The 479,115-nt window shown below is 42.5% G+C and overlaps 4 protein-coding genes and 1 pseudogene across 13 annotated transcripts; all 5 read left to right on the top strand.

The window, feature by feature from the left end:
* Positions 1 to 1,036: 1,036 nt before the first annotated feature.
* ALDH18A1 (aldehyde dehydrogenase 18 family member A1) lies at positions 1,037 to 41,916 on the top strand. Of its 3 annotated transcripts, none has more exons than XM_058543606.1 (18): positions 1,037 to 1,165; positions 4,020 to 4,135; positions 10,575 to 10,789; positions 15,080 to 15,229; positions 15,331 to 15,435; positions 18,664 to 18,822; positions 19,250 to 19,340; positions 22,933 to 23,057; positions 24,650 to 24,794; positions 25,472 to 25,545; positions 26,709 to 26,802; positions 29,309 to 29,529; positions 31,786 to 31,923; positions 34,612 to 34,807; positions 34,904 to 35,025; positions 37,044 to 37,230; positions 38,231 to 38,326; positions 40,868 to 41,916. In XM_058543606.1, exons 2-18 carry the CDS (start codon positions 4,048 to 4,050, stop codon positions 41,047 to 41,049), a joined length of 2,388 nt encoding a protein of 795 aa, XP_058399589.1. In that variant the 5' UTR covers positions 1,037 to 1,165; positions 4,020 to 4,047; the 3' UTR covers positions 41,050 to 41,916. The 3 variants fall into 3 exon arrangements, with proteins under 3 accessions (XP_058399589.1, XP_058399590.1, XP_058399588.1); XM_058543607.1 differs by having other exon boundaries at positions 1,039 to 1,156; positions 18,664 to 18,816; XM_058543605.1 differs by having other exon boundaries at positions 1,039 to 1,156.
* A 32,414-nt stretch (positions 41,917 to 74,330) lies between these two features.
* Positions 74,331 to 293,296, top strand: SORBS1 (sorbin and SH3 domain containing 1). Of its 8 annotated transcripts, XM_058543602.1 has the most exons (29): positions 74,331 to 74,393; positions 133,571 to 133,659; positions 179,740 to 179,794; positions 182,852 to 182,920; positions 188,062 to 188,190; positions 197,591 to 197,703; positions 207,750 to 207,894; positions 211,700 to 211,729; positions 217,375 to 217,547; positions 219,357 to 219,420; positions 231,619 to 231,666; positions 231,791 to 231,920; positions 233,921 to 234,035; positions 239,518 to 239,601; positions 243,591 to 243,656; positions 244,206 to 244,307; positions 248,523 to 248,572; positions 253,711 to 253,883; positions 254,368 to 255,843; positions 256,499 to 256,584; positions 260,032 to 260,199; positions 264,312 to 264,358; positions 267,871 to 267,985; positions 268,133 to 268,258; positions 269,814 to 270,008; positions 271,353 to 272,126; positions 283,883 to 284,073; positions 287,038 to 287,150; positions 289,653 to 293,296. In XM_058543602.1, the coding sequence occupies exons 3-29, from the start codon at positions 179,785 to 179,787 to the stop codon at positions 289,718 to 289,720; spliced, it is 4,860 nt and encodes a 1,619-aa protein (XP_058399585.1). In that variant the 5' UTR covers positions 74,331 to 74,393; positions 133,571 to 133,659; positions 179,740 to 179,784; the 3' UTR covers positions 289,721 to 293,296. The 8 variants fall into 8 exon arrangements, with proteins under 8 accessions (XP_058399585.1, XP_058399578.1, XP_058399581.1 ...); XM_058543595.1 differs by lacking the exons at positions 239,518 to 239,601; positions 243,591 to 243,656; positions 244,206 to 244,307; positions 254,368 to 255,843; positions 271,353 to 272,126 and adding exons at positions 203,728 to 204,090; positions 283,240 to 283,299 and having other exon boundaries at positions 284,015 to 284,073; XM_058543598.1 differs by lacking the exons at positions 239,518 to 239,601; positions 243,591 to 243,656; positions 244,206 to 244,307; positions 254,368 to 255,843; positions 271,353 to 272,126 and adding an exon at positions 203,728 to 204,090 and having other exon boundaries at positions 284,015 to 284,073.
* Positions 293,297 to 309,593: 16,297 nt separating this feature from the next.
* On the top strand, positions 309,594 to 353,231 carry PDLIM1 (PDZ and LIM domain 1). Its single transcript, XM_058543603.1, has 7 exons — positions 309,594 to 309,778; positions 325,623 to 325,774; positions 327,387 to 327,471; positions 331,522 to 331,721; positions 345,190 to 345,341; positions 352,113 to 352,230; positions 352,691 to 353,231. The coding sequence occupies exons 1-7, from the start codon at positions 309,683 to 309,685 to the stop codon at positions 352,875 to 352,877; spliced, it is 990 nt and encodes a 329-aa protein (XP_058399586.1). The 5' UTR covers positions 309,594 to 309,682; the 3' UTR covers positions 352,878 to 353,231.
* An 81,884-nt stretch (positions 353,232 to 435,115) lies between these two features.
* On the top strand, positions 435,116 to 477,766 carry LOC131407285 (cytochrome P450 2C9-like; annotated as a pseudogene).
* LOC131407286 (serine/arginine-rich splicing factor 1-like) lies at positions 443,125 to 444,086 on the top strand. Its single transcript, XM_058543593.1, has one exon. It carries the CDS (start codon positions 443,140 to 443,142, stop codon positions 443,884 to 443,886), a length of 747 nt encoding a protein of 248 aa, XP_058399576.1. The 5' UTR covers positions 443,125 to 443,139; the 3' UTR covers positions 443,887 to 444,086.
* Positions 477,767 to 479,115: the final 1,349 nt, after the last annotated feature.

Here is a 479,115-nt window from a genome sequence, read left to right as displayed (position 1 = left end):
CCCTCTTCTAGGAGAAACTGCTTGTCCTTCAAAGCACAATTCCAATGTCTACTCTCTTTTTAAAGACTTGGCTGAATCCACGGGCACCCCCTCCTCTACCATTCCTCACATTGTGTTGTAATCATTTGCTCACATATGTGTGTCTCCCATAAGGCTGTGAACTCATCTAGGGAGAGGACAATGTCTTCCTCCACACCTTGGGAATGCCTGGCACATAAAGTAGCAAATCTTTAATGAATGAGGAAATGAATAAATAGGCTCAGCAACGTTGTCAGGGACAACCACAGAAGGAGCAAGACTGCCTTCCTGACACTGACCTCCACTCAAGTGCTGCGAGTCGTCCCCGCTCCCGCCCATGTGCCCAGCACTACGTTTGTGCCTATGCAAGAACGTGCCCTTTGAGGAAAACATAGCAAGTAGGAAAGAGGGAGAGAGTCTGAGCCATAATTTTAAGAGTGGATCTGCATTCACCTTTGGAATGGTGCCAATTGTCAGGGATTAAATACAACTATTTTTAATGCAATATTCTCACCAGTGCCCTTGCTGAATAAGAGCTGGGCTGGGACCCTTGGGGAAACCTCCAGACGACTAGGGGCAAATCATTTTATCACAGTGCCCAAAATTTCCCATTTAAACAGCTGAAGTTTGCAGGGAGTGAGGGCTCTGTAAATATGCGTGAACTGATCCAATCTATTTCCGAGGTGTGCCTGGGATATCCTGATCGACACCTTATGGGATCTACCAGCAGATGAGGGATCCAGGTATCTTTACTGCTTCTGGAAGACCCGATGGGGCGGCTCTTGGACACTCTCTTTGGCCCCTGTCCTCTCCTGGGACCTGGACGTTCACCCTCAGAGATCAAGCCCCACCTCCGCCGTCTGCCCCGGCCTCGGCGGGCGCGGCCCGCCACGTGGAGCGCCGACGGGATTCTGAGACGGCGCCTACGCCGTTGCCGCGGCGCAGCTGCTGGCCGGCCCCTCGCCCCACGTCAACAGCGGAGGCCCGGCGGCCTGGGTTTACTCCGGCGCCGCTGACGTAACGTCTTCTTGCGCGACGTGGACGGAAGAAAAAGGAGAGTAAGCCGGCACCAGAATCAGTCCGGCGTGGAGTGTGCGCACGGTGGCTTGGCCGAGCGGTGGCGGCGCCGGTGCTGGCGGTGAGGCGGGTACGCGGCGAGCGGCGGGGATGGCGGGGATGGCGGCAGGCATGGCGAGGCGCTGGTGCCTCTGCAGGGGCTGGTACGGCGCCCGGCCGAGGCGAGGGGAGGTGTGCGCGCCAGGCCGCGGGAGACCGAGGGAGCTGCGGGCATGCACCCGAGCAGGAGCCGGGGGCCCAGGGCCCGGCCCGCGAGTGAGTGTGGGCGTGCGCCGAGGGATGGCTGCAGGCTAGGCCGCCCAGGGCGCGCTGCAAGGCCCCGGCGCGGTCCCATAGGCCACGGCGCGGAGACGCCAGGGTCTGCGGGGGCTTCGGGCACCCGAACTCTCTGGCTGCCTTGGGTACACCCAAATGGAGGAACTGGTCCAGGTGGAGGCTTGAAGTTTCGGCGGACCCCTTCTCGGTCCGGGAGTCCGGAACCAGCTTCCAGTGCACCTGCATCGGTGGTAGTGTGTTACCCTGGTTTGTAACTGTCCACACGCCGACTCTCAGGGACCTGTGTGTGTAGTCACCCGCGGCCCGCCTGGACGTTCGTGATCCTGTCCTCAAAACCAGGCCCCCCGCAGCCTGGGAGTTCGCTCACGTTGCAGTATGGCATACGGTCTGTGAATTCTAGTTCTGTGGCGCATCAGGGCGCACTAAGATCCGCCCCCCCCCCCCTTATCCCCTGCTCTCTGAGGCGGTGAGATTTATCACTGGGTCTTTGTTTTTAAGTGGTGAGCCATATACCGAGTCCGTGTTTCCGGGGAGGGTTGTTGGGACTAAAGTTCAGTTCTCTGTCCAAATCAGTAAGATAAGGACTTACTGTTTGAACTTATAAAGAGGTACTTGAGAAACGTCCTGAGTCAAAACATGGAAACTTTTTTCAATTGATGACATTGAGTCTAGACAGACATTCGGACACACAGACCTTTAGCTCCCTGGAATCAGCTGTCTGCTCTTTTGAGGGCATAATAAGCTCTGGCAGGATGAACCATCCATTGCAGTGAGGGAGGAGTCAGTCAAGGAAGGCGGTGTGGTACAGGGGAGAGGCCAGGAGGCTTGGTTTCTAGGTCAGTCTTCAACCTAATAATAACTTAGTGACCTTAAACATTCAGAGCTTTCAGTTACTCATAGATAAGAGAGGGGTAAAAAGTCAATAAGTATAATTTGTGATTATATCCATCAGAGAATATTTATTGAATTCTGTGTGCCTGTGACAGCTCCTGAAGGAAATAAAGAAACGGTGGCAAGACATCATTAGTGCCTAAAAGACAGAAGGAGGAAAACTGACATTTATTGAGCATCTGTTGTACCCAGGCATTCCATGCATCGTCTTATTTAATTCTCACAGTAATCCCATGAGGTCCTTACTGTCATTGTCCCTGCTTTACAAATGAGGAAACTGAGGCTTAGAAAGATTAAGTAACCTTCCAAAAGGCAAAGAGCTAGCAAGCGCAGAGCTCAAACCCAGATCTGCCCAAGCAAAATCCATGTTCCAATTTACCATGCTGTCAGTGGGAAGTTTATAATCCAGTTGGGAAAAGCATCAGTAACACAGCCAGTTAAAAGCTAACCTGTAGGATTATATACAACTTTGAATGCTAGAGTTGCTGAGGAAGGTCGTGAAAGAGATGGAACTAGAATTTTACTGTCACTATGTGATTATTTTACCCTTTTGGCTCTTCTCTGGGTATTTGGAGAATTCACATGTAAATAACTGTTTAGCAACAATTAGCAAAGGAATTTATGTAAGCAGTGCACATAGACTGTGGAACGTAGACCATATATCATGCTTCAGTTTTATGCAAATAGTTTTCTCTTGTGATCTTCCAGACTGTCAGAAACACTGAAGTCAACAAAGACAGCACTTAACACTTTCTATTGCCTATTAGATGCCATATATTTTACAACAGATGTGTCCTGCCAATCTCTTCTCTTCCCTTTCTGTGCCTTTTGCAGTATAAATTGAAGAGCAATACACGCCACTCCTTGTTGTTCTTTACTGTGGGGCTAAATGCTAGTCTTTTGAGGCACATTTAAAAGAGTTGGAAAAATCCACCAATCCATAGAGCAAAAGTTAAAAGGAAGCCTGCAAGCAAACAAGGGGCAGTATTTTTCTTATCTTGTGAAAACAGCAGTGTCCCCGTAGCATAACAGGTGCAATAATGAGTGGCTTATTCTCTGTGTATGTATGGGAAGGAGCCCCCTACATTTTTGTAAAATAAACTATTCTGTGTTTAAAGCCTCAAGTTTGACCTAGGGTGGGAAGATGCCCACAACCACCATGTTCTCATGCATTGTTTCATTGATGTGCCCACGGTCATTTAAAATGCCCGCCATTTGCAGGCATTGTACTGCCCCCCAGGGATGCAAGAGTGTGCTTCAGATTCCTGTGGATGGCAAGAAGAAAGACATGGCAGCAGCCTCTTGCCTTTCCTCCCTCTTCTTGTGTCAGCAAGGCTCAAGCTGACATTTCAAATATGTGGTTTTCAGAGTTCTGTTGGGAGGTGATGGCAGGAAGGTGGAAGTGGCTGCTTGTTGGATGTTGGAGCTGGTTTTGATCCGTTGGCGACTCCGTAATGGTATAGGAATTGTGAAGATTTAGTATCAATACGTAAACATTATACCTTAAAGATTTTTTTGTCACTGAAAATATTCATAATCCTTAATTGCCATTTGCTTACGTAAAAAGTAAGATGATCCTTGGAAAGGAAAGGTAGAGTTGGAGCCTGAGAAGGAGCCATTTGTTTTTCTCTCTTTTCTTTAGACAGAGGAGTTTGAAGCAGGCGGGTCAAGTTTTTACACTTGAGTGTGGGGAAGTGGAGGAAAATAAAATAGTCTAGTATTTTTCATTATTCATTTTTTAAAAACGCATTCTGCAGGTACTTTGATCCGTGGCCACGTCGCAGCATGTTGAGTCAAGTCTACCGCTCTGGGGTCCAGCCCTTCGGCCGGCGTCTCCTGCCCTGGGTCCAATCTCCAGGTCTCTCCAGATCTCGTATGTATCATAGGAAACTTCTAAGTATGTGGGAAGTTTGGTAGAAGTATGTTTCAAACAGTTTTAAAGGAGAGAAAAATGTATTTTGGCAGAATTGGACAAAGACAGTAAGCAAGGAAGCAGCCAACTGGTGAAATGTTCTAAGTGTTTGTATTTATCAATAAAGTGAAACTCGTGGGGTGATAGATAGGTTTGTGGCATAGATTGTGGTGGTGGTTTTGCGGGTGCATGCTTATCTCCAAACTCGTCAAATTGTATATGTTAATTTTGTACAGTTTTTGTATGTCAAATAACTAAATAACTCAAAATTAAAAAAAATTTTTAAAGTGTTACCTATATTCATTCCCCCCAAATTTTTTACAGGCTATTTTTGTTCATTACTTTTTTTGTAATTAAGTTTTTGGTTTTGAGATAATTATAGATTCACTTGCAGTTGTTAAGAACTAATACTGAAGGATCCCTTCTACCCTTTACCCAATTCTTCCAGTATCTCAGCCAGGATATTGACATTGATAGAGTCAAGATAAGAACATTTCCCTCACTGCGGGATCCTTCAAGTTGCTCTTTTCTAGCTGTCCCCCTCCCCCCATCCCTAACTCCTGGCAACCTCTAATCTGCTCTCCACTTTTATAATTTTATCATTTCAAAATGTTATATAAATGAAATCATACAGTATGTGACCTTTGGGGATGGCTTTTTTTGCTCAGCAGAATTCTCTGGAGATTCATCCAAGTCGTTGTGTGTATCAGTTGGTTCCTTTTTATTACTGAACAGTATTTAATGGTATGGGTGCACCATAGTTAGTGTCACCATTTGCCCATTGAAGGGTGTCTGGTTGTTTCTGTTTTTTGACAGTTGTGAATAGGGTGCTGTGAACATTCGTGCACAGCATTTGTGTGAACATAGTTTTCATTTGTCTGAGATAAATGCCCGAGAGTTCAGTTGCTGGGTCGTATGGTAGTTAGTTTTATAAGAAACTGCTGAACTGTTTTTGCAGAGTGGCTGTAGCATTTTACATTCACACCAGCGATGTATGAATGATCCACTTTCTTGTCTTGCTCACCGGCGTTTGATGTTGTCACTCTTTGGTTTTGTCCATTCTGATAGGTGTATAATGATAATCATTGTGGTTTTAACTTGCTTTTCCCTAATGGCTAATAATGTTGAACATCTTTTCATATGCTTATTTTCCATCTGTATATCCTCTTCGTGAAATGTCATTTGCTCATTTTTAGTTGAGTTGTTTTTTTACTGTTGAATTTTGAGTGTTCTTTATCTCTTCTAGATACTAGTCCTTGGTCAGATATGTGGTGTGAAAGTATTTTCTCCCAGTTTGTAGCTTGTCATTTCATGCTCTTAACAGGGTCTTTTACAGAGGAAAGTTTTTTTTATTTTGATGAGGTCCAATTTATCAATTTTTCCTTTTATGGATTGTACTTTTGGGGTCAAATCTAAGAACTCTTTGTATAGCCCTAGATCCTGAAGATTTTCTGCTATGTTTTTCTCTAAAAGTTTTATAGTTTTACATGTAAGTCCATGATCCATTTTGAGTTAATTTTTGTGTAAGGTGTGATGGTTAGGTCAAGGTTCGTTTTTTTTGCCTATGAATGTCTTGTTGGTCCAGCACCATTTGTTGAAAGGCTGTTTATGATATTTTGAGTTGGCTATCTCCTTGATAACACCTAAATTTTATCAACAGTCTGATCTCCAAACCTTACTGCAAGAAGACTTGCTTATCAACTAATCAAGCTGGTCATCCTCTGGAAAATCCTCTGTTTCCCATTCCTATAAAGAAGAGTATAACAGTTAAAACAGTTCAGGGTCTGGAACTAGGCTCCCTGGCTTTGAAAACTAGCTCTCCTGCTTACTTAGTAAGTAACTTAGTGACAGTAGCTATGGATTTAGGTCACAATTCCATGGGTTGGCATTTTGGAGCAGGCTCAGCTGTACAGTGGTTCTGTGTCTGAGTCAGCTCTCACATTGACTCAGGGCTGATTGTTGAGAGCCGGGGGACCTCTGCTGGGGTGATAGGTAATCTCTGTTCCGCATGGTCTCTCATCCTCCAGAATGCTGTCCTTGGCTTCTTCACATGGTGTTTGCAGGGTTCCCAAGAATAGCAAGCATGGAAGCTGCAAGGCCCCTTGAGGCCCAAGCTCAGAATTTATGCAGTGTTACTTCTGCTACCTTATATTGGTCAAAGCAAGTCGTAGGGCCAGCCCGGATTGAAGGAGTGGGAAAATAGACTCCACCTGTTGATGGGAGACGCTTCAAGTATTGTGGCCATTTTTGCAATCTGATAATGTTGGTAAGTTACTTAACTTCTCTGGGCCTCAATTCCCTTATTTATAAAATGAGGCTAATAATAGTAATAACTAACTCAAAATAATACCTAACTCATGAGGCTTGACTCATGAGAATTCAGTAAGATGACGATGATGATGGTGGTAGCCATAGCTAACACTTTTTTATAATACGAGCTCATGTTTATTGAGTGTTTACTTTGTGCCCATCCCTGTTCGTGCATTAACTCCTTTGGTCCCCCACAACAACCTTATGAGGTCAGTAAGGTGACAGCAAGTACGCAGAGGGATTGAGCTTCCCACCCAGGCCATCTGGCTCCTTTTGTGTAGCCCCCACCTCTGTAGAAGGTGTGTGAATAGTTAACACATCTCCTGGTGTATAGTGAGTATTCCCTTCAATATTCTTGTTGTTGATATTATTATTTTTTACGTTCAATAGCCTCATTGACAAAAGGAGGCACTTTCTGTTCTTGTCCCTAGATTTTTCTCTTTTTGTATCCAGATTTTTCTGGAGTCTGGGGCCCTGTGTTCACTGACCATGATAAGCAGAAGAGCAGAAAAGAAATAAAAAGGCAAAGTGAGAAAGCATATAGGTAGAAGCACGGAGGGAAGTGGAAGGCCAGGAAGGGAGATACAAGTCATATCAGGGCCCTTCTTGTTCAGGCCTGGAACACAGCCTCATTGATTGCTGAGCACAAGGACTCTGATGCTGAAAAGATAAAGGGCTTCTCCCTTGGAGTGTGATCCATGGCACTTTTGAGGACTGTGGACAACCCTCCCCCCAACCCCAACACATGTGCACACACATACACCTCGGTATTCCCTTATGCTTACCAGGAGGAGGTAGCTTTTCCTTGGGACTTAGAGCCTAAAGGTTCCTTAGAAGATGGGAAGAGATTACCCATCCAGAAGCCTTAGATTTTTCCTAGCTAATCAAGGCCTTCTCACTTCTTAATATGGATGCTAAAAAGTATAACACACTGCAGAACACAAAAAATGTCCACAGGAAAGGTAAGGTCAATCTGGGAGGGTGAAAGCATTGTTGAAGAAGAAACTCGAAAACCCCTGGATCCCACTGAGCTCTCTTTGTGCTAGAACCCACTGGGCATGACTGGATTTTTACCTGCTTGAAACCTTGTTCGTAGTTATTACCTCCTCTTGAACCTTGTCAGCCCTGATCTGCTGTGACCCAGTTGCCTACAGCCACAAATGACCTTTGACTACCTGGCACCAAGCCGTGCCACCCTCCTCTGCTGATACAGACTGTCGATCAGGAGTCTTGTTCATGCTCACCTGGCCTGCTGGAATCTGATTGGTTTCTGCCATTTGATCACCTGGACTGACGTACTTGCCACTACCTGTGTCCATAAAGTGCCCTCTTACTCTGCCCCACCCATGCTCAGCACCCTTCCAGGACAGGACAAGCCCTACAGTGGACAGGAGAGATAACTGGCCAACAGACTCAGTCCAAAGGTATAAGTGAAACTTGGATATAGCTCCGAGCTCTGCACACAGCCACGGGTGATCCAAGGTCCAAACCTTGGAGGAGTAAGTCTCTCCCTCCACCACCCCTCTCTCTATCAGGTCAGTGAGGCCAGAACTATTATGTAGATAACTTTTAAGCTTAGACTTAGGTTTATATGTTGCTTAGGATAATATCCCTGAAGACTGAGCCAGGTACCTATATTGATGAAATGAAGAAAGGGAGCTTTCTATGAAACTTAGCCCCAACAACAAACCAGTCCTTTAGTCCCTGGGACTCCTCTTGCAGGAAGAGACAATCCACCTGTGGGTCTAGCAAAGGTGGCAAGCCCCAGTTCTATCCCAGATGATGGACTTAGCATCTTTCTGCCAGGAACTAGACTGTAAGCCTACTGTAAAAATAAAAGACCATATCATCTTTCTTGTATCTCCACAACCTGAAACATAGTCACTTAAAAAATGGTTATTTAGAAGAGGAAAGAAAGAACTCTTTAATACTTCATTAAAAATGTTCTTTCTAAGATTTGTGTGTGAAGAAGGCAGAGAAGGAGGAGAACACACAGTGATCTTCCGGTGCATGAGAATAAGATTCTGCCTGCTTTACCCACAATTGTCACAATGTAGAGAAAAAGGATAGAAGCAAGATTATTGTTAGAAAAGGAGTCAATGGGTCAATGGTCAGGAGACAGAGGCAGTGGGTCTAGAGAAGCTCTGAGAAATCTGTCTATAAACATAAAGGGAGGTGATAATGGTTGATTCAAGTAGAGGAAGCTACTCTGTAACAGTACAGTTATAGAAGAATGGTCCAAAAGGTGGCTTGGAATGATTACTTTAGTAATTCATTGCAATATTTATTATTTGCCTGTAATGATACATAAAGAACTCGTGAAGGGGAAAGTGCCTAAAGTTTAGTCCTGCTGAGAACCTGTGTTACCCATCTTGCCTTGCTTCTTGTGATCAGAGAATCCCACCAAGCGAAGGTCCGTTTGCTGTGAGTGGGACCACCATGAACAGCTGACGTCCACAGTCAGCCTCTCCTCTCCTGTCCAGGCCTCGCCTGCCCCCCTGCCCATGCAGTTCTCCTTCTGTATCAGTTACAGTTAGGTCAGGTGTGTGTAACAGAAAACCCAACATAGTAATGGCTCAAACAGGATAGAAATCTATTTCTCTCTCTTCTGAGAGAAGCCTGGTGTCCTAAAAGAAGAGAGGCAGTCCAGGGCTTCCCGGGCAGCCCGGTGAAACCATCAGGCTTCCATGCCACTGCTTTCTTGTTGCTTCACAGTTCTTAATGTGCTTTCTTGTCGTCTAAAATGGATGTTTGAGCTCCAGGTTCCAAGCAACAGGATGGATGAAGGGAGGAAGGAAGCGCTTTTCTTTTTAAGGAAATTCCTAGAAGTCCCACATAACATTTTCACATGTATCTCATTAACCAGAATTTAGTCACATGGCCGTGTCTAGCTGAGCAAGAAAGGCTGGGAAATGTAGTCTTTTGACTAGTGGCGGTTTGCTCAGCTAAAACTGGGTGGTCTGTTAATCTGTGAGAGAGAGGGCGAATGGGTAATTGGTAAGCAGCCAGCAGGAAGAGTTGGACCCATGAGAAGTGGTGAAGGGGTTCAGTGCGTGCCATTCAGCTCTTACTGCTTTACTTTTGGCTTTGTGCAGATGTATTTTCAGCTTTTTAATCAATTTTTTTTTTTGCGTCCTTAGAAATCTTGCACAGCATTGCAAGAAAAAAGAGTCAGGAAAGGATTGCTTAGGGGCAGATGTCCAAAGGGAGAGAAGGAAAAAGTCTGACTCCAACGTTACTTTTCTTCAGAAAGCTATCTGGTTTCTTTTATCTTTGTTATAGGCATCTGGATTCATGCTGCCATGTTAGAGAAAATTTGTGGGTGGATTAGTTATGATTTTTTATTACTCATACTGATTACTTTGCTTTTTATTGTCTTTGCTAATCAGACTCACTCTGTTTTTATAGTGATTTGGTTTCTTTAAAAACCACACATTTTTCTGATTATGAAAGCAATGTGTTTTTACTGCATAATTTGGAAAACATACACAAGAATAAAGAAGAAAATTAAAATCACTCATAATCCCATCGAGAGATAAAATATTAATATTTTGATTTATTTTCTTCATCTTTTTCTATGCATTTAGACATGTATATGAAACTAACATATGAGCATTTTCCTCTGTTATTAAAAATTCTAAAAATGTTAATTAATTCTTCTGCCGGTTTTTGGACATTATAAATAACACTGATGAACAGCCTTCTGATAAATCTCTTTGTCTCCATCTCTGATTAGTTCCTTAGAATAAATTTCTGAACATGGAATTGCTGGATCAGAAGATGTAAACATTTTTAAGGCCTTTGATATATTTTGCCAGCATGTCTTCAGGAAACATTGTTTCATTTAAACTCTTCACCAGCAGTGTTTGAGTGTACCTGTGGCCTGTTATTGGGTGTAAACTCCACACAATACCAGAAGAAGAACATGCTAGACATGGCTTTTGATGTACTGGTTTTACTCAGTTAAGAATGATAAAGCTATTTTTTGGTGGCTAAACTGGTTAATATTGTGCATGCACTTTCTTTTATTGAGACGTCAATTGTGTATTTCTTTTTTTTCCTTGCATTTGACTTTATCTGGGGGCTACAGATCGTGTGCAGACTTCAGCCACCAGACATGTTCGTTCTTGGAGCAACATCCCCTTTATCACTGTCCCCCTCAGTCGTACACACGGCAAGTCTTTTGCCCACCGCAGTGAGCTGAAGCATGCTAAGAGGATCGTGGTGAAACTGGGAAGTGCCGTGGTGACCCGAGGGGATGAATGTGGCCTGGCCCTGGGGCGCCTGGCATCTATTGTCGAACAGGTAATTGCCAAGATGTGGAAAATTCTGCTGAACTAAAATAAAATAGGGTTTTTAAGCTGTCAGTTCAGATTTATCAGCTTGTAAAAATAATCTTGATTTGAGTGTGATAGATTTAACCCAATTGGAAAATTCCCTTTTTCAATGTAGGTGCCAATGGGAGACAGCATCCCATGGCAAGCAAACGGGATGTCAAGGAGTTGATTTCATGCAGTTCATCCCTCAGGCTTAGTATAGGTCAGTGATTCTTAATCCTGACTGCACATTAGCATCATCTGAGGGGCCTAGAGATGCTTGAGCTTCACACTCAACCATTTAATAAGTATCTCTGGGATGAGGTTCAAGCATTTGTGTTTTGTTTTGTTTTTTTTGTGAGGAAGATCGGCCCTGAGCTAACATCTGCCAATCCTCCTCCTCTTTTTTTGCTGAGGAAGACTGGCCCTGGGCTAACATCCATGCCCATTTTCCTCCACTTTATATGGGACGCCGCCACAGCATGGCTTGACAAGTGGTGTGTTGGTGTGCGCCCGGGATCCGAACCGGCGAACCCTGGGCCGCCGCAGCGGAGTGCACGCACTCAACTGCTTGCGCCACCGGGCCGGCCCCGCATCTGTGTTTTTAAAGTTCCCAGGTGACTAATATATAGTCAGGGTTGATTACCCAAATGGATGTGTGTAAATATTGAGCTGGTTTTTTTTTGTTTTGTTTTGCTGGGCTTTCTCTTTTTTAATTAGCCCCAATAACCTTGAAATAAATATGAGCTATCGTTGCAAAGATTTCCCAAGTTCAGATATTTCGAAGGACTTACCAGACTTCACAGAGAATACTCATGTAAGGCTTTCATTTAAAGGCAAAGGAAACGAGGCAGCAAGAGAGAGAGAGTAAGCAAGCATTGGGGGTCTAAGAGACATCCTATTCACAAGCCCCCAAGGGGCTTTATTCACACAGGGACCACACTCTGTCTCCAGATTGAATCATGAAGAGATCAGTGCGGTGAATCTTGGTTTTGGAAAGGCTCAAAGCAGAAGTTTCCAGAGGGGATTTTATGCCCCACTGGCCATGCAGTCAAGCCAGGCTGACCGCAAACTATCAGTAAAGAAACTGACCTTGGGGGTCGACACAGGAGTTTTGGACTTTAAACGTCACATCACAAATCCCACTACATTTATCTGTGCCAAGAGCAGGGATGAGCAAACTTTTTCTGTAAAAGGCCAGATAGTAAATACTTTAGGCTTTCTAGGCTATGTGGTGTCTGTCTCAACTGCTCGGCTCTGCCATTGTAGCACAAAAGCAACCATAGGCGATACTAAACGAATTAGCTTGGCTGTCTTCCAGTAAAACTTTATTTACAAACAAGTGCGGGCCAGATTTGACCTGCAGGCCGTATTTTGCCAACCTCTGACCAAGAGTCAAAAACCAGACATCCAAGGCATCCTGGAGATAAAGCCAGAGCTTTTCCATTCTAGCTGTATCTCAGCTGTATCCTCCACAACCTTATTTTCAGTTTTTAAAAAGCAACTTTACTGAGGAGTTGGTATTAGGAAACTGCTAACCTGAAACTTAATGGGATTTTCTTTTTATATTTTCTGTACTAAGCAATTATTATCAGATCTGCCTCCCAAATTGAGTCCATCAGATCAACTCAGTTTAAAAAATATTTATCAAAGGACTACATTCTGAGGGGCTTAACAGACCTCTGGCTGTTGTCTCTGCCCTTGGGGAGCCAGAACTGGGACTCCCAGAACCATTAGCTGATTGTTCAAAGCAGTAAATAGCCAAATCAGTAGGTCCAAATGACAGTGCCTGATTTGGTTTGGCATCCACAGGACTTGAAAGTCCTGAGATGGGGTCCAGAGATGGGAAAGTCAGATGAGAGTGTGGTTATTCTTGGGGCTTCCTAGGAGAGCTGGGACTCGGCCTTCATGACTGGTAGGATTTGTACCAACAGTGGGGAAATGTTCTACGCTGCTAAATGCACAGCGTGAATGGTGCGCCTGGAGTTGTGCAACCTAGGAGTTCTAGGGAACGGAAGGTACTATGAGTGGATTCCAGATGGAGGACAAAAACAGGAATGAGTTTGGCATGCTGGTGGGCCAGGAAGGAGGTGAGCTTGAAAGAAGTGGTGGCGGTCTCCTCAGGGAGAATGGGAGATAAAGTGCATTATTCCATTAGGCAGGGCTTTGAAGCCAGATAGAGGAATTGGGGTTCAATCTCGAAGGAAGATTGAAGATTTTGAGTAGAGGAGAAACTTGATGAAAACAGTGGGGAGAACCAGGTAATGGTTTGCTTAGTTCACCAGCTTCCCTTTTAGGGACACCTATGGACCTCATGGAAAGGCTTTCTAGATCAGGGCAGTACTAACATGTAGAGTCAGCTCTCTTGTCCAAGTCATCTGCTCATGTTAGATGGACTCAAGAGCCAGTTTAAAGTGGCTTCTACTGGCCAAAGATGGGAAGATCTGAACATCAATAAAGATAATTACTGCAATGAATTTAAACACATGAAATATGTTTAAATCCGTGAATTCAGAATGATATTTTGAAAAACCTCATTGGGGGGCCGTCCCCGTGGCTTAGCGGTTAAGCACACGCGCTCGGCTGCTGGCGGCCCGGGTTCGGATCCCGGGTGCACACCGACGCATTGCTTCTCGGGCCGTGCTGAGGCCGTGTCCCACATACAGCAACTAGAAGGCTGTGCAACTATGACATACAACTATCTACTGGGGCTTTGGGGGAAAAAAATAAATAAATAAAAATTAAAAAAAAAAAAGAAAAACTTCATTGGTCATCTTTGGAGGATACTAGAGAACCTACTCGTTATTTTGAAAACTGGTAGATAAAGGGAAAGAGACACACATCTGTCCTGCCTTTCACCTAACCGCTCTGCCACCGGGCCGCCCTATCCTGCCTTTCATATACGAACTATATCTCAAGGTAACCCAATAGTTAATGAAGGAAAGTTTCCCTTTATGGAAGTATTCCAGCGTGTAAATGAAGAAGGAATGAATGAATTAGAATATCAGCATTTTGCCCCTAATGAATCAATGGATCTTGGTAGTGGTCATCAACAACTGCTAACATCACAGAAAGAAAGACAGCCAGGCATTGTGTATCCTCTCGATGGACACCACGACCTATAAAGAATTCTTGACAATAAAATCAAGCCTCCATACCTAACAGCAGTTTACAGGAAATATAGAGTACAGCATTAAACTATGCCACAAGGACACAAGCAGGAAAATCGAGCCTGGGAAACCCCAAAGGACAAACAACCCAGTTTCTTTAACAAAAAATTGCAAGGGGAAAAAAAACTGATAGAGGTGGAACCTGTGGATTAAAAGAGAATTAAGAGACATTTCAATTAATTGCAATGTATGAGGTTAATTTGCACCTCAATTTGAGCAAGCTAAAAAAATTGGGGAAACATGGACACTAGGTATTTGATATTAAGGAATTATTGAAATGTTTCAGATGATAATGGTTTTGTGCATTTTTCTATATATATTCCCTATCTTTTAGCAATTACTGCTGAAATATATACAGATGAAATAATATGTCTGGAGCCTGGGGCTATTGGAGAAATATTGGAGAGTGAGAAATTGGCCATGAGAAATAGTTTTAGAAGCTGGGTGATGAGCATATGAGGATTTATAATATGATTCCTATCACTTTGATTAAGTATGATATTTTCTATGATAAAAAGTTATTTTTTTAAATCATGGTTTATCGCAGCTATTTGTCAGTTCCTGAGCTAGGTTGTAGGGTTCAAGCATCAGGAGAAATGGATAGGTTAGGAATATTGGCTCTATTTGCATCTTGAATCTTCAGGGTCTTTCCCTGGTCTAGCCAAAGGCAACCCATAGGGATCAGACATGCCCCCAAAACAGCCTCATCTCCTCAGATCATGTCTTGGAATTTGAGATGCCTGTGCTAAGTTTACGTTGCAATTCCTAGCTCCAGAGTTCTTTTCTGGGCTTTATTTCCTGAAACAACTAGGCCTTCTGCATAATAGGCTCCTCCAGATACCTTCAAGTGCCAAACCTGGCTATACACCAGAATCCCCTTATTAAAAACTTCTGATTTCTGTCTGCTAGCTATTTATCAGATTTGAGGAAGCATGTAGGAATCTGTATTTTTACCAAACCACCTCGGTGATTCTTCCAGAGCCAGCCCAGTGCTGGTCTTAAACGAGCATTTGGGATTCACTGATTAGCCCACTGTACCTGAGTCTCTTGTGACAAGAAGAAAGAGATATTACAGTGACCTGTGGTACCTTTTCCTTCCTCGATGTCAGGTGTCAGTGCTGCAGAATCAAGGCCGAGAGATGATGCTGGTGACCAGTGGAGCCGTAGCCTTTGGGAAGCAGCGCTTGCGCCATGAGATCCTTCTGTCTCAGAGCGTGCGGCAGGCCCTGCACTCAGGGCAGAACCAGCTGAAAGAGATGGTGAGTGCTGCTGCCCCCCCACCCCCCACCCCCCAGTAATAGGGGTTCTCAGGTCGCTTTCCCTCACTCGCAACCACACCTTGTCTGTTGGTGTGTTACAGGCAATACCTGTCTTAGAAGCCCGAGCCTGCGCAGCTGCCGGACAGAGTGGGCTGATGGCCTTGTATGAAGCCATGTTTACCCAGTATAGCATCTGTGCTGCCCAGGTGAGAGGCTGACCTTTGCAAGGGTGTGTGGGACCCATGAGGGTAATTCCCATGGAGCAAGGGGGTTATGAGCAGGGCTCTGGAGCCAGACTGCCAGGATACAGTCTCATCTTCACCACTTACTAGTTGAGAGGTCTGCAGAAAGTCTCGAAGTCTAACCTTTTTGTGCCTCAGTCTCTTCATCTGAAAAATGAGGATAATATCAGTGCCTACTTGAGAGGGTGTTTGAAATGGTTCCCTAAGAAAATATATGAAGAGCGTTCAGTATATTGTGTGGTACACAGTACAGTCTCAATGATTAGCTCTTGTTATATACTGATAACTCTTAGGACTTCTGCAAGTGCTAATACTTCTCCTGAAAATAGAAAGGTTAGATCCGTCTTTCATTGGCTTCTTTGACTTGAGGTGGCTTGCTTCTCTTTGCACCTGGTTGCCTTATATAATAGATGTCTGTTAAGCATTGAAGGGAAAGAAGAATGCTGGTGGTTGGTTGGTTTTTCGTTCATTCAGCAAATATTTATTGAGCACCTGTGGTGTACCAAGGGGTCTGTCAGGCATTGGGGATACTGTGGTGAACAAATCAGCCATGATCCCAGTCCTCATGGAACTTATAAATCTTGAGTAGTTACCCCTGAATGTTCTAGAACCTTCTTTCTACATTATTTCTTTTTTACTTGAATTTTCAGAATTTTTTTCAGTTGTATTTAAAAAATTTTTTTTTCCCCCCCAAATCCCCAGTAGATAGTTGTATGTCACAGCTGCACATCCTTCTAGTTGCTGTATGTGGGACGCGGCCTCAGCCTGGCCGGAGAAGCAGTGTGTCGGCGCGCACCCGGGATCCGAACCCGGGCTGCCAGCAGCGGAGTGTGCGCACTTAACTGCTAAGCCACGGGGCCGGCCCTCAGTTGTATTTTTAATCAGCTATACAGCTACACACAAAATAGAAATCTAAATATCACAAAACAACCGAACAGTTACTTCACAAAACAACTGGAAAAAATCTAACTCCTCAAGTTATTATTTTCACACTCCTTTGCTGCCTCTGATCTATTTACACAGATGTTATTTTACACAGGTGATGTTGTATATACATTCTTTCAGGTTTTACCCTTTCATTTCCTATTGCTTTTTCTATTTCTCCGTTTTCGCAGTTGTTATTCACCATGATATTCTGGTATTGTACCCGAGTATCCTTTAGTAAGTGAACTGAAACCGAAAGGCATGGACTTGTCCACGCTGTTGCCCTTGGCTTGGGACCCCCTCCCTGTAATCTTAGATTTTTTTCTGTTAGCATAAATATAGAAATCTCAATTTCTGTCACCGTTTATTATCAGCTCTCTTCTCCACAATCCAATGACAAGTTTAATCTCTAATTTTTTAAAAGATCCTGGAGCCAGGTGTGAAAACTTAAGTACAGAAACTATGTTTTTATTTTGTTTTTTTCCCAGGTAGGATGCTTTTTGAGGTTTTTTCGTAGGTTGATTGGTTGATTTTAATGAAAGGAGCATTAAAGGTCACTGCACTTCAGCCACTGGTTTCACTAATACTGATGTGAAAGAGCTCTGTCCCCTCTAGTTTCCAATAAACATCCTTCCATGGGCCCCTTTTCTCCCATACCTTTGCCTTCTCCAGTGATCTTGTCTACAAGAAATTTTTGCCCTTTGCACCTTATCCTGTGGTTCCTTGTTTTCTTTAGTAATCCTGTTTGGAAGACCATTATCAGAGGCTTTTGGAAATCTCCAGTAACTTACGTGTCGGGTTAAAGATTTCAACAAGTAGAGCAGCTTGTTTTTTCTTCACAGAAATGAAACTGGTTTGCATCTTAACAGATCGCCCTTCTCCAAGCACACTTTTCTGTCTTAGGGCTCTTGTCTCCTTGCTCTTGTTTGTTAAATGGTTTGAGCAACAGGTATTTTCCCTGGACCTTTATACCTCCTGCTTTCCTCTCCTACACACACATGTTTACTTTTATTGTTTGACCTTTCACCTCCGGGACTAGAATCTGTATGTTCATCTTCGGCCCAGTCCTGTTTTCTATAGGACTAAACTTTTTGAAAAGGAGTTCGTGATCTCCCCTTACAAAAGTGCGGCCCATTTCATCTTCCCCAAACCACCAACATTTTTATTCTCCATCCCAACAGCTAGTACAGGCATTTCAGAGGTGCTCGATAAGTTTTTTATCAAATGAATGAGTGAATTATTTATCTTAGTTTTGTAGGTAGACCATCTTGTCTTCATCACCCACATTTTATATATCCTTAAGGCTGCTGCTGTCTTCTTGGTTACCATAGCCAGACTCTGGTTCAGGACTTAACCATTCTCGCTTAGACTGTTTTGGTACCTTCCCTCTTGACCGTCTGCCTCCAACCTTCCCTGCTTCAGCCTGCCCTCTGTCGCAAGAACCCTCTGCTTAAACATCAAAGGTGTTTCATTGAAACGTTTATTCATGATCTTTAGGGTTTGTTACTATTTCGTTTCTTGCTATCATCCCCATTTACCTTCTCTCCTGCTAAAGGTTGCCTGATACTCTGATTCAAGCAAGGACACAGCGCTGTTTACCAGTCCCATACCCAGCTCTCCAATTTACCTTTGAGCAGCTTGCACTCATTCCCTCCCCTAAACTTATGTTATCTCCAGCCTTTCTTTCAGTTTGTGACTAAAGACTCACCTCCATAAACCTCTCAGACTAATCCCACATGCTCACAGTCTGTGTTGACTCCTGTGGTGGTCGGCTGCAGAGCAAGAACAGTGACAGCACAGCCCTGTTCCATTTTGTCTCGTACACTTTTCCAAGAAGGGTAAAGCATTCCTTCACTTGCTCACCAGATGTTTCAGTGCCTACTCTGGCCAGATACTGAATCAGATGCTGGGATGCAAAGATATTTTAGAAATTAATGGCAGTCATACTTCCCCAATATCCCTCTAAAGTAGATACATTAATTTTCTTAATTTTGTAAACGTGTGAGATTTGGTAGCTTTCTGAGGAGTAAAATACTTTTGCAAGTAGTCTTGAGCATCCTTAAATAAATCTTCCAAGTGATTCTAACTTTTTTACCATCTCTAAAAGAATTGGGTGAGCATCCAAAGATGTGTGTTCCATTCCAATCTGTATGGGATCTCAGAAGCCTAAAGTTTAACTCCTCTACTGTTAGCATCTTTTGTATGCTGTTCCTGAGAAGTTCATCATTTTCCTCCCTCCTGTGTTTGTGGTCTATTTAATCCTTTTAGATTTTGGTGACCAATTTGGATTTCCATGATGAGCAGAAGCGCCGGAACCTCAATGGGACACTCCATGAGCTCCTCCGAATGAACATCGTCCCCATTATCAACACAAATGATGCTGTTGTCCCCCCAGCTGAGCCCAATAGTGATCTCCAGGGGGTAAATGTGGGTAAAGTATTCCTAAGGGTTGAGCATGCTGGAGACACTAATGCTACGCTATGCTGCATGTACTAACACTGGAAGTTGGTCATAAACAAGGTGGAGAAATTGGGGGAGAAGCTGGCATCGTGGAGCAGCGGCTGTATAAGCTCTTCTGAAGTCAGGGGGTTTCATTCAACAGGGTGAGGTGCTATAGTGATTTAAGACAGTGCTGTGAGCATGGCTTGTGTATGTCAGTGGATGGAAGGGTGCATGTTTGGAAAGGGGGTTGCCGGTGGGCATGGTGTTTTGCAGACAGAAGGGGCCTGCAAGAGCTGTCATCCACATACGCAGGGTCGTTAATTTTGCCTGCCAGAGCCTAGCTGAGTGCTTCTGGGAACTTCTTGTTGAACTGCATAGCCTACTCACATAGAACTTTTTACCTGCATTCCAGGTTATTAGTGTTAAAGATAATGATAGCCTGGCTGCCCGTCTGGCCGTGGAAATGAAAACTGACCTCTTGATCGTTCTTTCAGATGTAGAAGGTACAAAGTAATGCCTTTCCCTTTCAGCCAGCCTTTGTCTTAACTACCATGTGTGAGCATGAGTTCCCCTCTTCGTTTGAGTCCTTCTGATCTTTTTTCACTATGGACCATTATTTTCCAAGCCATTTGGTCTGACACAGGGTTTTTATGACAAAAGCAAGTAGGCAAGTCTGGGAGATAGGGTTTGAATGCTGAAATGTCGTCATTTCCAGGTGCTTTAGTTTTGTTTCTTATAACAGCTTTATGGAGATATAATTCACATACCATACAATTCACCTATATAAGTTTAAAATTCAATGATTTTTTATATATTCATACAGTTGTTCAACCCGCACCACAATTTTAGAACATTTTTATCATCCCAGCAAGAAACCGCATACCCATTAGCAGTCACTCCTTACTTCCCCCCCAGACTTTCCATCCCTGGGCCTCCTCTAATCCGCTTTCTGTCTCTGTTGATTTGCCTGTTCTGGACATTTTATATAAATAGAATCATACGATATGTGATCCTTTGTGACTGGCTTCTCTTACTTAGCATAATGTCTTCGGGGTTCATTGATGTTATAGTATGTATCAGTACTTCCTTTCTTTTTATTGACAAATAATTTTCCACTGTATAGATACACCACATTTTATTTACCTGTTTGTCAGTTGATAGACATTTGAGCTATTATGACTAATGCTGCTATGAACATTGGTGTACAAGTTTTTGTGTGAGCATGTGTTTTATTTTATCTAGGAGTAGAAATGCTGGATCACATGGTAACTCTCTATATGTTTAGCCTTTTGAAGAAGTGCCAGAAATGAAATGGTGCCAAGCAGCTGCACCATTTTACATTCCCACCAGCGGTGTTTGAGGGTTCTAGTTTCTCCACAGCCTCACCAACACTTACCTCTTGTTAACTGCCTTTTTTTTTGGTAAGGAAAATTGGCCCTGGGCTAACATCCATTACCAATCTTCTTCTTTTTTTTTTTTTTTTTGCTTGAGGAAGAGTGGTTCTGAGCTAATACCTGTGCCAGTCTTCCTCTATTTTGTATGTGGGTCACTGCCACAGCATGGCTTGATGAGTGGTGTAGGTCTGAGCCCGGGATCTGAACCCGTGAACTGGGCCACCAAGACAGAGTGCGCCAGACTTAACCACTATGCCACCAGGCTGGCCCCTGTAGTCTGCCTTTTTGATTATAGCCGTCCTAGTGGTTGTGAAGTGATAGCTCATTGTGGTTTTGATCACTTTCAGTTTTTAATGTAAATCATGAGAGAGATTATTTTAAATTGGAGCCACTGCAGAAAATCCAGACTGTATGGCCACCATGTTCTTATGTGTTACTTATATGTTTCTCCCTGCTTTCCCCTTCCTTGTGGAGGGGCCCCTCTTGGCCCCAGTTTGGCTCTCCATTCACTCTTCTCACTTTCCTTGAGCTGTTCCCGTTTTACATTTGACCCGTAAGGAATATGGTAGCTGTGTCTTAAATAGGCTAAACCTACAGGATCCCAAAGTCCCCCATTGCATTCCCAGGAGGTCAGAAAAACCTATTTAGTTCCCAGCCCACATCCAAGGCAGGTTAACATGGCAGGACTTGTTCTCCAGTTTACGCTTTCGCGGTATAAAGTAAGGGCAGGGGACTGTCTGGTGCAGGCGGGGGCAGATGCGGATGAATTGATCTGTCTGCTGTCCATGTGGAATGTCAGAGATGTCATTCTCACATGTCAGTGTCTTTACCTGTAAGACATTGTACCTGTGTTGATACAATGTTTATTCACCGTAAATTTGAAATCTCAGAACAGGAACAGCTTAGTTGGGGTAAGAGTGAGCCACCCTGGAGAAGAAGGCATTTCGGTTAATCAACAGATTTTTCTTAAGTTTCTAATATGTGCAGATACTGTGCTAGGTGCTTTATAAGTGTCAATTTATTCAATCCTTGTAGCAACCCTGGAAAGTAGGTATGTTAGCCCAATTATTCAGATGAAGAAATTAAAAATTTGCATCAGTTGAATGGTATATCCAAAGTTACACAGCTAGTACTTGGAAGAGGTTGTTTTCAGACCTAAATCTGTTTAATTTACAAATCTACACTCTTCCGTCTTTCCTATAATGCCTGGCAAGGTGTAAAGGGTATGAGTTTGAGAGATCAATATATAAAACCTAATTTGAGCTAGATTCTAGTAAACAGTTTTAATGCAGCCTCAAACACGAAAATCGGTTATTGACAGACTTGTGCTCTTAACTCTGATTAGTTGTCCACTGAATGTTGATTTTTGGAACAATATCAGAATTTTAAATATGCTCTTGGCGGAGTCAAGAGGCTGCTATAAGGGAAAAAGAGGAGTAGGCAGAATATCAGAATGCTAGGAATCCCTCAACGTCTCTGGAGAAAGTTTAGCTTAGGGTTTTCCAAACTTGCCCATAGTATTTATCGTATGAAACCAAGACAGCCTTAAAATCCAAGCCTGTGATCTCATAGCGCAGTGCCTTCTGAGAAGAACCCAACGTTAACTCCTGGGAGCTGGGGAGTACTGGCTTGAGGCAGACAGATGTTGTGAGAGGTTATTTTTCTCTCCCTACAATTGCTGCTTGTGGTTTGTTCTACACTGGACATGGATTTCTTCACTCCTGATTCCCTTACTCTCCTGGAGAGGGTGTGGATAGCAGGGTTGTGTTAAAGACTTCGAAAAATGGAACAGAGAGGTGTATTTTAGCACAAGAAAAGCAGCAACTTAAAACCTTAAAACATCACTTAAACTTAACACATCACTGCCCAAATGTCCTTCAGCCAGTCCCCGACCAGGGGCAGTTCTTCCTTGTCTGTGTCCCTCTAAGGCATTGACATGGCTTCATTTTCTCAGGCCCCTCTTTTCCTCTTCTAGGGTTCCAGCTCACTCTTTTTCAAAGTGAAATTGTGAAGATTTTTAATCTTGGATTGTATACATATAACATTTCATGTAATTCTCATTTTATGTCAGTCTACCCAGTTATAAAAGGGACATAGACTTTGTGGTGATAAATCTAGACTGAATGCCAAGAGTCATGCGCTATTCTGCTGACCCAGCCTAACCTTCACAACAGCTTACCCATAATAACATGGAGGGTATAATTAGTGACTGTTTCAAAGGGTACTGTGAGAGTTAATGTGAACCTGTTTCTCATTTCATCCCACTTGGAAATAGTCACATTAAACAGTATTCGGCTGCCGTGCTATTTCTGTAACAGTCACTCGTCTTTTTCAGTTACATCCTTAAGGTTCAGCATCATAAATTGCGATAGCAGAGGTGAGGACAGCTTCCCAGGAGACTATGGGCAGGGCTGATAAATTTTTGTACTAAGGATATGGCCATGCTCTGATGCTGGCCAACATTCATTTCTTAAGCCTTTTAAAGTTATAAAGGTATATAAGATGAGTCCTCCTGGAACTGTTTCTCAGTGTGAGTAGACTCCACATATCCCTTGTGCTCTTTCCCAGTGAGAGTTGGTGGAACAGCAGAATTCCTCTGGATAAGTCAAGTACAGAATAGTTGGCAGGTGCCTGGGGAGGTCTGTCTTCGGGACATTCCCTTCCATTAAAGCAGTATTACCAACTCTTGCCTACTTTTTAGGCCTGTTTGACAGCCCCCCAGGCTCAGATGATGCAAAGCTCATTGATATATTTTATCCTGGAGATCAGCAGTCTGTCACATTCGGAACCAAGTCGAGAGTAGGAATGGGTGGCATGGAAGCCAAGGTAAGAATCTGGTGCCTTTACCTCCTGTAACAATTATAAAACCAAAACAATATTTTATCCTTTTTACTTTTGTAACTGGGGGCTAATTGTTTGGAAACTAGGCACATACATACTTAAATATGCACATATCTAAATATAGGCATACCTCATTTTATTGCACTTTGCAGATATTGCATTTTTTTTTTTTTTTTTTTTTGTGAGGAGATCAGCCCTGAGCTAACATCCGCCAATCCTCCTCTTTTTTTGCTGAGGAAGACGGCCCTGAGCTAACATCGGTGCCTATCTTCCTCCACTTTATATGGGACGCCGCCACAGCATGGCTTACCAAGCAGTACTTCGGTGCGCGCCCGGGATCCGAACCAGCGAACCCCGGGCCGCCTCAGCGGAGCGCGCGCACTTAACCGCTTGCGCCACCGGGCCGGCCCCCAGATATTGCATTTTTTATAAGATGCTCCACCAGCAAAAAGATTGTGACTCACTGAAGGCTCAGAGGATGATTAGCATTTTTTAGCAATAAAGTATTTTTTTTTTTTTTTTTTTTTTTGTGAGGAGATCAGCCCTGAGCTAACATCCGCCAATCCTCCTCTTTTTTTTTTTTTGCTGAGGAAGACGGCCCTGGGCTAACATCTGTGCCCATCTTCCTCCACTTTATATGGGACGCCACCACAGCATGGCTTACCAAGCAGTGCGCCGGTGCGCGCCCGGGATCCGAACCAGCGAACCCCGGGCCGCCGCAGCGGAGCGCGCGCACTTAACCGCTTGCGCCACCGGGCCGGCCCCAGCAATAAAGTATTTTTTAATTAAGGGTATGTACATTTTTTAGACATAATTCTATTGCACACTTAATAGACTATGTAACTTTTATATGTACTGGGAAACAAAAAATTCCTGTGACTCGCTTGCAATATTCACTTGATTGTGGTGGTCTGAAACCAAACCTGCAATATCTGCAAGGTATGCCTGTACAGGTTTAATGCATGTTGTGCACTTATATTTAGTGATGTCTGTGTGTGAATTCGTTTTATTAATATTGTAAAAGAGTGTGTTCATATTGTAAACTCCTCAAGGGCAGGGTCTATTATTTTTCATAATTCATAAATCCTCGATTGTTATCGGCTCAAACATTTCTTGATGAAATCTTTCAAAAATTCTTCTCTCCCATTAATTGTTCTAAGAAGTTATACCCTTAAGGTACAGCATCATACATAGCAATAAGCAGAGATGGTGACAGCATTTACAAAAACTAAAAGTACTCAGGATCAGACTCTGATCAAACACCAGGCTGGACACTAAGTTGAGGCACAATAAGTCAAATGTAGAAGTTATGAGTCCCAGTGCTAGAGTCTTGACAGAACATGCTGAGCACAAAGGGCAGATGGTTCATCTTGAGGCAACAACACATGCCAGGGTTGGGCTGGGAAGAGTGCATGGACTGAGCATGTTTTCAGAGTTCTGAGCTGTTCAGAGCATTCCTGCATATACTTAAATTGCTCAGTATCACGTTATTTTATACCTTTTGCAAGTTTAAAGTGTGAGTGACTAGAATCTGCAAAGGTCTGAATCTCATCTTTGGATCTAACCTCTCCCGTTAGGTGAAAGCAGCCCTCTGGGCTTTGCAAGGTGGCACTTCTGTGGTTATTGCCAACGGAACCCACCCAAAGGTATCTGGGCACGTCATCACAGACATCGTGGAGGGAAAGAAAGTTGGCACCTTCTTTTCCGAAGTAAAGCCTGCAGGTAAGTGATAGAGTCCCGTGGTCTGTGGATGATAGCTAGTGCCACCATGGCCTAGATGGAACTGAAGACTGAGTTCTCACTCTGGGAATAGAGATCACAAAATTGATGTGCTCACACTATGAATTATGGTATTATTTTGAACACTGTTTGCAAAATTGGATTTTGCTTTGCTTTTGTAAAATTTATCTAATCTGCCTAACTAGGCCTTCTATTCTCTCTAAAATCACTAAGTTAAAGAATGTAAGCATCCATTTTCTCAAGAAACATTTACTAGGCCCATGCTGGATGCTGGGTACTAACAAATGCTAGAGGTGCAAAGATGCATAAGATACGGTACATACTCTCAAGTGTTCACAAAGATTGAATTGCCTTATCATCTACATTCAGAATTGCAAATGCATTAGAAAATAGAAGCCAAAGTGGAATTGAAAAGAACTCTAGAAGACATAAATTATATTGTCTACCCCAGAAATACAGACAGGTGTCTTGTGTTTATGCCTGAGTTAATCTGGCATATTGTTTCGCCATTGTCTTGGTCAGAGTGATCTCTGTATGAGAAGCGGGCGCACCAAGACACTGAGCATTCGTTCTGTGTGTGCGGTGAGCCTGAGCGCGTGCTGGGATAGTGAGAGGGAACTAAGCTGACCGTGGTCGGATGTTTGCAAATGTCCTTGCAGGCCCTACGGTTGAGCAGCAGGGGGAAATGGCTCGATCAGGAGGAAGGATGTTGGCCACCTTGGAACCTGAGCAGGTAATAACCTAGCTGACAGTTTGGTTAGTTTTCAGAGTGAGTCATGCTGTGAGGTTTAGTGTACAGTTAAGCCTGCTGTCTCCCTCTTTATTCTTCGTGTCCCGCAGAGTTATCTGAGTTACAAGTCTGATTCAGGTTTGCTCTGCCTTTTTTCTTTGTCTAAATTCTATTTTCCCTTTTGTCTCTCGTACGCTGAGGCCTAAGATAGTTTTTCATTACTATGATGTTTTGTTCAAAAATATGAAAATGATGAGACCAAGGAGGCTCCCTCATCCTGCCACATACTGGGCATGGGAATTTAGGAAAATTGCTTATCTCTGCCCATCTGAAGCACCTAATTTACCTATACAATGGAAGCTCAAGAGCTTACTCCATAGTCCTAGCCCTGCCCTGTCCGTAATGAGTCAGCCAGTTGAAGTAGCAGACACGATGAGTCTGGAAATGCAAGGAGGTCAGGTGGAAGCTGGGGGCCAGCTTCCCAAGGGTTGTGTTGTTAGGGATGTATTTGAGAGTGATGAACATAGGTTTCTTCTGGGAAGTACTTTGGCCTGAGAAAGGAGAAGAGAATTTAAAATAATTACAAGTAGAGAAGGGAAAGCAAAGGAGAGACATTAGCTTGTCTCTTAGACTACTTCCTTTTACTCTTTCAGTAATCACCACACTGATTTGCCCCATTTCCTCATCTAGGTGGGTAAGGATTGGGGTCTCCTCAAGCATCCAGGACTGGATTTTTTCCCTTTGACTGAATTTGTTAAATAAATAATTGTTAAAAAAGAAAAACTAGATGCAAAAACTTACCTGGGAAATAAACTATATGGCTAGTGATATTAAATATGTGGAGATAGGTGTATCATGCCGATTCAAAGTGCTGGTCCTTGTCTCATGCCCTCTCCCCCACCACTGAGCCATGGTTTGCTAATCATCATAATCAGGCGTGGTAGAAGAGGAAGAAAAGTAAGAAGAAGTAGAGGGAGATTAGTAGTGAGAGAGGAAGGAAAAATGAGGGACCCGTGGTGGGAAATGAATGATATGACGTAAGGAGACTTCAGTCAGTGGTGCCTTGGATTTAGGAGCAAGGCCTGGCACAGTCAGAAGAGTAAGTTTAAAAGTGTGTGCGTTCTTCTTGGATTAATGTTTGTTTAATGTTGTACCTTTCTTCCTAGAGAGCAGAAATTATCTATCATCTGGCTGGTCTGTTGACAGACCAGCGTGATGAGATCCTGTTAGCCAACAAAAAAGACTTGGAGGAGGCAGAAGGTAACGACCAGGCGATTTGGCCAGTGTTATGGAGGGTTGTGCTTTGATTTTTGTCCTTTGTTTTACTAATAATTATATCATAGTCTGCCTAAAGACGAGATTGATAGAGAACAAAATTGTATATTATACATCATTTTTATTGAGGGTAGGTTGCTAGTATTCAGTGGGCTTTTCCAAACTATACATACTATCTCCACCCCCTTTCCCAGGTCATCTAGTACAGCCCTCCAAAGGGGCTTTTTTCTGTTCCCCACAGGTCATGAGCCATTACTACTATGGCAGTTTAGGGACAAAAAGAAAAAGATTGAGGACCCTACCATTTTAGACATTCCGCTAATAGCAGCTAACATTTATTGAGGCCTTTTTGTGTTGCCAGGCATTATGCTAAGGGCCTTACAGACAGGATCTCATTTTACCCTTACAATATAGTGCCTTTGAGGTAGCTACTATTTATTATCCCTATTTTACAGAGGAGGAAACTGAAGCACAGAGAAGTTGTTACGTGCCTAAAACCATATGGCCAGTGACAGATTTGGGATTCAAACCCATATGGACTGTGCATATGAAATAGTTGTAGAAACAGTTTGTGCAGCCTGTGATGAAAGAGAGCTTATCTCGTAATTAATCAGTGTGTAGTCTGCCAAGAATTAGCGACAGGTGCCATCCAGAAATGCCCTTGAGGTGCTAGTGGTAGAGTGAGTGACATGGCTGAACTCACATTGCAGATAACTAAGTATGTAGAGAGTCAGGTAGGCCCTAAATCTTTCTCTCCCTTTTCCTAATTCTCTGTCTTTTCCACTCTAAAAAATGGGGGTTGATTTTATGGGGTTTTGAATTTCCTTTTCTCTTGAATAAATGTGCCTTAAATTAAACATCCAAATTAGTGGTGTTCCCTTCAAAGAAACTTTGCTAGGCTCATCAACATTACTTTCATTCCTTAAAAGGTTTTTGAGTCATTGCTTTGGAACTTCCTTTAGAGTTTACATCTGGTCTTTTGAATTTTTGCAGTATTAGAAAGTCATAAAATAGATTTTCAGAAATGGAAGAAATCTTTGGTGATATCTTTTCCAGTTCTTTAATTTAAAGTAAAAGAATTAAGACCCACAGAGCTTAAAGCTATTGTTCAAGGTAACACAGCTAGTTGTTGGCAGAATTCTGACTTCCGATTCCAATTCTCTCTCTGGAAATTCACAAGGACACACAATGGCTTAAGAACAAAGTCCTGGATATACGTGAGCATGGTAATCCTCTTTGACTTGGTAAGCCCCTTTCAGGAAATTTATCTTAAGAAAATATTTCAAGAAGAGAAAACAGCTCTGTATGTAAAGATTCTTAGAGCAGGATTATTTATCACACTGAAAACTGGAAACAGCCTGAGTGTCTAATAGCATAGGTGTGGTTAAGTACATTAAGCTGTATCAATTCAATGGAATATTTAGTAGTAAATAAAATAATTTTTGCAATATAGAAAATGTACATGCATTGTAAGGTGAAAAACTAGAATGTAACATTTAACTTGCACTTATAAGTAAACCTTCATTTTTAACACATGAAGAAAATTAATTGATATAATTGGTTGGTTGAATGATGAGTTAATCTTTTTCTTAATATAAGGTTGATTCCTTCCCTCCAAAGTAGAAATGTTTTTATTATTTTATCTTGGTGCTTGTGACTATTTAAAAAAAGAGAAAATTTTCATTTTCATCATCTCATCTCAACGTTAACCATAGTAATGATTTGTGCTTCCAAATGGTTTTCCTGAGTGTATATACTGTATATATATATATGGATATGTGTGTGTGTAGAGAGAATCACACCATGCATACTATCATATTTAAATTTAAAGAAAATTCTGTATATGAACTTACCATAACTCTATTTGTTTTTATTTCAAAAGAAAACATCTTTATTGCTTCTGAATACAAAAATAATTCACTTGTTATAAAAAATTAAAATAATGGAGAAAGATAGAGATCATCACTGTTCTTGATGCCTTCCAGACATCTCCCTGTGTACATGTATATATGCAATATTTGATAAATAGGAGCGTATCCTAAATGCTGTCTTGTAGTTTGCCTGTTTCACAAACTATGTCCTGTGCAGCTTTCCATATCAACACATATAGATATATTATTTATGTAGATAATATAATTGTATATTTTATTACAACTGCATTGTAGCCCATTATCTGAATTTTTAGGTAGAATCTAGTTTCTCACTGTTATAAAAATGCTGTGACAAATATCCTCATTACATGCAAGTTTGCTCAAGCAAATGACAAATTTCTGGAACTGGACTTGCTGGCACAAAGGATGTTGGTGTGCACATCTTTACATGATGATGTATACTACCAAACAGCTCCCCTAGAAAAGCTGTATAAATGGCATGTCCTTGTCGTCCCGAGACCCCGTAAGCTCCATTCCTAACACGGTGCCGCATATTCAGTAAAACAGCGATAGCCTGCCCAGGTCTACTGCTTTATCATGCGTTCTTCACACCCCATCAGGGAGACTTGCAGCTCCTCTGCTGAAACGTTTGAGCCTCTCCACGTCTAAGCTGAACAGCCTGGCCATCGGTCTGCGGCAGATCGCAGCCTCCTCACAGGACAGCGTGGGGCGTGTTTTGCGCCGGACCCGAGTTGCCAAAAACTTGGAACTAGAACAAGTGACTGTCCCAATTGGAGTTTTACTGGTCATCTTTGAATCTCGCCCTGACTGTCTACCCCAGGTATGTGACTGATGCCTGCTGTTGGAGTAGGGGATTGGAGGAAGAGTATATTTTCAGGACTTCAAATAAATCTCTCAAAGATGTTTTTATTTTTTTCTTCTTTTGATGAGAAAGTCTTATTTTTCTTTTTCCCTCAAAGATAATTTTTGAGACTTGATTCTGAGGCTGTCTTTAAGGTAATTTATTTTATTGATTCTTCCTATAATTCTTTTTTTTTTATAATTTTATTTATTTTTCCCCCAAAGCCCCAGTAGATAGTTGTATGTCATAGCTGCACTTCCTTCTAGTTGCTGTATGTGGGACACGGCCTCAGCATGGCTGGAGAAGCCGTGCGTTGGTGCGCTCCCAGGATCCGAACCCAGGCCGCCAACAGCAGAGCGCGCGCACTTAACCGCTAAGCCACGGGTCCGGCCCTCTTCCTATAATTCTAAAGTAGATATTCGTATGTCCATTTTACAGTTGAAGAAACTGAAGCTTATAGAAGTTCATATTCCTGTCACACTTGTAAGGGTAGAGCTGGGCCTTGAGCCCAGATGAATCTCCTGTACCGTGACGCATGAGCACATTTCCATATGTCTTAGCTCACGGGGACACCTTGTTCCCTGACCACAGAGTCCCTGCTAGCCTACTCCTGGGTCATTCATCTAATAGATGGTTTTGCCTATGTGAAAAAGACCCCTTTATTGTCAGTGTCACAGATGGCCTCCTGTAGGTACATCTCTTAGGAGAAAGAACTTTCCGGAGTTAATGGAAACTAGAATGCGACCCTCTTTAAGGAATTTAACATATCACTGCTGATGTTGAGAACCCTGTGTTAAAGGTCTCACCAAGTAGCCAGGCCCTGATACACAAGGTGGTGTTAGAGGGTGGCCTCACTTGTTGCCATAAACACTCTCCCAGAAGTCTGGGAGCATTTCCACACTGGACTGCCCAGTAGGATAATATCAGCTCTTTCTGTGCAGTAGCCCCAAAGTCTCAAAGAGAAATTCTATTTAAAGGCAAAAAACAAACAAAAAGCCAGCACCTCTTTACTACAGGGCATAGGGGAGCCTGGAAGCCTGGAATGCTTCATGGAGGGTACTCCCTGGCTGACCTAAAACCAGCTTGTTCACCAAGGGACTCCTGTACCATCAGAGTCTGTCCTCATCCCTGGCTCGTGCTGGCACACTGCCCCCTTCTGGCCGCATACCTGTTTGCAGAAATGCCCTGGAGAAAACTGCAGAACTCTGATCTGCTAGTAGAAATGGTTCCGTGAAGTTTCTGTGCTACCTGTCATTCATACTAGCTGATACTTCACAAGGAGAGAGGTTTCCTCTGTAGCCAACTACAGTTAAGATTCCTCACCTGGGATCCTAACCTGAATGGCGTCACAGAATCCAGGAATCCTAAAAGTTGTATGCAGAGTTCTGTATTTTTGTGCATTGATCTGGAAAACGTTTGCATAACTTAAGAACCACTAATCTGGAGATTAACGTGTTCGGGCAAGGTTTTTTAGTAAAGTGTCTTTCACTGTGTTATAAAAATGGGAGGATTTTCATTCATGCCGGGAGCATTCAGAAAGTTAAGCTTCAGGCCTTGGATGATCAGGTCAGTATCATTAGCTCTTTGCTCTAAGAGGGTAACTAACCCTCCTCCTGGGTGGCCTACTTTTTCTTCCCCAAACAGTCTTATGCTCCTTTCCCAGCAGTCTCTGCCACAGCTGTCCAGGGGCTGGCAGGAGCTCTAGTCTTCTCCAGGTTCTCAGCACCAGGCATTTAGAGCTCTCGGAACAGCTGCACAGCCAGAGTAGGATGTGACCAGAGATGCCACCCAGCCTCAGCCTGAGTCAGTGGAGCAAGCGCTTGAATCAGGAGGCAGCTGAGCACCCTGTCCTCCACCATGGCCAGAGTGGGGAGGGGGCTGTGTGACGCGGGCCACTTAACTCAGGTTATTTTGCTACTGGTGCTAAGGAAACCGCATAGTTTAGTTCCTAAGATACGAGTGGTTTGGCTCTGGAGTCAAGGCTCCCAGTCCTGCCACTTATAAGCTCTGTGATCATGGGAAGTCACCAACTTCTCTGGGCTTCAATGTCCTTATCTGTAAAGTGGTGGATACAATAGTACTTAATTCCCTGGAACATTGTGAAGACTCAACAGATTAGGCATTGTAAAGTGATGAACACAGTGCTTGGCACAGAGAAAGTGCTCAGTGAGTGCCGGCTTACTGTTACCATTACTGCTTTCCCCTTTGGTCACTGCTTTCCTCTTTGATTGGCAGGTGGCAGCCTTGGCTATTGCAAGTGGTAATGGCTTGTTACTCAAAGGAGGGAAGGAGGCCGCACACAGCAACCGGATTCTCCACCTCCTAACCCAGGAGGCCCTCTCTATTCATGGAGTGAAGGAAGCTGTACAACTGGTAGGTACTTGGGAATGATCCCAAGTCAGGCCCAGAGGGGCCGGGTCAGGTCTTTGGGTGTTTGAAACAAAGCTTAGGCCACATAAGGCGAGCCACTTTTAGGGGCAGGCTTGATTGGAGCGGTGACAGGTCCTGTGTGCCTCCTTACATTGGACAGTGCCAGGGCTTCCTTGGCCCAGATAAGTTTTCAGTGGCTCAGGAAGGCCACTGTCATTCAGCTGTGTCCTGGCACTATTGATTTACAAGAATGCCTGTTAGCCTTTCCTTCCTTGGGTCACAGGGCAGCAGGAATATCAGACCGAGAGTATGGGGCCTGGTTCTGCTCACTGACAGAGTGATTTAGGGCAAGTCAGATGAGATAAATTTTATGAATGTTTGTCATAAACCATCATGCAGCATATAAGTATGAGGTCATGCCATTATCACTATTAGTATTATGGTCATTATTTTAACCATTGTCGCACTATCCTCAACTATCAATGGAGTTTTTGAGCTAGACAGCAATAGCTATAATTTGTTGAGCACCTACTATGGGCAAGGCAGTTTTCATCCATTATCTCTTTTTAAGCTTCACAACAAGCCTTTGAAGAAAATACTATTAATTATTAGCCCTATTTTGTGGATCGAAAAAAACAGGCTCAGAGGTAAAGTAACTCATTTAAAATCACAGTCTGGTAGAGTTTGGATTTGGACCCAGGTTTACTCCAGGTGCTTCTCTTTCCCATTGAGGCCCACTCACTCCAACACTGTAGGATTTTGTTGGCTGCTGGGATAGTGTCTACAAACCTGCTGCATTACTTGCTCACTGACGAGAATTGGGTTTTTTCTTATGGCAACACAGTGGGTGGAAAGAGTAGATTTTAAGGATTCAAATTCCAGCTTTACCACATCCTAGCTTAGCAGGGTTTCCTCCCACCCCTTCTTCCTATTGATGTTTAACATACATACAGTAAAATATACAAATCTTGTGTGAACAACTCTATCACTTTGTCCATATATATACACACATATATAACCACTAGCCGCATCAAGATACAGAACGTTTCCAACACCCCCGCAGGCTCCCTTTGCCCATCCCAATCAACATGCCCCACCCTACCACCAGGTAACCATTTGTTTTACTTCTTTCACGTTCAGTTTCTTTGGCTTATTCTTGAACTTCATATAAATGGAGTTACACTCAATACACTCTGATGTTGTATTTCTTTTGTTCATCGTATGTCCGTGACATTCATCCACATCGTTGCATCCAGCAGGGGTTTTCTCTTTTTTATCACCGTGTAGTGTTCCATTTACATGCATATAATACAGTTTATCCTTTCTTCTACTGATGAACATTGGGGTTTTTTCCAGTTTTTGGCTATGCAGAATAAAGTTGCTATGAACATTCTTGAACATGTATGTTTGTATTTCTGTTGTAAGTAACTTGACCATATGGGGGAAATTAAAAATAAAGAGGAGGAAAAAAATGCCCATAATCTCAGTCCTAACACAAGCACTTTAGTCAGTCCACCCAGCATCCCCGGGGTAGAGCTTGTCAGTGGAAGTCATGGAGAGCCGTGACTCCCTAGCAGGATGCATGCACATCACTAAGGCTGTGATTAGAGAACCACCAGAGCAGCCACTGAGATGCTTCCTCAGAGCCTGGCATAGTCTGTACCTCCTCTAACTTCCATAGATAGCACTTTGTGCCTCTTCTGGCATTTTTAAAAATTATCTGCCCTGTGTTATGGCTAGTTGTGTCCCAATCCTGTCTTCCCTACTAGATTCTGAGCTCTTTGAGGCCAGGGCCTGTGTCCCGCCTGTTTTGTCATGCAGAGCACAGCAGTTACTGTGTAGTGTTTGATAAGCATTTATGGGATGACTTTTCGATTCCCAAGATCAGGAACTTAATCTCGTCTTTGGAATAAGTTTTCACAGTGTCTGATTTAGTTCTCAGGAGGTACAGACATTTTTCTCTAAAAAGGATGCTGCTTCCTCTATATTTTGCATGGTCAGATGTCAGCATCTTGGTCCGGAACCTCAGTTCACTGGAATGTTGTGGGGATCTTTGGAAGAATTCCTGTGGAGTATATTCAGTTCCTGAGAAAAACAGTGCTCCCTGATAATTGAGCATGCTGCTCTGAGACTAGGGAGGCCGTGCTGCTTAGTCACAAAGGAGATAACTCTCTTCAGGGCATGGAGACAGGACTCCGTTCCCTTTTGTTTCTGAAAGCCAGTGGAGGCTTTTCCTCCTCTGAGGATTTGTGTCATTTGTTAGTGCACTCACTCACTCGTTCATTCATTCGACACATATTCATTCAGTGTCTGCTCCATGCCAGGCATTACACTGGGCTCGGGGGATACAAAAGGAAATTGAACCTGGTTTTTCCTCCTGAGATTCTTACAGTCCTTTAAGGATGCATTTTGGACCTAGAAGCTGGGACAATAGAAATTGGGTCTGTGTGTATCATCTCGGTGTTTTTGCGTTTAGAGACGTACGTGATCAGTGTTTGGTGTTTTTTTTTTTGACAAATAATGTTAGTTCCTTAGATAATTTGAAAATGTGTCCTCTACTTTCATCATTTAGAGTGGTATAATTTTGTCATGACCTAATCTTCCCCAGGTTTCATATTAAAAGAAGTCAGACCCCCCCCCCCCCACAAAGAAAAGATGTCATCTTTATCTTTTTATTCTCTACCTCTTGAGGTGAATACCAGGGAAGAAGTGGAAGATCTTTGCCGCCTAGACAAAATGATAGATCTAATCATTCCACGTGGCTCTTCCCAGCTGGTCAGAGACATCCAAAAAGCTGCTAAGGGGATTCCAGTGATGGGGCACAGTGAAGGGATCTGCCACATGTATGTGGATTCAGAGGCCAGTGTGGATAAAGTCACTAGACTAGGTGAGTTGGATGGGATCCCATTTTACACGGGCAAAATATTTGTTATGTTCTCTGTGGCTCTGGATCATTAGAAACAATTGTTTGTCCTTCTTTCAGTCAGAGATTCTAAATGCGAATATCCAGCTGCCTGTAATGCTTTAGAGACTCTGTTAATCCATCGAGATCTGCTGAGAACACCATTATTTGACCAGATCATTGATATGCTGAGAGTGGAACAGGTAAGACATAGCCACAGGACTCGTACATCACTTACTTTCTTCCATCTTGAGATTTAGAAGCCTGTGGGATTAGACCAGGAACAGCTGCCACACCATTTAAGGCAATTTAAGAAGCAATATTTTGGCGCATCTACTATGTACAAAGTTCTCTGCTAAGTACACAGAGATGAGTAAGACATGCCCTTGCCTTCTGACAGTCTAGTAGATGGAAGAAACCTGTACACAAATGGCATCATTGCAAAGTGGAATGTGTTAAGTGCTAAGAGGGTTCAAAGATAAGACAGATCACGTGGCAGCCCACTGCATGGACTATTTATGGCAACCTTTTATTCAGGCAGCATAGTTTAAAGTTTATGTTTCTGAACACACATTCCTGTTTGGATTTGATTTGAAAAGATTGTACAGAAATGTTTTCAAACCAAAAATTGATATGCATCCACTCCTCCACAAGTGTCTTAAGTTACCAGTATTAATGTACTTAATACAATGATATTCAGGAGTCAACAATTTTTATAATGTCCTCTCTGGACTATTTTCTTACCATGTCATTAAGCTGATAAACAACCAAAGCCAGTAGGTTTCAAAGACAAATGTATGCTCCATCCTAAATGTCTAATTGCAAGAAAATAGGTGCTCTCCAGGTAAAAATAGACAATCTTAAATTGTCTATCAGGATGCTTTAAGTTCTGATATCTGATGTCATGGCACCGTTTCAGAATTATGTAAACTAGCCCAGCGGTAGAGAAAGTGACTGCTGGCCTTGGTTCCTTTGACCCTGAGCATGTGTCTCTTCCCTTCCATCCTTTTGCTGGACAGGAAGGCTCCAGTCAGCTTATAAATGTGGCGTGGTCCCAGTGAGAACCTGGAAGGATTGTTTTGAAAATGAAAATGCACCCCACAAGTTAAAAGGGAGTTAGAGCACGTGATCACTCATGTTTGGGGCCCTACTTCACGTTAGTGGCCTGTTTTATTGGGCACCTGTGTATGCCAAGCACCACACCGGGCTGGACTGGACAGCAGGAAAGCTGTCCTTCAGTCAGGAATAAAACCCCAGTCATCCTCAGGATTGCTTTGAAATTCCTCAAGTCAAAGTGAGCCAATATGTACTTCATGCAGCACCTTTGCGTTATTGCAGGAGGTAAACTAGCAGGGTGACTTGAACAGAGCTGGGGCCTGAGGAACATGGTTGGACTGAGGCCTGGAAGAAGTGGGGTCCCAGGTAGGAAACCATGCAGGGCTCAGGCGCAGTGAGGGCAGGACAAACACTGCTCGTTGTAACTTGAGCCAAGGCAAGAGCTTGGTCCCAAAGAATCAAGGCATGAACTCTGCCCTGGGGAGGTCTCAGAGAACAAGGCCTAAGTGGGATCAGGCTTGTGACTGGAGCCCTTAGTCACCAGCTTTGGGATCCTTAAATTCCTCCAACCAGGAGCAGGATTAGCCCCAGAGTCTGGAGCTAAGCCGGACATAGACAGAGGGCCAGACTGACCAAGTTGGAAATCTGACAACCACGGTTTGAGGTGGTTACTAACCAAGCACTGTTTTCCTCTAAAGCACAGCTAAGACTTCTCCAGGGCGAAGGGAGTAGAAGTGTATATGTGGCATCTCCCTCTTTCCATGTGAGTCCAATACTTAGGTCCCAAATATGCAGAGAATGAGATTTTTGTAGTCAGGTATTCAGTTAACTAAAATGCCAGCAGTCAAGGGCTTATGTCGATAGCCCATTAAATGCCTTGCACTTTCTTAACGTTCGAAGGCTTCCTGCTTAAATCCCTGCTCCAATTTATTGATGGTCCTGGCTGGCAAGTGGCCAGTCAGCCTTTTCAAAAGCAGAGTATCCTGGAGGGCGGGAAGCTGCCTCTAAAGGGAAGGCAGGGACTAATTGAGTTGTCCAGGCCACAGGAGCCACAGGCTCATCATCTTCAGGCTCATCTTGCTGTGTGATCCTAGAGGAAGGCAAGTGTGAGCTTGCTTGTTTCTGTTGTGTTTATGTTGTTGCCCCTGGACTGCCTCTGTTCCAGGTGAAAATTCACGCAGGCCCCAAGTTCGCCTCCTATCTGACTTTCAGCCCCTCCGAAGTGAAGTCCCTCCGAACTGAGTATGGGGACCTGGAATTGTGCATTGAAGTGGTAGACAGCGTCCAGGAGGCCATCGACCACATCCACAAGTACGGCAGCTCCCACACGGATGTCATTGTCACAGAGAATGGTCAGTGTCCAGATGCTTCCAGCACATGGTGTCTACTTTTTTGTTTTGATCTCCAAGGTGGTCCTGTTCCTCTGAGCCCCTCTTGGCCTGCAGGAAAACATGAACCAAACAGACTAATGAAAATGCCTGGTCTTGGTTGCATTTGATGGTTTGCTTTCACGTCTCTTCCTTCATTATATTGTCACAGTGGCCCTGTGGGAAGAGGCAGGGAGGATGATTAGCTCCACATAAAGATGACTCACTGTGTCAGAGGTGTTACCATTTAATCCATAAAATAATCTTTTCAGTTGTTGGAATAAACCTATTTTACAGCTGAGGAAACTAAGGCCCAGAACCACCTGTTAAGGGCAGAACCAACTCTCCACAGTCATTCATTCACTCCACAGATACGTATTGAGAGAGATGCCTCGGTGTGAGGCACTGAAGGCCTAATGGAGAAGGAAGCCAGTGTGGCCCCCTCAAGGAATTTACAGTTAGTTTATTGGAGAATCAGAACACCACCAATAATAATAGCTAACATTTACTGAGTACTTACCATGTGGTAGGCTCTGGGGTGAGTGCTCTATGGATGTCAGTTCATTTTATCTTCTCCCCAACCCTGTGAGCTGGGTAATATTGTCGGTCCCCATTTTACTCAGGCACAGAGAGGTCACCCATCTAGTGGGTGAGGAGCTGGAGTTCAGACTGAGGCATTCTGGCTCCAGAACCTATAAATAGATAGTGTAGACAGGCCATTGCAGCACTGAGGGTATGTCTGCAGTGGGAGCTCCGGATTCCAACCCGGTCTTTCCCAGGCAACTACTCTTCCCACAACAGTGACTGAAGAAGCGGGTTCGCCTTCTTCCTCTTCAGATTTGTCACAGATCTGCATGTTTGCTATGTGGGGAAGCTCCTTGGGGGCCTGGGCCCAGCCCCAGTCAGCCACCAGTGAGTGGCTGGAAGCAGGGGTGTTCTACGTGGGTCATCCTGACTCGATTTCTTCTCTTACTTTATGCTGCAGAGAAGACAGCCGAGTTCTTCCTTCAGCACGTGGATAGTGCCTGTGTGTTCTGGAACGCCAGCACTCGCTTCTCTGATGGCTACCGCTTTGGACTGGGTGAGAAAGACTGGTCAGGGGAAAAAGGGGTCAGGGGAAAAAGGAGTCTCTTGTAAATCACTGTGTGGTCCAAGAAGTGTGGTGAGGGTGGAGGAGATGCCTCTCCTCACTCCATGCTTGATCAAGATCATAGAGAGAGAGTTATGGGAGGGTGGTTTATGAGAGAGAACAGTAATAGCTGCCCTGAGTTGGGGGAAGTCCTGTACTCTAGGCATTTCACGTGTTAAGAAGGGAGGTACTGGTATTCCTTATTCACAGATGGGGAAACTGAGATGCAAAGAAGTGAAGTAACTTGCCCAAAGTCACACAGCTGGCATTCAGACCCAAACTTGTGCAAGTCCAAAGCTGGGGTAGCTCCCACCACGGTATGGGCAGACCACAGCATGTCTTCATGCACAGGCTGTGACAGGTGTACATGTCAGAGTCCCTCAAGAGCACCGCCATAGCAGACTCATTTCTTCAGAGAGATACAGCCAGGTTGCCTCAGAGCTAGGAATCCCCCATGAGAACAAAAGAAGGTCTTAGTACCTCTGCTGGGCTTAAGTATCAGCATCAGAAATGAACAGGTAAGCCCAGAGGTGCAGGGTTTACTTTTAAAGCAGACTGAAATGAAAAGCTTCAGAAACACACCCTTCTCTCCTCTCTGAGGGGTTTCTCAGACAGTCTCTGGTTTTCCAGGGTACCATTATACAAAGCCCCAATAAGGCATTTATGACATATCTGAGAATTATTTCAACCACTTAAAACATTTTAATCCCTCTGAACTTTTGACTAGATGATCTGCCTGGAGAAATAGTTCTCACTGAATTGTTAAAGGTTATTAAAGGGAATTTTACCCAGTTATTCTTAGTCATTAGACTCTTTATTCTTATTCCCCTGTTCCTGTTATGTTGGATTTTGACTTAATTATCACATTGCACAGATCTTTGTATTCCACGTTCTTGAGGAAGAAATAGAGCATACTTTTAAGGGCTGAGGTGCCCAGCTTTCAAGTGAAAGTCCAAGATGAGGAAGAGCAGAAGACCCTCCACTATCTTTCCATCACCAGCTCAGAGCAAAAGCACGAGGTCTAGCTGAGTTAAATTCCTGGGGAAGGCGTTGATAACAGTGACAGATAATGTACATTGAGCATTTGCTGCATCCCCAGCACTGTGCTGAGTGCATCACAGTCATTATCTCACTGAGTGCTACCAAATGGATTCTGTTATTTTCCTCATTTCCAGATGAAAAAACTGAAGCATGAGAGGTAGTTAGATAATGCGCCCAGAGTCCTATTGTCTCTTCACTGCTGAACCAGGATTTGACCTGGTGGTCTCCCTCCCCGTGCCAACACTACCCCAGGCACATCCCTGCTCAGGCCTTTGCCCTCGCTCTCCTCTCTGCCTGCAGCACCTCTCCCCCTGGCCAGCTCCTTCTCATTGTTCAGGTTGTAGTGGAAAGGCACCTCCTTGGGAGGCTCTTCCTGACCACTCTATCCAGTGTGTACCCACCCGACCCACGCAGTCTGTCACAGCTCCCTCTGCTGCACTTAGTCACCATGTGAAGTTATGTGCTGAACTCTTCAGCTGCCTTGCCCACATGAATATAAGCCCAGCAAAAACAGGACCTTGTATCAGTTATTCACCCTTTATCCCCAGGGCCCAGCACTGTGCCTGTACATAGTACGTGCTCAATGAAGTTGTGATGCACCAGGGCGCCCTGCCTCCCCTGTGTGCAGTGCAGAACACCGGGCCAGACCCAGGAAAACCCCTGATGTCCCAGAGAACATGTTCCCTAAGCCTGGAGCAAGAGGGAAGGGGAATGAACAGTGCCCCTTCATGTATTGAGCAACTGTCTAATTAGTGCCTGTATGCTAGATTCTGGGGGATACTAAGAACCTGTCCCTTACTTTCTAGGATTTAAAGAATATTTGGGGAGATGAGACCTCTATGCTAATCATTGTTGTATACCTCAAAAAATGCCCAATGTTGAATTATGGTACACAATCCAGATACTAAACACATATCAGGGAACACTTCTAGTATTATCAGAATGCATTGAGGATGAAATACAAAAGCGAGGCCCACACATTGTGTTTCATTAGAAGAAGGGGGCTCTTGGGGCTGGCCCCATAGCCAAGTGGTTAAGTTCTGCGTGCCCCCCTTTGGTGGCCCAGGTTCACGGATTCAGATCCCAGGCGTGGACCTACACCACTCGTCACCCATGCTGTGGTGGCAACCCACATACAAAGTGGAGGAAGACTGCTGTGGATGTTGGCTCAGGGCTAATTTGACTCAAGAAAAAAGAAGAGGAAGATTGGCAACAGCTATTAGCCCAGGGTGACTCTTCCTCACAAAAAAAAAAAAGAAGAAGGGAGCTCTCCAAGATGTATAGCGACCAGAGAACAGAGACAGTGGAACTCAGGCTGGCTTGGGGAGGAGGGATCAGGAGTGGGCAGGGAGAGAGGGTGCCAAGTGAGGAGAAGGAAGAGACGTGGGTCTGGTGGGTGGACAGGAAGCAGAGGCTGGGGAAAGCCACATCCTCATCTGTGCTTTTTCGCAGGAGCTGAAGTGGGCATCAGTACATCTCGAATCCACGCCCGGGGACCAGTAGGACTTGAGGGACTCCTTACTACTAAGTGGCTGCTGCGAGGGCAGGACCACGTGGTCTCAGATTTCTCAGAGCATGGAAGTTTAAAATATCTTCACGAGAACCTCCCTGTTCCTCAGAGAAATACCAACTGAAAGCATTCAAAGAAGAGCCGGAATGTTCCGAGAGGTCTTCACAGTTAAACATGTCTTAAGAATCTCAGAGGAGGAGCCAGGTCTTGTCTCCCGCTTGCTGGAAGGGTCTGCCTGTTGGAAAGTGCACCTAGAGGCTTCTGGGCTCAGTTTGGTAACATCAGTCTTGGCTAATGTGCGTATTCCAGCTCACTCTTCTCTCTCTTTTTTTTTTTAAGTTAAAAAATAATTGCTATGGATAGAGACTTTGCTTAATTGCTCCAGATTTGGACTTGCTTCACCCAGTCCAATTCCTTTCAATGATAGAAACAGAAAGGTCCAGTTTCCCCACATAAAAGGCAATGGAAAAATCGTGTTTGCTTTTTACCTTTTATTGCCTCAATGAGGTCAAGTCTCCCTTGGCATTTGGTTGGTACTAGAACCAGTCATACCTAATGTGTCTTTCCACTTTTCATTTCTTTCACTCATAGTCATCCTTCAAAAGGAACAATGTAGGATTTTAGAAGAGGGACAGCTCTTCTTTTTAGCATTTTCATCAGAAACAATCACAAAAATGAGCTGAATCATTTTCACTGGGCAGATTGACCTTTTGTATTTATTTGTGAAGTAGATGTAAATAAGCATTCCAGATGCAGCCTCTCCGGATGCAGGAGAGTCGGCGTTACCCATGCTGCAGCAGTTGGAACCTGGAGCTGCAGGTAGGAGGTGTGAGTTTCAGGACGACGTATCTGCTGCAGCCATTATGCTTGAAATTTTTATATAAATTATTTTGTTATCCTATCTTTTCCCTCCAAAACGAAAATTAGAGGATTATTTTAATACTTTGGATTCTTCCCCCCTTTTTGAGAAATAAAGTTCTTATGAAAAGCCTGTGTGCGTGAGTCAAGTTTTCTCCCTCGTTTGTTGTTACCCTCTCCCTTTTCCCTCCCCTGTGGCCCTCACACCCCGCTGTTACATGTTGTCTCTTCTCTGGAAGTTGTTTGGGAGACACCCAGGCCATCTGCCTCAAGCAGTGTCAGTGGAAGCAGCACAGGCAGATCCCCAGGGATGGACTCACACTGGGAGAGAGGAGAGGAAAACAGGGGATTAAGCCCCAGGGTATTAAGGACCGAAAGCATGGTGATGGTCTGAAGTTGGGGTGTGTATGACAAAGGCACGCTGCCTTTCTGCCAGGTCCACACCGCGTCCGCTCGGAGGGCCGTAGCCCCAGCTGATATTCTTAGTTCACTTTGGAAGATCCTCCCTGCTGGTCCCATTGCCTCAAAATCGCCTGTTTCACTGACAGCCCTAAACCACGCCCTCCCTCCGTCCGTCCAGCTCCTGTTCTTGGGGTCCCTGGTGCCCGACAGTCTGCAGCTGAAAGATTTCTTGTCTCATGGGGCCCTCCCAAAGAAATAAGCCCTCGCTTACGTGCTGCTGCTTATCTTCTGAGGATGGTTTATGAGCACAAGAGTTGTGTCGTGTGGAACATGTTCCCAGGCTGGCTCCAAACTCCACCTCTCATCCAGACCCTTACATGGTCTGGCCGGTTACCCTCCTGCCTGCCCCCTAAATGGGGGATTCTGGCAGAGCTTGCCTGAAAAGGCAATAAACCAAGTCCTGCCTGAAACTGTACGGCAAATACCACGATCAGCTCCCAACCAGACAACAGATGCCCCCGGAGTCTAAAATAGAAAGCGATCTAAGAAGCCTCCCTTGGGGAAGACTCCACTGAGGAGGCAGGCCTGGCTCTGGGCCTTGAGAAAGACGAGTGGTAGGAGTAGGGAGCAGGCAGAGCATTCAGGCAGGCGACTGGCGTGAGCAAAAGTCCAGAGCGGGGTGAAACCTCAAGTTGGGGAGCAGTGACTACGCCAGTTTGGGGCAGGAGTTCATGTGGGTAAACAGAAGGTAATACATCCCCGACAGCCAATGTTGGTATAATCTCGGTGGAGCTACCCTTCTTAGGGCGTGGGATAGGGGTGGGGTTTGCTCCAGAATACACAGATAAAGCGCAGTATTCCAACCAGGCCGTTTCCCCTCTGCAGCAACCTCAGCCTTAGTCCATTTCTACAGAGACCACGGGCCGTCAGCGTTCTCCCTTTTCCACCCAGAGTGAAGCAAGTCCCCAAAAGAGAGCCAGGAGGCAGCCATAGCTGCACAAGAACCTCCCACCCAGGCAGGCTTCCAGTACTTCTTGGCTTGTCCTAGCTATGGGAAGGGGGCTTTTTCTTCTGAAATGCCTCCTGTGGTCCAGCCCTGCTACTTCCTTTTCCTGGCCACCAACTCCTGACAAGACAGGCTGCTGAACCAACCAATTCGGAAGCTCCCTCCACTCACCAAGGGGAGAAAAGCTCCCCTGGGATATGTGAAATAATGTATGTTCTTAGTCATCAAGCCACGGTTACTTGGGTTTAGGTTTTCTGTTACTTATAGCCAAAAGTATCTCAACAATACAGTATATACATACATGATGGGGGCATTTACAAAATTAATCATGTAGAAAGAAAGGTGGGCGAAAGAAAGGTGGGCAGCCAAGGACTAGATTATAACAGGTGTTATTTGCTTGCTCTATATCCCTTATCTTGTGAAACCATCTCTCCCCCATTTTGCACTAATCCTGCTGGGCTCTGTGATTCAGGGGAGGAATGCTCATCTCCCCGTACCTCACTATTTTTAGTGGTAGTCACGTGACTTGGGCCAGACAAGTTGGTGTCCTCTGTTCCCCTGCTTACAGTGTTTGCTTCAGGGCTGGGCATATGACTTAAGCTTGGCCAAACAGCAGGCTGGTAGAACTGAATTTTTACTACAGTTATTAGGAAAAACAAACTCGTCTTCTGAGGTTTTAAACTCCCAAGTATCAAGGAGGTCTAAAGCTAATAGTATTTATCCTTCCTGCCACGTAGAGAGACCTGTGTAAAGTATCCAACACAGAGGAAAGGGAGCCAGAGGATATATAGAGACTTTGTCCACCTGGTTCCATCCACGCCTGAGATCTGCCACTGGACTCAATTCAATAATTTCCCCTTTTTTGCTTAAGCTGGTTTGAGTTGGGTTTCTATCCCTTTCATCTTAGAAGACTCTGGATGATGTACCTGGGTTCAAATCTCTGCAACTTTTTAAACGAGTGACTTTGGGCAAGTTACTTAAGTTCTGTGAGCCTCAGTTTCCTGTTGGGAATATTGACATCTCCTACGTCATAGGTGGTAATGTAAATACTCAGCACGACACAGGCATCTAGCAAGTACTCCATAAGCAGGAGATGGTCACTTGCTGTGGTTTTTCAGGTGCCCAGCTGTGCACTTAGCTTTGCACTCCACAAGAAACTAGAAGTTTCTTCTGTTACTCTTGAGCCAGTATTCAGGAGCCAGCTTTTCCCACTCCAGCTTCATCCGGTTAGTGGAAGCCCAGCCTTGCCCTCCACGTGAGCGGGGAGGAACAGAGCACTGGAGTCTGATCAAACATTTAAGCACCTGGAGTGTGTGGGCAGCTGCTACTGAGAAGAGCATGAGCAGGAGAGACCCTATTTTGGGTCTGGGGAAGAGAAGGTGAACCCAGGTGAATGTCATCTTCTGCCTGAAAGAAGAGAAGTGATCCTGTTTTGGCTGAGGGGAGTAGGCCTGCTGTATGCAGGGGGTGGGAGCAAAGCAAGAGACATTGGGTTTCTAGATACTCGCTTGTGAGCAATGCAGTACAGTATAAAATACATGCAGTGTGTGTGCTCTTCTAAATTAGACATTCATTTTTAATCTCCAAACAAACACAAAGATTTTGCATATTTAGATGAATCCTCTAGAAATCTTGCCTGGCTAAGGCTTTAAATCTGCTAATCAAGTGTCTCTTTTGATTTAAGGGCAGGTGGTGTTGATGTGATTTCTACTCGCATCTGTCACTCAAATGTACATGGAACAAAATATTTCTGGGTAGTATTTTGTGCCCTGTATGCATAGTGTCCACGAGGCAGCAACTGTGGGAATGTTTTCAGGTTCAAGTAACAGAAACTCCAGCTCAAACTAGTTTTAACAAAAATAAAGGGTATTTATTTGCTTACGTAACTGAGGCAGTCCAGAGGTGTAGTTCAGGCGTGATTTGATCATGGCTCTGGCTCTTTTTCTCCGTAGATCTCTGTAAATCAATGGTTTTCAAACTTTAAGATCTCAGAATCACCTGCAGGGTTATTAAAACAGATTGGTAATTCAGTAGATCTGGGATGGGGCTGAGAAGTTGCATTTCCAACAAGTTTCCAGCTGCTGTGGCTGCTGCCGCCGCCGCCACCAATCCAGTAACCACACTTTGAGAACCACAGCTCTAGATATCTGCCAGCAGCCATCTGCCCACATTGTGGGTTGGGTGATAAGGTGGGATCAAAAAATTGTGTTTCCTCCCACCACCATCAAACAAAAGTCCTAAGCTCCACTCTTATTAAATTGGCTGAATCAATCACTGTAGTAAATGTAGAAGTTGAGTTGCATGTCACAGGAAATCCAAACACCTAGAGCTGGAACATGATGGGAGTTCATTTTTGTCTCACGTAAAAAGAGGTCTGGAGGTAGGCATCCCAGGGCTGGGGTGATGGCTGCGTGATGTCATCAGGCCCTTGGGCTCCTTTTGGTTTCTGCTCTTCCCTCCTAGGGTGAGGCCCTCATCCAGGTGCTAGTGGTATTCCAACCATCAGGACTGCATTCCAGATGGTAGGAAGGAGGAAGAACCATGGGCAAAAGAGTACATGCCAGCTGCCCCTTCTAAGTGACCTTCCAGGAAGGCCCATCCAGGAAGGCGTGGCCAAAACTGGCTTGTACCCAGCCCACCCCCCAAGAGATCTGGGAAGTGTAGCTTTTTTATCTGGGCACATTGCAGCTCCAAGAAGTAGGAGTCTATTGGTAAGGGAGAAGGGACATTGGGTAGGGGAAGAAAATTCTAATCAATTCATGGAGCTGAGAGTGGGACCATTCACCTAAACAAAGTGGCTGTTAAGGAGGAACTATTTCTTGTGGCCACATGGACAACTCTAGCTGCAAGGGAGGCTGGGAAATACAGCTTTATAGCTGGGCACGTTCCTGCCAAACAAAAAGAATCCTCTTCATAAGGAAGAAAAGAGGACAGATATTGGGTAAGTTGCTAGCACTGTTTGCTACAATTACCCTAAGGCCTCTCTAAAGAGTGGATTTTCTTAGAAGGCTCCTTTGTTCCCTTGAGCTGATTGATAGGTTTCGCAATTCAGGTTTTGTGGTAGGATGGGGGAAGACTGAATTGCTCTGTAAGAGATGCAGAAAAGGTGAAATTCCTGTGCAGTTCTGGAGAGGAGGGAGTGAGTTTAGACTTGCCCTAGGCAGAGGTTACAGACGGAGGATCAGCAGGCAATTAGGCTGGAGAAAGCTAGACCACCAAAGTGTAAGAAAAGCCATTTGTTTGTAAACTGACCACTCAATGGAGGTAATTCTCTTGGAGGTTCTTGCATTTTAGAGAAATGCAACAGTAACAGGAGTCCTGTTATTCCAAAGAATTAGCCAGAGTGACATGGTGGAAAGAGCATGGATTTGGGAGTCATATTGACCTGCTTTGCCATCTATAAACTGTGTGAACTTAGCAGAGTTACTTTTGCTGAAATGAGCTTCAATTTAACACCTACCTATCAGGAGAGACTCAGGTAATGGATTGGACACGCAGCCCATGGAAGCAGCTCCATCAGTGTCAGCCACAATTAGCAGTAGGGACCCACCTGGTGTATCTGTTTTTGTATTCCCCACTTGCCCAGTAGGAGCAATGCATACAGGTGCTCACTGACCACTGAAATGGACTACTTGGGCAGAGTTATGGGGGTGGAGGGGGGCCCTTTCTGAGATCCATAGGCGATTGGGGACACTGGTGTGAGGGTGGCAGCCTAAAATGATCATATGTCTTTGCTCACCCCAACCCATTTCTTAACAACTGAGGTGTGTCTTCCTTCTCACCTAGTCATGATCATGCCCTTGGAGTCTGTGGGAGTGGAAGGTGGGTTACATGTTACCATGTCTTTTCTGCTAGTGCTTCTGGCCAAGTCGATGAATAACTTTATAACCGCTCTTACTGGCAGAACTGCCCCATTTAGTGAGAATGAGACTTAAAACTTCATTCAGTATTCCATAAGCACCTACTATGTGCCAGGTGCTGGGAGTAAGAGACATGCCCCCAACCCCACCCTCACCAATGGTTCAAAGCTTAACCTGTCTGAGAATTGCTGCTGTTCTTCTCCTTAACTCCCAGTCTCTACCCCTATTCCCACTCCATTCCTGGGAGAAACCCTTTGGCCAATAGGAAGCCACCAAACTAGACAGATCTGCTCCCGGCTGGAAGGGAGGAGGGTTCACTAGCACCTCAGAAGAAAAGCACCTTGCTCTTTATTCCACCTGGCCCCAAGATTCCTCTAACACTAGAGGGCAGTCTGGCCCCACAGACCTAAGGAAATCTGCCCTCCTTCAAGTCCCAGCGAACTACACCACACTGCCATCCTCAGACTGCTCACCTCCAGAAAGCTGTTTACGTAAGACCACAGGATAAGAGGCAGAACAGTGTTGGGACCTTGATTCCACCACCAACTAGCTGTTTGACCTGGGGAAAGTGTCTTAACTTCTCTGAACTTTAATAATACTTACCCACAAATGGGTTTTGCGAGATTATATGTAAAGCACTCAGTACAATATCCAGCATATGGTAAACCTTCAATAACTGTTAGCTGTTATTTATTTTGTTCTAAGAAATAGCTTTCTCTTGGTTCTGGATATTGCTCTGTTATTTAGAGGCCACACATCTCTTCCAAGGAAATGAGGTGGGGACACTCTTAGGAGATATCTACTATGTATCAGGCACTATAGTGCAAGCCTTGCATATGATGCTACCACAATGGGAGTAAGGGAATTGTTATCCTTATTTCACAGGTACAGAAACTGAGGATCAGAGAGGTTGAGTAAATTGCCCAAGGTCACCACAGGAAGTGGTAGAACCTGGATTAGAACCCAGACAGCTGGGCTTCAAATCTCCTAACTACCACAGTGGGCTGTGGCAGTAGTATTTTTGCAGAAGCTTCTGGTACCTTAGCCCAAGGCAAATTGTAAGGCTGAAGAAGAAGGTTGCCATAGCTACCAACTGGACCCCTTTTCAAGTAATCAGATCCTCAGTCTGCTCCAGTTTTGCAAGAGGAGATGCTTGTCTGGAAACTCTTCTCAACACCTGCCCCTGGAGGGAGCCGACTGCACCTGAATTATTTACAGGGTCTCTGGACACTTGATATAATGAGCAGGTGTGGATGCTTCTCTGACTTTCCTGACATGCCTCTACTTACCCTCTCCCCTCCACCTAGTTGCCTATGAGGAAACGGGAGGCATTGGCCTTCTCCACATTGTGTGTGTGTTTACCTCCTCCTTCATTCTCCATCCCAAAAATTATTTGTAAGAAGTGGACCATTTTCCTGGTAAATTTCAAAATCATGTTGATTTGAGTTGAAATTGATGGTATAAACAGGATTCCAATCGGTAAATGGATAAATTGTCTTTTTCTATCGATACACTTCCTTTCTCTCTACCCTAAGCTTATACAAGTCAAATCTAAAGACTGAGCTTGTATAAATGAAAAAAAAAAAAACAGGTAACAAAAATATTCATACTATAGATTTCAACTATGTAAAAGGGGGAAAGAAACTATGCTTAGAAAAAAGACTGGAAGGAAATATGAATATAAAGGTGGCTCTTGGCGTATAGTTTTTAGGCCATAATAGCATATGGAATAGCATAATAGCAGTTCTTGGTAAGCTCACCAATTGAGGTCATGAGTATTCTAGGATCTGCTCCCCACTCACACACCCTCACCTCAGTGCTCACATACAGCCTTGCCTTGACCATCCGTCCATTGCTCCCTTTCCCTCACTTCCTATTCATGAGCCAGTAGCATGGGATCACTGTGCAGCCTGAAATTGTCCTGGTGGGGAAGAACTGCTTCCCGGTCTGTTCCTGATCCTCTCTATCTAGTCTGTGACTCTGTACTGTTATCAGCATCCTTCACAGTACCCTGATTAGATTTTAATGTGAAATCAAACTGAATCCATTGAATCCTAATTAATTATATTTTAATCATGTATCTCTTTACAGTGAACTATTTGAAAACAGTTAGCTATTAAGAGTCTTGTTTTTAAAGAATATTTATTGACATGGGGGAGAGGCTCACCACAAAATGTTGAATAGAAAAAACTAGGCTATAAAACAGTGTAATTAATATTTCCCAATTATATTACATATATTTCATTAGAAAAAAGACTGGAAGAAAATGTCTCAAAACATTATGAGTGATTCTTACTGAGCAGTGAAACTACTAGTGAGTTTTGTCATCGTACTTTTCTAACTTTTCCAGTTTCTATTTTACTGCTTGAATTATTTTTAGAATATTTTTCTTGTTTTCATAGCTACTAATACTTACTCCTATGGGACATTATTGGTACGATGGTGAAAATGACATTTGTGATAATAATCTTTTAAATCTAAGGAAGGGCTTATTTTTCCATCCCATCCCCCTTTGCAGCCTGTATTTTGCAGACAAGAAATCAAGGCTCAGAGGATAAGCCCAGACTGGAACCCGAGCCTCTGTCCTATAGGGATTGTGGCCTCAGGGGGAGACTGGACTGGTTAGTTCCAGGGCACCTCCAGCCTGTGGTTCTCGGTCTGTCTGTTGCTGTGCTGGTTTCACCCCTGAGCTCCCAAAATGAGAACTTCATAAAGCCATGAAGTGTTTCTGCTCCGGGTACTTCACTGAACTCAAGTCTTCCTTCTCTAACTCACAAATAAGACTACATCTCTGACTCTGTTTCCAGATTCTGTTTCAATGCAGACAATTAGATGGTAAATAATTTAGGAGAACGGAAACTGGCAAAGTGGTGTGTGATGTCCAAATAGCTATCTTGTTTACCCTTGGTGTAAACTTCAGGCTCATCTGCAAGCCGGGAGTCCCAGGAGAAGGTAAAGTGTGCAAACACAGGAATCTCTCTTTTTCCATTCCCCACCATCTTTGAATACTGTTGAGGGTGAGAACATAGTTTCCCAGTTTAAATTAAAACAGCATGGTTTTGGCAGACATATTCAGATGACTTCTTAGGCAAGTCTGATGTTCCTCCCACGGTGGATTGGGTGTCCAGAATCCAGAAGCATCTGCCTCTCCTTGGGGTGAAGATTCATGATCCAAGGCTGAGGTCTCAGCAATATCACCATCCATCCTCCCTCTCCTCCGCTGTGCAACGAGGTAGATACCTTTCACCAGGCTCTTCTAAACCTGCCCATCATTTAAAAAGCAGTCTTAGTTAAGACTCTTTGAGTTACAGGTAACATAAACCACCTCCACCTTGCTTAAGAAGAAAAGGATAATGTGTTATATCTACACAGGCTGTCTCATAAAGCCCAAGGGCAAAAAAAGTAATAAAGCTGGCCCAGCCTCTCAAGAAACTGGAACTAGCTCAGGCAAAAAAGACAAATTTGTGGCTCAGGTAAGCAACCCATAGCAAGCATGAGTGACAGGAATCAGGGCCTCCAACGTCCCCTGGACACTCCTATGCCTCTTCTTTCTGCGTGAGGGCTTCATTTCCTCCTACTCAAGACTGGCTTCTTCCATGAGTGTGGAATGTAGCCAGTGGAAGCTTCCAGACTTATTCTCACAGCTTTGTCCCACCTCCCACTCACTGCAAAAATAAAAAAGCTCTTGGCTCCCAATTCCAGTGCAGGACTCTGGTTGATCTACTTGAGCTGCCTGTCCTCACTGAGGTGGGAATGTAGAGGAGAGGCCATGGCAGGTTCTGGGTTGATTCAGCCATATATACCTGCATGGCTGACCATGGTTAAATCTTTTTGTGTGTGTGTGTGAGGAAGATCAGCCCTGAGCTAACATCCGTGCTAATCCTCCTCTTTTTGCTGAGGTAGACCGGCCCTGAGCTAACATCTATTGCCAATCCTCCTCCTTTTTTTTTTTTTTTTTTTTTTGTGAGGAGATCAGCCCTGAGCTAACATCCGCCAATCCTCCTCTTTTTTTTTTTTGCTGAGGAAGACGGCCCTGGGCTAACATCGGTGCCCATCTTCCTCCACTTTATATGGGACGCCGCCACAGCATGGTTTACCAAGCAGTGCGTCGGTGCGCGCCCGGGATCCGAACCAGCGAACCCCGGGGCCGCCGCAGTGGAGCGCGCGCACTTAACCGCTTGTGCCACCGGGCCGGCCCCCCTCCTCCTTTTTTTTTTTTCCCCAAAGCCCCAGTAGATAGTTGTATGTCATAGTTGCACATCCTGCTAGTTGCTGTATGTGGGACACAGCCTCAGCATGGCTGGAGAAGCGGTGCGTCATTGCGCGCCCGGGATCCAAAAGCGGGCCGCCAGTAGCAGAGCGCGCGCACTTAACCGCTAAGCCACAGGGCCGGCCCCCATGGTTAAATCTTGAAACAATTTCACAGGACTTCGTCTTTTGGATAAGATGTAGCATGTAGCAACAATCCAATGTTCCTGCTGAAAGAACTAGAAGAAACTGGGTAAGTCACAAAAATCATATTTTTAAAGATATTGGAGAGTTGTAACAGTAACAAGGACTGATGAACTAAAATTCTGGAGAGGAAAGAGACTTTTCTAAATGAGCTGATAATCTCTGACCATTTTCTTCCCTAGGGTATTTGCCAAATCTGGGCACAGGCCAAGGATAGAGCTTGGCTCGGGCATAAGATCTTTACTGGGACAAAGAGAAACTGGTCGAGCTTTTGATGATCAGTGTGATCTGGCATAACATTGGAATCTAGAGGAGCTCTAAGCACATGGCTAGTTTTCCCCATGGGACATTTGCTGAATCCTGGGATGGAGCAGGAAAGGCTGGGCTATAAGTGTCTAACAGCAGAAGGAAATTTTCCACAGCCTCGCAGTAGGTCGGAAACAAAGTCTTCCTAGAGGGAGGAGGGCTGCATCAAACATAAAATGGGTGTCCCCCTCAAGACATTTGCTAAATTTTGAAACTGATCTCCTAAGAACAGAACTGAATCTTCCACAGGCTTTCAGGGTTGAGAAGACAGAGACCTGCCAGGCTGCCAATCAAAAGCTTGAGTGGGCTCCCTCTAAGGAACAAGATGACCCAGAGTTGGACTGGGACTAACTAAAACTGCAATCCAGCCCCAACGCAGCTGAGCACCTGACCAAATTGAGATGATCAGTCCCTTACCCCATCTGCTAACAGAAGAAAAAGAGAATCATCACTGGAGGAAAATAACATCATCTACAACCTCTGTGGTTCTTTTATAAAATTATGAGACATGCAAAGAGCAGGGAAATATGACCAATAAGTAAGAGAAAAAGCAGACAATGAAAGCAGACCCACAAATGATTCTGATATTTGAGTTAGAAGACAAGGACTTTATAATAAGTACAGTCACGCACCACATAATGACATTTTGGTCAACGATGAACTGCATAAGATTATGCGACGGTCTCATAAGATTAGTACCATGTAGCATAGGTGTGCAGTAGGCTATATCATCTAAGTTTGTGTAAGTACACTCTATGGTGTTAGCACAATGATGAAATTGCCTAACAATGCATTTCTCAGAACATATCCCTGTTGCTAAGTGATGCATGACTATATTATAAACATGTTAAAGAAAACAGAGGAAAAGAACCCAATATATGTATATAAAGAATTTCAACAGAGAATTAGGATCTATAAAAAAGAATCATGTAGACATTCTAGAACTAATAAATGCAATATCTGAAATTAAGAACTCATTAAATGAAGTATTTCCATACCAGTTGGTAAATACCTACTGGCCCAACCCTCCTGAGTTTCCTATCCTCCACCTCTATGGCCATCTGGCCCTCCCTGGGACACCCTGGACTTCCCCATGATCCAACAACTCCAAACAGTTAACTGCTGACCCAGCCAGGGGCCTCAGGATTCTGCTTTACCACTACTGCAAGTGTTCCTTCTGATTGGTGGATGTCTGTGCTTTACCATTTGCCAAATCTTTTGATGTCACCCTTTGGCACTGTCATTGAAAATCCCCACCAGAACCAAATGATTCAAGTTTGGGAGAAAGAATTCCCCAAAGGGGGCAATACCAGAATAAGAAGAAAAATGGAAGGATGTGGAGAGGAAGATTTGTTCACTTATGATACTCAGAAAGCCAGAAATCTGGGACTAAAGCCTGCTGTTTGCTGAGTTTCCGCTGTTCTAAGTTTTTCTCTCCACTGTGACCAAGGAGAATTGAACAAGCCATGAGAGAAGAGATTGAATGAGGTATTGGACTAACTAGATAAGTTTGCTATGTTGCTTGGTCTCTTGAATCTGATTGACTGGTAGCTCCTACACAAGTTCTTCTCATGGAACACCCAGGATAGCCTCAGTGACTTGAGTTCCTCAAAGGCAAAAGAATCTAATGAGGACTAACTGCCCCCCAGAGTACAGGTTAAAAGAGCAGGTTTTACAAACAGACAATTCTGGGTTCAGACCCCCCTTCTGCCATCAACTGGTTGTTTGACCTTGGACGAGTCACTTTACCTCTCCAATGTATCTCACAAGGTTTGTAGCAGACATTGTTGGTTAACTACCTAACAGTTTCCTTCCTTCTTTGCTGGAAAAGGCCTCATTTTTTTTTCAGAGTGTTTCACCTTTTCCCTTCTCAACTCAGGGGTGAATCACGCTTGGGCTAGGCCAAACACAGTAATTTTACTCCCTGGTCAATGGTTGGATTAGGCATGTGTATATGACCCAGTTCCGGCCACTGAGGTGAGAGGGGTGATCAACTGGAGGGTTCTTGGGAAGCTTTTCTTGTACTTAAAAAAGAGATACAAGGAAGAGAACATTCCTCTGCTAAACATTGTCATGTTCAATGTGATGCCTGGAAATTCAGCAGCTATTTTGCAGTCATGAGGGGTGCTAGCCTGGAGACCCAAGCCAACTGAGCAAAAAGATGGAAAGAATCTGAGTTCTCAATGACATCATCAAGCCTCTAATTTAACCAACCTTGAAGCTGCCCTTACTAGGGACTTCTTGTTACATATAAAATAACTCATTTCCTTATGTTTAAGTTATTTTGAATTTGGGATTTCTCTTATGTAGAATCAAAAGCCTTCTAACCAACCCAGGATTGTTTTTGAGGATGAGAGTCAATAAAATAATTTATGGAAAGCACTTAACACAGTTCCTGGTACATAAAGTGCTAAAAAAAAAAAAAAAGATAAGTATTACTATTATTATCATCATTATTTTTTTTCATTATTATTATTTTTATTTTACCTTATTGCTTCAGCTCTGGTTATAGGCAGAGGATAATAAGTCTGAGATTTAAAGATGTGATGATAGAGATGAGGGTGTTAGAGGGAAAGGGATGAATCCAGGTGCTTTGGATCCTCATCCAGAGCTCCTTCTAACAATGTTTTTAATTAAGGGCTTTTTGTTTGTCTGTGTGTATACATGCAGCCAATAGAAACTGACTTAGGGTAGCTCAAACTAATAAACCACAAAATAATGTTTTTGGAGGCTACAGAATGTGTAGCCTAATTGAAGGAAGAGATTAACAAAGAGGATTTAGGCAAGGAAGGAATTAGGACAGCTCCAGACACCTCAGCAGCCAGCATCCATGGACTTCATGCCATTCATGTGACTGTTTCAGAAATGCTCGGCCTCTCCTCTCTCTGTTTGGAGTTCTCAGATGAGACAGTTTGGGTGAGGTGTCTGCACCATGATTAATCAGCTATTGCCAAGGGTCAGGGTCATAAAGATGTGGCAATTAAGGAGGGTCACCCTAGGTTATCAGGACCCTTCTGAGAGAAGGGAGAACCATGGTGAGCCCAAAATGTCTCATGCTCTTTCAGAACTGCAGGTTTCCATCAACTTGAAAGGAAAAGCAGCAGCTCCAAGCCAAATTCTAAGCATGCTCAGAATTCAATAATGCCAAAGAGAGTCTGTTTTCCATGATGACTGGGAAAGGAAGAGGAAAAACTGGGGCAAGGGAGTAGACTGGACTATGAAGTCTAGATCTCCCTACTTAGGGCATCCAAACACTGAGTTGGAATGTCCGAGCCCAAAGGACCAATGCTGCCCTGACCTTTGCAAAAGTGCCAGTACTGCCTCATATGTCTAAATGTTTAAAGCTATAAATCAAGCCCTGCCCACCTCTATCCCGTGCTCCCAACCAAGCCTTTCTTTCCCCTCATAGCCCACTTCTTTGAGACTTGGAAACTAAAGGAACCAGGTTCTCCCTGGGTGGTTCCTGCCATCTGGACACCTGAGTCGTAGGCACCATAGACGTGCTGGGGCAGGGCAGGGCAGAAGCTGGCCCTAGGCCCAGGACTCTCGGGTGGTGGCTGGATGCACCCAATCCCAGGATAGGGACTGACCCAGTCAAGCTCCCCTAGAGTTAGGGCGGGCAGATCACCCTCCCTCACTCCTTACTTTTCCAATTCAAGACTTCCAGGCACTTCTTGATGCCTCCCAAAACTTCACAACCCAAGAGGAGGAGCAGGGAGTGGGACAAGGGGCAGGAAGGTAGTTATGGAGGAATCAGTTCTGTCTAGGAACAATTTGGGTTGATTTGAGGGGCCAAATTTAAACTGAAGCAGGCACTCTTTCCCTGATCTCCCAGGGCAGAAGCTGTGATTTTGTCTTCCATTCCCCTCTCCTCCTACTCACTGGCAGCCTCAGACCTCATCCTCTGGCCTGATGGGACCAGTTGGGCCCACACACATCCCCTCCCTCCTTGACTCAATCAGTCATGTTCCTTTCAGAAAACTTGCCTGTGAGACCTGAAAAGAAGAAAAAACACTCTGTGTCTCAGTGTATATGATATGTGAGGCCAAGGGATGGGCCCTCCTTTCCCTGGTCTGAGGCCAGTTCTAAGAAGGACCTTAGAGATTATCTCAGAACCTGAGTCCACAGAAAGTAAGAACCTATCAAACACCACTGGAGATGGTCCAAAAGGACTCAGGAGCAGACTAGAGGCTCCCACAATCCCACTGGCCAATAATGGGATAATAAATAAAGTCTATAACTTCATTGAACTCAAACTCCTTAAATATATTTAACCCATGAGTTCATAATAGTGCTTTTTAAAAAAACCTCTCATTTGTCATCTTTTGAAGGATGCTAGGGAACCAGCCTACCATTTTGAAACTAGTAAATAAAGGGAAAGAAACAGCATTTATTCTGTATTCCTTTTCCAACTGTGTGTCAGGATAACAAAATAGTTGATTAGGGGAAGGTTTTCTTTATAGAAATATGCCAGATATAAATATAAAGTTTTTCTTTATAGAAATAAGTGAAGAAGAAATGAAGTTAGCACATCAACATTTTGCAACTCGATGAAATAATGGATCTAAGCAATGATCATAAATGGCTGCTAATGTCAAAGAAAGAAAGATAACAGGGCATTATATGCCTCCTGATGGAAATACAAAAAGCTACTATGAAGCGAAAAAATAGAACCTGAACCTGATCAAATCTTTTGTTCTAGCTACCAGTTAGTAGGAAATACAAGGTACACATTAAATGATACTGTGGAGAGGCAACCAGCAATATCCAGACTGTAGGAAACTCTAGAACAAGAGGCCTGGTTCCTTCAACAAGTAAGTCACAAAGAATGTGTGCAGGGGGGTGGGGGGGTGACTCTAGACTAAACAAAGGTTAATATACATATCACCCAGTTGCATTCTTTAGATCTCAAATTAAATAAACTTTAAAAAAACATTTTTAGGACACAATGAGGGAAATTTGAACACTGAATTGACATTAGATGATATTTAAAGAAGTATTGTTCATTTTCTAGGTGTAATGATATTGTATTTACAAAATACTTATCGTTCAGAGTGACATATTGAAATATTTATGGCTGAAATTATATGACGTCTGGGACTTGCTTAAAAATAATCTGTCGGTGTTAGCTCAGGGCAAATCTTCCTCACCAAAAAATAAATAATAAAATAAAATAAAATAATCTATGGGGAGGTTTAGAAGTCAGTTGGACAGGAGCATAGAAAAGCTAAATTAGCCACAAGGGATGATTTCTGGAGCTGGGTGATGGGTACACGGGAGTTTATTGTACATTCTCTTTGCATTTGTGTATGTTTGAAAATTTTTATTTATTTATTTTTTTCCCCCAAAGCCCCAGTAGATAGTTGTATGTCATAGCTGCATATCCTTCCAGTTGCCGTATGTGGGACGCGGCCTCAGCATGGCCGGAGAAGCAGTGTGTCCGTGCGTGCCCGGATCCGAACCCAGGCCGCCAGCAGCAGAGCGCGCGCACTTAACCGCTAAGCCACAGGCCGGCCCATGTGTATGTTTGAAACTTAATGAGCACTTAAGGAAGTGCCGCCCTAGGTGCTAAGGTCTCTAAGATGAAGCAGGCACCCTCCCTCCTTTAGAGTGTCTTACAGCCTGATTCCCAAATCGTACCACCAAGAACCTTTTTATTATTCTTTTTTCTAGCGAGCTCCGTGTTTGAATGATTGTGATCACTACATAAATGCATTTATTATGTCATAATTTAAAAGTGCTATATCTTTGGAGTGGTTTGAAATGTCCAAATATTGCTTTTTTTGTGGAACCTTAAAGAAAGTCTTGGCTGGGAACCCCCAAATGGTCCACTTTTTAACTTTACGGAGGTGGAAACTGAGGTAGACAAGGAGACTGCCAAGGTCACCCACTGGCAGAGGTAGGACTGGAGCCTGGTTCTCTTAAGTGAAGTCCACTGCTTTTTCCAGTGCACCACTGTCAGCTGAGCATAGAAGGTGTTTGTGGAGTGTGTAGATGATCTAGTTTACTGTACTAGAAACAGGCACTATATTAGCCTGTCACCTTCTCTTTTTAAGGCTGAGCTATGCCAGTTCCTTAAACTTTTCTTCATAGATTTTATTTACTTGCCACCTTCTGAGACTATTCCAAAACTGTCTGACACATTACCGGTTTGTTTACATTTTCCCTGGATGACAGGATGCTTAGCACTTATTTTTCTCATCCTTCTTCAGTTAAGAGTGGAAATAAGTAAAGAAGTGAAGCATAGTCAACTCTTGATTATCTCAGGGCAGGTTGGGCAATTTTCCATCAATCACGGTAAAACAAAACAAAAAAACCCAAAGCCACCATAAGATAAGGGTAGAACAGCAATGAGTAGATGCCACACTGGGTAATTTTGATGTCAGAATGTCCCTTCCTTTCACTAATCCCACAGCATGTGCAGGTTGGTCTACTGAGAAATGTCTATGTGTGAGTGTTTAGTACTTTATTTTGGATGCTTGTCAAAAACACTTTTAGAGAAATTTTCCAGTGTTAAAGCACACTTCAGCCATATTTCAACTGCAATCTCTTCTCCATCAAAAAAGATTTTCCTGTTAAAATGGCAGAACTATGTCTCCTCCCAAGCCTTCTGTCTAGCTGACATGGTAGAGCGAGTAACCAACCTTGGTCGCCAATGCTCTCACATGCAAGATTGAAATCTTTAAAAGCCCTTTTGGATGGTACTGTGGTCAACTCTCATCTCTGCTGGGAATTATTTGGTTTCCTTCCTGAATTTCCATCAGGGAGAAAAAGAGACTTGATCTGCCCACAGCAAGAACAAGAAGTGGCTTTCATAGCAGCTGATTGGAATGGAAAACCGGGATCAGATCCACCTCCAAAAAGCTTTCACATGAAAAGAGATGAAGTTTCAGTTATCTGCTCCAATTCAAGAAGCTCCAAAAGCTTCTTAAAAATCCAGAATTTCTTATATAAATTAATAAAAGAAGAAACAAGAACTATAACTAGAGCCAAGTTCTGTCATTGCTACCCTCAAGGGTCCAGTAGAGTCTTTGAATCACAATATCACAGTTAGTTTAAGAGCAGAGTATGGAGAGTAACTATCAGTACCATGACTGTCCCTCAGGACAGGATACTCCATCACCCCCTAGCCTGCCCGCTTGGCCTCAATTCTTTCTTCTGATATTCCCAGGATACCTCCCAAGCCAACCTACTTATCACTCTGCATCCTGATTTTCAGTGCTCCACTTCCAACCTAGAAACTCAAGCCTAATAACCACAGCTACATATTATATAAGCTTAGCAAACTAGACAAAGGAGAGAGCTTCCTCTACATTGGATAAAGGTTATTTATTTATTTATACAAAATCTAGAAAAAAATCATAATTAATGGCTAAGTATTAGAGGCATTTCCGTTAGAGTCAGGAGCAAGATAGACAACTATCGCTGTAGTGTACTAATACAATGGGCAAGAAAAGGAACAAGATGCATATTACGTAGGTGAGAGGGAAAGAGAACTTCCTGTTTCTCCTCTGTCCTCTCTGCTATTGGATCCCCTTCCAACCTTGATTTTTACCACTCAGTCTGTGTCAAGGAGCAGACGGAAAATGGGCTGTGGTTTATGGTGCCTGTGTGGTGAGAGAACTAGCATCTACCAATTTTACTGTTACCAGGTTGACCATTTCCTCTTGGCTCTCTGGACCCAAGGTAGGCAGAATAGAAAACAAAAAATTTAAAAAAAAAGAACTTTACTGGTTAGAGTTTCCATGATATAAAGAAATACGGGGGGAAAAATCCCAAAAAGCAAGAAAGAATTAAGTGAGCAAGAAGGACAAGTAAAAGAGAAAGGGCGAATGGATATGTGGTAGATGCATGGATGAGTAGCAAGGAAAAGGAGATGTAGATTCCTGAGGTGGAGAGTGAGGATGAGAAAATAGGAAGAAATAATAGCCAGGAAAACATCTGGACACAGGACCTAGAAGCCTTATCATGACTGAAGGAACATGGAGGTGTCTGAGGTGGAGCTGGATTAGCAGGAGGCTTTGACTAAGAAAAAGTAGCTTGCAGGGCACAGAGAGCTTTTAGGTTAGCAGTCAAGTCTGGGGAAGCTTCAAGTCCTTAAGGATGTTCCAGGCTCTGCTAAGTGGTTTACACCCATTGTCTCATCTAATGTAACCCTTACATCGACTCTGTTATATAGGCGCTCTGATTTTTTCCTCTTGTACAGATAAAGAAACTGGAATTTAGAGAAATTAAGTATTTTTCCCAAGATCAGTCATTTAACAATAAGTGGGGCTGGAATTCAAACCTGGGTCTGCTGACTCGGCACCCCTGGCTGGGTAATCTTCAGCTAATTCTTATCTAGCTTGACTCAGTTTACCTTCCAAGATTGGGAGTATTCAGGGTGATATGGGAGGGATTGCTGTGCATTATGTGGGTAGGTAAAAAGAATTTTATCAGAATACTGAAATTATGGATGCCGGTGGCTCTAAAATCCATGTCAAATGAGCCGCCTTTGGAAGAGCTGGGGTTGATTAATCTGGAGGAGAGAAAGGTGGGACATTGGATATTTGAGGGGCTGACATGGGAGAGGCAATCATCTTTTAAGTTATTCTAGAGAGGAGACCAGTGGGTGGGACAGGGAAGCTGATTACAGTTCAGTCTTGGTCAGACTTTCAGTTAAGGCTTTCTGAAAGTGAGTGAGTTGCTTTACGCTGTAGAAGCTCCCCATTACTGAAGGCGTCCAAACCAAGGTTCCATCGTTCACTTATGCATTCATACAAATTTTTATGGAGAACCCACAATGTGCCATCTCTATTCTAGGGGCTGGGGTACAAAAGGCAACAAGACAAATGTGCTCACTACTCTCCTGGAGATTTCACTTTAGTGGGGAAAACAGATCATAAACAAATATAGAGACAATTATACAAACTACTTATAAATCATGATGTGTGTTATGAAGGAAATGAACAAGGACCTAAGATCAGAAATAAAGGAGGGAACTGGAGTGGACCCTGTTGGTGGTCCACCAAGGATCCCTGTTGTGGTTTCTGTGTGTCAGGCCCCCAGCTTCTGTGCTATACGGACGGGCTCCTGCAACTTTGTTCCAAGGATAGCCCTTGGAGCTGGAGCTCTTTGCCCGCATGCACAGAGAGATCCTCCTAACCCTCCCTAGCCCAGGGCTCAGCTAGTAGAGCAGGAGTACGAAAGCCCAGCCCTTCGCCTCTAGGAGGAACAAAATCTGGATGCAATCCAGGCTTCCAGGCTTCTTCCTTGCTTGGTGTCTTCCGATTCTCTGTGCACCTTCCACCACTCCCTTACCAGTTTCTCCTGAGGCACTTTTTAAATAAAACACTTGCTCATGAATCCTTGTCTCAGGGTCTGCTTCTGAAGACCTCAACCTAAGATAGGGAGCGAGTCATGATCTGATTTACATTTTTAAAAGGTACTCTGGTTCCCCTGGGAGAATAGACTGTAGGATTGGAAGAGTGGAATTAAGGAGACCAGTGAGGGGCTAGCAGTCCACTTGAGGGAGGAAGGAAGCTTGCTCTTGGAGGGTGGCAATAGCAGGAAGAAAAGAGATTTAAGATCTGTTTTGAAGACGGAATCAACAAAGTTTGCTTCGAAATGACTGAAGGAAAGGGAGGAATCCAGATTATCTCCTAGATTAGATGAGCACATGTAGGGATAATATGGATAGAAATCCCCCATTGGGTAGGAAGTAGAACTAGATGACTTCAAAGCCTATGAATCCTTTTGAAAATCCATCTGCAATGGCTGGATTTAGCAACCAAACAAAAGATAGGAGCTAGAGATGGCTACGCATGAGAATAAGGAAACATAAAAACAAGGAAATGTACCTAGACTGGCAGGTAGCTTGCAAAAAATTATTAAAGTAGCCCAAATTCCTTTTGAGTTACCTAATAGGGTGTTTCCATTCTCTGCTCCTATAGTTCCCTACCCACTTGAACCCAGGCCATACCTGGCGTTGTGAAATGTACTGGGACCTACTCTAGGAGGTAAGTGTTTGTGAGAATTATGCTGACCTTCTTGGCTCGGCTATCCCATGCTCTTGCTGACTGATCACCTTGCTTTTTTAAAGAACAGATGCTAAACTGGTGTTGTTATGGCTAACATTTACTGTGCACCTACTAAGTGCCAGGCACTTTGCTTATCACTTTGCATATAAAATGTCATTTAACCTTCACAACGACTCTTTGAAGCGGTGTTCTTGTATCCCCTTTTGAGACTGAAGCCATCACGGCTTGCCACTTGCCCAAAGTCAAATAGTCTGAGAGTGGCTGAGTTGAGATTGAACCAGAAGTCCCATACCAGACCCCAAGTTCTCAACTAGTATGATTAAACTGACTGAAAAAAAGGAAAATATTCTCAGGGGATCCTGAGCACTTCTTTCATCTGCACAGAACTCTAGTCACTCATGGCTGTTGAGCCCAGGGCAGCAGGGCAGGTTCTAATCATCCCACCCACCAGAGCCTCTCAGCATACATGCCCACAGCCTTCTGTTCCCACCCAATCCCAGCGCCCCGGTTCTTCATGGCACCCATCTAGTTCTGCTCTACAAAACAGGGCTCCATGATCTCTCTCTTGGGTTTTTTGGGTTCTTGAAATTGTAGGATTATGAATAAAATTTTCCACGTTTTTTAAAGCTTGTACAATAAATAAGCATTGATTTTATAATTTTTTAAAAAGTAAGACTAAAGCATGTAGTACTACTGAAACAGGAGTTTCAGCTGTGTACCCCATGAAATTATTACCTCCCTCTGGGCTTCTGTTGGTCAAGCCCCTCAAGAAGCTGTAAACAGCCCTGCCCTGTTTCACCCAGGCATCTCACAGGGGCAGCACCTGGCCCTGCAGCTCCTTGTCCTAATAGCCATATCTTCCTGGTCTCTGCAGCACATTTGGTTGGTTTTTGATGTCTGATACCCGCAACGCAATTACGGGATTGGCTATAATTATGCCTTCAGTGATATTATAGGATTGGATAAAAATATACTCGCTACAAGTGAAGAGGGTTTATTTCTGTTCACAGTTTACCATCTGGCTGTAGTACACCCTTTCCTAGCTAAGAAGGGGAAGAGCGCTATTCAAGCCAGAGGTGAAACAGGAGTCAGATTGGAGGCTTTAAGTAATCAACTTCTGAAAAAGCATATCAATGTGTGTGATGGACCATAGTGTCCAGAATCACAGGAAAGAGGCAGCAGGTTTGTATCAGGTCTGTATTGCTCTTTCCCTGCTCTGAGCTTGGAATGAAGTTCAGTCAGGCTGGCTCAGACCTTCCTAAGTCACAGTACTCCTGTGGATTTGAAGCCCTTCTCCTCACAGAGGTAGCCATGTCTCTACCTTCTGCTTTGACTTCCCTCTCCAGCTCAAGTCCTACATTTCTACTCACCTGCTGGATAGTTCCATCTTCCTGTCTGACTGTATCACACAACTAAATTCAGAATTATTTCTTAGATGCCCAAACTAAGTCTTTCTCTTTATTTCTCTTAAAGGCAACATCATGATCCTAGTCACCTAGGGGGTCATCTTTGGTGACGTTCTGCTTAGGACCTTGTATCTAGCAGAAGGCAAGTCTTGCCACATCTTCCTTCATAAGTTTGGTGCCCAGATCTAGCATACTTCCTGGCTCTCAATGATTAATAAATATTTATTGAATGAGTAGATGAATGAAACATCTCTTCTTTTCCCTTCCCCATGGTCACCTGCCTAGTTTCAGCCCTTATTGCCTCACACCTGGACTATTGCAGCAAGCTCTCAACTGGTTATTCTGCCTCTGGCCTTTCTCAGCTCTCATTCGTCCTGCTGTTGTCACCAGACAGGTTGTCCTTACTGTCACCTCCATCACATCCCTCCCCTGTTAAAAAACTTTTGATGAATCCTCGCTGGCTACCAGATAAAATTCAAAATCATGAGCTTATCTTTCAAGGCCACTGCACTCTAGCTTCAGTTAACATCTCTAGCTTCATGCCTATAACTATTTACATTCCTAAACTCTCTGTTTTCTTCTCATACATCTTGTACTTGACCATTTCCCTGACTCTACACAGGCCATTTCCCTAGGCTGGACTGATGTTCCCATGTCTATCTGTTCTCCAGAGGAGGTAATATCTGAGCTATGACTAGAAGCATGATTAGGAAGAAGTAGAACCATCATTCATTTATTTAACAAATCCTGAATTTCCACTCTGCCATGCACAAACTGATCCAGTCCTTGCTCTTGAAGAGAGACTCAACTAATTCAGATTATCCATAGGTTCTCCAGGACCCTGAAACAGCCTCACCCTGAGCTTCCTTGGTCAGACTGGCAGTACGTCTTAGCCTGTGCCCTTGGTTCTCTGGCCATCCTTCACTTGCTAACTCCACAGGGGAAATTAGGCTATTGTTCATCCTTAATAGTTACCTTGCAGCTAGCTGACTGGCCAGGCCTATTGGACTCAGCTCCTATAGGATCCCGTATCTGGGATCAGACTTAATGTCACTTAGTCCCTTCCCCACTTCCCTGAGTCAAGCCTCCCAAGTGGGCTTCCAGACAGGGCATCCTGGAGGCCTGATCCTCCCAGGCAACGCCATAACACTTTTCCACAGCCTATTTAGAATAAGCAACTCCAACATATTTCAATTTTTTAGAAGTAGGTTATAGAACAGCTTGTATTACATGGTCTTGTTTTTTAAAATAATTCTGCATGGAGAGAAATTTGGCAAGATAGAAATAAAATTTAATAGAAATGATTTAAATTTTTTCTTTCTGCTTATCAATACTTGCTAAATTTTTGCAATGATCATATCTTACTAGGAGAATATTTAAGGGAAAATAAACTTAGTGGTACAAAAAAATGATACGATATTAAAAACATCACTCCATATTTTGTGTTTTATAAATGTGAATTAATAACAATACTTTTGTGATTTGCTCTCTTGGAAAGTTCATAGTGATGTTCCTTACTAATTACACTACCTGTTACAGACAATGGTTTAGAAACATACAGGTTAGTGTTTGTTTACAAAACTGAAAGTCTTCACTTCTCACACATGTTGGCTGCCCAGGCTTCTCTGTCGCAGCCACCAAATCTTGGCATTTACCAACCCCTGGGCACATGAAACCCTGGGTGAGAGAGTTCCCCTGGCCTGGCCTACAGAAGCTTAGACAAGAATTGCCACAGAAGCATCAAAACAATAGAATGTGATGTCGTGGGCATCCCGGGGGAAATAACGCTAGACTGAAACGCGTTTTTGCATCATTGATTTTCCCTTTTGATTGAGCCCTGTTTATCTCATTTGGCAGATCAGCCTCAAAGTGCATGAACTATTTGTGCCTCATTAGTTTCCAATAGATTGATTTTGCTAGGATTGCGAATTGGCCGTCTTGAATTGCAGCCTGCAGAAGCCGGCTCTGGCTCAGCCTCAGGGTCACAGGCATATGGAACAAGAGCAGTCACTGCAGGCAGCGCCACCAGAAAGAGACTGGAGAGCTGTTCTAAGGCCACAAAGACATCAGTGCCTTAAATCTTTTCTGCAAGCCGGCAGGATAAAATATGGACCTATAAGAAAGCAAACAAGGGTCATCTCTGCTCTCTTTTCTTTCTCTCTCATGTATTCTCCTTGGCGTCTCCCTCCGCTTTTCCCCAAATCCCCTCTCTCTCTGTCACCTTAGCCCCGTTTTCAAAAGTAAGAAAAATAAAGGCAATATTTTAAAAAGAAAAACATACAAAAAAAAATTTAAAGACTAGTTTATAAAACAGGGAATACTGAACTACTTACAATATAATGAAAAAGCAGAAAATAAAACTGACCATACAGTGACATTGCTTTATAAAAAGTATACATAGAAAAAAAAGATTAAAAGGAAAAAAAGCAAGCCAAATGGGGATAGTGGTAGTTTTGGGCAGTGAGGATATGGATAATTTCATTTTTTTTCCTTTAAACTTTTCTGTAGTTTCAAAATTGTCTAAAATGATTAGCAATATACTTATCCTCAGAAAATGTTTATAAAAATACATAAAGTAATAATACATACATAAATTAATAAAGTGGCCCATGCTTTTCATTCAGCAAGGTGTACGGACCTCTGCCAGTTAAAATAACAGAAACCTAACTCAAGATAGGCTGGCAGTTCCTCAAAGTTAAACATAGAGTTACCATATGACCCAGCAATTCCACTACTAGGATATACCCAAGAGAACTGAAAACATACATCCACACAAAAACTTGTACATGAATATCCATAATAACCAAAAAGTGGAAATAACCCAAATATCTATCAACTGATGAAGAGAGAAACAAATTTCTGTCATAAGTACAGTGGAATGTTATTCAGTCATAAAAAGGAACAAAGTACTGATACATGCTACAGCAAGGATGAACCTTAAAACCTTATGTGAAGTGGAAGAAGCCAGACACAAAAGGCCAGATATTATACGATTCCATTTATATGAGATGTCTAGAACAGACAAATCTATAGAAACAGAAAGTGATTGCCAGGAACTTGGGGGAGAAGGGAAATGGAGGGTGACTGCTGATAGGTATAGGGTTTCTTTTTGCAGTGATGAAAATGTTCTGGAATTAGATTGTGGTGGTAGTTGTACAACCTTATGAATACACTAAAAACCACTGGATTGTACACTTTAAAAGGATAAATGTTCTGGTATGTAAATTATATCTCAATTTTAAAAAAGTGTCTATCACACTGTCTTGTAATTGCCTATGTATTTGTCGATTTCTCCCACTAGATTGGGAGCTTCTTGAGGATAAGGTCCTGTCTCGTTCTCTGATTCTCTAACACTGATTACAGGACCTGGAACAGAGTAGGCACATGATGTTGGTTAATTGAATGATTTGAGAGTTCTCTTTCCACAATCCCAGGACTACCTGGCTGGCTCTGCTTCCCACCCTCAATGAACCATCTGGGTGTTAGACGCCCCAGTCCAGGTATAGTATACTCTGGAACCAAAGAATGGAACTGACTACAGTTTGAATACCAACTGGTGGAATCACATTGTTTAACCTCACTGAGCCTTGTCCAGGGGTCGCAATGAATTGAACAAAGGAGCTGCCACTGACCCTTCAGGGGTCCTTACTTTCCTCTTGTTGGAGGGTTCACCATGAATAACCCTCCTTCCTTGGAGGTGGCAGCCTGGGCTGCAACAGATTCTGGGAACCTGGTTCTAGCATATTTTCTGGTTCTGCTCTACTTCTAACCAGGATAAAATAAAGAAGTCTTTGGTTCTTTTGGCCTAAGGGAGGTAATACGTATTTCTATCCACTTCTCCCTTGTACAAAGTTCAGCTGCTCTCAATCCCTTGGCTGAAAGACATGATTCTTTTAGATTATCTCCTTCATACAGACAGAGCCAGATAAACAGGTGGGCCATGCAAGCACTGCTTAGATTGCCAATTTGAAGAGGGCTCCAAAGATCCCTGGAAATAAGTGACTTTCCGAGATCTCCTCTCATGGAGAGCTGTGTATGCCTGGATGAATCACTTGGTTCAGCCAGTTGGGGAAGCAGGCAGCAAGATCCCTGAGGCGCATGGCACAGTGACTAGAGATGATCACTAAACTGCCATTCATGGAAGTGGGTCAAGGTAACGAAGGTTTAGAAGACAGGGCAAGCAAGTTTGGAGACAGGACAGACTTGTTGAGGTAATGGAGAAGGGGCTGATACCTGATAGGTACCTGCCATCTTCGCTTCTGCCCTTCCCCCGCACAGCCCTGGGCATCTCCTCTTGACAAACGTGACAAAGTGTTATTAACCTTCCGAGGGCACCCACGTGACTCAATTTGGCCTTGTGTAATGAGTTCCCTCAGTGAATTTTTCCAGTCACCTCTGACAAGCTTCCAACAGCTTCCAGAATGTCAGTTATTCCCTTAACATCATTGTTGTTGATTTTTTAACCTTGTTAAGGTTACATTAGTTTAGTGAGGCTAGTGGCCCTGTTTCTGAAGTTGCTGTATTTTTTTCCTCAGGCCATTTAATGATCTCTCTTCCTCCTTCTTGCTGTCTGTCAATTTCTCTAGCTCTTCCCTGCTTCCCTGTGCCACCTCTTTTTCCTCCTTTCTCCCTCCTTATTCCTCCTTCCAGGCTTCCTTCCTCCTTTTATCTTTCCAGCCTCAATCAGAATGCCTCGCTCAGAATTGTCAGCTGTATCCACCAACCCTGAAAATGGTTTTCCCAAGTAAACACTTCATTAACTAAATTACCTCAGAGTAAGTCTTTTCAAGTAAACTCAGCAAATTCTAATCAATGAATTCCCTGCTCAGTCAGAAAAAACAGATCTTCCAGCAGCTGCCCTCAGACGGCACCCCTCCTCTTGTCCTCCTCTCAAACCCCTGACCTAGGGCAGGCACTTCCATTGATAGAGTGGAAGTGGATAGAAGTTTGTTCTGTACTTCTGATTTTTCTCAAAGGTCTAGCCTGGTCAACATTTTAAATATCTTATTTTGACTATCTAATAGCATAAAACAATCTGAAAGTCATACCTTACACACTTGGTCAAATACAATACAATTATATAGAACTGGGATTCTATTAAGTACACGTTTTTATCCAAGCACAACACAAGACAAGTTAGAGCAAGTGTTTTTAGATTGATAAACAGAGGTCCAGTGACTAGACCCTTGGGGTGACTGATTCACGCTCATCTCGGCCCTGCTTCCCAAGCGCAGTGTTCCCTACAGCTCCTCTCATTTCTGCCTGGCCCCATAAACTTCTCCTGACCAACCTCCACCCATCTCCCCAAAATTCCCTAAAGCAGCATCTGCCAGCACTGACCTCCAAAGAATGTGGAATTCTTGGATCTGGCTTTCCACGATCTTCAAATCGGTTTTGTGCCCTCAGGCACAAGAGTGTAGATTCACTTTTTCTCAGTAACCAATCAGCAAGAAACAAGAGAATCAGTTCTTCAAGGAAGTTTGGCTCTTTCCACTACTTGCTTCATTTTCTTTAAGATGCTACAAAAGTAATTAGGTACAAATGATCACCAGCGTTTTAGTGACATAACAGCTAAACTCTTTGATTCATAATTTCTTTGTCTCATTTGATTTTCTTCTTCTGTCTTGGTGTTCTCCAGCTGATGTGTCTAAAAATGACTATGGTCACTCTTTTGGGTAACTGGGGAAACAAGTTACCAAAACTAATGCATTTTTTTTGGAGGGGGGTTATTATTTATTATTTTAATTGAATTTGTAAATAAGTATTTAAATTGTTTTCTCAGCTTTAGTTTCTAATGCAATAAATATTAATAGACACGATGCACAGAAACATGAACTCTTTGGGTTCCTTGAGAGTTTTTTTTTTTTTTTGATGTTTTAATAGTTTATAACATTGTGAAATACTTGGTTGTACATTTTTATTTGTCTATCACCAGATATATGTCTCCCTTCACCCCTTGTGCCCACCCCCTATCCCCATTGCCCCTGGTAACCACAGTACAGTTTTCTGTGTCCATGTGTTGGTTTATATTCTGCATATCAGTGAGGTCATATGGTGTTTGTCTTTCTCTTTCTGGCTTATTTTGCTTAACATAATACCCTCCAGGCCCATCCATGTTGTTGCAAATGGGACGATTTTCTCTTTTTTTATGGCTGAGTAGTATTCCATTGTATATATATATACACCACATCTTCTTAATCCAATCAGCAGTCGAGGGACACTTGGGTTGCTTCCACTTCTTGGCTATAGTGAATAATGCTGCAATGAACATGGGCGTGCATAAGCCTCTTTGGATTGTTGATTTCAGGTTTGTTGGATAGATTCCTAGTAGTGGGATAGCTGGATCATAGGGTATTTCTATTTTTAATTTTTTGAGGAATCTCCATACCATTTTCTGTAAAGGCTGTACCAGTTTGCATTCCCACCAGCTGTGTATGAGGGTTCCTGTGTCTCCACATCAGCTCCAACATTTGTTGTTTTTTGTCTTGGTGATTATAGCCATTCTAACGGACGTGAGGTGATATCTTAGTGTTGTTTTGATTTTACATTTCCCTGATGATTAGTGATGTTGAACATCTTTTCATGTGGCTATTGGCCATCTGTATACCTTCTTTGGAGAAGCGTCTGTTCATTTCCTCTGCCCATTTTTTGACCGGGTTGTTTGTTTTTTTGTTGTTCAGTTGTGTGAGTTCTTTATATGTTATGGAGATTAACCACTTGTTAGATTTATGTTTTGCAAATATTTTCTCCAAGCTGGTGGGTTGGCTGTTCATTTTGATTCTGGTTTCATTTGCCTTGTAGAAGCTCTTTAATCTGATAAGTCCCACTTGCTTATTTTTTCTTTAGTTTCCCTAGTCTGGGTAGGCATGGCATCCGAAAAGATTCCTTTATGACCAACGTCAGATAGTGTGTTGCTTATATTTTCTTCTATGAGTTTTATAGTCTCAGGTCTCACCTTCAGGTCTTTGATCCATTTTGAGTTAATTTTTGTGAATAGCGATAGCAGATGGTCCACTTTCATTCTTTCGCATGTGGCTGTCCAGTTTTCCCAACACCATTTATTGAAGAGACTTTCCTTTCTCCATTGCATGTTCTTAGCTCCGTTGTCAAAAATTAGCTGTCCGTATATATGTGGTTTTATTTCTGGGCTTTCAATTCTGTTCCATTGATCTGTGTGTCTCAAAACTAATGCATTTTAAGAAAGCATCTTTCACAACTTGGCCTCTTAGTAATATTAATAATAATATCCACTTATTGAGTGCTTATGTGTCAGGCAGTGTGTCAGCACTTTACATGTGTGCTCTCATCTACAGCCCACAAGTAAACCTTAGGAAGGTTGTGTTTTCCTCATGTTACAGATGAGGGACCCAAGAGCATGCACGAGAGTTCCATATTAGGCGTTGGAGCCACGATTCTGCCCACAGGCTTAACCACTATGCTTGCCGCCACCTCTAGATCGTCTTGTTCTTTCCCTCTTTCTCAGTCTGTGTGACCCTGAAGATGGAGGAAAGGCTGACAACTCTGGGCTGTCCTCTGCAAAATCCTGCTGCTTCTTCTCCTAATTCCTCATACTTATGTCCTGCTTAGGGGATGCTTCCTACAGCATGTTTATGATCCCGGTTTATGTGCTCGACCTTCCCGCCTGATATTTTTATTTCTCTCCAACAGCGGAAGCACTGTTAGGAATAATCTTATGCACATGAAAAAAAAACTGAGAAGTTACTAATAAGATTAAATTAAACTTAAGCACATTTTTAACAGTGTGTAAAGCACAGGGAGGGCTAAGCACTGTTGGAGATGAGCAGACACAAGCCAGGACCTCATGGAATTTACAATCTGGTAGAGAGAGAGGATGAGGAATAAGACTACACACATATATGCATGAGTTCATGCCAAATATGGTAAATTCCATGAGAAAAGAATAAATGAAGTGCTGTAGGGCTGGAAAGCAGGAGTACTTACACTTCCCTGGGGAACCAGGAATAAGACTGTATGATATAAGAGGATGGTTGGGATGGTTTACTCCAGGCTCTGTCACTGATACACTGATAAGAACTTGGTGTTTCTCTTCCCCAGGGCAGGCCACATCATTTACAGGGCCCAGTACAAAATGAAAATATGGGGCTTCTTGTTAAATAGTGAAGAATTTCAAGATGGCAAGAACAGAGCAATCAACCAAGCATGGGACCCTCCTTAGCACCGGTTGCATGCCCGTGGAGCTGGCCTTCCCTGGGTCTCTGTTTCCTGTTACCTTTGGGAGGGAGGGAGCCAGGTCTCACCAGCACCCAGCACAGGGCCTGCTACTCAGGTGAATCAGTGAATGACTGGAGACAAGAATGAATTGACAAGATTACACCTAATGATTTCTTGGGTTGCTTTCAGTGTTAAAATGTTATTAGACCATGATTCTGAACACTTCTTGGAGGAGACTTTTGAGATGAATCTTGAAGGATAGTAGGATTTTTATTTCTCTCTCTTTTCCCCTCTCCCCTCCCCTCCTGTCCTTCCAGTATTTTTCCATTTATCTCGTATACCCTAACGATACACAGACTGAAACCAGCAGAGGAGTTAAACATTTGAGGGATGACTCGAAGATTTAGGCCTCACTTAAGATTCCTAGAGGCAGTTTCCCCCTTACAGGGACGGCCTTGCCTACAGATCACATCTCCATGGGTAGAGTCTGGTTTTTCATCTTAAAATTATTATTTTTTATTTTCATGGAACAATCTGATAGATGTTTATGAAAAAAAATCAGAAAAATATCAATGAGCAAAAAATAATTATTCATAATCCCATAAGAAATAGTTCTAATGGGATTGTAGTATAAAACTGGTTTTCAACCTACTTTACCATTCAATAATATATTATGAGCATCTTTATGTGTTAATAAGTGTCACTGTACTTTTTCATTTTTAATGATCGTATGGTATTCTGTCATATGGTTGTCCTGTAATTTTCTTATCCAATCCACTCAAATGGACATTTGAATTGTTCTGAATATTTTTTTTTTGCTATTCTAAATGGTGTTGCCCTGAATTTGCCAGGTGGGCAACTTAGTTTCTTTGTCTATTATTTTCCTCCTCCAGATAACCTCAAGATAACAATAGTACTTCCTCCTGGGGGTGTTGTGTGGTGCCAGTCAGTTAATGCATGTACAGCTCTTAGCACAAATACAGAATAGTGCACAGCTGACTAGACATGCTTGATAAAAGCCATTTTATTTCTTTATAGGGCCATAAGGAACCATCTTGCCTAGATCGTGGATTAGGTTAATAGTAGAGCCTGGGAAGCCTGATTCCTAGTCCAGTGTTCTTTGCAAAACAGCAGGATAAAGTGCAAGCTGGGGGAGGCATGGGCTGGGGGCTCCCTAGATTGAGTAGTTTTCTAGTGGTGTCTTGTTGCTCAGTTGTAGAGTAAGCTCCCAGGCGGCTAGGAGTCTTCTATTTTTTTTTTCTTTCCACAGCAGAGGACAGCAGGTGCACAGCAAAGACTTGTCACCGTTCCCTGACATCTAAGAACCTGAGCAGATGTGTTCCCCATCAGCCTGTGCAGTCATCACCGCCTGTCTTTACCTCGCTGCACACAGCCTGTTAACCAGGAACGTGCTCTGGCTGAAGATTCTTGTCAAGGGCAGCTGACAAAAATCAGTTGTGTTCAGTCCAGAGGATGACTGCCCTACCTTCAGGTGTCCCAGGGATGTGGGAAGCTAGGTGTGGAGGGAGCAAGTTCTAGGCCGGCTACTTGCTGGCCCTGTGACCTTGGGCAAGCGGTTTCCCCTGTCTGATTCCTTTTCTGTAACACTCAGGGGAACTGGAGGAGGTCGGGATGGTACAGCACAGTGGTTAGCTCTGATCCCAATCTAACAATCAAAGCACTCTTCTCTCCACTTGCACATTACCCTGTTTTGTTTTATTCACTCTACTTTTCACATTGCAGACAATCTTGTTTATTTATTCACGTTTGTTTGTCTACCTCACTAAAATGGAAGCTTCACAAGCTTGCTTGCCTTGTTTTCTGCAGTAACCCCAGTGCCCAGCACACGCCTGCCTTGGATCCCCTGAGTAAATATGTGTTGCATGAATAAAATCTCAGAGCCTGAGTCTGAATCCCGATTGTGCCGCTTTCTGTGTGACCTTGAGCATGCCACTTAAACCCACACCTCAGTTTTTTTTTTTTTTAATTTTTATTTATTTATTTTTTTCCCCCAAAGCCCCAGTAGATAGTTGTATGTCATAGTTGCACAGCGTTCTAGTTGCTGTATATGGGACGGGTCCTCAGCATGGCCAGCGAAGCCGAGCGTCCGTCCGCGCCCGGGATCTGAACCCAGGCCGCCAGCAGCGGAGTGCGCGCACTTAACCGCTGAGCCACGGGGCCGGCCCCCACCCCTCAGTTTTCCCACTTGAAAAGTAGAGGTTAGTAATAGTCCCTCTCTTATAAGGTTATGAGGATCAAATGAGAAAATATCTAGGAAGCATTAGCACATTGGCTAGTATAGAGTATAATAATGATAATAGCAAACATGTATGTAGCGCGACGGCCAAGCGCTGATCTAAAAGCTTTACACATGTTAACTGTATTAATCTTCATTACATCCTACGAAATAGGTACTATTATACCACTTTACAGACGAGCAAACCGGGGCACAGGGGTTAAGTAACCTATATGCACTCAAGACACGTTAGCTGTTATTTTTACGCCTAGGGTTCCTTCCCAGCTCCCGGTGGTCGACCCCTCTTAAGGACCAGAAGGCTCGCGGGACCAGCCTGCGGCCCAGCCCGCGGCCGGCCAGGACAGAAGGGGTTACTGGGTCCCAGCGCGCGTTATCTGCCGGAGATCCGCGGGCCCGCGCGCCTAGCTCACAAGGCCGCGGGGCGGGGCGGCCAGGCGCTTCCTCGCCTGCCATTGGCGCACACGCCCTTTCCTGTCACGGCCGGGCCCGGCCCCGCCCCCTGGCCCCGCCCACTGCCAGGGCGCAGCCGGAGTGGACGGTTCCAGACGCATGCTAATGAGGGGGCGGCCGCCGCAGCCCATTGGCCGGCCGCGGAGTGTCGGTGAAGTCAGCGCCGAGTCCCAGAAAAACAGAGCGGGGCCGACTGCAGCGTGTAGTGCGAGTGGGGCAGGACGCGCTCAGACCGCCCGCCCGCCCGGCGACCCGCAAGGTAAGCCAGCGCCAGCCGCCCTCCCGCCCGCGCTCGCCCGATCGGCGGCGGCGCCGGAGGCGTGCGTCGGCCCGGCCCCCGCGGGCGGCGCCTTTGTTCAGCGCTCGGAGGAGGCGCGTTTAAAGGGCCAGCTATTGGAAGGACTTGGGGGACCCCCTCCCCCAGAGCATCCCCGGTAGTCGCGGGGAAAACTGTGGCCCTCCTTGGGCGAACCCTCCTTCCTGTCTGCTTGGTGGATCCCCAGTTTTTCAAGGAAAGTTCCCCAGGGTGCGGGGTTCCGGGGATTCAGGGTTTTTTTTTTGTGGCTGGGGGTACGTGCGATCATGGCCTCTGCTAGGAGAGGACGTCCGCCTGCTTCAGGCTGGCAGCAGTATGGGTGGGTGGAGGAGACATCAAAGCCCGGGTGGGTTTGCGCTGTAAAGTGAAACTACCGAGGAGGGGCTCCTCTGCAGTAGCCAGAGGAAGAAGGAGGGAGCGAGCGGCAGGATGGAGGCATCTCAGGTGTGTTCATTCATCAGCGTCCTCCCGGAGGAGAGGGCGGCGGGAGGGGCGCAAGGACGACCCGTGTGGCCTAGGACCCGCCTGAATGAGCGAGTACGTGTGTGTGGGTCCGGGGACACTGTGTCCGCCCATCCGCCCGTGCTCCTTCATCCTTCAGAGTGACTGGCAGCATCTTGCTAGGCAGCTTATCACCGAGATGAACGGAAAGCAACTCGTTTCTCCGAATTCCCCGGGCATCCCCGGCTCTCCCCTGGCTGCTTTCCGACGTAGCTTCCTTGATAAGCGTTAGCGCCATTCAAGATAGAGGGGGCAAGAGGCTTGAAGTCGTTAATGTTCCTTTCACGGGGGAATGTGCTGTCGAATTCTGCATCCCCGTGCATCCGCTGCCGTAAGATGGCTTTGAAATTCACCAGTGCATGCTTTCTTCAGGCAGACAGAATTTATTACTCTATTACATTGCTACATAAAAGCAGAAGGGATCCCACTGAGCATGGCTCATTTTATCCAGATGCTGGGTTTTGCCAGCATATTCTGGCTGAGCCTTTGGATTTTTGTTTTAAATTGAGCACTGGGATGCTCCTGTTGTCACAGGGCTGACCTGCTGAAATTGCTCGAATTGATTTCACTGTCAATAGAAGAGAGAGAGGTTCCTTTAGAGACATCATGGAACCTGTTTGGCATGACAGGCCTCTGACATCACCCCCACTTGCGCCCTTTTTCCTCTCATAAGGGGAGACCCGAGGATGGCTTGTCTGTCTCCACTCCCCCCCTTGGTTTTTGAGCTCCTCTAGATTCAATTTTGTGTTTTTGGTTGGAAAGGTGGCGTGGTGGTTAATTGAAGAGAAAGAGGTGGATTAAAAGTGGGGTGGGCAGCAGATGGGGACAGCAGCCTCGGTGACAGAAAACACATGCTGGATATTTGGGGACTCCAGATCTACGGCCGTTAGAGATGTAGGTGAGATAGATGGCTGTCTGTGGAGTGAAAGGCTGTGGAGTGAGAGAGAGTGCGTGTGTGTGTGTGTGTGTGTGTGTGTGTGTGTGTTGCTGTGAGGGAGGGGTGAAGAAGGAGGATGCTGCCAGCAATTTTCTACCCCACCCTCTTGGTGCTGCCTTATATAGCTCCCTGCCAGCCAAGCTCTGATGTCTCAGGCTCTTGGCCTGAGGGGACGGCAGGGAAGGGTTGGTCCATTGGCGCCTTTACCCTGGGCACTGGCAGAGTGGATGATTCGGAAAGGGTTAGTTCTCCAGGGGTTGCAGAGAGCTCATTTCTCAGCTGGAGGGCCCTGAGTTGAACTAGCTCCGGTGACTTCCCAGGCAGGGTAGTATTAGCAATGGAAAAGAAATGCTTTCTACCCCGTGGGTCTAGAGATGGGAGGGTATTGTCATCTTCCGTTTGACACCCACCCCGCTTTTGGCCCTTTCCTCCTCTTACCTGCTTTCTTTTATTCTAGTTGGAGAGTTTCTGTGAACTTTTCTGAAGGGATGGGGAATATTGAGGAGTGAGGTAGGAGCTATGGGAAAGGTCTAGCAGATGCTTCTTACTGGCAGAACAAAGAACTGTTCAGCTCTCCCTTTTTTTCCCCTCTCCAAAATAGAGTTCAATATAGATAGCAGAGTCTGGGGTTTTCTTTGCAGAGAATGAATGGGCAGGGTTCAGGAAAGAAATCTTATTAGGCAGCATTAGTAATCATCTGGTCATCCAAACTTAGCTCTGGACCCTTCCCTGGACGTGGAAATAGATTTGCTGTAGAGGGCACTCACTGGTAATTTAGGGTTTAATCTGTCTCTATGAAAAAGGAAATGGATGGTCTCAAAAAGCTTTGGTGGAGGAGCTCTGGACCAGAGGCAGGACAACTGGCTTTGATCCTGGCCACCAACCTGCTTTGGCCTAGTGGTTTCCGCTCTCTGGGCTTGTGTCCTTGTTGGTAAAGTGCAGGGCTTTGGAGCAGACCGTTTTCTGGGGTTCCTGACAACGTTACTGTTCTTAGGTTCACACGTACAGTTCGTGATGGCGTTTTTAGATTCTCTTATGTTTGCTAAACTGATGTTAAATTTACGGTGTTGCTCAATGACATGAAAGAAGCATTCCAGGACTCAGGCTTTTGTTGGATTCAGACTCACCTTTTTCTTGATTAGTGCAACTCCTGAGGTTTTACTGTATGTAAATAATTCAGAGCTAGAACAGCCCAGAGTGAGAGGCACAGACCGTCTGAGTGGATGGTTGGCTGGGGAGACGAGGGTGTGATGACAGAATGCTGAGGAAAGGGAGTTTCTGTAGTTCATTCTCTCTTCCTGTGTGTTTAACTCACTGCTTTATTTACGGTTATACTGGTAAAGGTTTAGATATTTAGAACATGAGAGTTGGAAGAGACCTCTGTGATTGCCAGGTTCAACCCCCCTCACTGAGGAATTTGAGGGGTTGGCAGGTTTGGCGATTTGTCCAAGGTCGCACAGCTAGCGAGATGTGGAGCTGGGGCGGGAACCCAGGTGGATAGATCCTAGGTCTTGTGTTCTAGATATATCTCTTAACGCCCCCTCCTCCTCCGAGAGAAATGATTCTAAGATGGGATAAAATGAGGAGGAAATAGGGGCAGAAGAAGGGAGAGAGTGGAGAAACAGACCAGGTAGGAGGTTGGGGGCCGGTAAGGTGGGAAAGGGGAAAACACAGTCTTCAAGCTTGGAAGAGAGAGGGATGGAGCTGGAAGGGCGAGGCTCTATCAGCTGTGAAATAGCAGATTTCTGCAGCCCTTAGAGTGAAGTAAGTAGGAAGAGGCTTGGCTTAGACAAGGGTGGGTGGTGGGTGGACTGAGAGTCCAGCCTGGGGCTGGGACTAACTTAGAGTCTCCTTGGGATCTCTCTTGTTGACCATCCGATTGCAGAGCGTGGTGGAGGCTGCTTCATTTCAGGGCCAACTGAGGCCTTTGGAGCCACTGGGGCACGTGGAACTTGAACATGTGGGAAGTTGGGTGTGCTGGTGGTGATGCTAGAGAATGCTGAGGTGGGACCCAGTTCTGCTGAAGTCCCAGATTTTTTTAATGCACAACAAAAAAAAGTTTTCCGTGGAATTTCTTTTCAACTCAGGCAGCATTTTCTCCTCTGACTTTCATCGGTGCTTTGTATGTTTTATGAGATAGTGTTTCATGTGCTCCCTTTTCAGAGGAGATACTTGAATATGACTGATTTACTGAACTGTAGCTCATTTGCATGGAGCTTCTGGCCTGAGACCTGAGCTGAGCCTCAGAATGTTTCAATGAGCAGTTAAAGAGCTGTGAACAGTTGTTAACCAGATCAGTAACCATTCAAAGGCAAGGATAAAAGGAGATAATACTTTGAAGTCTGTAGCCCAAGCCAACAGCTGGCCTTGAACAGTGTAATTTACTTTGGCTAACCCTTCAGGCCTAGGAAATGTCTCTGTGGATCCTTTAGTTGTTGCCTCTTTTTGTGTCTGGCTAGGCAGGTGTGTCTGTCCTTATATCTTGTGGTCTTCCCATCCTTCTTTTCCCACATCTCCCTCCTCTATACATTTTTTTTCTCTCCTCCTGTTGTATCTTTCTCCTTGCCCTCCTCCCCCATCCTTTTCTTTACTGTCAATAATATAGCTTTGTAGTGTATTTTAACATGTTTATTGCATCATTAAAATTTTATCTTCTCCGTTCTTAATTTGAAATCAGTTGAGTTCACTCTTTTTGAATGTGTGTATGTTTTACACATAAGACAAACAAACAGAACCCAGCTAAATTGCTTTTTACTTCTTTGTGGCCTTCCATTGATTCCCTCTCCACTCCCCCCGTGCTTCTTCTGTGGTCAGTAGTGGCTCTTTATAGAAAAAAATTCCCAGCTCACTGTCATGTGGTTATTACTGTTTTTATAACAAAAACAGCTAGAACAATAGAAAAAGTTTCCATCCCTGTATTGTGGATGCAAGGGACACCCTCTCCCAAGAGATGTGCCCTGTATCTTGACTTCCTTCCATGGAAAGAGTGTCTGCAATGTCTTCTCTAACAGAGGCCCGTACTCTAAGGGGTTGGGGGTACTTGTGGTGGAGCTGAGGCCCTTGTTGGTGATTCTGGTAATGCTTAGAGTTGGGGGAGGGAGGGGTAGGCTTATGGTCAAGAGGAAGAATTCAGTGTGGTGGCTTTTTTTTGTTTCCCCACCCTGAGCTAACCCGTCCAATAGTAGCAGGACCCAGACCCCTTTGGAAAAGAATGAGATGCTTCTCAACTTTCTGATTAGTGTTGGTTGGGACCCCAGGGGTGTCTTGTGGTGACACAGGGAGGGTAGGCAGCCACCCACAGGTTGCTGATGTGAAGCCCCAGATGCTTTGAGGGATGTGTGCTGTGGTGCTTTAAACTTTTCTTCTGACTCTTATTAATGACAGAGAAGATTGAGTCTTGATGCTCAGTGGTCAGCTGGTAGGTTAATGTCTAAAGTGGGCCTCTCAAACAAGAAGTCGCCAGTTTTTATGTTAAAAATTCACATGAGTTTTGTATTCTACTCTATAATATGTCCGTGCTGGTTTTAGTATAAAAGTATTTAAAATGCTTGACTGTTGAGTACAATCGATGGTCCAGGAAAATGGTGTGTTTATCTTGGGACTTCACTTGTCTATGCCCGTCCTAAATATGCACAACAGGTCCTGTACCCCAGCTGGAGAAGCCAGAAGTGGGCAGGCCTCAAACCTGGTGGTGTTGAGAACTGCCGGCCCAGCCTTTTCCGCTGACTCTGCCAGACCCACTGAGGTCCCAGCCGTTCAGAACTCTTCCAGGTTCCCGAGACCAGGTTTTTGCCCTGGTCTTTGTTCCCTCCCCAGAGGGCCTTTTTCTCCTTTGCCTGCTGACTCCTCCTTCTCCTTTCAGACTCCCCTCACAGCTGAAAGAGGTGTTTTTCTTCCTGCGTTTGCCTTTCAGCAATAGCTAGTTCCCTGTCTGTCTTCTCCACTAGATTCTGAGATCTGGCAAGAGACAATCTGCATTTCATCTCTTTTTAAATTAAATTTTAATTGGTATCAAAGTCATATATATAGTTTTAGAAGTCAAATAACACTTCAAGTCTTATAAGAAGGTCACCCCTCCTCATCCTGCTGATCCACTCCCCAGAGTCAGTCACTGAACATGATTTTGCTGCAGTAACAAATTACCACCACTGTCGTGGCTTAAAGCAACACAAATTTATATTACAGTTCTGTAGAAGTCTGAAAAGGGTCTCATTGGGCTAAACTCAAGGTGGTGGCAGGGCTACGTTCCCTCCTGGGAAGAATTTCTGTTCTGCATCTTCCTGTTTTCAGAGGCTGCCTGCATTCCTTGCCTCATGGCCCCCTTCCTCCATCTTCAAAGCCAGCAGGGGCCATTGAGTCCTCCCATTGCATCACTCTTACCTTCTACAAGTCACATCTTCTCTGACTCCCTTCTTCTTCTTCCGTCTTCCACTTTTAAGGACACTTGTGATTACTTTGAGCTCACTGGATAATCGAGGATAATCTCCCTATTTTTAAATCCGGTTGATTAGCAACCTTAATTCAATTTGCAACCTTAATTCCCCTTTGCCATATAACTCCTTTATAGGTTTAGGGATTAGGATATGGACATCTTTGAGGGGCCATTATTCTGCCTACTGCAGTTACGTCCAACCCTTTTAGCCATTTCTCCTGATATTACTATCATATTTGTAAGTTACCTGCTTATAATCAATCCTGTTTCCTGATTGTTCATTTTAGATGTTATCTCTCATGATCTACTATGGATTAGAGCAGTCCTTATTCTCCTCTTCCCACCTCCCCCCAACATACTTCCCTTCCTCCCATTACTGTTACATCACAGTTTTTGGTTACATCGATATTCAAGGCTGACGTTATTTTGGCTGTGTAAATAGTGTTCATGGCTGAGCCATGTAGTTGGCCAAAATAATGATATTTTCTTCTTATATATCTTTTTTTAAGTTAATAATTGCATTCTTTTTTCTTTTTAGTTTTCTGTATTCTTATTACTAATTCCCAGAGTCTCTGACCGCATTTTAAAATGTCTCTGTTTTAGGGCTGGCCCCATGGCGTAGCGGTTAAGTGCGCATGCTCCGCTGCTGGCGTCCCGGGTTCAAATCCTGGGTGCGCACTGATGCACCGCTTGTCAAGCCATGCTGTGGCAGCGTCCCATATAAAGTGGAGGCAGATGGGCACAGATGTTAGCCCAGGGCCAGTCTTCCTCAGCAAAAAAGAGGAGGATTGGCATGGATGTTAGCTCAGGGCTGATCTTCCTCACAAAAAAAAAAAAAAGAAAAATAAATAAATAAAATGTCTCTGTTTTATAATGTATGTTCCTTTTTATTTTATTATAATTTTTTTTTTTCCCTGGGAGACCTCCCTCCCAGAAGCTTCCATCACTCTCCTCTTCTGGGCCCACTCACCTCTGGGCCTGTGGCTTGACTCATCCTGGGATCCTTCACCTTGTCCTGGGCTGGACTCTCTGTTTCCTCTTTCCTGATTTATTCTTCCAGGAGTTTCTGAGAGAGGGTCTGTGGAAGTTGATCAGTTCAAACTTGCATGTCTGAAATGTTCTTTTTCCACCCTCACACTTCATTGGTGGTTTGATTCGCCTAGAATATTTGGTTGAAAGCCATTTTCCCTTAGAATTTTGAAGGCATTGCTCCAGTGTCTTCTGGGTTTCAATATTGATGTCAAAAATTCTGATGCCTTGCTGATTCCTGATCATTTATGGGTAACCTGCTTTTTTTCTCCCTGAAAGTTTAGGATATTCTGTCTTTCCCTGTATTTGAAATTTTCTTGTTAATTTTTAAAATTATCATGCTGTCACTATAGCCAAGACATGGAAGCAACCCAAGTGTCCCTCGACTGATGATTGGATAAAGATGTGGTATATATATACCACGGAATACTACTCAGCCATAAAAAAAGACAAAATCGTCCCATTTGCAACAACATGGATGGACCTGGAGGGTATTATGTTAAGTGAAATAAGCCAGAAAGAGAAAGACAAAGAGTACATGATTTCACTCATATGTGGAAGATAAACCAACACACGGACAGATAGAACTGTTTGGTGGTTACCAGGGGCTAGGGGGTGGGAGTTGGGCACAAGGGGTGGAGGGATGCACTTATATGATGACTGATAAACAATAATGTACAACAAAAATTCACAATAAAAAAAATTATCATGCTGGGTCCTTGGTGTGCTCTTTTGATCTGAAGACTCACATCCTTCAGTTTGGGGAAATTTTCTTATGTTTTTCTTTGACAGTTTTCTTTTCTCCATTTTCTTTTTTTTTTTTTTAATTTTATTTATTTATTTTCCCCCAAAGCCCCAGTAGATAGTTGTATGTCATAGCTGCACATCCCTCCACTTGCTGTATGTGGGACGTGGCCTCAGCATGGCCGGAGAAGCGGTGTGTCAGTGCGCGCCCGGGATCCGAACCCCGGGCCGCCAGTAGCGGAGCGCGTGCACTTAACCGCTAAGCCACGGGGCCAGCCCTCTTTTCTCCATTTCCTATGTTTTGTCTTTGTAACACCTATTAGTTGGATAGTGGACATACCGGGTCGAGTTTGTAATTTTAAAATCTTTTGTTTCTTGTTTTTCATTTTATTTTTGTTTTACTTTTTGAGAGATATCTTCAGCTTTATCTTTAATTAACCCTTCTGAGTTTTTTATTTATGCTTTCGTGTTTTGTGTGAAACGTACTTGCATGTTTTATTTTCTAGAGCTCCCTAGTCTCTGAATGCTCACTTTTCTTTTTTTAAATAGCATCCTATTGTTCCTGTTTTATGGGTGCAATAAATTCACTTATAATAGGTTTTGTTTGTGGTGTTTTCCTGCTGTCCCCTGCTTTGTCTTTGTTTCCGTCAAGTCCCTTTTTCTGCTTCTTTTGGTTACTGTATTTCCCAGTGGAGCCCTCCTTCCATGTATCCTGATCCTTGACTGTCCATTTATATTTTAAGAGTGGACACCAAAATGCTGATTGGGCATCTGCGACAAGGAAGGGGCTTATTAACTTCATTGCAGGGTGATCCAGCAGAGACTCCCCCTTTTTTTCCCATTGGGGACACCCAGATGTCAGTGCCTGTAGATCTTTTCTCTGGGGATGTTGGGTTTTCCTGGAGAGGAGTTTGCCGGTGGGTGTAACAGCCTGGTTGTCCTGTGTTCTGGGAGCCTTGAGGGGGAGGGAGGCTGAGTACCCTGTTTGCTATGCAGACTTTCCCTCAATCTGAAAGTTGCCCCGTTCCCTCCCCGCCCTCCCCGACCTGTGTCCCTCCCTTAACTGTGTCTGAATCCAGAGAGTCTCTGGTGTAATTTGTCTAAACAGTGAACCTCTACCTTCTGCTGGCTGAGGGAGGGAAGTCACCAGACCAAGCAGATTGCTGAGGGACCCTGGGGTCTGATTGCTCCTTGCACAACTTTTAGCAGGCTCTCCTCTTTTTAGCCCCCTCCTGCTTCTCCCCTCACAGTCCTTGGTGCCTCCAGTTCCTGAGCCTTCTCCTGTCTCTGGGGCTTCAGTCGCCACTTGTTGAGTGGTTTCCTCCCCTGCTTGCACTTAGCAGAGCAGATGAAGCTGAAACCTAAATCAGCTACCGCATGGCGGTCAGCTCTCTGTCTTCCAGAGTTCTGTTGATGTATCTTGTCTGCTGTTGTCTCTTTTATATTAAAGAACAGATTCCTCTGCTGTCCTTTTAGTGGGGTTCCGGGAGAGAGCAGAGATAAATATGGGTGTTCAGCCCCCTGATTTGAACAGAAGTTTGTTTCATCTCTTTATTCAAACCTTTAAACTAGTGCCTGATAGATGGTATGCTTCCAATAAGTGTTTGTTAGGTGATTGAATGCATGTTTCCAGGATGGTATGCATACAGTTAGTCACCAGATTTCAAAAGGGTCCCAAACATACAATCTTACAAAAATAAATCCATTGTGTATTCTGAGATAGACAAAATAACAGGCAGCAGATCCTGCCTTTCTCCCCTTGCAGTGAAGGATAAGAAGTACATGAGACAGCATTATAGGTTGTTGGGCTGATGAATGATGAGGCCCAGGTGCTATCTCCAGCCCCATTACTAACTGCCTGGGTCACCTTGGCAAGTCATTTAACCTGTCTAGGTCTTGGTTTCCTCAGCCTTAAAATGAGCTGTTGGTCAAGATTTGATTCAGTTCACTGCACTGAGTACCTGCTCTGTGCAAGACCAAGTGCTATGATCCTTCCAGGTGTCTTTTCTAAGGCAGCCAGTTCAGCATTTTATACATACGTCTGTATGACGTATGTCACGCTGAATTAATTGTGTTTGGTTTATCTGTCTTTCTCCTGATTGTAGTTCTGTGCCTTGCACAGAGTAAGTACTCTGCAAGTTTGACCTCTTACTCTTTCTAGACTGTGGGATCCATGTGAGGGCCATACTAGTCATCTTGTATCTCCTGTGTCTGCCACAGTCCTTGGTGCATAGGAGGTGTATGGTAACTGCTAGGTTTTTCTACTTAGAAAGAGTACGTACATCAAGGACATATGAAAACTGGAAATATGAAATGTTTTGCTCTGCTGGAATCCCTAGACCCTGCTTGGAGAATGAGGCCTAGCTCTTTGGGAGTCTAGCTGCACACTCCCTGGCTCACTTATGGAGCTGAGATGCTCAAATGCATTGATATTAAAGTCAGCAGAGACAACAGTTCTGGACCACAGCCCTGGCACTAGAGGATTGTTCCCCTCAAACAGATCACAGTCATGTATTTGCTTAATCGGCTTCACACTGTTGTGAGTTAAGATTGGATTCATCTTAACAAAGAGAATGAATTACAGATATAATCCTGTGTTTATAGTGTTTAAAAATGTTTAAGTGCTTTTTCATAACTTATTTTGGTTTTTCTAAACCTGTGAGCTATTGTGCCAGGACTAGTAAGTAGAAATTTCAGGGAGATAGATTTAGCTCCTTAGAAGAACTTTTCATCATGAGAGCTATTCCCCACAGTACTGCATTGGGAGGCCCTGAGCTCCTTGGCAAGCCAAGATTAGAGATCCACTAGCCAGCGGACCTGGAGAATCATTGCCTGTGTGAAAGATGAAGTCGTATTATAGCACCTGAAAAGTCCTTTGCTTTTGGTTTGTTCAATGAATAGTTACTGAGCACTAACCGTAGACCAGGGTCTGTGCTGGCTCTGGGAATACAGGTGTGACCAAAGACAAATGGCATCTGCCATCCTGGAATTTATAGACTAGAGCTGAGCTTTCCAACATGGTAGCCACTAGCCACATGTAAGTTTAAATTAATTAAAATGAAATACAATTTAAAATTCAGTTTCTTGAACACACTAGACACATTTTAATAGCCATGTGAGAGTAGTGGCTGCCATATGGACAGCACAGATATAGAACGTTTCCATCGTCTCAGGAAGTTCTCTCGGGCAGCACTGGACCACAAAGCTAAGATTCTGTGTTGCTAGACCAGGCGTCTATGATTAGCTTTGTTTCACAGTCGAGGTAGCTGAGACATAGAAAAGCCATTTGTTTAAGGTCATGTGGCTAGATGGGCCTGAGCTAGGAACAGATCTCTTACCTCGGAGCTTGGCTTTTCTCTCCCGGAAGTGAGATAGGGGAGCAGAGTAACTAAGAGTGGGATCTCTGTGCTCAGGCTGCCTGGGTTCGCATCCTGGCTCGGCTGCTTCTTAGGGCAAGTTACTCGTCTGTGCCTCAGTTGTCTCACCTGTAAAATGGAGAAAATAATAGTACCTACTTCACAGGATGGTGTAAGTCTTTAGAATGGTGCCTGACACATAGTAATCACTCAGTAATGCTGGTTGCTATATTGAGAATGAGAAGGGGACAGAAGTTATTGGTAGAGTCAAGGAGGCATTTTTCAAATAGGAGACTGTAGAGTGGAAAAAAGAACATTGGCAGGCGAGGCTGTGTTTGTAGAGCTGACTGATCACCTGGAGAGGGACGCGTAACTGAATGTTTCTAAGCCAGGGGCTGCTTCGGTTACGTGAGCTGATGTAAAAATGCCAGCATGTTCACGAACCCCTCTGAGTCCCAGTCCTGGTCACTGGTATACCCTGAACAAGGATCCCTTTGATGTCTCCTTCCTCCTGGTCTGTCTCTACCCACAGCCTTTTCTCCTGTCCCCAAGCATTCCTTCTCCCTTCACTATAGCTCCGCCTTGGAGGAGTAGAGTCACAGACATTTACCATCACTCCTGTGGAGCAGAGGGATGTGCCGAAGAAGGGACAGAAGCCCAGGTAATTTAGCAGTTGCATCTTGGTATTTTCTTTAAGGTTTCTATTGCTTGGTGGTTTGCGTTCCCACCATTGCTCAGTCTTACTAGCAGGTCCATCTAATGTATCATGGTGTTCTAGAGGTGCCCCATTTTGCTGGATAAGGAGAAAGAGAGCTCTGATGTTAGCCCCAGGGGTGGGAGGTTGCCCCATTTGATAGGTGAATCCCTGCTTGAACGTGGGACTTTAGTTTAAAAAGTGCTTTGTAGCCACAGTCTCATTTCATTCTTTAAACAAATATCGGTGAACACGTAGACATGGGCCTCGCCCTCCTGGAGTTTATTTCTTCATTAACACGAAGAGGGCTAGGCTCTTGTCTTCCCCAGCAGGCATTCAACAGTTTCAGGTTTTGAAGAAGGAAGATTTTAGTATGACAAAGTGTGTGTCAGGGGTGGAGGTAGTGAGGGCGCTCTGGACCTGCATAACCCATGTGGTATTTTGTCTTACCCAAGTGAGTCACAAGGGGCAGGAGTAGAGAGAGGCCAGTAATGGACCTGAAGTTAGGTGTGAAGTAATGTCAGACCCGGGAATGACCTATAAGGAGACTGTTCCTGGCAACCTGGATTCTCAACGTGGCATAAAAATACTGCCGAGTACCAATACCAATGACCAGGAGCATTGAATACTTGTACCTTAACCTATAACTGGCTCTGCCAATCTCATTCCCCCTTGGGCCTTGACTTTCGATCATCATGGTTGACGTTCTAGCTCATAGCAGCTGTGACAGGAATGGGTGCTTTGTAGATCCCGGAATTGTGCTGCTGCCTGCATGTCAATGTGAAAACTCATTACTCATTTATATAATGCCTTATGCGTCGATTAACATCTGCCTCTAGGCCAACCTTTGAACTTGGTTTCCCAGTATGTAGGGTCACCAGGACATACCTGGTGAAATTCAAACACTTTTCTCTTATTGCCTGGATTCTGAGCAGTTTCTTTGACTGATGTGTAAATAGGTAATTCATTTGCAGATTGCTTCTCCACTTAGAGTTTGTCTTTAGTTGGGGCATATCTAGTGTTGGGTGACGTTTTCCTGTGAGCACTGAGTGATGGTCAGGGGTTGTAGTTGCTTGTAACAAATTGACAGGGGGCCGGGGGGGTGGGATGGAAATGGAAACGTTTTTGCGGTAGGTAGATGTTAGGGAGTCTTTCCAAGGCTGCTGTAACATATACACTGCTGACTTTCCTGTGCTTGGGCCTCTCTTTATAGACAGTGCACACAGGAGGCTGGATCTTGAAGCCAGGGATGAGGTAAAAAATGCCAGAACTGGAGCTGGGAGATCTGCATTGCTGCCCTGGTGGTCTGGGCAGTGGGCTTGAGAGCCGGCCACGGATCTGGATGGAGAAGCCAAGGAAAAGTAGGAACTGGGCTACTTTAAGCAGAGCAAAATGAATAGAGGCTGCAGAGAAAGCAAAATACTAACAGGGACAGAAAATAGAGTGGCTAGAGAAAGCTGGACTCGGGAGAGCTGAGGGCCTAAGCAGGGTCTGGTGGTGGTCCCTGAAAATCAGGTTGCCAGGCCCGTGAGCCTGGGCCACGGCAGTCTCAGGCCTTTTAGAACTATTTTGTGTTTGCTTTGTGGGGCCTTTACATTGGACGTGGTTCATTAGTGAGCCAGCACTGGCAGGTGTGAGGGGGCGACCCACCCCCCGCCCCAAGAACTGGGAAATGTTCATCATGCCTGAGCACTGATAGAAGATGTGGTTCCTCAAGATAGGAACCTTGCATGCCTGCATTACAGTCTACGGTCCTGGTGTTGTCTTTAATTATTCAAGTCATGGGCTATTTAAACACTCATCTGAAGCGTTATTGTGGATAATTTTCCTTTCCTGGGCTCAGAGGATCTCTGGTAGAGAAGCAGTTTTGCTGCTGTGGTTCTGGATTCCCCAGGTCGCTCCCTCAAGGAACACACACCCAGGCAACCAGGACGTCCGGAGGATGCCCTTGACAGTGAGTGCGTTCCTCCACGACTGTCTTGCAGATTGGCATTTATTTTGTGTAAATCCTTAATTCAAGGCAGATAGGGTGTTCCTCTCCGTTGAAGGCAAGGAAGAAACAGTGCTGTTAGAAGATGTAAAATATTTAACACTCTCTTTAAAAAATTAAACTGCCCAGGCGCTTTTGATTGGTGGTGCCCACGGCAACATGCCTGGTTTTCAGGAGTGTCTTCCTACGGCTTTTGGCCTCCTCAGAAGGGGTGGGGGCCCGCTCCTGGTAGAACCAGCTGGGAGGCAGAGAGCCCGCCTGCTCTGCTTGGCCCAGAGGTTGGGCGGTAGCAGGGCTGAGTGACCTCTTCAGAGGTACGAAGCTGGGGTGATGTGCTTTAATAGGTAGAGAGGTATAAGGGGGAGGAGGAGAACTCACCATCCCTTTTGGGCTTGTTCGTTCATTTTGTTTTATTGGCCTCTGTTAACCCCTGGCACTTAGCTTCTCCTTCCAGCCTCCGGATTTTTGCCCGTGTGATTTCCTTAGTCTGGAGTGCTCTTTCCTCCCTTCACTTAGTTAGCTTTGCTCATCCTTCAGATCTCACCTGAAGCAGCATGTTCTTGGGGAAGCCTTCTCTGACCCTCCTGTGCAGGTTAAACTCTCCTGTTTGAGGCTCTCATGATTTGGTGGTTCTGGACAGAACATTCTTCACAGCATCTGTCTCAGCTGCTTTGTTACACTTGTTTGGAAAATCTTTGTTTGTCTGCCCACCCACTCCGCCAGTCTGTAGGATCTGTGATGACAGCAGCCAGGGCTGTTTCTCGTCACCATTCTATCCCCAGTGCCTAGCATGTGCCAGGCCCACAGGAGGGCTCACTATTTGTGGAGTAAATTAACTTATTTATTAGGTTTAGGTTCTGTACCGTTTCTGGGAATACAAAGAAAATAAAACACCCCTGCTGTCCTCATGTTGTTCCTAACCTAGAGCAGTGGGTGGGCTCTCAAGATATCCATTGAGAGGCAGGAAAAAAACATTATCAAAGTTCTATTTATTTTTTAACTCAAATATAAGAAAGATATAGCTTTCCTATTAATAGTAGTACAGATTTTAAAATTAACTTGTAAGTAAATATGCTCAAAGCTATTTTAATAATAGGAAGGTGTGATCAAAAAGTTTGGTGACCACTGGTCTGAAAGGAGAGGTAAGCACATGAAAAGGTTTTTATGCCAAAGTGTGATGAGCACTAAGTTAGGGCAAGTACAGGGTGTGGTGGGGGCCACACAAGAGGGGAGGTGGAATGGATCAGAGAAGGGCATTCCTGATATAGGGCAGAGGGACCAGCACGTCCAAAGGCAGGTGGCATGGGAATGCTTAGTACATTGGGAGAGGGGCAGATACTTTAATAAGGTTGGAATATAAGGCAGGAGGAAGGCCTGCTAGATGCCCCTACTGGTATTGGGAGGGATTGAGAATTAGGAATACCAAAATGGATGACACTGGGTCCCTGTCTGCAGGATGGACATAGTCTAGTAGGGAAGAGAATTGTGCAAATGTGCCTTAGGAGAGAGACAGAACAGTGAGTACCTGGAATTCAGAAGAGGGTGGATATTTTGGTCAGGAGGGATCAGGCCTGGTCATGCTTTCAAAATTGACCATGCCCAAGGTCACACAGCCGCCTCCCTTCATTGCAGAAGAGGAAGAGGGGAGGCCTGGGCCCTGACTTCAAGCCTATCTCTTTCAAAGCCCATCTCAGGGTTAGACTTCTCCATGAAGTTCTCCTTCATCTACTCCCACCTGGTGAGATTTTTGCCTTAGTGTGATTCAGACCCCTCTGGGGACTATATTTTCTGGGTTACAAAATTGTACATGAACAAGAAAATGGCATATAGTATATGTAAATATGCATATTTGATGTGTTGACTTACCTGTGTAATCATACGTACCGTTTTCTTTTCTTTTTTTGTTCTTAAGTCCCAGGGCTTGAAGTAATTATGTAATTAGAATCCTCATAGAGTGTGGCTAGATAAGGTGTAATTAAAGAGGAAAGCCTAATTTTGGGAGAATGATAAGAGGTCATTTGACTCAGTCTGGGCCCAAATCCAATCTTGGAAGAACACTAAGAGGTCACTTGGATGTACGGCACTTGAGGCCACCTGGGAGCCTAGACTGGCCTGAGAATTGGACAGATTCTGTTTCAGTTCACTGTGAAAGCCGTTCCTTGAGCATCTTCTTGGTATAAAGTATTGTGGGAGGGCCAGACATGAGTTAGGAAAGGAAGGTCTGGATCTCAGGGAGGACATGGGGGGACATGGGCTTGAGAACAGGAGGTCTTAAGGTGGAGAGATGAAGACTCCTGGAAGGGAGGAGGGGTTGGGGAAGGATTCACAGAGCAGGTGACATTTCAGATGTGTCTTGAAAGGTAAGGAGGGTTTCAAGAGCAGGGAAAGAACTTTCTGGCATATTAGGAGCACTCAGATAATATTTGTGGAATGAATGCCAGGCTGTGAGGTTGGAGGTGGCAGGAACATGGCCGGGTTGTTGGGTGACCATTTGCAGTCTGGTGAGGAGGTAAAGCGCATATGGTGCAGGCCATACAGTGATGACAGAGGCCAGGAGGACACCAGACTTAGGCCCGCAACCACGCAAGGGTGACTGTGTGCAGAGGAGTCAGACACTGCTGTGGGCCGTGGAGGTCAGAGGAGGCATCCTTGTGGATGGGGCCTACGACAGATCCTGGAAGGACCCATAGGATAGGGGGAAGGGGAAAAGAGAAGACTTGCCAAAGGAGGGGCATGATCTGGGCAAAGGTCCAGTGAGGGAGCCAAGAGGAGGTCATCCCAATGAGGAGGAAGGGGCATGTAAGGGAGCAGGGCGAAACCACTGGGCTGAAACTGGCTCTTAGGGGTTGGGCATGTTGAGCAGGAGAGGTTTATCCAGTGGGACAGAGGAGCTATGGCAGGTTGTTGGACAGGAGAGCTGCGTGGAAAAGGCATGTTGAAGGAGGAGGAACCTGGCCCTGGTGGGTATAATCGGCTTCTGGGGAACTCAACCTGGGCTCCTTGTCCCGAGGTGATGGGGACCAGGCAGTGGGCTTGGGAGGGTAGGGCCAACCCTTCTGACTGAGGGTTACTGGTCTTGGTGATAAGAGGGTGAGAGAAATAAGACAAGGGAAGAGGGGAGGTGACTGCAAGCTCCCAGCCTGGGAAAATGGTGATCCTGAGGCAGGAGGGGAACCAGCTGGTGTGAAAGACGGTGTGGGCAGAGGCTTGGTATGTCCAGAGCCTGGAGACCGCTGTTCTAACCCAGCCCTGCCCATGAACTAGCTGAGACCTTGGGCCAATTCCTTCATCTTCTGAGATCCATTCTTTTGTCAGCAGGCCTTTGCCTTATGGTTCAAGCTCATCTCAGACAGTGGAGTCGCTACAGCCCTAGGGGTTGGGCAAGGGGAAGGGTCTGGGCTGGAGATTTGTGATGCTGCCCCACAGAGGTAAGAGAAGAAACTGCATAGTCCTATTGATTGTCTTCCTGGAGTGCACAGTGAGTTGGGGGAGAGGCTCTGGGTGACCAGGCTGGATGAGGAGCTGAGGGAGAGAGTGCTGTCCAGACTCATCCTGCCCATCTCAGGATGCCTATGAGTATAAGCTCTAAACCTATGCAGATGTTGCATTCAGGGCTCCATTCTGGGGCAGAGCAGGGGAGGGGTTAATCTTCCTGAATTCATGGAAAGGAAATTCTCAGGGCAGGGAACTGGTTGTTAGTGAACTCCTTCCCTTCCCCCTCTCCTCCCTGTCCCCCCAGGCCAATCTTTGGGAAACTTGTGGCCTTGGACCTTTAGAAACAGAGTGCAGAGAAGGCTTCCTGGCAGAGGAGGGCTTGGACAGAGCCTTGGGAAAGGAGAAAAGGAAGCATTTCCTAGAGAATGACATGGAGTTATATTACAAAATTTAAAATAGAAAGTCCATGGGCCAGCCCCGGTGGCCTAAGGGTCAAGTTTGGCACGGTCCGCTTTGGCAGCCCTGGTTTGGTTCCTGGGTGCAGACCTACACCACTCGTCTGTCAGTGGCCATGCTGTGGTGGCAGCTCACAAACAAAAAGAGGGAGATTGGCAGTGGATGTTAGCTTAGGGCGAATTTTCCTCATCAAAATAAAAAAATAAATAAAATAAAATCGAGAGTCCAGAAAGGAAGGCATGCATTTTTGGAATACCTAATGTATATACCAGCTCTGTATCAGGTGCTTTCATGATCTTTGTCTCATAATCTTTACATCACTTCTGCCTCTATTATTATCCCATTTTCTAGGTAAGGCAGCAGGATTAGAGAGATGCACTAGTTTGCCCAAGGCCTCAGTAGGGCAGGATTTCATTTTACTCAGGTTTCTGACTCCAGTGACAACAAACACCCATTTCTATATTCTGCAAATACTATATTCTGTTGGCTCTTGGGGGATCGTAGGGAAAAAAAAGAGAATGATTTGTCTTCATGACCCTTATTCTCAGTTAAGCACTTCCTTAAGCTGTGGATCAAGCTGCCCTCCGTGCTGCAGCACTCCCATACGGTGCAGTATCTCAGAGAGTGTGGATGGGAGGCTCTGAGAGCTCACCAGGGTGTAAAGCCCTCATTTTACAGATTAGGAAACTGAGACCCAGAAAGGAGAAGGTATGCCAAGGTCAGGGGCAGAATGGGATGAGAACTAGAAGAGTCTGGAGGCTTTGAGACTTTTGTGCTCTTTTAAAGCCTCCCTATGGAAAAGTTTGTTTTTAGACAACAATGGAAACCTTTGTCTTGAGAGTTGGTCTGGGCAGGGTTGGATCTGAAAGGTCCTCTGTGTGTGTGTGTGTGTGTGTGTGTGTGTGTGTTTTCTTTCCTTTGCTTTAACCTCAGATGCCTTTGAACCAGCAGGAAGGATTCCTTAAGACCAAAGGTTAAGACCAAAGGCATTTGACAGGTGGAAAGGGCATAGGAAGGAGGGGGAAGATCAGAAGCCACAGAAATAGAAGATTAAACTCTAGGCTTGGCTAAAAGGAATTTTCCAGGCCTGTAAATAATCACTAACATTAGTTGACTACTCATTGTGCTAGACAATCTTTATGTGTCATTTTATGTAACTGCCATGGCCTCCCCATGAGGTGGGTGCTGTTTTATTGCTCCCATTTTACAGATGAAGGAACTGAGACTCAAAGAGGTTGAGTGACTTACCTAAAGTCACAGAGTAAGACGTAGAGCCAGGACTCCAGCTCAGGTCCCCTCAGTCCAAAGCTTTGCCTTTAACCCCTAAGCTGTTTTGTAGCTCCAGGTGCCCTGAGCATTTGGGGGTGTATGGAATAGTACATTTAGGGAGGTCACCCTTTGGCAACCTTTTGGCAGTGGTTCTCAGCTGGAGGCAGTTTTACCCCTAGGGGACATCTGACAATGTCTAGAGACATCTTTCGTTGTCATAATTTAGGGGGTGCTACTGGCATCTGGTGGGTAGAGGCCAGCACGCTCCTAAACATCTTACAATGCGTGGGACAGCCCCACAACAAAGAGGTATTCCATGCCGAATGTCATTGTGGCGAGGTTGAGGAACCCTGCCCTTTGGGGACCTGATTGTATGTTTACCTCAGGGCACAGAGTTCGTGGAAAGCCACCTGAAGAAGTTGAGTTGTTCCTTTTGCTCCAGAGCTTGTACCTTAGTGGATGTTGGCAGTTTGGGCTCCTCAGTGACTGAGCTCTGAGGGGCCGGGATGGTGGTAACGGTGGGTGGAGGCCAGGAAGAAGAATTCCAACAAGGCGTGACAGGCCAGGGTGGCCCAGAGCCCTAGAGGAGCCGCAGCAGGTGAGAGGGGGGTAGGTCCAGTCCAGGCTGCAGAGAATTGATTTGGCTGTTTCTCCATGTGTAGCTGAAATAAGAACTCAAATACAGTTAATTGTCTGTTTTTTCTTTATAAAATGCCTTTATTAAATTATTGCCATGACTCCTCATCAGAAAGGTCTGAGAAAGGGGTACACACGTTGCAGAGGCACTCGGATACGACTGTGCTGCTGGCCAAACTCCTTTGTTCCTAGTTACTGTTTAATTCTAGTCTGCCCCATGCCACTTAGGGCAGAAAGGCAAACAAATTTGGGAAAGCCTGAGGACCCACGGCCTTCACTTGAGCTTCTGCGATCAGCTTTCTCTGAGCATTGCCAGTGGCTGAGCGGGTCAGATCGAGCAGCCCCATCTCCTGAGAGGGCACTACTTAGCCAGTCCTGAGGAAAGCATACACTACTTTCCCTCCATCTGCTGTTGCTTCAGGTCCCCTCTTCCAGGTCAGACACGAAAAGGTGTGTCTGTGCCCTTGTCTTGCTGGTGTACATCACAGCTAAGATTTTTGCATGAACAGCAGGCCTCCCTTTGTAACCCTGGTTTCAAGCTAGCCCTCCCTCACCAAGCCTCCTACCACAATGCATTTCCTCTTGCTGGGCTTGCCTACGGGAATGATCCCCCACTTCCTTTCCATCACCTGGGCTTCACCCCAAGACCACCTTCATGAAGCTCTCTGGCCACTCTAGCTACCAGGATTACCTCCCTCCTCCACATGCCCTCCACTCGTGACTCCTTTGTTCATTTATCTAGTCATTAAATTCTAGTCTTCCTGTGTCACCTTCTGACCTCTCCAGTGGCTCAGTCGCTAACTAGCTGTGTGGGCTTGGATGAGTCACTTAACCTCTGAAGGAGCAACATAGGGTTGAACCAGGTGACTTCAGTTCACTTCCAGCATCAGTGTCAGTGAGAGTCACAGTTGTAGGAGTTGGGGTATTTCTCTAAGGTCAGTGGAAATTCAGGTTCCCCTTTGATCCCATACAGATTCGTAGAGAACTCAGAACTAGCTATTAGGAAACGGTCTTCAGACAAAATAAGTAAGCGTCTTTAATAGTAATTGTTTACTCAGCAAATGTTTGTTGGGTGCCAACTCTATCCAAGGGTGTCTGATGGGTACAGCAGGGCTGTAAGATGGGGTCTCTTGGGCTTTGCCCTCAAGGAGCTCACAGCCTTGTGTGGGAGTGGATGTGTCTATTCGGTAACAGAGTACACTCTCCAGCATATCACCCCGTGTCCATCCTTAGTACTGGCTGTCACAAGTGTAACCACACCCACTCCCACACCCATGAATTAAAGTTCTGTAAAAGGTGGAATTTTTTCAGTCTTGTTCACTAGGTGCCTAACACATAACAAGCAGTCAGTAAATATTTGTTGAATGAATGCAGTAAAGAATGGCACCATTTGACTTGGGTTTTGAAGGAAGCGTAGGACTTAGACCTACAGAGATGGGGGAAGGGGACATTACAGACTGGTGGGGGATGGGAGTGGGGTGGAGGCAGGAGGAGGAAATGGTGTTAGCAGATGTGCAGAGAGAGTAAAGCCCAAGGCATGCTGGGTAACTGCAAGTCCACCGTGATTGGACCATATGATATAGTCAGGATCAAAAAGACTAGAAAGGTAAGTTGGGGCCAGATAGTGGAGAGTCTTGAATTCAAGCTATGTTAAAGGGATTGGATTTATCCTACAATAGGGTGACCTCACATTCCAGTTTCCCAGGGTGGCTCTTCCTGTTGTCCCAGTGTAATTGTTAACAGCTCCCCCTTTCATTCTCAAGTGTCCCTGTTTGGATGATGAGTTATATGGTCCTGCAATCCCGAAGGCTGTGTGTCGCCCCTGAAGGGTTCACAGAGGGACATGGTCAGGCTGGCTTTGGGAAGATCAGTGCCTCCAGGGATTGGTGGAGCCTGGAGGCAGGAGATGAGACATTCTCTAGTCTGGGTATTTCAGGCCTGAGCCCGAGAAGTAGTAGTGACGTCTGAAAGGAGGAGATGGTTACGAAAGAGACTAAAGGCCAAAGTGACACCGCTCATGGTCTCTAAGATGGCTCTAAAGTGCTCTTCCAAAGATAGACTCCTTCTAAAGTGCAGGCATCCTGGGTAAGTGGTTTTCTAACTTGAAGTTATGACTGAAAAGAAAAACACCTACATCGTGCCTGTTTCCTGAGCAATGAAAAGTCAGAGAAGCTTCTCCCCAGCCTCCAAAACATGCTGGTGAAACACACTGGTATTCACTTTCCTAAACCCCGGCATTGTTCCTTGGAATTTAAAATAGGTTATGAATGTGCTTGATGTCAGGAAAGATAAATCTGTGAGGAGGGCTGTAGTCAATACATTTCCTTTTTAAGTAGAAACAATATAAAGGGCTTAATTCAGTCTCGAATCAATCTCACTTTGTTGCCATGATTGTGTAAAACCTGAACTGCTTTATGTCTGTCTCACACTGTTTATATTTGCCCGATGTTCCCCATCTCAGCTGGCCCCGCACAGAGTCAAAGCCTTTTTAGGCCATGCAGGCTCTCTTTTCTCAGGGCTGTTTTCTTGGGCGCCGTGAAAGGGTTGTGCTATGAGTGGTGATTTCATTTTGTATTGAGGGGTGCTCTTCAAAGTGGCTATTCAGTAGTGTCCCCAAGTGAGCTTCCTTTGTCTAGGAGAGTTGGAGTTGGCTTTTTTTCTTCCCCTTAAAAAGATTATTACATTTAAAAATAGTTGATACATACACATGGTTCAGAAATCAAAACACTATAAAAATGTATGCATTGAAAATTTTTATTCTCACCCTTGCAGTGTCCACTTCCCTCCCTCCCCCAACTGGGCGCCTGTTAGGTGGGCTGAACATACGTTCCAGTTTGCCCATGACAGTCCTAGTTTATGTTCTTTGTTCCAGAGAATGATCAATAACTCTCTCTTTCACTCTCAAAAGTGTTCCAGTTTAGGTGATAAATGATTGGTAATCACTACAGATTGGTAATCACTTTTATTAGTTTCTTATGTATCTTTCTAATATTTCTATATGCAGATACATACATAAGGGGGAGTGACATACATTGTCTATTGTCATTTCACAGTATATCCTGGAAAACTCTGTATTGGTGGAAATGGAGTGTCCTCATTCTGCTAAGCTCTCTTTGGATAGTAGTGTTTGTAGAGACAGGTAGGCAGTTGCCATTCCCTTGGTTTATCAGTTCAATAGCTATTTAAGAGTTGCTTCTGTTTACTTAGGGAGAAAAAAAAGACTAGGGGAAATGAAGGCAGCTTCCTTCACTTAGGAAGGCCAATTCAGTAGTAAACTCGTCCGGAACCATTTGTTAGGCACCCGCTTTCTACCTGAGATGATACTAGGCACTTTGGATGAAGTGGGTCCTCCCTTCATCTTCACTTGTCTAAATGCTTCAAGATCCAGCTCAGATGCCTCAGTCCTTCAGGAAGCCTTCCCTGATTCCCTGGCCAGAATTCTTTGGCATCTCTGTCCATCTACTCACCTGTCCATCGTCCATCCATCCATCCATTTATCCATTTCATTAACCTGCCTTCACTGAGTGCTTCCTTGTGCTAGGACTTGTGCTAGAGATGTAGAGATTAACAAGATCAACAAGATGAGCCCCTTGCTGTAGGAGGCAGAGAGAGACAGATGAGTGGACAATGACAGTGTGATGTAGTAGCTGTAATGATGGCATTATGCTCAGGTTGTTGAGGAAGCAGAGAGGAAGGGTACCTGATTACTATTGAACTTGGGAGGGTTGAGGAGGCTTTCTGAAGAGACTTCCCCTAATGGGACTTGCTTTTTACTTTCCACTGTTTTTGTCTTATCTTCACTGTTACACCGAGGTCCTTCATGTTATCCTCAGCTCTGGCCCCTTCCCCTGTCACTGCGACCCCCACTGTAGTGCTCTGCATTTAACAGCCACTCAGATTTTTATTGAATGAAAAAAAAGTCCAAATTAATTAAGTAGACCTAGCCTTAAGGATCTTAACATCAAAAAGAGTAGATGAGATGTTCTTTGCTGCCCTTGGCCTTCATGGTTTATCCAGGCAACTGGTGTCCTCCAAAGGCTCCTCTAAATTAGCGCCTGCCTCTCCCTTCAGTCTTTTTTTTCCCCATACTAAGCAGTCTGTGTCCCTCCTCCATCTGTTACCATTGCCCTGGTAAGAAACCCCCAACTCTGACTAATGCTGGAAAGAAAGAGCTGCGTGAATGGGAGCCCCAAGTCCCACCCCCTCTTTGGTCTTGGTTTCTCCCTTGGAATGGGGGTGGGGGTGGGGGATGACCCCTAAGGACACTGCACCTCCGACATTTCAAAAACAATGATTTCAGGAATCAGCTTGGTGGCTCAGCCAGCTCCTTCTTTTATCTTCTTTTAATAAATCCAGCTTCCCTTGCAGTTTCCTGGTGCCACGGGAGGTGATCAGTCCAGGATAAGAAATAGCCAGCCCAGGAAAATGACCTTTTAATGAAGTTGAAAGGGCCACTGGGAGAACGGGGATGGCCAGACGTGTGGCCGTGAGCCACTGTGCTGTGTGCTGTGGTCGGCTCTGAAAGAGGTTCCAGGTAATGACTCCAGCTGCAGCTGCTGAGGAAACGAATAGAGTCGGGTTGTCACGGAAGACGGTTCTGGCTGAGCGTTAGCAGACATTTTCCTAAAACTGTGCAGAGCAGCCTTTTGTGGGAAGAGGTGAGATGTGTTTGACAACTCACACTCCCCTCTCTGTTTTTTCTGCAGTAGCTTTTCACAGGAAATAGGAAGGTGGGGTGGTGTTTCTCTGGTAAGTCCATTTTAGATGGATGCTTAGAGTGTTGATTGGTGCCTGGCACTGCACTGGGTGTCTTTCCATTCTATTAAAACAGTGGTTCTTAAACTTTGAGGAGCATCAGAATCACCTGGGATACTTGTTAAACATACATGTTACTTCCTGGTTGGAACTCCAGAATCAGTATTTTTATCATTTTCCTAGGTTATACAGGTTATATCTGGATATTTTCAGCTGTAAGTAACAAACTCCGACTCAGATTGGCTAACAATAGGGAACCACATTGTCTCTCAAACAGTAGTGGTGCATTGTCTAACTCCATGATCCACTGTTCGTGTGGACTGCAGTGTGAATTGTGCCGCCTGGAGCTGTGCAGTGGGGCAATTCTGAATCCAGAGGTAGGATGGGTTTCAGGGTTGATTGTTTCGGTGGCTCAGTGATGTCAGCAGGGCCCCAGGTTCTTCCCATGTCTGCCATCTTTTGTGCTAGCTTCATCTGCAGGCTGGGAATAAGATGGCTGCAGCATTTCCAAACATCTTAGTCAGATACAACCACATTCAGAGGAAGAAGAAGGATACAGATCAATTTGTGGCACTCTTCTTCAGGAGCCAGGAAGCTACCCGAGGCACATCTAGCACTTTCCCATGATGCCTCTTGGCCGGAGCTGGGTCACATGTCCATCCCCTCGCCAATCCGTGTTGACTGGAAGGCAGTTACATTTCTGGAGCCTTCTGGAGGAGAGGTGGGTACCCAAACAAAATGGAGGCTCTGTTAGGAAGGAAGGAGCAGGGATTAGGGACGAGGAAGGTGTCCGCCAGGGCCCAGTATACAGGTAGTTTGCAGACCACACACCGAGAAACACTTCCTCACGTCATCCTGAATAGTCTGGGCTGTTGGTAAGGTTATCTCTGTCGTGCAGATGAGGAAATGAGACTTATTGGGCTTCAGTGACTTGTAGATAACATGGCAGTAGGTGGTGGGGGTTGGGAGTGAGGGAACTGGGATGTTTGAGAGGCCTTGTTAGTCCTGGGAGAGTAATCATCCTTTTTTTTTTTTTTTTTGTCTTCCTGATGTGTCAAAGCAGCCCCCTTCATTTCTGATTTCTCCTCCAGCAATTATTCATGGCAGGAAGCCTTTCTCTGTGTTTCCTATGGGAAGAATTCTCAGGGCACGAGAAAAAATATATATTGTGGTTCTCCCACCTCCACATTGGCCATGCCCAAAGCAGATGAAATAATGATACCAGCTCCCATTTTGGGGGGCTACCCACGTCAGCCCCTCTGCTAGGTTTAGTGCATACATTATCTTAAATCCTGGCAGCAACCTCTTAAGTTAGGTTTTATTATCTGTATTTTATGGATGGGGAAACTGAGTCTCAGGAAGGCGACATTGACTCTGTTGGGTGGTGGAGCCAGGACGGCTGACTGCCTGACTCAAAGTCACTGCCGCTTCTCTGCTCCTCATTGTGGCTTATCAGCGGCTGCCAGCCTTGTTCTGCCCCTGAAGGAAGGTTCTCAGGGGAAAGGGGCTTTAGTGTCAAAAGAGTTGCAAAGGAGCTGCATGTTTCCTATGGGAATAATTCTCAGGGCACTAGGACAAATATCCTGAGCATAATAAACAAAAGAAAGAAACAGGAAATCTGGTTTGTTATACAGCAGCTAAAATGCGACTAGGAAGAAATTCTCAAAAAAGCCTAAAGCTTTGTCAGAGTTGAAAGTGGAAGGCCCTGACTGAGAGGGTAGGAGAAACACCCTGGGTTCGGGCGACGATTGATGAATGGTGGACAGTGCGGCAGCAAAAGGGAGTGCTAGGTGGGGATGCTGAACAGCTCCCCTTTTCCCAGGCTGCTTTCAAACTGTGTGACCTCCAGTAAGTCACTTAGCCTTTCAGAGCAGTGTCTGCACGTGTAAAATGGGGTCCTGGCTGGCAGCTAGGTGGGCAGAGCGGGCAGAGAGGTAAAGGGTAGAGCAAACCTTGCGAGCTGTAAAGGTTTGCAAAGGTGAGGGAGTGTTAGGGTGTAAGCCATCGAGTTGACACCTCACAGTTTTTCACTGAGTGCAGCTCTACTTGGTTGTGAGCTGTTAGTTGCCAGAGTACAGGGGCACATCAGAGCCAGCGGAGGGCAGACGTCTGGCTTTGGCCTCATCTCAAGGAGAAATCAGCTTTGCCTGAAAAGCCCCTTTTTAGTTCTGGAGTCCCTCCCTTGGCACATTTGCTGGCCTATGCCTCTTGGAATATTGTCCACAGATACTCAAGGGGAGATAACAACAGTACAAAGTGGGCAGAGATAAATGCCCTGTGCTCAGTACAGATGGTACAGACTGTGGCTGCTGTGGGAGGACCCCGGGGGCCGGGGAGGCTCCGGATAAGCTGGGAGGAGGGAGCTGACCATGTGTGTTGAGGGTGGACCACAGGTGTGTATGTGTGTGTATGGGAGGGGCGCGTCGACAGGTGAGGCCCTTTCCAAGTGCAGCCAGCACATCTCTCTGATCATGATGGTGCTGGAGAGATGGTGACTTGGCTTTTCAAATATGAAGAGGAAATAATACGGATTTTTTTCTGCAACTTTGTAGGGTTTAGAGTCTGTAGCAAGGTATTTAAGATTAGTTTCTCCCTCCCACCCTTCTTCCTACCCACCTCCCATTTATTGAACACCTTCTAAATATTTGTTGAGCAACTTCTGCATGGCAAGCTGAGCTTGGTGCTGAGGTTTCAAAGACCAAAATCGTTGCCCTCGAGGAGGAGTCTCATAGGTAAACAGGATGATTACAAAGCTGTGTGATAAGTGCTAACAGGTATGCACAGGGTCCTTTGGGAGAGGTAGGAGGGAACACCAGGTTGTGCCTGGTGGGGGAAGGGACAGTTATTTCTCGTAGGAGGTGACACCTGAGCTGGGGCTGGAAGTCTGGGAGGGAAATGTGCCAGGTGGACCAGCCTCTTGGAAGGCATTCTAGGCAGATGGTGGTAATAGTTTTCATCTGACAATAACACAGTTCATGAAAGCCTGCTATGTAGTAGTGGTGATGCAGAGATGGATGAGACGCAGTCCCTACCCTGCAGGTGCTCACAGTGAAAGGTGAACAGGAAATGACAGTGCAGGTGACAGTGTGATTGGGATGTGGACAGAGTCCTGTGGAAACATAGGGGCCCTGCTTAGTCACTTACTGATATTTATTTAATCAGTCTTCCTCCCAGGGGACCCTTTGCAGGCTCTTTCACTGGTGAAGGCTCTGTTTAAGATGCTGTCTGCTGCCCAGGGGTTGACCATGCCCTTCAACAATTTGGGTTATACTGTGAGGCATCTGTTCACACTTAGAGATTTCTTCCTTGTGGAGCCAGCACTGGATGTAGGAAGTTGGACTTGGGCAAGACATTTCATCTCTCTGGGCTTCATTTTTCTCACTTATTTAAAAAAAAAGCTGTTGGACCAGGTCAGCGTTTCACAAACGATGGTCTAGGGACACCAACCTTAGAATGGCACGGGGTGCTCGTTGAAATACGGTGTCCTTGTGTGGTGGCGCCTCCTCATTCGTACAGTCAGACTCTTGGGAGTGGGGCCTGTGATTCTGCATTTAACCAGCAGCCCAAGTGATGCCAAGACAGCTTAGAGTTTTGGGACCCCTGGGCTACATTTCAACCTCTAATCCTTTCAGCCCTACTCTCCTCAGCCATATATATGCCCACAGGAACTGGAAGTATAAAATGTTAGCTTTCTTGATGTTTTATCCTTGCAATGATGCCTTCAGCAAACTGTTCCATAGCTTAGGTGTCCTGAATCTTGATGGTGTTTGCTTTCCAGCACACTGGTTTTGATATTCCTTAAGGAAGAAAAGCCTTGTTAACATGCACCCGAATGTGACTGTCAGAATCTGTTTATGAGCTGAATCATTACAACAAACACCCATCTCAGCCTTTCATCTCTGGCTTTGGAGTGTTTGACTGGCTTCCCTTTTCTGAGTCATTCTCCGTCGTCGTCGGCCTCCTGCATTCTGACGAGTTCATTTGCATTGTCTGACATGGAGCCAAAGGTTTCATCTTTGACAAACGGCATCTCTGCTCTGGTTCCCTTCCAGTCATCTTTGTGAGGTTATTAAGGAAGGTTCACAGTGTTTCAATAGCTGCTATGTGCATTCTCATTTTGTGGTGTTGGGTCTGAAAACACAGTTTTTAATGTTCAAAATAAGTAAGTATTTTATATAGCTGCCTGGGAGTCTTCCCTAGTTTCTTACCTTTCCCCTCAGGTATCTCCTAATAGCCCCTAAGACTCCACAGTGCTGGTGAAAAGCTGTTGCCTAAGAACCACTCTCAGCCTGACCCCTTCATATCGTTCAGGTGTGAATGAAATTGTTCTTACACCAGGGCTGGACCAGGCGTGGCACCATATTCTGGCCCATCATAAAGATGAAACCTTGGCACCTAGTATCCTAGATCTTAAAAATTAAGAAGTTTCCTCAGGATCTTGGTTCACTTCTGGTTCTGTTATTCTGTGTTGTGGTTTTCCTTGCCGAAATCAGTCTGTAAACACGGAATTCTAACTAGTAATTTCTGGTGAACGTCTCCACATTATCCACATGGGAGAAACCCACCGTTTAAAGCTAAAGAAAGTGGTAGATGTAGGTGTGTGCCAAGATGGCAGGGCTCGCGTGACCCTTCTCTGTATTCCCCAAGAATCTCGCACAATTCTCTGCCCACTGTGTGCCAATATGTGACTGCTGGAAGAATAGATTTTTAAAAAACGATAGACCAGTAGTTAAACTGGTAAAGGCATGGAATTCAAAGGGTGGGTCAGTGTGATTTTTGAATTTGCCCTTGGTTCTTCCTTAAGTTTAATTTTCATGGAAATATCAATTAGATGCAGGATTAGTTGCAGTGCAGAATGGCAGAGAGGAGAAAAGGCAGATGTTGTATGCATTTTAAGTACTTTGGTACATCTGTTAGTTGTTTATTATTTGCCAGTCATTTTGTTAGATAATCCTCAGAGATTGATTGATGAACCCTTTCATTTTGGGTCCAAGGAAACTGAGGCAAAGAAGTAATGAGTCTAAATTTACATAGTGAAGCTGTTGCAGGCTAGTTGACCAATAATCGAGATGGATTTATAGAGTACCTCCTTTCTACAGGAATACACAAGAGTTAAAAGTTAGCTTTGCAAAAGCTGTTAGAGGCGATGGAGGTCACCTTGGGATGTATAGTTAGTTGTTTTGTGACATTTCTGTCACTTGGCTGTTTGGCTTCTGGTGTCTCTCCAAGACCAGGAGCTCACTATTCACTGAGGCAGTTCATTTTATTTTTAAATACTTCTAATTATTAGAATTCTTTAATGGGAGCTATCATCAACCTGTCTTATAATTTTCTCCTTAGGGCCCACATCTCATTATATTTACAAATCGTCATTCATTCAAGCATATGTGTTAAGCACCAACTAGGTTTTAGGTTCAGGAGGAATAAGAGTAAACAAGAAAGACAAGGCTCCTGCCTCCTGAAACTTAGAATCTGGCATTAGCACAGTGGAAGGAGCTTTGGACTAGATGTCAGAAGACCTGAGTACAAGCCAAAGAAATTTACTAAAAAAAAAGAAAAAAATGAAGGTTTTGTGCCGCTTGTAACCTGTATGAACTTGGCTAAGATGCTTGAGTATCTGTTTTCACTTCATTTTCCAGAGGACATTATCCCATTGGGCCTTCCAAAGCAATGAAAGTTCATTGGGGTCACGTACCTTGTAAAATGTTAATTGCTGTATATTACTAAGAGGAGTAGTAGCTCTAGCTTCTAGAGTGGTAGTTCTCAAAAAGTGGTCCCAGGCCAGCAGCATCAGCATCACCTGGGAACTTGCTAGAAATGCAAATTCCCCAGCACCACCCTATACCTATGACTCAGAAACTCAGGGGGTGGGGCCTGAAAATTGTTTTTACAAGGGCTCCAGGTGATTCTGATGCCTGCTCTAGTTGGAGAACTGCTGTAGACTAGAATAATAGTTCTCAGCCTTGACTGCACGTTGGAGTCACCTGAGAGGGGCTTTTACACCTGTGCCTGCTGTGCCCTGACAAGTTAGGCTAGAATCTGAGGGCAGGGCAGATCAGAAGCCGCCCAGGTGGTTCTTCTGTGCAGCAAGGGCTGGAGGGGCTGGGAGTTGTGAGGGCGAGGAGCACAGACGGTAGAGTTACAAAGTTTGGTTTGAGTCCCAGCTCTGCCCCTTATCAGCTCTGTGGCTTTTGGCAAGAGGACACTGGCCTCAGTTTCCTTATCTGCATAATGAGAATAAAAATGCCCATCTCTCAGGGTTGTCATAACAATCAAGTGGGATGATGTATGTTAAGCCTCCGAGGATGTGTCCGACCTGTGGTGAGTGAATGAGGACTGAACTTATTGGTGGTAGCCGTGGGTATGTGAAGCTGAAGGTGCTCATCTTTCCTCCCAACCCTCTTTTCTCCACACTAAGCCTCTTTGGCTCTTTCTCTGGCACGTAATTTCTAGCCCCCTTTTTTGGGAAACTGTTTTGTCTACGACTCTTTAAAAGGCAGTGTCCCATTTGACAATATCCATCGATTTTACAAATTATCTGCTTTTTATTCTTGTAATTCCAATTCTTAGAATTTTTCCTACAGATATACCTGCATAGGTGAGAAATTATGTAGGTTTATTCCTTACAATATTGTTTGTAGTAGCAAAAGACTGAAATAACCTAAATGTTCATCAATCTAGAATCTCCATGCATTTGAATCCTCTGCAGCCACAGACAAGAGAGGCTGCTCGAATACTGGCATGGGACTCTGCAGGATTTATTTTTTTTAAGTGAAGAAAGAGTGTGGAACTGCATATATGGTGTGCTACCATTTGTGCAAAAAAACGAGAAGAGAATGTATGTTTATTTGCTTGTAAATGCATACAGTACCTCTGGAAGGGTACAAAGGAAATGGATAACATTGTTAGCCTCTGAGGAGGAGACTGGGTTGGCTTCAGGACTGGATGGAGTGGGGACTCTTCACTATAAAACCACTGAGTGCCTTTTAAATCATGTGATTGTAACCCATAAAAAAAATTCATTTAAAAAAGTGTGGTGACCTGAGCCGAATCCTCCACTTGTGGCTTAACCGCTGCGGGGTACAGTGGGAGTATTATCGTTTTTCCATGAACTGGACACTGTCCTACTTTTGATGCCATTTAAGATTGCATTACTCTTGGCACTGTGGGCTCTGATAAACCTTGTGGTCAGCAACAGCACCAGCTCTGTTTCACGTGAATGGTTGCCAGGGCAGGTCTCACGCACTGAGGAAGTTTAGAACTTTCCCCAGCCTGTTCTTGCACAGCCGTCTTTGTTTTTCGCCTAGAATGCTAGGCTATCAGGATCATTTGAATCTGAATCCTGTCATCTATAGTATTAGCTTTTCTTCCCAGTTTTGTGGCATCTGGGGGTTTGATGAGCCTGCCTCCTGTGTCTATCTTTAGTCAAGTCATTTTTAAGAAGACTCTGGACAGGGTATGGCTAAGAATTGAACGCTGTGTCATGCTGTCAGTAACCTTTCTCTAGCTTGTCATTAAGCCATAAAGACGCCAGTGTACGTATTTAGTCGCCAGATGTTTAATGTGTGCCAGACACTGTGCTAATGCTGAAGGTACACAGAGGAATAAGACAACCTGCCTGCTTGAAAAGTGATGATCATCTAGTATAGAAGTTGGAGAACTTTTTCTCTAAAGGTCCAGGTAGTAAATATTTTCAGCTTTGCAGGCCATACAGTCTCTGTTGTGAATACTCAACTCTGCCATTGTAGTGCGAAAATAGCCGTAGACAACATGTAAATGAAGGGCATGGCTATTCCTGTAAAATCTTACAAAAGCAATTGGTGGGCTGGATATGGCCTGTGGGCTGTAGTCTGTTGACCCCCGGTCTAGTAGGAAGACAGGCGAGTAGCTCAGTCAGGTTTCGTAAGTGCTATGTGTACAAAATACAGTGATGGCCCAAAGGAGGGAGTGATGCACATCCTGTGGGGGTAGTTCTTCACCTGGCTAGATAGTCATATGCTAGTACAAGCTGCTTGACTCTCTTTCACTAACTTATCTACAAGTGCATCACAGGAGATTTTTTTAAATGCTTTGCTGAGATCAAGATGCGTTATTCTCTCGCATTTCTACTAGCCTACCAACTTGGTAATCACAAGAAAAAACTGGTTGCTTTTTGGCATGATTTGGTCATCGTGTACCAACACTGCCTTTTCCAATGTTCACATTCTTTTCTAAATGTCCCCAAACTATTTGTTCTGTAATTTTGCCAGGAATCGTTATTGGTTTGTAGTTATCAGGGCTTATTTATTTGTAGGTGTCAGAATTGCCCACTTTCCTATTTTAAAATCGGGACGTTTGCCCGTGTCTCATGCTGTCAGACCCCTTTCTCCTTGGTGTGATTTTTAAGTTGATCAGTCACAGTTCTAAGAAACTTTCGTAGTCAGTTAAATATGCATGAAAGAAATTATATGTTGTCTAAAGAAAATTTGGAACCACATCAAAAAGTGGAAGGAATGCTAAAACAAATCAGTCATGGCGCGCCACTCCAACTTGGCCCCTGTTAACATTTTGGTGTCGTTTCTGCCAACTATGTGAAAAATAATCAAAGCTTACAATCAGACTGCTTTGGAAGGGCTCTGGTTTCTAGGGGAGCCTGATGTATAAGCTAATTAGGGAAGTTTTAGAGAAGCATGATCCAAGTGTGTTCAGAGGATAGTGGAAGCATTCAGGAGAAAGGGGTCAGTTTCCTCTGGGCTAGGGCATGGCTAAGGAAAGGCTCCATCAAACAGGTGACGCTTGATAATCAAGCAGAAGTAGTAGTTGGAGGAAGAGGCAACAGAGTTGTATATAAGCTACAGTCACAACCATGTGCTAAATGTATATGAAAAAAACTGCAAAGAGGTGTCCCAAAATAATACTGTGGTAGGAATGTTGGTGAATGTGGTTTTATTTTCTCTGGTTTTCCAAGTGGGAGTATATTGCCTCTTGTAAGTATTTTTCTTAATGCCGCACACATTCGCCCCAGTCTTTAGTGACTCAGGGCTGCAGAGCTTGGCTGCGGGCCTGCTGCAGGGTCAGGAGCTCGGAGCCAGGCTGGCAGTGCTCACACACCCCTGTCATTTCCATCAGTGGTACCTGAGGATGAAGTAGAGAAGCTAATAATGCTCTGATAGCCTAGCTCCCTGGGAGTAGTGTAGTGTAAGCTTCAAAATCTGAAAGTTCTAAACAAATCTTGGACATAGCTTGACTAAAACAGTACAGATTGCTTCTTTACAGCCCAGCCTGATCAGGTTAGACCTTGCTTCTCTGTGCTTTTACGTAGCAAGAGTTACTTTCAAAATGTTCAAGTGCAAAAAGCTTGAGATAATGGTTTGGGAGGTAAGTGACATTATTGGGGGCATAGAGAAGATGTTTACATGCAGATTTCTCCCTTCCCACTTCCCTCACTTAAAAATCATGAAAAACAACAGATATTTACGGCCACCATTCCCCATGACATTTCTGGCATATAGGTTTCCCACCCCTAGCATTCATTTCCACTGGCCATATCTGTACACTGAAGGGAGGGGCACCCAGAACTGGGGAGGGTCTTGCTGCATGTGCTGCAGACATTCTGAGTCCTGTCTGATTCCTCTGCACCACCTGGGAGAGGAGAGTTGTTGGACCATCTTGGGTCCAGATTTTGGCTTTGCCTCTTGCTTGCCATGTGACTGCAGACAAGGTCTTTGAGCTCAGCTTTCCCTCTCCATTAAGTTGGGATGATAAAATTGACCCTACAATTGTAAGGATTGAACCAGGTAGTGTATGTATACACTGGCCTAATGCCTGACCTCTGAACAGGTGCTCAATATAGCATGGCTGCTGCTATTCATTATTACTGTGTGATAGTTAGCACCAGCCTTGTAAATCGGCTCATCTGTGTCCTACATGTGATCGTGCAGAAAGAACTGTGGCCCTGCATTCATTATCAGTACTTTGCACCCATGATTCTGAATATTGACATGAAGTTGGTGGGGTGTAGGGTGCTGGCGGGAGTTGTGGTCCAACAGCATAAAATCATGTTTGGTGAAATTTCACTTCAGAGATTTTTTTCACGAAAGACTTTCGACAAGATCTTGGAAGGGCGGACTTCATGAAATGTCAGATGCTGTGTACCATTGCATTATGTTGATGAGCCTGTGTTCAAGTGGGAGACTGCAAATGTTAAGGGCTCTAGAAATATGTGTTGATTAACTAGAAAAACAAAAAGGGAATAATCAGCAACAGGAAAGAAAAAAGGAGAGAAAAGGAGGCCCCTCTGGGGTTGGGTCTTGGGACTGTGTAAAAGCTTCATTACCCTTGTCTCTCTAACCTGCGACCACGCTGGGACCTGGCTCTGAGCTTTGAGGATGTGGAAAACTTGTCTTCTTGAAGGTAGTGATGTGATTTCATACTTTTTCAGGAACAGTCCCAGTTTTCACTTTTTTACTACTCTGAGTTCTGGCAGGATCCCAGATTCAGTCTTACTGGTGACCAAAACAAGATAAAATTAGGGGAGGAAGTTCTGTACCTCAATCAGGAGGGCCTGAAAGGTGGAAAGATTGGCTCAGAAGCCACCAGAGAAAGGATGATGAAAGAGTTAACCAGTCTACATTTGTCGGCCTCTTAAGATGAAGAAGTCATCTCTAAATTAGGGCTGACATATTCCTCAGTTACGAGGAGCACTGAGCTTGCTGTATATACTGCTCACCTCTGCCTGCTGTTAAATATCAGCTGTTTCTTAAGGCATGGTGTGACCTTCGGTCCTTTTTCTCCATTCTCAACCTGTCAGGCTGTTTGAGGACTGCAAAGACAAGGGGTCCAGCAAAAGTGGGACCTTAGCTCTGAGGTCTGGCACACAATAGGTCTTGAATAAACACTCTTCTGTTTCGTCATCTGGTGCAGGACCCATCTGTGGTAATTACATTGAATTCAGGGTATGGATAGACCTGGAACCATCCCTTTGTGTTTGTGTCTTTTCGATATCTGAGCAGTAGAGGAGGTAGTATTCAGAGTACTCAGGTTAATGTGTAAAAACCACTTTAAATATTTCTTTGTAGAAATGTCCTTTTTAACACATTTTACAGAGGGTGAAAATCTGTTGGTCTCAGCTGCTTTTCTCTAATTTGTAAAACCATAGCTTTAGATCTGCTAGATTAGATCTATTCTCAGTCTTACTGCAGCCTCTTCAGCCTCCCAGCATTTATTGCAAAATCCTGGTAGCTTGTTTCATACCCTTTCAGTATGGAGGCATAACGCTTCCTTTATTTTTAAATAACTTAAAATTTTTGTTTTATAAGAAAAGGTATATTTTATTTAATTTGAAAGGGTTTGCCTAAGTATATTTAAGCATTTAGGAGCTTATTTTAAAAGCTAGAGATGTCTTCAGGTTCTGTGTCTGGTGTCTTACGTGGTGGTGGATCTACTCGACATTTGTCAGTTTGCTTTTCTTATTTTGCAGGAGATTGGGTGCTGACGTAGTACCATTGGTTTGTTAGGGTTGTTATGTCTTTGATATTTGATGTTTAGGGGGGATTTGCAGACTTCCCTCTTGAACAGCCTTGGTGAGCAGGGCTGGGGAGCAGACCAAGGCTACCCAGGCAGCCTCAGATGGGGGTAACTTGACACTGGGCTTCCTCTTGAACACCATTCTCTTCTCTTTATTTTTCCATATCCTCTACTTCCCTTGTTTCTCCCTAGTTCCCTGCACCTGAAGTATTTTGTAAATGTTGTTAGACTTAATACATCTAGGTTTGTAGGAGAGAAGGGGGGGTGGTTTCTTCCTTCACTACCCCTTCTGCTCCTCCTCATAGTTCAGACTTTATTTTGATGAACATTTTACAAAATAGCTTTGGCCCTTTCCCCATGCCTTGCCGTACATGTAAAAATCAGTATGAGTTTTTCAGTATGTGATGGCTCAGATGTCAGCAACTTTCCCAAAAATGGATGTCAACTGTTTGTGACTCCTATTTTGGTGCTAGGGGTGACTGCGCTCACCCTTGGCAGGGATTGGCAGGAGGTGGTGACTTGCACGGGGGCTGGTGGCAGCACCAGCTTGAGTGCTGCTAAAGCCTGGCCAGCACCAGGCTCCTTGGCTCCTGCCATGCCCATTGCTGACTCCGCGTTTCGGCTATTGTGTTTTGGCTTCTGAAGTGTCGTTTGTATTGGCCATTTAGTCTGTGCTGTTCCACAGACTTTTCATCATAGGAATTACACAACTTGAACATTTTTGACCTTGTAAGGCTTTGTAGAAGAGACTGTGAATTCCAGATCACTCTGTACAGCAGTACAGGGGCTGACGCTAGGGAGAGACTGTTGCCTGGATGGATGGCATTGGCCTCTGAAGGCTTTTCCTGCATTTGGTCTTGGGTATGTGTTGAACGCTTCCCAGAGGTAGCTGGTGCTGCATAGAAGACTACTGGTTGGCATGAGCCCAAGGGAAACTTGGGGATAGACACCTCCTTCTTGCACAGCATATGGTATTTTTTCAATTTCCTGCTGTAGGAAGGGAGGTTCGGGTATAATTAAATGTATAGTAAGCAGTCTCCTTTTCCTTGTTGTTTATCCTTGGTTTATTCCAAGCCAGTTTCAGGCGGCCTAGTAGAAAAGTCGGTGGCCTCTGTCATTCCTTCCTTCCCCACCAGAAAACTCAAGTCTCCGGCTAACCTCCCCTTTGGGTGAGGGAGAGTTGAGCAGCATTGTACCAGGGTCCTAGGTGAGGGCCAGGCAGATGTGATTTCATGATAGGTTTTGACTGGCAGGCATTTTATGTGCTCAACAGCACTGGGTCTCCTCTCTTAAGAGTCGTCTGGTCCACTCTTTTACATTACTGGGGAGGAAGCTTCCCTGGGAGCCAGGAAGGTAAAATGACTTACCCTGGGTCACAAAGTAGTGGAAGAACCAGGATTAGAATTGTGTCTCCTTTCTGCAGTGTGTTTTACAGCATTGCATTGGCTCAATGAGACCTGTACATCCTTCATAGTCTGGAGAAACTTACACTGCATCAGTGTGGCGATAGGTAGCTGAATATGGCTAAGAGCGCACACTTCGCAATCTGACTAATTTGGGTTCCGATTCTGGCTCTGCTACTTATTAACTATAATAAGTGGTCGTGAGTTTGTTCCTAACCTCCCTGAGCCTCAGTTTCCTCATGTGTAGAATGGGAACCATGCCCACCTCGTTAGGTTTGGAGGATCACCCAGGACTGTTCCCTGGTACATGTGGACACTCAGTAAATTGCAGCTAGCCGCATCATTTTCCACACCTTGCTTCATAGTTCAAGCTGGGGCAAGGCTGAAGTCTTCCCTCCTCTTTAACTGATATTGAGGTAGGGAGAACTGCAAGAAATTCCAAACCTGGGTCCCTGCACCATCTTCACTTTATTCAGAACTTGCCCTCTGAGCAGGCTGAGGCCCTGGGGGATGTGCGCCCATTGGAAGAGGATGCCTGTGGGTTTAATAATCATCCTTTATTGGCCAAGTGATATGGCAGAGGCAGACTGATTTTTATTGGGGCAGAAAAAGAGTTATATGCTTCTCCAGGTAACCCTGAGTCACAGACCTCTGACTTGTGAGTTATGTGCACATATGCACAGCCAGCTGCACATGACCTCTTCCCTTCACCCATCCCTGCCCAGCTGTCCCGGTATGACTCATTCTCCAAATATTTGGGTGCCTTCTGTGTTCCAGGCACAGGGCAAAGTACCAGGGAAAGACACACTGGTGAGATAAACAGACCAGGGCCTTGACGTGGGGGAAGATAGACATTAAGCAAATAAGGGTAAAATTGTAATCACTGTAAAACTATGAAGAAGTCCTGGGGCCTTTGGAGTATACAGTAGAGAGATCTGACCCAGTCTAGGAGGCCAAGGAAGGTTCTCAAAGAAGTCATAATTGAGGTGAGAGCTGAAGGAAGGCCAACGGGGTGGGGGAGATGACGATGGGACACAGGTCCCCTGGCCTTTTGTGCCACCCCTGAGCCCACCACTCTCCTTCCTTCTCTGTGATCTTGTAGGAGGCAGTTAATCTTCCTGCAGTCAATCCTTTTGTAATTTCAAATGTATGCTTTTTTTTTAAATTGCATAGTTTTCATGGCAAAAATATAGTATGGCTACTACTTTAGAAGTTAAACAATATAACTGCAGCCATTTGTTGAATGTCTCCTATGTGGCAGACACTGTACATACATTGTCATTTAATCCTCTCAACAACCTACAACCAACCACCTACTTCCAGGTGAAGAAACTGAGGGTTGGAAAGGCTAAGTGACTTGGGTTCTGTCTCCTGTTGGTTAATGATGGGAAAGCTGGGATTTGAACCCTCTGGCTCACTGCCAAACCTATCGGTGGGCCCTGCTGCCTCTCCCTCTTGCAGATGGACTTTTGTGGCTTGACCTGGGGATCCAACCACCATCTCCATGTTGCATCCATGGGAAAATGCAATCTGAGTTCTAACCCACCAGCTTATCAATGAACTTTTGGTGCCTGGCCTATTTATCACTTGAGGATTGTTGTGTCAGGTCAGCATTGAGACTAAGTGGATTTGTTTGGCAGTGGTTTTAAAATCACTTTTCAGTTTAAATCCAGAATTAATGGAGGACAGTCTTAGAAATAGCCACTTGAGGTGAGTAACAATGGGCCAGATAAACAGAAGGAATGTCAATTTCATTCCTGCTGCCAGCAGTATCCCTGTGGGCCATGTGGAAAAGAAATTGGTGTGGGCTGGTAACTTTTAAATACTTAGAGTTAAGTCTCAGTGACTCTCCTGTGGCTTGTCGTTGAGTGGGCTCTGGGTGGGGGTAATCTGTGTCAGTCACTTATCTCTCTGAGCCTCAATCTCCTTACCTATGAAATGGGATGATAATGCTGCTTTGTCTACCTCAGCATTGCTGTGAGATTCAAATGAATTATAGGACCTTAGGATTAGAAGAGGGTATCCCTAAGATAACATAATTGAAAGTGTTTTGTAGGCCTGTGTAAATGGATGCCGCTTTTGTCGATTTACCGTTATGGTTCATATTGTTATTAATAGCATAACACTGGTTTTCAAACTTTAGCTGTATCAGAATCACCTGGAGGGCTCATTAAGCCGCAGATTGCTGGGCTCCTGTAGACTTTCTGATTCAGTAGCTCTAGAGTGGGGCCAGAGGATTTGTATTTCTAACACGTTCCCACATGGTGCTGATGCTGCTGGGCTGACGAGCACACTTTGAGAACCCCTGGCACACACCACTTAGATCAGAAGCCACTTGGCCCTGCCACTGCCTCAGGCCTAGAGAGTGACAGGTGAAACTCATTGACCCTTGGGATGGTGAGTGTAATGTCAGTTCAGGGCCATGTTGTAGCCCCAGCACCATGTAGACATCACAGAGCTGAGTGGGCATTGGTGACCCTAGGTCAGTGGCTGTGATGTCTGAAGTTGGGTGGAAGCAGCTTCACTGTCTCCTTGGATCCCTTAGGATGGCCTCTGGTAGTCATCACTTCTCAGGGCTGTGGTGTGTGGGGCAGAAAGTACCTCTTGCAGGGTGCTTTGGGTGAAACTTGGACAGTCTCATCCACATTGGTGATCTCCTCCATTCTTGAGACTGGCCCAGATCCGCAAACTCCAGTCTTCTTTGGCTTCTTTTTTATGATCTTCCCAGGTTGCAGTAGGGGGAGAGTCTCCCTGTGGGTCTGTGAGGCTTATCATCATATTCTCTCTCTCATGCCAAGAGATTTTCTACTAATTGCTCCAGCCACTTTCTTCCCTCTGTCCACTACATGTGTGCTTTCTGCTTAAATCTCTTTCCTAATTGAGGCATGCAACCTTTTCCTTAATTACGCTCATTTCAGAAGAGGACAGACTGAAACAGGCTAGCAGCAATTCTCATACTTTGTGTTGTTAAACAAGCTACTTAATATGATCCCCAGATTCCCTGGCCACACCCTCAAAGATTTTGGTTTTTCAGGTCTGGAGAGATTCTAGGGATTCTGGTGCAGGGATCTGAGAACTGCTATTAGGGAGATAATTAAAGAGACTTTGACTTGCTTTTCAGTCTGCCAACATGCAGTGGGCACCACTTTTATTTCAACCACCCCGGAGCGGGAGCCCCTGCTTGGACATCTGTCTTCCTTATAGTTTACCACCTTTGAGTCTGTATCCCATACCTGAGAGACACAAAGCCATGGGGCTGGGAGGGGAGGAGGTTTGGTTAATGGTTACTTTCTTGGTCGGACAACATATGACCTGGTCATTGGTTTCTCTGAGAAGAAGAAAGCCTCAGGTTTTCCGTTATTGTCTTTAAAGAGGTCTCTTACCTGGAGTGTCTTCCATCATATTCTGCTTACACAAACTCTACTCCTGCCCCAAGGCCCAATGCAATGTCTGGGTCATCTTTATAGCCCATACTTGATCCATTCTCACAACGTCTGGTGACTGATGATGGTTTTACTGATTTTTCTTTTGCTTTGTGTGGCTGTCTGATTAGCTTTCAGTGGGCTTATTTTAACTCTGAAATTATATTGTAAGTATTGTAGAAGTTATGATGTCCACATAGTGCTGGGCATACAGATATATCTAACCGGGGATAGATAGGTTCACCATGATGTTTCTGGGCTGGGGTGACCACTGCTTGATCCCTGCACAGATCTCAAAACCATGGCAATAAGGATCTAGAACGGCCTTGATCTCCATAGTGTCTCTTAGATGGGAAAGTCATTTTTAGTGCAGGCCCTTGAGGACCACCATCGTCAAATAGTCCTTCCAAAGGGGGAGCTCCAGGCAAGTCTGTGCCTTAGCTGAAGCCCTAGGTTTTTAACCAAAAATAGACCAGCATCAGGAAGACAGTTGGTCAGACAACTATTCCATTGTGTCAGTGGTTGGCAGAGGCTGCTGGCTACGACAGAGTTAGCTGGGCATCAGCCATGCAGATTACTCATAAGGCTAGTTGATTATGTGTATGAGTTTGTGTGTGAAAAAGGCGGAGAGAAAAGGTCCTTACTTCAAACAGCATTCTTCCTGTATCTCCCAAGGATATATTTGTCCCCTTAAATGTTTCTTTTTGCTTCTTTCTACATAATAGTCAATGTTTGAGATTGTGGAAAAAAAATCAAGAAACAACCCAAGAACCCAATTTTCAAAAGGGCCTGGGCAAACTCTCAGCATTTTGTAAATGGTTCTTTCTAGCCTGGATCCTTTCTGTGGTGGCATGCCAGATCCCTCCAGCAAGATTGCTGGTTGCTTTGCCCATTCTTTGTTCTCAGTCTAAAGTAACTTCTTAGTTTGTTCTAGTCCTTTTTAATTTTCTTGGCCTATTGCATGTGGGTAACTAAATTTAAAGCGAAAACATGGAATCCATTCACTACAACCACAGACCCAAAGATAGTTAGAGCTGCATGAATCCTTCCTAGATGATCCTAGTTGGCCCACAGAGATCTGCACCTGCTTGGTGCCAGGGTCCTAAACCCAAGCGTCCCAGGTCTGAATTTAATACTCTTCCCCCTGCCCTGCGCTGCCATTGCAGAGATGCTGGTTTCCCTCTGCTCCTAGACTCAGCCAAACTGAGGTGTGGCCAGTAGAGAGAAAAGGGTTTCCAAGGCCGAGGTTGATGGAACCATTTAAGTTCACGGAGACTGAAAAGGAAAGGGGTGTTGTTCAGATTGCATTTTAAAATGGGTTGAGAATAACACTGGCTGTGAAAACATTATCAAAAATCTGCAAAATCAACACTCTTTCTTCCTGGTAAACATGAAAGCTCGGCAGCTGCACCTCCCTCACACGTGTTTGACTAACTGCTGTTCAGGACATCGTGCCGCCCTCAGCAGCGTATGGGAGCTGATTGAAGCCAGGATTGGCATTCCAGCCCTTTCCTGGGTGGAACAGGGCGTTTCAATGCTCTCAAAAGCTGCACCGGGTCAGGTTGTTGTTGAACTTAGCTGGAGCATATACCCATCCATGCAGGGTTACATGGACCCTCTGATACGGCTCCACCTCCCTGATCAGATTTGGCCGAGTCAAGACCCAGTGCAGGCAGAGGAGCTGATCTTATTTAGTCAAAAGTGATTTGTGGGTGATTTCTTTTCTGTCAGAATCCTCACCCTCTTGGTCACCCTATAACCTCTTGTTATACAAGAGAATTTTGTTTATTTTAGAGAATCAGCCCACACACAGGTTTGAAGCAAGTCCAAAAGGAACATTTGCCACTGTATAAAAACTCTTCTCGTCCTGCTGCTCTTTGATGAGAACTGGTGCATCCCTTCTATTTGCCTCTCTGTACCCCCACCCCCAATTGCCTACATCATTCGTAGAAAAATTACTGTATGAGGATTTACTGGTTTATTTCTCAGAACTGGAGCTATTGCCTGACTTTCTTCAGGAAATGCTTGGAGAGAGCAGAACTGCCTCATTTGTACTCCCATTTCTTTTTTTTTTTTTTTTTTTTTAATTTTCATGTATCTTTACAAGGAGATGGCTTGGGAACAGGTACCAGGAAGAATGCAGCAGTAATTAAGAACCAGTGTGAGTTCCTGGAGGACAAGCCTGTCAAATGGATCATGTTCCTTTTTTGACATGGACTCGGGGGTGTGCGGTAGATACAGTACCATGCATGTTGATCTTAGTGAGGCATCTAACGGGAAGAATGCCGTTAGGAGCCTGTGGCTAAAGTGGGAAGTGAAGGCTGGGTGATAAGGCTGTAGGTGGACTTGCTACCGGCAGGATTACCAGATCAGATTTGCGTTCTCTACATGGGAGGCCTCTCGTGGCCGACCTAGGATTGTGCCTGGGCCTGTCCTGGTCGATATTTTTGACCAGACACTTTGGAGCTGTAGAAGGCAGCCGTGTGAAGTGGGTAGATCTCTCAGGGCTGCCAGAGAGAGCTTGCACTGCAAAGAGTAATCAGGACCCAGAAAGCTGTTGTAAGATGTGTCCAGCATCTGGGTTACAAAAAACATCTTATGTGTAGGATGGGGGATGACCTGATTTTAAAAGAAGCTCTTGTGGAAAAAAGACTCAGTCATTTTGGAAGGTGAGAAAAAGAGGCAGGTCCTCCTAAGAGGGATGGAGGAATAGGTGGTTCTTCACCTGGATGCTGTGATAGTTTTAGGTTTGCCTTCTGGACCTACTGACTCCCCAACATGGGGTGATGCTAGGCTGGGTGACCCAGGAGCAGAGTAAATTGGCTTTGACATTAGTCCTCCTCTGTGGCTTTTCCTCTGCAGAACCACTCCCTTGCCCACACAAGACCTCGTTCATGTCTACATTGGCTTTTCCAGGCAGGAGTTGGAACTCTTCTTATTTCTGAGGGTTTCCTAGTCAGGACCTATGCCTGATTGCAGCTGCCTTTGTTTAGGAAAAAAAACAAAAACAAAATGCAACATGGGCTTTAGAAAATGGATAAATGGAATGCTTTGTAGGCCAGTTTTAAACTAATTCTATTCTGAGAAGGCAAAAGGTAATAAGAATATGACGTCAGTTCCATATTGCATCAGGTTAAGGGTGGCAGGGAGAAGGTATAGGTGTGTGAGAGAGAAATAAAATAGGAAATTGTCATGGAGTGGGAAGGAAAGTTGTGACAGGTGACGGGGGAGGAAGAAAGAAGCAAAGAGGCTTGCGTAGGAAGAAACAAACGAGGCACACAGAGTTAGGAAACAACACAATTTGAGGTGAAATGAATTTTCAGTAAGACCTCCACCCATTGCTATAATTTTATGCCTAGGAATTCTGAGAAAATCACACCACCGTTATCCAAAAAGGGTTTTGTTTTGTTTTTTTGTAAATGCACCGTATAGTCAAATATGACAACCTGACATGCCTATCCTTTAATAGAATGAAATCTTGATACTGACTTATGGTATAAGAAGCAAAGGCCCAATATATTTAATACTTTTCAAAAGAAAATATTCCTTTTCCCTCACAACAAAAACCTTACAGTCATTAGATGCATCCAAAGAGTTAAAGAAAATCCTCTTTTTTATTGATATATGTGTATACATATACACATCTATAAAAAGAAAATACCTCCAGATCGTCCGGTGGTTATCCCTTGATGGTAATTTTAACTATTTTCCTTTTTTACCCCTTTTTTGGGAGGGGTGTTATTTTCTAATTTTTTTAAAGCAATGAACAGTATTACCTTAATCAGGAAAAAAGTTATTAAAATATATGCTGGAAAATGTGGAGAAACAATATTTAAATATTATCATTTACCTAAAGTATTATTTATTTTTTATACCTTAAGTTGTAAAATACATGCATCCAAAGTATCCCAGCCCTTTTTCCCCTTTTCTTCTTGTTTTTAAAATTTGTAGTTTTTATCAAAGTTACACATGCATATAGTTTCAAGAATCAAATAGTTCTATGGGACCACAATCTCCTGCCCCCTCACCTCTACCCCCTACTCTCAATTGGCAGTCATTTAAAAATTTTAGCTGATTCTTTTGGTATTTACTTCCACATTTTTCAATAAATTGCATGTTTTTCTACTTTGGGGCATTATCTGTTGACTTACCGTGTAAGATGAGGCTTTAGCTATCCCCCCCCCCCCCCCCCCCCCCCCCGGTACACCACCCTTCCTTGTCTCTGGAGGAGGAATAATCCTGTCTTCCCTAAAAGTCATGAGTGTCATGCCTTATGCTAGAGGGACAGGGGTTCCTTACATGGAGTAACATGCATATCTTTTGACCTTTTGCAATCTTGCCAATAAGACTTTTAAAGTCTGTCTAAAATTCTAGGTTATAGGTTTGAATTGGGCCATGTGTTGTTACTAGCTCCTTGGACCAACCAAAACCAAGGGCCCATTGGAATCTGGATTGAATTAGGGCATCCATCTCCTGGAGGTTTTTTTTTTTTGGACCGAATATCAACTTATTTTGTTATCCTTTGCTTTTATCATAAAAGTAGAGTGAAGAGAAAATACACCACCCTGGTTAATTGTGGGCCATCGTTTGCTGGACTTGATTATCTTGGGGGTCCTAGAAGGCACACAGCTTGAGCTCTCAGGACACATTCAAGGAGATGGCTTCTGTTTATATTTGACTGGTGAGGTCCAGGGTTTGTGGGGTAGACAGCGATGTCTGTGTCCTGGAGACCCAGAGGGATTTGTATGAAGTGCTAAAAGTGCCACCTTTTCCAGAAAACCTGCTACAATCCAATCTCAGGGTAGGGCATGTGGACTCTACTCCAAGTCTCAGAGTTTTGCTTTGTTCACAGAGCCACCCCAGGCACCTCTGAATTCTTTGTCCAGTTCTAGAGGCCTCTCCTCTGGGCTCAGCTGTTTTTTGCAGGCTTGTGAGTGACTCTCACCTTGCATCTCCTGCCATTTGCCTCTATTTATGGCCCTTCTGAGTTCTGGAGAAGATTTCACTGGGACTTAGAGCAGAGATCTTACTGTCTTACTCATTAATGAGGAATGAGGGAGGGCAACAGGGCAATGCCCTAGTGATCCACTGTAAGAAATGAAGACTCTGAATTTTAAAGTTGCAAGAGACCTTGGAAGCCGCATGGAAGCAGTGAGCTCCTCACTGCTTGCATACCTCTAGCAGTGAGGAGCTCACTCTCTCAAGGAGCCACCTTTTCCAATGTTGGGTGGCTCGTCTTACTGGAAAGTTCTTTCCTGCTGAACTGACGTCCTTGTCTGGGACTTCCATCCACTAAATAGATGAGGGCAGCCTTGAAGGTACAGTTGGTCAAAACTAGTCAACAAATTACTCTTCCTGTTACTTTGGCATAAGTGATATTAAGAATGGTTTTAAGAGGCAGCCATAAAAGATGCTGGTAAAAACTCATGTTTTCTAAGCACGAGCATGTTGCCAGAGAGGTTCAGTTTTGTTTTTCGTTATGATTTTGATTTATTCAAGTCTGATAGAATGATATCAGTGACATGAGGAATAATTACAGTATCTTTTGAAATTCTATCCTGGAACCCCACCAGGAACTGACCCAGACTCATGCCAAGGAACACATCATAGGTTTTGGGTTTTTTAAAATGTATTTTTAAAAATGATTGTTTGAAATGCTAGACTTTTTGATATTTTAAGAGCATTGTTTTAATGGGTGGAGTTCTTTTTTGATCCTCTAAGTTTAAACTTTAGTTCAGGGGTGGCCAGAATGACCATCCTGTATTGTGAGTTTAAGAGACCTCTGAGGGCTGGCCCCGTGGCTTAGCGCTTGGGCGCGCGTACTCCGCAGCTGGCAGCCCGGGTTCGGATCCCGGGCATGCACCAACGCACTGCTTCTCCGGCCATGCTGAGGCCGCGTCCCACATACAGCAACTAGAAGGATGTGCAACTATGACATACAACTATCTACTGGGGCTTTGGGGAAAAAAAAAAAAAGGAGGAGGATTGGCAATAGATGTTAGCTCAGAGCTGGTCTTCCTCAGCAAAAAAGGAGGATTAGCATGGATGTTAGCTCAGGGCTGATCTTCCTCACACACAAAAATAAAAATAAATAAACTGTTTAAAAAAAAAAAAGAGACCTCTGAGAAGCAAGACCTGCACGTGCGTGTGTGTCCGTGTGTGCATGTGTGTAATTGTCTCCCTTTTGTCAACCAGTTCTAAACTTTCTTTGATTCTTACTGCTTTTACTGAATCTTCAGAAATGCTTGCCGTCTTAGGAAAACTGTGTGATATTATTCTTTAAATCAAAATGACTTGCTTTAGAGAAACTGGCAGCAATAAATCAACATGTTAACATTGGTGGCTGCGTTGTGTTTTCTTTGAGACTTCCTTTGTTTTCCACTTGCATTGCTTAAAGATGGAAATTTGTACATGTAACAGGATAGCAGGTGGATACCAACCCCTACAGCTGGTGATTAACCTGCTTGTTAAGGTGGTGGAGGAAGGAAAGGCTGCTCTTGGTTCCCCTTTGCAGAATCCTCCCCCATCCTCTTGGACCAGTTAGGTGCATCTGCTTGGGCTTTCTAGGTGTCCAAGCTTTGCAGGGATCCCACACAGTTATCTAATTGACATTTAACGGTAGTTGGGGAGTCAGACAATCTGAGCTTCTCCCTGGTTCTGCCCCTGCAAGCCGTGTGACTCAGGAAGTCGTTCAGACTCTCGGAGCCTGTCTGCTCATCTGCAAACTAGGGAGGATGAACTCTGGCCTTCATTAGGATGGAGAGGGTCTCACCACTGTAGGAGGAATGCACTGCCCTTAATGTGTCTTCAGTATAACCCATAAGCAAATGGCCTGCTCCAAGTACAGTGTGCACGTTGTTCTGTTGTTAAGGTTAATGGGCCCAGAAATTGACCTGTGACCCCTGACCATGCTTGACAACTGCAGCTCTAGAAGCTGCTGTATTTTCATAGAGTGACAATAGTGATCATAATAATTAAGACTTTGGAATCGTTTATACTCTTCCTCCAGTTTGCCTTTCTATTCCCCACCCGTTTGTCTACGACCTCCACAGCAGGTATCCTTAGAATCATGGAGCCATGGATTGTCAGTGCTGGGAAGGAACTCCAATCACCTACGGCCAGCCTTCTCATTTGGCAGGAGTGGAAATAGGCTCAGAGAGATATAGGAACTTGCCCAGGGCCACACAGCTAATCCATGGCAGAGCCAGAACTTAGGTTAGCATTCTGTCATTATGCCATGTGGCTGTCCTTTATCTCTCCTCTTGATTCCTTTCACAACCAGACACAATTCTTTGTCACTTTTTACCTTGTCTGGCTCTTATTCCCTCTACTTGCTTTCTTGAAAGCAGTCCTCCTCATCATAGCTTCTCCCTCTTCCTCCTCACTCCCTCTGTGTGGTGAAGAAGGAACAAAGCCATTTGCATAAGCAAAGCCGTCTCAGAAGTTCTTTCTGGTGCTCGGCCCACGGCTCCACATATCGGCTCATTGTGACTTCTGCAAGCACCAGGACGAATCTCTGCTATAGACAGAGACCTGGAACTATCCCTCTCCATATACTACTTTATCCCCATTAATGTAGTAATGGATCTACCCAGCCAATGTGTTATGAGAAACTTTTGGAAGGCAGGTTGGTGTGATTTATTAATGGCTATGCTGGGGTTCTCTATCCAGCAGAGTCTACCCTGGATATAAAGAGCATCTTTTCTGAAGCTGGGCCGGCTGATCTGAGTGGTGACATGTGGCTCTACTGGGTATTAGCTTAGTGCTCACTAATTCTTGCCACATGCCACTCTGAGTGTCCATGGACTTGTTCCTCTTCTCTCTGCTAAATGGAATTCTGTTGTTTGGTACTCAGCTTTCCCGGTTACCCTACCTTCTAAGGAAAATTTTATCGTGGTTAGCTCAGTTCCTAGGCCTTTTTCATACTGAGTCAGGGCAATGAGTAGAGGCTGAGTTGGAGGACCAGGAGGTGGGGGTGGTCAGAGAGTGTGTGTGTGTGTTTGTGTTTGTGTGTATGTGTGGTGGGGCTGTATTTGTATGTGAAAAGGCCCAATACTTGTGTGAGAGAAGGAATGGAGGAGAAAAGAGAGGCAATAGTGTTTATGAGCTGGGAGTTGGGGAGAGTGGGGAGCTGAAGAGGAGAGTTTTTAGAGGAATAGCTGCTGTCTGTGTACGGGATACCAAGTGGAAGAGAAGGAGGAAGGTTTTTAAAGATAGTTTCTTATGCATTAAGAATTGAATTCCCTCCTGTTGGTGTTCAACAAGGGATCCAATATTGAGTTAATTTTTATTATGTTTGGGCTGGATTGTTTGCTTGCATGGCTACCAGGTGGAGACGGGGCTACATGGAGACTCAGCTGTGTTCACGTTACACCGGTGTGTTCTGTCTGGGATGGAGGCTGATTGTGGGGCAGAAGAATGTGAGACGCAGACTCTAGAGGGAGGGTGATTTGGGGGAAATGCTCTGTGGTGGGGGTCCAGGGCTGACGTGCCAGAGACAGCGTGTAGTCTGTATTACGACACTGAACAAACTCTAGATCACTTTCCTGCATTAAAAATAAACATGTCAGAGTTCTTGGGTTCAGTGCTTATTCACTTTGTACCTTATTTCCAAAAAAAAAAAAATACAAAGCAGTTCAGACTTAGTGGGGAAAATGTAGTGATTCATTCACATTGCATTTTTTTCCATAGAGAGGAAATTTATGCTAAGAAAAAGGAAAAAGTTGAGTTTCTTGGCCATATTTTAATGACAGAAGTATTATTGGGGAAGGATATTTAAATTTTTGTTCTCCAAGAAATTACTCTGTTGTACTGGTTTGAGATGGAGGTGGCTTAGCACAGAGAGGATTTTTAAACCAAGTGAAGGAGCAGACACTGTTTGGTTTAGATAAAGAGAGTGCTTTCTTCTGCCAGTGTGCCTCTTGGGGCCTAATTGATCTGTTGCTCTGCCGGTTCAGCATTCATGTTCAGTAAGATGACTTCTTCCAGGGGCTGAAGGCCCCAGAATAAAACAGGCTGCTGGAACTTGCAGGTCTGTGCATGGAAGTCCTGGCCCCTTTATCTTATGAGAGCAGGAGAATTGCTTCTGTAGAAGTGCCCGAAGTGTTGGCTTGACATCCAGAAAGTTTAGGCAAGCGCTGGTGCTTTTGGGTAGTAGGCAAGGGCAGAAAGAGGACCTGCCCTGGTCCCTCTCATATGTTGCTGGTGGGAGTGCTAAGCCGCACAGTCTTTTTGACCCAATTGCTAAGCTCTTGGGCACCTTGAAATTGTCTATATTTTTTTTTATTCTTAAGAGGCCTTGTGTGAGGACAGGAAGTGTCAGCTGTTTTCTGGTGTTTGAAACAGTGTCCAGGGCAGACAGTAATTTCCTACCTAGCTTTAAAAGATGTTGGGAAAGCAGCCCTCTGCTGGGGGAAGGCCCTGGTCAGTTCCTGGCCTCTCCATGGGCCACACCTGCTTGGTTCAGCCTGGCCCGTCTGCAGGCTGGGGAAGTCTTGAGGCAGCCCTGATGGTATTGGTCGCAATTCCTCAGCCATGTCAGTGTTTCTGAGAGGGACTCCTAGACCATAGGCATCAGATGCTCCAAGGTTCGTGTGACTAATGTGCATGCCTTGGACCCACACCAAGTGGACTGAGTCTGAGTCTCTGGGGGGTTGGGGCTCCCTAGGTGATTCCTTTGTACAGTGGAGAGCCACTCGACCATCTGCAGTCACTATGCAGAACTGGGTATTATGGTTAGTAAATTTGATGCCGGGAGATCCTGGATTCAAATTTTATGGCCTGAAGGAAGTTGGAGAAGAAAGAAGGGTGGGAAGTATGTAGGTGTTGATTGAGTACCAGCTATGGGAAGATGCCATGCGTGGTGCTTCCAGTTCCACTCTTTTATTCAAGCTCACCCTAAGCTCAAAGTGCTGCATGTTATCAGTTATCTTGCCCATGTACACGGGAGGAAAGTGAGTGTCGGAGATTGATAACTTGCTTAGGATCATGCACTTGGTAGGTGGAGACCAGGCTTGACTGAAGTCTTCATTTTTCCGTTATGATTGTAATCCCCATGCTAGAATGTTGAGTGTCTCTTCCAGCACGGCTGTGCAATACAATGTGATGTGAGTCACATATGTAATTTAAGATTTTGTAGTAGTCACATTAAAAAGGGTAAAAAGAAACAGGTGAGGGGCTGGCCGCTTGGCCTAGTGGTTAAGTTTGGCGCACTCTGCTTGGCCGCCTGGGTTTGGTTCCCAGGCGCAGGCCTACACCAATCGTTGGCGACCATGCTGTGACGGTGACCCATATACAAGATAGAGGAAGATTGGCACAGATGTTAGCTCAGGGTGAATCTTCTTCAGCAGAAAAAAAAGTGAAATTAATTTTAACTACATGTTTTCTTTAGCCCACATGTCTAAAATATTATCATTTCAGTATGTAATCAATATAAAAAATATGAGATATTTGACATTCTTTTTTTCCATACGAAATCTTCAAAATCTGCTGTGTATGTTACCCTTGTACATCTCAAATCACACTAGCCACATTTCAAGGGCTCAATGGCCATGTGTGGCTAGTGGCTACCATACAGGACAGCACAACTCTAGCATCTCTTGACTGGAAAGGTGTGTCCTGCCTGGTTGCCCAGGGTAGCAAGGGGTCCCAATTCTCTAAATTACTGGTTTGCACGTTCTGTGGGGGTAGGGGTGGGGGTGTGATGGGAGAGGTGGGGGAACACATGCCCCGAGGACCTTTGCCCTCCCCTACTAAATAGAACTGCAATTTCTGTGGAAAAAAGAAATCCTGCTTATTTATCTGGATGTGATTACACATAAGGGAGTGGAACCGTCCCTTTTGGTGGCTGAGAGCAGGATCGTGTGTTCTCAGGAAAGGTGAGATGAAGGAACCAAAATATTTAGGGGAGAATGGGATACTGTGTACTTAGCCTGTGTTCTTTTCCAGTGGTTTGATTTTAAAATTTGCTGACTTAGAGGAAGAAATTTGGTTCTAAAGAGTTATAGTCCAGGGGTCCAAACCTCAAATGCTTCAAAGGCCAGGCAGGTAGCACATGATGAAGGGTGAGAAATTGCAAATCAAACTCATCGGAATGTTCTTCACAAAAATGTTGTGGTCTCCCTTTTTTCTGGAAATACAAGACCCTTTTGGTCTTTCCTTTTCCTGCTGTTGATAGAAAAATATTGCTCTTCTCTAAGAGAAGAAGCAGTGCAAGCACCATGATAAGTGGCAACTGACACTCGGCCTTGGTGTTCAGGGAGACGAGTCTGAGAGCCATGCCCATCTAAGGAGAAATGGCTACTGCCAGTTCCTTCCAACCATTGTCGTTGAGGCCCAGTGTTACCAGATCTTGCTATTTTAAGGAGAAGCCACAAATCTAGACTTTTTAAAAGGTAAAATCTTTGCTTTTTTTTTTTTTTTTTAGATTTTTAAATTTGGAAATAATTATAGGCTCACAGGAAATTGCACACACACAAAAAAAGTTCGGGGTCTATGTGTCCTTCCCCTAGCTCCCCCAAATGGTAACTTCTTACTTAACTGTAGTACAGCATCAGAACCTGGAAATGGGCACTGCTGCAGTCTGCTGTTCTTGTTCACTTCTCACCAGTTTATATATGCACTCATTTGTCATTCGTGTGTGTGCACACATGCATGTGTGTTCTGTGCAGTTTTATCAAGTGCAGGTTTGAGTAACCGCCACCACAATCCAGAAAGTCTTTGGCTTTTCAGTTGTTTGTGCAAATATATCAAAAACTCCATTTAGGTCTAAAGAACATGCCATAGGCCTGCTGTGGCCTGTTGAGCCTCCAGGTTTCAAACTCTAGTCTAGTCTAGCCCGTTCATTTTTTTAAAGAAAATTCAGATAAAACTCATGCAACACAAAATTCACCATTTTAACCCTTTTAAAAATACTATTAGTATTTTTTAGTATATTAACATTGTTATGCAACTATCACCACTACCTAATTCCAGAACATGTTCTTCCCCCTCAAAAGAAACCCCATACGCGTTAGCATTCACTCCTCCTACCCTCCCTCCCCTTAGCCCGTGGCAACCATGAATCTACTTTGTGTCTCTCTGGATTTGTCTGTCCTGGACATTTCGTACAAATGGAATCGTACTGCTGTATGTACTGACCTTTTGTGTCTGACTAGCCCTTTCATTTTACAGAGGAAGAGACTTGGGGCCAGAGAGGGAAAGTGACATGCTCATGAGTATACTGCTAGTGAATGGCCAAGTCTGGACTTGAACCCGGAACCAACAACTCTTTGTATCACACCTCTCCGCTCTCACCATTCAGGTCTTCATTTCTATAATAATATGAAGATGATGATGAAAGTACCACCCCCAGCTGTTTCTTTTCAGTTGGTTTTAATAAACATGCTCAACAACAGAATCTTTTCTGTTACTTGTGCCAAGTGTTAAGGTTCTTCAGGGAGTCACTGTGGAAATGGGAATTGTAAAAGGGAAAACAAGTTAATTCAATTTAGTGTACCTTTACTGAGTACCTGCTGTGTGTCAGTCAGGTTCAGGGCCAACAGATGAGTTAGATTGGACCCTAACTATCAAGGGACAGTCAGTTGGGGGAAACAGAAGAAAGAATTTGAGGATATAGAGGTAAATATCCTGATTGTGGGGTAGAGAGGAAGGGCACCAGGCCCAACCTGGGGGGCTTTGAGGGATGAGAGGAAGCTAACAGGTACTGGGGCAGTAGAAGGAAAGGCCTGAGCAAAGGTTTAGGCTTTAGGAATGGTAGGTCCACACAGCTGAGCTGTGAGCTAATTGGTGGTGATAGAGGCTGAAGTGGGAAGCTGGGGTATTAGAGATATAGCTGGAAGAGTGAGCTTGGGTCAGATCCCTGAGGGTCTTGAGGTCATCGAAGGTCAGATACCCCTGTAGATGTCTGAATTTTTTAAGCTGAGGGTGGCTGAATGGAAGCAGAGTAGGAGAAGCCAAACTTGGGAATCGAGTCTCCAGGGGAATATCCAAGTCTGAGCAGTTGGGGTGGGGTGTGGGGTATATAGTGGTAGAACCCATATTTAAATAGCGACAAGATTGAGAAGAATCAAGGCAAGAGAAACTGGGAGACCATTCCAGAGGCCATGGCACGATGAAGTTATTCTGTAGGGCATCTTTGGAGGGCGCTCAGCCCTGTTCCCACTGGCCTGCCTCCACCTCCTTGTTCACCCACTCAGCAGCAATTTAATGAGCACTGCTGTGTGCCAGGGACTGTGTGGTGCTGGGGTTATAGCAATGAACAAGTCGGGCAAGATTCCTGCCCCCTGGAGGGGACCATGGATAAATAAGATAATAACAGATTGTGATATGTTCTAGAAAGTAGCTTTTGCTGATGTGACCAAGGTTAGGTAGTTAGGGATGGCCTTAGTCGAGAGCTGATAATTGATTTGAGCTCTCAATGGTGAGAATACTCCAGCCCTGGCAAGAGACAGGGAAAGAGCTTTACAGGCAGAGAGAACAGCAAATGCAAAAACCCTAGGGGGAAGGAGCCTCTGGCCATCTGCAGAGGGGTACTCTGGCCTTTGCCAAGGTTTTCTCAAGGGGACCCTGAGTCAGATAGAACAGGTATTTTGTCTTAGGAGTGGAGGGGGCGGAGGGAGGGAACTATCACCTTTGGGAGGAAGAAAAGCATATCCCAGTGGAAGAAGGTATGAAGTCACTGTGAATCATTCAAAGTAGGCGTGCTTTTTTTTTTTTTTTTTGAAGGGGAGCTAAAAATCATTTTGCTATTTTCAACTAATTTTATTCTGCTTTATGAGCTTTTTGTCATTCAGAGAACTTGGAAACATTCATTCTCCCTCCTACGGAATCGGTGGAGTAGGTGAGAGAGCTTTAAAAAGCTGCCCCAAACCACTTTCCTCTGCCAATGGGTGTAGAGGGAGAACAGCTGGGCAATGGGACCAGAGATGAGACATGTTTGAGCCACGTTGGCATTGAGCATTTTGGAAGCCTCAGTGGTGTTCAAGTCCTGAAGATGTGGCACTGGGCATGGCCCCAGTGGGATTTGCTCTGGGAAATAGGGAATTGCTTTTTCAAGGTCAAAAAAAGTTCATCTTGCGTATCTTAGAAAGTCATCTTAAATAAAATAATAAATGCAGTGTGATTTAAAAAAGAAACGCACAAAAGAAATAAAAAGATAATTATTCTGATTTGCTTCTTTCCTGAGTTGGTCAGCCTCAAGGCCAGTTGGGGATTTTCTCCAATTCTAGACTAGTCTTCTGAGCAGGGTCCTTCCTAGTCCATTAAATTAGTGGACTAATTAGTGGCTGCTTAGATTTCAGAGGCCAGTGGCAAGACTGAGTAGTTGGGGAATGGGTTGGCTTGATCATCTTTTAGCTGGGAGACGTGAAATTGGAGGTATATCTTAAAGGAACCTGGAGGGTTTGAAGGCACTATGGTCGGATACAGTGATTAGCCAGTCACACAAACAAGAGACCCCTTAAAACTTGAATAAAAAGGCAAGCACAAGTAAGTGCTTCATGCTGTGAAGGAGAAAGACGTGGTTCTGTGAGAACATGTAACCCGAGAGACTCCCACTGGTTCAGAGCTGGTTGGGTGGTGTGGATTGATGTTTAGTAGTAATGAAGGTGGCTAATGTGACTTTCACAACATCCGGTATTATTCTATATTCTTGGAATGGGATAGAGATGAGGATTTAAATGAGAGAGGTGATGGTTCAAGGTGTTTGGCAGGGCCTGGAACAACTCTTGTGATTTATTTTGGAGGGTTGGGTCAGAGAAGGGTGTTGTTTTAGGTAAGGACATAATGGTACTACAGGAAATGATGGCTTGCCTAAAAATTGAGGACCACCAGAAGGGGCAAATTAGTTTCGAACTTTTCCTAAACTTCCTGCTCCACCCATGCTCTTCCAAATTTGCATATGGCTCAAGTGGAGGACCCCGTTAGGTTGAAGGGGATGCTTGAGAGTCTCCTTCTTCTAGTGAAGGATACTGTGGGTTGCTGTTGGGTCTTGCAATCAGGAAGGCTGACCTTGGTCAGCCGTGGGTGTCTCTGGTGCTGGACTGTCTGAAGGTCACCTGGTAGCATCTGGTGATGTCGGGTAAGAGATCTTTCTAGGCTGGTCCATTCAGGGAACCAGCTTACTCCGATCTCTCATTTTTGTGGTACACAGCATTTACTTTGCCATTCCTGGCTTGAGATTGCTTGGGTCATTACCTGACCACAAAGTGGAACTCTGGGAAGAGAAGTGCTCAGCTGGCCTGGCAGATTTCCAGGCATTGCACTGATCTGCAGTGTCCTGTTCTTTGGTGGGCAGTAAGGACCTGATCAGAGTGCTGTGTGCTTTGGAGCTATTCCTCGAAGGCCACCTTCGATGACCGGATGCTCCCAGACCGTTTACTCTGCTGTAGGGTATAGGGTGAGCCTACACAGGTGTACAAGGACTCAGTTCTGCTGAGGCTGGACAACTCCAATAGTTTATCTGGAGGCACTGGCGTTGCGTCATGGTATACAGGCACTAGGGCAAGGAGGGAGGGCCCACTTTATTTACCCAGTTGCCATCCTGGCTGCTGGCATTCTGTGTTTTTTTATTTAAAATAAAACAGAGTTAAGTGATGGTTGTCATAATGTGATGTAGGGAGTGGGTAAACATACTAAGAATATACAACTCCCCAAAGCCTGGATTCTTGAGTGCTACCGGGAGGATACTGAATTAATGACCTTAAGGAGATTGTTCTGGAGCTCCTGAAGCCTCTCAATGAACAATACCCATTTGGAAATGGTATCAGAGTCTGGGCATCAGAATCTGCTGACTAATCCCTGGGCCTCGAAACCAGAGATTCTGATTTAGTAGGTCTGGGGCCCAGGGAGTTTTTTTTAGTTTTCCAGGTGATTCTAATTTTCAGCCAGATTTGGGAACCTGCCCACCCCTTACAGATCCAGGGAAGTTCTTCCCACTCTTTTCTTTTTTTGTGAGGAGATCAGCCCTGTGCTAACATCTGCCAATCCTCCTCTTTTTTTGCTGAAGAAGACTGGCCCTGGGCTAACATCCGTGCCCATCTTCCTCCACTTTATATGGGATGCCGCCACAGCATGGCTTGCCAAGCAGTGTGTCGGTGCGCACCCAGGATCCGAACTGGCGAACCCCGGGCCGCCGCAGAGGAGTGCGTGCACTTAACCGCTTGCGCCACTGGGCTGGCCCCAAGTTCTTCCCACTCTTGAGGTGAATTTTGCCTCCCTATTTCCTCTTACTGGCCTTGAACCCTAACCATGGCCACGTTTTTGGTCTTCACTCCTCTTTATGCCCCTTTCTAAAAGCTTATCTTTTGGGAATGCTACCCCCTGGCTTTGCCTCAGCCTAGATCAGGGCTGGTGGCTCATCTCTTTCTTATTCATGAAGAAAAGAACTGTACCTGGGGATTTTGATGGGAAGATATTCTGGGACATATTCTCATAAAACTTCTGCTTGAGGCTTGACTGCGTAGTAGATTCTGGCCATAGAAATGCAGGCCCTGAGCTAGAGACAGGACTGTCTTGAGACTGGCACATGGAAAAAAATCTACTTAGTCTTCTCAGAGACATCATGGAAGTACTGGAAATACTAGAAGTCTCAGTATTTCTATCCCCATGTTTCTTGGGCCCTTTAGACTCGGAGACAGCATTGGTTGCCCTGAGGCAGTCATAGGTGTGCATTGCCAGGCAGCAGGGCTGAATTGGTGGCATTCTTGATACGGGCACTTGGCAAGATAAACTTCCATGCGTGCCCATGTAGGGTTGGGCATTGAGTCTCAGCAGATGTTGGGTCAGGTGGCACAAGGCAGGGATTTTTAAAACTCATGAGGTAACACAAGATCCAGACAAGGCCAAAGTGGAGGGGCTGTTCTCACTTCTTGCTTTTGCCCGTGTTATCCCTATAATTCCCACCATCCCCTCAGGTCGTCCCCTGCCCACTCCACTCCCATCCCTGCTTTAGGATTTCCTCAGGCCTCTGTCCTGCTGGGAAGCATCTATTCACCTCAGCTGCACTAGGAGCCCCTGCTCAGTGTTCCCATAACACCTGTGCCTACCCAGATCTTTATTTTACCCATTGGTTTAGAATTGTTGGGTGTCTGGATCTTTTACCCAGATGGAGCAACTTAAGGGCAAGGACTGGATCTTGTTCATCTTGGTGTCTCTACCGCCTCGCACGCTGCCTGGTGTGTAATGAGGTTCAGTAAATACCTGTTGAGTGAATAAATCAATACATTTTTTGAGGGGATGATATAAATAACTCCCACCAAGATTTTTAGTTGGACATTGTTCATTTATTACAGTGCTAGTACCTGTACCCAAGCTTATTTATAGCCTTGTATTCAAGATGCATATTAAAGGACGTTTTTCTAGCATAAAAAGTATTTCAGACAGTTTGGAACATTAACTGAGCACTTTTAAAGTAATAGATGCATGGTATTTGTGAGAATTTTTCTTGTACTTAAAGCAGCAAAATTATTGAAAATGTCACATTAGGAAACGAACCCTTAGGGAACCTGGTGTAACTTACTCTTATATTCTTTGACAAATGAAGTTATGGCAAGCATTTTAGTACAGAGTGGGTTGGATACTTCAGCTATATTTCCTTGAATGTTGTGTTAGCTTTGAGAGAGACATACATATACGTGTGTGTGTGTGTGTATATATATATGAATAAATAATATTTTTTGCTTTGTAATATAAGACTACTATGCAGTGGGCCGTAGTGAAAGAGTCCTAGATTGGCGGTCAAGAGAACTAGGTTCTAGAATTAGCTCTGCCTCTCACTGTGGGAATGGGCAAGTCACTTTCCTGCTTATTTTTAACTTGTATAACATGGGAGTGTTGTACTTGTTCAGGGGTTGCAAACGTCTACAGGAATAAGGTTACTAACTTAAGTTTCTATATGTACTTTACCATTTTTTTTTTCCTCTTGAGACTCGGCCACTTTTTCTTTTCTGTTTCCACTTTCGTTAGAATAGGTAGAGGGAAATAATTTCTGTACCACACACACACAACACAATAATGCAAGGGCGGTGATAACCACAGCTCTTCTCTGTGTTGAGACAGTAGAGTGTGGTAGAGACTATGGCATATTGGAGTAGCCAAGCCTGCTTATGAAAAGCAGCTGTTACTAGCACCAGCTGATCATTTTCAGACATGAACGTGGGCCATGTTGACAGATCCTCTGATTTTTTTTTTTTTAGAGAAGCAAGTAGTCTGAGTTTTTATGTGACATCTCTGATTTTTAAATTTTAGCTCAAATTTTCTAAACATCTTGCAGATCAATACAATACTTCTACAGGCTATATGTGACCCATTGGGCTTTTAGTCTGTGATCCCTGTTATAGATGATCTGTAAAGCTTCTTTCTGCCTAAGATCCATTGATTCTAATGGGGACCATTTCAGCTGGTAAACTAAAGATTCTTGTTCTACTTGGAGAAGTAGCAGGGGACTGGAAGAAGAGGATGGGAGCTTTGAGTGTAAGTGGTGTTTGGATGGCCTTCTTGGGGAGAGGCTACAGGGTGCCTGATTCACACCAGATGTTTTGTATGTTTGTCATTGCAGGGGTTGGCATTGGTTGGAAGAGTTTGTGAAACCCTCTCTCTGCCCAGAGCTCCAGGACCAATGCATCTTGCCACCACCTTAAACCACTGGTGAATATATGTATTTTTTTTTTCTTCTTCTTCTTCTGCAGTGAAGGGAAATATTTTCAGTGGACTAAAGAATGTGGTTTTCAGAGAACCACACTGTCCTTTCTGTTATAGAAGGAAGGACACTGGGCTGGGCCTAGGCATATCTGGGTTCTGGTACGTACTTGAATCTGCAGTTTTTACTGTGGGATCTTAAGTGAATTATTTGACCTCTCTGGGCCCCAGATAGAGAAATGAATCCTGTTCTGCTAAATGAGATATGTGAGAATGCTTCAAAGGGAATAAAGTGCTAGACAGATATAAGGTAATCCTATTTGGCTCTGAGATGTAGAGCTGGGCAATTCTAAGCTAACAAATTAAAATGTGAACACATATGTTGAAACATGGATTTTAAATACCTATTTTCTGAGTCCTCCATAGTGGTTCTTCAAGAGATTTGCATTTTCATTTTTTTTCCTTCCCACCACTGCAGCTGCTGTTTTCTTGAAAGATGAATTAACTATGTTTCACAATTACCTTCATTTTTATTTGAGATCAGATAATTTCACAGCTAACAAACGTTCTTCCTTTTTTGAAAGAAACTTAATTACTCATCACAGCAGGTAAATGTCTTGCTTCTGTGGCAGTTAAGAGAGGCAAAAATGTGTCCTTAACAACAGTGTGTTCCAATGCTGAGATGAGGGTGCTTCGAGGCATGCTAGCTAGTTGATGTTGAAGTTCTCAGGTGAGCTATTGAGGGGAAGGGCCACCATGAGCCAGGGAGGCAGTATGACCCCTGCATCTTGATTCTAGCCACTCTTTGTTGAGAAAATCTGGGTTGTTTGATGCTGACCCCCTGGTCAGCTCCCAACTTGTGGACCAGGTGCTCTTATGGCCTAGTGAGACAAATCCCAGTGACATGGCCACCTGGGGAGCTTGCAGAGCACTGGAGGTTGGAGCGGGAAGGAAAGGCAGTCAGGACAGGCGTGACCCAACTCAGGTATGGGAGGCTGACTCTCCAGATTGCTATGTCTAAAGGGACACAGTGGACATTCTGGGTCCCACAACTGGCGTCCATCTGGACGGCAGGAAGAGCTCTGTGGTGGGAGTCCTCAGGGAAGCACCTTGAGCTGGGGGGTAGTTATGGGTGGGAGAGTGATATGAAATGAGATCAGTGGTAGGTGGGAGCCAGATCTTGTAGGCCATGATAAGGAGTTGGGATGTTACTCTGAGTGTGATTGGATGCCATTGGAGAAGTTGGAGTAGAGTAGTGATGTGATCTTTGTGCTCTGAAATTATTTCTCTGGGTCCTGAGTGGAGAAAGACTTTAGGGGCAAGAGTAGAATCAGTGTTACCTGTAGGAGGCCCTTCCAGTGGTCCAGGCAATAGATAAGGGCGTGGCTTGGATTAGCGTGGTGATTGTAGAATGATGTGAATGGGCGTGGCTTGGATTAGCGTGGTGATTGTAGAATGATGTGAATGGTCAAGCTCAGGATATATTTTGAAGGTAGAGCCTGCTGGATTGGGTGTGGGGTGTGGGCAAAAAGAAGAGTCAAGAACGAGTCCAGTGTTTTTGGTTGAGTGAATGATGTTGCTATTTACTGAGATGGGGAATAAAGAGGGAGGTTTGGGGGGGACCCTGAGAGTTCTGTTTGGGACATATTAAGTTTGAGATGCCCATTTGATAATCTTGCAGAGATTTAGAGTTGGCTAGGGCTGGAAATGGTACCTTTGAGAGTTGTCAGCGTGTAGATGGGATTTAAAACTGTGAGACTGGATGACATCACACTTAAGGAGAGAAAGGGATCCGTAGGATTTGGACAGAGAAAAGAGGAAAGGCAAAGGGTAGATTTTCCATATAAAATCCCTACTAAGAAGTAAATGAAGACATGCTGATGAATATAGTATGATTTCGTGTAATGCAAGTATAAATTATTCAAATGAGATATAAAAGTAGTAATAAAGCTTCACCTTATGTAAAAAATTTGAAATACTGTGACTCCCTCAAATCAATAAAGTTAGTTTTAGAATTGCATCATTTTAAATCTGGTCAGCTGAGTGAATTATAAACTGCGTTTATGCAACTGGCACATGGCTGTGCCTTTGGCTGGCAAGCAGAAGGATCCAGCATCCTTTGCCAATAATAGCCTGTAAACTACACTGTTGTTTATATGCACTGGAACTTCTACAAGCCATTTTGATGACTAAATTTAATTTATTGTTAATACATTTCAGATTTTTTTCATCCTACAATCATATCCTCCAAAAGTTCATTAAATGAAGGTTCACTAAGTGCAAATGCCTGAAAATCAGTAATTTTGCAATGAAAGTTAGATCTGATAAAATTCCATGAAAAGCCAATCAGGCACCATGATTTGCAGGACCACAATTTAGGAAATATTTAGGCTATCTTTGAAGTAACAAGGATCAAGACTACAAGATAAAAAGCAGTAACAGGGGCCTGGCCCCGTGGCTTAGTGGTTAAGTGCGCGCGCTCCACTGCTGGCGGCCCGGGTTCGGATCCGGGCGCGCGCTGACGCACCGCTTCTCCGGCCATGCTGAGGCCAAGTCCCGCATACAGCAACTAGAAGGATGTGCAACTATGACATACAACTATCTACTGGGGCTTTGGGGAAAAAAAAAAAAGGAGGAGGATTGGCAATAGACGTTAGCTCAGAGCCGGTCTTCCTCAGCAAAAAGAATTAGCACGGATGTTAGCTCAGGGCTGATCTTCCTCACAAAAATAAATTAAAAAAAAAAAAAACAACAAAAGAAACAGTAACGGTATACCACGATGGTTGTAGTAGATGTATGTGTTTCGGGTACCACCCATACCCCTCAACTGCCATTGACTGATGAGAATCAGTTCTGAATCATATACATTTTCATCTATTTCTGGGCTTCTGGCACGAAATGCAGCTGCTCCATATTGGTTTTGTCCATTTCCCAGAGAAATTGCCCCACTGAGCTTCCTGCACAATCTCATTGGGCTCCTTAGTTTTTCCATTTCAGGTTGCCTGCTAAGTTTCCTTAGTCTTGTAATCTCCGGCCCCCGTAGACGGTTTTGCCCCCTTCCCACAGTTAGCAGCTCAAAGCCTGCCTGCTTCCTTCCTCTTGCTGGGGCTTTGAGCCCCACCCGTCTCCGACTGCCCTAGTGAGCCTCTCAGTTTAGCCCTCCCCAGAGGCTTTTGAATATCCTCAAGATTCCCTTCTTTGAAAACATTTTCACCTTTTCCCCAGGCCTGGTCTTTTCAGGCCTTTTGTGGAAATGACAAAAGAGTGGGAAACCAGTGCAGCTATTGAGGGCAGTGTGATAAGCAGCGTTCTAAAATGTGCTGTTTCAAATCACTTGGGTAATGGGCAGCCCTAACTTGTTTTACATGTATTTCAAGACCCTTGTATTTCAGTGAAAATGTTCTCAGGGGGACTTCTGGAACATCTAATCTCTGGAAAATAAACATTGATTGTGTAGCATTCTAGATCTATAACCAATGGTTTATGGCAAAATGGAAGTGTCAGTGGAATGGTATTCATGATGATTGGCACCAACCCTGGATTTCGTTTGTCTTCTTTTCTCGCAGAGTGGAACCTAAATAAAATTAAAAAGGATGAAACTTACTGGCAATCATGCAGGGAGGATTTCTCCTCCTTGCTTCCTTCTTAGTAAGTGATTTCAGGAATAAAAAAAAAGGATGGTGCCTTCCCATGTCCCTGGAGACTTAGAGTGCTGGGGCATTTAAAAATGGTGGTATCCTCCTTAAGTTAAAAAGCAGAACAGAGCCTCATGGCTTGTGTGTGTGTAGACCTTCTCAGGAGTTGATGCTAGAGATGAGGGAAGTGGTGTAAGAAGGAGACTTACTTTTCACCCTATACCCTAAATTTTTTTGTATCATGTTTATGTATTAGCTTTAAAAAGCATAATAGAATCTCTTTTAGACTCAATACATGATCTAGGAAAACTTAAAGTTCCTTCACTACTTGGTTTTATAAGTGTTCTTGCTCAATGTGTATTTTGATCAAGGTCATTGCCTGTTCAGTGTCCATTGCCTTTATTTGTTCTGAGGCTTCGTGTTCATCAGCAACTTGGGACTAGGCATCTTTAACTTGAATTTCAAATTTTTGCATGTATAGTAATATGTCAATCAGGCCAATTTCTTCTTTTCTCTTTCCTTCCCTTCTTTCAAAAAGGATTCAAGGCTGTTTCTGGCCAATATGTTATTCAGCTGCTTTAGACAAATACGAATTAGAAATGAGGTGTTCTTGCCATGAGTTGAGCCACAAATTATGGACATTTCAGCTGGACATCTCCCTGTTGCCCTTTAAAGCAAAGTGTTATTGCATTGTGGAACAGGACATGGAATTTGGAATACATTGTGGTTGACAGTTTCTAACCCCAGAGTTCAGTCAAATTTAAAAGCAACCCAAACTCATTTTTCACATTTTAAGAATCTCAGCTACTGTAGGAAAATGCTGAAAATGGAATTTGCTTAAGTTGTCCCCTTTCTGAAAGTATAGGCTGGAATTCAGTCTCTAGGACCAAAGCTGCTGATTGCCACACTGCTGTTTGGAGTGTGTGCTGTTGGGGGCAGCTTCTGCAGTAGTCATTGTCTAAAACTCTCTCTCTGGGCTGCCATATTGGTTTGTGTCACCAGAGGTTCCTGAGGCCACTTTCTGGCCAAAGTTATTGTGTCGTACAAAGACATGATATCCATTTTGTGCAGCAGCAACATTTCTTAGGTGTTGGTGTTTCTCCAAGAGATTTACACATTTGATTTTGTACTTTTTAAACAGGAAGTTGTATCACATTTGCCGACCATGTGTAAAAACAAGATATTTTCTCCTTTTCCATCTAGTGACTACGAACTGTGTGAAATACCTCATTTGTCCTTCCTTTTTTTTCCCTGGTTTGAGGAAGTAAACAGGAGATCGTACTTGGGGTTATCACTAAAACAGAGAGATCAGCATCATCTCCAGTGATTACCGAATGTCACGGGAAGAAATCATTCTGATTGCTCCACTGACTAATTTAGACAAGGCACCATCTGATTCCTACTTCACAGCAGTGCACTCATCTTGCAGTCTCCTTATCAACATGAAGATGACTCACCCTGTTTTCCTCCCTCAAAGAGATTTTTCTCTAGTCTGCTGATTATGGCGGTGATTAAATAAAAATGGTTCCTGCAGAGGTGTGCTTGAAAAAATGACTGCATTATTTCTGCTTGAACTTGCACAGTTGAACTTTCACTATTATAATCGTTTAGGTGTTGGTTCTTAGGCTTTTTTAGGGGAGAGGTCGGGAACCCCTCTAAGGCACATCTGTGCGTACACAATTTGCATATATAATTTTCAGGAGATGACACTTTCTACTCGGTTATCGTGCCTTCTAACTTAGTCATACAAACCATTAGCGTACCATTGTAAAAGTGGCTGCGTCTGGACAGCTCTGAGTGGCAGGTCCTGCTCTAGGATGGCATTTCTATTGGATGGAGAAAGTTTAGGGAAGATAGCTATGTTTAAGGCAGCCTAACTTCAGTGAAACTTGCAACTTCCAGAATTGTCCCAACATGGACTTCAAAAGCTGGAAATACTCTTATATGAATTGTTATTGTTTTAATAAGAAAAGGAAGTAGAGGCACCTTTACCCTTTTTGCATTTTAACAGCTAATTTCACTTTTTTCTCAAGTTCATTTATTCCCCCTTACCCCTCCTCGGACCAAGAGAAAAGTTATTATAGGAGAATATAGGTTTAAAAAAAAAGTATATAGAGTTCACCCTTCATTTTCCAACAAAATTTGTGTTTCTAGATGTTGCATTTGTTCCCTGAATTAATTACGTTTATAGCATCTTTGTTCTTTGTGGCAGGTTGCAAACCAGCTGCCCACACAACACCAGTGTTTTAGAAGCTTTTGAAGTAAGTGGCCAGAACTTGACAAGTCAGGAAATTTCACATAATTTGCTTTCTAGCTACTCTTGACAATTAGAATATCTCACAGTTTTGGGCCGTATTCTCACATGGAACACTGTGGGCTGGAGTGGAACCAGCGGTTGTCCCCTCATGTGGAGCATGCGAGTCCCAGTTTGCTGCAGTCACCACACCACCCACTGTTACCTGTTTGGCCCTCTCAGGTTTTTTGGTTTTGTAACCCTGGACCTACAGTTTCAGTTAAAATCTTATCTTGAAAAATCAAGGGAGGGGCCGGCCCGGTGGCGCAAGTGGTTAAGTGCGCGCGCTCCGCTGTGGCGGCCCGGGGTTCGCTGGTTCGGATCCCGGACGTGCACCGACGCACCACTTGGGAAGCCAAGCTGTGGCGGCGTCCCATATAAAGTGGAGGAAGATGGGCACGGATGTTAGCCCAGGGCCAGTCTTCCTCAGCAAAAAAAGAGGAGGAGTGGCAGATGTTAGCACAGGGCTGATCTTCCTCAAAAAAAAAAAAAAACAACAACAATAAAAAAAGAAAAATCAAGGGATCTTGAGTTCAGCAAAACATCATTTTGATATCCTCCTTTTTAAATAATGTAAACCAAAATGATAGGGAGAAAATAGTTGGGGCAGTGGAGTAGTGAAACAAATGTTTTTTTTCTTAAAGAGATTTGTGCATTTTTAAATGAGGGGAAGGAAAGAAAGCAATAATGTAATTTTTAAGTATTATTTACAAATATCAAGTCATTATTAGTTTTGAAACATATCATGTACTCTGTATAATGTAGTTTGCTCATAAAATTTCCATGTTGGGAACATTTATATAAATCTACTAATTGTATTTTCTCTTAAATATTTCCAGTTTTTTTTTCTTTCAAGTAGAACTGAACTACTGAACTTGAAGCAGCTGAACATTTCTTAGTTTTTTCCCTTTTTACAATAAGCAGACAAAAATATAAAACTGTTTCATTAAAACGTTGGTGACTTCTGTCATGCAGAGTTGTTAGTTTTTTGGGCCCTGGTTCCTTCCAAAGCATCCGGTAGGTTACAGGAGAGGAACTTCACATCAACAAGAGAAAGCCAACAAACCAACCTAGAGCTTTAGTAATAGTGTGACTTTAATCTAAATCATTCCCATTTTATGAGCTATTGTGATCAGCAGTTTCTATTTCCTCTAATAATGCCTTTTACCTCCTAAAATCATTCTTGTAAACTTCTGAAAACTAAATGCTAGCCAAGATAGAGACAGCAGCTTGATCCTTTTCATTTTTAGCTTCTTGGTTTTAGGGTGAAAGCTCATCATATACTCTTGGTATGCTGGTCAGGGGATGAGGAGACTGAAATTCTCCCCTGGCCACTTACTGGGCCCCGACATGCCACTTACCCTAGGACAACCTGCCCTCCCTGGGCTTTGTTTGTTTCTTATATAAAATGAGATCATATTTGGGTTTCCCTCAAACTCTAACAATCTAGATTTCTCTTGTTCTGTCACATGCAATACTCACTCAGTGCTGGGCATGCGTTCTGGAAGACTCGGGAGTACTGGCTACATCACAAGTTCTATGGGGTGAGAAGAGCAGAGTCTCAATGGAGAAGAGTTCCTAATGTCATCATTTATTCCTCATGGCTCCCTGTAATAAACACAAAAGAAGGACTAAGTATTATGAGTTTTGTACTGATGAGCTCATGGCGTAACTCTGAACCTGTAGCACTGGGAGAGAACTCTAGCTCTGTTGCATAGATGGTACAGAGATGAACAAGACAGAAGGATTTTTCTATAGAATATTTCCGATGACTGATGCTCCCATATAATCAGACCCATGTTCACTGGTTGGACTGCCCTAACACTTGAATTTTACAATCCCCAGTGATTAATTTCCTTTCTTTCTTTGTGGTAGGTCCAACACCCATTGCATACCATCTCTTGACCATTATGAGTCAAAATTGTTGACCAGAACAAAAAAAAAATGGCAGACAGAGAGGCTTTAACAGAGTAAACAATACATGTTGTAGAACATGCTTGACACAGGATGGTGCCATGGAGGCTGCAAAGGGTGTTTTGCAATGGGGCTGTGTCTGCAGGAGGCCAAGAGTGTGTTGTGCTTTCTTTTCACTGGCTGAGAGCTTATAATGGCACTTAGAGCATGGAAAAATAAAATAAATAAATACACAGGGTAGTGTACTATATATGCAATATCTATTAAACCTGTTGAGTGTATTTTATAGTAAGTATATTATTTGCTTTAGGAAATTTGTTTTAGAAATAAATGGCACTAAAATGATTCAGTGCTGCTTGGGTTGGCATTAAATGGGCTGTATGTGTAGGAGCAAAGCAGGGACTAGAGAGACTAGGGGCTAGGACTAGAGACCAGGCTTGCAAAGGCCTTGCCATTGTGTTATGGAAGGGATCTTCTTGCAGAATTCTAGGCTGCATTCTTGGTTCATATGCCTGAAGATACTGTGTATTTTGCAACTCTTTAGATTGCCTCTTAAACATCAAACTCATTGATTTGTTTACTTGTTTGTTCAGCCAGCAGTTATGGAGTAGCTGATAATATTTACATAATACCTTTTGACATGTGGAGTACATCCATAAACCTTATTGCACTTAAGTGTACTTGTTTCAGAGCCCAGTCAAATGCGTGGGCCACAGTCTGCATTGGCTGATGAGCATCGTTTCTGTTTCTTAATAGAGTCTCTTTACTTTCCTTTGTACTTGGGAGCAGAGAGACCCACAGCTTGGCCTGGGTTATTTAGGAAGGAACTTGGGACAGGTGGGCAGAAGGGTTGCTATGGGAGCTGTGCTTGGACAGTCATTCCCAGAAACAGAGGAGGTGGGAATCATTTACTGAGCCTGAGTAGGGTGGGTGGGATGTGGTTGTGGCTCTGAGGAAGATGGAAACTATTTAGAACAGCTGCCAAGGGTCAGGCACTAGGGGCTGAGCAAGAGCTGAAAGCAAGGCCTGCTGAGTGACTGGGAGCTTCTATGGACAGCAGGTGTGGCCTGGCGGTGTGACTCAGCGACAAAAGGAGAGGCTGGGGGCCAGGGGTTGGATGGTTGCTTGGTGATTGACGTGGTGTTGGCATAAGCCGACCCTGAGATATAGGGAGATGTTGAGGTGAACAACAGGGCAGGTGAGGGGCCCCAGGGGTGCTGGGCAATAGCTCTTCTTCCATGGCTTATAAGGCCTTTATCTCAGAACTCCTCCCACCGTGCGTGCCCTATTGGGCCATTCCTGTGTGCTTTTGTACATATTATTCCTATCGCCTTTTCCTTTGGCCTAATTATCTCCTCCTTCACTGGCCCAGGCATCACTCCTGGGGAGCTGTTCCTGATTGCTCTCTGCTCCATTCTGTGCTGGGTCACACGTCTCTCCCTCTGTACTGTAGAAGCTTGTTTACAGGCTGCTGGCGTATGTGGACCGGAAGGTTCCTTGGGTGCAAGACTGTTCTAGTAGCTAGCACAGCACCTGACATGTGGAAAGTGTTCAATAAATGCTTGCTGAATGGAGGCATAACTGCTTTGCTGCAGTATTAGTAGTATAACAGAATGTTAGAACTGAAAGAAAACTATGAAATCAGCTAATTCAACTCATTCATTTTATAGTTCACAGAGGACTGAAACTCAGAGAGGTTGAGTGTCTGACCTGATGTCACACAGCTTGCTCAAGGCAGAGCCAGGACACAAATTCACCTCCTCTGACTCCAGATGCCATGTTCTTTCCATTGTACCCCAACAATCTCCACAGGCACTGTGGATGACTTCTAAATGTGTGAAGATGGCAAGCCTCTGCTTAGTGCCTGGTTACAGCCTGATGTCACTATTCATAGTGTCATGTTATCTCATTTTTCTTGTAGGGAGGAAAACCGTGTCCTGACAACCCGAGGAGCTTTTCCTCTGCATTGTGCCAGGTTTACAACAGTCCTTACCTCACTGCTTCCCCTTCCCTTTCCGGGTTTGTCCTGGTTTATCTTTGGTTGGGGTAAGCATCAGCAACTGTTTCTAAGTAAATAGAGGAATTGCAGATTCAGAGTTTGGTTTCAAACATTCAGAGCTTTTTGCTTTAGCCTGTCCCCTCCTGGCTGCTGTCACTGCTGCTCCTGTCTCCAAATTGCCCTAATTTAGCGTGTGTTAAAGACTGATAGTGCACAATGGAAGTTTCCTACTTGGAGCAAACAGAGGAACTCTGACAGAGCACTGGAAAAGGGAAGCCTTAGGAGAGAGAAAGTGGACACTTGTCTGAACCATTTTGTGTCGGTAAAAAAAAAATTGAATGTTGGTTTCTGGACCCATACATGGAGTATGGGATACAAGGTGAGGTGTGTAGAAATAGTTGTTTGCATATTTTCCATCTCCAAAACTTGTCTCTGAGCTTTTGGACAATATTTGACATTTAGAATGTTCTGTTTAGGGTTAAAGTCTCAGAGGGTGGGGTGTGGCTCGTTCCCTTACTGCCTGTTCGTGGATGACGCAGTTTTGTGAGGTTGGTTCCAGGTCACTGCAGGTCATCTGACTCTCTCCCCATCACGCTTGGTCTGAAGTACTCAGGGTCGGATCCAGGACTGGAGGCTCACTCATTGAGCACTGAGGGTGGGGGGTGACTGGTTTGAACCTTTGGGCTCCTCTGTTAACTGAGCAAACAGTACATGTTGAAAAATGGCCATTTTGGAAAAGGTACTCTGAGTGGCGATCAGGGTCTTCAAAATCTTTAATTCTTTAGGGATCTCTGCAACACTGCTTCCCTTTAGCACTTCCATATTCTCACTTTTTTTTTTTTTTTTTTTTTTTTTAAGTAAGAACTAGATGATGTCCAATGCCCCCTTTAGCTCAGAAATCCTGTGGCTTGGAACAAGCCCAGTGTCTTTGGCCTTAAGGGTTTCTGAAGGCACTTTGGACCTTCTTGGCTCCCAGCCACGTGGGAGCCTGAATCTCCCTGGGCTGGTCTTGGGTTATTGTTATTATATATATATATATATATATATATATATATATATATATATATATTATATATAACTATTATATAGTTATTGAGCTGGAAGTACATCAGCCAAGGATTTGGACTGCGTCAGGAAGTGTTTTAATTTGCTATATTCTCTGCTTGGCATCTACTCATTTCCTTTAGAGATGTCTCTTTCCTTGGAAAAAATTACTCCCAAGATGCTTATCTGACTGACGAGCTAAGAAGGCATTCCAACCAGCTATTTCCATTCAGGGATCTTGCTTGTCAGTTACAGGTCGTTGGGTTGAGAAGGATGTCACCAAATTTAAAATGCTCCTGACATCCACTGCTCCCTGACCCACCCCCACTGGCAGTGGTCCTTATGCTGGCTAGTTTTGAGAATGACAATCTTGAGACAGCCAGCTTTGACTATAGCAGGTGTCGACCAGAAGTTTCTAAGGTGTCAGCCATCACACTGCTGAGCTGTGACCTGAAGGCATATTCTAAGAGGTGTCCTAAGAGATGGCATCTCTTGAGCTCCAACCTTGACCTCTCCTCCAGGGGTGTGTAATTTTTCTGTGTGGTGCCAGGGAACTGTGGTTATGAATGAAAGCGTTAGAAGGGGGTTCTATTGGGGTCCCAGAGCTGTGTTGGGATCCCATCCGTAAGCTCTCTGAGGATTGTCATAAGGACTCTAATATAGTCAAGACTTGACTACTCTTTTTAGTAACCACTTCAGGCTCTTGGTTCATTTGGAGCATGTGGTCAACCGAAGAACTACCCCCTCCCCAGTTTCCCCTAGAAATATGTAGACTTCACATGTCTTCATCTTAAATTTCATCTTGTTAGAGTCGATTCATCTTGTAACCTGTGAGGAACTTTATTTTTCATTTTTTGTGAGGAAGATCAGCCTTGAGCTAACATCCATGCCAATCCTCCTCTTTTTGCTGAGGAAGACTGGCCCTGAGCTAACATCCGTGCCCATCTTCCTCCACTTTATATGGGACGCCGCCACAGCATGGCCTGACAAGCGGTGCGATGGTGCACGCCCGGGATCTGAACCTGGGCCGCCAGCAACGGAGCGCGAGCACTTAACCGCTATGCCAAGGGGCCGGCCCCTGTGAAGAACTTTTAAAACTCAGCTTTTGTCATCTAACATGGTGGTGATTCCTTCCTCATTTGTATCACCTCTAGATACAAGGTATTGACCAAAATGTACAGGGCAGGGCTAAATCCACGTGCCTGCGGCCTGGTAGTTCAATGATCTCTATATAAATCTGCTTGATTGCTCATGTTTCTTCTGTCACAGTCATAAGAATATCATGGAATTCTTTGTTAAAGCCTGGTTCAAGTGAAGTTACCCTCATCTGAACTATCAGTCTAATAAATCTAATAAGAAAAAGGGAATTGGTTAATTTGGTACTTATTTGTGGTGAACCTGTGGCAGTTCTTGGTGACCTAGGTATTCATCTATTTAATACTCCAGGCTAGAATTGTTCTGGACATTGATGCCAGACTTCTTGGTGAATACTTGAGAATTTTCCTTTTGTTAATGATTTAGTTCCTCATCTTTCGACACCGTTCCTTTCTCTGAGATTTCTGAAAGATTGCTGACAGCGATTCATCTGTGACACCTACTCCTGCTTTGGCTCTCTATGGATGTGATTCATCTGCGCCTGAAAACCTTTTACTTGAGGTGGCCGTGGCCCTCCTAGCTCCACACCTGTCTTCTGCTTCAGTTGCCTCACACCAGAGTTGCCTTTTCCAGTATGCAGAATGTTCTCTCAGGTAGAGGAGGTGGAAACGGCACAGGCGAGGGGCCGTTTCTCTTGTTTCTGCCAGCTGTAACGTTACACTGGCTTCCCCAAGCAGCCTTCTTACTTCTTTGCTTTTCTTCTTGCTCTGATCATGGCTTAAAAAAAAACAAATACCTCCCCTGATGGTTATTCACATTTCTCACATTTTAACTGAATCCAGACATTAGCCTTTTGGACTTTCTTCTGACTAGTGAATACTACTGTCCTTTGTTCAGTGTCAACTCTGTTCCCTCCTCCGATGGCCCAGACGTGCAAATAGAGCATTCTGATGGTAGGAGTGCTTTGTAGCCATTTAAAGGACTTTCCAGGGCTTTCCTGGCTCCAGGCTTCCCCACCCTCTTTGGACCACAGGAGTTTTTCTCCAGGCTCAGATAACCTCTGACTCCCTGTTTACCCTTCCGAGAACTTCGCTTCTCACCATCGTGTTCTCTCTAATTTTGAGTTGTGACTGGCTCTCTGGACTGCCTGGCATAACCACGCAGGACTGAGTTAGTGACTTAGGACAGGATTCAGCCATGCTGACCGCCCAGAACTTTTATTCCCACCCTGAATCCCCAAGAGACTAGCTCTTCAGAACTCCCAGGGCAGGGCTGGGCTGGGTCCACCGATACCTCCGCCAGGGTTGAATTCTCAAACAGCATCTGGGCCTCTCCCTGTGCTGAGGCACAAGACCGAGGCCGCCCAGCCCCTGGGTCAGAGAACCAAAGGAAGAGAACAGGCCAGGGATGGGCCAGCAGAGAGAACAGGCTGCCTGAGCTGGAAGCAGAACATTCGGGAAAGGAGAAAGGGTGGTGATTGGGAAGTTTGCTTGTGACAGCTCTGAGGACTGACTCTCATGTCTGTGAGCCAGGGGGACCCAGGCAGCAGGGTGTTGCACTTGTCTGCAGGAGGAACTCCGTGTTGGGAGCGCGCCCTCTCTTAGCGTTGCCCGTCCTATTTTGGGATGAGTAAGTCAAGGAGCAGCTCTACCCGGCGCCTGGAAGCGCCTCACATTTCCTCATTTTAGACTTGCCATTCCTGCAAAGAAAAGCATCTTAACTCTATTATTACAGATTCAGGGTCATTAAGGCTCAGGCTGGATTGAAATTTATCTCTTTACTGCCTATGGAGAAGGATTTACAGAGAAAAATCTCCGTGAGGGATGTTGATTTAGGGAAAGCTTTTTAAAGGACCCACTTTAGGAATGTACATTTGCATACAAACAAAGACAGTGCTAATTAAAATTCTCACACAGTCGTTTTAGTGGTGTGGGGATTGCTGCTTGGCAGCACTTGTGTAGTGGAAGCGAGTGTACTTGGAAATAAAATACTCTCCTTTCGTCCCTCTAACCAACTGAGACATACGAGTGCCTTCTATGTGCAAAGCTCTGTGCTAGAACCACGGGCTGGGGGTGGAAGGTCAAGAGTATAAATCCGAATATGTGTCCTCTGGGGTGACCAACCGAGGGGTTTCCTGTGGTCACTCTATCTCAGGAATGGAAAGGTTGGGAGGAATGAGCAAAGTACCGAAAAGCGTTCCACCTGTTGAGATAGACCACACCTGTTCACATTGCTTTAAAACTGTCAGCATTCTGCCTTCTTGGGCTTTTCCCCCTCCAAACTGAGTAGTCTGATTCCCTTTTTAAACTATATCCCATCATCTAAAATATTTCTGTCAGCATCATCCTTACTGGCATCAGCTATTGAGGGCAGCTGCTGCGTGCAGGGCTCCGGACTGTGCGCCGGGGTGTGCGGGTGGGGCTGATTTAGCATTGAGGTGATATGAGAGCCTTTCAGCTTCTGAGGGAACAACACCTCCTTACCTTTTTAAAAAATAGTGTTTTAGAGCACAGTAGGTGCAGAGTAAATATTTGTGGATCGAAGTTTATTAACTTTGTGGTTAAGAGTGCAGGGTCCAGAGACACACAGACTCGGTTTCAAATCCTGGCTCTCTGCCATGCGCTTGCTTTATGATCTTGGCTTGCTTGTGACTTACCCTCTGACCCTCATTTTCCACATTTGTGAAATTGGGATTAATATGAGGGGTTTATTAGAATAGGTCCTAATAATGATGGTGATGATATAGGCTTTATAGTATAGGGTAGCATATACTCTGGAGTCAGATGGCCAGAGTGCAAGTCCCACATCCTAGTTATGTAACATTGAGCGAGTTATCAAGCCTCTCTGGGCCTTAGTTTTCTTATCTATAAAACAGGGATAATAATAGTACCTATATCAGAGGATTGTTAAGAGAATTGTACAGCACCTCATGCCTGGCATATAGTGTTATATAAACGTGCTAAATTTTAAAAAATATAAAGCTATTATTTCATTTTTGTTCTTATAGAATTTCTGTGAGGTTAGACAGGGTGAGTATTACTCTCTCATCCCTTATTTTTTGTTCTTGTTACATTTAAGAGGCAAAAATGAGATTCTGATGGGTTAAAATGGTTAGCTGAAGGGAACCTGGCTAATAGATATTGAAACTAGGAGCAGAACCCATGGTATTTGCCATAAAAAAAAAATACAGGTGCATCATACGCATTTATCAAGGGCAAATGGGTGCATGTGAAATGTGAAGCCTTTGATGTAATAAATCTGTAGACAAGTGAATAGTGTATCTCCCTCTTCTGCACCCACTGCCCTCACTCAAATGTGCCATGATTCCTGGTAGACTGCTAATTGAGGGTTCGTTGTTTGAATTACAGCATTGGGCTTGTACCCTGCAGTTGGGTCTCTGGGACTTACTAAGGTTGCCATTAAACCTCTTCCAGAGTCTTGCTGTCTTTGTTAGTGTCACCTGCTCTCTAGCTGGACTCCCTTTGGAGACCACAAGATTGTACTGTATTTATAGAGCTGATTTCAGAGCCCCTTAGAGGAGCTGTTTTATTCAGAAGCCCAGGCTAACTAGGTGTGCTCCCCCTCTCCCGCCTTTATATTTGGTGTTAAAACTCTTCATTCCTTGTGTGAAACATAATTATGAAAGCAATGTATCAGGGAACATAAAAAATAGCTTTAAAACACTTGCAGGGCAGCCCGGTGGCATAGTGGTTAAGTTCGCATGCTCCGCTTCCGTGGCCCGGGGTTCATGGATTCGGATCCTGGGTGCAGACCTACACACTGCTCATCAAGCCATGCTGCGGCAGTGTCCCACATACAAAAAATAGAGAAAGACTGGCAGCTGTTAGCTCAGGGCCAATCTTCCTCACAAAAAAACCCAAAAATACCCCCAAAAAGCAAACACTTGCGTTTGCCAATCTCTTGTCGCTTCTGCAGATATCTTTAGATTAAAACGTTTTCATGTTTGTTCACAAACATGGGCACTCCTTAAAAATGCAGCAATGTAAGGGGTTAAAATGTAAATATTATCCTATATGAGCAATGAAAGGTGCTTTAGTACTTAAGTCCTATTTTTGAGCTCTGGAATTCAATTCCTTCCTGTTGCCAGCTGAACCTGGGACTGATGTGTTAGATGAAAATATATTCCTATCTTCAAATGTGTACAACAGGACATTCTGTCCTCCAAATTTCAGTGTTTGAATTGGGTGTTGCAGGAAACTTGGCACCCTCCGTTTCTTTTCAAAATAATAAACAGAGATGATGTCGCCTCAGGTTTCATTTGATAGGGCTTAGATGCTATTGCCTCATAAAGGCTGATTCATAGACAAATGGGAACTAATTATAGAAACTTAAAAATAATGTCCCTGTTTAAATTTGGCAAGGCAAGATGCCTTGCATGTTTTGTAGGACATGAGAGACTCCGTTTCTTTAGTGGCAGGAGGTGACATACCCATTTCTATTTTAGCCACACAGTGGTTGTGCTGGGTCATTACCTGCCATCTTTATTTTATTTTTTAGGGATTTCTGCTCTCGCACACATACCCCATGCCCAAACTTTGAAACACCTCTTACTACCATCTACATAGGGAATTTTTTCCTACAGTCTGTCCACTGCATTTTTAAGAAACAAGTGTCCTAGTTGAAGAAAGTGGATAGCATAATTATTTTTTTTCCTTTTTTAGTTCTAAGCATTTCAGAATTTATACTATGGAAGATTGCAGGAAGTTATTCACTTCTCTTTATGGAGTGAATAGAGAATTGTTTTCATAGAGAGACTGTTCTGATTACTTCTGCTCTACTCACCCTACCTACTGTGAATTAGGTTGGAAAACAGTTCCCCAGGATGTTTTTCAAATTTTTAGTTGTTTTGGAATTTGCTTTAAATAAATAGGTGATACATGAACATGTTTAGAATTCAAAAACAAGAAAAAAGTTTGCAGTGAAAAGTAAATCTTCCATCGCTCCCGTATCCAGGTACCTAGTTCTCTCTTCAGAAGCCATCCTGGGCACCAGTTTCTTATATACTATCCTGGAGATTTTCCCTGCATTTTTAAATGTGTGTAAGTGTATGTATTTTCCCCACACAAATGATATTGTACTATCCACAGTGTTTTGAACTTGGCTTTTTTATTTAACCATAATCTTAGAAATCATTTCATCTCACATTTTGAGTTACCTAATGGTTTCCATTGAGTAGATGTGTCATAACGTATAAACGATTACCTATGAGTGGTATTCAGGCCATTTAAATCTTAAATCCATCTCAGTAGGTATGAGTGTAGGCTCTGGAGCCCAAGGGCCTATGTTTAAATCCTAGTTTCTCAATTTACTATTGAACTATATGGTCTTGGCCAGTTTCTTAATCTCTCTGTACCTCAGTTTCCTCATTTCTAAAATAGTATGTATCTCATAGGTAGGATGTGATGATTAAAAACACTAGTTTATATAAAGCTTATAGACCAGTGCTGGGCATGTAGACAGGTCGGTATGTATTTACTGGTATTATCATTGTGTATGATGTGGAAACACTTGAATCCTAAGGTGTACTTATGTCTGCATGTTTCTGAACTTTTATGGCTTTTAGAAGCCATAATGCAGTTTTTGAGTCTGTGAGTTCTCTCTCTCCTAAATTTACTGAAATGCCATGTTCATCCTCCCCTCCTCCATTTCCTTGTTGCTTTTGGGTAACATCCTGGAGGAGAAAAGGGAAGACTGTGTTTCAGGCCACTATACTCATGTGTCCAGACACCTTCAAAGACATAAAATGTATTGCCAGTGGTGATAATTTTTAACAAATGGTCTAAATTGGCCCCCCCTGCCCAATAACTAATCTAGAACCTTATGATACTTAAATATTTTACATTTAGGCAAATATATAGCTTGTGCATGTATGTGTGTATGACTCAAATTTATTTAATGATTTCACGATGTTTCAAATAATCTTTGGAAAAGACTGGAGAGTGTACTTATCCTGATTTATTTGATTTTGATGGTGGAAGTTATGGGATCTTACCTGGCCTTTAAGTCTTACATCGTCAAAGACCACCACTTTTGGATTCAGACAAACCAGAGCTAAACTCCCCGTGTTGGTATTTGCTGACTGACCTTGGGCAAGTCATTTAAGCTTTGGGCTTGATCAGGGCTTTGGTTTCCCATCTGTAGATGGAGACGTTGATCCGCCTCACAGGACTTGAGGAGGATGACAAGAGAGAGTAAGTGAAGGACCCAAGAGTATATGGCACAGAGCAGATGCTCATGAACCATCAGTTCTTCTCACCTTTCCTCTCCTGTGTCCCACTCCTTCCTACCACCACCACCACAGTGCCCTGGAAGTAACCACCTCCACCTTAAACTCCAGTGCTCTTCATCTCCACTCTCCTCCTGACTTGCTCTATTATTTACCAGTACGCTTTCTCTGCCTTTACTGGGAGGACAGTTTATATCTCAGTCATTGCCACTTGCATCCTACCTTCTGTTAACCAGATGTCCAGTGAATGCCTGCAAGTGAGTGAGTTAGAGGTAAGCTTGTTATTTCCCTACCCAGTGAGGTCATTACTGTTTCTTTGAAAGCAGTAGCTAGCAACAGCATTGCAAGTTCGAAATTAGGGGCCACAGTGAGTTATGGTAGCCCCTGAAGTGATCATAGAGAATGGTATTTTCATTCTTGGTTATTCCTTTGAGGAAATTTGCAGTAGCCAACAAGTGAAAATTATTTTCCCAGATGGCAATGTCTAGAAACTTTCATTTCATCCAAGCTCCATTAGAATGGCACTTGCAGGAGGACTGCTTTGACTGTTTTACCCCCACTTCCCAAGAAAAGCATGAGCCCCTTGGCTTGTAGACTTAGTGGCCAGCTTTGCTTGGCCCTTGGTTTAATGTCTTAGAGGTGGGCTGCTGGGCAGCTAAGAAGTGGGAGTAACAGATGGGTGACAGGGGAAGTAAAGCTACAGCTGGAAAGGCAGCAGGAAGACCTTTGCTAGCTTCTCCAAGGCACTTATTTGGAGAGGAGCTATTCTATTTTGCATTAAGTGTTTTGCTGTGAATTTTTGAAATAGCAGTCACACCCATATTCAAGTGTGAGAACCAGAGTGCTTTCCAAAGACATGCAGGCCAGGTCCCTTCCAGCTACAAAAGGCTGCGATTCCACAAACAAGTATTTGGATAATAGGAACCATTGTTGCCACTTGGAATGCTCTTTCCAATTCTTCTTCTCTTTCATATGAACTCAGGCCTTCCTATTTTTTTAAGGTCTAGCTCAATTCCAACCTTAATTTTTATAGTTCTTTGACTCTGGGCCATTCGATTGGCTATGAGTTAGATATAGCCTTGTGTGTTGAACTCTTAGTTGTTAACCCTGGTGTCATTTAGGCATTTTCCCATGTTTATCCCTTGGCTTCCCCACTAGGTCTTTACTCTTTAGGGCGAGGCACTGTGCAGCCCCTGTACCACTACAGGTGGGTGTGGTGCACTGGTTCTCAAAGCGTGCTTCCTAGCAGCACATCACCTGGAAACTAGGTAGAAATGCATACCAAACCCACTGAATTAGAAAGTCTGGGGGTGGGACTCAGCAGTCTGCCATCTAACAAGCCCTCTTAATGATTCTGCTGTATGTGAAGTTAGAGAACCTCTGGTATTATGAGAAGAGCAGGGCTTTGGCAGTCTGAGAGACCTGGGTTTGAAGCCAGCTCTACCGTTTACTAAGTGACTGATCTTGGGAAAATGAGTTTTCTTTCTTTCTTCTCTCCCCTTCCAGGGTTATTTTGTAGAAACCTGTTCTGCAGGAACAGATGGGTGCCCTAAAGTTGGGGATGGGCAAGGGGTCCTGTGGCCAAATAATTTAGCTCAATCCTGCTTTAGTGAATTTCAGTGGGATTCTTTTTTATTTTTTTTTTAATTTTATTTATTTTTCCCCCCAAAGCCCCAGTAGATAGTTGTGTGTCATAGCTGCACATCCTTCTAGTTGCTGTGGGTCGCGGCCTCAGCATGGCCGGAGAAGCGGTGTGTCGGTGCGCGCCCGGGATCCGAACCCGGGCCGCCAGCAGTGGAGCGCGCACACTTAACCGCTAAGCCACGGGGCCGGCCCTCAGTGGGATTCTTTATGGCAAGACTTCTCAGATACCTAAATGTGTCATTGAGGGTCTCTGACAATTGCCATAGAAAGACAGGTTAGACTCCAGAACTCCTTTTCTGCCACATACTTGCTAGCTTTTCTGGCAACAGTGTTTTGTGGAACATGTTTTGGGAGATGCAGGCCTGGGTGATCTCTAAGTGTACTCTGAGCCTTGAGATTTTATGGTCCTATAAATCAATGAGAAATTCAGAAACTTCAAATACAGAGTAAATCAGACATGATGCCAGAATTTATAATTTGGGTAAACCAGACTTATATAGCAAGTTGAACATTGAGATGATTTGAAAGTAACTAAACTTTGAAGAATAAAGTGTTATATTTTTAAAAGCAGTGGGTTTTCTTAGGTAGAAAACTTTATATTAGGGGAGAGGTGGGGAGGAGGATGAGTTAAGGAAAATGTCATTTACTGAATGTATTGGAGTCCTGGCAGGAAACATATAGCACAGTCAAATCAGGTAATTTAAGAAGATTTAAATAAAGAAACTATTTATAAAAGGTGTAGGCAGAGTTTGGGAAAAGCAACAATGGTTGACGCAGGACTTGAATTCCTCTCTATACGCAAGGTTTTACATGTATCACATTCAGTCCTCATAATAAGCCCAAAGATAGGTTTTATTATTTCATACTTTGCAGAAGAGGAAAGTGGAGTTCAGAGAGGCAAAGCAAATTACCCTCAGTAACTAGGACATGAAGGAGGCAAGATTCAAACTGCTGTCAGACTCACAGCCCCATGCTTTCCCTACACATTTCTTCAGGTGGAACATCTCTTTTCTCTCAGTCTTTCTCCATGTGATAAGGCTGAAAACACTACTTTCTAGAAGCTCATGTTCTGAGCTAGATGTGTTGCTCTGATCAATCAGTAGACAGGAGAAAATAGCTCATTGGGAAAATATATAAATTAACAATAAAAGTATACAGATTACATATATGGGGAAGAGATAAAGACTGTAAATATGCAGTTTCCACGTCTAGGTGGGTTGGGGCTATGAAAATGTCATCCATCCTTTTTGGGGACCTGTCCCATTCTAGAAAATATTTTTGGAGGATGTGGGAGCCATTTGAAGGGCGTGAATAAGGCAGCTTAGCTTGTAGGGGCCAGGAAGACGTAGAGGAAAATTTTTCAGACATACGGCACAGCTTGGGGAGGCTTGGCTGTGGGAGTAGAATGAAAGGATGCTCTATTCATAGGTGCCTTAGCCAAATGGAAATGGTGCTGGTGGTGGGACGTGGGCAAGCAGTAGGGAGAAGAAAGAGGTCATGATGGGATCTGAGGGTGCCTCTGACTCCAGTTTTTATACTGGGGCCGTACTGGTCCAGCGAAGATGGTAAAGGTTGAATTTTCTAAGAACTGACTTTACTTCCTTCAGCAAGTTTCAGGGTGTATGAATGCTTAATTTGTCTTTTGCCGTAAGAAAATTTAAAAGTCATGTTTCTGAGGAAGTTACTTTCCCTCAAGTCATTTCGAATTTGGGTTGGCTTTTAATGCTCAGTTAGAATATATCTTATGGTCAAGTCTTCTTTATTCCAGAAAACAAAAACACCTCTCAAATACTGTGCACAAGACCTGCCTTTGAAAACATCTGGTAGAAATAATTTGCTTGGAACACTGATTCTCAGATGCGACCCCCACCTCCCTATTAGCAGGGAGTCACTGGAGTAAGCCCTTATTTCCTGTTGCTTCCACACAGCGGTCCTTCACGGAAATATTTGGCATGTTTCTTTAGGCAGCAGGGAACCTCGAAGGGCAAACAGAGCTCTGAGGCCCCAGATAGGAACAGAGATGCCTTGTCTTTGCCCAATAGCACTTCAGTGTGTGTGGAGAGCCCGCCTGGGCCTTGGAGCTTTGAAGCTGTGCCAGACTCCTGCCCCAAACTGGTAAAAACTTCAGCTCTCCCCAGGCATGAGCAAGGCCCAAACCTGCCACGCCTTCAGCTCTTTTTACAAGAGAGACATTTTAAAATAGTCTTAAATGTCAGACATGTTTTTTTTCACAACATGCCTCAGACATCTTATAAATTATTCTGCAGTAAAACTTTAATGGGAATGCTTAGAAAATGAAGAGTTCTAGTCAATGGAGTTTTTGGTAACTTAGACAACTGTTGACCCCGAATCCTCCTGCCGAATCCTTCCACCCCAAAATTCATTGAAGAAAATCATTATGAAATAGAGAACTTTCCTGAAACCATGCTTAAGTCTGTCTTCGATGACAGATGTCTTATGTCCCCTCATAATGCTGTTAGTTTGAACAACGTGATATTCCAATATTTGACTATTTTTGACTTAAAAAAGGCCATTTGATATGGTTCAATTTGATTATATAGAAAGTGGAGGAGTTTGAGGTCCTTCTGACTTCAAAATATATCTAGAAAGAAAAAATTTTTTTAAAAGAAATCTGTGATATCCACCTTTCTTGCCATTTGCTTCTTTTTCATGAAAATGGGTTAAGATTCTGGTTGTAGGATTTGCAATGCTGCTCAAGTTGTGTCTGCTGTCACATTGGCTCCACATTGGGGGCCTTTACAAATATGTGTCACATCTGTAGCCAAAGATGTATTCAGTTCTGTTTCATGTGTACATGCTTCTGGAGGTAAGCCCGGGAGCCTTCCCTTTATGAGTTTTTAGTCTGTTGTGTCTTATGTTTGTTTATGCTTACTGGCTTGATTTATCCAGTTACTAGTTTCTGAAAAACTGAAACTTGGGGAGAACTTTAAATTATTTATTGGTACCAAGAGATAGAAAATTTGAATTTGAGACTGTCCTAATAGTTTGGGATATGTGGTACAGAATTGTGGTCTTTGATGCCCAAAGCGATCTTCCCTAGATGCCTTTTGGTTCATAGAAAGATAAACCGCATTAAGGATGCTAGTATATTTCATGATATTTCTCATGCTTCAAAAATTGGGCTTAGTTAACCATCGTTTTAGTCATTTCAGGCTGCTATAACAAAATACCACAGACTGGGTGTCTGTAAATGACAGAAATTTATTTCTCACAATTCTGAAGACTGGGAAATTCGAGGTCAAGGCACCAGCATGGTCACATTCTGGTGAGGGCCCTCTTTCAGGTTGCAGACTTCTTGTTATACCCTCACATGGCAGAAAGGGTGAAGGATCTCTCTGGGGCTTCTCTTATAAGGGCGCTAATCCCTTTCATGAGGGCTCTGCCCTCATTACCTAATCACCTCCCAAAGGCCCCACCTCCTAATACCATTACTTTGGGCATTAGGTTTTCGACATATGAATTTTGGGGTGACACAAACATTCGGACCATTGTAATGAGTCTATTTCATTGTCTAGAACATTCCATTATATCTTTATATTGTCGGGGGAAGAGGAAGAATCTCCCTCTGCCCTTTCCCTTAAGGTTCTTATGGCTGGCCAAATAATTAACAAGACAGGTTAGCAGGAGAAAATGATACCAAGTTTAATAACATGTATACATGGGAGAAAGCAGGGACACTGCGTTTGTCAACACAATAGCAGAAATTCTCGTCTTAAATACCATGTCCAACCAAAGACAATGAGGATGTTGGGGGTGGGGGTGTCAGTTACAGGAGATTACCACTAAAGCACAGTAAACAAGAGTAAGGTTTATTATGCAGCCCCAAGGCCTCACCTTCCACATTGATAAGTCACTAGAAATGAGCTCATCCCCCTCTCTTCTCAAAACAGAGAGGGAGATACCTTTACAAATGGAGATTTCCCTTATAAATGTAAATGATTGTTTGGCAACTCCTGGCAGGGTCATCCAGGGTCATCCAGAGAATGTGGCCAGAGAGACAGAACTTCTGATAAGAGGGGCTTGTTGGTGCCTTTCCTATTGTAATCTCCATCCTACATTATCTTTATAGCCATCATGATAGATCTGTTCCAGGAAGGAGTTACCATGTCAAATTCTTTAGGCAGTTAGTGGGGGAGGTCAAATGTCCCTAGAGAAAACAACCAAGGTAAAGAGATAGATTTCAGGGTGGCCAAATCTTGATCTCCCACAATATATAGAAAGTTAGTATCTAGAAGAATTTTTCATAGGGTATATTTCTTAGTATCATTCGCCTTTTTATGTAAAATCAAATGAACAAAATATTTATTGCCCCTTTACTACATCCAAGGCACCATCACAAAGAATATTTGCGACAAATAAGGAATTTTGTTCCTTTTGAAATAGGACATTAGTGTGGCATTCTCCTCATCGTTAGGTCTGTAGAAAGATAAAGCCAGTTAGCTGTGTCTTGACTCAGAGCAGCATTCTTTGGGGGAAACAGCACTGGATTGGGAGTTAAAAGCTATTGTTTCATTCCTGTCCAGGTCATAAGCTCACTCTGACTTTTTGTGGGCAGCCTTTTTCTTTCCTCCCTGGACTGTTTTCTCATCTATACGGTGAAGGTGTCAAACTGGATTATTTCTAAGATCCTTCATAACAAAATAAACCCAACAATGATTTTTATTGAATACTTTCCACTATGTAAGGTGCTGAGACAGTTCCAAGTAAGTGTAAGAGAGTCTCTTGCTTCTGAGAGTTTTTAAAGGTCTCTAAGAGCTAGATAAACCAAAAAAACAGTAACCAAAAAAATTTATTGACCATCCTGCAAGAGTAGATCACTGCAAAGAGCAGAGAGAATGCCAGAATGCATAGAGTACTCGACATCCCCTTCAGAGAATTATTCCTGGTTTCCTAGAAGAATAAATGCTACAGGAGCTGTCATGTAAGTGGGACAAAGAATGGATTAGAGAGCAAGTGCCTTGAGTCCTGGGTAACACCTGTCATTTATCAAGCATTTACAGGATGCCTGGCTTTGTGCCAGATGCTTCCAAATGCTCTACCTGTATTATGCCAACCAAGCCTTGTAGTAGCCACATGAGAGGAATGCTGTGATTACCCCATTTTACAGATGAGGAAACTGAGGTAACTTGTGCCAGGTCACACAACTCGTAAGTGATGGAGCTGATAATTGATATTGAGCCTATATTCTTAATCATGATGCCTCCGAGGGAAAGTGAAGGCTTGGATAGAGAGAGGCAACAGGTCTTTCTTGTTAAAGGAGAGCCTGGAATTGCCAAAGGTTAGTGATGGAAGGAGAAGGGGACATTCATGACCATAGGCCACCTACACTGACCCATTTCCTTATGGTTTTCTCACCTTGATTGTCTGTCACTGCCTAGCTGGACCCTGGGAATACTGCTCCTCTGTTAAGGCTGTATCCCAAGCTTGGCCAAATACTCCTTCCAGCTCCCTTTCAGTTCTCCTGCCAGTGCTAAAAAGAGCCTTGTATTTACTGGAACTTGGGCTATCTTTGCCACTTGAGTTGACAAGAGTCAAGTCAAGGAGTAAATAGCTGGACTCAAACAACCAGATGGGATTGGAGGGTGACCCCAAGAGCGTAACTATGAAAAGGTTTTTAAATTTTTTTTTCAAGTTTTCCAATACTTGGTTTTAGTTTAATCTTTTCCTTTTAATGTCTCCATTTACAGAGCCAAAAAATTCTAGCTTTGGAATTTCTTTTTTTTTTTTTTTGCACATGAATATTCATAGGAGCTTTATTTGTAATAGCCCAAAACTGCAAACAATCCATCAAGGGATGAATGAATAAATAGGTTTAGGTATATCCATACAATGGAACACCACTCAGCAACAGAAAGCAATGAAGTATTGATGGTGCAACACCATGGCTGCATCTTGAAATAATTATGTTGAGTGCAAGAAGCTAGAAAAAAAGAGAGTGCATGCTTTATGATTCCATTTATATAAAATTCTGGAAAATGTAAACTAATCTGTGGTGACAAAAAGAAGATTAGTGGTTGCCTGGAAATGAGAATGGGAATGGGGGGCTAGTGGGAGGAGAGAGACTTAGCTGAGCTAAGAGAGAATGGATGAATGTTCCAGACAGAGGGAATAGAGGCAAGAGTGGACATAAGGTACCTGAGAAACCCTTGTAGCAGAGAGATTGGGTATTGAGGTGGGAGGTTCTGGAAGGATTGAGGCTCAGTAGGAAAGCTGGGGAGCCAAAATGCTCCAAAATAGGAAAGTTGACTTTTTTATACCAAAGCCACCAGGAAGCCGTTTAGGGGTTTCATTGTGACCAGCTTTGGAATTTCTGCTGTGACAGGCTCAGAGCGCACAATGTGAAGAGTCCCGAACTAGCTCTCAGTTCATTTCATGGACCAAAGGCATCACTTGTATCTGCCCACAGGCCTCAGTCCAAGCTTCTGTTCACCGTCCCTCTCTCAGCAGCCAGCAGTGGATGATGTCCAGGCATCACGTGGCTTAAAAACAAAACCATTGTCTTGCTTTTAAGCACCCTCCATGCCTCCAAACACAATCCAAGCCTCCAAATATGGCTTGGATTGTAAGCCCCTCAAGGGCAATGGTGGTGTTCATCTCTATAGCCAGCCCTGAGCGCAGTGTGTGGCACTAAGCAGACACTTCTTAAAGGCTGGGTCGATTTGTAGAATGATTCATTGAGCACATTCTCATCATCACTATAAAAACAAATGCAATGGAAAAGTGTTTTAAAAATGAGCTGGGGAGTGGAAGCAAGGGAAATGCAATGCCTTGCAAGACACATCTTTGTAGTATGAAGTAGTAGTTAAAAGCCTGGGATTTTGGGGTCAAATGGATTGGGTTTTATGTCACGATTCCACCACATACTGGTCATGTGACCTCAGAGAAGACACTAAACCATTGCCTGCTTTCTAAATTGGCAGCAACAGTACATACATCATAAGATTATTAGGATTAAATGAGATACTGCTAGGGAAAAAAACCCAGATTCAGTTACCCTTGAAAAGAAAAGGGAAGCAGATGTTGAGTATTGCCCCCCGCCTGCCAAATTAAAAAAGTTTACGTGTTGCAGAGTGGTATAATCCTGAATACTTTGCAATTACCTGGATCAGAAACAAGTTCACCAGAGTCTGGGTGATACGTGTGGAAGTTTGGTCCAACAGATTAAGAGGTTGTGTTAGGGTGGTGACATTATGGATCTTTTTCTTTAATTTTCAGATGTTTAGTTCTGTGCTTATATTTCTTTTGTACTTTAAAAAGTATTTTAAAAAATGAAACAAACCTGTTAAATCTTAAAAAACTGCACTCTTGAAAAGAGATGAAAAAGGAATTCTTCTAAAAAAGTTTAATACTTGAACAACCACTTTTGAATTTTTTTGGTTTTAGTTGCTTTTCCAATTGCTTTCTACAAGAAACTATTCTCTGTGGCTGAATAATTAATAAGACTATGTTTAGTGGAAACACGTTGAGAAGTTGGGAGTTTGATAAAAAATGAAAAACTCTCCTTACAATAATATAATAAGATAAGGTATTAATGGGCTATTAGAAATCAAAGCATGTCTAATTAAAAAATAACCATTTGCTCTTTAGATGACATCAACAGATGTGTCAAAATATATCCTTTTTTTAGGTTATCATCATTTTATGGATAATGATATGAAATAGTCCTAAATTTTGGGTACATTTGAATTCTTTGCTTTCCCGAACATCCAGTTTAGACATATTTAACCAAATAGATGAGAGTAGTCCTGGTTAATTTCTCATTTGGAAACCCTGTGCCAGGCTGTGTGCAGATGGGGCAGCAGTCGTGCCTGGCAAGCCCTCCACGTGGAGTTACATTTACACATTGTTTTATTCATTGTGAACATTTTGCAGGGAAAAAAGGAAAAACTGTCTCCCTGTTTCAATGAAATTCTGACACAATCAGCGCAAATTCTAAATTATATTTAAAGTGATGCAGAAAATTCATGATCATCTCCAGCGTTGTGTAAAGTGTTGTGGTTGAGCTGTGGGCATTTAATGGTGCTGCAGTAACTTGGTCGTATTGACAGTGTTCCTCCAAGTACGGCCTAACTGTATCCACCAGAAATGCAGATTCTAGGGCCCCCTTGGGAATTCTCAATCATTGTGTCTAGGAGCAGAACCTGTAATCTGCATTTTAGACAAGTGCCTCCCAGGGTGATCAATGTATGGCAGTTTTGAGTCCCTCTGTTATGGCAGGAACATTTTGTGAAGATTATTTTAGTTATTATCTGAATTGAAAATATTTTTAAATCCAGAGAATTCAAATTTATAGTGAAAACTGAAGTAAAACTTAAAAATTTAGGGGACTGACCTTCTGGTATAGTTAGGTCCACGCGCTCTGCTTTGGTGGCCTGGGGTTCACAGGTTCGGATCCCGGGCGCGGACCTACGAACCGCTTGTCAAGCCATGCTGTGGTGGCATCCCATATAAAGTAGAGGAAGATGGGCAGGGAAGTTAGCCCAGGGCCAGTCTTCCTCAGCAGAAAGAGGAGGATTGGCAGCAGATGTTAGCTAAGGGCTAATCTTCCTCATCAAAAAAAAAAAAATTTTTTTTGTTTGAAGGGCACATGTGAGAATAATTTTAAAAATGTGGCTGGCCATGTGGCTTAGCAGTTAAGTGCGCGCGCTCTGCTGCTGGCGGCCCGGCTTTGGGCCCCGGGCGCACAACGACACATCGCTTCTCCGGCCATGCTGAGGCCGCGTCCCACATACAGCAACTAGAAGGATGTGCAGTTGTGACATACAACTATCTACTGGGGCTTTGGGGGAAAAAATAAATAAATAAAATTATAAAAATGCTCCTGCTCTTTTCTGAATTCTCCAATTCATCAGAGTTGACTAGGAACAGCATTGTAAGTAGTACTTTCTCAAAATTCATGAGAGGAAAACTTACATTTGAGAAAATCTTTGATTATTAAGTCAGTGAATTTATAAAACAGTAAATTTGGAGGAAATTACTAAATTTGGAGGAAAAGGGATGAAGAGAAAGACCTAATGTTACCTATGTCAAGGGTTAAAACCAATATTTAATTATAATTTATTTTGGGGTAGAAGTAAAGACAATAGCCAGTTCTCCACAAAAAGACAATGGTAATCATATTAGAGTCTTCCAACCTGGTTACAACATAGTTACAAGCCACATTTTTTGCTTTTAAAGTAACGAAATTAAAGCCAAAGAGAAGTCAGTTTGTGTCTTGCCATACTGTGTATTACAGATGTTTTTTTTTTTTTTTTCTTGTGAGGAAGATCAGCCGTGTGCTAACATCTGCCAATCCTCCTCTTTTTTTTGCTGGGGAAGACTGGATCTGGGCTAACAACCGTGCCCATCTTCCTCCACTTTATGTGGGATGCCGCCACAGTATGGCTTGACAAGCAGTGCGTCGGTGCACACCCGGGATCCGAACCGGCGAACCTGCGTGCGCTTAACTGCTTGTGCCACCAGGCTGGCCCCAGATGTATTTTTATCTTTAAGCAAAAAAAGTATCAGGACATGAGAGAAACAATCACTTTGATTATCTTAAAATTTCTTTGATTTTAAAAATGATTTCACATAACTTCTATATTTAAGTATAACTTCTTGAGGGTGAAAGGGATGATTAGGCGCATGTGTGTGGTGATGGATTGTAATTAGTAGTTGGGTGGTGAGCATGATGTAATCTATGCAGAAATAGAAGTATAATGATATACACCTGAAATTTACACAGTGTTGTAAACCAATGTTACAGCAATAAAAAAATAAATTAAAAAAAAATGAAGATGAAGGGCTAACCCCAGCCTTGTGGTTAAGTTCGGCATGCTCTGCTTTGGCGGCTCAGGTTCTGTTCCCGGGTACGAACCTACACCACTTGTCTGTTAGTGGCCATGCTGTGGTGGTGGCCCACATAAAAATAAAAAAAGAAGAAGATTGGCAACGGATTTTAGCTCAGGGCAAATCTTCCTCACCAATGAAAAAAAAATGAAGATGAAATCAACATATTTCCAGATTTAAAAAAAAATGAAGAGAATTCATACCAGCTGACCTGTTCTGCAAGAAAAGTTATAAAAGTGCTTCATGCTGAAAGGAAATTGTACAAGATAGAAACTCAGTAGTTACAGAGGAATGAAGCATGCTGGAATTGGTGAATATCTGGACGAATATACATTTTATCTCTATTTAAAATATATCGAACCATTTAAAGCAAAAAATAAAAAATAACTTCTTAATGTCATTTGTGTAGATTTCAGTGATAGAAGAAATGAATGAAATAAGATTTAAATAAAACTTTTTAACCTTTGTTTAGTGAATTTTATATGTATTTCTATCTATATAATTTTAATAATTCTTGAATTGGGGTTTTGTTTTCCTATTGAAATATTGTTTGGGTTGGTCTACTATTCATTCACACCATTTTACTGGTCTTTGGGGACTCCCTGCCCCTCTGCCTGTCTTCCTCCATCTGCTCTCCCTCCCTGAGGGCAGTGGGGCCGAGGGGACTGGGATGTGGACCCAGCACATCCTATAGAGAAACCACACTGGATTTCCATCCATGAGCAGAGCAACACACTAAGGATGAGGATGATTTCCTTATCTTCCTTACAATTGCCTGAAATCTCCCTTCTAGCACTGTGATCTGTGAGCTCCCATCACCCAGGCACTCCATCTCTTTTTTTTTTGCTAGGAATTTCCAGAGCCATGGCTGGGTCACCCTTTGCCTTCCCCAGCAGCTGGTTTCACTCTGAATTTAATGAGTGGAGTGGCCAGAGAAGGGTTTCCCCATCTGGCACCCCATTGGAAGGACTCGGCCGCTTGTTCCTGTTAAATGAGTAAATGCTGACTGCTGGGTGACTCCAAGAAAGGGCCTTTCCAGCCAGTTCTCGTCTAGTAAGTGTCTAGGGCACATTGGTGAGCCTGCCTGCTCCTCCCCACCTTCTCTTTGGACGTGGGTGTAACCACCAGTGAGTAGGAATGTGAGTATTTTAAATCACACATATATGTAACTTGGAGTCACTGGGGTTTTCTGTCCCAATTCACTGGTTGGACGTGATAATTTATCAAAGCCTGTTGGCAAACTTTGTGTAGTTATCCAAGATTTCGTGCTGCCCAAGGCCCCACTGCGCTTGATTCTCTGTATTTAAATTTGCCAATTAGTTTTTAGAGCTGTGATATTAGCAGATGGGAATTTGAAATGCTTCATTACCATGCTGAGAGTTCAAGTAATTTTTGTTTCTGTTTTTAAGAGTTTTAAGCTCATATTTTAGTTTTTTTCCCCTTTATAATCTAGTGTATTTACTTACACTTTACATTTTTGCATAAGAAAAAACTTGTTTATTTTTGCATTTTTGTTATTAAACAGATAGGAAGAAAGTCTATAATTATATGCTTCTTAAACTGGATTTCCTCCAATCCAATCACCAAACTCCACAGATACCAAAGCTGTCTTGAGGAAGATTGGGAACCAACCCAAATGTTCTCAAGTTACATTTTTATGAAAGATTTTTGTTGCATACTTAAAGAGCGGGGGAGATTTTTGTATGGGACCTTTATCTTTCCCCCATCTCTGCAGTCTTCTTAAAATGCCCTCTGTTAGAATTTTTGATGGTTTGGTTTCCAGACATGTAGAACATACTGTAAATTTAAGCAGTGAGAAGAACCACTATTCAATGCCTCACATTTAGTGAACTCTTATTGAATGAATGAATGGGCTCAGACGCACCAAAGGGCATTTGACTATGGACTTGACTAACTAGAGCCTTTTATTAACCAGGATTTCCACCCACCTCCAACTTTCCTGCTTTTTGGAATTAGAATGAGACAAATGGGAAATAAACCAGTTAGGTCGATATGTGACCGTTTATTGAGTTTTTACTGTGTGCCAAGCACTGTACTACATGGTAATCCTTCCAGCAGGGAAGTCAGTGCTATTTTAATCCCTGTTTTGCATGTAGGGGAAACTGAGGTTCACAGCGGTAGTGTCACTGCCTGAACATCTAGAACTCTTTGCTGATAGAGCAGGGTGTGAGGGATTTAATATTCTCTTAATCAGGGATCTCAGTGTCATCATCCCATCCTCCCCCCAGTCCTACATTAATTGTAATTGAACACATAGTTCTTTTCCTCCAGCATCTTATGTTTTGTAAGTTGTGAATTGTGAAGACAAGGTCATTTTGTGTTGAACTGTTGTCTTTAATATTAGTTTGAAAATGATCTCTTAAACATCCTTGCCTCTGTCATCTTTCATTCTATTTTAGTGGTTGCTATTGTACTGTCTCCAGTTAGTAAGCTTCTTTGAATCCTAAAGGATGTTTGACACCTTTTATTTTCTGATAATTTTATATTGTCAGCCACCAAGGCAATTGGGCAGAAAAAAAGATTTGCTATGGGCAAAAATGACAGAATGAGATTTAAGGAGTAAGCCCAGAAAATCAAATTCTCTCTGAGCAGCAGTTTTTGCTACAAATAAGCAAGACAAGACAAATGTAGAAATTGTCACCCGTGGTTGCTGTAATCAAGGCCTCTGTGGAGCTTTTCACGGCCAAATGGACAAAACAAGTTTGCTGGGAGCTTCTTTCCTGGGCGGAGAGAGTGTTATATGGGTTGAGGGAAATTTTGAGTGGGGGAGGGTCTGATAAAAATCACTGGACATCAGTGCCCTCTCTGTTGACCTAGCCTCTGCTCACGAGCAACCAGCTCACATACTCTCCCTGCTCCAGTGCCCCCACCTCTGTAGTCCATCCTGCAGGCCTCAGTCAGATTAATCTTGAATCAGGGAAGTTCTCTTCTAAAGAACTTACCTTGGATTCTGTGGCCTCCTACAGGCAAGCACAATGCCATTGCCTGGCATTCAAGGCCATTTTGTGGCCTGTGCACACCATCTGCCCAACGTTATTTCCATATACTCTTCAGTACAAATCCTGTCCATCCACTGATCTGGACTTGGATCTATTCTGTGCACATTCTGTACTGTGAACTAAGCACTACCTATAAGGAAACCACCTTGAGAACTCCACCTTCACACTTTGTGAGAACAGCTTGTTAATAGCAAAAGACAGTACGTTTTGTATGTAAATCAAGTGATACCTAGCTAGTAACATCCATGAGAATTAACTATTTGGAGAAAGGGTAGACTAGTGACTGTGCTTCTTACGGGAAGTTAACTTACAGAGGGCATTGTTCTGTTGGGGGAAAGATAGGCTGTGTAACTTGATAAGGGAGAGGAAGTAGGTGCAGTTAGCTCTTGAAAGGAGAGCTGAGACTGTTCTTTTAATTAGCTTGAAAAGACTAGCCTTCCTGTAGTTGAAAAAGAAATCTGCTGCTACTCAGAGAAACCAGCTGAGGAGAAAATGAGTTTGAGCCTCACCTTCAGATGCTATTAATGATGATGATCATGCTGAAAGCAGCTAAAATTTATTGAGCATTTTCTGACACTGATAGGCACTCAATGTGCTTGACCTCATCTAATCACCGTAACACCCTGAGATTGACAGCTGTTATTATGTTATAGATGAGGAGACTGAGGCTTAGCAAGGTTAACTGATTAACCTCAGATCATGCATCTAGTAAGTGGCAGAGCGGCAACTAAAATCCAAGTTATATATCTTCTAGAGTTCCTCTACACATTTTTAAAGGTGTGTATGGGTAAGGGGGTGTTTATGGGTGTCATTGCTTCCTAAAGTCTGCTGGAAAATGCTGTCTGTGGTCTTATTAACCTCCCCCAATGAGCACTCTCTATACAGAAGTTAATATTATAAGAACTACAGGGATATTTTAAGCATTCAGAAAAGGATGCTTTTGTCAGCATGTTCCCAGGTCTTTCCTAGGTAAGTCTTGAAGCTTGGCATTCTCTTAGCTGGCATATTCCTACAGTTGAGGGCAGTCCATATATACTCTTCCATGCTATCTGTAGTGATTCATCAAGATTTCAAGGCTATTAATCACCTCTCCCTAGTTGGAATGTAAAGTCTCTGAGGGCAGGCACCATCTCGACTTGGTGATAAATTGGTGATAAATCAAGACTTGGTTGATAAATTTGGTTATGTTATTACTACAGCTAGATAAAAATACCCCCTAAATTATCCATCTCTCTTTTATAATCTTATATATTCTCTGAACAACCTTCATATAGGAGCATCTTGCTTCGGGCAAGGACTGTTTTCCGCCTCTTTGGGTGAGGCCACGTTGTGGAGTGGAAAGAGCGTGGGCTTGGGAGTCAGCACCAGGATCTGCACGCCAGCTTTCCTGCGTGCTTCTGCAAGACTCTTTTACTGAGGCTCAGTTTCTCCATTTGCAAAGTGAGTGTAGAAACCTTACCCGGAGTTCTGCAGATTAGAAATGACATAAAATGGCTGGCTCACAGTTGGCATTTAGGAAATGAAGAGATGGTTCATCTGTCTGTTCTCAAGCATGAGCACAGGGCCTTGCACAGAATGCATGCACAGCAAATGGGTCTTGATGATAATGATTTGGTTCCTTAAGACCTGACCTTGAAGAGAGAGCAACTCTGAAGTCTCTTAAAATATGATGCCTTTATTGAGAGTGTCCTTCATTGCCTGACTCTGCATAGGAAGGCAGAGGCAGAGATGAATTTCTTGGTTCTTAGATGCTATTTCAGTTTGTAAAGCCTGATGGTTTGTACAGGTGAGTATTGGTAATATCATCCTCATGATAAGATATACAGTGATTATATTGAGCCAGCCCTGATGGCCTAGTGGTTAAAGTTTGGCACTCTTACCACTTTGGCATCCCGGTTTTGGTTCCTGGTCGTGGAACCGCGCCACTCGTCTATCAGTAGCCATGCTGTGGCAGTGGCTGACATAGAAGAACTAGAAGGACTTACAACTAGAACATACAACTTTGTACTGGGGCTTTGGGGAGGAAAAAAGAGGAAGATTGGCAACAGATGTTAGCTCAGGGTGAATTTTTCCCAGCAGGAAAAAAGATATACAATGATTATATTCATCAGTCTGTTAAAGTAATAAACAAAGGTTAAAAGGACCAGCACCTTCTTCACTAGAATACTTTTCCTTTTGTAACACAATTTACAATGTTTCATTTGTATTTTAAAATTTAATCTTAGAAACACCTTATTAATGTAGGTATTATTCCCTTTTATAAGTGAGTAAACTGAGGCTGAGAAATTAAGAGACTTCCCAATTTGCACAGTCCTGGCAGAGTTTGGATTCAAACCCAGTTCTTTTGGCTCGGGTTTTTTGTGGTTTTCTCTCAGCCACTAAGCACATATAGCAACTCCTGGCATGGTATATTTTTCTCTATCCATTTACTTTTAATCTATGTGTCCTTATAGTTAAAGTGGGCTTCTTATGGATAACATGCGGTTGGGTCTTGTTTTTTGATCCACTCTGACAGTGTCCATGTTTTTTGTTTTTTTTTTTTTTTGTGAGGAGACCAGCCCTGTGCTAACATCTGCCAGTCCTCCTCTTTTTTTGCTGAGGAAGACTGGCCCTGGGCTAACATCCGTGCCCTTCTTCCTCCATTGTATATGGGACACCACCAAAGCATGGCCTGCCAAGCAGTGCGTCGGTGTGCACCCTGGATCCGAACTGGCAAACCCCGGGCTGCCACAGCGGAGCGCGCGCACTTAACCGCTTGTGCCACGGGGCCGGCCTCAGACAGTGTCTATGTTTTAAGTGGTGCATTTAGACTATTGATATTGAAAGTGATTATTGACATGGTTGGATACACGTAGAGCAACTGAAGTCTGTGTGTATATATAGATGCATATACATATAATTTTTATTAATATATAAATGTATAATAGATGCCAACTTCTTTCCAGGTAGTATGGTCTGAGAGACAACATGGATTAAAAAAAAAAAAAACTTTTATTAAATGTTTGCAGTGAGCTTGGCACTATATTCACTATTTTAGTGGTTTTAGATTAGTTTGAAGAAAACCTATTTTGGAAATTTACACTGTATTCTCAAATGCTTAGATGCGGCTTTTATACCTGATATATTAAAAAATTGCCTAAAATTAGTACAGAATTTAGAGAATAGAGAAAAGTAGATAACGTTGTATAATTCACTGCGTGATTAATGGAAATTGGGGTCTCACGTTTATTACAGTGAGGCACCAACAATCTGATGCAGTCTTCAGCCTCTAAGGCCTGAGTTCAGGGATTATTGATTCTGGGGCCAGTCTAAGTGTGTTCCACCTCAGTCATTAAACAAATGCTGCCTAGAAGAGAGGTTTTCTTAGAAAAGATAATGTTTTTAGTGTTTCATATTGGCTATTTGCTAGGTTAGTACACTTTCAGTAAAACTTCAAAACGTCTTAAGGAAAACAAGCAATTCCTGAATAAGCCAGTATTGTGAATTGAGGTATTTAAGTTATGTATTTGCAGAAGACCCAAAGTCTTGTTACTGAATGGAACTGCTGTTCCCTCATTCCTGCTGCAGATGTCTGTATGATATACGATGTGGTCAATACATAGCCTTAGGAATTTTGTAGTTTAAAAGAGAAGTGGAGAGGGAACTATGGATTGTCTGTAAGAGTGGACACCTCTCCTGCCATATCAAACCCACCCTTCTTTCCTGTTCTCAAGTGCTAACAGACCCCTTTTCAGCTTTTGCAGATTTTTTTTCAGCCACACATAGTAACTTCTTAGTCTCCTTTACTTACATTGTGGCCTCTGGCGCAACCTTGACTCTCCTGAGCATTCAAAATGCTTTCCTTCATGCTCTCTCTACAGGTAGACATGGTATGGTAGACATGCCAGAAGAAAGGCATCATCCATATCCTGGGCTTTGCCTTTATTAGTTTGAGGTGGTGTGTTTACAACTGAAACAGAGCTAAGATATTTTGCTTTTATCTAATGAATTTAGGAATCTGCCCTTGTTTGAATGATCTAGATAGTCTCAGTGGAGGGTTCCAAATGTACTGGATGCTGCAGTTAGACAGCTTTGCTTTGGTTCTGTAGACACAGCCATATTTGGGAAACACAAATGGGCCACTTTTTGTATTTAAGACTTGTCTTGGTTAACAAAGCATATTTAAGAAACTTTGTGTGCCCAGAGTTGTACATATAAAGAGCTTGAGAAGGAGCTCAGGGCTCTGGAATGCCATGAAGTCGTGTTAGGAGCAGGGAATTGGCAGCCAGCAAGCCTAGGAAGCATGGGGTACTGTGTGCATTGTCACCTGGCAGCCCCTGCTGACTATTTTAAGATGAAACGTTTTGATACAATTGCTTCTTTAGGAAATCTGGATGAACATTCTAGTCCTTTTATTGCCCCCCTTGTCCTCATAAGGAACTACATAGGAGTTTGGCGTCATTAAACAAAAGCAATCACTGGTGATTAACGTTGGCATTCTACACTTGGGGTGTTTGCTCTTAGTCCTGTGGAAGAGGGCATCGTGTGCAGCTGCCATGTTCTGATGGGCAGGATTGTTAGTGGCATTTTTTCAGCTTGTCTCCTGGAATTTTCTCTTGAAAGTTCTAAAGATTATATAATTGCATATCAAATGCCAAGTTGGAGCTAAAAAATAACTACCTTTCGTTAAAAAAGAAATGTATTATGGGGCCAGCCCGGTGGCACAAGCGGTTAAGTGCGTGCGCTCTGCTGTGGCGGCCCGGGGTTCGCTGGTTTGGATCCTGGGCATGCACCGACACACTGCTTGTCAGGCCATGCTGTGGCAGCATCCCATATAAAGTGGAGGAAGATGAGCATGGATGTTAGCCCAGGGCCAGTCTTCCTCAGCAAAAAGAGGAGGACTGGCAGATGTTAGCTCAGGGCCGATCTTCTTCACCAAAAAAAGAAAAGAAAAGAAAAGAAAAGAAATGTATTATAACCACATTATAAACAGTTTGGAAAACAGAAATGAAATTAAAAAGTTACCTGTAGTTCCAAGCTACCACATCATTATTAAAATTTAGCCATATTTCCTTTCAAATATATGCATGTGTTTTATTTTTTACATAATTACAATCATAATGTCACACAGACCTACATCCTGCTTTATTCACCTAATCCTATGAGAAGTGTTTTCCCATGTTGTGGGTCTATGTGATCATTGTTTTCATAACTGTCCAACAGTCCACCCAGGGGATGTGTGGCCATGTAATTGGTCCCCATCACTGAACACTGGAGTGTTTCTAGGTTTTCACTATTATTAATAAAACTATGGTCAACATCTGTCTGTGTAGCTTTATTGTCATTTGGGGTTTGTTCTTTGAGCTAGATTCCCCTAAAGCACAAAGGGGATGAGATGTATAACTCTTGATTGTTATGCTGAAAACAGTGATAACAATTTAGTGTCACTCGCTGTGTAGGAAAATGTCAATCTCTTTGTATTTGTCCACATTGAGTGTTAGTGTTTTTAAATTTGTGGATAATTTAAGAAGTGGAAAAAATGGTTAGTCATTATCTGAATCTCTTTTTTTTTTAAACTAATCAGGTCAAGTGAATATTTTCTCATACATTTGTTTATTATTTGCATTTTTTTATTCTGGGAGTTATTTCCTCATGCCTTTTTAATTTATTTTCTTGGCAATAAGTATGAGTACACTGTAAAATAAGGCTATTAACCCTCTCAATTATGTTTGCTGCAAACCATGCATTTTGATACATAGATAATATATGATTACAAGTTATCTCCTAAATTCTATTGTCTGAGGTGCAAATAATATTGCATTTATAAGACGTCAAACTATTTTTGGGCTGTATTTTGCTTGTTGGCAATTTTCTTGGCAGAATGTCCTTTGTTGATTTAGAGGCACCGTTTAAGTATAAAAGATAAAAAATGATTGCAGATTTATTGGTAGTTCACTTTCTGGCTCTGGATCTGACCCTTCTCTGGCATGGGCCTGCGATGAGAGTGTGATGATTTTAGTGGGTCCTTGGGCATAGGATGTCTGAATTCTGTGATTATAAATAGGTCTTATTAAAATGAGCTTATCGTTATGACTTTTAATAGGAATTAAAACTAAACCAAAATAAAAACCTTTAGTTTTTGTTGGGCAAGTGGATCTGACTGCTGGGGTTGGCCTTGAAGTTTGGGTTGATGAGAGAAGTGGGAAGTAACAATGAGATTAAAGACTTGGAAATGGGAAATCTTGCTCGGGATTCAGTAGGATTAACAAATATGGGGGATGAGGCATTTAGGGCTTATTGAGTACATGGGGGAGATGAGACTGGAAAAGCAATTGGGACCTCATCTTACAGGGCCTTATGGTATGTAAGGAATTTGGACTTGAATTTTCAGACCAGTGTTTCCCAAAGTGTGACATTTGAAGTGATTTTAGAAGGTATGTCATTGAACATTTGAAAATTTTAGTATTTATTCATTCCTTAATTCTCTCTCCCATGCAGAATTTATTCCTTTTCTTTGTGTGCTCCTGTAACATTAGGTCAAATTGATAGCAGAAGAGCTCCCCATTATATTATATTTAAATGGGACATGTCTATCACCCTCAAAGACAGCAGCTGTCTGATTCACGTTGGTCTCCTCTGGGCCAAGCACTATCCTGGGTGCATAGTAGGTGCTAAAGAAACGCTATTTGAATGGGATCATCAGGGCTGTGTTTTAGATACATGATTCTTTCCTAGGAGGTTTGCTGCCTTTTTCCCTTTTGCCCTGTACTGCCCAGCCAACTCCGTGGAGCTTATAGGGGCCCCGTGGATTTTTTTCCCCGTTGAAATTGGACCCAGGAACTCTTTCATTGCTAAAGTCAGAATGTGGCAGTACATGGGCTATAGAGTGATTCTGAGGCTTATTAGGCCATTGTAATGGTCTACGAATGAGGTGATGGGATAGAATGGTGAGTGTGAGGATGGAAAAGCGGAGGTGACTAGGATTCATGAGTCATGAGATGGAATAATTGACAAGATTAGGCAACTTATCAGGTGTGGGGTGGAGGCGGATGGCAAGGGAAAGAAGAGAAGGCAGTGCACTCAGATGTGTGTGAGGGACAAATACTCAGTCCACCAATGTTAACTAGGTGCTTGCTCTGTGCTAGGCACCATACTAGGTGTTAGGATACAGAGATGAGCAGGAAGACTCTGCCCTGCTGAGAGGTGCTCACTGTCTAGTGTGCTTGGTGTATGAGGCCTGATTGGAGGAGCAGACCTGGAAGGCAAAGTGGGGAGAGACAAGTAATGGACTCAGCTGGTTCTTGTAGCTGATTATCGGGACTAAGCATTGTTCAGTAAGTAATGGGGCGCTATCGAAAGGTTCTAAAGGGGAAATGACACTGTCTAGTCTGTGCATTTGCTGTGGAGGGCTGATTCTCATTTGGAATCCAGTATCCATTGCCCAGAGGTCAAAGGCTGAGGGGGCTCTGAGGAAGCAGAGAAGGATAAGAAGGAAAGGGGTCTTAGTAGAAGGAGTAAAAAGCAAGACAAAGGGAAACTTTTTCTGGATCTCAGTCTTTGCACTCCTTATTAGGGAGTGGATTTTTTGGTTATGAACCTTTTTGTTGTGTGTAGTCACAGAACCCATTTATTAAGGGAAGCTCAGAAAGTATAAATGAATGAAATCACTAAAAGCACAGCTGCCCTGGTTGAAGTGAAAGGTGGGAAGTGGGTGGGTGGGCACCTGCCCTGTTGCCTGAGGGGTCTCATGGAACCTCCTTCCAATACAGATGGAAAACCATGCAAATAGACTAGGTAACCTGCATGGATCCTTCTGGTTCTAATATTGCAGATGAAATCCTCAAGAAAGTTAGTGTGTAGTTGGAAAGGAATGAGGACCCAGCTCAGGGCCCTCTAGCTCTTAAACTCCTAGAAGAACCACAGAGGCCCTGTTCCAGAAGGAAGATCCTCATGACCCGATGTAAACCAGCCCACAGTGACACTTAGAAATCAGGACCAGAAAGTGTGTGTGGGAGGAGGAAGGAGTTAACTGTCTTGAATTCAGCGGAAAGGTCAGTGAGGCCTCGAGCAGTGCAGAAACATGTGTGTGCACTGGAAACCTTTCCGAAGGCCGTTTCAGATAATTGGTTAGAACGGAAACTGCGTTGGAGGGACTCCAGGAGGAAATGGGAGGACATGGAGGATGGCTTTTCTGGTGTGTTTTGCTATTGCTCCCTCTCCAGAAGCATCGGTCTTTTCACAGAAACCTTGTGCTTGTTGTGTTCTGAGCCCCCAGCATGTCATGGGATTCCAGACCAAAGTTAATGTCAGGGTCAAGTTTATCCTAACTTCCTCCCCTTGAAAGGAAGTGTCAGAAACTCAGTGTTTATCCTTTCTGGCTTTATGAAGAGCCTCTTGCATCCTCTCCAATAATGTAGAGAGTTCGTTTGAAGAGAAACGTTATTAATAGAGATTGAGAAGAGGATGAGATGTCAAAAAATGATGAGATGTCAAAAAATTGAGAAATGTGGCTTTGCTGGTAGATCAGCAAAGTATAAAGCAATAAGGCCAAGCACTGATTCTGGGGCTTTGTGAGCGACATGTCCCTCTTCTTTTCAAGCCATTGGAAGTAGCTGCAAATACATCAAGTCCCAGATTGTAGAGTATAACCAGGGTTTGGTCAGAGTGGAGAGCTAGCTTCCTTTTAAGTAGCTACAGTGAAGTTAAGGAGGTTCCTGGTTATCTTGGAGATACGATTCCAAAGTTAGGCTCTGAAGGTTAAATAAAGACAAAGGCAAAGTTCATGACGGAGCGCCCACTGTATGTTCAGTCCTGAGGATGACACAGTGTCTCCCCTCCGGAAACTTAACAATCTAGTGTGTGTGTGTGTTTATGTATGTGGGGGGAAGCTATGGAGGCAAAACCCCACAGGGCGTAGGAGAAGATGGAGCATGCTGTGTGAGAGGTCAGCCAAAGGCTCATTCTCTTCCAAGAACCTTTGCTGGACCTCAAATTCATTTTTACAGAGAAACTCTATTCTTCCCTATTCTTATATCCCTGAACCATCCATATAAGGACCTTCTTTTCTTTCCCAATAAACAACCCATATTTAGTTATTGGATCCTATTTCAGCTGGAAGCATGAGTGTAACTTCTGCTTTTTAGTTATTATTCACTCTGTCAAGACTTATCTCAGAATTATAGGGTCGTGGAATTAGGGAGGGACCGTGCAGAACTGTTAATTATCTGGATGCATTCTTAACAAGTCTGGCTACTTCACATCTTGTTCTTCTGGTGGAATGTCTGTGTTGATGCTGTGGTGCTTTGACCAAGTATGGTAGGTCCCAACAGCCCAAGGGGTGGAATGGTGGCTTGACCCTCGCTGGCCCACCCAAGCTGTGACACTGTGTAGGTTCCTGCAACCCACTTGGGGATAGCTACTCACTTGCAGCTGTCTGATTTTGCCACTAGATGGCACAGCTTATCTTTTTGGCTTTAACCCAAAGGTGCCTGCCTCCTTTGGAGGGGACTTGCGGGAGAAATTCCAAAGAAGTACCATCATGTTCTCAAGCAAATCAAGCTCTTTACAGTTTAGTTTTTAAATAAATATTAAGTGTCAGAGGTTTCTATATAAAATAAACTCTCATGTTCTACATATGATTGTAATCGCTTGTACTGTCTCTAAATAAACTACAGGGACTAGATTATGACTGTCAAGCTCTCAGCATTCTTCTGGTCAGTCTCAGTTTGTGCAGCTTCCTGTTCGTGTCCCTGCTGCCTTGACTCTTGAGCTCTTCAGGTTGTAGAGACAAAACCATTTGCTGAGCCACTTGAGATTCAGATTTGGCCGGGCTCACTTCAGGAGAGAGGAATGAAGTTTCTTCTCTTCGAATGAAATCTTGAGACTTTCTCCTCTGTCTCTGCTTGTGCTGGTCAAGATTCTTGGGTTGCAGATGACCAGAAACCACCTCTGGTTAACTCAAACTGAAAAGGGATTTATTGGCAAGGTCTTGAGTGGTTCACAGAGTTTACGGGAGGCGGGAGAACTGCACTCAGAACATGGGAAGGAATTCAAGGAGTTGAACTGAGTGGGCTGGAATCAGAGCCAAAATCAGGCCTTGGAATAGTCTGGATAGGATGTTGCTGCTGTTGACACCATTGGCGAGAACTGGACACTGGGCATCGTCCTTGGCACAGCTGCCATTGCCAGCCTTGCTGCAGTTTTTATTTTAAACTGCCTCCTGCTTCTTTTGTCACCTGCTGCAGATTCGAGCAATCACAAAGTGAGAGCACGCAACAGAACCCACTACCCAGAAAGCCTTTGTGTGCAGAGTTGGTACTCACCTATGCATTGTCATTGTCACCTACTACTGTCATACTAGTTCCTAAAATATTGAAATAGTGTCCCACCATCCTGGGCCCCTTCTTCTGTCTTCTTACTGTCCAACCACTAAATGGTTAACACCTGGTTCAGGGAGGGGCCTCCTAGAGAATGCTACAACGGGTGTCTACTCTGGTTGGTGGACATTTGTGGCAAAATGCTGGTTGGTATTTTGGATATTATCCCTGACCATATGTGCTTTAGATCAGTTTGTAAGTAAGAGTGGGGCTGACACTTAGAAATTACTAGTATCTATACTGAGAAATATAAAATGTGCAAAGGGCTACCCACATATGACAGTGATTACTATTGGGTCTGAGTTGAGGCATCCTTTTTGTGTGGTTCATAAGACATTGACATTCATCTCTTCCCCAGGCTGAGAATACTGTTGTGCTATGTACTTATTTTTAAAATTAAGGTGAATTAAACTAAACTATACAGAGGGAATTGGTAAATGATTTATGGAGTGTTATTACAATAAAATATTATACAGCCATTAAAATGATAGATATGATGACTATGTAAAAATCCAGAAAAATATTTAGGAAATATTTAATTTAAAAATTAGAACACCGAGCTGTCCAGACATTATGTTTACAACTACATAAATGCTATTTATGCAGATAAAGGTTAGAAAGAACTGTAAAAAAAGAAAAATATTTTCTGTTAAGGTAGCTTCATGGCTGGATCAAAAACATTTTTTCAATCACGTTTTTTAAAGTTGAATAAATAAAACCTTAACTTCAGTATTTTAAACATGAAAATGTTTGGATGATATCATGACAGCCCTTTTGGTCCTGGGAGGCCGACTGAGGGATCATAAAACCAGGAATGGAAACCAGTGGGGCATACAGAACACAGCAGGTTGTGTTTCTTAACTGAAAAAACAAGTGTTTCCACAGCTTAGGGAACTATCTGAGAGGGCTGTTGAAGGTCACGGATAGTCTCAGGTGTATTTGATAGTGACAGAAGCAAAGTTACTGTGGATTTGGGATGCATAGGACTTAGAATGATTTCCTTTTTGCCCCTAGCATTCTACTGGGTCAATTCCAAGGAGAGTGAGCAAGGCAGCAGCCCAGAAAGGAAGCCAGTGCCCAGCTTCAGTGTGTTAAAAAGGAAGCTAAAGTGTTTCCTTGTGCAGACCTTCAGACCATACCTTGACCTTCTTATTAGAGAATTCAGGAACCAGGGGGTTGATTTCCTCTACATCATTGCTTCTCACACTTTAAAGTGCATAGGGACCAGCTGGGGATCTTGTTAAAAGCAGATTCCGATTCAGTTGGTGTGGGGTAAGTCTGAGTTTCTATAGTTTTAATAAGCTCCCAGCTGATGCCAATGCTGCTGGTCTAAGGACCACACTTTAAATAGCAGGTTCTATATATCCTGAAGACTTGCTTTTTGATTGTCCTTAAGACATGTTCAATTAGACCTTGCTATTCAAAATATGTGCAAGACCTGTACTTTGAGAACTACAAAACATTGCTGAGAGAAATTAAAGAAAACCTGCATAGGGCCGGCCCCATGGCTTAGTGGTTAAGTGCGCGCGCTCCTTTGCTGGCTGCCTGGGTTCGGGGCCTGGGTTCGGATCCGGGGCGCGCACCCATGCACCGCTTCTCTGGCCGTGCTGAGGCCGCGTCCCACATACAGCAACTAGAAGGATGTGCAACTATGACGTACAACTATCTACTGAGGCTTTGGGGAGAAAAAAAAGGAGGAGGATTGGCAATAGATGTTAGCTCAGAGCCGGTCTACCTCAGCAAAAAGAGGAGGATTAGCATGGATGTTAGCTCAGGGCTGATCTTCCTCACAGGAAAAAAAAAAAGAAAAAGAAAACCTGCATAAAGGGAGAGTCCCTTCTTGTGAACTGGAAAAATCAGTATTGTTAAAATGTTAATTTTCTCCAGATTGATCTATAGATTCAACATGATCCCAATTAAAATTGCAGCAGGCTTTTTAAATTTTTGTTTTTGGTAGAAATTGATAAGATGATGCTAAACTTTATATGAAAATACAAAGGATCTAGAAGAGCCAAAACGATTTTGAAAAAAACTGAAGTTGGAAGACTCATACTACCTGATTTCAAGACTTACTAGAAAGCAGTAATAATCAAGAGAATGAGTTATTTGAGAAAGACAGATCAGTGGAACAGACTAAAGTCCAGAGCCAGACCCACACATATGTGGCCAACTGCTAAATTGTGTTATGCAAGTGAGAGAAGCCAGGTATACAGATTACATAGACTATGATACTATTTTATGAAATTCTAGAAAAGGTAAAACTGTGGCGACAGGAAGCAGATCAGTGGTTACTGGGGACTCAGGACTCAGTGTACTGAATGAGAGGGTTTCCATTTGCATATCAGTGGTGAGTAAGTGGATGCATTCCCACCTCAAGGCGGTAGAGTGCAGTGCCTAGGCGCCTGGGCCTTCACATCAGGCTGTCAGGGCTCCAGTATCAACACTACCACAGAGGCAGACAAGCTGTTCAGCTCTCTATGCCCCAGTTTGCTCATCTATGTAAACTAACATAATGTTAGTGCTTACCTTGTGGGGTTGTTGTGAGGATCAAATGAATTAATATATTTAAAGCATCTAGAACATTTCTTTGTGCATAATAAACTCTATATAAGTTGTTATTAACCTTTGATAATCAGTTTGTGTTGTGATTTTACCAATTCTCCTAAAACTTGGTTCTTTCCTTCACCCTCTCCTTAACTCATGTGCACTCCTGTAACTTGAGGTTTTTAATAGAATGTTAGTGCCAGAAGAGATCTTGGGTAGTATCTAAACCAAGTATGGGTGACAAAACTGAGACCACAGAAGTTGAGTGATGTGCCCAAGGTCGTGTTAGTTCGCAGCTGACCAAGAACCAGAAGGCTGGCCAGGTGGCTCCTGGTTCAGCTCTGTTTTTATCAAGGTTTGTATAGGGTGTTCGCATTTTTAAGGTGAACCATAGGGATTTATCTTGAACCTGCCGTTCCATCAATTCCATTGTGTGCTGTTTTTCTGCAGAGCAGTTCAGAGCCCCAGTTGCAGAAGACTTGTCCGGTTACCACCATGAGCTCTGGTAAGTCGTATAAAACCTTTTTTTCTCTTCTTGACAAATTTATAAAACTGAGCAGTTTATCCAGATTTCCCACTTACTCTGAAGGCCTCCACTGCATTTCCTTTTATATTTTTTGAGACCTGGGTAGGCGCCAGAGCTTTGTTGTAAATCACCTTCATTACTAATGACTTATTAAGTACCTACTATGTGTCAGTAACTGTGCTATGCACTTTACATGCACCATGTCCTAATCTTTATAATAGCTCCCTTTCCCTCTATTTTTTAACAACTTTATCGAGGTAAAATTGGCATACAATAAACTGTGGATATTTTAAGTATACAGTTTGATAAATTCTGACATATGTATATACCTCAGTGGCATTCCTTAATCCGAGTGACTGCAGCAAAAGTAAGCAGATTGACCATAATTGCCCCAGGGTGTGAGCTAACCTAACTTCCTTCATCCAGGCTGGTGGAGCAATTTGCTCACCCTTTTGCTATGCCTTTGGTAGTAACAATCAAGACCTCAACAAATGACCATCTTTCAGTATTTTTAGCTTAGAGCTGAGGTGGAAAGCATGGGCTAGGGAAGACAGAGAAGGGAACAGGTCCCTGATCATTGTGCAGCTGGGAACTGTCAGCTATCCAGTTCAGAGTTTAAGGCAGAGAAGTTTCCATCTGGAGATTAAGGCCCACTGTGGCTACTGGGCACGCCCTGAACGCTCCTGAGACCTGCAGGCTAAGTGGGGGCGGGAGATGACCAAGTGGATGTCTCAGTCAGGGGTCTCCTAATCCTGCATTATCTTCATCGTTTTATTGGAGACCTCTGTAGATTAAAAACAAGCCTTTCCATTTATTTGCATACAGTGTCCTTTTAGCCAAATCCTAAACTGTGCAGGACAGTGTGTGCTTAGGACCAAGGAGGGCTCCAGGCGGAACAGCCCAGGGCCGTAACGTGGCTTCCTCACCTACCAACTGTGTGGCCTTAAGCCAGTGGTGGACCCTTCTCTATGTCCTTCTCTGTAAAATGGACATCATAGAAGTGCCAAATCACTGGGATTTTGTGAGGATTAAATGAGGCAGTGCCTACAAAGTACTGGGTACAATGCCCAAGGTGTGGCTGGTGTTCCAGCCATGGCTTATGAGCTCAGATTTCCTCCTTGAGGAGAAGGACTTGGCTTGTCTCGGATTCCTTGAGTGCTTTTGCTGCTTGTAAAGAAGCTACTCACCTTCTTTTCCCCTCCAAGTAGACTTAGGTACTGCCAGTTGCTCCTGCTTTGTAACTCATTTTTTCTTGTGTTGTTTTTGTTGTCATTTAAAACAGGCCAGTCTGCTTTTTCTTTTTCTTTTTTTTTAGCTTTTGCTCTGCAACCTAAAGTTTCTCTCTCTTCTGATATCAGAATTAGCTTAGGGGCTGGCCCTGTGGCTTAGCGGTTAGGTGCGCGCGCTCCGCTACTGGCAGCCCCTGTTCGGATCCCGGGCGGGCACCGACGCACCGCTTCTCCGGCCATGCTGAGGCCGTGTCCCACATACAGCAACTAGAAGGATGTGCAGCTATGACACACAACTATCTACTGGGGCTTTGGGGGAAAAAAAGGAGGAGGATTGGCAAGAGATGTTAGCTCAGAGCCGGTCTTCCTCAGCAAAAAGAGGAGGATTAGCATGGATGTTAGCTCAGGGCTGATCTTCCTCATAAAAAAAAAAAAAAACTTATTAAAAAAAAAAAAAGAATTAGCTTAAACTGGCATCACCATTCCTGGCATGAATGAGGGTGGAAGAAGTAGGAAGGAGGGGCCGGACAGGAGAGTGAGGGTGTGGGAATGCCTGCGGGACTTCTCCCCAGGTTCTTCCTCTCGGGCATGGAGCGGGAAGGAGGCATTTCATACCAAAAAATCTGGATTCTTTGACCTGATAGTCCCACTCTTGGGAATTTCTGTCTTAATTTGAAGGAAACAAAAACATCACCCCCATGAAGATGGGAATGAGTAGGTTCATTATGTGTGTTTACTTGATGGAATATTATGCCACTATTAAAAATGATCATTAGGAAGAAAGCAACTATGTGGAAAACATTTGTTTTAACCTTTGGTGGAAAGAGCAGCATGCAAATAATGGATTCTTTTTATTCCAAGTTTGGACTGGGCTGCCAGCCACCGAGGGAAGTTCTTAACCTGCGTTGCCTCCCTTCATTCTCCTGGCAAACCCACAAAGGTGGGCATGGTTTACCACACCATTCTATAGATGGGGAAACTGAGGCACAGAGGGCCTAATAATTTGTCTGGGATCACCCGGCTAGTGTGTAGTGGAGCTGTAGCAGACCCAGGCTGTTGGACACCAACGCACTGTGCTGCCGAGGTTTGAGTAGGAGCCATTGGAATTATTTTTCAAAATTTCTTCAAGTTTAGCTATATTTAATTAAAAAAAAAAAAAGGAAGGAAGGACGCGGTCTGGGCCTGGTGGAAGCCCAGAGGCTGCCCCGATGCTGACTTGGGGAGGCCCAACGCAAGGCCTACACTCCTAGAGAGAAGACGGTCATGAGGAATTAGGGCAGGTACGTGGGGAAGGGACAGTCAAAGAAAGAAGAGATGGGGTGATGGAACCTGTGATGTTTCTTCTACTTGAGATTTCTGGCCTTCTTGCCAACACCCTCCTTCCATCCGTCCCAGAAATGTAGGTGCAAGGGAGACTGTGGCGTCTGGAGAATTAACCTTCATCTGTAGGTGGACTGGGGGCAATGAGCAGGTCAGAGCCTGGGGGGCCGGTGTCAGGAGGTCCAGGCCACTGGTGGGGAGGGGCGGTGTCTGGATCCAGGAGCGTCCAGGCTGGCCTATCAGTGTGGTTTATGTCAGGGAAGTTGATTGTTAAGAGCCTAGGTAGAGTGACGTAGTCTCAGCCAAATGAACTACAGGGGTTCGGGATAGGGCTTTAGTCCCAGCATTTGGGGAAATAGAATATATATAAACCATTTTGTATAGAATGTATCTGGTTTATGTGTAGAGAATATATGTAAACTCAGTGGATGTTGGGGAGACATGTCTCAAGCCTCGTGCTCTTTTTCTCTTTCTTTCTTTCTTTCAGAATGTGATGTTGATGCTTCTAAAGCCGTGGTGAATGGTTTGGCACCAGGCAGCAATGGGCAAGACAAAGGTAAGGCTCTTGAAGAGAAGCCTGGCTCAGTCCTGGAAAGTGTTTCTGGAAGGAGTTGGGCCTGGGCCACCTGCCTGGTGGGAACAGTCGCTGGTCTGCTCAGGCCATGAACTGGAGACCTGTTTCTCATGCTGACTTTCTGAGACTGTGAACATGTTCTTGCATCTTGTGAGTCTGAGGCTGCCATTTCCCACTGTGAGGTGACGTATTAAAATCTGTCCCTAGAGCCAGCCCTGATGGCCTAGGGGTTAAAGTGCAGCACACTCCGCTTTAGCGGCCAGTGTTTGGTTCCCAGGCGTGGAACCACACCACTTGTCTGTCAATAGCCATGCTGTGGTGGGGGCTCACGTAGAAGAACTAGAATAACTTATAACTAGAATATACAACTATGTACTAGAGCTTTGGGGAGAAAACAAACAAACAAACAAATAAAACAAAGCATCACAGGATGCTGTGAATAGCAGATCAAATACACAGACCGAGGTACGCCTCGTGCGTATGGCATGCATCAGCCTGAAATCTCCCTTACCTGGCATTTCACCTTCACCTGTAATAAATAGTGACACATTCACAGTCCTGACCCCGAGGCAAGAGCCTAAATTGCTGAAATAAATTATTTCAGTGGCATTAGTTTCACATGCATCGTCTCACATTTTCAGTTTTTAAAAATTTTAAGACAAAAGATTTCTGTGAAATGAATGATGGATAAGGTGACCTTTGAGGTCCTGTTTGCCCCATAGTCTCTCATCCTGAATGTGCCAACGAGGCTGCCAAAATAGCCAGGCCTCAGGGCTTCCTGTGTCGCTTCTGCAGTGTGGTGTGAGGTGGAGTGATGAAATACAGGTTGAGTCCCGGTTCTGCTGCTCATGAACAGACGTCTTGGGAGGTCCTTTGTCTTCCTGGGATGAGTTCTCCTATCTAGAAGACAAGGGAATTTGATGATCTGCAGTCGTTTTTCAAATTCTACTTCGAATTCTGGCTTCCAGTGAATTCTATCCATGTTCATCTCACTAAATTTTATGGTATCCAGGAGGAAGGGCAAAAGTCCTGTCATTGAGCATTTCAAAGTGCCTGTCCCTCAAAGAATAATTTCAGAGAGTTTGACATGTTTGTCCTTTGTAATTTCCATCTGGTTCAACCAGGTATTCCTTTTGAGATAAGGCAAAGTTTGAAATCAGAAGGAACAGCCAGAGAGGGAAGGCATAGAGAGCAGGAGGGATGGGGAGAGTGGGGCTGGTTGGTTTGGGGTGGGTTCCTCTCTGGCAGGAGGGGTCCTGCTGCTGTCCTGTTCTCCTTGCCTCCTTGCTTCCCTGCCCGGCCGCCCTTCTCCACTTATGGTGTAGGGCTGTGTTCTCAGGGTCTTGGGAAATCTTGGCCAGGTTGCATTCAGGGAACATTAAAGGACAGTGCCTGTGCAGTGCCTGCAGGGGAGTGTTTAAGCATCCCATGAGGAACACGGAGAGATGTGGGGGCTCTGGTGCTTTTACAGCCTATGGGGCCATCGACCCCATCCCTGTGAATTCATTGATAGAGGAGACTTAAGAGGTATGCAGGCTGGGTGGCAGGTGGAAGTGGATTCCAGTCTCTCCTCAGTAAGACCCACCTTTGGTTGGAAAGAGGAGGCAGATGCAACCTGAAGGTGATCAGGGTGGCCTGGGGAGGTCACTGAACCAGATGCCAGGACAGCTGAGCTCCAGTCTCAGCCTCTTCACTTGAGAACTGGATGACTGAGCATCTCTCTGAGCCTCTTGTTTCTTCCTCTGAAAATAGTAACAAAAATTTCCCATCCAGCCAATCTCCCAGGTGGTCATAAGAAGCAGTCAATAGGATTACTCTGAAAGCATGTTTGTATCTTAATACATGTGGTATTGTTATTATCAACTTACTTATTGATGGCCATATGCTATATGACTGCTATACACCTTATGAAATGTCAGCGTGGTTGACTGGAAGGTGGACTGCCCATCGCTGAGTTGCCTTCTTCCCTCCTGCCCCCTTGACAGGCTCGCCGGCACGATACTGATGCAGCACTGACAGTCTTGCTTCCCAGACAGCCCTGCCCGCAGTTATTATGTGGCTCTGGGGCCACAAGACCTCTGGGTGTTGCTCGTTGGAGTGACATTGGTGCTGTAGTGCATGAGCTCCCATCTCCCTCTATCTGCTGCCATAAGAGAGAGAGGAGGAGAGGAGGCCTCACAACAGGCTTGTTGTGAGAAGGAGGATGTGGCCCACTGTTGAGAGTCCACAATCTGGGGAGGCAGGGGGCTGAGAGAAGCCTTCGGATAGATGAGCATGAGCACCCGGGATTTGAGGACAGCAGCCCTTGCCACATTCCAGGCAGTTATCTCAGCTCCCCCCAAGTTCAGCTGGGTGTCAGGATCCTGGGCTGTGCACTCGGGTGCTGCCCAGAGTCTTGAGCAAGCACTTGGACACTTGGCAACATCTTGCCCAGGAAAGGGTGGGTTTAAGCAAGACCATCTGCTGCCCAACAGATGGGGGTTCTGATTTGCTTGGGGACAGAGAGCTGTGATTGTCAGAGCAAGACCCTAGAAGTTATGATTCTTGGGAAGCAGCTCTGATGGCTGGAAGGACTAGGCAACCCATGAACTTGTTCCTTTCCTTCCTCCACTCATCTGGGGCCTATGAGCCATAGCTCTCCTCCTCAGAGCCCGCCCCCAATGCAGACACCCCCGCATTCTCCCAGGGGGCCCCTTGGCCCCTGATTGCTTTCCCCTTCCTCTGTTTGCCAGGCCATCTGCATCTCTGTAAATCTCTTTGTCCAGAGTCTTGGCAAGTTCCTGCTGTGGCAGGAGGCATAGATAAACACTGACCAACTGCATTTGGGTGACAAGGGAGGAAGGGTTCTGCCGTCTTGGCACAGAACTCGAAAGAGAGAAAGCAGGTTATTTTAAATTACTGCATCCACTGCTCTTCGTATTGTTCTTTTCTTATGGGCCACTTCCTCGTATTGTCCCTGCCCAGTTCCTCAACTGCCTGAGTGTTTCCCAAATGTTCTCTCTGGATGCACCATTTACTCTTTTGTGTTTTCAGCAACTGCCGACCCTTTACGTGCACGCTCTATTTCTGCTGTTAAAATAATTCCTGTGAAGACAGTGAGAAACTCTTCAGGCCTAGTACTCCCTCCAGGTATCTCTCCCTGGGTTGGTTTCTTTTTTTAATTGTTAGCAGATCATGCATGGTTTTCCTTTCTTCTTCTAACAAAGACGTGGAGGCTTAATCCTTGCATGTTTAGGAGCCATTCCCTCTCACTTCCTCAGTTGGTTTCCTTTCTTCCTGTGTATGTGAATGTGTGTGTGTGTTTTCTGTCAGTGGCAAGTGTGGAGAAGAACTAACAAATGCCCTGCCCCTCTCCTCTTTAGGAGCAGGTCAGTCCAGAGGCTAAACATTTACTCTGGTGTGAGTCTGAGCCACATGGACTTCTTAGGCTCTCCCTAGAGGTTTCCAGCTCCCAATACTTTAAAACACTAGTCTCCCTGAGAATTAATGTTGCTGCAGAGGGAACCTCTGAATTGGACTGAACTTGAAGCAGCTGCTTTAGATGCCAAAGCCAGGTGCACCTCGTGATACTCGCTGGGCCGTTTCCCGGAGCACTCCCTCCCCCACCCGCAATGTCACCTGCAGTCACTTCCTGCCTCTCCTCTCCAAGGAGGGATGCAGTTCGGCTGTCAGCTCGAGCTCATAGCTCCCTTCTGTACAGAATAGGACACGTGAGGCTGAGGTGGTGCTTTATCCCAGTGGTGCTCTCAGGAGTCGGGCAAATCCAGCTGTGCATCTAGGGGCCTGTGGATGGGCTGGGTTTGTCAGTTTGCCCCTCGTCCTCCTGAAAAGACCATGAATCAATTTTCCTGATGGTTTTGTGACATTGGTCGCTTGTCTTGATAGGTTTGGACAAGTCAGATGCTCTCCAAGGCTGGTGCCTGCTCTGCCATCCATTGTGCTTTTGTGCTTTGCTTTCAGTGGAAGAAGTGCTGATGGGGCGGATCTGTTCTCTCCTATAGCACGAATCATCATTGTCTGAGTTGTGGTGAAGGGGGCTGCTGGAGAGAAAAGGAAAACAGGAGAGAAAAGGCTTTGCTTTTCTGCCCTGGTGCAGGAATGGGGATGCATTGGATGTCTGAGCCCACGTCCTGCCCAATGCCCACCTTAAACTTTACCCCATGATCCCAGTCTTGAAAATTTTAGGTCAGAGATCCAGGCTGTGCTGTGAGCAATTTGAGAAAATGAACTGTGGAATTCAGTTCAGCTCAGCTGCATAGAGAGAAACATTCCTATGTGCCTTCTAGAACTGTGTGGTCTGCATTGGTTTCTTGCCTCCTCATTACTGAGTTTCCTGGAGGCTGGGCATTCAGACCTTTGGAAGCCTATTTTGAAGTCCTTCTCAGTGGAATTCTGAAAGATGACCTGCGTCTGTTATTAGGCCACTGCAAACTGTAGGAGAGGTTGGGACCCAGTGAAGGCTCAGCTGGGGGTGCATCGAATGCTGTTCATTGAAGGATTGAGCATTTCTGGTTGCTTTCTTTGGTGTGAATTTCTTTCGTTAAGGTTGGAATGTGAGGCTCTCACCCATGATCTTTCTCCCCAGGCAGCATGTCCTGTCTCATCATTTCAGGGGTCTTGACTTGCTGATACAGAGATTTTCTTTTCTGTTCTCCATTGGAGAACTGCAAGGACCAGTGATTCTCCGGAGAACCACTGCCTAATTCCCTGTGTTGTCAACTGGCTCTTCTAGAAGGATGATCTGGGAGCTTGAGAAATTGCTTGAATTCCTTCTTGAACTGTGCCTTACTAATTGGTCAGTCTGCTCACCAACCTAAACTTCATTTAATAAAAGGAATAAACCCGCTTTCATTTTGAAATGTTTACAGCTGATGTTGTAACTCATATATTTACTCAGAACTCACTGTTGCTTCCATGTTCCCCTAACCTCATGATACATGGTAAATCTCTGAAAATGTGATTCGTCCCTCTCCACCACTCACACGTTAATTTTCATTGACCACCAGACTGCGTGGCTGTGACCAGGCTCATCTCATTCCCCAGCTCTATCAAGTTGCTGACTTTGCTTTAATCCTTCAGGAACCTTGGATTCAGTCTTCTCTTTTGGGTTTTTTCCTTTTCAGATATGGATCCTACAAAAATCTGCACCGGAAAGGGAGCGGTGACTCTCCGGGCCTCATCCTCTTACAGGGAAATCCCGAGCAGTAGCCCTGTGAGCCCTCAGGAAACCCCGAAACACGAAAGCAAACCAGGTGTGCTTCCCATGGGATTGGGGGAGGTGTTCAAAGCCACATGGGAAGGGCAGGAGGCCTCATGCTTTGTTCAGAAGGGCATGAATTCATCAGCTGCCTCCTGATTCTCCCAGGGGCCCCTGGGACAGTCAGTTCCTTGTCCCTTCTGTGATGGGTAGTGGTCAGTGCCCTGAACTGACAGGTACACCTTGCTTCAGGTGAAGGCACACCAGTGACCACCACTGTATTTTCGCTTTTGACTGAACAGATGAGCAGAAACCCTGTTAAAGAGCTGGTGGCTCTGCAGCCTGCATTCATGAGGACAGAGATGGCTTAGGGGTAGTGGTGAGATGGGCTACAGTACAGGTTAGGCTTCTCTGAGCCCATCCCCACTTCTGAGAGCTTAGCTGGGGCTGGGGAAGAAGCCAGGGGATAAGTGCAGGTGGCTGGCTGACTGAGCTCCCAGGAGAGCAGAGGTGGGGCAGGGCTCAGGCCTGGGGAGGTGACCTGGCAGCTGAGGGCGCAGGATCAGGAGAGCAATTCTGAAGCCAATACAAACTAGGAATGAAGGGAGACAAACCCCACCCTGACCCATAACACTGGAAACCTGACTGTCTAGAACATGGTGTTGAGGTTTAGACCTAGGACTATGGGACCTGATAGATCTGTTGTTCATGTCCTTCTTCCAGCACCTGTTGGCTATGCAACCTTGGCTGAGATGTCTATTCTCTCAACCTTAGTGATGTCATTGATAGAAGGGAGTTGATAATTGTACCTGCCTCATAGCATTATTGTGAGGGTGAAGTACGTAAAATGTTTTGCACCACTCCTGGTGGCATGCAGTGAGCTGTTAGATGTTACCTGCTGTTAATAGGTTATGATTGTGATTATTTTAACCTTTCTGGAGAGGACTTTCCACAGCCCAAGTGTTCTGGGAGCTGAGAAATGCTGACTTTGAGGTTCCATGGGCACAGTTAGCTTAGTTAAGGTAGGGTAGCCCTTTTCCACTCTGTAGGGCAGCGGTTTTCACACTTTAGCTGCATCAGAATCACCTGGAATAAAAAGACAAGTTGCTGGGCCCCAGCCCAGAGTTTTAGGATTTATGATTCCCACTTGAAGGTCGGAGGTCAGGGTCGAGGTTTTGTGTTTCTGACAAATTCCCAGGTCATGCTGATGCTGCTGGTCCAAGGACCACATTTGAGAGCTACTGTTATAAGGGATGGGAGTTTTCTTTCTTGAAGGAAATGAAGGGAGAAAATGAATTGAGGTGATGACCACTGCCTTGGGACCCGAGAGGAAAGGAAGTGGGCACGCAAACCCTTTTGGTACGGTTGGGAGTGGTATGTTGTGATAAGATGGAATTATATAGGATGGAGATGGTCAGTGCCCAGCATCCTGGAGACTGACTTCTTGTCTCAGCCGCCTGTAACAGATGCCAAGACAGTTGCCTAAAGATGAGGCCAGGCTAGGGTTTGAGCACTAGCCCCGTTCTGGTAATGTTGGTCCCTGGGCAGGGATTCTTTTTCCCTAGGCTCAGGGAAGGCGTGAATAGCCTCCAGTACTACAAGTTGAAAGTAGCTTCTTGGCTCTATATTCCTGAACCTACACCTACCTGGCTCTTGCCACACTGCAGTTTGTCACTTTTATCTCCAGGAGAGGTGAGTCTAAGGAGAGAAAGCAAAATAATTTCTAAGACTAGCCTAATCCAGCCGCTTCAGGCCTAACTGGGAAGATCCAGCTCCCAAGCTGGAGAACGTTTGGGGAAGAGAGAATCCTAAGGGATAATTTAAAGAGAAAGACCATACCTACAGCCCATGACCCAATAAAATGATCTTATCAACTGCCTGGCCCTTCCTGGGTTGGGGAACAGGAGTGGTGAATGGGAGTGGTGGAGGAGAGGGAGCCTTGAGCTCCCCCTGGTGGTTACAGTGTGGCACTAACATAGAAAGCAAATGCTACTCTTCGCCCCACTGTCTATAGGCTTGTGCTACAGTCCTGTGCAGTGATTTGAGCACTTCAGGAAGCCCTCTCTAGTCCCCAAATAATTCTACATCTTATGAATTTCTAACTGCTAATTTGGGTTAAAAAAGATCTTGTTTTAAAGAGAATTTTTTTTTTTTTTTGTGAGGAAGATCACCCCTGAGCTAACATCTATTGCCAATCCTCCTCCTTTTTTTTTCCCTTTTTCTCCCCTAGGCCCCAGTAGATAGTTGTATGTCATAGTCGCACATCTTTTTAGTTGCTCTATGTGGGACGCCACCTCGGCATGGCTGGACAAGCGGTGCATCGGTGCGCGCCTGGGATCTGAACCCCGGGCCGCCAGTAGTGGAGCATGCACACTTAACCGCTAAGCCACGGGGGAGGCCCCCAAAATGATCGTTTTAAAATGCGAATACTGTAAAGAATTAGGGGATAGCTATCAGTCATTCACACCTCACAGTAAATTAATCTTAGTAGATTATTTCCCTCCAGGTCAATTGAGATCATTGAATCCGAATGAGCAGACATTCATTCTGCATCATCTGTGTACCTCGTGCTATGTGGGTCATTGTGATGAGAAGTGGGGAGAAGGGAGGAACAGGAAGAGTAATTCTAGGTGCATTAGGTGAGGACAAAAGGCAGTTTGCTGCAACAGAAGAGTCAGGTGTGGGCCCCTAGTCCAATACCGTGCTTTCTGACCGTGGGTAAGTCACACCTTTGAAGCATGTATAAAGAATGAGGGACTTGGGCAAAATGATTTCCAAGCCTTTCTAGTTCCCAAATGCTCTGTGACCTTGGGAAGTTTGGGAATTAACCTGACACAAACAGAATCTTATTCACTGGGGACAAATTCAAGATTGTATACTAGGGCTTTTTGGGTGGAAAGGAACAAGCTGTGTTTGAGTAAAGAGGAGAAAAGTACTCATTAACAGTACAAAAGAGGCTGGAATGAGTTAACACTTGGGTGAGGTTACAAGAGGATGGGCCTCTGGAGATGGGACCCTCAGGACCATGACTACCCTCCTGCTCATTGACCAGCATCCTGTTGGCTCTCAACTCTGGCTATGTCTGTGTGGCTCCCTAGCCCTCCTTTCATCCCTGCCTACTCCCTCTCTCTGGGCCTCTGGATGACAACTTGTTGGCCCACACCAGTCTCCAGTCCTGTCCTGGGGCCTGGGAGCCCCTGGGCCTTGACCAGCCACATGAAAATAGTTCTCAGCGGTATTTGCAGGCAGCCATACCGGGCCTGGACTGGGAGCCCAAGTGTGAGGCAGCAAGCAGCTCTTGCCAAGGATTGGGCATGCTTCCTATTCTCAGTGTCGTCACAGATAGCTAATTTCAGACAGCGTCCAGCTCCCTCTGTTTTCACCAGGGCCAGAACCTGTCCCCCAGCTGCTCTGTCTGCTCCCTCACTGCCTTGCTCCCTGGCTTCACCACCTTCTTCCATCCTATTAGGTCTCCAATTGTTGATCATTTGACTGGACTGGAAGCTCCAGTCATACAATACTGCCCAGCACCTGTGTCCTGATTTCTTCCCTTATGTGGCCCCTTGACAACCATGTTTCAGAGCTATGCCCTATTTCCAGTCCTTGCTCCAACTCCCTCATCCTGGGAGAGATGGTGGTGTTCTTGAGTCACACAGTCCCCTGTTGAGGCTCAGCTCTGCTACTTACTCTCTTTCTGATGTAGTCAAATTACTCAACCTTGGAGAGTTTCCGCATCTGTAAAATGGGAATGATCACAATAGAGTTGTTGGGATTCAATGAGCTCTTTCATTTCAAGATTTAGCACAGAGCTAGGCACACATTAGGTGCTCTTTAGTGGTAACCATTCTAGTTACTGCAGATCAAGTGGCCCATTAAAGACTTGAAATAATTTCAGTTATGAGGACCTGGACCTAGCATGGTGGTAGTGGGAACGAAGAGCAGGGGCCAAGGGTAGAAGTGTATTTGGAAGAGTGGAATGACAGGGCTTGATACAGTGTGTTTAAGGAGCATGGAGAGGTGGGACTCCGTGCTGACCAGGAAGTGCCTTTCCTGGTTGACTAAGAGAATGATTGTGGCACTCATGCAGATGGGGGATTTGTGAAGGGAGTTGAAAGGAATATTGAATTCCACTTTTTGACATGTTGAGTTTCTTGGCAAGGGAAGGATTTCTAGGAGGAATCTTCTAATAGCCATTTAGAAACTTGGAGTCCAGCATGTGGATTTGGGAGCCATCTGCATCCAGTGAATATTGGGAGGATGGAGACGTTCTCTGAGGTGGAGTGACAGACAGTTGCCCAGTTTAAACCCACCCTCCAGACTCCCGCCCTCAGGTGGTAGCTTGACTCTGGATCCCTGACCATGGCTTCCTGGCCAACCTCCTAATCTCTGAATGTGGGCCTTGGTTTTAGGATCAGAACCATCTGGAAAGAACTGCAACAATCTTAGTGCTGACTCCCTGCCTCCAGGAGAGGTCTCATCACTTTATCCCTGCTTCTTGATATCATTGCCTGGCCAGGTCTTGGTGTTGGCCCTGTTGGTTCAGAGTGACTTAATCTGTGTTCCCAGGTCAGAGTGTTTTTACTCAAGAGGAGATAGGGAGCCTGAACTGGTGGTAAGTGTGATACCAAGCTTCCTGTCTGGTGTAGCCTGAAGACCATCAATCCCTTTGTTCTGACTCAGAAGCCAAAGTCCAGTTCAACCTTTGCATTTTGTTAGTTCTGTGCCAGTTGGCTCCATTCCTTCCTGCCTGATTCTTGACTGCAAAGTTAGCTTTGGACGTAAAGATTCTTGGACTTGCAATCAACTCATTTCCTCACATTTGCTCTCCAGAAATGGCAGTAGCAGAAAAAATAACATAAGGAAATTGACCTTGATGCAGTTAAAGACACTTCCTACCTCTGTTAACTAAGAGTCCTTTTTATGAGCTCCTATGTGAGAATTAGGGCCAACTGAGAAGTTGAGGGGGGAAGTCCCCACAAGAGAACACCCTCACTTCTGACACGAACTGCAAGTTCAGGGGATTCCCAAAACCATTCTTAGTTTTGATAATTTGCTAGAAAGACTCACAGAACTCTTTGAAAGCTATTATAATCACAGTTATAGTTTATTACAGGGAGAAGATACAGATTAAAATCAGCTAGGAGAAGAAACACACAGTGGGGCCTGGGGAAGAACCAAGCACGGAGCTTTCATTATCCTCTCTTGTGGAGCCAGGATGTGTTAATTCCCAGCATTGGGGTGTGAAAATATGCTCAGTATTGCCAACCAGGAAATCGACCCAAGACATTGTGTCCAGGATTTTTATTGGGGCTCCATTACATAGGCATTATCCACTGCCCATGTGGCATGGATCTCATTCTCCAGTCTATTAGGTGGTTGAGCTCTTGATGGCTCAAAGCCCCCAAGGTAAATCACATTATAGGTGTGGCATAAAGACACTCCATTCAGGATGACATTCCAAGGGCTTTTAGATATTAACTCCCAGAAGCCAGAGGGCAGAGGCCAGACTTCTTTTTAGGTAAGGTTAAATTCTTTATCACACAGCATGAATGAAAAACACAAATAAGATTTGGAACACTGGTAGGCCCACTTTTAACACCTCTTTTCTAACTCTTGGTTACTCTATCAAAACTCATCAAATCTGACTCGATAAAATTTATCCTAAGATCACAAGAAGAACTGATCAGAAAAACAACTTTGAACTGGACCAAAACGAAATTAGCACAGATTCAGATAAAAGAAAATATCAGGAGGCTGTGGCCCCAGGCCAGAAAAGATTTGTATAAAAGGAATAAATGGAGGAAAAGATAAAGCAAGATAAATTATACTTCTCATGAAAAGGCTTGGTCTCTTTAGGGCTGTGAAACCTATCTAGGATCTAACTGTCCAAGGCCCTTCTCCCTGCTCAGGAGCTCTGAGGTAACATTTATTGAAAGAAGCATTTTGACAGTCTCCTCAACCAAGAGTTAATAATTGATGATTATGTGTATAAAATTTCACCTGTTGCACTCAGGCACAAGTGGCCCTGGGCTGCTACCAACCTTCAAGGTTCAGAAGACCAGGTAACAGATGAAGGATTATAAAGCATCAGAAATGCAGCTCTCCTTTAATAAGGAAGAGAAGGATGCTTAGATCCTGGGAACTGCCTTTTTTGGGTCAGGATAAGGGGAACAATTTTAATGACTTGGAATGAGAAGACTTGGAATGAGAAGAAAAAGTAGGTTGATCCCCAAGGATATTATGTTCTTGAAGCTATTTATCAAATGGAAGAAGTCAACAACTCTTATTTCTTTCTGGGGAAATTTTTTCCCTTATGCTTTGGATTCTGATTTTACTAAGCACACAGTTGATGCCAGATATTTCCATCTAGTCTGCTTGACTCATAAGAGGTAGGTAATATCTCATTTCATAGACAAGGCTAAGTCATTTGTGTAGGATGTGCAGTTATCAAGGACTCAAACTAGGCAGTCTGATGCCAAAATGGTAGTCCCTTTATGATACCTAGAGGTTTGGAGGGACAGACACATCTCAGCTTTCCATGACACATCTGTTTGTCAGTGTCCCCTGAGTAGAACCAACCCAATTGCAAACCAAAGAGGGACAAAATAAGGTGCCCCCAAATCCATGTACAAAGTTTACATCCTTTATTGATAGCCCTACGCTCAGAATCTATTGATATTTAGTGTATGTGTAAATCTAGTAAATTTGATAGAATGACTTGACATAGGTGGACTAGAATTAACTTAGAAAGGAAGATGGGATAATAAAAGTGATAGATGCAGGGGAGGAGGGAGAACCGTTGTCACAGTGTGTCACCTGGTGATTGAGGGCCTGCCAGGTACAAGGAAATCTCTGGGTCATAGATCTGGATGGATGCAACAGTCAGTGTTAAAAATGGTCACTTTTAGGATACTTCACTTACTTGATCTCTAGATCTTCAGCAACTCTGTGAAGTGTCCATGGGGTAAGGATTATATTTTATAGATGAGAAAAATGAAGTTTAGCATGATTAACAGCTTGCTCTTGGTCACACAAGCCAGTACGTTGCAGTAATGGAAGTAAAATTCCTTGTCAATTTTCCAGCTATGGTTGAGAAGAGAAGACAAACGCATTTCTGCCACTCCCTTGTGGACAATTCATAGGTAACAGGCAACCTGCTAAAGGAGTATACAACTGAAACATGTTATAAAAGCTTTGACTTAGAGGGGAAAAAGATAAGCAAAAGCAGATACAGTTTTCCAGAATAAGGAGGTTTTTTAAGTATACCTCATATCAGTGGTTTTCAAAGTGTGGGCTGTGGACCATCAGACTTAGTATCCCCTGGGATCATGTTAGAAATGCAGATTCTAGGGCCTCCCCTCCCATCTGCCAAGTCAGAAACTCTGGGGATGGGCCCTGCACTCTGGGTTTTAACAAGCTCTTCCTGTGATTCTGATGCAACTGAACTGCTGTACGTGGATGCCTATCACTAGAAACCTTTTCCTCTGCCTTGCCTTTTGCTCTGACACCTTTTGGCTACCCCTACCTCCCTGGAATGTAGGCGCTACTTTGTGGCTGATGTGGGGTTGGTGGCTATAGGTGGTGGACAGAGCGCTGTACTTCATTCTGGAGAGCTGGGCTGACTGCTATGTCATTTCCTTGCTGTGTGACTTTGGGCAAGTCAGTTGGCCTTTCTGTTTCCTCATCTATAAGTAGTGATTACCTACCTCACAGGCTTGTTGTGTACACTAAATTAAATACTCAATAGGTGCAAAAGTGACTAACAGTGTCTGGCACTTAGAAAGGTGTTTAATAAAGTTTGTAAACCTCAACTTGATGTCTGGAAAGCCCATCTGTAGTCCTTGAGGGACCCACATTGAAACGGAGGCTTGGGCTGTGAGAGCTGGAATCTTAGCCCCTTCTCTATCTCTATGTAGGGTAAGGCCTACTCTACGCAGCCAGGGAGAAGGCAGTTAAGGGATTGGCTAGATCAGGGGTTGGCCAACTATGGGTCATGGGCCAGATCTGGCCCATGCCTATTTTTGTACAGCCCATGAACTAAGAATGGTTTTTATATTTTTAAAGGGTTGAAAGAAAAATCAAAATAATAATATTATATGGCACATGACAATTATATGAAATTCAAATTTCAGTGTCCATAAATAAAGATTTGTTGGGACACAGCCACGCTCATTCATTTACGTATTGTCTATGTCTGCTTGTGTGCTACAATAGCAGAGGTGAATAGTTGCGACTGAGACCATATGGCCTGTAGAGCTTAAAATATTTACTATCTGGCCCTTTATAGAAAAGTTTGCCGACCCCTAGGCTAGGTGAAGGATAGAGAATAGAAACAAGAGATGATGTAGAAGATGATGATAAATAGCAAACGTTTACTGAGCTCTGCCAGACACCGTGCTAAGCATTTCTCATGCATTATATCACTGAATTCTTATAACAACACTTATGAAGCAGGCACATCATTATGCCCACTTTTTAGATGGGAAAGCTGAGGCTTATAACTTGCTCAGGATGACAGAGCCCATTGGCTGGTGGAGCCAAGATTTGAATTGAGGTCCAGCTGCCTTCCCAACTGAGCTCATAACCACTGTGCTCTACTGCCTCCTGGTGCTAGGTTTGTCAAGTTAGGAGAGGTTTAGGGTCTCTGAGATGTGTTGGGTGGTGGCTGGGAGGGCAGGGTGATAACCAGCTGAAGGGCAAGGGTGCCTTGTGGTGTAATGAAAACCCAGAAAGCGTGATTAGATTTTGGCGTGTTTATGTGGCGTGTTTAATGGAAAGAAGAAAAGCAGGCAGGGAGAAAAAAAGTCCTTATCACAGCAGATACCTCTGGGCTTAAATCACGCTCTTCCCCCAGCCTAGCACCAACAGCCATGGAAAAAGTGCTTATCTACTTCTTCCTCTCCCAGTCTGTTAATTAGCCCAGCCTGTTAATGAGGAGAGGGCACTCTGAGCCCACGTCGGGCTTGAAGAAGGGAAATGAGAGTTAGTGAGTAGGAACTGGACAGTAGAGAGTTCTGTTGCCTTTTTGTCTGTAAAATAAGAATGTTAAGGAACAATTGTTGCTTCATTACTGTGAATGTGAGCCTTGTACTTTCAAAGGTCAGCGCCTGTGAGCACATCATGGTTTCGAGTGGGTTCCTATGGTAATTAGGCCATCGCGACTGAGGGCATTTTGTGTCAGGCAACAGGGTGCTGGATTTTCCTCTTTCTATTGCAGTACATACTTGTTTCCTGCAAATGTAACCATTTCTCTTTGCCCCTTTTCTTCTTGTTTTCATCCTTTCTGCACCACACGTAGTTCTGGAGTCAGAGAATTCCTCAGCAGGTATGGTTTCTCTTGAGTTCTTTCTGTTCTTCTCCTGAGCCTTCCACCAGGGACCCTTATTAAATCAGAGGGGGACCAGGGAGTGTTCCCTGTGAGTGAGGGGTTTCTCTTTGTTTTTTCTGTGTCTCAGATGAATGGAGGCTTTCTTCCAATGCTGATGCCAATGGAAACGCCCAACCCTCTTCACTTGCTGCCAAGGGCTACAGAAGTGTGCATCCCAACCTTCCTTCCGACAAGCCCCAGGTAGGCCTGTGCCCACGGGTGGTGTGGGGACTGGTGAGTGGTGCCTGTTCCCGAGTCTTTTAGCTTCAACATGTGACTTTTAGCTTGCTCAGCTAGTTGATGGACTAGGTTCAGAGTTGCTCTTTTGGCCCACTCTGGAAAAGCTCTGCGAGGACCAGAGTTAGGGAGAGGTTGGGGTCAAGGGAAGCAGAGGCATGGGATGAGGTTGGTCTGTACCAGGGTATTGGAAATATAGGCCCGATGTTTTCTAGGTTTCCAATGTGTGTGGCAATATTCTGAAGGAGGGAATCTGTTTAGCCTTGAATAAGTGGGAAAAAGTTCTGAGCCTGTTAAAAACTCTGCAGAGTAGAACATTCAAGGGAAGAGTGCCCTGTTGTGTTTATTCCATTAATTTGCTGCAGTTGGGGCTGTAAGAGTTCCAGCAACTCTATCCTTATCTCTCTGTCAGGTAGCTGTGGCCAGACCCTAATCCAGTGGCCCAGGAGCAGGTGGCTAGAGGTCAGAATGGCAGTACAGCAGAGCCTAAACCACCTAGCTCGACCCTACAAAAGAAAATCCCCCAAAGTTGTACAATTGGAGTAGGGATCCCCCTAGGTTGTTTTCCTGATCTTTCTTCCTTCCCCTCCCTGTTGCTACTTTGCCAGTTTGATGAAAAGAATAGACCCTGTTTTAATTCACGCAATCTGGGAAGAGTATTTTTGCATAGAGGAGCCACATCTGTGGAATGAAGCAGTCCTTTCTTGAAGGAAGCTGTGCTGCTCAAATATGTGGCAGAAATGTGTTCCTTGTGTGGTCTACTTCCCTGTGCCTGCCTTCTGTGAAGGTGCTCCCGGAACTCATGAGGAGCCCAGGGATTCTGCATGCCTTCCTGGTTCCCACCCCCACCTTGTATGATCCTCTGGCTCTTGAGCACATAAAGTTGTGCTGACTACTGAAATGAAACCGTGTCAGATGGTATCTTCCTTCCTCTCTGCAGACCCCTGTCTTCCCGGGCTTAGAAGTGGATGCTGAATCATCTGCCTTGTGCGCTGAGCAGCACCACTAAGCCTTCCGTCCCCCGCCACAGCTCGTCTTCCATAGGTACAGTCATGTGCATCTAGGCCCACTGGTCAGACCCAGGAGCTGCGAGTGTGCCTGGCCTCCTGAAGTCCTCCTTAGATGTGGGGACTTGAGAGGTCAGTTGTCCAGTAAATGACTTGCCATAGTTTTCCCATTTCTAAGACTTTTCCCAGTGTGTTAGTGTGCTGCCTATGGCACACTTCTTCCCAGCCATCTCAAGAAAGGATGCATTTGGCTGTATCCAGATAGGACATAGTGCTGATTATCAAGGCAAGTGTAGAAGCACATCCTCTTCCACTATCAGCGACTTAGCACAAAGGATAACTCACTAATTCCTTCTGGCTTCATAAACAGCCCTTCTAAAGAGATCGTTTTAAAAGTATGCAAAGTAAATAAAAATTCCTTTTAAACACATTTATTTACCACAGCTTTATTGAGCGTTTCTTGTGTTCAGATCACCGTGTTAAACATTACCCTCAAGGAGTTTATAAGGGTGAGCCTCATAATAAGGGTGAACATCCTGTAATATCTCCTATGAATAGCATATTTTCTTATCTGTCACTATCCAAGAATTTTCCTTTTACTGGGGCATCTTAAAGGGAACCTGGTAAATTCTGATATAGAGGTTTTGTTCTATATATTCAGTGTGAAATTGGCCATCCAAATTTCAAGAACCTTTCGGTCATCCATTACTTCTTGGATCTGTTTTTTGAATGCAAAAATGTCTGTATAGCTATTGCCAGAGCTATAAGTATGCGCTGGCTTAGACAAAGCCAAGGTCACTGGGCTGGGGCCTGCCCTGGCTTGGTTTCAGCTGAAGAAAACTCTCAGACCCTTGCAGCCCTAGCATTTTCTCAGAAGGACTGAGTTGGGGTCCAGGAAACTCATGGACCAGAGAGGAATCCTTTCTTCTGATGCTCCCATAGGCTGCCTTTCCTCCTGCCAGCCTCACCTTCTGCCCTGCAACAGAGAACCAGGGCTTCCCTCTCACTGACAGCATCATCATGGTGGTCCCAGTGGAGGTGGGGATTGGTAGTTTCTAGAACTGTATAAACTAGGAACATATAAAATTCTTCAAGCAGCCCCATTTTTTCGCTGCCCCACCTTCTAAAAAGAGAAACGGAATTTCATTAGTGGCCAGCTGGGGAGGAATGCGAACTGCCTGTGTGGTTCCTACATTGTTTACAATAAAGCAGAAAGTAGTTCCTTCCATGTAAAGTGACTGCCTGTCCCCTTCCTTCTTTAGGGCTAAAAGAAGCCCCAGGATGGGAAGGCCTTTGGCTCTGAGTGCGTTGTCAACACTCTGGGGAAGCCTCCTCTCTACAGGGTCAAAGCCCTGGGAAGGCTCATGCCTGATGTAATGCAGCCCTGGCACCATAAATGGCCACAGCCAAATTAAGTTAAAAACTCATTGAAACTGATTTCTATCTTTGGACAAGAAGGAATCACATGTGGGACACTCGAGCTCAAAGTAAAAGTAAATCAGAGCCTAATTCAAAATTGTCTTTTACTTACCTCCCTGACAACCATTATCAACTCACTACAGTCCTTTTAGCGTGTGCTAGTTTGAGTGTTTTGTTTCTAGAGAGCATCGTTGAGTCTGTAAATATGCTCCAGCCTCCAGCCTAAGTTCGCTGAAACCAAGTGAGTACATCTGGAAGGTTTGCTCCTACTGATCCCTGAAGAGGGGCTGTTCATTTGTATTTTTGGCTGGTACATGTGACCACATTCCACTGGCACCATCATGGGCACCCTGTGCCCGTGGTATTGAGATAGCCTAGGATACCCAAATAGTTTCTTCTTCATCCAGGTTATTTGTAACTTGAAAACTGAGTTTGTTAAGGGACAGGTTATTTACTATTTCTGGGTTGGTACTCTAAACCAGACTCATAAAACTTGTTTATTTGTCACCTATTCATCCTTGCTAACATCCCTTTTCCTTGCTACCCGAACTTCACACAAAATAAAAATAAAATAAAAAACCAACCCTAAAATAGACCCCCATCCTTGCACCCTCCTAGTTTTTGGTTACAGCTCATTACCAGATATTGACCAAACTCTAACATACCTCACCTGTGCAATTTGGAGGAAGGTTCTGGTTTTCTTCCAGTACTGGGCTTTCTTTGGAGACAGGGGCCAATGAAGAAAGTCTAGGTGTCTTAGCTTCGGCTGCTCCAACAAAATAAGCCAAAATACGAGTGGCTTAAACAACAGAAATTTCTCACAGTTCTGGAGGCTGGGAAGTCCAAGACCAAGGTGCTAACCAATTCACTTCCTGGAGAGAGCTCTCTTCCTGGCGTGTAGACAGCTGCCTTCTCACTCTGTCCTCACATGGTGAAAAGTTAGAGCTGTGATCTCTCTCCCTCTTCTTATGAGGACACTAATCCCATCATAGAGGCCCCACCCTCAGGACCTCATCTAACCCAAATTACCTCTCAAAGGCTCCACCTCCAAATACCATCACTTGGGGTTAGGGGCTTAAGATATAAATTTGGGGGGACACAGATATTCAGTCCATAAACTAAGAAAATAAACTTTATTTTCCTCATCTTATGGTCTAATTCCCCATTCGGCCACAGGTTCACAGATGGCTTTCATTGAAATGAGGATCAGCCTGGAGGTTTACCCCATTTCCTGCCCTCTGCCCCTCTGAGACCCAAGGAGGAGCTAGGATCCCTGTTGAGGGAAAGGGAATGAGATGTGAATTACAGCTTTCTAGCTCTGAACCTGGAACCAGAGCTTTGGGCTTAAGCCAGGAGCCTGAGCCTATCACCCTGCTCTAGGATTCTCTGGGCCTGCTGGTGGGGTGGGAATGAGGAAGGGGCTGGAATTTGATAAACCAGACACAATCCAAGCCAGTAGGCCAATCAAGTGCTTCATTGCCTGGTGCCTTTGTTCTGTGTACATCAAAAATGGGAGACTACGTGCTTTTAATCTCATGCCTGTCTTCCTTCTAATAATTAGTTCCATCAAATTGTTTCCTCTGAGAAAAGAGCACATGTGGATTCTAAGTCCTTAGCATTCTCTTCTTGGTGAGCTTTAATTTGTTATGCTTATGGAATTGAGTGCTAAATCTCAGAGCTTCAATTAAGACATCTGTCTCCTGTGAACACAAATAAGGATGATTCTTCCAATTCTGCATTTCCTAAGGGAAAAGAATGAAAGACATTCAAGAGTTTCAGTGAACTTTTAAAGCCAAAGGCTTAAAGAGAAAAATCTTTGAGGAAAGGAGATATGAGAAAAATTGGGGGCTCTGGGGCTTCTTCCACTGGCATTTAGCTGTTGGGCACCCTTATTCAGTCAGGTCTAAAAAGGGTGCAGGTCAACCAAGGATTGGTGTCAGCGTTTACTTAGCACACGGCCTCTTTTGGGCTGAGATCAGCCTTCTTGGGATGTAAAGGAGAGTCTGGCCTGCCTCCCCAGGTGAGTGTGATTCAGTCCCCTGCTTTGCCTAGAAGAGAAATATAGACTCCGTGAGGAGTCTAAGCTGAGGATTTGCTTAAAAACATGTCAAAAATTGTTTTTTTCTTCAGATCATGTTACACTGCTGTTTCTAATGGTCGTCCTTCTTTCCATTTCCCCACCTCTTTCTTTGTTTTTTCCCTGTTTTGATATTGTGTCTTGAAAATGATTCTAAAGATTCTCTTTCCCCCACACCCTCCTCTTCCTAAAGAGGACCGCTTTGCATGGCAGCCCCCCACCGTCTGTGGTCCCTATAAGGACTCCCTCTACCGGCGCTCACCAAAGCCTTACGTCCCACCCAGCACCCCCAGCCAGCAGAATCCCTCACGACCTCAGCCTGTCTCTGTCCCCCTGGCAGCCAGATCAGCTCCCAAAGGTGTGGTGCGTCCTGGGCCCTCGCTTCTGGGTTCCACATTCCCTATTGCTTCATCCCAGCCGCGGCACCACTATGTAGCCAGCAGGACAGTTTATAGTGAGAATGTGAGCTCTAACCCACGTCATGAGGCAGTTGGGAATAAAAAGGTCAGCAGCTTATATGTACCTTGTTTATCCAATAACATTTGCCCAGTGGCATCGGAAAACTCCTCTTGTGTTGCACGTGATCCAGCCACAGGCACTCCCTTGGAAGCTGCAGCCACTCGAGCACCAGCTCCCAGCATTGCCTCCCGCACAGCCGGCAAGGAAAAGCCACTCTCTGTTCCTCCTCCTGACCCTCCCAAGCTATTCTTTGACATCCATAAAGATGGCGAGAGTCCTTCCCTGGGCACTCGGCCTTCGTTCCCAGACGCAGTGAGACCACCTGTCCTAGGCCCCCAGGTTACCTCTGATCCCGAAAACCGGAAGAGAAAAGAACCTTACCTTTTGCAGCCGTGTTATCCAGCCAAGGCAAGGAATTAGGAATGTTTGTCTGTCTTCTACACCGTCTCTTTTGAAACTCATGCCAGCAGCTCATTTGTTTTCTGGGCTGCCCTACCTTCTCTTTCTTTATTAATACTGCTGCAGCTTGAATCCCGAGTTCTTCTCTCTAAACATCTCAGCACAGTCCTCTCTGTGTCTTGCTCTCTCTCTTTTCTGTAAATATGTAAGTATGCCAGATTGTGGAATCTGTAGACTAACGATAGGGTGAGATACGGAGTGTTTGTTTTATAGCAAGGTGCCAAAGAAATTGTATTTACTCCCAAGATTTCAGGCTCTGCAAGCAGTTTTGGGGCTAAGCACAGCCTACCTGCCTGTTCTGTTGTTCTCTCTTTTTCTCTCTCTAAAGTGTTAAAAGGATTCAAAAATAGATGGATGGAAAGTAAACTTGGATGGGGTTCCTTCTGTGTCATAGAGTGTCAGGAGGCCAACTGGCTAGCACCGACTGTCTCATGTACTCCGAGGAAAGGGCACTGATTAAATATTTCTCAGAGTACATCATTGCACGTACACTCTCAACTGTTTAAATATGGAATTCCTTCTTCCCTGCTGTACCCCTTTATGTAATGACCCCCTTATTTCCTACAGGATGCCACTTCCTCCAGCCCAGCCCAGCCGGAGGTAATAGTTGTCCCTCTCTACCTGGTTAATACTGACAGAGGGCAAGAAGGCACTACCAGACCTCCAGCATCTCTGGGGCCAGTTGGCCCCCCAATCCCGGCGACCGCCCCTGCCGGCTCACCTCTGACCTTGCCGACTCTAGATGATTTCATTCCCCCTCATCTGCAGAGGCGGGCCCACCACAGCCAGCCAGCCAGCGCTCCTGGCTCCTTACCCCCCGTTAGCCAGACACCACCATCCTTCTCACCACCACCTCCGCTGGTCCCTCCGGTACCAGAGGGCCTCCGCAGAGTCTCGGAGCCTGACCTCACGGGAGCTGTTTCAAGTACCGTAAGCTTGCTGGAATCCCTTCCTCATGGCTTTCCTGAATGTCTGCTCCCGGCAGTAAAAAACCCCTTTCTCACTGAAGTACTAAGTTCTGAGGGAAGTGTTGGCTGCCACTGTGCTTGTGTCATGACTGGGACCATGTTTGCTTCCACTAGAGTGCATGCCTCCCGTGTGTGTCTGTGGACTCTTGTGGCTGTTCACAAGTCTGTCAAGTCTTTCTTCCTCTATGTCCTGTTCGAAATGCACATCTTCCTGAAAGAACTTGGTTTTCCCTCAGAGAAAATCTCTGTGGCTTTTCCTTTGGTTAGTTATACTCTTCAGAGGCCAAGCAGATGTAATATTGAGAGCTGAAGAATTATGTGGAAAAGCCAATGGCAGCAGGGAGATTCCAGGGGAGGAAAAGATTCGCTCTTGTTGATTTAGCAAGTAAACAAACTCTCTTTTGTATACAGCAGTGGCAGAGACTGGGTGAAAAACAACAGTCGAGTTTAATTGAACAAATAGATATAAAAGCCTTGTACAAATGTTAGGACTGTTTCCTCAAAAGGCAGAAAATTTCTGGGGCCCCTGAGTGGTGTCTCCCAGGGGCCTTTGTGGCAAAACAGTGCCCCAGTAGTCATGGGAAGTTAAAGTACCTGACGCCTCAGGTCCCATCCTGTGAGGGATGAGTCTCCATCATAGGTGGGAAAGCCCAAGTGCTTTAGAGAAAAAGCTGAGTCAGAGTACGCAGTCTGTTCTCTCCTTGGAGCCCTGGGAGTTGAGAGAATCTGAAAGAAGCTCAGTGTGAGTCACAAAATGGGGATGCGTGGATCTTCTCGCAGGGCTGTGGGGTGCAGTGGGACCGAGTATGTAAAAGGTCCTATTATAGTGCTTGGCACAGAAAGAGTGCCTAATAAATGTGAGCTATGTTACTGAGGACTTACCTTAGCAAATGGGGGCTAGACTAAAAATAAGTAACTAACTGGCTACTTAATAATTACTCATTGAGTTTCTACCATGTTCTAGACATCCTGCTAGATTCTGTGGGTACAGCCATGAACAAGGAATGGCCCCTGCTTTCAGAGGATTTATCTGAGTAGTGTTATCGGTGCTCAAGCTTTGGGTATATGGGATCATCGGAGGGGCAGGCAAGCTCCTTGAAATTGTCAGCTCCGGGTTGTACTCCTAGAGTTTCTGATTGAGTGGGTCTGGGGAGGGGCCTAGGACTTGGACTTGGTAACACGCATCCTGGGGGATTCTGATGCTGAGGGTCCGTGGACCACATTTTGAGATATAGTGATCTAGTGGGTCGTGCAATTGGCTGGTGGAAATAAACATTCACTGACAACCCTTTGCGTAAAGAGGTATGTCTACAAAACTGGCTCAAATGGCTCATGAAACTGAAGCCAGTCAGGCAGAAAGCAGGAAGGAAACAGTTTTTTGGCTTGTAAGAGAATTTATAGTCAGATATCAGGCACACCAAAGCTGAGAACAGCTACATCCTCGGCTGGGACCTCTTCTCGAGTCTCTAGATGCAGCCCAATGCAGTTAGGTAAGGACCTGGCCAAATGTGGCCCGGGGGCTTGGATAGCCTAGCTTTGAGCTTTGCAACTCAGCCCTGTTGGAGGAAAATGCTAGATTGTTCCTGGATGCACTTGCCTCACCCTAACTTAACTTATAGGTGAATTTAGAAGCCACTGTTGTTTTGGAGACTACAGGTATTCTTCCCTTTGGCACAGAATGTTTCTCTGGAGCAGCTTGTAAAGCGAGTCTTATTTTTGGTGCACAGTAGGTCTGTTGTGTGCCTTATACTTTATCACTCGAGTAGATCTAGATTTTCATATTGAGTTTGTTTCAGGTGTGCCAGGACACAGTGTCCTCCATTTCTCAAACCTGACTGATCAGCGTAGTGCGGACTTCCCAGGAAGACTTCAGTTGGCCTGATAACTTCTGATTAGGCCCTGGGTAACAGAGTGAAAGGTGAAAAAGGAAACTGCTTGGGTTCTCCACTGAATGAGAACTGTCAGGAAGAGCAGGATCCCTTGTGGGTGGTGGCCAAGCTACTAGTTGATATCTGCTCCATCGGCAGCTATTTGAGAGTAAAAGGGCAGAAGAAAATTCATGTTAATTGATCCAGCTTCTTTTAGTCAATAGCCTTTTTTGTGTGATGTCCCAGAAATAAGACTTGTGCCACAGAGCAAAATTTGTAAAATGCCTAGCACTCAGATGATCCATCCATACGTCATGTTAGGCATTTATACTTTAAAGAGCTGTATGCCTGATTTTTTTGTGTTTCTTGGGCACATTATGGTAGCGTTTTCACTGATACGTCATTTACCTTTGTTACATCACTTTGGAGGTAAATTAGGATGAGTGTAATTGTTTTCCACTTCACAAGTGAAAATATTGAGGTGAGGCACTTTTGTACAAGATGATATTGTGCCCCTCGAGTCTTGGGAAAAGGTTTTATTCACTAAACTTGGCTGCTGCTCATAAATAGCAGCTTTGACATTAGGGCACTTTCAGAAGAGTCAGACTGACCAAGCCAGTGTTTTTAGGAAGCCCCTACTGTGTGTCAGGAGCTGTCCTGGGTGCTGACAATCACTTCCTCTCTTTTGAGAGGCACATGTTCTCTTGCCACAAAAGTTGTTCAGAAACACCTTTGCTGTAGATGGCTCCTGGCATTTATGTGGCATTTACTGAGCACCTGCTGTCCACAGAGCATTGTGGTGGGTGCAGGGGGAAAGGAGGAAGAGAGGCATGGCCCTTGTCCTGTAGGTGCTTACAGAGCAGTTGATCTCTGATGGGGCATACTAATTGCTTTGAATCACAGTTTTATCTGGAGAGTAACTCCAGGGTTCTTTGGACCCTGTAAGAATGACATTCTGGCTTTGTAAAATTTATAGTCATAATAGAGGAAACTGTTTACATATCTTTAATACATTTCAAGGTCTTATTTTTATGTCTTTAAGAAGACTAGCTTTATTCTCATCATCCAGATTATAAAGTTAGTGGTAATAATATTTTTGGTATTGCTGGCAGAGACCTAAGCTTTTTGAAGTTGGGATTTTCACAAGTTTTTACTTCAAAGATCTTTGTCACTCAATATTGGAGTGAAAAAGTGTCACAGTAGGACAGGACAGTATCTACATCTCAGAAGCAAGTGCTAGTGAGGTTGTTCAGTGATGTAGATGATAGGAGTTACTTTCCAACAGTACCAATATTTAACTCTTGCCTATTCTTACGTTGATGGCTTCTTGTCCTCACATTGTCTCATGTTTCTTAAACAAGTGTACTAAACTTTCCTGATTTTTCCCAGTTAAACCAGCTCTCATTCTTGGATCGCATTTGGAATTGCATGAGTTTTGCATGTTATTCTACTTTGATTTGAATTTGCTTTTTCAGTAACCGGATTGATCACAATTATTACCAGATGAAAATAATGAATGATGTTGCTGAGACTTGCAGTAACATTCACCTTCCCTCTCTCCCCTTACTAATACCAACAAAGAGAATAAGCATTCCAGATTAAACTTCTAACTAGATTTAATGATATGTCTCATTGATTACATTTCTTTTTATAATTCAGGTCCTTGTAAAGCTTTAAATTTCTTCTTTTTAAAAAGCATTAACTCTAGGTTTCATGTTTTTACAGTTAGTTACTGTGTTTGTTTTCTTTTCAGGCTTTGAGTCCTCTACTAAATGAAGTTTCTTCGTCCCATGTTGGAACTGATTCCCAAACCTTTGCACCAGTTAGCAAGCCATCATCTGCCTACCCTTCCACAACAATTGTCAATCCTACAATTGTGCTCTTGCAACACAATCGAGGTAAGGGAGCTCCACAGTGCACCCCTCCCTCAGCACACTGGAATCAACATAGCTATTCTGTGACATCTGGGGCAAGAATTCTGCCATTCCAAGGAAATTTTCACAAATCCCATCCTTCCCTGAGGCCCTCTGCCCCAGTTTACTCCCTCCCATGACCCACAAAGTAGATACAGCAGGCAAACAGAGGCACCTGACTTGGGATGATGTCAGATGTCTGCATAAGTAAACTGATGAGGTGCATGTTCCATACCTTGGGGATCCACAGTTTTCTCCAGATGGTAATGCCAGAAAGAAAGAAGACAGAAAGGAAAAAGTCTGTGCTCCTTAATTCCTCACCATGAGCATTCTCCTCAGAGCTTTGCTGGGAAAATCTAGGTATGGTGTTTAGTTCTAAATCATTTAGTTCTTTGACATGAATTTTCTAGAAAGCAGAATTTTGAGTGCCAAAATTAAAAAGAGAAAACATAGTGTATGGAAAGTTTTCTAAAATTTAAAACATGTTTTTGTACTCTAAAATAGAGATTACTGAACTTTTTCTTAGTGACTCACTGGCCTTCATTCTTGCCAGCAGTTACTGCACTCAGCTATCATTCAGTGCACCCTCTGGGGACTTGATCACGTGGCTATTTGCCCCTTATGCTACGTGACCCTAGACAGCTTTGCTGAGGATTTTCGTGTTTGTTTTCCATAGTTTCTCTGACTGCTTCTGGTTGGTTCTTCCCCTTCTCTGAAGGGGCATCTTAGGTGAAGATAATAACGTATATGTAGGTATACATATGCCTTGAGGTAATAATTGTATATGTTGACCCTTCTACTTTAAAATTCCAGAAGATGATTCTAAATCCCAAGTTTTCCTTTTTGGAATTCCATAGAGGAATAAACTTTCCCTTCACAAAAGTCCTTTGCAGTGTGAAATGCAAAGTTTTCATACGGTTTCCTAGTGTAGAAAGGTCTTTTTAGTCTGAATTTCAAAGAACCGTGGAGGTTTAATCATTTTTTTCAGAGCCCAAAGCTCGGTACCAAATCTTTCTTTTCTTGACTCCCTGATGGCCTATTCATACTTTTTTCCCCTGCCCCTCTCTCTGCATTGACTTGGATGAAAATGGGAGTGGAGTCTATTTTTAATTGTTTTCCATGTTAAATGGATTTTTCTGTTTCCTGCTTCTAACTTGAAAAGCAGATGAATGAAACATTTTCTCTCACTTAAAATCCTCCCACTCAAATCTTAAATAGTTGTTTTTGCAGTTTTATTTTTTTCGTATGTGTGGCTCCCATATTAATTTTTACCCATGAACCTTTGTTCCTCAAAAGATAGAAAGGGTCCCAACCCCAACACTGAGCTGTGTCAGAGCCCATGCCCCTCTCAGCAGCACTGTACCCCTTCCTGGCAGTGGCTTTCTCTGCCCAGAAAGTGTCCGTAATGCAGGACAAAGTGAAATTTTGGTTCTCTATGAACTTCTTTGTGACTCACTTTTTTTAAAAAAATCCAGTCAAACAGAAGCAAGTTACTTCCCAGAAAGAAAGTCAATTTCTTTAAAAATGGGATTTATTCCCAAGGCAACTTGGTTTTTTTGGGAAATGCCAAGTGTGATGTCAGCTGCTTCTGCCAAGTCCCTCTGATGACACCTACTGAGACATCTTTGGGCACAGAAATGCCTGTGGTTCCTTTTTGTTTCTTTCCTGAACAAATGGATTCTTCTTATTTTTCCAAATGCCTTTGGTTCTTGCCTTTTTCTTTTGTCAAAGTCTTGCCCTTGGGCTTAAAAATCAGAGTTGTGCAGCCTGAATCACACATCCTTCAGAAAAGGATACAAGTACATTAGTTTTTTGGAATTAAAAGCAGCTTCCCATAAAGAGCAAACCATATGTTCCTTAAGGAGGTGGGGCAGGAAGAGTTGAGGAGAATGGACGCGCCAGCCGGCCCGCCTGGATTACTAATCGTTAGCGGGCTTTAGGTCAAGTGTTTTTGGCTTTGCTTTGGAATTTGCCCAGCCTGGCAGCTCTGCCCTGCCTCATAGATGGTACCTGTAAAAACAATTTCTTAATTACTGCAAAGTCTCTTGAGAGAATGATACCTTTACTCCACTTTTGGGATTCTAGTTTAGTTATCTTAGAAAAGATTCCCTTTTTTTCCTGCCTAGACTGTCCGAGGGCACAGTGTAATGATAACCCTGTCTCTCCAAGTCAGCTCCCCCTCCTGCAAGCAATCAGAGGGGCACTGTGCATCTGGCCTGGCTCTGACGGTCGTGCACACACGCTTATGATCAGTCTGGGAAGGAGGATTTGAATCAGAGAACTCTCGGGACTGAAAAAGGTGCATGGGTCCCTGAGCTCAGAGCTTCTCAGTCTTTAATGTGCATCGAGTTGTGAGAGTCTTCAGATTCAGGAGGTTGGGAGAGGGCTGAGAGTCTGCATTTTTCAGCAACTTGCATGGCGTGTTGGTGCTGCCGGTCCATGGACCCCTTTGGAGAGCAAGAGCTCGGTGGTTCCCAGACTTCTGGATCTCATGGTCACAAACGGTCTGGGGACTGCCCTAGGGTTGCTCATTTCTAACTTTGCTAAATAACACCCCTGAAAAACAATTGCTGTTATCTATATCACATGCCATTTTCTGAAAGACCGACCATTTCACACCTCAGAAGTGGGAACAATATAGTCTTCTAAATTGAATAAATTTGCTTTTGCCTGCTGGAGAAGGCCTGGCCTCCGGCTTGCAGATCAGAGTTTGGGAACCATAGATCCAGTGAGCACTTTGATTTAACAGACGAGGAAACTGAAGCTGAGAGTTTATGTGATTGATCAGTGTCACCTAACAAGTTGCTGGCAGAGCTGAGCCTGCTGGGGTTCTGTTGTCCAGTGTGAGCCTCGTCCACGTACCAGAGGTGGACAGGGCCGCTTCCACCAGCTGCGAGTGCCGCTGCTGCTCTGTTTACTTCTTGCCCACACTGATTCTGGAGGGAGGGTGGGGACACGGCCAAGGGGGATGATGACAGCACCCATGGGCTGGCAAGCGTTCTATTTTTATCTACGTGGATGCTTTATATTTAGCAGCTGTGGAAGGTAAAGGTCATTTTTGTGTTTATCCCATAGCACGTACACACAACTCTCCAAAGGAGATGTTGGCCTCCTCTCCTCGCAAGCACCCAGGAGAGTGAGAAATCCATAGACCTTCGATGTTAAGAAACAGTGAGGGCCTGGTGATTAGAGTTGGAAAGAACCCTAGACTAGGAGTTGGGGAACCCAGGTTCTAGACTTAGCTCTGTTCAGTGTCATCTTGGGTAGTTTGTGCCTCTTATCTGCGGTCTCTCAGCCAGTGCCGACCTACCTGCTAGAGTTGCGAAGACTGCAAGTGTTAACACATGTGAAAGCTCTTAAAACAACGTCTGGCATTTAGCAAGCTCTCAGGAGATGGTAGCTGCCATAGTTATGATTATAATTATATTTCCCTCAAAAGGTACCAAGACTGGGGTCATATAAGGTCTTGCTCGCTTGGAACCAGGGGAGTTGGGAGAGTCTCTTTCAGTGATCACATCATCTTTCCTGAGACAAGATGTAAACAATTAGAAAACAGTGACAGTTCTCTGAATCCTGGTGTGGATCTAGGGGGAGGGGGAAAGGAGACACTACATTTGGATAATGGGAGCCTTATTAATACCTTTGCATTCAGCTGGTCTACACAGCATCTAAGTCCAGAAGACAGTGAGGATGCAGATTTTGGGGCCCTAACAAGTTATGCCAGGACTTCCTGGTCTTACCACGTCTGTGTAAATCTCACTTACACTGTATATGTTTTCTCTTATCACAGAACAGCAGAAGCGACTCAGTAGCCTTTCAGGTAGGTGAGAAATATTTATTTACACGTTAACTCCTGTTGCTGTTAAAGCCGTCTTCTGGTTACCACCTGGTGTTCGATCAGCAAAGCCTTATGAGCTCCTCTGATATGTTGGGGCCTGTTTGTTGCTGGACTCCAAAGATGATGAAAACAGGCATGATTCCTGCCTCCCTGCAGCTTGCAGGCTGCTGGGGGCAGACCAGACAAGTGACCCAAACTAGTAAACATGTCCTGTGGAACTGTGATAAGTGCCATGATGGAAAAAACAGGATATTCTGAATCAAAAGAACAAAGAGTTGTGCTTTAGATGGAGTGTTCATGGCAGGCCTCGCTGAAGAAGTCACCTTTCTGTTGCTTCTATCTCTCTTCTAGGATGTGACAAGTCAGGGTTGGGAAATGTGGGCCAGTTCTTTTCTTTTTGAGTGACAACCCCAAATGCTAGCAAGTGACCCCGGGATGATGGACCCAGGTGAGAGCTAGAAGAGGGTGTGAAAGGCCTACTTCTTGAGCTTGAGCAGGCATCAGAATCTCCTGGGGAGCTGGTCAGGACCCAGATTCCCAGGCCACAGTTCCAGAGATCAGATTTAATGGGTATGCGCGAGAATTTGCATTTCTAACCAGTTCCCTGATGATGCGGATGCTGCTTCTGTTCTGACCACACTTTGAGCAGCAAGTTTCATCAAGAACCAACGGTGGTGGGAGGTGACTGCAGATATAAGCAGATATCCAGGCTCATTCCCTGATAAAGTGCACAGGATTGGGATAAGTCAGGGTGGGGAGGGAACAAACACATAGGCCAAAGTCGTGAGGAAACCCAAGAATGGGAATGTTGAGCCATTTCCTTATGTAGCCATTCTGCTTTAAATCCTGGTTCCACCACTTACTAATGGTGCAACCTTAGGCAGGTTACCAATGATCTAAACTACAGATGAGTTTTCTTACCTGTCAGATGGGGGCTGCCTTACTGCCTCATAGGTTCTGCTTATACGGCTTGGCACTGAGCATTCGCACTCACTGAGTGCTTGATAGATGTGAGTTGCTGTTATCAGTAGGAGCCTCCATTAATTCACTTGTCATTTTACTGAGTGCCTACTTTGTGTCAGGCACTGAGCCAGGCTCTGGGGCTCTATCAGGGGACTGAGCCACCCTCGAGCAGCTCATGGTGTGATGTGATGGTTTGTAACCTTTTTTGGTCACAAACTCATTTGGACAATCTAATAAAGGCAGTAGGTTCATTCTCTAGAAAATGCCACAGGTGTGCAAACATATGTACCTGGTGGATTTGCAAATACTCGTGAACTCCAGGGCTCAGAACCCCTGATCTGGTGGGTAACAAGAGCCACCATTTTCTGAGCAGCTGCTTCCATGATTTCTGTGTTGCTTCATCCTACTGCTGCCCTTGTGATTCATGGAGAGCCTGGCTGGGAGGACATGGGGTTCTCACACGCTCTCAGCTTTATCAGGACTTGGCCATAGGACCAGGACAGGCTGTGGTTGAGCACAAGGTGCCCTTTGCTGCCTGCTCCTGGTGCTGCCACACTCCAGCTCACTTCACTCCCTGGCGCCAACCTCAGTTGCTGAAAACAGGGTGGCTCTGAAAAAAAATGGTAGCTCCTTCCTGCCTTTGAGATTTGGAAAGGAGCAGTGGAATAGATGAAAAAGGCACCCAACCAGGTTAGGAGACCCCGAGTTTGGTCAGGCTATTCTCTCTTGTAGCTGTTTGTCCCTGGGTAAGTGACTTCACCTCTCTGAGCCAGTTTCCTCCTGTGGGAAATGGGGATGATAATCCTTGCCCCAACACCAAAGAGGTGTTGTAAGAATCATGTGCGACAGGAAAGGGGAGTATGCTTTGCATGCTGGAAAGTGCTATGTAAATGTCACGGCTTCTCCACCAAGCTGGCAGGCTCAGGCCACTTCCTGGGCTCTAAAATCAGCCTAATGCTTCTGTCCTCCTTGAGTTTTGGGACAGATCCAGTCATGGTGGTTGACAGAGTGGGACATAAAGTAAGTGCTCACTAAATATTAGTTTTTGTTTAAAAAGAAGCAGGATCATTTTAATCAGAAGCTCCTGCAGGAGAGAGGGCTGGCTGGCTGATACTCCAGCCTGTGCCCTGAAGTAAGTGAGGCTTTGCCCATCGTATCCGTGGTGATGGGACCTGGAAGGGGGCCACCAGCCTCCCTCCCTCTAGTGGATTTTTATTGAGCCTCTATGGGGCTTCACACTCAGTGAGATTCATCTAAGAACATGACCCACATGGTGTTTGGCCTCCTGAAGCTCATGGTCCTCTTGGGTGGACAGAGGAAAACAAGATAAAGGTTGGGATGGAGGGGCTGGCATAGGATATAGAGAGGCCATGCCTGCCTTCCCCGAGAAGTGTAAGCATTGCTGTATTCCTCAGCACAGAGCTTTGGGAGTGAAGAAGAGGGAAGCTTTCTCACCTCCCACAAACACAGAGGCCTGTCAGCAGCATCATTTATTTAGGGGCCCTTTCCAGGTCCTTCCTTTTTAAAGCACAGCGTAAGATTAGAAGGAAGTGCTCCAGGATGTTGTGTGAGGGATCAGTGTTTGCCCGGTGAGAAATAGCAGCAAGCCCTCATTGTAACACAGATGTCAAAGGGCAACCCTGTCACCTATGTGGACAATGACGTGTCACTTTGGGTCTTCACTATATAAAGAAACATTTTTTTCTTCAGGGGCTGCAATTCAGCCCTCTTTATATTGAAATCTACTCAGTCATGAATCGCATGATCACAAGCTTCTAAAGTAACATAATTCAGGACTAATTTTTGTAGATCAAAAGGACTCTGGCAGCTTTGGAACAAATCCATAGACTCACAGCTTGAGTTTTGCAGTTAAGTGATTGTTGTTACAGCCACCTATCCTAACCATTTAAAAAAAATTTCTCTTGGTCTGAAAACCCTGAGAATGGCGTATCTGTGATCTTAAGAGATGATGTTCAAGAGTGAAGAGCATGAACGCCTCCAAGCACCAGGTTGGACAGAGCTTGAAATCAACCTCACCTGCTGCTTCTTGATCACACTTAGGGAAGGCCTTTCCAGGTGGGAGGAGAATGCTCAGCAGAGGCACATTAAGGGTAGACTCTGGTAACTTGATATCCCCTGCACTTCCAGGCTTCCTGCCAAATCCTTGGCCTCCTGTTGGAATTTCCTGGGAGCATGAGAACTCATCCCATAAAGCCAGTCTGCTCTTAACATCCTTTAAAGCTAATGGTGACTATACCAGGGATCAGGTTTTCTGAAGTGCTTGCTAAGCTGAGTCTCGCAGAATGTTTAGAAATCATTCTGTGGTCACAGAATGAGACCTCATTTCAGAAGTTAGTTTGCAATCCAGGCAGAGTGGCTCCATTGAGCATACTGTGAAGTCGTAAAGTCCAGTGTTTCCCCATTTCCCCAACTTCTCCTCCACATACAGCCATCTCTGACTTTGGCACAACTTTGCATGTGCCCTTGGGTCCCTCCTTTTTGCCAAAGTTTAGTCCTCTAGCCAGCACTCTGCACCTTTTCCTTTCTCAAAGATGAGAACCTCTCCATCAATCAGCGAGTGGGTACTTAGTGAGCACATACTAATTGCCAGGGCACATCCGCATCCCCTTCAGTCTCACCTCATGGGCTTCTCTGATAGGACTTTAGACCCTCCTGGCTTAAACTTTTTTGCCCCCTAATCTTTTGACCTCTCTGGTTGCCATCTGACACCTCCTTCCTTCCGTGATGACCTCCATCCCTACTTACCGCCCCATTCCCTGCTCACACATTCATCCCTTTCCCTGCAATCTGGCATTTACTCCACTGCCCTCCTGAAATTTGCTGCCTCAGAGCAATCCTGTGACTCTTCTTATGCCTAATCTAATGCCTCCTCCTCTGCTTCAATTTATTTATTTATTTTTTTGACACGTTTAACCACCCACTTCCTGGAATTCTGTCTTCTTTGCCTTCAGTGACACCTTGCTGTACCTTTCTGCTTCATCTCCTGTCCCTCCAATGAGGGTCTGCATCCTTTGGGGGGTCCTTTTTTGCTTTTCAGCCTGTAACTGTGACATTCTTCAGTGCCCAGCTTCAGCGCTAGGCTCTGCTCTCACTCACCTTCTCCATTGAGCTTTTCCATCTCCTTGACTTCAGCCATCACTTCTGTGCCAATGCCTCCAAAATGGCACTCCACCAGGGCATCTCACCTTGACCCCTCTCCCATATTTCTTCTAGGGACCTCTAGGCCATTTCCACCTGAACATCTTGCCGTCTTCTCAAAGTGTTACCATGTCTACATGGAAGTGGCCATCTCTCCCTTCCCCAACCCAGTTCCCTTTCCTAACTTCTCTGTTTAGATCAGGCCAGGATCCCAGGCTCAAGAACTGGTGCCATTTTTGAGGGAAGCAAGACAGGAGATGGTTCAGAGAGGACTGCTGGAGTCAGGTAGACACTAGGCCAAATCCCAGCTTGACCACAAGCTGCCTGTGTGACCTCAGGCAGGGTACTCTAACTTCTCTGTGCTTTGGTCCCCTTAACTGTTTAAAAACAATGGAGGAGTGGTAGTAGTTTCTTCCTCAAAAGGTTGTTGGGAGGATGAACTGAGATCATGTATATGAAGAGTTTACCATAATGCCTGGCACATCGTAAACTCAGAGTATTTCCAAGGCCCCTTTGCATTTGATTATGCTGTTCCTTCTGCCAGGAGCACCCTTCACTTCATGTTTGTCTGGCTCACTCCTCTGAGAGGTCGGCCCTGAACCAGCGAAGTTGGATGCTGACTCCTCTGTCAGCCCTGGTCACCCTGCATTCTCATTGGTGCCTCTCTTGCTCTTTCTACCTACTAGACCTTAAGCTCCTTGGAGGCTGGTGCTCAGAAAGGTTCACCCCCGTGTCCACAGGGCATGTGAATGTGTAGCACCTGGCAGGTGCTTAGTAAATACCTTCCTATAAGTAAAGGATGTGGCTCGGAATAACCGATTATATTAAGTAATTTTACAATCTGTAGACCACACAGGGTGTGTTTTTTAGTGCTCTGTAACCTCCACTCCTGAATCAAATAAAGTCTAATGTGCACTTAGCAATTTACAGTTTTCTGAGCACCTGGGCATAATTGTTAAGTCCTCAGCATCGCTGCGAGCTTGCCAATGGAAGTGTTAGCCCCATTTTTGGATGAGAAAATGGAGGCACAGAAAAGTTACGTGACTTCTCCAAGATGAAAAAAGAACTTTCAAGTAAATAATGTTTGGCCACCTCCTAGTGGTTTTACCTGTTTCCTGAATTTCTAGAACTGTCAGAACCATTTGGGTGTCTGGAGCACCAAGTGCATACCTCTGCAGGGCACTTACCACGCTTTTTAAAGGGCCAGATGGTAAATATTTTAGGCTTCGCACGCCATACAGTTTCTGTCACAGCTACGCAGCTCTGCCACTGTAGCTTGAAAGCAGCCATCAATAATATATAAATGAATGGGCTTGACTGTGTTCCAATAAAAAATTTATTTATAAAAACAGGTGGCTGGGCCTTAGTTTGCTGACCCCTGCTCCAAATGAAACTCGTTCCAGTTGAGAATTAGCAAACACACTTTCTCCAAGCTGGATCATTTGGGAATTTTTGCTTTGGAGCCACCGGAAGAGCTTCAGCTGATGACTGTTTTTCCCTTCCAGATCCTGTCTCAGACAGAAGAGTGGGAGAGCAGGCCTCAGCACCAACCCGGGAAAAACCCACCTCACCTGACAGGGCTGCTGAAAAAAAGGCAAAGGATGACAGTTGGCGGGTGGTTAAGAGCGCTCAGGACCTAAGCGATGTTTCCATGGATGAAGTGGGCATCCCACTCCGGGTATGAACATTGACCCAGACGTCCTTCCTAGGCCTCCTCTTAAGCCAGTGACAAGTGTATACCCTGAGTGCATGTGGATCCCACCCATGGGTTATAAAGGCCTCGTGAGGAGGGTCCTTACCCCTGTCCACTCTCCGAGCTTGCTGAGAGCTGCAGAGCCTCCAGGAGCTGTGCTCCAGCCTCCCGAGGCCACCTTGGTCCTGGCTCAGTGTGCAGCAGCTTTTCCCAAAGCACATGTCAGGTGTCACCAAGTCCCGTGAAAAAAAGAGATTTGTGGTCAAATGAATGTGGGGAAGAGCTGGAACAAAGAGGGAGAGGTTTCTCTGCAACAGAGCTGAGAGGCTTTGGGCATGTGCGTATTCAAGGGGAGAATGATGTGGGCACTGTTTCCAATATCCTTCATTATCATTTCATGGAGCACGCTTGGAAATTGTTAGTCCGGGGTTAGAGAACCCTGGGGAGTGTGCAGGGCTCAGGGTCCCTGTTTATGGATTCAGGAAGAAGTTCCCCTGGGTAGGAGATAGCCCATCATCCAGAGTGAGTAGGAAGCTCTAAGGGAACCACAGAATAGATTCAGCCTGCCGAGGCTTCCAGACCAGAGCAATCTCGCTGCAGCCCTGGCCCAGCTCTCCGCCGCTGGACAGGCGTGCCAGCCTCCTGCAGGCCCTAAGGAATTCCAGGGAAGCCTGACTTTTGAAACTGGATTAGAGTGAGTGCCATTCCTCTCCATGTGCCCACCAGAACACTGGCTGCGATATGTTTCCATATTGTACTTGGCAATAGGACTTGGCAAGTGGACTGGTTTTTGTGTCCCTTTTGAGGAGGCCAATAGAAACAGCGGCAGGCTCAGCCTCAAAAGATCTGTTGTCTGATCCTAAGTAATAATAAGGATATAATAATAATAATAATAATAACTAGAAAGAAAATTATTACTAATAGTAATCACAGCTACCATTTGCTGAGTGCATTATCTCCTTTAAATATCATTCACTCTACAAGGTGGATACTAATACCATTCCCATTTTATAGATGAGAAAACAGGGACTCAGAGGGATTACAACTTGTGGGTGACAGAGCAGTCTGACTCCCAAACCATTACCCATAACCATCATGTTAGGCGGCCCTCCCATTCACCTCACCAGCTCTGAGACGTTGGTGACTTTGACTTTATGTATCTCATTTCCTCATCTATAAAGGAGTGAGACTATCTGATCTAACCACTTATCTATCCCCTTCTTTGTTTTATTTTTATCTTAAGAAAACAAACAAACAATAACAGCCCGGCTTTGTGGTTGGGATGAAAACTCTCTGGCATTGTCTGCTGTAATGGGTTATGTTTTAATGTGTGTATTCTAAATCTGGCCCTATGCAAGGTGACTTAGATACACTTCTACAGAATAACCTGACATTGGTGGGGCACGGTCTGATGAGCAAATGTTCTTTGTCTCTTATGTTTCTAGAAGGCTTTACTTCAATTTAGTCATCTATATATGGAGAGAGATTCTCTCTAAAAATGAAATTTTAAAAAATTATATAAGAAGGGACACATTTCAAGTGGATCCTTGTCCACTATTTTCAAAATCTGCATCCTTTTGGCTAAATATTTCTCTGCAGATTCAGATCTGAATCTCTTGGTTTGTTCTTTCCCAAGAGTTTTGCATTTTAAAAATGGGATTGCAAAGATGTTTAGAGTTATGTGAGTTTTGACTTCAGATGTTGTCACTTTCCATTTGATTTTGTAATCATAGAAGTTCTGAAACGTACCAGGACTTGCATTTTATTTTAATCTTTGCTTTTGTTTTTCTCCAGAATACCGAGAGATCAAAAGACTGGTACAAGACCATGTTTAAACAGATCCACAAACTAAACAGAGGTACTGATTTTCCTTTGTAGAAGCTGTGCTATGCCCATTTGTTGACTGCTGTGGTGAGGGCCTAAACTTACTTCGCTAGGATTCCAGAAGACTTGGCCCTGTGGCTTGACCTCATTGGGCACTGGCCTGCCTGAGCCCAGCCATACAACTTCAGAGCAGAGGAGGGAGGGAGCACTTGTGTGCCTGCCTCACCTGTGGGATTTGAGGTCAGCTCTCAAGTCTTCCCTCCCAGATGTTGTGGGATGCAGCAGGCTGAGCCCTGCACTCTGCCTGTGCTTCAGCATCTGCCTGCCTAGGATGCGAGCAGCTCCAGCTCCCACCTGCTTTTGGCTTTAGGTGCATCTCCCCATGTCAGCCCATGACTGCCTTGTAGGCAGAGTGAGTGGAGAAGGCACTAAAATGGGAGTTAAAAACTTTTCTCACCTTGGGGATCAATCATGTACCTCTCTGTGTTTGTCCCACTTCCTTTCCTCCGAGGGAAGTTGCAGGGTCCAAATGAGAGAAAATCTGCCTTGTGAAGTAAAATGCCATGGTGCACCTATAAGGCAGTGTTAATGTGAAAAATAATCTTCCCCAGCCGGGAACCAGCACTTGCCAGGTAGTCCTGAGAGTCAGTCAAGAGCTGACACACCAAAGCCAGTTCAAGCTGGAAGAGAAGCGCTTCCAAATCAGGGCCCCCTGGGCTGTCAGCAGATGACCCAGCACGGTGGGAGAACGCCAGGACAGTGCTCCGGCAGGTCACGACTCCACCAGCTCCCATCCGCCTGTGCCACCAGTCAGCTGATAGGCAGGGATGCAGCTGCACCATGGGAAGGGTACCACTCCTCCCCAGGGCAGAGCATCCTGTCCTTCCCTGTGGCCAAATCCAGTCTGGCCGCCTGGCACGGATGACACATGAAGGCAAAGAAAAAGCATTCTGGTCAGTGTGACCTAAGCCACTAAAACCCAATCTCTCTGATTAGCTGTGGATGGCAGCTAACATCACTGTTAATTAGCTCTTGCAGTGTTCAAAGTGAACCTGGCTGTGCTCCTCCTCAAACTGTTTCTAAATATTGAGATGCTCTGTGTTTAGCATTTCTAAGCCAAGAGTAAATCCACTGCGATGGGGTAGAGGAGCTCAGTCATAGTGGTGATGCTAAATGCTGGGTCTCTGACTGGATGGCGTCAGTTCCACTGGTCCCTTCCTAAAGCCAATGTCCATTTCTTCCAGCAATCTGTGTCTGTCTCGCCTTTAGACCCAGCTTTGGCAGCCCAGATGCCAAGACACCCTGCATATGTGAAAAATATATAATTTTGCCCCACAGGCAGCATTGGTCGTCTCATGTTGAAGCTGTTAACTCAGCCTAAATTGCAGGTTCTAAACAAAACTACCTCCTTTAATGGTAGGGAGGTATTTGAAAAATTAAGAATCTTCTTGTTTGCTTTGATGCTAATGTCAAGTTTTGATTTAAAAATCATTTTATGATAGTGTTTTCATTACATACTACTTATTAGCATACTTAATATTTTTTGCCTATAAAAAGTAAAAACTTTACGTTTTATGCTAAATGCCTCTTGCTTCTCAGAGCCTGTATATATGTAATTCTTTGTCCTGGAAGAGAAGTGATATTGTCTCTTTAGATGTGTCTCAGTAATTCAGGCAAAAGGACTGGATTTTTTGAAGCAGTTTGAATTTCTTTCATGTCACCAGTGAAGCTTAGTATGATCCAGAATTCAAGGAGCCTAAATTGTGTGTGGATTCCTGTTCGTTCATTCTCTCCATTTGTATCTTCCTCTATTCTCTCTCCCAAACCTGCTCCTCTGCCTAGACACTCCTGAAGAAAACCCTTATTTCCCTACGTACAAATTCCCTGAACTTCCTGAAATCCAGCAAAATTCTGAAGGTACCATAAACTTAGACAGTGTATCTGTTGTCCTAGCCTTAAATTAATTCTTATAGTTCCATTATAGGAATATGATTTGGCTTTTAGATTTTGTTTTTATAGTCGTTTTTGGTTGGTGAAAATTTAATTTCACTCATTTGCATGACGTGCTATATTAAAATAAGTCCTTTCTAATTCATTAATCTATTTTTAAGTGTGATGCCCGTGTGCTTTAATAACACTAAAATAGGTAATCAACAATTCGAAAGAGTCAGTTGGGGATTTGTCAGTTCCACCACTTCATGGTGGATAGTTTCAAAATCCACTGCTTTTTTCTGCTGCAGAGGGCAATCCTTACACTCCTACCTACCAGTTTCCTGCATCTACTCCTAGTCCTAAATCTGAAGGTAATTAAAGGAAAATCATGTGCCTCTTTGTACCACTGCTGTTACTTTCTTTTTCACTTTGGGGTTTTTCCTGGTGGCTAAAGGCTGTCTCCCAATCATTTGCTTCCCTCTAACCTTGTGTTTGTGGTGTTGTCTTGCTCCTCGCTGACTGTATAACTGGAGTCTATCCAGATGGTATTTTAATCCTATTCCCTCGGAGTCTACATGATTAATAGGGTAGCCAATGTAGCTTAGTTATTATGCTTTGAACATGTGGGGCTCTGGGAAAAGCTGCCTGTACCCAGCTACCCAAGGCTTTGTATTTGGGGTAGTCGCATAGTGCTAGTGGCTGGGCAGTGACTCAGGGAAGCTGAGTCATTGTGGCTAATGGACAGGAGGTAGACATGCCAAGCTGCTAACAACAGAAAAATTACCGGGTTCCTATATGTGCAACTAGGCTGTCTCTGGCTGCCTCTTGTCATGGGCCGTCAGGGTGTATCTCCTTGGTAGAGAATTCCCGAAGAGGTATCCAGGTATGAGATTCAGTAATACTGGGGAAGGATATCTCTTGAAAATAAGGGCTTTGGCCAAGCTAGAAAACATTTCATGAAAGAACTGGCTAAGAATTTGGACCTGCTATGGAGACAGCCACATTCGAGAGAGATTCTTTTCTGGGGCAAAAAGTCTAGGTGTCAAGGAAGGTTCCAAAAGGTGAGTTAATGGCAACAACTTGAGAATTATCCTAGTCCCAGGGATTGTCTGATCTTTGGATGAGTGACCCCGAAAGAGAGGAGTGAATGGGGTATGCGGGAGGAAATTTTGTTAAATGGTCTTTTAGGATGAGATGTTGCGTGCTCTGATCTTCATTCATTCAAGTAGTAGTAAGCACTTGCCTGTGCCATGCACTGTCCTTGGAACTGAGGATAGTGCCTTGGATAAAATATGTCCTCTGTTCTCAAAAGTTCACATCTGGCAAGGGATTAGACAAGACCACTTCATTGTACTGTGTCCAGTGTGGTGGCAGTTGCAAGATCATGTGTCCAGAAGGCCGTGGAAGAACCTTACTGGCACACAGTAGGTCCTCGTTAAATACCTGGAGAATGTTGATGAGAAAGGCTTTGGACCCTGGAGCCAGAGTTCTTTTCTAGGGATGAAGCCGTATGCCACCACCTCGGTTCTTCTCTGCTCTAATTTAGCTCAGTAAACCATTCTGCACAGCCCTTCTCATCATTGGTAAAGTCATCCATTCAGGCATTTGGCAAAGTTGTACTGCTCACTTAACATATATGAAATGACATGCTGGGATGTATTAGATAGTTTTAGTTAAAATACCATATTCCATTTTTCATCTCCCTGTTATGTGCTAGTTTTTGGTTTCCAACCATTTCATGCCTGGGTCCTATTTTGAATGAAAAGAAAAGTCTACTGAACAAACGCAGACTTAAATATTAAAAGCCAATGATTTAATTTTAATCATTGACCTCCTCACTGCCAATAAGAGTCTGTTTGGTTTGAGATAACCTAGTCTTTTTATCTTAGAGTGCTAATTCTAGCCAAAAGCATTGCTTAAGAAACAACTGATTGAGTTGGACAAGGGAGAATTTTTTTCAGGATAATTTTGAGTAGATGCAGTTTTTGATTTGTGGTTTATTTGGACTTGCAAACCCAACCCACTCAATAAGATAGCATTCCTTTCTAAGGAAGATGACAAGCGCACAGCGTGCCTGAAGACATGGTATCTCATAGACATGGGTGGAGGAAGGCCCCCTGGAGAAGTCCCGTGCCCATCGGCCTGGAAGAATGCCGTAGGCCTGTCACAGGCAGTGCCAGCAGCTTCCACTGTCAGCCTGGCTGTTGGTCTGAAGACAAGGTTTCGTGGTCTCACACCCAGAGCTGCCATGTCATGCCACACCTAGCAACACTGGTTGACAGCGACGTCTGCTTTTTGGTACACATCAAGTCAGGCACAAGAGGGAATTGGGATTATTTTGCCTAGAGGCATAAACAGTAAAGGATGACATGATAACTTTTCACCTATAATTTAAGAAGCAGACCTTGCTATTTTTTATTTTTAAAGACCAAAAAGGAAGAAATAGTCTTAAAGGATAAAAAGGAAAAAATTATATTGGACATGAAAAATTCATAATAACCAGATGATTAGACTTTAACACAAGTTTTTAAGTCTTTTTCCCTGGAGATCTTTTAAAAATAGGGTGGATTCCATCACTTGCCTTGACTTATGCCTAGATGACAGTGCCAGACATAGATCACAGATGTATTCAATTAGATGAAGGCTCTTTACAAATGAGTTAAACGTTTGAGTTAGATTGCTTTAAAGAATTGTTATTTTAATTTTTTTTAAAGAATCTATTAAGTTTCTCTAACTTGTGGTTTGATGTCTGTGAGCTCCAGCAGGTCCTCCTCAGCCCTGTGCTCCTGATAGGTGGCCCTGGGCTCTGCACCCCTTTCTTAACATGGGAAAGATTTATGCCTTTCAAAGAAACGTGTTAACGACAGATCAGCACCTAACTGAGGCTCTACCCATAGATTTTAATGAGCATTAAAAACTAGACAGCTTTACTGAGAAATGTGAGACATCATTCCAGTCTATCCCCCAGGGAGGAGGAGACTGTTGTTGCTATCGGGTTTTTTTTGTTTTGTTTTGTTTTGTTTGAATTCAGAATTTGAAACTAGAATTATTTGCAATAAACCTGTCAAAACCTAGCCTAAGGGTTGCTGCCTCTATCTAAGTTCTAGTTGTTTATACAGTATAAAAAAAGACATTTCTAAGTGTCTCAAAGCTGATTCTCCTAAATAATAAAGGGCTATGTGAAAATTTGTTTACGCCGGCTTGCTTAACAACGTTCTTTTATTCCTCCTCCAGCTACAGTGAAAAAGTAAACTTCTGGCCAGACTTTCAGAAAATAAATAGAATTATTATGTCTTAATGAGATTTAAAATGTGCTTTTAAAGAAATTTCTGTAAATTTCAACAAGGAGCAGTCACTTCTAGTCATTTTATAATCTTTGAGACCACTCTGTGGGAAAGGAGCGATGTTGCGAATACTGTTTCATGAGGAAACAAAGGAATTGGGGCTAGGAAATTTGGGAAGAATTCAGTAGAATGAATTCAGGAGGCTTATTTCCTGTAATTTCACTACATACCCTGGTCACTAGAAAGCTTATCAAAAATAAAAATAATTTACCAGAAATTCTTTGGGAATAAATTTGAAGTAAGGCTAAGCAAGTGAGTTTTACTTTCTTTGTTTTTTAATCTTCCCTTGACCCATCCTCTCCTCCCCATCGTTCATTCCTCTCTGACCCAAAGCTACTTGTATGGGAATTACACTCCATTTTCTCTCTCAAAGGCGAATGTCCTTTCCTTGCATCTTAGATGCCACTAAGTCAAAAAGATTGTGGGGATGGGGAGAGGGGATGTTGATGGAGACCAGCGCCAGCCCCACCCACCACTGCCCCCAGAGCATGGAGGGGCTGCTAGGAGTCTTCAGACATCCTGAAGCAGGAGCGAGAGGAGCAAGCTGTGGAGAAACAGCTTCAGAAACGCCACGGCTGCCTCTTCCCCTCCCTCCTGCTTTAGGAAACAGCAGTGTGGTGGCCAGCACCTCAGCAGCTCACAGTCAGAATCCTATTAATAATAATAATAGAGAGCCACCACAGTCACTGTGCCGGGCCTGCCATTTATGGAGCCCTTACTGGATACAAGGCTCCATGCTGAGGGCACCACAATTGTTACCTCATTTTCATGCTCCCAGCAACCCCTTGAAGTAAGTCCTCATTTTATCAATGAAGAGTGTGAGGCTCAGAAAGGTTAGGTAATATGTGCAAGATCACACTGTATGTGGCAGAGCCAGGGTTCAAACCCAGGTCTGTGGGGCCCTCCAAACATGGGCTTTTACTTACTCTGTTCTACTGCTCTACTGATTCCTTTCCCCTCCCGCCACACTCGGTGTGTCTAACTCCAGACATCCCGCATGCCCTGCTTCTGAGTCAGTCGCGCCTCGTTCGGCTGAGCCAGCATCTCCTGGGATGGTGACTGGGATTTCGTAGTTAGGAGAGCTCCTCAAGCCATTTGACACATGGCCAGAATTGAGGACCACTGAGGAACACCACCCTTCCCCACCCTCCAAAAAGAAGAAGATACTTGCCCAGTGCAATTTTGGGGATTTGGATATAGAATTAGAGTGGGGAATACAGACTCAAAAGAGCTACCCTTTCCACTCGGAACAAGGCCAGATGATGTTGGCCCTCTTGGCATGCTTGATGTCAAGAAAATGGGAGCTGTTTTCAAATGATGCCTCAGCATCAGCAGCAAAACCAGGTAACTGGTGTGTTACGTTGTGGTCCATGGCCTGTGAGGACCCATTTGGCCATGTCAGGGTGAAGGCTATCAGCCAGGGGTAAAGTCCCAGGTGCAGCTTTTCCTCTTGCTTCTGGATACCTCTCCCACCACTGTCAGGCTGGTGGTGGCCACTACCACCTCCTGGTGAGGTGACTCCGGGCATCCCCAGGTTGTGGTGACATATCATGTCATAGTGGTGTGTCTCATCGAGCTTTTTCCTTATTCCTGGACAAGGACGCACTAAGACAAGGATTTAGGAGGCTGATTTTCCCAGGCACATCCATATCTGGGTTAAAATAATCCTCTACTAGTCTCATAGGATTTCTAAGAATAGGCTTATTTTGCTTGAGTTCAAGCAAATAGTTCTATTGTGAAGGTGCCTGGCCACGATCTGTGCCTCCTGCCCCAAACTCCAGTGAGTACTGCCCAGAGGAGGGGCTGAGCTGCTCACAGTGATCACCTTTGCTCTCCTAACCAGAGCTGCCCAGAAGGTCTCTGCCTAGCAAGTGCAAAAGTCTTTGACTGGCCTGCAGGATAGTTGAGACAGTAGCAGTTACTCCCTTTCCACCTTCCAGGGCCAGGAATGCCACAGGAGATGAGGATGGTGAGTCTTTTTCCAGCCCTCTGGTCCTCCCAAACTTATGCTCCTGTCCTGCTCCACCTCATCTCTTCTTCTCTTTCAGATTCTATTTTTTTCTGAATTTGTCTTCTATAGCTTCTCTACACCCTTTGTTGATCTTTCTTTCATCCCTTACAATCCGATTTTCTTTAGCCAGAACATAGACAGCTTTGAGATCTTTCCCCAAGCTCCCTGGACTATTCCTGAACACTTTCCGCCTTTTCCCTTTTTGCTTATTCTTCCTCTCCAATCCCACCCAGACTTTGTACCCACTTCTGCATATGTCTCTCCTTTTCTTTGAATATTTTAAATTGTTGGGTGAATGTGTGTGTATCTATCTTGACCTCTTTATCCTGTGTGTGCGGGTAAAGCAGGAGAAGAAATTAAATTGAGCAGTGGAAAAAGATTGTGTTAAAAACAAGCTGTTGGGCCGGCCCCGTGGCTTAGCGGTTAAGTGCGCGCGCTCTGCTGCTGGCAGCTCGGGTTCAGATCCCGGCCGCGCACTGCTTCTCCGGCCATGCTGAGGCCGCGTCCCACATACAGCAACTAGAAGGATGTGCAGCTATGACATATAACTATCTACTGGGGCTTTAGGGGGAAAATAAATAAATAAATAAAATTAAAAAAAAAAAACAAAATCAAGCTGTTGATAATTAGAAAAATAACTTTAGTTTAAAGGCCTAAGAAATGCATAAAATTGAAACTTAATTGATATAGGCAAGTGATTATGCAAATACTGCTTTTTGCCCACCATCCCATTTTAGTCAATTACATGCTTTTTATAGAACAACCCTTCTCAATCAGCACTTTCTCTAGTATCTTTAAGATTGTTATAAATTCTCCTCCCAAAACCCTAGAAAAAGTCTTTTTCAGAAGTTCATTTAAAGTCATTGTAGTTGAAAGGCAATTATGTGCCTCCTGGCAGTTATAGGAGAGTGGCTGTTCCCAAGTCGAGCCTCTGAGGACAGACTGCCAAAGCCCAGAGGAGAATTGTTGGTGTGTAAACATCAGAGCCCAGCAGGCACCTTTGGGGCCCAAAAGTGAGTTGTTCACCCTGAGTCAATCCCACTTAGTGTTAGAGCTTCCAGGAAGTCACTGGCACAGGCAGTTCTGAGTGTTGCTGCCAAGATTTGATGTTTGCTGCTTGGGGCTCTGAGGGACACAATCTGCGTGTGGCTCCACCATGAGCAGGAATCACAAGATCCCAGCTCAGCTGAGCGCATTCTGGCACAGTTTTAAAGAACCCTTGGAGAATAGTGAAGGCAGGATTTCAAACACGGCTAATGTCTGTGTTCATAGACAACTTGAGAAACGTTTCATTTAATGTCTTAACTGTGGTTAATGTCTCTTTTTCTCCCCCCAGCCCCAATTTGGTTAACTCTAGTGTGTAGAAATGTAGAAGATGACCCTTATACCCATTTCCCCATTCATTGGCATTTCTAACTTCATACCCATCTACCCTAGTGTGGACTCAGCTTGCCAGGAGAGGGTAGCAAGGGGTAGCAAGTGGAAGATGTAGCAAGAATGACTCAGTTTTACCCATTGTCCCCATAGACCAGCAGGAGGAAAACTAGAAGTGTGGTGGGGTAACTTAGAAAACTTGCTAAAATGTCGCCAGGGAGGGGGTGATGCAGAAAAATAGAGCAAAGGCTTCAAGGGCTGGGAGTCAGTCTGGCCAACACTGCAGTGCGTGACTTGTTTCAGAACAACACGCTCCCCTGCCTCTTCCATGATAAAGCTTATAATGGAACAGCCAGAGTTTTCCCCAGGATGGAGCAGATGAGGCGGAGTGACAGTAGAACAAAGCACCCGTCCCCATCGCAGGCAGAGAGAAGAGTCAGAAAGACCTTGAATTCGTTTCTGCTTTGTCTCTTTCTCACTGTGTGGCTAAAGGCAAATTTTCTTAACCTCCCTGGGTCTTAATTTCCTTGTCTGTAAAATGAGATATTTACATACCTCCTGGAGTTTTTGCAAGGATTAAGTGAGATGGTATTAGTAAATTACCAGTTACTACTAGGCACTTAATGGGAGCTGCTATTATTCTTTTTACTCATAAGCATAGGTAAAATTTTCTTCTATTAGATTTGCAAGACAAACATAAAAAATTAAAAGAAGAAATTATACATCCCCTGGATATTCAGATGAATCCATACAACTTCATTGCCCTTAAAAGTCCAGTGAACTGAAATCCATGGTGTCAGACTCAGATCCTGTGGACACTGTGAGAAATGAAAAGCTTGTTTACCCAGAGACACCTCTGCCCTGTGTTAGCCTTGGATAGGTGAGATTTCTTTTTCCACCTGCACCAAATAAGAATAGCTTTAAGGATGTTCAGGGCCGGCCCCGTGGCTTAGCGGTTAAGTGTGCGCACTCCGCTGGTGGCGGCCAGGGTTCAGATCCCGGGCGCGCACCGATGCACCGCTTCTCCGGCCATGCTGAGGCCGTGTCCCACATACAGCAACTAGAAGGATGTGCAACTATGATATACAACTATCTACTGGGGCTTTGGGGAAAAAATAAATAAATAAATAAATAAATAGGATGTTCAGTAATTCAGCTTCTTTGTTGCCTTCATCCCTCATCTCTCCTACTTATTCTGCTTTTCAAAATACATAAATTGTTTAACTCTCCAAGCTGTGCTAATTTTTTCCATCTTATTAGAATGATTTCTCCTTTTCTTCTAACAAATCTTCTAGAATTCCACTTTTGAAAGCTCTAGGGAGAAAATTTTTTTAAGGAGCTCAGGTTTTGTTATTTTTTAAAAATCTTTGAATATTTAAATGTCATTTTCCTCCCCATTTGCTTCTTACCTCAAGAACCAGGTGATAGTTAGAAATTAACCCTCACCTTACCATCCACTGATAAGCTGTAATTTCTCCATGATTCAGAGATGTACAAGGTTTTGAGCTAAAATGCTAGGCTGGATTTTAAGCAGTACATACATTGGTTCCTAACTAAGCTAATTTTTCATCTGGCAGGCACCATTTTTCCAATCAAATCTCTGCAATCAAAGCTGATGTTTAGTTTTCTTTGACATGGTAGCATTTTATCAGTACAAGAATCCGAAGCTCTGTTTGAAAAAATAAAAAAACAGGCAACAAAAAATTCATCAGAACGATACTTCAAAATATATATTTCTGGGGGCCGGCCCAGTGGCGCAAGTGGTTAAGTGTGCGCGCTCCGCTGCGGTGGCCTGGGGTTCACGGGTTCGGATCCCAGGCGTGCACCAAAGCACCGCTTGTTAAGCCATGCTGTGGCGGTGTCCCATATAAAGTAGAGGAAGATGGGCACAGATGTTAGCCCAGGGCCAGTCTTCCTCAGAAAAAAAAGAGGAGGATTGGCATTGGATGTTAGCTCAGGGCTGGGCCTCCTCACAAAAATAAATAAATAAATAAAATATATATTTCTGGATCCCATTTTGTCTCTTCACTATTTTCAGAAGTTAAACTTGCATACTCAGTTTATAGCAGGGAAAGGCTTGGCTGTGTTGGTAGAAGAAGCTTAAGCCCTGTTCAACTTTGATATCAACTAATTCTTATCCTTAAAGCAAAAAGAGGGAGGGAGGGAGGGTGGGAAGGGAAAAGATAACTTGGTACCTGATGCCTTTCCTTTATTTGGTCTAGGGGAGACCTGGGACAGATAAAAATGGGGAGAAGAGAGGGGGTAAGGATGACGTTTAGAGAGGCTGTCTTTGAATAATACTTTACTCAAAATAATAGCAATGTTAGCTTTATTTACATTTCACAAAGTATTCTGACCTTTACTGCTCTGAAACTTAAAATGATTTGCATAGTGACAAGAACTTGATTATCACTTAGTCATTAACATATTATATTGGATTCTTTGACTTGTCTTTGCAGGTTAGTTCGTGTGCTTTGTTAAAGTTGTTACAGATTTTAAGGGAAGGAGTTGGGTCTTCATTCCATATTCATGAATTCTGAATTCAGGTTAGCAAGATATTAGAAAATAGGAAAGGCTGACTGTTTCAGCCTAACTCTGGTTGGAGAAGTGCTTTGGAGGGCTCATCATGGATGTAGTGACTAAATAGCCTACATTCTCAGGACAGGCCCAACTTTAAAATCTGTTCCCCTTCGTGTGCCTGTGGTCTCAGTCTTAGTTCAGTGCAGCCACTTCCCCGAGGGTTTAGATCTTGTCTTAGTTCTGCGGGTCTTTGAGCCTCCGTGTTCAGCTTATTTAGGGATGTGTGCTATGCCCTTAGAGAGCCATCTCACACCACAGAAACCCATGTGAGTTTGATTTGCTCCAGAGTCACATATTAGACACTTTCCCCGGGCACTACCTTTGCAGAGCAAACCGTATAACCACATCTGCCATGAGTGTGTTGTGTTCCAAGGAAAGAAAGCTACTCGAGGAACCAGGTTGAGGTGGAATCAAAACAAATGATTGAGGGTTTTCTTAGCTGCAGAACCTCTATGTTAAATGCTATTGTGTCTGGAACCTTAGCATACAAAACAGGTCACAGCTGAGCTGGGGAAATAGAAAGCACACCTCTGGGCCTCCCCATCCCACCCAGTAGCAGGCCTTGGGGAACCCAGCAGGCCAGACCAGAGACTTTAAGTGTGAGCTTCTGGGGATCTGTCTCAGTCCTTCCTTCCAACTCAGCCAGGCTGGGGACCCTGTGTTCCAGCTTTGCTTGTGGAAGTTCTTTTGAGGAGGACCTTTGGCTATTTGTTCCCATGCTTTTCTTGGTGTCAGGCGGCAGTCATCTCCCAGGCATCATGAGTGTACCTTCCGGACTGCAGGTCCTGTTTGGGTGGGAGGGCTCTGCGAACCTAGCTCCTCTCAAATGTGGTTTGCCATGGTGTAGCTTCCAGTGCTTGGCTCCCCCCCCGCTGCTCAGCTCCGTGGTGTGGCTGGATGCCGGTGTAGGACGGTGGAAGTGGGGGACATGTCACTCGGTTCTCTCACCTTAGCTGGATTTCTCCTGATTACATTTTGTTTTGTTCAATAGATGATGATTCAGATCTGTACTCTCCTCGATACTCCTTTTCTGAAGACAGTAAGTGACTTAGAATTTCCTGGTAGTAGGGGAGGAGGGGGGCATGGTGGATGAAGGCAGACATCTTCCTGTTTTCAGTTTTCATCAGTTTTAAAAGTCTTTTGTACCCACTTTCCTTCTCCAGCAAAATCGCCCCTTTCTGTGCCTCGCTCAAAAAGTGAGATGAGCTACATTGATGGTGAGAAGGTAGTTAAGAGGTCGGCCACACTTCCCCTCCCGGCCCGCTCTTCCTCGCTAAAATCAAGCCCAGAAAGGTAAGTGCTCCCTTGTCCACAATCAGCTCTGTGATTTTAGGCCCTCATACACAACCCACCAGTGACATACAGTCTCTCTCTGCTGGTTCAGGCAGCATTGGAGCCAGCAGTCAAGCAGACCCTGTTCTGTCACCTATCAGCAGTGTCTTATTTCTGAGACTCAATGTCCTCATCTGTAAAATGGCGATAAATTTTACATTCATAGGGATGTTGCAAGGATAAGACAAGATAACGCATGTAACATTTCTAGTAGTGCCTGGATCATGGTATGGGCTTAATTAATGTTGACTATATCACTTTCTACGTTTTTCAAGAGTGATCTTAGCTTTGAGATTTGTCATGTTTTTTATACTCTGTGCATACTGATGGGGCCCATAGCAGAGAATATAATTTTAAAATGATGCCACACTTTTTAATTTCTATTTATTTATGCAACACATATTTTTGAGTTATAAGGCCGGGACTGGTTCTAACAATGACGTTAGTCATCTCTTAATGCCTACACTGAATGACCCAATTTTCTTTTATTGAGTTCTTATGCCCTATGAAGCAACCTTCTTATGCCTTCTGGACTGGTGTCTCATGCATCTTCCAGCCCCACCTTCCACCACTTCTCAGCACAAAAATGTCTCAGGCCAAACTAAATTATTTCTTTTTCCCTTAAATACGTACTCAGTTTCACACCTCTATATCTTTTCTATCTTTATAGACGAATGAATGTTTTAAAAGTCCCATACAGGGGCTGGCCTGGTGGTGTAAGTGGTTAAGTGCACGCGCTCCACTGCGGCGGCCCGGGGTTCGCCGGTTCGGATGCCAGGCGCGCACCAACACACTGCTCGGCAGGCCATGCTGTGGCGGCGTCCCATATAAAGTGGAGGAAGATGGGCACGGATGTTAGCCCCGGGCCAGTCTTCCTCAGCAAAAAGAGGAGGATTGGCAGATGTTAGGTCAGGGCTGATCTTCCTCACACACACACACACACACACACACACACACACACACACACACACACACACAAAAAGTCTGGTACGTATGTAAGCGGCATCTGCCTGAGGAGTTTGATAATTAGTTGAAAGGAAGTCTGGGCATACCCATAAATCCTTTACAAGTGCATTCATCAAGCACCTACTGGGTGCATTCTGTGTGCAGATTGAACCAGATGCTATGGAGGAATATAAGCATATATAAATCATTGTCCCTGCCTTCAAGAAGTTTATAGCCTTACAAGAAAAACTAATCACAGTGCAACATGCAATAATGTACATGCGTAAAAAATTTGCAAACAGTTTCCAAGGATTCCTGTATCCATCCTCTAAAACCCATCACTGGATCAGGTTAAGTATCTGTGACAAAGGCTGCAATTTTGGTGGTTACTGGGGTGGGGTGTGGAATAGAGAAGAACACAGTTGTAATAGCAAATAACGTTTATTGAGTGGTTACCATGGGCCTGGTGCTCTGCTGAGTGATTTACATGTACCATCTCATTTAATCCTTTTTACAACAACCCCATTTTTCAGATGAGGAAACTAAGGTAGCAAGAGGTCAAGTGTTTGGCCCAGATCACCTAGCGAGCAAGTGCTGTAGCAGGGATCGGAACGGCTGGCTGGCTCCAGGACCTGCATACTCTCTCCCTGCACTAGCACGAGTGGGAAGTGTAGGCATGTTTGGGGAAGGATAAGCTCCTGAGAGCAGAGCAAGGTGAAGGATTTTTCCAACCGAGCTTTGCTGCTGCTGTTTCTCTCTCTTCTTCTCTTTCTCTTCTCTCTGCCTCCTGGTGCCTGGTTTTGAGCACAGGACACCTCAGGCCTTTTGTGAAGCAAACACAGAGGTTTAGCTTGTTGTTTTGAGAAGAAAACCAGCACCACTAAATGCTTCGTGCCGAGTCCGATTTTATGCTTCAGATATAAAAATTCCTTGATTAGACTACAGTCGACCAAAGTCAGACCGTGTCGGATGCCAATTTTCATGAAAATAGCTCTAATAGGATTTTTTTTCTACAGAAACGACTGGGAGCCCCCAGATAAGAAAGTGGATACAAGAAAATACCGTGCAGAGCCCAAAAGCATTTACGAATATCAGCCGGGCAAGTCCTCTGTTCTGACCAACGAAAAGATGGTAATGTGCACATTAAACTTCTTTTGTCTCACCCTGCCCATGTTCGTTAATCCGGATGCATTGTGCACTTGGATTACATTCTTTTTCCCTTGAGATAGACTTGCTTTGTTTAGAAGACAATGAAAAAATGAAGTATTTTTACCCTTTTCATTTTTGCAGGTGTTAAGCCCTGAGAGTCTGCTTTGAAAGAATCCTCTTATTGTGGCTTTGTTGCTCTTTTTGTGCATGATTTTAACTAATTTAAAATTTTATACTAATGTAAAGATTGATTTTGCTGCTGTCTTTTTAAAAATATCTAACCATTAAGTTATCAGGCTTATTACTAACTGGACGAAAGTCAGGTTTTTTTTAAGTGACTCTTATTTGAACATGCATAAATTTTGTAAAAGTTACTAGTACATCATTAAAAACTAAATAATGTGATGTTATGACCTGGAAAAAAGCCCCAGACTGTTAGAATATGGCTTTTAGGTCTTCCTTTTTTTGACAAGTGCAATATTGAGGACGAATTTCATATTCAATCTGGTTTTTGGTTCCCTGTACAAGTTCACATCTCCAAGCAATTATAAGTGGGGAAAATGGCCTGTACAGGCATAGCAGACCACCCTGGAAAAGCGGCTTCTTCTATGAAACGGGGAAGAATTTTTACAAACTGATTAGTTTCGTATCTGCCAATCATGCTTCCTTTTATTTACCCTTCATTAGAAAAAGCTGGTTCAGAATTCTGATCATGGTTAAAGGGATTCTCCAAAGCTCCATAAACACTGCAGCCCACCAGCCATGCCAGCAGGGTGGAATTATCATGCTGGGGATTGGTTTTTATTAAAATGCTGTTACCACACTGAGTACAGAATAAGTAGGCCTCTGAAATGCGAGTTCAGATTCTTTTCCCTCCACGTCTTCTGCTCTACATGTTTTTAAGGAATAATTGATTTGACTTTTACTAAAATAAAAATGTGACATCTTAAGAGCACAAAGAGATAAGTAATTTTAATTAGGAGAAAAGGTCAGCAGTTCACAGAATTGCTTTAGAGTTGTCATTCTTCAGCATGTACTGTGCATTGCAGTTATTTTAAGTGAAAAGTGCAGAGAGGAGCAGAGAATTTTGCCTCTGCCTCCACCCTTCATTGGAAGTTCTCTCCCTATAGAAGATAATAAACACGGAAGGTAACCTTCCACACAGGTGTTCCTGGAAAGAAAGTCATGTGCTTTGGGTATATTCCTGACACTTGAAAAACAAGCCAGGGACGCACCATAACATATTAATATATTTAAATGATTTCAGGGACTCTGTAGGCCTTTGAGTATTTTTGTTTTGGCAATATTATTGTTTATTGATAGTCATTGCTTTTATTGAAGGCTTGCCCCTTTTCTTAATTTCTTATTTCCTCCTCCTTTCCTAGGTTTTTTGTAAGTTGACCACTACTCAGAACTAGGGGGAAAAAAAACATAGTTTTGTTTTTCTCATTGATATCACCATGGTTACAAGTATCTTCCATACCATAGTTCTTGGGATTGTTTATATTGTTTTTACAAACTCTGAAAGGTACCCCATAGTACCCCATAAGGGCCCTCTGTGGAGAGCTGTAGTGACCTTGCACGTGGATTAAAGCACCATCTGGGGGTTCCCACACAGGAGGCTCCCTTGTGTTGTCCCAAGTCCTGGGCTGATCCAGTAACGGGACATAAACACCAAAGGCGGGGCAGGGAGGAACATGACTGTACAATCATTTAATTTAGTGTGTTTTACTCTATTTAGCACTGTTCTTCCAAAGAAGAACTGTTTTTCCATTGTAGAGAGAAATTTCAGTCAAATCTCCGTATTTTCATAGTTTATTCTTCATAGTAATTGAATTAGTCTTTATTTTTGAATTTTTTTTCCTGCTATTTTTGCCACATGAACAGAAAAGTTGGAATGTGAGTTTCAGCGTGTGAGTCTTGCCTTTTGGTATCCAGTATCTGGTTTGCCAGAATTCGAGGACACCGCCTCCCCCAACCACCACCACCACACACACACACAGAGACACACACACTTTTTTGTTGTTATTAACTGTGGATAAGTATCCTAACTAGTGACAGATATAGAATCTAAATTTTCTCTCAGCAATGCACTTCTTTTGAGGAAAAAAACAAACAAACACTTTTTTTCCCAATTTGAGGTTCTCATGTCTGCGTAAGCCTGGCATTTTAAATTGTGACCTCACAGACACATGTATCTTTTGTTTGCAGGAAGGGTTGAATGGTAGACTATAAAGGCCGCCTTAGAGCTCATCTTGTCCCTGGGGTGAACCCAAACCATCCCAGACAGGTGAAACACTGTCCTACCTTCAGAATTCCCCACAGGAGATTTACAGCCATGATGACCTATTTTGCTACTTGGCAAACTCATATGAAGTTCTTCATAACTTCGTGGCCCCCCTTTTATCACAGTAGGAGTCCATTTTCTTCTCTTCTGGCCCTGGAATTGGAGATCTGTTGGTCAGTCCCTGCTTTGTCAGAAATGGCCTTTTTAAGGCTTTGTTCTCTTTACTTTCCTCCACAGTCCCTGGCAGAACTTCAGCTCAATTCAACAAATATGTATAGAATAATTTTATGTGCCAAGCCTTGGGTTAGATGTTGGGGTCCCTGCTCCCACTGGAGTATAGTGGGAAGGACAGACATTAAAATAGTAGTTACAGACACCACATATACTTGAAAGTAAAACCAACTTGTTTTCTTCCCAGTTCACAGTCAGGTCACTTTGAGTTCCTTCCCAGCTTTCAAGTTTGTTGCTTACCCTGTTTTATCTTGGTATCATCTGCAGACTTAGTGGGTCTACCCTCTTCTCCTGGGGAGTGTGAGAAGTGGAATACGGTGTACAGTAAGGAGCACTGGGCCAGGAGTTGGAAGATCCTGGTTCTGAGTTCAAATTCTGACTCTGCCTTATGCCTTGGGGCAAGTCATTTAACTTTTCTGAAACTTGGTGTTTTCGTCTGTAAAACAGAAGTATTATCTGACCTGCCAACCTCACTGAAATTCTGAGTGAGAGGATCAAGTGTGGTAATGGGGGTGAAAGAACTATGAACCTGATAAAGTGCTGGGCAAATGAACGTGCCACACTCAGAGTATTGATTTACTTAAAATTTGAAGCTAGTCTCTGGCTCCTGTCCAAGCAGCAAGACTATCCTTGAGGAGAATCAGGAATTTTCCTAACGAGTTACCTGCCCTTTCCAAGGATTTTGCCAACCTAGAAAAGAATAGCCCACGGTGGCAGAGAACTTAGCCTGGCATTGTAGAATCTGCCCTGCCTGCCAGTATGGAGATCTTGCTGTGCATCCAGAAGGACGTTTTCTATTTGTCCATTCCATAATTGGATCTACAGCTGAGTTATAAATGGAAAAATCAAATGCAGATGTTAGTGCTGTGTGGTATTACCTCTTTAACTTTCTCTCGGGCAGCTCAAAGGACTGAGGCTGCTACTCTGAGCCCAAGCTGGTTGACATACCTCCTGATTCAATTCTCAGCACAGTATTAACCTCGGCAGTAAGATAATCTGCAAACAACTTTTGGCAATAAAATGGGTTAATTCATTCAGGACTGAGTACCAAAACATTCAGGCAGTTTCCTGAAAGAGTTGTACAATTTATTTAAAAAACAAACAAACAAACAAAAAAAAAAACTTAATCTATTCCCAGAGAGCAGTTTATAAGTAGTCTTTTAAAATAATAAACATGAAATAGGTGTCGTGAAAACCCATCATATAAGGATCTAGGATGTCTCAATGTCTAAACTGGCCCTCCTGAATAGTTGTGTCCTTGTAGGTACTGTGCCTCATTTCACTGAATAAATACAGAATCTATTTAGAATCCATTATTTAACATAATTACAGAATCCATTGAGAAGGAGCATGCCTTCTCCTTCAAGATTTAAGCCCTAAGTCCTGAAAGACAGTTGGAGGAGGTTTTAATCTGGATGCAAGAGGACAGACTCTGTGTTGCAGTATACATTTCCCTGATTTCAACTAACTTAGATGCAGTGAATTTCAGTTAATGAAAAGTTCTCTGCCGTGTCTTCCTCTATTTAAAGCAAAAGTAGAAATAATGGCAAATATTCTAAGGATTTTGGAAGAAGGGATTGGTAAATGTCACTAAGAAAGCTTACAGACATTTCTACAAGCTGAGAAAGGCCTGTTAACTGATTGTTAAGAAATGTGTCCAGGAGGAGCTGCTTGTGAAGCAGTCGCATTGAAGATGTGGCCACAGGACTTGCAGTCTCCTTCCCCATGTGTTGTAGCCCTGAGGGAGTGAAGTTTCTTATATATTGTTTTCAATCTCATCGAAAATGTACATTTCCTATTTCATATTGTTGTCAGAAAATCACCATCTCTCTCTTTTTTGATTATCAAGGTTTTTTGAAACGTTTATACATATATGAATTTAATTAAGCCACGACCCTCTAACACTTTTGTCTGATGTGAATATATCTCCAGTTTATTAAGGGGAAACTTGATTTGCTTTCCAGGCATTCATTTTCCAACTAATTATTTCCAGAAACACTTGTTATTCCACAGAGCAAGGTACCAGAACTTTATAAATATTTGATTAAATGAAATCCCACAGAATCAAATTATCAGTCTGTGTGAACTACCTCTTAGAGTTACATAAAGTGAGAAATCTAACTTATTTGTGTAACATAACCCAGAAGTTTTTTCCCCCTTTTGTTCTGTTATCTGTCTTGCTCAGCTTTTCCCTTTATTTTTTCCCAGTTCTTTCACATTTGTTTGTTAGAACACAAAGTATATTCTGTCTGTATTCATCCCCTACAGGTGCTTGTTTAAAATGTTTTTTCTCCTGTGTCCTCTGTTTTTACTTGTATCATCTTTCACTTTACTGTGTATGGGACATGGTTTCTCACCTGCTCATGTGCCATTAAAGATGCAGTATTAACAAATTGGCTTTTGTGAAGTGTCAGTATTTGCATTTATTTTGAAAACCTTAAGTTAGCCTTGCAAATAAGTACTAAAACTGTACTAGCCCATAAAAATGGTTTGCTCTACTCACCTGGCATATATGGCTAAATGTTCGGTGTGCTCACCAGATTATTTGCTCTTAACCAGTAAAGAGGAAATAAGGGCTTTCTTTTCTCTCACATTATGGACAATTACTGAGGAATACTGTTATGCCTATATTCCAATTTATTGTGGAGGGAAGCAGTGAGGTGCAGAATTCTCCATCCACAGTTGATTTGCCTTCTGCTTTAGGACTGAGAGTGATTCACTCACTGCTCCCTACCTCGGTATCCCTGTTTTTATAAACCCATCCTCTCTCACCTGTTTTAGCTCCCTGATTTTGCTAGTGTCAGTAAAAATGGATGATTGCTGCTGTTGAATGCAGTTGCTGTGTATACCTGGAAACCACTGCATCTCTACTGGCCTGTTCCTATGTAATCTTTGCATAATGTTATCCTTCTCTCTCTTCCATTTCCCTATCACCAACCCCTATAGAGTCGGGATATAAGCCCAGAAGAGATAGATTTAAAGAATGAACCTTGGTATAAATTCTTTTCGGAATTGGAGTTTGGGAAACCGGTAAGTTTAATAGCTTCAGTGGTTATAGACTCCTTTTTAAATAATGCTGTTGATGCATTGTTGCTGCTAAAGAATCACATCTCTTCATATGGAATTCAGGAAATGGGGAGCAGCCATGTTGCTTGTCATTAGTGGGATTGGCTATTCTCACTACAACCTGTAAGCTTTCCGTTGCTTTACTTCACCAAGAGAGGACAGTGAGCTTTGGAAGTATTTCTTGCCAGAAGATCCCAGAGAGACATAACTAAATCATTTCTTGTCTTAGGACCTCCCACCACTAGCAACAAATATCACATGCCTTGTGGATGGCATTATTTCAGCCACTGGTTCAGTTCCTTGACTAAAATCTTTATGGCATACTGAAGACAAGCAGGAAAATGCATTACACCCTGAGAAGACCAGCAGCATCACTGCTTTAAATAGAATTTTTGAAAGTACGTGTGCAAGGGAAGAGCCTAGCAGGCCAAAAAGTGCCTCTCTCTGCAGATGTGGTCCACGAATGCAACCGCATTCATTACAGGTGACTCTTAGGGAATGGTTTCTATGAGTTAGGATAATATTTCCCAAAATTTGAAATGAGAGTTAAGAATTCCAGCAAATTTAGTGTTCACCCTACTTTCTGCAGCTTCCCTGTGATGTGTCTAAGTCGGCTTTGGTACCAATTGAATTTTGGCACTTAAAGGAGGATTTTTCTTGGCCCTGCACCCAAAGGAGTATCAAACAGAAGGGAGATTTGAGCTCATTTTTCCACTGGAGGTGACTGGAAACTGATTTTAAGACTACTGTTACTTTAAAGTCTTAATTATTACAGCTGAAAAAAGAATTTACAGGTGGAGGGATTGTGTATAAAAATAAAACGTTTCATTAGATGTTCGTATGAGACTTTAAGCACTGAATCCAGCATTTGAATCACTATGATTTAGAATGGTAGTTTTATTTGCAGACAGGAATTAACTTTATACTTCAGTAAAATGTTAAATTCCATGGTGTATATTTTTCATTAAGATGAAGACAAAGAGAAATTAAGCTGATGCTCTGGAATTGCTAATTTGATTTAGCTATGCTGAGCTTTGTTTGAAAGTTCAGGTATTTTTGGAGTTAGGAGCACCTGACTTGCAAACATCCCACTTGTAGGAACAGGCGTTCCTCCTACCCTGTCCCCTCCTGGACGCTGTCTGCTAATAGCAGCTAAGCTGTCATGGATGAACAGCGCCACCTAATGACCAGTGGAGAGAGAAGCATCTAACCTAAAGTCTGTACCGTCTCCTCCTCCCTTCTCCAAAGCTTTGGTGAACACCTCACTTCTTTCTCCCCCTTTTTTCTCTGCTGTCCACCATTCAGACATCAATGAAGTCTACTTCAGGCAGTCTTTTCCACATGCAAATATTTAACGGTATCCCAACCCTTTTCCTTTTCTTCCTTTTCTTAAAACCTGCCCAATTATCTCACAAAAACTTCTTTTGATATGTGTAGTTTCCCTCCCCCTCAAAAAAAGACCGTGATTGGTATATGTAATAATAATGCTATACTTTCATCAGGGAGAGCAAAAGCTATGAGCTTTAAATTACGCATGATAAAAAGTCCATGCCATTGATTTTTTGAGGTCCCTTTCAGAATCCACAAATTTCTAGTTGTCTCCTCATTTGCCAAATAACTAAATTAGTTTTATCTGAAATATTAACTTTTAGGAAAAGTTATGAAACAATATTTTCTAATTAATTGTGATTGGTTTGTTCTACTAAATCTAACATTGCAAATAATTCTATTTTTTTAGCAATAGGCAGTCTTTTAGTCCCAGCATACAATAAATAGGCTCTGTGAATAGCTCAGTAAATTAACACTGTTTCTGGGCACCACACAACCAATCCAAACAAATGTTGAGAAGACAGTCCATTCGTGTATTGGGACCTTCCTATAATTTGTATCCTTACCCTGGTGTTGTGCTTCTTAATTATTTAAAGACTTAGAGCTGCTTTTCCAAAATGTCATTTTCTCTGAAGCAGTGAGAAGTCCTTCCATAGACCTTAGAGTCCTTCTTAAATGGGACTACTACTTATTGTGTAGCTCTTTTAAAATAATAAAAGATAATACTTTTGAAGACTTGCCAAAATAACTTAGTCAATGCCCACTTCCTGAGGAACAGTGTTGAGATGAACGATTCCTTATGGTCTGCGTCATCCTAAGGGTGGGCTTGTTGTCTAGTTGAACCAAGTTGATGATTGGATATTATTCCCGGGGTTTGGGAAGAAGGTGTGGTGAGGAGAAAGTTTTTCTTCTCTTCACTTCTCTCCTACCCCAATCACTTTAGACCATAAAAGAGTAAGAGACATAAATAAAAGTGGTGTAAACCATGGGAGTTGTTTGGGAAGGTTTTTCAGTCATTCAGAAGCAGAATGAAATTAAAACTCCTACCAAATCTTGTGAATCATCATTTCTGTTTTTTATTCCACACCAACTCAGGACCCACACCCCCTGAGTGAGTAAAGCCTGCCAGAGCCATGACACGAGACATCTACCTTGAACTCCTTTCCTCAGCCCCTTCGCTTAAAGCCACCCCAAAATGAGCTGAAATTTCATCAAGATCCTGACTGTAATACCTTTCAGCTCTAATCAGTTGTTGTAGAATATCAAATAATTCAAGACTCCAGAAACCATTTTTGGAGTGTTGTTTAAAACCAATTTAATTTGTAAACACTGTCTCAGTTTTTGCAGTAAAGAAAGAAATGAGTAGGGGTACCATAAATGACTTTAAAAAGTCTACTTCTCCAGATAAACAATCCAAGCATATTAAATGCTTAAAGTGAAGGATAGTTGATAGTAGCGCTTACTTTACAAATTGCAGAATATATATATGCAGAGGTTACATTACTGACCTGTTGCTGTCAGTGGTGACTTCACCTTGGAATCAGATTACTTTTCATTTGCAAATTCATTACAAAGAGCCTGAGTGTCAGCTTTTGCTTCTTTTTCCTCCTAATGATTTCTATAAGTAAGCTCAAGGCAAGTGTCACAATATAAGCCAGTTTGAATGCCACCATAGAGTTGGTTATAATGAAATTTGCACAAAATTCTAAGAGCTATTAATGATCTCTTCTCCTCAGAGGTCGTTGTGTTCAAGTCTAAGTTGGCAGAACAAGAAGGGTCCACTCAGTGGGAGAGAGGTTCCCGAGTTAGAAGTGACTTGTAACTTCTGAATGTCCTACCCTCCAAGCCTCTCTGTCGTTAAACTTACGACAGTTCTCTGGCAGATTTCTGTTTTAGGAATGCAGCTCTAATTCTAACATGAAGAATTAAAGGAGAAAACAAAAATAACCGTATAGTCCATGGTTTAAATTCAAAGTATAAACTCGGTCTTCTAAGGGAGATGGGAGGTATGGGTCTACCACTAGGCATGTTGTCAAAGTCTGGTTAAATTACAAAAGGAGATTTTAAAAATTGTCTAGTGGAATTGTCTAGTTATACAGTGCGATATTTAACACTCATTATGTACATGGATTTCATTGCCACAAGCCGCAGAAAGCATATTTAGTTTAATTTACCCTCCATTAGCCAAATCTCCAAATTCACACATTGATTAACACATAATGAATTTTACAGTGGAGAAGACTGCTTCAAAAGTGTAGACTCTCAGTGTCAATCTTAGTTTGAAAAGAATGAGGAATTTAGAAGTTTCAATTTTTGTTCAAATTGCTGTTAATGGTTTTTTCTCCTTTTTTTCTTAAGTTTTCAATATTTAGAATTCAACAATGATTTAACCTTGAGACATAGACATAGAAACAAACTTCCCAGTTAATGTTTCCAGGTCCCAAGTTCTGCAGAGTCCCCAGGCAGCCTCCTTGGGAGGCTGAGCGTCTGCCCCTTTGCTTTGAGTTCACTTTCCTGTGTTGATACAGTTCTCCTAGTGTGCCCCTCTTTGTTTGAGCCAGTCTCCGTGTTTGTCTTTATGTCTTTATGCTCATTTCTTCATTTCCTCCTCTGCTTCCCGTCAGCCTCCCAAAAAGATATGGGATTATACTCCTGGAGACTGCTCTATCCTTCCTAGAGAGGATAGAAAGGTAATTCCTCTGTGCCTCCTCCGTGGGCTGTGTGTGTGCTCTCTAGCCTGGTTAGTGTGAGTGTGTCGTGGGGTTTTTCTTTTCTTTTCTTAAATCACTTTTTTTTTTTAACTTGATAACTTTTTTTTTGGCTTAATGATAAAACTATTTAACAAAGTCTCTAAGACACTAATGTCTAAAAGTTTTTAAAGCAATGACTTATCCTTCTGACATATAGTATTTGTCACAGTCACCATACTCTGAAAAGAGAGAAAATAGGTATTTCCTTAAAGGTAGGTTCTTGTGGTATTTGTAATTCCTTTCTTTAGCAAGTGGAATAGAGTTTTCAAGCTCTGATAACTTCAGGATTTATTTTATATGCCTAATGTTGCATTCTCTGTTTTCCTGTCTTGAACTAATTTCTAGTGAGCCCTTGTGTTTTAGTCATGCCATCTTTGCCTTATTAATGTATAACCCTAAACAAATTCATTTTTCAAACTTAACCTTCCATTCCTGCTACCTTTCCTCTAAACTAAAACATTCTTTCCCATCTTTTCTTTCTTGAACCAGACTAATCTAGAAAAAGATCTCAACCTCTGCCAGACAGAGTTAGAGGCAGATTTAGAAAAAATGGAGACGCTTAATAAAGCACCCAGTGCAAACCTGGCACAGGTATTTCCCTGTTTTTCTCATGCCATCAGTTCCTTTTTCAGTTCTGTTTTGTTTTCTTCTTTGTTCTATGCTTTTTGATGTAGTTGAGGTGATGAATGGTTCTTCTGGTTATTTTTAAGCTGCATGCCTTTCTAACTCCTGTTTTAGATTCCTCTTCCCCTGACTTAATTTTTGCTTGGATTTCGAGGTTGGCATCTTCCTTAAAGGGGATTTTTTAAATATATGCAGAGTGGCTGGTAATTTAAACTGTTCCCCCCACCTTCTTATTCATTCTGTTTCTCTGCTTTCAGGAGGTGACTCTTTAAACTTCCCTTCCTTTGCCTGGGTATACCTTCTCTGAATTTTCAGGGAGCCATTTGTTGGGCAATTTCCTTGTGTTTTTTTGCAACCCTGGGAGATACCAACCTCAGAGATCATTTTCAAAAACACAGCAGGAGTGATTTCAGTGCCTCTTACATGCATGGCACTGTGAGAGTAGTAGTATTTGTCATTTGAAAGGTGAGAAAGTTCTCAATGAAAAAAATGCACTCCAGAGGCCAGATGGCCTGGCAACAAACAATCATTTGAAACTCAACCTGTGCTGCTATATTTAAAGGGAGTTATGTCAAAATGTGGTTTATTAAAGGGTATGTCAGAAAGAGAGAATCCGAGGTAAATGGGTTCCCAAGAGGGGAAAAATACCAAATGTTTGGAGAACTGCCCCCAGGGCTCTCAGACAAAACAAGAGAGACCCTGCAAGGAAAGGAGATCTTTACAGAAAATAAAGGGAATTCAGACACTGCTGAAGGGGTTAGGAAGGTCCACAAGCTATGGCAGGAAAAGTGGAAAATGCTAGTGGGTCATGTTATACTTAAGCAGAACTAAGACAAGAAGGGTCAGACGACCAGTGTGAGTGATTTGGGTACAAAAAGTCATGAGTGTCAGAAACTCAAACCAGGGAAGGAGTGAAAAACACCAGGGGATTATGGCAGCAGCTAAGGGAGCCTGGGATAACAGGGTAAGAAGCCAAGGAATGGCAGGCAGGTCAGGGGAGTTAGGGTTTCAAATACAGATTCACCAAAGGATGGGGCAGCCAGCAGTGCCTTGAGAACTTAGAGGAGGCACAGAAGGTGAGCGACAGTGCACACCATCAAGGCAGGTAGGTGATGGGGCGGGGGATGTGGGGGCTGAGTTTTCAACCAGGGTAGTGTCCGGAACCAGCTGTAGCCCCTGTGGGACTGAAGGTCTGAGCTAGTTCTAGAGCGAGAACTGTGGCTGCAGGTAAGTCCTAAAGTGAGCTGGGCAGGACAGGAGCGCTGAGGTTACGGGTCAGCCAAAGATGAATCAGGGCACTTTTCAAAGTAGTCTAAAATAACAAGAGTGGTTCTGCAACACACGTGAGCAGGAAAGGCAGCTGCAGAACTGCTGAACTAACTGCAGCCTCCATGAGGCCAGAGACAGCTTCTGGTGCTAGACCCCCACCCGGGGCAAGGTGGGCACAGAGAAGTGTCTGATACATAAATGAATAATCTTCACGTTGGTCAGTTACCTGTTCGCCATTCATTCCTAATATGTATGATACATACTGAGGGAGCTTCTAAATCACACAAAAATGGACTTTGCCTTCAGGAACATGACAGTTTAGTCACATTCATAAATAAAGGATCTCCAACAGTACACAGCAGTGCCTGCTAAGAGCTAAATGAATGGTATAGGCTCTAAGTGCCAGGAGAAAGAGAAATCTTGGGGAAAATCAGGGAAACAGGAGTTAGCTGAGATCTTAAAAGATGGATGGAACTTAGGGACATGGTGAAAGTAGGGGGCATCCATTTAAGGCATGGAAAAGCACAGTAGTGAACATGTTTAGGATGTATTCAGGGAATAAAGTAGATGAATTTAGCTGTAATAGAAAATTGGGCGTGGCAATAGTAGGAGGGAGGTTTGGGAAAGAGGGTTGACCCTGGATTGTAGAGGCTCAGAAAACATGGTTAAGGAGATGATTGATTTTTCCCTCAGACCATTGATGCAATTCAGGAAGTGTTTTAGGAAGGTTAGTGTCATCACTCTGGAGAGGACGAATTGAAGGGAAAACCTCCAGTTGGAGATTGTGAGGGCAAGGAGGCTACTGCAGTAGTCCAGGCATGTAGTGATGAGAGCCCATACTCCAGGGCACCAGCGTGGAGGGAGGGGAAGAGTAGATGTGAGAGGGATCACAGAGGAAATTGCAATGGGACATTTTAACTAATTGGTGTGAAGAACAAAGAACTGGGGGGTGGGATGGAGAAAAAGACAACTCTAGGGTTTTGGCCAGGAAGGTGGAAGAATGGAGACATTAGTATGTCACATAAGAAAGATGGGGAGAAAAATCAGTGTAGAGGTATGATGAAGGAGTTTGCTTTAGGTAGTTTATTTTTGAGGTGTTGGTTGGGTATCACAGAGAGAACATCCAGTAGGTGCTTGGAAATATACGACTAGGTCTCATGAGAGAAGCAGGGGCTTACAAAGTCAATTGGAGTCACCCGAAGAAAGATGATGGTTGACATCTGGAGCAGATGAAGGGACCCGACCTGGGAGTAGATGCAAGATTGAAGGGAGAATCATGTTGAGAGAAAGGATGAGAGACCAACAACTACCCCTTGGGATGTTGGACAACATGGAACAGGAGAAGGGGGAGGTCAGAGGAAGAACAGTTCAGAGAGATGGGAGGAAAAGTGAGTGATGGAGCAAGAGGAGAAAGTGGAAGAACGGCCTAGTGCTCCGGAGAGGTCCCAAGAGATTGGTTCTGAGAAAAGGTCCATGGATTTGATAACCAAGAGGCTTCTAAAAACTTCAGAGGTTGCTGGATGAGCACTTGATGGGAGCTAGAGTATGTGGTGAGGAATTAGGGGGTCCCCAAGGGGCACAGCACTGATCAAAAGATGTGGTCAGGAAGCAAGGGGGTGGCATATTCTCAGAGGACCCAGCAGGGTTGTGCACAAGCAGTTCCAAGATGGAGACCAGGGCATCATCCTCAAAGCGGGATGAAGACCCAGATTGGGACAGGTGCCAAGGGTGGGAGACTCCAGGAGGGGATGGGTAGGAGAGACCAGTGCAGGCAAAAAGACTGGAAGGATGAATGTGGAGGTTAGAGCGGGGCCTTCTCTGAGGAATAATTGGGGCGCAGTGGAGTGTGGGTGCAGAGGTGCCCTGAGAAATGAAAGGACCCAGCAGGCTGAGGGTTGGTGTTTCAGCAGGCAGAGGGCCAGCTGAGTGAGCCCTGATGAAGGTTGCCTCCCCTCCCATCATCTCTTCCCTCTTTCATAATCTCTTCCTTCCTTTTCTTTGTCCTGGTGTTTCTCTTTCTTTCCTTTCTCCAAATATCTCTCCTCCAAATAGCTTGCTTTCTTTGAAATGGTCGTTATTAGAGATAGGAGTATCTTTAAAAGTTAACTTTTTCATTGATTTATTCAACTATCACATTTATTTTTAAAAACAAGTATATTGAGCCCTGTGCCTTTTTCTCTCCAAGACAACAACAGAAATCCTACACTACGTAATTATATTGCTTTTCCTCTGCATGTAGCTCTCATTTAATTGTTTTCCTCCTTTTGCATAGTGGCCTGTAATTTTATAAAATGTTCCCCCACTCATACTGAAATGGTCATTAATAGGTTTTGTGGAGCTATATTTCTCCCCATTTCCATATTCTGAATCTGCATGGGTAAACAAATTATCTAAATATATTATGGTCTTTTGAAATGCATTTCTGTTCATTCTGTACCTAAAGTGTCGGATGACCCTCTCTCTGGATGTGGCATCTGGGACGCATGAAGGAGTCTGGTGGGCTTGGCAGGGGGCAGTCTGAGGCCTGGGGATAAGCTGGTGAAGGGTTTCCTGTGCACGTCATGAATGCATGTTGGCCAAATGGTGGACCAGTCCACCTAGTGGGCCTGTGACTGAAGATAAATATAAGGAACGGGCTATCTCCTCACCCACCCAGAGAGCCTTGGCTGCAGCCACTGGAAGACAAAAGGCCAGAGTGTGAGAGAGCCCGCTTGCCCAGAATCCTCCTCCTAGAGAAAGAGTACCGCCCTCCATCAGCACTGAGACCTTTCCAGCCAGGCTCCCTGTCTCCCAGAGGTCTTTATCTAAATTAGGAAAGGAAAGGGACTTCTCTCTTAGCCCCCTTGGCTTGAAACATCTGAGTCAAAATAAATCATCTACGCTTTTTTTTTTTTTTTTTTTTGACATTTACAGAGCTCAGCAGTCAGCCCCTCTCCGGAAATTTCTTCAGAGCCTCCTGGATAGTAAGTTGCCACTTTGTTTACATGGCTTAATGTATGAAATGTCAGAAATAGGGAGAGGCTTGTGTTTGGGGTCCAAGTGTGTTATTTGTAGCAGTCTAGTGGCTTTGAATGATGTACAGTTTGCTAATAAGTAGCAATTTAATTGTAGTCTTCTAATGATTTCTCTTCTGTTTTCTCCTCCTCTTCCAAATCAATTTTGTGATGATTCATATTACCTTGATAAGCTTTTTTCCCGGTATTGGCAACTTTACCTTTAGAACGTGAGTTTATGTGTCTAAGTTTAGAATCAAAGTTCTCCTCATTTGCTGGTTCTTGGAGGGAGGGTATGTGTGACTGAGACAGGAAGCATCCAGTATAAAGGTGGGGGAATGGTGGGGCTGGGTCCTTGGCTGGACCTGTCACAGGTAAAGATGGGACTGAGAGGGGGCTAACTTGTCTGATTCTCAGAGATGTGGCTTTATTTTCCCAAACCAGCCTTAGGATTCTGTCTGGGAGAGGTGTGCACTCCTCAATCACTTCTTCATGGTGTAACTACCAGCCTCCTTTCCCCCTCCCTCAAACCATCCTGAGTCCTCTTCCAGATTACTTGTCTCAGTACTTGGCTGTGCGGCTATTGTCCCTGCTGAAGATGTTTCAGTGCTGCCCCTCCCTCTTACATATATGGTAAATAGCAAGCATTTTAGCTTGTGTACATAGGCCCCAAGTGAGCTTTCCTATCCCCAATCTCATGGTAGTGCCTCTAATGGCACTTACTTCTCTTGCTGTATACGTGAATTATGCTCTTGTGTTTTTATAACTGCTATAAATTATAAACTCAAAACACAAACCACCTGAAGAACTATATGAACCATTAAAGACTCCCCTGGACCTTAAAAATGTGTCCGAAATCTGTGTGCATATAAGCATTTAATTTCATAGAATCATTTATTCCACCAATATTTATTGAACAACAGTGCTAGGCACCTGGCATGCAAACTTTAATAAGATAAACTGCCTGCCATCAAGGGGCTCAGAGTGTAATGGGGAGACAGACTTGTAAATAACAATCAGAATCCACTGTGGTAAATGCAATAATGGGAGCCAAGCGGGAGTGAGCACCTCTGTTTTGTGGGGGAGGAAGGGAAGGCTTTATAGAGGAGCAGCAAATAAAAAATGAATAACAATAACATAATTTTATAAATACGAAAAATAAATTTTTTTCGTGCAATACAAAAAGCTATAAGATGAAATCGCCCTCTCCAGATTGTCTAGACTCCCTTTTCCAAAGGCACAGTTAATAACAGTTACTTTTTTTTTTGTTCCTGAAAACACCAAGTGGTTTTGAACCGTGAATTCCATGAGCCTGGAATTTTTTGTCTGTTTGGTTCCCTCTTGAATCTCCACCCAGGAGAATGATTGATACTTAATAGGTGCTCAATAAGTATTTGTTGAGTGAATAAAATGAGCAGTGGAATGACATAAGGAGATCTTTTCTAGAAATATCATTGGCAGTGGTTTGCAAAGATCATTGGAGGGAGTCAGGGCTGAAGATTGGGGAGTGATTGTGTGTTTACTGCAGAGGTGTAGGTGAGCAGTGGTGAGGGGGTGGCCAGGGAGGTAGAGAGCGTAGGGATTAATGTGAGCTGTGTCAAGGATAGGGAGTAAGCAGGACTTTGTGACTGATTAGGTTTGGGGAGCAAGGAGAGGGAGAAGGGGGTTGATTCCCTGGGCTCTCTGTCTTGGGTGATGGGAGATAGAGGATCAGAGCTGTGTTTGGTTTGGGACATGTTTGGTTTAAGATGCCTGAGGAACATCCAAGTGGAGATTTCTAGAAGGCAGTTGAATGCGTGTGTCTAGAGCTCAAAAGAAAGGTCTAGATAGATAACAGATTTGAAAGTGGACTATCTCACCACACCTATTACTTTTGCACATGAAAGAAATTGAGACTGAGAGAAACAGGTTGTTTCCAAGTTTTTAAACAGAGCAGGTTTGCCTCAGCTGATCCACATTCCTTATTGGAGTCAGGCTGGAATCACAGCCTGCCAGGACCCCGCCCGCCTCCTCTAGAGCCCCCTTTAGCACAACTGGAAACAGTTGGCCCCAAGATGATGGCTCTCTTCTCTCACTTCATTCTTCCAGTGAGAGCGTTTTTGTTGAATCCCCTGGAAACTCAGCAGCCGGCTCTGCCTCTTAGCCAGAGCGTGAGTTCTCCACACTGTCTCCTCCTGGCTTGCTCCTTCTGACCTGAGAACTGGCTCAACACAAGCTGCTGAGAGCTGAGCTTCTGGACTGGACTTGTTAAGTAGTCAGTAGCTGCTAATCCTGATGGGGCCTTTCTCAGTCAGCCTGGTTGAGGCTTTTCTCATCCTCTCTCATCTATTTGAACGCAACAGGCATCCAACAACTCTGTCACCTTCTGCAAATGCCTTCACCACTCTGGTCCTCAGTTTCCCCTTTGGTACAGTGGAACAATGTTGTCTGTCTTTCCAACTTTAGGAGATCTGATGGAGATGATACATTTAAAAACATTGTTCTAGAGCTTTTAGATATTGTTTTTAAACAAGTAGCACCTCCGTTGCAAAGTGTTACACATCTGGAGAAAACATGTTGGCATCAGTATCAGAAGGAAAACAATTGGCTATAGCAAATCCATTCTGAGAGGTTTCCTGAGTGCTGGTTTGTTGTTCTGGTGGAGAAGCAGGAAAAAATGGTGATAATGGTGGACTAAAGCCAGAAAATGGGGTGGCTGTGGGTGGGAAGTGAGTTCTGATCACTGATGAGGTAGAGGACGCATGAGGTCAGGCATCCGGTTACGGCCAAGAGTCGTGACCAAGATTAGGAGGAACTAGGCAAGATGGGGTTGGAAGTTCTGACTGAGGCTGAGGCACTTCAAAGGGCAGCAGGGGAGAAGCTGCTGTCACAGTCACTCCCCAGCGCTCAGGGAGGTCTGGAAGCCCCACGCCAGGGCCAGCAGGGCTTTAGAGACTGTCCTCTCGCAAAATGGACCTCAGTCACCACAACTGTTGGTTGGCAAGGCTAAAGGATATCCATACCTGGATCGTTTTTGCAGTTGAGGTTGTACAAAAGCAGAAACATGGGGTTAAAGTGAAGGACAAAATTGGAAAATGCAACCACAACGAGAGCATGGACTGTGAAAGGGAAATTTAAAAACGGGGCAGATTTATTTTTAATCACAAAATTCAAAGTTAAAGCCAGTTTCAATGAGCTTACGTTTATTGAAATTGGCCACAACCTTACAAGTCACCTTTAGGGGTCCTCCAGCCCTCTAGCAAGAGTTGATGGCTTTTATCAATCAGAACCTGGAGGGGGGCGGTGGCACGGGAGGGGTGGGGGGGGTGGGGGGGAATGGGGGGAGGTGAGCGCCCCCTGCAGGCAGAAGCAGGAGAGCCAAAAGCTGTGTGGGTGGCAGCCCTTGTCCCTAAGCCTGGCCCCCCAGCCTGGCAAGCCATGCCTTGTCATCTCTAGGGGTGGGAGTGGGCACCTCCAGGCAGGGGCCAGGGGTACCAGTAAGGACAGCCAGCCTAAGCCTGGGCCATCCTAATTCCGGGCAGTCTTACTCTTCCACCATTCTGATGACTCTGTGGTCACCGATGTCAGGAGCTGGGAGTGAATGTGATATAATTCTTATACTTGTGGGAGAATTTCTAAATACATAATTTCACAAAGACATATCCTTAGATCATGTGCGCCAATTTTACTTTCAGAAAATGTGACCTTTTATTCATTCAACAAATATTTATTGAGTGTGCCTGTGGACCCTAGAGTGTAGTGGGCTCCTGCAAACAAGGGCACAGCCTGGGGAAAGAGACTTGCCCCGTCCTGCCCCGGCCGGAGGTTTCTCGTCTGAGACACACACCCTGGAGGCTGCTGTGTCTACTTACTTCGCTCACATGCTTTTACATTCTCAGCTTTGAGGGTTGGTTTTCTTTTCCCATAGATTCCCAGTAATGTTCTTCTGTCTCGGCTGAGGAAAAGGGAAAAGCATTTCATTCCCTGACCTAGGCCAGAGAGAATGATGTATGAGTGTTCACTATCATAATTCTTTAAGCTTTCCTATACACTTGATCATATTCATAATAAAATATTGGGATGAAGAAATTGGAATGAAGCTGTATGCATCTTCAGAGCTTGAGAAGTCCATACTGATACCAATAAAGTGAAATCAGTAGGATTGGAAAGCAGCCTAGCAGAAGCCTGAGTACTTTTGTGAGAAGGGGTCATTCACTTGTCTGAGTGAGAGAGTGCGTGCGTGTGAGTGTGTGTACACGTGTCAGTGGGTGAGGCGTAGAAAACGGGAATTAGGGGAAGGGGAGGGAGGGCTTCAGTGAGTAAGTGCTCTTAGATTTTTCTGTGCCTCACCTCATTCCAAAAGGGATTTGTGGTAACTTGCAAAAATACCTAGAATTTCAACAAGATAAAAATAAACAAAGGATATAAATGAGCAGTAGTTTATACTCATAACGCATGTCATAAGGTTCTGAATACAAATTTTGAAAGAAGTGGGTGTAAAATGGCTGGGATGATAAGAGCAGATAGAATCCCAGGTTCCAGCTGCACTTGGTGGCTGATTTTCCTGGAGACCCAGGACAGCTGAGCCTCTTCCTTTCACTGCTGATTTTAATTGTGAAGAATAACCCAGAAAATAATCCAAGTAGTGAACTTGTAAGTCACCAACTCTGGCTGGTGACATGTCAGAGGCTCTACTCATGTCCTCGACTGTTCTACCTTGTGTGCAGCCACTGGGCCCCCAGCACTCCTTTCCCGTCCCCTCCTCCCAGTCTGTCTCCTGACCTCCCCCATACCCTCCCCCACCTCTGCTCCTGCCCTCCCTCCCCAGGCAGTGTTTCTCAGAGTTATTCTTTTAAAGCACAAGTGCAGTTGTCTCAGAGCACTTTGCTGTTTGGACATGATTCCTGAGCCTTCAGGGGCACCCGTGGGCCTGTCTTGTCTGTAAAACTCGATGTCTAAGTTCTACTTAGAATGCCCTTTAGAAAGGAGGGTGCTTGATTAGGATGTCAGGAAGTGTTTCTTATCCTCAGTTGGTAATGTGCTTTTTAGAAAAATGTTAAAAATACTAATTTCTATTCTTTCTTTGTTTTTCCTCTTCTCTCTTTCCTTTAACATTGTATTGTTCATAGTATATATTCTTCCAACTTCCACGCAGTAAAGAGGGAATCAGATGGGGCTCCTGGGGACCTGGCTAGCTTGGAGAACGAGAGGCAGATTTATAAAAGCGTCCTGGAAGGTGGAGACATCCCTCTCCAGGGCCTGAGTGGGCTCAAGCGACCATCCAGCTCGGCCTCCACTAAAGGTAACTGAGCATAGCCTGCAGGCCTCCCGGCCGTCCACACTGCTCTCAGGGTGTTGGCAGTGGGTGAACCTCTGCCACGGAAATAAGGTTGCCTTGTTCAGATCCCTGTCCAGGTGTTTGAGTGCTCTGAGCCCCTCCCCTAGTTTCTCACCGGCCATTTTTCTTTCTGGTGTTAATAGTTTCCCTTCCTTTGAACCCCCATCCTTGCTCTCCCTGAAGCATCTCTCTTTTTTCGTTCTGATTCCCTTTTCTTAGAAATTAGCTGAGCTTTAGCCCTTCCTAACTCTAGTAGGGTGGCCATTTTTTGTTGCATCTTTGCACCTGCTTTGCAGCACAGATTATTTTGCTTCCAGATATCAACTGGAAATTAAAAAAAAAAAAGCCCTTATGACAAATGAGCATGTTACCTCTCCTTTTTTTTTTTTTTAGCAGCTTTCAGCTTTAACCTAATGGGTCTGTTTATTTTATTCTGCATGCTTTCCAGTGGATCGTAAAGGTGGGAATGCTCACATGATTTCTTCATCTTCGGTTCATAGCCGAACGGTTAACACTAGCAATGCGTTAGGCCCTGTATGTAAGCACAAGAAACCCCTGTCGGCTGCGAAAGCCTGCATTTCAGAAATCCTTCCTTCCAAATTCAAACCCAGGCTCTCTGCTCCCAGCACTCTTTTGCAGGAACAGAAGAGCATACTCTTGCCATCAGAAAAGGCTCAGAGCTGTGAGAACCTTTGTGTTTCAGTTTCTTTGCATGATTCCAAGAGAAGTCTCCCCCTCCAAGTGGGGGGGAGCATCGAGAACCTGCTCATGCACTCCCGGCGGGATTATGACAGCAAGTCAAGCAGTACCATGAGCCTGCAGGAGTACAGCACCAGTGCCAGGAGGCCCTGCCCTCTCTCCAGAAAGGCTGGGTTGCAGTTTTCTATGTTCTACCGGGACATGCACCAGATCAACCGAGCTGGCCTCTTCCTGGGATCTGTCTCCTCCTCCAGTGTGCGGGATCTTGCCTCCCACTTTGAAAGGAGCAGCCTGGCATTGGCCAGGGGTGAGCTGGGCACCAGTCAGGAGAGTTCAGAGCACATCCCTAAGCACACTGTCTCCTCCCGCATCACAGCTTTTGAGCAGCTGATTCAGCGGTCCCGGTCCATGCCATCCCTGGACCTGTCCGGCCGGCTGAGCAAGTCCCCTACACCTATGTTGTCCCGGAGTGGCCTGACTTCGGCCCGCTCCGCCGAGTCCCTCCTGGAGTCAACCAAGCTCCGGCCCAGGGAGATGGACGGGATGAACCCCGGGGACGTCTATGCCTCCCCAACACGTAGCAATATGGTGGACCCCACCCTGGGCTTCAGGGGCCTCGTGCCTTCTGAGCCCCTCTCTGCCTGCTCCGATGAGCTCGACCGCTATTCAAACATCTCCAGTGACAGCAGAGAGGGCAGCAGTGGCAGTGTTCACGGAGACTTCCCCAGACACCGCCTCAACAAGTGTAAGGGCACCTGCCCGGCCTCGTACACCCGCTTCACCACCATCCGGAAGCACGAGCAGCAGCAGAGCTCCAGACAGCCTGAGTGGCGCCCGGACTCCAGAGGGGACAAGAGCACGCTCCTCAGGAACATCTACCTGATGAGCCCCCTCCCTTTTCGGTTGAAAAAGCCTCTCCAGTACTACCCCAGACAGCCTTCCCCTGGTGACTTCTCAGGACCCCGGGCGAGCCAGAAGCCAGACCTCCCGAGTCAGCCCCATCAGGACGAGCCCCTCTCTGGGGGAAAGCCCTCAGTTCCCAAACGCTTGTCCTCCCGACACACCATGGCCAGGCTCAGCCGGGTCTCAGAGGCCCCTCAGGAGAGACCCGCGGTCCCTGAGGCCTGCCCGAGAGCCTTTACTAACGGGAACTCTGTGCCGTACTCAGACCACGGCCTGGACAGGAACAACAACCCACAAAGTGCACTGGGAGCGTCCCTTGGAGGTGGCATTTTATGTATTTGCTGGTCTCACCTCACCCGTCTCTCCACTGTGCTTGCTTTGTCCCTCCTCCCGTGTGCCCTTGGTGCTCATTTTCTGGTCCGTCCTTTGTTTTCTGTTTGTTTTGCTTGGCAATTAATCATGGCTCGTAGTGGCTGCACTTCTTTAAAAACAAAGCTCTCATGTCATTTAGACTAACCACCAAACTCTGTTTCGAAAGAAAAATTGGCCGTTTAGCTCATCTGAGAAATTGGTTCATTTGAACTCCTGAACCCCTTGCCGTTGGCGCCAATCCCAACTCACCTGTGGTTTTTTGAGAGGCAGCCTCTCTCGGTGGCCCTGTGTGTGTGTGAGTGTACGGTGTGTCCCCGTGAGATCCTGCACGCCTCTCACTAGGGACACTTTACAAAGAAGGTCCTCTCTCTTTGCTCACCTTTTGTCTTCTGATTAGTTTTCTTTGTATTAAACCAGTTCACAAATAAATCCAAAAAGTGGGAGGGGTGATCTGGGTTTTTTTTCCTTCAGAATTTGATTATTGGTCATTGGTCTCAACGATGGTAAAAACTTGATATTTATCATGGATTAAAGGTGAAATCTTTTCCTAATCTGGCTTCCCACTAAATCTTTGCCTATTTTAATTCTACTTTGTTGTTTTGAAGATTCAGAATCACCAAGACATTTTATACCAGCCGATTACTTGGAATCCACGGAAGAATTTATTCGAAGGCGTCATGATGATAAAGAGGTAAATGCCATCTTTAAAATCTCTTAGCTCTTGCACAGATTAAAAATATGAAGGAAGTGGGGCCGGCCTGGTGGCACAGTGGTTAAGTGCGCGCGCTCTGCTTTGGTGGCCCAGGGTTCACAGGTTCGGATCCCCGGATGCGCACTGACGCACTGCTTGTCAAGCCATGCTGTGGCGGCGTCCCATATAAAGTAGAGGAAGGTGGGCACGGATGTTAGCGCAGGGCCAATCTTCCTCAGCAAAAAAGAGGAATGATTGGCATCGGATGTTAGCTCAGGCTAATCTTCCTCACACACACACACGCACATACACAAATGTATATATATATGATGGAAGAAAACATTCTAGACATCTGTCAGAGAGGTGATATGGCCTAGCAATTGGAAGCAAAGATTGGGGTTTTCACAAGTGACTTTTTATATGACATAGGCTCAGTCATTCCTCTTTTAGTCCGCTTTTCCAAAAAGTAGGACTGATTACCCCAAGGCACTAGGTTCTAAATGCCAAGTGCAGCCAGTGCTGCTGCACAGGAGGTTGCCCACCACTGCATTCAGTGCCTTGTAAGGGGAACCTTGAGTTTGCTTCACTCTTTCATCCCTCCCCTTAACCCCCGCCTTATTGTTCTCTAGGGAAATCCACCCACATATTTCTCCAATACTGCCCACCCCTCTGTTGGCACAAAGCACAGTTCATATTGGGAAGGATGCTGTAGGAGAAAGAGGAAACTGAAAAATAATGACCATGATACATTTTGTAAAACAATTTGGAGAAGTTGCCTTTAACTCAGAAGAAGAGGGATACCCCAATAAATGTTGGTAAATCCCAGCCAAGAACTTCGGGATGTGGACTTTTTTGTGTAGCTACTGAAATGTCTGTGCTGCATTGGTATGACTGATGGCTGGGAAAGGAGCCCATCCTCTTTGAGGTTTAGAAAGAGGTAGTTCTATATATCGGCTTAAATGGGCAAAATCACAAGTTTCTGTTGTGATAAAGTGTTGTTAAGAGGCCTGCTTTCTGGACTTTGCATTCCCAGGAGAAGGAGTCCTGTAGATTAAACAAACTCTGATGCCCATTTTCCTTTAATGACTTAAGAGATGGAAGAATTGCTTTGAACCGGGTGGCGGGAGGGGGAGGGTGCTCATGTGTACACAGCTCTGTCCCTTTCCCTGTAAAGTCTGAAGCCCTTTTTCTATGTTGTTCTGTTTTCTTGAGTGGTTTCTGAGTTTAGGTGGATTTTCCTTAAGGATTTAGGGCAAGGCTGACTGTGAGGAGAGCTGGATTATATCATTGCTGCCAGATGGTGAGACAAAAGACAAAAGAGAGACCATAGCTCTCCCCCTCTCCAGGCATAATACAGACAGTATTCAGTAAGATGCTTGCACCCATCCGTGGGAAGAAACAGGAGGAAGCATTAGATATGGAGAATTATTTGTAATAACGAGGTGAAAAACTCACATACAATAGGTATTCATCAAGCCACAGAACAGATTCATTTCTAGTCACTGTCACTGAGATACAAGACTCCCACCTGTGGTAGCCTGGGCTGCTATGATGAAAGAAGAGGACATTCCATTTTGCTAGTTAAACCCTGTATCCAACATGGAAGGTTTTGTGATAGAGTTCTTGCCTACCACACAGGCGGCATATCTTACTTAGTTGGTTTAGCAATTGCTGTGTTAAAAGGTGCATACAGAAGGTGAGCAGCTTGTTTCCTAAATAACACTGGCTCACAGATGCTTAAAAATTTTGTGTCTTTGTTCATGGTTTTTGGCTTATGTGGTTAAACGATGAGAATGTGGATTTACCAAGGTCAGATTCAAGCACTGGGTTGGAGCTTTGCTCCATTCGCTGTCCACTTTCATTGATTTTATGTAACCTTGGCCAGAGCACCAGGGGTATGGCAGCCTCAAGCATCAGTCCGTTCCCATGGCCACAGAAACAACTCACACTTCCCAGCTAATAGAGTGGCAGTCTTGGCATTTTTCTATGCAAATGCTTTATTATTAAGATTGATGATATGGCATTTCAGAAAATGAGAACGTGTCAGTCCTAGAAGGGACATTAGTGGTCATCTAGCCAATCCTCTTGTTTTATGCAGGAAATGACCCCACCAGGGTAGTGGCTTGCCCGGGGCCACATAGCACATTAACTTATACCAGAAGTAGAGCTAGAAACCAGGGCTCTACAAAGCACTTTTTCGTGTCTTTTCTCATTTAGTCTTTACAACTTGCCTGAACACTGGAAATCCCACAGCCATTTTATTATTTGTTGACCCTGGAGAAAAATAGAAAAATGGGCCCACCATCCTTTGGGGCTAGGTGTCACTTGAGTCATTCAGTTGCCTGCTAGAAGAAGACTGATGTTTTATTGACAATGCTAAGAATGATAAGTTCTAATTAATGCTTTCCTATAAAGAATGTTAATCCCAGGAACGTATGATTGGTATGGAATAAGAAAATACCTTAAAATTCTATTCTATGGGGTCATTTCTGTAGGCAATGAGGACATTTGGTAAAATGCAACATTACTTAATTATTTTAAAAGGCCTTTAAAAATAGAAATAGATGACTATTTCCTTAGTTTAGGAGAGGATATTTCTTCTAAACCCAAGTGCCATTATTCTTAGTTTATCTTCCCTATTTATATTCTACATCATTCCCTTAAGCTCAGTTTAATTTCACCTAATAAAGAAATTTCACCTAAGTAAAAAAGTACCTAAGAAAGTAACTGATGCTGTCTGCTAGTTACATAGCCTTTGGTGCATGTGCTAAGGCCTCCTAAAAATTGTACCCGGAAGAAGGATTGGGTGGCCTAGGAGAAGGGGTGCCATATTTTCAGAAACGGGCTTCTCTACTCTTTCGAGCACGTTAGAGTAACAGACATAGGAAGCACAAAAATGACCTAGTTGCCATAGACCCTCACCTAGCCAAAGCCCATAGCAGGCCTGATTTGGGCAGGAGAAATCAGCCAGCCCTGGTCCCACCATGGGAATACACTGTGGGAACTCATCACTGACTCAGCCAGGTAAGGAAGCACTTCCAGCCCCATGTCACCAGCCCAGCATGCTTGTGAATGTTCTGGATGTACCCTGGGTCACCTGGCCTTTGCTGCCCGTGTATCAGGAGGCAGGAAGGAAGCTTTTGGCTGAGCCAGGGGATAGTTTGTAGACAGTGTAACTGTATAGAATTCATCCTTCCCGTGTCCCAGCGCTCCCCAGGTGGGTTTCTCCTGTGCAGTGCTGTCTCCTTCCTACACAGTGCGTGGGGGTGGGGGGGTTTTGGTTACAACAGGAACATAGTAGTTGTGACCATAAAGCCCCTCTGACATCTGACCTTAAAATTTCCTCCCTATTGACCCAGCACCTTTTCCCGTAGTTGTTTTTGTTGGCAGTTTTCCAATACCCTGGACCAGATGATTCACTGCCCATTTTATGCAATTTCATGGCAGAAACTTTTAGCGGACCAGAGACGACTTAAACGAGAGCAAGAAGAAGCCGATATTGCAGCTCGACGCCACACGGGCGTCATTCCGACGCACCATCAGTTTATCACTAATGAGCGCTTTGGGGACCTCCTCAATATAGACGATACGGCAAAAAGGAAATCTGGGTCAGAGGTCTGTTTTGGTCGCCTCGATCTGCTGCTTGACCCAAAGCAATATTTGCCTCCCTTCAGCATTGCCCTCGGGAGGCCAGATTAGTTCTCCCAACAGCATCTGTCATCCTGGCTTCCTTAGGCTTGCTTTGGCTCTGCTGTGGCTGGTCCGTGGACATGACTCCCATTACGTCCTGTGCTCTGTATGTTCAAGCATGCCTGGCTGTGGGGCCTGGATCTGCTGGCGTACACCCCTGATGCATGCCTTAGAGCATTGGCTGCCTTCATGAGTCCAGTCCTCTACATCCTGCATTTTATCATGATACTGTGCTGCCTGTGCATTCTGCTTAGAAACCTAAACCTTAGACCATATGCATTAGTAGCTGTAGTGTGGGCAATTATAAGATTCTTCTTTGGAGAGATGGTTTAATGAAACTTATATTACAAAAGTTAGCTAGTGATGCATTGTTTACACCATTTACACAGGCTCCAAAATTTAGTGAGATTAATATTGGAATACCAGAGAACAATACTGCTGCTTGGTATTCTACAATGAATTAATTGAATAAAATGTTCACTAGTTCTGAAGACTCACTGAAGAATTTTGAAACCCAAGGAATTTTGCAGTTAGGATGAGCCTATGGAGAGGAAGAGAGCACTCTGAGAGACATTTCAATTGTTTCCTTAATTTTGACATTTCTCAGCTGAGATTACAAAACTTGACCTTATGAAAGGAACGAAGATGCACAAACCTTTGAAGTGGTTTTATCCCGGCCTTGGCTCCTGCCCTAAGGTCAACGTGTTCAAATTCTTGTGCTGGCCAGTGCTGCCTCTTGCGTCAGAGTTTGTTTTGCCACGTGACCCTAAGTAGCCCTGCTGAAGATTAGCTCCTTTTGGGGAAGTGTGTCTATCTGGGGCTGGGGGGGGTAGGGAAACGGGGGAGTGACTCCAAAGTATGTACAGTTTTACAATCTTTCAATATAATAGTAGGTTAATATTCGTGGTTCTATCTTTTGAGTGACAGGGGCACCACTGGCTACTCGTCAAATGGTTTGTTTTTTGTTTTGTTATTTTAAAGAAATAGAAGGTGTCTGTGACAAAGAGAAGAAAGAGAGAACCAGATTAAAAGCGGGAAAGCTGGGGAGGGGAAGGAGACTTGAAGGTGATGGAGAAAAAGAAAATGTGATAAGGAAGAGGCAGAAGTTAGCAAATGTTACTCAGATGCAAGGGATAGGCAGCCCTCAGCGTTCCAGCTCCTCAAAACTGCCCTGTCTGAAGGCTCTAGTCATGGATTATCCTCATACACAGGCCAGCCTGCTTGTGAGTGATGGAGAAGACAGGAACATGCAAACGCCCCCCAGGGCTGCACACTCACACGTATAGACAATACGTGCAAAAGAGTATGCCACTGGGGCAGAATACCCATGGGCAGAGGCAGGTACTGCCCAACCAGCTCCTCCTCCCTTCTAGAACAGTGATTTTCAACCTTGGGTGCATCAGAATCCCGTACGGGCCTGTTAAAATACTGATTGCTGGGCCCCATCCACAAAGTTTCTTGATTCTGGAGTGGGGCTTGAGAATTTGCAGTTCTGACCAGTTCCCAGGTGATGCTGATACCAGTTTAGGGACCACACTTTGAAAATCACTGCTCTAGATGTTGACTAACGAACGTGAGAAAACAGAGACCCAACAAGTCCCAGGTGCTTTGGGCTGTGTAGACATATTTCAGTCCCATTCAGTAGCATTTGGGTGAGTACCAATTCTGTGCAAGACCCTATGGGGAGGCAGAAATAGGACTCAGACTGCCCTTGGGAAGCTGATAGTCTAGTGGAAGAGGCACCCTTATAATAATTATCTCTGTTGTAGTAAGTAACACAATGCTGTGGGAGGAAAAGATGGATGTGGCCTCAGGCAGATATAGAAAGATAAAGAGGGAGATGCTGTTTTGTATAACCAATGATGACTCACGTAATATATCTTAGGAGTTCAATGGTATCAGCCTTTCTCAACTTTGAGTAAGGCATGGATTCCCTTTAATGAAGAAAGAAAAAAAAGTCACCAAGGGCCAGCCCAGTGGCGCAAGTGGTTAAGTGTGCGGGCTCAGCTGCAGCGGCCCGGGGTTGGCCAGTTTGGATCCCCGGCACTCACCAGCTCACTGCTTGGCAAACCATGCTGTGGTGGCGTCCCATATTAAGTGGAGGAAGATGGGCATGGATGTTAGCCCAGGGCCAGTCTTCCTCAGCAAAAAAAACAAAATAAAAGAGGAAGATTGGCAGATGTTAGCACAGGGCTCATCTCACACACACACAAAAAAACCAACCACCAGTATTGACCTAAGCCAATTTATAAATTAAATAGTAAACCACACCTATGCACTTTTATTAATTGATAGGAGATACCGTTTTGCCTGAACTCAATTACCACTCAAAATGTGAATCTGGTGCTGTTTTGGTATAAATTTTGTAAAATTCACGCAGTTCTACAGCTGTCTGTCATGGGGTGACAACCACTTTTTTGATTGGCATCACTGTGAAATTTTTGTCCTTTCAATTTTGGTCATTTGGCCTACAACTGTTAAATTATACTTTTTGGTCACACACAGACACAAATGCAGGCATTGAAATTGTGTGGCATTGATTATAAGATAGACATTCAGTTGACCTCTAATATGTATGTGTATAGATGGATGGAAACATCAACAGGAACATGCAAAAATAAAAAATTCTTGTGGAGAATTCATGGCCCTTAAGTTAGATCCCTACAAGACCCCAACTTGAGGAGCCTGGAAATATTGGGGTATCACTGAGGGATGAGAGTCTAAAACTAAGCTTGATGAAGATTTAAATACCTTTTTTTTTTTATTGCCTAGAGTCTCCCATTTTTCCATTCCTTCTAATATTGAAGAGGAAGTGTGTAATTTAATTTCCATCATCTTGTTTATCTAGACCAGAAAGTGATAGCCGTTGAAGTGGTTGGAGCTGCTCATGGCTAGGGGCAGACTTATACTGGCAGCCATAAACAGCTTGCTCACATGATTTCTCCCCCCTACCTTTCATTAAAAAAAAAAAGTTAGTTAAAGTATCTACTTTTAATAATGGGGAAGAAAGATATGCAAATAAACATGGTAAGTCAAGGTGAACTTTTTGCTGGAATTGGAAATGAAGAAATTCCAGACGGAGAAGGAGGTCTAGACAAGGTATAGCAAATACAGGAAGAGTGTAATAAAAGATAAAGGCAGTTAGGTATGAGTGGGGAGAAATTACTCAAAGGCCTTAACCCACATCAGGAATTGAGATTTGTTCTGAGGGACAGTTGAGAGCCTTGGCTAACTTCAAAGCAAGGAAGTGATGTGGCAGAAGTATTTGAGGAATGTTATTTGTGCTCCTGAGTGACAGTAGATTAGAATGAAGAGTATGTGAAGTCAAAGGAAGCTTTGTGCCTGTAGAAACTAGAGGTCAGACCTGAGCAGGGTTGTGGAGGGATGGAGGGTGGGTTGGCGTGACCTAATGACAGACTTGATGAGGAAGTAGAGACTGGGGCTGAGGATGACTTCCAGGCCTGGGGGTCTGGAAGGAGAGGGCTGCCCAACAGGAATGGAAGCCCTAGAGAAAGAATGAGCTCAGGGATCGCTTTATCTGGCTTTTTGGATGATCTCACAGACCATGAGAGATACACAGAATTGAAGATGACGTGAGAGGTGAATCAGGCTTTCATCCACTTGCAGATCATAATTTAAGTCGGACAAATAGAAAATGTCCCCTGAAGAGTAAGATAGTGATAATTCCAAAACAGTAGACATTCCTTGTCTTAAGACTTCTGGCTGGCTGTTTTTTTTTTGTTTTTAATAGCCACGGTCAGCTTTGGGGAACCAGCACTTCAGCTTTGGGGCTTTTCTAACTATCTCTTCCCCAAATCTGGTCATCTTTAGGGAGTTTCTCATGCATGACATAGCTGACCGAACATCCATCTAGTGCTCTGCTAAGGTCAGACAAGTAGTTTTTGCCCAGATTTCTACACCAGAACGAACTAGTTAGAGTGAATTTTTCTGCTTTGCTTTCTGGAAACTTGTCAAAATGTGTCCTTTACGTTGTGCATGAATTGTGGTTGTAACTTGTCATTGTTTCTTGTATTTAGATGAGACCTGCCAGAGCCAAATTTGACTTTAAAGCTCAGACACTAAAGTAAGTGCCACCAGTCATATTTATTTGTCATTTTAACTGCCTCTTTGAAACATAGAAGTTCCCTTTTAGAGAAGAGTTGGAGAAATATTGATAAAAACAGTAGTTGATAGAGTTTACTACCTGCCAAGCACTGTTCAAAGTATTTTACATATGTTACAAAGTACTTTATGTTACAGTGTTACATAGGTTACACTGTAATCCTCTGAGATCTGTACTAGTATTATCCCCTTTGTACAGTGGGGAAACTGAGGGACTGCAAGGTTAAGGTCAGTGATGGAGTTGGGATTCAAACCCAGGCAGCTTGGTGCCAGAGCCTGGGCTCTTTCCACTGTGCCACCCTGCCTCCTCCTATAAAGGGACTCAGTTTGCTTGATTAAGTGGTGGCTCGATCTGACCCACCCTTTGTGTGGAAGGAACCTGAACCAGCCTCTAGGAAGACATCTTTAGCAGTTTGCTGTAATATCCTGAGAGATTAAAGGCTTGTGGGAACCCACAGGAGACCAGCATTTCTCTAAGTATGTTTCTGAGAGTGCTAGCTCCATAAAACATTTCTCTGTGAGAGTGTTTCACCATAGAAATAAGTTTGGGAACCATTGCACACTATGTCTATACCTCCCTCACCCCTTGAAGACATACTTGGCTGTTGCCATTCTAATGGCTCTAGAAATCTTTCAATGAAGAAACCTAATCTGATTAGCTTATTTAACCCTGTATTATCTAAATTTAGATGACCAGGAAACATTTGTTTTCCATGGAATGAACTTTGGAAAACACTCTCCAAGACTGGGTTCCAAAAGGAACCTGTTCACTTCATATCTAATTATGGATTCAAATGGGCAGTGAGTTTTCATTGCCAGCTATGACCAGCAGCCGTCCTGTTATCTGGCTGATGGGAGGCCCCATGTCTGGTGGTGAGAAGGGGAACTCCCCATCCTTGGACGCTGGGAAAATGCTGTGTGGAGGCTGCTCAGCCATGATGCTGATCTCCTCCAACACAAAATGAGTGACCAGGCCATGGTTTCCAGAACTAGGTACAAATCTGGTGCACTTGGCTTTGTCTGTAATTACTCCAGTCCTTTAGTTCATCAGCTGACAAGAGGTGGCAGCATAATGTGCTGGAAAGATTATGGGTTTTAGAGCCCTGACTATGCCACTTACTGTCTCTGTGACTGTGGGCAAGTCACCAACCTCTCCCACCTCCAATTTCCTCATCTGTAAGATGGGCATAAAAATGCCTCTCTTGCAGGGCGTGGAGATAATACTTGTAAAACATTTTGCACAATGTAGCGGAAGTCAGCACTTTCCCTTTTTATTTTAACCAGAGAGAGAATAACAGATATATAAATTTTTAGTTTAATCAAGTAGACATAGAGACCTTTTTCCCATTTTCTTTGAACTGAGAAAGCTCTATGTAATATTCATTGGATGGTATTGTGATGATAATATTACATTACCTAGATTTCATTTAAAAAAATCTTAAAAAGTTTTTTCTTTAGAGCAGCCCTGTCAAATATAACAGGTGAGAAAGCTGAGATAGAGAGAACTTGTCACTATTTATCAGCGTTGCTCATGCTGAAGAGAGAGTTCCTTCTTTCTGACTCAGTGATTTCATTAGACCATGCTGCCTCCAAAAGCAGTTAGTGAAACTTTTTAAAAAGAGTAAATGAGAGATCCATAGACTTGAGTCTTTTAAACATCTTCAGTCACTGGATTCTATTTTTCCCCAGAGTATGTTACTCAAGAAAGCGTTCCGTGGGAACACAGGATTCAACACAGTTAAACAAGTTTCTGTCCCACAGGACTCCTCTGAGCCTCTACTGTGCCAGTGTACATGGTGACACTCCAGAAAAGATCTAAAGTGTATCTTGTTATCGTTTCTCAAACCTTGTAACCACCAGACTTTGTCATGTATATCTTTGGGAAACGGGGGTGTGGTCCAGAGTGCAGGAAGGATGGCAGGCCCCAGCACCCCATGGTACATCTCCTTTTGCTGTGACTACAGACCTCTCCTCATTCTCACACGAGCTGTCCTTTTTTCTTACTAGTGGGCCCTTACCACCCTCTCTCTAGAGCTGCAAGTCACTGAGGCTGGCAGAGTTTGGAGCCTGCAGATCTCCAGCAGGGATGGATATGCTGAGGGTCTTGCACATCCGTGTGTCCGTGGTTGGGGGTAAAAGGAGAGAACACCCCCAAGGAGGGCTATGGCAAAAATTTGGCCAAAGACATTCCTTCCTACAGAGACGAATGCCCAGAACCCCTTCATGGGCCTCTTTAGGATTAGAATCCTGTCTACCAATGTGAGACCCACAAAGGCTGCCTTGTTCTGTCCAACACAGTGCTGACTTTGTGTAGTTTTCCACATGTGCCCCCATTGTTTAGCCAGCATCTCTCACATACCGTGGGACTTCCTGGCACACTGCAAAGCAGGCACACCCCTCCAAATTGCAGTCAGAGACCTTTATTTCCATGCTATTGATTTGACTCAAATGGAAAAGATCTAGGTCATTTTTTTTTAATTCAAGAAAATTTCAAGTTACAATTTTTGTTCTCCTTTTAAGTTTTCATTTTGTTTATAATGTATCTTTATGTCTTTCTTTTTTTTAATAAAAAGTGCTGGTTAGAGGTTAACACCATTATTATTGAGGCAAACAAAGGCATGGATATAGAAATGTTGAAAAAAAGGCATGAAGAGCATTTGAAGGAATATCCACTTTTCTTTCCAAGATCTCTTTTCCATGTTGTAAAGGAAGTGAATTAACATTTACTGAGTGTTAACTATATAACTGGCACCGTCTAGGTGTTTTACTTGTAGTCTGTTGCAGAATTCTCCAACAACCCTGAATTAGCTCCTATTTTGATCAAGTATCTCAGAGATAAGAATCTTGCCCAAAGGCCCAGAGCTAGTAAATGGTATAACTGGGTTTGAACCCAGATCAGCCTAATTTCAGAGCCTTTCTACTGCATGATGATAGATGGATAGATGGTGAGGTATCTGGGTAGATGGATGGCTAAATGGATGGAATGATAGGAGGAAATCAATATAGCACAAATAATTTGAGGGTAATTTAAAGCTATGAAGGAATTCCTTGCCATGGCATTGAAGAGGGCAGTGAAGGTAGTGAAAGTATTTAGAAGGAAACATTTTTCATCATTTAATGAACATCACTTAAGACTGCTGGGTGCACTGCTATACATTGCATAAATATTCTGAGCATAAGACGGTGTTCACAAAAGATACATTGAGCAAACCACAAGAAACTAATAAGGCCTCTGAGCACTTTCGAGTGCTCATCAGTTTGAAAGTTAACATCCATTCCACAAGAGACAGGAAAAATGCCAAATGTGATGTAATTTCCTGAATAGTGAGGTTTTCACTTCCAAATATGGAGCCTTCTCTTCTGTCATTTGTGCCCTTTGACCTCACTCGAAATCTCCTTTTGCTAAAAAACTGAGTATCTTCATGTTACACATATTGAAACATCTGCTAAAATGCCATGACCCTCTGTTGACAGGGAGCTTCCTCTGCAGAAGGGAGACATCGTTTACATTTACAGGCAGATTGATCAGAACTGGTACGAAGGCGAGCACCACGGCCGGGTGGGCATCTTCCCGCGCACCTACATCGAGGTACCGCAGCTCCTTTCTTTCTAAGGAAAAGGCTGGTTGTGCCCAAGGCACCATTTCTTTACTGAAAACTTGTGTTTTGTTTCCTCATTTCCTCCCATTTCCCCATTTTCTTCTTTTCTTTCTCTTTTTCCTCTTTTCCTTTCCCAGCTGCTTCCTCCTGCTGAGAAGGCTCAGCCCAAAAAGTTAACACCAGTGCAGGTTTTGGAATATGGAGAAGCTATTGCTAAGTTTAACTTTAATGGTGACACACAAGTAGAAATGTCCTTCAGGAAGGTAAGCTGCCCTCTCATCCCATGCTGTGGGGCTTTGTTGGATGCTGTTATTGTGGGGTGTCGCCTTGCAGTGGCCTGCCAGTCAGTGCGCCTGAGAGATGTGCCTGATCAAGGATTCCATTGAAGGTAGTTGGAGAATTTTCTGAGGTGAGGTATTTGAAAGTAAACCCTAGGCTTGTCAGGATTTAACTACATTGAGTTCACCAACTAAAGGCAGTGTTTCTGGAATCTTAGTCATCTTTAACAAGCTGTATTAAACCCACATTTATTGAGCACCCAATGATGTGGTAAGTACCGTGTTGGCGACTGGGTTTTACAACACATCAGTGTGGCCTAGTGGAGAAAAGCAAGTGCTTTGACACCAGGAGAAGTTTGAAAAACTTTGAAGTCAAAAGCCACAGGTTATTAGCTGTGCAGCTTTTGGGGAGTTAAATAATTTTCTGAGCCCCATTTCCTGATATAAAAAAAATGAAGATAAATGGCTCTCATGGAGCTGTTGTAAGAGGATGAAATGCAACACCATATGTGCAGCCCCCAGCATGACCCATGGATCTAGTCACTGCTCAGTAAACAGGAGATGCCGGTATCATCATCATCATCATTGCCTTTGAGGAGCTCCGCATGCTTATTTTGAACACAATGAAGCTGTGCAGAGACTCCGTTCTTCCTAGGAATTTAAACACTCTCTTTACATGTCAAAATTCTCTGCCTTGCTAAAGTTATTAAAGTGACTGATTTTATTCAGGATTGAGAGAAATGAGCACATGCCTTGGAAAAAGATGAGCCACCTCATAGAAAAGAGAAACATTGGAAGCAACCTAATTGCCCAGCATCGGGAGACTAGTAATTAAATCATTATATGTATGTACAATAGAAGACCCTGCAGTGGTTCATTAAGCTGTGCAACGCCATTAAAAATGTAGAATTATATTTCTTGATAAATAAGGAGGCTCACTGTATGTTATTAAATATAAAAAAGCAAGTTGGAAAGGGGAAATACAGTGCATACTCAATTTTTATAAGAAAAAAATATGTGCAAGTCTAATTCACGTGTATAGAATTAAATCTAGGAAGTACACATATCAAAATATTAACAGTAGTTACCCCCACATAATAATACTATGGGTAATGATTATTTTCTGCTTTATGTTCACTTGTTTTTTAATTTTTCTATAACCATACAGGAAAAAATAGTTATTAAAAGGAAGAAAAAAGATAACCCCCCAAAACCTTTGCCTTAGGGAAAATGGATATCTGTCTGTTTTGCATTAAATGAGTCAAAAACACTACATTTGCCTGTAGCTTGGGGGAATGAATCTGACCTTCTCCTTTACTGAAATATTTAGAGACCAAGCTTAACTTCCCAGGATCCAAGTGGCTCTACTGCTGTTAGCATCTCCATCCCAGTGATATTAATTCCATTCAGGTCTAACAAGGAAGGTCTTTCTGAGGAAAGAATGTGATAAATAATGCAGGACAGCACAGGGTGCAGGCAGGGGCCTCAGACATGCTGAGGTATGGTGGGACAAGGAACCTTGCCTTGCTATGTCTTACAGGGTGAGAGGATCACGCTGCTTCGACAGGTGGATGAGAACTGGTACGAAGGGAGGATCCCAGGGACGTCCCGACAAGGCATCTTCCCCATCACTTATGTGGATGTGATCAAAAGGCCACTGGTGAAAAACCCCGTGGATTACATCGACCTGCCTTTCTCCTCCTCCCCAAGTCGTAGTGCCACCGCAAGCCCACAGGTACCTAAGCTTCTCATCACTGGTTTTCGTACTCAGCATGACAAACCCTCAATGCTATTGGCAAACAGCCCCTCTGGGGTGGTTCTTCAGCACTGTGACTAGGAACCGTCCTGAGCAATGCAGAGTATACCCACTGGGGTTTTCGTGCATACAGATGGCATTTTTCAAGCACTTGGTGGGAGAAATATTATCGCAAGGGAAAAGGAAGTGCTTAAGATGATTGCTCTTGGGAGAAGATGACTGGGGAAAGAGAAATAAGAGCCTTTATCAGTTGGTCCAAAACTCTGCACTGGGAGCATCCCATCCTGGGTGAAGCTGGTTGTCTGGGTACCACCACTGTACCATACATACCGTGGCCCAGTATGCTTCTCTTAGTCATCTTGTTGGTAGATTGGCCTGCAGAAGATAAAGATCCAGAGTATTCTTTGCAAGCAGAAACCAGATTAGAAAAGGAACTTATCTACACTGGGCTGAAAGGAAGTAGGTTTATAATAAGGAGTTTGCTTTCCTGAACATTAATTTTGAAGAAACTTGTTTTAAAATATAAATTACTCCAAACCCATCCCCACTTTCCCAAAGCCAAGAAAAAATTAGGACCTTGGGCTCAGGAGAGGCATGGTAGGCTGACTTCCTGTGAAGAGACTAACCATGCTGCCATTGTAAGTTGTAGGGAGGATGGCCAGAGATAGGAGAGCAGGACCTGGGGACCTGGGATGACGCTTGGATAGTGCCTCTTTCCTCTCATCCTCTAATCATTTCCTCCTCTTCCACCTGCCCATCGCTGACTAAGGAGGGCATTCTGCTTTGTAATAATATGGGGAACTCCACTATATTTTTTGCTTGACCACAGGCAAGCATGACTATAAAACAAAGTGACTACACTGCTCATACTCCTCTCTGGAAGGATCTTTGCTGAGCCCCCTAGAGAGAATAAAAGCCCAAGGAAAGGGCAGGGCAGTGGCAGGCCACGTTTTTCTCTCTTGGTTCTGGGCTTCATTTGCAGAGGTGGTTGGGTGGGGCGGGTGGGAGCTTCCAGTGTCCCTTTGAAAGTCTGATTCTGCAAACCAGGCCAGCACTGTGTGGACCTGCCCTGGTGGGACCCTCTCGCCCACCTCCAAACCACTTGCTTCTCCCATCCTCCCCTGCCTGCACACACGCACATCCCAGTTTCTTTCCAGACCTAACCAGACGACTTCCTCTTTGGACACCAGAGTGTCCACTCGCCCTCTCTGTTTCATTCCTCTCTGTTGTCCCTTGTGATTATTTTCCTCTTTCTTCTTTATGCTGACGCCTGTACTTTTTGCTTCTTTCTCTTGTTTTCCTCTCTCTCCTTTTCTTTTCAAGTTTCCCAGTCACAGCAAGCTCATCATGCCACCCTCCTCATCTCTTCCCCACCCCCACCGAGTCCTGTCCCCTGAGATGCACGCCGTCACCTCTGAGTGGATCTCACTGACTGTAGGGGTTCCAAGCAGGCGTCCTCTGGCCCTGACCCCACCCTTGCCTCCTCTGCCAGAGGCTTCTATCTATGACACTGACCACCTCGCCTTGAAGACGAGGCCCAGTCCCTCCCTGTCCTTCAGCCTCCCCCATTCGAGTTGGTCAGATCGTTCCACCCCACGTTCAAGAGCTTCCCTACTGGCCCTACCTGCCCCCCACAAAGCCTCCTCCCTAGCACCTGGTGCCCAGGCCTCCCTTCACATTAATGGAGACAGTGGTATCCATATGCCATCTTCAGGTGTCTGCCAGGACAGCTTCTCCCAGCCACTGCTTGGGAGCTCTGATAGGGTCATCTCAGAGCTTAGCGATGCCTTTAGCAGCCAGGGTAAGCAGCAGCCATGGCGAGAAGAGAGCGGACGGTATGAGAGGAAAGCAGAGAGGGAGGCAGATGAGAGATGGCCTGGTGGACCCAAGATCTCTAAGAAGAGCTGCTTGAAACCTTCAGACGTGGTCAGGTGCCTGAGCACTGAACAGAGACTCTCAGATCTCCACACCCCAGAGGAGAGCCGGCCCAGCAAGCCCCTGGGTAGCCCTTTTCCGGGAAGGGAGGCTGAGCAGACAGAGCTGCATAGAGGTGGCGAGCAGGCTGAGAGGAAGGCTGCTTGGAGTGGTGTGAGCCAGGTAGGCCTGCAGCATGACTGTGTGTGCCTTGGCGTCTCAGTTGGCAGGGTGGGCCGGACATCTCACTCATGGTCCATCTATCGAGGCCGAGTAGATGCCGGTGAGACCCGTTTGCTTGCCTTGGGAGGAAAAATATTACCCAGGAGGGAATGGAGGGGTCATTGATTAAAGTGTCAGGGCTGGGGACAGTTGGAGGCAAAGGAAAGTCTGTATTCTGGCCTCTTGAGGTGATTCAGAAATTACCTCCACTTTGGTGCCTCCCGGCTTGGTGGAAAAGCCCATGAGAAGGAAGGCCTTCCTCACGTCCCATTCATGCCTTGGAGATCATCCTCGGTTTGCTCTGACTAACACAGCTAAGAACACCAGGCTTCGGTTTGCTCAGTGTGGTTTGGTTTCATGTGAGATGCACTTTGTTTCCATAACCCGTGGCGCTCTGCCTGTGCTCAGCTCCGTGAGGTCTTCGTCCTGTCTCGTGTTTGTGTGGCAACGCGGAGCCTTTGTTCACTGATGAACAGATGCATTTTGGTTCTGGGGAGGGGTATGCAGGCCCAGCACTGGGGCGCTGACAGGTATGGAGTCCTTGAGGAGGCATGCCATGTTTTTAGGTTACTGTCCCATTTTCTTTCTGGGTCAGCTGGAAAGATTTCAGGGTTTGGACCAAGGTGGCCTTAGGGTATTTTGAGGGCTGAAAAATTTGGTGGGGAGATGAACTTGGCAATTAGGTCATGATTCTAATTTTGGCTAGGCTGTTGAATACCCCAAAAGTCAAAGACTTTGGGCAGCTTCTCCAAAGTAGCCAGGTTTAAATGCCTGCTCACCTCTTACTCTCTAGTGACTTGGGAGTTACTTCCCCTCTCTGAGCCTCAGTCTTCTCATCTGTAAAATGGAGGTGATACCTACCTCCTAGAGTGGTTGAGAGGATTCCATGAAGTAAGGGATGTGAAGTGCTAAGCACGGGGGCTGGGAACAGAACATGTTCAGCACTTTATAAATGGAAGCTATCCAATTTGAGTGATCTAGAACTGCTTCTGGAACTGAGAACATTCTAGAATGTCTTGAGAACCAGATGGCATTCTTAAAGATGTTTCCAAACCATTTATTGTCTACTGTGTACTATGCCCACAGAGCCTATGCTTGATCCATGAACCTACAATCCCAGTTTCCCGTTAAAGTTTTATTTATTCATTCAACAAATATTTATGCGAGGCCTGTAGACACCAGCCTCTGAGCAGGGTACAGAGGGCATCACATCCCTGCCCTTGTGGAGTCTATGTTCCAGTGAGACTGGCAGACACAGCGATGTCATGACCTCAGTAACAGAGGTATGCTTGGAGTCACCAGGAGCACAGAGGCCTGGAACACGGATGAGGCCAGACCTCTAGCTCTAGCCTAATGGTTGGGAGTTGGGGATCATATAAATAATCAGGCTTTGCCTCTCACTAGCAAGCCACTTAACCCCCTTGAGCCACGGTTTTCTCATGTGCAAAGTAGGAGTGATGGTAGTCCCTCCCTCATAAGAGAGTTGTAAGGATTAAATGAGGTAAGTGTGGTGCCTGGCATGTGGGAAGGCTCCATAAAGTAGATTGTTGCTCTAGCTCTGAGTGTGGGGCCGAGGGAAAATAGCAGTACCTGGAGAAGGCTTTGCCTGGCCCCAGAGTAGGTGCTCCTGGAATATGTGTTCTATGAGGAAGAAAGGGTGTGTCTAGTTAAGGAAAGAATAGTTCATTGGGGAGAGGTGATGAAGTGGCTAGTTGAAAAGAATGAAATGTCTGTAACACAGGAATAATTCTGTAAACGTTCCAAGTCAGCCCACGGCGCCTGGAGACCTTGTTATTGTCAGCGCTGAGTCATGAGGCCCGATTCCAGGACCCAGTGTGTACAGGAAGAGTGCATGGTGCCAGAGCTCTGAGTAAGGTCAGGTATACACTTCTCGCTTCCTAACGGAGGATACAAGGGGAGGAGCTGGCAACATGGAAAGCCGGGCTTGTTGAGAGTTGGTTTTCCTTCCTTGGTGGGCCTCCAGACCCGAAGTGTACCACTTCCTTTCGCCTCCCTTCCTCCTGCCCTTCCAGCACAAGACCCTTCTCCACGGGCGTGCCCAGGCCTTGGGCACTGGCCTTGCTTCTCGTTGAGAGCTAGAGGCTTGTGTGAAAAGGGCTCCTGCCCACACACCTCCCGCCCAACCCCTTCATTTTCCCCTCCTGTGCCTGGAAGCAGGATCTGGCAACTCGGGAAGTGGGGTCCTTCAAAAGAAGCTTCCTGCCTCTTGAGGCCCTCTTTGGGTGACAAAGCTAAAGATGGGAGGGACTTAAATGACAGCTGTTCTCTAGTCAGGATAATGTGACCTCAGGCTGTGTTACTTATTTGGATAAATGCATTTCAGACCAGTTTGTGTTATCAGGAAAATTGCCGGGCACTGTTCTCCTTCCTGTGGGGATCTGAACCAAAAGTTCAATTTCATTATAGTTGTTGGGAAGCTAGGTTGTGTCTCTGACCAGTCAATAGAGGGAATTTAACCTGAGAGCCTTAAATGAAAAGACATTCTGAAATGTTATGATCATTTACTCTTTCATTCAAACATCAAGGATGTTCCAGGCACTGTGCTAAGTGCTGCAAGAGATAGAGAGGGATGAACATCATCAGGGGCCTCCCGTTGCTCTCAGGAGAGTCTTTCCTCCTTCAAGGGCTGCGAAGGACCCATGTGATCTGGCCATTTAGACAGCAAGCCAGCCTCATCTTCGAAAGCCTCCCCTGCTTGTTTGTCTGGATAATTCCCACCTGTCCTTCACTTCTCCACTTAGATGTTACTTCTTCCAGGAAGCCCTTCCTCCAGGAAGCCCTTCCTGATAATTTGCACTACCCCTGCAAGACTGGATTAAGTGCTCCGACTTTGTGCTTCCACAGGCCCTTGCACCTGACCTAGGGGGGCATGTCTCAGCTGTATTGTAGTCACCCTTTTGCTTGTCTGTGTTACCATTAGAGTATTAGTGCCCTAAAGTCAGGGACTATGACACCTGCTATATGGAAGGTCTCAAATATTTGTTGAGTGAAGATAAAAAGGGATTGACCCCAACTAAAGGAGTGTATGACCTCCATTGGGGGCATAAGACGTGTTCACAAATAATTATAATGCAGACAGGGAAGGAGAGTCACAGACAGTTCACTCTGAAAGTTCAAGATGGGGAGAAATACTAAGCAGCAGGAGAGGGAAGGTGGCTGTCTGGAAAAACTTCATGAGAAAAGTGGCATTTGATCTGAGGCTTAAAGAACAGGGAGTTTTGCAATAGGTAAACAGTCAAGGGGGCAGCATTCAAGGAAAGCAAATAGCCCAGCCAGGGCCCAGAGGTAGGAACGAGAAGAGGGGTGGGGAATGGTGGGCTTCTGGTTTGGGTGAGGCTTAGGGGATCTGCAGGGGGATAGAAGTGGGGGTGGTGCAGGGGCTGGGAGCAAAGCTTGGAGGGGCTTGTTGGTGCTGCGGGGATATTCACTAGCACCTCCTAACAACGTGCCAGTCATCTCCCTCACAGTCACGTGACCCTTACGAACCCATTGTCAAACTTCCCTATTTAGTGCTAAATCCCAGTTTCGCTGCTTTTCTTCCCCTTAGTGACCTGTCCAGCCACCCTGCTGGCCCCCACTCTGCAGGATGTGTGAACACTTGTGAAAGGGTTTGACTTTTCACTCCTTTGTAGACTCCCAAACTGATAGCATGTTGTGTTGGTTGCTCATGTTTTTAGATGTGTGTTCTCTGAATAGCAGAAGGGGTGAATGAAGTGCAGGGGGTGTCCAGGGGAACCCAGGATTGGGTGGGAAGAGCACCACATTGAATGTCAGGATACCTGAGTTCCAGCTCCAGCTCTGCCATCAGCCTCCTGTGTCTTTGGAGGAGTCACTTCCCTTCTCTGGCAACCTCTCTGTCCATAAACAAGAGATTCAGACAAGAGAACTGAACTTCTTTCTAGCTTTGATATTCAATGATCAGCTAAAAATCCTGTGTGAATTTCAGTTGAAAGGAGATAGAAGAACAAATACAAAATTTTAAGTACGTTTATTAAAGACCTGCGTACCTTCTGAATTAAAAAATGAAAGATTTTCCTTTTATTATTTGAGAGACAACTTAACTAATTGGGCAAAAACATACGTACAAAATGCCCAAGAATTCAGAACCATCAACCAAGTTCTTGGATTTTGTTGGATGTAATTTTGGCCAAGAAGGTTTAGAACAATTAATCAAGAAAGGAAAGGGGAGGCATATTTTGGGATCTCCATCAGTATCATCACATATTTACTGAGCTTCCCCAAGATAGCAGTTTGCTGACTGGCATCCAGCCTTGGTTTTTGAGTCCCTACAGTTGATGAGAGAGCCTCCTAGAATATCTGAATTAAAAAGAATGTTTAAAGATCATCTACTCCAACATTTTCTGAATCACGGAACCTTTGAGAATCTGAGGTCAGCAGAGCCCTCTAGGCCAGCAGTTTGAGGAAGAAGGTGGCACGCACACAATTATGCATAAAAGATGAAGAGATTCACACTTGAGTCCATCTGAAATCTCCCCACGAATGCATGGACCCTCAGGTTAAGAACCTCCAATCTGCTTGACTTTTATGATGAGATGACAAAACTGAGGCCTGGGAAAAGTGACACCACTTTAATGGTGTCACTTTGTTTCCCAAAGGGAAGGAAGCCAGTCAAACAATAAAATTTGAGGGCACAAAGTTTAAAATAAAAGTATTCAGGAAAGCTATGTGTCCTCAAAGTGTGCATCTGAGAAACACAACAAACTAGTCTACAGCCTGAGAGGAGGGAAAGCTACTCAACTGACCACAGAAAGATGTGCTTTGGTGACTTCGAGGGAATGTCCCTTACCGCATGGAAAGTAGGTTACTTCCCAGAAAGACAAGAACAAAGGCATAGGCCTGATGTGAGCGTGGAAATCAGAAATAGAAGAGAAAGCATGTGATGCAACTTGTGAGAACAAAAAGGAAATTAAAAATGTTGATAGCCAAGTGAAAATGGGAAACATTTTCCTTTGACTCACTCAGAAGGGAAATCTCTAAATAAATACAGAGGGTATTTAACAATTTACAGGATGGGAAAGACATTGGCTGTAGTTCTTATAAAAATAACCAGCAGGTATTCTCTTAATACCTAAGGAAGGGAACTCAGATCCCAAGTTGAAGTGTCCACCCCTGACAAGGTGTTAGGAGAAATGGTAGATGTCAGTAGAAACCCTAATGCCAGCTGCAGAATACCGGGCAAGTTAAGGTGACCTCTTGATCAGCACATCTTGCCAACCATTCTGATATCTCCCTCTGGCAGAGCGCAAGCCCGGAAGAGCAGGGCGTAGGGGAATGCACGGGACTTGGAGTCAGAGAGACTGGTGTTCAAATTCTGCCTTTTCAATTCCCAACTTGGATGTATTGGGTTTCAGTTTTGTAAGATGAGGTAAATGGTGACCATCTTATTGAGTTATTATGAGGATTAAACGAGATATCATGGAGATGAAAGCAGCTAGCACAGAGCACGTAGTTAGAACTCAATAAATACCTGTTGTATGATACTGAGATTAACAGGGAAAAGAAACAAAAGTAGTTTAGTTTATCCTCCTTACCCCATTCTACCTAAGAGAGGAAGATGGGAGGAAAAAAGAGAAGAAAGTAGAAAATGGGAGAATCCTGTTACTTTGGGTTACACAAATCCAGAGTTGAGAAAATTCAGAAATTATACTTTGCAAATTAGTCCTCCTCCTTATTCTCTCCCACCCTGAGTACAAAGGCATCTTGCTGGAAAGCTTTTGGTTTCTTCATACTTGAGTACACATTTGCCATTACTCCTTTGCTTGTTTTAGGAAAGAAACTGAAGACCACGCTACAGACTGTGATGAGAAGGCTGAGAGTTTAAGTGTTGTAATCAGGTTCAAATTACAACAAAGCTAATGTGTTATCTATGGAGTGAACTGCAAGGAGATTAAGTGTAGATGGTAAGCAGTTGAACTAATTGGTTGTAATTAATTACGTTCAACCTGGGATCTTTTTCTCAATAAACTCAAGAGGAGAACTTAGTGGAGTCCGAGACTGTGTTGAGGGTCCTGTGGAAGTTTCCTGTAGTGGAAACCCAGGAGCCCACATCGTTCAGGTCTTCTGACTCCTCTGGCCGAGTTTGCCCGTGCTGTTTCAGGAGCTGCAAATCTATTAGCATCTGGGGCAGCCCCTGACCTCCCACGCTACCAGAAGTGAGCTTTCCATCCACTTCTGGAGGTTACAGTAGAAAGCCCTCCTCCATCCAATTTTCAGTGGGCAATGAATGGGGATGCTGCCTCCCTTAAGCCAAGTCAGCTCTGCCCAGTCTTAGTTCTCAATTCATAGGATGCACATACTCCAATCAGAATGTTAGAGCCCTAAGGACATTTATGTAAATCGTGTCCAATCCTCTTATTTTACTAAGAATTTGAAGTCTAAAGAAGTTAAGCATTTTGCTCAAAAGACAATAAGTTAGTGTCAGAGCCTGGCCTGGAACCCAGATTTTCTCACTCCCAGTCCAGTGTACCCCTGGGAGGGCCAGTGTGGGTGACTAGAAAGGTGGGGTGGGGTCTGAGGAGATGAGAAGATACGGGATATGAGATGAGTAGAGGAAAGCCATCTCTGAGAGACTCGTGATATTTCTAGAGGGGTTTGGGGCCATGCTGAGGTTGAGTTCCTCTATCCTGCCCACATCTCCAGGACTTCCTGCTGTTCTTAATAGCCTGTGGACAATTTATTTTGGGTTTCAAGGCTTTGGCACACACCCTAAACTGGAAGAGAACACTTAGTAACTATGCAGTAGCACCAGGTGTTTTGTGGATCCAGAGGGATTAACAGCCCCAGGGAGGCTAGGATCAGATTTCTGAGGGACTTCTGTGAACTGAAGGGCAACAGAGCAAGGACGCATGCAGGATTGCTTGCTGGGGAGAATGAAACAAGGGCTCCCGGCCAAGAGGGGCGACTTGCGTGTATGTCTACAAATATGGAAGAAAAGCAGTTTCTAGATCAGGGACAGTTATCTGCTTACTGTTGACAGGGGGAGGGGAGGAGAGAGGGGAGTGCTGCGTGCGTGTGCGTGTGCGTGCGTGTGCGTGCGTGCGTGTGTGTGTGTGTGTGTGTGTGTGTGTGTTGGGCTGATTGCTGTTTTTCTAAAGGTGAAAAACTGCAATGGTCCGAAATGTACTTAGTGTAAGATAATACTCCCTTTATTCTTAACCCTGGATGATGTCCTGGTTATAACTTGTATCAACTTTTAGGCTTAAATAAGGGCAGACCCTGAGGACCTGGGGAGGGTTAAAGGAACACTGTTCAGGAGGACTATAATATGAGCCACGTATGTAATTTTAAATTTTCTGCTGGTAAAATGGAAGAGGTGAAATTAATTTTTTTTTATAATTTTATTTATTTATTTTTTTCCCCAAAGCCCCAGTAGATAGTTGTATGTCATAGCTGCACATCCTTCTAGTTGCTGTATGTGGGACGCGGCCTCAGCATGGCCGGGGAAGGGGTGCGTCGGTGCGTGCCTGGGATTGGAACCCGGGCCGCCAGCAGCGGAGCGTGTGCGCTTAACCGCTAAGCCACGGGGCCAGCCCTGAAATTAATTTTAATATATTTTATTTAACCCAATATATCTAAAATAGTATCATTTTAACATATAATCAATATACGAATTATTAATGAGATAGTTTACATTCTTGATTTTGTACTAAGTTTTTGAAATTTAGTGTGTATTTTTACACTTACAGCACGTTTCACACTGGCCACATCTAAAGTCTTCAGTAGATCCATGTGGCTACTGGCTACCATAGTGGACAGCATAGGTTCAGAGGAAGAGATATATAAAGCTGTACACGGTTAGAAAATGGGGCTAGGGAAAGAAAAAACATATGTCTAGAGGAAAAAAAATCTGAGGGTAAACAATCTTCACAGTGAAGAGCAAATCCCTGTGATGGATATTAATGATTTCCATCTCCACTGAGGGTCCACCCCGTGGCACCCCCCCCTTCAAAAAAAACTGGTTTATATTTCAGCTGTATGGGATGTTTGAGTTAAATCTAAGGAAAGCATTTCAAATAGGAAGAAATTGAATCTTAACTAATAGGATAAATATTTATCTTGCCTTCTCTCTCACTAATAGGGTAAATGTTTATCTTGCCTTCTCTCTCACTAATAGGATAAATGTTTATCTTGCCTTCTTCCTTCAATTTATTCTGTGAATGTTAAATAAGGGACCAAGTCATCCCTACCTCTCAGGGATGAGTTAAGTTTGCACTAGATGTTAAGTTTGCCAGATGTTAAAGATATGATGATGATTATCCTCTGATTTGAATATGACCTGAGACTAAGAAAGGTATTAGCTGGCCCATCAGTTTCTCTTCCAGTACTGTGGAACCTTGAGTTAATGACTGGACAGTATCTATTACTTCACACCATACCTTTTACATAAAGCGAAAGTCATCAAGAAGTTACAGTGCCTGTATTCAGAGGAGGCAGAAGCTGGGTGTTGCTGTTATGGTTACACCAGCTGTCCCATCATGACTCAAGAGGGAGGTGGCGTATGGTGATCAGACATTGAAAGGCTCAGCATTCAGTGGCTTTGCCACCTTGTGCAAGTCTTCAGACTTCCCTGAGCCCTAAAATTTCTTTTTCTGCCCTCCCCAAGTCAAAGGGTTAGTACAAGAGTCAGATGAAGCGATGGACCTATATATGCTTTGAAAGCTGCTAAAAAAAAAATGCTTTACCAAAGAAAAGAATAGTAAAATATCAGGTCCTTCTTACTGTATCGGTTTCACTAACCTCTTTAAGTGCCAGATATTTGCTAGATGATCGATTCCAGTCACTTCTTTGGATTAAGTTGATTGAAAAATGCTAGGAGGCTTCTGTAAGCTGCGGAGATCGTGTCAAGAGATTGTCCACATCCTCTTTGTTCTGCATTGGACCTGAAGTCATTAGACCACTGGCTGGAGTTTGGAAATATTTTGATCTTTATGAGAAATTTTATTTTCATGCAGTGTGACCCAGATCAGTCTTGGCACACTACAGCTAAAGTATCTGTGTCAGATAATTGAGGTCCTCTACATTCTTGCTCCTCAAAGTTGGTCTGTGGACCAGCATGATGAGCTTTACCAAATAGAAATGCATAGTCTCAGGACACACCCCAGATGTGTCAAACCAGAATCTGAATTTTAACAGGATCCCAGGTGATACCTACACACATTCAAGTTTAGGAGCACTGCTCTATGATATCCCAACTAGTAATAGTCAACACAGTCTCAGCTTGAACAGCTGCTGTGATAGGCAACTCACTTCCTCTTGAGGCAGCCCCTTCTACGGTTGGACAGCTCTTTTAGAAAGCTTCCCCTTCTATCGAGTGAAAGTATGCCTGTGTTTGTAGACAACTCACTTCCTCTTGAGGCAGCCCCTTCTATGGTTGGACAGCTCTTTTAGAAAGCTTCCCCTTCTATCCAGTGAAAATATGCCTGTTGGTATTGCCCACTCAGGGTGCCCAGAATAAGTTTCATTCTTCTGCCACGTGAAAGCCGACATAGTAGGTCTTGGAAATGTAAAGGAATGTTCTGTTCCAGTTCTGTCTCTTTATTCACTCCTGCCAGAGTCCAAGGGGACTGGTTTAAGTGATTGCAGTTTGGAATGGGTTTGGAGAACTTGAAGGGGTTTTTCCCAAAAGGACAAGAGTGTAGACGTGATGTCTGGGATGGAAGTTTGTCCTGCAGGGTGTGCTAAAGGATGAAGACATTGACAGTGGAGATGAACAGGAGGGGATGGTGTGGTGGAGTGGAAAGGTCAGCCTAGCAGCTTTACCTGTCACTAGCTGTGTGACTTTGGGGAATGCACTAAACTCCTCTGAGCATCAGCTTTCTGGATTTTAAAAGAAAACAGGATAATAAACTGTCCTACCTGTCTCTAGGGTTTCTGTGGGACTCACTGAAGATAATATCAGTGAGCACGCTTGATAATGTGGGAAATGGTCTAAGGATGAAAGAGAAGGTCCAGTGGGACAGTAGTGGAATCCAGGAGACAAGTCTACCACTAACTCACTGTGTGACCTCAGGGGAAGCCCTCACCTTCTCTAGGCCTCTCTGTGAAACAACTGAGTCATACACAAAAGATCTCTGAGTGCCCTTCTAGAAGGCCTTGGAGTTGCTGTGGCTCGTTGCTGTTACTGAAGGTTACCTGGAGGATTTCTCCAAGGATTGTTCTTCAAACATATATATTTAGGGAGACTTTCCAGAGCTTGGAATTGAATCCTCTCTGAGAGATATGATTCTAAACATCCTTCCAGTGAAGGCCTGGCCTCTACTATGGGAGGCCCATTTAAAAGACAGGTTTGCTTGGCCGTGATTTCACCTGTGTTTCCATGTCAGCATGTGGTACCTGAGCTGGTGAGTGAGGAGTGATGGTTTCATTTCTACAACTGTTTCAGGACACACAGTCCTATTTCTGAAAGCAGGCTCTGCCCTATGAGATAACTGAACTCATCTCCTTCATAGCTAGAGTGTGTCATGTGGAGATTTTTCTAGGGGAACAGTCTCGTTTGATACTTCAGATATCACCAAGCATCTTTTCAAAAGCGTTATTCTCTTTTTCATTTTTTGTAAGTACTGAAATATGGCATACCTGATAGTTTTATGAGCCTGCTTTGCCAGAGAAGGCTCCTAGTCAACCACATAACTGAAACTGGTTTTTGGTACAGCAGTCCTTCCATAGATGTCAGCTGCGAGTGAGGGACTAATGGGTGTGATTATGGAGAAACGTAACTGCTCCTTAAGACAGCCCTTCCATGTCTCTTCCCTGCTGCTCAGGGGATCCTGTGTTGTTCATTCTCACCTCACTGCAGCCATGTTCCCAACTTGCCATTTCATTTCCTGAATGCTTGCTTCTAACTCTGTACATTGCATTTTCTCCTGTGCACCCACCGTGTTGTCGTGGAAACTCGGTGGCTGTAAGCCTCGAGTATCCGGTGTCATCGAGTGTTATGGTGTGGTAATTGTATTTGCTCACGCTTTTATTTTGAATCCTTTCCAATGTGACATCTGCTAAAATGTCTCCCTTATAATTTGCTTGGTGATCACAGCCTTCTCATCATTCATTGAGAGCAGGACCTGATCTCACAGAATCTGAAAAGAGCTATGTGGTAAGATGCCTGTTGAATAAGACTGTAGCTTTTCTAAAGAGAATCCTTACTGACTTTTCGAGTCTAGACTGGAGTAATGCCTGGTTAACTCACAGAGCCATGATTTACTAGAATTATATGGCTATTGTAGTAGAGAGAGATGTTAGGCCACCCTCTTCCCTCTCAAAAAAAGCAGAGGAATTTAGAAACAATATTTCTACTCTGCCCACATGTGGGATTAGATTAATGTATTAGTGCATGATTGGGGATTCATACTTGCATTTCTGTCCTGAAATTATTCCATTTGTAACAGTTACTCACTAATTACAGGCTTTTATGCTGCTTCCTTTTTTTTTTTTTTAATATTCATACTAAATCCCAAATTCTTCTGTATCTTACCTGTTTTTCCATGCTTACGCCTGGATCCCTCCTGCACTCCACTACGGAATATCTATTTTTTTAACCTGGATCTTCAACTCTGTTGTTTCCCTGGACTTATGTGCTTCGTCTGGAATGTTACATCTCTTCCTCTCTTTCTTTTTTTTTTTGTCCCCATGTTGACTGTTTTATGGGGGTTTCTGGATATCTCGGGGCCACCTCACAGGAAGCAGTTTGCAATGAGATCATAAACATTGCCGAAAAATCTGTTCATTACTGCAGCACTGTTTCTCATCCCCTTGACTTTCATCACAAGGTATCCCCATCTGACAATAAATCATCTTTAATCATTTCTCAGCAACCTCAAGCCCAGCAGCGAAGAGTCACCCCAGACAGGAGTCAAACCTCACAAGATTTGTAAGTACACTTGGTGAACTTCAATTCTCACGTTCGTAGCAGGCCGTTGGCCTTAGAAAGTGGGTCATTGACTGACTGTGGGGGCAGCAATTTGGGGAAAGGAATGAATCACTGCCAGCTTCTATGAGGATTTCTGGTTAAGGTCATGTTTCCATCAGCCAACATGAAAAGAGGGGGCAGGTAAAGATAGGAGGCCATGGATTACTAGGAGAGAGAGGTAAAGAATTAACTGCCATACAAGGGCAAATGAAAGCTGTGCTAACTGGTTCAGTCCTATTGTGGGAATATAGAGGAAGGAGGGGTTAATTCTGCCTGGAGATGAATGAACAGGGTCAATCCTTTCATTCAAAAAAAATTATTGGCTATCTCCTGTGTTTTAAGTACATAGCAGTAAACTCCATTCACGGAGGAAGGGGGATTTGGAACGAGCATTGAAAGATAGATTGGACTTGAGAACTGGAATAGGGAGGTAAAAGGTCTTCCCAGCTGAGGAAACCACATGTGCAAAGGCCTGGGGAGGTGGAGTGTTTGGAGAACTTTGAGAAGGCCCATGTGGCTGCAGATTACAGTTCATGGAGGAAAAAGAGATGAGGCTCAAGAAGTAGGTTGGGACCGTATTATAGAATCCAGGATGCAATTGAAATAAGTTTGTATTTTATTCTACAGGCATTCAGGAGCCACTGAAAGTTTTTGAAATGAGGAACATATTGATTATATTTTGTTTTAGGGAGATAACTCTGGCAACAGAGTGGAGGATGGATTTCAGAGATGGGGGACAAAGATATTGGTTAGGAGGTATGAATCCAGCAAATAAGTGATGAGGGCCTGAGCTAGGACAGAGTGGGTGCTTTGTGCATGGACATGTATAAGATTACCCAAGGAGATACAGGGTAAAGGGAGAAGAGAACCTAGGATAGATCCTTTTAAGGCAACAGAGTAGCAGCCAGAGAAGGAGCAGCAAGAGACGCAGGAGAGGACCTAGGTGGCTTCACTTGTGCGGAACAGAGTAAGCAGTGTTTGGTCAGCACTGCCGCCTGCTTCAGAGAGGCCAAGGAGGGTAGGAAATGAGAAATATCCTCCGGGTGTTCTGTCTGGCAACTGGAAAAATCATTGGTGACCTCTGAAACAGCAGTGTTAGAGAGGTGGAGCAGAGGCTACGTTAGAAAGGGCTGATGAGTTGGTTTGATGGTGAGTGGAAGGAGTGGGGGCTATAGACCAAGGCAGTAGCAGAGACCGGGGAGGTATTTTAGGGTACAGAGACTTAAGCACATTTGTACCAGAGCAGAAGGAGTTGACCGAGTTGAAAGATGTAAGAGATAAGATGTAAGTTAAGGAAATAGCCCAGAGAAGGGAGTTCAACATGGCTAGGAGAAGGGACCCTTCCTCACACATGGAAACAGGCAGGAGAGAGGGTGAAGGTATGGAGACTTAAACCTAGAGGGGAAGGAAATTAAAGTGCTGCCCACAGCAAGCTTCATCTCAGGAAATAGAGGCAGACTGAAGGGCCCTCTGCTGCGAGTCCGGCACCAGAATTGGCAGAGGAGCTGGGGGTAGGACTCAATGGAACAGTGTCGTGAGCAGCGTGAGGCCCATTCACAATTAGAGCTGACTTGTTGGGGGGACCCAAGGAGCAAGGTTATGAGACTTCTCCAGCCAGTCTCCACTGTCTGGGAGTGAGAACAGAGAAGCAGACATCAGGATTTATTTCCCGGAGCTGAGGCTAGCAAAGCAGCCACAGTGGAAGTTAAGGCGATAAGGCATTCTAAGGAGTCCAGGTTGGGTAGGAGATAGCAGGCAAATACAGAAACATCAAAAATGTGTTTCTTTACCAACTGGAAATCCCTCTGCATCTCTTAATTCCTCATCAGAGACCTTCCTTCTGGCAGACAGATCCATCTATCAAAGTATCACTGCATTTGGATAAACATGTAAAATTACATTGTCCCTTTGGTTTTAGCAAAGGAGAATGAACCTCTTGTTTCTGGAAACTGACTCCACTTCCTTGTTTCTGGTCTCTCTTGCCCACACACTGGAATTCTCTGACATCTACTGGAAATGGTAGATGATTGGCTCATTTGCAAAGTTTTGCCTGCTACTGTTGTGTTTCAAAATAGTGAGTAAACAGAATTGCGAACTTGGTGCATAGTAGATGCTTCTTATTTGTCAAAGGAATAAATGAAAACAAAACTTTTCCTTGTTGCCAAAGCAGATATCGGATTTCATCACAAGTAGTCCAGCTTTCTCCACTGGCGGCTGTTAGCACAGACAGAACAGCACAGACCAGATTGCCTTAGGCCAACTAGCAAGTAAATAAAAATTGTGACCCCAAACATCACTGGGATAGAAAAAAAAGCAAAATGCTTTCAAAAGTTTTAGAAAAATGACATCCACATTTGAAAGCAATTAATGAAATGTGTGTCGACATGTAAAGAAACTCAAGGTAGTTTTGCTAAATAGTGAGGCAACTGGAATGTACTTTTTATATCTTTATGTATATAACAGTTGCCTTATGCTCTCCAATTATGTTATTATAATGTTAATATAATAACATTATATTAAACCAGAATATAATATTTGTCTCTGAACCTAAGTAACTTCTGATTATCCTTGATAATCTACATATATTATCCTATGTTAAGAAAAAGCCTTGATTAACTTGAAAGGGGGAGCATCTAGACAAAAAAGCTTGGCTACAGTGGCCGAATGAAACTAAATAAAAGGATCAATCATGACTTGCTTCTCAGAAGTTCCCCATCCCTGTCAGTCTTAATTTACTTAACACATGCTGAATGGATCTCCCCAAATGCTAAGTTATTAGAAAAGTGGCCAATAAAATACTTTTATCTCTGCTGATGAGTAGGAAACACTGCCTAAAGGTTGATTTAACTGAAATGGGTTTTAAAAACTCATTATTTAATCCTATCAGTGTTTGAGTCACTTAATATTCAATGTTCTCATTTATAGACTTAGCTACCAAGCACTGTATAGCTATATACCACAGAACGATGATGAATTGGAACTCCGAGATGGAGATATTGTTGATGTCATGGAAAAATGTGATGACGGATGGTTTGTTGGTAAGTGATCTCATCATGCTCTTCTTTCTAGTTGCATATTGAAGGAATAACTAGGAGTGATGAGCCATGCAAAAGCAGTATTCTCTGCACAGAAAGAAGAGCCTTCTCAGTTCTTGCACCACCATTACGAATGCTGGGCCACTCAGTTTATGTTTGTTCTCAAGGCACTGTGGATGATACTAATGTTAGACCTAAAACTAAATATGCCAACATCTACTGCATGGAAGGGCAGTTGTCCAGTTCATTAACTGAGTTCTGTTTGTGTTTCTATTGTGCATACATCTGTTCTACATTTGGAAATTTTGTTTTTTAAAACTCCTATGAAACAACACAAGAACATTCGACTGAGCCTGGGTCTCTACCACGAAACTCAAGCATGTGTGTAGACATTCCATGACCTTATTCACTCCAGGCTTCTAATAAGTTTAATCAAAGCAACCTGCTTAATTAAAACAAAGGATTCACCTTTATAGAACGGGGGAGAGAAAGATCAACCTTTATTGAGATTCTGTTACAAAGCAGACACTTGCTGCATATACTTTCTTTTTGAAGTTCTCTCAGCAGACAGCCCATGAGGCAAGAATTATCCTTGTTTCACAGATTCAAAAACTGAGGCCCAATAAGGCCCAATAAGTAACTAGCCCAAGGTCACCCCACCAGTAGCAAATGGTGGGGCCGGGATTTGAACTCAAGCCCATTTCTCCCCAAGCCTGTGTTCTTTCTGCTCAGGATGAATAAGATGTTGGGAGCCACTGACTCACTCTTTGCCTCAGTTTTCCCCTCTGCACGTGGTCTTAAACTTTTTCTTCTTTTCAAAGACCAGCTCTTTCGTGCTCTCTCTGGAAAAGCTTTGCTAAAGTGAAGTCATGTCAGGGCTAGGGTAGTGAGAACAGCAAGGCCTTGGCAGAAACGAGAAGCCAAAGAGATTTGCCTTGGCCTCACCAGCCTCTTAGAAAGCTACCCCATCCTCCCAAGGCCCCCAGAACTGTGGCCCTCACTGCCTTGAGTTATTTTGTTCAGAAGAAAACCAGACCTGAGAGGTCAGTGACACTCTAGTGCAGTGCAGTCCAGTAGAAACATAATGCAAGCCATGTATGAAATTTTAAATTTTCTGGAAGCCACATTGAAAAAAGGAAAAAGAAACCAGTGAAATTAATTTTAATAATATATTTTATTAAGACCATGCATTCAAAATATTATCATTTGAACATGTAATCAGTATAAAAAATTGTTAGAGATTTTACATTCTTTTTGTACATAAGTCTTCAAAATCTGATGTATATTTTATAGCAACAGCCTTGCTCAGTTCAGACTAGCTATGTTTCAGGTGCTTAGTAGCCACATGTGCTTTCATATTAGAGAGTGAAGCTCTAGTATGTATTAGCTGCTGAACTCTTCCAGGAGTATTTACATTTTTAAAGAGAACTTGGGATGGGGTGAGGGGCGCCAGTTCTCTAATGGGGGCATCCCCAGAAGCTAGGTAAAGGAAATATTTTTGATTCCTCAAACACTTTGAAAAGTAGCCTTGCATTCAGACTGAATAAAATAACCCAGCAGAGCTCATTTTTCTCATCCATAAGAAGAGGTGCTAACCAGCTATATGAGCACATCTCTGGGACTTACCATCCCAGTTCTCTGCATCCTCCTTGACCATCCCTCTCAGGGGTTCAACTAGTTGTTTTAGATGTCTTTAGCTTTACACAAAGAAGTTTCACTTCAGGTAACAACTCCAACCCCCTGGTAGTGGCTGCTTGAAATTATTGTGTTCAAGAGGATTCTAAAGCCATATCCAAACCAATTGGGAAAAGGATGCAATGATCAAACTGTGATGTCTGCTAACAAGAGGGTAATAATGACCCAACAAATATCTGCCACTCACCCCTGCCAGCTTTAGAGAGACTCCCAAGGGAAGGAACTAGATTATGGATCTAGCAATTCTGGATGTAGAGCTGCCCAGGAAGGGCTTTGTTCCCAGATAGTGCAATGTTCCTGGCTCAACAGGAACCCTAATAAGGTTGGTAACAAAGACAGGGAGTCAATCTGGGACTTAGGCACAGGCTGGTGAGAGGTATCAAAACATTCCTTTTGACATGTGGTCATATCCAGTGGACTTTTAGAAATCCTACAGTTTAGGAATTCTAAATCGCTGGTGTCTTATGTTGGATATGTATGCTCATTCTTCCCAAGAGGAGTATTGGAAAGAGCAGTGGGCTGGGAGTCAGAAGATCTAGGTTCAAAGTCTCTCATGCTTATGAGGCTGTAGGACCTCAGAAACATCACTTAAGCTCTATGAGCCTGGGTTTCCTCATCTGAAAGAATGGGAGTATTAGAAATAACTGCCTTGCTTACCACCCAGCATTATTTTGCAGCCTAAATGAGATAAGATAGAGGAAAGTGCTTGGGAAACCATTTGCTGTTCTGCAGCTCCAGGACCGTTATCAAGGGCTCTCTCTGAACTCACATGGGTGAATCTTCTCATTGTCTGTATGTGTTTTTTTATAGGTACTTCAAGAAGGACAAGGCAGTTTGGTACTTTTCCAGGCAACTATGTAAAGCCTTTGTATCTATAAGAAGACTGAAAACCACAGAGATTATTTTTACTGGAGGATGAAGCATAATACACAAACCGGTCTCTTTATTTAAACGTTGAGTCAGTAGGAGAACTAATGTAGTGGATAAAGTAAGAAGCAAAAGAGAGGACAGAGAAGTGTTGTGTTTAAAATCCGAGTCTGTCTAAGCTTACTGTGTATCAGACGGGGCTGAACTATGCGCTGAGCAAAAAGGAATGAGGCAAATCTGTATTTACTTAGCTGCTTCTGGGAGCCACTCCAGCCTTCCCCTCCTCCCCGCTTCTTGGGTAACCTGACCTGCAGCACAGTCCAGGAGCAGTTAGCCCAGCAATGCCTCTTATTGCCCCAGCCTTGACCAGCTCTGGCTCAAAGGGGTCGTTTAGCCTGAAGCAGCCCTTGGAGCACCAAGCAGATCCCCAGCCATTTTCCAAAGGCTGTACACGCAGACTCCTCCAGCCTCCATCCCCAGCAGCCCCAGAGCCCACTGAACCCCCAACGCTGCTGGAGATCCATCTGGGCTGTCTAGGCCATCCCTAGACAGTGATGGAGGCCCCAAACTACCCAAGCCAAGTCCTTCACTGGACCTGCTGAGGTACGGGGGGAAGTGGAGGCAAAATTTAGGCGTCCTGTGGATTCAGCTTGTGTGCAGCATTGCCATTGACGCCCCTGGTGTTCAGATAGAAAAGCACACAAGGTTTGCCCATGGGAGCGGGTGGCCAGGCGGATAGACAAATTTGTATGTCCAAGTGATTAAGTCAAGAAGCCCCGTAGCTCTTGAGGTCACTGGCAGTGTGCTCCTTTCCCACATCACTGGCTTTTATAAATAGTCACCTTCAGGGCAGCACAGTTTCGTTTAGCAGGACGCCATTGCTAACCTTTCTTTTTTGGATTGTTTTTGGCCAGGACAGCTTGGGGTTGGTAGGCCTATTCTCACAGCCAAAGATAGTGTTCAGTGATTCCTGTAACATACACTGATGTACACTGGATGCTGGTGAGCAAGACGTGTCTCCAAGCCTTAGAAGAGACTCACTGTGTCTCCGTTTTCACTGCCCGTATGAGCTCAAGGACCACTCCAAATGTAGTAACCAGGGCTGTAAATCCTGATGCACGCTGGTGAGGCTTCTCTTCAGAGCAGACGGTGCATATGCAGTGGCCCTAACTGTGAGGCAGTGATTCTGCCCCTCTCAGAGGTCTATCCTCTGTGGGGGCCACATCTGAGGGAGGCCCCTGTGACGCCTCGGGTGTTCAGTCACAACTCGATCCAATTCAAGGATGTTTATCAGCCTCTCTGTTAGACCCCTTGGAGAAATAAAGATAGAAATGACCCATTCCCTGCCTCCTGGGAACTCAGAGGTGATTGGAGAGACAGACTCACAAAAAAATACTAAGTCAAGAGAGACTGTGATATGTGCTAAGAAGGGTGTGAGAGAGGAAGAGATGAATTTTCCCTGGAGGGATCCTAGAAAGCATTGTCCTATTTCTGTCTCTGTTAGCTCACTTTTGAGCAACTAGGGTGCTAGAAGAACCTTTGTCTGAGGGTAGTTATGGCTGGAAACACTTGGAACCATTTCCATAGTCTTCAAACTCGCATCCACCCCACAAATACACGTCCAAGATCACAAATAGGAGTAGCAGTTCTAGGTGGTAGGGTGTGCACAGGAACCCTGGCTCTCTGCATGTAGCTCAGAATTGCCCCAGGACAGTTGTCCCAAAGTTTGGAGTTTTTATAAGTAGGCAAAGTTTGTCTTCAGTGCCTCTGCCTTGGATTCTGCCTCCACTACTCATCTTAGGATCCCGTCACATGCCTACCCCCATCAGGCAGCCACAGTACCCTCACTCTCCCTGTCCTCCTTGCACATCCTGCTCTCAGGAAAGAAACTGCCACTGACTCCTTCACACTAAAGTGTAAATGACTGATAAGAGGAATGTGTTACCTCTTCCCAGAGACGTTTGTTTTTGACTAGGACAGCGCAGAGCCTTAATCCCAAGGGAAAAGGCTGTGGCACTAATGGTGGGGGTGGGGGTGCAGGTGGGGTGGAGGAGCTTCCTGAGTAGAAGGGCCTTTTTTTGTTTGTTTGTGAGGAAGATCAGCCCTGTGCTAACATCTGCCAATCCTCCTTTTTTTTTTTTTTTTTTTTTTTACTGAGGAAGACTGGCCCTGGGCTAACATCCGTGCCCATCTTCCTTCACTTTATATGGGACGCCGCCACAGCATGGCTTGCCAAGTGGCGTGTTGGTGCGTGCCTGGGATCTGAACCGGCAAACCCCAGGCCACCGCAGCGGAGCACGTGCACTTAACCAGTTGTACCACCAGGCCGGCCTCAGAAGGGCCTTCTTGATATTCTTAAATAAGACTCATAGCTTTGGAAGGTCCACTCCACCATCCAAGGGCACTGTTTTTTTTTTTTGACTCACTCTCTGAGGGAATATAGTACATGTGCATTTTCACGTGCATTTTGCACGGCAGCATTTCACCCATTTTGGAATGTAATTCTTGTATTGACTAATGTGTTTCCTGGTCTTTCTTAGATGCAAACCATTAACACAACCTTATCTAATAGTTTTTTGAGGGGCGCTTCTTGATTAAGTAGGTAATTTTGAACACCTCTTTAAATACAGCTAGAAAATGAAACCAATTTGTAAAGCTACATTTGCATATGATGCCAGCCTCACGCATTTGTATATCTCCAGAAACACAGGTATGCCTCACCAATTTGCCCGTCTTTAATAAAATATGTTAAAATTTGCATCAAACTTCAGCTTCCTACGTATGACAAAATGGGAAACAAAGGTTTCCAACAGCTCTTTTGTCTTCAGACATTTAGTAATATAAAATACCTATTTTTATGCTGAAATGTTTATACAGGTTTATTAATAGCAAGTGCAACTAACTGGCGCATGCCTTGCGACACATTTTGATATACTAGCCATGCTTCTGGGCAAAGGCAGGCCTCTGACTACTTACCTTTTGCAGTCTCTCTGTGATCAGTAAAAGAAAAATATCATATGCTTAAGAAGTGGGACTGTAAATATGTATATTTAACTTTGTATAGCCCATGTACTTACTTTGTATAGAAAAATAATTTTAAAAATTTGAACTGAAGGGGGGTAAAATAAGGAAGTCATGAAGTTTTTTGCATTTTTATTTAAATGAAGGAATTCCAAATAACTCACCTGCAGATTTTTAGCACAAAAATTGCCATTGAAAAGTGTTAAAATTTTAAATAATCATTCTTTCTGGGAGAGACGGTAACTTATCTCAGTTATAGTTTTTTGTTGTGTTTTCGATTCTTTTTTTTCAGTCCTGTTTATCTGCAGTAGTATTAAGTCCTATTGCTAGAACAGATTACTACAAAAAGGATTATATTCTGAAAGAAAAATAACTGACATTATATATAACCAATTAATTTAAAGTATTGCCATTTAAATTACACACCAAGAGCATGTACTATGCAGACACAAATTTTTCCGTTCATTTATTTTTCTTTATTGCAGTGGATTTGATAACTAGATGTGTCGAATTACTACATTTGCTGTACATATTATTTAATAAACTTTATTCGGAATTGTGTGGCATATGTTTGTTCTTACCATTCATTGTTTCTTTCCTTCCTTTGCCAAGTTTCTCCAATGAGGCTTCTATTCACTGTATTCGTGTACCATCTGGCTTTCATCCTGCTCCTTGAAGTCACCACTTCTTACCTTACACTTTTCTCAATAAGCTAACTCCATGACTCTCTCTGAATTGATTGTTGTGGACTATTTCACCATTCTTTGTAAAATATGTTTTTATCTGCTCTGATTACAAAAATAATGCATATATGTCTTTAAAGCAAAAGTGAAACATTATAAAGTATGTATAATGGGTCTTTTTTATAATTTTATTTATTTTTCCCCCAAAGCCCCAGCAGATAGTTGTATGTAACAGTTGCACATCCTTTCAGTTGCTGTATGTGGGACGCGGCCTCAGCATGGCCGGAGAAGCGGTGCGTCGGTGTGCGCCCGGGATCCGAACCCGGGCCGCCAGCAGCGGAGCGCGCGCACCCAACCGCTAAGCCACGGGGCCGGCCCTAATGGGTCTTGATTTGCTCCACAGACATGAGTACAGGAAATAACAGCACTTTTTCTAAATCAAATTAAATCTGGCTCTGAGTCTTCTTTTGCTGTGGTGGGTGAAAATGCAGTCTGTCCTTTTTTCCCCTCCCAAACCAAGTGTGTCAAGGCTGTGGCACTAGGCATCCAGCCTCCCCTGGCATCCCATGGCTAGAACCACTCCCATCTCTGAGGTGGAGCCTGCTGCACACTGTGCATGGGTCTGTCCCATGACAGAAAACCCCAAACCTCCACCCTTTCTGCCCTGGTTCTGCCCTCCTCCACCTTCAACTCAAAGCACCAGTTTACACTGCCACCTTTTGGGGGTAACTCAGTGGAATCCCCCTCAGTGGGCTTATGCCTTAATCCTGGGAGACTTCCAGGGGTCTGACAGCCTCAATACTGGGCCCTCAGTCATAGGCACTCATGCCCTGCATCCTGTCCAATAAATCCATCAGCCACATCTCCAAAATACGTTTAGGACCCAAACACTTCAACCACTATAGTCCAGCCATTTTCTCCCACCTGTATCATTGCAATCACTTTCTAACTGGTCTCCCTGCTTCCACCCTTACTCCCTGTACTTTAGTCTTAGAGCAACCAGAGCGATCATTTTAAAGTTGTTCCAAAACCCTCTAATGGCTTCTCCTCTCACTCAGAGTGGTACAATGGCCTCAAGTCCAGTAGGCACACTGCGTGCCCCTCTCCCTTACCTGGGCTTCATTTCTCATTGTTCCTTCCAGCCACACAGTCCTTACGGCCTCAAACTCATCAAGCACACTTCAGCTTTAAGGTCTTATGTATGCTATCCCCTGTGCCTGGAAGACCTTTTCCCCTCAAGCTGCATGGCTTTCTTCCTCCCTTCCTTTAGCTCTTGATGCTACCTTCTCAATGAGGCTTTCTCTGACCACTTTATATATAATAGGACCCTACTGTCTCTCCCCCAGCATTCTATCCACCTTCTCTTCCTCTTTGCTTCTCCATAACACTCATCAGCGTCTGATACTTGTTTTCACAATCATATAAAATCCATGAGGGTAATGATTCTATTTTGCTATTATATGCCCAGCACCGAGAAGAGTGCCTAACGCAGTTGGCACTCATTCACTCAATCCTTTATTGATCAAATAAATGAGTGAATAAATGAATGAATAAAACTTCAGGGCCAGAGATCGTAGAACTCAGAATACAATCACGAGCCACATAACATTTCAGTCAACGACAGACCCCATATATGATAGTGGTCTCATAAGATTGGTACCATACAGCCTAGGTATGTAGTAAGCTATACCATCTAAGTTTGTGTAAGTACACTCGATGATGTTTGCACAACAATAAAATTGCCTAACAACGCATTTCTTAAAATGTATCCCTGTCGTTAAGTGACCCATGGCTGTACTAATACTAATAGTGAAAGGAGGGAAAAATCATCTTGCGTTTTTCTTACAGCAGCAGAAATAAAACAGAAATTAATCTCTCAAATTATTCCGGGCTCATATAAACATAGAAAGTGAAAGTTCTCCATAATTGTAGTCATCCCAACAGAGGTCATCACTGCCAACCAATGTATGGTCCTCCGAGCTTCTCTGCAGTTACTAAATACACATATCTATAAATAAATGGTTTGTATCATCATATACTTTTTTCCTCAACACTAGAACTTGGACATTTTTCCATAATTTATTTAACCAGTCCCCTATTGTTGATGCAAATATTTGAGGTTATTGCCAGCTTTTTACCACAACAAAGAGTGCTGCATTGAGTACAATTATTGGCTCAAAGAGCAGGAACATTTCAAATCTTGAGATACTGCCAAATTGCCTTCCAAAATGTATCATACCAATTTATACTCCTGCCAAGTCTATGGGAGTGTCTGTTTCCTCATCAGCCAATTAAAACTAGCCCATTATCTGCTTCTGTGTAATGCTGTTCCTTGGTTTGCCTACCTTTTCTCTGGCCAGCGCCTTCTCAGTCCTCTTTCTAGATCTTCACTGAATTATCTCTCAACACATGTTCCTGTAGGAAGCAAATCCCTCATCATATAATTTGGCCCACAGAGTCAATTGTATGAGGGGTCCTATCAATAAGTGGTAGAAACCTAACACTACTGGCCATTCTTGAGTCATATCACTGGGAAGAAGGGAGTTGGAACTAGCCTTAGGCAGGAGTAAATCCAGAGACTCAAATTTTCTGTATTTGTCTTAGCGTTTTTGGTCTTATTTGGCTATATTTTCACCTACTGAATGCAGCAAAAGGAAACATGGCTGCAGGCAGCTCCCCTTCATTCTTCCAGTTCTCTGACTCTAGACTAGGCAAAAGGGCCTTCCTGTTTGGCTTCCCTGCAAACAATTCCAGGCCCTGGCGGGCCCATCTTGGATATTTACCCTTCCTTGGACTAATCATTTTGACTGAAGGGGGAGGAGTATAATTGGCAGCCGCACCAGAACCTCATGGAATGGGGGAGAAGAAAGGGCCAGGGGAGAGGTATACTGCTATAATGAGAGAAGGAGGCAGCTGGATAGATAACTCCATGGTCCACTGCACAAACAGGACTTTGAGCATTATTTTCACAAACTTTTGAAAATGGAACACTATTGCCCTGTCCGAGTACAAACTTCAGTGTAGCTGAATGCAGGCTATGTGCTGAAGCTCTGCTAGCCAAGGTCTTGAGAAACACAGTGGAAGAGGATGTCCATCCAGAGGAGGGGACTAATGTTACTGGGCCGGGGGGTGTACCACAGCTGTATCACGCGCTAAAAATATTAGCGCTCTTCTGAAAGGGAACAAAGATTAGTGTCTCAAAGTCATGAAGAGTGTTTGGATGCATTGTATGTGGGTGTATTTGCCAAGTCTTAACATGTAGAAATCAAGCCTGTTTCAGGTTAGCTGAGGCCTTTTAGGACAAATGAAAGAAGTTACTACTTGATACAGGTAATTTGTGGAATGGATTAGCAAAGAAGGTGGTTCAGATTGAAAAGATTTAGGAAAATTTAAGATGAACCCATAGGTGCAGAAGGCCTTGATGAGGTATTATGAATGACCACATGACAGTTTAGTTTATGAGGTCTGTCCTGGAGGACGAGTACTCTGCTCTTCCAGCATCCTCACTCTGGCATCAGCAGAGGCAAAATACTGGATAGATTGAGTCTCTCTGGCAAACTCGTTTTTAAAGTGAGATCTGACAGACTGAGATGAATCTGCAAAGAGAGGTAGATGTGAGAATCATCTTCAAAATAGTAGCATAAATCACGTAGATTGATGAAAGATTATATTATCAAGGTCAGTGGTTCTCCAAGTATGATCTGTGGACCACTTGGAGTCCCCAAGCCCTTTTGGAAAATTCATAAAGTCAAAACTATTTTCATAATAATGTTAAGATGCTTGTGGTAGCCAGCTTCCAAGAATGCCTTCAGTGATCATCACCTCCTGGTATTCACATCCTTATGTGGTCCCCTTCTGCATTCTATCAGGGTTGGTCTCAGAAGAGATGGTATGTCACTTCCGAGTCTATGTGGCTTCTGTCTCTTGCTCTTGGGGAGAAACGGACTATAGTTTAGAACCTCTGAGTGCCAGGTATCTTGTGTTGGATAAATGTGCTAATTCCTCCAGAAAGGAGAAGTATTACAAAGAACAATGGGCTGGGAGTCAGAAGACTCGGGTTCAAGTGCTGCCTCTGATACTAGGTTATGAGACCTCAGAAATGCCACTTAAGCTCTCTGAGCCTAGGTTACCTTATCTGGGAGGAGGAGATGCCTGGACCAAAGTGGAGTTCTGTTAGGAAGGAGGAAGAGGAAGTGATGTTTGGAAGGCAACCTGCGGTGCCCACCACAGAGCTCGCTAGTTATTCCAGTGCCTACTGTGTACCAGCACTTTCTATGCATTATCTCATTTACTTCTCATACCAACTCTTTGAGGTAGATATTCTTATCTCCATTTACAGGTGAGGAACCTGAGACTCAGAGGAGTTTAGCCCAAGGGTCTACAGCAAGTAAGTGGATTTAGTCTGACTCTAAAGCCAGTATCCTTTCCATTGATCACACTCTACTGCCTCCAAGGGACAGACAGCCAGGACAAGTCTGCAGACTAGTATACCTCCAGAACATCTCAAGTTTACCCAAAGATTATAACATCTCCAAGAGTGACATCATTGAATAATGATAATAGTGATAACCATTTAATGAGCAACTACTATGTGCTTGAACATTGAAAGTTCAATAAAAGGTCTATGTTCCTCCTCAGTTAGTCTTCTGCCAGAGTCACCACCAGCAGCAATGGCATAAAAGAAATCTTCATGCACCCTTGCTGATTCCATGTCATCCTATTCTTTACCACTCACAAGCTTCTCAGAAGAGTGGTCCAGCCTCACTGCCTGTACTTCCTCACCACCACACTAACCCTTTATTGCCTGCACTATGGCTGCCATGTGTAACATCATAGATCTGCAAAGCTCAAAGGCCACCAACAACTTGGTACTCCTTCTTTCTGTATTAGTTAAGAATGACTTCAACTGCAATAGCAGGTGGCCCAACAAGTGACACACATAAACAAGTTTATGTGACACAGATGTATTTCACAGAAAAGAAGACAGGGCTGTCAGTCAGTATTTCTGATTCCCTTGGCCTTTCTTTCATGATTACAAGCTAACTATCATGGCAGCTCCCAGCGTCGCATTCTCATACAACTGCGTTTGAAGGCAGGAAGCAGGGAGCAACATAGGACAGAGGTTTTCTCTGTGCTTGCTTCCCTTATTAGGGAAGAAAAACCTCTTCCAAAAGCCCCCCAGCAGACATCTTCTCGCATCTCATTGGCTGGAGCCAATCATGTGGCTGCGTCTAGCTGTAAAGAAATTGCGGAAGGGAAGTGGGCAAGGCAGAAGAGGACTAGTAATGGCATTGGGTAGCCAACCAGCAGTGAGTATCACAAGCAAGCCCTTCCTGGGCACTCTCTTTTTCTTTGGCTTCCATGAGATCTTCCCATCTTTCCCTTCACTGTTTCTTTGAATTCTTTCCCATCTTCTCATCCTCTCCTCACCCCTTCAATATGGATGTTCCCCAAGCTTCTCTCTCTAATCTGTCGCCTGGGCAATCTTACCTATTCTCCTAACTTTAACTATTATCCCTTTTTCTACAAGTTACTTTTTTCTACTTCTTTTTATTTTTTTATTTTTTTTAATTGGTTTATAACATTGTAAAAATTTCAGGTGTACATCATTGTACTTCTATTTCCGCATGGACTACGTCATGTTCACCACCAAAATACTAATTACAACCCATCACCACACACATGTACCGAATTGTCCCTTTCACCCTCCTCCCTCCCCCCTTCCCCTCTGGTAACCACCAATCCAATCTCTGTCCCTATGTGTTTGTTTATTGTTGTTATTATCTACTACTTAATGAAGGAAATCATACGGTATTTGACCTTCTCCCTCTGACTTATTTCACTTTGCATTATACCCTCAATGTCCATCCATGTTGTCACAAATACCTGGATTTCATCATTTCTTATGGCTGAGTAGTATCTACTTCTTAAATTAATACAGAGTTACTGAAGTAAAACAAACTGGCATAATCATTACTACTGAGAAATAACCTCTTAAACTGTTTTACACAAATGTGTATGTAACCTGTTTTTTTTCTCTTATCATAAACAGCTTTCTTGACAATACATATTCGTCTCTGCATCATTATTTTGATGATTACGTGATTTCACGGTATAAATGTGCCATGGTGTATCTAGCAGCCCTCTGTTGTTGACACTTAGGATGTTTCCAATATTTTGCAATAATGAATAATTCTATGATGAACAACCTTTTACATACTCTTTGTACCGTACATGTCTACTTTTTTTCTAGATAAATTTCTAGGAGTGAAATTGCTAGATCAAACGGTGTGCTGACTTAATGCTTTCGACGCATACATATTGTCACACAACTGTTGACAAGACCTGTCAGTTCTTCCTTGGAATTTATCTTGGATTTGTCCTTTCCTCTCTGTCACTAAGAATGCATCATTTTATGCCCTCCCTCAACTGATACTACTTCCTGAGAGCTCTTCTTTGATAAAATGCTTCCTACCCACAAAATGATTGTGGATTTGGATGTCCTCTCATCACCTGTAGCTGGGAGTCCAATTGCAGATGAATGGTCTTAAGTGTTTTTGAAAAGTTTCCAAAGAATTAAAGTGGGGCTCCTTAACATAGGGCATTGGGAGTCAAGGAGGAGGGTAAAAGGGGGTGTGCCAGAGCAATTGGTGTGGAACTAGAGGGCACTTCTAGGAAATTATGGGAGAAAGAGGCCAGGTGAGATGGGGGAAGAGGGAATCCAGGAATAGAGAGACTAGAGCTTTCCAGAAGACCTGCATAAAGAAACATGACCAAGAAGTTAAGCTTTAATCCAGTGGGCATTATAGGGTCAACCCAGAGCAGGGTCAGGCCAGAGACAGATTAAGAGTAACAATAGCCTCCCGTTTACCCAGAAACAATGAAGTCCCTTATATACAGTAACCTTTCCATGACCTGGCAAAGAAGGTCTAGTCCCCTATCAGTTAAGGAAAAACCTCTCTTGATTCTGTTCCTCTCCAGCTACTGCCTCATTTCTCTCATTCCCTTTACAGTACAACCCCTCAAAAGAGCTATCTGTACTCACTGTCTCCAATTCCTCTCTTCTCATTCCCTCTTGAAACCACTCCAATAAGGATTTTGCCCCCACATGCTAACCAAACCCTTCTCTTCAGGACCCTCAATGACCTTCATGGCATTAAATCCCGTGGTTGATTCTCAATTCTCAACTCCCTTGACTTTTCAGCAGCGTTTGACACACCCAATCTCTCCTTTCTCCTCAAAACACTTTCTTTTCTTGGCTTCCAGGATGCCACCCTCTCTTGGTTCTCGTCCTATCTCACTGGCTGCTCCTTTTCAGTCTCCTTTGGTAGTTCCTCCTTGTTTCCCAGGCCAACATCTTACAGTTGGTGTTCCCAGGCCCAATCCTCGGTCCTTGCCCCTTGTCCTACCCACCCCTGCCCCCCAGTGCCCTCATCCACTCTCATGTTTTCAAAAATCCTCTATATGCTCATCTCTTGCTTGGGCCTCTCCATGGACTCAAGACTCCTATATACAACTGCCTGCTCCACATCGCCACTGAAATATCTAATGGATGTCCGAAACTTAAATGTTTCCAGAACTAAATTCCTCAGTGTACCCTCAAAGCTGCTTCTCCCATAGGCTCTCCCCTTTCAGTTAATGCCAATTCCATCCTTGTTTAGCTGCTGTTCAGGCAAAAATGCTTGAGTCATCCTCGACACCTCTCCTGTACCTCCCTTCCTATCCATCAGCAAATGCTTTAAAATGTAGCCAGAATCCAAGCACTGCTCAGACTTCTCTGCTCTCACCCTGGGTCCCAGCCAATAATCATCTCTCGCCTGGATTACTACAACCACCCACTGATGGCTCCTCTGCTTCTGCGCTTGCCTCCTCTTCCATCTGTTTCAGCACAGCAAGCAGAGTGTTGAAAACAAAAGGCAGATCATGTTAATCCTCTGTGCCAAGCCCTCATGTCCTTCCCGCTTACTCCTACTGGTTCTCCAATGCCCCACGAGGCGCTGCCCAGTCAGGCTCTCTGTTATTTCTCTGACCTCATCTGCTGCTCCTCCTCCGCTCCCTCACTCAGCTCTGGCCCCACTGGCCTCCTTGCTGATGACCAATGACTGTGCCAGGCTTGTTCTCATCTTTGAACTTACTATTTCCTCTGCCTGAAATGCTCTTCCCCCAGGTATCTGCATGTATTGCTAACTCACCTGGTTCAGGACTCGAATCAAGACTTTCCTGGGGAAGTCTTCTCTCATCACTTTTATTAACATTTGCAACCCTTTCATACCACATTTTTATATTTCATACCATATTTGTTTCCTTTTTAAAAACATTTTATTTGGAAATAGGTTCAAGATTACAGAAAAGTTCCAAGAATAAGGACAGTACAAAGAACACTCATATATCCTTTACCCAGATTCAGCTATTAACATTTTATCCCATTTGCTTCATTTGTGCATGCTCTCTCTCTTTCTCTCACAGACACACACATACACACACACTCACATACACATAACTTTTTTCTGAATCATTTGAAAATAAATTACATACATATGGCCCTTTATGCCTAAATACTTTAGTGTGCATTTCCTAAAGATAGGTGTACTCTCTTACACAACCACAGTCTAGTTTTCGACCAGCACATTTAACATTGGTACAATACTTTTATCTAATCTACCATCTGTATCCATTTTCCCCTCCAGTACAGGATTGAGTCTGCTATCAGATATATTGCATTTGGATTGTCTGACTCTACTCTCCTTTAATCTGAAACATTTCTACAACCTTTCTTTGTCTTTTATGACATAGCCATTTTCGAAGAATATAGTCCCTTCCCCTCCTCTTTTATTTAATAGGGGGTTGTCTGATGTTTCCTTGTGATTATATTCAGGCTATGCTTTGCTGGCTGGAATGTTACATAGCAATGTCATGTCCTTCTCAGAATGTCATATTTGAGTTACCCCGTGTTCTTTTACCCCTCACTGGTGATGTTAATTTGAATCTCCTGGCAAGATGGTATTGGATTTCATCATGTATTGTTATTTTTTTCCTTTGCATCTAATAAGCAATCCGTGGGGAGATACTCTAAGACCATACAAACATCCTGCTCCTCATCAAACTCTCACCCTAGATTTTGCATCCAATGATGATTCTTGCCTGAATTAATTTTTACTATGATAGTTGCAAAATGATGATTTTCAAACTCCTATACTCCCTCTGCATTTACTAGTTGGCATTCAGAATTCTACTGTAAGCAAGAACCCTCCCTTCTCCTTCTTCCCTCCCTCCCTTCCTTCCTTCCTCCCTTCCTCTATCTATCTATCACCCAGCTAGCTAGCTATCTCACTAGTTATCTACTGTGTGGACTTGTGGATTCTTACTTTTTCCAAAAGACTAGAATTCCTTATTATTTTAATGCTTAAATTGTCCCAAATTTAGCCAGTGGGAGCCCCTTTAAGCAGGCTTCTGTGCCCTTGTAACATGCCCCCACCACTTTTTCAAGCATTTTCTTACTTTCTGCACAACAAGCTATTCCATGCTCATCTTGCATCTATCCTGCTGCAGCTCTAGAATTTCCTTGAGAAGCCCTGGTTCCTTTTATGGTATTTAAAAACCAAGATCAGGATACCAGGTGTACTCATTGCTTTGGACTATCTTTGCTTCTAGGCTCTTTTGGCAGGAAAACATGCATGCAAATACACATATACATACACATACTTATTTAAATACATACACACCTACATATACATACACAAAACATATCATATAGTTTACTTAATTTATTTCATTGTTTATCCATCACACTAAAATGTAAGCTCCAACAAGGGAGGAAATGTTGTCTGTTTTGTTTGCTGTTGATTTTCTAGTGCATAGAACAAATGGAAAGTGTTCAGTAAATAGTTCTTGACTAAAAGAGAAGAAAGGAAGAGTTTCAATAGCCTAAATGACTTGCCAGATCCTCACAGCTGACAAATGGCATAACTCTTTTTTTACTATGCTTCAAAGACCCGGAGCAGATATTTTCAGGGTCATTTTCCCACCTTAACTTAATTTTTTTTCTGACCTCTTTTACCTCCAGACCTCTGTAGCTTGTATCCTCTGGGATTCATAACCTCAAGTGGTCAGTGGGTGGGGGTTGAAGGCAGAGGCTAGGTGGCTAGGCCTGGGGGCAGGAGAAGATGCCAAGAGCACATCACCCAGCAGTGATGGCTGAGACCTCTCTGCAGCCTGAAATGTGGCCTAATGTGGGGGATAGATGGGGACAGGTGGTGGTACCTGGAGTCAGCATTGTCATTGCTAGCTTGCCTCCTGCTCTGTTCTCACCTAGCAGCAGCCCTGATGCTACCCAAGGAATAACCATATGGAAGCAGAGTGTTAGAAGTAACAGGAGAGAAGACAGACCCAGAGGCGACGGGTGGGGACCCAGCAGAGAGGAAGCCATCCTCTAGGAGCCCTGGCGTCATGGAAACTGGCCCTGCCACTCCATCTGTCTTCAAATGCTATAAATAGTCGGTTTCAGTATCAGCCATGGCCAGACCAGGCCAGCAGCACAGGCAAACCCTGAGAGGAAACGGATTTGGGGGGGGATGTCACAGAGAGAGTGCATGGGTGGAATGGGTGGAATGAGATGAGGCTAGAGGAAAGCCTTTGCCTGCCCCCATTGCACACCATATCAGATCACTGCCATTCAGAGTTTTCCCCACAGAATTTTCCAGCCTGCCTATCATCGAATAATGTCATTTCCACCAGACCATCTCCCACCCCTCCTACTACCTTGTTCTGTTTTGTTGCCCTTATGGCCTTTCCGCCTCCACATTTGCTCATGCTTTTAGAGCTTATCTCAAATTCCACCTCCTCCAAAGAGGAAGTCCAAAAAGCCATCCACTAAAGGATTTAGTCTAGTTGAGTCGCTGACACTTGGGCTGTGGGTGTCCCTGCCAGTGGAGCAGGGAGATCTGGCCCTTGGGACCTCCATGAATTGTAGACTTGAGAGGTCTTCTGGGATTCTAGGAACTTCTGAATAACCTCCTGCCTCTCCTTTTACTGTTACAAAGCCCCCCAGACCCTCAACTCTTCCCCTGCCGCCCTAGACCAGACTTTGCCTTGTTACTTGGATACTGAGTGATTTCAGGGAAGTCTCTTAACCTCTATGGGCCTATTGCAGGCTGAATTCCCTGGTTCCTGAGACAGAGTATAGGGTTCAGGATGTTTATTGAGGGCCCTTGGGCTTAACACCTGTGGAAGGGAGTAAAGAGGAAGCTAGACTGGGCAGAGGGAGAAGTTGAGCAGCCATGTAGCCCTGACAGCCTCAACCTATTCCACAGGGAGCTCTGGAGCCAAAATGAGTTGTCCTGTTTTGGGCCAAAATGACCAGTCCTTTACCCCAACCTAGATCAGTCATTAAATGCAGGCAGCCTGGGGAAGGGCATGCCCTTGGGCAAGACTGCTCTCTGCAGTGGAGGTAGTCCCTGAAGGAGCTAAAAGTGAAGGCTGTCCACCTTCCAGCAGCTGGGACAACAATCCCCTCCATGAAGGGGGATCTGCGCAGTGCATTGGTGCCTCAGCTTCCTCCCCTCACAAGGGCGTCACAACACTTCATTGGGCTCTTGTCCCGATGAAATGCAACAAAATATGTCAGGTGCCTAGAACATACACTGACTCATAGTCACTATTTAGTAATGAGGACAGTGTTTATTGTCTGGGTATTGGGCTCGGGTCTGTTGGGTAACCCTGACCCCAAGACACCTTTCCTCTCTTGAGAAGGGGTTGAAGGGGTGGCTCCACATGAGCCAAACACTCAAATTTGTACTTTTGTCGTTTCTCTAGATGAGGTTACACATAAAGCCACAGAAATACAATAATGACATGAAATATATTATCAGGTCCCGTTAGCAGATAAATTATATTTTTTATTACTTCATTAATTATCTTGTGAACAACACTGTTATATTACACTGTTTTTTTTTTTTCTTAACTTCTCCAATATAAATGTTTAAATGAACTACTTTGTGATCCTGTTTTGGAATTTCTTCTTCTTCTCCTCTTAATATTCGGGGATGCTTGAGACATGGTAGTGGTCCAGGACCCTCTGTGAACTCTGGCGCCACCTGTCTAGGTGGGAGCCAGGAGGCAGGCAGGCAACATAGCTGCAGGTCTTGGGTTGGCCCCTAAATTCCTTGTCTGCTAGGCACCGGGTGGGCTTTGGACCCACCAGCTTATCTGTCCACACCCTTACCAGCCCCAGGGAACTCCAGTCCGTGCCCAGGTGTCTTTATGGCCAGAGAGCCATGGAGCATACTCTGTGCCGACTGGAATCCGAGAGGCACCCAATCCCGAGTGGCCACTTCAGGATTTCCCCTCAGCTGGAGCAGGAAGCGGGAGAAAAGCAAGAATTGGGAGCCAAATTCCCTACCGAGTCGCTGGCGCAGTCGACGGCACCTCCCTCAGCCGTGTCGCCGCCCAGGGTCGAGCAGTGTGGGATCCCAGTAAAGGACGCGCTGCCCCTGGGAGCGGCGTTGGGGGTTGAAGGGGACTAGACAGGTAGGATAGGATCCGGCGGGGAAAGACGTCTTTGTTTTGCAAGCCTCTGAGCTTGGGTTTCGGTTCTTTTTACAGAAAAGAGAAGCAAGTCACTCGATGTCATTTGACCATAGCGCCCCGGGCAGTTGCACCGGTTTGGGGACTTGGAAGCCTCTGCGTGCCCGGCGCGCGGCTGCGGCGAGACCAGAGCTTCCGGCTCTCTCACCGCTGAGTACAGGCAGCCTCAGCTCCCAGCGTGGGCGCAGAGTGTGGGAGTCACCTACGCTCAGTCTCAGGTCCGGCCAGAAATGCTCAGCCCCAGAAGAGGGGTCTTGACGGCAATCTCCAGGAATGGGAGCTCTGCAGTCACCTGGGCGAGTCCAGGAGTTGTCCTGAGATTGAATAGGACCATATGTAAAGCCTAGCACAGTCCTAGGAAATAGACCTGTCGTTCCTGGAAGCAAAGTCACTGAATAGTGGTTCTGGAGGGTCCTGGCAATGGCACCTTCGGTGTGGAGGTTGCCAGCTCTGCAGAAGCCAGACTGTGGGCATCCTAGCAGAGGCCTCCGACTCCGTCTGCGTTGTAAAACTGGACTGAGAGCTGGAAAGACCCACTGTCCCCTGTGACTTCCTGGACCAGTGCTCCTCTGTCCGTTTCCTGCTCTCCTCCTCTCCATTTCTCCTGCATTCTCCTGCACCCCCTCCACCCCCTCCCTACCCCCACCCCTACCCAGATATTTGATGGAGGCTGTTTAAGGTCAAGGAATTTCGATGGAATGTATTATAATAATAATAACAAGGCAACTGAAGTTCAGAGAGGTTGCTTAAGGTCCTTCAACTAGCACTCAGCAGGAGTTAAGGGTCTGAGGGAACTGGAGAGCACAGATCAATAATTTTATGGTGTGTAAAATAAGACAAGGTTGCCTATATTCGGGGGTCAGAGCTGTCAGTCCATCACTGTGATGTTTTCTGAGTACATGCTGTGTGCCCAGCTCAGTGCTAGCTGCTGGAGGAGAGGAAGGAGATCAAAAAGAAAGAAGATGAGGCCCCTGCCCTGAGGAAGACTAGCATTTAGTCTCCATCCAAGGAACTGAGACCATTTTATTGATTTTTGTTTTGAAAACTTTACATCATCATTAGAGGAAATTATTTTAAAAAAATTTCCCCAATTCCATCTCCCAATACAAAGTTAGTTTTTATATTTTCTCCTAATTTTTAGCAATAGGTAGACATAGTTTTCATTTTTTAACATAAAATATACAAATAATTTAGTTTACAAATAATAATATTTGGTTTACAAATAATTTTGTTTCACATTTCCCTGTCTCCTCATAGACTTCATGGTTATCATTTTCATGTTGCATACCATTCCCTGATTCGGCCATACCACATTTAGCTACTTTTCTGTTACTGGTTGATTCCAGTTTTGTCATTATAAATAATACGGCTATAACTATCTTTGTACATATAGCTTTTTTCTTCTTAAATTATGTCCTTGGAATCAGTGCCCAGAAAGCAGATGACTGGGTCAAAGTGTTGGCTGTTTTATAGCTCTTGCTATGTAGAGCCAGGCTACGACTGAGGCCATTTAACAACTACATGAAGCAACTGAGGACTCACAAGCTCTCACAAAAGTACTAGTGCCCTGTATCTGTAAAGAATGTATAGAATAAGCACTTATTGGCACCCACCGTGTATCAGGTCCATGCTAGCAGGACACCCCGGGGATGAAGGAGAGGCAGTTCCCACCCTTGGGGAGCACAGACGCTGTGGCTTTTCAACCTTTTTCTCCTCCTAGGACACAAAACATTCAAAACCGCTACATATCTAAGGGCAAACGCAGAATTTCGTGATTCTTCAAAATTCTGCGGGGACTTGAAACACTAACATGTTTTCTAATCAACAGAATCTTAATCAAAGAGGGTGTATTTTTGGCTTTGATGAGGGTTCTTAGCTGTAACTCCATTCATTTTTCTCAGATTCAAGAAAGGATATCAGGATGCAAGGGGGTGAGAGGGATGTACAGACAACATAAATCCACTTTGATTTCTAAAAACAGCAAACCATTCCCAAACACAGGCATTTGTGGTATGACACAATCGGACAAGAGGATCCTTTTATGTGTAAATCTGTGCACAGGGCTCCTCGGTAGGTAGGCCAGGATCACAAGGAGACAGAGTTGTGCTTTTAACAAATGCACTGGGGCATGTGCTCTGTGCCAAGCACTGTGCTGGGGTCCAGGTGCCAGGACAAATGGGTGCGAAGAAAACTATGAAGAACCTGGGCCCCAGAAAGGGTAAGTGGTCATAGGACGGCCAATGTATTTGCATTCATTAAATATTACGTGCCAGGCACTGGGACACAGCCAGTGACCAAAACAGATGAAAACCCCTATCCCCACGGAACTAATGCTTAGGGGTGGGGGTGGGACAAATAATAAGTAAAATGTTGAGTATGTCAGATGGTGATAAATACAATGGAGAAAAATAAAGCAGGGGAAGGTGACAGGGTGTTCTGGAGAAGAGGTTTTAAATAGGGCGCTCAGAGATGGCCTCACTGAGATGATGACATCTGAACAAAGAGAGAGCAGTGGGATGGCTGGGAGAAGAGCACTCCAGACAGAGGCTCTGAGGCAGGAGCAAGGAGGCCGGTGGTGGTTGGGGGGCTTGCAGGAGGAGATGAGGTCAGACAGGGAGTTGGGGCCATCGTGTGGGTGGCCCTGTAAGCATTTCAAGGATTTCTGCTTAATCATAGTGAAGCTGGGACCCGGTGGACAGCGTGAGACGTGGTCTGGTCTGGCAGGGAGAACGCGCTCGAGGGCGAGGGTGGCAGGGAGCCCATTTAGGAGGCTAGCGGCGGGCTGGCAACCCAGGTTTTCACACTCAACTCAGTGTCCTTTCCATGCGCTTAGTCCTTGGTCCGCCCCAGACTTGAGCTCTGAGCTCTTCGTAAGGTCAGAACCTACAGCGAACTCCAACCTGGAGGAAAGGTTTTTAGGAAGGTTCTGAAGTCCAATTATAACATCGTGCGATGGTCTCATTAGCATTAGAAAAGTTCCAGTACGGGGTTCTCTAGCTCTGGGAGCCTGGGCAGTGGTCCAGTTACGTCACTGATCTGGGGTAAATCTTCCAACCTCTGGCCAACCCAGTTACTTCACCTGTAAAATGGAGCAAAAAGCCCTGACTGCTTCCTAGCATCCAATGAGATCATTTGAAAGCAAATTTTAAACATCATTATCGTTTATAAAAAGCAAATAGGGACATGGAGCTAACCTCAGAGGGTTGATTTCACACTGCACTTCTAAACTCGTTTTAAAAAGCGCCAAGCCGGGGTTAGTCTCCTTCGCGGTCTGTCGGAACCTGCTTCCCTCTCACCTAGCGCCCGGGGCGGGGCTGGGAGCAGCAGCAGGGCAGTGAGTGGGGGCGGCAGGGCGCGGTGCTGGGGGCTAGGGCGCAGCTGCTGAGAACACTGACCCCCGCGACCTGACTCAAGGCCCTCTCGGCCGGACTCCCAGCCGGGGCCTTCTGCGGCGCTCTGGGCTGGGAGCGGCTGCGGGCCACCGGCGGGAGGACAGGCGGGGCTGGCGGCCGCGACGCGGGATGGGCGGAGCCGCCCCCGCCCTCGCTCCCTCGCTCCTCCCGCCCGCCCCAGGCGCCCGGGGCCAGCCGCGCGCTCTTTCTCCGACAGCTGCCCGAGGAGCCCATCGCGCGGTGCCGCGTCCTGCCCCGTCTGTCCCCGCGGGTCGCCGCCCGCCGTCGCCGAGCCATGACCACCCAGCAAATAGTCCTCCAGGGCCCGGGACCATGGGGCTTCCGCCTCGTGGGGGGCAAGGACTTCGAGCAGCCTCTCGCCATTTCCCGGGTAAGAGCAGCCTGGGACGCGCGGGGAGCGAGGAGCTCCCAGGCTGGGGAGCGGCGTGCCCCGGAGGGGCCTTAGGGAGGCTGGAGTCCCGCGGGCGCTGTCGGAGACGGCGGGTTCGGGAGCCCGGGACCGAGCAGGGACCGTCGGGCGTTTCCAGGTGCGCCGCGCGGTGAGCGCTTTCCGCGCGCCTTGGGCCCGCTGCCCCTTCCCCAACGCTGCGCTCCCGGGAGAGCCGGCCGGGGGCCGGGCGCGCCCTTACCGCATCCGCGAGAAAGCAGGGGGCCGTTTTCGTCCCTTTGCCCCGGAAGCACGGCCCGGCGTGTGGACGCGCTTTGTCAGCGGGCGAGGGAGTGAGGATCCCGCGGACCGCGCGCTGGGAGATAGCACTTTCACGATCTTCATAAGTCGCAGAGTGGCAGAAAGCAGTGTGTAAGCAGCAGGAAAGTGAGGTGGAGTGGGTGGGAAGTTTACTGGGGGCGAGTGGGATTAACTTTAGAAACAACAACCGAAACAAGTAGTTTTCCATTCTTTGGACTTGATGCATGGCCAGGTCTCACCTCGCTCATGCCCTTTTGGAGAAAAGGCGGGATTTTGGAAACAAACCCGAATAAACCCTCTTGGACCTTCCCCTCCTCTTACAGGACGTGGCTGTGCCATATTTCTGCCTGGCATTCCCAGATTATCAACCTGTCAGCCGTTTTGCCCCGGGAATACTGGGGTGGTATGGGGTCTCCACCTTGTGTGTGTGTGTCAGGGGGAGGTTGGTACGTGAAAACTTCTTAGAGTGGCCTCATCTCTTTGGAAGGGCCCAGGTTCAATCGGAGCCCACCGGTCCCATCACCCCCAAATAAAGCAGAAGCCCCAGGGAGACCCAGACTCAGGGTTCAGAGAGCCAGGCTTTGGTCGTCTAGTCTGGACTAAAGGCAAGCTTCGTGTCCCATTGCGAGTTGCCACATTCAATGCCTGCACCTAGAAAGTGGCCAATAAATATTTTTTGGCTGAATGAAAAAAGGGAGCGAAAAGCAACTGCCTGGTGTCCACGTCTTGTCTAAAGGCCTCAACATTCCATTCTTGGGTCCATCTGCTTGCTGAAGCTGACCCTAAACTTGCCTCCCCAGTCATCTGAACATCCGTCTTGGAGGGAAGGGGAAAATCACTATGGGTCCTTTTGACTTAAGTCCCAGCTTCCAGCAGCTGAAGGAGCATGGTGGGAGGTGTGGGAGGAAAAGAATTGGGGGCCTCTTGGTTTCTCTGCCAGCCACAATTATACCCATATTTCTTTCCATGTGGGCCTAGTGGAGTGAGGAGGTCTTCTCTGACCAGCCCGCACACAAAAGGGGCAGGTGCCTCAGTTCTTAGACCCTGTCTTCCCACTGTCTTCCACCTGCTGACCTGAGGGAACTGCTTTGATTATTCTCGCAGGTACATGCTGTCTTCACTGCCACCAACTGAATTCCTAAAGTGTAGGAGCTGTCCCTTTCTTTTATCTGGACCCCCGCCCCCAAGCCTGGCACAGAGTTGAACCTGGCCCAGCCCAGAAATCTTTGCAGGCTTATTAATAAATGCTTGGCCAGGGTAGGCACATTTAGACTTGCTTACCTCACAGTCCATTTGTCCTTGCTCTTTGTGTCTATAATTAACCTGTCAGCCCTCTCCACTTCTGAATTTATATGTGACATGAAACCTTTTTTAAGAAGTGGGGGATATATTGGCAATCTGTTAAAAGGGCAGTTACCACCTGTCATTTTAACTGCTTTAAAAAGTCTTAATACAAGTGACATTGTATAGGAATGACACTATGGGGTAGAAAACACAACACTGTAAATTCATTAGTTTGTATCTTCATATATTTATTTATTAGCGCAGGTTTAATAAGCGTATACCGTATTCCCAAAACTGTGCAAAGCCCTGGGGTCCCAGAAATGAGAGGACACAGTTCCATTCTCAAGGTGTTCATGGTCTGGTGAGGGAAGCTAATCTTTATAATGCCCTTGGCAGGTGCTTTAATTGAAAAGTGAAAGTGACTCAGAGGAGGTGACATTCTCATGCTGACAGTAATTTACTTGTTTCTTCATCTCATTATTTCCACATCAAAAAGATGTGGGCCTCCTCCTGGGAATGGGAAAGTCATTGTCATAAAGGGACCCTGAGGTGGCCGTCGGAGATCTGGTGCTGGTCTGGTTTCTGCTTCTTACTTGAGCTGTACCTGGGGTGAGCCTTCTACTGTTTGAGGCTGCCTTCCTTATCTCTGCAATAATCATTGGCTGCGAGTTAAGGTATGTGAGAGTGCCCTGTAAAAAGTGAACAGTAGTGAGGAGGTGTGAACATTGACAGAGTTATACACGCCTGGTTGGTAGATGTGCTAGGTTTATCATCCTGGGCAGATACAGTTTGCTAGTATGGATCTGTATATGTAGACTTTGAGTCTCCACACCAAAGCAAACTATAAAATTAGGCTGGAGAGGAGTGCCTTTTATTTAAATAACTATGTTTGCTTTCTCTTGCGTGAATTAGTCTGGTATTGGCTCCAGTCTTTTGTTAAACTGCTAAAGCTCCTGAATATAACTCTGTAATCTTGTGTACTTGAAATTGTTTCTTTTTCTTTTTTAACTTATGTTTTATTGTGAAATAAAAAACTCATAAAATATAAATGCATAGCAAATGATTATAAAGCAAATACCTGTAAAGTCACCACCCAGGTCAAGAAATAGAACATTGCCAACACCCCTGCAGCTCACTACACACAACCCTATCCAGACTTACAGTAATCACCTCCTTGTTTTTCTTTATAGTTTTATCACCTAATATGCATCCTGAACACCATAGCTTAATTTTGCCTGTTTCTGCACAGAATCATACAGAACACATTTGTGTGTGTGTGTGTGTGTGTGTGTGTGTGAACAGGAGCTTTCACTCCTCAATATTTTCATCTATTTTACTGTGATAAACAAAATTTCAATCCAGATTTTCAACTTTAAGTGGACATAAACTAGCTTTCTTCCTTTTCCCTCTTTCTCATTTAAGCCCTCTACCTTGGATTCCCTGATGATCCAGCCACACATTTGCCACTGTCCGCTGAGATTTTTTTCTGTGGGTTCCTGCTCCAAGTCTATCTAGTTGATCTCCAAATCAACTCCTCTAAATAGAGGAGTTGTCTATCGCCTTGCTTTTTTTTCCATGTCAGTTTCTTATTTCCTCTAGTTGCTTTCAAGGGAAGCCTTCAGAGAATCCACACCCAGGCCCAAATTGCTGCTCAGTTTATATTGACTGTTTTTCTCTCCCAGCAACTGACAAAAGACAGGAAGGGGTGGGGCCAGAGATAAGGGGATGCTCTTGGTGGGAGGAGCTGCTCCTTTGCTTCTTGAGTGCCTGGGAAGCCTTTGCTAAGAGCAGCGTGGTTTTATGGCGAATGCTGGTGCCCTTTGCTCAGATATCCTAAGGGGTGCTTAGAAATGGATAGTCTGTAGCCAGAGGGTCTTTTCTGATTTGTGAGAGTGTTGTTTCCAGACTCAAGTAGGTTTACATCATGTCCTTAAGGTGGAAAGAGCAGGACTTGTCTGTCAGATTATGAAAAGCAAGAAATGTTCATGAAGGCTCATTATGCATTAATTGCCCTTGCTCTGCACTCCCTATCTGTGAAATCGATCACCTGGGACATATTAGCTACTCCAGCTGATCACAGTTGATCTAAGGAGAGAAAAGGAAGAGGCTGAATCAAAGGGGATGAACAGCATATAAGTGAATCCTGTGAGCCTGCTGGCGTGAAATTCACCAAGCATGTTGTGGGCCTCTAACCAGACACTCTCCCCCTTCCCCAGCTGCTGGGATCCAACCTTGCTGGTTTGTGTTTGAGGAGGAGAGAGGGGACCAGACACTCTCCCCCTTCCCCAGCTGCTGGGATCCAACCTTGCTGGTTTGTGTTTGAGGAGGAGAGAGGGGACCAGACACTCTCCCCCTTCCCCAGCTGCTGGGATCCAACCTTGCTGGTTTGTGTTTGAGGAGGAGAGAGGGGACCAGACACTCTCCCCCTTCCCCAGCTGCTGGGATCCAACCTTGCTGGTTTGTGTTTGAGGAGGAGAGAGGGGACCAGACACTCTCCCCCTTCCCCAGCTGCTGGGATCCAACCTTGCTGGTTTGTGTTTGAGGAGGAGAGAGGGGACCAGACACTCTCCCCCTTCCCCAGCTGCTGGGATCCAACCTTGCTGGTTTGTGTTTGAGGAGGAGAGAGGGGAGAAGAATGGCTTTTAGGTATGGCAGCCTGGCTGATGACGGAGAGGAGATGATCATCTAACCACTGAGGTCACACTCTCCTAGGCTGCTCAGGACTGGGAAGAGCACCAAGGAATTGCTCTTGTGCAGGGACTAGGCTGGGACTGGCTTCCAGGCTGTCACATTCCGTAGGCTGGGCCTTGCCATTGCTCCACGGAGGAGAGGAAAGGCCATATTCTTTGCCTTGTACAGAAGGAAGCTCAGGTGCCCATAGGCTAGGTAATTTGTTTGAATTTACATAATTTTTCATTGACTGAACTACTTCTTAACTTCTTTGTAAAGGAAAGCGTAGAGACTGGTTAAAAACGAGCAAAAGTGGCAATGTCAGAAAATTGATTTTTTGTGTGTGTGTGAGGAAGATTAGCCTTGAACTAACATCTATTGCCGATCCTCCTCTTTTTGCTGAGGAAGATTGGCCCTGGGCTAATATCCTTGCTCATCTTCCTCTACTTTTTTTTTATATGTGGGATGCCTGCCGCAGCATGGCTTGATGAGTGGTGCGTGGGTCCGCACCTGGGATCTGAACCTGTGAACGCTGGGCCACTGAAGTGGAGTGTGCCAACTTAACCACCACACCACTGGGCCGGCCTCAGAAAATTAATTTTTAAAGGATGATTTGACTTCCAGTATGTCTCAGAGGAAAGCCTGGGGAAGTTGCCAGAACTTCTGTATGATGCCTGGTAAAGTGTCAAGGGCAGGGACTCAAGCTGAGCTCCTGTCCTGAGTACCACACTGGGAGACCCTGGGCAAGTCACGTGCCTTCTGTGGGGTTCAGTTCTTTGTAAAGATAAAATAAAATAATAAACAAGCAGACCAATGGTTTTGTACCCTTTGAATAGGAGGGCCCACTTTTTTATTGTTGAAAAGTGTCCCAGCGTCTCATATGGAGTTAGTTGTACATTCAACCATGAGTTGATTGAGAAAACATATTATGAATTCAGAAATGTTTTCAGATGAATTTGTGTTTTGTTATTCATCTGTGAATATCTGTGCCCAGCTGACTCTTGTGTTATTCACAAATGCCTCTGTTTACACTTGAAAGATTTATGTGAGAAATATTTTTTTATTGGCTTGAGATAATGACCATAGTTAAAATGTATATAGGACTTTTTATATGCCTTTAAGTGTTCTAAGCGCTTAATATATTCTCTCAGTAATCCTCACAAGTATCTTGTGAGGTCGATACAGTTAAGATGCCCATTTTACAGATGAGGAAATTGAGGCATGGAAACATTGAGTACTTTGCCCACATCTTATAGTGGTGAGTGACCGAGCTGGAATTTGGCTGAGCAGTCTGGCTCCAAAGCCCATGGCTTTAATCTCTATGTCATGATAATATTTTAATAGCGGCAAACATTTTTCAAATGCCTACTCTCTGCTAGTGCACTTGCATTATCTTCTTCTGTACTTCCCACAACCCGTGACACAGGGACACAGGACACAGGAAATTGCAGAGCTAGGATTTGAAGCCTGGCAGACCGACTCCCAGACCAGCTTTAACCATTATATTCTGCCTGCTGTTAAGCCGTAACTGTCAATATTTCATTGGTAATAGTGTTACCCAGCACACAGCTGTGAGAAATGGTAATGGTGCAGGCGTCAACATGAAGGGTAGGACCCTCCTGGGTTCCTTACTCCAGAGCCTCTTGTGCCCATGAGGGTTGGGTGGGTGTCTTCCAGCTGCTTTGTGGCCTCAGCCCGAGTGCTCCTGGAGCTCAGAGCATCCCACAGAGCAGCACCTCCCTTCCCTGTTCTTTCTGCAAAGCCAGAAGCCATGGCCCCACCTGGGACAATTAACAGTCCATATGGGATTCCATGTCCATATGGACAGTGAAGAACAGAAGAGCAGAGGAGTTGAAGGACTGGCCAGAGTAAAGCCTGCCTGGGTGGCTACGAGGGGATTTGGGGGCAGTTTTGTGGCAAATGAAGATGACCAGGTAGTGCACAGATCCACCTTGCCCAGCCAGTGATGGGCCTGGGAAGTGGCAGCCAAGCCAAGTCCAAAATGAAATATACCCATGAAAACCTAAGACAAAAGTAATTTCTGTATGACACTTAGCACCCTGTATGATTGTTGATATTATTATTAGCCTCATTGGGGGTTAGCTGGAATGCTTCTCCGTAACTGAGCTCTGTGGTGTATTTTCATGTGTGTAGTGCACTGCCTTCTTGGTAAGTGCTGTAAACATTAAACATGATTTTCTGAAGAACACTCTGGTTTTGTAGGAGGCCAGGTTATTGACCAAGGACTCGGGGCCTGAATTTTATAGACATGACTACTCATATCATATCAAATCAGACAATAAGGACATAGGTATGATATATATAAGATAAATATGTCTAAAATGCATATAGATAGATTAAATTCGGATGATGCAGCAACAGTTTACATCCATTTGTTTTTAAAAAAATTTATAAAAAAATACTCGTGCTTCTCAAGCTGAACATACCCATACCTGTGACCTGTTCTCCTAGTTAAATACTCAATAGAAATGTGTCCACATGGGCACCAAAAGCCACGTCAAGAATTTTCAAAGCGTCACTATTCACAGTAGCCCCAAATGCAAAGCCATTCAAATGTCTAACAACAGTAGAATGGATGAATAAATGGTGGTATAGTTATATGATATAAAACACCACAGCAATGAGAATGAAGGATTTACAACTATGCACAATGACATGGATGAGACACACGCACACGCGCGCGTGCACACACACAAACACAAACACACGATGTTGAAGGAAGGAAGCCAGATGTAAAAGGGTAAGTAGTAGGTGATTCCAGTTATATAAAATTAATCAGAGAAAATTAACGTATAGTGTTAGAAGTCAGGATCCTGGTAACGTTTGCCAGGAAGTTAGTCACGGGAACAAGGGACGAGGGGGCTTCGGAAGTATGCGTAATGTTCTGTTTTTTTATTTGGGGCTGTTTCCGTGGGTGTGCTGTCTGTATGAGAATCCATCCAGCTATATATTAATGATTTGTATACTTTTCTGTATGTGTGTTATACTTTAATAAAAAAGTTTATATAAAATCCCTCATGCTTGTTATAAAAGATCAAGTAATACAAAAATGTGGAAAGCATGAGGTAAAAGTCTTCCCAAGTCTTACTTCCCAGTGGTAAACATTAACAGTTTGCTGCAAAACTTTCCAGACTTTTTCCTATTCACATTTTAAAGCATTTTAAAAATCAAATTACTATATCCTGGTGAACTATTTAGAAGTCACTGCTTTGTACTTTCTGTATTATTTTTACTGCAGCAAATAAAAAGTTAAAGACATCTTGATGTTGTGGGAAAATGCAGTCTTGTTATCAGCCTGATCTGGGTTCAAACCCTGTCTTGTCCATTTGTTAGCTGTGTCCTCGAGTAGGGTTAGCTCCTGAAACCTCAGTGCCCTCATTTGTAAAGTGAGAATACTAATGCTTGTCTTCAAGGGTTGTGGTGAGGATTAAGATTATGTATAGAGAGAGCCTAGCACTATGGCTAACGTATAGGAGGCATCAGGGTACAGTGGTACTATTAAAAAAATAATAATGGCAGCTACTATGTATTCAGTGCTTTTTATGTGCCAGACATTGTTCTAAACTCATTACAAATGTAATCTCATTTAATCCTTCCAATAACCTAATGAGGTTGATACTATTATAAATTTCGTTTGAGTCATTGAGAGGAACCTGCCTAAGGTTATATGTTTAGTGAATGGTTAGGCTTTGGGTATGAGTGGTAGTTGTTGGAGCTGTTTAAAAGCACAAGGTGGGGGCCGGCCCGGTGGTGCAAGGGGTTAAGTGTGCGCGCTCCGCTGTGGCGGCCCGGGGTGTGCCGGGTCATATCCCAGGCACGCACCGACGCACCGCTTGATAAGCCATGCTGTGGCAGCCTCCCATATAAAGTAGAGGAAGATGGGCATGGATGTTAGCCCAGGGCCAGTCTTCCTCAGCAAAAAAAAAAGAGGAGAATTGGCATTGGATGTTAGCTCGGGGCTGGTCCTCCTCACAAAAAATAAATAAATAAATAAAAGCACAAGAGGTACGCAGGGGCTTGTATGGAAACTTTTGACAGACTCAATGACTTCTTGATAAATGAGGGAATTCTATTTTGCTACCTGCTTTTTAATATATTCCCACCTGAGAAATGGTGGTTGGTCTTTCAGACAAAGAGAGCAATAAGTCTCTTTGAACTGCCACCCTTTAGTGTTAATGGCTTCCTTTTGCACTGATCGTGAGAGGAAGCTGGATTAAGGCACAACTCATCTACAAGTACCTGAACCCTACTTTATTGCCTCATTTCCTTGAGAAAATGGTTATAGACTAACCAAGAACATTTGGAAACATTCTTGGGTTTTTCAGGCCATGCATAAGCTCATACAGCTTCTGTGGCTTCAAAGTCTGTGCCATAGCTTGGGCCCACAAACAGATTGAGTCAGAAGTCTGACTCAAGAGAGTTCAAATTCCACATCTAAATGGCATACTGCAGGGCTGGGTCCTGCTTTTTTCTCCAGCTTAGAATCTTTTTAGTTTATATCTAAATATTTTGAGACAGCCATTAGTTCAATGGAGATTTGTCCCTAATGGCACATGGCACTGAGATTGAACCTGAATTCCAAATTTCTGTATTCCAGTCTTGTTTTGTATAATGCTGAATTATAACTATCATTATTTATACTGTCTCACCTACTTGTAAGAAGGATTTAAGGTGATTTACAACACCAAAACACATATTTACAATATTTAAAACACAAGAACATACATAATAAGATGTAACAAAAAATTGGAACGTAGAAGAGGAAACGGAGATGTGCCAGGACCTTTAAATCAGGTGGTGTCTGTAATTGCACACTACAGTTCACTGTGAGTTTTCTGGCCAAGGCAAAATAGAACCCCCATGTTGAGTTATTTAGACATCTGCAATGAAGTTACTTCTACAGTAGTCCATTTGCACAGCACCTTCAAGGATGTTGACCAACATTATAGGGGCTGTGTTTCTTTCACTCTGTTTTGGTAAGAGATAGAGAAATATTATTTTAATAGACCTTTCTTTCAAGGGCCTTCTGCGTACTCTAATAGGAGAGTAAGCCCTTGAAGTTACTTCTGGAGGAGCTGAAATTTTAGAGTCTAAATATTTTTTGTTTACCTAATGACTTAACTTCATTTCAGGGAAAAGGATTGTCAGCATCTTCCTTGATGTTTCCAAACCTAGTGAACATCAGAATTTTCTGGGAAGCTTCAAAAAAGCTATAGATTCCTGGGTCCTACTGTGTGGACCCTCTTTGGTAGATCTGAGGTGGGGTGTGGAAATTTATTTGTATTTTTAAAACCCCCATGGGAGCTGATGACCAACCTGTTTGGGAACCATTGCCTCATCCTTGCAAATATTAGAGTTTTCCTCTGAGTTATTGGTGAGCTGGGTCAATTTCTGGCCTGAGGTTTAGATGCCAATTCTAGGAGGCAAGGTTAACAATGTTCTGTGAACATTCAGTAAATTGACCTGTATTCCTGTGCATAGGTCAAAGTCAGAGAACCTTCTGAATAGATACAATTTTTCCCTTAGGCAAAAAAAAAAGCTCTGCATCAGAACTGTTTAAACTGTTTGACAAGTATTTGGTTAAAATCCCTGTGTTTGTCAAAAGGATGACAATACAATCTATCATCCAGACTGGAACACTCTTGAGAGTGAAATGGGATGCTTTTGAAAATTAAGCTGGGAAAATAGTTTACTGTCCAAGGCAAGCCAGGGTGTCTCATAATGCTAATCATAAAACATTTCTATATATAATTTTACTTTACGTAACTTTTTAACTAAGCCAGTGGTCACAAACATGTTTATATGAAGGGGTCAGGAGGCAACATAAAAAGTTTTGACTCAAGGTTGAGGTAGTAAGAAAATTAAATTAATAGCTGCACAAATGATGATAAATGGCAGCTGGTACTAGGTTTCTGTGTTGGGGGCAATACAGTGTAGTGGGGGCTGTGGCTAAATGGAGAGCATATACCTCATCTAGACAGCTGGTGCTGATTGTTGCCGTATGGGCATGTAGGTCCAGAATTGCCAGATTTTCTGATTTTTCACAAGAAGCTGAGACTCTAGGTTTTGTGTGAAATTTACCAATACCTAAATATTGGCAAGTAATTTAAATAAAAAAAAAACGAAAACAAAATCATGGGCTGGATTCATTTCATGGGCCTCCAGCTTTCTATCTTGAGCATAGGGAGTTAAAGGAACCCCGTCCAGCTGTCAACAGAACATGTAAATTTAAGTGGAACTGCCTTTTGAAAGGTCCACTGGGGGAAAGCAGCCTCAGAATGGCTGGCCTAGGGGTTGAATGGGTGACCCCTTGAATGGGTCTGCTTCTTTGAACTGTCATTATGAGAGCATCTGTCAAATACAGTCACCTTAATCTCTGCAGAACTAAGGCTCAGTGGTTATTTCTTGGCAGTAACTGGACGGTCGAGTCAGATACTGTGTTTAAGTTCCTTTGTTGTTCCCCATTGTTTTCCAGATAAAGTACAATCTTCTCAGAAGGAAAATAACAGGGTTCTTACAGCCTGGTCTGTGTTTACATCTCCAGCCTCATCCCCTTCCTCTCTCTTCGCTTCCTGTGTTTCATCCATGCCAGTCCACATGCTGTTCCTGTAACTTGGCATGCTCATTCACGCCTCCTGTAGTACTTTTGCATGGTGTTAAGCAACGCCTCCTCCTGAGAGTCTTCTCTGATTCTACCTTTAGGCTCCCCTTGCCTCTTTGCTTGCTTCTAGCACAGCACTCATCAGCTGTTGTACATGCCTGTCTGCCCCAGGAGATTGTGAGCTCCTTGATGTCAGGCACCATCCTTTTCACATCTGTATTTCAGTGCCTTGGGTGGTTCTTGGAATCTACAAACAATAGCTCACATTTCTAGAGCTCCATAGTGTGCTCTGCCTGAATCATCTCATGTAATCCTCACTACAGCCTTCTGGTGTCAGGACTGTTATCATCTCTGTTTCACAGATGAGAAGAGTGAGGCACGTAGAGGTGAAATACCCCACCCAAGGATAGATATAGGACTTAAACACTTACAAGCTTACAAGTGGCAGAGATAGGACTTGAACCCTGGCCATCTGACTTCAGAAGCCACATCTTAATCAACAAGCTACACTGTCTTTCAGAATGTACTTACGGAATCACTGTCTGATGAATGAATAAATGAGAGAGAGAAGGAGGGAACAGAGGAGGGATAAAATAGAAACTTGCCATTATCACAGAGGAGGAAGGTTATCTTTCATGTGTCATGGCCAGTGGTTAGGCATCCAGTTCTGTATAATAGCAATATTTAGTTATTTAGATATAAGTTGAAGAAAGTGGGAGAGCTACATCATTGTCCTATTGTGCACCTTTTAGAAGTGAAATTAAACTCTTCAAAACCTTCTTATGTGCTCAGGAATCTGGCAGCAATGCGTAAGCTTTAAAGATCCATTAGGAACTTGCAGTATAGGGTGGATGTACGGGTTGGCCTCTGAGCAAAGTGTCTGCCTTGGGAGGCCAAAGAGTGAGGAAGACATGAGTGAATTCTGCAGAAAATGGCAGGTTGTTCATTAGTGGAAATTGTTGTGGCTAACCTCATTTATTCTCATGCAGCAAGAGTTGTGTGATCGAGTTGTATGGTCTCTGGGGAAGAAAGCCGGAAGAGAATTTTTGAGGATGTCCATCAAACTAATGGGTCTTTGGATGAGAATATAGGATTTCTTTTTTAGAAATTGAAGCGGACTCCATTATGAGCTAGCTCTGATGGAATTTGATGGTCAGGAAGAAATTAGAATAGATAGTGTGGTGTACTGGGTTAAGTGGACAGACTCTGGAGCCCCACAGCCTGCTACTCACCAGCTGTGTAAACCTCAGGCAAACTGCTTAACCCCAGTTCCTCCATTTCCTCATCTGCAATGATGCAAATAATGTTGGTTACCTGATAGCATCACATAAGGATTGGTAAATTAACCCATGTCAAACACGTCAACTGTGCTTGGCATTTAATAAGCACTCCTTAACTGATGGCTATTGTTATGATTGTGATGAATAGTTAGTGTGTAGTAAGGATGGAGTCCACCGTTCAAGATGGGAACTAACCAGTGTTGGAGGCACAGGCCTTCTCTCCTGAAGCCCTTTGCAGTTCCCTGTTATGATTTGGGTATTTTATAAGGGATGGGGTTGCTGGTCCCCAGCTCAGTATAGAGCAATGGAGATGATTGTCCTGTGGTGGGGAGGCACCCAAGTGGTGGCAGGAGTTTGTGACACTCCAGTTCCTTGTGTAGAAGGCCACAGCAGATGAGTCTCCTTAATTCTGGATTTTCCTTTGGCTCTGGCACTTGGGTTTGGAGCCTCTGCATGTGGCATTGTGGTAAAGCAGCAAGGGAATGGAATTTGGAATGAGAGGATATGGTTTCAAGTTCAGGCTCAAGCCTTGAGCTGTGTGAACTTGCATCAGTCACAACTCCTCTGAGTCTTAATGTCCTCATCTGTGTAGTTATGTGTTGGTGGTGAGGTCGTCATTATCATTATCTCAAATAGGAGACTGTATGTGAAAGGGCTATATAAAAGATTCCATAATTTGTTTAAATTTGTTTTGTTTTTTCAAAAATAGCACATAAAAGAATGTGAACTTGATCTGTTTATATGTGATTCCATCTGAGTCCCATCTGATGATCTTGTCTTGTAACTTTCCGAGATTTCCTTTGGCTTCCCATCAGTTTGACTTAAAAAAAAAAATCAGAGCGAATGATAGGATGGCCAGGCCTTGATTACTCAGGCTTAGGGCTCTTAAGACTGGTTCTAGCTTGTCCAGGGCCTGTCGGGATGTACTGAGCAGAAATGCCTCTCCCTCAAGACAGTGTGAACCAAATGCTGGAAATTCCAGAGTTCTTAGTGGCTGAGCATATGAAAGTAAAAAGAAACTTCTATTTTCACTTTCGCAAGCCTCCCCCACCCTCTCATCATTTTAGTTTTGTGAGCGGTCACATTCCAGTATAGCGATGTTGAGGGAAATGATTATTTGATTTCTTTTGAAAAAGTCATTTTTAAAGGCTAAAATGAAAAGGCTTTTAAAGCATTTTTAAAGGCTAAAAGCATGATTACATATTTAGCAACGCTAGATATTTTAGACTCAATCACTCATTGGACAAATATTTATTGAGCAACTACTGTGTACCAGTCACTGTGCTAGGCACTGGGGATACCACGGCGCAAAAGGCAGACAAAATCCTGTGCTCATACACCTTACTGTTTTGTAGGCTCTCAAAACATTAAATAAACAAACCCACAAAATAGGTTTACAAACCTAATGTGACGAGTACCACTTCTTCTACCATGAAGAAGGAGAAGAACAGAATGTATTAAAAGGACGACAGGGGGATCTAACTTAGATTGGCAGTCAGGGAAGGCCTCTCTCAGAAGGGTCATTTCAGCTGACACCTGAAGGATGAGCAGTTAATCAGGGAGCAAGTACAGCAGGTGCTAAGGCCCTGAGGTGGGAAAGAAGTAAGGAAGGCCCTTGTAGCTAGAACTTAGTGGTGGGATGGCATGATGAGGGTGAGGAGGGAGGCACAGTCTTTAGGGACCATGTCAATGATTTTGGATTTAATTCTAAAGGGATTCTTTCACACTGTTAGATTTAGTCATGATAAATGGGTTTGATCAGGCTGCTCTCCCTGGAGATAGAGTTTGCCAACCCAGAACCATTGCCAATCCCACATAAAGTGATGCTTAGGGCCATTTTAAAAAAAAGGGGGGCTGTATTGTTCTTTAGAAAAAGCGAAATATACATGAAGTCACCCCAGACCATCTTTTCAGGAAGACAGGCAGAAAATGAGAGGAATTTGTTTTTACTGCATATACTGGGTGACTCGGAGGCTAACTCCACAATGTTGACTACAAGGAGAGCACAGCCTACATTTGCCTGTGTGAAAGATCTTTTCCCAGTTTCTGAATGAGAAAAAGGTCTGAACCTTGGATCAGGGGGCTTTCATTTTTCTAAAGGCCAGATCTTTGGTAAACAGATGATGGGAAAGCCAGAAAGGAAGGTTAGGAGGTCAAGATGCACTGGTTTCCACATCCTGCTACATTCCAGGAGAGTTTTGCCTGATAAAGTCATAGCATGTCCGAACCAGAAGGGACGTCAAGGATCAAGTCATTCTCCCCTTATTTTATGGGGTCAGCGTGCTGATCGGGGGGCATGGACCATGACAGCAGCATCATACCAGCCTCCTCAAAAGGGTCAGTGTTTTCAGTCTGGTGAGGGCTGATTGGACACTGACTGCTGAAAACTGCATCAGATACAGAGCCTTAGGGCGTAAGCCTTATGTCCTGGATGGTGCCTTGAAGGGCCTCTTATCTGTGGTTCAGCTGTAGGAGACACCCAGGTGTTTACAAGACCTTCCTCATTTGGCTCCCAGGAGTCAAGGGCCTTCTCCAAGGGGAGGCCAGAACCCTCTGGGCGCTGGAGTCTGGGTGTGTTACCGCCACTCTGCTCCTGGGGGGCTTGGAATTCCCATCAAGGAAGGTCTTTAATGTCAAAGTCATGGACTGACCCTGAGATGATAGTAATATTTTTAGTGTACTTTGGTTTAGAAAATGCCTAATAGTAAAAAGTTATTCTGAGGTTAGTACTACTTCAAAATAAGCTTGTACTTTGTTCATCAACAGCATCTGTATTCACTTGAAAATAGTTGTACATCTGTGTAAGAGGCATGATATTATTCAGTCCACATGTAATGCTCAGTAGGCAGATGGATTTGAGGACCCATTGCAGTAATCGACTGGCTTCCCTCAAGCGTTGGTGGCCCATAAATTTGGAACCACTGGTTTAGAAGTGTTAGCTGGCAGAAAAGCAGCTACATGTAGCAAAGGACCCTAATCAGAGTCAGCTTCTCAGGTGGGAAGAAATGAACCAGTGTAAACCTATACTGCCGTATTTTAAAATATTCTTCATTGCTTTTTTTAACTACAAGGTAATTCAAGCTCATTGTAAAAAACAAAAACATTACAAAAATGTATAACAGAACAGTTTGGTGTGCAGTGTTGCAGTTTTTTCTGCATGTAAGTAACATGTCGATTATTAAGATTTTTAGTAGAAATAGGATGTTACTGTATGTAATGTTCCCTAAGTGTGTGTAATTGACTTATTTTAAGGAAGCAGCAAGGTTCAGTGGGAAGAACATTGGGTCTGGTTCAAGGTTTGAGTCCTGGCTCTGTAATATACTAGTTGGATGACTAGTAATAGTAATATGCTGTTTGAGTGATCCCAGGTTAAGTCACAAATGTTTCTGAGCTTTCGCTTCATGGTCTAAAATGGGAACTGACATTTGTCTTCCTTTCTCACAAGGTTGTTCTAAGGATCCAATGAGATTGTGTATAGAAAAGGACTTTTTGTAAACCACAATGTATTACATAAATGTAAAGTATTGTTAATATTGAAACTTACTATTTCAGCCCTCTTTCCTTTTTAAATGCTTTGATCCACATCAGTGAACACTTAACCTGGTGGTAACTTACTCAGTGGTTTCCTTGGAGACAAACGGTAACTAGCCTACTCTCTCCTTTTATCCAGGTGACTCCAGGAAGTAAGGCTGCCACAGCTAATTTATGTATTGGAGATGTAATCACAGCCATCGATGGGGAAAATACCAGCAATATGACGCACTTGGAAGCTCAGAACAAAATCAAGGGCTGCACGGACAACATGACTCTCACGGTAGCCAGGTAAGGCCCGTGGAAACGCTCATTCATTTCTGATCGACTGGAAGCTGCTTGTGGGCAGAGACTGCCTCACGTCTCAGAATCCCCTCTACCCGCTAGCTCAGTGCCATGTGTGCTGTAGGCAGGCCAAAAGGCCTGTGGAATTGGAATTTCAGGTTGCTCATTTTCCTCTCTACTTCTCACAGTGCTTCTTACAGTGTGGGCAACTTTCTCTAAGAGATCTGCATTTTCACCTGATCCAACACAACTAACCAAAATTTTGAGGAAGTAAAGTCAGTTAAATATTATCAGGTATAATGAAATGAAAATTTCTTCCCGGAAATCATCGAGAATCTACTTAGAGTGCTGCTCAGACCACACTACGCTGAGCGGTGGGTACGGCGCCAGGAGATTACAATAACAGAGAAAGATGTCAACACATGAGACAAAATGCTTACTGTAAGTTTAAGTACGCTGCAAGAAAAGAGAGCTGGATGTTCTCAACAGGTTGATGAGTGAGGAGAGTGCATTGGGAGTTGTAATTGGGGTAGCATTCCCATTCTTCTGTTTAGTCTTGGAAGGGGTCCTTCAAGGACATGATTTCAGGACTGATTTGGTTCAGTCTTTGCTGGCTCCATGTTTCTTGTTAGATCAAGTTCACATTTTTCATTCTGATCTCCTATTAACCTGCTTTTAATGTCTCATTAAACTTAGCTTCCACAGCTTTTCATCATGAACGCTTTCCTCAGGTTCTCATCTGTAAAGTAGGTTTTTCACTTTCTTCTACCTTATGCCACAGGACGGGCTGGAGGACCAAGTGTGGGGCAGCATGTCAGAATATTTTGTACATTTCAGAGCCCTCCCCCCATGGGGGCTACACCATTTTATTACTACCCCCTCAAAAGCACTCCTCATTCTCATCGCCGTTTCTATCTCAGTCCAAATCCTCTCCTTCAAGCCCTGTTCAAGACATTCATTCATTCATTCATTGATTTTTGATTCATTTAGCAACAATTCAACAGGTATATCTAGTATATATCTGGCACTCTGCTAGGCACTCTGACAATACAGGATGAGTGCAAATATTCTCTACCTGTAAGAGAGGAAAAACTACACTAATGAAAACTGAGACTAGACTGAGATTGTTGCTATGTGATTGATACAAAGAAATCCTTCACATGCTCAAGAAAGGAGGCATCACTTTTAATTGGGCCATATAAGCTTCGTGAATAAGTTGATTATCTGGCCTGGATCGAGAACCCTGGGAGAGACAGAGGAGAGGCTCATTCTGTCCCGAGCAGAGGGGGGGCGGCATGTGGCATGCTCAGGAGCATGGAGGAGGCCACTGTGGCTGGGGGTCAGTGACACAGAGTGTGGTGAGGGAGGATAAGGCCGGAAGAAGTCCAAGCAGCTTGGGAAGCCCCTCAGGGCTGAGTGTGGGCAGCCATCAGACATGGCGTCACCAGATTGGTGCTTTCGAAAGATCACCCTGGTGGTAAAATGGAGGGGAAGGCGAGAGGCAGAGTGCTAGTTCAGAGGCTGGTAGTCAGACAATAGGAGGCATTTTCAAACTCTGTTTTGACTATATATTATTATTTGGCCTCAATGAAACAACAGCTTTGTCAATCTGTTGTAGATCTGAACATAAAATCTGGTCCCCTCTGGTGACAGAGGAAGGGAAGCGTCATCCGTACAAGATGAATTTAGCTTCTGAACCTCAGGTAAGGACTTGTTCACCATTGTCGCTTCTCTCACCACCCAGCATCTTCTCTGGTTTCGACACACCTCTGCGTGCTCCTGGTTTTCCTGCCCTGGAGGCCTGGGAATAAGACGCAGGGAGAGCCCTCCACTGTCACTGCTGGGACCTGGCTCTTGTTCGGTTCTTCCCGTAAGGAAACTGTGGGAGGAAAGGGCTGGAAAACCCCAAAGCAGTGACACCATGGCCTAGGCTGGAAGCAGGGGGTAGGAAGGCTATACGGGAAGCGGGTGGAAGCCTTCCTGTGTAGAATAGGGTGGCAGGACCATGTAAAATAAAGAAGCTGACTCAGCTCATTATGGATTTCAGATACACATGAATCATGCCAGGGATGAAAATCAGTGTGGGTCCCGAGGCCTAGAGCCTAAAGGAAATAAGGCGAAATTTCATAGTAAACCCTGCCTCTCCTCCCTGTATCCCACTGTCTGGTTTCCATGAGCCTTAGGGTGGAAATCTTGATTGTTGTTATAGTGAGCCTTCTAGTGAGTCCTTAAAATTACTAAATAAAGTGGTAATTCTTACTGAAAAATGTGGTAGGGAGTCAAAGCATAATTTGTTGGCCAAAAAGAATTTCCTGGGACAGTAGGCTGTCAGAAGATTCCATATTTGTTAATAAATCTCTCAGTACTTACAATTATAGGTAATTTTATTTCTTTCTTCCTTAATTGCATCTTCTAAATAATCTGTAATGAATGGGTAGTCTTTTGAATTAAGGGAAAAAACTTAAAGAAGAATGTTTGCAACATATTTGTGAAATTTCTCGTGCCTGAAATGCTACTTTTCACAAAGTATATGTCTGTTGGATAAATTAATGAATTATTAATAGTAGTTAATAGTAAATTGATAATGGCTTTTGAAACTTCTTTTAGATTGGTTTGTGATTGTTGCACGTTTAACCCCAACTGAAGATTTGAACTTTAATTTTCTTTTCTAAATTTGGGACACTATTTAGTTTTTATGGTGAATGGAGTTATAGTCAAAAGATGACATTTAGCTAGCTATCTTTTATACATGAAACAGAAACTTATATGAAATTGAACTCACTGGGTACATTAGTGTGGGTAAATCGTGTGGTTGTGTGTAAGTCGTATTTTCTCAAATTTCAGAAATGCAGTCACACAAAATTTTTTCCATTAATATAATAAAAATCATACTTAAGAGTCTTAAGAATCACAATAAGGATCATTTTGCATCTGCCATTTCAAATAACTGAAAGGAACCTATATTCTATATAGCTCCTGTAAGGAAAGTTCATAAAATGGCACTCAGTCTATAAACTGGCAGTTGTGCAAACTAATTTAAAACATGCCACAGTTAATTCCAATTTCCCAGGGAGTTCTCAGCTACTTCACTAAATTTACTATAAGTGTTAAGTTTTAATGTGTTAAGTTCTCATATATTTTGTAGTACATAAGGAATGATTTTGTTCTAATTTGGTCTATCTAAAATCCTAGTTTTCACTTAAATAAGATAGTACTTAAATTTTAGTTGGGGCCAACCCGGTGGTGTAGTGGTTAAGTTCTCACATTCTCTCAATCCTGGGTGCGGACCTACTCACCACTCATCAAGCCATGCTGAGGCGGCATGCCACATGGAGGAACTAGAAGGACCTACAACTAGGATATGCAACTATGTCATGTACTGGGGCTTTGGGGAGAAAAAAGAAAATGAGGAAGACTGGCAACAGATGTTAGTTCAGGGCCAATCTTCCTGAAAAAAAAAATTATAAAAGAAAGAAATTTTAGTTATACCTTTTATATGTATTATACTTGAATTTTCATCTTAATCATATAATCTGGTTACCTGTGTTAATATTTTGAAGGTAGTTCTCTTCAGATTAAAAAAAAATTCTCAAACACTTTAACATTTAACTTGAGTATGTTTTTCTTTTGATTCCAGTAATTCTTTGTTCCTATGAAAAACTTCCCACCTCTCATTTTTCCAAAATCTTCCATTTCCAGTCATTATAAAATAGAGGAATGAGTAAGAGCAGAGTTCATTCTATAATTAAAAAATCTGTTGGTTCATGTGAAGCCAACCAGCTTATCTGAGGTCAGAGTAGTTACACACCTAGTTTATATTTCCTCATTATTGCGTTTCCTTGGAGACTGATAAATACAAAGCCCAAACAATTACATCATCCCTTCCAAAAGCAGGCCCTGAATTAACCGCCTGACTTCTGGAAAGACCAGTTTTCACATGGGTTAGAGATATTCCGTTTTTGTACAAAACAGTTATATTCTTGGAAGATTCTCTATAAAAGAAAACCAGAATTTCCAACCTGAAGTTTCTACTGACTTCTGTTTTAATTGAAAATGTGTTTCAGTGGAGGGAAAAAAGAGTGGACACTGCTCGAAAGTCTGCTGTGTGCCACGCACTGTGATTGGCACACTAATATTTCACACCAAGTGCTTGTGAGAGAGGCTGCTTTGACTTCATTTTCAAGATGAGAAATAGGCTGAGAGAGGTGTAACTTGCCCAAAGCCGAACAGGAAGCGACAGGGCAAAATTGAGCCAAGACACAGTGCTATAGTATAGCCACTGGTGTGGGCCAAAGTCCCAGGCTGCCCATCTGTAAGTCTCCTGCCATTAATGACCATGTATTATTCCTTGGGTAGTTTTGCCATAAAATTTATGGCAAATTTAACTTAACTATGCTTTGGTTACTGCTAAAGTTATTTTCTTAATTGATTATACTTCCCTTTTTGTAAATGATCTGTGTACTTAGCTTCTGTCCAATGTGGGCAAAGTCAACTCAATTTATGCATTAAAACCTCACTGGTTCCAACTTGTTGAAGAGGAAGCCTATCTGAATAGGGGAAAAGAAATCTTAATCATAAAAATACTTTCATGTTGTCTTTTATTTTAAATTAGTACACAGTGAATTAAGCCAATACTTTTCATCATGTTTTCTAAGAAAACATGAAAGACTTAAAGGTTTAGGGAAAAAAGAGACAGAAAAAAAAGAGCACCAGAGGACAGGACCTCTTTTGGGGGCAGTTGTTCAGGGTCTGAGTGTTAAGAAAGAGACCAGTGTTCAGGAAGATTTCTGGGGAACCCAGAAAATGTGACACACATTGAGTTTAGTAGGCTGCACAGAGCATGCTGTCGCCTGGGAGCCATGGATTGATCCAGAAAGCCCATGCAGAAAGCACCTTGCTAATTGAGTCATCAGAAAAACTGTGATTTTTTTAAAAAAGGAATGTTGGTTTAAAAATGTCTTTGGGTGTTGGTAAAGAAGCTCTGAGGTGTTGTAGCTGTAGTAATTATCCACTGACTCTTGGCAGCCCAGTGTGGGAGTGGAGAGTGCCTTCTCAAATTACAGAAAGGGGGGAATGAGCACAGGAGGAACTCAAGTCCTTTCCTGCAGCTGCCCTGGGCACCGCCCTGTAGCAGGTACCCCCAACCTTCCATCTGATTAGCCTTGTCCTTCTCCAACAAGAAACAACACATCCTGGATTCCCTTTAGCCCTCTTCTGTCAGAGCACTGAGGCTATCTCTGCCTCGTCAACAGCTGCTTCAGCTGGTGACACTACAGCCCCCTTCTCTTGTTTGTCTAACCCGCTCAGTTCTGGGGAATTTATCTCCACTTTTTATCATCTCCTGCTTTGCAATGACTGAAGTGATTGCCTGCTCTCCTCCTGGTACCATAATCCCTCCGGAATGTGCCCTGAAAGGGTGTTTCAGCTGCAACTTGGAACCTGACACCTCAAGTCATCTAGAGGTGTGCTGCCCAGGGGTACCCAGCAGGAGATCAGGCTTTACTGGGCCTAAGGGAAGAATCAGAAGGCAGAGCTGGCATGTGAACCTGCACATGTGTCCATCTCATGAGACTTCCCTGGTCATTGCCCTGTGTCTGGTGGGTATGTCAGAGCCCTGCAGCTAAAGTTTGGCATTGAACCAGGGCCACTGTAGCTCACTGAACACCTCTCTCCCTGGTACTCAACCTGCACTGTCCTTCGAGGGGTGCACGTTGAACGCCTCCCTTGACTTCTCCTCTGATCTCTGCCTGCAGGAGGTCCTGCACATAGGAAGTGCCCACAACCGGAGTGCCATGCCCTTTACTGCCTCACCTGCCTCCAGCTCTGCTCCCAGGGTAATCACAAACCAGTACAACAACCCCGCTGGCCTCTACTCCTCTGAAAACATCGCCACTTTCAACAACGCCTTGGAGTCCAAGACTGCAGCCACTGCGAAGGAGACAAATGGCAGAGCGTAAGTAGGCTCATGAATTTTCTTCCAGGCCAGTCCTGGAAGAGGCTTTTCACACCAGGACCAGGTCCATCCAGGCAAGTGGGAGAAGGTTAAGCCACTAGCCCAGGGAGAAAAATGTCTACTTTAGCAGTTAGTTTCTGTGTTCATTTCTCTCATCTCTAAAGAGGGGGTAATACCACCTGCCTTGTAGGGTTCTTATAAAAATAAGAAGTAAGGTGTACAATGCCAAGTACTGTGCCTGACACAAACTAATCAATTATTCACCAAGACCCATGTTATTATCGTCCTGATTTCTGTGATCATTGTCATCTTTTAAGCAACCATATTCCTTCCTTGACAGTCCTGCTGCTTCCTGAGAAATTCTTCAGTGTTTATAGTTTGGGATTTCTGCTATGTTCACCATCTGATCTGAGTGAGGGACAAGTACTTCATGATGCAGTTTTTGGTGAAGCAGTGTTTGCTTTTTCCCCCTTAGTAGCCCAGTGGAAATAATAGAAGAGAAGTCCATGAGGATGTAAATGTGTGTCTGTCAGAACAGTTTCTGATCTGGGGGCACCGGCAGAGGTGGGCTTGCCCAGGGAAGAGGAGGGGCTGCAGGTAGACAGGGTGGAGAGGCCTAAGGAAGCATCTTGCTCAGGACTAGGGAGGCCTGTCCCCTCCTGTCATCAACCCTTTGGCCACAGCTGCCTCTAAGTCTTTATCCGAAGTATCCTCCAGATCTTCCTGGCAGAGGGGGCCCAGTGTCTGCTCCATCCCAAACTCTTTGAAGTTGAATCCAGAAACACTGGGAATACCAGCAGCCCGTGGAAAAGAACTGGGTTTGAGGATGGAGAGTAAGAGATGGGACCAGTTCTCTGTGGGTGAAAAAGGGATGGACTAGGTCACAAATTGCCCAAAGGGAGCAGGGAAGATGACACGAGGGCAGAGCTCTGAGTTCAAACAAGGGGGAGCAGAGTGGCCCTTGGAAGCTGGCAGTGCGTGCCCCGTCCAGAGGGGAACTACTCCTTTGCTCCAGCCAGACACCACTTGCAGGCCTAGGATTCCCATTTCTGCTGATTAATTTCGTTGAAACAGAAGTCGGAGAGTCTCTTTTTATCTGAAATCTCCTGATTTTTAAATGTTGTTGACAGTCAAACTTGTTAGAAAATACTGTGTGGTCCAAACTTGTCTGATCTCTGAGGATCTTTCCCACTTGAAATCCTCAGTTCTTGTATTAGCTCTGAAGCCCATTTTGCTGTTCAATTTCTCCCCAATTTATCTTTAACAAGAATCTGCTCAGCTCTTAAGGTGATTACATCACAAACCCATTGCTCAGATGCAGGTTAGACGAGGTTAGTTAAGGCACAAGAAGTTTCAAACTGCTTAAATGTTTGGGAAGGGCTGTCGCAGGGAACCTTCTCAAGGGCTCCTTGGCTACACAGTGTATATAATCCCCCTTCCCCCTAAAAAGAGAGATATACATTATTGGGCACCTACTGCATGCAGGTCCCTGTGCCCAGCACTGAAAGACACTGTGATTCTCTTTTAAGTTCCTTAGTCTAGTAGGGGAGACTTTGGCCATGTGACTGGCTTTACAATATGTTAAAGGTCACTGGTGTTTATTGTAGTAACCAAGGCAAAGTGGATACTAATGCTTCTTCCCCCAAATTCTGGTTCCTGCAAAGCCTTACCGGCTTGAGATGATGATGCCCTTCAAGGTGACTGCTGGAGCACTTGGGGTGCCTGAGAAAGAGTGCCATGCTGTGCACCCCCCGCCCCCAAGCTTTACACAGACACGCCCTGCGGGAAGCTTCTCTCCAGCAGCCCAGTGGGGAGCCGAGTGGTGAAAACACTGGGGGCCGCCATCCTGTTCTTTGGAGGCTGAGAATGTGACCCTCTTTTACTGTTCCAGAGTGGAACGTTCCATGATCTGGATTTAATAACCCAGGAAATGACACATCCTTAATTGAAAGAGCTGCTTTGCATTGGGAGAAATATGTGCTGGGAAGTATTTTTAGTATGGCCTTGGCCGTTATTCCTTCATTAATGTCTTCTTTCTTCTTCTCTCATGCTCCCCGCCTGCTCCCTCCTTCCAGTCTGAAACAATTAAATCTGAAACTGTCTGGACGCTGTGCAAACCTTTCATCCAGCCCCTGTCCCCTCCCATCACAGACTTTTTGGCTGCAGCGGCCTCTGAGTCTTTATCAAGTCTCCTCGATTTTCTCAGCAGAGGGGCCCAGCTTCTGCTCCATCCCAAACTCTTGGAGGATAAATCCGAAACAGTGGGAATATCAGCAGCCCGCGGCAGAGGAACTGCCCAGATGGGCAGTGCTGCCTGTGCGTGGGTCTCTGCTTCCTGGTCTATTCCTAGAGAGGCCACTTGTGCACGCTCAGCAAAGGCAGATTCTCCTGCAAACGCAGCAGCCACCGGGTAACCTTGCTTGCTCCGTCAGCAGAAGTTCCAAGCGCTCGCCTACCCCCCACTGTTTAGTTTGTGAAATTCGCTGAGGTGCCAGGATTCGCTCACTTCATACTTTGCATCTGAGGTCATCACCGATTCCCTGGGGCTCACTCTGAGTTTCTTTGTCTCATGCACTTCAAAGTGACTTGGTGTGTGTATGGCTCTGTCTTGTAGGACTTCCCAGGGTCGTATCCCCATCAGACAAGAACACAGACAGTCTTGCCATTTCCAAATGAAACTGGGACGGCAGGCAAGAGGGTACCATCTGCCGTCTGTCCTCCCACCAAACACACAGCTGAGTGGGAGGGCCTCTGCGTTAGTTCCACTTAACGGTCATTTATTGAGTGCCTACTGTGTACCAGGTGGGTGGAGGAAATGTTGCTCTATTCAGCAGAAAGCTTTCACCTGCCCTCTGACCTCTTTCAACTGAGTTTAGGGAATCGGGTCATTTTCTGGTGATTCAGGGCCTAGATTTCATTATTATGTGCGATGCTGCTTGATACTTTCCTAAAGGTACAGGCTTCATAGATAGAGGGGCCTGAGCTTGAATTTCACCTCTGCCTCTTACTAGCTTTGTGACCTTGGGCAAACCATATAACTTCTCTGAAACTCAGTCTCCTCATCTCTAAAGTGCAGATAATACTAAGTACCTTACCACTAGGTTATTGAGAGAATTCAATGAGATGTGCAAAAAACCCCCAGCACGATGCCTGGCTCCTGGTAGGGGCTCAGTAAACGCCAGTTATTACTGATTTTACTGCCCATGAAGAACTCCATTCCCAGCACTTCTGAGTACTAGGGGTTCCAGAAGGGCAGAAGCATGTAGACAAATATCATGGAGAAGACTTTGCTGTAACTTATAGTAAATTTCATTCATTCTCAGCATTGTAGCTTAAGTTCAGCCCACCAGTACGGTTAATCACCTTCCTGATGGAGTGATGGCCTCTTCATGGAATAATCAGTTGGGCTCCCATAACCAACACAATAGTCCCAAGATACTAGCTCTTCCAGATTGTGTTCTCAGGCAATGCTCCCATATACTCATGAGGCAGATTTCTAAGCAACAGTGGAAATAAAGGATGCATTGTTCTCTGTTCAAATGATATCAGAGGGATTGTATTAACCCTGACTCATTCAGTGCTGGATCGGAAGAAAACCTCTGTCTTGAAGGTAGCTGCTTGTCCCTCTAGCTAAACTTGCCTGCAGCCCACAGACAACTGGCTCTGGATTCTGGGGGTCCTTTCCTCTTCTGCTGGTGCCCATAATTACTCCTCTGGTTTCTTATCACAGGTCCAACATCTAGTCCTTTAAAGACTAAAACTTAAGGAGCATTCTGACCATGTTCCTCTTTGAAAAATGATAACATAGGGTTTCTCAGAACTGCATTTTTTGGTGAACCTTGGGGTAACCAGGTTAGAGCATTTCAGACATGAAGAGTCTTTCTGAGTCAGCCTACATCCTTTGTCCCCACCTAGGTAAAAATCAAGTCCTAAAATCTCCTCTGCATCGTTTCCAGTTAGCACTTAACCTCCATCATTTGGGGAAAAGATTTTTTAAACTTAATTAAAGTTTTTATTTTGAGATAATTGTAGATTCACGTGCAGTTAGAGTAAACAATACAGAGAGATCCCCTATACCCTTTGCAGTTTCCCTCAATGGTAACATCTTGAAAACTATAGCACAATATCAAAACTAGAATATTGACATTTATATGGCCAAGATACAGAACATTTCCACTGACACAAGGATTCCTCAGGTTGTGCTTTTATAGCCACACCCACTTCGCTTCTATCCCTGCACCCTCCTTAACCCCTGGCAACCTACTAATCTGTTCTGCATTTCTATAATGTTCTTATTTCAAGAATGTTATATTAATGAAATCATACACTATGTAACTTTTGGGGATTGAATTTCTTTACTCAGCATAACTCACTAGAAATTTGTTTGATTTATTCAGGTTGTTTTATGTACAAATAGTTCCTTTTTTTTTCCTGTTCTAAGGATTTATCTTTTTTTTTATTGTGGTAAAAAACACAGCATAAAATATACCATCTTAACCATTTTCAAGTGTACAATACAGTACTGGTAACTATGTGCCCGTTGTTGTGCAACACATCTCTAGAACTTTTTCGTCTTGCAAATCTGAAACTCGGTGCTCATTGAAAAACAACTTCCCTTTTCCTCCCCCCAGCCCCTGGCAACCACCATTCACTTTCTAAGAATGACTACTTTAGATACCTCATATAAGTGGAATCGTGCAGTATTTGTCCTTTTGTGACTGGTTTATTTCACTTAGGATAATGTCCTCAAAGTTCATCCATGTTGCAACATGTGACAGGATTTCCATTTTTTTTTTTTAAGGCTGAATAACATTCCATTGTCTGTATATACCACATTTTCTTTATCCTTTCATCTGTCAATGGATGTTTAGGTTGCCTCCACCTCTCAGCTATTGTGAATAATGCTGCAATGAACATGAGTGTGCAAATACCTGTTTGAGATCCTTATTTTAGTTCTTTTGGATATATACGCAGAAGTGGGATTGCTGGGTCATATGGTAATTCTATTTTTAATTTTTTCAGGAACCTCCATAGTATTTTCCATAGTGCTGCACCATTTTACATTCCCATCAACAGTGTACAGGGTTCGGAGCGTCTTCACCAGCACTTATTTTCTGTGTTTTGTTTTTGTATTTTTTTTGATAGCGGCTATCCTAATGGGTGTAAAGTGATATCTCATTGTAGTTTTGATTTGCACGTCCCTGATGATTCATAATGTTGAGCATCTTTTCATGTGGTTGTTGGCCATTTGTATCTTTTTTGGAGAAATGTTTATTCAAGTCCTTTGGCCATTTTTAAAAACAGGTTTTTTTTTTGTTGTTGTTTTGGAATTGTAGGAATTCTTTATATACTCTGGATATTAACCCCTTATCAAATATGTGGTTTGCAAATATTTTCTCCCATTCTGTGGATTTCCTTTTCACTGTTGATTGTATCCTTTGCTATATAGAAACTTTTTAGTTTGATATAGTCTCACTTGTCTAATTTTGATTTTGTTCCTTGTGCTTTTGCTGTCGTATTTAAGAAATCATCGCCAAGACTAATGTTATGAAACTTTTCCCTGTTTTCTTCTAGGAGTTTTATGGTTTCCGGTCTTGTATTAAGTCTTTAATGCATTTTTAGTTGATTTTTGTGTATGGTGAGACGAAGGTCCAATTTCATTCTTTTGCATGCAGATATCCAGTTTTCTCAACACCATTTATTGAAGAGACTATCCTTTTCCCATTTTGTATTCTTGGTAGCCTTGTCACAGATCACTTGACCATATGTACCACTGTTTATTTCCGGGCTCTATATTCTGTTCTATTGGTCTATATGTCTGTCTTTATGCAAGTACCATACTGTTTTGATTTCTGTATCTTTGTGATATGTTTTGACGTTAGGAAGTGTGAAACCTCCAGTTTTGTTTTTCTTTCTCAAGATTGTTTTGGCTGTTGGAGTCCTTTGGGATTTCAAATGATTTTAGGATTTTTTTCTATTTCTGTAAAAAAGTGCCATTGGGATTTTGATAGAGATTTCTTTGAATCTGTACATTGCTTTGGGTAGTATGGACATTTTAGCAATATTAATTCTTCCAATCCTTGAACACAAATGTTTTTCCATTTATTTGTGTCTTTAATTTCTTTCATCAGTGTTTTGTAGTTTTCAATGTACAAGTTTTTGGTTAAGTTTATTCCCAAGTATTTTATTCTTTTGATGCTGTTGGTAAACGGGATTGTTTTCTTAATTTCCTTTTCAGATTGTTCACTGTTAGTATATAGAAACAGTTGATTTCTGTGTGTTGATTTTGTATCCTGCAACTTTGCTGAGTTTCTCTATTAGTTCTAACGATTTTTTGTGTGTGGAATTTTTAGAATTTTCTACATATAGGATCATGTCATCTATGAACAGACGTAAAATTTTACTTCTTCCTTTCCAATCTCGATGCCTTTTATGTCCTTTTCTTGCCTAATTGTTCTGGCTAGCACTACTACGTTGAGTAGAAGTGGAGAGAGTAGGCATCCTTGTCTTGTTCCTGATCTTAGAGGAAACACTTGCAGTTTTTCACCATGGAGTATGATGTTAGCAGTGGGCTTGTCATACCTGGCCTTTATTATTTTGAAGTAATTTCCTTCTATTGCTAGTTTGTTTAGTGTTTTTGTCAGGAAAGTGTGTTGAATTTTGCTTCAACTTAAAGTCCCCAGTTGCATTAGCCCCTAACGAGAGCCTTTGAACCAGGCATTGACTTCTCCTCTTTAGCTGTGAAAGTCCTAGATGGCATCTTCCTATAATATAAGGCTGTTTTGTCTACATTGAAAATCTGTTGTTTAGTGTAGCCGCCTTCATGGATTATCTACGTAGATCTTCTGGATAACTTGCTACAGCTTCTACATTAGCACTTGCTGCTTCACCTGCACCTTTATGTTATGAAGACAGTTTCTTTCCTTAAACCTCATGAACCAACCTCTGCTAGTGTCAAAACTTTTCTTCTGCAGCTTCCTCACCTCTCTCAGCCTTCATAGAATTGAAGAGTTAGGGCCTTGCTCTGGGTTAGGTTTTGGCTTAAGGGAATGTTGTGGCTGGTTTGATCTTTTATCCAAACCACTAAAACTTTCTCCTTATCAGCAATAAGGCTGTTTTGCTTTCTTCTCATTCCTGTATTCAATGGAGTAGCACTTTTAATTTCCTTCAAGAATTTCTCCTTTGCATTCACAACTTGGCTAATTGTTTGGTGCAAGAGGCCTAGCTTTTGGCCTATCTCAGATTTTGACATGCCTTCCTTACTAAGCTTAATCATTTCTAGCTTTTGATTTAAAGTGAGAGATGTGAGAGACTCTTCCTTTCACTTGAACACTTAGAGGCCATTGTAGGGGTATTAATTGACCTAATTTCAATATTGTTGTGTCTCAGGGAATAGAGAGCCTGAGAAGAGGGAGAGAGATGGGGGAGCAGCCAGTTGGTGGAGCAGTCAGAACAAACACATTTATCAATTAAGTTCACTGTTTTCGTGGTGCCCCAAAACAATTACAATAGTAACATCAAAGCTTGCTGATCACAGATCATAATAACAAATATAATAATAATGAAAAAGTTTGAAATACTATGAGAATTATCAAAATGTGACATGGAGACATGAAGTGAACAAATGCTGTTTGGAAAAATGGAACCAATAGACTTGCTCGACGCAGGGTTGCCACACACCTTTAATCTATAAAAAGACACAATAAAGCGAAGTGCAATAAAATGAGGTATGCCTGTATGTCTTCTAGGTTATCCAGTTTTTTGGTGTATAATTGTTCATAATAGTCTCTTATGACTCTTTTTATTTCCGTTGTATCTGTGGTAACGTCTCTTCTTTCATTTCTGATTTTTTGTTATTTGGGAGTCTTTTCTCTTTTTTTCTTGGTTTAGCTAGGGGTTTGTCAATTTTGTTAATCTTTTCAAAAACCAAACTCTTAGTTTTGTTGATTTTTTTCTATTGTTTTTCTCTTCTCTATTTTGTTTATTTCTGCTGTAATCTTTACTATTTTCCTCCTTCTGTTACCTTTGGGTTTTAGTTTGTTCTTTTTCTTGATCTTTGAGGTGTCAAGTTTGCTTATTTGAGATATTTTTCTTTTTTAATTAGGCATTTACTGCTATAAAGTTCCTTCTTAGCTTTTGCTGCCTCCTATAGGTTTTGCTATGTTGTTTTTTTTGTTTTCACTTGTCTCAAGATATTTTCTAATTTCCCTTGTGATTTCTTCTTTGTTCCATTGGTTGGTCAAGAGTGCGTTGTTTAAGTTCCACACATTTGTGAATTTTCCAGTTTTTCTTTTGCTGTTGATTTCTAGTTTCATTCCATTGTGATCATAAAAGATATGGTGATTTCAGTCTTCTTAAAGATTTGTTTTGTGGCCTAACGTGATCTATTTTGGAAAAACATTCCATGTGCACTTGAGAAGAATGTGTATTCTGCTGTTATTGGGTGTAGTGCTCTGTATATGCATTAAGCACAATTGGTCCATAGTGTTATTCAATACCTTTGTTTCCTTATTGATCTTCTCTCTGGTTGTCCTATCCTAGTTGGTTCGTTTTTATTCCATGGTTTGGATATACCACAGTTTGTTTAACCATTCACCCATTGAAGGACATCTGGGTTGTGTCTTGTTTTTGGCTATTATGAATAAAGCCACCACAAACATTCATGAACAGGTTTTTGTGCAACCATAAATTTTCATCTTTTTGGGATAAATGCCTAGGAGTGCAATTGCTGGGTCATAAGGTAGTTATATGCTTAATTATATAGAAACTGCCAAACTGTTTTGCAGTGTCTGTACCATTTTACATTCCTACCCACAATGTCTGAATGATCCAGTTTCTCCATATCCTCTCCAGTATTTGTTGTTGTCACTATTTCTTGTTTTAGCCATTGTCATCAGTGTGTAGTAATATCTCACTGTGGTTGTAATTTGTACTTTCCTAGTGGGTAATGATGTTGAATATCTTTTCATGTGCTTATTTGCCGTCAATATATCTTCTAATCCTTTTTTAGATGTCTGGTCTCAGATGGGTTAGACTTTCATCCCAGGGTTGCTTTGCTGTTCCAGGTCCCAGAGCCATGGGTGTGCTGTTCTGTGTTCTCCTTGACCTTCTGACCTTCGCCCCAGGTGGTCACCCCTTCTGACCACTCCTTTGCGTGGAGCAGGCCTGTATGTCACATAAAGGTTTGCAGGCTCAGCCTCTGAAATCCTCTGGGATACAGCTCAAGGGGAGTTTCTTCTTATGTTCTAAAGACCACTGGCATCCTTACATGCCTCGCTATGTGAGCCGCCTCGTCAGGCTGGGAGGGGCCTGCTGTGATATGCCTGGGGAGACAGGCCCTGTGTTCAGGGCCTAAAAGAGTGGGAAAAAATATGAAACATTTAGGTAATGGTGTACGTTCAGCGCCAAGTGTGACTCAGGAAGAAATAAGAAGTAGGAAACACAAAGAGTGTAAGGTATAGTTACTCCAAAGGAATTCAATTGATTAAACTCTTTTGTTTTTATTTTTTAATTATTATTATTTTTTTCCCTTTTTCTCCCCCAAAGCCCCAGTAGATAGTTGTATGTCATAGTTGCACATCCTTCTAGTTGCTGTATGTGGGACACGGCCTCAGCATGGCCCGACAAGCGGTGTGTCAGTGCGCGCCCAGGATCCGAACCCAGGCCGCCAGTAGCGGAGTGCGCACACCTAACCGCTAAGCCATGGGGCCGACCCCTAAACTCTTTTGTTTTTAAAATTGTAAAGACTGGGTTCAGAAGAATGTGGTTACTTTTAGCGTCCTACCCTCATAACTTTTCTCCTGGTGACTCAGTCATGTACATTATATTATTTGAAAACTTATCACTGTAGAATTCTTTCTTTCATTACTGTTACTATATATAAAAAATGAGAATGCTTTTTTTGCTCCATTTCTTGTACATGTTTTCATCCTAGAATTATTTTTTTAAGATATTGTGGTATCATTTGTCAATATCTTATACATAAGACTTAGACTTTGTGTCTTAGGATATTATATTTTAATTTGATGTATCAGTGCTTAAGGTAATAGATATTGAAAATGTTTTATAAATTGTCAAGTGATAGAAAGATATTATCATTATTTGAGAATAAATTGTTTTCTTTTTTTTTAAGCACAGAAATACTTTCAAGAATGTTTACTGGAAGAAAATGTGATGACCTTGTGGTTTGGGTTCTGTCATTTTTAGCGTTCCCTTGGTGGCTTCCAGACATAACAACATATACCAAAGAAGGGGAAAAATTCTCCCCAAGAACATTCCATGGTCTAGTCTTGATTTTAAAATAGTTCTAAATGTAATAGAAAAAAAGATTAGTCAAAAATAATGTAATATATTTATTATAGGGCAAGCTCAGAACTCAGGACCCAGAGAAAGAGTCAGACATATGACTCCAAGGGCAGGTCTGAAAAGGTCAGCCAGAGGAAGACTGGCCCTTGGTTAAAACCACTCCTCAAGGTGGTCCATCACCTGCCTGGAGGGTGGGAGGCTCTCACAGTTCCCTGTGGGTGGTTGGGAGAGAGACAAAGGCAGGGACCAGCAGCTGTGAGTGGGGCAGGGATGGCTGGCTTCCCTTCCCCCACTGTAGCCTACATCAGTGACCAGCTCATGAGGTTAAATTTTGACCTTCTCTGGCAGCAGCAAAGCATGCGTCACTCTTTGAGGGCTTTGTTCTCCTTTGTGAGATCATGGTTGTAGTCAAAGAGAAAACCGGGAGCTTCATTTACGTGATTGATTCTGCTTCCAGCCTCAGGACTCGAGTATTTCAAGTGCCCCAGGAGGCTGACCGGAAAAGAAAAAGAGAAGGAGAGGGAGAGGTAACCTGGGGAGAATTACCCAAAGAAAACAAAAACCTCCATTTTCTTTTTAAAATGGAATGTGAAAGAATTACACAATGAGTGGGTGGGAAAGGAGTGAGTAAACATAATTGGCATAATTCATATGCACTTGTAAAAAGACTTCAGCCCTAAAGACAAAGTGGTTAGATTTGCTGAGGAAAACTGTTGGTAGCCACTGCCTGCGCCTTTAAACCCGGGAGGCAGCCTGGCGGCTGGATAGCTTTATTACTCACGTTACAGCCTGTTGACTTACAAACATCCATCCGCCTCCATAAATTGCACCACGGTCTGATATTTGCTTTCTGGTCCCAGTGAGCACACTGTCCCTCTTCCCTAGAGGGTAGCAGCTTCTGGAAAGGCAGCTGAGGCTGAGAGGCAGGAGGTGATCTGGGCCCAGGAGGCTGGGCTGCCCGTTTCCCTGGCACAGCCCTCAGAGGCCCCGCTGCCCTGGGGGAATCCCTGTGACCCCGCAGGAGCAGGGAGAGGGTGCAGCAAGGAGGAGAGAGGGACGTGACCCACTTGGCAAGTTTCATTCACTTCCCTAATAACCTGCTGAGCCCTGATGCTGTGCCAGGCACTAATCCAGGGCTGGGAATAAATGATGAGTAAGACAGAGCAAGTCCCTGCCCTCATGGGGCTTCCTTTCTAGGGGGAGACAGACAATAAAGAAATAAACAACTGCAAGTATAGTCCTTGGCAAGAGAGTGAGAAACAACCTGGAGAAAGGTGTGGTGGAGTGAGGGGGCAGAGTGATGGGGAGGGGGCGGATGTTTCAACTGGAGGGTCAGGGAGCCCTCTCTGAAGAGGGACATCTGAGCGGAGACCTGAATGAATGTGAGAGCCATGGGGCTGTCAACGCAAAATAACCAATAACCATTCTATAGATAAGAGAAATAAGGTGAATTTTACTTGAGCCAGAGTGAGGATTAAAACCTGGGAAGTCCTTAGAAAGTGTTCTGGAGAAGCATGGTTTTTCAGTACGGTCTTATATCTTTTTAGAACAAAGAACACACATTAAACATGCACAGGATACATATTCATCAAAGTTTCAAAGAGGTATTCAGTTGCAAATTAGCAGGTCAACATGACCCTGATTGCTGGGAAAGGGATGAATCCGGGTATCACCAATAGGGCATGGAGAGCAAGTATGCATTCTTATCTTAAGAAAGTGCATTCTTGACTTTAATGGTTAAGCAGATGTACAATGTATGTTTGATAGGCCATAAGTCAGGCTTTTTAGTTCAAGCTGAATCAGTTTTGAACCCAAATAGTTACCTCATATGCCTCAATATGTAGAAATCTCTTGTCAGGGCAATCTGGAGAGAGTGTTCCAGGCAGAGGGAGCAGGAGGTACAGAGGCCCTGAGGCTGGTGTGTTCTAGAAGCAGCATGAAGGCTGGTCTGACTAGAGCAGAGTGAGCACCAGGTGGCAGGGGGTGTGTTTGGAGAGAGAAGCAGAGCCACATCTTTTAGCACCTTTCTACTTTTTGTAATGAGTATTTACTCCAAAGGAGATGAATTTGATTAAACTTGTATTTTGCTAGTAAAACTGTAAATGGTTGGTTCTAAGTCAGATGAATCACGACATAGTCTGATTCTTGTGTTTAAAATATCGCTCTGGCTTCTGGTTGAAAATAAGACTGTCCCAGGGCTGAGAATGGCAGCAGAGGGACAAGTTATGAAGCTGGTCGGCCATGCTGGTACGTGGGGGCATATCTGGGACATGCGGTGGAGGTGGGGTGGTGAGAAGGGGTGGGATTCAGCATAGACTTTATGGGTAAAGCTGCCTGGAGTCTACCTCCTTGTCACCCTCCTCCTTCCCCAAGACTGGGCAGCAAAAGCTCTTCCCCTGGAAAATGGGCCCTGGCGGAAAGAGGCCCCACAGCTCTGCCTGTCTCGGCCTGTTCTGGGGAACCCAGAATGTTGGGGAAGGTGTGGAAGGCAAGGCCTAGCTTGCCCAGTCCCTGGGCCTGAGCTGAGGCATCTGCCTGGTCCCTTATGTTGGAGTAGCACTTTACAGTTTACAAAGCACTTGCATTGTTCATCCTTGCCACCAACCCTGTGAACTAGGTAGGGCAGATACTGTTGCCTCTGTGTTGTAGGTGAGGAGACCAGAGCTCCTTGCCGTGAAAAGTATCAGAGTTTATAGAGAGAGAGAAAGCACTTTGATATCATCAGGAATAAAGAATACCGTGATTTCTGCTTAGGGAAAAGAATGCGTGTGGTCCATTCTGAGGGGACCCAGCTGAGTTTTTAGTGGTCAGGTTGCGGTTGACGTTTTTCCTCGTCTAAATTTTCTTTTGACATAATGTTGTTGATGTAATTGAGAAAGAAGCAAAACATTCCCATTCCATGGGATTAGGCCAAAAAGTAATTGAATTACTAAAACTGTTTGGAGAAATAGCCTCTTATTGCATTGTAGCGGTAGCCAGCTCTGACTGCAGACTCCTCTGCAACGCTGGGAGGAGCTCTGTGTCTGAGTCAGGAGAGGGCTTCGTCCCTCGGGATAATTTCTATCCACCCTTTGATCAGGAGTGTCCGCTTGGAAGGGGGTGCCTGGTGAATTTTTTCGAACTTCTGACATGTCCTCATGAATTTTCCAAACATTCTTTCCAGTTTAGACCATTCTCAGCCTCCAACGGGACTCGTCATCGACAAGGAATCTGAAGTTTACAAGATGCTTCAGGAGAAACAGGAGTTAAATGAGCCCCCGAAACAATCCACTTCATTCCTGGTTTTGCAGGAAATCCTGGAGTCTGAGGAGAAAGGTAATCAGCCCTGCTGTGAGGTCAGAGGCTCTTCCTTGAGGCCTGCGGTGAGGGTCCATGTTGCAGAAAGAGAACTGTGTGCTTTGGAAGGCATGGCTTTTAAAATGCTAAAAACTCTTAAAAAGAGAGAAAGAGTGAATGAGCCTGGGATCACACACCTGGCTGGCTGTTTCCTGTTGCAGGAGCGTTAGGAGGCCGAGGTGGGGGTGAGCTTGACTGCTGTGGGATTCTGTTGGTCTCTCTCTTGGCCTTTTGTTTGGTTTGAATCCACATACCACGCTTCTGTGGTGGTACAGGTGTGAGTGGGTGAAGGCCAGGGGCAATGACAAGCAGAGTGAAGATGAATCCAAGCAGCGTGGTGGAGCCAGGCACTGGGCTTTCACCTGGGGCCTTGTGTTGTTCTTGCTCTGGGGTGAATGGCCTCCCGAGAGCCTGAGAACCCCCAGTTTGTCCACATCCTCCCTGTGTGACCTTAGGCAAGTCTCTGAAACTTTCCAGGCCTGTTTTCTCATCTGTCAATCGGGGATAAATATCCTTTCCTCTGATATTGGTGTGAGCATCAAATGTCCTAAATTGCACAGAACACCCATCGCCATGATCGGCACAGAGTAGGTGCTTCATAACTATTATGATGTTTGAAACCTTATCCAGAGGCTCTGGGCTAGGCTTAGCTTGTCCACACTGTGAGCTCTGATGCCCCACGGGGTGGCCCTGTCGGTCGCAGGAGATAGTTTTTGCATTGTAGACATCATGTATTGTGTATTTATTATGATAATTTTCAAGCTGATGGCAGTAAAGGTATCTTACTTTAACAACGACAGTATTTTATGAGAAAGTTTTGACAGATGAGTGTGTTGAAGAAGGGATGCTCTTTCCTCATTCTTACAAAGGTGACCTGTGAGCAGCAGCCCTCAGGCTCTCCCGCCTTACTGGTAGTTATTCATAAGTGCCTTCTGATTCTCATGATCAGCCTAGCTACGAATGACTTTTCTGGAAAGTTGGGTTTTGCACCCCCTCCTGGCCTCTGCGATGCCCAACCCTTCACACTCTGCGTTTGTCTCTTTCCCTGAGGCTCTGGTGCCTCATCGGTGTCCTGCTTTCTATTGCTCTCTCCACCTCTCCCCAACATGCCCACCTGTGAAGAGAGAGTTGGTGCTCCTGGGAGGGACACCTGGTGATTCTGATAGTGAGACCTGCGTCAGCCAGGCTCCAGAGGGATTGACTTGATTGCTCAGGGCGTCCAGTGAGGGTCAGAGCAGAGTGCCCACTGGAAGAGTCACCTCCCTCATCAAAGCCTCCAGCTGCAGATTAGGCTTCCTGGGAGTCCTTCCTGAGCTGAAAGTTCCCTGCTGAACACACCCAACACCCAGGCTTCCTCCCCATGTGGGTGGGTTCTTTAGAGAAATTGGCCATTTACAAGCACATGAAATTAGCAAAAATGTTCTTTGCTGCTAAAAGGATATTGTTCTTCCAGCAGTTTCCCCCTTTGCTTGGAGTACCTGTGCAGTTTGGAAGGAATGATCCCTACTCTATGTATAAAGTTCAGTGTTAGGTCCCGACTGACAAGTGACTTAGGGGCCAACCCTGGAGGATGACAGTTTTGTCAAAACATGCGAGAAGCCACAACTTATTCTACTCTCAGTGCGTGGAAAACTCTTCAGTTAAGAGAGGAAAAATCAATCAATCCTAGCCCAGGTTAGGACATCATAGACAGACACTGTGGAGCATATCTAGTCGAATGGCCTCATGTCACAGAGAGGGACCTGAAATCCAGGATCACTGAGCTGCCCTGATGTGGCAGCTCCATGCCCATCAGGATCTGGACTCCTTCCATCCTGTGCTCCATCTACCAAGCCTATGGCTTCCATTCTCAAGGTTACCTTGTGGTCCTAGTTGGCAGCTGGTGCTACAGCCATCATGCCCACTTCCAGACACCAGGAAGGAAGAAGGGGGAAAGGGCTAATTGGGGACTTCCCCTGTCTGTGAGCCAGCTTTCTCTTTCCTAGAAGTCCCACACTACTTTTCTGTTTACATTTTATTGACCAGAATTTAGTCACATGGGCACATCTAGTTGCAAGAGAATCTGAGAATTATAGTTTTCCCCCTCATTAGGCTAGATGTCTTCTTGCCCCAAAGAAAAGCAAGATTTTGCTAGAGAGGAAGAGGGAGATAACAGATCCTGTAGTCTCTGCCATATCTCTTAATATGTACTGCATTAAATTTTCACTGAATGAAACAGCATAAATTCCAGTCCAAACATCCACCACATGCAGAAGGCTCTCAGGGGAGGGAGCTGAAATGGGAGGGAAGATGAAATGATCAAAGCTCAGGGCAGTGGCTGGTACATAGCAAAAGCGCTCAGTGTGGGTGACTGTCATTCGAGAAGGCCTCTGGTTCATAAGGCAGCGCTGCATGGTAGAAAGAGCACGGGCATCCAGTGTCTGCTCCCACCCTCTGTGAGACTTGGAGCAAGGTGCTTGTATCCCTAAGCCCTAGTTTCTGCACATGTCCAGTGAGGCTAATAATGGCCACCTCATGGGATGGTTTAAAGTGTTTTGGGAAGCCAGGCACCCAGTCAGTGAGGCCCCCATGGGAGGTCTGGCTGCAGCAGGGTTGGGTGATAAACCTCCAAAGACTCAATGTGGGTTTTCTCATTTTGGCTGAAATTCATCCTCTGGACTAGGAGAAAGGGTCCTGGGGTCTTCAAACTCCATCTCAGTCTGGATTAAATTCCAAAATTTGCAGGTAGAAGGAGCCTTTTATTTTTTTTACAAATTGTGGTGAAATACACATAATGTAAAATGTACTGTCTTAACCATTTTTAAGTGTTCAGTTCTGTGGCATTAAGTTACATTCCTACTGTTATGTTACCATTATCCCCATCCATCCACACAACTCTTCATCTTGCAAAACTGAAACTCTGTACCCGCTCAACACTAACTCCTCATTGCCTCCTCCCCCCAGCCCATGGAAACCACCATTTTACTTTCTGTTTCCATGATTTTGACTATTTCAAGCAATGATCGTATAGCATTTGTCTTTTTGTGGTGGGCTTATTTCACTTAGCATAATGTCCTCAAGGTTTATCCATGTTGTAGCCTGTGACAGGATTTTCTTCCTTTTAAAGGCCAAATAATACTCTACTATATGTATATACTGCATCTTGTTTATCCCTTCATCTATCCGTTAAAGGCGACTTTCAATGAGAGGAAACTTGGAAGATGTCATGGACTGAGAAAACACAGTGGGGGCCAGAGGCTCGAGATAAGAAAGCTGGAGACTTGTTTAGGAAGTATTGAGGCTCATTTTGGCTGGTGCCGGGGGTTCCAGGAGATTCCTCGGATGGTCTGAAGTCAGATCATGGAGGACCACCAGCTGTTTGGTTAAGGACTGTGAGTTTGATTCTATGGGCAACGTGGAGCCATTGTTGAGCATTGTGGAAAGTTGTTGAGCAGTGAAGTAGATAGAAAAAAGCTGTGCTTTACTTATTTTTATTTTTTCCAGAAAGCTTTGAGGTGGAAGGATCACTAGAAGAAGAGAAATATTTGTACTTGCCCAGAGTCCAAAGGGAGCTAATATTTTGCTGTAAGCTAGTTGAGAGGGAAGGAAGAAGTGAAATTTCGAGTTTGCAGTGTTGACTGAATAAGTGAGAGAAGAAAATCGAACCAGCAGGTGGCGCTGCAGGGCTGAACAAGCTGCACTGAGGACCGCTTTATCCAGCACAGCCTCCTCTGCCCCCGCTGTGCCCAGTTTCATCCAGTTCACTTCTCTTTAATCCAAAAAGGGATGTGGATTCTCCTGCTACCAAGTGGGGCTCGCATGTCCCTCCGTCCTTCTTTCCTTCTTAACCCTTGCACCTCCTACCTTTTCCTGGTAATCTTTCTGCTGACTGAATGAGTTATGTGAAAAACACAGCCCCATTACCTAAGAGACCCCGACCACATTGAGTTGGTTCCCTCAGCACAGTCGGTTTTCTTTCCAAGCTGTCCGGGTATGCAGAGATGTTGCCATTTCCTTCTTTTCACAGCAGGTAGGCAGCCAACGTGGCTCTAGCACCTACAGCCAGAAAACGAGGGAGCTTATTTGGGATGTTTAGAGGCATGAAGGTGCCCACCCAAGCCCTTCTGGGATCCCTCTAGGCAGAGCCAGGATTAGGGTGAGGTGAGGGAGGCATTCGCCTTGAGTACAGAATTTAATGTCATCAAAAAACTCAATAATCAGATAAAAATGATACTTTAATGCCATATATTTTTAAAAATCAAAATTAATGCAAAAGAAAAATCTATAATGAACAAAGTTGGGACTGGGTCCAAGGAAGGGAGGAAGGTTCAAGAAGGCAAGAAGGTACCTTGGGCTCAGCGATAACCAAAGCACCAATCGGCAGCACCAAGCCTTCCCCAAGCCTGTCTGTAGAGCTCACAGCTGAAAACAGTGCAAACCCTGGAGCTTCCCAATCTCCGCCCCTTCTCGCATGTTGCCAGATGGACTTCTGCGTTCATCAGTTCCTCAATGCAGGAGATTCCCAGCACTGATGGGGGAACCCTGAGAGACTGTCATAAACACCCATGATAGGGCCATGAAAAGTCCCAGACTGCTTTTATATATTCTCTCTGGTTGTTCTGCATCAGGCCTCAAAGTATGCCATGCTAGCTCTCACGTTGTATTAGTCAGCAGTGGGTTGCAGCAACAAATGCATTTCTTGGTCATGTTACACGAGGGCTGCTGGTCAGCTGAGGCTCTGCCGGGTTTGCCAGGGCTGAGCCTAGCTCCCTGAGTGTTCTCCTCCTTGGAGCCCAGCAGAGGGAGGCGTTACTCTCCGGGGTTTGCTGTTCTTGTGGCAGAGGGCAGAAGCTCAGTGGGGACAGGACCAAACCACACAATTGCACTTCATGCTTTTGCCCGAACAGAGGTCACATCTGCTCACATTCCTTTGGCCAAGGCAAGTCACGTGGCCAAACCCAAAGTCTGTGGGCTGGGGAAGTATCCACTGGGAGCAGGGCTTCTCAGGCTTGGTGCTGTTGACGTTTTGGGCCAGATGAGTCCTTGTGGTGGCACTGTCCTGTGCATTTTAGGACATTTAGCAACATCCCTGGCCTCTGCCCACTAGATGCCAGTAGCATTCCCCTCCAATTGTGACAACCAAACCATTCCCTCGGGGACAATCCTCCCCTCCCCCCAAGTAGAGAATTACTAACCCACTGGGAAGTGTGGCAAGGGTAAGGAGGGTATGGAGAATTGTGGACAGAAGATACTGTCCACCACACCTAGCCAATTATCAGTGCCCCTTGTTTGAACACATCTCAATATTTGGTTCTGAAGCACCAGTCAACATTTGGGACTCGTTTTCCAAAAGGACAGGAGAGCCACAGCCCTCATTTGTCAGCCCCAGGAGTGCCCAGCAATGGGATGACTCTCTTCTCACTCCTTCACCTCACATGAGAGGCCATTGTTTGGCCCTTGTCGAGTGGTTCTCCAAGTGCTTCCTGGACTAGCAGCATCAGCAGCGTCGCAGCATCTGAAAACTTGTTAGAAATGTAAATTCTCAGGCCCCAACCAGGCCTACTGAATCCGAAACTCTGGGGGTGGGGCCCAGCTCTCTCTGTTTTAACAAGTCCTCCAGGTGGTTCTGATACATGGTAAGTTTGAGAACAGCTGCTTTATCTAAAGAAGTGGATTTTAACCAGGGGTATAGAACAGGATTTCCTGGAGCCCCTGCACTTAGAGATGCTTGTTCAGCAGGGTAGAGCCTGGTCTGTGAATTTTACGAAGTCTCCCCTGGTGCCTGGGATGCTCACAGGTGCTTGTTCAGAACCACTGGTCTCGAGACTTCTCCAGCTTCACGAGCCTAAGCGTGTTGGACTACGGTAGGGACCGTCATAGATTTGTCATGGTATTTCATCATTCATTTCCGTGTATTTATTGAGCCTCTATTATTTTCTAAGCCCTGTGCTAGGCTCTTTGAAGTATTGAATAACATACAAAACAGGGTTCTGTACTCAAATAATTTGCAGTTCAGACAGAGAGACATGTAAATAACTGACAGACAACAATACTGTGAGGCCACATCACAGTAAAAAAAATAAGTGATGTGGAAACACAGCCAGCTGAATTTATGGCAATAATAGTAATATTAATAGCTTACCATTATTCCTAGCTACTGTGACACGTGGCTCTGAAGATGCGATGAACTGGGCTGTAGGCAGTTCAACACCCAGCAACTAGGAGCTTATTGTATATGCAAACAGCTGACTGTAGAAAGGCTGCTGACCCTGCTCTGTAGTAGGTGATTTTCATCTGGCTGCTTGTAGCATGCTGTACTGTAATGATTTTGTTCTCGTGATGTGGGTTTCTTTCGGCATCTAATACACCGTCTTTTGATTATCAGATAATGTTTTTATTTATTTATTTATTCTATCTATGTAAGGCATTTTTAAGTTCCCATGTCAGTGTTTGCATATATTTACTCAGATTGTAATGTAATTTGTTTTGAGGGCTTACCGTGTGCCAGGTACTGTGGGAAGGCTTTAAGTATATTTTAAAATCTTTTTGTACCACCGTGAAGGGAAAAATGATCTCCTGTTTTATAGAATAGGAAACTGGGGACCAGAGAGGTTAAGTAATTTGCCCAGGATCACACAGCAGAGTCAGGTGTGTTTGACTCCCATGCCCGTGACCTTGCTGGAACACATATGTAAGTGGCTCTGAAAGAACTATTTGACACTTATACAACTCTGCCCTTCCTGGCCAACCCAAGTGTTTTCCTCATTTTAGGGGATCCCAACAAGCCCTCAGGATTCAGAAGTGTTAAGGCTCCTGTCACCAAAGTGGCTGCATCGATTGGAAATGCCCAGAAGTTGCCTATGTGTGACAAATGTGGCACTGGCATTGTGTGAGTATCTGCCTTCCTCAGGCCTTGGAGCCCCTGTGGGTTGGGTAAATCATGAAAATGTGGAAAGTTTGGAAAATGTGGAATCATGAAAATGCTGGATGTTGCATGTTTTTGGTGTGATGGGGAGAAAAATCCTGCCTGGAAAAATGGAGCAGAGAGGCCAGGTAGGTCCTGTGTCCCAGAGCCAAGTGGTGAAGGTTTTCCTTGGCCATGAACCCTTAGGTTATGAACATGCAAAACCAGAGAAAGCAGGGCTGCTCTGTTGAAGTGGGAGGGTCTTCAGGAGGGCTTCAAGAGTAATATCTCTGGACCCTAGGAATGAGAAACCCCTTTCTGACTGGAGCCTAGTTGGGAGGCCCTGATCTGCCCTTTGATGGTCCTCTTGGGAGGGGCCCTGGCCCTGGTGCCACCTTGAGGTGCTGGTCACTAATGGAGCCCTTTTCCTCCCTCCCTCCTGCAGTGGTGTGTTTGTGAAGCTTCGAGACCGTCACCGCCACCCTGAATGTTATGTGTGCACTGACTGTGGCACCAACCTGAAACAGAAGGGCCATTTCTTTGTGGAGGATCAAATCTACTGTGAAAAGCATGCCCGGGAGCGGGTCACACCACCCGAGGGCTACGACGTGGTCACTGTGTTCCCCAAGTGAACCAGCAGATCCGCACCCAATGCTGTTCTCCAACGAGGCCCTGCATCTTGTTCTCTAACTGCTCTGGCCCTCTCCTCTCTCGAAAGTTCTTGCTTACTTACGTTTTATCCCTGTGCATTAAGCATTGCATCCCCCACCTTTGCTAACTAACTGACTCACACTGGCTGTGTGATGCCCGCTTGTACAACTAACGGAAGATTGTTTTGTTCAGTGTCCTCTTGCCAGCATCACTGTGTCTTCTCTTCACCTCAGTTCATCTCTGCTGCAAATGGACATCAGCCAAATTTGAACCAAACTGAATTTAATATGTCTGACAATGATTTTGTTTTTACTCAATAAATGTATAGACTCCAAGGCAGTGTGGTGTCTCTTTCTCATCTGACCGTGTGTCCTATTTCTTATCTGAAGCCAGATGAGATTTCTGAGTCCTCTTTTCTTGTTTTAGGTTTCTCACTCCTGAGATTTGCAGGCCTTTTCTGCAGGCGTGAGAAAACTGGCATCTGCATGAGCCATGTTCTTATATTTCTTTGAAACTCGCTCCAAATGATCTTTCTCTGATGCTAATATAAGATAGTTATGTTGTAATGAAATGTTGTTTTCCTTACAACTGGCTATTCTTGGGCTTATCTGAGGAAATGAATGCTTTCCAAATAATAGATGGGGAGCTTTAACAGTTGGCCTTAAACTATTCCGCAATAAGTCCCTCTCCAGGCTGGTTGCTGCCATGACAACCCCTCTCCTTTGTGAAGGGGAGCACACTCAGGAATGTGGCCAACAGCAGTAAACCTGCACATTGCTCAGGGAAATGGCAAATGCTCGCAGAAGAAACAGGCATTCCCTGGCTGTTAAGGGGTCTTGAGTCAGAGATCTGAGGTCACCATAGATCATCTCCTGGTGACTAACCCAAATGGAGTCATTTGCTCAAACAGTGGCACCCTCATCACTCCAGAGACTGAGATTAAACGATTTGTTAAGAGAAGTGAACAGGGCACCCCAACCAACCCTGCTTCCTCCAAAAGAGGCAATCTTCTCCCCTTAAGCAGTGATCACCACCACAGGTTATAGCTTATGTGCTTTATTGATGAAGGGACTAACTTGTCAATGCTTACTTTAGTAGTAAGGAGTTTACTTAGATAGCAGTGCTAGGAGTTCACACCATAGATCTCAAACTAGAACGCACCACGGACAGTTTAGACACGAGCAGTTCTAGTCTACAAAACCCAGAACAAATCTTTCAGGTGGAAAATTATTTTATGTTAAAGCTCTTGAATTTTTTTTTTTTTTTTGTAGTTAATTTGTCCTTTAAACTCCATCTGTTTCTAAGTTTTTAAAAGGCAAGGTGGCTTAAACTTTGCAATTTGGGGAAATCAACATAAGATGAAAACTCTGAACCACAGCAAGTTTGATTCATTTACGAATATAGTAACAACTGTGATTTGGGTTTATTGATTGGAAGGGAATGGATGGGTAATAGATTCTTCGAACTTTCTCCAATCCTTTTCCTCAGATGATGTGCTAGTGAAATGCCTGCTTTTTAGGAGCCACCCTGTTGATTTCTCCCAACCAAACCCAAGGACCTGTTGTTGGTCCTCATCCTCTCACCCACTCAGTGGCATTTCCATCACTACTCTCCTACGGCTTTGATTTGCATGATCCTGAACTTTCCCAGCACTTGCTGCTGCTCTGACTGCTGGGTCTCTAGTTGTCTCCTTGCCAAAGTCAGGGATGACGCCCTCCTCGGGTGACACCTTTCTTTCACTGCCTTTAAAATAATAAGATTAAAGGTTCAGGAAACCAAAGACAAAAGGCTTTTTAAAAGGATTTTCTTCTTCCTTTTTATTCCCTATTAAAGATAATGCCAAGCATTATCTAAATTTTACCTGCATTAGGTTCTGCCCTTTGCTGGTGGATTTCTTTTCCCAGGTGTCTGAGCTGTGCTGACTTTCTCCAAGTTGAAGGGAGAGGCTTGGAGGAGTATGCCCTTCATCCAGAGCCAGAGAATGACTGGATGACCACTTAAAAGGGAGGTGACTGGACCACTCTCCTGAATCAAGAAAATATTGGTTAAGGTGGCCTCCAGTCACTGCTTTCTTATCTCACTGGGGGTATTTAGGACTGAATTTCACTAATAGAGGCATTAAACAGAAAGCAAGAGTATTTTTTGGACACAGGGTTCTTAAAGGATATTTGCAAAAATTAAATGTTCTTTTCCCTTGTGACAATACATATAATTTGGGTGGATAAATTGGAGCCCTAATAATCCTTTGTTTTAGGAATAATGGTTAGAATATTAATTGCATATTTTCCCTGGGCCAGGTTAAAGAGCCCTGGTTATAAAAGGAATTTTTCAAGCTTTCTAGAAGAGTGTTTCTTACATTTCAATGTGCACGGGAATCACGTGAGGACTCCGTTAAGATGCAGATTCTGATTCATTAGGTAAGTGAGGCCTGAGACTCCACGTTACTAGCAAGCTCCCAAGTGTTGCTGAATCTGCTGGTCCATGAATCACATTTTGATAGGCAAGTTTTCTAGAACACTGGCTTTGCCATAACTCAGAGGTAATTAGGCTACCATATTATAATTCAGTTGACTATTATTAGGCAATATATACCACAATATTTTTAAAATTCAGATATAATTATAAACAACATTCGTAGGTCTTTTTTTTTTTGAATTTTGATTATTGTATGCACCTCAATGACGATATGGAACATTTCCATCACTCCATGATAAGCTTCGCTTATGCCTCTTCCCAGTCAATTTCCTCCCCCCCCCCCCGAGCCACCCGAGGGTAATACATGCTTAGCCTTTCCTTTGGGACTCCCAGCTTGCCATTCTCCACACCCAGTGACTCCCCTCCTGACTTTATCAGGGTTGCTCTACTGTTCCAGGTCCCGAAGCCATGAATTGAGCTGTTCCTCATTCTTTTTACCTTCTGACCTTCATCCCAGCTGTTCTTTTGCCTGGGACCGCTCTGTGTGTCACATAAGGTCTGCAGGCTCAGCCCCTGAAATCCACTGGGTTTCATGGGAGCTGCCGGGGAAACATACTTTAATTTTCTTTCTAAAATGGAATGTGAAAGAATTACACAATGGGTGGGAAATGAGTGAGTAAAACATAATTGGTGTAATTCATTTGTATGTGTAACCATGGCATCATTCATAAAGACAAAGTAGTTAGATTTGCTGAGAAAATGGTTGGTAGCACTGCCTCCATCCTTATACCTGGGAGGCAGCCTGGTGGGCTGGATAGCATATAGATTTGTTACCCACAAATTACAGCTTGTTTACATATAAGCCTATCCATCTTCCTTGATAAATTGCACCACCATCTGATATTTACGCTTTGGCCCCAGTGAGCACACTGTCCCTCTTCCCTAGAGGGTGGAGGCTTCTGAAAAAGCAGCCAAGACTGAGAGGCAGGAGGTGATCTGGGCCCAGGAGGCTGGGCTGCCCATTTCCCTGGCACAGCCCTCAGAGGTCCCGCTGCCCTGGGGGAATCCCTGTGACCCTGCAGGAGCAGGGAGAGGGCACAGTGAGGAGAAGAGAAGGACTTGACCCACTTGGAAAGTTTCTTTCACTTCCCTAATAACCTGCTGAGCCCTGATGCTGTGCCAGGCACTAATCCAGGGCTGGGAATACAATGGTGAACAAGACAGAGCAAGTCCCTGCCCTCATGGTGCTTCCTTTCTAGGGGGAGACAGACAATAAAGAAATAAACAACTGCAAGTATAATCCTTGGCAAGAGAGTGAGAAACAACCTGGAGAAAGATTTGGTGGAGTGAGGAAGCAGAGTGATGGGGAGGGGGCGGATGTTTCAACTGGAGGGTCAGGGAGCCCTCTCTGAAGAGGGACATCTGAGCGGAGACCTGAATGAATGTGGGAGCCATGGGGCTGTCTGGGGAGAGATTATTTCAAGCGGAGGGAGCAGGAAGTGCAAAGGCTCTGAGGCTGGTGTGTTCCAGCCACAGGAGAAAGGCCTATATGCTTAGAGCAAGTGAACAAAGGGAGAGTGGTTGGAGATACTTTTGGAGAGGGAGCCAGGGGCCTAGTCTTGTAGGGCATTGTAGGCTGTTGCAATGGGAACTGGCCTATGCTGCCCCAATCCACCTTCAGGCAGGTCTGAAGGGCTTATTTCCCCAGCTGCTGGGAGTGATGCCAACTGACAGATGAGTCAGCTATCAATCTTCTTCATCATTGGCCAAGGTCATTCCCTTTTCCAAGTAGCCCACATGCAATGACTGATCAATATAGAGGTATAAAGTGCCCTGAACATGACCTTAGATGACTCTGAAGGGCTATGGTAGCTTCAGAGTCCCCATATCTTTGTTGACACTGCTTGCAGATCAACTTCTCTCTCTCTGCCCATCCTGCTTTCTTCCTCTCCTCATGATCCTAAAAATCCTCCCTAGTAAACATTCTGTACGCTAACCTGTGACAGTTGGTATTGAGAATGGTCCACGACAGCAGATGCTAAGATGGGATTTAGAGCTGGCTCACCTGCTCCTTGGCTGGCAATGAGCGCCCTATCAGTGCTGGTAAATGCAGAACAAATAGCCCTGGCACAAGGGAGAAGGGAAATTGTTAAAATGTTCACCATTGGAGAATGGGATTAGCTTACTTGTGGAAGGAAATGCACGAGGAGTTGGAGAAATATGGGCAACATAGTAAATGTAAGGACAGTGAAATTGGATCCTTGTTGCTAAGCTTGATTGAGGCTTTGGAAAAAAAACGAGAAAGGGTGAAATGGCCAATCACCAATTAAAAGGTAAGCTTGAAAGCTAGAAGCCCATCCTGGTAGAATATAAGGAAGGTAGAGAGAGCCAAGTGTTGAGCCAAGTGTTTAGCCAAGGAATTAATCATCAGAATAGTAGATCAGGATATGCGTGGGATTGGATTCTGAGGTTGCTGGATCAAGAAAGGCAAAATAGAAAATTGGGGTAAGGTGGCTGGCCCAGTGGCGTAGTGGTTAAGTTCCCATGCTCTGCTTCAGCAGCCCTGGGTTCGCTGGTTCAGATCCTGGGCATGGACCTATACACTGCTCATCAAGCCATGCTGAGGCGGCATCCCACATAGAAGAGCTGGAAAGATGTAGAATTAGGATACACAACTATGCACTGGGGCTTTGGGGGGAAAAAAGTTGTCTCCATTAAAAAAAAAATTGGGTTAGGGAGAATTACTGATTTGGGAGGATTCTTCCAAGATAAAGGATTTAACATCCTGGAAAGGACTCCAGGAGATGGTACAAACATGGAGTTAGGAAGGCTCTTAGAAGCATGGAAAAAGCAAAGGCCCACACCAAGTGAGGTATAAATGCCAAAAATTGACATCGCAGATGATGGAAGAAGGAATTAAGAGCCTCAGTGAGTAGGGCAAGCTAAAATGGAAATGCTAAGTAAGACTGGAAAACTCACCAGATGGCTATTCCATGGTAGGGCCCAAAGGGTGTGCCATTTACCAAAGCAGGAAGGAACATGTTCACTGCTTTCTGGTGGGGCACCAGCATCACTAAAACGTGCAGTGGTGACATCCTCTGTAGGGCTGATAGTTCGAGCTGCTGATACAGAACTGGGCTCTCTAACTGCCTTGGCGGTGATACCTGAAAGAATAAAGATCAGGTGGTGATGCTTTGAATATCAGAAGAAGGTGAATGCAATTGTCACGAAGAGTGACAAGATTGGATTGGCAGCCAGAGACACTTGTCCTGAGAGATTATGGAGCTAGTTAATAAAACAAGGCATGCCTAGTGGCAAAATATGTCACAGCCAACAAAGGTACTGCCCAAGATAAATAACCAAAGAAAGCAAGAATGAATAATCAGGGAGCTAAGGGTAGTCTGCCCAATAAAAATCACCATCCATTGCCCAATTTTCTATCTCAGTTTTTATACCTGAAACCCAATGAATGAAAGATAAGCCAGAGAAGACCCTGCAACACCATGAAAACTGTTTACAGTAATGATTCCTAGTCTTTCCTCAAAGAAACTATTGACCATTTTCTCAGGTAACAGTATAGTTGGGAAACGGGAATACGCAGACATTCTAAAGATTGTTGGACTTGGGTTGAGAGTTGATATGGATACTTGAAGACCCAAAGCATCTTCTTGGCCCCTGTGTTAGAGTGAGGGCATATGAGAGCCAGTGGTTATTTCTCTGGCCCCCAAATTTAATTGGAATAAATATACTTGGCAGTCGACAAAGTACCTACATTGGTTTCCTGGCCAGTGAGATGAGCTATAATTTTCAGATGGGAAACTTCTGAAACTTCCTATCCCTTTCCATATATTAAATAAATAAGTAATCTCACAATATCACATCCGAGGGGAAGGAAGAGGAATTGGAATAGCACAATTATTGTCCATCCCCAAAAACTGAAGGGTACAGAGGCAGTGGTCTTCAGTGATATCTCCAGGTTAAATACACCTGTCTGGCCCCTGTGAACACCAGACATGTCCTGGAGAATGACAGTGAATTCTCAAAAAACTCCATCAAGAAGTAGCATCAATGGTGGCTGCTGCATGAGATGTGGTATGTTTTCTTATAGCAGATTAACATGGTCTCAGGTACATGGTATCTGGCCATTGATTTGGCAGACGAAGAAGATCAGTAAAGGTCAATTTATTGGGTCTTGTACTATCACTGCGAAGAATGCCTTTCAGGGTTCTGGACACAGCATATCCACAGCTTAGAACACGGTGACCCTCCTTATACTGAGTGACACACAGATACAGCTTTGATGTGGCCCAGAGCAGAAAAAAGCTCTGCAGCAGGTTGAGGCTGTGCTGCAAGTGGCCCTGCTGCTTGGGTCATATTACATAGAAGACATTGTGATATCAGAGATATCATAATGGAACACCAGTGGGAGAATCAAAACGCAGGCCCCTCGAGTTCTAGAGCAATACTTTGCCATCTGTAGTAGAGAATTAGATATGTTTCAAAAAACAGCTCCTGGCATGCTACCTGACAATAGGACATCAAGTGGCAGAACTGCTCATCATGATCTGAATTCTCTCAGACTTGTCAAGTCAGAAGGTCAGGCATATCCAAGAACAATCCTTCATGAGATGGAAGGACTGAGCCTGAACAAGGTTGGAGGACACATGAAACTGCATGAGCACAAAGCCCAGAACTTTACGTCATCTACCACTATTGTACCAGTACCTCGCCCACATCTCTTCCTCATGGCTGATGGTGGATCCCTTATGATCCGCTGAAGGTGGAAGAAGAAGCCCAAACTTGCTTCATGGATGAGTTGGCTTGATATGTGGATGCAAGCTGAAATGGATGGTGGCTGTACTGAAGCACTACTTGGGGTGGTCTTGTAAGGAGACATCATCCTAGTGGGCAGAGCTTCACGTGGTATACCTAATGATCCACTTTGTATGGAAAGGAGTGGCCCAAGTTTAAATGTGCCTGGACTCATAGACAGTGGCAAATGGCTTGGTTGGTTGATCAGAGGACTGAAAGGGGGAAGATTAGAAGATCAGGGCAAGCAGTTCTGGGTAGAGGAATATAGAAGGACATTTGTTAACACTCGTTAGAGAGAATCAACCATGGAAGAGGCACTAAATAACCAGGTTGGCAAAATAGCCAACTGACATCAACCAGCCTGTTGTTGGCCACCCCTGTGTTGGCAGAATGGATGCATACATGGAGTAGCCATAATGGGAGGAATGAAGGCTGTGCATGGGCCCAACAAGACAGGCTTCTATTTACCAATGCCAATCTAGCTAGTGCTGCTGTCAAATGTCTAATCTTTCAGCAAGAAAGACCAACTGAAGTGCACTATCCTTTGAAGAGACCAACTAGCCACTTGGTGGCTGGCTGACTACATTGGATCACTTCCATCATGGAAAGCACAGTGACTTATTTTGGCAAGAATAGACATGTATTCCAAATATGTGTTTGCCTTTGCTATCTACAGGGCCTCAAACACACCACACTCCAAGGACCTATAGACTCTTTGATCTATTAGCACAGAATGTCACATAGCATTCTCTGATCAAGGGACTCATTTTACAGCAAAGAAAGCATAGCAGTGGGCACACAACCATGTAGTCCAATGGATCTATCACATACCACACCACCTAGAAGCTGCCAGCTTGAGTGATGGAATGGCCTGTTGAAAGAATAGCTGAAGTGCCAATTCATACTCTACACCTTGTGAGTGTGGGCTATCATCTTCTAGACTGCAGGAACACTTTTTTTTTGTTGTTTTTTGAGGATGATTGGCCCTGAGCTAACACCTGTTGCCAATCTTCCTCTTTTTCTTTTTTCTCCCCAAAGCCCCGGTACATAGTTGTATATCCTAGTTGTAGGTCCTTCTAGTTTTTCTAAGTGGGACGCTGCCCCAGCATGGGCCGATGAGCAGTGAGTAGGTCCGTGCCCAAGATCCAAACCGGCGAACCCTGGGCCTCTGAAGCAGAACACGTGAACTCAACTGCTACACCACTGGGCTGGCCCCTGCAGGAACACTTTTAATCAACGAATTTTATGTTGTGCTGCTTCCCTAAAAGGTAGAATATATTAGTCTGGGAACAAGGGGCAGAAGCAGGATTGTTCCTGCTTACTATCACTCCTAGTGACCCACTTGTGGAATTTGTGCTTCCCATACCTGCATATCTGAACTCTGCAGGATCTGAGATCTTGGTTCTCAAAGGGAGGACACTTCCATCAGTGGAAAGAGCACAAGTCCCATTGAACTATAAGCTACAGCTGTCTTCTGGGCACTTCAGGCTCCTCATGCCAGAGAAGCATCAGGCAAGAAGAAGAATCATCATCCTTGTGGGGTTATTGACCTTGATCATCAGAGGACTTAGGGATGCTGCTGGTATGCCGTGAGTGTACACAGGAATATTTTTGGCACCTAGGTGATAACTTGGGCACCTCTTGGTAGTCCCTTACCTAACTTTGGTGGCAAATAGACAAGTACAGCAGCCACAGCCTGAGAAGGGCATGAGACCCATAGTTAATGACCTACAGGGGTAAGGATCTGGGTCATACCATCAGGTAAGCCACAGATTCACAGAGGAGCTAGTTGAAGGTGAAGGGAATCTAGATTGGATTGTAGAGATGGGAGATAACGAGTATGAGTTGCATCTCTGACCTCAGCTTCAGTGGCAGAGGCTGTCGTTTATCCCAGTAACCCTCCTCTTTTAAGTTTCCCCCAGGAAAAGCAGCCCACCAGAATCTGGCAGGAGCTGCCTTCAGAGGTCATAGAAGAATCCCACCGAAGTTGACACTGATGTATAACCATGATACCCCTTCAGAACTGAAGGATTCAGTCCCTGATCGAGGGAGGGAGAGTTGAGCTGCTGGGAGAGTTGGTGGCAGAGGGCCCCATCTGTCAATCTCCTTCAAGATTGGCTCAGTTGAAGAATGTTGCCTCATGGCCCCTCCCTGAGGTGGTCCAATGCCTGTGGGAGGCAGGCATATCAGGGCCTGGCCCCCTGCCCCAGCTCTAGATAACTGAAGGGGTCAACTGAGCCTTTAGTGGGGCTGTATTCCTCATAGCCCAACTTCTCCACCTGCCCAAATCTGCTCCCTTCCCTCCCTCTCCCTTCCCTTCCCTCCCCTTCCCAGGTCATGGTCCCAAGAGCACCCCTAATAAACTTTCCACATGCTAATCTCCAGGTCATAGTTTGCTTCTTGGGAAAACCAACCTGTGACAACCGTGACAAAAACTTTGAATTTTTTTCTGAGATAAGATTTATTTGGAGAGTTTTTCACAGGGACATACCTTAAACTGATTTACCCATTAAAATGATTGATTTGTATTCCATGTCAAAAAGCTACCATAGAGGGCAGGAGTGGAAATAGAGACCAGGTAGGAGGCTACTGCCCTGGTACAGGTGAGAAATGGAAAGAAATGGTGGTGGAAGTGATAGAAATTGCTGGATTTGTGATAGATTTTAAATGTAATGCAGACTGGACTCCACTGCATCCTGCTGGCTTCTTCCTAGAACAGACAACCAAGAGTACCCCCCCCCCCCGCCCCCATAGTGGGCCCCTAGAGCAGAAGACCTCTCAGCTCTGCCTGCTCTATTGTTATGCAATGGGAGTTTAGAATGGCTGGAGAAAGGAGTTTGGGAGATGTGGCCTGACATCCCCAGTCTCTGAGCATGTGCTGAAGGTTGGCTCCCTCACCTGCCCCCTCCGCTGCCCTCTATGAACCCCGCTCTAGAGGAAAGAGTAGCATCTAGAAAGTACATCAGGTAAATAGTCCCTTACACTGAAGGGCACTTTACAGATTACAAAATGCATTCAGATCCGTTGTGTTGCTTCGTGAGCATCACAAACCCTACTAACAGGCAATTTCACATGTGGGGAACCAGGGACTCAGTGCAAATGAGAATTAGAAAGAATGTGTAGGGACACGAACAAACATGTGTTGCAAGTTATAAAAACACTATGATTTCTGTTCTGTGGAAGAATGCCTGTGGCCAAGGACTGAGAGCATGCAGGGGATTTGTTACAGTGGTTGGGTTGTGGTTGACTTCCCTCCTCCCTTCCACTAAATACTCTCTTCAAATGATGTTGTTGAATCAATTTGAAAGAAATAAGGCATTCCTGTCCAATGGGATTAGGCCAAAAAGGAATTGAATTGCTGAAACTATTTGGCAGAAGACACTCATTGCACTGCAGTAGCAGCCAGTTCTGATGATAAACATACCTAAAAACATTGGCAGAACGTCTACTGTTGAATCAGGAGAAGGTTTATTCCATTGTGATTACATTCATATGTCCTGTGATTACTTTCACATGTCCTGTGATTACATTTATATGTGATTTGTAGATGATATTTGCTGAAGGGAGGCAGCATGGTGAATTTTTTCTAAGTTCTGACACCTAATGAATTTCCATATATTCTTTATAGTATAAAGCACTCACAGCCTCTCAGCGGCGTTGGCATAGGCAGAATCTGAGGTTTACAAGACGCTGCAGGAGAAACAGGAGTTAACAAACTGTAGTAGTCTGCTTCATTCTTGATTTTGCAGGAAATCCTGGAGTCTGAGGAGAAAGGTGACCAGCCCTGCATGTGGTCGGAGGCTCTTGTTCAATGCCTGGGGTCAGGTCCAGTCATTGCTGAAATACAGGTGAGCACACCGTAGAGGTGGGAGGAAAGAACACGGTGTGAGTCTTTAAACGCTGATACCTAAAATAGAATAATCTAACTATATCTTCTTGCCTTGGGGTCTGTTACAGAAGCTAGAGATCTGGCTGTTTCCTGTCATATGTGCATCATACGGCTGAGGGTTGGAAGTTTTCTTGTGGTGGGATTTTGATGGTTTGTCCCTTAGGAGTCCCTTGATTTGATTTGAGTGCACATATCCCATTCCTGCAGTGATTGGTGGGTCCATGTGGGCAAAGGCCAAGGGCAATGGACAAACGGAGCCAACATGAGTCACCAGCAGAATGAATTCGGGCTCCAGGCTTCACCTTGAGGTTGAGGAAATGCCTTTTTATTTTTCTATTCCAATGTGTTTGGCACATTGTAGTCCAGCACTTACTGCTCTCTCCTCTTCTCCCCACTGTACCCATCCACCAAGGGAGAGTCATCCCTCCTGAGAGGCATCTGCATACCTGGTGACTCTGATGGGGAAACGTGTCTCAGCCAGGCTTCCACTCTCCCGGAGTCATCCCACTCTAAAAGGGACTGAGCTTGTTTTTTCAGGGCAACCAGTTTCACTGCTTCCTGTCTGTAAGAACCTAGGTAAGTCACTTACCCTCCTGTAGTACTGACCCTTCTTTCATTCCTGATGTTGGTAATTTGTGTCTTCTCTCCTTTTGTCTTGATCAGTCTATTTTCTTTATTTTTTTGGTTTCTATTTAATTCATTTCTGTAATTATCTTTATTATTTCCTTCTTTTTCTTGCTTGCGGTTAGTTTGCTCTTCTTTTTCTAGTTATTTCAAGGTGGATGTTTAGGCCATTGATTTGAGACTTTTTTTTCCCTTTCTAATGTAAGCATTGAAAGCCATAAATTTCCCTCTAATCACTCTTTTGGCTGCATGCCACAAAGTTGATATATTGTGTTTTCATTTTCATTCACTGCAAAATAGTTTCCAACTTTTTCTGTGATGTCTTCTCTGACCCCTGGAATATTTAGAAGTGTTGTGTTTAATATCTAAACATTTGGTGGTTTCCAAGCCATCTTTCTGTTATTGATATCTAATTTAATTCCACTCAGAATTGGAATTAAATCATTTTCAATTTATCAATTATCAATTTCTTTTGAAGCCCCGAACACGGTCTATGCTGGTGAATATTCCATATGCACTTGAAAAGCATGTGTATTTTGCTGTTTTGGATGGAGTGTTTTATAAATTAGATTAATTAGGTCAAGTTGGTTGATAGTGATTGTTAAGTCTTCTGTTTTCTTACAGATTTTCTATCTACTTTTTCAGTCATCTACTGAGAGTGGACAGTTGAAATCTCTAGCTATAATCATGAATTTGTCTAGTTCTTTCAGTTCTATCAGTTTTTGTTTTATATACTATAAAACTCTATTTTAGGTGCTGTGTACATTTAAGATTCTTATATTTTGTAATGAGTTGACTCCTTTGTGATTATGAAATGAACATTATCTCTGGTAATATTGTTTGTTCTGAAATCTACTTTGTCTGACGTTAACGTAGCCATCCCAGCTTTCTTTGATCAGTGTTTTCATATTATATCGTTTTCCATCCTTTTAATTTTTCTGTGTCTGTATATTTAGGGTTAGTTCCCTGTAGAAAGCGTGTGGTTTGACTGAGACTTGCTTTTTCATTCAGCTTGACTAGCTTTACCTTTTGGTTTTGACCATTTTTATTTCATACAATTTTTGATGTCACTGGGTATACGTCTACCATCTTGCCATTAGTTTTCTCCTAGTCATTTTTTTTGTTTGTTTGTTTCTGTTTTCCTTTTTACCTGCATGCTTTTGGATCATCTGTGTATTTTTTATGGTTCCTTTTGATCTCAATTATTTGTCTATTAGCTCTATGTTTTTCTTTCGTTCTTTTTTTTTTAGTGGTTTAGAGTTTACATCATCAACTTACTGTAGTCAATGTTCATAGTGTGAAAACCTTACAATGGCAAACTGTGTGCCATCTGTTTCCTGTCTCCTATCTTCTATGATATTGTTGTCACATATTTTATTTCCACATATGTTTAAACCCAACAATACAGTCTTTAAAAGAGATAAAGAATAAAAATTAGTCTATAACATTGTAAATAGTTTTACATTAAGTAATTCCCACATTACCCTTTCCTGTGGTTTTCAGTCCTTCTTGGAGATCCATACTTTTGCCTGGGATCATTTTCTGTCAGCATTAATAATTTCCTTTAGTGTGGATGCCTGATGATGAATTTACTTAGTTTTAGATTGTCTGAAGATCTTTTTATGTAGCCATTTTTATTGAGGCATATTTTCAATATATACTTTTATTTAGTTTTAAAAGGTCGATTGTGAAAGTATTCTACATTATTTTTTCAAGTATTTTCTTTCCCTCATTCTCTTTCTCCTCTCCTTCAAAGACTCCAAATAGATATATATTACACTGTTCCAATACCACAAGTCGCTGATGTGCTTTTATTTTCTTTTGTTGATTCTTTTTTCTCTCTGTGCTGCAATTTATATAATTTTTATCGATACTTTATTCTACTTTGTTCAATTTGCTGTTATGCCCACCCAATGGATTCTTTACTTCAGATATTGTAATTTTAAATTCTAAAGTGTCCATTTAGTTACTTGTAGTGTTTCTTTTCTCTGCTAAATTACTTTATCCTTTCATCCATTAACCCTCTTTACCCCTTTCTATTCTTTAATGTATTTATTTTTTTTATTGTGGTAACATTGGTTTATAATATTATATAAATTTCAGATATATATCATTAAATTTCTATTTCTGCTTAGATTACATCATGTTCACCACCCAAAGACTAATTACAGTCCATCACCACACACACATGCCTAATCATCCCTTTCACCCTTCTCTCTCTCCCATTCCCCTCAGGTAACCACCAATCCAATCTCTGTCTCTATGTGTTTGTTTGTTGTTGTTTTTATCTTCTACTTGTGAGTGAGATCATACAGTATTTGACTTTCTCCCTCTGACTTATTTCGCTTAGCACAATACCCTCAAGGTCCATCCATGTTGTCACAGATGACTGGATTTCATCGTTTCTTATGACTAATATTCCATTGTGTATATACACCACATCTTCTTTATCCATTCATCCCTTGATGGGCACTTATGTTGCTTCCAAGTCTTGGCTATTGTGAATAATGCTGCAATGCATAGGGGTGCATATATCTCTATGCATTTGTGTGTTCATGTTCTTTGGATTATAAATACCCAGCAGTGGAATAGCTGGATTGTATAGTTGTTCTATTCTTAATTTTTTGAGGAATCTCCATACTGTTTTCCATACTGGCTGCACCAGTTTGCACTCCCACCAGCAGTGTATGAGAGTTCTCTTCTCTCTACATCCCCTCCGACACTTGTTGCTTCCTGTCTTGTTAATTATAGCCATTACGATGGGTGTGAGGTGATATCTCATTGTAGTTTTCATTTGCATTTTCCTAATGGTTAGTGATGTTGAACATCTTTTCATCTGCCTGTTGGCCATCTGTATATCTTCTTTGGAGAAATTTCTGTTCAGATCTTTTGCCCATTTTTTAGTTGGGTTGTTAGTTTGTTTGTTGTTGAGATGTATGTGTTCTTTATATATTTTAGATATTGACCCCTTATCAGATATATGGTTTGCAAATATCTTTTCCAAATTGTTAGGTTGTTTTTTCATTTAGTTGATGGTTTCCTTTTCTGTGTAGAAGCTTTTTAGTTTGATGCCTAGTCCCATTTGTTTATGTTTTCTATTGTTTCCCTTGCCTGGTCAGACATGGTACGTGAAAATATGCTACTAAGACTGATGTCGAAGAACATACTGCCTGTGTTTTCTTCTAGAAATTTCATGATTTCGAGTCTTACATTCAAGTCTTTAGTCCATTTTGAGTTAATTTTTGTGTATGGTGTAAGATCATGGTCTACTTTCACTCTTTTGCATGTGGCTGTCCAGTTTTCCCACCACCATTTATTGAAGAGACTTTCCTTTCTCCATTGTATGTTCTTGGCTCCCCTGTCGAAAATTAGCTATCCATAGATGTATGGCTTTATTTCTGGGATCTTGATTTTATTCCATTGATCTGTGTGTCTGTTATTGTGCCAGTAGCATGCTGTTTTGGTTACTATAGCTTTGTAGTATATTTTGAATTCAGGGAGTGTGATACCCCCAGCTTTGTTCTTTTTTCTCAGGATTCCTTTGGCTATTCGGGGTCTTCTGTTGTTCCATATAAATTTTAGGATTCTTTGTTCTATTTCTGTGAGAAATATTGTTGGAACTTTGATAGGGATTGCATTGAATCTGTAGATTGCTTTAGGAAGTATGGACATTTTAACTATGCTAATTCTTCCAATGCAAAATCACGGAATATCTTTCCATTTCTTTGTGTCTTCTTCACTTTCTTTCAACAATGTTTTATAGTTTTCAGTGTACAGATCTTTCATCTCTTTGTTTAAGTTTATTCCTAGGTATTTTATTCTTTTTGTTGCAATTGTAAATGGGATTGATTTCTTAATTTCTCTTTCTGCTACTTTGTGGTTAGTGTATAGAAACACAACTGATTTTTGTATATTGACTTTGTATCCTGCAATTTTGCCATATTCATTTATTAATTCTAAAAGTTTTTTGGTGGATTCTTTAGGGTTTTCTACATATAAAATCATATCATCTGCAAATAGTGACAGTTTCACTTCTTCCATTACAATTTGGATCTCTTTTATTTCTTTTTCTTGCCTGATTGCTCTGGCTAGGACTTCCAATACTATGTTAAATAAGGGTGGTGAAAGTGGGCCTCCTTGTCTGGTTCCTGTTCTTAGGGGGATAGCTCTCAGCTTTTCACCGTTGAGAATGATATTACCTGTGGGTTTGTCATATATAGCCTTTATTATGTTGAGGTATTTTCCTTCTATACCCATTTTATTCAGAGTTTTTATCATAAATGGATTCTGTATCTTGTCAAATGCTTTCTATGCATCTACTGAGACGATCATGTGATTTTTATTCTTCACCTTGTTAATGTGGTGTATCATGTTGATTCATTTGCAGATGTGGAACTATCCCTGCCTCCTTGCAATAGATCCCACTTGATTATTGTGTATGATATTTTTAATGTATTGTTGTATTTGATTTACTAGTATTTTGTTGAGGATTTTTACATTGGTGTTCATCAGTGATATTGGCTTGTAATTTTCTTTTTTTGTGTTGTCCTTGTCTGATTTTGGTTTCAGGGTAATGTTGGCTTCATAGAATGAGTTAGGAAGCTTCCCCTCCTCTTCAGTTTTTGAAAGAGTTTGAAAAGGATAGGTATTAAGTCCTCTTTGAAGGTTTTGTAGAATTCACCAGGCAAACCATCTGGTCCTGGCCTTTTATTTTTGGGGAGGTTTTTGGTTACTGTTTCGATCCCCTTACTGGTGATTGGTCTATTCAAATTCTCCATGTCTTCTTGATTCAGTATGATTGTAAGAATTTATCCATTTATTCCAGATTATCCAATCTGTTGGCATATAGCTTTTCATAGTATTCTCTTATAATCTTTTGTATTTCTTGGAGGAAATACATTTTTCTTGGAGGAGAAATTACAATGGATACTTCCTCTGTAATTTCTCCTCTTCCATATCTGATTTTATTTATCTGAGCCTTCTCTCTTTTTTTCTTGGTGAGTCTAGCTAAAGGTTTGTCAATTTTGTTTATCTTTTCAAAAAACCAGCTCTTGGTTTCCTTGATTTTTTCTTTTGTTTTTTAGTCTCTATTTCAGTTATTTCTGCTCTGCTTTTTATTATTTCCTTCCCTCCACTCATTTTGGCCTTGGTTTGTTCTTCTTTTTCCAATTCCTTTAGGTGCACTGTTAGATTGTTTATTTGAGATTTTTCTTGTTTGTTGAGGTAGGCCTGTATTACTATAAACTTCCCTCTTAGAACCGCTTTTGCTGTATCCCATAAATTCTGGCATGTCATATTTTCATTTTCATTTGTCTCCAGGTATTTTTTGATTTCTCCTTTGATTTCTTCCTTGACCCAATCATTGTTCAGTAGCGTTTTGTTTATTCTCCACATATTTGTGGCTATTCTTATTTTCTTCCTGTAGTTGATTTCTAGTTTCATATTGTCCTGGTGAGAAAAGATGCTTGGTATTACTTCAATCTTCTTAAATTTATGTAGACTTGTTTTGTGGCCTAATATGTGATCAATCCTAGAGAATGTTCCACGTGCATTTGAAAAAAATGTGTATTCTGCAGTTTTGGGATCGATTGTTCTGTATATATCTGCTAAGTCCATCTGGTCTAATGTCATTTAAGGCCAATGTTTCCTTATTGATCTTCTGTTTGGATGATTTATCCATTGGTGTAAGTGGTGTTTTAAAGTCCCCTACTATTGTTGTGTTACTGTCTATTTCTCCTTTTATGTCTGTTAATAATTGCTTTATATATTTAGGTGCTTTTGTTTTGGGTGCATAGATATTTACGAGTGTTGTATCCTCTTGTTGGATTGTTCCTGTGATCATTAAGTAGTGTCCTTCTTTGTCTCTTGTTAACGGTTTTTGTTTTAAAGTCTATTTTGTCCTATACAAGTCTTGCTACCCCAGCTTTCATTTCATTGCTATTTGCATGGAGTATCTTTTTCCATCCCTTCCCTTTCAGTTTGTGGGTGTGTTTGGGTCTGAAGTGTGTCTCTTGTGTGCAGCATATAAACAGGTCTTGTTTTTCTATCCAGTCAGCCATCCTATGCCTTTTGATTGGAACATTCAGTCCATTGACATTTAAAGTAGCTATTGATAAGTATATACTTAGTGCCATTTTGTTACTTTTTTTCTGGGTGTTTTAGTAGTTCTTCTCTGTTCCTTTCTTCTTCTCTTGCTCTCTTCCCTTGTAGTTTGATTGTTCTCTTTAGTATTATGTTTTGGTTCCTTCCTCTTAATTTTTTGTGTATTTATTATAGGTTTCTGGTTTGTTATTACCAAGAGGTTCATATATAATAACCTGAGTGTATAGCAGTCTGTATTAAGTTGGTGGTCTCTTTAGTTTGAGCTCGATCTGAAAGCTTTACTCTTTTACTCCTCTCCTCCCACATTTTATGTTTTTGACATCATACATATTTAACCTCTTTGTGTGTGTGTGTATCCGTTACCCTCCTATCATGGAAATAGGTAACTTTAGTACTTTTGTCTTTTGACCCTATTATCTTCTTAAGTGATTGATCTGCTACTTTTACTGTATTTTTGCCTTTACCAGTGATTTTATTGCTTTTTTAAAGATAATTTTCTTATTCCTATTTGTGGTCTTGTCTTTCCCACTTAAATAAGTCCCTTTTGCATTTCTTGGAAGACTGATTTCTTGGTGATAAACTCCTTTAGTTTTAGCTTGTCTGGGAAACTCTTTCTCTCTCCTTCCATTCTGAATGAAAACTTTGCTGGGTTGAGTATTCTTGGCTGTAGGTTTTTTCCTTTCAGTGCTTTAAATATATCATCCACTCCCTTCTAGCCTGTAAGGTTTCTGCTGAGAAGTCAACTAATAGCCTTATGGAGTTTCCTTTGTATGTGACTTGTTGCCTTTCTCTTGTGGCTTTTAGGATTCTCTCTTTATCTTTTTTTATTTAATTTTATTTATTTATTTTTCCCCCAAAGCCCCAGCAGATAGTTGTATGTCATATCTGCACATCCTTCTAGTCACTGCTTGTGGGACATGGCCTCAGCATGGCCGGAGAAGCGGTGCATCGGTGGCGCCCTGGATCCGAACCCGGGCCGCCAATAGTAGAGCGTGCGCACTTAACTGCTAAGCCACAGGGCTGGCCCTTTATCTTTAATTCTTGACATTTTAGTTATAATGTCTCTTGGTGTGGGCCTCTTTGAGTTTATTTTGGTTGGTGCTCTCCAGGTTTCCTGTACCTGTGTGTCTGTTTCCTTCCTTAGGTTAGGAAAGTTTTCAGCTATTATTTCTTCAAATAGATTCATTGCCCCTTTGTCTCTCTCTTCTCCTTCTTGGAGACCTATAATATGAGTGTTAGTGCACTTGATGTTGTCCCGGAGGTCCCTTAGACTGTTCTCATTCTTTTTAATTCTTTTTTCTTTTATCTGTTCAGCTTGGGTGATTTCATCTAGTCTTTTGTCCAGCTTGCTGACCTATTCTTCTGTATCATCTACTCTGCTTTTGAGTCCTTCTAGTGAATTTTTCATTTCCAGTATTGTATTCTTTATTTCTGATTGGTTCTTTTTTTATATTTTCCAATTCTTTATTGAATATCTCACTGAGTTTCTCCAGTCTTCTCTCAAGATCAGTGACCATCCTTAAGACCTTTTGTTTGAACTCTTTGTCAGGTAGATTGTTTATTTATGTTTCATTTAGTTCTTCTGGGCTTTTTTCCTGTTCACTTCCTTGGAAGATATTCCTTTGCCTCCTCATTTTGCCTTTTTCTCTGTACTTATATCTATGTATTAGGTGGGTCAGCTACATCTCCTGATCTTGGAGAGGTGGCCATATGTAAGAGATGCCTTATGAAGCTCAGCAGTGTGCTTCCCTCTCATCACCAGTTCCTAATGTTCCAGGAGTGACCCCTGTGTGGGCTACATGTGTCCTTCTGCTGTGGCAGGGTTTCTCTTGCTGCAGGTGCACAGGGAGACTAGGCTGTCCCCCTGGCCGTCTGGTTGTAATGCTCAGCTGCATGTGGCTGCTAAGGACTCTTCAGTCACTTTATTGGGCTTAGGGAGCCCCAGCACAGTTGACTGCAAGTTCTAATAGCACATTCCTGTTGAAGTTTTTCTGTTAATTGGGTAGGCCCCCAGCATGGCTGGTTGCTAGGCTTGGGGGCTTACAATTGCTGTAGGCCTCTGGCCTGCAAGGCTCTTGTCAGCTTTCTCAGGATTGCAGCTCAGTGGTGCTGGCCCCAGGCATGGGACCACCCAATTGTTTCAGGCTTTGGAAGGTGCCTGATCCCCTATGTGGCTGTTTGAGAAGCAAAAAGCTGACAAGTGCCACTGCCCACAGGGCCTCACACACTGTCTACACAGTACTGCCCCTTGTGCACAACCCAACCCCCTGAAGCAGATCCAGTGACCCCACTGCAGAGGCCTCACACATTCCACCTGCTCCTTGCACATGCCCTACCCTGCAGAGGCAGACCCACTCACCTGGCTGCAGAGGATCCAGGCACTCAGCCTATGCAGGCTCACAAGTTACCCAAGGGCTTGCTGTTGGGTGGGGCCAGTACCTAGGGTGGGCTACCTGCCCTGGCTGAGCTGGATTAAATCGGTGCTCTAGTGGGTGGGGCATACCCTGGGCTAACAGGCCAGGGGAAGAACTCCAATGGCATCTGTCAGCATCTCTGTCAGCATGCTTCTACTAGGTCACAATAATGACTTCTGCCAATGTCTCAGTCCCTGGAGAGGTCTCATGTCTTACTGATGCACCTTGAACCTATCAGGTGAGTCTCTTTTCAACAAAGGACTGTGCACCTTTCTTTCTGGTGATTTTAGTTTGCTTTCTGAAACGGGTGAATTTGTGCCTGGGCCCTTTAAGAGCAGGCTTTATTCCCCCTTTTGTCCGATGGTTTTTTTGGGGGTATTCCCCATTGTTGTTAGTAGCCAGCAAGGCCAGATATTATGATACTTGTCTTGGTTTTTGCTGAGTCCAAAAGATGCTTATAGCTGTAATGCTACCCAGCTCAGGTCCCCTAATCCTGCAGGGAAGGCTGTGTACCTTTGGATTGCTCCCAGCCATGGAGCACCGTGGCTTGTGAAGGTAGCATTTTTTTATCTCTAGAAAGGAATTTCTGCCTCTTCCACGTCAATCAGGACTGTCCCTTGTTGTGGGGGTTCTTTTTATCCTGTTTTCAGTTCTCTTTCTGAGGTAATTTTTCCAAAAGTAGTTGTAAATTTGTTTTGTCCATGGGAGGAGGTGAGTTCAGAGTCCGCCTACACCACCATCTTGACACCAACCTCCTTTAATGTATTTATAGTATCTATTTTACAGTCCTAATCTGCTAATTTCAACATCTTCGTCATCCGTGGGTCTGTTTCTTATGACTGATTTTTATCTTGGTTATCTGTCATATTTTCTTACTTCCTTATAGGTCTCATAAATTTTGATTGCATGCTAAAAACTCTATATAAAACAGCAGTAGAGATTGAATATTTGCTTTCCAGAAGAGGCATGCCATTTCCTCTTTCAGGCAGAGGGAAGAGCTAAACTCTTTGCACTAATCACAAGTTGGGCTCTTTTGGGGTTAGGATTCAGATTTAATTTATTTCAGTTAACCATTCTTTTCATTGTCTTGGGAGCAGGATTAGGCCCCTTTCTTCAGCAGGGATTGGGATCTAAGCACCTGGAACGACAAGTTCTTTCTTTTCTTGCCAGCTCAGCCTCCACCTTTTCACACTATGGGAGATCTCTTTTTCCAGCCCCGCCCCCAGTGTCCCATACTCTGCTTGATAAAAGTCTTGTAGGAGAAAATTGGCTGGCAGTGAGAATAAATAGCTTTCTATGTAGGGCTCCTCCAGATTTCTATCTGTTACTCTAGCCCATGGAAAATTCACCTGGTTTCTTCATACTCCCTAGGGAAAAAATGGGTCATCTAGGAAAAGCCCGTCCTCCTCTGGAATTGAGTTGCAACCTCAACTCTCTGTTAGGTAAATATGATCCTGTTGCTTATGTAAGGTTTTCTTGATGTAGCTATCAGAGCAATGGTCTTTTGTGACCATTTGCAGTCTAAGAAGAAGTGTAACTTCAATTTTTAGTCTCATCATGGTTCCAAGTATTTTCCCCCAAAAATCAGCTTTCTAAAAGGTTAAACAGAATGTCACGAAGGCATAACATTTTTAATGCATTTTCACCGTTGCAACCACAGGACCAGTTTAAACTGATCCCGTCTTATCAACAGAATGTTAAAATTACCTTGCAGTGGCAGTGAGCCAAAACTGCAGGTCCTGTAGCTGGCGCATGCACAGAGGAGAAAATTTTGGCCTGAAATAACACCTGGAACTAAAGATTCTCCCCCAGTGGAACCAAAGGGCTGGGACATGACCGTAACTTGAAAGCTAGACTTTCATCAGAAGAGAGGAGTTTGTTGTCTAGGAAGATCCAGTGTTAAAGCCCCTTTCCACAACTTACCATAAATGTTTAAAGCCCTCCAATTGAAACCTGCCCCACTTGTGCTTCTGCATACCAGCCTGTCTCCTTAACCTCTTAAATTTCACCCCAAACTCTGGATTGGGGAGACAGATTTGAGAGTCTTGTCTCCTGTCTCCTTGGTGGTCAACCTCACAATAAAGCCTTTTCTTTTCTCAAAAGCCGGTGCTATAGTATTGGCTTCTGTGTGCATTGGACAGTCGACCTTACCCAGTAGCACAGTTACAAGGCCATGATTTCTTACAGAATCATTGTGTGTTAGCTCTCTGTGAATATTTTATGTGAAAATTATTTGGATTACATCATCCCACCCCTAGGGAGAATAAAACAAGCATATACACACGATGCATTTGCCACTTAATCAGACTGTATTTGTATGAGCTGACATATATGTGCTTGTTTCTCCCTGGGTCTATGCCTATGGTGATTTGATGCCATCAGACCAATTATAATGCCTTCTAATGGCTTTAGTTATTGAGGTACCTGTTAGGGCAAAGCTTATCAAGTGTGGTTTCTCCTTAAATAAAAATTAGCAACATAAATTTCTTTAATTACTTATTAATTTTTGTTTTGTTCTATATATTTTTATTTATCTTTTTTTCTGTGTGTGTGTGAGGAAGATTGGCCCTGAGCTAACATCTGTGCCCATCTTCCTCTATTTTGTATGTGAGATGCCGCCACAGGATGGCTTGATAAGCAGTGTGTAGGTCTGTGTCTGGGATTCGAACCTCCAAACCCCAGGCCGCTGAAGCAGTGCATGCAAATTTAACCACTATGCCTCTGGGCTAGCCCCTGTTCTATATATTTTAAGGAAAGACATACCATAGAACAATTATGGATATACACAGATACAAGGGTGTAAATCTGTATATTTAACAATCACTGTTTCCCCTTTCTTCATTGTTAATAATTTGGTTTTAGTCTTAGGATTGCTTATCTTAAACAAATTCATATTGGATAATGGGTTCAAACTTTAGCGGCAATGATTTAAGCCCCACTGCCAGCAGTAATGACTTATATGGTGCTTGCCAAGGCAAGGGACTAGAGTCCACTCACACAATGGCTCTTATTGTCTTTTTGCATTCCAAATTGTCCCTTCACTTTTTTCTTTTTTTTCCAATTATTTTATTGAAATTATAAAGGTTTATAACATTGTGTAATTTTGAGTGTACATTATTATATATCAGTTTCTGTGTAGGCTGCATTGTGCTCACCACCAGTAGTCTAATTTTTATCCATCACCATACATATGTGCCACTTTATCCCTTTCACCCACCTCCCTGCCGCCTTCCCCTCTGGTAACCACGTTCTCTTTATCCATGTTTTTGTTTCTCTTCCACATACGAGTAAAATCACGTAGTATTTGTCTTTCTCTGTCTGGCTCACTTCACTTAACATCACACCCTCAAGGTCCATCATATTGTTGTAAATGGGACAACTTTATCTTTTTTTGTGGCTGTGTAGTATTCCATTGTATATATATACATATCTCATCTTCTTTGTCCATTCACCCGTAGCAGGGCACTTGGGTTGCTTCCACATCTTGGCTATTGTGAATAATGTTGCAATGAACATAGGGGTGCATAAATCTCTTTGGATTGTTGATTTCAAGTTCTTTGGATAAATACCCCGTAGTGGGATAGCTGGATTGTATGGTATTTCTATTTTTAATTTTTTGAAGAATCTCCATACTGTTTTCCATAGTGGCTGCACCAGTTTGCTTTTCCACTAGCAGTGTATGAGGATTCCCTTTCTCCAAATCCTCGCCAACATTTGTTATTTTTTGTTATTTTTGTTTTGGCTCATTCTTCAATCTAAATGAATAAAGAGAGCGAAAATCAGTTTTTAGCCTGACTATGATAATAGTCTTACTTTACAGGTGTACCTCTCCAAAAGAAACTTTCTTATTCCTTATAAATTCACCTATAAAATAAAAGAATTGAGCTAAATTGTGGTCATATTTTAAAACATGCAAATTCACTGTGTTCTAGTAATGGCTCTATGTGGCAATATTCTAAAATTCCACAAGATGGCGTGCCTTCCACTATTAAAGCAGAACTTTGGGCCTGAATAGACAGGCCTTCCCAGAAAGCTGATTTACTTCTTTTGCTTCACTGAAACAAGGAAACAAGACCTTTTCCTCCCCTCCTTTCCTTACATATACTTGTAGTTTGAAAACAAAACAAAACTTTTTATTTTACTTTCTTTTTATACAAAAAATGAAAATAAAATAAAGTTGCTTTTAGTAATTTCTACTCATTTCTCTTAGTTTTTCTTCTAGAGAAATATGGACAACTTTTTCTTTCTCACCTGTAATATTTCAGATATCTGACTTCATCTCTCTTCTCTCTCTCTCTTTACTCTTCTCCCTGGACCCACACTCAGTTATTTCAACTTCTCAATATATAAAAGGGTTTTGCAATTCTTAACTCCCCTATTCTTTCTCATATCAATGCTTAATTACCTCCAGGCTTTGCAAACAGCTTTGAGTCTGTGGTGATAGCAGTAATTACCATGTATAAGGATTTAAAAGAGTGGTCTCTTTTAATATTTTTCTTTTGCTTTGCAGATAGATTTTCATTCCAGAAGAGTGTAAATAAAGGCAGAGCATGTGAATGGGTATTTGGAAGACCATTATTAAATGAGCTAGGATGGACCACTTAATTGAGGTTTGAGGGAAATGTTTGATTTTATACATGTTGATTTATTGGTGATATGGGGCTCTTTCAGTGGATATTTCTTTAGAGCTTTTAAAAGTTAACTGGACTTTGATCTGAAAGACAGAGTTACAGTGTATGCTTTAAAAAAATATTTTCCACTATTTACCTCACCCTTTGATCTTACTAGTTTTCCTGAGCTGTGCTACCTACAATGTGATCTGCTCCTATATTTTCCAGAACCATCTTAATTATAAAGATCAGAGTTTTATTAACTCAATGAAGAAATTAATTGAAAACATCAGGATTCTGAGTTTGCCATGGATCTAAGCGAGGTCAAGATACTTTTCCCCTGAGTAATCATTCATGTTCTTCTCTCTTCCAAGTCTAAAATTTATCTAGAACAACCTGTGACATATAGTGTTTTAACACTAAAATCCTGTCCAGAGCTCAGAGTCATCCCTCTGGGAAAGACCCTGGGGGATTACTTAGTCCTATCCTTTTGTTTTGTTGATGAGGTAATTAACTCTCAGAAGAGTGGAAAATAGGGCCATAACTCAAGCCCAATGACTTCCAATCCAAGGGTTTTTCCACTCCACTCCAAGGGTGGGTCTCCATTGGGTATTCTGAAACTCTCAAAGGACTGCCCATACCAGTCAGCAGTGACCCAAGTACCTTGTTGAAATGCTTCCATTTCCATGAGGTTGCCCTCCAATCAACACTTCGGACACCTGATCCTCAAACTTGAAAGCACCAAGCACCAAGGAAGCACCACCAGGAAGAGAGGGCATTTGGGTTTTGGGGATGGAGAAACTTTGGGAAAGTGATACTACCAGAAACATGCTGACTAGGGCTGGGTTTGGATGCTCCAGTAGGAGCCTTGGCAGCCTCTACATAGCAGGGATGAGGATGCTAAAATGATTAGACGTGTTTGGATCAGAGGCACATGTCACAGTTTTACCCTGTGCTGACCTGACATGCTTTGCACTCTGTATAACTGGTAATTAACTGAGTGATCTTAGAGAAATCACTTAACTACTGTGGTCCATGGTTACTTCATCTAGAGTTGGATTTAGTGATATCTTAGAAACTTTTCCATTTCTAAAATATTGATTTTATTTCCTGAGTCAGCTCATAGATAGAAAGAGCAATGACTGGCTGTGTGCTCTGTAGCGGGTTGTCCAAATTTTCTCAACTTCTCTCTTCATCTGCAAATTGTGCATCATAGTAATTCTCTATACCTAATGCCTCAGGGTGGTATGAAGAATTAATTTAAAAAGCAAAAGGATTGATGTATATCGATTATAAATAGCAAAATGTTATATGAGTGTAAGTTATGATTACTGTCTTTAATTATAATCAATTTTTTCTCTCAGTTTCTTTATGAGTTCCAGTATAGAGAATTATTTTATATGCACACTAAGTTTCACCTTCAGTGTAGGGACCACGTCATATTCATGTTCGTGGTCTCAAAGCCTTATGCAGTGTGTGGCACAGATATAAGTGTGCTCAATAAGTTTATTTTTTTAATTATATAAAGGAGGCTCCCTTAACATACTTTCCTCCCTCTCATTCATTATATCCAGGGAAGCCATAACAAGTTTTTTAACAATACTGATGAGTTAAACAGTTTTGTTTTGGAGAGAGTAAAGGAATACCAAGAATTCATGGACACTAACAATCATTAGAACTTCTTTGACTCTTTCTGGTTAAAATGGAACAGGAAAAATATGAACTGGGTTATGACGTTCATCACTTTGTTCTTTCTGGAGGCATTTAGGTGACTGGGCAAATACTACTTGACAAGCACTTTAAGCAGCTACTGTGTGTATGAACCTATGCTAAGAATCATGGGGGATTTTCAATTTTGTAATGTTAAAGAATTATAAAATGTGGTCCCTGTTTTGTAAGTGATAAACGTCTAACTGAAGAAAGGCAGAATATGCATATTCTTACATCTTGGATGAAATAATCATAATTTTTAAAAAAGCAGCACATACAAAATACCTGGTCTAAAATGAAGCTGTGATTAACGATTGAAATAGCGCAAACATAGCCCACTTAAAAGAAGTGATGGCATAAATTGGTCACGAAGGACAGAGAACAGAGTTTCAGATTGGACAAATGGATGGGCAAAGAGACTGGGTAGATGGAGCAGAGGAGCTTTAAATCGTCTAGTAAAATTGGGCTTTGAATTGATATGGAGTTGGAGTTTGTTATTTATGAAGTTATATGAATACTGAGTTAGAAATTTTTAATTTTATTAGGTATAAATTTGAGCAAGAAGAAGGATGTGATAACGAGAATGTGACAACAGGTGGTATTTGAGGGGAATTATGTATGAGTTCTCTAAAGTGTTTTGGAATACAGTGAGGATGAAGTTAAAGGATCTGCTGGAGATCTCCATTTTCTAGACTTAGCATCTTGAGAGTCTGGATAATCATTACAGCCATGAAAATGCAGAGAAGTTTGATGATAGAGGAGTCAAAATTACATGAAGATTGTCTTCCTTTCTGCATTTTCATGAATCTAGGAAGATAATCAGCTGGGCAGGTCCAAGGAAGCCAAACGAGAAGAAAAATTTAAAAAGAAGGAATAGGTCAGATTTAGTTGAAAAGGTGGGTACCTGTCAGCCTTTGGATTGGCTAAGAGGATTTACTAGTGTGCCCTAACTAAAGAGAACAGTTTAGTAGGAAGCAGATGATGTTGGGGGAAATTTCAGTATTTGGGAGAAGATGTTCTGTTTGAGAAGTTAAACATAGACAGGAAAGATGTGGATGATAGATTTGAATGGTGGTTGTGTCAAGTGAAAAAATTGTGTGGCAAGGGAATAAAGGCACCTATAAAGACATAAGTGTGGGTGCAAAGTTTCTACTGAAATGGGAGAGGCTAGTTTCTAGAACACATGGAAAAGAGCTACTTCTAGAGGGCAGAAGGACATTTCTTACCCTGAAGTTACAGTTACTTTAATCAACTACTTTCTATTATACTGAGTGGAAATGGAAAAATTGGTTAGTGGGCAGGACCTAGGACCCAAAATGGGTAGAGTCCAGGAGGCCAGAAGGAGTGACATTCAAAGAATTTTATATGGAATTTGGTTGGAGCCACCCATTTCATGTGGTTTGGATGAGGTGCAATGATCTTGGTCAAGCATATGGTTTAAGGAAGTGTAGGAAGAAGTAAGTTTCTTTCAGTATCTGCTTTCTCCACCCCTAAGGAAAGTTTCTTAACCTTTTGGAAGTTATAATTCTTTCTGGGAATCTTCCCAGAAAGTGTAGCTTCCTTTCAGAAGAATTCACTTGTATGCAGCACTTGCTCTTTTGTACACATTTCGTCATGGACGCTGTCAAGTGTCTTCATTACTCCCAGGGTAAGGAGGGCTCCAAGTCCTCTGGTATCTGAATTACCGGTGGCTATATCCCCCGATAGTATATTTAAATATAACTTCATTGTCCTTAGCAACATTATTGTATTTTGATTCTAGCTTAATTTTGATAGGCCAGGTGTAAGAAACCACTGAATCTCCCAGTACACTTGAACAGATGGGTATATCCCGAGGGAATTTGGACTATTGTTCCTCTGTAATGAGCCGTGTGTTGGGCAATTATTTTGTCAAATAATTGCATCTACTGACTCTTAGGGAAAGCACCATCAATGCTCAAAAATTTACCAATGACAACATGATAATGATTGTATCTGACTTTTCTGGTGCTGAGATAGAAATAATGAACTCAAGCCCAAGATATGGACTCTGTCTTTTGTTGAAACATCCTAGGAGTGGTGGTTTGGTAATGAGAAAGATGAATTTTGGAATAGATTAGAATAGAATTATAGAAGTTGGAAAGACATGCATAGTCCTTACCTTGATCCTTTTTCTTAGAAAAGTTTCATGATCATGTAAATTTACATGCCCCTGGCCGAATTCTATTCAAATTTAGTGGCAGGACTGGAGAAAGGAAATAACGTAAAGGGGAAAATGATAGGAAAAATTGAAGGGCAGATTGTATAGTAGGAGATGTGGTATTTCTCCCAATTATGTGCAAAATCCTAATTTCATGGGAGTAATTTGGGGCAGGCACAGCCAGCTTGAGTTGTCTTAGGTATGAGTATTTATTTGTTAAGAGATGGCCACTTTGTTGATCAGTGTGCATTCTTTCAGAATTTATTCTACGTATTGAAAATGCTCAGAGTAGTGCTCCAATGCTAGAATTGGGAAGATGGATATTCTCCATGACTGAAGAATGAAATAAGTTCTGGAATTTTGTGTGAAATTGTCTCAGATGACTTTGCAGTCTAAGAAGCATTCTAAAAGGTTAGATTCAGGGGGAGGGAATTGCTGTGAGTGACAAAAGCTGTAGCTAAAGGAAAGGCACTATCCAAGAAAGCTATGTCCAGGAAAGAAGTGACTACAGGATGAGAACATCTGAGTAAATATTTTAATAATTTGCAAATAACTTCTTTATAAAAGTTCATCTTTGAGGGAATGCTTGTGAAATGTGACAGGTTGAATGTACACATCTATATCTGCTTCTTCCAAAACGATAAGAAAATTAAAAACAAGTACAATTTTCAAAGAAAGAACTTAGAAGGATTAGCCAATAAAAAATTTCAATCTAATTTGTGAAAGGCAAAAAAATAGATGGAGGAATGGTGACTCATTTAGCAGAGTGAAGGAATTTACAACCCAAATGTCTGCAGAGGAGGTTTGCCAATGAGAAAGAAGTCAAATTACCTGCATGTAATCCTTGAGAGAGAGGCTCAATATTTGGAAGCACCAACTCTCAAGGAAGACAGGGCATAGATAAAGCTAAAAAAACTACACAGTATGTTGAAATTTTGATTCATAGTTGTTGCCCCTTCTAGTTTTCTCACCATCCTTTGCAGTCACATGATGTTTATTCTCATAGGAGATGGGATCTTTACTCTTTAGAGTAGGGATTCTCAACCTCGGTACTGTTGGTATTTTGGATAATTCTTCATGGTAGGGGGTTGTTCTGTGCATTGTATGATGTTTAGCAGCCTTCCTGACCTTACCCACTAGATGCCAATAGCATCCCCAAGTTATGACAATAAAAAATATCTCAAGACGTTGTCAAATGTACTTTTGAGTGTAGGCAGGCAAATATCACCCCTGGTTGAGAACCATTCTTCTAGAGAAACTAAAACTCAGATGCCCTGGACCTGAGACTGTTGGCATAGTGAGGGTAGAAGGAGGTGCAGGAATGAAAATATGGACATTGGGTGATGGTCTACATATTGAATTCTGGGATCTTACTCCCTTCCTCCATTCTGCTCTCAGTAACCCAGCAGCTGGGTAATAGAAGATTGTAGGATTCTTTTCTAGAGAAATTAAACATCTCCAGAGAAAAGACTTCCATATACTGACATTTAGGTAAAAAGAGTCCACCAAGCTCATAGCACAATGAGCGAAAAAAATTATCTCAAGGTACAAGGATCATAAAACTTTTTTGTCAAATGTTTATTTATTTATTTTTGGTGAGGAAGATTGGCTCTGAGCTAACATCTGTTGCCTATCTTCCTCTTTTTGCTTGAGGAAGATTGTCCCTGAGCTAACCTCTGTGCCAATCTTCCCCTATTTTGTATGTGGGATGCTGCCACAGCATGGCTTGATGAGTGGTGTGTAGGTCCACGCCTGGGATCCAAATCCACGAACCCCGGGCCACCAAAGCGAGGCATGCGAACTTAACCACTACACCACCAGGCCGGCCCCCATAAAGCTTTTGACTGCTGAGATTAAAGAAATCTTAAAAGCTCCCAGAGAGAGAAACATTCAATCATCTGTGAAGAGTTTAGAGTCAGAATGTTTTCAGAGTGTATAAGAGCAACACTGGATGCCAACAAACAGTGCAGCCATGCCTTCATAAAATTTAGGGAAAATAATTGTTAAACTAAATTAGATATCTTTGACAATAAATGTTAGTACATTATAACTCCTGATCTGCATCCTGATTTTTGAGTCACCAGGATTACTTGGAGACTGTTTCACATCAGTTCACATGGACCTACCTCATTTAGAGGCAACATGGTGTGGTGGTTAAAAGATCACACCCTGGACCAGTCTGTCAATTCAAATCCCAGCTCTTGGGCTTACTACCCATGGGATATTGGGAATGTCAGTTAGTCTCTGGAATTCCATGTTTTCCTCTGTTAAGGGTAATGAGTTGTTACAGTACTTACTTCATTGGGGTTTTATGAAGAATGAATGAATGTGTCTAGAATGAATCAAAGTGTCAATCTAAAGTCAACTGATTATAGATGTCAGCCACATCTCCAAAATACCTCCACAGCAACACCTAGATTAGTATTTGATTAAATAATTTGATACTATAGCCTAGCCAAGTTTACGCATAATACTAACCATCGCAGTCCATCCCTTGTAAACTTGGCACCCATATGCATCTCCTTAAACCATACTTAATCTCTAAATAACGGAATAAAAAAATCATAATTCTGGCTAACATGATGCAACTATCCTGAATACAAAAGGAAAAGAATTAAACCTTTACCAGAAGAAGATGCATAGTCTTTGCGTGATGTTTATTCTTCTCCTTGATATCCTGTAACTTAAATATTGTGATGTAAAGTTAACTGTTATTAATACATGTTATATGATAGGTTAAGGAAGGGAAGAAAACAAAGATTCTCTATACACACATATATAAACATATTCATAATAAAATAATAAAATGTAGATATTCATAATAACTACAGTCCTTGTTTCTGCAACTGGTCATTTGATTGTAGCTAATCTTTATTTTATTTATTCATATTGTGGCAAGAACACTGAAATCTATCCTCAACTTTTTAAGTGCAAAATACCGTATTGTTAACTATAGACACAATGTTGTGCAACAGATGTCTAGAATTTTTCGTCTTGCATGACTGAAGCTCTTCACCCATTGTTTCCTCCTCTCCCAAGCCCCTGGCAAAGACCATTCTACCCTGTTTCTGTGAGTTTGAGTATTTTAGATATTGAGTATTTTAGATACTTCATTTAAGTTAAATCATGCAGTATTTGTCTTTCTGTGACTGGCTTATTTCACTTAGCATTGTGTCCTCCAGGTTTATCCATGTTGTCCCCTGTGGCAGGATTTCCTTCTTCTTTAAGGCCAAATAATATTCCATTGTATATACATACATGACATTTTCTTTATCCATTCATCCATTGATGGACGTTTAAATTGTTTCTCTATCTTAGCTATTGTAAATAATGCTGCAGTAAACATGGGAGTGCGGATATCTCTTCTAATCCTGATTTCAATCCTTTTGGATATATACAAAGCAGTGGGATTGCAGGATCATGTGGTAGTTCTATTTTTGGTTTATATAAATTGGTAAGCCACTATTTTTCACAGTGGCTTACCAATTTATATTTATACTAACAGTGTACAAGGGTTTCGTTTTCTCCACATCCTGGCCAACACTTGTTATCTTTTGACTTTTTGATACTAGCCATCCTAACAAGTTGAGATGATATCTCATTGTGGTTTTCATTTACATATGCCTGATAATTAGTGATGTTGAATATCTTTTCACACAGCTGTTGCCCATTTGTATGTGTTCTTTGGGGAAATGTCTGTTCAAGTCCTTAGCTCATTTTTTAATCAAGTAAGTTTTTTTCTTGCTGTTGAGTTGTAGGAGTTACCTATATACTTTGGATATTAACCTCTTATCAAATATATAGTTTGCAGATATTTCCTCCCATTTGTAGGTTGCCTTTCACTCTATTGATTGTTTCCTTTGCTGTGTAAAATCTTTTTGGTTTGATGTAGTTCCACTTGTCCAATTTTGACTTGTTGCCTTTGCTTTTGGTGTCATATTCAAGAAATTATTGCCAAGACTAATGTCATGAAGCTTTCCCTTATGTTTTCTTCCAGTAGTTTCATGGTTTCTGGTCATACATTTAATTCTTTAATCCATTATAAGTTAATTTTTGTATACGGTGTAAGAAAAGGGTCCATTTTCATTCTTTTGCATATAGCTATCTAGTTTTCTCAACACCATTTATTGAAGAGACTGTCCTTTCCCCGTTGTGTATTCTTGGCACCTTTGTCAAAGGGAACTTGACTGTTCATTCATGTGTTTATTTCTGGGCTCTCTATTCTGTTCCATTGGTATGTATGTCTTTTTTTATGGCAGTACCATACTGTTTTGATTATTGTAGCTTAGAAATATATTTTGAAATCAGGAAATGTGATGCCTCCAGATTTGTTCTTTCTCAAGATCAATTTGGCTATCCAGGCTTCTGCAGTTCCATATGAATTTTAGGATGCTTTTTTGTATTTCTGCAAAAAATGCCATTGAGATTTTGATAGAGATTGCCTTGAATCTGTAGGTTGCTTTGGATAGCACAGTCATTTTAACGATATCAAGTCTTCCAATCCATGAGCATGGTATGCCTTTTCATTTATTTGTGTCTACTTTAATCTGTTCCAGGGTTTTATAGTTTTCAGTGTACAAGTCTTTCACTTCCTTGGTTAAATTTATTCCTAAGTATTTTATTCATTTTGATGGTACTGTAAGTGGGATTGTTTTCCTAATTTTCTTTTTGGGTAGTTCCTTTTTAGTGTGTAGAAATGCAACTGATTTTTGTACGTTGAATTCATATCCTGTAACCTCACTGAATTTGTTTTAGTTCTAACAGTGTTTTTATTTTTTGGAGTATTAGGGTGTTCTACATATAAGTTCATGTCATTTGCAAACAGAAATAATTTTACTTCTTCCTTTCTGATTTGGATATCTTTTATTTCTTTTTCTTTTCTATTGCTCTGGCTAGGACTTCTAGTATTATGTTGAACAGAAATGGTGAGAGTGGACATCCTCGCCTTGCCTCCTATCTTAGAAGAAAAACTTTCGGTTTTTCCTCGTTAAGTCTTATGGTAGCCATGGATTTTTCATATTTGATCTTTATTGTAAGGTAAATTCCTTCTATGCCTAGTTTGTTTAGAGTTTTTATCATGAAGCAGTGTTGACTTTTGTCAAATGATTTTTCTGCATGTATTGAGATGATCATGTGATTTTTATCCTTCAGTCTGCTAATGTGGTGTGTCACGTTAATTGACTTGTGGATATTGAACCATCTTTGCATCCCTGGGATAAATCTCACTTGGTTATGGTATAGACTCTTTTAATGTGATGTTAAATTCAGTTTGCTAGTATTTGTTGAGGGTTTTTGCATCTATGTGCATCACCAATAGTAGCTGTAGTTTTCTTTTCTTGTAGTGTTCTTTTCTGGCTCTGGTATCAGGGTAATGCTGACTTCATAAAGTGAATTTGGAAGTTTTCCCTCCTATTCATTTTTTTTTTTTTGGAATCTTGATAAGAATTGGTATTAATTCTTTTTTAAATATTTGGTAGAATTAGCCAGTGAGCCATCTGGTTCCGGACTTTCATTTGTTGGAAAGTTTTTTTTTTTACAGTTAATTTCTTTTATTTTTTTAATTGATGTTTTAATAGTTTATAACATTGTGAAATTTTGGGTTGTATATTTTTGTTTGTCCATCACCATATATATGTCTCCCTTCACCCCCTGTGCCCACCTCCTACCCCCATTTCCCCTGGTAACCACAATACAGTTTTCTCTGTCCATGTGATGGTTTATATTCCACATATGAGTGAGATCATACAGTGTTTGTCTTTCTCTTTCTGGCTTATTTCGCTTAACATAATACCCTCCAGGCCCATCCATGTTGTTCCAAATGGGACGATTTTCTCTTTTTTTATGGCTGAGTAGTATTCCATTGTATATATATACCACATCTTCTTGATCCAATCATCAGTCGAGGGACACTTAGGTTGCTTCCACTTCTTGGCTATAGTGAATAATGCTGCAATGAACAATGGGGTGCATAAGCCTCTTTGGATTGTTGATTTCAGGTTCATTGGATAGATTCCCAGTAGTGGGATAGCTGGATCATAGGGTATTTCTATTTTTAATTTTTTGAGGAATCTCCATATCTTTTTCCATAGAGGCTGCACCAGTTTGCATTCCCACCAGCTGTGTATGAGGGTTCCTGTTTATCCACATCCTCTCCAACATTTGTTGTTTTTGTCTTGGTGATTATAGCCATTCTAACGAGCGTGAGGTGATATCTTAGTGTTGTTTTGATTTGCATTTCCCTGATGATTAGTGATATTGAACATCTTTTCATGTGCCTATTGGCCATCTGTATATCTTCTTTGGAGAAGTGTCTGTTTGTTTCCTCTGCTCAGTTTTTGATCAGGTTGTTTGTTTTTTGTTGTTCAGTGTGAGTTCTTTATATATTATGGAGATTAATCCCTTGTCAGATATATGTTTTGAAAATGTTTTCTCCCAGCTGGTGGGTTGTCTGTTCATCTTCATTTTGGTTTCGTTTGTCTTGTAGAAGCTCTTTAATCTGATGAAGTCCCACTTGCTTATTTTTTCTTTAGTTTCTCTAGGCTGGGTAGGCATGTCATCCGAAAAGATTCCTTTATGACCAATATCAAATAGTGTGTTGCATATATTTTCTTCTATGAATTTTATAGTTTCAGGTCTCACCTTCAGGTCTTTGATCCATTTTGAGTTAATTTTTGTGAATGGCGATAGCAGATGGTCCACTTTCATTCTTTTGCATGTGGCTGTCCAGTTTTCCCAACACAATTTATGAAGAGACTTTCCTTTCTCCATTGAATGTTCTTAGCTCCTGTGTCGAAAATTAGCTGTCCGTGTATGTGTGGTTTTATTTCTGGGCTTTCAATTCTGTTCCATTGATCTGTGTGTCTGTTTTTGTACCAGTACCATGCTGTTTTGATTACTATTACTTTGTAGTATGTTTTGAAGTCAGGGATTGTGATGACTCCAGCTTTGTTCTTTTTTCTTAGGATTGCTTTAGCTATTTGGGGTCTTTTGTTGCCCCATATGAATTTTAGGATTCTTTGTTCTATTTCCGTGAAGAATGTCATTGGGATTCTGATTGGGATTGCATTGAACCTGTAGATTGCTTTAGGTAATATAGACATTTTAACTATGTTTATTCTTCCAATCCATGTGCATGGGATATCTTTCCATTTCTTTATGTCATCATCGATTTCTTTCAATAACATCTTGTAGTTTTCATTGTATAGGTCTTTCACCTCCTTGGTAAGATTTATTCCTAGACATTTTATTCTTTTTGATGCAATTGTAAATGGTATTATCTTTTTGAGTTCTCTTTCTGTTAGTTCGTTATTAGCATACAGAAATGCAACTGATTTTTGTAAGTTGATTTTGTACCCTGCAACTTTGCTGTAGTTGTTGGTTATTTCTAATAGTTTTCCAATGGATTCTTTAGGGTTTTCTATATATAAAATCATGTCGTCTGCAAATAGTGAGAGTTTCACTTCTTCATTGCCTATTTGGATTTCTTTTATTCTTTTTTCTTTCCTAATGCTCTGGCCCAAACTTCTAGTACTATGTTGAATAACAGGGGTGAGAGTGGGCAGCCTTGTCTTGTTCCTGTTCTCAGAGGAATGGCTTTCAGCCTTTCACCATTGAGTATGATGTTGGCTGTGGGTTTGTCATAAACAGCCTTTATTATCTTGAGGTACTTTCCTTCTATACCCATTTTGTTGAGAGTTTTTATCATAAATGGATGTTGTATCTTGTCAAATGCCTTCTCTGTGTCTATTGAGATGACTATGTGGTTTTTATTCTTTGTTTTGTTGATGTGATGTATCCTGTTGATTGATTTGCAGATGTTGAACCATCCCTGTGTCCCTGGTATAAATTCCACTTGATCATGGTGTATGATCTTTTTAATATATTCCTGTATTCGGTTTGCCAATATTTTGTTGAGGATTTTTGCATCTATGTTCATCAACGATATTGGCCTGTAATTTTCCTTCTTTGTATTGTCTTTGTCTGGCTTTGGTATCGGCGGATGTTGGCCTCATAGAATGAGTTAGGAAGTGTTCCATCTTCCCCTATTTTTTGGAATAGTTTGAGAAGGATGGGTATTAAATCTTTGAATGTTTGGTAAAATTCACTGGAGAAGCCATCTGGTCCTGGACTTTTATTTTATGGGAGGTTTTTGATTACTATTTCAATCTCTTTACTTGTGGTTGGTCTATTCAGATTCTCCATTTCTTGTTTTAGTTTTGGGAGGTTGTATGAGTCTAAGAATTTATCCATTTCTTCTAGATTTTCCAATTTGTTGGCATATAATTTCTCATAGTTATCTCTTATAATCCTCTGTATTTCCATGGTATCTGCTGTAATTTCTCCTCTATTTTATTTTATTTTATTTTATTTATTTTTCCCCCCCAAAGCCCCAGTAGATAGTTGTATGTCATAGATGCACATCCTTCTAGTTGCTGTACATGGGACGCAACCTCAACATGGCCAGAGAAGCGGTACATCGGTGCGTGCCCAGGATCCGAACCCGGACCGCCAGCAGCGGAGCGCACGCACTTAACCACCAAGCCACGGGGCCAGCCCATCCTCTTTCATTTCTAATTTTATGTATTTGAGCCTTTTCTCTTAGTATGTCTGGCTAAGAGTTTGTCACTTTTGTTTATCTTCTCGAAGAACCAAATCTTTGTTTCATTAATCCTTTCTACTGTGTTTTTGGTCTCAATTTCATTTATTTCTTCTCTGATTTTTATTATTTCTCTCCTTCTGCTGACTTTGGGCTTTATTTGTTCTTCTTTTTCTAGTTCTGTTAGGTGTAATTTAAGGTTGCTTATTTGGGCTTTTTCTTATTGGTTAAGGTGGGTTTGTATTGCTATGAGTTTCCCTCTCAGGACCACTTTTGCTGCATCCCATATGATTTGGTATGGCATATTTTCATTTTCATTTGCTTCCAGATATTTTCTGATTTCTCCTTTAATTTCATCAATGATCCATTGGTTGTTCAGTAGCATGTTGTTTAATCTCCACATTTTTGTCACTTTCCCAGTTTTTTTCTCATGGTCGATTTCCAGTTTGATAGCATTATGGTCTGAAAAGATGCTTGTTACGATTTCAATCTTCTTAGATTTATTGAGGCTTACTTTGTTCCCCAACATATGGTCTATCCTTGAGAATGTTCCATGTGTGCTTGAGAAGAATGTGTAGTCAGCTGTTTTTTGATGGAGTGCTCTGTATATGTCTACTAGGTCCATCTCATCCAGTTTTTCATTTAAGTCCACTGTTTCTTTTATTTTTATTTTTTGTGAGGAAGATCAGCCCTGAGCTAACATCCATGCTAATCCTCCTCTTTTTGCTGAGGAAAACCGGCTCTGAGCTAACATTTATTGCCAATCCTCCTCCTTTTTTTTTCCCCCAAAGCCCCAATAGGTAGCTGTATGTCATAGTTGCACATCCTTCTAGTTGCTGTATGTGGGATGTGGCCTCAGCATGGCCGGAGAAGCGGTGCATCGATGCATTCCCGGGATCCGAACTCCGGGCCACCAGTAGTGGAGCACGTGCACTTAGCTGCTAAGCCACGGGGCCGGCCCCCACTGTTTCTTTATTGACTTTTTGTCTGGATGATCTATCCATTGGTGTAAGTGGGGTATTAAGATTCCCTACTATTATTGTGTTGTTCTTAATGTCTCCTTTCAGGTTTGTTAATAATTGCTTTATGTACTTTGGTGCTCCTATGTTGGGTGCATATATATTTATAATTGATATGTCTTCTTGGTGGAGTGTCCCTTTTATCATTATATATTTCCCTTCTTTGTCTCTCTTAACCTGTTTTATCTTGAAGTCTACTTTGTCTGATATAGGTATGGCAACACCTGCATTCTTTTGTTTGCCATTAGCTTGGAGTATTGTCTTCCATCCTTTCACTCCGAGCCTGTGCTTGTCTTTAGAGCTGAGATGTCTTTCCTGGAGGCAGCATATTGTTGGGTCTTGCTTTTTAATCCATCCTGCCACTCTGTATCTTTTGATTGGAGAGTTCAATCCATTTACATTTAGGGTAATTATTGATATATGAGGGCTTAATGTTGCTGTTTTGTCACTTATTTTCTGGTTCTTTTGCATTTCCTTTGTTCCCATTTGTTTCGGACTGCCAATTCAGTTTGGTTGTTCTGTCTTACAACTCTTCTAGTTTTCTCTTTGTTTATTGTATGTGATTTTGTTTTGATTATTTGTTTAGTGGTTACCTTGAGGTTTGTATAGAAAATCTGTATGAGATAGTCCATTATCTGATGGCCTCTTATTTCCTTATACTAAGTAAATTCAATCTCTTTCCTCTTCCCCTTCTAAGTCGTTCTTGTTATACCTTATTCTATCTTGTGTTGTGGGTGTGTGTTTACAGTGATGAGGTTATATTTATTTTTGGTGAATTCCTTCCTTTGATCTTTGATTTTGGTATTTAAGTGGTTGCTAACCTATTCTGGTAAAGATCTACTATTTTTCTGAGTTTGTCCACCTATTTTTCTCCTTGCTCCAAGCTTTGTATTCCCTTTCTCTTCTTTTTTTCAGGCCTGAGGGCCTTCTTGAGTATTTCTTGTAGTGTGGGTCTCATGGCCATGAACTCCCTTAGCTTTTGTTTATCTGGGAAAGTTACTGTTTCTCCATCATATTTGAAGGATATTTTTGCTGGATAGAGTATTCTTGGCTGAAAGTTTTTGTTTTTTAGTATTTTGAATATATCATTCCAGTCTCTCCTAGCCTATAAGGTTTCTATTGAGAAATCCGCTGAGAGCCTGATGGGAGTTCCTTTGTACGTTACTTTTTGTTTTTGTCTAGCTGCCCTTAATATTGTTTCTTTGTCATTGACTTTGGCTAGCCTTACCACTATATGTCGTGGAGTGGGCCTTTGCCTGTTGACGTATTTAGGCGACCTATTGGATTCACTTACTGGTATTTCCTGCTCCTTCCCCAGATTTGGGAAGTTCTCAGCTCTTATTTCCTTTAATAGGCTCTCTGTTCCTCTTTCCCTCTCTTCTCACTCAGGAATACCTATAATTCTTATGTTACATTTCCTAATAGAGTCAGATATTTCTCAGAACCTTTCTGCATTTCTTTTTAGTCTTAGTTCTCTCTCCTCTTCCATCAGTAGCATATCTGTATTCCTATCTTCTATAATGCTAATTCTTTCCTCCATATTGTCAGCTCTGTTCTTTAAAGATTCCAGATTCTCCTTTATGTCCTCCATTGTGTTCTTCATCTCCATCAGTACTGATTGGTTTTTCTCTATGATTTCAATCACTTTTGTGAAGAAACTCCTTATCTCATTGAACTGTTTGTCTGTGTTATCTTGTATTTTGTTGAGTTTTTATGATAGCTATTTTGAAATCTCTGTTGTTTAGGTTATGGATTTCTGTGCCTTCAGGGTTGGTTTCTGGGTGCTTGTCATTTTCCCTCTGGTCTGGTGATTTCATGTAGTTGTGGTTCCTGTGTTCGCTTTGTTTTTCCTCATCTTAGAACAATTGGTTGCAATTTCCAGCCACTGACACTGTGTGGGGGTAAAGGGCTGTGTAATCTGAGCCCCCTGCACTCTGCCCTGGCTGCTCACTGTGATTGGCCAGCCGCTTGGTCTGGTCTGGTCAGCTGAGCTGCAGTGTAGGGCATGTGGGGGGCGGCTGTCTCTTTTGCCTGCTGGGTCCCTGGCGTGGGGGACTTCTCACTCATCCCTTGTTATCCACTCTCCTGTGGGGCTCAGATGTTGATGACACTCCTGCAGCAGTTCTGAGTCCTCTGTGTGGGAGTTTCCCACTGGCTGAGAGAGCCCGAAGAGCTAGGGTTTCCCCGCAGAGGGCTGCCCCTCCCCCCTCTCTGGGAGCCACGAGGACCTGGATTGCTGATCTCATGGGGAGGGAGAGGATTTCTCCTTACCTCTCCCCACTTCCTCCAGGGGCCCCAGCATGTCCACTCTCAGGTGTGTGGCAGTGTGGATCTTCCCGATCTTCCTTTTTGCTGTCTAGGGATCCGTTGTTGGTCTGTGACTGTTCCTTTTGTTGTATCTTATCAGGGGAAGAGTTTATCAGAAAGCTCACTCTGCCATGACGCTGATGTCACTCCCTCCTTTGATTTCTTAATTGATCCAATAGTTGTTCAGAAGCATGTTGTTTAGGCTCCACATATTTGTGTCTTTCCCAGATTTTTTCTTGTAGTTGATTTCTAGTTTCACAGCATTGTAGTTGGAAAAGATGCTTGGTATGATTTCAGTCTTCTTAAATTTATTGGGGCTTAGTTTGTTTCCCAACATATGGTCCATCTTTGAGAATGTTCCATGTGTTCTTGAGAAGAATGTGTATTCCGCTGTTTTTGTATGGAATGTTCTATATACTTCTAGTAAGTCCTTCTGATGTAGTGTTTCATTGAAGGCCACTGTTTCCTTGTTGAATTTTCTCTCTGGATGATCTATCTATTGATGTAATTAGGGTGTTAACGTCTCCTACTATTATTGTGTTGGGGTCAGTTGCTCCCTTGAGGTCTGTTAATAGTTGCTTTATATACTTTCGTGCTCTTGTGTTAGGTGCATATATATCAACAAGTGTTATGTCTTCTTGGTGGAATCTCCCTTTTATCATTATATAATGGTCATTATCATTTTTTTGTCATTATCTTTTTTATCTTGAAGTCTGCTTCATCTGATATAAGTATGGCTACACCTGTTTTCTTTTAGTTGTCATTTGCTTGCAGTATCATCTTCCATCTCTTCACTCTGATCATATGTTTGTCTTTAGAGTTGAGATGTATTTCCTGGAGGCAGTATATTGTTGGGCCTTGCTTTCTAATCCATTCAGGCATTCTTTGTCTTTTGATTGGTGAGTTCAATCCAGTTACATTTAGAGTGATTACTGATATATGAGAGCTTAATACTGCCATGTTAAATTTTGTTTTCTGGTTGTTCTATGTTTCCACTGTGTCATTTTCTTTGTATTTCTGTCTGCCATTTTGTGTTGGTTTTCTGTGGTGGTTTTCTCAGTTTTCTCTTTATTTATGATTTGTGACTCTGCTCTGATTTTATTTCTGTTTGGTGGTTACCATGAGGTTTGTATAAAAGATCTCACAGATGAGATAGCTCTTTCTCTGATAGCCTCTTATCTCCATTTGCATATGCATGTTCCATCCCTTTCCATTTCCTCTTCTATGTTTTTGGTGTCACACATTATTCTTTTTTTGTTGTGAGTTTGTGACCAAATCAAAGTGTTTATATTTATTTATTTATATATTGGTGAGGAAGATTGGCCATGAGCTAACATTTGTTGCCAATCTTCTTTTTGCTGAGGAAAATTGGCCCTGAGCTAACATTTGTGTCCCTCTTCCTCTATTTTGTATATGGGACACTGCCACAGCATGAGTCCATGAGTAGTGCATAGGTCTTCACCTGGGATCCAAACCTCAGAACCCCAGGCCACTGAAGTGGAGCATGTGAACTCAACCACTACACCACCAGGCTGGCCCCTGAAGTCTTTATGGTTATTTTTTATGCTTTCTTTCCCTTTATCCTTTATTTTATAATTAACTGTTTGCTAACCAATTCTGATATAGACCTGACATTTTCTGATTTTATCTATTTATCTCCTTGCTGAAATCTTTCTAAATCTTTGACTTTTTGTTTCAAGTAGAAGGGCTCCCTTCATCATTTCTTGTAAGGCAAGTCTAGAGGCGAAGAACTCCGTCAGCATTTTTTCCTTTTAATTGAGGTTATAATATTGTTAAATTTCAGTTGTACGTTATTATTTGTCAGTCACCATATATATATATGTTCTTATACCCCTTATGCCCACACCCTCAACCCCTTTCCCCTCTGGCAACCACTAATGTGTTCTCTTTGTCCATGTATCTGTTTATTTTCCACATATGAGTGAAATCATATGGTGTTTGTCATTCTCTGCCTAGCTTACTTTGCTTAACATAATACCCTCAAGGTCCATCCATGTTGTTGCAAATAGGATGATTTTGTCTTTTTTTATGGCTGAGTAATATTCCATTGTATATATATACTAGATCTTCTTTATCCATTCATCAGTCGATTGGCACTTGGGTTGCTTCCACATTATGGCTGTTGTGACTAATGCTGCAATGAACATAGGGCTGCACAAGTCTCCTTGAATTGTTGATTTCAAGTTCTTTAGATAAATACCCAGTGGTGGAATAGCTGGGTGGTATGGTATTTCTATTTGTAATTTTTTGAGAAATCTCCATACTGTTTTCCATAGTGGCTGCACCCAGTTTGCATTTCCAGAGCAGTGTATGAGGGTTCCTTTCCTCTACATCCTCTCCAACATTTGTTGTTTTTTGTCTTGGTAATTATAGCCATTCTAACAGGTGTAAGGTGATATCTCATTGTAGTTTTTATTTGCGTTTCTCTTATGATTAGTGATGTTGAATATCTTTTCATATGCCTGTCGGCTATCTGTAGGTTTTCTTTGTAAAAGTATCTGTTCATATCCTCTGCCCATTTTTTGATTGGGTTGTTTGTTTTTTTTGTTGTTGAGTTGTATGAGTTCTTTATATAGTTTGAAGATTAAACTCTTGTCAGATATATGATTTTGAAATATTTGCTCCCAGTTGGTGGGTTGTATTTTCATTTTGTTCATGGTTTCCTTTGCCTTGCAGAAGCTCTTAAGTCTGATGAAGTCCCATTTGTTTATTTTTTCTTTTATTTCCCTTGTCCCAGTAGACATCATATTTGAAAAGATCCTTCTAAGACCAATGTCGAAGAGTGTACTGCCTGTATTTTTTTCTAGGAGTTTTATGGTTTCACGTCTTACCTTCAAGTTTAATCCATTTTGAGTTAATTTTTGTGTATGGTGAACGACAATGGTCTACTTTCATTCTTTTGCATGTTGCTGTCCAGTTTTCCCAGCACCATTTATTGAAGAGACTTTCCTTTCTCCATTGTACATTCTTAGCTCCTTTGTCAAAGATTAGCTGTCCATATATGTGTGGTTTTATTTCTGGGCTTTTGATTCTGTTCCATCGATCTATGTGTTTTTGTACCAGTACCATGCTGTTTTGATTACTATCGCTTTGTAGTATATTTTGAAATCTGGGATTGTGATGCCTCCAGCTTTGTTCTTTTTTCTCAGGATTGCTTTAGCTATTTGGGGTCTTTTGTTGCCCCACATGAATTTTAGGATTCTTTGTCCTATTTCTGTGAAGAACGTCATTGGGATTCTGATTGGGATTGCATTGAATCTGTAGATTGCTTTAGGTAGTATGGACATTTTAACTATGTTTATCCTTCCAATCCATATCCATGGAATATCTTTCAATTTCTTTATGTCATCATCAATCTCTTTCAATAATGTCTTATAGTTAACATTGTCTAGGTCTCCCTCAGCTTTTGTTTGTCTGGGAAAGCTTTTATTTCTCCATCATATCTGAAGGATAATTTCACAGATATTCTTGACTGATAGTTTTTGTCTTTCAGTATTTTGAATATTTCATTGCATTCTCTTCTAGCCTGTAATGTTTCTGCTGAGAAATGCACTGAAAGCCTGAGGTGTGTTCCTTTGTAGATTATTTTCTTCTCTCTTGCTGCCCTTAATATTTTTTATTTGTCATTGACTTTTGACAGTTTTAATATTATATCTCTTGGAGAGGGTCTTTCTGCATTGATGTAATTAGGAGTCTTATTAGCTTCATGTACTTGCATATCCAGTTCCTTCACCAGATTTGGGAAATTCACAGCTATTATTTCTCTGAGTAAGCGCTCTTCTCCTTTCTTCTCCTCTTCTCCCTCTGGGATGCCTATAATCCTTATGTTACTTTTCCTAATTGAGTCAAATATTTTTCAGAGAATTTCTTCACTTTTTAAAAATCTTAGTTGTCTCTCCTCCTCCACCTGAATCATTTCCAGGTTTCTATCTTCAAGCTCACTGATTCTCTCCTCCATAAGGTCTGCTCTATTTTTTACACTTTCTACATTATTTTTTATCTCATTAATTGTGTTCTTCATCTCCAGAATTTCTGTTTTGTTTTTTTTCAGAGTTTCAATCTCTTTCGTGAAGTATTCTTTCTGTTCATTAATTTTATTCCTGAGATCATTGAACTGTCTTTCTGAGTTTTCTTGTAACTCATTGAGTTTCTTTATGACAGTTCTTTTGAATTCTCTGTCAGTTAGATTGTAATCTTCTGTGACTTCAGGTTTGGTTTCTGGAGAGTTGTCATTTTCCTTCTGTTCTGCCATGTTACTGTAGTTCTTCACAGTGTTAATGAATTGATCCCCTGCTGGTGCATTTGTGGTAGTAATCACCTTTTCTTATTTGGGTACAGCTTTGGTTCTGAGCTGCTTCTGATTGTGTTTGAGAGCCTTCCCTTTCCACCCTCCACTGCTTCTGCCAGAAGCATCATCAGCGACTTCCTTGTGCCATTTTTGCCTCTGGGGTTACTGGTGCCTTGCTGCTTAGATATGCTGCAGTCACTAGTGACACTGCCAGCATCACTAGGCTGTGAGTGCTTCTGCTGCTTCCGGGGTCACCTGGGTCTTGTGTTCTCCCACTGGCTCTCCACATGCTCTCCACAGGCTCAGACGCTGCTGCCCTATGCACCACCTGTGCTGCTGCACCCAGGTTATCTGGGGCTACTGGTTGCACTGCTGTCAGTGGTGTTAGGTTCATGGATTTTGCTGTCACTGCTGGGGTCCCAGGGACCTGGGGAGTTGTATGCAACCCCTGCTGTGGGTGGAGCCAGGGTTGGGGGTGGTACTATTGGGTGGCTGGGTCACTGGTTCTGTGGTGGTTCCTGAAGCCTTTGATTGCAGGTTCCACCTGCAACCACTAGGGATGGAGCAGGGGCTAAGCAGGGAGAAGTTTTTGTTGCTGCTCACTGTGCAGCTTCTGGGCTCTGGCATATTTTGCATTCTAAATAAATGTTAACATGCATCTTGTTACTATGTGCTGAGTCAACAAAACATTTTATTCAATTGTTCTCTTTATTAAACATTTACAGCACTGGGTAGTTCTTACCCTCCTGGAACTCACATACATAAAACAAAAACTGCATACACAAGGTGGTTAAACTACATGGTCTGTAGGGAGCCTTCAAGTTCCCAGACCTCTGAGTCTATCAAAAAAAAGTACACAAAATAGAGTATCAAAGATGAGAAAGGAATTTTATGGTATAATTGTGTTTTATATGTATATATATTTAAATCTCTAATGAGATTCCAATTTTCACAGGAAACTGAAATTCTGTTTCTTTTAGTTCCTTATGGAGGTGGCCATATGTAGTTTCCCCTTCTTTGCATCTCCTGCCACAATGTAGCCATGATAAAGAAGATCAAATCAAAAGTCTTTCATTTCACATAAATTCTGATTCCTACCTTGCCAGCTAAAGTCAAGGAAGAGATTGACCTCGTGATTGAGGCAGACAGCAGAGCCCAGACAAGCATGACAGGAGCCGCATGCCTGCACAGATGCTGTGGTACACGAGATCCAGAGGTACATTGACCTGGTTCCCAACAATTTGCCTCCAGCAGTAACTCAGGAAATTTAAGTTCAGAGAATACCTTATTCCCCAGGTTAGAGATATTTCATCTGTACTCCTCCTTAGGAATCTTAGATTATCAACGATCACAGCAGTAGAAATACAGATTGCCTGACCTTCTACAGGTATTGCACAATCATAACTCAGGCATCTTACCCTCTGCCCACATGCTCCTTTTCTTCTCGTTTGTTGATACAACTTTATAGATATAATAGTACCTAGACTCCCACAGGAATTTCAGTACTTTGATAGCTCCACATTCTACTTGTCCATTAGTCCAATCTGCTGTACATGTCTCTGCTTTCCAGGTTACGTTTTATTACTCTTACCACTTAACCAGTATCCTATACACGCCCCAGCTTCTCCAGCTGTCTCACTTACTTGTCAAAAGTCCAATCCAACAGTCTCTTTCATCTCTGTCTGCTCTGGAGTTACTGTTCCCTTCTGGAAATGGCCATACAGCCCAGCAGGTTGGTATTATCACCAATCCCAAATGTATCCTCAATCCTACCCAACAATCTTGCTTTGCAACCTAACTCAGCTTGCTCCAACATGCTTGACAACGACCCTTTCAACCCCAAAAGCCCCTCTTCTAATTCTCCACTGTGGTCTTTTTCTCAGGTGACTTGGCCTTCTGCCTGATGGAGAAAATCAGAGCCATTGGAAGGGAACTCCCTCAATCTCCTTCCTCTAGATTTACAAATTTGCTATATCCACACCCTTTGATTTCTCTTTCATGTCTATTGTTGTGGAGAAGGTCTCTCCTTTATCTGAAGTAAATCTTTCTACCTGTAGCATGGATCCCATTCCTCTCACTTTTTCTGAGATCCTCCTCAAATCATCATTTCTTCTTTTTTCTTTATTTTCTCCCTCCCTGCTGGCCACTTTCCATTAGCATTCAAACATACTCAATTCTATTACATCTAAAAAAAAAATAAACCTTCCCCAAATCTTGACCCCTGTGTTCAATCCTGTCTTATCTATACCCTCAGATTCGAAATCCTGAAAGAAGTTTGTTATAGTCATGTAAACATTTCCTAATCAATTTCTTGTTCATCAACTCACTGAAAAATACCTTTCTTTCTAGTGATACATTTTCATCAAAGCCATCAATGACCTCCATATTATTAAATCCAGTGAATGATTTCTAGGCCTAATTTTACTTGGCCTCATGGCAGCATTTAATACTCTTAAAAATGTCTTCCATATGGATATTCTCACTTTCCACATCAGTGACATGATAATCTCCTAGTTTTTCTCCTCTCTCTCTGAGTATTTGTTCTCCATATTCTGTGCTCACTCTCCCTCCTTCCATGTTTAAATGTTGGTGTTCCTTAGGGTTCTATTGTTGCCAGCTAGTCTTTTCAGTTTTGATGCTTTCCTTCAGAATGGCTCCTCCACTTTCAAGGCTGAAGTTTGGGCTGAGGTTGTGAGTTATCAGTCTTCTTTCTACTATCTGGATCTTGAAAGTCAGTGTTCTTGAATAAGAACCTCACTAATCCAGGGTTATCTCTGGCTGGACTGGAGAATTATGGGCCATCTCTCTTTTCTTTGGTATTTTACAGTTTTCAAAGCACTTACAAATACCTGTAACACTGGTTACCATCCTCAGCTTCCAGTGCCCCTGTCTGTGCTTCTGCCTGAATGGTAACAGCTCAATTCAGGTTTTGGGGCAAATTTTTGCTCAGATGGATCCCATCGCATAAAAATTTCAGTGAGCAATATGGCTTCACTAACGAGTTTGGATGCTAGACATTTAATTAGCACATTTTAATGGGAAAACTTAAAAATTGTGTACTAGACATTTCAAGTGTCTAATAGACTTGTTTATAGGTCTCTTTATTTGTAAAATTTTGCCTTGTGTTTGGCAAATTTGTTACTGGTTGCGTACATTTTGTATTGCAATGTCTCTGACTAACTGATCCTTTTATCATTATGAAATACTTCTTTTAATATCTGGTAATACTTTTTGTCCTGAAGTCCACTTTGTCTGACATTAATGGAGCCATATCAGTTTTCTTATGGTTAAATCATGCATGGTAAATCATTTTTCATCCTTTTAATTTCAACTTGTAACTTTAAATATCAAATAGCTTCTTCCTATCTTTTTATCAAGTGTGATAATCTTTAATTATCAGACTTTCTTTTTAATTGGGAAGTTTATTTCATCTACATTTACTGTAAATTTCTATATATTTGTATTGAGTCTATCATCTTGGCATTTGATTCTTATTTGTGATTTCTTCTTGTATTTAAATATCCCTTCCTGATTGGATGAATCAAATACTTGCTATCATTTCATTCCATCTCCTCTAATGACTCTATATCTATGCCTCTTGCCATTTTAGTTATGCTTCTTTTTTTGTTATTGTTCTTTTTGTTGTTTTGGGGGTTTTTTGGTGGTTGGTTTATATATTACAATATGTATCTTTAACTTGTCACCATACACGCTAAAAATATTTTATTACTTCATGAAAAATTTCAAATTTTCAACAATATATTTCCATTTATACGCTCCTATACTTTGTGCTCTTGTTGCCATTTTTTTTTAGTTCTATATGTTATTATTTTTACTCTGAGAAGCCAGTAGCTTTAAGGAGATGTAAACATATGCATATAATAGTAGAAATAATTTTTAAAACTTTTAAAAAACTATTTTGACCTACTAATGCATTCTGATGTTCTTCATTCCTTCTTGAACTTGTTTATCTGATGTCGTTTCGCTTTATCTATAGAGCTTTTAGCATTTGTTGATTTCTAGGTTTGTTGGAGATAAAATGTCTTAACTTCTGTTTGTCTGAAAATGTCTTAATATTACCTTACTTGTTTGTAATTTTCTTTTTTTTTTGTAATATTTTTTTCAGTGTTGGAATTATGCTGGCTTTAAAAATACTTTGAGGAGGGAGTCAAGATGGCAGCGTAGGCAGACTCGGAACTCACCTCCTCCCGTGGACACAGCTAATTTACAACTACTCGTGGAAAAATTACCCCTGAGACAGAACTGAAAACTGGATAAGAGGAACTCCTGCAACAACGGACAATCCTAACTGGGATAGAAGAGGCAGAGACTCCCTTCTGGAGAGGAAAAACGCCGCCTTCACAAGCCGCCAGCTTCATGGCTGCCGGGAGCAGCTCACAGGTACGCACCCTCCCTGGAGGCGCAGGGTCCTGAGCCAGGGAGCGCCCCCGCTGTGGGCATTTTGTGGACCCAGCACAAATGACACCAGCGGCATAATATCTGACTTTGCCTGCTACTAAAGCATTGGGGAGTACCCCCAGAAAACCCGGTTCACAAAGAAACTAAAACTGGCCCTTAAAGGGCCCATGCACAAACTCACCCATTCCAGAAAGCATCCTAAAATCACCAGAAAGAAAGGTGCACAGTGCTTTGGTGACAAGAGACTCACCTAACAGGCCTTGAGTGCATCTCGGTGAGGGGTGAGACCTCTCCAGGGACAGGGACATTGGCGGCGGCGATTGTTGTGGCCTGGTGTGAGCATGCTGACACAGACGCCATTGGAGTACTCCCTGAGGCCTGCTAGCCCGGGGTCTGCTCCACCTGCTAGAGCACCGATTTAATCCAGCTCAGCCAGGGCAGGCAGCCCACCCTAGAGACTGGACCCACCCAACAACAAGCCCTCAGGCAATGTGTGGGCCTGCATATATTGGTGACTGGATTCTCTGCAGCCTGGCAACTGAGCCGACTTGAGCGGGGCAGGGTGTGCACAAGGAGCGGGTGGAGAGTGTGGGGCGGTGGCGGAGTGTGTGGGGCTCCCGCCGTGGAGAGACTGGGTCCACTTGGGGAGGTCGGGGCGCTCACACGAGGCAGGACTGTGTTGACTGTGTGTGTGGACCTGTGGGCAACAGGGCTTGTCAGCTGCAGAAGACTTGTGCTTCTCAAAGACCCACAGAGGGAGTTTGCCCCACCTTCGAAAGCCTGAAACAATTGGGTGCTCCTGGGCCTGAGGCCAGCCCCACCCAGCTGCAATCCTCAGAGAGCTGACAAGAGAACTAATAGGCTAGAGGCTTACAGCAATTGTAAGGCCCTGAGCCTAACAATCTGCCATGCTGGGGGCCTACTCAGTTAAAAGAAATACTGCAACACAAATGTGGTATTAGAACTTACAGCCAACTGTGCTGGGGCTCCCCACACCTGATAAAGAGACTGAAGGGCCCACAACAACTACAAGCAGCTGAGCATTACAACAGCTGGCCAGGAGCATAACTCAGCCTCCCTGGGTGCCAATAGGGAGAGCTAACAGGCCACAATAGAAGGACACACGTAGCCCACATAGGGGCCACCCCTGGAACATTGAGAACTGAGGGAAGCACACTGGAAGCCTCCTAAGGCATCACTTACATAAAGTCACCTATCCAAGAGCAGGAGACGTAGCTGACCTACCTAATACGTAGACACAAGCACAGGGAAAGAGGCAAAATGAGGAGGCAAAAGAATACATTCCAAGTAAGGGAACAGGACAAAACCCCAGAAAAGGAACTAAGTGAAACAGAAATGAGCAACCTACCTGACAGAGAGTTCAAACTAAGAGTGTTAAGGATGCTCACTGATCTGGGGAGAAGAATTGATGAACTCAGTGAGAATGTCAACAAAGAAATGGAAGATATAAAAAAGAACCAATCAGAAATGACGAATACAATACTGGAAATGAAAAATTCATTAGAGGGACTCAAAAGCAGAGTAGAGGATACAGAAGAACGGATCTGTGAGCTGGAAGAAAGACTAGCAGAAATTACCCAAGGTGAACAGGTAAAAGAGAAAAGAATTAAAAAGAGTGAGGACAGTCTAAGGGACCTCTGGGACAACATCAAGTGCACTAACATCCGTGTTATAGGTGTCCCAGAAGGAGAAGAGCGAGACAAGGGGGCAGAGAATCTATTTCAAGAAATAATAGATGAAAACTTCCCTAACCTAAGGAAGGAAACAGACATCCAGGTACAGGAAGCACAGAGAGCCCCAAACAAGATAAACCCAAAGAGGCCCACAGCAAGACACATCAAATCAAAATGTCCAGAATCAAAGATAAAGAGAGAATCCTAAAAGCCGCAAGAGAATGTCAAGTTACAAAGGAAACCCCATAAGGCTGTCAGCTGACTTCTCAGCAGAAACCTTACAGGCTAGAAGAGAATGGCATGATATATTTAAAGTGCTAAAAGGAAAAAACTTACAGCCAAGAATACTCTACCCAGCAAGGTTATCATTCAAAATGGAAGGAGAGATCAAAATTTTCCCAGATAAGCAAAAATTAAAGGAGTTTGTCACCAAGAAACCAGTGCTACAAGAAATGTTAAAGGGACTGATTTAAGGGGAAAAGAGAAGACCACAAATAGGAAAAGTTATCTATTTCCATGATTAGAACGTAATGGATACAAATGCACAAAAAAGAGGTTAGATATGATATCAAAAACATAAAAGGAGGGAGGAAGGGAGTTAAAGAGTACAGCTTTCAGACAGAGGTCAAACTAAAGTGACCATCAATTCTGTATAGAAGAAGTAAGGAACAGAGAAGGACTACTAAAACACTGAGAAAAAAAAAAAAAGTTAAAAAATGGCAGTAAGTACATACTTATCAATAGCTACTTTAAACGTCAATGGACTAAATGCTCCAATTAAAAGGCATAGGGTGGCTGACTGGATAAAAAAACAAGACCCATATATATGCTGCATACAAGAGACACACTTCAGACCTAAAGACACTCACAAACTGAAAGTGAAGGGATGGAAAAAGATACTCCACGCAAATGGCAATGAAAAGAAAGCTGGGGTAGCAGTACTCATATCAGACAAAATAGACTTTAAAACAAAAACTGTAAAAAGAGACAAAGAAGGGCATTACATAATGATCAAGGGAACAATCCAACAAGAGGATATAACACTTGTAACTATCTACGCACCCAATGTAGGTGCACCTAAATATATAAAGCAATTATTAACAGACATAAAAACAGAAATAGACAGTAACACAATAATAGTAGGGGACTTTAACACTCCACTTACACCAACGGATAGATCATCCAAACAGAAGATCAATAATGAAACATTGGCCTTAAACGACACACTAGAACAGATGGACCTAGTAGATGTATACAGAGCATTCCATCCAAAAACCATAGAATACATGTTCTTTTCAAATGCACATGGCACATCCTCCAGGGTTGATCACATATTAGGCCACAAAACAAGTCTCCATAAATTTAAGAAGATTGAAATAATACCAAGCATCTTTTCTGACCACAACGGTATGAAACTAGAAATCAACTATAGGAAGAAAAGCCACAAATACATGGAGATTAAACAAAATGCTACTGAACAACGACTGGGTTAACAAAGAAATCAAAGAAGAAATAAAAAAATACCTGGAGACAAATGAAAATGAAAATACGACATGCCAGAATTTATGGGATACAGCAAAAGCGGTTCTAAGAGGGAAGTTTATAGCGATACAGGCCTATCTCAACAAACAAGAAAAATCTCAAATAAACAATCTAACAATGCACCTAAAGGAACTGGAAAAAGAAGAACAAACAAAGCCCAAAATCAGTAGAAGAAGGGAAATAATAAAAATCAGAGCAGAAATAAATGAAATAGAGACCTAAAAAACAACAGAAAAAATTAATAAAACCAAGAGCTGGTTCTTTGAAAAGATCAACAAAATTGACAAACCTTTAGCTAGACTCACCAAGAACAAAAGAGAGAAGGCACAAATAAGTAAAATCAGAAATGAAAGAGGAGAGGTTACAACAGACACCTCAGAAATACAAAAGATTATAAGAGAATACTATGAAAAGCTATATGCCAACCAATTCGACAATCTGGAAGAAATGGATAAATTCTTAGAATCATACAACCTTCCCAAACTGGATCAAGAAGAAGTAGAGAATTTGAATAGACCAATCACCAGTAAGGAGATCGAAACAGTAATCAAAAACCTCCCCAAAAATAAAAGTCCAGGACCAGACGGCTTCCCTGGTGAATTCTACCAAACATTCAAAGAAGACTTAATACCTATCCTTCTCAAACTCTTCCAAAAAATTGAGGAGCGGGGGAAGCTCCCTAACTCATTCTACGAAGCTGACATTACCCTGATACCAAAACCAGACAAGGACAACACAAAAAAAGAAAATTACAGGCCAATATCACTGATGAACATCGATGCAAAAATCCTCAACAAAATACTAGCAAATCGCATACAACAATACGTTAAAAAGATTATACACTATGATCAAGTGGGATTTATTCCAGGTATGCAGGGATGGTTCAACATTCGCAAATCAATCAACGTAATACACCACATTAATAAAATGAAGAACAAAAATCACATGATCATCTCAATAGATGCAGAGAAAGCATTTGACAAGATACAGCATCCATTTATGATAAAAACTCTGAATAAAATGGGTATAGAAGGAAAGTACCTCAACATAATAAAGACCATATATGAGAAACCCACAGCTAATATCATCCTCAATGGTGAAAAACTGAAAGCTATCCCTCTAAGAACAGGAACCAGACAAGGATGCCCACTGTCACCACTCCTATTTAACATAGTATTGGAAGTCCTAGCCAGAGCAATCAGGCAAGAGAAAGAAATAAAAGGGATCCAAATTGGAAAGGAAGAATTGAAACTGTCACTATTTGCAGATGACATGATTTTATATATAGAAAACCCTAAAGAATCCACCAGAAAACTTTTAGAAGTAATAAACGAATATGGTAAAGTTGCAGGATACAAAATCAACATAGAAAAATCAGTTGCATTTCTGTACACTAACAATGAAGTAGCAGAAAGAGAAATTAAGAATACCATCCCATTTACAATTGCAACAAAAAGAATAAAATACCTAGGAATAAACTTAACCAAAGAGGTGAAAGATCTGTACACCGAAAACTATAAAACATTTCTGAAAGAAATTGAAGAAGACACAAAGAAATGGAAAGATATTCCGTGCTTTTGGATTGGAAGAATTAACATAGTTAAGATGTCCATACTTCCTAAAGCCATCTATAGATTCAAGGCAATCTCTATCAAAGTTCCAACAACATTTTTCACAGAAATAGAACAAAGAATCCTAAAATTTATATGGAACAACAAAAGACCCCGAATAGCTAAAGGAATCCTGAGAAAAAAGAACAAAGCTGGAGGTATCACACTCTCTGATTTCAAAATATACTACAAAGCTATAGTAACCAAAACAGCATGGTACTGGCACAAAAACAGACACACAGATCAATGGAATAGAATCGAAAGCCCAGAAATAAACCCACACATCTATGGACAGCTAATCTTTGACAAAGGAGCCAAGAACATACAATGGGGAAAAGAAAGTCTCTTCAACAAATGGTGTTGGGAAAACTGGATAGCCATATGCAAAAAAATGAAAGTAGACCCTTACCTTACACCATGCACAAAAATTAACTCCAAATGGATTAAAGACTTGAATGTAAGACCTGAAACTATGAAACTTCTAGAAGAAAACATAGGCAGTACGCTCTTCCACATCGGTCTTAGCAACATCTTTTCAAACACCACATCTGACCGGGCAAGAGAAACAATAGAAAAAATAAACACATGGGACTATATCAAGCTAAAAAGTTTCTGCACAGCAAAGGAAACCATCAACAAAACGAAAAGACAACCTAACAATTGGGAGAAGATATTTGCAAACCATACATCTGATAAGGGCTTAATCTCCAAAATATATAAAGAACTCATGCATCTCAACAACAAAAAAACTACCAACCCAATTAAAAAATGGGCAAAAGGGGCCGGCCCGGTGGCGCAAGCGGTTAAGTGCGCGCGCTCCGCTGCGGCGGCCCGGGGTTCGCTGGTTCGGATCCCGGGCGCGCACCGACGCACTGCTTGGTAAGCCATGCTGTGGCGGCGTCCCATATGAAGTGGAGGAAGATGGGCACAGATGTTAGCCCAGGGCCGTCTTCCTCAGCAAAAAAGAAGAGGAGGATTGGCGGATGTTAGCTCAGGGCTGATCTCCTCACAAAAAAAAAAAAAAAAAAAAATGGGCAAAAGACCTGAACAGACATTTCTCCAAAGAAGATATACAGATGGCCAACAGGCACATGAAAAGATGTTCAAAATCACTATCAGGGAAATGCAAATCAAAACTACAATGAGATATCACCTCACGCCCGTCAGAATGGCTATAATTAACAAGACAGGAAACAATATGTGTTGGAGAGGATGTGGAGAAAAGGGAACTCTCATACACTGCTGGTGGGAGTGCAAACTGGTGCAGCCACTATGGAAAACAGTATGGAGATTCCTCAAAAAATCAAGGATAGAGGGCTGGCCCCGTGGCTTGGTGGTTAAGTGCGCGCGCTCCAATGCTGGTGGCCCGGGTTTGGATCCCGGGCGCGCACCGAGGCACCACTTCTCCGACCATCCTGAGGCCGAGTCCCACATACAGCAACTAAAAGGATGTGCAGCTATGACATACAACTATCTACTGGGGCTTTGGGGAGGAAAAAAAAAATAAAAAAATCTAAAAAAATAAAAAAAAAAATCAAGGATAGAACTACCATATGATCCAGCTATTCCACTGTTGGGTATTTATCCAAACAACTTGAAAACACCAATTTGCAAAGGTACATGCACCCCCGTGTTCATTGCAGCGTTATTCACAACAGCCAAGACTTGGAAGCAACCTAAGTGCCCATCAAGGGACGAATGGATAAAGAAGATGTGGTATATATACACAATGGAATACTACTCAGCCATAAGAAACGATGAAATCCAGCCATTTGTGACAACATGGATGGACATTGAGGGTATAATGCAAAGTGAAATAAGTCAGAGGGAGAAGGTCAAATACCGTATGATTTCCTTCATTAAGTAGTAGATAATAACAACAATAAACAAACACATAAGGACAGAGATTGGATTGGTGGTTACCAGCGGCGAAGAGGGGAGGGAGGAGGGTGAAAGGGATAATTCGGTACATGTGTGTGGTGATGGGTTGTAATTAGTATTTTGGTGGTGAACATGATGTAGTCCATGCAGAAATAGAAGTACAATGATGTACACCTGAAATTTTTACAATGTTATAAACCAATGTTACTGCAATAAACAAAAAATTAAAAAACAAAAAAGAAATACCATGCTTACCATCATCTACTATATCTGTTGGTCTAACTGACTATCTGTCTACCTATTTAATTTTTTTTAGCTGGCTGTTTGGCTGGACTGTTAATCATCAAGTGTCTATTATTATTTCCTAGAACATAGAACTAGGGAGCAACATCGAAGGTTGAAAGGGCACTCTCAAAGTGTTTTATAAGATGCTAAGATGTGAAAACTACTATGTTAGAACATCAAAATTATTATTAACATTCAACCCTGGGTCGATTCACCATGATATTTATTAATGTTTACATTATGAAAAATTAATGTAATAGAAGGACGAATACTATAAGTACTATTTGTTGTATTGTATAATAATCTTTTGGAAATTGTTAACTCAAGGGATAGTTCAAGATGAAAAATTTAAAACTGACTTCCCAATGAAAAAAAAAAACAAAAAAACAAAAAAACAAAAACAAAAAAATACTTTGAAAAGTGTTTTCCTCCTCTGTATATATTTTCTTTAAAAAATTTTTTTCTAGCTTCATTGAGATATAATTGACGTATAATATTTTGTAAGTTTAAGGTGTACAGTGTGATGATTTCATACACATATATGTTATTAAGTGATTAGCACAGTAATGTTAATTAATACATCCATCACCTCGTATAATTATTTTTTTGTGGTGAGAGTAAGATTTACTCTCTTAGCAACTTTCCAGTACATAATACAGTATTGCTAATTATAGTCACCATGCTGTATATCAGATCCCCAGAACTTATTCTTCTTATAACGGGAAGTTTGTACCCTTTGGTCAATATCTCCTTGTTTTCCCTAACTGCAGACCCTGTCAAGGACCATTCTACTTGTTGTCTCTATGAGTTCAGCTTTTAAAGAATTCCATATATAAGTGGTGTCACGCAATATTTTTCTTTCTCTTTATGACTTATTTCACTTATCATAATGCTCTCAAGTTTCATCCATGATGTTGCAAATGGCAGGATTTCCTTCTTTTTACAGCTGAATAATATTTCATTGTATATACATACACCATATAATTTTATCTATTCATCTGTCGATGGACACTTAGGCTGCTCCCACGTCTTGGCTATTGTGAATAATGCTGCAGTAAACATGAAAGTGCGCATATCTCTTTGAGACACTGACTTTGTTTCTTTTGGACATATGCCAAGAAATGGGATTGCTGGATCATATAGTAGTTCTATTTTTAATTTTTTGAGGAACCTCCATACCACTTTCCATAGTGGCTGCACCAACTTACATTCCCACCAACAGTGTTCTCTTTTCTCCACATTCTTGCCAACACTTGTTATTACTTGTCTTTTTGATAATAGCCATTCTAACAGGTGTGAGGTGATACCTCCTTGTGGTTTTGATTTGCGTTTCCCTGATGATTAGTGATCTTGAGCACCTTTTTAAGTACCTGTTGGCCATCTGTACATCTTCTTTTGAAAAATATCTATTCTGATCCTCTGCCTATTTTTTAATTGTTTCTTTTAATCTATTTAGTTATATGAGTTCTTTATATCTTTTGGATATTAACCTCTTATCATATATATGATTTGAAAATGTTTACTCCCATTTGGTAGCTTCCCTTTTCATTTTGTTGATGGTTTACTTTGTGGTGCAGAAGCTTTTAGTTTGATGTAGTCACACTTATTTTTGCTTTTGGTGTCAGATCCAAAAATCATCCTCAGGACCATTGTCAAGGAGCTTACCATCTATGTTTTCTTCTAGTAGTTTTATCATTTCTGGTCCACGTTGAAGTCTTTAATCCATTTTGAGTTAATATTTATGTGTGGTGTAAGATAGTGGTCCAGTTTCATTCTTTTGCATGTGGCTTTCCAGTTTTACCAATGTCTTTTATTGAAGAGACTGTAATTTCCCAATTTTCCCAAATTGGCTCATTTGTCATAAATTAATTGACCATGTATATTTGGGTTTACTTCTGGAATCCCCATTCTGTTACATTGATCTATGTGTCTGCTTTTATGCCAATACCATACTGTTTTAATGACTATAGGTTTGAAAAATAGTTTGAACACAGGAAGCGTGATGCCGCCAGCTTTGTTCTTCTTTCTCAAGTTTCCTTTGGCTATTCAAAGTCTTTTGCGGTCACATATGTATTCTAGGATTGTTTGTTCTCTTTCTGTAAAAAATGCTATCGGAATCTTGATAGGGATTGCATTGAATCTATAGATGGCTTTGGATGGTATGGACATTGTAACAATATTAATTTTTCTAGTCCATGAGCAGAAAATATATTTCCATTTATTTGCATCTTCTTCAATTTGTTTCATCAAAGTTTTGTAGTTTTCAGTGTCGAGGTCTTTCATCCCTTGGTTAAGTTTATTCCTAGGTATTTTATTCCTTTTGATGCCATTGTAAATGAGAATTTTTTTAAATCTCTATTTCTGGTAGTTTGTTATTAGTGTGTAGAAATGCAACAGATTTCAGTATGTTGATTTAGTATCCTGAAACTTCCCTGAATTTGTTTATTAGTTCTGTTTGGGTGGAGTCTTTAGGATTTTCTATCTATAATATCACGTCATGTGCAACTAGTGACAGTTTTATTTCTTTGTTTCTAATTTGGATGCCCTTCATTTTTTTTATCTTGCCAAATTGCTCTGAATAGGACTTCCAATACCATGTTGAATAAAAGTGATGAGAATGGGCATCCTCGTCTTGTTCCTGTTCTTAGAAGAAAAACTTTCAGCTCTTTACTATTGAGTATGATGTCAGCTGTGGGCTTGTCATATATGACCTTCTTATGTTGAGGTACATTTCCTCTATCCCCATTTTGTTGCGAGTTTTTATCCTGAATAAATGGTGAATTTTGTCACATGCATTTTCTACATCTATTGAAAAGATTATATGATTTCTATCCTTCATTTTTTAATGTGGTGTATCACATTAATTGATTTGTGGATGTTGAACCATCTTTGCATCCCTAGATAAATCCCACTTGATCATGTTGTATGATACTGTTAATGTATTATTCAAGTCAGTTTGCTAATATTTTGTCGAGAATTTTTGCAGCTATGTTCGTCAATGATATTGGCCTGTAATTTTCTTTTCTTGTGGTCTCCTTGTGGTTTTGGTATCAGGGTAATGCTGGCCTCATAAAATGAGTTTGGAAGTGTTTCCTGATCTTCTATTATTTGTAAGAGTTTGAGAAGGATTAGTATTAATTTTCTTTAAATGTCTTGTAGAATTTACCAGTGAAGCACTCTGGGCCTGAACTTTTGTCTCTTGGGAGGTTTTTGATTATTGATTCAATCTCCTTTAATTGATCTGTTCAGATTTTCTATTCCTTCATGATTTCTTCATGAGTCTTGGTGGGTTGTATGTTTCTGGGAATTTATCCATTTTTCTAGGTTGTCCAATTTGTTGGTGTATAATTGTTCATAGTTGTCCCTTATTATCCTTTGTATTTTGTGGTATCAATTGTAGTATCTCTTCTTTCATTTTCAATTTCATTTATTTGAATCCTCCCTCTTTTTTTTCTTGTTGAGTCTAGCTAAAGGTTTGTCAATTTTGTTTATTTTTACAAAAGATCAGCTCTTAGTTTCATTGATCTTTTCTATTGTCTTTTAGCTTCTATTTCATTTATTTCTGCTCTAATTTTTAAAATTTTCTACCTTCTTCTAACTTTGGGCTTCATTTATTCTTCTTTTTCTAGTTCCTTGAGGTGTAAAGTTAGGTTCTTTTTTTGAGATCTTTCTTGTTTCTTTTCTCTCTCTCTCTTTTTTTTTTGTGTGTGGAAGATCAACCCTGAGCTAACATCCGTGCTCATCCTCCTCTTTTTGCTGAGGAAGACTGGCCCTGAGCTAACATCTATTGCCGATCCTCCTCCTTTTTTTCCCCCCTAAAGCCCCAGTAGATAGTTGTATGTCGTAGTTGCACATCCTTCTAGTTGCTCTATGTGGGATGTGGCCTCAGCACGGCCGGAGAGGCAGTGCATCGGTGCGCACCCAGGATCTGAACCCGGGCCGCCAGTAGCGGAGCGTGCGCACTTAACCGCTAAGCCACTGGGCCGGCCCTCTTGTTTCTTGATGTAGGCATTTATTCCTATGAACTTCCCTCTTAGAACTTCATTTCCTGCATCCCATAAGTTTTGGCATGTTGTATTTACATTTTCATTTGTCTCAGAATATTTTTTGATTTCTCTTTTGATTTCTTCTTTGACCCATTTGTTGTTCAGTAGCTTGTTGCCTAATCTCCACATTTTTGCAAATTTTCCAGTTTGCTTCTTGTAATTGATTTCTAGATTCACATCATTGTGGTTAGAAAAGATGCTTGATATGATTTCAATCTTCTTCAATTTATTAATACTTGTTTTGTGCCGTAACATATGATCTTTCCTGGAGAATGTTCCCTGCATGCTTGAGAAGAGTGTGTCCTCTGTAGCTTTTGGACGGGATGTTTTGTATATTTCTGTTAAGTGCCCTCTGCTTTTTAAATTGGAATGTTTTGTTTATTAAAATTTAATATAATTATTGATATAGTGGGTTTATGTCTACAATTCTGTCATTTGTTTCTTGTTCTTCCACTCAGTTTACATTCCACTCTCCCTCCTTTTCTACCTTGTTCTGGAGTAATTGTATTTTTAAAGAGTTGTTTTCAGTTTCTCCCTCTGTTTTATATTCCTCTGTTTTGCCTTTCCTGCTTTCTTCTGGAATACTAGAATTTTTTAAGTTGGTAAATTTCTATTGGAATATAACTATTTCTTTAGTGGTTTCTCTTGAGATTACAATATACATCCTTAAATTTTTATAGTCTTCGTACAATTAGTACTATAAAATTTTATCTAAAATACAAGAACACTTGTAGCATATACAAATATTGAATAATTATGTTGTACACCTGAACTGGTATAATGTTATAGTTTAATTATACTTCAGTAAAAACATACAAGAACATTTCAGCCATATATGTATATTTAATCCTCTTCTCTACCTTTATGCTATTGTTATCACATATATAATAGTTATGTTTATTATAAACCTACTGTTCAATGTTACATTTTTGCTTTAAACCAAGGTTAGAAAACTTTTCCAAAAAGGGCTAGATCATAAATATTTAGACTTTGTGGGCCATATGGTCTCATTTGTGACTACTCAACTCTGCCATTTTATCATGAAAGTTTCCATAGATAATACATAAACAAATTGGCATGGATATATTCCAACAAAACTTTATTTACAAAAATAGATGGAAGTCTGGATACAGAATACTGGGTTGTCAGGGTTTAAAATCTTTTTTCTTTTTAGGACTTTACATATTTCATTTTAGTATTTTCTTATTTCCATTGTTTCTGATGAATGGGCAGCAGTCATTTGAATTATTATTCTCCTGCAGGTAATGTGCCATTTTGCTCTGACTGCTTTCAAATTTTCTCTGTATCTTTGACATATTTTTTTTTTGGTGAGGAAGATTGGCCCTGAGCTAACATCTGTGCCAATCTTCCTCTATTTTGTATGTGGGATGCTGCCACAGCATGGCTCAATGAGTGGCGTATAGGTCTGCAACCGGGATCCAAACCTGTGAACCCTGGGCCACTGAAGCAGTGTGCAAGAACCTAACCACTAGGCCACTGGGCCAGCCCCTCTTTGACATTTTTAACTACAAAATGTTTAAGTGTGGTTTTGTTTTTATTTATTCTGCTTGTCTTTGTCTAAATTGAGGAATTTTTGTCCATTATTTCCTCAAATATTTTTTACCCCCTCTCTTCTCTCTTTTTGACATTTGTCAATTTATAGTATTGTTGCACGGGTTCCTAAGGTTCTGTATATTTAAAAAATTTTTTTTCAATTCTTTAGACTGGAAAATTTCTATTGGTCTATCTTCAAATTCACTGTCTTTCTTTTCTCATATTCAAACTGCTGTGAAGCCCACCTAATAATTAATTTAATCAATTATAAATTTCAGTTTTAGAATTTCTATTTAGTTTTGTTGGTAATATATAGCTTGATTATAACATTAATTAACATTTTGATTAATGTTGAGATTATCTTTCTTTATTTCCTTTATTATAATTGTAATAGATATTTCAAAATTCTTCTCTGTTTATTTCATTATCAGTGTAATTTTAGTATTAGTCTCCATTTTCTTTTGAGTATGGGTCATATTTTTCTGGTGTGTGTGTGTGTGTGTGTCTAATAATTTTGGATTGTATCCTAGATATGTTGAATGATGTGTTGTAATGACTCTTGACTCAGTTATGTTCCTTTGAAAAGCACTGAGTTTTGTTCATTTGCCTCTTTTAGCAGGCAGTTAACTAGGCTGGACTCAAACTCAAAGCTCTGGATTTTCAGTTTAGTTCTTTTAACTTTAAGTGAGTTATTTGGAGTTTAGTCAACACATGCCTAATTCAAAGGTTATCCAGAGATTTGGGAGATTTCATAGAGAGAATAGTGTTTCCCCTTTCTAGCTCTTTCTTCTCTGTGATTTACCTTCATTCTTTTCAGCTTCTCTGCAGGTGATGGACCTGAATGCTGTCACTGGTTTGAAGAATCAGTGAGACTCTGGCTTATAGCCAAGTGTTAGTCACCTAATATTTTGCTGCCTGGGACCTGTCCTCAACATAATATCATGAAAATGGAAAACTCACCTAGTACCTTTTGCTATTTTCAAGTGTTTTCTACACTTCGCTACCTTCATGATTTTGGCCACCCTCCAGAATGTGTGTGCGTTTGTATATGTGTATGTGTATTTCAGAGTTTGTAGTTACTATCTCTTGGAGAATTCTTCCAATAGGAGATTCTCAGCCATTACCCTATTGATATGTCTCTGAATTCACTAACTTTTTTTTTTGCAGTCTCTAATGCTCTTAATGCCATCCAGTAAAATTTTCATTTCTAGATTTTCTATTTTTATAGTTGTAATTTCTCTGCTTATATTTTGCATCTATTCCTTTATTATTACTAATTGTTCCTTTAAGTACTTGGAGATACTCATAATATGAAGTTCTTGTATGATTCTAACATCGGGGATATTATGGGGTCTGCTTCTATAGACTATTTTTTTCTTTAATTGTGGGTCACCTTTCCTTCTTTTCACGTTTAATAATTTTTTATTATTTGCTGAACCTTTTGAAACCGTCCCACTGTGGGAAGTACACACTATGCTGTCTTCCTTTAAAGGACAGTGACTTTTATTTTCATAGGCAACTAAATTACTGACAGATGTTTTCCAGTCTGTGAAGCTTACTATATTTCCTTGTCATTGGGGATTAATTTCAATTTTGAATTTAGTCTTTGGGCATGGTCCTTAGTCCAGGGTGATTTCCTTAATCCAACAATTTAGAATTTGGGGGATCATTACAGAAAGTCTGAGGTGTCAAGAAAGTTCTCTCCATCCTACCTGGATTGGAACTTCAAAAACACCTCTGTCACTGCACATCTGGTATCCACATTCAGTTCTCAACTCTCCAGCAGTCATACTCTGAGAGGCTTCATGGAGTTTTGTCCTGTATATGTGCTACCCCATCCACAGCCATGAGAAATTACAGAGAATAGTCATGTACACTTCTGAGAAATTCCCTATTTGTAGATTCCTCCTGTCCTGTAGCCTTCCTTATGAATTCTAGGCACTAAATTTTGATCTCTGTCCTTTTAGCTCACAAAGAGCACCACTTTGCTTGGCCCACACTCACCTCCCTGGACTCTAGGAGGAAAGTGTTGTCAGGTAGAAATTCGGAATGATTTTAGAGCCTACCTAATTTTCTTTAGTAAACTATCACGATCTTGGATTGCCTCTTGTTAAATGCTGGAAAACAGTTACTTCATATGCATTTTTTGAGATTTATATTTGCTTTAGTTGTGAGGGCAACTCCAAAGCAGTTACTCTATTATAACCTGAAGTAGATGGTCCCATCAGCCAAGAGAAGTGTTTTGTCACACATTAACTTTATTTGGAAGCCTATTCTAGGGCTGACCATACTATCTTCCTATACTTCATGTTCAGGGCATTTCTCTTAGTCCACCAAGGGCAGAAAATGAATCACAAGTGTAGCTGTGTTATAGGGAAAAGCGTCAGGAAAGACTGAAACTTCAGTTTCTCTGTCATTTGTCCACATGGAAATGACAGTCTATACGCTCAATCCATGACCTTTCTGGAATGAGAACTACATCATTATTTGGAAAGACCACACAGTATACCAGAAAGCATTCAGACAGACATGGAATTGAGTTTTGTCTACGCTATGTAATAAATAAAATAAAAATGAATGTATTACCTTTATTAAGATCCCAAGCTATTGTGAATGAAATCATTATCATCATAACAGTAACAAAATTTCTTTTTATTGAGCATTTTAGAATGTGTTAACCTTTGTGTAAGAAGCATTTCGAGGGCCGGCCCCGTGGCTTGGTGGTTAAGTGCGTGCACTCCGCTGCTGGCGGCCCGGGTTCGGATCCCGGGCGCGCACCGACGCACTGCTTCTCTGGCCATGCTGAGGCCGTGTCCCACATACAGCAACTGGAAGGCAGTGCAGCTATGACATACAACTATCTACTGGGGCTTTGGGGGAAAATAAATAAATAAAATTAAAAAAAAAAAAAAAAAAAAAAAAAAAGAAGCATTTCGTATAATATATCATACAGTAAACTAATGCAAATGTATTGTTTACATTTTAATAGTGATGAAAATGAGGCATGGAAATGTTAAACAATTTACCTATTGTCATAGAGAGAAAGATTGGATTGATTCTGACAACAAAACTCCAAGTTATTGTGTTCAATATATCTCTGGGGTTAGGAAAACTCTACTAGAAAACAGAAGTGCTCTCTCATTTCCACAAGAATATGCAATAATTCAGTTGAAAGAACATAGCAGAAGGAGGGGATACTCACCAGTTTCTCATCTTGATGGGAAAGTGAAGGATTTTTGAGAATATAACCACTCAGGTAAAGTTTTGAAAAGACCTCAAACTTGTTTCCAAAGAAATGAGCTGGATTTTCAGTGCCATCAGCACTTTTAGACAATACCGCAGTTTATTTGTCAATAACAATGCATACCAAGGAAGTCTCTTAATTTTCTGAAAGGCAAGTGCTGGTGTTGGGCTACAAACTGAAGAGGATGGCTGTGGAGTCCATGAACAGTGCCCTGGACTGGCATTATATAATTTCAGACCTGTTAGGCTTGGTCATTAATTTGTTCTGTAACATGGAATAAATGAATTCTTCTTTTTGTGCCTAAATCTTCTTATCTATAAAGCAAAAAGTTTAGATGAGGGACTTTTTTTTTCCTTTATAATCAAATTTATTTGTTTCTCTTTGTATCAGAGCACAACCATATTAACATGTCTGACTTCTGTCTGCACGATGACAGAGTCTCCCAACCCAGAGCAGTTTGATCCTGGCCACTTCCTGGATGAAAGGGGCAACTTTAACAAGAGTGACTACTTCATGGCTTTTTCAGCAGGCAAGCAAGCTTCAATTTTATCTCTACATCAGGGGTCAAGTGACATGAAGAAGAGCTTTGCATACAGGCTACTCTGGGCTGGACAAATTGTCATTTGTATGAGGACAGTGGCACCACTCTCAGATCCAGGTTATTTCTCATTGGATTGGAGGCTGCACTCACTAAGTTTGCCCCATAACCCATCACTGAGATTCCTAAGAGCTCCTCCCAGAATTCCAATTCTACTAAGACTTTTTTTCACCTGCCCTAAGTGGCCAGTTCACTCAATAAACTTCACTGAGGACCTTATATATAGCAGACCCATGCTCAGATCCAGTGATACAAATGTGAATCAGAAACAGATACTCTCTCTTGGAGAGAGGAAGGCAAATTAACTGGCAATGAGACTCCAGAGTGACAAATACTCTTCAAGGGGCTGCTGTGGGAGCTCAGAGAGAGGAGCTCCTGACTCTTGTGTTTTGGAGGCAGGGGCAGAAGCCAGAGTAGTTGGAAAGTAAGGAAAATTTTCTTGCAGGAAGTAGCATTTGAGTATCTTCCTTCAGTTTGTCAGGGTCCTGGAAAGAAACAAGTGGTAGACTCAAGAAAAGCTTAATTAAAGAGAGTTTAAGAAAGAGATTGTTTTCAGAGATGTGGGCAGGATTAAGGGAAGTAACAAAGTGTGTTGAAGTACTCAGGGACTAGCATCAGCAGGAAAATGTTGCCATCCTAGGTCAGAAGGGACAAGGGAAGGAAGGTGGTACTGGAGCCCAAATAGACCTTCAGCAAAGAGAGAGTGGATGCCTCAATAGGAGATGTATCTATAATCAAGGAATACAGACAGTGCCTAAACTGTGGCCTGGCAGGGAGAGATTAAAAGAATAAATACTCTGAATATTTCAATGTCTAGTCCTCTGAATTTATTCAGAATCCAAGAGGAAACTAACTTCTGGGTTTATGTAGCCCATAGAAATAAGCTTCCTGAACACAGAGTAGGTATGGAAGACAAACAAACACAGAGTGGATCTGGAGGAGGGAGGAATGGAGAATATTCAGCACAGTCCAAAGGAGAAGCAGGGGGAAGAGTGGAGGGTGAAGGGCCTTTCCTACTGGAGTAACTGAAACAGCGACAAAAATAGATCTGCTCCTGATTGAATATCTAAGAAAATAGGTATTGAACTATGCTTTGTATTGTGGTTCAAGGATTATGTGCAGTGTCTAGAGATGATCTCAAAGGAAGACACTGCTGTACTACTCCTGGTCTTTCTTCCTGTATTTTGGACCCACTATTGCAAAATGTGCCTGCTTGAGGTTTCTATTCATTTCACAGGGCTTGCAGGTCTGTTTTTGTCCTGACTCTGTGGGAATCATTACGAGATCTAAGGCTTTGCCTTAATAGCTTGTATTCCAGTCTGTGAGACAGATGAATAGTATAATTTCATGTGAAATGTGCTGTATTAGAAGCTTAATGAGTATTGTGGAGAACAGATAAGGGAGTGAATTGTATACCCTGAGCATGTCAGGGAAGTTTGCCTACAATAAATGACATCTGAGCTGGATCTAGAAGCACGTGGAAAGTATCAGTAGGCAGAGCAGACAGGAAGACTGTTTCAGTCGAGGAATGATTGGATTCTCAGTTAACACTTGAAATTGCCGGTCTGTCTGGGTAGTAGTGAATTGTTAGTAATTCTTGCGGCTAGTTTGTAATTTTTTTTTAATACTTGGCAATGAATGATAAGCTCTTGAAATTTTTAAAAGCAGAGAGTGACAAGATTAAGATTGTCCTTTAGAATCAAGATAAAGGGAAATAAATCTGTTGTTCAGCCTTGAGAGACAGATGGAAAATTACAGTGTGTTTCTCATGCCAATTGGTATAGATGAGTATCTGTGTGTGTTTGTGCGCGAGTGTGTGTAGAGAAAGATGTCACTGGCAAGCCTTAGCAAAGCAATTCCGATATGGGTGTGCAGGAAAGACTTTTCCATATAGCGTGCACACAGAAATATGTGCTGAGGAAATGAAGGAAACCAGGTTTGGGTGTAGGTGGAAGAAGCTATAGGTTAATTAGTCTTTTGTTAATGTATTTATTTATTTATTCATTCATTTCATATTTATTTAAGCCTCCTTGTGTGCTAACTCAGAAATAGAATTAAGTGAATATTTACTTTATGTGTCATTTTTAGGAAAAAGAGCTTGTCTTGGAGAAGGCCTGGGCCGCATGGAGCTGTTTTCACTCCTGACCAACATGTTACAGCATTTTACCCTGAAACCTCTGGACATTGACTCTGCCTCAATTGTCAGTGGGATAGGTTCTATACTGCCCTTCTATGACCTCTGTTTCATTCCAGTCTGAAGAAAGGGCAGGCTGCCAGATCGCAGAGCAAGATAGATGCTTTCTTTCTTGCATTTTAGCCATTATCCAACTCTCCCTCAACAGCAGAAATGACATTCCTGAGCCCTGTCTCTTCTAATTTTCCCCATCCTTCAGTTCAAATTTCCCGGCATGAAATAAAGCTCACTGTTTTGTCTCCAATAAAAATCATTTTGTAGTATAATTTTGAGAGCTTAAGCTACCTCTCATCTGCAGTGTATGCAAAATGGAAGGCACCGTATAAATGTCATATTTTGTTTTATTAAAAATTAGAAATTATCCTATGAGTGAAAATATATAAAAAAATATGAAATTCCCTCATCTCTTACTCCTATCTAGCTCTCTAGGGGAATGATCTCCTCACAATTTGGCATATATAATTTCTGTATTTTCCCTCTGGTTATTAAAATATAATTATGAGTGTGATGTGTATGTTTTTGTATGTATGTTTGTATAGGTGTATGTGTGTATACGTATATACATGTGGGGAGAAAGCAGGGGAAGATCATTCCAGCCAGAAGAAATAACATGAGAAAACACTTGAATTTGCTGGTCTGTCCAAGGATGTCCTCCATGTTTTTCCGTAGTGGTTAAAGACAGACACACACACACTCACACACACACTCACAGTCATACACACACACACAAACATATACCCGCACACAGACATTCAGACATATTAGGGCAAAGAAGAGGGGAAGATAATATGTATGTATGGTTATAGTTGAACACACACATACAGAAATATATGTGTGTGTTTTATGTGTATGTGTGTATATAAACATGTATATGTAATAATATGTAACATTACATGTAATATAGCTGTGATTTGGTGGTGACATTTATATACTAACTATCAAAGTTTTACCAGCAATACCCTGCTGCATGGCTATAATAATTTTTAAAATTATCTCTGTATTCAAGGATATTTAGATTGTTTCTGAACTTTTGTTAATAAAAAAAAAGCTACAATGTTCATATATCTTTTATTATTTCTGTATTATGTCTCCAGGATAGTTTCCTAGATGTGAAGTGGCTGCACATGTATATGTACTTTTATTTTTCATACATACTGAAGCATAATACACTAAAAATTAAGTATCTGTTTACTTTTCTATCATGAGTGTAATAGAAAGACTATTTGACCAAACCCGTGTATATACTGAAAATTGAATTCTTTGATAGATTTAGTAATTTTTAGTCACCTTTTATGGATTTTTCAAGAAGGAAATCCTATCATCAGCAAAGAATATTTCATTGCAGTGGCCAGAAATTTCCAGAAATAACATTTATATCTATGTCTGTATCTCTGTCTGACTCATCACACAAACACATACACACATATATGTACATATATATTTGTTTGTCAGCATGGGGAAGTGATAAGTGTTGTGAGGATTTGTGGGGACAAGATAATACAGGGTTTGGGAAATCCATATTGGGAAACCAGATATTTGATGTGATTTTACCTTCGAGGTGATTGCTGACTTGAAATTAGGAGCTGAGAGGCTGAAAGCCTGACTATAAAAGGTCGTTTAGGAGTTTTAGAACCTGAAAAGAATTTTTGCCAAATTCTCAGGGACAGAAGTAAAAAAAATGGAGATCAGAGCTTGCCAAGAAAGAGCAAGTAAACACTTTGACATCAGCTGAAACTTGAAGGTCACAATGAAGGTCTGCAACCAAGGATTAAGAATAAGTCTGAAGCTGAAGACTCCTTGTAAGACCAGAGTTCTGCTTTAAATCATTTCAGTCACTGACTTCATTACACTGATCCACCCCTAAACATTTTCTGCTTGCTGAGAGCATACTTTTGGTTGGAGAAAGGTTATGTCATCCCGAGCCTCAAGTTATCATTGCATTATTTGATGTACAATGTGTAGCACACAATAAAAAAAAAAAAAGAAAAAGCTGACAAAACATGTGATCTTCTCTATAAATGTACAAAAGTTGATAAAGTTCAATATTTGTGATAAATGCTAGCAGCAGATTGAGAAAAATATGGCACTTTCTTATTCTGAAAAAGGACATCTCCAAAATTGTACACAATATTTTAATTAATGGTGAAATATTTAACTCTTTCCCCCTAAGTTTGAAAAAAGTAAGGATAGCCACTGTTATTACTTCTATTCAATATTAGACTGAAGGATATCAGCAAAAATGCTGTGGAGTAATGACTTGAAAATTCTCTCCAACACACAGCAATGAGAACATAGGCAAAAATTATCAGATCAACTTTTTCAGAACTGTGGAAATTAGCCAAAGGCTTGCATTGATCTGCTGAGTGTTTATTTGAGAAAAATGGATAAATCTCAGTAAGAAGAGTGAGCTTTCTGGTGTTTTAACTTGCCTTATTCCCTTCCGTTATCTCCCCAACCCTGAGGTAGCTTGGAAAGTGAAAGCCCATAATCATGGTGAAAAGCAGCAGCCTAACAGCCTCTAGAGGTGGCAGAATGGAGCTGGAGCTCTTTCAGAGCCCTATTCCTGGAGAGTTGTCATTATTTGACCTGTCTTGTGGTTCCCTGGAAGACCCCACATAAAGGATTGTCTTTATTTGATGTGACTATGAGCTTGCCCAGTACAAACAGCATTTTCCCCAGGGGTATTTGTTGAAAACCACTAGAGGCAATTTTTTTTTTTTTGTGAGGAAGATCAGCCCTGAGCTAACATCCGATGCAAATCCTCTTTTTTTTTTTTTGCTGAGCAAGATTGGCCCTAGGCTAACATCCATGCCCATCTTCCTCTACTTTATATGGGACGCTGCCACAGCATGGCTTGACAAGCGGTGAGTCGGTGTGTGCCCGAGATCTGAACCTGCGAACCCCAGGCCGTCGAAGCTGAGTGTGCACAGTTAACCACTGCGCCACTGGGCCAGCCCCAAGGCAATTTTTGAAGAGTGTGTGCCTGAAGATGTGGACCACAGTTGGGGAAATCAATAGACTAGCCAGAAAGCTTAAAAGGAAATGGTGGCTTTGAGAATGAGATGTTCATGGGAGGCTTTGAAAAACTCCAACATATTCCTGAGACACTAGAAGTCCACACATGCTTAGAAAAGACTTGACAAGAACCTAAGCTCTCAGCTCTGGCTAACCTTGAGGCTCTATATAAGCAGAAAGTGAAGAAGGCTAAAGCAGAATTATAAACTGCATGGATGAGTGTTGAAAGCATGCTCCAACATTCACACACAGCCTCTTGCAAAGACTAGGAGATTGATTGGTTCTAGCCTACTAAGGAAATATCGGTCCAATTATTAGATAAGCTAATTGACCAGAGGCCTTAGTGGATGAACATGACGAAGAACAGAAACTTTACAGAATTAGTTGAGTAGTCATGAAAGAAAAATAAACAAACTGGTAAGAATATTCTATGTAGGTCTTGAGGGTGTAAATGTGTAGCTGAATAGAAGTACATTGTTGGTGGTAAAGAAGCGTGGCCATAGGAACTGGATACAAGATTAATACAAAAATGATTGTATTTCTTTATACTAACAGAAAACAATCAGATGATGATGATATTGTCAAAAGAACCATTTAACATAACCTAAAAACCCCCTCAAATACCTAGGAATAAATCTAATGCACAACATCTCAACACTGCAACTTACATAACACTGCTGGAGAAATTAAAGAATACCCAAATACATGGGGAGTTATGCCATGTTCATAAGTGGGAAAAAAATCAATACTGTTAAGGTGTCAGTTCTCTCAGCATGCCCTAGACATTCAATGAATTCTCAGTCAAAATTTTATCAGAATTTCTGTGGGAATTGACCAATTGATTCCAAAATTCATGTGGAAATGCAAAGAAGCTATTATAATCAAGACAATACTGAAGAAAAAGAAGGATGGAGGACTTACACATCAGATATCATGGCTTACATTAAACCTATAATAATTAGGACAATGTAGTATTGGCCCAAAGATAGCAACTTGGAATGGAATAGAATAGAGTTTAGAAACAGAATCACACCTATATGATCAAGTGAGAGTGCCACTTAATTTAGTAGGAAAAGGATAATCTCAATAATTTATTATAGATAAAATGGATATTCAGTTGGAAGAAAAGGCAACTTGTTCCCTACAAGTTGTTTACAGATACTAATTTGAGATGGATCATAGACAGAAAGGTGAAAAATAAAACAGTAAAGTCTGTAGTGTGAAACATAAGAGCAAGTCTTTATGACCTTGAACTCTGCACAGAATTTTAAAAAATAGGACACAAAAAGCACTAACTCTGAGATTGATAAATAGATCTCTATTTAAATTAATATTTAAACTCCTATTCATCAGAGTATACCATTTAAGAAAATCAAAAGGCAAGCTACAGACTGGGAGAAATATTTGCAATAAATTTGTCCATGAAATGACTTATATCCAGATTATATAATAAAGAACTAAAAACAAAAAAAAGACACTACAAATATTTTTTAAATGGGAAAAAGTTTTGAACAGTCACTTTATAGAAGAGACTGTCTATATGGTCATAAACATGAGAGAAAGTACTCAACTTTATTAGTTATGCAGGAAAAAATTAAAACCACAATGAATTACTAATACATACCTACAGAATGGGGAAAAAAAGCCTGAAAAGCCCAAATGTTCATGAGGATGAGGTATAATTGGTAACTCTCATGTAGTGCTGGTGGGGTGATAACTTGTTGCAAAACTTTGAAATGTTTTATTATATGTTCTAGATCCAGACATGTGCCTACCCTGGAGTCCAGAGACTTGACTCTTAGTAGTATACCCTATAGAAATGTGTGCATATATCTAAGAAAAGACATGAACAAGAGTGTTCACAATAGCTTTCTTCATAGTAACTCCAAAGTGGAACCAACCCAATGCTCATTAATGTTACAGCGGATAAACATATCACGTCATACTTATACAATGGAACATTACTATCAATAAAAAAGAATAAAACACTGCTACTTGTGGAAACATGGATGAGTCTCATAGGTATAAGATTAAATGAAAGAGCAGATATCAAAAAGTACATTCTATAAGATTCTCTTTTACTACATTTCTAGAACAGGCAAAACTAACCTTCATTGATTGAAGTCAGAATAATGGTTTATTCTCTGCAGTGAATGGAGTGAAAAAGACCATGAGAGAGCCTCCTAGGGTGTTGGAAAATGTTCTAGATCTTGATGTGAATGGTGCCTGTGAAGGTGTATACATACGCAAAAATTCACCCAAGTGTATACTTAAGATTAATGCACTTCACTGCATGTATTTTATATTTTAACAGAGCAAAAGATAAATCAATAATCTGACCTACAAACAAGATACATACAAAAGTATGAAAATAAAACATAGATCATAGAAAGAAAAACTTGTTAAATCTAAGTATTAGAATTATCTGGAAGTGGCAATATAGCAAATATGATGAAAAGATTTATGGAAATAAATGGAAAAAATGAAGAATGCCAACATAAAAAACAAAATATTTAAAAATACTAAATAGAAATTTTATTTTATTTTTCTGGCTTTACTGAGGTAAAATTGACATAAAAATAGTATATATTTAAGGTACCATGTGATGGTTTGATTTACCTATACATTGTGAATGATTACCAAAATCAATTTAATTAACACAACTATCACCTCATAGTTATCATTTTTTTTGATGTGGTGAGAACATTTAAGATCTACTCTCTTAGGAAATTTCAATTATACAATACAGCATTATTAACTATAGTCGCCATGCTGTACATCTAGATCTCTAGAACATATTCATCTTATAACTGAAAGTATGTACCCTTTGACCAGCATCTCCCAGTTTCCCTCACCCCCCGCCCCTGGCAACCACCATTCTATTCTGTTTCTGTGATTTCAACTTTTTTTGTTCAGATTCCACATAGAAGTGATACCACATAGTATTTCTATTTCCCTGTCTGGCTTATTTCACTTAGGATAATGCCCTCTAGTTTCATCCACATTGTGGCAAATGGCAGGATTTCCTTCTTTTTAGTGGCTGAATAATATTCCACTTTATGGAATATAAATTATATTAATTATAAATTAAATTATGTAATATAAATTATATGGAATATATTATTTCATATAATTCCATTATATTCCATATAATATTCCCTATATAAATATATACCACATTTTCTTCGTCCATTTATTGAATGATGGACTTAGGTTGTTTCCATAGCTTGGCTATTCTGAATAATGCTTCCATGATCATGGGAGTGCAGATATTTCTTTGAGACACTGATTTCATTTCCTTTGGATATATACCCAGAAGTGGGATTGCTGGGTCACATGGTAGTTCTGTCTTTAATTTTTCGAGGAACCTCCATACTGTACTCCATAATAACTGTAAAAATTTGCATTCCCACTAACAGTGTACAAGGGGTCATTTTCGCCACTTTCTTGCCAGAACTTATCTTTTATCTTTTTGATAACAGCCATCTTATCAAGTGTCAGGTGATATCTAATTGTGGTTTTGATTTGCATTTCCCTGATGATTTGTTGTGTTGAGCACCTTTTCATGTACCTGTTGGCCATTTGCTTGTCTTCTTTGGAAAAAGGTCTATTCAGATCCTCTGCCCAGTTTTTAATCAGACTGTTCTTTATATTGAGTTTCACGTGTTCTTTATATATTTAGAATATTCACCCCTTATCAGATATATGATTGCAAATATTTTCTCCTATTTTGTAGGTTGCCTTTTCATTTGTTGATAGTTTCCTTTGGTATACAGAAGCTTGTTAGTTTGATGTAGTCTCACTTGTTTATTTTCTAGTTTTGTTGCCTTTTATTTTGGTATCAAATCTAAAAAATCATTGCAAGACCAGTGTCAAGGAGCTTATCCCCTATCTTCCAGCTCTTACATTCAAGTCTCTAATCCATTTTGAGTTGAGTTTTGTGTGTGGTGTGAAATAGTGGTCCAGTTTCATTCTTTTCCATGTGGCTGTCCAGTTGTCCCCACACCATTTATTGAGGAGACTATGCTTTTGCCATTGTATATTCTTGGCTCCCTCTCAAAAATTATTCACCATGTATGTGTGGGTTTATTGCTGGGCTCTCTGTTCTGTTCCATTGATTTAATGTGTCTATTTTTATGCCAATACCATACTGTTTGATTAAATAGCTTTGTAATATAGCTTGAAACCAGGAGTGTGATGCCTCCAGCTGTGTGCTTTTTTCTCAAGATTGCTTTGGCTATTTGAAGTCTTTTGTGGCTCCATAAAAATTTTAGGATTGTTTGTTCTATTTCTGTGAAAAATGCCCCTGGAATTTTGATAGATATTGCATTGAATGTAGATTGCTTTGGGTAGTATGGACATTTTAACAATATTAATTCTTCCAGTTCATGAGCACAGGATCTCTTCCATTGTGTCTTCTTCAATTTCTTTCATCAATGTCTCATAGTTTTCATGTACAGGTCTTTCATCTCCTTAGTTAAATTTATTCCTAGGTATTTTATCCTTTTCGATGCAATTGTAAGTGGGATTGTTTTCTTAATTTCTCTTACTGATAATTAATCAATAGTGTACAGAAACACAACTGGTTTTTGTATATTGAATTTGTATCCTGCATCTTTACTGAATCATTTATTTGTTCTAACAGTTTTTTGGTGGAGCATTTAGAATGTTCTATATCTAAAGTCATGTCATCTGCAAATCAAGACAGTTTTACTCCTTCCTTTCCCTTTTAGATTCCTTTTATTTCTTTTTCTCACGAAATTGCTCTGACTAGAACTCACAGTCCTAGTTCTTTATCCATTTATTCAACACTGGACTTAGGTTGTTTCCATATCTTAGTACTTCCATAGCAGTACTATGTTGAATAAAAGTACCCAGAGTGGGCATTCTTGTCTTATTCCTGAGCTAAGAGGAAAACTTTTCAGCTTTTTACCAGGAGCATGATGTAAGCTGTGGGCTTGTCATATATGGCCTTATTATGTTGAGACACATTTCCTCTAAACCCACTTTGTTAAGAGATTTTTTTTTTAATTTTATTTATTTATTTTTTCCCCCAAAGCCCCAGTAGATAGTTGTATGTCATAGCTGCACATCATTCTAGTTGCTGTACGTGGGACGCGGCCTCAGCATGGCCGGAGAAGCGGTGTGGCGGTGCGTGCCCGGGATGCGAAACTGGCCCGCCAGCAGCAGAGCGCGCGCACTTAACCGCTAAGCCACGGGGCCGGCCCAGTTAAGAGTTTTTATCATGAATGAACATTGAATTTTGTCAAAAGCTTTCCTGTATCTATTGAGATGATCATATTATTTTTTTTTTGTGAGGTAGATCAGCCCTGAGCTAACATCTGATGCCAATCCTCCTATTTTTTTCTTTTTCTTTTTCCTCTGAGGAAGATTGGCCCTGAGCTAACATCTGTGCCTGTCTTCCTCTACTTTATATGGAATGCCACCACAGCATGGCCCGACAAGCAGTGTGTCAGTGCGCACCCAGGATCTGAACTGGCGAACTCTGGGCCACTGCAGCGGGGCACTGCACCACCGGGCCGCCCCCTAGATGATCATATGATTTTTATCCTTCATTTTATTATGTAATGTATCACATCAATTGATTTGTAGATGTTGAACCATCCTTGCATCCCTGGAGTAAGTCCGACTTGATTATCATGTATGATCATTTTAATGTATTGTTGAATTCAGTTTGATAATACTTTGTTGAGGATTTTTGCACCTATGTTCATCAAAGGTATTGACCCGTAATTTTCTTTTCTTGTAATATCCTTGTCTGGTTTTGGTATCAGGGTAATGGTGGCCTTGCAAAATGAGTTTGGAGGTGTTCCCTCTTCTCTTTTTTGGAAGAGTTTGAGAAGGATTGGTATTAATTTTTCATTAAATGTTTGGTAGAATTTACCAGAGAAGCCATCTGATCCAGAACTTTTGTTTGTTGGGAGGTTTTTGGGTTTTTTTTCCCTCTGTCTTAGAGACAACCATCCCGGGAAACTACCTAATTTTAAAAATAGCAAGAATTACAACCATTTTGAATAACTGTTCGACAATGACTATTAAAAATGTATTCTTATTTTATGACTCAGTAATTCCACTCCTAGTTATATACTCAAAAGAATTGAATGTATATGTCTACTAATAGATGTGTACAAGAATGTTTACAAAAGCTTTATTCTTCCTTGTCCAGACTGAAAACAACCCAACTGCCCATCTGCAGTTGAATGGATCTATAAATTGTGGTATGCTCACACAATTGATTATGCACCAACAAAAAGAGCTATTGCTGCTAGAGGCAAATATGGATGAAACCCACAGTCGTAATGATGAACAAGAGAAGCCAACACAAAGATTTCATCTGTATGATTCCATTTATAAGAAATTAAAGAAGAGACAAAACTAATTTATAGTGATAGAAGTCAGAAATAGTGGTTTTCCTTGGGAACTATGACAGCAAATGGGCACAATGGATCTTTCTATTATGTTGGGAATGATCTAGGAAGTGATTATACATCAGATTGAATTATACACTGGTGTCATTCATGTTTTTTAAACCTCAATTAAAAAAAATAGAAATAATAGAAAGGGCTAGCATGTGGAACTGAGAATTCTTTGTCTCAGAAATCTCTGTTCACATTAAAGAAAAATCAATAAACAATTTACATATTTGGTGTAAGTCATTAGGAAAAGCATATATAAAATCTTTCAATATTGATTGTTTATGTCTGTTATTGTTCTACAGATGTATGCATCTGATGAGATAGGCTTTAATCTTTGTGTAAAATATGTTGTAAAAAATGAATTTAAGTTCTGCTTAGCTGAAACAATACACAGAAAGCAATGATCCCAGAGCAGGAGATGAAGAAAGAAAAAAAATTAAAAACTGATGATTCATTGAATGGGTTATTTGACCTTTATCTTCTGAAACTGTATCATCTTGACAATGAAAATAGGATGTAAACAAAAAGATATATTTAGGATGTTGCATAGAAAAAGGTTTTTGCTGAATAACTCATTGGGTGACATTTGCTTCAATTTAGTGATGTCCTTTGTCTCAAGTGTAACTCATTGTCTGTTAGTGCATACTCACTATCTTGGAGAGGGGAAGGGCAAAGCCACCTTTGCTACAAAAATGACTTTCTGGCGCAAAGTTTTCCAGGTCCAAGAGCTGTACTTTTATTTCAAGGGATCACTGGAGCAGCAAAGTTCTGGTGCTCAAATGATTCTAGACATTTTATGGGACAGCACTATAGCAGATATTGATCCTTAATGTATTCCCGTGGAGATGGGAGGAGGCTGCTTATGCTTAGTTTTCTGAAACTCCTTTAGCCTCTGACCTGCATTAATGCAACGAGTCTTCTCAATGCTTATGTTATGTTGTACCTATTTTTATAAGATTCTTACAAAAATCCAGTAGCAACTTTTTACGTGACCCCCTATATTTCATTTTATTTTAATTACTTTTTATTTTTTAATTGAGGTATAATTGACATATAACATTATATTAGTTTCAGGTGTACAACATAATGATTCCATGTGTGTGTATATTGCAAAATGATCATCACAATAAGTCTAGAAAACAATCGTTATCATACATAGTTACAAATTTTTCTTCTTGTGATGAGATCTTTTAAGATCTACTCTCAGCAACTTTCAAATATGCAATATAATGTAATTAACTAGAGTCACCATTCAGTATGTTTCAAGGTTTTTGATTACTCATTCAATCTCCTTACTAGTAATGGTCTGTTCAGATTTTGTTTCTTCATGATTCAGTCTGATAGGTTGTATGTTTCTAGGAATTTATTCATTTCTTCCAGATTGTCCAACTTGTTGGTGTGTAATTCTTCATAGTACCCTCTTATGATGATTCTTTGTATTTCTGTGGTATCACTTGTAACATTTCCTCTTTCATTTCTGATTTTGTTTTTTGTTGTTTTTTTTTTTTTTTTAAAAAGAGAGGACTTAGGTGTCTTGCTAAAGATTTGTCTATTTTGTTTATTTTTTAAAAAAATCAGTTCTTAGATTCATTAATCTTTTCTATTGTCTTTTACTCTCTATTTTATTCGTTTTCACTGAGATCTTTGTTATTTTCTTCCTTCTACTAACTTTGGGCTTAGTTTCCTCTTTTCCTAGTTCCTTGAGTTTGTAAATTTTTTTTTTTTTTGTGAGGAAGATCAGCCCTGAACTAACATCCAAGCCAATCCTCCTCTTTTTTGCTGAGGAAGACCAGCCCTCAGCTAACATCTATTGCAAATCCTCCTCCTTTTTCTCCCCAAAGCCCCAATAGATAGTTGTTTGTCATAGTGGCACATCCTTCTAGTTGCTGTATGTGGGATGCTGCCTCAGCATGGCTGGACAAACAGTGCATCGGTGCGCTCCTGGATCCAAACCCAGGCCGCCAGTAGCGGAGTGTGTGCACTTAACCGCTAAGTCACGCGGCTGGCCCCTTGAGGTATAAATTTATTTTGTTTATTGGAGATATTCTTGTTTTTTAAATTAGGTATTCATTACTATGAACTTCCCTCTTAGAACTGCTTTTTAGGCGTCCCATAAGTTTTGTGCCACATACTCAGTGATACATCCGAAAACAATGACTGCAGCCTAAATTCCAAATATCAGAGACTGAAATTTTCAGCCTTGCCTCAGGAAACACCTTGATCTTTGAAACTTTATGTATTGTTTTTTACAGGGCATTTTCTGCGCTAATTTTTTGTGGTTATAAAACAATTAGCAAAACCAAACCAAACAAAAAAAGGTATGTTGTATTTCCATTTTCATTTGTCTCAAGATACTTTTTGATTTCTCTTTTAATTTCTTCTCTGACCCATTGGTTGTAAAGTAGCATGTTATTTAATCTCCACATATTTTTGAATTTTTCAGTTTTGTTCTTGTAATTGATTTCTAGTTACCAATTGGCTTGTTATAATTTCAGTTCTCTTAAATATATTGAGACTTGTTTTGTGGCCTAATATATAATCTAGTCTGGAGAACGTCCCATGTGTGCTTGAGAAAATTATGTATTCTGCTGCTTTTGGTGGAATGTTCTGTAGATGTCTGTTAAGTCCATCTGGTCTAATGTGTTATTTAAGTCCAAAATTTCTTTGTTGATTTTTTTGTCTGGATGATCTATCCATTGATGAAAGTGGGGTTTTTCTCTACTATTATTGCATTGCTGTCTGTTTCTCCTTTTAGATCTGTTAATATTTGCTTACATATTTAGGTCCTCCTATGTTGGGTGCATCATTCTTTTTCCTTTTTGTTCCTCTAACTGGCTAATTTCAAGTGTCTCACATTCGAGTGTGCTAATTCTTTTGTATGCATGATTGAGTCTGCCTTGAAACTCTCTGTTGCAATTTTCAGTTCAGTCATTGTATTCTTTAGTTCTAGGATTTCTGTTTGGTTCTTTTTTATGATTTCTATTTCTTTATTAAACTTCTTTTTTGTTCATGTATTGTTTCCCTCATTTTGTTTAGTTGTCTATGTGTGTTCTCTTGCATTTCATTGAGATTATTTTAAATGATTATTTTGAATTCTTTTCAGACAATTATTAGAGCTCTGTTTTGATTGGTTATTGGAGCTTTATTAGGTTCCTTGGATGCTATTATGTTTGTCTGATTCCTCATGATCTGTGTAGCCTTGTGTTTGTGTCTATGCATTTGAAGTAACAAATACGTACTCTAGTCTTTACTTATTGGTTTCAACAGGTTAAGATCTTCCTCTGTTTGGTCCCCAGGCTGATGGCATTGCCTCTGTGATCTTAGGTGAGTGGAGTTGGAGCCACTTAAGTGGAGCAGGAGCCACTTAAAGAGGTTAGAAATAACTTCACTAATCAATTTAGAACAAGTACAATTATATCGTTACAGATCATGCCTTTGTACAAGCATTGCCATTACTTATCTACTAATATATATCACTCCAGTGATATTTAGATCCTTATGACCACTAAATGTCGTCTCCTGTATGCATGTTGTGGTGGTTCTGTGCTGTGGGTCTGTTTAATGAAGTCCCTGCCTCCCATCCTCCACTGAATCTACACCTGTTGTTCTGTCTACAATCTTCCTCTGCATACGGTACTTCATTTCGCTATTTATGACATTGACAGGCCACTAAAGCAACAGAAGCAGCTATGTCTGGAGGCAATTGGGAGGTGTGGGAAGCCAAATTTTCTCAAGCCCTCACCTACTAAATTCTCTGAGATTTACTCTTCCTTCAGTTACACTGAACAAGTTTCTCCTCTGCAGTGAGAGAGGGAGGAATAGAGTGGAGAATCTATGGTCCTTTTATCCTTGGAGTCAAATAAACGAAATCTATTTAATGTGAAGCCTGTTATTTTGTGAACAGGGTCAGTGGGGTAACTAATATTGGGGGTTTTGTTTTGTTTTTCTAAAATTGTTCTTGAGGCAGCAGTGGTGTAAGCCATAGTGCGCCATAATGCGCATCAGAAGGTCTCAGGTCTAATCTCAGTCCTGCCACCTGTGAGCTGTGTAATCCCAGAGTCTCCCTTTATACATTTTAAAAATAAAAAATAATAAACTCTATTCTCCTGTGATTTTTAGGGAGTTTAATGGTAAAAGATGTATATATTTACTCAGGCAATTACTTGATATATGTATGGTTATTCAAGATGTGAGTTATGCTAGCTATTTTATGTTTAGGTAGCTACAATAAGATATTTAAAAGGCTTCCCTTTTCAAGGATGAAGTATCTTAGTGTTTGATAAAACATTACAAGATGCACAACTTTTATATGTAAGAAGTCAAATGCACTGATTTCTCTCAAAGTCATAAATTCACAACTGACAATCCAAAATGTTGAGAAATATTTTAGATCAAATCATTTACATCAGTGCTTCTTAATCCTGGCTGCACTTGAAACCACCTGATGATTTTTGTCTGTTTGTTTTTTGATAAGCACTTCCTAGGCCCCATCCCAGAATCTCAAGGATAGGGGATTGGAAAGAAGAAGAGCAAGACCAAAGAACACTTTATTTTTATCTTTATCAGTGAACTAAAGTCCACTCAAAAGGGATTAGAGTTGATTTAGCTGATTGATTGGTTATTTTATACCTCAGAGAGGCACATGTTGAAATAGCAGGGAGTGTTGTAAAAGCTTTGGATTTCAGGCTCACAGTTGTCTAAGTGAGAAGAGACAATGGATCCAGCTGTGGTCCTGGTGCTCTCTCTCTCCTGTTTGCTTCTCCTTTCACTCTGGAAACAGAGCTCCAGGAAAGCGAAGCTCCCGCCTGGCCCCACTCCTCTCCCTATTATTGGAAATATCCTGCAGTTAGGTGTTAAGCACATCAGCAAATCCTTAAGCAATGTAAGTATGTTTTACGCTTCTCCAGTGGCTTGCAAAGGGTAAGTAAATTAATCCTTACTTTTATTTTATTTTATTTTATTTTTTGTGAGGAAGATCAGCCCTGAGCTAACATCCATGCTAATCCTCCTCTTTTTGCTGAGGAAGACCGGCTCTGAGTTAACATCTATTGCCAATCCTCCTCCTTTTTGTTCCCCAAAGCCCCAGTAGATAGTTGTATGTCATAGTTGCACATCCTTCTAGTTGCTGTATGTGGGACGCGGCCTCAGCATGGCCGGAGATGCGGTGCGTCGGTGGGCGCCCAGGATCCGAACCCAGGCCGCCAGTAGCGGAACGCGCACACTTAACCGCTAAGCCATGGGGCCGGCCCTAATCCTTACTTTTAAATGAAATATATTCCTGGTGGCAAATGACTAAAATAGATCATTGTACAGAAAATACTCAGTGTGCATTTCAATATTTCCACTGCTTTTTTTAGTTTGTCAGATAATGGAATGAAATAATGAATTTTGGAAGAACAGAAACATTTAAGTTGTTGTAAGATAGGCTCCAAATAATAAAGTGGCAAATGTCTGGAGTGTTGCTGCCTTTAATTGTTTCATAGTCATTGGCTGTGATTTTTTTCACTGAAGGTTAATGGTAATGGAAGTGTTTTGTGATTAGAGATTTCATTCAAGAAGTTATCTGCTTTATGAGCTATAGGTTTTGTTCAGATTAGTCGTGAAAATTAAACTTCTCTGAAGAAGCAAGTTATGCCTCATATCAAGAAATAGCTATGCGCTCAGGATCAGACTAATTGAGTGAAAGAAATAATTGTTCAGGATCCATTGGGCAGTAACAGAATCTTTGTAGATTCTGCACAAAGCTGCTGTCTGTACCCTATGAATGCTGCAGGATAGAAGGAATTGTTCTTCCAGGAGATGCTGCATGTTCCGGCAGTGACTTTGTGATGCTTGCTCTCCTTCTGTGTTAGTAATATCAGTGGTTTCAAACTGGAGTGGGTGTTAGAATCATCTGAGCTCATTTTTTAAAATATAGATTTCTAGTATTTATTACACGGCTACTAAATCAGAATTCTCATGGGAGGAGTTCCACAGGTTATCCTGAAGCGATCAGCCTCATATTGTTCTAAAGGTGGGAAGCATTGGCACTGATAAATTGCTCAAGCCTCAGATGCTGACAAAACATAAGTTCAAATTTGTGTCTTCTATTTATTAGTCATGGTACATTGCAAAAGAATTTGTAATTATCTGACTTCAGTTTCCTTACTTGTAAAACAGGGCAAATAAACTTGCTGAATCTGTTGATGTGAAGATTACATGTAATGTATGTACCAATTGCCTAGGTCATTGCATGGCACATCATAGGCCTTCCATACGTAGCAGTTACAATAATCATCGTATTCATGAATAAAATTCAGAAGTATTTAAAGCTGTGATGGCAGAATAAAAATATCAAATATATGATGATAATATCAGTTAAATCATGCACAAAATGATAGACACACATAGACCAAATTGTGACATCTTTTGCTAATATTTGCATTTTCTTTCCATTTCCCAGCTCTCAGAAGTCTACGGCCCTGTGTTCACTGTATATTTTGGCATGAAGCGCACTGTGGTGCTGCATGGATATGAAGCAGTGAAGGAAGCCCTGATTGATCTGGGAGAGGAGTTTTCTGGAAGAGGCAGTTTCCCCATGGGTGAAAGAGTTAATAAAGGACATGGTAGGTGTGTGTGTGCATATTCAGCATGGGTAATGGGGGTGAGAAAATAGAAAACAGAGACTTGAAGAGCTCCTCAGCAGAGCTTGGCCCATCCATGTGGCTGCCAAGTGTCAGCGTCCTCTTCCTGGCTGAGAACCTCCCTTCCAGTTTCTGTTTCCCCTCTGATAGGAATAGTGTTCAGCAATGGGAAGACATGGAAGGAGATGAGGTGCTTTTCCCTCATGACCCTGAGGAATTTGGGGATGGGGAAGGGGAGCATTGAGGACCGAGTTCAAGAGGAAGCCTGCTGCCTTGTGGAGGAGTTTAGAAAAACCAATGGTGAGTGATTCTATACTCTGTAACTCTGACCTTAACAGACTGCACTCTTGTCTAATAACAGCCTTGAAAATTCTTCAGGGGCGGCCAAATCTTTCATTATGGGTAGTGGCTACCAGCCCACAGGTGGAGGAGGGAGGGTGTGAAGCAGAGAGCCAAGGGAGCTTTTGTGTATGTCTGCCTGTTGTTTGTGTACACTCATGATTGTGCATACAGTGTGGGTATAAAAGGCATTTTAATCCTATTCTGTTTATTTGTTTTCAAATCATTACCTTATAAAGGTAGAAGGTTTTAAGTCTCATTTTTTAAAAGAGTTGAAGAGCATTGTTTTTCCCATAGCATAATTGTGGGTTACTTATTCCACAACACCTCAACAGGGAACACGTCAAATGTGAATAACCTTTCACACCTTTACGTTGCTGAACCAACTGACACGTGCTTTCACTTAATTGGACCATATTTGTATGGCCATCCTCACTGAAAAATCTGAGGGTTTCTTCCAATGTCCCTGCCTACAGTTCCTACCGGTAAAGATGTTATATATGGTTTATAATTTAATATATGGTTTTAATTTGGCATATCTTTGGCATATCTTTGTTCAGTTCTCATCAATTATAATTTTTATGTAAACAAAGCATGATTTAAAAACTATCAGCATGTATTATTTCATATTACCCACCACTTACTATATTGAGTTACATATTGTGTGAATATATATGCTACAGCACAATTCTGCAAAATGTACAAATACCAAGTTGTATAACGATTTAGTTAACTAGACTTCAACTATTGTTAATCCCTCTCCCTAACTGTAATTGGCTCTGTTTTCAGTTTTGCTTATCTTTTTCTCCCTCTTTATTGGATTTTGGGTTAGAATTAAATGGTAATTATTTACCTCCCACTGCCAGCTCTACTAAACTGTGAAGTGCTTCTCACAATGACTCTGATTTTCTGCTTGGATTCCAAATTACCCTGTTTTAAAATTTATCTTCCAAATGAAGTGAAAAGGAAGACTGCAATTCACATTTTACCTGTGAATCTCTATCTCTCTCACACACATCCCCTAGGTGTCCCAAATTACCCTCCACTTCCTTAGCTAAAATAAACTTTTTTGAAAGCTTAGAACGCTGGAATATTTAAAGGAACCTGGCATAGAAGCAGGTAACTCAACAGGTTTCCTGTTATTCAACGCCCTATTATTTCTTCACATCATTTGTAATTCATGTCACCTTTAATGAAATCTATAGAAGTGAATTTGGGAGCTTTTTACATATATAGCTTATTGATCATTTGATTACAGTTTGTTTTATAGATCTCCACTCAGAATAAAACCTTTTCTCTACTTTAATTTCCTGACCTATAAAATGATAGAGTTGACAAAATTAAGTTCAAATTTTAAAATTCATTGAATTATATTATTCTGTTGATGACTATACAGAATAACATCCTAGAGGTGCACAAGAGGGTGGTTTTCCCCAAATAAATTAAATTTGGGGGATAATTGGAGATGGCGAGCTCTACTTCTTAAGGCAGAAAATTATTTTTACTTTCCATATGTGAAATGAAGAAATAAAAGGACTTTATTTATCAATTTAACCTTTCTTGGTTACATTACCTGGGATTTAGTTTGAAATAAAAATTTCTCACTTTAGTTTTATTTTTGACAAACAAATCTACCTTATTATTATTGTTCACATATGTTAGATTTTTCCCAATAAATCATTGATACTTTTTCCTGTTTTGCTTTTGTTCAAATACACGAATTCACCCATAACCTTTGTCTCTTTACTTTTCCCTGCTGCTGTTTTACACACAATTCTTTCAATTATTTATCAAATATAAAAAGTTTGAAGTCTCTAACCACTTTTTCTTCCAATATCCTTTAATTGTTTACCGGCATTGATGATAGAAGTGATTCTGTACTGATAAATTATTCAGTGTTTAAAAAATGGCTCTTTAAATGTTTTTTATTTCCCTCCAAAATAAGAGGTACCTTGAGTTAGAATGGTGTAAACACAGGTGGTGAATGTGAATAGAGTATTGGGAAACCATTATTAAACTAGCCAGGATGTAGTGGTCAACTCAAGTTTAATGAAAAAATGATATGTTGATGTTTTGCATGATGAATTTTTTCCTGTTAAGAGAATATCTAGGTAGATATTGCTTTAAAGTTTCTAAAACTACTTTTCTCTGTTATCTCAAAGACAAACACTTTTACATGTATATTTTAATGTTATTTTTAAAATGTTTCCAATTCTTTAGCCTCACCTTGCAATCCCACTTTTATCCTGGGCTGCGCTCCCTGCAATGTGATCTGCTCCATTATTTTCCAAAATCGTTTTGATTATACAGATCAGAAGTTTCTTAACTTTTTGGAATTATTGAATGAAATCGTCAAGATTCTGAGCTCCCCATGGGTGCAGGTGAGACCAAGATCCTTTCTTTCCGAGTAATCATTGATACTTTTTTCTCTGACAAGTCCAAAATTCTATATGCACCCAACTGTGAAGTGAATGTTTGAATACCACAGCCCTGCCCAGAACTTAGTGTCATGGAGTAAACCTCTGGGAAAGACGGCCAAGCCCTTTATTTACACACAAGAAAATGAATGTCCAAATACAGAGGTTGAATTCGAGTCTATTTTCTCCCTGTCCAGTGGTTTTTACACTAAACTTCAAAGCCCAGTTTCCACAAGGTATTTTGGCGACTGTCCAAAAGTATGACCATAGCACTCAATGGGCATCCAGGCCTTTGTTGAAAGTCTTCCACTACCCAAAAGTGTTGCTCTACAATCAACGCTTAGAGACCTCCTCACACGTTACTTGGCAGAAATATCCTAAGTTAAGATATCAAGAAAGGGGAATGTTTGGGAGCACAGATGCTGATGAGAAACCCTGAACAGGGAGGTGTTGCCAGATGCTTCAGTTGGGATCCTGGCTGACAAGATAACTGGGTTAGGAATGAGCTGGCATGCCCTGTGTTCTGTCTAGATGATAATTGTGTGATCTTAGAGAAGTCACTTAACTGCTCTTGTGGACAGTTATTTTATCCATAAAATGCTCAATTGGATTTCATAGTATTTTCAAGACCTTCTCCATTCTAAAGTACTGATTCTGTTTGTGAGGTTGCTTGACGCAGGTGAGAAACAGCAGAGACTAGCTTATGCTCTTTATCAGATTACTCAAACTCCCTTAACCTCTGTTCTCATCTACAAAATGTTAATCTTAGCCATTCATGCCACCCTATATTTCCAGGTTGTAGGAAAGAATTGATGCAGAAAAAGGAAAGATTTGATATAAATGTTTTTTTATTTTTAAAAATGATATATGAGTATGGGAAATTATTTTCTTTATCCTCTGGTCACAGTTTTCTTAATAAAACCTTTGTAAGCATAGTGAATATATGTACAGTGAACACAGGGCCGTAGACTTCTGAGAGCTGGGAAATGGAAAGAAAATGCAAATATTAGCAAAAGATGTCACAATTTGGTCTATGTGTGTCTATCATTTTGTGCATGATTTAACTGATATTATCATCATATATTTGATATTTTTATTCTGCCATCACAGCTTTAAATACTTCTGAATTTTATTCATGAATACGATGATTATTGTAACTGCTACGTATGGAAGGCCTATGATGTGCCATGCAATGACCTAGGCAATTGGTACATACATTACATGTAATCTTCACATCAACAGATTCAGCAAGTTTATTTGCCCTGTTTTACAAGTAAGGAAACTGAAGTCAGATAATTACAAATTCTTTTGCAATGTACCATGACTAACAAATAGAAGACACAAATTTGAACTTATGTTTTGTCAGCATCTGAGGCTTGAGCAATTTATCAGTGCCAATGCTTCCCACCTTTAGAACAATATGAGGCTGATCGCTTCAGGATAACCTGTGGAACTCCTCCCATGGGAATTCTGATTTAGTAGCCGTGTAATAAATACTAGAAATCTATATTTTAAAAAATGAGCTCAGATGATTCTAACACCCACTCCAGTTTGAAACCACTGATATTATTAACACAGAAGGAGAGCAAGCATCACAAAGTCACTGCCGGAACATGCAGCATCTCCTGGAAGAACAATTCCTTCTATCCTGCAGCATTCATAGGGTACAGACAGCAGCTTTGTGCAGAATCTACAAAGATTCTGTTACTGCCCAATGGATCCTGAACAATTATTTCTTTCACTCAATTAGTCTGATCCTGAGCGCATAGCTATTTCTTGATATGAGGCATAACTTGCTTCTTCAGAGAAGTTTAATTTTCACGACTAATCTGAACAAAACCTATAGCTCATAAAGCAGATAACTTCTTGAATGAAATCTCTAATCACAAAACACTTCCATTACCATTAACCTTCAGTGAAAAAAATCACAGCCAATGACTATGAATATCTTATTTCATTCTGTGGGTTATTTTTCTATTTATTGGTGTTGTCATTTGAAACAGAAAATTTTTTAATTTTGATGAAGTCCATTTTATCTATTTTTTCTTTGGTTGCTTGTGCTTTTGGTGTCATAACTAAGAACAAATTACCTAATACAAGGTCACAAAGATTTATGCCTATGTTTTCTTCTAACAATGTTATAGTTTTAGTTCTGTCATTTAGGCCTACAATCCATTTTAAATTGATTATGTATATGAGAGGATGTTCAAGATGGCAGTGTAGGAAGATCCTGAGCTCACCTCCTCCCTCAGACACAACAAATCTACATCTGGAATAATTCCCTCTAAAAGGGACCTGAAAATTGGATGCACAGAGCTTCTACAACAAATGATTAAAGGACAGCATTGAGATGGGTGAAAGAGGCAGAGTCATGAGCTCTCCAAAGACAGACCACACCCCAGCCTCAGCGATCCATCACTGAGAGAGATCTCAAAGGTACGAAACATTTCCCTGAGAAGTGCGGGATTCGAGTTCCACATCAGGCACCCCAATCCTTAGATCCTGCACAAGAGAGACAAGGCCTCCAAACACTAGGCTTTGAAAATTAATGGTGATTATGTCCAGGAAAATTATAAAACTATAAGGAATGGAAAACCTGCTCTTAAAGCACTTGTGTGCAGACTCACTCAACCCAGAAACAAGCACAAAAACATCATTTTGAAAAGCACATTGACCACAGGTGAAGGAGACCAATTTAACAACTTTAAAGCATCTACTGGAGAAGCAGGAATCACCTGGGGCTCCCCCTGGGCACTGAGACACTAGCAGGAGCCATTTTTTAAAATCTCAGTCTACCTTGCTAATACTAGCTCTGGTGGGTGGCATTGTGGAATTCTCCCTCTAATTGGCTAGTGCCACTGGCTGTGCCCCACTGAAAACCCCACCCACCAAAGCACTGCAGCAGTCAGGAACATGCCTTCCAGATGGGCAGTGGTTAGTCTGCCCACCAATGTGGTGCAACAGTTGTGGAGGCACCCTGCAGCCTGGCCGGTGGCCTGCCCCCGCCACCAACATGATCACAGTGGTCATGATTGCACCTACAGCCAGGCTGAGAGCCAACCCTGCCCATAAACACAGCACAGTCAGGACCCTGCCACAACAGGAGGGTGCACGCAGCCCACATAGGGGATATCCCTTGAGTGCATGGCTTTAGGTGGCCAGGGAAGACTGTGCTTCTGTGCCCTACAGGAGATCTCCTACATAAGGCCACTCCTTCAAGACTAAGAGAGGTAACTGATTTAGCTAAGATATAGAAACAAACACAGAGAGAGAGACGTGGTGTCGCTGCGGGTTCGCTCTGCAGTGCGCTGGGCTTGGTGGGAAGGCCTGTTCTCGAGTCCGCGCTTTTCGTCGCCGCCATGTCGGGCGGTGGTGTGATTCGTGGCCCGGCAGGGAACAACGACTGCCGCATCTACGTGGGTATCTTTCCTCCAGACATCCGAACCAAGGACATCGAGGACGTGTTCTACAAGTACGGTGCTATTCGCGACATCGGTCTCAAGAATCGCCGCGGAGGACGGCCCTTCGCCTTCGTTGAGTTCGAAGACCCGCGAGACGCGGCCGACGCGGTGTGCGGCCGCGACGGCTGTGATTGCGATGGATGCCGTCTGCGGCTGGAGTCTCCTCCGAGCGGCCGCGGTACAGGCCGAGGCGGCGGCGGGGGTGGAGGTGGCGGGGCTCCCCGAGGCCGCTATGGCCCGCCATCCAGGCGTTCGGGAAACAGAGTGCTTGTCTCTGGACCGCCTCCAAGTGGAAGCTGGCAGGAATTGAAGGATCACATGCGTGAAGCAGGTGATGTACGTTGTGCTGGTGTTTACCGAGATGGCACTGGCGTCGTGGAGTTTGTACGGAAAGAAGATATGACCTATGCAGTTCGAAAACTGGATAACACTAAGTTTAGATCTCATGAGGGAGAAACTGCCTACATCCGGGTTAAAGTTGATGGGCGCAGAAGTCCAAGTTATGGAAGATCTCGATCTCGAAGCCGTAGTCGTAGCAGAAGCCGTAGCAGAAGCAACAGCAGGAGTCGCAGTTACTCCCCAAGGAGAAGCAGAGGATCACCACGCTATTCTCCCCGTCATAGCAGATCTCGCTCTTGTACATAAGATGATTGGTGACACTTTTTGTAGAACCCATATTGTATACAGTTTTCCTTTACTCAGTACAATCTTTTCATTTTTTTAATGCAAACTGTTTTGTTCAGAATGGGCTCAAGTGTTGAATTGCATTCTTGTGTAATATCCCCTTGCTCCTAACATCTACATTCCCCTCATGTCTGATAAATTGTATTTTAAGTGATGTCATAGACAGGATTGTTTAATTTAGTTAACTCTCCATGCTCTTCAGACTGTGATATTGTGTAAATGTCTATTCTGCTCTGGTTTGTGTGAACTGGGATGTTGGGGGTGTTTGTGGTTAAGTTACCTGGGGAAGTTCTTATGTTTATCTTGCTTTTCATGTGTCTTTCTGTAGACATATCTGAAGAGATGGATTAAGAATGCTTTGGATTAAGGATTGTGGAGCACATTTCAATCATTTTAGGATTGTCAAAAGGAGGATTGAGGAGGATCAGATCAATAATGGAGGCAATGGTATGACTCCAAGTGCTCTTGTCACAGATGAAATTGGCAGTATTGACCTTATACTAAAAGACGGGTTGAAAATGATTATATACATCTACCTTAAAACACTTGCAAACATCTTATGCAGTTATCTTTAGCTACGATTGCTTCGTTCTTTAAACCTTGGCAATTGTGGCAAAATTACATTGCCCATTTTGTAACAGTTTTGCTCCCTTCCCCCCTTTTTTGTTTTAATAGGGACTAATGTGGGAAGAACTGGCTAATTTGTCAGAGTGCTTAGTTACAACTGTTAATGTGTGACCTGCAGTTGGTGTACATGTGGGTACAGGGTGTCTTTAATTCCAAACAGAGTGTAATATCAATACTGCTAAATCTTCATGTCATCTGTGTGACTGACATGGCGTTGCTATTTCATTTTTTTAAGACAAAATGAAAGCAAAATATAGAATTCCAACGTATTGGTGTAGATAATCTAGTTGGGAATATTTTTAAGGTCTCACTTTTCCCTTTAATATTCATAATTGACGCATATGTTTAAAACACTTTAATTTACAAATTGCAGATGGGAGCATTAGATTTAGTTTAGACTTAGGTGGGTAGCAATACCAGTAAACTTTTCAACTACGTAACTTTTTGCAACCACAAAACCTGTAATATGCTGTACAGTAACAAATGTTGGCATTATCAGTTGAACTGTAAATATAAAATGCTTCTTCCAATTAGTCTCTATGATGATTAAGTTTCTAAAATTTATCTGAACACCATTCAGAAACTTGTTTTGGGGAATTTGATAGTTATTGATGTACATCTGTTAAACTGATGACAGACATAACTCATCATTCCCCAGAAACCTTTTTTGATTACAGTATCTAACCTTTTGCCTCCTCTTTTTTGGTTTTGCTGGTTATAAAGGTTTGGATTGGAGAGGGCTCGCTGGATCCCAATCCTTGGAGCTGGATCATTGGATTCAAATCATAATGTGGATAGGATAGGGAGGGTGAATTACAAGGATTCATGGAGCGGGATCAGATTACCAGGAACATAGGAGTGGATTCCTGCCCCAACCAAACCGCATTCGTGTGGATTTCTTTTTTTTTTTATTCAACTTTATTGGCTATTCCAAAGATTTTTTTTTCCCTATTTTTGACGATTGGAGCCCTTAAGATGCACGATGGAATTGTGTTTTGCATTTTTTGGTAAAAGGAGCAAAGCGAGGACCTGGAGATAAACGCTGGAGCAATCTCCTTGGAAGGATTCAGCACGAGTAGATGGTAAACATTTAAAGGGGAAAGGGGGGGTTTGTTTAAAATAGTAAATCAGTAAGTCACTTCTAAATTTAAAGAAAACAAAATTGGAGTTGAAGAATAAGTAGGTTTCCAATTGGCTATTGCCATTTTTCTTTGAAAAAAAATAAACATTTTTTAAAAAACTAAAAAAAAAAAGAAACAAACACAGAGAGTTAGGCAAAATGAAGAGACAAAGGAATAGGTTCCAAATGAAAGAACAAGACAAAATATCAGAAAAAGAACTAAAGAAAATAGAGATAAACAATCTACTTGATAAAGAGTTCAAAGTAATGACTGTAAGAATGCTCACTGAAATCAGGAGAAGAATGGATGAACACAATGAAAATGTCAACAATGAGATAGAAAATGTAAGAAAGAACTACCCAGAGCTGAAAAATACAATAACTGAAATGAAAAATACACTAGATGGAATCAACACCGACTAAATGATAAAGAAAAACAGATCAGTGACCTTGAAGACAGGGTAGTGGAAATCAGCCAATCAGAACAGCAAAAAGAAAAAGAATTTAGGAAAATGAGGATAGTCTAAGAGATCTCTGGGACAGTATCAAGTGTGCTAATATTCGTCTTATAGTGATCCCGGAAGGAGAAGAGAGAGAGAAAGGGGCAGAAAAGTTATTTGAAGAAATAATGGCTAAACATTCCCACAACCCGGGGAAGTAAACAGACATCCAAGTCCAGGAAGCACAGAAAGTCCCAAACAAGAGGGACCCCAAAAGACCCACACCAAGACATGTTATAATTAAAATTTCAAAACTTAAAAATAAAAAGAGAATCTTAAAAGCAGCAAGAGAAAAACAACTAGTTATGTATAAGGGAAGCCACACAAGACCATCAGCAGATTTTTCAGCAGAAAATTTACAACGCAAAAAGGAGTGGCATGATGTATTCAAAATGCTGAAAGGAAAAAACTTACAACCAATAATATTTTACCTGGCAAAGTTATCGTTCAGAATTGAAGGAGAGATAAAGAGTTTCCCATACGAGCAAAAGCTAACAAAGTTCATCACCAGTAAACCAGCCTTATGATAAATGTTAAAGGGACTTCTTTAAGTGAAAAATAAAAGACCATAACCTGAAATAAGAAAATACATGAAAGAGAAAATCTCACTGGTAAAGGCAAATATTTAGTAAAGGTAGAGGATCAACACTTATAAAGCTAGCATGAAGGTTAAAAGACAAAAGTAGTAAAATCAACTAATTACAATCATTAGTTAAGGGATACACAAAATAAAAAGATGTAAAATATGATATCAAAAACATAAAATGTGTATGTGGGGGGAAATGTAGAACTTTTAGAATGCATTCGAACCTAAGTGACCATCAACTTAAAATAGACTGCCATATATACAGTTTTTTATATACGAACTTCATGATAACCAGAAACCAATAACCTATAATAGAGACACAAAAAATAGAGAGAAAGAAATATAAACATAACACTAAAAAAAATCATCAACCCAAAAGGGAAGAGAGCAAGAGAAGAAGAAAGGGACAGAGAAGAACTACAAAACAACCAGAAAACAATTAACAAAATGGCAGTAAGTACATACCTCTCAATAATTACTTTAAATATAAATGGACTAAGTGCTCAAAAGACACAGTGTGACTGAATGAATAAAAAATCAAGACTCATCTATATGTACCTGCACTTGAGATCTAAAAACACACACAGACTAAAAGTGAGGAGATGGAAAAAGATATTTCATGGAAATGGAAATGAAAACAAAGCAGGAGTAGCAATACTTATATCAGGCAAAATAGACTTTAAAACAAAGACTTTAGGAAAACACAAAGAAGAGCATGACATAATTATAAAGGGGTCAATCCAACAGGAGGATGTAATATTTGTAAATATTTATGCACCCAACATAGAAGCACCTAAATATATAAAGCAAATATTAGCAGACATAAAAAGAGAAATTGACAGTAGTGCAATAATAGTAAGGGACTTTAATACCCCACTTACATCAAAGGATAGATCATTAGGACAAACAATTGATAAGAAAACCTTGACCTTAAATGATGCATTAGACTAGATGGACTTAATAGATATATACAGAACACTGTCTCTTTTAAAGTGCACACGGAATATTCTCCAGGATAGATCACGTGTTAGGCCACAAAACAAGTCTCAATAAATTTAAGAAGACTGAAATTATATCAAGCATCTTTTCTGATCACAATGGTATGAAACTAGAAATCCTTTACAAAAAGAAAACTGGAAAAAACACAAACATATGGAGACTAAACATCATGCTACTAAACAAGCAATGAGTCAATGAAGAAATCAAAGAGGAAATAAAAAAATACCTGGAGACAAATGAAAATGGAAATACAACCTTCCAAAATCTATGGGACTCAGCAAAAAGCAGTTCTAAGAGGGAAGTTCATAGCAGTACAGTCCTACCTTAAGAAACAAGAAAAATCTCAAATAAACAACCTAACCTCACACTTAAAATATTAGAAAAAGAACAAACAAAGGCCAAGTTAGTAGAAGGAAGGATATAATAAAGACCAGAGCAGAAGTAAATGAAATAGAGACTAAAGAAAAAAAAAAAAAACAATAGAAAATATCAATGAAATTAAGAACTGGTTCTTTGAAAAGGTCAACAAAATTGATAACCCTTTAGCTATCTCATCAAGAAAAAAGAGAGGAGACCCAAATAAGTAAAATAAAAAATTAAAGGGGAGAAACTACAAACAATACTACAGAAACACAAAAGATCAGAAGACTGCAAACAATTATATGCCCACAAATTTGACAACCTAGAAGAAATGGATAAATGCCTAGAAACGTACAATCTTCCCAGACTGATTCAGGAAGAAACAGAAAATCTGAATAGACTGATTACTAGCAATGAAATTGAATCAGTAATCAAAAAACTCCCAACAAAAAAACGTCCAGGCCCAGATGGCTTCACAGGTGACTTCCACCAAACATTTCAAGAAGAGTTAATACTTATCCTTCTCAAATTATTCCAAAAATTGAGGAAGAAACATTTCCAAATTCATTTTATGAGGCCAGCATTACCATGATAACAAAACTAGACAAAAACACTAAAAAAATAGAAAATTACAGGCTAATGTCCCTGATGAAAATACATGCAAAAATCCTCAACAAAATATTAGCAAACCAAATTCAACAATACATTACAAAGATCATACACCATGATCAAGTGAGATGTAGTCCAAGAATGCAAGGATGGCTCAACACCCACAAATCAATCAACGTGCAACACTACATTAACAAAATGAGGGATAAACATTATACGATCATTTTAACAGGTGCAGAAAAAGCATTTAACAAAATTCAACATACATTTATGATGAAAACTCTCAACCAGGTGGGCATAAAGGGAACATACTTCAATATAATGAAGGCCATATATGACAATCCCACAGCTAATATTATAATCAATGGTGAAATCTAAATGCCTTTCCTCTAAGATCAGGAAAAAGAAAAGGATGCCCACTCTCATTATTTTAATTCAACTTAATATTGGAAGTCCTAGCCAGAACAACTTGGCAAGAAAAAGAAATAAAAGGAATCCAAATTGGAAAAGAAGTAAAACTGTCACTATTTGCAGGTGACATGATACTGTATATAGAAAACTCTAAAGACTCTACCAAAATACTATTAGAATGAATAAATGAATTCAGTAAAGTTGCAGGATGAAAAATTAATATACAGAAATCTGTTGCATTTCCACATACTAATAACAAACTATCGAAAGAAAAATTAAGAAAGCAATCCCGTTTACAATTGAAACAAAAAGAATATAATACTTAGGAACAAATGTAACCAAGGAGATGAAAGATCTGTACTCTGAAAATTACCAAGAAATTGATGAAAGATATTGAAGATGGCACAAATAAGTGGAAAGATATACTGTGCTCATGGACTGGAAGAATTAATATTATGAAAATGACCATACTACCCAATGCAATATACAGATTCAAGGCAATGCCTATCAAAATACCAGTGGTATTTTTTCACAGAACTAGAACAAACAATCCAAAAATTTACATGGAACTACAAGAGACCTCAAATAGCAAAAACAATCTTGAGAAAGAATAACAAAGCTGGAGATATCACACTCCCTGATTTCAAACTATACTACAAAGCTATAGTAATCAAAACAGTGTGATACTGGCAAAAAACCAGACACATAGATCAATGGAACAGAGTAGACAGCCCAGATGTAAACCCATGCATGTGTGATCACTTAATCTTCAATAAAGTATGCAAGAATATACAACGGGGAAAAGACAGCTTTCTTCAATAAATGGTGTTCGCAAAACTGGATAGCTAAATGCAAAAGAATGAAACTGGGCCATTATCTCACAACATATACAAAAATAAACTCAAAATTGGTTAAAGACTTAACAGTAAGACATGAAACCATAAAACTTCTAGAAGAAAACACAGGCAGTCAGCTCTTTGACATTTGTCTTAGCAATATTTTTTCAGATATGTCTCTTCAGGCAAGGACGGCAAATGCGAAAATAAACCAATGGGACTACATCAAACTCAAAAGCTTTTGCACACCATACATCTGATAAGGGCTTAATCTCCAAAATATACAAAGAACTGATGCATATCAACAACAAAAAACTGATAACCCAATTAAAAAATGGGCAAAAGACCTGAACAGACATTTCTCCAAAGAAGATATACAGATGGCCAACAGGCACATGAAAAGATGTTCAAAATCATTAACTATCAGGGAAATGCAAATCAAAACTACAATGAGATATCACCTCACGCCCATCAGAATGGCTGTAATTAACAAGACAGGAAACAACATGTGTTGGAGAGGATGTGGAGAGAAGGGAACTCTCATACACTGCTGGTGGGAGTGCAAACTGGTGCAGCCGCTATGGAAAACAGTATGGAGATTCCTCAAAAAATCAAGGATAGAACTACCATATGATCCAGCTATTCCACTGCTGGGCATTTATCCAAAGAACTTGAAAACACCAATGCATAAAGATATATGCACCCCTGTGTTCATTGCAGCGTTATTCACAATAGCCAAGACTTGGAAGCAACCTAAGTGCCCATCAAGGGACAAATGGATAAAGAAGCTGTGGTATATATACACAATGGAATACTACTCAGCCATAAGAAACGATGAAATCCAGCCATTTGTGACAACATGGATGGACATTGAGGGTATTATGCAAAGCGAAATAAGTCAGAGGGAGAAGGTCAAATACCGTATGATTTCCCTCATTAAGAAGTAGATAATAACAATAATAAACCAACACATAGAGAAGGAGATTGGATTGGTGGTTACCAGAGGGGAAGGGGGGAGGGAGGAGGGCGAAAGGGATAATTCAGCACATGTGTGTGGTGATGGGTTGTAGTTAGTATTTGGGTGGTAAACATGATGTAATCTATGCAGAAATAGAAGTATAATGTTGTACACCTGAAATTTATACAATTTTATAAACAAATGTTACTGCAATAAATAAAAAATTAAAAAAAAGAATTAAGATAATGCTATTAATAAGAAATTGCTCACAAACACATAAGATACATAGAATAGACTGGTGGTTACCAGAGGGGTAGGGGGTTGGGGGGAGGGCAAAAGCGGAAAAGGGGCACATTTGTATGGTGACGGATGGAAACTAAATTTAAAGAACAAAAAGAAAGAAAGAGAAAATGCTGTTTCACTCTCTGGAAGATTTCATGTACCAGGCAAGCTGCTTCTTTAACTGACCCACAATACCTGTCAGTTCACTTCCCTGAGAGCTTTTACAATCAATTAGGGATGTACAATGTGTACAGGTAATTTACGTCCTATTCTTCAGTGTGCCCTCCTTCACACTTGCTTATGTTGAATTTCACCTGCTGTTATTTTGCTCAATTAACTATGTTCTACAATTATCTAATCTATTTAGTATGTTCTGGGAGTCTTTAAAGCTCCTTTCTCATCTTTGCCCTGACTAAATAATTTATCATCTAGTACGTTAACTGTCTTGCCATTCAGCCTGATTGTCAGAGAGTTCTTTGAAAATATGAACATTTCAAGTCCCAGCGCAGAAGGCGTGGATGTTGTACAATTAATTTCTTTTCATGCTGTGACTTTCTTTTTTCTCTTTATTGTTTTACTAGTCTCTCAACTTGTTTTTAAATCCATAATAAAATTTTTTGTCTTACCACAAAAAAAAAAAAAAAGCTTTTGCACAGTGAGGGAAACCATCAACAAAATGAAAAGGCAACCTACTGAATGAGAGAAAATATTTGTAAGTTATATATCTGAGTTGGGGTTAATATCCAAAATATGTAAAGAACTTATACAACTTAATATCAAAAAACAAACAACCGAATTAAAAAATGAGAAGAAGACCTCAATAGACATTTCTCAAAAGAAAACATACAGATGGACAATAGGCAAATGAAAAGATGTTCAACATCACCAATCATCAGGGAAATGCAAATCAAAGCCCCAATGAGATATCACCTCAAGCCTGTCAGAGTGGCTATTATTAAAAAGACAAAAAAACAACAAGTTTTGATGAGGATATGGAGAAAAAGGAACTCTCATGCACTGTTGGTGGGAATGTAAATTGATGCAGCCACTATGGAACACAGTATGGAGGTTACTTTAAAAATTGAAAATAGAACTACTATACAATCCAGTAGTTCCACTTCTGGGTATTTACTCAAAGAAAATGAAAAGACTAATTTGAAAAGATGAATGCATCCCTATTGCTCATTGCAGCATTATTTATAATAGCCAAGAAATGGAAGAAGGCTAGGTGCCCATCAATGGATGAATGGATAAAGAAGGTGTGGTATACATATGCAATGGAATATTACTCAGCCATAAAAAAGAATGAAATCTTGCCATTTGAGACAACATGAATGGACCTAGGGGGTATAATGCTAAGCGAAATAAGTCACACAGAGAAAGACAAATATTGTACGATTTTACTTATGTATGGAATCTAAAAAACGATACAAATGAACAAAGAAAACAAAACAGAAACATATTCATAGACACAGAGAACAAACTGGTGGTTGTCAAAGAGGAGTGGGTTGGGGGGTTGGGCATGAAGGGGAGTAATAGGTACAAACTTCCAGTTATAAAACAAATAAGCCATGGGGATATAATATACAGCATAGGGAATATAGTCAATAATATTGTAACAACTTTAGAAGGGGACAGATGGAAACTAGACTTATCTGGATGGTCATTTCACAGTGTTTGCAAGTATTGAATCACTATGTTGTACACTCAAAACTAACATAATGTTGTATGTCAATAATACTTCAATAAAATAATTGATTATATATATGGTGTGAGGTATAGATCCAACTTCCTTCTATTGCAAAGGGAAATCCAGTTTTCAAAGCACCATTTATCGAAAAGACTATTCTTTCCCTCACTGAGTAGTTTTGACATCCTTGTTGAAAACCAATTCACTGTAAATGAGAGAGTTTATTTGTGGACTTTCAATTCTGTTCTGTTAATCTATATGTGTTGAAGTCTCCAATTGTGATAGTAGATTTATGTATTACTCCTTGCAGTTCTATCAGTTTTTGCCCCGTTTATTTTTTTATTTTATTTTATTTTTTGTGAGGAAGATTAGCCCTGAGCCAACATCTGTGCCCATCTTCCTCTATTTTACATGTGAGACACCTGCCACAGCATGGGCTGATAAGTGGTGTGTAGGTCCGTGCCTGGGATCCGAAACCACGAACTCTGGGTCACCAAAGCGCAGCATGCGAACTTAACCACTTTGCCACCAGGCCAGCCCCTACTTCTTTTATTTTGATGCTCTGTTGTTAGGTGCATACACATTAAGGATTGTTATGTTGTTGGATATTGATCCCTTTATCATCATGTAATGCCCCTTTTTATTAACCATCTTTGTTCTGAAGTCTCCTCTGAAGTTAATATGGTTATTTCTGCTCTATTTTGATTGGTGTTAGATAGTACAGCTTTCTCCATCCATTTACTTTTAATCTACATGTGTCTTTATATTTAAAGTAGATTTCTTGTAGACCGTATGTAGTTGGGGTTTGTTTTTTGATCCATTCAGACAATCTTTGTCTTTTAGTTGGTGTATTTAGACTATTGACACTTAGATGGTTATTGATATAGTTGGAATAATCTCTGCCATATTTGCCATTGTTTTCTATTTGATGCCCTTGTTTTTATCCCCATTTTTATCTTCCATACTTTTTCTGCCGTTTCTGGTTTTAATTGAGCATTTTATATAATTCTGTATTCTCTTTTATTAGCATTTCAGTTATACTTCTTTTTTTTCCTACTTTTTAAAGTGGTTGCCCTTGATTATTCCCTACACATTTACAATGAATCCAAGTGCACTTTCAAATAACACTATACCGCTTCATGGGTAGTGCAAGTACCTTATAATAACAAAATATTCCTAATTCCTCCTTCCCACTTCTTGTGTCATTGCTGTCATATATTTCACTTAAACATAAACATATGTATACACAAGCATACATAATCAAATATATTGTTGCTATTATTTTCAACAAACTGTTTTCTGTTAGATCAATTAAGAATTAAAAAATAAATATTTTTATTTTACCTTCACTTCCTTCTTTGAGGCTCTTCATTACTTTATGTAGATCCAAGTTTCTGATCTATAACATTTTCCTTCTCTCTGAAGAATTTCTTTTAACATTTCTTGCAAGGCAGTTCTACTGGCAACAAATTCCCTCAATTTTTGTTTGTCTGAGAAAGTCTTTATTTCTCCTTCATCTTTGAAGGAAAATTTCACAGGATTCAGAATTCTTGGTGGCATTTTTCCCCTTAACATGTTAAACATTTTGCTCTACTTTCTTCTTGCTTATATGGTTTTTGAGGAGAAGTTTCATATAATTCTTATCTTTCCTCCTCTATAGGAAAGCTGTTTTTATCTCTGAATTCTTTCAAGTTTTTTTCTTAATCTTTGTTTTCCTAAAGTTTAAATATGATATTCCTACGTGTAGAGTTATTATTGTTATTTTTTTTGGCATTTATTCTGCTTGGTGTTCTGTGGGCTTCCTGGATCTTTGGTTTGGTGACTGACATTAATTTTGGGGAAAGTCTCACTCATTATTGCTTCAAATATTGCTTATATTCCTGTCTCTTTTTATTCTCCTTCTAGTATTCCCACTATGTGTAAGTTACATTTTTTATTGTCCCACAATTCTTGGATACTTTTTTATGTTTTTTTTTTTTTGAGCCTGCTTTTTCTTTGCTTTTCAGGTTTAGAAATTTCTACTGCCATACCCTAAAGTCAGAGATTCTTTCCTCAGACGTGTCCAGTCTACTAATGAACCCATCAAATGCATTGCTCATTTCTGTTATAGTGTTTTTAATTCTAGCATTTCTTTCTTAGAATTCCATCTCTCTGCTTACATTATTCATCTGTTCTCGCATGTTGTCTACTTATCTGTTAGAGCTCTTACTATATTTATCATAGTTGTTTCAAAATCCTGGTCTGATAATTCCAACATTCCTGTCATATCTGAATCTGGTTGTGATGTTCTCTTCAAACTGCATTCTTTGCCTTTTCACATGTCTTGGAATTTTTGTTGAAAGGCACACATGATGTATTGGGTAAAAAAATCTGTGATAAATAGACCATCAGTAATGTAGTGGCAAAGTGTGTGCGTGTGGGGAAGTGTTCTATAGTTATAATTAGGTCTCATTGCTTTTTTTGAGCCTGTGTCCCTGGACTATGAACTTCACCACAATTCTCACTTTTTACCCTCTCTCCTTAGGTGGAACAAAGTGGCTGGAGAGGACCGGAGTTTTGTATTTCTCTTCTCTCTTGTGGAAGCCTAGAGCCAGCTGGAGTAGGGTATTCTCCTTCCCAAGTATAGAAGGTTCTGATAAGACCCAAGCAGATTAGGCTCTGGTGAAACAGTTTCTTCTGAGGGCGGACCTTGTGAAGAACAACTGAATGCTCTTGCATATTTCAAAATAGTTCCTTTTCTCTGTGCCAGAAGCAAGATGATACTTTTCTCTGATATTAACCGTGAGGACCTGTTAGAGTTCCTGAAAGTAAAACACACAAGAGTGGGGGTCCCCATATGATTGAGTCCCCCTGGAGTTTTTAATTCTCAGACTTGTCCACACTAAGCCTTCAGCAATTGGTTATTGCAGTTTAGGTTTTCCTACCCTGGTACTGGTTCCCACAGAGGTTTTGCTCACGGGTTTCTGCTCTGCTAAGTCATGATTCTCTGTATCTACTTTTCTGTCTCTCCAATTTTGGAAGCAGTGGTTTTCTCTGTGACTTCACTTCTTTGATGGATCTAAGAAGAGTTATTGATTTTTCAGTTTGTTGTTAGGATGAAGTGGCAGTTTCTAAGCTCCTTACATGCTGGGACAGAAACTGGAATGTTATTAATTTTTTTGGTGATCTTTTCATGTGATAAGTCATTTTTCCATTGCTGCTTTAAATATATTATCCCACTGTCTTCTGCCCTTTATTGTTTCTGATGAGAAATGAGCTCTTTTTTTATGATCTTTTGTACACGACAAGTAAATTTCTCTTCCTGTTTTCAGATACTCTCTTGGTCTTTTCTTTTTAAATGAAAATCTGTCTTGGTGTGGGTCTCTTTGAGTATATTCTGCTTGGATTTCATTGAGCTTCTTGGATATGTCAAATCATTTTCATCATCAAGTTTGGGAAGTTTTCAGCCATTATTTCTTCAAATATTTTTTTCTGCTCCTTTCTTTCTCTTCTTCTTCTGTGACACCCATAATGTGTATATAGGTACATCTCATGGTGTCCCTTAATCTCTGCTCATTTTTCTTCATTCTTTTTTCTTTCTGCTACTCCAACTGGGTAATTCCAGCTTCACTGTCTTTATGTGTGTTGTTTCTTTCTTCTACCTGCTCAAATCTGCTGTTGAACAATTCTAGTGAATTTTTAAAAAATTTTCAGCTATATACTTTTCAGCTCCAGAATTTATATTTGGTTCTTTTTATATTTTCCATCTCTTTATTAACATATTCTGCTTGTTCATTATTGTTCTCCTAGTTTCCTTTAGTTCTTTCTCCGTGGTTTCTTTCAGCTCTTTGAGCATATTTAATACATTTAATTTAAAGTTTTTTTCTAGTAAGTCCAATGTACGTGCTTCCTCAGGGATAGTTTCTGTTAATTTCTTTATTTTTCTGGTTAATAGGCCAGACTTTCCCATTTCTTTGAATGCTTTGTAATTTTTGTAGAGAACTGTGCATTTTGAGTATTGTAATGTGGTAACTTTGGAAATGAGATTCTTTCTGCTCCCAGGGATTGATGTTGTCACTGGATGAAGTCTTCAGTAATACATTTCTTTAGTGATTTTTCCAAACAACTTTTTAATCTTATTTGGTCACTGATCTCCACAGTCAGTCAGTGACCTGACAGAGATTTCCTCAAATGCCTGGATCCAATAAGAATAGAAAAAACATCATTCTGTTCATTTTAATCCCCTTGTGCCATTGGGGATGTTTGTTCAGCCTGTGGGGATTTATACAACGGCCAGCCTCTGTGCTGGCCCCTCAGTGATCAAAAACAAGTGATAAAAACATGCCCTGATTTTTGTAGGGCAAGGTCCCTATTGCCCACTCTAGGGATACCAATCTGCAACAGGTGTGTGGGCCACTGTCCTCAGTGCTTCCTGCAGGGGAGCTGGTGTGTGGGGAAGGGTAGGTGCTATGTCAGACACTGAAATTTGTCAACTTTCTTCTCATCAAGCACTCCCCTGGATGCTATAAGTGTTCAACTAGACTCCAGTTTCCCAAAATAGTTGCTTCAGATAGTTCATATGAGGACAATAGTTGTTTCTGTGGAGGGAGTGATTTCTGGAACTTCCTACTCTGCCATCATTGTGGCGTTACTCTAGTAATGCATTCTTAACAATATTTCTTTCACACTGCTCTTCTTACTGACTTGAAGGTAATTTTGATTTGACAAGCTTAGAAAACTGTGGAAAGCCAATGCTAATAGACTGTGTATGTCTAGGAAGTACACCTGTTCAGAGGATTAAGTCTGCCTTTTTTTGTGTGTGTGTGAGGAAGATTAGCCCTGAGCTAACAACCGATGCCTAGCCTCCTCTTTTTGCTGAGGAAGATTGGCCCTGGGCTAACATCCACACCCGCCTTCCTCTACTTTATATGGGACGCTGCCACAGCATGGCTTGACAAGTGGTGCATTGGTCTGTGCCCAGGATCCAAACCTGTGAACCCCAGGCTGCTGAAGCAGAACATGTGCACTTAATCACTATGCCACTTGGCTGGCCCCAAGTCTGTCTTAATGTTATTGATTACATGATATTAGACATGCCACAGGTCACTTGGAGATTATAAGAGCATCATTAAATTAAGAGCTGGCCTAGGGACTGGTTAGAATATATATATATATATATTTTGACCCTCCAGTCAATATTTAAAATTAACCCTTTGTAAATTCTGTGTCACATAATCCCCTCATTCCTAAATCAAACTTAGTTGTCCTGATCAAGTGCTTTCCCTCTCCCAATCACCAATTTATGAGAGCTCCATTTAGTCAGTCCATTATCCTCAGCGAATGCACTACCCTTACCCTCAACTTCATCTCTTCTGGAAAATTAATGCTCACTCTGTCTTCATGTTTGTGTTGTCCTTTGTATTTTTAGTTCCTATTCATTCCTGCAACTGTTTCCTAGAACAAGTTTGTTATTGCCTCACGTCTGGAATACTATAGTGGCCAGCCCCTTCTTGTATTTTTGAATCCATTCTCTTTCTCTATAATGTGTTCTAAGATGTGCTGCCATATTAGCTTTTGCACAATTTCAACTTCATAATGAGTCTGTAGGTAACACTGAGTCCAACTAAATTTTTTTACAGAAGAATAGACTTGCATACTCTTGATTTAGGCTTTCAACATCTTCCATGATATGGCCCAAATTTACCCATTCTTATCAATTAGGATTGTGTTTGTTCACAAATAAGAGAAAACCCAATTAACAATGTCTTAAACAAATAGCTTGTTTATCTTACATACAAAGGAGTCTTGTGGTGAGTCTGTCTGGGGTTAGTACAGTAGCCCTGAAACATCACAGACATGAGCACCTTCCATTTTCCTTCATCATATTTAGTATTCAGACCTTCACTTTCGTGCTTAAATACTGCTGTGACAAGATGATGTCTGCCTCACCTTCACTTTCACAACTGTGTTTTGAGTAAGAAGAAAGAAATAGAAGTGGCACTAACAGGCTTTTGCTTACAGCTCATTTACAAAAAATTTGTTGCATGGCCTTCTTAACTGCAAAAAGAGTGGCGAACGGAATTTTTAGGCAATCAAGGAGTAAGGGGGTGGGAAATGAAGATTAGGTCAACTAATCTGCAGTCTACCACACCATACAGTAGTTTTTTCTAATACTGTGCTACTCAGTTTCTATGATGGCTTGACTTTAACAATCCAAGTTATTTTGTATTCATTGTAATTAAATATGCTGGAAAACTAATTTGTAAAATAATTGTACTAAATCGTTCCTAGGAAAAGCACAATCAACAGTCTGACTTTACTATTGAAAATTTGATAACCACTGCATCCGATTTATTTGCTGTTGGGATGGAGACAACGAGCACCACCTTGAGATATGGACTCCTGCTTCTGATAAAGCATCCAGAGGTCACAGGTATGACTACACATGGTGAACAGGGTGAATTTCAGAATAGAAATCTGGTAAGACATGGTTAGTGTCCTGCATCTTATTTCCCTTAGAGAAGCTTCATTATTGAAATTTCTGTGCCACTAGCTGTAACTTGTCCAAATTCAATGAAGGGATAAAAATGAGACAACTTTGCACAACAGAGGTTGGTGACTGAGAGACATGATGGACAGTGTGGGTAGTAGGAAAGCAATCAAGTTTTGGTGCAGTGTCTGGATTCCATTGGCAGGTGCTTTGTGTCAGGCAACACCCATCATGAATTGGCCTAAGATTGCATATTTGGTTTTCTTAAGTAAAGGCCACTTTGAATGGTCAGTATGTTCTTGCAGAAATCTTTCCTCATCTGAAAATACAGTGTTCTAATGCTGGGGTAGGGAAGATGGAAACTCTTTTTATAGAAGCATAAGGGGAAATTCTAGAAATTTAGTGGGTAGGCCTGGGAAAATCTGTACAGTCTGAGGATTATTCTAAAAGGTGAGATTCATAAGAAAGGTGTTGTTATTTAAGCAGAGGATATGCCTAAAGGAATTTTATTATTGCAAAAGTCTATTTCTGGGAAACTGGGTTTAGCAAAATAAGAATTTTTCTTTGGGTAAATAATTTTATCTTTCATGAGCAAGTTTATTTTAAAAATCTACGTCAAAAGAGTTCCAGTTGTGCATAGCAGATTAGACACACACATTATCTTTTCTTGTGTCAAGATCTCATTGCAATGATTATAAACTAATTACAGATAAGAATTATTTAGTCCTTTGAAGTTGGAGAAGAGGAGTACAGGAAGTAGCCAAGAAGTCTTCAACAAATTTCCGAAACACAGAGAGCAGAAGGGAGGGTGATAAGTACCTCAGCAGAGAGGATGAAGTTGTAACCTAAATGTCAGAAGAAGATTTATCAACATGGAAAAGCTAATGTGTGTCCCCCAAGTCCCCAAACTCTCACTATTTGGAAGAACCGAGTGTCTAATAAGTTAGGGGAGATGAGGCAGAAGACAAGACGCTCTACACCTCTACAGTGTGTACAGGTTTGTACAGTTGTACAGGTTCTCTCTACAATTTTTTTGAGCAGGTAACTGTTTTCTTCTCACAAGAAAGAGAGACTGTTACTCCAGAGAAACTGAGTCTAAGAGGCCTGCACTCAGGGACACTGTGCAGAGTCAGGGAATGTGAAGCACAGAGTTAAAAAGAGGGGATAAGTCAGAGTCCTCCTCTTGACTTCTGAGACTCTTAGCTCTTTTCTCCAACCTTCATCCTGAAACTAGCAAGCAAATATACACTTCAGAGAAGGCATAGCTGCAAAGGAAAGACCTGCATATTCCACCATCAAGATAGAACGTCCTCTCCAAGTGTTTAGCAAAGTAAATGAAATAAAAACATCCACCCCAAGACATATAGTCATGATATTTCAGAACATCAGGGTAAAGTTAAAATCCTAAAAGCTTTCAGAGATAAATCAAGTTATATATATAATATAAATAATATATATATAAAAGATTAGGAACCAGAAAGATATCAGAATTCTCAAGAGCAACTATCATCTTGTGTATTAATAGAAAAAGGATATTTTCTTATGTGCATGTTTGCCAAAAATTTTACTTCCTTTTTCCACTTTCTCAAAAAGATACTTGGAGGATATACTCCATCCAAATATTTGAAACCAAGTCAGACATGGTCATGGACTGCAGGAATCAGAAGACCTCATGTAGGGGGATGAAAGTTTCACGGGAGGGTACTTGGCACCAGGGCTGGGAAACAACCAGTTCAGATTGTACTTAGTAGATAAGGCAGGTATGAGGGAAGTTAAGTTAATAACAGAGAAGTCATTGATAATCTGAAGTTTGAGCCTTTGGAAAATTATTACCAGGAGTTTAAAACATCTGCCTGAACATTTGGAAATAATTATAAATAGACAGCTAGAAATTTAGGAATTGATAAAAATTGTTCAAAAATGAGTTTTGAAATATACAAAATGAAAATAATCATAGTTATCAATGAACAATATTTATATGGTTATAATAGTGTAAACAATGTGTATTGATATAATCAAAGTATATAGGTGAAAGTGGAGTGAGGGGAAGTCTGTGTGTGTGTTTGTGTGTGTATCTGTTCGTGTGTATTTTGTATGGAGTGGAGATGGAGATGTAAATCCTTATCTCTCATACTAGGACTTCATTAAATATTGCCTAAAGTTGGATTAATGAATAAATAGAAACAGAAATAGAGTCATTATTTAGAAATATGCATATACTTTTCAGAAGAAACTACTAGAATGATTTAGAGGCTGCATCTGGGTAGTAGGAGATTGAAGGGGGGTACCATTGCAAGTTGCACATACACACATGCAAACACACACAAAGACATACATATGTATAGATCCATTAGTAGAATTTAATTTTTAAAACTTGTATATTATTTTGATATAAATTAATATTTATTCCTGTTTTTCTTTCTGCAGTGACAATAATTTCTTGAGTTAATAATGTGATAACTTTCATATTTTGAAAAATTTCATCATTTCTGTTTGTATTAATTATCCTTCATGGTAATGTATAGGTATGTACAGATACATCTAATGCCTAGCTTGTAGGATAGTTATATGTATCTATATTATAGCAATTCTCTAAGTGTAGGGGTCCTTCTGGGCATATAACTTATGTTTATATGTTGGGACAACTTCATAAATGTTAATGTAACCCTGAATTGCTGTGGCAAATGTGCCATTTTACTTCTTTTCCCTCAGTCTTACTTGTATCTTATCAGCTAAAGTCCAGGAGGAGATTGACCGTGTGATTGGCAGACACCGGAGCCCCTGCTTGCAGGACAGGAGCCACATGCCCTAGATGGATGCCGCAATACACGAGATCCAGAGATACATTGGTCTCAGTCCCGTCTCTCTGCCCCATGCAGTGACCTGTGATATTAAATTCAGAAACTACATCAACCCTAAGGTAAGATTTGTTTCTTATATTATATTGACCTCAACACCCTTGAAGTTCCCATATTCACAACATGGTTCCGCTCTTCTAGCAACACAAGATCAGAGAAATGCAAAAATCATATATTTGGCAGCTTGAAGGACTTGGTATTGTACCCAATTTGGGATATAAAGCTTTATAACAGATCTTGATAGCTGACAGTGTAAGTCTTCCAAATTTGTTCTGCTTCTTCAAGATTGTTTTGGCTACTTTTAGCTGTTACATTTCCAAATAAATTTTAGTATCGCTTTGTTAATTTCCCAAAACACTCTCCTGGGAGTTTGTCAGGATGACATTAAATCTAAAGATCAATTAGAAAAGACTTGGCATCTTGGAAAGAATTGACATGTTGAATCTTTGAATTCATGAATATGGCATATGCTTCCAAATTTTTTGAACTTTTTTTTTTCAATAATGTTTTCTTTTCAGTGCAATGGCTTGCACATCTTTTGTTAGTTTCTTCATAGGGAGTAATATTTCTAACACTATCATAAATTGTGTAATTAAAAAAATGTCTTTTCCCTTTATTTGCTATGATATATGGAAATATAATTAATTTTATTATTTTGATGACCTTTTATGTAGACACTTTGCTAAATTTACTAATCATTGCTAATAATTTATGTGTAGATTCATTTGGAATTTCTATGTATTTGTTAATACTTGTTTTATTTGTTTTTTATATTGAGGTATAATTGATACACATTATATTAGTTTCAGGTATACAACAAAATGATTCAGTATTTCTATACATTGCAAAGTGATCACTGCTATAAGTCTAGTTACCGTCTGTCACCATATAAAGTTAACAAAAATCTTTTTCTTGTGATGAGAACTTTTAAGATTTATACCCTTACCAACTTTTAAATTTTCAATACAATATTATTGACTGCAGTCACCATGCTGTACAGTATATCCCCATGACTTATTGTACCTCTTGACCCCCTTCACCTATTTTGTCCACTCCCCCAAACCCCCCTCCCCTCTGGCAACTACCAGTCTGTTCTCTGTATCTATGAGTTTTGTTTGTCAATTTGTTTTGTTTTATGTCTTATTTTCCGGTACTCATGATTTTATTTTCTCTTTATTGCATTATTGCATTGGCTAGGATTTTCAGGATGGTGTTCAAAAAAGTAGTGCTAGTGGACCTCCCTGTTTCATTTTTGATCTCCAGGAGGAGGTGGAGGTTTAACACTGTTCTATTAATAATGATGTTTTATGTATATTTTGGTAGATATTCTTTATAGGTTAGGGAAGTTCAATTTCCCTTATTTTTGTATGATATATACATATATTTTTTAGTGAGGAAGATTAGCCCTGAGCTAACATCTGTTGCTAATCCTCCTCTTTTTGCTCAGGAAGATTGGCCCTGGGCCAACATCCATGCCCATCTTGCTCTACTTTATATGTGGGACGCCTGTCACCACATGGCTTAATAAGTGGTGCATATGTCCGCGCCCGGGATCCAAACCCGCGAACCCTGGGCTGTGGAAGTAGAGCATGCCAACTTAACCACTACACCACTGGGCTGGCCTCTTGTATGATATTTTGACACAAATGTGTGAATAATTCTGTCAGATGGATTCTCTGCATCTATTGATATAGTCGTATATTTTGGCCTCCCTTTTTCCATTAAATATACATATTATAAGCATAAGCACACAGCTGGATTTGATTTGCTATATTTTGTTCTGGACTTTTATATTTATATTCATAAGAGAGATTGGTCTGTGATTTTTCTTTCTCAAAATTTTCTGGTCAGATTTCTGATATCAAGGTAATGCTGGCCTTGTAAAATGAGGTGGGAATTGTTACCTAGTTTGGGTCTTTTTTTATTGTCTTTTCCTCCCACTCTTCTTTTTCTGGCCACTTAATTGTGTCTTTGGAATGCCTAATAAGTTTTGGTTAAATACAAGATGTTATATATGAAAAAATGGAACATTTCAGAGATGTTTATCTTCCTCTAGAAAGAGTTCTTCTCTCCTCCACTAGGCAGTCAGAATGATGTAATGCTTCCTGCTCTGATTCAGAATTGGAAATGAAGACAGTCTAAAATTGAGTGTAGGTGTCAGAAGAGCTCTCTGAAATTCTCTCACTCTGGAATTTTGAAAAAAATTTTTCTCTTAGTAGCTTTCCATTGCCTTCTAACACATGCTTTCTGTATTTATTCAGACTTTATAATTGGTATGATACAAGCTACTCCATTCCACTTGAAGCCACCACATATTACTATTAAATAAAAAATAATATAACTAAAAATTCTATTTCCATGGGGGAAAAAGAGTTGTAAGTTTTGTAGGGTTCCAATTACTATTGCTGTCTTCTGGGGAAGAGGGAATCAAGGTGTTTACCAAGAAGCAATGGGCTTGCCCTGATGATCACAGATCTGATGCAAAAGTTAGGAATTCAACTCTACTGTTTTTTCAACAACAAAACACAACCAGGCAAAGACTTTTCTTTTTTAATATCGGGGCATGAGAGTAATATTAGTAAAACTTGCTTCTTCTCCTATTACTAACTAAATGGGAAATAAACTGAGGAATCAGATGGGGATTGCCAGTCTCCCCGTCTACTACATCAGATTTGGAGACCTTCTTGAGGGGAGCATTGCATCTGCTGAGCACACCCATCAATTTCTCTACATGGAAGATCACATTGTACCTGGTGGCTTTTGAGTCTAGACAGCCCAGAGCCCAAGGGAATGACCCATTCTCTCCTGCATGGAACAGCCCAGTATAGAAATAAGCAACACAGCGTGGCTGATTGTATCTACCTTCTTACTAATCAGATAAATGATTTCTTCCACCACAAGATGGAGCCACTGAGCTAGATGGAGACGGTCTATGACAGGAGTTGGCAAATGTTTTCTGGAATGGGCCAGATAGTAAATGTTGGGGCAATAGGGTTTCTGTTGCTGCTACTTAACTCTACCATTGTAACACAAAAGCAGTCATAGACCATACAGAAATGAAATAAGATTGTTCCAAAATTTATGGACAGTAATACTTAAATTTCCTGTAATTTTTACCTGTCACAAAATATTATTCCTCTTTTGTTTTTTTTCAATTTTAAAATTCTTAGCTAATGGGCTTTACAAGAACAAGTGGCAGGCTGGATTTGCATGGGCTGTGGTTTGCTGACAACTGGTGTAAGACAGCCATGTCCACTAGAAATTTCTGCAGTGATGCAAATGTTCTATATCTGTGCTGTCCAATACGGTAGCCACTAGCCACATATGCCTATTGAGGGCATGTAATGTGATTAATGCAACTGAGGAGCTAATTTTTAACTTTTATTTACTTTTAATTAATTCAGTTTAAATATAAAGAACAGTGTGTGGCATATGGCTACTGTGTTGGATAGACTGCACCTAAAATTTTTTTACTTATGTGGGGTTAGAAATCCCTTATCCACAACTTTGAAATACTAAAAGTCCTGAAAACATAAATAAAATGTAAGTTTGGTGAATTTTCATTGGGTAGTTAAAAACTGACTTGAAATTAAGTGAACCATTTATATTCGTAGTTATCCCACTTTGTGTGAATATTTATATTTTGCTAAAAAATATCAATGTGTTTGATTATATGGTATTACTCTACAATCTTTTGGGAGTATCGTAAATTCTGTGGGGTATATATCATAACCCTTTCTAAAACTTCAAACAATTCTGAAAGTGGAAATACATTAGGATCCAGAGGTTTCTCTTAATGGATTTTATACTTATACATTGAAGAAGACAAATGTTCAAATTTAATGGGCTGAAGCAGAAAAGTAAGAAGAGGTTAAAATTGTCTGCCTAGAGATAATATTGTGATGGCTGATCAAACACTTTTGGGGAAGGATGACTTTCTCTGAGTTGTAGAAGGACTCTTTGTATTTCATGTGCCCAGATTGTGCCTCTTGCATGTTTTTAAGTTCTTATTTCCCAGCCAAGAAAATGCATGATCAGAATCATTATTATTTTTGCATGTAACAGTAGTTCATTCCCTTTTATTGTGAAGTAGTATTCCTTTATGTGGAATTCCACAAATTGAGAATACATTCACCAGAAGTGGATATTTTGGTTGTTTCCAGTTTTTGGCTATTTGAATAAAAGTGCTATGAACATTTGCATACAGATATTTGTGTGTACATATATTTTAATGTCTTTATTGGGTAACTTCCTAACAGTGGGATTGTTGCCTAAGTGCTTAAATTTATACAAAACTTTCAAACTGTTTCCTAATGTGGTTGTGCTGTTTTGCATTCCCACCAGTAATCCATGAGAGTTCCATTGCTCAATGTACCCTCCATCACTTGCCATGGTTAGTCTTTTTAAATTTTAGCTACTATAGTGGTTGTGTAGTGATATCATATTTTGTTACATTCACTTCCTTGATGAATAATAATGTATGGTTTTTAATCATGTCCTGATTGGCCACTGTGTATTTTCTTTATTAAAATCTTTGCTCAAATTATATGCCTATTTTCTATGATTTTTTTTTATTGTTGAATTGTTGTGGCTCTTTATATATTCTGAATATGAGTCCTTTATAACATGTATGCTTTACAATGTTTACTCCCAGTCTGTGGTTTTTTCTTCTTCTAGTTTCCTAAGATCATCTTTCAAAGAACAGAAGTTTTTAATTTTAATGGAGTCCAATTTATCAATTATTTCTTTTATTATTTGTGCTTTTGTGTCCTATCTAAAAAATATTTGCCAACACACTTTCCCAAAGATTTACCCGTACCATTTTCTAGAAGTTTTATAGTTTTAGCTCTTACGTTCAGATCAAGTTAATTTTTATTTATAGAGCAGGGTAATGGTCATGCATCATTTCCTTTTTTTATGAATTCCCAATTGTTCCAGCACTATTTGTGGAAAACATATCTGCTTCAAGAGACATTTTCACATATTAATTGTGTAAAAACATACAAGGGAATACTTTAAAATCAAAATTATGGACCTTATATATGATAAACTCAGGGGATGGAATTTTCCCCCAACTTTGTATTTAAAAAGTTTTAAATCTAAATAATATTTAAAAACATATGTACATATATATTATATATATATGAAAATGTGTATATATCTACTTTTATATCTGGATATCTAGCTATCACATTTAATACCTCAATACTTCAGTATGTATTTTCTAAAAACATTTAACATCTCAATATTTCAGCATGTATTTTCTAAAAACAATGTATATGTCGTGTCTCCTACATGACAATAATAGCATTCACATTCAAGGAATTATCATTGATACAATATTATCAAACAATAAAGCCTACATTTAAATTTTCCCAGTTTTTAGAAAATACTCTTAAATATTTTTTCTTTTGCAATCTAGTATTCAATCAAGGAACAACCATATAATTTGATTTTCTTATCCCTTTAGTTCCCTGGAATCAAGAATGATTTTCTGGGGCCGGCCCCGTGGCTTAGCGGTTAAGTGCGCGCGCTCCGCTGCTGGCGGCCCGGGTTCGGATCCCGGGCGCGCACCGACGCACCGCTTCTCCGGCCATGCTGAGGCCGCGTCCCACATACAGCAACTAGAAGGATGTGCAGCTATGACATACAACTATCTACCGGGGCTTTGGGGGGAAAAAAATAAATAAATAAAAATCTAAAAAAAAAAAGAATGATTTTCTTTCTTTTGGTTGTTACTTCCCTTTCAATAGAGTGACATATTTGAAGATTCCAGGCCAATCGTCGTATCAAATGTTCCTCAGTCTAGTTCTGTGTCATTGTCTTCTAGAGATTGTATTCCAGTTATGATTTTGGCAAGAAAACTATACAGTTGGTGTATATGTCCCATTGAATTATACTGAGGAGGCAGGGACCCATAATGTCACTTATCCCATTATTGTTGATACTGTGTTCCTCACTTAATAGGATGGTATCTGCCAGATTCCTCCATTGCAGAGGGTCTGTTTTTCACATGTAACTAATAAAAATCTACAGCATGGCATTTTAAGACCTTGTGAATATCCAGCTTCCCAAATCACTCACCAAACAGTTTTAGCATTAACTGAAGATGTTTATTGTTGAAAAATGATAATTTTTCTAATTTATCATCTGTACTACTTTTTTTTTGGGTGATAGTCATCTGTAATGAAGAGCTCCTCTACATTTTTAAATGAAGAGAATCAAATTTTGTGACAATGATAAACACTCAATAGTTGTTTCTGAGCTTGTTGTTATCATCCCAGAAGAGAGAATTTCTAATTAGATCAGACCTCTATTTAAAACTCCTTATGAACAGACACTCAGTACATTTCGTGAGCAAAAAGAGACATCCATTTTAAACAACAGTTTACACGTATGATGTGTGAAAACTGAAATGATGAAATGGAGCAGCAGGTGGGGACATACACCAGTGTCTAAATATGCTAATAAGGAATAGAAGTGGGATTTAGGTGTGGCATTCAAGTACCCAAGCACTCAGTACTTCCAGTGTAATTAGTGGCTACTTTAGCAAGATCACTGCCACTGGCCTTAAAATCATGCCTGTTTATTACTCGGTATGTCTGTCTGGAAATGTCACTGCTCTTCTTTGAACCTGAGTCTCCTCATCTATAGATCATAAGATTGGACTGTGGAATTTCCATTTCTTCCAGCTCCATGACTTCATTATAACTCAGTTTATCTTTGTCTATTCGTTCCAGGGCACCACCATATTAATATCCCTGACTTCTGTGCTGCATGATGATAAAGAATTTCCCAACCCAGGGGTGTTTGACCCTGGCCACTTCCTGGACAAGAATGGCAACTTTAAGAAGAGTGACTACTTCATGCCTTTCTCAGCAGGTAATAAAAATTTATTTCCCTAGGTACTTCAGGGGACAAGTTACCTTCACGAGGTCAGTTAAATTGCATAGTGTCTGCCCTTGGATTCATAGAATTCCTCATTGTACATGATCAGGAGCACCATTGCCAATGCTCAGGCTCTTTACCACCTCATGATACTTCTCATTATTGGCCCAGAGTAGTGGGATTTGAAAAGCTGACCTAGTTCTTCCAAAGTAAGAAATCTAGAGAACAGTTTGAATGAGTTCTGCCTCAATATATGTCACTGTACCACCCAAAACTCTTTCTAGAAGGTTAACCTCATGAAGACTGTCCTCACCTTCCCTAAGGAAGGTATCTAAGTCTATAATTTTGGGTACTTTACATGTGGTGCCTCCCATCTCTAGGTTGAGCTCTGGGGATACAAGTATCCACAAGCACAGAATGGGCACCCAAGGGGCTCACATCCCAGTTAATGAAGCAGTTGAATAAACAGGTAATTATAATCCAGTCTGACTAGTGCTGTGAGAGAGGGAAGGACAGGCTGTGTGAACCAGGGGGAAGGCAGGAGCTTCCTCCTTCCTGCTTTCTCATACCACACACAAAGTGAGGCATAAAATGTGTTAAGCAATGTTCTAACAGAAGAAAGGATATTTGAGGCACAGGAAAAGGAAAGAAGAGAAGCAGGACATTTTAACAGAGGTAATGGTCCAGAGGAGTGGGGTATTTGCTCTAGATCAAGGATGTCAGAGCCTCCTGCTGGTAAGTGGAGGTCAAGGAAACCTTGGGAATGTGACAGATTACACTTTTTTTTTTGTTGCCATAACATTGGTTTATAACATTATATAAATTTTAGGTGTACATCATTATATTTTAATTTCTGTATAGATTACATCATGTTCATCACCCGCAGACTAATTATAATCCATCACCATACACATGTGCCGAATTATCCCTTTCACCCTCCTCCCTCTCCCTTTCCCCTCTGGTAACCACAATCCAATCTCTGTCTCTATGTGATTGTTTGTTGTTTTTATCTTCTACTTATGAGTGAGATCATTTGCTATTTGACTTTCTCCCTCTGACTTATTTCGCTTAGCATAATACCCTCAAGTTCCATCCATGTTGTCACAAATGGCTGGATTTTATGGTTTCTTATGGCTGAGTAGTATTCCATTGTGTATATATACCACATGTTCTTTATGCATTCGTCCCTGGGTGGGCACCTAGGTTGCTTCCAAGTCTTGGCTATTGTGAATACAATACACAATATAAATACCCAACAGTGGAACAGCTGGATCGTAGGGTAGTTCTATCCTTAATTTTTTGAGGAATCTCCATACTGTTTTCCATAGTGGCTGCACCAGTTTGCACTCTCCCCAGCAGTGTGTGAGAGTTCCCTTCTCTCTATGTCCTCTCCAACACTTGTTGCTTCCTGTCTTGTTAATTACATCGATTCTGATGGGAGTGGGGTGATATCTCGTAGTTTTGATTTGCATTTCCCTGATAGTTAATGATGTTGAACAACTTTTCATGTGCTTGTTGGCCGTCTGTATATCTTCTTTGGAGAAATGTTTGTTCAGGTCTTTTGCCCACTTTTTAATTGGGTTGTTAGTTTTTTTGTTGTTGAGATTTATGTGTTCTTTATATATTTTGGAGATTAACCGCTTATCAGATATATGGTTTGCAAATATCTTCTCCCAGTTGTTAGGTTGTCTTTTCATTTTGTTGATGGTTTCCTTTGCTGTGCAGAAGCTTTTTAGTTTGGGGTAGTCCCATTTGTTTATTTTTTCTATTGTTTCCCTTGCCCAGTCAGACATGGTACTTGAAAATATATTGCTAAGACTGATATTGAAGAGCATACTGCCTATGTTTTCTTTGAGAAATTTCATGGTTTCAGGTCTTACATTCAAGTCTTTAATCCATTTTGAGTTAATTTTTGTGTGGATTTAAGATAATGGTCTACTTTCATTCTTTTGCATGTGGCTGTCCAGTTTTCTCAACACCATTTATTGAAGAGACTTTCATTTCTCCATTGTATGTTGTTGGCTCCCTTGTCAAAAATTAGCTGTCCATAGATGTGTGGGTTTATTTCTGGGCTTTCGATTCTATTCCATTGATCTGTGTGTCTGTTTTTGTGCCAGTACCATGCAGTTTTGATTACTATAGCTTTGTAGTATATTTTGAAATCAGGGAGTGTGATACTTCCAGCTTTGTTCTTTTTCCTTGGGATTCCCTTAGCTATTTGGGGTCTTTTGTTGTTCTATATAAATTTTAGGATTCTTTGTTCTATTTCTGTGAAAAATGTTGCTGGAACTTTGATAGTGATTGCCTTGAATCTATAGATTGCTGTAGGAAGTATGAACATTTTAACTCTCTTAATTCTTCCAGTCCAAGAGCTTGGAATATCTTTCCATTTCTTTGTGTCTTCTTCAATTTCTTTCAACAGTGTTTTATAGTTTTCAGTGTATAGATCTTTCACCTCTTTGGTTAATTTTATTCCTAGTTATTTTATTCTTTTTGTTTTCTTTGTAAATGGGATTGTTTTCCTAATTTCTCCTTCTGCTACTTCGTTGTTATTGTATAGACACACCACTGATTTTTGTATGTTGATTTTGTATCCTGTAACTTTACTGTATTCATTTATTATTTCTAACAGTATTTTGGTGGATTCTTTAGGGTTTTCGCTATATAAAATCGTGTCATCTGCAAATAGTGGCAGTTTTGCTTCTTCCCTTCCAATTTGGATCCCTTTTATTTCTTTGTCTTGCCTGATTGCTGTGGCTAGGACTTCCAATACTATGTTAAATAAGAGTGGTGAAAGTGGGCATCCTTGTCTGGTGTCTGTTCTTAGGGGCATAGCGTTCAGTTTTTCACCATTGAGAATGATATTAGCTGTGGGTTTGTCATATATGGCCTTTATTATGTTGAGGTACTTTCCTTCTATACCCATTTTATTCAGAGTTTATATCATAAATGGATGCTGTATCTTGTCAAATACTTTCTCTGCATCTATTGAGATGATCATGTGATTTTTTTTCTTCATTTTATTAATGTGATGTATCATTGATTGTTTTGTGGATGTTGAACCATCCTTGCATCTCTGGAATAAATCACACTTGATTGTGATGTGTGATCTTTTTAATGTATTGTTGTATTTGATTTGCTAGTATTTTGTTGAGGATTTTTGCATCGATGTTCATCCGTGGTATTGGCCTGTAATTTTCATATTTTTCTATTGTCCTTGTCTGGTTTTGGTATCAGGGTAATGTTGGCTTCGTAGAATGAGTTAGGAAGCTTTGCCTCCCCTTCAATTTTTTGGAAGAATTTGAGAAGCATAGGTATTAAGTCTTCTTTGACTGTTTGGTTGAATTCCCCAGGGAAGCTATCTGGTCCTGGGCTTTTATTTTTGGGGAGGTTTTTGATTACCGTTTTGATCTCCTTACTGGTGATTGGCCTATTCAAATCCTCTATTTCTTCTTGATTCAGTTTTGCAAGGTTGTATGGTTCCAAGAATTTATCCATTTCTTCTAGATTATCCCATTTGTTGGCATATAGCTTTTCATAGTATTCTTTCATAATCTTTTGTATTTTTGATGTGTCCATTGTAATTTCTCCTCTTTCATTTCTCATTTTATTTATTTTAACCGTCTCTCTTTTTTTCTTGGTGAGTCTAGCCAAAGGATTGTGGAGTTTGTACGTCTTTTCAAAGAACCATGTCTTGGTTTCATTGACTTTTTTCTACTGTTCTTTTAGTCTCATTTTTATTATTTCCCTCCTTCTACTCATTTTGGGATTTGTTTGTTCTTCTTTTTCCAATTCCTTTGGGCACACTATTAGATTGTTTATTTGAGATTTTTCTTGTTTGTTGATATAGGCCTATATTGCTATAAACTTCCCTCTTAGAACCACTTTGGCTCTATCCCATAAATTTTTGCATGTCGTATTTTCATTTGTCTCCAGGTATTTTTTGATTTCTCTTTTGATTTCTTCATTGATCCAATCATTGTTCAGTAGCATTTTGTTCAATCTCCACATAGTTTTGGCTTTTTTGATTTTCTTCCTCTTGTTGATTTCTACTTTCATACTGTTGTGGTCAGAAAAGATGCTTGGTTTATTTCAATCTTCTTAAATTTATTGAGACTTGTTTTGTGGCCACATATGTGATCAATCCTGGAGAATGTTCCATGTGCATTTGAAAAGAATGTGTATTCTTTGGTTTTTGGATGGAATGTTTTGTATCTACTAAGTCCAACTTGTCTAGAGTGCCATTTAAGGCCAATGTTTCCTTATTTATCTTCTGTTTGGATGATCCATCCATTGGTGTAAGTGGAGGGTTCAATTCCCTTACTATTATTGTCTTACTGTCTATTTCTCCTTTTATGTCTGTTAATAATTGTTTTATATATTTAGGTGCTCCTATGTTGGGTGCATAGATATTTACAAGTGTTATTTCCTCTTGTTGGATTTTTCCATTAATCACTATATAGTGCCTTTCTTTGTCTCTTGTTACAGTTTTTGTTTTAAAGTATATGTTGTCTGATATGAGTATTGCTACCCCAGCTTTCTTTTCATTGCCATTTGCATGGAGTATCTTTTTCCATCCCTTCACTTTTGGCTTGTGAGTGTCTTTAGGTCTGAAGTGTGTCTCTTGTATGCAGCATGTCCTGTTTTTTTAATCCAATCAGACACTCTATGCCTTTTGATTGGATCCTTTAGTCCATTGACATTTAAAGTAGTTATTGATAAATATGTACTTACTGCCATTTTTTCCTGGGTGTTATAATAGTTCTTCTCTGTTCCTTTCTTCTTTGTTTGCTCTCTTCCCTTGTGGTTTGAAGGCTTTCTTTAGTATTATGTTTGGGTTCCTTTCTCTTTGTTTTTTTGTGTATTTATTATAGGTTTCTGGTTTGTGATTACCATGAGGTTCGTATATAGGAACCTATGGATATAGCAATCTATGTTAAGTTGATGGTCTCTTTAATTTGACCTCTTTCTAAAAGTTCTACTCTTTTATTCCCCTCTTCCCACATTTTCTGTTTTTGATATCATATCTAACCTCTTTTTTGTGCATTTGTATCTATTACCCTCTTATCATGGAAATAGATAATTTTTTCCTATTTGTGGTCTTCTCTTTCCCTCTTAAACAAAAGTCCCCTTACCATTTCTTGTAAGACTGGTTTCTTGGTGATAAACTCCTTTAATTTTTGCTTGTCTGTGAAACATTTATCTCTCTTTCCATTCTGAATGATAACCTTGCTGGGTATAGTATTCTTTGTTGTAGGTTTTTTCCTTTTAGCACTTTAAACATATCATGTCACCCTCTTCTAGCCTGTAAGCTTTCTGTTGAGAAGTCAGCTAATAGCCTTATGGGGTTTCCTTTGTATGTAACTTTTTGCCTTTCCCTTACAGCTTTTAGGATTCTCTCTTTATCTTTAATTCTGGACATTTTAATTCTGATGTCTTGTCTGTGGGCCTCTTTGGATTTATCTTTTTTGGTGCTCTCAGTGCTTCCTGTACCGGGATGTCTTTTTCTTTCCTTAGGTTAGGAAAGTTTTCAGCTATTATTTCTTCAAATAGATTCTCTGCCCCTTTGTCTCTCTCTTCTCCTTCTGTGACACCTATGACACAGATGTTTGTGCACTTCATGTTGTCCCAGAGGTCCCTTAGACTGTCTTCACTCTTTAATTCTTTTCTCTTTTATCTGTTCAGCTTGTGTGATTTCCTCTAGTCTTTTGTCCAGCTTGCTGATCCATTCTTCTGTATCCTCTACTCTGCTTTTGAGTCCCTCTAGTGAATTTTTCATTTCCAGTATTGTATTCTTCATTTCTGATTGGTTCTTTTTCATATTTTCCATTTCTTTGTTAACCTTCTCACTGAGTTCATCCATTCTTCTCCTACGGTCAGTGAACATCTTTATGACTCTTTGTTTGAACACTTTGTCAGGTAGATTGCTCATTTCTGTTTCATTTAGATCTTTTTATGGGCTTTCTTCCTGTTCACTACTTGGAACATATTCCTTTGCCCCCTCATTTTGCCTCTGTCTCTGTACTTGTGTCTATGTATTAGGTAGGTCAGCTATGTCTCCTGATCTTGGAGAGGTGACCTTATGTAAGAGATGCCTTATGAGGCCTAGCAGTGTGCTTCTCTCTCATTACCAGTTCCAAATATTCCAGAAGTGACCCCCATGTGGGCTATGTATGTCTTTCTGTTTTGGCAGGGTTGCTTTTGCAGTAGATACCCAGGGAGGCCACTCTGTCCCCTTGGCTGGCTGGATGTAATGCTCAGCTGTGTGTGGCTGTTATGGATCCTTCCTTCTCTTTTTCAGTTGTGGGAAGCCCCAGCACAGTTGGCTGCAAGTTCTCATAGCATATTCCTGTTGCAGTTTTTCTGTTAAGTGAATAGGTTCCCAGTATGGCTGGATGTTAGGCTCAGGGGCTTACAATTACTGTAGGCTTCTGGCCTATAAGGCTCTTGTCAGCTCTCTCAGGATTGCAGCTGGGTAGGGCTGGCCCCAGGCAGAGATGCAGCCAATTGTTTCAGGCTTTGGAACGTGGGGCTGTTTGAGAAGCACAAGTCTTCTGTAGCTAGCAAGTCCCACCACCCACAGGGCCACACACACTGTTGACACAGTCCTGTCCTGTACACACCCCTGACCCCCTGAAGTGGACCCAGTTGCCCCATGGCAGGGGCCCCACACACTCTCCCAATGTCCCACACACTCCACCCGCTCCTTGCACATACCCTGCCCCACGGAATTGGACCCACTCGCCTGGCTGCAGAGCATCCAGGCACCCCTCCTATGCAGGCTCACAAGTTGCCAGAGCCTTTTTGTTGGGTGGGGCCAGTTCCTGGGGCACTTGCCCTGGCTCAGCTGGATGAAATAAGTGCTCTAGTGGGTGGGTCAGACCCTGGGTGGAGAAGTCAGAGGGACAACTCCAATGGCGTCTGCCAGCATTTGTGTCAGCATGCCTGCACCAGGTCGCGACAATGGCTCCTGCCAATGTCTCAGTCCCTGGAGAGATCTCACCTCTCACTGAGATGCACCTAGAGCCTATCAGATGAGTCTCTTTTCACCAAAGAACTGTGCATCTTTCTTTCTGGTGATTTTAGGTTGCTTTCTGAAATGGGTGAATTTGTATGTGGGCCCTTTAAGAGCCGGCTTTAATTTCCTTATGTCCCAGCTCTTCTCGGGATATTCCCCATTGTTGTTAGTAGCCAGCAAAGCCAGATATTATGACACTCGTCTCGGTTGTGCTGGGTCCAAAAAATGCTTATAGCGGCAACAGTCCCTGCTCAGGTCCCCCACTCCTCCAGGGAAGGCTGTGTACCTTTGGATTGCTCCTGGGCAGCTGAGAGGTGCTGCAGCTTGGGAAGATGGCTCTTGTCTCTCCAGGAGGGTATTTCTGTTTCTTCCACCTCAGTCAGGACTGTTGCATGTTGTAGGGGTTCCTCTTATCCAGTTTTCAGTTCTCTCTCAGGGGTAATTGTTCCAAGATTATTTGTAAGTCCTTTGTGTCCATGGGAGGAGGTGAATTCAGAGTCCACCTATACTGCCATCTTGACACCACCCCCAGATTACCGTTTAATGATTCCAGAGCACCTTGATCTTCCTACAATCCAGGTCTCCCCTTTGAATATTGAAGCTGCCACACCTGGACTGTTTGCTGAGTTTCTGGCCATGGCATTGCCTTCATTTATCTTTGGGTTTTGATGTCTACTTTTGGGTCTAGCATTGTATATACTAAGATGACAAGGGCTGAGCCCTCCTTCCAAGAACTCATATTTTAGCAGGCTAGAAAAATAGAGAATTATGATTCAAGGTGATCCATGTTTCATTGAAAGCCTGAATATGACATTGAAGAAACCCAGAGAGAGTGAGAATCTATTGCCTGAAGGGATCACCAAGATTGTAAGGAGGAAATGAATTTTGACCTTATTTCTAAGAGAAGTATAAGTAAAATGCATCTTAGCCAAAAGGAACACTATCAGATAAATCTTGAAACTGCATGGTATGTTGAAGATTAATGAAGAGTAGGTGTAGCTAAAACTGAGAGTAGAGAGTGTGAGGAATGCAAGGAAAGATCATGGAACATCAGACTGGGAACAGGGAACACAAGCAACATGGCTTTGTTTCCAGGAAAAGATTTATGGAAACCCAAAATGTCAAAATAGCATAACTGTAAGTGAGACTACCTAATGAAATGCTTGGAATAGAGCTGATATGCAATAAATATTTGTTGAATACAGGGTGTCCATTAAGACATGTTAAGGTGGATAACATGGGAGTCTGTCTTTTGTCCATCTGTCTATCTAACCACCATTCTAGCTGTCCTGCCTTCCTTCCATCCATCCATCCATCCATCCATCCATCCATCCATCCATCCATCCATCCAATCAATCATTCATCAATTAGTTACTGTGAGTTCTTTTTGCGCCAATCAGAAACATACTGTCCAAGGAGTATCTACCCTCTGTGTTTATTATTTTCAGGAAAACGGATTTGTGTGGGAGAGAGCCTGGCCCACATGCAGCTGTTTTTATTCCTGACCACCATTTTATAGAAATTTACCCTGAAATCTGTGGCTGACCCAAAGGACGTCGACACCACTCCAGTTGTCAATGGGTTTGTTTCTGTGCCACCTTCTTACCAGCTCTGCTTCACTCCTGTCTGAAGAAGGGCAGACCATCTGGCTGCTGATGTGCTGTCGTTTGCCACCCCCACTTCTCTGGGACATCATTCACCTCTTCCCCCTTCATCCCTTTCCCAGGAATGCCTTCTCTAGCGTCTCCTCTCTCCATTACCCTATTCCCTCAACATTCAGTGAGCATCCAACCTCCAATAAGGAGAGTTTTCTGATTTTCATGGCATAAATATATCCCTTCTATTCTCCATACTGTGTAACACTTGTATTGGCCACCACATACATTAATACTTAGATGAGTGATTACTGTGATGTCAATATTAAACAGCAAAACAATTGTAGGCAGCTTTATGGAAATTTAATTGACATATAATATTGTGTAAATTTAAGGCATACAACATGATTTGATATATGTATATATTGCAAATAGTTTACCACTCTTTGGTTGGTTAACATATCTATTACCTCACATAGTTACCATTTTTGTGTGTGTGCGTGTAGTGAGAATGTTTAAAATCTACTATCAGCAATTTTCAAGTATACAATACAGTATTGTTAAGTATGGTTAGTCTGCTGTACATTAGATTCCCAGAACTTATGCATCTTACGACTTGAAGTTTGTACCCTTTAGCCAACATCTCCCCATTTCCCCCACCCCTAACCCCTGGAAACCAGCAATCTAATCTCTGTTTCTATGCGTTTGGCTTTTTTAGATGCCACATATAAGTGTGAACATATGGGATTTGTCTTTTTATATCTGACTTGTTTAACTTAGCGTAATGTCCTCAGGGTTCATCCATGTTGTTGCAAATGGCAGGATTTGCTTCTCTTTTATGGCTGAATAATATTCCATTGTGTGTGTGCATATATATATATATATACATATATTCTTTATTTGTTCATCCATTGATGGACATCGATGGATGATGTCTTTGGGTTGCTTCCATGTTTTGACTATTTTAAATAATACTGCAATGACAGTGGGGTGCAGATATCTCTCCCAGATAGTGATTTCATTTTCTTTGGATATATACCCAGAGGCAAAATTGCTAGATCATATGGTAGTTCTATTTTTAGCTGTTGGAGGAAACTCCATTCTGTTTACCATAGTGGCTGTACCAATTTACATTCCCATTTCTTTTCTCCACAACTTTGCCAACACTTGTTATCTCTTTTCTTTTTAATAATAGCCACTCTAATAGGTGTGAGGAGATATCTTATTGTGAGTTTGATTTGCGTTTCCCTGATGATTTGTGATGTTGAGCACCTTTTCGTATACCTGTTAGCCATTTCTGTGTCTTCATTGGAAAAATATCTATTCAGGTCTTTTGCTCATTTTTAATGAGATTACAGTATTCTTCTTATCCACAGCGGATACA

The sequence above is a fragment of the Diceros bicornis genome, chromosome 6 (assembly GCF_020826845.1).
Source record: "Diceros bicornis minor isolate mBicDic1 chromosome 6, mDicBic1.mat.cur, whole genome shotgun sequence".
Classification (NCBI taxonomy): Eukaryota; Metazoa; Chordata; class Mammalia; order Perissodactyla; family Rhinocerotidae; genus Diceros; species Diceros bicornis.
Note: the sequence above shows the minus strand (reverse complement) of the source record. Positions and strands in the feature narration are given on the sequence as shown.

Bases quoted from the DNA above. Each gene is read 5' to 3' on its own strand.
- LOC131407286 (XM_058543593.1), top strand. From the start codon at position 443,140: ATGTCGGGCGGTGGTGTGATTCGTGGCCCGGCAGGGAACAACGACTGC.
- PDLIM1 (XM_058543603.1), top strand. From the start codon at position 309,683: ATGACCACCCAGCAAATAGTCCTCCAGGGCCCGGGACCATGGGGCTTC. The intron at 325,775-327,386 runs GTAAGGCCCGTG...AATCTGTTGTAG, and splicing joins ATGACTCTCACGGTAGCCAG to ATCTGAACATAAAATCTGGT. The intron at 327,472-331,521 runs GTAAGGACTTGT...CTCTGCCTGCAG, and splicing joins ATTTAGCTTCTGAACCTCAG to GAGGTCCTGCACATAGGAAG.
- ALDH18A1 (XM_058543606.1), top strand. From the start codon at position 4,048: ATGTTGAGTCAAGTCTACCGCTCTGGGGTCCAGCCCTTCGGCCGGCGT. The intron at 34,808-34,903 runs GTGAGTTGGATG...TCCTTCTTTCAG, and splicing joins GGATAAAGTCACTAGACTAG to TCAGAGATTCTAAATGCGAA. The intron at 35,026-37,043 runs GTAAGACATAGC...CCTCTGTTCCAG, and splicing joins ATATGCTGAGAGTGGAACAG to GTGAAAATTCACGCAGGCCC.
- SORBS1 (XM_058543602.1), top strand. The intron at 219,421-231,618 runs GTACTGATTTTC...TTTGTTCAATAG, and splicing joins GATCCACAAACTAAACAGAG to ATGATGATTCAGATCTGTAC. The intron at 256,585-260,031 runs GTAAATGCCATC...ATTTCATGGCAG, and splicing joins GGCGTCATGATGATAAAGAG to AAACTTTTAGCGGACCAGAG.